This window comes from Scyliorhinus canicula, chromosome 17, assembly GCF_902713615.1.
Source record: "Scyliorhinus canicula chromosome 17, sScyCan1.1, whole genome shotgun sequence".
Taxonomy (NCBI): Eukaryota; Metazoa; Chordata; class Chondrichthyes; order Carcharhiniformes; family Scyliorhinidae; genus Scyliorhinus; species Scyliorhinus canicula.
In genome coordinates, this window is record NC_052162.1 from 34,903,472 (window position 1) to 35,358,733 (window position 455,262).

Below are 455,262 nucleotides of genomic sequence, written 5' to 3' on the forward strand. Positions count from 1 at the left end.
GCATTCACAGCTCCAATTGTCCTCGGAGTAAACAAACATCAAACTTTACTCCGAATGACAATTTTGATCTACAGATCCCCTCATCCTGATACCCAACCAGAAGAAATAGTCTTTTGCCATTGAAAGATTTCATATTTTTATGGACATGTATTAAATAGCCTTTTCGCCTTCTCTGCTTCAGTGGCATTAACCCCAGTGTCCCAAATCTCTCCTCATAAACTACAGTTTCTCACCCCTTTTATCATCCTATTTCCCATGGTCCAATGCCCTGTCTATTTTATTGAATGTAAAACTACATTCTCATTCTAAATTAATCAGTGGTGGAATTCTCCTATCGTGAGACTAAGTCCTGCTGGAATGTGGAGCGTTTCCCCCTGCGGAAGACGGTTGGGAAACAGACCAAATTTTCTAGTCCTGACCTCCTTAATTATACAACCTGAGGTTTTGCGCCATATTCCGTGGCGAGGCAGGTCTGTTGGAATGTAGTCTGTTCTCCTATCCAGGCACCATCTTGAAAAGAACGCCAACATCACTGACCAACCATTGACCTGAAAGTCCTTCCCCAGTCTGAACAATACCCTGCCTGGCAGAGTGGTGGAGGCCAGGTCAATTGAGGCTTTCAAAAAGGAATTGTATCTGCCTCCATTATCCTTTCAGGCAGGCCACTGCAGATAACAAAATCTCACTACATTAAAAAAATGTTTCCTCAAGTTGCCTTTGGATCTTTTGCCAATCACCTTCAAACTGTGTCCTTTGGCTGCCAACGCTTCTGCCTCTGCAAGCAGTTTCCTTTCATTTATTCTATCAAAACCGTGTAAAATATGCACGACTGTGTAAATATCAAAAGCTTATGTGAAATAAAATAATACAGAAGCAGTGGTGACAATTCTCACAATGAATACCGTATCAGGCATGGCTATAAATTCCTACAAAAGTAAATTATGTTAGTTTTATATGACCTGTAATCGGTTAGCTCTTCACTGCACTTAACCGAAGACTGTAAATTTCCCTTCATCGCCATCAGATTCCATGTTCTGAAAAATATAATTACATTGTAGAAACCAAATGCTGGGTATTGCTATTTGCAACAGTGCATTTGCATCAGTAAAGTGATTTAGGGAAAGGGAATGCAAACACCAAAAAAAACCTATCAAAGGAAAGTTTCTACCTGGGCTAGAAAGGGTCCCTATCACCGAGGCATACTCTGTGATACCGATATACCAGAGGTAAACTGAATGTTACCTTATGGATAAACTGAAGGAATTTGACACAGTAATGTTACAAAGACAAATCAAGCCTCCTATCAGTTGAGGATGAGAAGAAAAACTGAATTTTGGAAATCTGAAATGCACAATTTGTCAGTCAATGCATGAAACAAAGGCAGAACGGGATATTTCAGTTGCACATCTTTAATCTGTACACAGGGTGAGACATTGCAATGACAGAAATTGTATTTGTTTTATGCAGAATGAAATCAGCAGTGGATACGGATTTTTTCCAAAGAGGACACTTTCTATAGGAATAATAGCACAAAGGATAGTTGTACCAGAATCTTCCCATGGCTTCCCACTTCCTAAATTCACAATCTACTGCTTTGAAATTAGCCGCCTCAAATATTAACACGTGTATTTGTCTAAAATTCCAGTTAGCTTTTAGGCAAAGGAGTTTCACACAAATATTTTGCATTCACATTCGAATATCTGACAAGTTTATTCTCAAGGCATATGACTATTAGGTAGTTGTTACATCACCATGTGGTCCCTTAAATATTCTTAGCAGAGTTACTTCCAAAATTTTAATTAAATTCTTATGAAGCTCAGTCAAAGATTGTATTAATTGGCAATTGTGTCAGATAACTAACTATCAATAACTATCTGCAACTCCATGTGGTTCACAAACTGAGATTTTTATTGAGCCATCAGTCATTTTGTTACTCATATTGCTAAGAAATATCAGATTGATCCCAATATAAACATCACTGGAGGCTATGGCATAGATATAACATCAAATAAGACTGACAGTTCCACACAAAGGACTATTTGCCTTGCTATTTTATTTGTTGAAGGGCGCCATTCAATCCAGCGTGTCTGAACCAGCTCTCAAAAGAGCAACCTAGCTAGTCCCATTCCCCAGCCCTATCTCCATAGCCCTCTAAATTCATCACTTTCAAATAGACATCCAGTTTTCTTTTGAAACCTCCGATCGAATCCACCTCCACCACTCTCCCAGGCAGCACATTCCAAACCCCAACAATTTTCTGAGTAAAGAGGGGGGCAATTCTCAGAACCCCGCGCCAGGCCGGAGAATCGGAGCAACCGCGTCACGACGCCCCGATGTCGGCGCGCGATTCTCCGAGGTGCGGAGAAACGGCGCCATTTGCGCTGATGCATTTGCCGCGGCACCAGCCGCAGGTCACTGGATTCGGCGGGGCCGCCGATTCTCCGGCCCGGATGGGCCGAGCGGCCACTCCCCCGGCGCCGTTCACCCTTGGTTGCTGCCGGTGGGAAATCTGCGGGAATGCTCGGCGGGCGGCCTGTGGGGGGGGGCTCCTTCACCGGGGGGGGCTCCGAAGGGGTCTTGCCCGCGATCGGGGTCCACCGATCGGCGGGCTGGCCTCTTCCCCCCCCGGGCCGACTTTCCGCCACAGCCGGCCCCAGAACACCGACCCCCATGTTGGGTTGGGGCCTGTGCGCGCAAGAAGTTCCCTGCATGTGCAGGATTGCACAGCCCAACTGCGCATGCGCAGGATTAAGCTGGCACAACTGCGCATGCGTGGGTTGGTGCGGCACCAAGAGCGGCGTGAACCACTCCAGCGCTGTGCTGGTCCCCTGTGGGGGCCAGAATAGGCCGTGCCCGGGCCCTGTTCGCGCCGTCGTGAAACGCAACGACGTTCACGACTGCGTGAACACTTGGCCGCCAGATCGGAGAATCGCCCCCAAGGTTTCTCCTCATCTCACACCTAGCTCTCTTGCTGACCATCTTGAAATTGTAGCACCCAATAACTGACATACCAACTACTGGAAACAGAATATCCTTCTTTACCCTGTCAAAAGTGTTCAGAATTTTGAACACCTCAATAATGTAGCCTCTTAATCTTCTCTACTCCAAGGAGAACAAGCCCAATTTCTCCAATCTTTCCTTGTGTCTAAAATTCTTCATTCCTGATATCATTTTCTCTCCTTTGCACTCTCTCCAGGGAGTGTCCTTTTAATGTCCTTCCTTAGATAAGGTGCTGAGAACTTAACAAAATACTCGAAATGTGGTCTGACCAATGATTTGTAGAGGTGTAGTGTCACTTCCTTGCTTTTATACTCTATGCCTCTATTTATAAATCCAAGGATGTACCTTCATAACTATTTCAACGTGCCTGGCCATCTTCAGAGAATTATGCACTTGAACCCCAAGATCCCTCTGCTCCTGTACTCCCCTCAAAGTTGTACCATTGAGCCTATATTGTCTCCCCATGTTTCTTCTACCAAAATGCATTACCTCACAATTCGCTGCAATTAAGTTCATCTGCCAGGTGTCTGCCTATTTGCCAACTTGTCAATGTCCTTCTGAAGTCGCTCAGTGTCAACCTCACAATTCGCTATTCTCCCTAGCTTAGTATCATCTGCAAATTTAGAGATTTTGCCCTCAACACCCACTTCTAAATTATTAAACAACACTGAGCCCTGGGGAACACTACTTTCAACTCGTCTCCAGTCTGAGAAATGCCCATCCATACCTACCCTCTGTTTCCTATCTCTTAGCCAACTTCCAACCCATGCTGCCAAGGACCCATCGATCCCAAACATTTTTAATTTGTTAACCAACCTGCCATGTGGTATTGTAGCAAATGCTTTCTTAAAGTCCAAAAATACAACATCCACTGCTTGTGTCGCCTCATCAAAGCACTCAATTAAATTTGTCAGACATGACCTGTCATTGAAAAAGCCATATCGACTATCTAGTATTAACTTATTTTTCTCTAAGTGTATATTTATCTTACCCCATTTTATGGCCTCCATCAGTTTTCTCACTATTGATGTCAAGCTGACAGGTCTATAGTTTCCTGGGTTTTCTTTTGCCCCTTTCTTAAACAATGGCATCACATTTGCAATCCTCCAGGGCTAATTCTGCATTCAGAGAGACCTGAAAGATTTCTGTCAATAGCTCTGCAATATGCTCCCTTACCTCTCTCAGCAATCTAGGATGCATCACATCCGGGCCTGGCGACTTCTCTCTCCCCAGTCAAAACCATTCACTACTCCAGGTTTAACTGAAGAGAAAATTTCCAGCTTGTTTGTTGGTACCAACAACTCCTTAGATCCTTTCCCCTGCCCTTCTACCCTCACCTTCAATGATGCAGAAGAAGCTTCATAGAATTTACAGGGCAGAAGGTGGCCATTTGGCCGATCGAGTCTGCACCGGCCCTTAGGAAAGAGCACCCCACTTAAGCCCATGCCTCCACCCCATCCCCATAACCCAGCAACCCAACCTAACTTATTTGGACACGAAGGGCTCTTTAGCATGACCAAGCCACCTAACCTGCACATCTTTGGACTGTGGGGAGAAACTGGAGCACCCAGAGGAAACCCACACACGAGAATGTGCAGATTCTGCACAGACAGTAACCCAAGCCGGGAATCAAACCTGGGGCCCTGAAGCTGTGACACAACAGTGCTAACCACTGTGCTACCATGCTTTTTCAGCACTAAGACTGGGGTGTTATCCATTCAGTCGCCCCTCTCCTTTATCAGGACTGCAACTTGTTTCCCCGTTCTCAGTCAGCCAAATGTTCCCTACAAGCCTCCTCCACCCAAGGGCTAAACCCATAAGTTTCCCTGTATTCTTTCCTATCTTCTCTCAGATTTCCCATGGCACCCACACTCCGATCCCTCGATTCAATTTTTTGCTAAATTGTGGACTGCTCAACTTCCTTTCCTGATCCTCAACAGCATTAGGCAGGATCTGGAGAGTGTTGACTGAGCGAGACTGTTTGAAGGAAAATCAGCATCCGGCATGTGGGAGGCTTTCAAATGTCAGTTGATTAGAATTCAGGACCGGCATGTACCTGTGAGGATGAAAGATAAGGGTGGCAAGTATAGGGATCCCTGGATAACCAGGGATATTATGAACCTTGTCAAAAGAAAAAGAAAGCATTCAGAATGTCTAAAAGACTTAGGACAGATGAGGCTCTTGAAGAATATAAAGAAAGTATGAAGGAACTTAAGGTAGGGGTAGGAAAGGGATCATGAAATCATTGGTAAACAGGATTAACAAATATCCTGAGCCGTTTTATACGTATGTAAAGAGCAAGAGGGTAGCCAAAGAAAGGGTTGGTCCATTCAAGAATATTGGAGGGAATCCATGTATGGAGCCAGAGGAAATGGGAGAGGTACTAAATGAATACTTTGCGTCAGTATTTACTAAAGAGAAGGACTTGGTGGGTGAGGAGTATAGGGTAGAGTGTGTAGATATTCTGAGTCATGTTGGTATTGATAAACAGGAGGTGTTGGGCATCTTACAAAACATTAAAGTAGATGAGTCTCCAGGGCCTGATGGAATCTACCCCAGAATACTGTGGGAGGCAAGAGAGAAAATTGCTGGGGCCTTGACAATAATCTTTGTATCCTCATTGGCTACAGGTGAAGTTCCAGAGGACTGGCGAGTAGCCAATGTTGTTCCACTGTTTAAGAAGGGAAGCAGGGATAATCCATGAAATTAGAGGCAGTGAGCCTTACATCAGTGCTAGCGAAATTATTGGAAAAGATTCTTGGAAAAAGGATTTACACACATTTGGAAACATTTGGACTTATTAATGATGGACAGCATGGTTTTGTGAAGGAAAGGTCGTGCCTCACAAACTTGATCGAGTTTTCCGAGGAAGTGACAAAGGTGATAGATAAAGGAAAGGCAATAGATGTTGTATACATGGACTTCAGTAAAGCCTTTGACAAGTCATGGACTGGTACAAAAGGTGAAGTCACATTGGATCAAAGGAGAGCTGGAAAGTTGGATGCAGAACTGGCTTGGGCACAGATGACATGGTAGCAGTAGAAGGGTGCTTTTCTGAATAGAAGGCTGTGACTAACGGCATTCCACAGCGATTTTGGCGACCGGAGAATCTCGCCCCAGAAATCTGTCTCTCCGGGCCTTAAATGCATTCCATAATGGAGCATCCACAACCCTCCAGGATAGAGAGTTCCAAAGAATCACAACTTTTTGAGTGAAGGTATTTCTCTTCATCTCAATCCTAAATGACTGGTCCCTTACCTTCAGATTGTGGCCCTATGTTATAGATTCCGCGACCAGCAGAAACAATCTCTCAGTATCCGCCTACCAAACCCCTTAAGTATTTTGTTGCCTGCAATGAGATCTTTCTTCTAAACTCCAGGGAATATAAGCAGAAGTCTCTTTGATGATCAACTTTTCAAAATATTCTGATTTCTCATTCTTATGATCAAAGTGACCGGACTACCTGTGCAATTTCCAACATTGTTGGATAGATGCCAGTGTTCTGGCTGCGCTGGAACAGCTTGACCAGGGAGCGCGGCAAGTTCTGGAGCCCAAGTCTTCAGTACTATTGCCGTTGTCAGGACCCAAAGCCTTTGCAGAGTCTGCAGCCGTTCCTTGCTGTCATGTATAGTGAATCGAATTGGCTGACTGGCATAGGTGTTGCTGGGGACCACAAAAAGAGGCCATGATAGATCATTCACTTTCACTGTACATGTCTGGAAATGTATTCTTATTTGACAGTCATTTTGCTGACTTAAATAAGAACAGAAAATGCTGTATAAACTCAGCAGGTCTGGCAGCATCTGTGGAGAGAGTTTTAGATCTAAATGAAGAATCATTTAGATCCAAAACATTAATAGTTTCTCTCCACAGATGCTCTCAGGTCTGCTGAGTTCATCCAGCATTTTCTCTTTGTATGTCAGATTTCCAGCATCTGCTGTATTTTGCTTTTGTTTTGCAAACTTCAGTTGTGTTATTTTAGCTGACCAGACATTTTCTTTGCAATGTGGAAACTGTATCATATTTAATGTCAGACGGAGCATTTACTTGCCAGTTGACCCATACGTTGTATGGTAATGTATTTGGTGCTCTCGATTTTAATAGTATGTACTCTTTCTTTCCCCTTCTTTGTAACACAGCTCACCTACACTGATGCCACGCAAAACAAAGGAACACTGTCCATATTTGGGAGCGTTGGAGAAAACGGCCGTGCCATGACCCCTGACTACCTGTGGTCACTGCACGCTGTACCAGGTGTCAGACATGGTACAAGAGTGGCTGATGGTGCACCAGACTTTTCATAAAAAACTGAATACTCCTTCAGTGCCTTATGGAACATAATGGAGAATCACAACAATGCAACTCATCATTCTGAATCACAATAAGAGTCTAGCTTGCTTGAAAATACAGGACAGAGTTTAAAAAAGAGAATCAAGCTTCTCTGTGAAATTATATACGGGAATAAAATCAATTTAGTTCAGCAAAAAGCCATCATTTGATAACACAACTATTGCAGAGAAAGGTTTCATGTATAAAATGTCTGAACAATAATATTGGAATTCATTACTTTGGGTGCCAGTGCAGTCTTCTCGCACCAAATAAATGAAAAATTGGAAAAACACTCAAACGAAATGTGCAATCTAAAGTAATGTCTGAAAACAGTTCCTTTAATGACTGATTAACTAATAAGAAATAATAGCAATTTTAAAAATTAGATATTCCTTGCAAAATACAGAGGCAAAATTCTTACATGATATCTTTTCTGTGAGAGGAAACAAAAACATAATTGTAAGGTTTTTTTTCAAGTAAAATCCAGGCTGTTCAGTAAAGTACCTACATACTAATTACCTCTGTTAATATTACAAATGGGGATTCAGTGGGTTAACATCCAATCTGTGAAGAAGCGAAGGAGGCGCTGTCAAGATGTCAAAAGGAATGTGAACAATCATGTACAATGAAATGGCCTACTTTTATATCGGAGCAAATATGCTTAACCCTTTCCTCTCTGAACATTTTCAAACGTCTGATCATTGAGAAGATTTCATCTGAATCGAAAGCGGCCTGATCAGTTGAGAAAGGGTTAATCAGTGCTCCACAAATAAAGTATCTATAGAAAAAGAAACTGATTTTTTTAAAGGATTATATGAACAGAACCAATGTAGATTTATCAACTTGTGTCAGTTTTGAAGAGTGATCGACTTCACAGAGGTGAAGGATTTGAGTTCTTTTCATTCTTTTTAAACTTGCATGTAAGACAGTGATTGCCTACACGTCCCGCTATTAACTTCAAGCTATAGAAGTTAAGCTGTAGTCACTTAAAGAATTTTTTTTTTGTTAAAACTGCACATCAGCAAACACAGAAATGTTAACAAATGAGCAAAATAGCAAATATTTAAAGCATAAAGATGCATGAGTGGACATCATTTAATGAGTCTCGGTAATGAGGTGTTGTAAAAGAAAGGAATTTTAATACATTTTGTAAATAAACTGTATAGAAAAAAAGAAGTCTGCAAATGCCTGACCGAATCACAGTGTATGCCTCTGATTTTTTTTTTTTGCTCAACGGCTTTTGTGGTCGAGCGGTTTCTTATTCTTTTTGAAGCAGTGAAGCCTGACACTTCTCTGCGTTTTTTGCCCTTTACCAGTGTGTAATCAACTGCAGTTACAAGAGCCTCTGTCCGTCAGTCGCACTTAATACTGTTAAACCTCCTTGCTTCCTTTATCTCAATGTCATCACAATGTGGGTTTATGATACTGGTGTCAGGATAGGAGCTGGTCTTAATAAGGTAACCCAGGGAACAGGCCATATGCATTTGCTGCCTGTTCTGTACACAAGCATATTCTATTCTGAACGTTTGACCTGAAATGTAAAGCAAAAAGCATTCCTGTATTGCTGATACTTCACCTGATTGCCTCAGTCCGAAAGTTCTTCTGCAGTGTGCATTATTATGCATGAAATGGAGATTGGTAATAATTGTCATTTTCACTGACTGTAGTACGTGTCACAAATATTCGGCTGAAATTTCACCCACAGAGACAGCAAACAGGAGTTGGGTCTGCCTTTAGGTCAAAAACCTGCGTCCAGTGGGAAACTAATTAAACTCAAGATTTTCAGGGAAGGAGATGAGACCTTAAATGATATGGAAACAGGTTCAGGTTCCCTACACGCTCACAGTCGAAGGCGGGGGCTGGGGAGGGGGGAGGCAGATATGGAGATGGGTCAGCTGAAGGGTGGGATTCATTTAGACACCCTACAGCAGCCTTCACTGAGACTGCTGACTGTGTTGAGGGAGAGATCTATGTGCTAAAGATGATGTTACAGTGCCATAGGGAAGAGAGATGTCACTGGTAAGCTGGAAGCAACAGGGCCAGGAAAATCCCTCACTTCTTTAGGTTTGGATTTCTTTATTGTCAAGTGTACCAAGGTACAGCGAAAAGTATTTTTCTGCGTGCAACTCAAACAGATCATTTAATACACTAAAAAAAATACGTAATAGGGCAACACAAGGTACACAATGTAAATACATAGACACCGGCATCGGGTGAAGCATACAGGAGTGTAATATTAATCAGATCATTCCATAAGAGGGTCGTTTAGGAGTCTGGTAACAGTGGGGAAGAAGCTGTTTTTGAATCTGCTTGTGCGTGTTCTCAGACTTTTGTATCTCCTGCCCGATGGGAGAAGTTGGACGAGTGAGTAAGCCGGGTGGGAGGGGTCTCTGATTATGCTGCCCGCTTTCCCAAGGCAACGGGAGGTGTAGATAGAGTCAATAGATGGGAGGCGGGTTTGTGTGCTGGACTGGGCGGTGTTCACGACTCTCTGAAGTTTCTTGCGGTCCTGAGCCGAGCAGTTACCATGCCAGGCTGTGATGCCAATTTGGATCTAATATTGGGGGAGAGGAAGGAGATCCTCTTATGAGAGGGTGGTAAGAGGAGGACACCTCATCATGCGGCAGGAGAACTTCCCTGTCCAGTATTATCCCTCTCTGCCTCCTCTTCCTCCTCCTCTCTCTCACCTCCTGCCTCTGTTCATCCTATTCCAAGGCCTCATTGTACTCAAGGTCCACATTTCTCTGAAAGGCCATGTTATGGAGAGCACAGAAGACCACAACAATGTGCGAGAGAGCCTTACAGGAGGGTATTGAGTACCACCAAACTGGTCCAGGCACAGAAATCAATTCATAAGAAGCCCAATGGCCTGCTGAATGCTTTTACATCTGAGCAAGTGGCATTGGCTATATTGCCTCCATGCCTTTGGAGCTCCTGTAGAAGATTCAGTATCGCTTGTCCTCGAGGATCCATCCCACACTTTTAACAGTTGCAGTAAGGCAGCCTTGACTGAGGAAGCTCTTGTTGTGATCACAGAGCAGTTGGGCATAGAGGGAGTGGAAAACCTTCCTGTTCATGGATCTCACTGGGTGGTCCCTGATTGCAGTGATGGCCACAATGATGCCTTGCATCTGGGGAGAATCCAGCAAGGGAGGTGGAATCCACTGCATTCAAGATCATAACCACCCACTGTATAAAGAGAAGTATGGTCTCGTTACGTGGCCGCTGGTTGTTGCCAGTCATGACAAAATATACATGGGATAATTGTTGTTCGTTTTTCTCTAATCTGTGCATCACTTGTGCCTTCAAGGACACGGCGAGGTGTGGCCCAGATTACTATAAATGTGACACTGTGGAATCCAATAACTACAAACTATTGTTTTAAAAAAGAACAAAATAAAATGAGGAAATGAAGTGGAATTAAAAGTATATAAAGTAAACTAGAATGGACCTTTTGGAGCCTGAATTTGGGCAGAGGCTTTTGTTACCGTGAGTTGGAATTATGTCAGCTTGACAGTTCCAAGATTTCCTTTCTAAATCTGGCACTAGTCACTGGATTAGTAATCCAGAGGTCCAGAGTAATACTCTGGGGATCGGGGTTTGAATCCCACCAGGGAAAATGGCAAAATTTGAATTTTTAAAAACCTGGGATTGAAAGTTTAATAATGACTATGTGACGTTTGTCACAAAGACCCACCTGGTTCACTAATGTCCTTTAGGGAAGGAAATCTGCCACCCTTAGCAGTTTTTATTCATTTAGGGGATGTGTGCGTTGGGATGGCCTGGCCAGCATTTATTGTCCAGCCTTAGTTGCCCTTGAGAAGGTGGTGATGAGCTGCCTTCAAGAACCGCTGCAGTCCCTGTGGTGTAGGGAGTGAGTTCCAGGATTTTGACCCAGTGACAGCGAAGGAACGGCGATATATTTCCAAGTAAGGGTGGTAAGTCATTTGGTGGGGAACCTGCAGGTGGTGGAGTTCCCAGATATCTGCTGCTCATGTCCTTCTAGACGGCAGTGGTTGTGGATTTGGAAGGTATTGCCTAAGAGCCTCGGTGAGTCCCTGCAGTGCATCTCTTAGATGGTATACACAGCTGCCACTGTTCGTTGGTGGTGGAGAGATTGAATATTTGTGGAAGGGGGAGCAATCAAGTGGACTGCTTTGTCCTGGATGGTGTTGTACTTCTTGAGTGTTGTTGGAGCTGCACTAATCCAGGTAAGTGGAGAGTATTCCATCAACCTCCTGACTTTTGCATTGTAGATGGTAGACAGACTTTGGGGAGTCAGGAGGTGAGGTCATCTCTGCAGGGCTCTGAGCCACTGAGCTGCTTTTGCAGCCACAGTATCAATATGGCTAGTCCAGTTTAGTTTCTGGTCAATGGTAACCCTCAGGATGTTGATAGTGAGGAATTCAGTTAGAGCAATGCCGTTGAATGTCAAGGGACAATGATTAGATTCTCTCTTGTAGGAGAAGGTCAATGCCTGCCATTTGTGTCCATGTTTGAACCAAAGCTGTAATGAAATTGGGAGCTGAGTAACCTTGGCGGAACCTAAACTGAGCGTACGTGAGCAGGTTATTGCTGAGTAAGTATTGCTTGATAGTGCTTTAATAACCTCTTCCATCACTTTACTGATGATCGAGAGTACACTTGTGAGGTGGTAACTGGCCTGGTTGGTTTTGTCCTGTTGCTGGTGTACAGAGTATACCGCGGCAATTTGCCACATTGCCAATGTTGTAGCTATACTGGAGCAGCTTCACTAGGGGTGCAACAGCTTCTGGAGCACAAGTCTTCAATACTATTACCGGAATATTGTCGGAGGCCATGGCCTTTGCAGTATCCAGTGCTTTCAGCTGTTTTCAGATACCACGTGGAACGAATTGAAATGGATGAAGACTGGCATCTGTTACGTTAGGGACCTCTGGAGGAGGTGCCCTGATCCACACAGTGTGATTGACTCTTAAAATGGCCGAGCAAGACACTCAGTTCAAGGGCAGTTAGGGATAGGCAATAAATTCTGGTCCAGCCAGCGTCACCCCAAACCCCATGAAGGAATAACAGAAGTGAAATCACAGATTGGCTGCATTTGATTCTGATTCTATTTACAACCTAATCCCTTCACTAGCATAACATCTAGATAGCTCTCAAACAAAATCTCTGAATGACAGCCGCAATCCCTCTCAATAAAAGAAATAACAAGAGAGTGTGTATTCATGAATAAGTGCACTGTCCTTTCATGACTCAGAACAAGATTGAAATCCATTAAACACTGCTAGGTGAAAAATTTCCAATATGGCTGCAGGGATTGAAAATGAAAAGAGTCTTGTTAACCTCAATCTACTTCTAATGAGGGCGAATCCACAGAACAAGTCTATCCACAAATGAGCATTAAGTAGGATCATAAATTAATCTAAATCAAAGTGCCCCAACATGACCAGTGTTCTAATGAAAGTGGGAGTAAGAAACACCGTTAAAGCAGAAGAAAATGATCCGATGCCTAAATCCAACTAATTATTCCTTTAGCCCTACAGATGCTGAATACTGCCAACTGGTCACTCTCATCTCCATCCCGCAGCACAAACATCTCTTATTTGGAAAAATCACTATTATGTACGATTAAAACCTTTACGACAAGTTAACAAATATTGCAAATGAAGAAATATTATGCTTCACTAAGTTTTGCGCTTTTTGTTTTATGATACCACCACAAATAGGCAATATGTATTTGAACTGAGTGCTGCGAGATAGAAAGCGCATTTTCGTAGCATTCATAGAATCAGTGGTGATGAGCAGTCTAGTAATTCAATTGATTGTAGCTAATGGAATGATAAACGCAGCCCTTAAACAAACTAGAAGATATGAAACATTTATTGTGCACAGGCACAAACTCAGCTGTAACAGCATCACAGTTCTACACAATTATAAGGCTTAATACTGCTGTCCTGAGGAGGGAGCAGATTTTGTAATGAGGATCTTAGCTGTCACACCAATGTCCCACTTAGAATTAAATCAGTTAATATTTTGAAATGCGCTTAGAATTTGTGAAAATCTGATATTAGGAAATTTGTGCCACCTTTGCCACATCACTTTTGTCGTTCGGTGGAATTTAATCCAGGGAACAGGGGTCTCGCTTGCCAGCTGGAGGACTGGTGAGAGACCGTGTCATACCCTCAAAAAGAGTGCCAGTAAGTGTCCAGTGGTGAGCCTGCCCCCACGTCTCAAATCCCACCCACGCCCATGCCCCTGGAGAGCTGCCACCAAAGGCCAGCGGCTCCTCATCGCCATCAACAGCGCTGGGAGAGCAGTGCCAGCGGCAGACATTCACCCAATACAGGACCGGGATCAGTGAGCAACCCAGGGGGCGTTACTGATTTAGGGGAGTGGGAGGGGTAGGGTCTAACGAAAGAAGGATGGCTCTCAACGGGTCCCCTCCTTCTGGATGTCGGGCCCCTTGATCAGGCCCCCTTATGGGCCTCATCTTGCTTCCGGGCAGGAAGGTTGTCAAGAAGCCTTCCCATCCCGGACTTAAGGCAGAGGCGGTAAGGTAGCAATTCCAGCACTTGGCGCCCAATTAGATGTCACCCCATCTCCAAACTTACCTCAGGGGAGCACGTTAAGTTCACAAATAGCGAGAGACTGATAACATTTGAAAGGTGGGAATCCTTAACAGAAAGCACTGCGGGACAAGATTTTATTTTTAAAACTTTAGTTGTAATAATCAAACTAAAATCAATAAAACACTTACTGGTGAATTAGTTGGGGCGGCAAGCCAATATAGGTGGGATGCCATTTAAGGTGGTTCGGGATAGGCTTAGGTATTTGGGTATTCAAGTAGTGAGGGAATGGACGATGCTCCACAAGTGGAACTTAACAAAGCTGGTGGAGGAGGCCAGGGGGGATCTAGGAGGTAGATACATTGCAATTGACTTTAGCAGGGAGGGTCCAAGTGGTAAAGATGAGTATTCTGCCGAGGTTCCTGTTTATTTTTCAGACACTCCTGATCTTTATATCAAAGGCCTTTTTTGAGAAGCTGGACACGGTTATTTTGGACTTTGTGTGGGCGGGGAAGGTGGTTGGTGTTGCCAAGCCTGCTGCATTGCTATCGGACTGCAAATGTGGAAAAGGTGCGGCAATGGTGGGAAGGAGAGGGGGTAGAATGGGTTAGGATGAAGGAGGAATCCAGTAAGAGGTCCAGCTTAAGGGCTATCGTGACAGCTGTGTTGCCAATGGCACTGCTTAGGTTTACAGGGAGCCCGGTGGTGCAGTCCCACGGTGAAGATTTGGAATTGTCACAATATGTGGGTATTGTAAAGCACATAAAGGGTTAATGTAATGTTATTACTCTAGTCACTAGATGGTGCTACAGACCAATCATATAAATATCACATGCCTCCTTGTCTTCTGGGAGAGAGATGGAGAGAGTGCCAGACAGCAAAACAGGGTAGTCGTGAGATAGTTGAACTAATAATATAGTTAATAGTGTAGATGTGCAGTATAATCTTTACTTAACCAATTCATAAGTAATATGTTAGAACCTAATTCAGTGTAGTGTCATAAATTAGCTTTGTTTGTTAAACATAGCTTGCTGTTCTTTGTTAGCACTGCAACCTTCACCTAAGAATTAAAACAAAAAACACAACAGGAACCAGTTGAGGAGGCATTTTAGAATGGAGGGGATGTGTGTGAATCATGTGTTGGAAACCGGGGGTGGGGTTGGATAGCATGTACAGGAGGTGGAGGGAAATGGGGCTGGCCAAGTTGAGGGATTTGTATTTGGAAGAAGGGTTTGTCAGTTTGGAGGAGCTGATGGAGAGGGTAGAGCTTGCGAGAGCGAGTGAGTTCAGGTACCTGCAGGTAAGGGACCTTGTGCGAAAGGTTTGGAAGGAGTTCCCTAGGTTGCCGGGATAGACCCTGCGGGAGCGACTGCTGCTTCCAGATGTGGAAGGGGAGGGAAGATTCGGTGATTTAACCAGGTAGCTGGGGGGCAGGGAGGTGAGCGGGTGGTGAAGATTTAAGGAAAAGTAGGAAGGGGAGATGGGAAGGGAGATAAATTGGGGAGTATGGAGTGAGAAAATCCCACCAGACATCAGGCAAGAGAATCTCGCCGCTGAGACCTAATTCTCGGATTTTACCCCTTCTCTCATCGGTGATGTAATACATTTAAATAAATTTGAATGGATTCAAAGGGTTTCCCACCATATGTTCCACCAGGTAGGAAATCCACCCATCATGTCGGCAAGGTTCACACCAGCTTTTGCAAAACCTGAAGCTGTTGAGGGGAACCCGTCAGGGTCTCAATGGTCAGTATGGCCCCTGAAGGCAAGGGGGAGAATGGCATGCCCAGGTACTGCCCCCTGGCACAAAGGAACTGACCCAGCACCCTGGCACTGACCCCAACATATTGGAACTGCCCTCTGGTATCCAGACAGTGTCAATCCTGATGCTTGTTGGGGGGAGTCCTCCGTGTCCACGGCTTGGTCGGGTGAATTTCTTTCAAATACTGATCTGGGAGCCTTTAAAGATGGTGCCCAGATCTGTGTGGAGTCAGCCTTGCTGGCTCTAACAGGCCCCACCAGAGTTACGACGCAAACTATACCCCCAAATTCTCTGTGCACAGAGCGTCTGGAGAGTAAACTCGGCTGTGTAGCTGGAGAGCTAAGGCTGGTTTTCCTGCTGGCAAATCATGGGTTGATACCACCCTGTGCAACTGGGATGATGCCACCCTGTGCAACTGGGATGATACCACCCTGCGCAACTGGGATGATGCCACCTTGTGCAACTGGGATGATACCACCCTGCGCAACTGGGATGATGCCACCCTGTGAAACAGGGATGTACCACCCTGTGCAACTGGGATGATGCCACCCTGTGAAACAGGGATGTACCACCCTGTGCAACCGGGATGATTCCACCCTGTGCAACTGGGATGTACCACCCTGTGCAACTGGGATGATGCCGCCCTGTGCAACTGGGATGATGCCATCCTGTGCAACTGGGATGATGCCACCCTGTGTAACCGGGATGATGCCACCCTGTGCAACTGGGATGATAACACCCTGTGCAACTGGGATGATGCCACCCTGTGAAACAGGGATGATGCCACCCTGTGCAACTGGGATGGTGCCACCCTGTGCAACTGGGATGGTGCCACCCTGTGCAACTGGGATGATGCCATCCTGTGCAACTGGAATGGTGCCACCCTGTGCAACTGGGATGATGCCACCCTGTGCAACTGGGATGATGCCATCCTGTGCAACTGGGATGATGCCATCCTGTGCAACTGGGATGATGCCATCCTGTGCAACTGAGATGGTGCCACCCTGTGCAACTGGGATGGTACCACCCTGTGCAACTGGGATGGTGCCACCCTGTGCAACTGGGATGATGCCATCCTGTGCAACTGGGATGATGCCACCCTGTGCAACTGCCATCCTGTGCAACTGTTTGTTTTTGTATCTGTTAAAAAGAGAAATAGTTTAAATTATACTGAGACCTGATAATCAGTCTGATTTTCTATATAGAGGTTTTGTGGGGAAATCGGTTCACTTGATACCATCAGTCTGACCCTTACACCTTTTTCACACTCGGGCCGCTGCTAAATGTCACCCGTAGCTGTCCACTTCATTCCAGCAGTAATGGGCAAAACATCTGAAGGGTATGGTTCCTGCTGTACTGTCCGCCTATTTAGAGTGAATTAAAACCAGATGTAACTCTGCACAGTGGGAGGCTTCTGTACAGCCAAATCCATCAAGCGGAAGCAGCTGGATTCTTTGATCCAGAAGTGGAACAGGTAAGGGCATGTAAGTCCTGTTTACTCCGATGACTAAAAGATCCCCAAACAGGTACTGCAGAAGGACACAGCAAATAGAATCATGGTCCCCACCATCACCACCCCACGCAATCAAAACCTATGCACCATGACAGGCACCCCATCCAAAACACTTCAAGCACCCTTGATCTGGCCAGCAGAGGTGAGAGTGTGTGCTTCCCAGCTCTATAATATCAGGTCACATCACCCCTTCCCAAAGCACCCTGTACACTTCTCTCCCTACACTAGATATTTCACAAGGGACACTGTACCAATGCTCCTTTTCAATCCAATCTCGCACTCACCTGTTGTTGCCCTTACATCAGGCATTAACAGCATTCTGCTTTTAGTTGTTGGCACCAGAGGATGAGTTTCCATCCAAACCCGGACCCAGATTCAGGAGGGCTATGTGGACAACATTGTGACATGGATCAATGCTGAGAGTGAGGCTGGAGGCCATGCTAAGCTGGGTGTCGGCTTATTATTTACACTTTTCCACATTTAGACGGCACGGCAACCTGACGTTGCATTATGCTGCCAATCGTCTGCTACTCCCCATGCCAACCAACCCTGTTCCTCTCCAGTTATTCTAGGTTCATCTGAAGACCTGGAGCCTGCAGAACAACATACATAGGAAGGCAATCCTGAAGAAGCACTGGCATTTATTCATTCCTCTCAAGCACCAAGTCAGAAATTGGCACTCTATGTGGGATAAATAACAAGTTACAATGGCTCTGCACAAACACAGCACAGAAGAATAATGGAAGGGACTCATAGAGAGAGCAGTCCAGGAGAAGGCTCAGGTCCTGGCTTTGATGAAGATGAAGGAAACACTGATGTTAGGGGTTGTTGTGTTCTGTTGTCTTGTCCTTGCAATGATTCATACAGAACTGCTGATGGTTAAATTAGAATGATTTATTAGTTAATACATGGGTGGATAACATGCAGAATGTTATTCAGGCTAGGTAGCTCTGGAATTACCTGGTGTGCGACTGACCTTGTGTAGGCCTTACTACCAACTGACGATAGCCGGATGTCACATGACTGATCTCTGATGCCACTTGCTGGTGGGAGGTTGCATTGCTGAGTGTATGCAATATTATTCACAGGCATATCACCACATCCCCCTTCCTTTGGAGATGTTGATCTTTATATACAAACATGGTTAATATATTTACACATGTGGTTTATGTAAAAAAGATTTAACGAATGCGTCCATAGACATGATATGCCTGTTAGGTTTGTGTACCTTGTGCGCAGCTCATTCTGCCTCCCTGATGGGTTCAGCCCGCAGGTCGTCTGGGTTCTTGTCAGCTTTTTCGAAGACTAGTTTCCGTGCCGGTCTTTTATGTTTTAGCCTTTTTTAGGCAATGCGCCTTGACACCTTGTATTCTTGTAGGCCATCCTGATGTCTTCAGCTTCTTCTGTTTCTTTGCTCGATGCTGTTGGCTGCTGCGTTGCTGTGTGCCCTTGTGATGCTCTCTGATGCTGCTCTGTTGTGTAGTCTTCGGCCTGTCAGTCACATTGTCAATGTCTCCTTTCTTCGTGTCCTCGGTGGGTCTCACAGTATCCCCCACTCTCCTTCTCTTCCTCTTTTTTGTTTTTAGTGCCAATATGCGATTGTTCCTTTTATCTTTTTTGTGAGCTACCTTTTGAGTGCTTTTCAGCTTTGGTTTGGCCCTGGTAGCTCCCATCTTGTCGCTGGCCTGCACACTGGAATCAGTGTGTTGTGGCTCATCTGCAGAGATGTCGGCAAGCTTCCGAGAGACTGTGCGGTGGTCGTTAAGTCAGCGACCAGCAGCAGAGCCTTATCCTCTGGTATCTGGGATGGATTGCCCTCTGGTGTCTGGATTGCCTTACATCCCCATCTTGTGCTTGAGCCCCGAGTGATGGCTCCTCGTCACTCGATATCACTACGCACACACCATCGTTTTCATCGTGTGATAGTACGTACACATCACCCGTTGTCATGAAACTGCATACGGATTCAGTATCAATGTCGTCGTGATGCTGCATACGGATCCAGGCCATGGTTCATCCCTGGCATGGATTATGATGTATGTAACACCCGTCACCGTGGAACTGCATACGGATGCCGTCATTTGCTCATTGAACTCCCCCTGCGGTAGAATGGCCTTAGGGAGTTCATTACCGGAACTTCTTTCTGGGGCTTTGCTGGTTCCCAGCATGCTTGTGGAGCTAGTTTATCCAGAATTGGTACAATATTTTCTGTTTTCAGTTGGTTCGGAGCTACATCAGTATTGTCTGAGGTGTCCGCTGCTGCAATCGTGCTGTCCATTTCTGTAAGAACATAAGGACTAGGAGCAGGAGTAGGCCATCTGGCCCTTTGAGCCTGCTCCGCCATTCAATGAGATCATGGCTGATCTGTTGTGGACTCAGCTCCACTTTCCCGCCCATAACCCTTTATGCCTTTATTCTTCAAAAAAACTATATATCTTTATCTTAAGAACATTTAATGAAGGAGCCTCAACTGCTTCACTGTGCAGGGAATTCCATAGATTCACAACCCTTTCTATGTATTCCATCTCAGAGTATTCGCACTGCTCGAGGTCCGGCACAGGCTGGGCATCCCTTGTCAACACCTCGTCATTCCCGCCAAGCCACTGACGCAGCGCTGCACAGGTTCCCTCACTGAGTTTGCCATCTCTCCCGTGAAACAGCTTTACTAGCGTTTTATATTCGTCCAGCTCCAGCTATCATCCACACCTTTGCTTACTCCATTGTCTGCATAGTCCTCAGAGGATTCATCAATGTACTCATCTTTGCAGTCTGTGTCATTGAAGAATGAGCCAGTTGATAGTTTTAGTAATCGTTTTGCAAATGCTCCTGTAATAATATGTATATAGGCATAACATTAAAGGGTTAATTATTACATCTCAGTGTAATTCAAACACTAGAGGGGACCACCAGTTCCCAGTATAAATATCAAAGCTCAAGGAATCTTGGTTAGTGTTAGCAGAGGAGAGAGATAGATCACAACTCAAGGACTAGTTTAGATTAGAGAGAAGTAGCACATGGACTTCATCAGTTAATACTTAATCATAGGTTATAGCTCAACAGACTCAGTCTTACTTGATTAATAGTTATAGCTCTGTAGAATGTGCAAACTCTAATTTAATCGTTATTCAATAAATCAGTTTTGCTTCAAGTTAAAGATTGTTGGTTTCTTTATCATCACACCATCAGACCATTCTGAATCACGAGGCAAAGAGTAACGACATATTACCACAATGTGTAATATAACATGGTACCAGGGATGTCTACTGAAGCTAAGTAAGAGTTTAGTAAGAGTAGAGCAACAAAAACCAAGAAGCTGTTAGACTTGCGAAGCACCAACCTGTGACTGCAGAACTTTGACAAATCCAGGACTGATGGACAAAGCTCAAGCTCCATGACAACTAAGGATCACCGGTAAACTTGACATTAACAGGCGGGTGTTCAAGCAGCAGTTCCAAATTTATTTAGAGGCTTCCGATTTGAATAATGCTACCGATGCCCATAAAATAACTCTTCTACTCACTATGGCTGGTTCACATGTCATTGAAATCTATCCGATCGTTATGCTTTGGCTTTATTATAATGGTCTTTACTGTGACAATTTTTCCTGTCTTCCAGTTGATCTGGCATCCGGTTAATTCCGTAATTTCTGGTTCATCAGAAAATAAGAATTACCACTTATCAGGCCACAATTCCAACCTGTACGCTTTCATAATCACCTCATATGTAAAATACCCATTTGGCTCAAACGTAAGCTCCAGAGTGAAGCTCATCTGCTGTTCACGCTCTGAACATTTAACTTTCACATCTTGTAGATGCGTTAATATGGGCTCATCATACTCCTGTATCATACCACTGAGTATATACGCCTTCTTGAAGACTGTTAACCAGAAGCCTGGAATTCCTTTTGGCTCTTCCAGCACATCATTAGATTTGTCGTCTTTCACCTGGACCTTTGCTTGCTTCTCATCGAGTGAGTGTACTGGCATATCTCATTGCAAATCACAGTAACCTTCTGGCCACTCGGTCCCTGGACCATACAGCCGCTCACGAATATTCAAAAGGATTTCTTCACTTGGTTCAGTTGGGCCCGTCTGGCCCTTTTCTGAAATTCGATCAATAAAGAACTGCTCTTCTGGAGGCATCTCCTCCACAGCATTAACTGCTCTAATTTGGTCCATTGAAGGGCGCGAAAAACATTGTTTCGCAAAATGATTTGTTCGGCCACACCTGGAGCATACTTTTCCATATGCTGGACATTGCCTTGGACCATGTCGGATGCTACGTTTCTGGCACAAGATGGCAGCTCCTGCCGTCCGCTTAAAATGCCGTCCGCACTGAGACCATGTTTCTTATTGAACTGTGTCATAGTGCTGATGGCGCTGGCATCTTCGTCCATGTTGGCACCGAGCTGAGTGTACTGATTTGCTGTACAGGCAACTCACTCACATGACAAATCTTAATTGCTTTATCCAACACCTAATCTTCTTCCCACAGCAATCTCTCACCGAGCTTGTCATTTGATATACCAAATACTATTTGGTCGCGGATCATTGAAGATTTCAGATTATTGAAATTGCAGGACTGGGCTTTCAGCCTCAAGTCAGTGACAAAACTTAAAAGGTTTCTGGGTATGCGTACGAAAAATATATCTTTCAAATGTCTCATTCTTTTTGGAAGAGTAATGTCGATCAAAGTACTCTATCAGTTGATCGTATCTCTTGCTTTACCCTTTGCTATTGAAAGCAAAGGTATGGTAGATTTTGATTACTTGTGTACCTGCCACTGTGAGCAGCAACGCAATGTGCCTCTCGTCAGGTTGTGCCTGCAGGCTAAAGGCTGAAATATTGAGTTTAAACTGCTGTTTGAAAACGCGCCAGTTTTTGGCTACATTACCCGATATTGGAAGCTGATGGGGTGCCTTTAAACTCTCCACCTCGAGCCTCCCTCTTTTATTGCATTGAGTTGCCACAGGCCGTAGTTTATCAGGTCAGTTGAAGAATATTTTTTCTGTTTCGTTCTTCGGCCGGCTTTCCTATTCTGCTGTTTCCTTAAATGTTCAAAACATCTGGTATCATGTTGTGTTCTGTTGTCTTGTCCTTGAAATGATTCATACAGAACTGCCGATGACTTACTTAGAATGATGGTTTATTAGTTAACACGTGGAAGGATGCTACAGAATGCTATATAGACAAGGTTGCTCTGGAGCTACCTGACGTGTGACTGACCTTGTGTAAGCCTTACTACCAACTGACGATAGCCGGATGTCACATGACTGATGTCTGATGCCACCTGCTGGAGGGAGGACACATTGCTGACTATATGCAATTATAATTCACAGGCATATCACCACAGGGGTCAAGCCAAGAAAACTGTTTTCTACACAAATGGACCTGTAGAAGATATTGGATAGTTTGCAATTAGTGTCTGAGAACACAAAAGCTTCCACATATCAATGCATTCTGACCCAGGACACTAGCAACTTCCAATCTACCATGGAGTATGGTACCTCTGTGGATGCTGTGGCTCGGCCCTCACACTAAAATTCTGTGTCACTAGCTGGGTCTCGATTGCGTCGTGATTTGGATCCTGCCCATTTAGGGGGCCCAGATTTGCATATTCAAGCGAGCAATTAGGTTGAGGCTGCGGTGGGGGGGGGGGGCCTAGACATCGGGGTGCCATTTTAAAATGGTGCCCCAATCTCTTCCTGCACTGGTGAGCAGAGCTCTTTAGTACAGGAAACGGGACTATGTGAGGCCTCAGCGGGACGCTTCTCACCAAGGCCCCGGAATGAAGCAGAATCCCGTTTAATAGCAGGGTCGTTCTTGGCACTGCCAGCATCAGATAAACACGCTCAACACAGGACTCTGTTTCATTTCCGTTAAATCGCACCCAGGGTCAATTGGTTTGCGAACCACCGACTATTGGCAGTGAATCATCAGCCCAAACATTTTAACGTCAGGATCTCAGAAGTAAATCAGTTGATGGAAATCCTCTATCCCCTTTACAGAACGACAGGCCCATGATTTTAGTTTTGGATACATATGGATACATATGAGCTTGGACTACAACAGCTCCAGCCATTGATGCAGGTATGGATATCACAACTGGTGGGCAGCATGGCAGCATAGTGGTTAGCACAGTTGCTTCACAGCTCCAGGAGCACGGGTTTGATTCCTGGCTTGGGTCACTGTCTGTGTGGAGTCTGCATGTTCTCCCTGTGGTGGTCCGGTGTCCTCCCACAGTCTAAAGATGTGCAGATTAGGTGGATTGGCCATGATAAATTGCCCTTAGTGTCCAAAAAAAATGAGGGGTGGGGTTCCTGGGTTACGGGGATGGGATCGAGGTGTGGGCTTGGTTGGGGTGCTCTTTCCAAGAGTTGGCGCAGACTTGATGGGATGAATGGCCTCCTTCTGCACTGTAAATTCTATGATCATTTATTTTTTATTATTCATTCAAGGGATGTGGGCTGCACTGGCTAGCCCAGCATTTATTGCCCCTCCTTATTTGCCCTTCAGAAGGTGGTGGTGTGCTGCCTTCTGGACCGGCTGCAGTCCCTGTAGGTACAACCACGGTGCTGATTTTGACCGAGCAACCGTAAATGAGCGGGGATATATTTTCAAGTCAGGATGGTGTGTATTTAGGAGGGGAAACTCCAGGTGGTGGTGTTCCCAGATATCTGCTGCTCTTGTCCTTCCAGATGGTAGTGGCTATGGACTTGCAAGGTGCTGCCCAAGGACCCTTGGTGAGTTTCTGCAGTACATCGTGTGGTTGGTACACACGGCTGTGAAGGGAGTGAACATCTTTTGTGGGTGGGGTGCCAATCAAGCTGGCTGCTTTGCCCTAGTTGGTAACAACCTTCTTGAGTGTTGTTGGAGCTGCACTCATCCAGGCAAGTGGACACTATTCCAATACACTCTGGGGGCTGGTTTAGCACAGTGGACTAAACAGCTCACTTGTAATGCAGAACGAGGCCAACAGCGTGGGTTCAATTCCCCCACCGGCCTCCACGAACAGGCGCCAGAATATGTGACAGTAAGCGATTATATTAATATTAATATTATTACACTCCTGACTTCTGCCTTGCACATTGTGGACAGGCTTTGGGGAGTCCGGAGATGAATTACACAGGATTCCTAGCAGCTGACTGCTCTTGTAGCCACAGTATTTAAATGGCCGATCCTGTTCCGTTTCTGATCAATGCTAACTCCCAGGATGTTGATAGTGGGGGGGTTCAGCGATGAAATTACCGTAGAATGTCAACGGGCGATGTTTTTTTTTCAAATTCAGTTACGGGTTGTGGGCATCCCTGGTTGGCCAGCATTTATTGCCCATCCCTAGTTGCCCTTCAGAAGGTGGTGGTGAGTTGCCTTCTTGAACTGCTGCAGTACTTGAGGTGTAGATACACCTACTGTGCTGTTAGGGAGGGAGTTTCAGGATGTTGCCCCAGTGACAGTGAAGGAACGGCAATATATTTCCAAGTCAGGGTGGTGAGTGACTTGGAGGGGAACCTCCAGGTGGTGGGGTTTCCAGGTATCTGCTGCTCTTGTCCTTCTAGATGGTTGTGGTCGTGAGTTTGGAAGTGTTGTCGAAGGAATTTTGTTGAGTTATTGCAGTGCATCTTGTGGCTAGTACACAAGGCTGCCACTGTTCTTCGGTGGTGAAAGGTTTGAATATTTGTGGAAGGAGGAGCAAACAAGCTTGGGGCAGCAGGGTAGCATGGTGGTTAGCATAAATGCTTCACAGCTCCAGGGTCCCAGGTTCGATTCCCTGCTGGGTCACTGTCTGTGTGGAGTCTGCACGTCCTCCCCCTGTGTGCGTGGGTTTCCTCCGAGTGCTCCGGTTTCCTCCCACAGTCCAAAGATGTGCGGGTTAGGTGGATTGGCCATGCTAAATTGCCCGTAGTGTCCTAATATAAGTAAGGTTAAGCGGGGGGTTGTTGGGTTACGGGTATAGGGTGGATACGTGGGTTTGAGTAGGGTGATCATGGCTCGGCACAACATTGAGGGCCGAAGGGCCTGTTCTGTGCTGTACTGTTCTATGTTCTAAGAGGTCTGCTTTGCCTGGATGGTGTCGAGCTTCTTGGGGCTGCACTCATCCAGGCAAGTGAAGAGCGTTCCATTATACGCCTGATTTGAGCCTTGTAGAAGGTGGACAGGCTTTGGGGGAGTCAGGATGTGAGTTACTTATTTTTCGGCATGCCTGATGTTGCTCCTGGCATGCTTTCCTGCCCTCTTCATTGAATCAGGGTTGATCCCTTGGCTTGGTGGTAATGTTGAGTGGTGGATATGCCGGGCCATGACGTTGCAGATTGTGGTTGAATACAATTCTGCTGCTGCTGATGGCCCATAGCACCTTATGGATGCCCAGTCTTGAGTTTCTAGGTCTGTTCGAAGTCTATCCCATTCAGCACGGTGGTAGTGCCATACAGTACGATGGTGGGTACACTCAATGTGAAGACGGAACTTCACAAAGAATGCGCAGTGGTCACTTCTACCGATACTGTCATGGACAGATGCATCTGCAGCAGGCAGGTTAGTGAGGGTGAGGTCAAGTGTGTTTTTCCCTCTTCTTGATTCCCTCACCACCTGCTGCAGTCCCAGTCTAGCAGCTATATCCTTTAGGACCCGGCCAGCTCGGTCTGTGTTGGTACTACCGAGCCACTCTTGGTGCTGGATATTGAAGTCCCACATCCAGAGCATATTCTGCACCCTTGCCACCCTCAGTGGTTCCTCTAAGTGGTGCTCAGCATGGAGCAGTATTGATTCATCAGCTGATGGTGGCCGGTATGTGGTAATCAACAAGAGGCTTCCATGCCTGTGTTTAACCTGAAGCCATGAGACTTCGTGGGATACACAGCTAATGTTGAGGACTCCCAGGGCAACTTCCTCCCAACTGTATACCACAGTGCTGCCACCTCTGCTAGGTCGGTCCTGTCGGTGAGACAGGGCATACCCAGGAATGGTGACGTGTTGCCTGAGACATTGTCTGTAAGGTATGATTTTGTGATATGACTATGTCAGGCTGCTGCTTGACTAGTCTGTGAGACAGCGCTGCCAACTTTGGCACAAGCCCCCAGATGTTGGTAAGGATGACTCTGCAGGGTCGACAGGGCTGGGTTTGCCGTTGTCTTTTCCGGTGCCTCAGTCGATGATGTTTGTCCGTCCAGTTTCATTCCTTCGTGTTTTCGTTGCTATTAATTACAACTAAGTGGCTTGCTAGGCCATTTCAGAGGGCATTTAAGAGTTAACCGATGTAGCCATCTAAGATGGCCACCTGCAAAAGACAATGGGAATAATGGCCAACCCAGGACTCAGACAGATACAGAACCTATGTGTGTCTGAAACACAGGTAACCAGGCCTGATCGAGACCCCCGCTCGTTTGCATTTCAATGGCCCATTTTCCTAGGACAATAGAACTCCAATCAAGCAACCGGTACAGCCACAGACTGATTGGCGCCACTCCCGTTACTCAGAAAGCTCAACTGCCAAGGTCAATAACCGCTAAGGACCCGCCCAGCCACCAAGGCACCTGCCCCTTTATTGGCTGAAATCAAAGAGAGTGATCAGAGTCCTGTCGAACTATTGGGTCCGAAGTGAGGCAATCCAGACACCAGAGGGCAATCCATCCTAGATACCAGAGAATGGGACCCTGCTGCTGGTCGCTGAAGGTATTGGTATGTAAATAAACCATCTTTTGAACTAACTAACTGGTTGTGTGGTCATTTGATCGATATAAGGGAAGGCTTGTGGTTCACCAGCATTATTAATATTAGCAACACCACATTGCTGTGGGTCTGCAGTCACATGTCGGACAGACCAGGTATGGTTGGCAGATTGCCTCCCCTAAAGGGCATTAGTGAACCAGATGGGTTTTTATGACAATCGACAATGGTTTCACAATCATCATTAGACTTTTAATTATTTCATTAAGTTTAAATTCCATCACCAGCCGTGTTGGGATTCTAACCCGGGTCCCTAGATCATTATCCTGGGTCTCTGGATTACTAGTCCAGCAACAATACCACTATGCCACTGCCTCCTGATGTTGTCATGTTGGAGCTGGTCCTTGCCTGCCACTTGTGTGTTGTGAATGTTACTTGCCACTTGAGAGCCCCAAGCCTGGATATTGTCCAGGTCTTGTTGCATTTGGACATGGTCTGCTTCAGTCACGAATGATGCTGAACATTGTGCAATCATCAACAGACCTGTCCTTATGATGGAAGGTCATTGATGAAGCTGCTGAAGATGGCCGGGAATACCCTAAGGACATTAGCCTGAGGAACCCCTGCAGTGATGAGATGACTAAGGTTCAAATCTCTTCCATTGTACCAGGTATGACTACAACCAGAAAAGAGTTTCCCCCTGATTCCTCTTGACTCCAGTTTTGAGCGGGTCATTACTAAGCAAGTGCCGTTTGATAGCACTGTTGATGACCCCTTCCATCACTTTACAGCCCGCTAGAATTATTCCTAGAGAGTTATTACAAGAACCAACATGAGTAGTATTAAGATCAGCCATGTTAAAAGCTCCTGACAGTCGCTGCAGTCAGCATATACCTCAGGCACAATTGCACAACAGCTCCACTTCCTCAGTTCACAAGGAAGTCATATTTTGTATTCTGAAAGGGATAGTTATTACTAAAGTTAATGCCTGAGAAAGGGCAGGGACTGCCGAACAGTGAATTTGGAACCAGTTCAAAATATTTCAAATAATTTCCATAACTTCCCCCGATAGTGGATCCCTGAACTTCTGATGAAAGTAAAATAGCAAGATTTTGAGCTTTGAATTGATAAAATGGATTTTGGATGCCTTGTTGCCCTTTACTGCTTCCAGCACACACGGAGTGAGCATCAGATTAGGATTCACTGGAAATCCAATCCAGTCATTTTAACATTACAACATATTTGATATTTTTTAAGGGAACCACTTGTACTGGAGATTTAGTGTCATTGCCTTTTGCATTTGAGTCTTTAATCTTCTCTCCTATATTTATTGATTTGATTTGTCTAACTCATATCAATGTTGTGTTATGCTTCTTTGTGTAGCATATACTGCTTCCTTGATGTATGCTTTGACAAACGAAGGTCCAGACTTTGTAATGAGTTCAATATGTTTATTGACCTGTTAACACAGTTCTTAAATGAGTTCGACTTTCCTGCTAATCTAACTGTAGTAACTCAGTCTAACTAAACCAGTCTGCTCTAAGCCACCTGCTGGGGTGTGATGCTGTTGATCAACCCTGTATTACTCTCTAGATGTCTGTCTGTGGAAAGACACAGAGCATGTATGCCCTGTCCTTTTATGTGGGTTGTGAAGTACCCCCTGTGGTAATGCCACCTCTGGGTGTCCTGATTACCCATTGGTTGTGTCCTGTTGTAATGACCCATTGGCTGTATGTCTGTTTGTCATGACATCTCTGGTGCTCCCTCTAGTGGTTACTTAGTTGTAGTGTATTTACATTAACCCCTTGTGTATATACAGTGATGCATATCACCACATCCCCCCTTTTTCATGTTACATCTTTTCTGTACTTTGTTAAAGAAAATTGAACAAAATAGGTCGATAAGTGATGACATGTACAAGTCATGATGACAGTGATGATTATACAATACCAAATAATATTTATGAGTTCAAAGTTCATGAATTTATACTGTCGAATGGCTTTCTTGTTTTGTTATTGAAGTGTCGATGTTGATGTTGTCATTTCTTTGTGAATGCCGTCAGTGTCTCTGTGCTTAAGGAACCAAGAAGTCATCAGGAGGTGTTCAGGTGGTCAAATTACTTCATTGTCTGATTAGGACTCTTTTTTTTTCGATGCTTGTGGTAGAGATTCTTGATGTTATCTTCCCTGTCTGACCTGGACGGGTGTCTGGTGTTTGCGGTATTGATGCCATATGTCATCTGTCTTGAAAGCTGGTCTGCTTGTTTGTAGTGCAGCAAACGTGAATTTGTAAGAGGCGTTGTCATGCCATGGTATGTCTGCACACTTGCCATTGCCTTGAGCTGTGCTGTCACAGTGTCCTGGATTGGCAGAGTTGTACCAAGTCGTACCAGTCATTGTTCCATTGTTGTTGTTTTTGTCATGCTTGTTGTTGACATTGGTGCCTTTGGTACGCTTCTTGTTGTTGTCTGTGTTGTTGTTTTTGTAGGTTTTGTTGTGCTTGTTTCGCTCAATGACCACACCGAGTGGAGAATTCGAGTCCTTCACAAAGTTACTTGTGTCAGTGCCCTTTGTGGCATCTGTTGTTTCATTGAGCGTTCCATCTTTGATTCCTCGGTGCTCCCCGTCTGGAGTCATGTCCGGTTCACTTGAATCATTTTTGGCTTGTTGATGTTCATTTGAGTCATCTTCAGTTTCTTGATTCTCCTCGTGTCTGGAGCCAAAATGTTCAAGATTTCATTTTATTGTGGAGAGGCTCGAGTGGATGAGGTTTCAATTCATGTGGTCGCACTGGACTCATAGTTTCACTTGGATTGTCGAGTGTCTCTGTGCATACGAGCTGAGATCAGTCAGTCTCACTGTGATGTTGCACATCTTGTATGGGAATTGTGATGCCTTTGTTACTACTCTCACATACAGTGGGTAGGCCTGCAGTGTCTTCTTGTTGGTTAGATGAGCTGGGTAGACTGTCAGAGTCTTCCTCTGGTGGCTCAAGTAATCTGGGTAGACTGTCATAGTCTTTCTGTTGTTCATGTGAGCGTGGCAGATGTGCATCGTCTGCTGCTGCTGGTTGCTCAGATAAGGTGGATAGACCTTCATGGTCTTGTTCAGGAATGGATTGCGCTGTGGAGTCGTGCGTTCCTTCCAGTTTGGAGTCTGTCAACGAGGTCGCTGTGGAGGCTTGTATCGCGCTCTCTGTGGAGTCTGGCATCACTTCCTGTGTGGAGTCATGCAGTGGTCTCACTGTGGAGTCGATCTGTGCGCTCTCAACGGAGTCGTGTAGTGGTCTCGCTGTGGAGTCTTTAATCGCTTTCTGTGTGGAGTCGTGGCGTGGTCTCACTGTGGAGACTTTCATCGCTCTCTGTGTGGAGTTGGAGACTCTTCGTGGTGCACAGACCACTCTTCGTGGTGCGTGGACCACTGGTGCGGCTTCAGGCCGCTCTCTGTGGGCTTGTACTGCTCTCTGTCTCTTGGTGTCCGGCTGCTGCAGAATCCTGTACTCATGGGTCGGGATGTCGTCTATGCTGGGCTGAGGATCCTCAGATCCCAAGAACTCATCCATGTTTGTGTAGGATGCTTCAATGTACAAATCATCTCGTTGCAGTTCGGATTTGTTACGGTGCTCGCTACGTCCAATGATGAAATCATCTTCTGAGTTGTAGTCTTCAAGGACCAAACCATCTCTTAGGGCGGTGCTAACTGCTTGTTGCAGGGTTCTGCGGAGGTTATTTTCATCAACTGGTCGAAGTTCAGGCATTGTGCTGTCTTTCGTGGTGAAACAATTGAGTATTCTGGCTTTAAAACTCTTCTTCACTAAATTCGGACATTTCCCCTTTCAGTGGGCGTGATCCTGGGCCTCTGACATCATGACGCTCATGACGTAAAGCGTAGGAATGGATTGCGCATGCACAAATCGCTTTTCCTTTACTGTGCGCTCTTTTCGCAACTGCGCATGCACAGCATCACGTGCATGCGCGAAACACTGTTTTGCCAGTTTGCGTCTTCCCAGGAACTGTGCTTAGAACATAGAACATAGAACATAGAACATAGAACGATACAGCGCAGTACAGGCCCTTCGGCCCACGATGTTGCACCGACATGGGAAGTCAAAAACTAAAGGCCATCTAACCTACACTATGCCATTATCATCCATATGCTTATCCAATAAACTTTTAAATGCCCTCAATGTTGGCGAGTTCACTACTGTTGCAGGTAGGGCATTCCACGGCCTCACCACTCTTTGCATAAAAAACCTACCTCTGACCTCTGTCCTATATCTATTACCCCTCAATTTAAGGCTATGACCCCTCGTGCTAGCCACCTCCATCCACGGGAGAAGGCTCTCACAGTCCACCCTATCTAACCCTCTGATCATTTTGTATGCCTCTATTAAGTCACCTCTTAACCTTCTTCTCTCTAACGAAAACAACCTCAAGTCCATCAGCCTTTCCTCATAAGATTTTCCCTCCATACCAGGCAACATCCTGGTAAATCTCCTCTGCACCTGTTCCAAAGCTTCCACGTCCTTCCTATAATGAGGCGACCAGAACTGTACGCAATACTCCAAATGCGGCCGTACCAGAGTTTTGTACAGCTGCAACATGACCTCATGGCTCCGGAACTCAATCCCTCTACCAATAAAGGCCAACACACCATAGGCCTTCTTCACAACCCTATCAACCTGGGTGGCAACTTTCAGGGATCTATGTACATGGACACCGAGATCCCTCTGCTCATCCACACTGCTAAGAATTTTACCATTAGCCAAATATTCCGCATTCCTGTTATTCTTTCCAAAGTGAATCACCTCACACTTCTCTACATTAAACTCCATTTGCCACCTCTCAGCCCAGCTCTGCAGCTTATCTATGTCCCTCTGTAACCTGCAACATCCTTCCACACTGTCTACAACTCCACCGACTTTAGTGTCGTCTGCAAATTTACTCACCCAACCTTCTATGCCCTCCTCTAGGTCATTGTCCAAAATTGCCCTTAGTGTTGAGTGGGGTTACTGGGTTATGGGGATAGGGTGGGGGTGTGGGCTTGGGTAGGGTGCTCTTTCCAAGAGCCGGTGCAGACTCGATGGGCTGAATGGCTTCCTTCTGCGGGCAGCACGGTAGCATGGTCGTTAGCATAAATGCTTCACAGCTCCAGGGTCCCAGGTTCGGTTCCCGGCTGGGTCACTGTCTGTACGGAGTCAGCACGTCCTCCCCGTGTGTGCGTGGGTTTCCTCCGGGTGCTCCGGTTTCCTCCCACAGTCCAAAGATGTGCGGGTTAGGTGGATTGGCCATGCTAAATTGCCCGTAGTGTCCTAAAAAGTAAGGGGGGGGGTTGGGTTACGGGTATAGGGTAGATATGTGGGTTTGAGTAGGGTGATCATTGCTCGGCACAACATCGAGGGCCGAAGGGCCTGTTCTGTGCTGTACTGTTCTATGTTCTATGTTCTATTTATAAAAATGACAAACAGCAACGGCCCCAGAACAGATCCTTGTGGTACGCCACTCGTAACTGAACTCCATTCTGAACATTTGCCATCAACCACCACTCTCTGTCTTCTTTCAACTAGCCAATTTCTGATCCACATCTCTAAATCACCCTCAATCCCCAGCCTCCGTATTTTCTGCAATAGACAACCGTGGGGAACCTTATCAAACGCTTTACTGAAACCCATATACACCACATCAACTGCTCTACCCTCGTCTACCTATTCAGTCACCTTCTCAAAGAACTCGATAAGGTTTGTGAGGCATGACCTACCCTTCACAAAACCATGCTGACTATCCCTAATCATATTATTCCTATCTAGATGATTATAAATTGTATCTCTTATAATCCTCTCCAAGACTTTACCCACAACAGACGTGAGGCTCACCGGCCTATAGTTACCGGGGTTATCTCTACTCGCCTTCTTGAACAAAGGGACCACATTTGCTACCCTCCAGTCCTCTGGCACTATTCCTGTAGCCAATAATGACATAAAAATTAAAGCCAAAGGCTCAGCAATCTCTTCCCTGGCTTCCCAGAGAATCCTAGGATAAATCCCATCAGGCCCCGGGGACTTATCTATTTTTACCTTGTCCAGAATTGCCAACACTTCTTCCCTACGCACCTCAATGCCATCTATTCTAATAGCCTGGGTCTCAGCATTCTCCTCCACAACATTATCTTTTTCCTGAGTGAATACTGACAAAAAGTATTCATTTAGTATCTCGCTTATCTCCTCAGCCTCCACACACAACTTCCCACCATTGTCCTTGACTGGCCCTACTCTTACCCAGTCATTCTTTTATTCCTGACATACCTATAGAAAGCTTTTGGGTTTTTGGGTTTATGTTGCTTCTGTTGCATCCCTACCTCTGCCTCGTTGTGAGTATAGGTGCCAGTTTTACCGATTTCTTTTGTGTTTACCTCGCAGTAGTTTTCAAACTTGTCCAGGACTGTCTGGAAGTCTTTTTTGTCCTGCCCTTTGGAGTATTTGATGGAGTTGCAGATCTCTGTTGCATGCTCACCCGCAATGGTGATCTTTTTAGCATCGGGCACGCCATTTAGTTCAGCTGCTTCCAGGGCAGCACGGTAGCATTGTGGATAGCACAATCACTTCACAGCTCCAGGGTCCCAGGTTCGATTCCCGGCTTGGGTCACTGTCTGTGCGGAGTCTGCACATCCTCCCCGTGTGTGCGTGGGTTTCCTCCGGGTGTTCCGGTTTCCTCCCACAGTCTAAAGATGTGCAGGTTAGGTGGATTGGCCATGATAAATTGCCCTTAAGTGTCCAAAATTGCCCTTAGTGTTGGGTGGGGTTACTGGGTTATGGGGATAGGGTGGAGATGTTGACCTTGGGTAGGGTGCTCTTTCCAAGAGCCGGTGCAGACTCGATGGGCCGAATGGCCTCCTTCTGTACTGTACATTCTATGTAAAATAAATCTATACAAAGCTGAAATCTCTGCTTGAATGCACGCCAGTTGGCACTAAGATTGCCGTGGTACCTGAGTTGCTGAGGAACCGGAATCTCGATCATCTTGCCTGGGTGCTGTTGCTGGTTGTCTCGGATCTTGCTGAGTTGAACTAAATAGATTAAACAGGCACTACTGGTACCATGTTGTGTTATGCTTCTTCGTGTAGCATAAGCTGCTTCCTTGATGTATGCTTTGACAAACGAAGGTCCAGACTTTGTAATGCGTTCAACATGTTCATTGACCTATTAACACAGTTCTTAAATGAGTTTGACTCTCCTGCTAATCTAACTGTAGTAACTCAGTCTAACTAAACCGGTCTGCTCTAAGCCACCTGCTGGGGTGTGATGCTGTTGAGCAACCCTGTATTACTCTCTAGATGTCTGTCTGTGGAAAGAGACAGAGCATGTGTGCCTTGTCCTTTTATATGGGTTGTGAAGTGCCCCCTTGTGGTAATGCCACCTCTGGGTGTGTTGATTACCCATTGGTTGTGTCCCGTTGGCATGACCCATTGGCTGTATGTCTATTTGTCATGACATCTCTGGTGCTCCTCTAGTGGTTACTTAGTTGTAGTGTATTTACATTAACCCCTTGTGTATGTACAGTGAATCATATCACCACAATCGATGTGGGTGATGAAGAGCTCAATTGATTTGAACTTGAATCAAGATCCTCCAAGTCATGTGAAGCACTTGTTAAGCACTTGTTACTATCTGTTCAATTTTTTTGAATTATTTTACAGCCATCCGCAAGTAAAATTAGTGAATTACCCAGGACATGAGCAAATTAATTAGACCCAGCCAAGCATAGAAATAATAATCCTGTGGGATCCCGCATCACTGCAGACTGACCTCATTTCCACAGTACACTCAATACAAGGACAAACTCATTATCATAAATTACTCTTCATGGGTGGTTCGCATTTTATCAAAAGCTCTTCTTTCTAGCTTTGACATTCACTGCTTAAACATGAAGCAATAAAAATCAGTCTCACTGTTGTAAAGGTCTTGGGGTATAATCCCTTTCAGGCTGAGACATGGAAATCTGATTGCAGAGTGCATTTCCACTGCAGATCAAAAGCTCTTCATCCGCCATATTGGCAAATATATCCAGGGCCACACGTGTGACACCCGCTTCATATGCCTAGCTGCTTGAGGTTCCAGGCCTGAAACTAAATTGCCCTGAAAGCATCATGCTCAAAACCAGATCTACCTTTGGCCCAAATGCGCGTCTTTTAAGGGACCACTGCAAGCACAATATTACCCGAAAATGGGATCGGGCGGTGCAGGTGTGTCTCTCCAAGCTCCACTCTAATATCCCAAGCTGCAACCAGGTATCCCTCACCAAACACTTCAAATCCCATCCTCGATGATGTGCACCTACAGAATTTATTACAGTTGTTGGGCATTACATGAATAATGCATAAAATAATCCTGCACTACATGAAAATCCTCTTGTGAAAACAGGTTACTCTAACGTCCAGAGAAACATTTTGGTGTCAAACTTACAAGTTATCGAGGGTTCTATCTCAATTACTTTACAGTATTAGGAAATAGACAATTTTGAATACATAAATCTTAATAAACAATTGGCGCTTTCCACAAGGACTCTCTCTGCCTTCAGTTTCAAAGGTCTTCAAAGTAACAACAGAGAATAGGAAAAAGCTGAAAGTAAAGGCATCATAACTATAATAATCGCTTATTGTCACAAGTAGGCTTCAATGAAGTTACTGTGAAAAGCCCCTAGTCGCCACATTCCAGCGCCTGTTCGGGGAGGCCAGTACGGGAATTGAACCCGCGCTACTGGCTTCGGTCGGCATTACAAGCCAGCTGTTTAGCCAACTGTGCTAAACCAGCCCCTTCCATGAAACATTTGCAAACACATAGATTAATTAATAGCACAGATATAAATTAATGGATTTAATTTAGTAGTCATTGTGGTAGTCACCACTGATTGTATAATAGAGGTAATACGTTAAGGCTCCTGCACTACAGGTACAGGGGTAGATCTCTGCCTGCTGGCTCCACCCAGTAGGCGGAGTATAAATGTGTGTGCATACCGAGCTGCTCCCATTCTGGCAGCAGCTGCAGGAGGCCACACAACTCTGCTTAATAAAGCCTTGATTACCCTCCACTCTTGTTTCGTCGTAATTTTTTTTTACATAGAATTTACAGTGCAGAAGGAGGCCATTCGGCCCATCGAGTCTGTACCGGCTCTTGGAAAGAGCATCCTACCCAAGGTCAACACCTCCACCCTATCCCCATAACCCAGTAACCCCACCCAACACTAAGGGCAATTTTGGACACTAAGGGCAATTTAGCATGGCCAATCCACCTAACCTGCACATCTTTAGACTGTGGGAGGAAACCAGAGCACCCGGAGGAAACCCACGCACACACGGGGAGGACGTTCAGACTCCGCACAGACAGTGACCCATGCCGGGAATCAAACCTGGGACCCTGGAGCTGTGAAGCGATTGTGCTATCCACAATGCTACCGTGATGCGTAATTGATAGTGCATCAAATTATCAAGCAGAGTTATTACAGCGATGGAACTACGCATCAAGCCAGAGCGTCTGCAGCTGCACCCTCAAGCAGCCAATGCCATGTTGGCCTTCGACCACTGGCTAGCTTGCTTCGAAAGCTACCTCGGATCAGCGACTGAACAGCCCTCGGATGCACAGAAGCACCAAATCCTGCACCCAAGGTGAGCTCCGAGATTTTGCCCCTTATCCGGGATGTGCCCACTTACCCTGAAGCTATGGAGCTTCTGAAAGGACACTATATCCGGCCAATCAACAAACTCTATGCCAGGCACCTCCTGTCCACGAGGCAGCAACTCCCCGTGAGTCATTAGACGATTTCTGGCGTGCTCTGCACATCCTGGCAAGGAACTGCGATTGCCAGGCAGTTTCGGCCATTGAACATACAGAACTCTGAATCAGGGACACTTTCGTTACAGGCATGGAGTCGGCGTACATCCGCCAGCGCCTGTTAGAAGGGGGGTACACGCGACCTTGTGTCGGTCAGGCAACTCGCGAACTTGCTAATGGTAGCCTCCCGTAATGTACAGTCGTATGCCCCCAACCGCACGGCATACGCCCCCGACCGCACGGCGCCCTCATGGACATCGTGAGCCCCACCAGCAGCCGCCCCAGCCAACCCCAAGCCTGCGCCGCGCGGCAGCCAGCCAACCACAGGGGGCTCAAATGCTATTTCTGTGGGCGGACAAAGCACCCCCGGCAACGCTGCCCAGTGAGGATTGCAACCTGTAAGGCCTGCGGAAAGAAGGGACATTTAGCTGCTGTGTGCCAAGCCCGGTGGATCGCTGCTGTACATAGGCCCAGTGTTCCTGTATCCCCCACGTGCGACCCGTGGGCACCGCCATTTTTATCCCCGCAGATCACATGCGGCCCGTGGGAGCCGCCATCTTTAATGCCACCCGCCATGGGCGCCGCTATTTTCAGCGCCATTTTGGACAGCGCCTCAAGACCCCTGCATATCGGGGACTTCATCTGGCTGTTCATCACCTGCCACCGCCACCAACCAGCCCGGGGCCTGCCAAGACCAGCCGCAACCCGCCTCCATCATGCTCGACCCAGCTGCACAACCTCGCAACCGCAACGTCGACGGTGAAAGTCGATGGGCACAAGACATCGTGCCTTCTTGACTCTGGGAGCACAGAAAGCTTCATCCATCCCTCCACGGCAAGGCGCTGCTCCCTCGCGGTACACCCCGTTACCCAGAGAATCTCCCTGGCCTCGGGATCCCATTCCGTGGAAATCCGGGGGTACTGCATCGTCACCCTCACAGTCCAGGGCGTAGAGTTCAGCAACTTCCGGCTCTACATCCTCCACAACCTCTGCGCTGCCCTGTTACTCGGCCTGGACTTCCAGTGCAACCTCCAAAGTCAAACTCTAAAATTCGGTGGACCCCTACCACCCCTCACTGTGTGTGGACTCACGACCCTTAAGGTCGACCCGCCTTCCCTGTTTGCAAACCTCACCCCGGATTGCAAATCCGTCGCCACCAGGAGTAGACAATACAGTGCTCAGGACAGGACCTTCATCAGGTCGGAGGTCCAGCAGCTGCTGCGGGAAGGCATCATTGAGGCCAGCAACAGCGCCCGGAGAGCCCAAGTGGCAGTAGTAAAGACTGGAAAGAAACACAGGATGGTCATTGACTACAATCAGACCATCAATCGGTACACGCTGCTCATCGTGAACCCCCTCCCACGCATATCTGATATGGTCAATCAGATTGCACAGTACCGGGTCTTTTCCACAGTGGACCTGAAATCTGCCTACCACCAGCTCCCCATCCGTAAGGGGGACTGCCAATACACTGCGTTCGAAGCAGATGGCTGCCCTGACGGCTGAGGCCCGCCAGGCCTTCAACCGTATCAAGGCTGACATCGCCAAGGCCACGATGCACACGGTCAATGAGACCCTCCCCTTTCAGGTCGAGAGTGATGCATCGGACATTGCTCTGGCCGCCACCCTCAACCAGGCAGGCAGACCCGTGGCATTCTTTTCCTGCACCCTCCATTCATCCGAACTTAGGCACTCCTCTGTCGAAAAGGAGGCCTAAGCCATTGTGGAAGCTGTGCAGCATTAGAGGCATTACCTGGCCATCAGGAGATTCACTCTCCTCACTGACCAATGGTCGGTTTCCTTCATGTTTAATAATACACCACAGGGCAAGATCAAAAATGATAAAATCTTAAGGTGAAGGATCGAGCACTCCGCCCACAATTACGAGATTTTGTATCAATGAGTCCCCTATCCTGAGGTACATGTGCTATTGCACAAGTGGGCCGACACCGGACCCTACACGATGGTCTCTGTCACCCAGGGGTCATCCGGTTCTTTCACTTCATAAAGGCCCTCAACCTGCCCTATTCCATTGAGGAAGTCATGACCGTCACCAGAGACTGCCAGGTCTGCGCGGAGTGCAAGCTGCACTTCTACCGGCCGGACCGAGCACACCTGGTGAAGGCTTCCCGCCCCTTTGAACACCTCAGCATGGGCTTTAAAGGGCCCCTCTCCTCCACCGACCGAAACACGTACTTCCTGAATGTGGTCGATGAATACTCCCAATTCCCCTTCGCCATCCCATGCCCCGATATGACATCTGCCACGGTCATTAAAGCACTCAACAGCATTTTCACTCTGTTTGGTTTACCCGCTTACGTCCACAGCGGCCAGGGATCCTCCTTTATGTGCGATGAGCTGCGCCAGTACCTGCTCAGCAAGGGCATTGCCTCGAGCAGGACGACCCCCGGGGAAACGGGCAGGTGGAGCGGGAGAATGGGACGGTCTGGAAGGCTGTCCTGATGGCCCTACGGTCCAAAGATCTCCCAGCCTCCCACTGGCAGGAGGTCCTCCCCAACACACTTCACTCCATTCAGTCGCTCCTGTGCACCGCGACTAATGAAACCCCCCCCCCCATGAACGTCTCCTTGCCTTACCCAGGAAGTCCACCTCCGGGGTTTCGCTCCCAACGTGGCTGGCAGCTCCTGGACCCGTTCTCCTCCGCAAACACATCCAGATCCACAAGACGGACCCGTTGATCGAAAGGCTACAACTACTGCACGCGAACCTGCTGTACAGCCACGTGACGTACCCCGACGGGCACCAGGACACAGTCTCCCTCAGGGACCTGGCACCAGCTGGATCCCCACCCACGGCCTACCACCCGACACCCCACCTCCAATTGCCCCAGCGCCACCCACCCTCCCCCCAGCACAACTCACTACAGCCCCCGCTCCAGGACGATCTGTCCTCCCACTAGTTCCACCCGGGAATGAAGTTGAGGACAGCACGCTCCCAGAGTCACAGGTGACCAAGTCGGCGCTTGCATCACCACCAGGACTGAGGCGCTCACAGCGGAGGATCAAGGCACCCGAGCAGCTGAATTAGTAAATTTTCACCAGACTGTAAACTTTCAATTTTCACAAACCTGTAATTTTTTTCCACTAACCCCGTTGGACTCTTTTTAACAGGGGGTGAATGTGGTAGTCACCGCTGATTGTATAATAGAGGTAATACGTTAAGGCTCCTGCACTACAGGTACGGGGTAGATCCCTGCCTGCTGGCTCCGCCCAGTAAGCGGAGTATAAATGTGTGTGCACACCGAGCTGCTCCCATTCTGGCAGCAGCTGCAGGAGGCCACACATCTCTGCTTAATAAAGTCTCGATTACCTTCCACTCTCGTCGCGTCGTAATTGATAGTGCATCAGTCATTACATATATTTGGTGAAAAATGACCAACTTTGGGAACTGAATATTCAAAGGTACTTAACTTTTAGAAGAGTTAGATAAAATGGAAAAAGAGAGGTGATGAGCACAGCCCTGATAATAAAGAGAAGGGATAAAAGAAAAATATCGTAACTCAGAAAATCAAGATGTAGAACAGTTTGGGTGAAGCTAAGAAACAACAAGAGGCAATAAAACACTGGTGGGAGATTTTATAGTCCCACTCGTAACCGCCGGGAGCGGGAGAAAACTAGAGGGGGACCACCGGGCCTGCGGCCCCTGCCTGTGGCAAAGCAGAGGGCCCTGGACATGGTCAGCGGCCCAGAGGAAAAGGAGGTCCCCAGGGTGGAGGTCAGCTGTGGGCAAGGAAGTGAGACCCTGCTGAGTCCTCATGGTGCCAACCCTCACCCCACATCATCCTCAACCCCTCATCACCCTCACATCACTCTCACCCTCACTCTCACCCTCCCCCACTCCCCCCCGACCCACAGCCTAATTATGCTTCTTGTCTTGTGTCCTGCAGGACCTGCTGGTGATGGAGCGGCTCCTTCCCGTGTCCCCCGCCCCCAGCCAGTGCCACAGCCAGAGCCCTCCTGTGAGCTGAGCATTGACGAGGAGAGCAGCCCTCAACCGAGATACCCCAGAGCTCGAGGCAGAGGATGACACTGACCTTCCGTCACAGCTGTCTCCAACACCCTCCACCATCCCAGAGACACTCACCTCGGTGAGTGCACAATGTGCACAAGGCATATTCCGGGATAGACTTCTTTGTACTGGATAAAACACTGTTAGTGGGGGTGGAGGACACGGTGTACTCAGCAATTGTGGTGTCAGACCACACGGCACTTTGGATAGACCTGTGGGTATGCACAGGAAAGTCCCAACGCCCGCAGTGCAGATTAGATGCAGGGCTGTTAGCGGTCGACGAGATCAGTGAGTGAGTGAGGGAGGCCATTCGGGGGTATATAAAGAACCACATGGGAGAGACCACGGCTGGGGTGGTGTGGGAGGCATTGAAGGTGGTTATTAGAGGGGAACGTATTTCGATTTGGGCCCATAGGGAGAAGACTGAACATACGGAGCTAGACAGGTTGGTAGGAAAAATCTTACAAGTGGACAGGAGATATGCGGAGTCTCCGGATGAGGAACTCCTAAAGGAACGTCGGAGACTCCAAATGGAATTTGGGCTCCTTTCCATAGGTAAGGCGGAGGGACAGCTGAGGAGGGTAAAAGGGGCAGTATATGAATATGGGGAGAAGGCTAGCAGGGTGCTGACACATCAGCTGAGGAAGCAGGAGGCGGCAAGAGGAATAGGGAAAATAAAGGATATGAGGGGGAAGGGAGTGATGGACCCAGGGGTGGTTAACAACATGTTCCATGAATTCTGTAGTCGACGATATGAGTCGGAACCCCCGGTCAGGGAGGAGGGTATGAATCAATTCCTGGAGAGGCTAGAGTTCCCGAAGGTAAATGAGGAGCTGGTGGAAGCCCTTGGGGGCCCAATTGGGCTCGGGGAGGTGATAGACGGATTGGGAGCCATGCAATCGGGCAAGGCCCCGGGATCTGATGGATTCTCAGTGGAATTTTATAAAACGTTGTCTTGGCTATTGGGGCCGCTTCTGATCAAGACTTTTAACAAGTCCAAGGAGCTGGGAGTGCTTCCCCCAACGCTATCACAGGCATTAACCTCTCTCATCCTGAAGCGAGACAAGGACCCGGGCAGCTGTGGATCATAGAATCATAGAATTTACAGTGCAGAAGGAGGCCATTCAGCCCATCAAGTCTGCACCGACTCTTTGAAAGAGCACCCTACCCAAGCCCATACCTCCACCCTATCCCCATAACCCAGTAACCCCACCCAACACTAAGGGCAATTTAGCATGGCCAATCCACCTAACCTGCACATCTTTGGACTGTGGGAGGAAACCCAAGCACCTGGAAGAAACACACGGGGAGAACTTGCAGACTCCGCACAGACAGTGACCCAAGCTGGGAATCGAACCTGGGACCCTGAAGCTGTGAAGCAATTGTGCTAACCACTATGCTACCGTGCAACCCAAATCGTGCAGACCAATTTCCCTTTTGAATGTGGATGCTAAATTGCTGGCAAAGACCTTAGCCATCCGAACAGTGGATTGTGTCTCGGAGGTAAATGGGGAGGATCAGACAGGATTTGTGAAGGGCAGGCACTTAACGTCCAATATTAGACGGCTTCTTAATGTTATAGTGATACCAGTGGAGTGGCGCGATGTTGAGGTGGCAGAAGCCATGGATGCGGAGAAGGCTTTCGACCGGTGGAGTGGAAGTACCTATGGGATATTCTAGGCAGGTTTGGGTTAAGGCAGGGATTTGTGGATTGGGTCCGGCTATTATATCAGGCGCCGGTGGCAAATGTAAGAACCAACCGTGTCCGGTCAGAATACTTTAGTCTCTGCAGAGTGACAAGGCTGGGATGCCCGCTCACCCCATTACCGTTTGCCCTGGCCATAGAGCCCTTAGCAATGGCCCTTAGATCATCGAATGCGTGGTGGGAGATAGTGAGGGGGGAGGGGTGGAGCACAGGATCTCTCCCTCTGCGGACGACTTGCTGCTCTATGTCACAGACCCGGTGGGGGGATGGCCGAAATCATGGAGATATTAGGAGAATTTGGGCAATTTTCAGGCTACAAGTTAAATATGGGAAAGAGACAGATGTTTGTGATCCAGGCAAAGGGGCAGGATAGGAGATTGAAGGACTGTGATGAATGATTACTGCACCTTTAATGTAATGTTCCTTTTAAGACCGGGTTTGGAACCCTGGGGGACTCCGCCTCCGGCTCCACCCCCCCAGGAAGCCATGTATAAGGTAACGTTCAGTGGGCAGTGTGCAGTGAGCACACTTCTCGGTAGCTGTCTGGTTCTCTGCTAATTAAAGCCTTTGTATTACCAATCATCTCTCTCGTGTTGTAATTGAGGGTATCTCAATTTAATTAGCAGATTACTTCGAGATGGACAGTGGTCTCAAACCGGAGAAACTCAATTTGGACGCTCGGTCGCCGGAGGCCGCAGAAATTTTTAAATACTGGCTTCGGTGTTTTGAGGCCTACCTGAACTCTGCAGAAACTCCAGTCGATGGACCTCACAAGCTGAACTTACTACACGTCCGGGTGGGCCACAGACTCTCCTCCGTGATTGAAAAGGCCACCACGTACGAGACGGCGGTCGAAATCCTGCGGAAGCGCTTTGTTAAGCCAATAAACGAGGTACACACCTGGCATTTGCTCTCGACCTGCCGGCAGCGCTCCGGGGAAACGTTAGTCGAGTACGTGGAAAGACTCACTGGGCGGCCATTTTGTGAGTCTGACTCAGCTGAGGACTCTGACTACCCGCAACTGGGAGCGATCACCCTCGATTAATCACGGCCGATACACCTACGGAACACCATGATGCAGGTCCAAATCAACGGGCGCGACACCCCCTGCCTCTTCGACTCCGGGAGCACGGAGAGCTTTATTCACCCAGAAACGGTAAGGCGCTGCTCCCTGCGCATCTATCCCGCCTCCCAAACTATCGCCTTCGTGTCCGGGTCCCACTCGGTCGAAATCACAGGGTATTATATCGCGGATCTCTTGATCCAGGGCGCCAAATACGCCTGTTTCAAACTTTATATCCTCCCTCACCTCTGCGCCCCCTGCTGCTCGGTCTGCACTTTCAGTGTAGCCACCGAAGCCTGACACTGAAGTTCGGCGGACCCCTGCCCCCACTCACAGTATGTAGCCTGGCACCACCCCCCCCCCCCCCCCCTCTTCGCGAACCTCACGCCCGACTGTAAGCCTGTCGCCACCAGGAGTCGGCGGTACAGTGCCCAAGATATGACTTTTATCAAGTCAGAGGTTCAGCAGTTGCTGAAAGAAGGGGTCATAGAGGCTAGCAACAGCCCCTGGAGAGCACAAGTATTGGTAGTCCAGTCTGGGGAAAAGACACGGATGGTGGTGGACTACAGTCAGACCATAAACTGTTTTATGCAACTCGATGCGTACCCCCTTCCCCGCAGGGGAATGGTTAACCAGATCACCCAGTACCGGGTATTCTCCACGGTTGACCTAAAATCCGCCGACCATCAGCTCCCTATCCGCCCGGAGGACCGCCCCTACACGGCCTTCGAAGCAGCCGGTTGGCTCTTTCAGTTCCTCAGGGTCCCTTTTGGCGTCACAAATGGAGTCTCCGTTTTTCAAAGGGCGATGGATCAAATGGTGGACCAGTACGGCTTACGGGCTACTTACCCGTACTTGGACAATGTCACCATCTGCGGCCATGACCAGCAGGACTGCGGCCATGACCAGCAGGATCACGACGCAAACCTGAGGAGGTTCCTCCAGACCGCCCGGGCCCTCAATGTGACCTACAACAAAGAGAAATGCGTTTTCCACACAACCAGAACCATCCTCGGCTATGTTGTGGAAAACGGGGTCCTAGGCCCAAACCCTGACCGCATGCACCCCCTAAAAGAACCTACCCTCCCCCGTAGCCTCAAGGCACTCAAACAGTGCTTGGGGGTCTTTTCCTATTACGCCCAGTGGGTCCCCAGATATGGGGACAAAGCCCGACCACTCATGAAGACCACGTTTTTCCCCTGACGGCTGAGGCCCGGTCGGCCTTCAGTCGTATTAAGGCCGATATCATCAAGGCCGCCATGCACGCGGTGGACGAAACTATCCCCTTCCAGGTAGAAAGCGATGCATCAGACATCACCCTTGCTGCTACACTCAACCAGGCAGGCAGGCCAGTAGCATTTTTCTCCCGAACCCTCACCACCTCGGGAATTCGGCACTCTGCAGTCGAGAAGGAGGCACAAGCCATTGTGGAGGCCGTGCGGCACTGGAGGCACTACCTAGTCGGTAGGAGGTTCACCCTCGTCACCGACCAACGGTCGGTAGCCTTCATGTTTGATAATGCACAACGGGGCAAAATAAAAAATGCTAAAATTTTTAGGTGGAGGATGGAACTCTCCCCCTACGCGTACGATGTTACATATCGTCCGGGGAAGCTCAATGAGTCCCCAGATGCCCTGTCCCACGGCACGTGCGCCAACGCGCAGAAAGACCATCTGCGGGCCATCCACGATGACCTCTATCACCCGGGGGTCACCCGGCTCGCTCATTTCATCAAGTCCCGCAATCTACCTTACTCCATCAAGGAGGTCAAGGCCATGACCAAGGCTTGCCAGATCTGTGCAGAGTGCAAACCGCACTTTTACCGACAGACAAGGCTCGCCTGGTGAAAGCCTCTGGGCCCTTTAAGCGATTAAGCATCCATCAACCGCAACATCTATTTCCTCACTGTGATCGACGAATTCTCCCGCTTCCCATTCGCTGTCCCTTGCCCCGATATGAGCTCAGCCACTTTAATCAAGGCACTGCACAGCATTTTCACCCTGTTTGGTTTCCCCACCTATATCCACAGGACCGGGGTGCATCGTTCATGAGCGATAAGCTGCGTCAGTATCTGCTGAACAATGGCATCGCCTCGAGCAGAACGACCAGCTATAACCCGCGGGGAAACGGGCAGGTGGAGAGGGAAAACGCAACAGTTTGGAAGGCTGTCCTTCTAGCCCTACAGTCAAGCAGTCTCGCAACAACCCGCTGGCAGGAGGTCCTACCCGATGCCTTACATTCCATTAGGTCACTCCTCTGTACGGCAACGAACGAGACCCCTCACAACCGTTTGTTTGTCTTCCCCAGGAAGTCCACCTCTGGGGTCTCGCTTCCACGTTGGCTGACGACTCAGGGGCCAGTTCCACTCCGGAGGCACGCGAGGAGCCATAAGATGAACCCTCTAGTCGAGAGGGTCCAGCTGCTGCATGCGAACCCCCAATACGCCTACGTCGAGCCCCCCGACGGCAGGCAGGACACAGTTTCCCTGCGAGACCTGGCGCCCGCTGGCTCTCCCACTGATGCCCCCTCTACTGACGCTCCCCTACCCGCACCGGCTGCCGACTCCGACAGCACCCCGCCTCTAGCACCCCTCTCCCCCCGCCGGCGCCAGCACCAATCACCCTAGTCACCCCGGATACCCCCCCTGCTCCACCACGGGCAAAGGCTCAGACCACCGTGCTCCCGGATGTACCCCCACTGAAGACGCCCGTGTCCGCCGCACCACCACCAGAGCTGAGAAGGTCAACAAGGACAATCAGACCACCCAAAAGACTGGACATGTAATTCCACTTCACGTCCGACGGACTCTGTCTTTTCTTTTAAAACAGGGGGTGAATGTGATGAATGATTACTGCACCTTTAATGTAATGATCCCTTTAAGACCGGGTTTGGAACCCTGAGGGACTCCGCCTCCGGCTCCACCCCCCAGGGAGCCATATATAATGTAGTGTTCAGTGGGCGGTGTGCAGTGAGCACACTTCTCGGTAGCTGTCTGGTTCTCTGCTAATTAAAGCCTTTGTATTACCAATCGTCTCTCTCGAGTTGTAATTGAGGGTATCTCAAGGACTTACCTTTTAAAGTGGCTGAGAGGAGTTTTAGATATCTGGGGATTCAAGTGGCTAAGGATTGGGGGCAGCCTCATAAGTTAAATCTGGACAAAGCGGTCGATCAAATGAAAAGAGACTTGCGCAGATGGGACATGCTCCCGTTGATGCTGGGGGGAGGGTCCAGACGGTGAAGATGATGGTCCTTCCGAGACTACTCTTTTTTCAATGTCTTCCGATTTTTGTCCCAAAGGCTTTTTTCACGAAAATAAACGCGACGATCTCGGGTTTTGTGTGGGCAGGTAAAACCGCGAGAGTCAATAAGGCACTCCTGGAATGGGGCCCTCCGAGCTTTATTAACTATTACTGGGCGGCCAACATATCGATGGTCAGGGGATGAATTGATTTGGGAGCGAATGGAGGTTAAATCCTGCAAGGGTAAGAGTTTGCAGGCTTTACGAATGGCGCCTCTGCCGTTCTCGCTGGCTCGGTACTCTACAATCCTGTGTAGAGGTGGTCACAGCCCGAAGGGTGTGGGGGCAATGGAGGCAGCACATGAGATCGGAGGGGGCGTCAGTGTGGTCACCGATTTATGACAACCACTGGTTTGCCCCGGGGGGGGGGCCTGGATGGGGACTTTAAGAGATGACAGTTGGCAGGGATTGAAAGATTTGGGGACCTATTCATCCAGGAGGGCTTTTCGACCTTGGAAGCACTAGAGGAGGAGTTTGAGATGCAGGGTGGGAACGGGTTCCGGTACCTTCAGGTGCAGGACTTTGTACGGAGGAAGGTTCCAAGCTTTCCTCGCCTCCCCCTGAGGGGCTACAGGACAAGGTGACGTCAAAAACTGGGGCTGGAGAAGGGAGGGTTACGGAGAAATACAAGTTGATGGAGTGGGAAGGAGCCCCGATCAAGGAGGTGAAGAGGAAGTGGGAAGAGGAGCTGAGAGGCGAGCTGGAAATTGAACTGTGGGAAAAAGCCTTGAAGAGAGTCAATACATCCTCGTTGTGTGCCAGACTTAGCTTGATCCAGTTCAAGGTGGTCCAGAGGGCCCACACGACGGCAGCGAGGATGAGCAGGTTCTTTGAGACGTTGGAGGGCAAATGTGGGCCTTGTGGGGGTAGCCCGGTGAACCATGTACAGATGTTTTGGGCAAGTCCGAAATTGGGGGGATTCTGACAGGGATTCACGGACATTATGTCAGAAGTTCTGGATGGGAGGGTAACTCCGAGTCCAAAATTGGCAATATTTGGGGTATCGTAAGATCCGGGGACCAAGGGGGAGAGAGAGGCCGATGTCCTGGCCTTCTCCTGCCTGTTGGCCTGGAGACGGATTTTGGTGGAATGGAGGATACTCGGAGCCCCCGAAGGCAGGGGTGTGGGTCAGCGGTATGGCAGGGTTTGTCAGCCTGGAAAAAATAAAGTTCGCCTTGAGAGGATCAATTCAGGGGTTCGTCTGGAGATGGCAACCGTTCATCGGTTTCTTCAAGGAAAATTGTACGTCAGCTGTACAGGGGGAAATAAGGAGGAGGAGGAAAACCGGAGATAAGGACAGGGAACTTTGTAGACGGGTAATTAAGGAATAGGGCAGGGGTAGTCGGGGACGTTGTCTTCTGTTTTTTGTTTGTTTAGGTGTTTTGCGTATGTCGGCCTGCGCAGTTGTTTGAGAAATGTTAATGTGCTAAACTATGAAAATTATAAATGCTTCAATAAAATATTTTCTAAAAAAAAAAGAGTCTAGTGTGGGTCGGCCCAGGCGCACATGTTGTGCAGCTTGCCGTGTCTGCCTGGGCCCCGTGTCCTGCCCATCCTCCCCCTCACCTGTATCCTCCTCATTGGACAAGGTCTGCCGTTCATCTTGCTCCTCCAGCTCATTGCCCCTCTGCTGCGCGATGTTATGGACGACACAGAAGGCTATCATGATGCGGGCAACCCTCTCAGCATTACCTGCCAGCGTAACAGCTCCTGCCTGAAGGCTCCTCCTATCTACCCTTCCACCCCTCCCCCTACCCTTTCCTCCTTGGTCAATGTAAACGGCTCCCTTTGGATCTCCGCCCGCACCCCCTCCACCCAAACAATGACACATCCATAACCACAGGTCGCCCCCTCCAAAAAATAAACACCTCCATAGGCAGCAGGAGGAAGGAGCAGTTGCCCCCTTACAAACGTATTGCCCCTTAACAAATAATCAACACAATTAAATCATTTCACCCGAGTAGAAAGAAATCCGCCCCCCACCCTTCTTTCCCACACTACCCACATCTTCCGAACTTCATTGTTCCAAATCCTCCTTCTCCCACCATTCAGTTCTCCCCAGTTTATGATCTCTAATAAAGTCATTGGCCTCGTCTGGGGTTTTGACATAATACTCACGGCCTTCAAACGTTTCGCCGGGTACAGCACGCTGTGGTAGTCACCACTGTTGTATTATATTGTATATATGGGTTTTACGGTAAGGCCCCTGTACTACAGGTATGGGGGTAGATCCCTGCCTGCTGGCTCCGCCCAGTAGGCGGAGTATAAATGTGTGTGCTCTCCGTACAGCAGCCATTTCGTCAGCTGCTGTAGGAGGCCACACATCTTTGTGTAATAAAACCTCGATTACATTCTACTCTTATCTTGTCGTAATTGATAGTGCATCAATTTATTACACAGAGATTTTTCAGAGATGGACCTCCGCATCAAGCCGGATCACCTGCAGCCGCATCCTCAAGCAGACAACGCCAAAAAGGACTTCGAACATTGGCTAGCCTGTTTTGAAGCATACATCGGGTCTGCGCCAGACCCAATCCCAGAAGCACAGAAGCTCCAGATTCTGTACACGCGGCTGAGCTCCAACGTTTTCCCCTCGTCCAGGGCGCGCCGACCTACGCAGAAGCCATGGCGCTACTGAAGGAGAATTACGCTCAGCGGACCAACAAAATCTATGCCAGGCACCTCCTGTCCACGCGGCACCAACTTCCCGGTGAGTCTGTGGAAAAAGTCAGACTACATCTGCCAGCGCCTCTTAGAAGGGGCCACGCTTGACCTCGCAGCGATCAAGAAACTAGCGCTCTCGCTTACAGTCACCTCACGCAACGTTCAGGCTTATGCCCCCGATGCACGGCCCACCCCCCCTGTGCATCGTGGACCTTGCCGGCGGCCACCCCATTGTGGACCCCATCAGCAACCGCCCCCAGCCAACCCCACACCTGCGCCGTGCAGCTGCCAATCAACCCCGGGAGACCCAAATGCTACTTATGCAGACAAACAAAACACCCCCGGCAGTGCTGCCTGGTGCAGAGCGCGCTCTGCAAGGCCTGTGGCAAGAAGGGACATTTCGCTGCCCTGTGCCAGGCCCACTCAATCGCCGCTATTATGCCGGCACCCGCCACGTGCGGCCAGTGGGGGCCACCATCTTCCTCTCCTCAGACCACGTGTGGCCCGTGGGCGCCGTCACCTTGCTCCACTCACAACACATGCGGCCTGTGGGCGCCGCCATCTTGCCTGCCTTAGAACCAATGGGCGCTGCTAACTTGCCTGCCCCAGGACACGTGTGGCCCGTGGGTGCCACCATCTTACCCACCTCAGGACCCCTGCCCATCGGGCACCTCATCAGGCCGCTCATCACCGGCAACAGCTGATGACCAGCCGGGTCTCGCCTCGGTCGCGATTGACCAGTCTCAACCGCACAACCTCGCGACCACTTTGACAAAGGTGAATATCGACGGGCACGAGATATCCTGCCTTCTAGACTCCGGGAGCACGGAGAGCTTCATCCACCCCAATACGGTAAGGCGCTGCTCCCTCGCTGTACACCCTGCTAACCAAAGAATCTCCCTGGCCTCCGGATCCCACTCCATGGCAATCCGGGGGTACTGCGTCGCCACCCTCACCGTCCAGGGCGTCGAGTTCAGCGGCTTCCGCCTCTACGTCCTCCCCAACCTCTGCGCTGCCTTGCTACTCAGCCTAGACTTCCAGTGTAACCTCCAAAGTCTAACCCTGAAATTTGGGGGGCCCTTACCACCCCTTACTGATTGTGGCCTCGCGACCCTTAAGGCCGACCCACCTTCTCTTTTTGCAAACCTAACCCCGGATTGCAAACCCGTCGCCACCAGGAGAAGATGGTACAGCGCCCAACAGGACCTTCATCAGGTCTGAGGTCCAGCGGCTGCTGCGGGAAAGTATCATCGAGGCCAGCAACAGCCCCTGGAGAGTCCAAGTGGTAGTGGTGAAAACTGGGGAGAAAAACAGGATGGTCGTTAACTACAGTCAGACCATCAATTGGTACACGCAGCTCGAAGTGCACCCCCTCCCGCGCATATCTGAAATGGTCAATCAGATTCCGCAGTACCAGGTCTTCTTGATAGTGGACCTGAAATCTGCCTACCACCAACTCCCCATCCGCAAGGCGGACCGCCCATACACTGTGTTCGAAGCAGACAGCTGCCTTTACCATTTTCTTAGGGTTCCCTTCGGCGTCACCAACGGGGTCTCGGTCTTCCAATGGGAGATGGACCGAATGGTTGACCGGTACGGACTGCGGGCCACTTTCCCGTACCTGGACAACATCACCATCTGCGGCCACGACCAGCAGGACCACGATGCTAACCTTTCCAAATTTCTCCACACTGCCACTCTCCTCAACCTAACTTACAACAAGAAGTGTGTGTCCAGCATGAATCGATTCGCCATCCTCGGCTATGTGGTTCAGAACGGAGTTCTAGGGCCCGACCACGATCGCATGAGCCCCTCAGGGAACTCCCCCTCCCCCACTGCCCCAAGGTCCTCAAACGATGCCTGGGGTTCTTTTCGTATTATGCCCAGTGGGTCCCAAACTATGCGGACAAGGCCAGCCCACTCATTCAATCCACCGCTTTCCTACTGACGGCCGAGGCTCATCAGGTCTTCAACCGTATCAAAGCCAACATCGCCAAGGCCGAGATGCACGTGGTCGACGAGACTCTGCCTTTCCAAGTCGAGAGCGATGCATCAGACATCACTGTGGCCGCCACCTTCAACCAGGCACAGGCCAGTGGCATTCTTTTCCCGCACCCTCCATGCCTCCGAAATTCGGCACTCCTCCTTCGAAAAGGAGGCCCAAGCAATCGTTGAAGCTGTGTGACATTCGAGGCATTACCTGGCCGGCAGGAGATTCACTCTCCTCATTGACCAACGGTCAGTTACCTTCATGTTTAACAACACACAGCGGGGTAAGATCAAAAATGATAAAATCTTGAGGTGGAGGATCGAGCTCTCCACCTACAATTACGAGATTTTGTATTGCCCCGGTAAGCTCAACGAGCCCCCCCCCCCCCCCCCCCCCCCCCCACCCCACCCCGATGCTCTTTCCCGAGGTACATGTGCCAGCGCACAAGTGGGCCTACTCCGGACCCTGCACGACAATCTCTGTCATCCAGGAGTCACCCATTTTTACCACTTCATTAAGGCCCGCAATCTGCCCTACTCCATCGAGTAAGTCAGGGCTATCACCAGAGACTGCCAGGTCTGCGCGGAGTGTAAACCGCACTTCTACCGGCCAGACAGTGCGTGCCTGGTGAAGGCCTCCCGCCCCTTTGAACGCCTTAGCGTGGATTTCAAAGGGCCCCTCCCCTCCACCGACCGTAACACGTATTTTCTCAGTGTGGTCGATGAGTACTCCAGATTCCCCTTCGCCATCCCATGCCCCGATATGACATCTGCCACAGTCATCAAAGCCCTCAACACAATCTTCGCTCTGTTCGGTTTCCCCGCCTACATCCACAGCGACCGGGGATCCTCATTCATGAGCGATGAGCTGCGCCAGTACCTGCTCAACAGGGGCATTGCCTCGAGCAGGACGACCAGCTACAACCCCAAGGGAAACGGGCAGGTGGAGCGGGAGATTGGGACGGTCTGGAGGGCCGTCCAGCTGGCTCTACGGTCCAGAAATCTCCCAGACTCCCGCTGGCAGGAGGTCCTCCCCGACGCACTTCACTCCATTCGGTCGCTCCTGTGCACCGCGACTAATGAAACCCCCCATGAACGTCTCTTTGCCTTCCCCAGGAAGTCCACCTCCGGTGTTTCACTCCCAACGTGGCTGGCAGCTCCAGGATCCGTTTTCCTCTGTAAACACGTGGGACTCCACAAGGCGAACCCGTTGGTTGAGAGGGTACAGCGATTCCATGCCAATCCGCAGTATGCTTATGTAGCGTACCTCGACGGCTGCCAAGACACAGCTGGTTCCCCACACAACCCCCCCTCTGCCCCGGCGCCACCCTCCATTCCCTCGGCGCACCCCACCACAGCCCCCACTCCAGGACAATCCGTCCTCCCCTTACTCCCACCCGGGGATGAAGATGATTTCAATACGCTCCCGGACTCACCGAAGACCAAGCCGGCGCCTGAGTCGCCACCAGCACTGCGGCGCTCTCAACGACAGATCAAGGCGCCGGGTCATCTAAATTTGTAACCTTCTCTGTAATTTTTTTAAGCAATCTGTATGTATATAGTTTTCCACTACCCCCGCTGGACTCATTTTTATCAGGAAGTGAATGTGGTAGTCACCACTGTTGTATTATATATGGGTTTTACAGTAAGGCCCCTGTACTACAGTTACGGGGGTAGATCCCTGCCTGCTGGCTCCGCCCAGTAGGCGGAGTATAAATGTGTGTGCTCTCCGTACAGCAGCCATTTCGTCAACTGCTGTAGGAGGCCACACATCTCTGTGTAATAAAGCCCCGATTACATTCTGCTCTCGTCTCGTCATAATTGATAGTGCATCACCTAGGTTACCTTGGTTTTTTTTATTGAATTCTGAAAAGGGGGGCTCAGACCCTGCATATCTGGGGGTGGGAGGCTTTTTCCTTCCATTTACGGAATGGAATTGCAATCAGGAGGAGGGTCTCGATGACGTCGGAGAGGGGGTTCCATTTTGCAAAGTTTTCCCACCAGTTTGGGGTTTTGGTCTCAATCTCAAAGAGTTGATGGGTGGTGTCCTAGCGAGAGGTGGTCTGTGGGGTGGTGGTGTTTGGGGCTGGCTTGTGTCCTATCCTGATTTTGTACAGGGTCAACTTACCCTTAGTGAGTGTCCCGGGGCAATTTTGTCCAATTCCTAATGTGTTCCCTGAGTTTCTCTTTGAACATCCAATTATCGGGACAGCCTTCATTCGTAAGTTCCCACCAATCCCCTTTTCCGGTTGTGCTGATGTAGCACGCAGATGTGGTCCCGTTGGGCCTTTTTTACATTGCCCTTTGATTATTACACCCAAATAGGATGTTTCTGTTGGGTTTTACCCACAAAATATTGTTCTCACATTCCCCTGCACCTGGTGGAGCATACCACAGTTGTGCAGTATGGTCTAAGTTCATGTTGTGTTGCGCCAGGAGTTCAGTAAGTCCAGCGATGATCAGTGTGAAGAGTAGGGGGCCTGGATTCATTCCGTATGTTGTCTGTCTTCCGTGTCTTTTCCGCGTATTACTAGGGAATCCAGCAGAGTACTTTGTTATTATTTGTGGTTAACATCTGTGTTTATTGGTCTTTCTCTCTTACTTCCAATTACCCTTTATGATTGTCACCATGCTTGTGTCACCATGTGTAACTTCCCCGTTTTCTTTCGATAGATTTTGGAGAGAAAACCAGAAATGCAAATAAAAGTGCAGAATTCAGTGTTCCAGTGTCTCACAGCTTGTGTGGCCGATGTTTGGAGTGGGCAGATAATTTCTTCGACCAGTCTCCATCTGAAACCACAACCATGGGAAGTTGAGGCTTTGCTTAACAAGCCGAATGTTAGGGCGGCCAGTTTTATAATGTTTCCTTCCAGGGGCACAGAGGGGTTCCATGTAGAGCAGCAGTAATCAGCAATCGCAGGTGGGAGTGATCGAAAGGGTCGAGAGAAAGCTAGAAGAGAAGAGGGTTTCGAGTGTGGAGCGTTGTGGAACACATTCTTGATCCCACAACCAAACTGAGGAGATAGTCAGGTTGGGCGTGAAGATTGAGACCTGCCCAAGGCAATGAAGCGTGTAGAAAACCAGTCAAGCGAATTTGAGGGTGACATGGGGTGCGTAAAGGCCGCTGCCTATAAGTCATGAAAGGGTGGGATCCCCGGGTAGGGCAGGGGAAATGCCATTACTCCACTCCCGAGCTTTACTTGACCAGTTTTTGGAGCCCTCAGGTAGGGCGGGGATTAGTGCCGTGTCTCCCTACCTGGGTGATCGTGATGAACAGGAAGAGCTTGTATTCGTGTGAATCCGTTCACCATGGGGATAGCAAGGCTGTGCCCACAGATTGTGTCTTTGACTGCCATTGATTGGTCAGTATACTGCGTTTTTGACTGCATAAACAAATTCTTGTGCGATGTGGTATCGAGCCGACATGAATAAAAACCATGCGTTAAAAAGAGAGGTGAGGAAGAAGAAGAGCAGAATGCGGGTAGGCTCCATCAGAAATTGCACACCTTAGTTTTAGTAGGCGTCCGCTTGTCATCATCTGGACACCTCAGATATTTGCATGCATCAATTGTTCCGTTAAATCATTTCCCAGAAGAGGCTCATTGTCTGAATCATCTGTACCTTCTGGCTGCCAGACTCGTGTCTGCAGGTTCATACCGTTGCTCTGAGTTTTTGCCACGTGGTCCTGTGAATTGTCTGATCCATCATATCGTACCAATCGGCAAGAAGGGTCACGGTGCCATAGCGGAAGTTTGGGGTAGTGGCGTGTCAGAGGATAGTCATGGTCTGGGCGGATAAGTCGGTGGGAGGCTCCAGTCAGGCGTGGGGCTGAATTGAAACAAGTCATTGCTTAGTGGGCTGGGATAGGTGAAGTCAGAGAGATCAAATAAGTCGCCAGGGTAACTGGCCAAATCCAGGAGGTCATCATCCGAGTCTAGTTCAAGTGTAAAGCTTGCATGTATGGGCGGGGTTAACTCAGGATCCAATGCATTGATAAAGTCTTGATCACTCTTGATCTCGATCGATACCGGCCAATTAGGGGCGGGTACCTTGATGGCTGAGAGGGTCCTAGTCGTTACTGTCCCAAGTGTGTATGCCTTTCCAAATAAGGGGAAATGGCGCCGGGGAGTCTGCTGCTATTGCTAGTCCTTAATTTGAGTCTATTGTCCTGGGGAAATCGGTGATTGACCTTTAACAGGTGCAAGTTTTGGTTCGGTCTGGTTTTCCTTTGCACAATACACAGGGACTGTGCACTGTCTGTGCCCCGACTTGACCACAATTCCCATTATCCTTTGCGGGTGGCTATTTTAGGTGGCCACAATATATTAATGATTTGAATAAAGGGATTAAATGTATTATCTCCAAATTTGCTGATAATATAAAGTTGGGTGAGAGAGTGAGCTGTGAGGATGCAGAGATGGTGTCTTTATCTGAGGAAGGATGTTCTTGCTATGGAGGGAGTGCAGCGAAGGTTTACCAGGCTGATTCCTGGGATGGCCGGACTGTCACAAAAGGAGAGAACAAGTTGGTTTGGATGATATTCATTGGAGTTTGGAAGAGTGAGAGGGGATCTCATAGAAACTTACAAAATTCTAACAGCATTGGAGTGGGTAGATTCAGAATGTTCCCGTTGGTGGGGGAGTCCAGACCTAGGGGTCATAGTTTGAGGATAAGGGGTAAACCTTTTAGAACTGAGGTGAGGAGAAATTCTTCACCCAGAATCTTTGGAATTCACTACCACAAAAATTAGTTGAGGCGAAAACATCTGTAATTTCAAGAAGGATATAGGATTATAGAATATACAGTGAGAAGGGGGCTATTCGGCCCTTCATGTCTGCACTGACACTTGAAAAAAGTACTCTATTTAACCCCACTCCTCCATCCTATCCCCGTAACCCAGTAACCCCACCTGACCTTTTGGACACTAAGTGGCCAATCCACCTAACCTGCACATCTTTGGACTGTAGGAGGAAACCGGAGCACCTGGAGGAAATCCACGCAGACACGGGGAGAAAGTGCAAACTCCACATAGACAATCACCTGAGGCCAGAATTGAACCCGGGTCCTTGGAGCCGTGAGGCAGCAGTGGGAACCACTTACTACTGTGCTGCCCAGTTCTTAAGGCTAAAGGGATCAAGGGATATGAGGGGAAGGTAGGATCAGGGTATTGAATTTGATAATCAGCCATGATCATAATGAATAGCAGATCAGGCTCAAAGGGCCAAATGGCCTCCTCCTGCTTCTATTTTCTATGTATGTTTCTATGTATGTCTGCTCCTCCTGACTGGAGACAAATGGTTTGAAATGACTAGCAAAAGAGCAGAGCCATGCGAAATGATACAATAATTCACAGAAACTAACAATGGACAAACATCATTAGCTGGAAATCAGACAAGGATTACGATTTAATAGAATTATATGTGTTTAATCACTTTCCATGTGATGGACAATAATTCATGAGTACACTACTGAAAATTAGTTCAGTCCTTTTCCCAAAGCAAATGTGTTACCTTGTTTAGAATAGATAATTCTCTTCACACAGGAAAAATTTTCCAGAATGATTCTTTCATATGCAACTCATGACAGATATTATCAGGGACAACTATGCAGTTATTCTATCATGGTAGGCCAGGAATAAATTAAAAACTGTGCTCATGACATTTGTTGAATTGGACTTAGCTGAGGCAGCTGCTTTCTTGCCCCTGGCATTTTGTCACAGAGTTACATGGGGCAGCACGGTAGCATTGTGGATAGCATAATTGCTTCACAGCTCCAGGGACCCAGGTTCGATTCCGGCTTGGGTCACTGTCTGTGCGGAGTGTGCACATCCTCCCCGTGTGTGCGTGGGTTTCCTCCGGGTGCTCCGGTTTCCTCCCACAGTCCAAAGATGTGCAGGTTAGGTGGATTGGCCATGATAAATTGCCCTTAGTGTCCAAAATTGCCCTTAGTGTTGGGTGGGGTTACTGGGTTATGGGGTTATGGGGATAGGGTGGAGGTGTTGACCTTGGGTAGGGTGCTCTTTCTAAGAGCTGTTGCAGACTCGATGGGTCGAATGGCCTCCTTCTGCACTGTAAATTCTATGATTACCATCGGGTTCTCTCCCAAAACACCAATGTACTTATTTTCCAAGAACTAAATTGATGAGGAATGAATCAGAGCCAAAACAACAGATCAAGTCAGTGATTCTAGGTTTGCCTTCCTCTAGTATTGAGGGACCCTGTAACACTCCTCCCTTGGTCTCAAATAAACCCTTCCCCCACCCCAAAATACACATAGATTCCTCCCACTTCTAATGATGCCACATCCTTGGACTCTCAGTTTTCCATACCCCCACCAGACACTCCCCCAAACCCCCATCCCCATCACTGCTCAGTTCTGTCACATCACATCGGCTTCATTATTATGTCCTAAAAGCCCAGAACCACCCGTTAGTTTGGCCAGTCCCCAAGAACATGTTCCTGGTGTTACAAAATCTTAACTGCGATGCTGAATTCCAGGCACCTTTAACCAACTTCCGACAGCATGCCTCTATCCTGCAATGTGTCTTCACTTTAATACAGCGAGAGATCACAGTAAAGATAATAATAACATTCAAGGGAACTGATTTGCAGTTTAAACAGGAAAGGAAATCAATGATCGAAACATCAGCAAAGGTCCAAAAAGGACACCATGTAATGAAAATGCAATTTTACTTATTCAATCACGAAAAATGTGGTCGTGAAAATATGTTACACTTAATATTGAATAACTCAGCTTAGACTGCAATTGGCAGCTCTGTAGGAACCAGGTAATGATTATCTCCAACTAGAAAAGGCCAAACAAACCCTTTTCTCTCAACCTTCAATGGTGCCATCATCAATAAGGCCCTCATCATCAACATCTTGAGGTACTGGAGTGTTGTGGGTGGTGAGTGGGAAGGACATTGTTAACCAGCAGGCTGATTGGGCCAGTCATATCAACAATGTGACTACAAGGGTAGGACACAGGGTAGATGTTCTGCAATAAGGGGCCCACCTCCTCACCTCATTGCCACAAGGTTCAGTCAGGCATGCACAGAAATCAACAGTACTCACCTGGATAAGTACATCTACAATAACACTCAAGGAGCTCAAAATAATCCAGAACCAACTTGTCTGCTTGATTGGGTCTCCTACCATTGAAGTTCAAATCTACCCATCTATGTGTAGACCGTGACTACAGTATTTCTTTTGTTTTATAAATGTTTTTTATTGAGTTTTGACTACAGTATTTCTTACCATATCTCCTAACCTCATGGTCTCTACCGCCAAGAAAAATAAGAGCCATTGCGAAGCCATTATCTCCACATTTACTACTAAGTTGCTCACAATCTTGCCTTGGTCCTGTGTTGGTATTCCTTTATTATTGCTGAGCTATTGTCCTTACCGAGCTGCATTGTGTGAGGACTATTGATACAAAGACTGTAACAATTCAAACAGAAGCTCCACCTTCTCAGAGTGAATATGAATGGGCAATACACCTAAATGGGATCACCCAGACCCCCAAGAACAAATACTTTTTAAAATGCATCCGCAATTTGCTGTTAGAAGCTCCAGGTTCAAGTACCACTTTAGGACTTGATGGCCATGGAAGGTGTGGTCACAATGTGGTCCAACAAGTTGGTTATGAGCCTATATGTCCTTTCAATATTCCTGATGGAAGATGGTAAGAGTGGGAGAGTTACCTGGAAAGCCATTGTGCACAAGGCAATGGCAAACCACTACAGTATTTTGCCACTATAATCATGGATCAATACAATGGAAGTCCATGGTCGCCAACACCTTCTTCGGACATGGTACCTTGAGGAGGAGGATCTATAAGGAAGCTAGTCAATCATCAAAAGTCTAAAATTTAGAAGCAGTTGCAATTACCCTGACATTAATCATATAAAATTGCAAGCACAGCAATTACCTGCATTGTGTTGTTCCTTGTGTCTTAATAAGTTGAAGTAGATGCTTTATTGTGAGTCTGTTCTCTTTTCAGTGCTTAACTTAAAGTTACATCCGTGCTGCTAGTCTGTCTTGCTACCAGCCCCCGTTCCTGTGAAGTGTGTCCTAACTTCCTGCTTGTGTGTATTTATATCTCTCCCGTGCTCCATCTAGTGCTTGCTCAGTTGTATTGCATCTACACAGATATACAATCACCACATCCCCCTTTTTTCTTTACATATTTTCTGTACATTGTTAAAGAAAATTGTACAAAACAGTTAGATTACTTATGATATGTGTATCTATACAAGTGATGATGATCTTGGAAATTTTTACAAAGCCAATTAATATTTATAAGTCCAATCTTAATAAAAACATTTATGAGTCCAAACTTGATTAATTTGTTTGTTGAGTTTTTTCTTTTTCGTTGTTGACGTGGTGATATTGATATTGCACCTCCGTTGTGAATGTTGTCGGTGTTCTTGTTTTTTTTTTAAGTAACCAACAAGTCATCCCGAGGTGTTTGAATGGTCGAACCACTGATGTTGACTGACATGGACTTTTTTTCTGTGCTTGTGGTATCGATTTAGTGTGTCATCTGCCTTGAAAGCTGGTGTGCTTGCTTGTTCTGGAGCAGATGTGAATTTGTGAGATTCGTTGTCAGGCCATGGCATGTTTGTAGTCTTGTCATTGTTTTGCAGTGTGCTATGGTATTGTCCTTCATGTGCAGAGTTGTACCATTTTGTACAGGTTGTTGTTTCATTGTTGTTGTTTCTGTTGTTTCTGTTTTTGTTGTTTTCGTTGTCGTTCTTGTTGCTGTTTTGTCGTTTTCTGTCCTTTGTGTTTTCATTTCGTTCTTGTTGTGTTTTTGTCGTTTCTGTCTTTGTTGTTTTCGTTGTCCGTTCTTGTTGCTTCTGTTTTTGTTGTTTCATCGTTGTTCTTGTCGTGCCTGGTGTTGTCTTTGTTATGCTTCTTGTTGTTTTTGTTGTTCTTCTTGTAGTTTTTTGTTGTTGTGCTTGTAGTTTTTGTTGTTGCTGTTGTTCGTGTTTTCTGCAGTGCTTCTTGCGATTTTTGTTTTTCTTGTTGCGCTCAATGAGTTGTCCCGTGTGGAGAATTTGAGTCATTGTCACAGGTATTGGTGCGAGTGTCCTTTGTGGTACCTGTTACATTGAACATTTCGTCTAGAGAATGGTGAGAATGATCTGATGTGTCATTGATGTTGGTGACATCAGTCATTTGTGGTGGATTTGATTCCTCTTCTTTGCTTCCTTTGTAGCCCTCTTCTGGAGTCATTTGTGGTGGATTTGATTCCTCTTCTTTGCTTTCTTCTGGACTCTTCTGGAGTCAAAATCTTCACGATTTCATTTTCTTGTTGGTCTTGGTGCTCCTCTTCTGGAGTCAAAATCTTCACAATTTCATTCTCTTGTGGATCTTGGTGCTCCTCTTCTGGAGTCAAAATCTTCACGATTTCTATTGACGTAGTCTCTCTGGACTCTTGGTGCTCCTCTTCTGGAGTCAAAATCTTCAAGATTCAATTGACGTGGTCTCTCTGGACTCATGAGTAGCCCTGCTCTGAGCTTCTGTACAGACGAGCTGAGATCTGTCAGTCTCTCTGTGATCCTGCACCTCCTGTATGTCGAGTGTGATAACATTGTCACTGTTTTCGCATGCAGTGGGTAGATTTACATTGTCTTCTTCTTGATTATGTGAGCTTGGTAGACTTTCATAGTCTGCTTGTGGTTGCTCAGATATGGTGGGTTGACCTTCATGGTCTTGTTCATGCATGGTGTTCGCTATGGAGCGTTTGCTTGCTTCCATTTTGGAGTCTTTCAACGAGCTGTCTGTGGAGGCTTGCATCACTCTCTTTATGGAGGCTTGCGTCGCTCTCTTTGTGGAGTCTTTCATTGCTCGCTCTGTGGAGTACTTCATCACTCTCTCTGTGGAGCCTGTCATCGCTCTCTCTGTGGAGTATTTCTATGCTCTCTGTGTGGCATCGTCTTCGTCTTGGGTATTGCTGTCATCCAATGTATCGACGATCTGCCATGGCACCATGGTATTGGATTCATCTACCATGAGTAGAGTCGTGTTGTGCTTTGCGACCGTATTGCTGATGCTATGATCAGCATATCCGAATAACTCAACCAACTCAGCCATGTCTGAGTAGTATTGTTCGAAAAACAAATCATCTTTTTTTGTTTCGGATTTGGTATCGTTTTCTTATCTTTTTTTGCTTTGGAATTGTTGTTGTTCTCTTCACTTTGGATGGTGCAGACTGCTTGTTCCAGGGTGTTGTGAGAGTTATTTTCAACTGCTGGTGTAAGTTCAGACGTTGTTCTGTCTTTTGAGGTAAGAAAATTGGGTTTTACAGCTTTAAGTTTCTTGTTTTCAATTTTCTGGCATTTCCCTTTTAAGTGGGTGTGGTCCTGGTCCTCTGACATCATGAAGCTCATGACGTCATGCGTAGGAATCGATTGCGCATACGCAAATTGATCTTCCTTTACTGTGCGGTCTTTTCTCCACTGCACATGAGCGGCTTGCGCATGCGTAGAACCACCTTCGAATAGTGAGATCTTTCCTTTCAACTGGGCATGCGCGGCTCATGCATGCGCAGAATGATCCGCGACCAAAACTTTTTCTAACTACGCATGCACGGCTTGCGCATGCGCAGAACGCAAAACGGCTGATTTTAACTGGTGCTGTCTTCACCTTTCAAGTATTTAAAGCAATTATATATTTCTCTAGCTTCATGTCCTGCGATAAACAGTACTAGTTTAATTTCTTCTGAGGCTGCTTCTAAATCATTAGCTATGATATATGGATCAAACATTTGTTTAAATATTTTCCATTCGTTACTTAAATTACCGGTTGTGTTCAGCTGAGGTGGGGTTCCAATAGATAGCATCGAATTAGCAAAGTCTTCCCACGTCGAATGTCCGGTAGGAGTTTTCCTTGCCATTTTCGTCTTTCTGTGTCTGCAGCGTTCTGAAGACAGACCTGGTACCATGTGTTGTTCCTTGTGTCTTAAAAAGCTCGTAGTCTTAAAGTTGAATTAGATGCTTTATAGTGAGTTTGTTCTCTCTTCAGTGCTTAACTTAAAGTTACATCTGTGCTGCTAGTCTGTCTTGCTACCAGCTCCTGTTCCTGTGAAGTGTGTCCTGACTTCCTGTTCGTGTGTATTTATATCTCTCCCCGTGCTCCCTCTAGTGCTTGCTCAGTTGTATTGCATCTACACAGATATACAATCACCACATGGATTTTCCTTATTCAAGCGACAACCTTATAGATACAGGCCAAGTTAGCAACCCAACAGTTTATATTGCATACCGCCCATGAACGCCATCACAGAAGATAAGTTATAATAAATATCTTAGAAAACTTGAAATGATTTCCATTGCTTAATAACTTGTGAAGAAAGGAATTATTGTACAAAATCTTCTGCATTGGAATGTGGGCAAAATATTCTTATAAATGGACACTCATTTATGAGCTCTCCTTCTGTGCCACATTAGAATATCCCCTCCCCAGGATTGCTTACCAGTTGCTGAATTTTGCATTAATTTTTAATTAATCCAAAGTATGTGCTGCATTATGACTGTCGCCTACTGTAAGACCTAAATCTGCACTTGCCAGCAACACTTGATGGATGTATATTTTAGACAAGTGCACCAAAGTAAAAGTTGGTTCACCAGGAAACTGTGTTTGATGTTACTTATGATGAGAATCTTGTATTAAATATGATTTTTAAAACCCTCTATCCAGTGGAGCCTTTGGTGGATTTGTCAGAAGTCTGATTAGCCCTAGTCATTTGTGCACTCAAAACCAGGTGGCCTTTCCTCATCCTTTATGTGAGCAAGAAAACAATTACAGGAGGAAGAACCAAGTCCCCCGCTATTTCCAGGGAAGTGGGAAGGGAACTGGGAAAAGGTCACAGTGGCCAGAATACCCAGAAATATGAATAATGCAGACGTTCCAATGAATTTAACGGCAGGGCCTCGTTCAAATTTTTTGTCTACGTTTTCTGACTGAAAGCCGGACAAATTGAAAAGCCTATTGGCTGTGGCCAGCAAGCAGTAACAACTGCAGCCACAAGCGGAAAGAGGGAGAGAGTGATCATGGGTTTTGGGGGGCAGTGGGGTGGGGGGGGGAGACTTTAAATTGGATGGGCGGGTTTGCTCAAATTGGGGGCTGAGGTCTTTAGACCAGTTGCGAAACAGATCAGACCGGCTTCTGATCAGAGAAGACTTCATTTCAGGGAAGGTCAGTTGATTCGGAGCAGGGAAGGTTTTCAGATTATGGGGAGGCGTTAGTTTGGTGGATGCCACATTTAAAACACTTCAATCTTCCTGATCCACAAGGGGTGCTGAAAAGGCACTCAATTGCAGAATTTGACATTTCTTGCATTCCTCCAGTTACCTGGTTTCCAGGATATTGGGAAACCCGGCCTACTGTGGGGGAGGTAGCCGGGGGGGGGGGTGGTCAGGATGGGCGGTGGGGGGGGGGGGGGGACGCTTTTGGATGATGTGGTGGTTGGAGGGTAGTCAGGGAGTGGAGGGATGGTCAGGGAGGGCTTGGTGGGCAGTGGGGGATGGGGCAGTATTTGTGTGGTTATAGGGTGGGTGGTGGGATAGTCAGTGAGTGGGGTGTGCTTGAGTGGTGCAGGGTAGTCAAGGGTGGAGGGAATAGCTGGGGGCTGGGAGGGTAGTCAGGGTGTCCAGTGATAGTGTGGCCGGGGGTCAGTACCATAGTTCCCAGAAATAAAACATAGATTTAGTCCTTCTAACATTTCCTGGACAACTATTCTACTAAGAGAGTGGGAACCCTCCAAAGTCTGGTTTAATTTGGAGTTTCGGAGGGTTCCAGCCACAGGGTAATTACCCATTGCAACTTCCCGGACAATTCTCCAACAATGCTTTCATGGGGATGTCTGGGGATCCCCCAGTGCATCTTCTGGAGTACCTCTGAGGGTACCGTCCTCCTGGGGAATGAAAGATCTAGGCCATGGTTTCTGCCTGGTTAAAACCATATTTCCAGCCCCCGACGGGAAGCGGAGGGATGAGGCAATTTTTGGACCAGTTGAGGTTTCCAAAGTAGGGAGAGGACCTGGGAGGGGCTGGGGGCCCCGATTGAATTGGAGGAGATTGTCAAGGGTATAGAGGGCATGCAATCGGGTAAAGCCCCGGGGCCGGACGGTTACCAAGTAGAATGCTATCAGAAATTTTCGGAAATATTGAGCCCATTCCTGATGAAGACCTTCAATGAGGCAAGAGAGAAAGGAACCCTCCCCCCCACAATGCCACAGGCTTTGATCTCACTCATTCTTAAACAAGGGAAGGATCCGGAACATTGCGGGTCATACAGGCCCATTTCGCTTTTAAACGTGGATGCCAAATTGCTAGCTAAGATTCTGGCCACCAGAATTGAGGATTGCGTCCCAGGGGTGATGGAGAAAGACCAGACTGGGTTTGGTAAAGGCAGCCAACTCAATACCAATGTCCGGAGATTTTTGAATATTATTATGATGCCCTCAGAGGGAGGGGAGGCGGAGGTGGTAACAGCGATGGCGCAGAGAAAGCCTTTGACCGGGTGGAGGGGGGTATCTGTGGGAACGCTGGGGAGGTTCGGGTTTGGTGAGGGCTTTATTGGCTGGGTTACATTGCTGTACCAGGTGCCTGTAGCAAGTGTATGTTCAAACCGGCTGAGGGCGGGGTACTTCGAGCTTCACCGGGGACGAGGCAGGGTGTCCCCTCTCCCTGTTACTATTTGCCCTAGCTATAGAACCGTTAGCTATGACGCTGAGAGCCTCGAGGAACTGGTGGGGACGGTTCGGGGGGTGGAACATCGGGTCTCGCTATAGGCGGATGATTTGCTCCTGTACATTTCGCACCTTGTGGAGGGGATGGGGGAGGTTCTGCGGATCCTGAGGGATTTTGGTAGTTTTTCAGGGTACAAACTGAACATGGGAAAGAGCGAGTTGTTTGTGATCCAGGCCAAGAGGCAGGAGGAGAGGCTGAAAGAGCTGCCACTCAGGATGGTAGAGAAAAGTTGTTACCTAGGTATACAGGTGGCCAGGAAATGGGATGCCCTGCACAGGCTCAACCTGACCCGGTTGGTGGAGCAAATGGAAGGGGACTTTAAAAGGTGGGACATGCTCCCACTGTCACTGGCAGGGAGGGTACAGACCATGAAAATGACTGTCCTCCCCAGATTTTTGTTTGTCTTTCAGTGCCTCCCCATCTTCATCCCTAAGGCCTTTTCTAAGTGGGTGAGTAAGATCATTCCGGGCTTTGCGTGGGCGAATAAGACCCCGCGAGTAAGGAAATCGCTGTTGGAGCGCAGTCGGGGGGGGGGGGGGGGGGGGGGGGGGGGAGGGGGGGGCGGTGGGGATGGGCTGCGCTGCCAAACTTCGCAACTATACTGGGCGGCCAATATAGCTATGATTAGGAAGTGGCGATGGGGGGGGGGGGGGGGGGGGGGGGGGGGAGCAGCTGGAGGCAGCGTCATGTAACCATGTAAAGGTACTAGTCTGGGAGCTTTGATAACAGCTCCTTTGCCATTCTCGCCGACCCGTTACTCCACAAATCCGGTGGTGGTGGCGACACTGCGGATCTGGGGACAGCGGAGGAGGTACAAGAAGGTGGAGGGAGTGTAGGTCTGGACCCCGATATGCAACAATCACAGGTTGTCCCGGGTTAGGATGGATGGTGGGTTCCAGAGCTGGCAGAGGGCAGGCATTAGAAGGATGGGAGATCTGTTCATAGACGGAAGCTTTCCCAGTTTGAAGGCGCTAGAGGACAAATTTAATCTGCCGCCAGGAAGTTCCTTTAAATATCTGCCAATACGAGCCTTCCTGAAAAAACAGGTAGTGGCCTTTCTGCGCTGCTGCCACTGAGGATACAGGATAGGGTGGCACCTGGGTGGGGGAGGGGAAGGTGTCGGATATCTACCAGGAACTACAGGAGGCAGAAGAAACTCCAGTGGAGGAGCTCAAGGGCAAGTGGGAGGAGGAGCTAGGTGAGGAGTTGGAAGCGGGTCTGTGGGCAGAGGTCCTGGGCAGGGTTAATTCCTCCTCATCATGTGCCAGGCTCAGTCTATTTCAATTTAAGGTGGTCCACCGGGCACACATGACGGCAGCGAGAATGAGCAAGTTTTTTGTGGCAGAAGACAGTTGTATGAGGTGCAAGGGCAGCCTTGCAAACCATGTCCACATGTTTTGGGCATGCCCAGAGCTTAGAGTGTTCTGGCAAGAGTTGGCGAGGGCAATGTCCCAGGTGCTTAACACACGGGTGGTGCCGAGTCCAGAGATAGCGATCTTTGGAGTGTCAGAAGACCCGGGAGTTCAGGGGGCGAAAGAGGCCGATGTCCTGGTCTTTGCCTCCCTAGTAGCTGTGAGACGGATTTTATTAATGTGGAGGGACTCGAAGCCCCGAGTGTAGAGACTTGGGTTAATGACATGGCTGGGTTTCTCAGCCTCGAGAAAATGTAGTTTGCCTTAAGAGGGTCTACGCTAGGGTTCTCTCGGAGGTGGCAGCCGTTCGACGACTTTCTCGAGGAAAATGAAAATATCAGCAGCAGCAATCCGTCGGGTGGGGGGTGGGGGAGGGGTGAGTGCTTCATTGGGATGGTGTGGGAAGACTGGGTCGCGTGGGGTAATGTTTCTTTAATTGTTCTTGTATATTCTCTTCTTACACTATGTTAATGTTCACTCTAGTTTGTTTTGTTATTATTGTTACTACTGTTTTATTATGAAAAATTCTGCAAAACCTTAATAAAATACTTTTAAAAAAAACATACTTCCACTTGTACTGCTGACGATATCATTATCTGAACTTCCTCCAAAATTCAGAAGCTGAGCTAAGAAAATAATTGTGAATTTGATCAAATTAACAGCACATTTGCAGGATTAATGGATTCAGGAACATTAAGATGAAAATAATTATTTTGTGCAAAAATTGGCGAATTACCTGCAAAGTGCCAAGCCTTCGCGATTTGAAACTCTGTGGTAACACCAAAGTTACAAAGATTCAACATCACCTAGTCAACAGGCATCACAATACATATTGTAAAATTCTGTATCATTAACCAATGTGTCATCTGTTGCACTGCACTTTCAGAGCTTCATTGTGGAGAGGGTCAAAGTCACTCAACACTTGGATCGAGGTACACAAGTGCACATATTTGATTAACCCATGTCATTAGTGAAATTCACTTCATTCTGCTATTTGTTTGTCTCCTCTGCTTTTCAATTGTCTTCAAAAATATAGAAAAAACTGATTTTATTCACAGAAATTGCCTTCACAGCATTAAAAATGAAAAGAGCCAGTTCCCTGCATCTTCACCTCTGCTGAGAATCACACATTTGTCAGAAAACTGGATGGATTCTTTCATTGGTCTGCATTCCACCCTGTTTATTTTTTTGATGTCTGCTACATCCAGGCAATGCAGCGCATTTGAACATAAACCAATGGAAATATTCACTTTCATTTGCAAATGATGGGAGCCTATGTTGTACACATTTTAATTTATAATCTTTTTCAATGCAATTTGGCAGGAAAATCTGCTCTCCATTTGTACCCATCTGTTTTTCATGTTTGTGCTCTGCAGAAAGCATCAAAGCACAACGTGAAAAGAGATGATCAGCCAAAATGTGGCTTGCAAAAGGGAATTGGATAAGCTCTGGAAGATAAATAATTAGCTGATCGACAAAGAAAGGATGGGGTCGGTGGGGGCGTGGGGGGAAGGGAGTGGGGCTGATGGCAGGTGAGTCCAGCTGTGTTTCTCTTGCAGAGACCTGGCCTGAACATGACGGCCTAATTGCCTCCTCTGCTGTTGCCGTCCTCTTTGATTCTACATGTTGGTTATGTTTCTTGCAGTGGGATATTTTCATTAGCAACGCATCAGGACCTTACAATGAACAGCCAGCCATATTTTTTATATTGAGCTGAATGTGGTAGTCACCACTGTTGTATTTTATAGTACATACTGCACCGTATTACAGTAAGGCCCCTGTGCTATAGGTAAGGGGGTAGATCCCTGCCTGCTGGCTCCGCCCAGTAAGCGGTGTATAAATGTCAGCTGCTGTAGGAGGCCACACATCTCTGTGTAATAAAGCCTCGATTACATTCTACTCTCGTCTCGTCATAATTGATAGTGCATCGATTTATTACACAGAGATTTTAAAACAATGGCTCTCCGCATCAAGCCTGATCGCCTGCAGCTGCACCCTCATGCAAACAATGCCAAGTTAGCCTTCGCACATTGGCTAGCCTGCTTCGAGGCATACATAGGATCTGCGACTGACCCACTGTCAGAGGCACAGGAGCTCCAGATCCTCTACACGCGCCTGAGCTCGGACATGTTCCCCCTCATTCGGGACACGCCGACGTACGCTGAGGCCATGGCGCAACTGAAGGAGACCTACACGCAGCAGACCAACAAGATCTACGGCAAGCACCTCCTCGCCACGCGGCATCAACTCGCCGGTGAGTCTGTGGAGGATTTCTGGTGTGCCCTCCAAATCCTAGTGAGAGACTGCGATTCTCAGGCTGTCTTGGCCTCTGAACATTCGGACTTGCTACTTAGAGACGCGTTTGTTACAGGTATAGAGTCGGCCTACATTGGCCAGCGACTCTTAGAAGTGGTTACCCTCGACCTCGCGGCGACCAAGAAACTAGCACCCTCGCTCACGGTCACCTTGCGCAATATTCAAGCGTATGCCCCCGACTGCGCGGCCCACCCCTCTTGGACATCATGGACCGTGTCAGCGAACACCCTACCATGCACCCCATCAGCGACCGCTCCCAGCCAACCCCAGGCCTGCGACGCGCGGCAACCAAACAACCCCGGGGGACCCAAGTGCTACATCTGCGGCCAGTCAAAGCACCCCCGACAACGCTGGCCGGCATGGAGTGCGCTCTGCAAGGCCTGCGGTAAGAAAGGACATTTTGCTGCTGTGTGCCAGGCCCACTCGGTCACCGCTGTTGCCCTGGCGTCCCCCATGTGCGACCCCCAGGCACAGCCACCTTCCTCCCTGCAGACCACGCACGGCCCATGGGCGCCGCCATCTTGTTCCCCTCAACGCGTGCAGCCCGTGGGTGCCGCCATCTTCCTCGCCATCTTGCTCACCTCACACATGCGGCCCGTGGGTGCCGCCATCTTGCCCGCCTCAGGACACGTGGGGCCCGTGGGCACCGCCATCTTGCCTGCCCCAGGACATGTGCAGCCCGTGGGTGCCGCCATCTTCCCAGCCTCAGGATCACTGCCCGTCGGACACCTCATTGGGCCACTCATCGCCTGCAATCGCCGCCAACCAACCACACCTGGCCTCCGTTACGATCGACCGCACAACCTCGCGACCGCGTCGACGATGGTGAAGATCGACAGGCACAAAGTTTCCTCCCTTCTGGACTCCGGGAGCACTGAGAGCTTTATCTACCCCGTTACAGTAAGGCGCTGCTCCCTCACGGTCCACCCCACCAACCAGAGACTCTCCCTGGCCTCCGGCTCCCACTCCGTGGCAATCCGGGGGTACTGCACTGCCACACTCACCATCCAGGGCGCAGAGTTCAGCAGCTTCCGCCTCTACGTCCTCCCCAACCTCTGCGCTGGCCCGCTACTTGGCCTGGACTTCCAGTGCAACCTCCAGAGCCTGACCTTTAAATTTGGCGGGCCCCTACCACCTCTTACTGTATGCAGCCTCACGACCCTTAAGGTCGACCCACCTTCCCTGTTTGCGAACCTCACCCCGGATTGCCACCAGGAGCAGACAGTATAGCGCCCAGGACAGGACCTTCATCAGGTCTGAGGTCCAGCGGCTGCTTTGGGAAGGTATTATCGAGGCCAGCAACAGCCCCTGGCGAGCCCAAGTGGTAGTGGTAAAAACTGGGGAAAAAAACAGGATGATTGTTGACTACAGTCAGACCATCAATCGGTACATGCAGCTCGACGTGTACCCCCTCCCACGCATATCTGATATGGTCAATCAGATTTCACAGTACCGGGTCTTCTCGACAGCAGACTTGAAATCTGCCTACCACCAGCTCCCCAGTCGCAAAGCGGACCGGCAGTACACCGCATTTGAAGAGGACGGCCGCTTTTACCATTTCCTTAGGGTTCCCTTCGGCGTCACTAACGGGGTCTCGGTCTTTCAACGGGAGATGGACCGAATGGTTGACTGGTACGGACTGCGGGCCACTTTCCCGCATCTGGACAAGGTCACCATCTGCGGCCACGACCAGCAGGACCACAACGCTAACCTTTCCAAATTTCTCCACATCGCCAAACTCCATAACCTTACCGACAACAAGGAGAAGTGCGTGTTCAGCACGGACCGATTAGCCATCCTCGGCTATGTGGTCCAGAACGGAGTTCTAGGGCCCGCACGTGCCCCTTCATGGAACTCCCCCTCCCCCACTGCCCCAAGGCTCTCAAACGATGTCTGGGGTTCTTTTCCCAGTGGGTCACAAACTATGCGGACAAGGCACACCCACTCATTCAATCCACCGCTTTCCTACTGACGGCCGAGGCTCACCAGGCCTTCAACCGTATCAAAGCCGACATCGCCAAGGCCGTGATGCACGCGGTCGACGAGACTCTGCCTTTCCAAGTCGAGAGTGATGCAATAGACGTCGCTCTGGCCGCCACCCTCAACCAGGCAGGCAGGCCAGTGGCATTCTTTTCCCGCACCCTCCATGCCTCCGAAATTCGGCACTCCTCTGTCGAAAAGGAAGCCCAGGCCATCGTAGAAGCTGTGCGACATGAGAGGCATTACCTGGCCGGCAGGAGATTCACTCTCTTCACTGACCAACGATCGGTTGCCTTCATGTTTAACAACACACAGCAGGGTAAGATCAAAAACAATAAGATCTTGAGGTGGAGGATCGAGCTCTCCACCTACAATTAGGAGATTTTGTATCGCCCCGGTAAGCTCAACGAACCCCCCGATGCCCTATCGAGGTACATGTGCTAGCGCACAAGTGGACCGACCGCAGCCTGCACGACAATCTCTGTCACCCAGGGGTCACCCACTTTTACACTTCATTGCGGCCCGCAATCTGCCCTCCATCGTGGAAGTCAGGGCTATCACCAGAGACTGCCAGGTCTGTGCGGAATGTGAACCGCACTTCTACCGAGCAGACCGTGCGCGCCTGGTGAATGCCTCCCGCCCCTTTGAGCGCTCAGCTTGGACTTCAAAGAGGCCCCTCCCCTCCACCGACTGCAACACGTATTTTCTCAGTGTGGTCGACGAGCGCTCGAGATTCCCCTTCGCCATCCCATGCCCCGACATGACGCCTGCCACCGTCATCAAAGCCCTTAACTCCATCTTCGCTCTGTTCGGTTTCCCCGCCTACGTTCACAGCGACCGGAAATCCTCATTCATGAGCGATGAGCTGCGCCACTACCTGCTCAACAGGGGCATTGCCTCGAGCAGGACGACCAGCTATAACCCCAGGGGAAACGAGCAGGTGGAACGGGAGAATGGGACAGTCTGGAAGGCCGTCCAGCTGGCCCTACAGTCCAGAAACCTCCCGGCCTCCCGCTGGCAGGAGGTCCTCCCCGACGCCCTTCACTCCATTCGGTCGCTCCTGTGTATGCGACTAACAAAACCCCCCATGGACGTCTCTTTGCCTTCCCTAGGAAGTCCACCTCCGGGGTTTCGCTCCCAACATGGTTGGCAGCTCCAGGACCTGTTCTCCTCCGTAAGCATGTGCGGCTCCCGAAGCTGACCCATTGGTTGAGAGGGTATAGCTACTCCACGCGAACCCGCAGTACGCCTACGTAGCGTAGCCCGACGGCCGCCAAGACACAGTCTCCCTCAGGGACATGGCACCAGCTGGGTCCACGCACACACCCCCCCCCTCTGCCCCAGCGCCACCCTCCCTTCCCCCGGCGCACCCCGCCACAGCCCCCGCTCCAGGACGATCCGCCCTTCCCTTGGTCTCACACAGGGATGAAGAGGATGTCAACATGCTCCCGGTGTCACCGATGACCGAGCCGACGCCTGACTCGTCACCAACACTGCGGCACACTCAATGACGGATCAAGGCACCCGATCGTCTAAATTGTAACCTCCTCTGAAATTTTAATGACAACCTGTATGTAAATAGTTTTCCACCACCCCCGCTGGACTCATTTTTAACAGGGGGTGAATGTGGTAGTCACCATTTATTATGTTGTATTATATTGTATATACTGCACTGCATACAAGGGTATTACGGTAAGGCCCCTGTACTACAGGTACGGGGGTAGATGCCTGCCTGCTGGCTCCGCCCAGTAGGCGGAGTATAAATGTGTGTGCTCTCCGAACAGCAGTCATTTCGGCAGCAGCTGCAGGAGGCCACACATCTCTGTGTAATAAAGCCTCGATTACATTCTACTCCCGTCTCGTCATAATTGATAGTGCATCACTGAACATTTGAGTATCAGCAGACTATTCAGCCACAGAGAACATGACAGCAGAGTGTCCCGTCCTTACCCGACTTCCACAGTCACGCTGTTCCCAGCAACTTAAACCCTGGCTGTGATTGACTGATTCAGCAGGGAATCGGGGTGGGGGTTGGGGGGGGGGGGGGGGGGGGGCGGTGAATGGTGGCAGGCTGGGCACATATGCACTTTTAATTTAGCCATGCAGATGTATTCCTGCCTAATTCTCGCTTGCCACCGTTCAACTGAGCCCTTTATTTTTTTGGACAGCAAGGCTGCCCGACTCAGACAGAAATCATTGATACATGATGCCATTAGGATTGCTGATGGCATTTTAACTGCCTGGTGAACTGTATGTAATAATTTCATTAATATCTGGCAGGGACGAAGGGATGGTCTCCTCAGTAAGTCGAAAGGTGTCCTTACCACGGCCAGGATGAGGGGGAGTGCCCTTCTGATCCTGTGGTGACCTGGAATACAATACCACACTCTCCACCACTTACCACCCACCTAATAGTCTTAATGATTCCTCTTCAGGTCACCCACACCCCACCCCACCTCCCTCATATTCTAAGGGCACTGGAAATGTGACATATCCAATGCCAGTCTCCAGCCTCCTTCTTTTCATTTCATTCAGACAGCTGGCAGGCCAGATGCAAATGGAGGCCACGAGCTAAAATAGCCTGGATGTCAAATCAATTGCGTTGGAAGGGTTGAGTGCTCACCTCACATCCTGCCTGCCTGAAACTTTGCTGCGGATGGTACATTGATATTGTTTTTTTTCATCGAAAAGTCAGTTACTGAACAATGATGAGTCAGGATAAAAAGATCATTTTCAGCTTTGCAACAAATCTGCACAAGCTGATCCAGCAAGCAGCTGAGTTAAACACCTTGTGACATATTTGAACTTGCATATGGCAAAACAAATACAATAGAAGCTGTACTCAATGGTTGAGATGCAGCAAGTTTGGAGCCCAAACCTTTTCAGAAACACATAATACGCTAACATTCAGTGCATCAAAAACAGTATTCCAAATCTTTCTTTTTTTAATCCATATTTAGTACTTTCATTGCCACAGTGTATCATTTGTAGAAAAGGACCAGAGAGGCTGTTCATCTCCCAATTCCACTTCCCCTCCCACACTGAGTGATACACTCAGACAGACCTGCCTGTTTCCACAGCTAGTTATTCCCAGAACAGGTCATCAGTCTGTCGTTAGGGGCTAATAGCTTGACAGTCGCCACTCCACGTCAAGTGTGGTTGACCAGGAGTCGCATCCACTCTTACTGCCAGTTATCAGCTTGTTTGGAAGGATTTGCAGATTGGCAATCAAGGGGCGTTGTTGCAGAACAGTGTTTATTTTTAAACGCATTTTATTCAGACTTGTATCAAAGTAGGTTACAGCAAATAAACACCCCGGGAAACATTCTTCCCAACAATCAACTATACAGTTTGTACAGATTTTTCTCCTTTTGCACCCTCCCCCTCCCCATTACCCACCACCCCACGACGAACGGCTCCTCAAACACGGTCAGAAACATCCCCCACCTTTTCTCAAACTCCCCTGCTGAGCCCCTTAACTCATACTTTACCTTCTCTGACCGCAGGAAGTCATACAGGTCACCCAACCATCCTGCTACCCCCGGTGGCGATGCCGACCGCCACTCCAGCAAAATTCGTCGCTGTGCAAGCCGAGAGGCGAAGGCCAAGACATCGGTCTTCCTCCTCTCCATGAGCTCCGGATTCTCTGAAACCCAAATATCGGCACCAAAGGGTCCGGGTCCACTCCCTCCTCCACTGTCCTGGCTAAGACCGCAAACACTCCCGCCCAGAATCTTCCCAATTTTTCACAATCCCAAAACGTGCGCATGATTCGCTGGCACCCGCCGACACCTCTCACACTCATCTGCTACCCCCGAAAGAACCCACTCATTCTCACCCGAGTTATATGCACCGTGTGCAGCACCTTAAACTGTATCAGGCTCATCCGTGCACAAGAGGATGTCCCGTTTACCCTTCGCAGTGCCTCACTCCATACTCCCCAATTGATCTCCATTCCCAACTCTGTGTTGCAGAACAGTGTTAATGTAAGCCTCCTTGTGACAATAAAGATTATTATAAAAAGATTATTATTATAATAATCAAGAGATTATTCACTTTGATGTTCTGCTTTCTAATTAAGATCTGTGCTGCTCATATTCCCGAAGCAGAACCACTTTCCTAGTCCTTCCTACGTCGTTGGTATCCACATGGCCCCTGACAACTGGAGTCTCAGCCTCCCCTACAGGTGCAGATCCATCCCACACCATGGCCGGGATTCTCCCCTACCCGGCGAGGCGGGGGGTCCCGGCATAGCAGAGTGGCGCCAACCACTCCGGCGCCGGAGTTGTTTTTGCCACGCTAACTGGCACCAAAGCCGGCCAGCATCGGGGCTGGCCGAAAGACCTTCGCTGGTCCGTGCATGCGCTGGTGCGTCAGTGGCCGCTGACGTCACCACCGACGCATGCGCGGTAGGGGGGTCTCTTCCGCCTCCGCCATGGTGGAGGCCGTGACAGCGGCGGAAGAAAAAGATTGCCCCCATGGCACTGGCTCGCCCGCCGATCGGTGGGCCCCGATCGCAGGCCAGGCCACCGTGGGGGCACCCTCTGGGGTCCGATCGCCCCGCCCCCACCCCCCCCAGGACCCCGGGGGCCCGCTTGCACCACCAATCCCGCCGGCACCAGAGGTGCTCCAATTCCCGCCGGCGGGAGACGCCTGTCAGCGGCGGGACTTTAGCCCATCGCGGGCCGGAGAATCGCCGCAGGGGGCCCGCCAATCGGGGCATGATTCCCGCTCCCGCCGATTCCCGGGTGGTGGAGAATTCTGGCCACGGCGGGGGAGGGATTTACGCCGGCCCCGGGCAATTCCCCGACCCTGCAGGTGGTCGGAGAATTCCGCCCCATACTTCCCAAACTATGGCACCAGGCAGACAACACCACCTTCTGGACTCTCACCTCAGCTACAGAGGACTGGGCATATCCCCTTAACTACACAGTCTCCTACTTCTACAATGTTTTTAATGACTTCCCCTGCTTGAATGGCTTTCTGTGCCATGGTGCCAAGATCAGATCATTCATTCACCTTGCAGCCCCCACTCTAATCCGTAAAAGCTGTAAGAACGGCAAACCTGTGAAAACATGGGCCAAGGCTCCTCCACTTCCATCTTCTCGATTCCCTTGTGGTCACACTCTCCTGTCCCTGACCAAATAAGAAGGCCTTTCAGTCCATCCCCTTACTTCTTCAAAATATTCCACACAAGCCAATCTGTGTCCTCTCTGCATGGGGTTGCCAATTCAGTGCCAATTTATGCCAATTCATGTGCAATTTTGAACTGAGATTCAGATTGTCCAAATATTTTACATAGAGGGTCATTTTAGTCAGTACAGAGTGAAGAAGGAATCACCCCGTCATGGTTTACTAGAAATTGTTATTCTCAGAGGTTAACTGAAGTGATTGAGTGAGGCTAGGATATTTTTGAATGATCCACACAGTTGTGTTGAATTTATATTATTGGGTGGCACGGTAGCACAGTGGGTTAGCACTGCTACTTCACAGCATCATGGCCCCAGGTTCAATTCCCGCTTGGTTCACTGTCTGTGCGGAGTCTGCCTGTTCTCCCCATGTCTGCGTGGGTTTCCTGCGGGTGCTCGGGTTTCCTCCCACAAGTCCCGAAAGACGTGCTTATCAGGTGAATTGGACATTCTGAATTCTCCCACAATGTACCCGAACAGGCACCGGACTGTGGCAACGAGGGGATTTTCACAGTAATTTCATTGCAGTGTTAATGGAAGCCTACTTGTGACAATAATAAAGATTATTATTATTGATTGTGAACATTGTTAAACTTTTCATTTGCAAAGGTACATCTAGAAATTGAAGAAAACAGTTCAAAATTTCGATAATTTCCTTCATTCAAACTGGCTGGAGCTAGTGCCTGAATTTTCAGGAACGCTGCATTGGCACCATTTCCACATCCCAACCCCACACCGTGTGGACTTTGGTAATGCATCGTCATTTTCAATGAAAAAGACCCAAATTGACCTGGTGGCAGGTTGGGTGCCTAATTAGAGGTCGTGGGTGCAGTGAGGAGGCAGGAACTAATTCCACAGAGTCACTTTAAAAGACAAATGCAGCAAGCACTGAGCTTGCTGTTACCTGGGGGAATGGAGCAAGCAGGAGAGCAAAGGACCAGCAGTCACACATCATACACGTGCCCAAGCATTCACTCACTCACCTGCTCGCTCCTCAAGTACTCAAATGACAGGAACTGTGCACCACAGCATGATCTCCTCAGTTTGACTATTCCACTTTATGCAAGCTTTTTCATCAGCCAGCAACAATGAATAATGGTTTGTACACGACGTGCTCCTGATGTGCATCAGCACGTCCAGTGCATTAACAACTTCCTCTGCCCATTATCAACTTTTGGAAGGTTTGATCCTGTCGCTCTCCAACCTGTTAACAAGCTCTTCAACATCCAGCTAATTGGAGACGCGGGTTGCCAGCTTCCCCCAGGCTACCTCCCTTTAAAAATGCCAGTGCTTCTTGGAGACAGAAGACTGCCAATGGGCCGCAGTATTTTCAGAGCACGCCCGCATCTGACCTCACTTCCATGGGTGATTGAGAACCGTGCCCAGATGTTGTGAGCATGGTAGGTGATCTCTTCCACGTAATTTACTACGATCAGGGTTAATTAAGGAAACTGGGTTTCACAGCTGTAACTCAGTTTTACGGAAACTGTTGTCGAGTTATTCACATGAGAAAAGAGTTGTTGGGGAAAGCAGCATATTGTAACCGTTACCTAGTATAATATATTCAAATTTGAGTCTATAAAGTGCATGGCAATTTAAAATAGAAAGGACTCTGCACTTTTCATTGTGCAATTCCCTCAGGTTATTGCACTGATTTTCTTCAAACACATTTATAAAGACAGAAGCCTTCAAGTAATTGTAAAGAAAAGAGATCCACTACTGGGCATCAGTACTATTTTGGATATCATCACGAAAGGTCACAAGTTCACAATTGAGTTACGTCATCCTGAGTGTCTCCTAATTCAGTTGAAGGGACTCAACGGGGCAAGTTCCATCTAATTGTAATTGTTATGCATTGGATATTTATTCCCGTTTTTGTAAGTCCGAAATTATTTGAACTGGAGATAAAATGATACTCTCCCTTTTCTTGACGAATCTAAATATGGGGTCAAGCTGCATGCATGGAAGCAAGTTGTATTTTTGGCTTGGCAGTTGACTGAATAAGGCTTGTCCAACAAGGTAAGTTTAGGCTGTGTCAGCAGCAGCATTTTGTAGATATTGTAAGTGCCGGATGTTATTACTCATGAACATGTTATGTTACCATTGTGGCCTATTTGGATGTAGTTTGATAGTTCTGCAGCCAAAGATTTCCTGAAAATAAGTAAAACCAGCTTCTCCAATTCTTTTACCCACCTTGCGCATAATGGGACATGAATCATGGGATATGTCAAAGCTCACAGTTACTCTGGTAATTCTGGGATTTGTAGGTCAGTAATTCTCACTCATCAACACAGGCACAAAAAAAATCTCTCAACAGGGAGAGGGATATGAGGCACTGTGCAGATGGAGAATGAATATCATAGAATCATAGAATTTACAGTGCAGAAGGAGTCCATCGAGTCTGCACCGGCCCCTTACAAAGAGCACCCTACTCAAGCCCACGTATCTACCCCATCCTCGTAACCCAGTAACTCCTACATAACCTTTTTTTAGACACTAAGGGCAATTTAGCATGGCCAATCCACCTAACCTGCACATCTTTGGACTGTGGGAGGAAACCGGAGCACCCGGAGGAAACCCACGCTGACACGGGGAGAACATGCAGAACATAGAGAGTGACCCAGCCAGGATTCAAACCTGGGACCCTGGCGCTGTGAAGCAACTGTGCTATGCTACAGTGCTGCCCAAGTATAGAAGGCAAACTTCCCTTTTGGAAGGGTGAACGGTGTGCAAAAAGTTATGGCAAGCAGTTTCTTGCTATGATGTTCGAATTACTAATACAGTTACAACGCTTCAGATGTTGTGGACTGTCTTACCATTGTAGTTCTTACACATCTTCTCGACTGTGGTTAAACCTACCCTACAAATTTACAAATCGCAGCTACAAGTTGTCACGGTAACCGCAATAAATTATTAATTTGCGGTCCACTCAAATTATTGATTTCACAACCAATTGTAAACTCTTAAGAATGTGAAGAAAAATAGGTATCATCCAATATTGTCCACAATTTAAATGTAAACTGGGGCTTTTGAAATTAATTTATGTCCAATGTAACCATTCCTCAATTTTTTGTCCACAATGTTTCTGGTTACTTTTAAATGGGTAATTTTAAACTACCTCCCAAAAGTATCAGTGACCTAGATTTTCCATCTCTCTGCTGATTTTTCAAGGGAATGTGAGTGGATAAGAGCAATAAATTGGTCAGGGACACATTCCTCCAGATTCTCTGCCCTGTCTTTATAATCGTTCAATATAATGCTGGAAGTGGCACAGAATGTGTGAATCATCCATCCATTTGTCAGGGTCAAATGACAGAAATATTTCATTCTATTTACTTTCCACTATTCCAGCTGAACATTTATAGCTAGAAAGGAGCTGATTATTATACACAGAAAAAACAGAGCAAATGTGAGCAGATCAAAAAGCCTTTGGAGTCAATTGCAGAGCTCTGGAGAGGCATAGGGAGGGATTCCCTGAGTTGAAGGAATAGGCAGCTGAATCAAATACTTCACCCAGCTGCACAGGAGCTCATTTCATGCCAAAGGTCCTCAGCATCACAGATGCCAGTCCAGCCAATTCGATGCACTCCATGTGATATCAAATAATGGCTGAAGGCACTTGATACTGCAAAGGCTATGAACCCTGATAGTATTCCAGCAATAGTGCTCCAGAACTTGCTACACTCCTAGCTGAACTGTTACAGAACAGCTACAACACTGGCATTTACCCAGAAATGTGGAAAATTGCCTGAACGTGTCATGTACACAAAAAGCAGGATAAAACCAGCCTGGCCATTTATCGCCCCATCTCTCTATTCGTGATCATCAGTGATGCAATGGAAGGGGTGGTCAACAGTGCTATCAAGTGGCACTTGCTCAGCAATAACCTGCTCCTTACTACTCAATTTGTGTTCCGCCAGGGCCATTCAGCTCCTGACCTCATTACAGCTTTGGTTCAAACATGGAAAAACAACTCCAGAGATAAGGTGAGAGTGACATCAAGGCTGCGTTTGACCGAGTGTGCCATCAAGGAGCCCTAGCAAAACTGGAGTCAATGGGAATCAGGGGAAAATCTCTACGCTGATTGGAGTCATACCAAGCACAAAACAAGATGGTTGTGGTTGTTGGAGGTCAACCACCTCAGTCCCGGAACATCACTGCAGCCATTCCTAGGCTCAACCATGTTCAGCTACTTCATTAATAACCTTCCTTCCATAAAAATGTCAGAAGTGGGGATGTTTGCTGATGACTGTACAATGTTGCGCCCCATTTGCAACTCATCAGATACTGAAGCAGTCCATTTTTAAAAATAAATTGAGTCCCTAATTCTTTTTTTCAAATTAAGGGGCAATTTAGCATGGCCAATCCACCTACCCCGCACATCTTTGAGTTTTGGGGTTGAGATCCACGCAGACAGGGGGGGAATGTGCAAACTCCACATGGACAGTGACCCAGAACCGGCATCGAACACGGGCCCTCAGCGTTAGCACGTGAGGCAGCAGTGCTAACCACTGCGCCGCTGTGCCGCCCCACTGAAGAGGTCCATGTCCAAATGCAGTGAGGTCTGGACAATATCCAGGCTGGGGCTGACAAGTTACATTCACCCTACACAAATGGTAGGCAATTGCCACCTCCAACAAGAGAGAATCAAACTATCTCTCCTTGACATTGAATGGCATTACCATTGCGGAATCGCCCACTGGGGTTTACCATTGACCAGAAAAACAACTGGACTCGCCATATTGATACTGTGGCTATAAGAGCAGGTCAGGGGCTAGGAATGCTGCGGTGAGTAGCTCACCTCCTGACTCTCCAAAGCCTATCCACAATCTACAAGGCACAAGTCAGGAGTGTGATGGAATGTACCCCATTTGCCTGGAAGAGCGCAGCTCCAACAACACTCAAGAAACTCAACATCGTTCTGTGACTTGGATATAAAGGGAGACACATCTGGCCATCTTCAGAAGAAGATTGAGAGGGTAATAAGACATACAAGTGCATGGTCAGTGCTAGGTGCAAGTCCAGAGGAGTAGTTAGCAGACTCCATGATAACGTGCCCTGGATCAGATTGCTATCTTACCACACGAGACTCAATAAAAGATTCTGGTTTGGACAAGTCAAAGTGTCTGGTGAGTTCCTTCATGAAGTACAAAGGACCAAACACAACACCTTCCACAACTTTTCTAATAATCCGTCAACTGATGGATTGGCAGACTTCCGGTGGCAGCAGGTCGGAGGAAGCCGCACGTTGGAGGGCTCCCACCCGAGAATTGATTTTTCAAACTTTGATGCCCCGTCCCAGGAGCAACTGTTGATTAAACAAGGGTACGAAGGCACAGAGAAGAGAGATGCCCAAATCTCAAAGAAAAACGGGCGTAAAAAAGGGGGCTAATGAAGGTCCACCGTTGGGTGGAAAGGTCGGCTCAGGAACTAGAAGGAAGGCGGAGGCTGAAGCGCCGGGTGAGGCCGCACTGCTCACGGCAGAAAGGATGACCGAGGCATTGGCCGTGGCACTTGAAAAACAGTTCACAAAGCACATGGAAGCGATGAGGAAGGAGATGGGGCGGTATTGAAAGTGCTGGTGAAGGAGGCGATCGTCCTGGTGAGGGCGGCGAGAACAAAGGCCAGAAATTTATGCTCCCCCCCCCCCCCCCCCCCCCCCCCCCCCCCCCCCAACTCCCCACAAACCCCCGGCATGGTCTGAGGCTGGGGTGTATGAAATTGCAAGGACTGGATTCCCTTGCCCCAAATAAGGCTCTTAAGTGTCCACTTACTGGCCACATATGGACCTTTTACCCCCCAGCCTCAATTTTTAGACTGACAGGCAGATGATAGATTGATGAGGAAACCCAAAATTGAATATGGTTAGATACCGAGCCGGAAGGGTTGGGGAGGGCCTCCATCACAAGACCCCTTCTGTTTGGCAATCAGTTCTCCAAGATGGGACTTCCTCAAGGTGACTGCCTTCTACGAATCAATGCTTTTTATCCATTTCTTCATATACCTTGATGTCATTGGTCTCCAGAAAAATATCAATTTATGTGTTGAAAATGCTCAATAATTGCGCTTCCACAGCCCTCTGGGGTAGAGAATTCCAAAGGAACCACCACCATGTGAGTGAAGAAATTCCTCTTCATCTCAGACTTGAGTAGCCTACCTCTTTATTCTGCCACTGTGTCCCTTGGATCTAGACTCACCAGCCAGGGATAACATCCACCCTGTCACGCCCTGGAAGAATCTTGTAGGTATCAACAAGATCACCAGAAAAAAATCAATAAAGTCAATGGGACTTAGAACCTATTGTGGTTTGAAATTGTTCCAAACAGCCAAGCACTAATCATGTATAGTCGTGGTGCTCATCAGCACACCCAAGTACTGTTGCTAATACATTGGCCTTCAAAGCAAGTGCCAGATAGTCACAGAATTGTGAATAAAATAACAAAAACACATTTCTTTTTTAGCATTTTGTCTTGTAGAATAAATGCATGATGGTGGTTCCTTACGGCAATAACAATTCAGAATGACATTACTGTGCCACACAATAGGGATAAGTGACCGGGAGAGCTGTGGGGTAGGTGGGGGGGGTGGGGGGGGGGGGGGGCTCAGCTGATTCCAGCAGAAGATTATTATTGAGTGATTTGGAGAAAAGCGCTCCTGCTCCTCCATAAATTAATGATCTAAAAAGCTTACCTTCTGGATCGAGCTGGTCCCCCTTCGATTTAGCTGCTGGGTTTCCTAAACTCTGGGAAACCTGGCCAGCCAGCATTAAATTCAAATGGCTGCCAAAATAGAGTCTCATTAACATATTATAATAACTGAGCCACCTGTCAAGATCAAGTTATTGGGATGTCCCAAATGCGCAGTGGTTAAATCAGAAGGGTGGGCATATGAGGGTTGTCGGCGTTGGCATTGCACATGAGCAGATTTAACACTCCCAATTTTTTATGTGGAGTTAAAATGCCCCTCACAATGTTTCTTTATATAATGAATTCTACCGACTTCCGGTGGCGGCCATTAGCTGAGCAGTTGACAAAGGATGGCTTTCGTCTAGAAACCTTGGTGAAGGCCCTTTAACCCCAACAAACAAGCACCCAAAGAATGGAAAATCCCTCAAATCAACCCCCACCCCCACGACCGCAATGCCGCCCGAAACACTGAAGAGTCAGCAACCCAGCTGACAAACCTCCAAAGAGGAGAGGGAAACCTCAGCCTCGGAGCAGGGGAGCCCGCGTGGCGGCAAGGAACCAACGACAGACGGTCCCCCGGACTTTCCAGGCAGACCCAGGCGCTGATGGAGAAAATGATGGGTCTCCTCACCTCACGAAGGAGGACCGTCGCGGCGGCCTTGGAGGCAACAGTTGAGGTCGCGACGGCCCCCATGAGGGAGAGTGTGAGCAAAATGAGACTTGAGGCCCAAGAGGCAATGACGAGGTTCTCGAGAAGGTCGCCACGGACCAGGTGGATCAGATCGTAGCCCTCGAAGCCAAGGTGGCAATTTTGGTCAGGACACAGAGAAGGCTGAAGGGAAAAATCGACGGCCAGGAGAACCGATCATGTTGGCAAAACCTGCGGATTATGGGGCTGCCAGAGGACACGGAGTGGGGGGAACCCCACAGAGTATGTGGCAGCGATGCAGGTGCAGGCAGTCAGCGAGGAGGGCTTTGCCAAGCCCCCGGATGTAGACCGCGCCCACAGATCGCTTCGGCATTAGCCCAAGGCTGGGGAGCCACCGCGGACGCTGTTTGTGAGGCTCCACAGGTATCAGAATAAAAAGCAGATCCTGATTGGGCGAAAGGCGTGGAAGTGGGAAGGACACTCCATCTTCTTGTACCAAGATTTTGGCACAGACCTGGCCAAGTGCTGGGCAGAATACCAATGAGGCCAAATCCACACTGTACAAAAGCAAGATGCAGTTTGGCATGCTCTACCCCGCCGAGCTTTGGATCACCTTTCAGGGCAAAGACTATTACTTTAACGCCCTGGAGGAGGCCAACAAGTTGGTGCAGAAACACAACCTGGGAAATAGCAGTAGAGGGCAATGAATGCAGCATGGGCTTTAGGGCTCCAAGAGGAACAGAAAAGAATGCACGAGGGAGAACGGGGGAGAGACATTTACAGGAGAGAGGTATAATGCGACCATTATGGGGAGCCGCTACACTCGCGAATAGGCTGGTGTACTGCGGTATAGCGAAGGGGGAGGCCATGGCACACCTCCCAGAGGGAGGGAGCGTCTGGCAGGAGGGAAGGGGAAAACAGAAGTTCAGGGGAAACAAAAAGTAAGGAAATAGGGAGGGGGAGAGGGCGGGGTAAAGCTAGAGTTGGACGGGAGCCAGGAAGGGGGGATCACACGGGCATGGTGGAATCCACAGACGGCCGCCCTAGCGGGCGCCTTACCCAGCCCATACGCCTGTGCCACGCGCCAGCCAGCCAACCACGGGGGGTCCCCGATGTTACTTCTGTGGCCAACACCAACACCCCTGCCAACGCTGCCCGGCCCACGCTGCCTTTTGTAAGGCCTGCGGTAAGAAGGGGCACTTTGCCGCGGTGTGCCAGGCCTGGTCAGTCGCCGCTATTGCTTCGGCCCCCCCTCGCTTACGGACAATGGACGCCGCCATCTTCACCTCCCCGGACCACGCGCGGCCAGTGGGCGCCGCCATCTTCTCCCCCTCAGAGCACGCGCGGCCAGTGGGCGCCACCATCTTTCCCCCCCCCCCTCGGAACATGTGTGGCCCATGGCTGCCGCCATCTTTTTCAAACCCCGCCATGTGCGGCCCGTGGGCACCGCCATTTTATCTACCCCAAGATCTCCTGGCGCCGCCATCTTGTCTACCCCATGGCACATGGGCACCACCATTGTTCCAGGACCCGTGCCCCCCGGGCACCCCATCGTCCTACACCAGCAACGACCAGCCACGACTCGCCTCGGTCACCATCGACCAGCCTCGCCCGCACAACATGGACACCGCCTCGACCAGCATTAAGATCGATGGACACGTGACCTCTTGCCTGCTGGACTCCGGGAGCACCGAAAACTCCATCCACCCAGATACGGTAAGGCGCTGCTCCCTTGCGGTATACCCAGCCAAGCAGAGAATCTCCCTGGCTTCCAAATCCCACTCCGTGGCGATCTGGGGGTACTGTATAGTCACGCTCACGGTCCAGGGCATAGAATTCAGTGGCTTCCACCTATATGTCCTCCCCAATCTCTGTGCTGCCCTACTACTCGGCCTGGACTGCCAATGTAACCTCCAGAGCCTAACCTTGTAATTCGGCGGGCCCCTACCATCCCTTACTGTATGCGGCCTCACGACCCTAAAGGTCGACCCACCTTCCCTTTTCACAAACCTAATCCCAGATTGCAAACCCGTCGCCACCAGGAGCAGACAGTACAGCACCCAGGACAGGACCTTCATCGGGTCAGAGGTCCAGCGGCTGCTTTGGGAAGGCATCATCGAGGCCAGCAACAGCCCCTGGAGAGCCCAAGTGGTAGTGGTGAAATCGGGGAAGAAACATAGAATTGTCGTGGACTACAGCCAGACCATCAACAGGTACACGCAGCTCGACGCGTAGCCCCTCCCATGCATATCTGATATGGTCAATCAGATTGCACAGTACTGGGTCTTCTCAACTGTAGACCTCAAATCCGCCTACCATCAGCTCCCCATCCGTAAGGCGGACCGTCCATACACTGCCTTCGAGGCAGACGGTCGTCTCTACCACTTCCTCGGGGTTCCCTTCGGCGTCACCAACGGGGTTTCGGTCTTCCAAAGGGAGATGGACCGAATGGTCGACCGGTACGGATTGCAGGCCCCCTTCCCGTACCTAGACAATGTCACCATCTGCGGCCATGATCAGCAGGACCACGATATCAACCTTGCAAAATTTATCCACACCGCCACTCTCCTAAACCTCACCTACAACAAGGAGAAGTGCGTGTTCAGCACGAACCGCTTAGCCATCCTCAGCTATGTGGTCCAGAACGGGGTTCTGGGGCCCGATCCTGACCGCATGCGCCCCCTCATGGAGCTCCCCCTTCCCCACTGTCCCAAGGCCCTCAAACGCTGCCTGGGGTTCTTTTCATACTACGCCCAGTGTGTCCCAAACTATGCGGACAAAGCCCGCCCACTCATCCAGTCCACCCATTTTCCCCTGACGGCCGAGGCTCAACATGCCTTTGACCGTATTAGAGCCAATATCGCCAAGGCCGCGATGCATGCAGTAGACGAGACACTGCCCTTTCAAGTGGAATGTGACGCATCAGACATCGCCCTAGCCGCCACGCTCAATCAGGCAGGCAATCAATAACACACAGCGGGGTAAGATCAAAAACGATAAAATCTTGAGGTGGAGGATCGAGCTCTCCACCTACAACGACGAGATTATGTATCGCCCCGGCAAGCGCAACAAGCCCCCAGACGCCCTATCCCGAGGTACATGTGCCAGCGCACAAGTAGACCGACTCCGGACCCTGCACGACAGCCTTTGTCACCCGGGAGTCACACGGTTGTATCATTTCATAAAGGCGAACAATCTGCCCCACTCCATCGAGGAAGTACTGACAATCACCAGATACTGCCAGGTCTGTGCGGAGTGCAAACCGCACTTCTACCAGCTGGACCGCGTGTGCCTGGTGAAGGCCTCCTGCCCCTTTGAACCGTCTCAGTGTGGATTTCAAAGGGCCCCTCCCCTCCACCAATCGTAACATGTATTTTCTCAGTGTGGTCGATGAGTACTCCAGATTCCCCTTCGCCATCCCATGCCCCGACATGACGTCTGCCACTGTCATCAAAGCCCTCAACACAATCTTCGCTCTGTTCGGTTTCCCCGCCTACATCCACAGTGACAGGGGATCCTCCTTCATGAGTGATGAGCTGTGTCAGTTCCTGCTCAGCATGGGCATCGCCTCCAGCAGGACGACCAGCTATAACCCTCGGGGAAACGGGCAGGTAGAGAGGGAGAATGGGACGGTCTGGAGGGCCGTCCAACTGACCCTACGGTCCAGGAACCTCCCGGCCTCTCGCTGGCAGGAGGTCCTCCCTGATGCAGTACACTCCATTCGGTCACTACTGTGCACCGCCATTAACAATACACCCCATGAACGACTCTTTGCCTTCCCCAGGAAGTCCACATCCGGGGTGTCGCTCCCGACTTGGCTCGCAGCTCCAGGACCTGTACTCCTCCGTAGGCACGTCCAACTCCACAAGGCAGACCCGTTGGTGGAGAGGGTGCAGTTCCTCCATGCAAACCCCCAATATGCCTACGTGGCGTACCCCAACGGCCGCCAGAATACTGTCTCCCTCAGGGACCTGGCACCAGCAGGTTCTACACACATACATACACACACACACACACACACCCCTCTGACCCAGCTCCACCTTCCCCTGCCCCGGCGCTCCCAGCAGCAACCCCCTCAGGACCATCCATCCTTCTCCTGCCCACGCCCGAGGATGAAGAGGATTTTGGCATGCTCCCGAAGTCACCGAGGACCGGACCAACATAGGAATCACCACCACCACTGTGTCGCTCCCATTGGCACATCAAGGCCCCGGACCGACTAAATCTATAACTGGTTCGGGACTGTCAAACCACTGGACTTCAAAATAATATTTTTTTTTCACTGCTGTAATTTAAACTCAAACTTGCTGTATATAGTTCTCCACCCCCCGCCGGATTCAATTTTAACAGGGGGTGAATGTGGTAAACCACTGTTGTACATATATTAGGATATGTATGGTAAGACCCTGTACTACAGGTACAGCGGTCATCCCTGCCTGCTGGCTCCACCCAGTAGGTAGAGTATAAATATGTGTGTCCTCCGTACAGCAGCCATTTCGCCAGCTGCTGTGGGAGGCCACACATCATGGAGTAATAAAGCCTCAGTTGGATTCAACTCTCGTCTCTGTGCAATTGATCGTGCATCAGACGGCACAACAAAAGACTGCCAGGAGGTCCTATAGACGGCACAACGAGGTGGGACCTGTCTCCATGAGAGAGTGAGGATTTCTTTCTTCCAGGACTTCTCGGCAATGACTCAGGCCAAGCTTTGGTGCTTCAATGGAGTTTGAAGGCAACACAAGGCGGTTGGAGTGAATTGTGCTATACTTTCTCCTGCAATCCTGAAAATTGTATCCCCCAACTCTGTCAAATCGTTCGATAATCCCACGACCACTTTGGCCTTCATTCAATTCATGAGGGGCAAGGAAATGGTTTGATGGTTTGCAGTTCGGACTAACTCAGCTCTAATCTAGACTCTTTCCCTATTCTGGTGTTGTTCTCGGATTTTATTATCTTGTTAAAAGGAGTTGCTATTATACAATTGCGTTCTGCTTCTTCGGAATGCTTCAAGGACTTGTATTATTACAGTTATATTATTGTATTATCTTGTCTTAGTCATGGTAGACATGTCAGGTGCTCATTATTCTTTTATCCGAGGGTTAACCATATAGGAACCGTGCTGTGTCTTTGTTGAAGGGTGGGTAGCGGTGGATACAGGTCTTCATGGGTGCGTTTAAAATGTGGGAAGGACATTTGATTCTCATTCCTTTGTTGGCCTTTCTTTTCTTCTTCTTCTTCTGGCCGTGGGGTTAATCCAAAGGGTCTGTCCCCTTGGACATATTGTTCTCGGGATTGTTTTGTTTCTTTTTGGATATTATGGGAGGGTTTTGGTGTTGTTGACTCTATCCTGCTTTGGTACTGACAGGTCATCTATCCATAAAAGGAGCAGTTTGGGGATCCTCTGGAGAGTGAGGATTTCTTTCTTCCAGGACTTCTCGGCAATGACTCAGGCCAAGCTTTGGTGCTTCAATGGAGTTTGAAGGCAACACAAGGCGGTTGGAGTGAATTGTGCTATACTTTCTCCTGCAATCCTGAAAATTGTATCCCCCAACTCTGTCAAATCGTTCGATAATCCCACGACCACTTTGGCCTTCATTCAATTCATGGGGGGCAAGGAAATGGTTTGATGGTTTGCAGGTCGGACTAACTCAGCTCTAATCTAGACTCTTTCCCTATTCTGGTGTTGTTCTCGGATTTTATTATCTTGTTAAAAGGAGTTGCTATTATACAATTGCGTTCTGCTTCTTCGAAAGGCGCACACCCGATTATTGTGTGGAAATCCAGTCTGATTCTTTTCTGTGGCCTAATTTTTTTTAAAATTTAGAGTACCCAATTCATTTTTTCCAATAAGGGGCAATTTAGTGTGGCCAATCCACCTACCCTGCACATCTTTGGTTTGTGGGGGCATAACCCACGCAAATATGGGGAGAATGTGCAAACTGCACACAGACAGCGACCTAGAGCCGGAATTGAACCTGGGACCTCGGCACCATGAGGCAGCAGGGCTAACCCACTGTGCCACCGTGCTGCCCCATTCTGTGGCCTTATTAATGGCGGCAGCTGATCTTAAAACTTGCTCTTGGTATGGAAGGGTCATCCCTCCCCCTATCAAAAGGAAGAAGATATATGGTGTACATTATGACAGCCTGTACCCACTTTGCATCAATTCTTCTGATTTTTGCTGCATTTATTGTTACTGAAAATGGACAAAAAACCTAATATATTGAGTAAAGAGTTCCTGGATGTCTAAAGTGCATACCAGTGTTAGAATGCTTGCATTTGCAAATCAGAGGTCTATACTAGTTTCAGCCCCTCCCAGAAATGGGTGAAAAACTAGGCATTGCTAATGCCATGTGTCCTTCAATTAGTTTTGCCATGTCTACTGTGATCTCATCTTGAAGGGATTAGAGGACACCAAGAAAGGTCAACATTTATTTTCACCTTACCTTCCTGTGAGGCCAAGATTGCTTGCCCTAGCTCCACAGCACAACTGCGCTACTGAAAGTCCCTAGTGCTCAAAGCACAGAGAAAGACCACGGCCGGGATTCTCCGGCCCCACGCCAGGTCGGAGAATCCCCAAGGGGGGATGGGGGAGCAAGAACTCGCGCCACTCCACCCCCATACCGGCTGGCCGATTCTCTGGCACCGATTCTCGGGCGCCCGCGGGATAGCGCCGGTCGGGGGCCCTTGGATACGCCCCCCCCCCCCCCCCCCCCGGCAATTCTCTGGGCCCCGACGGGCCGAATGGCCGCCAGGTTCGGCCGAGTCCCACCGGCATGGGCCACATATGGTCCCACAGGGCGGGACCTGGAAGATCTGGCTGCAGGGCCATCCTGGTGATGGGGCGGGGGGATCCAATCGCAGGGGGGAGCCTCCACAGTGGCCTGGCCCTCGATTGGGGCCTACCGATCGGTGGGCAGGCTGGTTCCGTGGGGGCCTATGTTCTTCCGCGCTGGGCTCCTGTAGGGCTCCGCCATATTGCCCGGGGGCCGACGCAGAGAAGGGAACCCACACACATGCGTGGAATCACGCCGGCCGTGGCACGCATGCACAAACTCGCGATGACCATGCCGCGCCAGCTGGAGCTGCGGGGACCACTCCGGCGCCGACCTAGCCCCCTAGGAAGGGGAGCATTGACGCCGGAGTGGCAAACGCCACTTTTCATGCCGGCGTCAGAACTTGGCCGCGGGATTGGAGAATCCCGGCCCACGCTATCGAACAGGACTCAGTTGCAATCTGGGGCCTCAGTGGAGAACACCCTGTCAAGACCGCACTTAGTCCCATTTCCTGCACTGAGGAGCTACACTCGCCAGAACTCTCAGTGCAGGAGGAGATTAGAACGCCATTTTTGAATGACACCCCAATCTCTCGACCCCCTGATATGGCACCTGGACCACTCAAAGCTCCAACTCACCTATAAGGGGGCCCTTGGGCTCACCCACACCCTACCTCGCATAGGCAGGGCATCCCATCGAGTCCAGGCCCGATCCCCGGCGTCAGCCTGGCAGTGCCAAGATGCCCAGGTGGCACCAGCAGTGCCAGGGAGCCACCCTACCCGGGGGCCAATCATCTGGGGGACTCCGATCCCCTGGGAGATCCCCCTCCCCCGCCGTTCTGCCTGATCCTTATTTGTGGGGGCCAGTACTTAACGGCACTCACCTAAGGTTTGCGAGGCAAAGCGTTAGACCCTAATGCCTCTGGTAGATCAGGTGAGCAGTGAGACTAGCTACTCACTCTAATATGCAGATTTGCCAAATACTGATCCCGCCCATAAGTGGTGGGATCCAGATCGTGACGTCTCGGGTTGTCCTGTTAGATCTGGTGAGGCATGGCGAGCTGGGTAAATCCCGGAAGAGGGCACTCCCGGAATTTACCGGCTGCGTCACGCCCCCCTTTGGGTGGGACACAGGCAGCAGATCGCGCCCGATGAATGTATGACAGTGTTCAGCCCCAGTTAACTTCTCCACTCCTCTGCCCCCACCCTACCTTAAGAATTTATCTGCGCGCAACTGCAGACAAGGGGGCTGGCGAGCTGCCTCTGTAGGCATGGCTGATGCTCACAGCTCTACGGTAGTATTGCAATAAGATCTGATATTCTGACCAACCTCAGGCCTGCCTGTTAGACTGTCCACTGAATACACAAACTCAGTTGTGCTCCCTGAAATGAGTCATGATTCATTTCTCGTCCAAATATCTCATCTGAAAAATAATCAAGTAAAAATATGATCAAATCTTGAAAGCATCAACTTCAACATGATGAAATGATCAAAGTAAATGCAAACATACAAATTAGAAGCAGAAGTACGCCATTCAGCCCTTTAAACCTGCTTCACCATTCAATAAGATCATGGTTAATCAGTTTGTGTTCGAATTCCACAGTTCCATTTGTCCCCAATAACACTTTGGTTCTGGCAATCAACGTACCTCCACCTTAAAAATATTCAATGACCCCCACTTACACTGCCTTCTGAAACAGAGTTCCAAAGTCACACAACATTTCGAGGGGAAAAATGATTCTCCTCATCTCCTCATCCCTAAATTAATTGATGTGTTGGAAATATACTTTCCACAGTGCACACTCAAAGTCTCAATTCACATACTACACGTGCACACTCACATCACAAATGGGCTCTGTTCCACCTCAGAAATATGAGGGCCGACATAGTCTTCCTCCAAGAGACGCACCTGAGGGAGCAGGACCAACTGCGGGTAAGAAAGGGCTGGGTGGGACAAACCTACCATTCCTGCTATGTGACAAGGGCCAGGGGGGTGGCGATCCTGATCGGCAAGAGGACAATGTTTAGGGCGACAAAGACGGTTACAGACCCAGGGGGGCGGTATGTCATGGTCAGCGGTGCCCTGGATGGGGCACCGGTAGTTCTAGTCAACGTGTACGCGCCCAACTGGGATGACACGAGTTTCATCAAAAAGACCATGGCAGAAATCCCGGACATAGCGACGCATCGACTAATCATGGGGGGGACTTCAACTGTGTACAGGATCCAAAGACGGACAGATCAAACCCCAAAACGGGGAAAACCTCAAACATGGCAAGGGAACTCAGTCACTTTATGGGAGCAGTGGACCCCTGGAGGTTCGCCCACCCGGGGGAGAAAGAATTCTTCTTCTTCTCCCCAGTACACAACGTGTACACCAGAATTGACTTCCTTGTGGTGGGGAAAACGGTGCTTCCAGGGATAGCCAAAGTGGAATACTCCGCAATTGTGATATCAGACCACGCTCCACACTACATGGGCGTGCGGCTAGAGATGGGAAGGGCCCAGCACCCCACATGGAGGTTAGACGGTGCCTTACTAGCTGACAAGGCCTTCAGCGAAAGGATAGCACGGGCCATAGCAGAGTACACGGAGAACAACCAAAACGGGGAGGTCTCACCCTCCACGTTCTGGGAAGCGCTTAAGGCCGTACTAAGAGGGGAAATCGTTGCCTTCAAAGCGCAAAGAGATAGGGAGGAAAGGGTGGCTAGGCAGAAGCTGGTCGACTCTATACTGGAGGTAGACCGTAAATACTCCGAGGCCCCGACCGTAGAGCTCCTGGCGGAGAGGAAAGAACTATAAAGGAACTTTGACCTGCTCTCCACCAGGAAAGCAGTGCACCAACTCCGCCAGGCGCGCGGGACCCTGTACGAACACAGAGACAAAGCCAGCCGCCTGTTGGCACACTAGCTGAGAAAGCAGGCAGCCACCAGAGAAATTGGGCAAATCAGGGGTACCGGAGGCACGTTGGAAACAGAACCAGAGAGGATTAACAAAACCTTCAAGGCCTTCTACCAAGAGCTGTACACCTCAACGGGGAAGGCTGGGATGAACCGGTTCCTTGATGGACTGGACATACCAGTCGTGGGAGAGGGCAGAAAATGGGACCTGGAAGCACCACTAGCACTGGGAGAGATCATGGACAGCATTAGCTCCATGCAGACGGGGAAGGCGCCGGGACCGGACAGATTCCCGGCAGACTTCTACAAAGAATTCACGGCAGCGCTGGCCCCGCACCTGTGGGAGATGTTCACAGACTCGCTAGCTAGGGGAACACTGCCACCCACGTTAGCACAGGCCTCAATCTCGCTGATACCTAAGAAAGACAAAGACCCAACGGAATGTGGTCATACAGACCCATCTCTCTGCTGAACGCAGACTTCAAAATATTGACCAAAATCCTAGCCAAAAGGCTAGAAGACTGTGTATCCGAAGTGGTCGCAGAGGACCAGACGGGCTTTGTCAAAAGTAGACAGCTTACCTCGAACATCAGGCACCTGCTGAACGTGATAATGACCCCCCACCCCCCCCCCCCCCCCCCCCCCGGGGAGAGAACACAAGAGGTGATCGTCTCCCTGTGTTGCTCGTTCTGGGTGAGTGTGCTTAACACTCAATTTGGCTCTGTTTCGTTACTTAGCTCTGGAGTCGCCAGGCATCGTTAAGATACCGCCACAAGTTTCAAGGTCAAGTTCAAAGCAATAAACCATACACCAATTAGTAAGTTCAAACAACTGAGTTTATTATAATACAATTATAATACTACCCATGCACACGCTAAGATGATTAAACTATTCGTACCGCAAAATAAACCAATACTTATCTCAAAGGGAACTGCTGGATCAGGGGACAAGGCCTCTTGCTCTGCACTGGTCTGCAGACTTCAGGTTGGTACGGGTTAAAAAGGGGTCAGGAGTGTCTATCTCTGGTAGCGATCGTTGTGAGACACTTACTTGCTGGCGGCTGCTGTCCCAAACCTCTCCTCTCTCTCTCGGTCAAGGTCTTCTTCGATAAAAGGCTGGTCGAGAGGGCTGGTCAAGAGAGGAGGGCTGGTCAAGAAGAACAAACTAAGTTTGGGACCTGTCTTTTATAGGTCCTAGGGCTTCGCGCCCTTTTGGGCAGAACCCTCTACCTGCTGGAAATCGATTGGGTCTCTTCCCAATCGATTTGTTTGAATCCCCCCAATACTGAGGCTGTTCCTTGGCTATTGGGCGGGCCTTCAGGTGCTTTGTTTTCGAACCCCGTTGATGCTGGGGTGTCTGGTTTCCCATACACTGTTGCAATCACTTCCCTATTTGTGTCCATTGTCCCTGGGATCGTTCCATTACTATGTTAACTATCCCTGAGATTGCCTCATTAGTATGCGGAATGTTCGTTTTGGTGCTGTCTGCTCTCTTAGCAGACAGAATACACATTGGCTTGGTGCAGCCTGCTGGTGCTGCAAACATTGTCCATTTTAACCTGCAAGCTTTGCGTTCCTCCATTTTGTATTGAGGGAATGGCCAACTTCGGTGGCTACACCTGGAGGCAGAAAAGGCCTTCGACAGAGTCGAATGGAAATACCTCATAGAGGTACTGGAGCGGTTCGGGCTTGGAACAGGGTTCACCGCTTGGGTAAAGCTCCTATACAACTCTCCCATGGCGAGCGTACGGACCAATAATACCAACTCCCAATACTTCCAGCTGCGCAGGGGCACCAGACAAGAATGCCCACTGTCCCCGCTGCTGCTCGCACTAGCAATCAAACCGCTAGCAATCGCGCTCACGGCAGCAAAAAATTGGAGGGGGATCGGAAGGGGAGGCAGAGAGCACAGAGTCTCACTCTATGCAGATGACCTACTCCTCTACATCTCGGACCCACAGAGCAGCATGGACGGAATCATTGCGCTCCTGAAAGAGTTTGGAGCCTTCTCGGGCTACAAACTCAACATGAGCAAAAGCGAGATCTTCCCAGTCCACCCGCAGGGAGAGGGGGGGGGGGGGGGGGGGGGGGCAGCACTAAAGGGGCTGCTGTTCAAACAAGCCGACACAAATTCCGCTACCTGAGGATCCAAATAGCCCATGACTGGAAAGGGATCCACAAATGGAACCTCACCAGTCTGACGGAGGAAGTAAAAAAGGACCTGCAAAGATGGAACACACTCCCACTCTCCCTCACGGGGAGAGTCCAGATGATCAAAATGAACGTACTGCCCAGGTTCCTCTTCCTGTTTAGATCCATTCTGATCTACATCCCCAAGGCCTTTTTCAAAGCGCTGGACAAACTAATCATGGCGTTCGTATGGGGGGGGTAAAAATGCTAGGATCCCAAAGAAGGTCCTACAAAAAACAAAATCCAGGGGGGGGCTAGCCCTCCCAAACCTACAATTCTACCACTGGGCGGCAACAGCCGAGCGAGTAAGGGGATGGATCCAGGAGCCAGAGGCCGAGTGGATGCGTGCGGAGGAGGCCTCCTGCATGGGGACCTCCCTCCGGGCCCTCGCCATGGCAGCACTCCCATCCCCACCCAAAAAACACTCCAGCAGCCCAGTGGTGACAGCCACCCTCCAATCCTGGAACCAACTGCGGCAGCAATTTGGCCTGACCAAAATGTCGGACAAGGCTCCCATCTGCAACAACCATGGGTTCACACCAGCACTGACTGACGCCACCTTCAAAAGGTGGAGGCAGGACGGAGGGACACTGACAGTCAGGGACCTATACACGGACGGCAGGATCGCAACACTGGACAAACTGACAGAGAAATTTTGGCTAGCCAGGGGGAACGAGCTACGGTATCTGCAGCTCAAAAACCTCATACGTAAGGAGACAAGGACGTACCCACAACCGCCACGACAGACACTACTGGAAGACCTACTGGACACAAGTATCCTAGATAAAGGGAACTGTAGTGACATGTATGACCGACTGGTAGAACGGGCCGACACCATACTGGACGCAACAAGAAAGAAATGGGAGGATGACCTGGGGATTGAGATAGGGTGGGGACTCTGGAGCGAAGCACTGCATAGGGTCAACTCCACCGCCACATGCGCAAGGCTCAGCCTGACGCAACTAAAAGTGGTACATAGAGCCCACTTAACAAGAAACCGTATGAGTAGGTTCTTCCCGGAGGTGGAGGACAGATGTGAACGGTACCAAAGAGGCCCGGCCAACCACGCCCACATGTCCTGGTCTTGCCCCAGACTTGTGGAGTACTGGATAGCCTTCTTCGAGGCTATGTCCAAAGTGGTGGGGGTGAGGGTGGAGCCATGCCCGATAGTGGCGGTCTTCGGGGTTTCAGACCAGCCAGATCTATTCCTGGGGAGGAGGGCGGACGCCCTTGCCTTTGCCTCCCTGATCGCCCGCCGTAGAATCCTGTTTGGCTGGCGGTCAGCAGCACCACCCAGAGCTGCAGACTGGCTGTCCGACCTCTCGGAATCTCTCCAAATGGAGAAAATCAAATTCGCCATCCGAGGGTCAGATGACAGCTTCCACAGAACGTGGGAGCCATTCATGCAATTGTTCCGGGACCTGTTTGTGGCCAACGAACAAAAGGAAGAATAGTCGGGTGGCCAAGAATCAGGGGAAAATGGACGGGAATCGGGGGAAGGTAGCCGGGGGGGGGAGGCTACTGGTTCGTTATGGGGGTTTGTTCTCATGGTTTTATGCTTATTTCTTTTTCTTGTTAATTTATTGTTTTTGTATTGGAGGGGAGAGGTTACTGTTTTTCTCTGTTGTGATAAAATTTGTTGTTGAAAACTGGAATAAAAATTATTTTAAAAAAATATAGAGCTAGGCACGGTAGGGGGGCGGTGGGGTGGGGGGGTGAGGGTGTGAGTGCTTCATTGGGATGGCGTGGGAAGACTGGGTTGCGTGGGGTAATGTCTATTTTATTGTTATTCTATATTCTCTTTTTACACTATGTTAATATTCACTCTAGTTATTATTGATATTACTGTTCTTTCATGAAAAATTCTACAAAACCTGAATAAAAATATTTTTTTAAAAAAGAATGGGCTCTGTTATATTAATTTTGTTGAGATTTTGGAGACAGGTGAATCAAATCAGCTATTTGCTTGACAGGACAGCAACATTTTGAAAGCCAATAGGAGTATATAATTGTATCAGAATTCAAAATAAACTGTTATTTGTGGAGCCAGACATTTTGATGAAAGGGTAGAGCCAGAGATTTTCTGGATCAGTATGTGTGTCAAGAAATCTATTAATCTCCCTCTGGGAATTCAATTTCCGAGGAATTATTGTTCCGAAGGTTTTGCAGCCTTGTGAGGGAAATGGATGCCTGTAGTTTTGGTGACGTTCCCAATAGTCATCGCAGTTCACAGCAACATGATCTCTTCAGCGATATGTCTCAGTTAGGGAGATAAAGGGCCACAGACTATGAAAAATGACAAGATCAGACTTTTGCTGTGGGGCACTCTCTTGCGATTCAGGTTGAAAGTCAGCAGCATTACTTATGGATTCCTGCCAATACAGACTTGGAAAATGCCTGACATGACAACAGGTGCAAAGTGGAACAGCAAATGGTTCACAAGCAATTGACTTTGATATACACATGAATAAAGGAATATAATTGAAGAAAAGCCATCATGGAAATTGTGTTCCATATCACCAACTGTTTCAAAGGGAGCTATAGATGTAATCAGCGAGAATAGGATTACATTGCTATTGAGAATAAAATTGTTTTCGAGGTGTGAGTTTTTTGAAGATAAATGCACAAAGGCATGCCATGATTATGAGAAAATTACTAAGTATCCTTGGAAGAGAGATGAATTTACACTGTCAAGCAATTGACAGGGTAAACAGTATTCTATTAGTTAAACAATTTGTCATCGTACTGTCATCAAAAGTGATGTTGCCGCAAACAATGCAGAAATAGTCAGCAACTGAGGTAAGAGAATCATTGGCTCAAGCCCTGTCATCAGAACAAGGTTGATCCTAACAAAATGGAGTTTAATGAGTCTGAGCCCAGAGTTGAACTGGAAATGAGACAGTGACTGTGAAAGCAAGTTACATGCATAGGATTACTTTGGACATAGAACATAGAACGATACAGCGCAGTACAGGCCCTTCGGCCCTCGATGTTGCACCGACATGGAAAAAAACTAAAGGCCATCTAACCTACACTATGCCCTTATCATCCATATGCTTATCCAATAAACTTTTAAATGCCCTCAATGTTGGCGAGTTCACTACTGTTGCAGGTAGGGCATTCCACGGCCTCACCACTCTTTGCATAAAAAACCCACCTCTGACCTCTGTCCTATATCTATTACCCCTCAATTTAAGGCTATGTCCCCTCGTGCTAGCCACCTCCATCCGCGGGAGAAGGCTCTCGCTGTCCACCCTATCTAACCCTCTGATCATTTTGTATGCCTCTATTAAGTCACCTCTTAACCTTCTTCTCTCTAACGAAAACAACCTCAAGTCCATCACCCTTTCCTCATAAGATTTTCCCTCCATACCAGGCAACATCCTGGTAAATCTCCTCTGCACCCGTTCCAAAGCTTCCACGTCCTTCCTATAATGAGGCGACATGTATATAACACAGAAACAGGCCATTCAGCCCAGCTAATCCATTTCATTTTTTTTCTCCTTTCCTTCCAGACTTTTGCCAATTATCTTAACTCTGTGCCCTTTGGCGACTAATCCTTCTGACAAACAGTTTCTCCCCATCAAATCGAACAAAACACTTCATAATTTGAGCAGTTATATTAAATCTCCCCTTGACCTTCCCTGGAGAACATTTCCAGCTTCGCTAGTGTTCCCCACATGACTGAATTCTCTCACACCCAGCAAATCCCCTCTGCACCCTCTTCTAAAATGTCCTCCCAGTATCAGACAAAATACTCTGGCTGAGGACTAGGCAGCAATTTATAAAGATTTGCCAAAACTGTAGAGAATGCTGGAAATGCACAGCAGGTCAGGCAGTGTCTTTGGAGAGAGTTAATGGGTCAGATCTTCTGTTTCGGACCCGGACATCAAGATCAAATGTGCGTCCCAACCCTGCACTTTTGGGAATACTGACGCGACAATTACTTTGGCAAGCTGGTCACTTAGTAACCAGGGGGCGGTGTACTTGCCGTCTGATTAAGGATGATGACTAGATTCCCAAGATTAGAGGGCCTCCAGCGATGACACATCTGCAGCGCCACTGCCCAAGGTGGAAGCTGTCAATACCTGCAGGAAGAGGGAGAGAGGGAGAAAAAGAACAAAAGGGTCAGTCTGTGATAGAGTGGAAGGTGGGAGAGATTAATTGGCAAAAGAGTTTGTGGCGGAAGGCCAAAAGGTGTGGCAATGGGAGAAGTAAAGGAATAAAATGTGTGTCCAAAGGAGTGAATGGCTGACTGATCAATAACTGATGTCCGAAAGCAAGAACCAGTGACTAAAACCAAAGCCGACAAATGAAAAGCGATGGCACAGTGGTTAACACTACTGCATCACAGCATCAGGGACTCGGGTTCAATTCTCAACATGGGGTTTGCACGTTCTCCACGTGTTTGTGTGGATTCCCTCCGGGTGCTCCGGTTTCCTCCCATAATCCAAAATATGCAGGTTAAGTGGATTGGTCAGGCTAAATTGCCCCTGGGAGTCCAAACGTTAGGTGGGGTTACGGAGATAGGGCGGGGGAGTGGGCCTAGGTAGGGTGCTCTTTCGGAGAGTCAGTACAGACTCAACGGGCCAAATGGCCTCCTTCTAGACTGTGGGAATTCTATGCTTAAACATGAGGCATGTTCTGGAAGGGTGGAGAAGGGGTGAGAGCAGAAGTACAGGAAATGCATGGTCAAGGGCCTTGCCAACCGTAGTGGAAGGGAAGGCTCGGTTTAGGGAGCAGTGCTGATGTGTAAGGTGGCATCATCAGAACATATGTGATGGAGATTGAGAAACTGGGAGAATGGAAGGGAGGCCTTACGTTTCTTCAAGTCCTGCTTCCTATAATGACTGCATATCTATCATTTTAATTCTTGCTGTCACGCTATTCTCTCTATCCTCGGTCTCCTGCTGTGTTCCAATGAAGTTCAATACAAGCTCGAGGAACGATATCTCAACTTTTGAGTGGACACTTTACAGCCTTCTGGAGTCAGCTCTGAGTTCACCAATTTCAGACTGTAATCTCAGTTGTCTATTTTATTCAGCCTCATTTTCCTCTTCTTCTTGCTTCAGATGGGTGGCTGCTTGTGATTCTGTCATTCACATGCCCTCTGGACACTTTTGTTTTTTGACTTGTCCCATTACTGTTCCTTTTTGCTCTGCACCATCAACTCTTGTCATTTAATCTCTCCTGCCTTTCACCCTATGCCAGATCCTCCCGTGTGTTCTTCTTCCAAACCCTGCTTCTGCAGTATAGTGGTTATTTCAGCAGTCAAATATCCCAGAGGCATGGACTAATAATCCAGAGAGCATCAACTCAAAATCCTGTTTAAGAATTTAAAGTCAATTTAAATAAAAAATCTGGCATCTATAAAATTGACCATGAATATGACCTTGAGGCTGTGATATCCTCAGCCGCTATCCTTTATGACTCTTGTCCCACATCAATGCGGTTGACCCTTAAGTGCTGGCTGCAGGCAAAGTGCCACAAATCCCTGCAAATGGTTCAAGAAGGCAGCAATAAAATCCTGCTTTGGCTATAACCTGAACATTTTCTTTTCCCGCACGAGAGGGCTCAAACTGCTCACCAGTACAAACGCAGCTTAAACCTCAATCAATCTGCTCATCTATTGTGTGAAGCCCCACACAAAGATCATGTGCAGCTGACTGCGACCGAATTGTAGGCATGCCAGATTTACCGCGACTGCCAAGATCAATTTTGGGTCCTATCCATACATCAGCAGCCGCCATCATTAGCACAGGTCTCAGATAACAGGCAAGTAGCTTGGGCTTACAGCTCAATCCACCAGCCTGCCATAACTGGTCGATGAAAAGTTAAAAGAAAATAAGAATTCAAAATAATGATCCATTAAGTCACAGGGTTCTTCATAATTTAACAGCAGGCCGATGAAAGATGCCTACATCAGAGGATGAATAATTCAGTGCAAGTTATAGCAAATGTGAATGCAAATAATTCTTGCACATCAACGCTAATGTTTATTCTTTAATATGCAAACCAATTTTCTGACAGTCAATGCAGAAACACAACTCACAGTGAAATAATAGCAATAAAGAGATCATTAATATATCAATGTGGAAGACAGTTCAGTTATCTTAGCTTATCCAGCCTCCAGAGTCCTCATCATTACATATGGTTATTTTTTAAAATGATGGGTGCGATTTAGCGGAAATAATTCTAACTCCGCAGCAGGGTAGCATGGTGGTTAGCATAAATGCTTCACAGCTCCAGGGTCCCAGGTTCGATTCCTGGCTGGGTCACTGTCTGTGTGGAGTCTGCACGTCCTCCCCCTGTGTGCGTGGGTTTCCTCCGGGTGCTCCGGTTTCCTCCCACAGTCCAAAGATGTGCGGGTTAGGTGGATTGGCCATGCTAAATTGCCCGTAGTGTGCTAATAAAAAGTAAGGTTAAGGGGGGGGGTTGTTGGGTTACGTGGATATGGGGGTTTGAGTAGGGTGATCATGGCTCGGCACAACATTGAGGGCCGAAGGGCCTGTTCTGTGCTGTACTGTTCTATGTACTGTTCTATGTTCTATGTTCCGCTTTTGTGCGAGTTTGGCGGGGTGTTTCACGGCGGCTGTAGCGCCAAGGTTCTCCTCGTTATTCACCGGCACTTTTCCAGTTTTTTGGGCTTGGGGGGTTTCTCTCAGCCAATGGCGAGCTCCTCGCAGATTGGGGCGCCATTTTGATCAGCCGCCCTAATCTCTGTGTAATGTTCTTGATGGATGGGCTGATTTATTACAAGAACACGTGTAGCTAAAGTTATAAATTATTTATTAACATTAACTGGCAGTAAATTATATTCAAGACAACAGATGAACAAAAGCAAAATCATTCACATGCAAGCTCCCTCTTTTACTTCTTCCAGCCAGTGTCTGGTCAGCTGACTTTACATTCAGAACATAGAACATACAGTGCAGAAGGAGGCCATTCGGCCCATCGAGTCTGCACCGCCCCATTTAAGCCCTCACTTCCACCCTACCCCCGTAACCCAATAACCCCGCCTCACCTTTTTTGGTCAATAAAGGCAATTTATCATGGCCAAACCACCTAACCTGCACATCTTTGGACTGTGGGAGGAAACCGGAGTGCCCGGAGGAAACCCACGCAGACACGGGGAGGGCGTGCAAACTCCGCACAGACAGTGGCCCAGCGGGGAATCGAACCTGGGACACTGGCGCTGTGAAGCCACAGTGCTATCCACTTGTGCTACCGTGCTGCCCACTTATATACTAGTGAGACTCCTACTGGTCAGTTGGTGAATTACAACACAACCATGATATCACGACACTCTGCACCTCTCCCTTTCAGCACCCCCCCTCCCACTTTATTGATCCCCCTTCACCCCCTCCAACTTTTTCAAAGCCCTTGGAACCTTCCCTCACTCCCCATCTAATGTGAAAGGGCCTCCCCGGGCATGACCACCTGGTCACCTTGGTGCTGACACCCTGGCAGTGCCCCTGCCAGCCTGAGAGTGCCAGAGTGGTACAGTCAGGATGCCAGATAGATGGTGCCTGGGGGAAATGCTAGGGTACGACCCTGCCCTGTCCCCAACCATCTGGGGGTCTCTAAGGTCCCGAGGTGCCATCCGCCTGGTCCACATTTGTGGAAAACAGTGCTAAGGGACAGACTGTCAAGGACTCATAGGCATGGCCGTTGATTCCTGGGCACCAGGTGGGAGCAGCATTTGGGTATTTAAATGAGTCTAATAGCTCGTTTAAATATCATTATCAGGTTTACAACCAGCGAGAGCATGATCCAGATCGCTCTGGGTGGAGCGGGGTCAGGTGTTTCGGTAGATTTGGGATCCCGAGCGTGCAATTCATCCATTGAACCCAGCTCCGCACCGGGCACAACACGCCCGAGATCAAAGTTTTATTTTTTTCTAGCATCTCTCCAGCGGCTCACACAAGTGTCCATTCGTCAAGTGTCAGTCTAGAAACTGCAGGTGCACGCAAAATCATCGGAGCAAAAGCCCAATTTTGTCTTTGCCTGCGGTCCACCCGATCAGGTGATCGCTCGATAGTAATCAGGAGAAGCAAATCTGTCTGATTTCTCGGTTTCTACCCCTACACCCCCACCCCCCACCCCGGTCACATCCATAGCCATTGTAGCAAGTGGTTTGGGGGGGGGGGGGGGGGGGCTATTTGTAATGTTCCAATTGCTATCCAAGCTGTGATTGGCTATATTGAACACATAGATCTTAATATTCTGTGGGTTTTCTTCGGCATCGCTCAGTCAGATGTTGTTTTAGGGTGGCAGGAGAATTAGACTATACATAGCATATAGTACTCCTGAGGGGATCTATTATTGTGAATATAAATTGGAGGCTTCTTAAATTGAACAAACAAACTTTATTTACAAGGTTGCTTCATTACCTGCATGCTTCACACTAGTCCATAGTACATTCTTTTTAACTCGGAAAATTCTTCTCTTGAGGGAGGGTCACTTCACTCAGTGTTGACCACATGACCCTTACTCAGGAAGGCTGGTCTTAAAAGTTGTCAAAACCACAATTATCTATCTGAGGCAGAAGGTCTTGAGGGTTGGCAGGGGCTGGTTTCAGCCATTCAGGATGGGATGAAAGCAGGATGAAATGAATGAGATAAAAACATAACATAACTTCAGGAAGCAAAGTGCCGTACATACCCGTCTACATCAACGATACCAAGGTGATGATGGTTGACAGCTTCAAATTCCTAGGTGTGCACATCACCAGCAATCTGTCTTGGTCCACCCACGTTGACTCTACAACCAAGAGAGCACAGCAGCATGTATACTTCCTCAGGAAACTAAGGATATTCGACCTGTCCATATTGATTCTTACCAATTCTTACAGATGCACCGTAGAAAGCATTATATCTGGCTGTATCACTGCTTTGTATGGCAATTGCTCGGCCAAGACCATAAGAAACTACAGAGAGTGGTGAGCACAGCCTATCCATCACATGAACCCGTCTCCCATCCATTGAACTCTTTCTACACCTACACCATAGCGGGCAGTTTAATCAAGGGCCCCTCCCACCTGGGTTATTCTCAATCCAACCTCTTCCATCTGGCAGAAAATACAAATGTATGAAAACACGCACTAACAGATTCAAAAACAGCTTCCTCCCCACTGTTACCAGACTTCTGAATGACCCTCTTATGGACAGAACTCATCTCTCCACACACCTTCTCTACTGTGTGGCACTACACTCTGTATGCTTCATCCGATGTCTATGCATTTACATTATGTATTTATCGTATGTCCGATGTTTATCATGTATGGAACGATCTGCCTGGACTGTACGCAGAACAATACTTTTCACTGTACCTCGTTACATGTGACAATAAATCTAAATCTAAACATTTTTGGAACATAAGGCAGGTTGATCAACATCTGCGAGAAATAGTTAAGTTAAGGTTTCGAGCATACCACATTGAAACTTGAGATCTGAAAGAATGAGAGTTGAGCAAGCATTTTCATACAATGGGCCAGGAGTCAAGAGAGGAACATAAGAACATAAGAACTAGGAGCAGGAGTAGGCCATCTGGCCCCTCGAGCCTGCTCCGCCATTCAATGAGATCATGGCTGATCTTTTGTGGACTCAGCTCCACTTTCCGGCCCGAACACCATAACCCTTAATCCCTTTATTCTTCAAAAAACTACCTATCTTTATCTTAAAAACATTTAATGAAGGAGCCTCTACTGCTTCACTGGGCAAGGAATTCCATAGATTCACAACCCTTTGGGTGAAGAAGTTCCTCCTAAACTCAGTCCTAAATCTACTTCCCCTTATTTTGAGGCTATGTCCCCTAGTTCTGCTTTCACCCGCCAGTGGAAACAACCTGCCCGCATCTATCCTATCTATTCCCTTCATAATTTTAAATGTTTCTATAAGTATCAGTGGAAAAAACTATTAGAACATAGAACACAGAACATAGAACGATACAGCGCAGTACAGGCCCTTCGGCCCACGATGTTGCACCGACATGGGAAGTCCAAAAACTAAAGGCCATCTAACCTACACTATCCCATTATCATCCATATGCTTATCCAATAAACTTTTAAATGCCCTCACTGTTGCAGGTAGGGCATTCCACGGCCTCACCACTCTTTGCGTAAAAAACCCATCTCTGACCTCTGTCCTATATCTATTACCCCTCAATTTAAGGCTATGTCCCCTCATGCTAGCCACCTCCATCCGCGGCAGAAGGTTCTCACTGTCCACCCTATCTAACCCTCTGATCATTTTGTATGCCTCTATTAAGTCACCTCTTAACCTTCTTCTCTCTAACGAAAACAACCTTACGTCCATCAGCCTTTCCTCATAAGATTTTCCCTCCATACCAGGTAACATCCTGGTAAATCTCCTCTGCACCCGCTCCAGAGCTTCCACGTCCTTCCTATAATGAGGCGACCAGAACTGTACGCAATACTCCAAATGCATCTGTACAAGAGTTTTGTACAACTGCAACATGACCTCATGGCTCCGGAACTCAATCCCTTTACCAATAAAGGCCAACACACCATAGGCCTTTTTCACAACCCTTTCAACCTGGGTGGCAACTTTCAGGGATCTATGTACATGGACACCGAGATCCCTCTGCTCATCCACACTACCAAGAATTTTACCATTAGCCAACTATTCCGCATTCCTGTTATTCTTTCCAAAGTGAATCACCTCACACTTCTCTACATTAAACTCCATTTGCCACCTCTCAGCCCAGCTCTGCAGCTTATCTATGTCCCTCTGTAACCTGCAACATCCTTCCGCACTGTCTACAACTCCACCGACTTTAGTGTCATCTGCAAATTTACTCACCCATCCTTCTGCGCCCTCCTCTAGGTCATTTATAAAAATGACAAACAGCAACGGCCCCAGAACAGATCCTTGTGGTACGCCACTCGTAACTGAACTCCATTCTGAACATTTCCCATCAACCACCACTCTCTGTCTTCTTTCAACTAGCCAATTTCTGATCCACATCTCTAAATCACCCTCAATCCCCAGCCTCCGTATTTTCTGCAATAGCCGACTGTGGGGAACCTTATCAAACGCTTTACTGAAATCCATATACACCACATCAACTGCTCTACCCTCGTCTACCTTTTCAGTCACCTTCTCAAAGAACTTGATAAGGTTTGTGAGGCATGACCTACCCTTCACAAAACCATGCTGACTATCCCTAATCATATTATTCCTATCTAGATGATTATAAATCGTATCTTTTATAATCCTCTCCAAGACTTTACCCACAACAGACGTTAGGCTCACCGGCCTATAGTTACCGGGGTTATCTCTACTCCCCTTCTTGAACAAAGGGACCACATTTGCTATCCTCCAGTCCTCTGGCACTAATCCTGTAGCCAATGGTGACATAAAAATATTAAGCTGCTTAGAATAAAAATGGGAAATTGTTAGATGGCTGAGGTATTTTATACATTCTACAATAAAAAGAAGAATGAAAGACATTATAGAAACAAAGGTTAAGAGCTAAAGCAACCCAAGAAAGAGATCTAGGAGCATTCAGCTTTGGCTGTAATAAGAATTCTAGGTTGTACATTCCGCCCTGATTCAGGTTATAATTTTCTGTTATCACATTTATAAGTGGATATGTCAATTGTCACAGTGTAATTACACTATCTCACTGATGGCAGCGCTGCAGCATCTCTACAGGAGGGAGAGTAGAATTGCAGTGTGACAAACGTTCAAGGGTGGTTCCATTATAATTAGGCACAGCAGAATTTGTAATGTGAATAGTTGACACCAAGAGCACACAACCGCAAGATTTTTAACCTATTACTAGTCAAACTCCAATGGAAATGTACACATGGTCAAGACTTATTCAGACGAAGGAGGTTTTGAGGGAGATGGATAATTGAACCAGGGTATAATGATGTAAGTCAGTTCCCGTTTAAGAGTACTGCAATTAGTTCCGTCCTTATTTGCATATCAACATATAAATTCCAAAGCCTACATTTACAATGGAAGTTAGCTGTGTAATTAAAAACTCCTTCTAGCAGTGGTATTAAAGTATTATAACTACGCATATATAAATTTATAACGGAAAGTTGGCAGGGTGAATGCATACATAGCAGGTCTGCCTTACAGCAATTTGCTAATGCTTCCAATGCCTTTCTTAATGCAAATTCTGCAAAGCGATGATGTTACAACACATTTACTAACACTTGACAGGCCAACCCAAAGAAATAAATACTAAGTATTTCTGCAATTTTTATCTGTAGTGTTTTTATGTGCCTTGACTATTAACAACCTCAATTTTATGAGCTGTATATATATAAAACTATAGTTTCACGTCAAGCAAGCAACGAGCAGATGAAGGATTTTTATTAGTCCAGCAAGTGATGACAGGCATTTTTGTTTAATGCGCAAAGATCATTAAGAAGTACATTTGTAAAAATGTACTGACATAGTAGTAACTTTAATATGAAAGATTTTTGTAAACTTGGAGCTTCTGCCTATAAATACATTTATGCATCGTTCAGTCTCACAAGGCACTGTAGTGAAATAAAGCTTGAACTCGACAAAATGGGATCTTGCAAATGTCACGCAAATAAGTTAATCTGAACACAGCTCTGTTTCAAAACGATTATGTTACCCTCAGGCAATCGGTAGCTGATGGTAAAGTATGATTGGGTATTAAAAACCAATGGACGGACAGACATTGTAACAGACAATGAGGGCCCATATTTACATACAAAGCTGAAATTCCAGCTTGCCTTTGATAAAGTCTGTTGTTGCCATTGCTGCCTGTTTGAATGGCTTTTACTAAGTAGGGGGGAAAATTCACAAATTTCAGGGGAGAAATATCATATGAAAGTATATAATGGCAGTGATTTAATGGAAACATTTCCAAGTGTAATTTTAGGCTAGATTGGTGAGTGTTCCTCGATGGCCACATTGGCGAGGTCAAAAGCCAAAAATGAGCCCCCACAACTTCTCGCATTTACTGACTGTCTCGCCATCTGATTCGCCGGACTTGTGCCTCAGCTTCTTGCTGCTAACAAGAGGGAGCTGTTTTTAAACTCTCCCTCACCACTCGCTCCCAGTCAACACACAAGCATGGCAGCACAGAGACCTGCCCTCACTTTGGGGATACCGACCTGACCAGACTTCACAATGCCGTGAATATGTGAATACCATCCTATTTTTCCAAGGGGGTCAGAGGACCAACTGCAGGGTCAACATTGCCGCCTGGGAGGCAGTGGCAGCGATATCAGTGCGGGCAACATGACCAGGAGGACGGCCGTCCAATGTCGGAAGAAGACCAGCGACCTCCACCCAGCTGAAAGGGTAAGTTACCACCTCTCTCCTGGCATCAGTTCCGCCTGCCGCCCCTCAAATTAGCAGACCGCCCCCACAAATCACTGGCTGATACCGCACACCCTCCCCACATCTGATCCTCACACTTGTTCTTCAGAAACCACTGGCACTCACCAGCATAGCCCCTCCATGTTCAGCGGCGGTGCCCACACATGACATCTGCTATAGACCTCCCCCCCTCCCCACCCCCGAAGCATCAAGCGTGCGGCTCTTGCCTTTTCTTACCCTTTATGTGAACCACAAGCTGTTTCTTATATTGACCAAATGACCACACAACCAGCATGTTAGCTCAAAAACACAGTTTATTAATAACACAAGACTTGTATCTCTATGCAATAACACACGTGGCTCTGCACTAAACTACACCTAACAACTAGGATGACCTTTACTTAACTTCGAGTTATCCGGGTCCACGTGGTCGATTTGGAGGTTGCTCAGTTCATCTCAGCTGGGCTCGTCCTTCAGGAATGGTCCTTGAACTTGGTTGTTTTGCTGCAGTTTGTCGCACACAGGCCGGTCCCAAAAGAGATCGGTCTCTAGTGCGCAGGGCTTTTTATCCTTCATCTCTTTAGCACCCTTTTGGGCGGTCCTTACTCCAGGTCCAATGGATTGATAGGGTTTTCAATCACCCTCATCGATCTCAGCCAATTAGAGGGCGGATACCTCGATAGCTGGGCGGGTCCCAGCTATCATTGTCCCAGGCACGTAGGCCTTTCCAAATAAGGGGGGTGCGCCGGTTAGTCTGCTACTGTTGTAACTCCTTGATTCAAACTCTATTGTCCTGGGGAAAATGGTGATCGACTCTTAATGGATACAAGTTTCAGCCAAGTCTGGTTTCTTTGCACAATACACAGTGGCTGTGTACCTATCTGTGTCCCAAATTGACCACAATCCCCATGGTCCTTTGCAGCTGGCCATATTACATGGCTACACAGCTCACAATGCCCTGGTTTTGTCCCCGCAGAAGATACCACATAATAAGCGTGAAAGGGCCAATACGAGCCGCAGAGTCCCCGACATCTGAGTCCTCACACAATATGAAAGCACGGGCCCTGGAAATCGTGGGGTTGTTCGAGGAGAGAGGAGTCACCAATAACAAGGTTGGTCTGCACCAGAGTGGTGAGGATACACTACTTCTTCACACAGGTGACCTGTCTCAAATGAGCAGTTCACATCAGACAAAATGACCCTTCCCTCTTAACAATCACGTGTCCATTGTCCCACAGGATCTCCACCTGATGAGGCAAGGCCATCCGGAGTCATTCGCCTCACTGACTCCCAAGAGAACACCTCGGAGGACAGCTCTGAGGAGACCATCATCGAGGCAGTTGCTGATGGACATCAGGTAGAGGCAGGAACATCCAGGGAATACAGCAGTTGGAGGTCTGCTGGGCCGCAGTCAGATGCTGAGCCTCTGGACAATGTCCTCCCAGAGCTGATGCAGATGATAGTCCACAGGAGTGACATTTAGGATGGGATGTCAGCAACATTCCAATGAGTGTATAGCTAATTGGAGGAGCCCCAAAGGCTATGGGTTAGGAGATGATGCCAACAATACGTGGCACTGAGGCCAACATTGATAGGGCAGCGACCAGAGTGGAAAGCTGGAACACGACGTTGGTGCATTGAGTGGTGGTGCCCTAGGCAGGGACCATGGCTAAGGGCCTTGACATCATGTCCCAGTCGCTGAGGGACATGTCTCAGACAGAGGTAGACATTGCTGAGACTCCCCAGAGCATGGCTCAGTCACTGAGGGCCATTGCTGAGGGCGTCGACACCATTGCGGAGACAATGGGAGCCACCAGGACTGGCAGCACCACATGACCCAGAGGCTTCTGGATCTCATTCCAGCTGCCCCTCCATCCCATGGAGACCCCCAGAGCCCTACGGCACTGTCAGGGTGCTGGAGGCCAACCTGGGTCTGCCACCAAGGAGACAACGGTAGTCTCCTGTTCACCAGTGCATTCAAGGGCAGTGGGCAGAACAGAATGGCATGGCAACGCCTGTGGCACTGGTAAGTTGGCTGGGGTCCCCACCCAGCTTCAGGCCCTCCATAGTACATCCACCAAGGCCATCAAAGGCTACAGAGCACAGAGCGCTGCAGGCTGCCTCCACCTCTGATATGCATCCTGGGGTCACACATAGACGTCCCATTGGACCACAAAAGATCAAGAAGAGTGACGAACACCGAGTGGACACTGGGGGGGCGGCGGTCACTATCTGTAGCAAGGGGGAATGGAAACGTTACACCTTACATCTGCTAGATGTACAGCCTCTGTCATGTTAATCCTCACAACAGGTCTACCTGTAACCACCCCCCCCCCCCCCCCCATGCCCCCATGGGCACAGAGGTCCAAGATCAAACACCCCCTATGCAGAGCGCGCTGTCAGCAGAAAGACAGGAGTCAGACTTCAGCAGAACCTGAGGAGCACCAGAGCTTTCCTCACAGTGAGTGGTCATCACTCTCCTGCCTTGTAGGGTAACCTGCTGACAGCGCCAAAACAAGCCCCTAAGGTGATGTTACACAAACCCTTGAAGGGTGGAACAGGGTGGTTGGGGAATGGGGGTTGGAATGAGTTAAATGGGGGAGGGGGAAAGGAGGGAAATTATGGGGGAGAGTGTCACGATATGCAGACACACACATAATGATATGCAGACAAGCAGCTAATGGACACAGAGAACAGGACATGACCAATAAGCAGGCAGGACACTCAGGGTGGGATCTGACTATAAAAGACATGAGGCACTCACACTCCGCCTCATTCCACTGATGAACATCTAGAGAGTCAGTCAAGGGTGTTGTTGCAATCTCACACCCCCACCACGTGGCTAAGAGCTAGTCTGGTTCAATCAGACAGAGTACCCACATTTAAGTTAGCAGAGAGTCGAACTCACAGAGAACTGTGTTAACTGGGCTAATAGTTCAATAAACCTTATTGAACTAACTTCAAGGCCTGGAGTATCTTTCTGATCTAAGCTGCATCCAGTTGCAGCCAGTGTTATACCAGTGTACCTAATACGACAGAGAGGGCGTGAGCTGACAAACACAGCCTCGTTCTATGAGAATCTGGTGTGGATGAAGTCGTCCAGGTGTGCCGGACCCTTGCAGCCGTCTGTCCCCCATCCTCCGACACCTTCCTGGTCCGCCTCTTCCTCCTCAGATGTGGCCGCATGCCCCTCCTCCTCCTGCATGTTGCCCTGCTGTGCCAGCTAGTGGAGGGCACAGCAGACCATCACAAGTGGTCTTGGAAAGCCATTGAGGGTGTACTTCAGAGCACCACCAGAGCAGTCCAGGCATCCCAGGATGGCACGGTGGCATAGTGGTTAGCAACATTGCCTCACCGCGCCAGGGACCCGGGTTCAATTCTGGCCTTGGGTGACTGTGTGGAGCTTGTACATTCTCCCCGTGTCTGCGTGGGTTTTCTCCAGATGCTGCAGTTTCCTCTCACAGTCACAAAGATGTGCAGGTTAGGTGCATTGGCCAGACCAAAATTTCTCCTTAAGTGTCCAGTGATGTGTGGGTTAGGTGGGGCTGCAGTGGGTAGGGTGGAGGCTTTGGTATGGTTCTCTGTCAGAAGGTCGGTGTAGAGTCGATGGGCTGAATGGCCTCCTTATGCACTTTCAGGATTCTAGGATCCAATCTGCATTTTCAGCAGTCTGGTACACTGCTCAATGACAGCACGCTTGGCAGCATGGGCCTCACTATGTCAGGTCTCAGGCCTCCGCACTGTATCATCAGCCAGGACCTCAGCTGGTACCCCTGGTCCCCCAAAAGCGAACCTGTGTTCCTGGGGTGGTCCTCGAAGACACTGGAGATCTCGGAGTGCCCCATGAAGTAGCTGTCATGCGCGCTCCCTTCGTAACGTGCACTCATGTGCATGATATGGAGCCGGTGGTTGCACACAATCTGAACATTCAGGAATGTAACCCCTTCCTTTTAATAAAGGACATTCCCTGATGCCCTGGTACGTGCAAGACAGCATGTGTGCCATCTATTGCCCCCTGGACCTGCAGCATCCAGGCCACGGCACAGAATGCTGCAGCTTGGGCATCTTGGCGGGCCTGGTCCAGCTCAAATTGCTGCATTTGGATGCCTAGGCATACAAGGCCTCCCGCATGCATCTGTGGGCAGTCGCTTGTGAAATGCCACACAGATCCCCGCTCGAGCCCTGTATTGAGCTGAAGCCCAATTCTTCAGTGTGTGATTGTTAGCTGCTGTCTCTGTGGTGCTGACGCTCCGAGACTTCTGGAAAACTGTTCAGGCTTCAAAGTTTGATTGAAATGCGATGCAATAATCATCATCTGAGACATTGCACGTGTGACTTTGAGAACCCACTTGAGCGTTGAGGAGTGTGAAATGCTATCACAACTAAGAAGGCAAATACCTCATTTGCTAGCAGAGAGGCCGCTCGCAGTCAAAGGGAGTTAACGTGACCTTCAGCCCAGAACCAAAAGAAGGTCTTTGTCCTGGAAGCGTCTGGTAGGACAGAGAGGCTGCAGCTGTGGTTGCTCCTGTTATGGGTCACCACAATTTTAAAGATGGCTTGAAGGCCTCACAGATGCAAATCCCCCCCATAGGCACAGTGGCGACCCCTGACCTTATTTCTTCAGCCCTTCCCCCAACAAAGCCAAACGCCGCCACCACCTTCGCGCAACTGAGCACCTCGAGCTGCATGCCTAAAAATGGAAATGGCTACTCACCTCCTCAACTCCCCTCAGTGGCCATTGCACCAGCACCTCCATTTTAAAAAGGAGTACAAAAGGGGATCAGGGGTTATGGGGAGAAGGCAGGAGAATGGGGATGAGAAAAATACCAGCCGTGATTGAATGGCGGAGCAGACTCGATGGGCCAGTTGGCCTAATTTTGCTCATATGTCTTATGGTCTTAAACGATGTTTGCGTGATTTCTCGCGGGGGAGACAGGTAATACCCAGGAGGCCACAGCATTCGACTTCATCTCGCAAATGAGATTGAAACGAATGCAAATGAGGGTTAATGATCTGCTCGGCATATTTGGGAGAGATCTGGAACTCGCCATCGGGAGTGGGCCAGGTAAATTGCAAACTGGTTCACAACCGGCACGAATCTTGATTTTGGCCTTTCCCACTATTTACCCAGCGAGCCCTGATCCGTGCCAGGCGTAACGCGATGGATAAATCGTGCCCAATATCTTCAATAGCGTATTTTTTAATCATGAAGGATATTTTAGTGAACTATATTAATAGCGATGAAACCAGCTAATTCAGAGATAGAACATAGAACAGTACAGCACAGAACAGGCCCTTCGGCCCTCGATGTTGTGCCGAGCCATGATCACCCTACTCAAACCCACGTATCCACCCTATACCCGTAACCCAACAACCCCCCCTTAACCTTACTTTTTAGGACACTACGGGCAATTTAGCATGGCCAATCCACCTAACCCGCACATCTTTGGACTGTGGGAGGAAACCGGAGCACCCGGAGGAAACCCACGCACACAGGGGGAGGACGTGCAGACTCCACACAGACAGTGACCCAGCCGGGAATCGAACCTGGGACCCTGGAGCTGTGAAGCATTGATGCTAACCACCATGCTACCCTGCTGCCGTGATATTTCATAGCAACTATAACATTAGATTATTTTTTTTAAATGCACTCAGTGAAGAAAGCTGAACAGAAAGCAAACAAAGGGATGACAAAAATTATGCCTCTGATATCCCATTTATAAAGGTCACACTGCGTTAGATGCAGCACTGCAATTAATTCCTACCCACAGAGGCAGGGACATCAACTCATGATGTTGTTTTGTTTTATGCTTGGAGGTGGGAAATTAAAGCTGGTGGCAAATGTAAAGTGAACATAACTCTCACACAGGTCAATGCTGCCATTTCCCCATTGCTTTTTCCGAACATTCGCTTAGCTTTGTGACCAGAATCATCACAAATGCAAGCTGAGAACTTGCTGATGTTACACCAGTCTCCAGAATTGTGCATGCATAAACAAGTGTGCCTTTGGAACATAGGTAATCCTGCCAGATTGAAAGGAGTTCCTCCATATAAATGGGATTTTCACCAAAAGGGTTCCCTCTCATTTCTCCCCCAGCTTGATAAATTCTAACGATAGTTCCGAGCACTCAGTGGGCGAATGTATAAATTACCATGAGGAAAGCTGACAAGGGAAAAATCCAAGCATAATAATAATCTTTATTGTCACAAGTAGGCCTACATTAACACTGCAATGAAGTTACTGTGAAAAGTCCCTAGTCGCCACACTCCGGTGTCTGTTTGGGTTCACGGAGGGAGAATCTAGCATGTCCAAATTACCTAACACGTCTTTCGCGACTTGTGGGAGGTAACCGGAACACCCGGAGGAAACCCATTCAGACACGGGGAGAACGTGCAGACTCCACACAGACAGTGGCCCAAGCCGGGAATCGAACCTGGGACGCTGGAGCTAGTGAAACAACTGTGCTACCGTGCTGCCCATGCTGCAGATGGGGTGGCTGCAGAGTTCGTAGTCTGCTGAGCAGGGGTGTAACCAGTTGTCGCATATCTTTAGAATATGTAGAGCAAGGAAAGGGAACAGAAAGTGGGAAAAGAGAGTAGCAGGGACAGCTGAAGAAATTAATATTTAGGAAAAGGAGGAGAACATTCTGAAATCACAATCAACAGTGCAAGAGGGAATCCAAGGAAACTGGGAGATCAAGCTAAGTGTCACAGAGCAGAAATCAGGGAGAGGGAAGGAGCTGAGCATAAGAGGTTCAGCACAAGACAGTAAACAATTGGAATAGCAACTTGGCACAAGCTAGACCTGGTTTTGGACTGGCTGTTTGGTTGTGGCTATAAGAGAAGCAGAATAAATGCGTGGAAGTAGTAGAGTTTGAAAGATGGAGCCAGGCAGGCACATGATCAGCAAGCAAGAGAAAACTGGGTGCAAGAACTAGTAGCTGAAGTGTACTTGGGATGTAAGAAAGAGAGCACAGGAAGATACCCGAGTGGTAGAAAACTTAAACTCTGACTTCAGTGGCAATGCAGAGCTACCTAGTGCTGCGCTAGGCAAATTCCCAGCAAAAGAGTCAGAATAGCTGGACTGAGCACCTCCGGGACGTTAGCCCTGAGCAGTCTGGAGAACAAGACAGCCATGACATTAGCCCAAAGAGATCTGGTAAAGTCTCATTGAGGATCGTGTGGTAGGAAGTTTCCAGAATGTCACAAGATCCTTGTGGGAAAGAATCTCAGCTTCGGAAATTTTGCAAGAAAATATTGTAAGTCTCCAGTGAATCAGAAATTGAATGATATTCCTGAAATCCCAGCTCACTTACATCGCTGATTTAGCCACCTCCCAAGTCACTTATCTCCCTGATAGACATCACTGAGTGTGACTTTCAGCTCCACGCCATAGCCTGCAACCTAGTCCCCTCTTGGTGTAAATTGCACCCTAATGTCCAAAGGTTAGGTGGGGTTGCTGGATTACGGGGATAGGGTGCAGGTGTGGGTTTAGGTATGATGCCCTTTCATGGACCAATGTGGACTTGATGGGCCGAATGGCCTCCTTCTGCACTGTAAATTCTATGATTCTATGAAATGTGCCCATCAGTGTCTTCGCATCTAAAAACAGTTTGATTTTAAGATCCTCCTCAAAGGCCCACAATTAGTGGAAACTTCCTTGGAGAGGAGGCATGCCTAGTTTTGAGGCTGGATCCTGCTTCATGGATCCTGCTTCTAGTGAGATATTTTTGAACCAGCACAAAGATCCCTGGCGCTCTACCTGCACTGGATGTAATTTGCACATGAATTTCCACCGCCTTTTGCATTCGCTGAGTTAGCTTTGTGCTGAAAGACAGGACAAACCAGTGGAAACTCCAGGCCTCAGCGTTTAATGCACTGTGCACATAGTGTTAGTTTTTTCATCATTCTCATTTGTTGATATTCTACTTAAGAACAATTTGTTGCTGTTAACAGTAATCTAATCGATCAGGATCAACTGCAACCAATCTGGTGAACATGTTGAATTTAGTCTGAGTATAAGATGGGATAAACACACTAGTTATACAGCAAAAACATATGGTCATGACAAGCACTGATCGCAGGTCAGGCAGTGAAGACGATGGGCGAGCAACTCTTCCTTCTTCTTCTCTTTTAATTTTGGTGCCTCATATCTTCACAATTCTCAAACTACACAAAAGCATCTACCCCTAAACGTTTTTCTCAACCACCTACTTCACTGAAGCCTCCCAAAATCTCCACTTTATACGTTTTCTTAGTGGTGGATGTATTATACACCTGGATTTATTATTGATAGCATTATGGTACGCTCAAAAAAATTCTTTATACAAGATCCCCAATAAAATGTTACATTATTTGTCAAAACCATGAGGTAAAAGCCCACCTTTGAAATCATCCACCTACCGTTAGATTCTTAAGCCTCCATACATGTATTTTGTCCTTTCCCTGAACTCTTTATCTCATCTTATGATGCTCCCCCTGATAATTTTCATGCTCCCAATAAATAATTCAGCTCTGGCCTTCAACACGAGCTTGTAAATTGTTTGCATCTGTTCTATTATCATTCTGTAAGGCCTGTCCATAATGGTCATTCAATTGGGCAGTTCTTATTTCTTATCAGACTATCGAACCATGGTGTTGTTCACCAAAATGACTTCTATTCTACTTTGATACACTAATTAATTTTCACCCTCAAAATGCATCTTATTTAAGTAAGGTTAATTGAAAATCTTAAAACAGCATTGTGGTATGTTTAAAGTATGTCACAGTCGAGACTTGACGGAAAATATATATATGTAGTCATAGGCTGAACTATTTTATAAAGTCGTAAAAGCAAGGTGGATACCGAATTCAATAACTTCAGATGATCAGCTCTACCCCACCTTGACCCATTTGTTTTCATCCCATTTCATTTAACTGTCTTTTACCATTTCTTCCTTCCTTAACATATATTTAACCCCCCCCCCCCCCCCCCCCCAATCTTATCCACCTTTCCTTAACCTCTTTGCTTCCTCCTTCCCCTTCCCCCACATCTACAGTTCATCTTCTGATGTTAGATTTTTTGCTGTTTGGCTTTTCACATCTTTTGTTCTCTCTGGGGACCGCCATTGGCACTCTTTCCCCTTGGTTTCTGTGGCCATTAGCACCGGGTTTCCCTGGGTTTCTGTGGCTATGACTCATCTTTCATTCTCACTCCACAGTATAAATATTTCCCACTTTCTCTGTCTGTTAGCTTTGACAAAAAGTCATCGGACTTGAAACGTTAGCTCTTTTCTCTTCCTACAAATGCTGCCAGACCTGTTGAGATTTTCCAGCATTTTCTCTTTCACTTTATAAAGTCACTTTTTTTGTGCTTTTCCAAAATACATATTGGTTGAGCTGACAAAGTGTCTCCAGTGGGTCACCTGATGCCTTGCAGCAGCTTCAAAGTAATAATGACCACGTGGTCAGTGAGTCTGCTCCAGCCACATTCAAACAAAGAAAGCCTTTGCAGGCATTAATTACTCATAATGGTGCTAACGGCCGAAACTCTGGCAGTTGCACAACCATGTTTTCGACAAGAGAGCCTCATTTACCAACCCGAACCAGTGTCTCCTAGAACAAAGGAATCTTGACTCCAATTAACCACCTAGATTCCAGCTTTGGGAACATACATCCTGGGTGGGATTCTCTGGTCTCCGACGCCTAAATCACGTTTGGTGATCGGCGATCGGCCAGAGAATCCCCATTTGCAGCAAAATCGAGAGCAGCACCGCTTTTGCGATGCTCCGCCCCCTCGACGAGAGCGCCATCGGGGCAGCCTCAGGACGTCACCTGATGCCTTCCCTCGATGCCCTGCCCCTGATGGCCCGAGTTCCCGATGGAGTGGAACCCTATTTTATTTCGTGAACCCCGCGTGGGGGCTGCGGAGCTGAGTCCGGCGCCGCCGCAGTCGGGTGGGAGCCATTCCGCGGGCAGGAGGGCTTTGGTGGGGGCTGGGGACACTGATGGGGGGGGGGGGGGGTGGTCCGGGGATGGTGAGTCTGGTCAAAGGTGGGCAGTTTTTGGCAGGCCGGATCCGCGCACGGCCTTGGCAGCATGCGCGGCAGGGTCCGCATGCGCAGCCACAGACCTGGCAATTCTCCGGCCGTGTCTGCAGGTAAAGTTGGGGGCTTTACGCCGCGTGCCTGCTCGCCCCCCCCCCCCCCCCACTCCCCACCAGATGGAGGATCGGTGCAGCTTTTGCGCCATTTGTTCGGGCGCAAAACACCACTGCTCCCACGTCGAAGTCAGCACTTAGTCTTCAAATCGGAGCATCCAGCCCCCTGTGTCCAACATTGAGAAGGCATGTCACATGACTTCACCCAAGCTGCATTGTAAGCATGTGGTAGTATAACTAGGGGTATTACGGTACCTGGGAGTGTGAGCTGCCATTGGTGCAGAGGGCTCGCTGCCCATTGGCCCAAGTATCGTGTTCTCTGCATTCCCATTGGTCGAAAGGAAGGTAGCTCCGTCTACGAGGCGGGGTATAAGAACACGTGTTCCCCAGCAGCCAGGCCATTTCTGTACTCCTGCTGCTGGGCTCACTTCTTGCTGATTAAAGCCTTTCGATTCGGACTACACCTACGTTTCGTGTCCATTGATTGTGCATCAAAGATCATCCAGTGGAACTGAATTCCGGCACTTCCTGTTTGACCTCCAATGTGAACAGAACTCCCCGGTGACAACCTGTGCTGTCTATCATCAAACTGGTGTCAGTAGAAAGAACTCTGGCCCTCATCAAACCTGCCAAGCTTGGAGCGAGTGCCTCCAGACTAACTCATTCCACCTGCTTTCTCCATTATGGAAGTCTCCCTCTGGGAACAGTAAGAAGTCTTACACCAGGTTATAGTCCAACAGGTTTGTTTTAAATCACTAGCTTTCGGAGCACTGCTCCTTCCTCAGGTGAAGGCAGAGCATTCTACAATCAGCCAACTTCCCCTCAGAAGGAATATTCCTGTTGACTTCTGATTCTGTACTCTGGGCACATGTAAAACCCCTACTTGTATTTTATTGTGGTCGTGCCCTGAACCCTCCTTTTTCCTTATCCCCCATTTATTGTGTGAATGTAAACGGGATGGATATTGGGAACCTCCTCTCGACATTTGCATGTGTGCAAAATAAACCAACCCTTTTTACTTTTTTCTTACCTTGAGTTTTCTGTGCAAGTTATTAATAGAGGTTTGGAACATTTCCAAACTTAACGGTTGGGGAAAATACACCACCATTTATAAAAGGGGAAATCAAAATAAAATACACCTTTCCGTTTACGGACAGATCGAGAGCAGGGTAATCAAGGCAGTTTAAATTGACACCCCTCCAGTCCATGACAAGGATCTAATCTCTTGCTGGAACATAGAACATTACAGCGCAGTACAGGCCCTTCGGCCCTTGATGTTGCACCGACCTGTGAAACCACTCTAAAGCCCATCTACACTATTCCCTTATCATCCATATGTTTATCCAATGACCATTTAAATGCCCTTAATGTTGGCGAGTCCACTACTGTTGCAGGCAGGGCATTCCACGCCCTTACTACTCTTGAGTAAAGAACCTACCTCTGACATCTGTCCTATGTCTATCTCCCCTCAATTTAAAGCTATGTCCCCTCGTACTAGCCATCACAATCTGAGGAAAAAGGCTCTCACTGTCCACCCTATCTAATCCTCTGGTCATCTTGTATGCCTCAATTAAGTCACCTCTTAACCTTCTTCTCTCTAACGAAAACAGCCTCAAGTCCCTCAGCCTTTCCTCATACGATCTTCCCTCCATACCAGGCACCCTCTTGGTAAATCTCCTCTGCACCCTTTCCAATGCTTCCACATCCTTGCTATAATGCGGCGACCAGAAATGCACGCAATACTCCAAATGCAGCCGCACCAGAGTTTTATACAGCTGCAACATGACCTCATGGCTCCAAAGCTCAATCCCTCTACCAATAAAAGCTAACACAACGTATGCCTTCTTAACAACCCTACCAACCTGGGTGGCAACTTTCAGGGATCTATGTACATGGACACCGAGATCTCTCTGCTCATCCACACTACCAAGAATCTTACCATTAGCCCAGTACTCTGTATTCCTGTTACTCCTTCAAAAATGAATCACCCCACACTTTTCTGCATTAAACTCCATTTGCCACCTCTCAGCCCAGCTCTGCCGCTTATCTATGTCCCTCTGTAACCTGCAACATCCTTCCACACTGTCCACAACTCCACCGACTTCAGTATCATCTGCAAATTTACTCACCCATCCTTCTACGCCCTCCACCAGGTCATTTATAAAAATGACAAACAGCAGTGGCCCCAAAACAGATCCTTGTGGTACACTAGTAACTGAACTCCAGGCTGAACATTTCCCATCAACCACCACCCTCTGTCTTCTTACAGCTAGCCAATTTCTGATCCAAACTCCAAGTATTGCAGAGGCCTCGTCTGATCATAGCCCCTTGTCAGGCTAACTATAGCTATCATTACCTAATAATTATTTCACAGATTTGTTCCTAGAGAAACTAAACAAAACTTCAATCACTTTCCAGTAAAATGAAACTTAAAACACCAACCTATTTCTTTACTTATTTTAAGCTGAATATATATATATATAGATGTATATAATATATTATATATAGACTATGAATACAATACCCTCTTAGAATCATAATCAAAATAACTTAAAAGAGTAAAATGAAGGTGAAACATGCCACACAAAAATCCAGCTACAAAATTATTACTGCATTCAACACTACAAATCTCCTTCCTCCTGTTTAACCTGAACATGAGCTAATAATAGATTCTAAGGATGTGATACTTTTCACAGTAGGCAGGCAGGCAGGCAGGACATACACTAATTGACTTGGGCCATTCAATTGCAGCTAGCTGGCATATACCTTTTTATAAATTGCTCACATGTCCGGAAGCCGGCATTTACAATTTAGTTGGAATATAATGCATACCAATTTTAAGCTGCCATTATATTGCACCACAGGTTTAAGATAAGTAGCTGTAAAGTGTGAAATACAGTAGTTAATTCACTAGTTACAGTACCTCCCTGTGAAACACTGTTAGTCTGTTAGGACAGAAATTTGTGCATGTGTGTCAGCGCTCTGCTCCTGACTGGTAAATTTTTAATGCTTTAAGTGCACAGTCAGAAGCATCTGCCTGTTCAAAGTATTTTGAAGACTGTTTCTAAAGTGCTCAGAAGATCGCCTGAGCACATTTTATGATTTGACTGCCATCGCGCTGAAATTTATAGGCCAATAATGAAATTGAGTTTAAATGTAGCATTGATGTACATCAGATGTAGGTGATGCATATTATTTGGCACCATGGTTTTAGGGATCCAGCATGCCATAATCTGCTGGGGAAGTGCCTGTGATACTCATTATCAGTATGTCAGGCCTATATTAGACTTACTAGGGCAACACACATGATATAAATGACATGATTGCCACATAATACATTTTCAGCACTTCAGCATGATATAAATATAAAATTGGCAATATATTGTGGACCCATTCCCTGAAAAGAAGAATATTAACATCACATTTGTGTGCAGACTCCAAGTTCTGTCTCTGAGGGTGGGTGCATCTCTCATTTGTGGCAACATCCCAGAGGGTTTCTCTTCATTGCCGCAATCAATGGAATTTATGGCAAATTCATTTGATATTGCATCAGATCATCAACTAGGAATTGGCCAGAACCAGTCAGTGCTTACACCTCCACAGAAGCACAGGCTGCAGCAAAGGAGGACAGAATGGAACATCGCATCAATCATGGTTTCTAACCACATTGGCCAGAATTCACGTTGCTATCTCTCAGAATCTGATATGTTATATAAGGCCAGCAGTCACATTGATCATCCCTCACAATGGCCTATTCCGTTACAAGATATTGTCTTTTGTAGTAACGTTAGCATCAGCTTTATTTCAATGCTCAATGGACCAGATCCTTAGTGGCTTACTGTGGGTACAGTGTTACTTAAATTATATTGATTACCGGCACAAGTGATCAAGGACACTTGCAACACTTAGAATCTACACTGGCATGATTTCAAAGGCATGGGCTTCGTGTCAGGAAAGATAAATGTGATTTCTTCCAGACATCTATACGATATCTTGGACATGTAATTAACAGTAAGGGTGTGCAGAAAGCAACTAAAAAAAAAAAATAGAAGCCATAATGGAGGCTCCCAAGACCAACAAACGTCACTCAACTTAGATCATTCCTCGGGTTAGTCAACTACTGTGGGAAATTTGTCCAGAATCAGGCAACCCTATTGAAACCCTTACGTCCATTGTTGTGCCCAAAACAGGCATGACAGTGGACACCAGAATGTGAAAGGCATATCAATCGGCAAAAGAAGCACTGGAAACATCAGACATGCTAGTACGTTTCAACCTGAACTTACCATTACAACTTGACTTTGGTGCCGTTGGTGCGGAGTCACTGAGGAGCAGTCTGGCAAAACTCAGCTCAGTCAACATAACCCAGGAGGGGATTGCAGAGGACCTAGTGCTCAACAGGAGAAAGCATAGTCAACAAACGTCGGTTCAGAAAGTGACGTGGAACCAACCAAAGCAGCTGATTAGTGAGTAGGTCCCGGTAAGTATTGTCAATATTTTAAAGTAATTCATTGCCTAATACTAAGGTAGGGACTAAATCAAAAGGAGTATAGAATAGTACTACACAATTGTAAAGTGTTAGGTAGGAAACAAGATTCTCCCAGCCAAAATTGCGATCGGCATGGGGGTGGAGAATGGGCGTTGACACCGAAATCCGGCACAACACCGTTCCCGCGATTCACCGGTCCCCGGAGAATCACCGCGATTCGCACACGCGTGGTCTACACGGCGCAGTAGGGGGCCATTGACAGAGGGCCCCACGGCGATTCTGTGAGGACAACCAGCCGAGTTCCCGACAGCATGGTTCTAACCAAGTTTTGCCTGTCGGGAATGGCCAGCGGCAGCTGTGGACTCAGTCCGCGGCCGCCCTGGTGGGGCGGGCGGAGGATCCTTCCCCAAGAGGGGCCTCACAGACGGCCAGGCAAGTGATCGGGCAGCACCAAACCCAGGGAGACCTACATTCCTGGTGCTGCTCCGGGGCTGAGTCCGCCATGTCCCACAGGGCGGCCGCCATAGGCCGCCGCCATGCACATGCGCGGACTACCGACCGGAAGTGCAGGGCCCCGTATCCACAGCCAGAGCTGCAAGAAGCACTCCGGGGCCCTGCTGACCCCCTGCAAATTGGAGAATTGCTCTGGACTTTCTTGAGTAAAGTCCAGACTGAAACACCCGCGTTTTGACGCAGGCGTGGGGACATAGCCCCATTATTGGAGAATCCCACCCAAGGTTCCCTGCCAATGTAATTAAGACCTCTAGCTGGTAATTTTTTTAATGGGAGAAACTAGCTCAATCAAGAGGGATGTCATAGCAGGAGACCTCAGACTGTGATTTGCTCCTCCTGCACAATGTGGTAAACAAGGGACGCTGACCATGTGCACAAAAGGTGTGACCAAATGCAGTCAACAACAAACCAGATACAGAGCTAGAGCTGTGGGTGGTCTCACTGTGGAGCATCCGTGATACTGAGGAAGTCATGGAGAGCATACTTCGTGAGGTGGTCACATGGTAGGTGAGGATTACACAGGCAGAAAGTGATTAGGTGACCATCAGGAAGAGTAAAAGCCTCAGGAAGGTGGTGCTGGAGCCTCCTGTGGTCATCCCCCTCCTAAACAGATATACCACTTTGGACACTGAGGGATGGCCTCTCAGGGGAAAGCAGCAACAGCCATGTTCACAGCACCGTGGGTGGCTCTGCTGCTCAGACAGATGGGAGGAAAATGAATGGCAGAGTACAGTGATAGGGGGTTCAATAGTCAGGGACATAGACAGATGCTTCTGTGCTTGCAAACATGAATCAAGGATGGCATGCTGCCCTCCTGGTGCCAGAGTCAGGGATGTCACGTAGCGCTACAGGGAATTCTGGAGAGAGAAGGTGAACAGCCAATGGTTGTGGTACACATTTGTATCAATGAAATAGGTAAACTAAGGGATGAGGACCTGCAAGCTGAACACAGGAACACAGGAAGAGGTAAACTAAAATACAGGACCTCAAATGTAGTAATCTCAGGATTACTCCCAGTTTCACTTGTGAGCAAGAATACGAATAAGAGGATAGAATCAAAGGACATGCGGCTGAAGAGATGGTGTAGCCAGCAGGGATTCACATTCTTGAGGCACTGGGACCGATTCTGGGAAGGTGGGTCCTGTACAAACTGGACGGGTTGAACTCCGACAGAGCTGGGACCAATGTCCTTGCAGGGGCTTTCCCTAGTTCTGTTGAGCAGTATTTAAAATGGTGCGCCAGTGGGATGGGAACCCAGGAGTAGGATCAGAAAGGTCAGATTCGGGCAGCAAGGTGGCACATTGGGTTAGCCCTGCTGCCTCACGGCGTCAAGTGCCCAGGTTCGATCCCGGCTCTGGGTCACTGTCCGTGTGGAGTTTGCACATTCTCCCCGTGTCTGCGTGGGTTTCGCCCCCACATCCCAAAGATATGCAGAGTAGGTGGGTTGGCCATGCTAAATTGCCCCTTAATTGGAAAAAAATAATTGGGTACTCTAAATTAAAAAAAAGAAAAGAAAGGTCAGATTCAGATCAGGAAAATGAAGGGAGAACATTAGCTGGTGATGGAGAACATATAGTGATAGACTTGGAATTACAGGAGAAGCAAAGTTTAAAAACTGTCCAGCAAGGGGAAATGTTGAGGTTAAACTGTTTACACTTCAGTGCAAGGAGTATTACAAACAAGGTAGATGAATTAAGAGCACAGATAGACACATGGCAGCGGGATGTCATTGCTGTAATGGAAACCTGGCTAAAGGAGGGGCAAAATGGGCAGCCCAATATCCCTGGTTATAGAGTCTTCAGACATGATTGAGTGGGAGATAAAAAAGGAGGGGGAGTAGCACTAATGGTTAAAGTATCAGTTCCAGTTGTGAGAAGGCTGATATACTGAACAGATTAACAAACAAGACTTTATGGGTTCAGCTTAGAAATAAAAAAAGGGGCAATCACACTACTGGGAGTATAGTGTATAGACCCCCAGATAGTGAAAGGGAGATAGAAGAACAAATATGAAGGCAAATTTCTGTCTGTAAGAACAAGAGGGCAATAATAGCAGGAGACTTTAACTGTCAGAATATCAACTAGGATTCAAACAATATAAGGGGAACTGAGGGAGAAAAATTCATGCACTGTGTCCAGGACATTTTTTGCAACCTATTAGTGACAAACCCAATGAGGGGAGATGTAATTCTCGACCTACTCAGGGAATGAAGAAGGGCAAGTAAGTAAGGTGACAGTTGCCGACCACATCGGGGATAGTGATCACAATTCATTCAGCCTTGGTATTACCACAGAGAAGCACAGAGATAAAGCAGGAACAAAAATTCTGAACTGGCAAAATGCAATTCTTTCAGAAATGCGAAGGGGCTTATCCTGCTAGAGGATAAATCAATGAGAAGCACTAAAAAGCGAGATCCTAAATGTACACGGTGGACATGTCCCCTCCAAAGGTAAGTGTGGTACTGCCAGATCTAGACCCCCCCCCCCCCCTTCCCCGGTTGTCTAGGAACACAGGGGAAGGTCAAACAAAAATAATTGTGTACAATAGGCCCAAAGAACTAAGCATTGCAGATAGTCTGGACGAATATAGGAAGTGCAGGGACGAAGTGATAAAGGAAATAAGGAAATCAAAGAGAGGGCATGAAAAAAGATTAGCAAGTAAAGTTAAAGAAAACCCAAAGATGTTTTATCAATAAATATATTAATGGCAAAAGATTAGTTAAGGAAAAAGTGGTCCCTATCATAGATGTGTTGACTTCCATCTTTATTACTATTAACCACAATAAGCGAGTGCGTTCCGTGTTTTGGACAAATGACCATACAACCAGTATTTTAGTACAATTATAGTTTATTATCAAACATAGGATTGGTTCTATACTTATTAACTTACACGCGACTACATATTAGACTCTATCTAGCAGTTTAAGTGACCTTTACTTAACTTCCAAGTGACCGGCTCTGTGTAGGTTAGATAAGGCCTATATCTGGTTCCCCACGTGTGGTGTCTGGAGGTCGTCTGGTGCATCTAAGCTGAGTGTTGTCTTTTAGGTGGAGATCGCGGGTCCTTGAACTTGGCTGGTTGATTTGCTGTAGTTGGTACACAGAAGTCGGTCCCAAAAGAGACAGAATGTTGGTTGCGCAGTTCTTCTTATCCTCCGATCTTTTGCGCTCTTTTGGGTGGTCCCAAGTAGAGATCCAGTGGATCGATAGGATTTCAATCACCCTGTTCGATTCTGGCAAATTAGGGGTGGGTACCTCAATAGCTGGGCAGGTCCTAGTTGGTTTTGTCCAAGGTACACATGCACGTCCCAAATCAGATGAATAGGTGCCCCTGAGTCTGCTACTAATGTTAAGTTTCAATATGAAACCCATTGTCCTGGGGAGTCCTGTGAGTGGCCTCTAGCAAGTGCGCACTTTTGTATAGGTCTAGGTTGTTGTTTACAAATACTCACAAGCTGCGTCTTATTTGTGTCCCAACCTGACCACCATTCCCATCAGCCTGTGCGGGAGGCCATTTTAGATGGCCACAGATGAAAAAGGGACCTTGTATGTAGATGCATAGGATGTGGGAAGGGCTTTAAATGAATATTTTGTCTGCTAGTTTACAAAGAAAAGGGATGATGCAGATGTACTAGCCTAGGGAGAACACTGAGATATTGAATGAGATTATCATAAAGAGAAAGGTAGTATTCGAAGGGTTGCAATCCTTGAAAGTTGATAAGTCACCAGGGCCAGATGGACTGTTTCAGAGGCTGTTGAAAGAGGTCAGGGAGGAGATAGCAGATGCTTTGAGGATGATTTTCCTATCCTCACTATATACAGAGGTGGTACCAGAGGACTGGAGGAATGCAAATGTGGTCCATTGGGAAGCATGGTAGCACAGTGGGTAGCACAGTGGGCAGCACAGTGGGTAGCACTGCTTCCTCACAGCTCCAGGGGCCCAGGGATCCTGGCCTTGGGTGAGTGTATGTGTGGAGTTTGCACTTTCTTCCCAAGTCTATGTGGGTCTCTCCACCCCCCCCCCCCCCCCCCCGAGTGCTCCAGTTTCCTTCCACAGTCCAAAGATGTGCGGGTTAGGTAGATTGGCCATGCTAAATTGCCCCTTAGTGTCCAAAGAGGTTAGGTGGTGTTACTGGGTTATGGGCGTAGGGTGAAGGCAGGGTACTTCAAGGATACTCTTTCAAGGGCCAGTGTAGACCCGATGGACCAAATGGCCTCCTTCTGCACTGTAGATTCTATGATTCTATGATTCTATCCTGAATTAAAACGGCACATTTCCAGGAGACTGGAATTAACAGCACAGGGCAGAAATCTGTTGTGGGGGATGAGAGTAATTATTTTATCAAATTTACAACAAACAGTTTTGGAACAGTTACACGAAGAACACCCAAGTGAAAGAACTAGCACAAAGTTACTACTGTGGCCGGGAATTGATGACCAAACAGAAGAAAAGACAGAACTGTGCCAGTCATGTGCGCGGGTAAGGAACACACCACCGTTGTCCCAATTACATCTATAGGATTGGCCTAAAATACTGTGGCAAAGTCTACACATTGACTTTGCTAGTCCATTCAAGGGGTGCATGTTCATGGTCATTGTAGACGAGTACTCAAAGTGGCCTGATGTGGTCATAATGAAGTCACCCATGGCAGAACAAACCATTGAGAAATTCAATGAGATCTTTGCGAGATTTGGAAAACCAGACCAGATTATGAGTGATAATGGGCAACAGTTTACAGTTCGAAGACTACTTGAAGTTGTGTGGAGTTTAACATATTAATTCAACACCATACCACCCATCCATGAATGGTTTAGCTGAAAGGATCATCCAGTGCTTGAAATACTCACTGAAGGCTTCAAAAGACCAATGTTCACTTCAGCGCCGTGTTAACATGTTTCAAGCAATATACCAATATATTGCACAAGTTCACCACTTTTGTTATTGATCAAAAGGAAGCTGAGGACTATCATTGATTTACTCTTGCCGGAGGAGTCATCTGGCATAGTAGAGCAAAACCAAGAGTCACAGATCTTGAGATGAGAAAGTAACTCAGGGAAACGCTTATTTCAACAAGGAAAGCCAGTGTTAGCCACTAGTGAGAAGTTGCTCCATGAAACGGCATTGGCTCAGACTGATCAATATCCCACATGGTCAAAACAACAGAGGCGCCATGCAGATCAATTATTGTCAACATGCATTTGTGCAGCAGTGCCAGAACTACCTCAAGAGGTAACGGTCTCCATTCCATCTGACCGTATAGTTATTTATTAATCTACAGAAGAAGACAGCATCTAAAGTGCCTGATACTATTAATCTTCCTTTGGAAAAATACACTGTAACACTTTCCAGGGGAGAGACATCTACTGGAGAATTTGAAAATATACCGAGAATGACAATGTCACATCAATGCGCAAGTAACCAGCGAGAAATAGACGCCCACCTGTCTGTCCTATTGACTGTGTTATAAGATGCCTGCACTGGTATATAAATGTAAATTACTTTGTTAATATCCTAGTTATTAGTTACAATGGTGCCTCAGCAATAATGGGGGAGGGATGTTACATATGTGTCATATAGTTCTTTAGTGCAATATTGCTTTAAGAACAGTCAAGTCGCTTACATGACATCATTAGCTACTTCACAGGCTTTTGGGGAGTCGTGTGCCACACCTTGTACAGTGAAAATCTATTCAAGAAACCTCTGTTAATCTTGCATCAAACACATGTGCTTCCGCAATCCTATTTCTTTTGTTCCATTAGTCTAAAGATATAATACTAACTTTTTAACAAACTAATTTAGAAGAGTATTATGTAGTTACCAACGCGAAACAGATGATTTAATTCGAAGGAAGTATCTCAGTTCGTCAATTACCATTTGTCAATGGGATTTCCCATTGAAAGCACCCCACGCCATCGGGAAACTCGCAGGCAGGTGTGTGCTGCTGGTGGGGCCAGAGGACCCTGTCGCCAGTGAACAGCCAGAGAATCCCGCCCAATATGTGTCAACCAAGTACTCAGCCTAGCTAGCCTCCTGTGTGAACATGCAGCATGTATATATCCAATACTCACAACATGTTTTATCTTTTCTGCTGGCTACATTTAATGGGCTGCAGGGCACAGTGCTTTCATAAAGCATGGACATAATTGCATTTTTGGAAAGTACAGGAGTATTTGCCAAACTGCTTTGCATTCTCTTCTTTGACCCTCCACTAAACTGGCAGCAAATGTCTGTTTAAAATGCATGGTAAAGAAACATCATACATTTAAACAACATACGAGCAAAGGGGATCAAAGGATATGGGGAACGGTGGGATCAGGCTATTGAGTTGGATGATCAGCCATGATCATAATGAATGGCAGAGCAGGTTCAAAGGGCCGAATGGCTCCTCTTGCTCTTATTTTTGATGTTTCTATCTTTCTATGAGCATACATAATTGGAAAACTTTCTGAGAATGGCAGATTTCTTCCTTGGTTCTGCCCTGGAAAAGGCTGCAAACGAAGCAGCATTCACTCTTCCAGCCACCTCCATCGAGGCTGCACAAAAAACTGTTCCGCATTGGTTAAAGGATTGTCGTTCATTAAAACACTCGCTCGGCTGCTTTGTTCAATGGGGCGCTTCTGACTTGCAACCTTATCGGCCATTTTGACATTCTTAAGTAGCTGAATGGTTTTTTGCTGTGAGAAACACATCCTTCAAGAGGACTTTGTGCTGTTCACATCATCTGAAACTCTCAGAATGACTTTCACATTGCTCCACTCTGGCAGGGCATCAGAACCTGATTCTGGCTCAAAATTGGCAGGTTAATTTCATCAATAGTCACACAGGTGTTAGGCTGGAAGAAATAAATACATTTTTCAATATTTCGCACTTAATATTGATATTATTTTCTTATACTGTTCAAATATAGTGCTGTGTTCTAAATTAACTTCCACAAACAATCAAAGCCTCCACCACTGATGAACAGTGTCAGCCGTGTATACCATCTACAAGATGCACTGCAGTAACTCACTAAGGTTCCTTAGTTTTGTGAGGGCCACGAAGAATCCAGCACGAGTCTTCAGGATACAAAGAAATAACATTTATTTACAATAACATATATATACACAACAGCAGCAACTTCCCTTGCAGCTAACTCCTCTCTCTCTGCTGGTTCCAAATTGGCCAGCTTTATTTATGCAGGGAGTCTGCTAATGATTTCTCCGCCCCCCTCATTGGGGAAGCTCATACTCCCACAGGATTGTGGGAATGTCATTAGTCCCCAGCCAATGGTAAGCAGGCAGGTTATAACACTTAGACAACACCTTCCAAACCCATGACCACTATCATCCAGAAGGACAAGAGCAGCAGATACCTGGGAACCCCACCACCTGGAGGTTCCCCTCCAAGTCACTCACCACCCTGACTTGGAAATATATTGCCGTCCCTTCACTGTCGCGGGGGCAACATTCTGGAACTCCCTCCCTAATAGCACAGTGGGTGTACCCACACCTTAAGGACTGTAGAGGTTCAAGAAGGCAACTCACCACCACCTTCTGAAGGGCAGCTAGGAATGGGCAATAAATGCTGGCTAACCAGCGACATCCACATCCCATAAGAGAATATAAATAAATAACTGACATTAACTGCGCCCGTGTCCGGGAAAACCATGCTAAGGCGGGTGCGAAATCTCCGGCCCATTAGGAGTTCTGCGGGAGCTACCCCAGTCACCGCATGGGGGGTGGTCCTATATGAAAACAAAAAACGAGCCAGTCTCGTGTCCATCGACCCGGAAGACTGCTTCTTTAGGCCTTGTTTGAATGTCTGCACTGCGCGCTCCGCCAACCCATTTGAAGCCGGGTGGTAAGGGGCAGTGCGGATGTGGCGTATGCCGTTCATCTTCATGAACCTCGCAAACTCCTCACTTGTGAACGGAGTGCCGTTGTCCGTGACCAGCACCTCGGGGAGACCATGCGTACTGAAAGACAAACGTATCTTCTCGATTGTTGTGCAGGATGTCGTGCCTCCCATCTTATGCACCTCTAGCCATTTAGACTGGGCGTTGATTAATAGCAGGAACATGGATCCTTGAAAAGGGCCGGCGAAATCCGCATGCAAGCGCGCCCCAAGGCCGCCCTGGCCATTCCCAGTGATGTTGGGGCACAGCCGGTGGAAGCTTCTGATGCTCCTGGCAAATAGAGCAGTTTTGGGCCACCTTCTCAATGTCGGTGTCGAGGCCTGGCCAACAGACATAACCCCGGGACAACATTTTCATTTTGGTCACACCTGGGTGCCCATTGTACAAGTCTCTCAGTATCAGCTCCTGTCCTTTTTCCGGGACAATCACACGTCTCCCCCACAAAAGGATGCCGCCTTCCACGCTGAATTCGGACAGCTTGGAGAAAAATGCCCGCAACTCGCCTGGGAGCTGTCTATGCTGCCTGCCATACAGGACCATGTGCCGAACCTTTGACAGGACTGGCTCCGTCTGGGTCCACTCACGGATCTGTGATGCCGTGACAGGCAAGGTGTCCATAAAATTTAGGGTTGCAACCACCTCACCGGTCGTGGGGTCGGCATGGGGCCAGTTGATAAAGGCAATCGGATCAGTGCGTCGGCATTCCCTATCTGGGTTCCTGGTTTGTGCTCCAGAGAATACTCGTATGCAGCGAGCAACAAAGCCCAGCACTGGATCCGTGCGGAAGCAATGGGCGGTATTGGCTTATCCTCTCTGAAAAGTCCCAGCAGAGACTTATGATCAGTCACGATAGTGAAGTGGCAGCCATATACGCACTGGGGGAAGCATTTCACTGCAAAGACCACTGCCAGGCCCTCCTTCTCGATCTGCACGTACTTTTTTTCCACTGCAGTCAATGTGCGGGAGGCGAAAGCTATCGGCCGCTCAGCCCCGTTCTCCATCTTGTGGGACAGGACAGCCCCAATACCATACGGGGATGCATCACATGTGAAATGACGACGGCAATTGTTGTTTTACCCGCCGGAAAGTGGTTTCTTGCGGCTGACCCCAAACCCAGGTGTGATTCTTCTTTAGCAGAAGGTGCAACGGGGCCAGTGTAGTTGCCAGATTGGGGAGGAACTTTCCATAATAGTTTACGAGGCCGAGAAACGAATGAAGATGTGAAGTGTCAGTCGGGGCGGGGGCCTGATGAATCACGCGCACCTTCTCTGCGACGGGGTGCAAACTTTCGCGGTCCACCCGATAATCCAGGTAGACTACTTCCTTCACCTGAAAAACACACTTTGTGTGATGTAAACGGACTCCAGTGTCGAAGGACAGCCTCCAAATTTTCCAGCTGTTCCTGCTCCGACGTCCCTGTGATCAAAACATCATCCAAGTAGACAGCAACACGCGGTAAACCTCTCAAAATGCCCTCCATAATGCGTTGAAAAATAGAGCAGGCAGAGGATACTCCAAAGGGCAAACGTGTATATTTATACAGGCCCCGGTGTGTATTAATTGTTACATATAGCCGGGAGGCACGGTCCAGCACCAACTGCAGGTAGACTCATATCTAATTTTGTGAACGAGAGTCCGCCTGCAAGCTTCGCGTAGAGGTCCTCTATGCGAGGCATTGGGTATCGGTCGAGTCGGGAAGCCGTATTCACTACAAGTTTATAGTCGCCGCACAAGGGAACTGTGGCATCTGGCTTCATTACAGGTACAATTGGTGCTGCCCAGTCAGCGAAACGGACGGATCTGATGATACCCAAAGTCTCCAAACAAGTGAGCTCCCCTTCTACCTTCTCGAGCAAGGCGTAAGGCACCGGGCGCGCCAGAAATAGCGCGGCGTGGCTCCTGGTTCGACTTGGATACCGGCTACAGCCCCTTTTATTTTCCCCAAACCGGGCTGGAATACATCTGGGTACCGTCCTAGCGCCTCAGTCAACCCTCCAGAAACTGTTTGCAAATGGCGCAACCAGTCCCGACCCAACAGGCGGGTACGGCCCCTGGGCTGGCCCCAGTTTCGGTCGGGACGACGGCGCCTCCGGCGCCCCCAAGACCGGCGTCCCGACGGCCACTGGCGTCGATCCAGACGTCGCCTCGCCCAAGGTGCCGCAGGGGTGCTGGGGGACGCTTTCGGACGGAAGGGGTCGGCGCCCCAAGGCATGCACCTCCATTCCCTGTAGCTCCTGCACTCCTCGTTCTGCGCTCTCTCGGGACAATATTATTTGAATGGCCTGTTGAAAAGTCAATGTTGGCTCAGCTAACAACTTTCTCTGGGTGGCCACATTGTTAATACCGCAAACCAAACGGTCACGTAACATTTCTGACAAGGTCTCACCATAGTCACAGTACTCCGCAATCCTGCGTAGCCTGGATAGAAAGTTGGCAAGGGATTCTCCTGAGGTCCTCTCAGGGATATTAAACCGGTAACGTTGGACTATCGTGAATGGGGTTGGGTTGAAATGTTGCCCCACTAAGTTCACAAGTTCATCAAATGTTTTGGTGTCCGGCGCAGCTGGGTACGTAAGGCTCCTAATCACCCCAAACGTATGCAGGCTGCAGGAGGTGAGCAATATGACCACCTGGCGCTCGTTTTCAGTGATATTGTTTGTCCGGAAATAGTAAAGCATCCGTTGTGCATACTGGTTGCAGCTTTCCAGCGCAGCATCAAAGACATCCAAACGTCCATACAGAGGCATGGTGTAACAGAAAACAACTTCCAACCTGTATCCAACAAATATCCAGGAAGGTGGCTTCAGCAGTGTAGACAGCTATTCACTTTAACCCTCGTCACCAGTTTTGTGAGGGCCACAAAGAATCCAGCACGAGTTTTCAGGATACAAAGAAATAACATTTATTTACAATAACATATATATACAACAGCAGCAACTTCCCTTGCAGCTCACTCCTCTCTCTCTGCTGGTTCCAAACTGGCCAGCTTTATTTATGCAGGGAGTCTGCTAATGATTTCTCCGCCCCCCTCATTGGGGAAGCTCATACTCCCACAGGATTGTGGGATTGTCATTAGTCCCCAGCCAATGGTAAGCAGGCAGGTTATAAAACTTAGACAACACCTTCCAAGCCCATGACCACTATCATCCAGAAGGACAAGAGCAGCAGATACCTGGGAACCCCACCACCTGGAGGTTCCCCTCCAAGTCACTCACCACCCTGACTTGGAAATATATTGCCGTCCCTTCACTGTCGCGGGGGCAACATTCTGGAACTCCCTCCCTAATAGCACAGTGGGTGTACCCACACCTTAAGGACTGTAGAGGTTCAAGAAGGCAACTCACCACCACCTTCTGAAGGGCAGCTAGGAATGGGCAATAAATGCTGGCTAACCAGCGACATCCACATCCCATAAGAGAATATAAATAAATAACTGACATTTGAAATCAAACCAATTGACATGCTAACTAATTCTGTTTCTGATGTCAGCATCAAAATATATTAGCCTATAAAGTGATTTTTAACATTGAATCTCATGGGCTAAGGTAATGAAGAATTCTTAAAGTTATTAAACTGTTCATCCTATATGATAAATATATTTTCCTCCTAAAGTATTGGTTGTTGATTAAATATTCACATTAAAATAGGATTTATAGGGAGATGATTTCATTAATCTAAGTCAGTCAACTTTGAAAATGGAAAATAAACCAATTTAATTTCTATGTGGAGATGCCGGCGTTGGACTGGGGTGAGCACAGTAAGAAGTCTTACAACACCAGGTTAAAGTCCAACAGGTTTGTTTCAAATCACTAGCTTTCGGAGCAGGCTCCTTCCTCAGATGATTTTGCTGAAGAGGTTTATATAAGCAGGTTTCAAAAAAGCATGAATGAGTCTGAATGTGTGTAACCTAAATATATGAATTAATCCTTTAACAGGTCATTGAATAATTTATCAGTAGATTTCTTTACGATATTTAAAGAAACTAAGAATTCCTTTGATAGCAAGGACAACATACTTCTGATTATTATTTAGTATATTTTTGAATGTTGTTTTGTCCTTTATTTTACACGTAATGATCAAGTTAAAATATTAAAATTCAACTGAATTTTGTCTATTTTGTGAATTTGCTATTGAAAATCTGTGCAAAACTACTGAGAGTAAAGTTAACAGAGCTATTCAATATAGGTCAATAGCATCCCGGAGGCATTCTTTTGAAACAGAATGGGATGTACTGACAGTGTGATTAAATTATTAGCAAATTGAATATAAGCATAAAATTATTTGCCGTGTTTCAGTGTTGAACCATTTCTTTCTTTTATCGTACAAGCTTTGTTTACTACCACAAAATTAAATATAGAACACATTTACTCTCTGTTAATAACCTCATTATATAATCAGCCAATTGCCCATTATTCATGAACACATTACAGGAACAAAAAGGGTGTCCTTCCATAGAATGTCTTGCCAGCACCATTATCAGCACAAAGCACATATGCTCCATTATTTTCTGAGTATTCTGCATGTAGTAATTGGTTGTAACTATAAAATACATAGCAAGGTTGATGCAGAGATTGGTTTGTTTTTGCATGAGGGAAAAACATCTCATGTTGGTACCAATGACTGTTACTGCACAATAAATTCATTAATAAGAAAGCCATGTAGCAGTCTCTTTCTGCGAAAAGTTGAAAAAGCCTTTTTTAGAAACTCTTTTTCAATTTCCCTCCAATTTTTATTTCACCTCAATTAGACCTACATCCATGTTCTCCCCATGTTAGACAGCAGGATAGGAACATGTGAATTACGAGCAGGGATAGGCCACTCAGTTCTTCAAATAATATAATTCAATAAGGTCATGGCTGATCTGATTGCAACTTCAACGCCACATTCCTGCTTATCCCCAATAACCTTTCACCCCCTTGTTAATCAAGAATTTATCGGGCTTTTTCTTTAAAATGTTCAAAGATGACTTCCGGTTGCGGCTATGCGGAGCTAAGCCGCACGTTCGGCAGCTCCCGCTTTAATAGGACTTGTGGGCTCTTTTAAGGGCCCCAAACGGCGCTGATTCGACGATTCCCAGTGGATAAAGGGGTCTGGAGCAAAACCCCCCGGGATTTATGGTGCGGACCCGGAGTGGGGCGAGGAGAAAAACGGCAGCAGCTCCCCTGGAAAAGCGGGGGAAGGTGGACAAAATGGCGGCTGGTGGAGCCCCTGAAGAGTGGAGGCAGTGGGCGGAGGAGCAGCAGGCGGCCCTTCTGCGCTATTTTACGGAGCTGAAAGGGGAGTTGCTGGAATCCCTGAAGGTAACGACAAGTAAGCTGCTGGAGACCCAGACAACCCAGGGTGCAGCGATCCTTGAGTTGCAGCAGCAGGCCTCTGAGCGTGAGGATGAGGTCTCGGCCCTCGTGGGGAAGGTGAAGATGCACGAGGCGTTCCACAAAAAGTGGCAAGATCGTTTCGAGGAGATCGAGTTTCGATCAAGGAGGAAGAACTTGCGGATCCTGGGCCTCGCGGAGAGGCTGGAGGGGTCGGACCTGCCGGCCTATGTGGCCATGATGCTGAACTCGCTGGTGGGGGCGGGATCCTTCCATCTGCCCCTGGAGCTGGAGGGGGCCCACAGAGTACTGGCCAGGCGGCCTAAGGCGAATGAACTCCCGCGGGCGGTGCTGGTGCGGTTCCATCGGTTCAGTGACCGGGAGTGTGTGCTGCGCTGGGCCAAGAGGGTGAGGAGCAGCAAGTGGGAGAATTCGGTAGTGTGCGTCTACCAGGACTGGAGTGCGGAGGTGGCCAAGCGGAGGGCCGGGTTCAACCGGCGAAGGCGGTGCTCCACAGCAGGCAGGTGAAGTTCGGCATGCTGCCGCCTGCGCGCCTGTGGGTCACCTACAAGGACCGGCATTACTATTTTGAGTCCCCGGAGGAGGCGTGGGCCTTTGTGCAGGCTGAAAAGTTGGGCTCGAACTAGGGACTGGGGGCTGTGGGGGTTTTTTGTATCACTGTTTATGCTGTTGCTGGTTATTCTGTTTGGTTTTTCTTTCTTCTCTCGCTTTCGGATGATGTTGGTTATGGTTTTGTGTCTTAAGGGAGGTGTTGGGGTCTGTGGTTGATCTGTTTTTGTTTGTACGGGGTTGGTGGATGGGGTGGGACTGCTATTTGGGAGTTGCATTGAGGGGGTGGGGTGGGGCAGTGGGAAAGAGCGGGCTTTCCTCTGGTTTCCCGCGCTGCGGGACGAGGGGGGTGGAGCTGGAGGCAAGGGACGTGGATATCAGATCCATTTTCCCGCGCTGAAGCGGTGCCAAGGAGCTGATGCAGGGGGGGAGGGGTGACCCAATATCGGGAGGGGTCGGAGTTAGGACGGGTGCTGCCGGGGTCAGCAGAAGTCAGCTGGTTCACGGGAGTACTATGGAGGGAGCGTCGCGGCTAGGAGGGGTCCTAGCCTTGGGGGGGGAGGGGGGGGGGAAGGTACCGGGTTGCTGCTGGATTGGCCAGGGAGGAGCTGGTGTGGGTCGGGGGGGTCAGGGTGAGGTTCTATCGCCTTGGGAAACGGGCCGAATGGGTGCTGGCCGGGGCGAGCAGTCGATGGGCTATGGCTAGTCGATGGGGGAGGGGCGGGGTGCCCCCTGATCCGGCTGGTCACGTGTGAGGGGGTTGAATGGGCCGGTTAAGCGGGCCCGGGTGTTTTCGCATCTGAAGGGGCTGAAGGCGGACGTGGCCATGCTCCAGGAGACTCACCTGAAGGTGGTGGACCAGGTTCATCTGAGGAAGGGGTGGGTGGGGCAGGCTTTTCATTCAGGGCTCGACGTGAAGAACCAGAGGGTGACATTTGGGGCGTCTGAGGTGGTGGCTGATAGTGGCAGCAGATATGTGATGGTGAGCGGTAAGCTGCAGGGGGAGAGGGTGGTGTTGGTAAATGTGTACGCCCCAAATTGGGATGATGCTGGTTTCATGAGGCACATTCCTGACCTGGAGGTGGGGGGCCTGATCATGGGGGGGGGGGGGGGGGACTTCAATACGGTGCTGGATCCCCTACTGGATCGTTCTAGTTCAAGGACAGGCAGGAGGCCGGCGGCGGGTTTATGGACCAGATGGGAGGGGTGGATCCCTGGAGGTTTGGGAGGCCGAGGGCTCGGGAGTACTCTTTTTTCTCCCACATGCACACGTATTGATTTCTTTGTCCTGAGTAGGGGGCTGGTCCCGAGGGTGGAGGAGGCCGAATATTCGGCCATAGCGATTTCGGTCCATGCTCCGCATTGGGTGGATCTGGAGATGGGGGAGGTGCAGGACCAGCGCCCGCTTTGGCGTCTGGACGTGGGGTTGTTGGCTGATGAGGAGGTGTGTAGGAGGGTCCAGGGATGTGTCGAGAGGTACCTCGAGGTCAATGATACTGGGGAGGTCCGGGTGGGGATGGTGTGGGAGACTCTGAAGGCAGTGATTAGGGGGGAGCTGATCTCCATCCGAGCCCATAGGGAGAGGGGGGAGAGGAGGGAGAGGGAGAGACTGGTGGGGGAGCTGTTGAGTGTAGATAGGAGGTATGCGAAGGCCCCGGAGGAGGGATTGCTGGGGGAGCGGCATAGCCTGCAGGCCAAGTTTGATTTATTGACCACCAGAAAGGTGGAGACACAGTGGAGGAAGGTGCAGGGAGTGGTCTACGAGCAGTGGCGGACTGGCCAGGGTGTCAGCTTGCCCGATTGCAAGTGGGCCCCTGATGTTTTAGTAATAAAAAGGAATAAGAAAAAAAAGAGAACAGGGCACAAATAAGCAGTGCATGAAAAGGAACGAAGCAGGGGAGGTAGTGGAAGGATGTGGAATATGGGGGCCCAGGTCATGCATAATTAAGGAAATTCCATGTTTTCAGCAAGAGTGTGTGAATTTAAAGATAAAGTTACAATTCGTGATTTGAGATGGTCGGCAACTTCAAAGGATATCAAGCAGTAGTCTTGGTTCAGCCGGTACATCGGTCCGGGGCCCAGAGAGACAAGAAGGGGCCCGTGAATCTCTGAAGAGCCCTTAAAAAATTATAATTAATTAGATAAATAAATCTCCAACTTCTTTCCTGAGATTTGTATTCTAACTTAATAAAATATAATTGTTTTTAAAAAGAGCAATACCAAATAAAAATGCAATAAAGAAACAAACAAATAATCACTCAGTGTATGAAGGAACGAAGCAGTGTTAAACGGATGTGAAAAGGAGTTGGGGGGGGGGGGGGGGAGCTGGTTCACCTGGGTCGGACATAGTTGGAAATCCACGTTTTCAGCAAGAGTGTGTGAATTTAAAGGTAAAGTTACAGTTCGTGATTTGAGATGGTCGGCAACTTGAAAGGATATCAAGCAGTACATAGGGTTGTGAGGTCACCGAAAAGGGGAAGCGGTACCTTTGACCGTGAATCATGAGGTCAAAGATATTGAAGTGATAAGCCATGATCGGTAAACTCAAAGAGTTGCGACTTGTAACACTACACTGGTATCAAACTGGACATGTTAACTTTGGTCGTGGGACCATTCTTAACGTCTTACTATAATCGGACCAAACTTCTAAGTTTCAACAGTTGTCTCAGTTGCTTGCTGGTGTGAACACTGGACAGTGGATTATCTCCTCTTCTGAAGCTGTATAGGCCACAGTAGTATTGACTAATGAACATAGCCTATTGAAGTGTAAGTAAGTTATTTATATTTTTTATCAAGTAGGGGTTTATCTGGCATTCCTTCAAGTTATTCTTGCGACCATCAATATTCATTTTTCCCAATGTGGGCTATTTTTAATTACGTTTTTATTTCAGGAATATTACCCCTACCAGCATGGAAAAGAAAAAGCACAAATCTGGGTCACTAAAACGCAAAGAACAAAAAGAAGCAGAAAGGAAGGAATCAGCCAAGCGATGCAGGCCTATTACAGAGTTTATAATACCACAAGCACAATCCACATCAATATCCAGTTCTGCAACAAATAATCAAGAAGCAAGAAACAATGCTCATGGTGATGATGCAATGACATGCGAGTTACAAGAACAGAGAAGAGCTACTTTGAATGTAGAGACAAATACAAGTGCATCCATTACTAATCAACCCAGGCCCAATATTTCTTCTAGCTTCCTTGTTCCAGTATCTGTACTGCCTGTAGTTGCAACATCTGAACACATAGCTTCAACTAGTGACAGGGAATCAGATATTCCTTCAAGCATAAATGACTTGGTTTCTGAAGCACATCCTGTAAATGAACCTACGCAAGAAAATGAAAGATGAATTACTGGAATCTTCCAATATCCATCACGAGCAAAGCTAAAACAGTTTTTTGCTGAACATCCACTTCAGCCACTTGATGATCTGCCATTTGATGCTCGTTTGTATGAGAGGAAAATTATGAATGACTTAGTCCCAAGAAAATGGCTAACATATAACAAAGAAAATAGATGCTTATATTGTTCATACTGCTTAGCCTTTGAGTTTCCCAACACTTGTAATCCATCACCCTTTGTACGTGGCTTTAGTGACTACAGACGTATTAGCCAGAGCTTGACTTTACATGAATCAACAACAACACATGTCAGAAATGCTCAGCAATATATCAGTGTGGTTAATGATGGCACCTTAGATACATTTTTTGCAGCATCACTAATTAAAAGGAAAGAAGAAGTATTGAAGCAGAGAGGATTATAAACATCATAAAGCTGTTAGGCAAGCAAGCACTTCCTTTTCGAGGTCACAGAAATGAATCGGCCTACACTCTCGATAATGAGGTTCTGAATCATGGCAATTTTTTAGCTACAGTGCAGTTGATGGCAAAATATGACCCCATTATGGCAGCTCACGTTTCTGCAGTGCAAAACAAGTCTAAACAAAGAATCAAACGATTACAGCAACAAGGAAAGGCTCAAAGTAAAGGCCGTGGTGGACTTGTTACATACCTGAGTAAAACAACTATAAACATGTTAATCAAAATTATGAAGAATATGATACAAGAAAGAATTAGTCATGAAGTTTCTCAAGCAAAATATTATTCTATTCAGGTTGATTCAACACAAGATAATTCATCCATCGATCAGTTTAGCATAATTATTCGGTATGTGCTTAAAGGTATTATCTGTGAGCGACTACTTTCAGTTGTGCCTAGTAATGATGGTACAGGACAGGGACTTTTTGATCTATTGATTGAAACATTACAGCATCTTAAAATTGACCCCCAAAAATGTTTATCTGATAGCACTGATGGCGCTGCAAGCTACCATGGCCAGTATAATGGTTTACAAAGTAAAATTGCTGATGTGGCTGATCAACATGTTCATATATGGTGCTATGCCCATGTCTTGAATTTGGTGATAACTGAAACAACAAAATGTTGTGTGCCTGCAGTTTCTTTTTTCAATTTGCTCCAGAATATAGCAACTTTTGTGAAAGCATCATACAAGAGAATGGCTGTATGGATAGAAGTAGTTGGAAAACATCTAGGACAAGAAAAAATGAAACGATTAAAGCTAATTGGGAGACCAGATGGTCAGGAAAATCCAATGCAGCAACAACTATATTTGGACGTTTTGATGATGCCGCTGCCAGTAGTTTCGTAAATCTATTGACATGCTTATCAATGATACAAGATTCAGAAAAGTTTGATGCAAAAACAAAACATGAAGCAAATGTTTTACTTCAAAGTCTTCTAAAGTTTGAAACCATATTGACAGCATTTACTTACTTGTATATATTTGAAACTACAACCCCGTTATCACGTTATCTACAGACAAGTGGTTTAGATATGTTTACTGCATGGAGTTTGGTAGATTCAGCTACAACAAAGTTGAAGGGACAGACAAGAACATTTGATAACGTTTGCAGCAAGGCTTTGGAATTTGTAAATAAATGTAATGACAGGATTTCACAGATGAATATGGATGAAAATTAAACATTGGAAATTGATGCGTTGGAAACAGCATTGCCAGTTAAGAGGCAGAGGAAGAAGAAAAGAATGGCAGATGAGCTTATTGATGATGAAAGAAATTCCTCAGATTCTCGAGCTGATTTTCGAGTAAATGTGTTTAACCTAATAATGGATCGCATTGTCCAGTCACTAGAATCACGCTTTGTACAACACAAACAGTTGTATAAAGATTTGTCCTGCTTGGACCCAGCAAAGTTTAAAATTATTGCAGAGAAGGGCCTTGAAGATGAAGCATTGGAAGGTATTATTAAGCTGTTTCCACAAATCAACAAAGATCAAGTAATATTGGAATTGTTTTCTTTTGCTTCAAACTTTGATGTATTAAAGCTATTGCTTGATGATGGTGAGAATATGGATTCCAGTTGCAACAATTGTAAAATTCGCAGCACTTGCCCATCGTGTGTACTAAAAATTCTGGCATCCAACAGACTTCATGACAAGGCATATGATAACCTTTATGAACTTTATAAAGTCATCTGCACACTATCAGTTACTCAAGTCCAATGTGAGAGGACATTTTCAAAGCTAAAGATCATAAAGACAAGGTTAAGAAATTCGCTGTCTGAGGAGAATTTGGAATCATACAGGTTGCTATCCATTGAAAAGGAATTGTTAGATCAATTGGATGCAGAAGCAATTATTGGCAGATTTGTACAATCATCTAGCGAACACAAACAATTGCTCTTAATATAGTGGACTGCATGAAATGCTCTATTGTGCTTTTGAACTATCTGTTAATGTGTAAATTGTGCAGTAAACTATTTAAAAATATCAACCAATTACTTAAAATTAAAAAAAGAATAAATTCAATTATAACATTCTGTATTTACATTTGGTATCTACTGCCAGTAATATGTACAGTACATGTACACTGTAATTACTAAGAAATACACATTTTTTCCACAAAAATTTTAATTGTACCCTTTTTCCATATGTATTTTTTGAAAATTGTATTTATTCGTTATGAAAATTAAATGATAGCATTGTAGTTGTGGGTGGGCCCCCTTTGTCTCCTGGCAACCAATATTTTTAGACCCAGTCCGCCACTGTCTATGAGTATGGAGAGAAGGCGAGCAGGATGCTGGCGCATCAGCTTCGCAAGCGGGACGCGGCTAGGGAGATTGGTGGAGTGAAGGATAGGGGTGGGAATGTGGTGCGGCAGGGGGCAGAGGTCAATGGGGTCTTTAGGGACTTCTACAGGGAACTGTACCGGTCGGGGCCGCCGATGGTGGGAGGGGGAATGGAGAGCTTTTTGGACAGGCTGCAATTTCCAAGGGTGCAGGAGGAGCAGGTGGAGGGACTGGGGGCGCCGATCGAGTTGGAGGAGCTGGTCAGAGGGATTGGCCACATGCAGTTGGGGAAGGCGCCGGGACCGGATGGGTTCCCGGTTGAACTTTATAAGAAGTACGCGGGCCTGTTGGGCCCCCTGTTGGTTCGGACCATTTAACGAGGCGTGGGAGGGGGGTATTTTGCCCCCGACGATGTCACGGGCGCTGATTTCCCTGATCCTGAAGCGAGATAAGGACCCCTTGCAGTGTGGATCATATAGGTCAATTTCACTGCTGAATGTGGATGCCAAGTTGCTGGCGAAGATCTTGGCCACTAGAATAGAGGACTGTGTGCCAGGGGTGAAACATGAAGATCAGACAGGTTTTGTAAAAGGGAGGCAGCTGAACACTAATGTGCAAAGTCTGCTAAATGTGATAATGATGCCGGCGGCAGAAGGGGAGGCGGAGATTGTGGTGGCATTGGATGCGGAGAAGGCCTTTGATAGGGTTGAGTGGGGGTACTTGTGGGAGGTGTTAGAGAGGTTCGGGTTTGGGGAGAGGTTTATTAAATGGGTGAGGTTGCTGTACGAGGCCCCGATGGTGAGTGTAGCGACAAATGGGAGGAGGTCCGAGTACTTCAGGCTCCACCGTGGGATGAGGCAGGGGTGCCCCCTGTCCCCCTTGGTTTTTGCGTTGGCAATTGAGCCTCTTGCCATGGCTCTCAGGGAGTCGGGGAGGTGGAGGGGTCTGGTGCGGGGTGGGGAGGAGCACCGAGTGTCGCTTTATGCAGATGACTTGCTGCTGTATGTAGCAGACCCGGTGGGGGGAATGCCGGAGGTGATGGAGATTCTTGCTGAGTTCGGGAGTTTCTCGGGCTATAAATTGAACCTGGGCAAGAGTGAGCTGTTTGTTGTACACCCGGGAGATCAGGAGGAGGGGATTGGTAGGCTCCCGCTAAAGAGGGCAGTGAGGAGTTTTAGGTACCTGGGGGTTCAGGTGGCTAGGAGTTGGGGGACTTTACATAAGCTCAATTTTACTAGGTTGGTGGAGCAGATGGAGGAGGAGTTTAAAAGGTGGGACATGCTTTTAAGGTTAAGGGGGGGGGGGTTGTTAGATTACGAGTATAGGGTGGATACGTGGGTTTGAGTAGGGTGATCATTGCTCGGCACAACATCGAGGGCCGAAGGGCCTGTTCTGTGCTGTACTGTTCTATGATCTATGCTGCCGCTGTCGTTGGCGGGTAGAGTACAGTCCGTTAAAATGAGGGTGCTCCCGAGGTTTTTGTTTTTGTTTCAGTGCCCCCCCCATTTTCATTCCGAGGGCCTTTTTTAGGAGGGTGAACAGCAGCATTCTGGGATTTGTTTGGCCGCACGGGACTCCGAGGGTGAGGAGGGTCTTTTTGGCGTGGGGCAGGGATAGAGGGGGGCTGGCGCTGCCCAACCTCTCTGGGTACTATTGGGCGGCTAATGTCTCGATGGTACGCAAGTGGGAGATGGATGGGGAGGGGGCAGCATGGAAACGGATGGAGATGGCGTCCTGTGGAGGCAGGAGCCTGAAGGCACTGGTAACGGCGCCGTTGCCGCTCCCTCCAATGAGGTACACTACGAGCCCTGTGGTGGCGGCTACCCTCAAAATTTAGGGGCAGTGGAGGCGACACAGGGGGGAAGTGGGGGGCTCGGTGGAGGCCCCGCTGCGGGGGAACCACCAGTTTGTCCCCGTGAACATTGATGACGGGTTCCTGGGGTGGCACAGGGCGGGCATTAGGAAGTTGGAAGACCTGTTCATTGATGGGAGGTTTGCGAGCCTGGGTGAGCTGGAGGAGAAGTTTGAGCTCCCCCCGGGGAATATGTTCAGGTACCTGCAGGTCAAGGCGTTTGCTAGGCGGCAGGTGGAGGGGTTCCCTTCGCTGCCCCCACGGGGGGTAAGGGATAGGGTGCTTTCGGGGCTGTGGGTCGGGGATGGGAAGGTGTCTGACATCTACCAGGTGATGCAGGAGGTGGAGGAGGCGTCGGTAGAGGAGCTGAAGGCTAAGTGGGAAATGGAGCTGGGGGAGCAGATTGAGGAGGGGACATGGGCGGACGCCCTGGAGAGGGTGAACTCCTCCTCTTCATGTGCGAGGCTTAGCCTCATCCAGTTCAAGGTACTGCACAGGGCTCCTATGTCTGGGACGAGGATGAGCAGGTTTTTTGGGGGTGAAGACAGGTGCATTAGGTGTTCGGGGAGCCCAGCGAACCATGCCCATATGTTTTGGGCATGCCCGGCACTGGGGAATTCTGGCAGGGGGTGGCGAGGACGGTGTCGAGGGTGGTAGGGTCCAGGGTCAAGCCAGGCTGGGGACTCGCGATATTTGGGGTTGGGGTGGAGCCGGAAGTGCAGGAGGCGAAAAAGGCCGATGTTTTGGCCTTTGCGTCCCTAGTAGCCCGGCGGAGGATCTTGCTGCAGTGGAAAGACACGAGACCTCCGAGTGTGGAGACCTGGATTAATGACATGGCAGGATTCATTAAGCTGGAGAGGGTCAAGTTCGCCCTGAGGGGGTCGGTACAAGGGTTCTTTAGGAGGTGGCAGCCTTTCCTCGACTTTCTGGCTCAACGATAAGGAACTAGGTCAGCAGCAGCAGCAACCCAGGGGGGAGGGGGGGGAAAGGCGGGGGGGGGGGGGGGGGTATTGTTTAAGTTAATTTGCTTATTGTTAATTTATTTTGTTGTTTATTGGGTTGGCGGGGGTGGGGAGGTTTGTTACATGCGTTGTTACGGGTGCCAGGGGGTGTTTATTATTGTTATTATTATTATTGTTCTGTTGCTGTATATTTTTCAAAAAATTCCAATAAAAATTATTTAAAAAAAAAAAAATTTCAAAGATTCTGCTTCCACTGTCTTTTGAGGAAGAGAGAGTTCCAGAGACTCATGGCCTTCTGAGATATAAAATTTCTAATTTTCACCTTAATAAAAAACCCCATTTTTTGAGGCAATGGCCCGTAGTTCCAGATTCTCCCACAACAGGAAATATCCTTTACACATCCTCCCTGTCAATATCCCTCAGGATTTTAAAGGTTTCAATCAAGTCTCCTCTTACTCTTCTTAGCTCTGGTGGATACAAACTTAACCTCTCTAACCTTTCCTGATAAGGCAACTCGCTCTGCTATATTTATTTGTTGCCGCGAAGAGAATAGTTACGGAGGTGCCCAGGCTCTGGATTCAATTCAAATACATTCTGAAAGGAAGCCTGCTGTAAAGAAACAGACCTTTGTGCGTTACAAAGGTGAGTAATAGCTGTGATTCAGCAGCCACATTCACCTGCAGATGCACCTGTGGAAGATCAATTGACTGAAGTTCTGTCCACCAGAAAGTCCAGCAAACAAGTCTTCAATCAACGGCAGTGGATAATGATTGATGCACAAAACTGAGTTAATAGTTGTTTTAAAATATCCACAAATTCTCACTGAGCCATACAGGAAGAATTGGTGTCACCCAATCACTTGCAGCAATTAGTTCAATGACTCCTGTCCTTACTATTCTTTCTAGTTCTTCTTCAACTTTAGGCTGAATGGCTTATGGTATGGTTCTAGCTTTGAGACATTTGGGTGTGCTGTCTCACTTGAATTTTAGGTGTTGCTCAACTCCAGTTATTGAGCTTAATGAATTTTTGAACACCTTCTCATATTTTTTCAGAGGCTATTGCAAGTTGCTCTTTGAATCCAATAATTGATTAACTGTTTCCCAGTTAAGCCTAATCTTATTCAACTATGCTCTGCCAAATAGGACAGAATGTTTCCACGGACAATGTGAAGAGGCAACTTCGCAGTCTACCCATCTGCTTTTACTTTCACCATAGTACACCCTTTTAATAATACTACCTCTTCAGTGTATGTCCTTAGGATCACATTTGACAGTTTTAAAGGCAGATGCTTCAGCTTTGACAATAAATTGTCTCAGGTATTAGCGATATTGCTACGCCTGTATCCACTTCCATTGTAATTTCTTGACCTTCACATTTTGGATATGCCCAAAAACATTGTTGATCCCCCTGCATTAACAAGACACTTAGCTTAGCCTCTTGCAGTAGCTCGGCTTTACTGTCTTTTGAGTGATCAAGAGCTCCATCCATTAATTTGTAGACGTGACTAGATTGTTTACTTGTGATGTTCTTCTTGCACATTCTTAGTGTAAGAGAGGTTTTCTGAGCCCAACACTTTGGCAATGTGGCCCTTCTTACCACAGTTTTTGCAAGTAATTGATTTAGTCCAGTATTCCCTGCTAAGTGCTTAACCTGTGCACAATGGTAATATGGTGCACCTTTGCAGTCCTGTTCCTTGAGTTATCCATTTTGTGGATCCTCGCTCCAGCCCATGTCTGCAAAGTTTCTCTCATAGCAAGCTCCATAGATGTGGCAACTTCCAAAGCAGCTTTCAGCGTTAAATCACATACAGTGAGCAGCTTCCTCGGGAATTGCTTCACTGCATAACCCACAAACAAGCCTGTCTTGAAGATTATCATCAAGTGTCCAAACTCCCAATATCTTCTTAAAGATGCTACAAACTGTAACTTTTCCCTTCTTCCGGATTACGGAGCCTTTCCGCAATCAGTAATGGTTCAGGAGAGAAATGTCGCTCAAAAGTTTTTATTAATTCACTGAAGGACTGGTTTTGCTGCGTGAATAAGATTCTTCAGCAGCATAAACATTTTATGGACAATTGAGCTGAGAACTGTTGTGACCTTTAGGTCCTCCAATGACCGATTAGATATTAAAAATAATTGGAATCTTTCTTCATATGAATTACATGTTTTGTAATCCTTATCAAACGTGTCCGTGGCTCCCATTTTTCCCGCCATTTTTGGATCCCGGCTTCGAGGGTCTACATTTGCCCCCTACCCACTCTGTTGGACGGTATGGCATAAACAATCCCCTGAATAAGCAACTAGCAATTCTTCCCTTTTATTCCTGAATATTTCGATGTTTTGTCTGAGTGGTGGCCCGTGCAGTCAACAGACTTCAAAATCCCCGTTCCCTGCAGCCTGTGTAGCTTCGCCACACGCACGGTTGCTGCAGCCCAGACCCCCATCACTTCAACGCAAGCAAGTCTTCCCCGACTGTCAGTCTTATTACTCACATTGGCTGTTGAAAACTTTTGTAAACGCTTTGTGGCAGTGCTTTGTCCAACATTTCTGTGTGCGAGTCAAATCTGAGAGTCTTCCGTTGTTCCCAAAGTCGTCCCACATTTAGTGCGGTTAGGGAGAGAGTGCCAGGATGTTGCCCCAGTGACAGCGAAGGAACGGCAATATATTTCCAAGTCAGGGTGGCGAGTGACTTGGAGGGGAACCTCCAGGTGGTGGCGTTCCCACGTGTCTGCTGCCCTTGTCCTTCTCTATATCGTAATAGCCTTGGGTTTGGAAGGTGCTGCCTGAGGAGCCTTGGTGAGTTCCTGCAGTGCATCTTGTAGATGGTTCACACTGCTGCTATCGTGCTTCAGTGATCGAAGGTGTGAATGTTTGTGGAAGGGGTCAATCAAATGGCCTGCTTTCTCCTGGTAGGTGTCGTGCTTTCTGAGTAAGTGGGGAGGTTTCCATTACATTCCTGACTTGTGGCTTGCAGGCGGTGGACAGGCTTTGAGGGGTCAGTAGGTGAGTCACTCACCGCTGGATTCCCAGCCTCTGACCTGCTCTTGTAGCCACAATATTTATATGGCTAATCCAGTTCAGTTTCTGATCAATAGTAACCATCAGGTTGTTGACAGTGAGGAATTCAGTGATGGGAATGCCACGAGTGTCAAGGGCAATGGCCTGATTCTCTTTTATTGGAGATATTCATTGCCTAGGACTTGTGTGACGCGAATATAACTTGTCACTTGTCAGCCCAACCTTGGATATTGTCCGGTTCTTGCTGCATTTTCATGTGGACTGCTTCAGTGTCGAAGGCGTCGCAAATGGTGCTGAACTTTGTGCAACCATCAATGAACACATAACCTTAAAGCATGCTGCTGTGCAGAGAGACCTGGGTGTGGCTAGTGCATGAGGCCCAAAAAGTTGGTTTACAGGTGCAACAGGTGATTAAGAAGGCGAATGGAATTTTGTCCTTCATTGCTAGAGGGATGGAGTTTAAGGCTAGGGAGGTTATGCTGCAATTGTATAAGGCGTTAGTGAGGCCACACCTGGAGTATTGTGTTCAGTTTTGGTCTCCTTACTCGAGAAAGGATGTACTGGCACTGGAGGGTGTGCAGAGGAGATTCACTAGGTTTGACAATATTGAGTTCTTTACCTGTCAGTCCGTTCTCAATAAATCTCGAGATGGATTTGTAGGTATAGTATTATTTATTTTTAACCAACTTGCAAGGCTGACTCGCTCCACAGAGATTCAGAACACACAGGCGGTCTTCTGGAGCTCCAGAACCGAGTGCGATCGGAGACAAATAAATCTCTGCATATCTCATTCAAATGGCATCAAGTTTCACATACAAGATTCCCATGTGTCATCCTATACACCTCCTGACCTGGCCGCATATCCTGATTGGCTCACTTCGCATTCCTCAACCATGGGCCTCTTGATACCCAGCATCCTTTTCCCCATCCTCCACGAGGCACCCCTCCCCCCTTCCTTGCCATGCTTTCTGAATCCCTTTGTCCTTTGTTTGTGAACTCACTACTATCAGACTGGCTCACATCTACATTATTGTAACTAATATTTTAACGAGCTATTTTATATCACATTCATTTGTTCAATTCCTCAGGTTAATCACAGAGTTGAAGGGGTTGGATTACGAGGAGAGGTTGAGTGGACTGGGACTGTACTCGTTGGAATTTAGAAGGATGAGGGGGGAATATTATAGAAACATATAAAATTATGAAGGGAATAGATAGGCTAGATGCGGGCAGGTTGTTTCCACTGGCGGGTGAAAGCAGAACTAGGGGACATAGCCTCAAAATAAAGGGACGTAGATTTAGGACTGAGTTTAGGAGGAACTTCTTCACCCAAAGGGTTGTGAATCTATGGAATTCCTTGCCCAGTGAAGCAGTAGAGGTGCCTTCATTAAATGTTTTCAAGATAAAGATAGATAGTTTTTTGAAGAATAAAGGGATTAAGGGTTATGGTGTTCGGGCCGGAAAGTGGAGCTGAGTCCACAAAAGATCAGCCATGATCTCATTGAATGGCGGAGCAGGCTCGAGGGGCCAGATGGCCTACTCCTGCTCCTAGTTCTTATGTTCTTATGTTGGCAGGAAGATCATTGATGAAACAGCCGAAGATGGTTGGGCCTAGAACACTAACCTGAGGAACTCCTGCAGGGGTGTCCTGGAGCTGAAATGACTGACTTCCAACCACCACAACCATCTTCCTTTGCACTTGGTATGACTCCAACTAGTGGAGAATTTTCCCCCCGATTTCCATTGACTCCAGTTTTGCTAGGGCTCCTTGATGCCATGCTGCCTTAATGTCAAGGGCAGTCGCTAACACCTCACTTCTGGAGTTCAGCTCATTTGTGCATGTTTGAACCAAAGCTGTAATGAGGTCAGGAGCTGAGTGACCCTGGCGGAACCCAAACTGAGCATCAGTGAGCAGGTTATTGCTAAGTAAGTGCTGTTTAATAGCACTGTTCATGATCCCTTCCATCACATTACTGATTATTGAAAGTAGATAGGGCAGTAATTGGCTGGGTTGGAATTGCCCTGTTTTTCGTGTACAGGGCATACAAGGGCAATTTTCCACATTATCGGATAGATGCCAGTGTTTTATAGCTGTACTGGAATAGCTTGGCTAAGGGCACCTTTTGGAGCTCAGGTCTTCAGTACTAAGGCCGGAATATTGTCAGGACTATAGCCTGTGCAATATCCAGTGCTTTCAGCCATTTCTTGATATCACGTGGAGTGAGTCAAATTGGCTGAAGACTGACATATGTGATGATGGGGACCTCTGGAAAAGACAGAGATAGATCATCCACTCAGCACTTCTTGCTGAAGATTGTTGTAGATTGATGCGACCATCAATTCACTCGGAGACTCGAGTCGAAGTAAACAGTGGTTTTAATCAGCTTACTCTTTGCCTGCCTGCGGCTGGTACATTACTGAAGGCGGTCCCGCAGGTCAGCTGCTCTTATACTTCCTATAAGGGGCGGAGCCATGGGCGGAGCCCGTACATGCTCCACATCTCCCCCTGTGGGTGAAGCCACACAGTGGCCCATAGATGGAGCCCACAGGGTTAATGGCATGGCATAATACAACACAGTATACTGGTGAATTACTAGTGCTTATACATTCACCACTTTCACCCGCTGTAGAAAAAATTAAGTCCGGCGGGGGTGATGGGTTCACAAATTTAGTCGGTCCGGTTCCCCGGATCATACGTTGTGACCGATGAAGCACTGGTGTCACAGCCATTTTGGATGGCTGTAGAAGTGTGTTCGGTGAGGGCCTGGTGGTGGGCTCCAGGGGCGGTTCTTCTGGAGCTTCGTTCCTGCGGACTGGTGTGCCGGGTGGAAGGGAGCACGGAAACCAAATAGGTGCGGGGGCGCAGGACAGGGGAGGTTGGGTGGGGTATAGTGTGGAGGGTACATTAGTGGTAGTGGTGGAGGAGCCTGCGGGCACCAGGTCTCAGAGGGAGACGGTATCCTGCCGGCCATTGGGGTGTTCTACGTATGCATAATGTGGGTTCGCGTGCAGGAGCTGGACCCTCTCTACCAGGGAGTCGGTCTTATCAGTCTGAACGTGTTTCCGAAGGAGGACAGGGCCTGGTGTCCTCAGCCAGGGCGGAAGAGAGGCCCCTATGGTAGTTTCCCTAGAGAAGATAAACAAGCGGTCATGAAGAGTCTGGTTTGTGGCCGTGCAAAGGAGGGACCTAATAGCGTGGAGCGCATCGGGGAGAACCTCCTGCCAGTGGGAAACCGGGAGATTCCTGGACCGTAGGGTCAGTAGGACGGTCTTCCAGACCGTCGTGTTCTCCCTCTCCACCTGCCCGTTCCCCCTGGGGTTGTAACTGGTAGCCCTGCTCGAGGCAATGCCCTCACTGAGGAGGTATTGACGCAGTTCGTCGCTCATGAAGGATGAGCCCCTGTCACTGTGGACATAATTGAGGAAACCAAACAGGGTGAAGACACTGTGCAGGGCTCTGATGACGGTGGGGGTGGTCATGTCAGGGCATGGGATGGCAAACGGGAAACAGGAGAACTCGTCTATAATGTTAAGAAAATAGGTATTGCGATTATTTGAGGGGAGGGGCCCTTTGAAATCAATACTGAGGCGTTCAAAGGGCCGGGAAGCCTTTACCAGGTGGGCCTTATCTGGTCGATAGAAGTGCGGTTTACACTCCGCACAGATTTGGAAATTCCTGGTTACAGCTTTGACCTCATCGGTGGAGAAGGGCAGGTTGCAGGCCTTGATGTAATAGGCGAGGGCCGCGGGATAGGGCATCTGGGGGCTCGTTGAGCTTCCCAGGACGATATACTATATCGTAATTATAGGTGGAGAGTTCGATTCTCCACCTCAAGATTTTATCATTTTTGATCTTGCCCCGCTGCGAATTATCAAACATGAAGGCAACCGATCTTTGGTCGGTGATGAGGGTAAACCTCCTACCAGTGAGGTAGTGCCTCCAGTGCCGCACGGCTTCCACGATGGCTTGAGCTTCCTTTTCGACCGAGGAGTGTCAAAGTTCAGAGGTGGAGAGGGTGCGTGAAAAAAACGCTACCGGCCTGCCTGCTTGGTTCAGTGTGGCAGCAAGAGTGACCTCTGAAGCGTCGCTCTCCACCTGGAAGGGGACAGACTCGTCCACCGCACTCATGGTGGCTTTGGCGATGTCCGCCTTGATGCAGTTGAAGGCCTGGCAAGCCTCGGCTGACAGTGGGAAAAGGGTGGCTTTAAATAGTGGGCGGGCTTTGTCCGCATACTGTGGGACCCACTGGGCATAATAGGAAAAAAATCCAAGGCATCTCTTGAGGGCCTTGGGACAGTGAGGGAGGGGGAGCTGATGCATGCTGACCCCGGCTGCTCCCGCCTTTATCTCCAAACTTACTATTGTCTCCTCCTTCGGGCCCCCAACCTCCCCTCCCCCACAGGGTAAGAGGGCAAGAGCCATCCGGATTCTTCCCGTGCACCGGAAAACACAACCCGGGCGTTACCCCGCCCCCTCAGAGAAACACAGAAAAAAACCCAGAAAAAGAAAAGCGAACAACTTAAATTCTACTACCAATCTTACATCAGGCCAACAACCGGTTACACATCCCCGCCAGAGCGTTTCACCCACGTGCAGCTGCCCCTTAGTTCGAGTCCAGCTTTTCATGCTTAATAAATGTCCACGCCTCGTCCGGCGTATCAAAGTAATGGTGCCTGTCCTGGTACGTTACCCAAAGCCTCATCGGATGCAGCCCTGCTTCCCCGAACTTCACCCCTTTGCTGTGGAGGACCGCCTTAGCCCGGTTGAATCCGCACGACTCTCAGCCAGTTCAGCTCCCAAGTCCTGGTATATGCGGATCTCGCAGTTCTCCCACTTACTGCTCCGCTCCTTCTTTGCCCAACGCAGAACACGCTCCCTGTCTGTGAAACGATGGAACCTTAGCCCCATCGCCCTCGGTGGTTCGTTCGCCCTAGGCTTCCTCGCGAGGACTCTACGCGCCCCGTCCAGTTCCAAGGGCCGCGGGAAGGCCCCCGCGCCCATCAGCGTCCCCAGCATTGCAGTCACATACGTGCTCGCGTCCACCCCCTCCACACCTTTAGGGAGGCCCAGAATCGCAGGTTGTTGATGTGTTGGGTACTCTGGATCTGTGGAGACTGCGTTTACCTCAGCAGTAACACATACAGGCTACCAACACTTGAAATAGTACAATACTATTTTATTAAGCTAGAAACTGGTGAACATACTTTCACTGTGGGTCGACACTATGTTAGATTAAACTGAAGACCTATGCCTATCCTAACCAGTCTATACGCTCAGCACATCGTAAAGATCTGTGCTACAAGCTGTGAGCTCTGTCCTTCTTAGAGGCTGCATCCCGAATGGAGCGGGAAAACTAGTGCCCTCTGTCTTTATAGTGAGTCTGCGCTAACTGTTGATTGGCTGCGGTGTTGTGTGTGTTGATTGGTCTTGCTGTGTGTCAATCAGTGTGTGTCTGCACCATGATATACTGGTGTGTATATTATGACACCCCCCTTTTTATAAAAAAATGTGTTTGTGTTAATAAATAATGTGTGGTGAGAATGTTCCTAACTACATGTGGAGTGTGAAGGCATATTTACAAGACTATGTACATAAAAACTAAGCTATTTACATTGGAAGGTGTCTAGTGCAGATAAACAGTGTGCAACAAAATAGTAACTGGAGCAACATTATATACAAACCAGTGGATCGATCAAACAAAGCAACGAAACAATTCAGAGAGTCCATAAATTCGAAAAGTTCATAAATTTAGTCTCTGAGGTGGCCGACGAATTCTGGTTGACCACCTCAAGGGTGGGTCGAAATGTGCTGGACTGTGTCAGAGTCAGAGGGTGGCAGAGCGACAGGGAGCTCTGCAAAGTCCATGGCGGGGTCATCATGATGGCGAGGCAGGACCTGAAGATCACGTGGCGAGCGTGGGATGAGACGAAATGCACGCCGATTGCGTGGCAGAAGAGAGCCATCCGGTAGACGAACCAGGAACGAACGGGGGACCACTTGTTGGAGAACAACAGCGTTGGCAGACCAGCCACCATCCGGAAGATGGACGTGGACGTTGTTATCGGGACCAGAGCAGAGAAATCAGTTGCACGGGAGTCATAGGCCACTTTGTGCTGGGCACGAGACAGCTGCATCCGGCGAAGGACCGGAACGTGGTCGAGGTCTGGGACATGGATGGACGGCACCGTCGTCCACAGCGTGCGATTCATGAGCAGTTGGGCTGGCAACAGGCCAGTGGACAAGGGGGCAGAGCGATAGGCCAGCAAGGCAAGGTAACAATCAGAACCAGCATCGGCAGCCTTGCATAGGAGCCATTTGACGATATGTACTCCCTTCTCTGCTTTGCCGTTGGATTAGGGGTACAGGGGACTGGATGTGACATGTGCAAAATTGTACCACCTGGCAAAGTTGGACCACTCTTGGCTGGCGAAGCAGGGGCCATTGTCGCACATGACCGTGAGCGGGATGCCGTGTCGAGCAAAGGTTTCTTTACATGCACGAATGATTGCAGTGGAGGTGAGGTCATACAACCATATCACCTCCGGGTAATTAGAGAAGTAGTCTACGATTAGGACGTAGTCTCGACCAAACGCATGGAACAGGTCAATGCCCACCTTGGTCCAGGGTGATGTGACCAACTCATGGGGCTGCAGGGTTTCACGTGGTTGCGCCGGCTGGAATCGCTGACAAGTTGGGCAGTTGAGCACGGTGTTAGCAATGTCCTCATTAATGCCGGGCCAGTACACTGCCTCTCGGGCCCGTCGGTGGCACCTCTCCACTCCCAGGTAGCCCTCATGTAGCTGTTCAAGGACGAGCTGGCGCATGCTGTGCGGGATGACAATGCGGTCCAGTTTTAGACAGTCTACTACCGCCAGATCATCTCTGACATTATAGAATTGAGGGCATTGGCCCTTGAGCCACCCGTCCGTTAGGTGGTGCATGACACGCTGGAGCAAGGGGTCGGCAGCTGTCTCGCGATGAATTTGGACGAGGCGTTCATCCGAGGCAGGTAGATTGGAGGCAGCGAATGCCACATGGGCATCAACCTGGCAGACAAATCCCGCTGGGTCACATGGAGTGGTGACAGACCCGGAGAGAGCGTCAGCAACTATGAGCTCCTTGCCCGGGATGTATACCAGCTGGAAGTCATATCGCCGGAGCTTGAGAAGAATACCCTGGAGGCGAGGTGTTATGTAATTCAGGTCTTTTTGTATGATATTGATCAGCGGTCTATGGTCTGTCTCGATGGTGAACTGAGGGAGTCCGTAAACATGATCATGGAATTTAATGACTCCGGTCAGAAGGCCCAGGCACTCCTTTGCAATCTAAGCATAATGCTGTTCGGGGGGGGTCATCGCACGCGACACGTTTGCAACGGAGGCCCATAATGTGGCCTCATCACGTAGAAGGAGCCCTGCTCCAATGCCGGATTGACTGGCATCTGTAGAAATTTTGGTCCCCTTGGCTGGGTCAAAAAATGCTAAGACCGGGGCCGTGGTCAGCTTCGCCTTGAGTTCCCTCCATTCGTGTTCGTGGGCAGGGAGCCATTGGAAGTCTGTCGTCTTCCTGACCAGGTTCCTGAGAGCCGTGGTGTGAGAGGCGAGGTTAGGGATGAATTTCCCTAAGAAGTTGACCATGCCCAGGAAGTGGAGGACCACCTTCTTGTCCTCCAGTGTCTTCATGGCCTTAACGGCAGCTACCTTGTCCGCATCCGGCTGCATGCCCAACTGTGAGATGTAGTCTCCGAGGAATTTAATTTCTATTTGACCAAAGGAGCATTTGGCCCTGTTGAGGCGGAGGCCATGCTCATATATCTGTCTGAAGACACGCTGGAGGCGACTAACATGCTCCTGCGGAGTGGTGGACCAGATGATTATGTCATTGACATAGATGCGAACACCTTCAATACCTTCCATCATCTGTTCCATAATCCTATGGAACACTCCTGATGCAGAGATGATCCTAAACGGCATCCTGTTGAGGCAATATCTTCCAAAGGGGGTATTAAACATGCAGTTTCCTGCTGGATTCGTCGAGCTGAATCTACCAGAATCCCTTTGAGGCGTCTAGCTTGGTAAAGAACTTGGCGCGAGCCATCTCACAAGTGAGCTCTTCGCGCTTAGGAATGGGATACTGCTCTCTCATAATATTGCGGTTGAGGTCCTTGAGATCAATGCAAATTCTCAATTCGCCGGAAGGTTTTTTTACGCATACCATGGAACTGAGCCAGTCGGTCGGTTCCGTGACTCTGGAAATCACTCCTTGGTCCTGGAGGTCCTGCAGCTGCTGCTTGAGGCGGTCCTTGAGGGGTGCTGGGACCCTGCGAAGTGCGTGCACCACAGACGTGGCATTCAGCTTTAATAAAATCTTGTGGGTGTACGGGAGCGTGCCCATGCCCTCGAAAACATTGTGGCACTGGTTAATGATGGCGTCGAGCTGCGCCCGACAGTCAGTGTCCTGAGAAGCAGACACGTCATCAGGAGAGAAGGAGTGAACCCTCTGGACCAGGTTCAACAGCTTGCATGCCTGCGCACCAAGCAGGGAGGCTTTGGAGGATCCCACTATTTCAAAGGGAAGGGGGCTTTAAGTGACCAGTGCACCACTTCAAGTTGGCATGAGCCACTGGCAGCAATAGCATTGCCATTATAATCTAACAGCTGGCAGGCTGATGGCAGGATGGTTGGCTTGACACGGAAGCTTTGGAGGTCAGACCAATGAGATTGGCGGAGGCTCCGGTGTCCAGGCGGAATCGGATTTGGGATCGGTTGACCATGACACACCACTCATCGTCCGGATCAATGCTGTATACCAGTAGAGGCTGGACTTTTTGCTTCGGGGGCACCCTGTGTTTGGTAATGATGCCGGCTTGATAAGGTGCCTTTGGGTCCTCGGTGTCAATGTCAGGCAGCAGGTCAGAATCGGGTTCGGTGACCGTGGGTTGGATGGCGCGGACATCCCTGCGTAGCTGGTTGGAGCAACGAGAGTTGGCAGGCTGAGCAGACCTGCACAAAGCAGCATAGTGGCCAAGTTTGCCACATAGTAGGCAGCGTCGGGATTTTGTAGGATATTGCCGGTGTAAGTGGGCGGAGCCACAGCTGCAGCACATTGTAGCGTCAGTACGCTCGTTGCGCCACCGCGCATGCGCGGTGCGGTCGTACGTGGTGCGCGCCTGCACAGTGCGATCGTCGGCGTCGCCGTCCCCTCGTTCATTGCGCGCATGCGCGGGAGGCCGTGAAAAGCGTGCGAAATGGCCGCCCTCATCCAGTTGTGACTCCTAGACCTATATTCGAGGTCATCCAGTCTCTCCTGCCATCTCTTGTGTAGGGCCTCGTGCGCCTCCACTCTGACCGCCAGGCCCAGGATCTCATTATCAGATACCTTCCCCTCCACCTCTTTAATCACCTTCTCCTGCAACTTCTTAGTCTCCACCATCTTTTCCATGGAGGCCTTCATAGGGGCCACCATCTCCGTCTTCAGCTCTGCGAAGCAGCTTGTCAGAAACTCTTGCTGCTCTCTTGACCACTGGGCCCACGCTGCTTGGTCCGCGCCGGCTGCCATTTCGTCCTCCCGGACCCGCTCCAATCGCTTCCCCGTAATCACGCTTTTAACGGCCCCGCTGGGCTCCCCCATCATTGAGGCTGGGGATAGTTGTGGAGCCTCCTCTTCTGGTGAGTTGTTTAATAGTCCACCACCTTTCATGACTGGATGTGGCAGCACTGCAGGGCTTAAATCTGATCTGTTGGTTGTGGGTCGTTTAGCTCTATCTATCTATCTATCACTTACTGCTTATGCTGTTTGGCACACAAGTAGTTCTGTGTTGAAGCTTTACCAGGTTGACACCTCATTGTTCGCTATGCCTGATGCTGTTCCTGGCATGCCCTCCTGCACTCTACATTGAACCAGGGTTTATCCCCTGGCTTAGTGGTACTGGTAGAGTGGGGGATAAGCAGGCCCATGATGCTACAGATTGTGGCTGAGGACAATTCTGCTGCTAATGATGGCCCACAGAACCTCATGGATGCCCAGTCTTGATTTGGTGGATCTGTTCTGAATCTATTCAATTTAGCACAATGGTAGTGCCACACAACACAATGGATGATATCCTCAATGTGAAGATGGGTCTTAGTCTCCACAAGGACTAAGTGCCCTATCGGTACTGTCATGGACAGATACATCTGGGCAGAAAGATTGGTAAGAATGGGATCTAGAATGTTTTTCCCTCTTGTTTGTTCCCTCACCACCTGTCTAGCAGTTACATCCTTTAGGGCTTGGCCAGTGGTGGTGCTACTGAGCCACTCTTCATGATGGACATTGAAGTCCCCTACCCAGAGTACATTCTGTGCCCTTGCCATGCTCAACACTTCTTCCAGGTGGTGCTCAACATGGAGGAGTACTGATTCATCAGCTGATGGGGGACGGTACGTGGTAATCAGCAGGAGATTTCCTTGCCCATGTTTGACCTGAAGCAATGTGACTTCATGGGATTCACAGTCAATGTTGAGGACTCCCAGGTAACTCCCTCCCAACTGTATACCACTGCACCACCCGCCACCTCTGCTAGGTCTGTCCTGCCAGTGGAATAGGACATACCCAAGGATGGTGATAGTGGTGTCTGGGGCGTTACCTGTACGATATAGCGCCATGAGTATGACTATGTCAGGCTGCTGCTTGACTAGTCTGTGAGACAGCTCTCCCAATTTTGGCACAAGTGTCCAGATGTTAGTAAGGAGGACTTTGCAACGTCGACAGGGCTGGGTTTGCAGTCGACAAATACATTCCAGAAATATAAGTACTGTATATCCACTGGTTCCCCTATATCCACAGCACATGTGACTTCTTCAAAGAACTCCAATAAATTGGTTGGACATGATTTCACAGGCACAAAACTATGTTGACTCTGCCTTATTGGATTCAATTTTTCAAAGTGCTCTGCTAGAACATCTTTAATAATGGCTTCGACCATTTTCCAGATGTTAAGCTAACTGACCTGTCATTTCCTACATTCTGTCTCCCCTTCCCTTTTTGAATATATTGCTATCTTGCAATCTAATGGAACCTTCCCTGAATTTAGGGAGTTGTGGAAAATTGGATTGTCTAACTCTAATGGACACCTCTACAATTACTTATACTAACAAGTACATTTGAATAATAGAATAAAGAAAGAACAAAGAAAAATTACAGCACAGGAACAGGCCCTTCGGCCCTCCAGGCCTGCGCTATTCCAGATCCTCTATCTAAACTGTCGCCTATTTTCTAATGATCTGTATCCCTCTGCTCCCTGCCCATTCATGTATCTGTCTAGATACATCTTAAATGACGCTATCATGCCCCACCACCCTCTGCGTAAAGAACTTTCCACGCATATCTCCCTTAAACCTTGCCCCTCTCACCTTGAACTCGTGACCCCTAGTAATTGAGTCCCCCACTCTGGGAAAAAGCTTCTTGCTATCCACCCTGTCTATAACTTTTGTAAACCTCAATGAGCTCCCCCCTCAACCTCCGTCTTTCTAATGAAAATAATCCTAATCTACTCTACCTCTCTTCATAGCTAGTGCCTTCCATACCAGGCAACATCCTGGTGAACCTCCTCTGCACCTTCTCTAAAGCATCCACATCCTTTTGGTAACGTGGCGACCAGAACTGTATGCAGTATTCCAAATGTGGCCAAAGCAAAGTCTTATACAACTGTAACATGACCTGCCAACCCTTGTACTCAATACCCCTTCCGATGAAGAAAAGCATGCCGTATGTCTTCTTGACCACTATCGATCTGCGCAGCCACTTTCAGGGTACAATGGACCTGAAGACCCAGATTTCTCTGTACATCAATTTTCCCCAGGGCTTTTTCATTTACCGTATAGTTCGCTCTTGAATTGGATCTTCCAAAATGCATCACCTTGCATTTGCCCGGATTGAACTCCATCTGCCATTTCTCCGCCCAACTTTCCAATCTATCTAGATTCTGCTGTATTTTCTGACAGTCCCCTTCACTATCTGCTACTCCACCAATCTTAGTGTCATCTGCAAACTTGCTAATCAGACCACCAATACCTTCCTCCAGATCATTTATGTATATCACAAACAACAATGATCCCAGCACGGATCCCTGTGGAACACCACTGGTCACAGTTCTCCATTTTGAGAAACTCCTTTCCACCACTACTCTCTGTCTCCTGTTGCCCAGCCAGTTCTTTATCCATCTAGCTCGTACACCCTGGACCCCATGAGACTTCACTTTCTCCATCAGCCTACCATGGGGAACCTTATCAAATGCCTTACTGAAGTCCATTTATATGACATCTACAGCCCTTCCCTCATCAATCAAGTTTGACACTTCCTCAAAGAATTCTATTAAGTTGGTAAGACACGACCTTCCCTGCACAAAACCGTGTTGCCTATCACTGATAAGCCCATTTTCTTCCAAATGTGAATAGATCCTATCCCTCAGTATCTTCTCCAGCAGTTTCCCCACCACTGACATCAGGCTCATCGGTCTATAATTCCCTGGATTATCCCTGCTACCCTTCTCAAACAAGGGGACAACATTAGCAATTTTCCAGTCCTCCGGTACCTCACCCGTGCTCAAGGATGCTGCAAAGAAATATGTTAAGGCCCCAGCTATTTCCTCTCTCACTTCCCTCAGTAACCTGGGATAGATCCCATCCGGACCTGGGCACTTGTCCACCTTAATGCCTTTTTGGAATACCCAACACATCCTCCCTCCTTATGCCGACTTGACCTTGAGTAATCAAACATCTATCCCTAACCTCAACAGCCGTCATGTGCCTCTCCTCGGTGAATACCGATGCAAAGTACTCATTAAGAATCTCACCCAATTTCTCTGACTCCACGCATAACTTTCCTCCTTTGTCCTCGAGTGGGCCAACCCTTTCTCTAGTTACGCTCTTGTTCCTTACATATGAATAAAAGGCTTTGGGATTTTCCTTAACCCTGTTTGCTAAAGATATTTCATGACCCCTTTTAGCCCTCTTGATTCCTCGTTTCAGATTGGTCCTACATTCCCGATATTCTTCCAAAGCTTCGTCTGTCTTCAATCGCCTGGACCTTATGTATGCTTCCTTTTTCCTCTTAGCTAGTCTCACAATTTCACCTGTCATCCATGGTTCCCTGATCTTGCCATTTCTATCCCTCATTTTCACAGGGACATGTCTGTCCTGCACTCAAATCAACCTCTCTTTAAAAGCCTCCCACATATCAAATGTGGATTTACCTTCAAACAGCTGCTCCCAATCCACATTCCCCAGCTCCTGCCGAATTTTGGTATAGTTGGCTTTCCCCCAATTTAGCACTCTTCCTTTAGGACCACTCTCGTCTTTGTCCATGAGTATTCGAAAACTTACGGAATTGTGATCACTATTCCCAAAGTAATCCGGGATTGAAACTTCAACCACCTGGTTGGGCTCATTCCCCAACACCAGGTCCAGTATGGCCCCTTCCCGAGTTGGACTATTTACATACTGCTCTAGAAAACCCTCCTGGATGCTCTTTTCAAATTCTGCTCCATCTAGACCTCTGACACTAAGCGTTACCCAGTCAATGTTGGTAAAATTAAAATCTCCTATCACCACCACCCTGTTGCTCCTACATCTTTCCATAATCTATTTACATATTTGTACCTCTATCTCACGCTCGCTGTTGGGAGGTCTGTAGTGCAGCCCCAACATTGTAACCGCACCCTTCCTATTTCTGAGCTCTGCCCATATCGCCACTCTGCTCGAGTCCTCCATAGTGCCCTCCTTCAGCACAGCCGTGATATCTTCTCTGACCAGTAATGCAACTCCTCCACCCCTTTTACCTCCCTCTCTATCCCGCCTGAAGCATCTTTACCCTGGAATATTTAGTTGCCAATCATGCCCTTCCCTCAACCAAGTCTCAGTAATAGCAATAACATCATACTCCCAGGTACTAATCCAAACCCTAAGTTCATCTGCCTTACCTACTACACTTCTTGCATGAAAACAAATGCATCTCAGACCACCAGACCCTTTGCATTCATCATCTGCTCCCTGCCTACTCTTCCCCTTAGTCACGCTGACTTCATGATCTAGTTTCTTACAGGCTTTAGTTACTACCTCCTTACTGTCCTCTAACCTGCTCATTTGATTCCCACTCCCCTGCCACATTAGTTTAAACCCTCCCCAACAGCGTTAGCAAAAGCACCCGCAAGGACATTGGTTCCAGTCCGGTCCAGGTGTAGACCGTCCAACTTGTAGTAGTCCCACCTCCCCCAGAACCGGTCCCAATGTCCCAAAAATCTGAACCCCTCCCTCCTGCACCATCTCTCAAGCCACACATTCATACTGCCTATTCTTTCATTTCTACTCTGACTACCATGTGGCACTGGTAGCAATCCTGAGATTACTACCTCTGAGGTCCGACTTTTTAACTTGGCCCCTAGATCCCTAAATTCTGCTTGTAGGCCCTCATCCCATTTTTTATCTATATGCACCACGACAACTGGCTGTTCACCCTCCCCCTTCAGAATGTTCTGCAGCTGATCTGAGACAACCCTGACCCGTGCACCTGGGAGGCAACAAACCATTCGGGAGTCTCGTTTGCGACCACAGAACCGCCTATTTACTCCCCTTACAATTGAATCCCCTATGACTATAGCCATTCCACTCTTTTTCCTGCCATTCTGTACAGCAGAGCCAAGCATGGTGCCATGAGCCTGGCTACTGCTGCCTTCCCCTGGTGAGCCATCTCCCCCAACAGTATCCAAAACGGTATACCTGTTCTGAAGGGAAATGACCACAGGGGACACCTGCACTTTCTTCCTGCTTTTTCTCTGCCTTTTGGTCACCCATTCTGTTTCTCCCTCAGCAATCCTAATCTGTGGTGTGACCAATTCGCTAAATATGCTATCCCCGACCTCCTCAGATGCTCCAAAATGAGTCCATCCGCAGCTCCAGAGCCGTCATGCGGTCTAACAAGAGCTGCAGCTTGACACACTTCCCACACATGAAGGAGTCAGGGACATCAGCCATGTCCCTGAGCTCCCACATTGAGCAAGAGGAGCATAACACGGGTCTGAGATCTCCTGCCATTTTTTATCTTAAACTTAACTTCGTCCAACTATAATATCAAATAATAGATAAATGAAAAAGAAAATTAAAAGAAAAATTGTTACCAATCACACGATACAAATAAAATAGAAATAGAAAAACCTTACCTTATCAACACACCTCAGGGAAAATAAAAACTACTTACCAGTCACCAGCCAATCACTTACCTACTGACTGTGACGTCATGGTTCAACTTCTTTCTACTTCTACCTGCCCTCCAGTCTCCATCTTGATCTTCACTCGTCACTTGACAACAGCTCCTCCACAAACCACCTTCAATATACAGTGACCGCAATGCACTGATGCAAATTTTCCCTGCAACAGCCAATCAGCGGCTCCGCTCTGCTGCTTTCTGCTGGATGCTTGCCTTCACTTGAAGACGGAGGGCAACTTGCTCAGGTACACCTTCTGGCTACAGTGACCGCAATGCACAGATGCAAATTTTCCCTGCAACAGGTAATCAGCGGCTCCGCTATGCTGCCCTCTGCTGGATGCTTGCCTTTACCTGAACACTGAGGTTGTCTTGCTCAGGTACACCTTCTGGCTAAAGTGGGTGAAATTCTCCGACCCCCCGCAGGGTCGGAGAATCGCCCGGGTCCGCCGAAAATCCCGCCCCCGCCGTGGCAGAAATTCTCCGCCACCCGGGAATTGGTGGGGGCGGGAATCACGCCCCGCCGATCGGCGTGCCACCTGCGGCGATTCTCCGGCCTGCGATGGGCCAAAGTCCCGCCGCTGGGATGCCTCTCCTGCCGCCGTGGTTTGAACCACCTCTGGTGGTGGCGGGGTCGGCAACGCAAGCGGGTCCCCGGGGTCCTGGGGGGGGGGCGCGGGGCGCGGGGCGATCGGACCCAGGGGGGTGCCCCCACGGTGGCTAGGCCCGCGATCGGGGCCCACCGATCGGCGGGCTAACCGATGCTGTGGGGGCACTCTTTTTCTTCCGCCACCACCACGGCCTCCACTATGGCGGAGGTGGAAGAGAATCCCCCAGCGCGCATGCGCCAGTGGTGACGTCAGCGGCAGCTGACGCACCGGCGCATGCGCGAACCGGCGAAGGCCTTTCGGCCAGCCCCGGTGCCGGGCGGTGGGCATCAAAGGCCGTTGTTGCCGGTTTTGGCGCCAGTTGGCGTGGTGCCAACCGCTTCCGGCGCGGGCCTAGCCCCTCAATGTGAGGGCTTGGCCCCTAAAGGTGCGGAGAATTCTGCACCTTTGGGGAGGCCCGACGCCGGAGTGGTTGGTGCCACTCCGCTACGCCGGGACCCCCCGACCCCCGGATAGGGGAGAATCCCGCCCAGTGACCGCAATGCACTGATGCAAATTTTCCCCGCAACAGCCAAACAGCGACTCTGCTCTGCTGCCCTCTGCTGGATCTGGGGGAAATGGGGAAAGAAACCCAGCCTGATGGTCAGTCTGTTCCCTGGATGGTGGCACAGTGGTTAGCAATAGTGCCTCACAGCTCCAGGGACCCGGGTTCAATTCCAGTCTTGGGTGACCCCCAGAACACCCAGATCCCTCACCCCGAAGTCTCTCCCCATTTAGATAATAAGTTGCTTTCCCATTTTTACGACCAAAATGTATGGCCTCATGCTTATCCGCATTAAACTCCATCTGCCACATTTTAGCCCAATCTCCTAACCTATCTATATCCATTTGTAAGTTTCTTATTTCGTCATTACAACTTACTTACTGTAATTCTTTGGCCCATCTTCCTCAGAGTGGGAATTTCTATCGGATTGCCTCTCTCGCCAGACTTACCTTCAATGGGACTACAAAGCCCCAGGGCGGGATTTTCCATTCCCCGACATCCATTTTGTAATGGCAATCGGGCGGAGAATCCCTTTTTCCGACCGAATCGGGACGGCGGCTGTTTCCGGATGCTTCATCCCCTCCAAAACGGGCAAGTTCATGATGGTGCGGGGCACGAGTGCTCTCAGTTTACATGAACCTGGCATGGCAGCTGTGGACTGTGTCCTGTGCTGCCACAGGTGGGTGGGGAGGGGGGGAGCTGTGCCGCTGGCCAGAGTCTCCGGTGAAGGCTGGGGGGACTGGTGGGGGGTGTTCCAGGGGTGGCATGGGGTGTCCAGGGGGGCACTACCTGGCAGGTCGGATCCGCGTGCAGCTGGCTCCATGTTGTATGATGCGACTGCTGCAGGTCATCGCCGTACGCATGCAGGACCCGGCAATTTTTGAGACATTTTTTTTGAAAGCCGTGTGTTTTATGTGGCTGCTCGCCCCTGACTGCTCGGAGGGTCGGTGCTGGAGCCTCGCCGATATTTTGCACCTTACAACTAGACGCTTCCTCTGGACGTAGCCTCAAAATCGGAGAATCTAGCCCCCTGTCTTTTTTTTTAATGACACCCAATTCTTTTTTCCCCATTTAAGGGGCAATTTAGCGTGGCCAATCCACTGCACATCTTTTTTTGGTTGTGGGGGTGAGACCCCCCGCAGTCACGGGGAGAATGTGCAAATTCTACATGGACAGCGACCCAGGGCCGGGATCGAACCCGGGTCCTCAGCGCCATAAGGCAGCAAAGCCCCTATCTTGCCCAACCTTCCTTTCTCAGTTCAGGTGAGCCCAGAGCAGCAAAGCACCCCTGACAACCCCCGCCTCCCCCCCCCCCCCCCCCCCCACTTCATGCCTCCCCTCAAACTTCCTTCCCTTTCATGGCCATGCTCCACCCATAGCAGTGTCTCTTGGCACCCTGGCATTGCTAGATAACTGGATTCCCTGTCTCCAACCACCCAGGGGCTCCAATGGCCTCCGAGCCCCCAGGCGTGGTCATCATGTCTTGCCTCTGTTGATGGAGACCAGTAGTGATTACCACCAGCCTCACACTGTGCAGGGGCGGCGAATCCTGGGAGCTGGGTGATTCCGGCTGAAACCCGGAATTGCATGTTTAATTGAGTTTAAATATTTATTTAAATACGTGTGCCATTTCACGACCTGTGAGGGCATGGACCACATTGCAACCGGTGCCGTGGACCAGGAGCATCGCACTCCATTCGTTGCCCGGCGCAAATCCCGTTTAGCGGCTCTCCTGCTATTCTCCAAGGATAACGGGAGGTGCACCGGGCGTAATGCAGCAGGAGAATCACCCCCACTATAGGGTAAGGGTTTAATGCTTTTAGGTTGTATCTAAAGAAAGTTCGTGCTGCACTGTTAGAGTCATTGCTCTTTGTTACTGAAAAAGAACAAGGTTCTGTGTAAGTGAAGCAGATTTTCACCATGGAGACAGGAAACACAAGCCAGGTCTGTTTTTGCTTCATAAATCCATCTTCAGTGGGAAGCTGATTGAAGTTCAGATTTTTGTGGGAATGAGCCCTTAATTGTGATGTGGAGACCTGTTTCTCATTAAATAATAGCTGCTGGGGGCAAGAATAGAGGCACGTTTCAGACACCCAAGGACACCAGCACTTGAAGCTGCTGGATGACCTGAGGGAGAGAATTGCCTCAAAGCCTGCCACTGAATCACAGGTGTGGGGGGGGGGGGGGGGGGGGATGCCACCCATGAAGGAGGAGGGAGATCTCTTCCAGAGAGTGGCAGGAGAAGGCCACCTCATCATACAACAGGGGCACCATCTTCCTCTGCTTCTTCTTCTTCTTCTCTTACCTCCTTGTTTCTTATGCTTGCCCCATTGAGCTGTCCCCTTTCAGGGCCTCACTGTCCACGAGGTTCAGACCTCTCTGGAGATCCATGTTTTGATGAGCATAGCAGTCCACCAGAATGACAGAAACCCTTGTAATAATGTAGGGCCAGCCACCATCTGACCCGTCCAGGCACTTGACCAATGCCCTCTGAGATTACGATGGCACCTCAGCTGTGAATCTGGCCTGTTGTCCAGCCACAAAGAGGGCATCTTTCATGTGGGTGATACACTAGTGTACAGTCCCCTGTGAAATGTCATTGGACAGAGATGTCTGTGACAATCTGCCTAGAGAGTGGCAGTCTCCTTCGGCTTGGTTCTCAGTTATCTACAGGTATTTTTGCCTCTCTGTAAATCATGTGCTCTTGGTTGTGACCCTCGCTCCTCTCCTCTGGTCTCCTGATTCCTGCTCCTCTGTCCTTCCTCCTCATCTCCACTGGCCTTGATTTCTGAGACTGCAGCACCCCCATTTATAGCTGCATCCACCCAGGGTGCACGGGTGGAATCTAAATAGCTTTGCCCACTGCTCCGAGGCCCATGTGATGCCAGGAGGGCGATGACCCCAGATGGCAAGGTACTTAGTGTTGGCTTCTCTCCTGACCCTGACCCTATGACGGTCTGTTGCCACTTTAACTTCAAAGGGCTAAGCCTGATAACTGATGGAAAGCATGAAAGCTTACCTTTCAGAGCTTGCTCACCTCCATATCCTACCCCCAACATAGTTTCACATGCCTTAATTCTGCTGGTCTAAGACAGACAGCTTCAAAACACTGACTACCCCTGATAACATTCCCAACGTTTGCATAGCCAGGCTTTTAACAAGCTCCAAATTGATTTAGCTGACCTATTTGAAAGTACAAGTGAGCTCAAAGTTGGGACATCTGGCCACATCACACCACCGCCATCTTTTGAGACTGCCCGCCTCAATTTCAGACTGAATTGGGCCTCAGAAATCTGGCCCTGACAAGAGAATTGTTCCAATTTCATAATCAACATCTTTCACACAATACGACCTGGAACAGGTCAATTGGTTATTCATCTGAGACTCATCACCAAACTCAGAAGTTTGTTGAGACATTTCGAAACAACAAACGCAAGCTTCTCCTTTTTGTCATTAGAAGTTAGAGGATTAATAACATTGGCAGCACGGTGGCACAGTTGTTAGCACTGTTGCTTCACAGCTCCAGGGTCCCAGGTTCGATTTCCGGCTTTGGTCACTGTCTGTGCGGAGTCTGTACGTTCTCCCGGTGTCTGTGTGGATTTCCTCCAGGTGCTCCGGTTTCCTCCCACAATCCAAAGATGTGTGGGTTAGGTGGATTGGCCATGCTAAATTGCCATTAGTGTCCAAAAAGGTTGGTTGGGGTTACTGGCTCAGGGGGATATGGTGGAGGTATGGGCTTAGGTAAGGGTGCTTTTTCCAAGGGCTTGTGCAGACTCGATGGGCCGAATGGCCTCCTCCTGCACTGTAAATATTATGATTCTAAACCTGGAATGATTTAACAATTCATCCTTCACTGAGGTTACAGTATTGTATGCACAATGAACTTTGAACAACAGCAGAAGATAATACAATTAATTTCTAAGGTAGCTTGACAATTTATTTGGATTTCTACCTTTAGTGAAACCTGTCCCTTTCTCTACAATAAACTACTGTTTCAGTTGAAAGCATCTATTTCTGAACTACCTTTCACAGTCATCACACTATGACAATGGAAATCAAGGCCTTGGTATTATCTGCCAGTAACTTGCTGTACAAAGGTTTAAGGTCCACATTCATGGGAGTGGTTAGCTTTGAATGATCAATGCCAGTCAAAGCATAAAAGAGTTTCCAGCTGGGCAGGATAAAGCACATAAGTGTGGCATGTTAGAGACATGAAATGCCTCCTGAGTCTTCTCTGCAGTCACTCTATTCCAAAAAATTGTACTAACTGTTATCCTCTTTTTTTGATACCAGAAGTCCCTTGCCGGCTGTTCTACTTTATGGCTGTTAAATCGGACAGACTGATGATTGCCCCATGGTACTGTGATCTCCTGTCATTTTGTTTTCAGGATCAAATTATACCACATTCTCTCTTCGCTTTGCATTTTTAACTTAGATATCATTGAGGTATACTACTGCGAGATAAATATTAAAACTGAATGTAATCACATCTTTATTTTTTTAAATAAAGTTGCTACTAATGCCCATTTTGTTAGTTTAGCCAGTTTTTGGGGATTTAGTGATCTACCAATGCGTAGTGCCTTAACCTCGGACTACATATATGAAAATATTTTTCTGCTGAGCATAGGATTGTAAGACATTTATTGTTTGTGGAGTTTTACGACTAGGGAATCTCCACAGATATAATTGCTCAGGTATGTTATTTGTCAACTTGGTCGTTTGTGTTTATGGGGAATTACTTTGAGGGCAAATGTAAATATGGTAACAAGGTCGGTAAGAAGAGATTACAGGATTTTGCTGGAGTTTAAGTTTGTCATATACCTATGTTTGTTCCACTATGATTTATTAATGTTATACATTAAATGTAGCAATCAATGTTAAAAATAGTAAATAAGCAATCAGTGCCTCAATAAAAACATGATCTTGCACTGTTACGTGTTTGTGTCACCTACATCAAGTTGATTTTCAGGAAGGAGTACCAAACTGTCTGGTATTTTCCATGATCTTAGTTCTTCACCCTTTCATGTGTCCAGCACAAGTGGGGAGTCAATTTCTTGTAACCTTTTCCCACTGCCATGTGTCTAACACAAGTGGGGAGTCAATTTCTTGTAACCTTTTCCCACTGCCATGTGTCTAACACAAGTGGGGAGTCAATTTCTTGTAACCCTTTCCCGCTGCCATGTGTCTAACACAAGTGGGGAGTCAATTTCTTGCAGTTACTCTTGGCATCTGGGCACATTGTTGAAGAGGTGCATTTCTGGGAGGCCTGCATAGCTTTGGATGTACAAGGATTGTGATGTACGTCAGGCTCTCTCTAGCTTTCCAGGACAAATGAATGAAGGTCAAGATTAGCCTTTTGGTTACAACTTCTTCAGCGTTCTGATAATCTGGCTGCAATTAGGTATGTGTAACCAGCAATATGAACAGAGTTAGAGACTTTAAGATGATTGATAGTGTTATGGGCCAGGGTTTAGAGAACCCCAAGTGTATCATGGAGTTCATCTGACCCACAAATTTAATAGATTGTGGTATAGGGAGCACACGGCCCACTCTACAGGTGTGGTACAGCAGAAACGGAAAAGTATTCTTTAAAGCAAAACAATGTTTATTCTATGAACTCAAGTTAACCGTTTTAAAACATAAGTGAACATCTTAGCAACCATCAATTCAAATACCACCCCCAAAGAATACAACACTAAGTAATCCTGACTAAACTCCCAAACAACATTCAGCAGACAAAAGACCCTTTTAACACAAAGATCAGGTTTAAATTCGCTATTGAGAGCAGCTACCACGTTGAAATCAGCAAATGAACATTCATAAGCTTGCAGAGATTCATACACATCCTGCTGTGATTTCAGCTTCTCCAAAACTAAAATGAAACCAAACCCAAAGATGTGCAGGTTAGGTGGATTGGCCATGCTAAATTGCCCTTAGTGTCCAAAATTTCCCTTAGTGTTGGGTGGGGTTACTGGGCTATGGGGATAGGGTGGAGTTGTGGACCTTGGGTAGGGTGCTCTTTCCAAGAGCCGGTGCAGACTAAATGGGCCGAATGGCCTCCTTCTGCACTGTAACTTCTATGAAATTCACCCTGCAGCAAAAAGCCGAAAGCAAAAGTAAAAAGCTCACAGACAGCCCAGCTCCACCCACTCTCTGATATCACTACAGTAGTAAACACCCATTTCTTAAAGGTACTCTCACTACAGATATTTATATACACACCCATTTATAAACACTCATTTCTTAAAGGTACTCTCACATGACATCTCCCCCCAAGAAAAAAAAACCATCAACTTCAAGATGTTTTCATTTTTCACCTTTTCACTATCCTTTAAGAAATGCACACAGTAAATATACATTTTCATTTCAAACAACAACACACGCAAAGAGGTATAATAATATAGTCCATTTTAATTCTTCTTTCTCCAACTGAAATCCTTCTTGGTTGACAGTCTCTTTGAACAAGAAGGTCGCTGCTCGATCCGTCCATTTCTTTACGCCTCGGCATTTCTCTTCAAAGTCAGATACTTTAGTTCAATCTGATCACAGAGTCTCTTGTAATTCTCCAACACAGGCACATTGGTTATCACAGCTTTCAAGCAGTCAAATGCCCATTGAAAGTCCGCTTTCCACTGAAATTTTTGAAGTTTCTTCCGCAAGTCCATCAGTGGAGCAACCACACTACAAAACTTTTGCACAAATGTTCAATCAAATCCACTCATGCCAACAAATTGCATTATTTCCCTTTGTGATGAGGGTATCGGAAACTCCTCAATAACTGTTGGTTTCACTTCCCGTGTGACCATTCGACCCTGTCCGATTGTATGGCCAAGGAAAGTGACTTGGGCTTTTCCAAATTCACTTTTGGCTAGGTTTATCACCAAACCCGCTTCCTGAAGTCAATTGAATAACTCCATCAGATGTTTTAAATGTTTTTTCCGTGTCTGGCTGAAAATTACCAGATCGTCGATGTATACCGCACAATTGGGTAATCCGGAATCGATTTTGGTAGTTAACCATTGAAATATGGCTGGCCGTTTTTCATGCCAAATGGCATAACTTTGAATTGGTACATACCATCTGGAGTCACAAAAGCTGAAATCTCCTTAACTCTTTTGGATAAAGGTACCTGCCAGTAACCTACAAGTAAATCCAGTTTGGAAATAAAAGCTGATTGTCCCACTTTCACAATGCAATCCTCCAAACGTGGGATAGGATAAAAGTCCGTTCTTGTAACTGCATTAACCTTTCTATAGTCCACACACAACCATTGGTTACCATCTGGTTTAGGTACCATCACTATGGGTGAGCTCCATTGGCTACAACCCACTTCAGCACGGTAGCATTGTGGATAGCACAGTCGCTTCACAGCTCCAGGGTCCCAGGTTCGATTCCAGCTTGGGTCACTGTCTGTGCGGAGTCTGCACATCCTCCCCATCTGTGCGTGGGTTTCCTCCGGGTGCTCCGGTTTCCTCCCATAGTCCAAAGATGTGCAGGTTAGGTGGATTGGCCATGATAAATTGCCCTTAGTGTCCAAAATTGCCCTTAGTGTTGGGTGGGGTTACTGGGTTATGGTCGAGGTGTTGAGTAGGGTAGGGTGCTCTTTCCAAGAGCTGGTGCAGACTCGATGGGCCGAATGGCCTCCTTCTGCTCTGTAAATTCTATGATGATTTATGCCACTTTTAAGCATACTCTCAATGTTTTTGTTAACCTGTGCCAATTTTAAAGAGTTAAGTCTGTATGGATGTTGTTTGATTGGAGCAGCATTTCCCACATCTACATCACGTATAGCCATTTTAGTACTTCCCAATTTATCTCCACAAACGTGCCCATGTGATATCAATAACTCTTTCAGGTCAGTCCGTTTATCCTCTGGAAGGTAACTGAACAATCTATCCCAATTTTTAAGAACATCCTCGTTTTCCAATTTAATTTGAGGTATGTCAAATTCACAGACATCTGGATTTGGTTCGTCATCACTTTGAGTTAGAATCATTAAAACCTCCTCCTTTTTCTCTCCTTCCCTCTCAAAGTACCTTTTAAGCATATTCACATGACACACTCGGTGAGTCTTCCTTCTATCTGGTGTTTTTACCACTAATTCACCTCACTTGATTGCCTTTCAATTTGATACGGTCCACAAAACCTTGCTTTTAAAGATTCACCTACCAATGGTAACAACACTAAAACTCTATCTCCACTGGCAAAACTGCGAACTTTGGATTTCTTGTCCGCTACCCGTTTCATCACATTTCGTGCAACTTTTAAATGTTGTCTAGCCAATTCATCTGCTCTATTTAATCGTTCCCTAAAATTTGACATGTAATCCAATAATGTAATTTCTGATTTCTCACACAGCAATTTTTCCTTAATCAATTTAAGTGGTCCTCTTACCTCATGACCAAAAATTATCTCAAAAGGACTGAATTTGGTTGACTCATTAGGTGCTACCCTAACTGCAAACAGTACAAATGGAATTCCTTTATCCCAAACCTCCGGATAATTGTGACAATAAGCCCTCAACATTGTCTTTAATGTCTGATGCTACCTTTCTAACGTTCCCTGTGATTCTGGATAGTACTCAGTTGATTTAAATTGTTTTATTCCTAAGCTATCCATAACTTCTTTGAATAACCATGAGGTAAAATGTGATCCTTGATCCGATTGTATTTCTCTGAACAGTCCGTATCAAGTAAAGAATTTAAGTAACTCCTCCACAATCTTTTTAACTGTAATATTACGTACTGGAATGGCCTCTGGAAACCTAGTAGACACATCCATTATCATCAAAAGATATTGATTCCCACTTTTTGTTTTAGGAAGCGGTCCTACGCAATCAATTAGGACTCTTGTAAAAGGTTCCTCAAATGCAGGAATGGGTATTAAGGGCGCTGGTTTTATCACTGCAGGAGGTTTCCCTATCACTTGTGGAAAATCAGACAACTGAACTGATGTGTGACATGATTGACAACATTTTACTACATCTTTATGTAGTCCAGGCCAATAAAATTGTTTCTGGAATTTAGCTTGAGTTTTCCTTATTCCCAAATGACCTCCCACTGGTACCTCATGTGCAACTCGCAACACCTCCTTTCTATACCCTACTGGCAATACTACTTGATGAACTTCTGCCCACTTTTCATCCGCCTGCATATGTAAAGGTCTCCACTTTCTCATCAAGGCACCACTTTTACGGTAATAACACTCTGGTAGACACGCAGATTCCTCTTCCATGTATGCTTTCTGATACATCCGTTTTATTTCTATATCTTTTTGTTGTAACTCCGCCAATTTTTCTGAACTAAAAATATCCGCCTCATCCTCCACCTGTTCTTGTTCTTTTTCAAGCATCTGATCAAAAATCGTTTCTGATAATTGTACTTCAACTTCATCTTCGCTGTTTCATTTCTCCTCTTGTCTTAACCTGTGACTTTGCGACCTTGTTACTACACAATCTGGAAAAATCCCAGGGTATTCGTCCTTCAACACTTCAGTTGTCTGATTTTCCACTGGCTTATCAACCACAGTAGTCATCACTCCCACCTGCGATCCAGCTATACAATTATCCAAGATAAACTGTATTCCTGGGCAAGATAGTTTCTCTGTTACTTCTACTACCACTTCACTCTTCACTGGACTTTCTAACCTTACCTTATATAATGGAAGACTACTCCTCTCACCCTGAATTCCACATATTACCCCATTTTCTGGCAATATTCTTCCCAAACTACATAACACCTCATCTCTTACCATTAAAGATTGACTAGCTCCCGTATCTCTTAAAATTGTGACTTATTTATCTGCTCCTCCTGATACACATGAGTAAACTTTAAATTCTTTAAAGGCATCTGGCACCTTCTTATCTATCATCTCTTGATCAGGCTGTACAATCTTTTGCACCTCCACTTGGGCTTTCCTTTACCACTTTAACAAACCCCACTGTCTTATCCTGTTTACCAAATCAGCCTTCCAAGTGCTTTTCTTCAACCACCAACACTGTGACTTTACATGGCCTAGTTTATTACGGTGAAAACATTTGGAACTTTTCATTTCTTTTCCACCCTCCTGGATTTCTTTTTTAACCTGAGGTACACTCTCCTTATTATCTCCCATCAGATCACCTTTACCTTTACTACTTGAGTATTTCTCATGTCCCCATCCTTCTATCCTTCACAGGCTGAAACTGATGTTGGAAACCAAGCTTTGATTTATGAACTAATTCATAATCATCTGCCATTTCTGCTGCTAATCTCTCAGTTTTAACCCTCTGCTCATCCACATGAGTTCTCACTACATCAGGAATTGAATTTTTAAACTCCTCCAAAAGTATAATTTCTCTGAGAGCTTCATACGTTTGGTCTATTTTCAAAGACCTTGTCCACCTATCAAAATTACTCCATGTATGTTTGACCAGATTCTTTCCTTAAATTTCTAAACCTTTGTCTGTAAACTTCAGGCACTAGTTCATATGCACCTAAGATGGATTTTTTCACCTCCTCATACGTTCCAGATACCTCCTCCGGTAGTGATGCAAACACTTCACTTGCTCTGCCTACCAGCTTTGTTTGGATCAGTAATACCCACATGTCCTGTGGCCATTTCATTTGTTTAGCTACCTTCTCAAATGAAGTGAAAAAGGCTTCTACCTCCTTCTCGTCAAACCTCGGCAATGCTTGGACATATTTAAATAGATCTCCAGCAAGCCTTCAACTTTGAAGCTCTTTCTCTTTATCTTTACCCTCATCACTCTCTTTAAATCCGCCAATTTTAACTGGCTGTCATGTTTCATGGCCATTTTCTGAAGTTCAAACTCTCTCTCTTTTTCTTTTTCCCTGATCCATAATCTCCCTTTCTCTTTCTTTTTGTTCTGCTAGGGCCATTCTTTCTTTTTTCCTTTCTTCTCTCTCCTTTTCTTTTTCCTCTCTATTGCTTTCTCTCTCTTTTTCTCTTTCCTCTCTATAGTATACAAGCTGCTTTAATTATTTTTCATGTTCAAACTGGATCTTTGCCATTTCTAATGAGTCAGACTGTATCTCAGGCAATTTTAAATGCTCAGCTACCACGGTAAGTACATCTTCTTTTCGCATGCTGTCAGGTAACATTAACTGCAATGTTTTTGCCAAATCTAAAAGCCTTTTTTAGTCTCTGTTCGTAAGGTACTGCGTGTGGCCATATCCACCCCCAAAAACTTCCGGGCCTCTGAAAGAGCCATTGTCCACAACACACTCCCTACTTAAACTGAAATACCACATCTGAAAAGCAAACACAAATATGCTTACTCCTCACTGTCTTTAAGTTCACTAAGCCAATCCAACAGATAGACTTTTATCCCGGACAAGCCCCCAATTTGTTATGGGCCAGGGTTTAGAGAACCCCAAAGTGTATCATGGAGTTCACCTGACCCACAATTTTTAATAGATTGTGGTATGGGGAGCACACGGCCCACTCCACAGGTGTGGTACAGCAGAAAAGGAAAAGTATTTTTAAAAGCAAAACAATGTTTATTCTATGAACTCAAGTTCACCTTTTTAAAACATACAGTGAACATCTTAGCAACCATCAATTCAAATACAACTCCCAAAAAATACAACACTAAGTAATCCTTACTAAATTCCCAAACAACATTCAGCAGACACAAAGATCAGGTTTAAATTCACTATTGAGAGCAGTTACCATGGTGAAATCAGCAAATGAACATTCACAAGCTTTCACATTCATACACATCCTGCTGTGATTTCAGCTTCTCCAAAACTAAAATGAAACCAAACCCACGCTGCAGCAAAAAGCCTAAAGGGAAAGTAAAAAGCTGACAGACAGCCCAGCTCCACCCACTCTCTGACATCACTGCAGTAGTAAACACCCATTTCTTAAAGGTACTCTCACTACAGTTATTTATATACACACCCATTTATAAACACCCATTTCTTAAAGGTACTCTCACATGACAATAGATGTAGGACTTGTTGGTGCAATAGGTCTGGACAATACTGGGTTTAATTACAGTCCAGCTGCTAAAATTAAAATTGTCTCTCTTTGGCTGCTTGAAAGGATGCTTTATGAGATTAGTTCAGCCACATCACAATCCAATAGCAAAAATACCTAAAATGACAGAGTTTACACCCTCAGTTGATGAATCTTGGGTAGAGTTTCTGTGGAGTGTTTCCAGTTTTCCACTGTAACTAATGCAGAAACCTTGTAGAAATAGTGCAGCGTCAATACTGCTTTTTCATTGAATTTTCTATCAAATGAATTTGACAGTTGGGAGAATCTATCCCAAAATCTCTTGGGAAATGGATAACTTGGGAAAATGCTGCTTTGAAGCTGAAGCACATGGTTGGGCAAAGCCTCTGTATTATTGATGTTAACTATGCCTGATTAGAGAAATCTGGGTGTGGACTCAGAAAAAGTAACCAAACTGTAGAAGTCTTGGAAGCTAGAGCTGTAAGCATAGAGAAGACATTTTAAAACACTGCGATTATAGCTGTTAAATATTGATAGAAATTAATATTACCTCTGCATAGTTATGTTAGCGGGAATGAATCCGAAATTATCAGTTGAGACTCGGGTCTGCTTGAATCGTCAAAAGTTTATTTAAGCTAAGCTGGCGGGGAGCTAGTCTCTGGGCAATCCAGACACTTCTCTACCGAACAAAGAAAATCATTGACCTTTATACCATTTCAGTTACTCACCCATCCCGGTACTCAGCCCATCTTGACTGGACACAATCCAATCACAGTGATTGTAGATCACATATAATGACCTTTAGAACCAATGAAATTGGTTACTGGGCCACAACGAACTGCGTGATCATCTCATGGACACTTAAGGCGGATTCTCATGGCCTTATGACATCTTCCAGACCCCCTTATTGACCGTCCTTGGGTCTTTATGTGTATGTAGTTCCCTTGTCTTAATCTCGTTACAGACTGATATCATTGTCAGCATCCCATAGGAGCATCTGCCCGAGGACTGCTGATTAGGAACATCCTTGCTGAGTGTGCCTTGTTGTGGCTGCTTCTGCTGAAACAGTCCATATAAGGAATGTAGTCAAGTTAGTTAGCTAAGTTCCCGGATGCCTTGCAAGCATCTCATAGTTAGTTGCAAATATATATATTTATATTGATATATTTTTACAGAAATACATGTGAATTACAGGTGCCTCTGCCTTAGGACTCTCACTGTAACAAGCTGTAAGATATAAATAATACAACATTGACACTCAGTCCAGTTGAATCACGACTGATTTTGCACTGCTGAGTGCCCAGAATGGACATTAATGCAATCCCAGCACTAATGTAACATTCCCCAAAAGTAAATTCTCAAGGAAAGGTTTGTACAGTAAGTTTCCCTGAAATCAGAGGGAGAAGCAATCAGTAATGAATGAAATCCAGGTATGAAATGAAATGAAAATCGCTTATTGTCACGAGTAGGCTTCAATGAAGTTACTGTGAAAAGCCCCTAGTCGCCACATTCCGGCGCCTGTCCGGGGAGGCTGGTACGGGAATCGAACCGTGCTGCTGGCCTGCTTGGTCTGCTTTCAAAGCCAGCGATTTAGTCCTGTGCTAAACAGCTCCTCGCGTCAATCTGCACGTCAAATCTGAAAACAAACACAATGAAAGGAAAATAAATGATACTATTGTTTAATTTATTCTTCTTTCAACTTTCCAGCATCTGGGAAAGAACATAACCAGATATGAGGGCTGGTTGAAAGGTACTATAGTTTCTAAAGGTCAAGATGCTAATTTTGACACGTAAACCTAATGTAAGTGAAATGTATCGCATTATTCTGCATCTCAATACTTTAATAGGTCCAATTAACTCAGAAAATTAATATTTGTACCCAAATCACATCCAATCTCAGGTCTAGAACATCATTCAAATGCAATACAACAATACTTCCTCCCCATCCCCCCAAAACATGGCAAAATATATCATTTAGCTGACCAAATAGTTCAATGATGGCCACAGTTCTTTTCTTGGACTCTGTCAACTTTACTCAGTATGTGCTACAATGGTGGAAGATATGACATTTTTGAGATAAATTTAAATTAAATTGCTGCAAAAAGAAACATCCTACTGAATATTGAGGAATATAATGCTGCCAGGAATGACTGCCATGTTACAGATGGAATGGAGTATTCGCCAGTTCCTGTGACTTTTGGCATGTCGCAGAAGTAAAACATTTATCTCATTTGTAGATAACCAGAACTGGCCCCAAAAATGTCTTGGGCATAGAGACGATAACATAACCCACGCCAACTGGATTTATCATAGTGTTTACAGTGCAGAAGGAGGCCATTCAGCCCATCGAGTCTGCACCGGCTCTTGGAAAGAGGACCCCACTTAAGCCCACGCCTCCACCCTATCCCCGTAACCTCAGCTAACCTTTTTTTTTGGACACTAAGGCCAATTTATCATGGCCAATCCACCTAACCTGCACATCTTTGGACTGTGGGAGGAAACCAGAGCACCCGGAGGAAACCCAAGCAGACACGGGGGACGACGTGCAGACTCCGCACAGACAGTGACCCAAGCCAGGAATCGAACCTGGCACCCTGGAGCTGTGAAGCAACTGTGCTAACCATGTGCTATCTCACTGCCCCGATTAAAAAAGCATTGTTCATGACAAACATCAGTCCAAACGAATGATCTCAAAATGTTGATTTTGTAAATCCCAACCACTGACTAAATGTTTTAAAATTCATTCAGTCAATCTGGGCATCGCTGGAAGGGCCAGCATTTATTGCCCTTTCCTAACTGCCCTTGCCTTTGGTTTGCCAGGCCATCTCCGAGGGTATTTAAGTGTCTCTGGATTACTAACTCAGCGACAATACCACTATGCCACTGACTCGACTAAGTGTCATCAATTCTGTGATGAACGGGGACTTCTGGTGGTGGCAATGCCGCACGTTTGGCAGCTCCCGCTTTTTTTGGACTTTCGGGCTCTTTTAAGAGCCCGCAACGGCGCTGTTTCGACTTTTCCCCGGGGGGGGGGGGGGGGGGGGGAAACACAGCCAGTGTGCCCAGCGGCCGGTGGATGGACTGGACTCACAGTGGAGCGGTCCAGAAGTCGGTATTACCACAGAGAAAGGCGAGAGGCAGAAAAAGCAAGATGCGGCAGGCGGGGAAGCAGCAGCAGCGTGGCAGCAGTGGGCATGGGAGCAGCAGGAGCTGCTTCAGCGCTCCTTCAAGGAGCTCAAAGCCGAGATTTTGGAGCCGTTTAAGGCCTCGCTGGACAAGCTGGTGGCGACTCAGACGGCTCAGGCCGTGGAGATTCGGGAGCTGCGGCACAAGGCTTCGGAGAATGAGGATGAGCTTTTAGGCCTGGCAGTGAAAGTGGAGTCGCACGAGGCACTGCACAAGAAATGGCAGGAAAAGATGGAGGAGATGGAGAACCGCTCCCGCCGGAAGAATCTACAGATTTTGGGCCTCTCGGAGGGGCTGGAACGTTCGGATTTGGCGGCCTATGTGGTCCTAATGTTAAACGCGCTGATGGGTGCAGGGTCGTTTCGTGGTCCCCTGGAGCTGGAAGGCGCCTATCGAGTGCTGCAGTGGAAGCCCAGGCCGAACGAACCGCCCAGGGTGATGCTGGTCCGTTTTCACCGCTTGGTTGACCGGGAGTGCGTGTTGAGGTGGGCGAAGAAGGAGAGGAGCAGCAGGTGGGAGAACACGGACGTTCGGATTTTTCAGGACTGGAGCGCGGAGGTGGCGAGGAGAAGAGCTGGCTTCAATCGAGCGAAGGGAGTGCTCCACAGGAAGGGGGTGAAGTTTGGCCTTCTACAGCCGGCTCGCCTCTGGGTCACGTACAACACCGCCAGCTCTATTTTGACTCTCCGGGGGAGGCCTGCGCTTTTGTCCAGGCTGAGAACTTGGATTCGGACTGAGGACTGGGGGGCTGGGGGGAAATGTACTTTGCTTGGAGGCTTTGCCCTCTTAGGTATCCTTTTGCCTATATTGGCTGTGTTTGCTGATGGTTGTTTCCTGTTTGTTTTCGCTGTTTTCGCTATTTTAGTTATGGTTATTTGGGTTCTTTTGGGGTTTCTTTGGGGCTGTTGGTTATTTATTGTGGTGCTTTTTTTGTTTTTTCCACTGGTGGGTTGGGGACTAGTTTGGGGTCCCGATGGGTCATGTGTCCGTCTTTTTCCCGCGTGTTAGGTCGAGGGGCAGGGCTCGGGTTGGAAGCGCCGACTTACTTCCCGCACCGGAGAAATTGGGGGCGGGGCCGGAATTTGTAGGGAGGGATTGGTGACTGTGTTGCATCGGAGGGGGGGGTCGTAGTTATGGCGGGGGTAGACGGGGTCAGCAGAAGTCAGCTGACTGACGGAAGCATAATGTTGGGGGTAACGCAGCTAGGGGGCCCTAGCTTGGGAGGGGGTGGGGGGAGGGGTTTGGGGGAGAGGAGGAGGGGGGGTGCCGGGTTGTTGCTGCAGGGACTGTGAGGGAAGGGATGGTGAAGGGGGGGGGGGGGGTTGGGAGGGGGGTTTGACACCGTGGGGAGCGGGCTTGGGGGGTTCCCTGGGCACGTGGTGGGTTGAGGAAGGGCTATGGCTGATCGGCGTAGAGGGAAGGGGACGGCCCCTCGGGTTCGGTTGGTCACATGGAACATAAGGGGGCTGAATGGTCCGGTGAAGCGATCCCGGGTCTTGGCTCACTTGAGGGGGCTGAGAGCGGATGTGGCTATGCTCCAGGAGACGCACCTCAGGGTTACGGATCAGGTGAGGCTAAGAAAAAGTTGGGTGGGACAGGTGTTTCACTCGGGGCTTGATGCAAAGAACCGCGGGGTGGCAATTTTGGTGGGTAAGAGGCTGTCGTTCGTCGCATCCAAAGTGGTGGCGGATAGTGCAGGTCGATATGTGATGGTGAGTGGGAGACTTCAGGGGGAGCGGGTGGTCTTGGTTAATGTTTATGCCCCCAACTGGGAACATGCGGGCTTCATGCGACGCATGCTGAGCCAGATCCCAGACCTGGAGACAAGGGGATTGATTCTGGGTAGGGACTTTAACACGGTGTTGGATCCGGCTCTGGACCGCTCGTAGTCTAGGACGGGCAGGAGGCCGGCAGCGGCCTCGGTGCTGAGGGGGTTCATGGATCAGATGGGAGGGGTGGACCCTTGGAGGTTTTTGAAGCCGGGGGCTAGGGAGTTCGCCTTTTTCTCCCATGTTCATAAGGCGTACTCCCGGATTGACTTTCTCGTGCTTAGCAGGGCGCTGATCCCGAGAATGGTGGGGGTGGAGTATTCGGCGATAGCCATTTCTGATCATGCTCTACATTTGGTGGACCTGGAGCTGGGGGAGGGGAAGGATCAGCGCCCGCTGTGGAGGTTGGATGTGGGGCTTTTGGCAGAGGAGGAAGTGTGCGGGCGGATCCATAGGGGTATAGAGGGCTATCTGGAAACCAATGACAACGGGGAGGTGCAGGTTGGGATGGTTTGGGAAGCGCTAAAGGCAGTAGTTAGAGGGGAGCTGATATCTATTCGGGCACACAGGGAGAGGGGGGAGAGGGTCGAGAGGGAGAGGCTGGAGGAGGAGATGGTCAGAGTGGACAGGAGATATGCAGACACCCCAGAGGAGGGGCTTCTGAGGGAACGGCGCAGTCTCCAAGTGGAGTTTGACATTTTAACCACCCGGAAGGCGGAGGCGCAGTGGAGGAGGGCACAGGGGGCGGTATATGAGTACAGGGAGAAGCAAGTCGGATGTTGGCTCACCAGCTCCGGAAGCGGGAGGCAGCTAGAGAAATTGGGGGAGCCACGGATGCAGGTGGGAACTTCGTGCGGGGTGGAAAGGGGGTGGGTTTGGGGATGGTTGGGGGGTTTGTTTTTGCGGCGGTGGGTTTGTTATGTTATTTTCTTCTTTCTTGTATTGCTATTTGTTATTATTTATTTTGGGGGGGAGAGTTCTTTTCTTGTTTTGGTGTGGAAAACGCCTTGTCTGTTTTAAATTGCGGGGAGAAAATGTATTATTGTTATTGTTATTGAAAAACTTGAATAAAAAATATTTTCTCCTCCTGGATTCCCGTATCTTCCGGCACCCCGAAAATCGCCACCTCTGGACTCGGTGCTACCCTTGTTTTTAACACCGTGGACATGACGTCTGCAAACCCCTGTCAGAATCCCCTGAGCTTTGGGCATGTCCAAAATATGTGGACAATGTTCGCTGCCCCCGCCCCCCCCCCCCCCCCCCCCCCCCCCCCCCCTTGAACGCCTATCATCTACACCAAAGAGCCTGCTCATCCAGGCCACTATCATGTGAGCCTGGTGAGCGACCTTGAACTGTATGTTGTGGACGCGTTGACTCTACTCAACGCCTCAGCCCGGAGACCACCTCTCCTCCTAACTCTTCCTCCCACTTGCGCTTCAGCTCCTCAGTCTGCGTGCCCTCTGACCCCATGAGCTCCTTATAGATGTCAGGGATCTTCCCTTCTCCCACCCACACTCTGGAAACTACCCTATCCTGAATCTCCCTTGGTGGTAGGAGCGGGAAGGTTGAGACCTGTCTACGTAGGAAGCCCCGCAGCTGCAGTACCTAAATTTGTTTCCCCTCGCCAATCCAAATTTCTCCTCCAGTTCCCTCAAGCTAGGAAAACTCCCTTCTATAAACATATCCCCCATCCTCTCAATTCCTGCCTTCTGTCATCTCCGTCCACCCTTCCCGGGGCAAACTGGTGGTTATTGCAGATTGGAGACCAGACATATGCTCCCTCCACTCCCACATGTCTCTTCCACTGCCCTCAGACTATCAGGGCTGCCACCACCACGAGTACTGCGCCGACGGGAACGGCAGAGGCGCCGTTATCAACGCCCCCAAACTGGTGCCCTTACATGAGGCCGCCTCCATACGCTCCCATACCGAACCCCCGCCCACCACCCACTTCCTGATCATGGCTATATTCGCCGCCCAATAATAGTTACTGAAGTAATGTGCAAATGAATGCAAATTGTGCTTGGGCCATCTTCTAGTGGGAAGAACGACCCACTATTAACCTGCATTGGGATCTTACATAGCGGGTTTCTGACTTTTGCCTCCCGCTGGACTCTGTGTGCTCGCCCGCCAGCCAACCCGCCACGGGAGGGTTGGGAGAATGCCACCGAATGACTCTTTTTACCCAATTAATCCTAACCTGCATTCAAGAAATACAAATTGCTGGTTTCCGGTGGCGGCGATGAAGGAGTAAGTCGCACATTTGGTGGCTCCCGCTCGGGTCGGACTTTTGGACCTTTTCCCCCGACTTTTTACCGGACTTGATTTGAGAAATTGATGACAGAGGCAATTGTGAACTGAGTTCCCACATCGGTGCATGGAGAGGAGGAATAGGAGTGCTCGCAAAGGCAGAAACATAAGAACAGAGAAGGTTTGGGCTGAAGCTGCAGCAGGAGACAGCATGGTGGAGGACCGGACCTCTGGCTTGTCAACCCAGCGGTCAATGGAGCAGTTGATGCAAGTTGTCCATGAGGGCTTCGCCAAGCAGAAGCAGGACTGCTTGGACTCGATAAAAGAGTTGATTGAGCGGCTGGAGCTTAGATTGGATGCCCAAGATCGGGCGATCCAGAAGGTGGAGAAGGCGCTGGCTGACCAGGAGGAACATCAAACAGTGGTGGAGTTGGAGGTGGGGATGCTAAAAGACCAGCAGGAAAGGCTCCTGAAGAAGTTGGAGGATCCAGAGAACAGGTCCCATCGGCAGAGCTTGAGGATCATTGGGCTCCCGGAGGAATCCAAAGGAGCGGACGCTGGGGCATAGATAGCGGCCATGTTCAAGAAGCTGCTGGGGGATGGGGCATTCCCCTGACCCTTGGAGGTGGACAGGGCTCACAGAGCGCTTGTGAGGAAGCCGTGAATGGAAGACCCCCCCCCCCCCCCCCCACCCCCCCCGCCGAGGACAATGGTGGTGAGATTCCACAAATATCTGGATAAGAAGCGTATTTTACAGTGGGCCATGCAGACACAAAGCTGCAAATGCACATTGGCTTCAAACCCAATTGGTAGAGTGGTGTGCACAAGATGGGCCTCAGTTCGCCAGAGACTTCGGGGTGAATGCAGCCACCACAACAAACGACCAAAGTTCGACTGGACGTAGGATTCTGGCTGAGGCTGGGGGGATGTAGCCGAACAAAGACAAGAGGGGCAATGTGGAAGGAGTGCTGTGCAAGATGGAGGGGGGGGGGGGTGGGGTTGGAAGGGCAAGGGCTCACAATGGCATGCAAAGGGACAAGGAGTTATTAGTTGGCTTCAAATCCCATTTAATTTTGCCGGTACTATTTTTCTAGTAATATTAATTTTCTTCAATCACTCCTCATCCTTCTCACCGGAGCCTTCATTCTTTAGGTTGCATGCAATTGGACCTGATCAGCATATTGAATGGGAAACATCCATCCTAAATGTTGTGTCCATGTTTAGAAATCAATAAGTAAAAAAAGGTGTTTGTTCAGCTGAAACAAATTGTCTGAAAAGTTGACCTATGTGGATTGATAGACAGTGGAATAGACAATTCTGAATTCTATAAATGCTGAGTCATTAAGGACAATTCATCAGAGCAACATCCATAACTTAAGGCAGCCATGTATCAATTTACTTGCACTGTCCTGTACAATAACCCCAGACATTAATACTTCACCTTCTGCAGTGTACAATCTGTTAAGGAAATGGCTTTACATGAGAAATATTCCAAAGCATAAATCAATAGTAAGGAAAGTGCTAGAGTCTATTATGAATAACAGGACACTAAGAAAATTCAATAGGATTAGTCAAAGTCATCACGGATTTATGAAAGGGAAATCATGCTACGGCAGGAAATTCAAACTTTGTAGATTAATTGGAACTGTTATTGTCCATATTGCACTTGGAAGTCTATTAAAAGATGTTTCATTGAAAACTGCCGTTGCTCAGCAAACTTTGCAAAAACATGTCGCAAGAAAAATATACTAACCTATTGCAGATGTATTCTATTTTTATAGCTTTAGGATCTTGCCATGTCTCACTGTTTTTTTGTATCTACCATGCAACCTGTAAATAAATCTGCCAAAGTAGCTTCCTCTGCAATATGTTAATTTAATAAAATGTTATATTCTACTACATGGAAGAGGGAGGAGAATGCAGTGGACATATAACATATTCCCTTTTCAGATATATATGTTATTTGGAAGTTGTTTGTTAAAACGTGGCATGTTAATTCTTACCTGCCACATAAGAGAGTGCTGGACTTGTTCTGCTGCTGGAACTGCATTTAGTTAGGCGCCCAAACCAAATGTATTTGGGAAAACCCTAAACTGTAACAGATGCCCACCAATGGGGAGGTCAAAATACCCCAAGAAAGAAGAAGTTGGAAAAGTGAGTAAACCGGGTGGGAGAAATCTGGATTAGGGAAGGAAACCTGTCATCTGTACCTGCTCTGGCCTACATGTGACTCCAAACCCACCGCAATGTAGTTGACTCTTAAATACCCTCAGGGATGGTCAATAAATGCTGGCCAACCAGTGACGCCCACATCCAATGAATGAATTTTTTTAAATGACTGAGTGTGTAAGAACAAAACTTTACATTTTGTTGTCACAACCAGTTACTGTTTGGCAGTGAGGTTCTATACGAATATCATTCTTTAACCACAAATTTCAGAACCCTTGGACCACGTGCCATCTTGCTTTCATGTGAGTAATTCTCATCATAGCCAGAGAGAATTTATAGTGCAGAAGGAGGCCATTCAGCCCATCAGGTCTGCTCCGGCCCTTAGAAAGAGCACTCCACCCAAGCCCACACCTCCACCTTAACCCCCGCAAAACAGTAACTGTACCCAACCTTTATTTTGGACACTAAAGGCAATTTAGCATGGGGGAGGAAACTGGGGAACCCGGAGGAAACCCACACAGACACAGGGAGAACTTACAGACTCCACACAGACAGTGACCCAGGCGAGAATAGAACCTGGGACCCTGTGGAGCAACAGTGCTAACCATTGTGCTACTATACCGTTTAATATTTACTACAACTTCCTTTTGTATAGCCCCGTTAAAAGAGGAGACATCCCAGGGGTCTTCGCAGTTACAATAAACAAGGACACCGAGCCAAAAAAGATATTAGGGATGGCAACTGAAAGTAGGATGTAAGGATTAAGGCAGAGGGTTTTAAAGAATGAATTCTAGGTGACAGGGTCTAGGTGACATGCACAGATGGAAGGGCAAAAGAAGGTGGGAATTGGAGGTAGCATGCACAAAGTAATCAAGTTACATGATAAGAATCATCCTGTATAATATAGTGCCCAATGTCTCCATGCACACCATGACCAATAAATTACTTTTTCTTTGTAGCGCAACATAACAGTTAATTAGTGCACATCAAGGTCCCATAAACAGCAATAACATATTGCAAAGTGAACATTTTGTTTTGCAGTTGATAGATACTAATTTACCTTATATTTCCCAGCACGGTATTCAGCTTTAGTTGAGTAATTGAGGCAGTGGTCCACTGAGTAAAACTGAAGGGCGGTATGGTAGCACAGCGCCAAGGTCCCAGGTACGATTCTCGGCTTGGGTCACCGTCAGTGCGGAGTCTGCACATTCTCCCTGTGTCTGCGTGGGTTTCCTCCCACAAGTCCTGAAAGACTAAGATGATACACCATCAATAATAGATGACGAGTGATAAACGTAACTAAGGCTTTAAGACACGAAACAGCAAGCCTCCTGCCTCTGGACCCGAACTGGGTCCGGAAGCGGAGACTTGCCACTTTTATACAGAAGCCCCGAGGGGAGTAGCCACAGGCGGAGCCAGCCTGGACAAGCCCAGGCATGTACAATACAGCAGTGAATATAATACAATAAACACAATAACGTGGTTTACCACATAAGATAATTTGGACATTCTGAATTCTCCCTCAGTCTACCTGAACAGGCATCGGAGTGTGGTGACTAGGGGATTTTCACAAAAACTTCATTGCAGTGTTAATGTAAGCCTACTTGTGACAATAATAAAAGATTAAAAGCAATTTGTGGAACCGTCTGATATCGGAAGGTATACAGTGAGATTCCTAGGGGTCAATATTAGGACTACTGCTTTTCCTGATCTATATTAATGACCTATACTTGGTTGTACAGGGCACAATTTCCATATCTGCAGATGACACAATAATTGGCAGTATTGTGAATTGTCAGGATAGTGATCAGCTTCAAGGGGGATATAAGCTTTAAGGGCAGACACATGCTTGATGAAATCTCAGGCTGAATTGAGCAAAATGAAGCATTTTGGCAGGAAAAATGAGGAGAAGCAATAAAATGTAGCAATATTATGATTCGAAAGGGGTGTACAGGAACAGAGCAAGCCGGAGATATATGTGCACAGATTGTTAAAGGTTGTAGAGTAGCTGGAGAAGGGAGTTGGAAAAGCAAACAGGGTCCTGGGTTCATAAATATGGACTTAGAATTCAGAAGCAGGAAAATCTTATGCTGAACCTTTAGAAGACCCTAGCTCAGCCTTAACTGGAGTATTGTGAATTCTGGATGCTGCACTTCAGGGAGGATTTGTAGAGAGTGCACCAAAGGTTTATTGGAATGGTTCCAGGAAATGAGAGACTCCAGTGATGTGAATAAATTGGAGAAGCTGGGCTCATTCTCCTCGGAGCAGAGAAAGTTGAGGAGATTTGATAGATATTCATGAGAAGTCTATAAATAGAAACTGTATAAAAGCAAAACATTGGCAGAAGGATCTTGAGCTACAGGATACAGATTTAAGGTAATTGGCAAAAGAACCAAAGGTAACAGAAGGGGAAGAAATAGCGTGAATGATTAAAATCTGGAATGGACTGCCCAATAGGGAGGTGTAGACAGATTCAAGTCACATTCAAAAGACCAAAGGGCCTCCTTCCATAACCATTCTATAATTCTGTGAGAGACACTGTTCGCTTGTTCTTTTCCCACAGGTCCCAGGTGCTCTGTAGAGGGAACTACACTTTTTGGATAGTTGGTGGACTTGAAATTCCAGTGCAACTCCCACGAAACGTATTGAATGGCTGGCTCCATTCATTCGTGGTTGGCCTAATAGTCTGTCCCTTTTTTGGCGGGGATAGGGCCGGTTTAGTTCAGTTGGCAAAGACAGCTAGTTTTTAATGCAGACCAAGACCCAGCGTGGGTTCCAGTACCATCTGAGGTTATTTGAAAAATCGGCGGCACAGTAGCGCAGTGGTTAGCACTGCTGCCTCACTGCTTCAGGGCCCAGCCTCGGGTGACTATCTGTGCGGAGTCTGCACTTTCTCCCCGTGTGTGCGTGGGTTTGCTCCGGGTGCTCCGGTTTCCTCCCACAGTCCAAAGACGTGCAGGTTAAGTGGATTGGCCATGCTAAATTGCCCCTTAGTGTCCAAAAGGTAATGTGGGGTTACTGGGTTACGGACTGCAGCCGTGGGCTTGGACAGGGTGCTCTTTCCAAGGGCTGGTGCAGACCCGATGGGCTGAATGGCCTCCTATGCACTGTAAAAAAAATGTTTTAAGTGGTAATTGGATCCTATCACAGTGGAGTGAGTTCGCAGCGCCAGGGTCCCAGGTTCGCTTCCCGGCTTGGGTCACTCTCTGTGTGGAGTCTGCAAGTTCACCCCGTGTCAAGAACGCACAGTCAGTGACCCAAGCAGGGAATCAAACCTGGGAAGCTGGCGCTACGAAGCAACAGTGCTAACCACTAGCCCCAAGTGATGTAACACTTCATAAAATTCTAAAGTCAACAACTAACATTATACGAGAATAAAGAACAAAGAACAATACGGCACAGGGACAGGCCCTTCGGCCCTTCAAGCCTGCACTGATCTGGATCACTGCCTGTATCCTTCTATTGCCCGTCTGTTCATGTGCCTATCCAGATAAGTCTTAGAGGTCATTAACGTGTCTGCCTCATCCACCTCACTTGGCAGTGCATTCCAGGCCACCTCCACCCTCTGTGTAAAAAACGTGCCCTGCACATCTCCACTGAACCTTCCCCCCCCCCCCCCCCCCCCGCCTCACCTTGAACCTGTGCTCCCTAGTAATTATCATTAACGCCCTGGGGAAAAGCCTCCAACTGTTCATCCTATCTATACCCCTAATAATTTTCTAAACATCTATCAGGTCGCCCCTCAGCCTCCAAACTAACAATCTTAGTTTATTCAATCTCTCCACATAGCTAATACCCTCCATACCAGGCAACATCCTGGTAAACCTTTTCTGTACTCTCTCCAAAGCCTCCACATCCTTCTGGTAGTGTGGTGACCAGAATTGGACACAGTATTCCAAATGTGGCCTAACCAACGTTCTATATAATTGTAACATCATTTTTGAGCTTTTATACTCGATACCCCGTTCTATAAAGGCAAGCATGCCATATGCTTTCTTTACCACCATTTCCACCTGTGCTGCCATTTTTAAGGATCTGTGAACCTGCACGCCCAGATCTCACTCTGTGTCTGCGCTCCTGATGGTTCTGCCATTTATTTTATAGCTCCCACCTGAATTGGATCTACCAAAATGCATCACCTTGCGTTTGTCTGGGTTAAAACTCCATCTGCCATTTCTCTGCCCAAATTTGCAGCCTATCTATATCCTGTTGTAACGAGCACCTCGAACAGCCACTCAGCTGTTTTTTTTTTTTTTTAATAATTTTTATTGAAATTTTTACAAAATAAAATACAAAATATAAACATCTTAGCTCTATTAACATACAACCGCGGTAACACCCCATGAACAATACCCCCCCAGCTTCAATAGCAACTTCAAACAAAAAGAAAAAACAACAATAAAGAAGAAAAAAACAAGAGGGAGATAGCACCCTCCACAAACCCATGTGCACAGTTCTCCCTCCCCCCAATCCTTACCCCCCCCCCCCCCCCCCCCCCCCAGGCTACTGCTGCTGTCGCCCCATTTCCCTACCGTTCCGCCAGGAAGTCCAGGAAAGGCTGCCACCGCCTGAAAAACCCTTGTACTGATCCCCTCAGGGCAAATTTCACCCTCTCCAATTTAATGAACCCCGCCATATCCAAGATCCAGGCCTCCACGCTTGGGGGCCTCGCATCCTTCCATTGGAGCAAGATTCTCCACCGGGCTACTAGGGACGCATAGGCCAGGACCCCGGCCTCTATCGCCTCCTGCACTCCCGGTTCCGCTGCCACCCCAAAAATTGCGAGTCCCCAGCCTGGCTCGACCCTGGATCCCACCACCCTCGACACCGTCTTTGCTACCCCCTTCCAAAACTCCCCCAACGCTGGGCACGCCCAAAACATATGGGCGTGGTTCGCTGGGCTCCCCGAGCACCTAGCACACCTGTCCTCGCCCCAGAAGAACCTACTCATCCTTGTCCCCGTCATGTGGGCCCTATGCAGCGCCTTGAACTGTATGAGGCTAAGCCTCGCACAGGAAGAGGAGGAATTCACTCTCTCCAGGGCCTCCGCCCATGTCCCCTCCTCAATCTCCTTACCCAGCTCCTCTTCCCATTTACCCTTCAGTTCCTCCACCGAGGCCTCGTCTACCTCCTGCATCACCCGGTATATGTCCGAGATCCTCCCTCCTCCGACCCACACCCCCGAGAGCACCCTATCCCGCACCCCCCGTGGGGGCAGCAAGGGGAACCCCTCCACCTGCTGCCTGGCAAACGCCCTCACCTGGATGTACCTAAACATGCTCCTCGGGGGGAGCCTTAACTTCCCCTCTAACTCCCCCAAGCTCGCGAACCTCCCCTCCACAAACAGGTCCCTCAACCTCCTAACCCCTGCCCTGTGCCAGCCCCAGAATCCGCCATCAATGTTCCCTGGGACGAACCGATGGTTCCCCCGTATCGGGGTCTCCATCGAGCCCCCCATTTCTCCTCTGTGCCGTCTCCATTGCCCCCAAATTTTGGGGGTAGCCGCCACCACCGGGCTCGTGGTATACCTCGTTGGAGGGAGCGGCAACGGCGCCGTTACCAGCGCCTCCAGGCTCGTGCCCACACATGACGCCGCCTCTATCCTCTTCCATGCCGCCCCTTCCTCGTCCATTACCCACTTACGCACCATCGCTGCGTTGGCTGCCCAGTAGTACCCAGAGAGGTTGGGCAACGCCAGCCCCCCCCCCCCCCCTCCCCCCTATCCCTGCCTCGTTCCAGGAACACTCTTCGAACCCTTGGAGTCCCATGCGCCCACACAAATCCCGTAATACTGCTGTTGACCCTCCTGAAAAAGGCCTTTGGGATAAAGATGGGGAGGCACTGGAACAAGAACAAAACCTCGGGAGCACCGTCATCTTGACGGACTGCACCCTCCCCGCCAGTAACAGCGGTAACATATCCCACCTCTTAAACTCCTCCTCCATCTGCTCCACCAACCTTGTGAGGTTGAGCTTGTGCAGGGCCCCCCAACTCCCAGCCACCTGGACCCCTAGGTACCTGAAGCTCTTCCCTGCCTGCTTCAGTGGGAGCCTACCAATCCCCTCCTCTTGATTCCCCGGGTGCACCACAAACACCTCGCTCTTGCCCAGGTTCAACTTATACCCCGAGAAACACCCGAATTCCCCAAGGATCCTCATCACCTCCGGCATCCCCCCCACCGGGTCCGCCACATACAGCAGCAGGTCGTCCGCATACAGTGACACTCAATGCTCCTCCCCCCCCCCCCCCCCCCCCCCACACCATGCCCCTCCAGTTCCCTGACTCCCTCAATGCCGTGGCCAGGGGCTCAATTGCCAACGCGAAGAGTAAGGGGGACAGGGGGCACCCCTGTCTCGTCCCCCGATGCAGCCGAAAGTACTCCGACCTCCTCCTATTCGTGGCTACACTCGCCATCGGGGCCTCGTAGAGCAGCCTCACCCACCGAATAAACCCCACCCCAAACCCGAACCTCTCCAATACCTCCCACAAATACTCCCACTCAACCCTATCGAAGGCCTTCTCCGCGTCCAACACCACCACTATCTCCGCCTCCCCTTCCACCGCCGGCATCATAATGGCATTGAGGAGTCTTCGCACATTTGTGTTCAGCTGCCTTCCCTTCACAAACCCCGTCTGGTCCTCATGTATGACCCCCGGCACACAATCCTCTATTCTAGTGGCCAGGATCTTTGCCAGCAGCTTAGCGTCGGCGTTCAGCAACGAAATCGGCCTATATGATCCACACTGCAGAGGGTCCTTGTCCCGCTTCAGGATCAAGGAAATCAGCGCCCGCGACATAGTTGGTGGCAAAGCCCCCCCCCTCCCATGCCTCGTTAAAGGTCCGGACCAACAGGGGGCCCAACAGGTCCAAATACTTTTTATAGAATTCCGCCGGAAACCCGTCCGGCCCCGGCGCCTTCCCCGACTGCATGCTCCCTATCCCTTTGACAACCTCCTCCAACTCGATCGTCGCCCCTAGTCCCTCCACCCGCTCCTCTTCCACCCTCGGGAAACGCAACCTGTCCAGGAAGTGCCCCATTCCACCCTCCTCCACCGGGGGCTCAGACCGGTACAGTTCCCCATAAAAGTCCCTGAAGACCCCATTGACCTCTACCCCCCTCCGCACCACCTTCCCGGCACTATCCCTCACTCCCCCAATCTCCCTGGCCACGTCTCGCTTCCGGAGCTGGTGCGCCAGCATCCTGCTCGCCTTCTCCCCGTGTTCATACACCGCCCCCTGTGCTTTCCTCCACTGGGCTTCCGCCTTTCTAGTCGTCAGTAGGTCAAATCTGGCCTGAAGGCCTCTCCCCCAGCAATCCCTCCTCTGGGGCCTCCGCATATCCCCTATCCACCTGCACCATCTCCCCTATCAGTCTTTCCCTTTCCCTCTGCTCCCCCCTCTCCCTATGGGTTCGGATGGAGATCAATTCCCCCCTCATCACCGCCTTCAATGCCTCCCAGACCGTCCCCACCCGAACCTCCCCGTTATCATTGGTCTCGAGGTATCTCTCAATACACCCCCGGACCCTCCCGGCCACCTCCTCCTCTGCCAGCAGCCCCACCTCCATGCGCCAGAGTGGACATTGGTCCCTCTCTTCCCCCAGCCCGAGGTCCATCCAGTGCAGGGCAAGATCCGAAATGGCAATGGCGGAGTATTCCATTTCCTCCACCCTCGACACCAGCCCCCTGCTCAGGACAAAAAAGTCAATCCTCGAGTAGGCCTTATGTACATGGGAGAAAAACGAGTATTCCCTGGCCCTTGGCCTCGCAAGCCTCCAAGGGTCCCCCCCCCCCCATCTGGTCCATAAATCCCCTCAGCACCTTAGCCGCCGCCGACCTCCTACCCGTCCAGGACTTGGATCGATCCAATGGGGGATCCAGCACAGTGTTAAAGTCTCCCCCCATGATCAGGCCCCCCACCTCCAGGTCCGGAATGCGGCCCGCCACTCAGCTGTTGACATCATTGCAGCTTTGGTTCAAACATAGATGAAAGAGCTGAGCTCCAGAGGTAAAGAGTATCGGACAAAGGCAAATTGCTGCGGATGCTGGAATCTGAAACAAACGCAGAGAATACTGGACAATCTCAGCAGGTCTGACAGCATCTGTGGAGAGAGAAGGGAGCTAACGTTGCGAGTCTGGATGACTCTTTGTCAACGTTAGCGAAAACTGGAAATGGATTTATACTGTTGCGGGGGGGGGGGGGGGGGTGGAGCGGTGGGGTTAGATAGGGAACAAGCGATGAGCGATAAGATGTCACGGATAGAAGATAAAAGGAATGAAGATGAGGGTGATTAAGACTAAGAAGGGTGCTGATAGTGGCACTGGAAGAGATAGAATATGCGAATGGCAATGTGTAAAGGGAAACTCGGAACAGTTGGCCCAAGTGGGTTGGGGGAAGGGGAGGGGCACAATGGTGAGGAAAAAAAATTGAAGGAATGAAAATAAAAATAAATTGCTAGAAATTAAAATGGGGTAAAGGTGGTGGACTGAGTTCACAGTCTGTTTTGGTAAACATCTTGTCAAGCACTAAGAGAGTATCTGATCTTGATATCAAGAGCCCCAGCAAAACTAGAGTCAACGGGAATTGGGGAAATCTATCCGCTTGTCTGAGTCATGTCTAGCACAAAGTAATATGGATGTAGTTGTTGGAAGTAGCATTATCAGGAATGTGGAAACTTAACGAGATTAACAGTGAACCTGAGATGAAAATAGAATAACAGAAATGTAACAAGACCAGCAGGCAGTTAGAGGAACAATGAGATGGACCAAATAATCCTTTCATAAAAATACACTTGAGTAGTTTGAAGACAGGAAAAGTGGTTGTAGGAATGGCAGAAATATTGCCGACTGCAGGGATTCACTTAATTCCAGACAATGATTAAGTAGGATCACAGATGGTAGTGATGTCTACTCTGGTTGACCACCTGATCCAGCTACAGAGAAATTGTGACCCCATTCTCCGCGGGGATTTCCTGATTGTGATGAGATCACAAGCCCATTAGATAAGACAGAAGAGGGAGGAATTGCGAGCACATGATGAGATAAATGTGATCAGGTTATCTGATATGACCTTTAACAAGCTGAATGAAGATCAAATAGACAAAGGGAAAGATGTTTAATTCAAAGAGACTGATGGAAGTATCACAGGGTGATTCCAACCTGAAACAAATCAGACAGCACAGAAGGGAATGAAAGCAATGGCAGATAGGAAAGCACAGGCTTTTAGTCTTGTAGCAGGGGAAACAAACAAACAGGAGATCTTGATAATAATGAAACAGGAAGAAGAAGAAGCATTAAATTCTGACAGTGACTTCCTTAAAATTAACTTGGGTAATGAGGAAGTCCTGAGAAACGTAAACAGCTCGTTAAGTTATCTTCCGGATAAGAGCCATGGTGAATTGAATGATTTACTGCCTATGAATGAGTTTGTGTGGATCAATCAGGTAGAACTGAGGTAGCAATGCATGATGTAGGTGTGGGAGTCATAGTTCCAATAAAACAATAACCTTTGACTGAGGGGGCAAAAGAGATCTCCGCATTCATAACGCCAAATGGACTCTCATCAATTCAAAGTTATGTCATTGGGGATGAAGAACGCACCTGCAATTTATCAGAGACTTACAAATAAAGTTATTCAAGGACTGAGTCACTGTGCAATATACTTTGGTGATTTAGTCGTGTTCAGTCAAAGCTGGAAAGAATATCTGCGCCACTTAAAATAACTATTTGACCATTTGAAAGAAGCCAATCTTGTCATGAGTCAAAAAGTGAATTTGCTAAAGGCCAAATTTCATATCTGGGACATATCATGGTCCAATGGGCCCACGAGCTGCATAAATACAGGCCATTTGGGATTTTCTGGAACCCACCAAAAGAGATGTTAAGATTTCTGGGAATGACTGGATTTTTAAAAATGTATTTTATCACAGACATGTATCATAGCAGGTTACAGTAAATAAACACCCCGGGAAACATACTTCCCAACAATCAACTATATAGTCTGTACAGATTTTCTCCCTTTTTCACCCTCCTCCCTCCCTGAGACAAATTCAAATATGGTCACAAACATCCCCCACCTTTTCTCAAACCCCCCCTGCAGACCCCTTTAACTCATACTTTATCTTCTCCAACCGCAGGAAGTCATACAGGTCACCCAACCAAGCTGCTACCCTCCGGTGATGATGCCGATCGCCACTCCAATAAAATTCGCCGCCGTGAAATCAGAGAGGCGAAGGCCACAGTATCGTCCTTCCTCCTCTCCATGAGCTCTGGCTTTTCTGGAACCCCAAATATCGCCACCAAAGGGTCCAGATCCTCCACCTCCTCCACTATCCTGGCTAAGACCGCGAACACTCCAGCCCAGAATCTTCCCAATTTTTCACAACCGCAAAACACATGCGCATGATTCGCTGGCCCCCACCCACACCTCTCACACTCATCTGCTACCGCCTGAAAGAATCCATTCATTCTCAACCAAGTCATATGCACCCTGTGCAGCACCTTAAACTGTATCAGGCACGTTCTTGCACAGGGAATGAATGGATTGTATCATAAATTCGAGCCGGACGTTACCAGTGTGGTAGCACTATTCATAGAGCTTTTAAACAGCAGGCACTTTAATTGGACGGAGGGCAACAAACGTTTAAAAACTGTTAACAACAAAAGCAGTGTTAACCGCACTGAACCACGACAAGCAGTTTACACTGGCTATGGATGCTAGTGACATTGGTGTGGGAGTTGTGTTGCTACAGGAAGACAAACATGGCATTGAAAAACCTGTGGGCTATTTCTCAAAGAAATTAAACCGTCATCACAGAAGTATTCCTCCATTGAAAAAGAGACTTTAAGTTTGGTGCTGGCATGACACCAATTTGAGATTTATATTGCCAATAATCCCACAGAAACAATCATATATATGGACCATAACCCACTCAGGTTTCTGGAGAAAAAAAAAATCAAGATTGGAATACCAGGTTATTCCGATGGATCCTGTTGTTACACGCATTTAATTTAAACATCATTCATGTGACCGGGAGAGAGAACGGCATTGCGAATGATTTATCACCAGTATAAAAGAGACTTTCGGGAACATTGGGTGTAAATAGTCTGGGGTTAATTTTATTGTTCATGTACGCTTTTAAATCTTTGTAAGAGCTGATGAGGTAGAACAGCTAAGAAATGATTGCGAAATGAAAGCATCTTTCAAATTAAGACATTTCATTTTTAAAAAGGGGGACGTGTCAGGAAAGCGAAAAGTTAACGAGATTAATAGTGAGTTTGAGATGAAAATAACAGAAAGGTAACACTAGTAGATATCTAGAGGAATAATGAGATGCAATTTGCTCAGTAATAAGATTAGCAGGAGTCTTGAGACATTGAGGTGCAAATGGCCATATCAGAAACATTGTTTACCAGATCATTTGGGCGAGACAAATTATGGAATTATGAGCAAGGAATTTGAGACAGCAAAATCAACAAAGGGGAATCTCAAAGAGGTCGAACAGTATTACTGCTAGCACCTTCATTGGGAAAGAGGCTAGTTCTCTATCCAACAACCAGACAGGCTAGTTCCACGATCTACGATCCGAGCACAGAGGCCTCATCCAGCTGACAGTCAGAGCCTCGGCAGGTTGCAGACATTCTCTTCTAAAAGATGCAGTTTTGTGCATTTGTGCAACCAGGAAGAGACGTTTTCCCAGCTGTGGTCACTTGTGCAGTAACTATTAACTGGATTTGACCCATGGAGTTATTAAAATTGGATGTTGCTCAGGAAAAGGGGCGTTTAAAGTGAGGGGGGTACATTCTGGAACAAGAGGTAACTTCAGGTAAAATGGTGTGTTTAGTTATTCATACACAAGTGTCATAGTGTACATGTTTTTTGTCATGTTTTTCTTTTACACTAATAAATATTTATTAATTGTTCACACGACGACTGGACACGTTCCTCAATGGGTTGTACACTGTTCCTCAGATTATTCTAAACACAAATACACAACTAGGAACCAGCGTTTCAAGTTATCCGTCGGGGTTGAGACACTCTCACAGATAACATCAGTGATGTTCTTATCATCGGTTTCACCCAAGTGCCAGGCAATGGCCATCTCCCACAAGAGAGAATGTAACCTTGACATTCAATTGCATTACCATCATTAAATCTCCCTATCAACACCCTGGGGGTTACCATTGGCCAGAAACACAATGGAACTAGGCCTGTGTGGCAACAAGAGCAGGTCAGAGGCTAGGAATCCTGCACCAAGTATCTTCCCTCCTGACTCCCAAAGTCTGTCCACAATCTACAAGGCACAATCAGGAGTGATGGAATAATCTCCCCTTGCCTGGATGAGTGCAGCCCTAATAACACTCAAGATACTTGACAGCATTCAGGAAAAAGCAGCTTGCTTGACATCCGTTCCATAAACGTTCACTCCCTCCACCACTGATGCACAATAGCATCTTTGTATCATCTTTATGATGTATTGGAGAAACTCGGCAAAGCTCCATACACAGCACTTTCCAAACCAACAATCAAGAATGACAAGAACAGCAGCTTTATGGCAACACCACCACCTGGAAGCTCACCTCTGTACCACACTATCCTGACTTGGAAATATATCAGTTCTTCCACTGTCGATAGATCAAAATCCTGAAACTCCCTCCCCAACAGCAAGAAAGAAGCTTCTTGTGGGCTAGGGATAAGCAATGAATGCTGGCCTAGCTAGCAATGCTCACATAGAAACAGAAAATAGCAACAGGATGTGACCATTCGGCCCTTCGAGCCTGCTCCACCATTCAATATTATGGCTGATCATCCAACTGAATAGCCTAATCCTGCCTCCCCCCCTCCCATATTCTCTGACCCCTTTGCCCCGAGTAACATATCCAACTGCTTCTTGAATACATACAATGTTTTGGCCTCAACTACTTTCTATGGTAATCAATTCCACAGGCTCGCTACTCCCTGCGTGAAGAAATTTCTCTTTATCTCTGTCCTATATGTTCTACCCCGTATCCTCAGACTGGGACTCCTGGTTTTTGGTACCGAAGTGGATAACCTCGCATTTATCCAAATAATACTGCATCCGCCATTCAGTTGCCCACTCATTCAACTTGTCCAAATTACACTGAAGGATCTCTGCGTCCTCCTCACAGCTCACCCTCCAACACAACTTTTGTCATCTGCAAATTTGGAGATATCACACCTTGTTTCCTCATCTGAATCATTAATATATAATGTGAATAGCTGGGGGTCCCAGCGCTGATCCCTGTGGTACCCCACGAGTCACTGCCTGCGATTTGGAAAAAGACTCGTTAATTCTTACTCCTATCTGCCAACCAGTTTTCTATCCACCGCGATACAAATCCCATGTATTTCAAATTTATATACTAATTTCGTATGCGGGTCTTTGTCGAAAGCCTTCTGAAAGTCAATATAAACTACATGCACTAGCTCCCCCTCATCAACTCAACTAACTACATATTCGAAGAACTCCAGTAGATTTGTCAAGCATGATTTCCCCTTCATAAATCCATACTAACTCTGTCCAATCCTGTCCATGTTTTCTAAGTGTCTGCTATAAAATTTTAGATAATTGATTCTAGAATTTTCCTTACCACCGACATTGGGCTCATTAGTCTATAAAATCCCTGCTTTCCCTCTCCCTCACTTTTTAAATAGTGGGGTTACATTAGCCATCCTCCAATGTGTAGAAACTGCTCCAGAGTTTATAGAATCTGGGAAGGTGACGACCAATGTATCCACTATTTCTAGAACCACTTTCTTAAGTACTCTGGGATGCATATTCTCAGGCCCTGAGGATTTATATGCCTTCAATTTTCCCAAATCATTTCTCCATTGAAATTGATCTTTCAGTTCCTCCCTCTCAATAAATCCTGAATTCCCCAACATTTGTGGTATGTTATTTGTGTCCTCATTTGTGAAGACAGAACCAAAGTATGTATTTAGTTGCTCGGCCATTTCTTTGTCCCCCATTATAAATTCCTGTTTCTGACTGTAACTGGTCTTCACCTATCTTTTTCTCTTCACATATCTGTAGAAACAGTGTACCCGAACAGGCGCCGGAGTGTGGTGACCAGGGAATTTTCACAGTAACTTAATTGCAGTGTAATGTACATAGAACATTACAGCGCAGTATGGGCCCTTCAGCCCTCGATGTTGCGCCGACCTGTGAAACCATCTGAAGCCTATCTGACCTACACTATTCCATTTTCATCCATATGTCTACCCAGTGACCACTTAAATGCCCTTAAAGTTGGCGAGTCTGCTACTGTTGCAGGCAGGGCATTCCACACCCCTACTACTCTCTGAGTAAAAAACCTGCCTCTGACATCTGTCCTATATCTACTGCCCCTCAATTTAAAGCTATGTCCCCTCGTGTTGGTCATCACCATCCGAGGAAAGAGACTCACACTGTCCACCCTATCTAACCCTCTGACTATCTTATATGTCTCTATTAAGTCACCTCTCAGCCTTCTCCTCTCTAACGAAAACAACCTCAAGTCCCTGAGCCTTTCCTCGTAAGACCTTCCCTCCATACCAGGTAACATCCTAGTAAATCTCCTCTGAACCCTTTCCAAAGCTTCCACATCATTCCTATAATGTGGTGACCAGAACTGCACGCAGTACTCCAGGAGCGGCCGCACCAGAGTTATGTACAGCTGCAGCATGACCTTGTGGCTCCGAAACGCAATCCCCCTACTGATAAACGCTAGCACACCATATGCCTTCGAAACAGCCTTATTAACCTGGGTGGCAACTTTCAGGGATTTATGTACCTGGATGCCGAGATCTCTCTGTTCATCTACACTACCAAGAATCTTGCCATTAGCCCGGTACTCTGCATTCCTGTTACTCCTTCCAAAGTGAACCACCTCACACTTTTCCGCACTAAACTCCATCTGCCACCTCTCAGCCCAGCTCTGCAGCTTATCTATGTCCCTCTGTATCCTATAACATCCTTCAGCACTATCCACAACTCCACCGACCTTCGTGTCATCTGCAAATTTACTAACCCATCCTTCTACACCCTCTTCCAGGTCATTTATAAAAATGACAAACAGCAGTGGCCCCAAAACTAGTAACTGAACTCCAGGATGAACATTTGCCATCAACCACCGCCCTCTGTCTTCTTTCAGCTAGCCAATTACTGATCCAAACCGCTAAATCACCTTCAATCCCATACTTCCTTATTTTCTGCAATAGCCTACCATGTGGAACCTTATCAAATGCCTTACTGAAATCCATATACACCACATCAACCGCTTTACCCTCATCCACCTGTTTGGTCACCTTCTCAAAAAACTCAATAAGGTTTGTGAGGTATGACCTACCCTTCACAAAACCATGTTGACTATCGCTAATCAACTTGTTCTTTACAAGATGATTATAAACACTATCTCTTATAACCTTTTCCAACATTTTACCCACAACCGAAGTAAGGCTCAAGGTCTATAATTACCAGGGTTGGCTCTACTCCCCTTCTTGAACAAGGGGACATTTGCTATCCTCCAGTCTTCCGACACTATTTCTGTCGACAAAGACGACATAAAGATCAAGGACAAAGGCTCTGCAATCTCCTCCCTGGCTTCCCAGAGAATCCTAGGATAAATCCCATCTGGCCCAGGGGACTTATCTATTTTTACACTTTCCAAAATTGCTAACACCTCCTTATGAACCTCAATTCCATCTAGCCTGGCCGACTGAACCTGAGTATTCTCCTCGCCAACATTGTCTTTCTCCAGTGTAAACACTGACGAAAAATATCCATTTAACGCTTCCCCTATCTCCTCTGATTCCACACACAACTTTCCACTACTATCCTTGATTGGCCCTAATCTTACTCTAGTCATTCTTTTGTTCCTGATATACCTATAGAAAGCCTTAGGGTTTTCCTTGATCCAATCCACCAACGACTTTTCGTGTCCTCTCCTCGCTCTTCTTAACTCTCCCTTTCGGTCCTTCCTGGCTAACTTGTAACTCTCAAATGCCCTAACTGAGCCTTCATGTCTCATCCTAACATAAGCCTTCTTCTTCCTCTTGACAAGTGCTTCAACTTCCTTAGTAAACCACGGTTCCCTTGCTTGACAACTTCCTCCCTGCCTGACAGGTACATACTTATCAAGGACACACAGTAGCTGTACCTTGAAAAAGCTCCACATTTCGATTGTACCCATCCCCTTCCGTTTTCCTTCCCCATCCTAAATCTTGCAGAATAGCATCATAATTGCCTTTCCCCCCGCTATAATTCTTGCCTTGCTGTATATACTTATCCCTGCCCATTGCTAAAGTAAACATAACCGAATTGTGATCACTATCACCAAAGTGCTCACCTACATCTAAATCTAACACCTGGCCGGGTTCATTACCCAGTACCAAATCCAATGTGGCCTCGCCCCTTGTTGGCCTGTCTACATACTGTCAGAAAACCCTCCTGCACACACCGCACAAAAACGGACCCATCTATAGTACTCGAACTATAGTATTTCCAGTCAATATTTGGAAAGTTAAAGTCCCCCATAACAACTACCCTGTTACTCTCGCTCCTGTCGAGAATCATCTTTGCAATCCTTTCCTCTACATCTCTGGAACTATTCGGAGGTCTATAGACAACTCCCAACAGGGTGACCTCTCCTCTCCTGTTCCTAACCTCGGCCCATACTACCTCAGTAGACGAGTCCTCAAACGTCCTTTCTACCACCGTAATACTTTCCTTGATTAACAATGCCACAACCCCCCCTTAACCATCTTCTATGTTCATACAGAAACAGACTTGTGTGCAGACTTGTGACACTAATTATGTTCTCATCAAGCTTACTCTTGTACTCTATTTTCCCCTTCTGAATCAACTCTAATTTCCTTTGTAGACCATGGTTTGGTCACCTTTCCCATTTTACTTTTGTGCCAGACAGGAATAAACAATTGTTGCAGTTCTTCCATGCGCTCCTTAAATGTTTGCCATTGCCTATCTAGTCATCCCTTTAAGTAACATTGCCCAATTGACCATAGCCAACTCCCCCCTCATACCATCGTAGTTTCCTTTACTAGGATTCAGGACCCTAGTCTCAGAATCAACTATGTCACTCTGCATCTTGATGAAAAATTCTGTTATATTATTGTCGTTCATCCCCAAGGGGTCTTGCACAACTAGATCGTCAATGATTCCGTTCTCATTATACAATGCCCAGTCGAGGATGGCTTGTTCTCCAGTTGATTCCTCAACATATTGGTTCAGAAAACCATCCTGTACACAGTCCAGGAATCCTTCTCCTACGGTATTGTAACTAATTTGATTTGCCCAATCTATATGTAGATTAAAATCATCCACGATTACAGATGTTCCTTTATCACATGTATCTCTTTTCCTGTTTAATGCCATTCCCAGCATCACCACTAGTTTGGGGGTCCATGTACAACACCAACTAAAATGTTTTTGGCCCTTAGTATTTCTCAGCTCAACCCATAGATTCCACATTGTTGGAGCTAATATCGTTCCTCATTATTGCATTAATTTCCTCTTTAACCTGCAAGATGGAAATATTACATTTGGTTCCGTCATCCAAATCATTGATTATATAGTGTGAATAGCTGGGCCCAAGCACTGATTCCTCCGGTACCCCACCAGTTACCGCCTGCCACTCCAAAAAAGACCCATTTATTACAACTCTGTTTCAAGTCGGGTAACCAATTCTCAATCCAAGTCAATCCCAATGTTTTAATTTTGAACATCTCAGCTCTGGAACTAAGATGATTTACCTCCAACAACTACCACAATCTTTCATTGTGTTGGGTATGATTCCAACCAGGAAAAATTTCCCCCGAGATTCGCATTAACTTCAGTTTTTCCTTGATATCAAGGGTAACAACTCTCACCTCACAAGTTAAGCTCTTTTGCCCAAGCCTGAACCTAGCCTGTAATGATGTCAAGGGCAGAGTGGCACTGCTGGGACCCTTACTATGCATCAGTGAACAGTTCATTGCTGTCTAAGTGCTGCTTGATAACACTGTCGGCACATCTTGCATCATTTTGTTGATGACTGAGTGTAAACCAATGAGATAGCAATTGGACAGATTGGATTTTTCCTGCTTTTTTGTGCACAGGACATACCTGGATAATTTTCCACATTGCTGGATGGATATCAGTGTTGTAGCAGTACTGGAACAGCTTGGCTAGGGGTGTAGTATGTCCTGGAGCACAACTCTTCAGTACTTTGACAGCTTTGACGAAGAGTTATCCAGACTCAAAACATTTACTCCCTTCTCTGTCCACAGATGCTGTCAGAGCTGCTGCGATTGTCCAATATTTTCTGTTTTTGTCTATTGGAACAGTGCCAGGACTACAGACTTTGCAGTACCCAGAACCTTCAGCCACTTCTTAAATCATGTGGAGTGAATTAAATTGGCTGAAGACCAAGGGATGAGGCAAGCTGAGGAGCAAGGGCCAATGCCAAGATGGATCATCCATTTGGCAATTCTGGCTGAAGACGTTCTCGTGCCTGCGTGAATTTCCTTGGTGTTCCGGTTTCATCCCACAGTTCAAAGACTTGCAGGTAAGGTGGATTGCCAAAATTGCCCCTTAATATCCAAAGATGTACAGGTTAGGTGGGGTTACAGGGATAGAACGGAGGGGGAGACCCAAGTACGGTGCTCTTTTGGGAGGTCGGTGTAGACTCGACGGGCCGAACGGTAGGATTCTATGAATCTTGTTGGCACCCAGCAGCCTTTAGAAAACATAAATACACAGTGTTTTCACATCTATAAATAAAGCAGACATTCAGATTATTTCAAATGTTTTGATAGAATGCCGAAACTTTTTTTAAAGTTGCAACTTCAAAGTGATCAGGATATTTTTTGTTTTATGTACATCTTCTTTGAATGTGACAAGAGTAAAAGTCATAATTGCAAATTCAAAACTACGGTACCAAAAGAATGAGCAAAACTCCCACTACAACAAATGACCGACTGAGAAAACTATCCATTTATTTAGAAAAAGATTACACTGGTAGAATACAGCAGATAAAAAATTCAAATGCAATCTTGAAAATTTATGACCAAACATAGGTATTCATGGAAATAGAAATCTCCTGTGGTTGTACAATTTGAACCTAATTTCATCTTTTAAAGGACAATTCTTGCAATTTGTTTTAAAATCATGGAATAAACACAAGATGCTGCACGGGATAGTTTTAATCAGTAAATTAAACCACGGCTGATTTTAATTACACACAATCACTATACTAGTGTATACATAATATACAAATATCTTCATTGCCGTAAAGGTGAAGACAGAAGGTTGTAGACAGTCTGCAGCAGACTCCAATCTGTTCTCAAAGTGACTACAAAATGTACTCTGTGGTTTTGCTGCGTACAGCACATTGTGCTTATATTTAAGAGCAAACCACTTGCTAGTATTATACTGAAAATGACATGCATACAGACAAAACATCAAGTTAAAAGACAACACAACTCAACTTTTAAACGATGGCCAACAGAAATGGAGTGAAAGGAATTCAACAAAATGTTTTAATAGGCTTCGGTTAGGTCCTCTGTCTTGATTTGCCATCCTTACAAATGAAGTCCATGTATCCAAAATTCAGTAGCACTAGTAAATCCATGGCAGCAGCTTGAAATCCAATGTGGGGGGGGGGGGGGGGAGAAACCTGCAAAACATTCAACAAAATGATATTTCAGAAAACTAAAATGAAAAATTAATCAAAGATGCGGACTTCTGCACAGTACTAGAATTTGCAGTGTCAGCACGTTTAACTGGTTGGAATTTAAATGAGTGCCAATATGTCAATGCAAACTATGGGTTCACATTCAGTTTGTCACACAGCAAAATGCCAGTCTCAATTGAACCAGCAGAGAAAAACTTTGGCGAGGCAAAATGCTTCTTCACAGGGGCAATGGGAAAATTGGGGAGGAGTCAACTCATTATCCCCTTGCTCACACTTTTGCAGTTTGGTGACTATAGCCTGTTCTTTCTGGAAACTCCTGATCTGCAGCTTTAGAGGTGGCCATAACAACAGTAGGTAAGATTTTCAATTCCCATGAACTTTACTCAATTACTTTCAGTATATAATTAAATTTCATTATTGCAAGACTGAAAAGCAAGGTTACCTATTTCCATCTCCAAGCACCAAATTCAGACTGCACTCAGCTTCAACCCTTCCATTCCACCTTCATATATTCGCACTTATCTAACACTTGCCTTGGGAAGCACAATTGGTTCATTGTGCTTCAGCTCCTCATATACACCACTTCAAAACTCTTGGCTCCATCGACAATAGGCTTGTTCAATCAGACTTCTGTAACATTTTCCAATCCCCCATTACTTTTCTTCTTCAAATTTTGGTCCGTGTTTCTCCCTCCTTGGGTGTTTATTAAAAATCCAATTAAGGGGCAATTTACCTACCCTGCACATCTTTGGGTTGTGGGGGTGAGACCCACACAGACATGGGGATAATGTGAAAATTCCACATGGACAGTGACCCGGTGCCGGGATCAAACCTGGGTCCTCGGCACTGTCAGACAGCAGTGCTAACCGCTGTGACACCATGCCGCCTTCCTTAGCTTTTCTGATGGCAGAACCATCAACCATCCTGCCCTCACATTTTGGAAGTTTCTCCCTACCTCCATCCACTTTGCTGTGCCATCTTCAACTAAAACTACCTCTAACATCACCACTTTCCTCCTTTATTCTTGCTTGGGCTTGACTGTTACCCGGGAAACATCATAGGATATTTTATACTAAATTCATCAAGTAAATGAAAGTTATCAGTCCCAAAAGATCCATTTTGTTGCTACCAGTACAGCAGAGTGGAACTTGTTCATCCTAACAATAAGCAGCAGGTTTAAAAGCAGACAAAATCCTGGAACGAGGTCACTGATTGGTTGGACTTATCTTTTTATGTACAATCTTTATTATCACAAGTAGGCTTACATAAACACTGCAATGAAGTTACTGTGAAAAGCCCTCTCCCCTGCCATTATAATTCAAAGGTCAGTTTAAATAGGTCATATTAACGTATTGACCAGATCTGCTTCAAATTCCTGCCCTCTTCTGGAAAGAAACATTTATTTAATATATATAAATTTAGAATACCCAATTCATTTTTTCCAATTAAGGGGCAATTTAGTGTGGTCAATCCACACATCCTGCACGTCTTTTGGGTTGTGGGGGCGAAACTCACGCAAACATAGGGAGAATGTACAAACTCCACACGGACAGTGACCTAGAGCCGGGATCGAACCTGGGACCTCGGTGCCATGAGGCCGCAGTGCTAACCACTGCGCCACCGTGCTGCCCTCGATGGAAAGAAACATGCATGCTTTCTTGTATAATCTCAAAGGAATATATGTAGCTTGAAAGTTAACATGAACGACAATTCTTCCCTATATCCCTTATAAATGTGATTTATTCTCGATCTTTCCTTGCAGCATTTCCCCATTGCCTCTGAAACTCTGCCGAATCATAGAATGGTTAACGCACAGAAGGAATCCATTTAGCCTGTTGTATCCATGCCATCTCTCAATAAGAGCAAATTGGTTAGTCCTACTCCCTTTCCTGATAGCCCTGCAAATTTTCTCTTTCCGGTGCTTACCCATTCCACCTTTAAAAGCCATGATTGAATCTGTCTCCACCACACTGTCAAGCAGTGCATTCCAGATCCTAACCATCTGCTGTGTTAATTTTTTTTTTCTCTCATGCCACCTGAAATGAGTGTCCTCTGGTTCTTGACCCTTCATCAATGGGAACAGGTTCTCTCCATCCACTCTGTCTAGACTCATCAGGACTTTGAGCACCTATTGAAACAGCTCTCAACCTTCTCTCTCAAAGAAAAGCCCCCAATTTCTCGAATCTATCCATCAACTCAAATATCTCATCCTGTGAACCATTTTTGGAAATCGTTTCTGCACCCCGTCTAAAGTCCTAGCATTCTTCCTGAAGGGTGTTATCCAAAATTGGACACAATAATCCAGTATTTTAAAAAGGTTTGTAATTTGCTTGATCTTTATAGAGCTTCAGATTCCTGATGCTCTATTCTCCCAGCCCCGCACCAGGCCAGAAAATCGCCGCAACCGCGCCATGCCGCCCCGACACCAGCGTGTTTGGCATGGCGCCGCTCGCGGGCCACTGTCCGTGGCCGGGCCATCTATTCCGAGCAGCTGCGCAGAAACAGCAGAGTCCCGCCAGCGGCGTTCACCCCTGGTTGCTGCCGGCGGTAACTCTACGCGAAGGGTCGGGAGACGGCCTTTGGGGCAGGGAAAAGCGCTCCTTCACCCGGGGTGTGGGGGGGGGGGGAGGGGGGCTCTGATGGGGTCTGGCCCGCGATCGGGGCTCACCGATCGGCCTCTCCCATCCGGGCCTACTTTGTTGCGCTTCCGGCCCCTGAACCCCCGCGCCATATTGCGCGGGGCTGGAGTGTTCAGTGAGTCTACCGTGCATGTGTCGGTTGGCGCTTCGCCACTGCGCATGAGCGGGTTGGCACCGCCCCTAGTCCGCACCAGGATGTAAGGCTGGAGCGAAGTGAACTGCACCAGCGCCGTGCTGGCCCTCTGTGGGGGCCAGAATCGCTACTGCCCGCGTCATTCACGACAGCGCAGACACTTAGTCCCGCGATCGGTGAATAGCATCCCTGGTGTCTTTTTAACCACTTTCTCAACTTGCCATGTCATATTTAAAAACTTGTGCAAATCTGCTCCTGCTTTAGAATTGTATCCTCTATATTGTTTCTCGGTCTTCCTTCCAAAATATGTCACTTCACATTTCTCAGCACCAAATTTAATTTGCCACCGGTCCATCCATTTCACTAGCCTGTCTATGTCCTCTTGATGTCAATCACTATCCTTCTTGCAGTTCGCAATTGTGTCATCTGTAATTTTTGAAATTCTTTGTACTCCCAACGGGAGAGTCCCACTGCACGCAGTCCTCCAATAAAAAATACTCTTTCCTGTCATTCAGCCAACTTCATTTCTATGTTGCCACTGTATCTTTTATTCTGTGGGCCTCAACTTTGCTGGCAAGCCCACGATGTGGTAATTTAACAATTTTTGAAATCCTATAACCCATATTAACCCTCACCAATTCTCTGTTACCTCTGCAAAAAACGTTATCAAATCCATGCTGAATTTCCTGAAGTAATTTCATATTGTCCAAGCGACTGTTAAATTTTGGCTTGGATTTAAAAGCTTTACTACCACTGGCATTAAATCACTGGTCTGTAGTTGCTGGGTTTATATCCTTACACCCCTTTTGAACAAGGGTATAATATCAGGGGTTGTCAGTCCTCTGGCACTATTATTCTCCTATTTAAGGAGTATGAGAAGATAAATGGACAGTACCTCAGCAATTTTCACCATCATTTACCTCAGCATTCTCAGTTGCATCCCATCCAGTCCTGCTGAATTCTCACCTTTTAAGTACAGCCAACCTCTCTAATACTACTCTATCAATTTTTAATCATCCAGTATCTCAACTACCATCTTATTTACTAGGTCTTTGGCATATTCTTCCTTGGTTAAAGACAAATGCAAAGTACTCATTTAGTACCTCAGCCATGCCTTCTGACTTCATTTAGATCTCTCCTTTTCAGTCCTGAATTGGCTTCACTCCTCCCTCTATCTAATGCTTTGCTATTTATATGCCTGAAGACAATTTCGGCATGTATTTCAACCCTTCCCGAACTACATAACTGTTCCAACGTAGATTATGACTTATGTGCATTCTCCTTCCCAGCACAAAATATTCTACACCCATTAAATGACTTATTTTACCCTGGTACCAGGTGGGAGGCAACACAGCTGACAAAAGTGCACCGATAGTACAGCTGCCTCACATCTCCAAGGACCCGGGTTCAATTCCTGCATCGGGTGACTGTCTTTGTGGAGTTTGCACTTTCTCCCAGTGTCTGCATGGGTTTCTTCCGGGTGCTCTAGTTTCATCCCACAGTCCAAAGATGTGCGGGTTAGGTGGATTGACCATGCTAGTGCCCCTGAAGAGTCCCAAAGGTTAGGTGGGGTTACTTGGTTATGGGGATAGGGTGGAGGCATGGGCTTATGTAGGGTGCTCTCTAAGGGCCAGTGCAGACTCCATGGGCTGAATGGTCTCCTTCTGCACTGTACATTCTATGATTCTAAAACCCCATAAATTCCTCATGACCATCATATTTCTAAACATTCGCCGTGATCCTGTGCCGTGATTTTCTCCGTTGTGCTGTGGAAGAGCTCTGAACTAGCTCTAAAAGAGCTCTTTGGCACCTGCACCCTCATCATTATTTAGCATGGTTTGAGTGGCACACTTCCAATGGCATTCCCTGCCTCTTCATACCCTGTTAGATAGCCATAACTTGTTTTTTTCTTGGTCTCCGCTGCTGTCGAGTGACCGTCTTCTGGAAAATGCACTGGAAGAAACTCTCAGCCTCCTGAACACCCTGAAAAAGGTTCCAGTCGACGCACTCTGAAATTGAGTTCAGGTTTCAGCAATCGGAGGAGCTTCCCCCACACATGGTTATTCAAGACACATCAAGCTCTTGAAGTTCCCACATGGCACCGGAATTGCTGGCAACAGGTCTCAGATGCCTTTATTTTGCTCAAAAATCTACCAATTCATGTATGTTTTCAGTTGAGTATCGCTTACTTTGAATTGTTACTTAATTTGTATAACAAATTTTTATTGAATACAACTGGATCCCATTGTTGGCATCCCTATTTAATTCAAATGTTATCCCCATAGATCTTAAATAGATGAGTCATGACACAGAAAGAGGCCATCCAGCCCATCATGTCTGTGCCAGCCAAAGAGAAATATAAATTAGCCACTCAATTTAATCCCACTTTCTAGCTCCTGATCTATTGCCTTCCAGTTTACAGCTCTTCAGATGGAAATCCAGGTCCCTTTTAAACAGGTTGAGCATTTCAGCCTCAACCACCAACTTAGGCTGTAACTGTAAGAGGGACTGGGAAGAAGCAGACAGTGCAGGGACCCCCTGCGGTCGTTCCCCTGAGTAACAAGTATACCGTTTTGGATACTTGTGGGGGGGACGACTTACCAGGGGTAAGCCATGGGGTGCGGAACTCTAGCACGGAGTCTGTCCCTGTTGCTCAGAAGGGAAGGGGGGAGAGGAGCAGAGCATTAGTAATTGGGGACTCAATAGTCAGGGGCACAGATAGGAGATTTTGTGGGAGCGAGAGAGACTCACGTTTGGTATGTTGCCTCCCAGGTGCAAGGGTAAGTGATGTCTCGGATCGTGTTTTTCGGGTCCTTAAGGGGGAGGGGGAGCAGCCCCAAGTCGTAGTCCACATTGGCACTAACGACATAGGTAGGAAAGGGGACAAGGATGTCAGGCAGGCCTTTAGGGAGCTAGGATGGAAGCTCAGAGCGAGAACAAACAGAGTTGTTATCTCTGGGTTGTTGCCCGTGCCACGTGATAGTGAGACGAGGAATAGGGAGAGAGAGCAATTAAACACGTGGCTACAGGGATGGTGCAGGCGGGAGGGATTCAGATTTCTGGATAACTGGGGCTCTTTCTGGGGAAGGTGGGACCTCTATAGACAGGATGGTCTACATCTGAACCCAAGGGGCACCAATATCCTGGGGGGGAGATTTGTTAGTACTCTTTGGGGGGGTTTAAACTAATTCAGCAGGGGCATGGGAACCTGGATTGTAGTTTTGGGGTGCGAGAGATTGAGAGTAGAGAGGTCAGGAGCACAGATTTGACTTCGCAGGAAAGCGGCAGTGTTCAGGTAGGTGGTTTGAAGTGTGTCTATTTCAATGCCAGGAGTATACGAAATAAGGTAGGGGAACTGGCAGCATGGGTTGGTACCTGGGACTTCGATGTTGTGGCCATTTCAGAGACATGGATAGAGCAGGGACAGGAATGGTTGTTGCAGGTTCCGGGGTTTAGGTGCTTTAGTAAAGTCAGAGAAGGGGGCAAAAGAGGGGGAGGTGTGGCGCTGCTAGTCAAGGACAGTATTACGGTGGCAGAAAGGGTGCAAGATGGGGACTCTTCTTCCGAGGTAGTATGGGCTGAGGTTAGAAACAGGAAAGGAGAGGTCACCCTGCTGGGAGTTTTCTATAGGCCACCTAATAGTTCTAGAGATGTAGAGGAAAGGATGGCGAAGATGATTCTGGAAAAGAGCGAAAGTAACAGGGTAGTTGTTATGGGAGACTTTAACTTTCCTAATATTGACTGGAAAAGATATAGTTCGAGTACATTGGATGGGTCGTTCTTTGTACAATGTGTGCAGGAGGGTTTTCTGACACAATATGTTGACAGGCCAACAAGAGGTGAGGCCACTTTGGATTTGGTTTTGGGTAATGAACCAGGCCAGGTGTTAGATCTGGAGGTAAGTGAACACTTTGGAGACAGTGACCACAATTCGGTGACCTTTACATTAGTGATGGAAAGGGATAAGTATACCCCGCAGGGCAAGAGTTATAGCTGGGGGAAGGGCAATTATGATGCTATTAGACATGACTTAGGATGTGTAGGTTGGAGAAGTAGGCTGCAAGGGTTGGGCACACTGGATATGTGGAGCTTGTTCAAGGGACAGCTATTGCGTGTTCTTGATCAGTACGTACCAGTCAGACAGGGAGGAAAGGGTAGAGCGAGGGAACCGTGGTTTACCAAAGAAGTGGAATCTCTTGTTAAGAGGAAAAAGGAGGCCTATGTGAATATGAGGCGTGAAGTTTCAGTTGGGGCGCTTGATAGTTACAGGGAAGCGAGGAAGGATCTAAAGAGAGAGCTAAGACGAGCAAGGAGGGGACATGAGAAGTCTTTGGCAGGTAGGATCAAGGAAAACCCAAAAGCTTTCTATAGGTATGTCAGGAATAAAAGAATGACTAGGGTAAGAGTAGGGCCAGTCAAGGACAGTGGTGGGAAGTTGTGTGTGGAGGCTGAGGAGATAAGCGAGATACTAAATGAATACTTTTTGTCAGTATTCACTCAGGAAAAAGATAATATTGTGGAGGAGAATGCTGAGACCCAGGCTATTAGAATAGATGGCATTGAGGTGAGTAGGGAAGAAGTGTTGGCAATTCTGGACAAGGTGAAAATAGATAAGTCCCCGGGGCCTGATGGGATTTATCCTAGGATTCTCTGGGAAGCCAGGGAAGAGATTGCTGAGCCTTTGGCTTTGATTTTTAGGTCATCATTGGCTACAGGAATAGTGCCAGAGGACTGGAGGATAGCAAATGTGGTCCCTTTGTTCAAGAAGGGGAGTAGAGATAACCCCGGTAACTATAGGCCGGTGAGCCTAACATCTGTGGTGGGTAAAGTCTTGGAGAGGATTATAAAAGATACGATTTATAATCATCTAGATAGGAATAATATGATTAGGGATAGTCAGCATGGTTTTGTGAAGGGTAGGTCATGCCTCACAAATCTTATCGAGTTCTTTGAGAAGGTGACTGAACAGGTGGACGAGGGTAAAGCAGTTGATGTGGTGTATATGGATTTCAGTAAAGCGTTTGATAAGGTTCCCCACGGTCGGCTATTGCAGAAAATACGGAGGCTGGGGATTGAGGGTGATTTAGAGATGTGGATCAGAAATTGGCTAGTTGAAAGAAGACAGAGAGTGGTGGTTGATGGGAAATGTTCAGAATGGAGTTCAGTTACGAGTGGCGTACCACAAGGATCTGTTCTGGGGCCGTTGCTGTTTGTCATTTTTATAAATGACCTAGAGGAGGGAGCAGAAGGATGGGTAAGTAAATTTGCAGACGACACTAAAGTCGGTGGAGTTGTAGACAGTGCGGAAGGATGTTGCAGGTTACAGAGGGACATAGATAAGCTGCAGAGCTGGGCTGAGAGGTGGCAAATGGAGTTTAATGTGGAGAAGTGTGAGGTGATTCACTTTGGAAAGAATAACAGGAATGCGGAATATTTGGCTAATGGTAAAATTCTTGGTAGTGTGGATGAGCAGAGGGATCTCGGTGTCCATGTACATAGATCCCTGAAAGTTGCCACCCAGGTTGATAGGGTTGTGAAGAAGGCCTATGGTGTGATGGCCTTTATTGGTAGAGGGATTGAGTTCCGGAGCCATGAGGTCATGTTGCAGTTGTACAAAACTCTAGTACGGCCGCATTTGGAGTATTGCGTACAGTTCTGGTCGCCCCATTATAGGAAGGACGTAGAAGCTTTGGAACGGGTGCAGAGGAGATTTACCAGGATGTTGCCTGGTATGGAGGGAAAATGTTATGAGGAAAGGCTGATGGACTTGAGGTTGTTTTCGTTAGAGAGAAGAAGGTTAAGAGGTGACCTAATAGAGGCATACAAAATGATCAGAGGGTTAGATAGGGTGGACAGCGAGAGCCTTCTCCCGCGGATGGAGGTGGCTATCACGAGGGGACATAGCCTTAAATTGAAGGGTAATAGATATAGGACAGAGGTCAGAGGTGGGTTTTTTACGCAAAGAGTGGTGAGGCCGTGGAATGCCCTACCTGCAACAGTAGTGAACTCGCCAACATTGAGGGCATTTAAAAGTTTATTGGATAAGCATATGGATGATAAGGGCATAGTGTAGGTTAGATGGCCTTTAGTTTTTTTTTTTTCCATGTCGGTGCAACATTGAGGGCCGAAGGGCCTGTACTGCGCTGTATCGTTCTATGTTCTATGTTCTATGTTAGGCAGTGAATTCCAGATGCCCACTACCCTTTGGGGGAAAAGAAATTCCCATGTCCCATCTAATCACCTTAAATCTATGGCTCCATGGCAACTGACCTATCAGCTCGGGAAGCAGGTCTTTCCTGTTCACCCTATCTTGGTCCTCATAATTTTGCACCCCTCAGCCAATGTTCGAAGAAAAACAACCCCAGCCTACCCAAATTCCACTCATACTGTAATTTTCAAGCCCTGGGGACATTCTTGTAAATCTCCTCTGCGCTTTCTCCAAAGAAATAATGTCCTTCCTGTAAGGTGCTGACCAGAACTGTAAACAAATTTCAGCTGTGGCCTAATCAGCATTTTATAAGTTCCAGCATTACAACCCTACTTTTGTATTCAATACCTCATCCACGATGGGGCAATTTAGCTTGGCCAATCGACCTAATCTGCACATCTTTGGAATGTGGGAGGAAACCGGAAGGAAGGAAACCCACACAGACACGGAAAGTGCAAACTCCACAAAGTCACCCAAGGCCAGAATCGAATCCAGGTCCCTGGTGCTGTGATGCAGTGCTAACCACTGTGTCACCATGCCACCTTGATTTGTTTTCCCTCCCCAAATGTACCTCACACTTTTCTGGATTGAATTCCATTTGTTACTTTTCCACCCCTCAACCAAACCATTGATACCATTCCCTCTTCACTATCAACTACATGACCAAAATTTGTGTCATCTACAAATTTCCCAATCATGCTTCTCACATTGAAGTCCTTTACAGCATTGAAATAGGCTCTTCGGCCCAGCTTGTTCAAAATCATTAATATTTACAAAAAGCTAGGCCCCCAATTCTGAGCCCTGTGCATCTCAACTGCTAAGCGCTCTCCATTTGCAAAAGAATTCACCGACTATTACCCTTTATTTCCTCTTGCTGAGCCAATTTTGGATCCAACTCGCAACCTTCCTCTCTTTCCCATGGGATTCTACTTTTATCAGCCTGTCATGCGGGACCTTATCAAACGCCTCACTAGAATTCATGCAGACAACATCCACTGCACTAACTTGATTGGTCCTCCATGTTACTTCCTCAAAAAGTGCAATTAAGTTTGTAAGATGTGATCTTCCCCTAATGGAACCATGACAACTATCCCTGATCAATCCATGCCCAGCAGAGGGCAGCAGAGCAGAGCTACTGATCAGCTGTTCTGGTGAAATTTGCATACGTGCAGTGCGGTCAGCCTAATTTGAAGGTGTACCTGCGAAGAAGACCCGAGGAGTTTGAGTGAAGGCAAGCATCCAGCAGAGCAGAGCTACTGATCAGCTGTTCTGGGGAAATTTGCATACGTGCAGAACGGTCAGCCTAATTTGAAGGTGGTTTGTGGAGGGGCTGTTGTCAAGTGACAGTTAAACCCGAAACACTTTATCAGTGTTTCCCACCCTACCTCCTCCTCTAACCAAAAAAAAAACCACGGTTGTTGGGAAGCGGGAGCAGGGGCCTGTCGTGAAGGTGAGTGAGTGCCTTTAAATTTGCTTACCTTTCAGCGGGAGCAGGGTTTGAGGGAATATCAGGTAAGCTCTTCCTTTCTTTTTCTTGTTTTTTTTTAAATCTAGAGGTGATGTCAGGGAAGGCAGTACAATGCTCCTCCTGCAGAATGTTTGAGGTGAGGGACGCCGTCAGTGTCCCTGCTGATTTCATCTGTGGGAAGTGCACCCAACTCCAGCTCCTCAAAAACCGTGTTAGGGGCCTGGAGCTTGAGCTGGATGAACTTCGGATCATTCGGGAGGCAGAGGGGGGTCATAGATAGGAGCTTCAGGGAAGTAGTTACACCAAAGACTGGAGATAGATGGGTAACTGTAAGAGGGACTGGGAAGAAGCAGTCAGTGCAGGGACCCCCTGCGGTCGTTCCCCTGAGTAACAAGTATACCGTTTTGGATACTTGTGGGGGGGGGGGGGGGGGGGGGGGGGACTTACCAGGGGTAAGCCATGGGGTACGGGCCTCTGGCACGGAGTCTGTCCCTGTTGCTCAGAAGGGAAGGGGGGAAAGGAGTAGAACATTAGTAATTGGGGACTCAATAGTCAGGGGCACAGATAGGAGATTTTGTGGGAGCGAGAGACACTCACATTTGGTATGTTGCCTCCCAGGTGCAAGGGTACGTGATGACTCGGATCGTGTTTTCCAGGTCCTTAAGGGGGAGGGGGAGCAGCCCCAAGTCGTAGTCCACATTGGCACTAACGACATAGGTAGGAAAGGGGACAAGGATGTCAGGCAGACCTTTAGAGAGCTAGGATGGAAGCTCAGAGCGAGAACAAACAGAGTTGTTATCTCTGGGTTGTTGCCCGTGCCACGTGATAGTGAGACGAGGAATAGGGAGAGAGAGCAATTAAACACGTGGCTACAGGGATGGTGCAGGCGGGAGGGATTCAGATTTCTGGATAACTGGGGCTCTTTCTGGGGAAGGTGGGACCTCTACAGACAGGATGGTCTACATCTGAACCTGAGGGGCACCAATATCCTGGGGGGGGAGATTTGTTTGTGCTCTTTGGGGGGGTTTAAACTAATTCAGCAGGGGCATGGGAACCTGGATTGTAGTTTTGGGGTACGGGAGATTGAGAGTATAGAGGTCAGGAGCACAGATTTGACTTCGCAGGAGGGTGCCAGTGTTCAGGTAGGTGGTTTGAAGTGTGTCTACTTCAATGCCAGGAGTATACGAAATAAGGTAGGGGAACTGGCAGCATGGGTTGGTACCTGGGACTTCGATGTTGTGGCCATTTCAGAGACATGGATAGAGCAGGGACAGGAATGGTTGTTGCAGGTTCCGGGGTTTAGGTGTTTTAGTAAGCTCAGAGAAGGGGGCAAAAGAGGGGGAGGTGTGGCGCTGCTAGTCAAGGACAGTATTACGGTGGCGGAAAGGATGCTAGATGGGGACTCTTCTTCCGAGGTAGTATGGGCTGAGGTTAGAAACAGGAAAGGAGAGGTCACCCCGTTGGGAGTTTTCTATAGGCCACCTAATAGTTCTAGGGATGTAGAGGAAAGGATGGCGAAGATGATTCTGGAAAAGAGCGAAAGTAACAGGGTAGTTGTTATGGGAGACTTTAACTTTCCAAATATTGACTGGAAAAGATATAGTTCGAGTACATTAGATGGGTCATTCTTTGTACAATGTGTGCAGGAGGGTTTCCTGACACAATATGTTGACAGGCCAACAAGAGGCGAGGCCACATTGGATTTGGTTTTGGGTAATGAACCAGGCCAGGTGTTAGATCTGGAGGTAGGTGAGCACTTTGGAAACAGTGACCACAATTCGGTGACCTTTACGTTAGTGATGGAAAGGGATAAGTATACCCCGCAGGGCAAGAGTTATAGCTGGGGGAAGGGCAATTATGATGCCATTAGACATGACTTAGGATGTGTAGGTTGGAGAAGTAGGCTGCAAGGGTTGGGCACACTGGATATGTGGAGCTTGTTCAAGGAACAGCTATTGCGTGTTCTTGATAAGTACGCACCAGTCAGGCAGGGAGGAAGGGGTAGAGCAAGGGAACCGTGGTTTACCAAAGAAGTGGAATCTCTTGTTAAGAGGAAGAAGGAGGCCTATGTGAAGATGAGGCGTGAAGTTTCAGTTGGGGCGCTTGATAGTTACAAGGAAGCGAGGAAGGATCTAGAGAGCCAAGACGAGCAAGGAGGGGACATGAGAAGTCTTTGGCAGATAGGATCAAGGAAAATCCAAAAGCTTTCTATAGGTATGTCAGGAATAAAAGAATGACTAGGGTAAGAGTAGGGCCAGTCAAGGACAGTGGTGGGAAGTTGTGTGTGGAGGCTGAGGAGATAAGCGAGATACTAAATTAATACTTTTCGTCAGTATTCACTCAGGAAAAAGATAATGTTGTGGAGGAGAATGCTGAGACCCAGGCTATTAGAATAGATGGCATTGAGGTGCGTAGGGAAGAAGTGTTGGCAATTCTGGACAAGGTGAAAATAGATAAGTCCCCGGGGCCTGATGGGATTTATCCTAGGATTCTCTGGGAAGCCAGGGAAGAGATTGCTGAGCCTTTGGCTTTGATTTTTATGTCATCATTGGCTACAGGAATAGTGCCAGAGGACTGGAGGGTAGCAAATGTGGTCCCTTTGTTCAAGAAGGGGAGTAGAGATAACCCCGGTAACTATAGGCCGGTGAGCCTCACGTCTGTTGTGGGTAAAGTCTTGGAGAGGATTATAAGAGATACGGTTTATAATCATCTAGATAGGAATAATATGATATGGGATAGTCAGCATGGTTTTGTGAAGGGTAGGTCATGCCTCACAAACCTTATCGAGTTCTTTGAGAAGGTGACTGAGCAGGTAGACGAGGGTAGAGCAGTTGATGTGGTGTATATGGATTTCAGTAAAGTGTTTGATAAGGTTCCCCACGGTCGTCTATTGCAGAAAATACAGAGGCTGGGGATTGAGGGTGATTTAGAGATGTGGATCAGAAATTGGCTAGTTGAAAGAAGACAGAGGGTGGTGGTTGATGGCAAATGTTCAGAATGGAGTTCAGTTACGAGTGGTGTACCACAAGGATCTGTTCTGGGGCCGTTGCTGTTTGTCATTTTTATAAATGACCTAGAGGAGGGCACAGAAGGTTGGGTGAGTAAATTTGCAGACGACACTAAAGTCGGTGGAGTTGTAGACAGTGTGGAAGGATGTTGCAGGTTACAGAGGGACATAGATAAGCTGCAGAGCTGGGCTGAGAGGTAGCAAATGGAGTTTAATGTAGAGAAGTGTGAGGTGATTCATTTTGGAAAGAATAACAGGAATGCGGAATATTTGGCTAATGGTAAAATTCTTGGCAGTGTGGATGAGCAGAGGGATCTCAGTGTCCATGTACATAGATCCCTGAAAGTTGCCACCCAGGTTGATAGGGTTGTGAAGAAGGCCTATGGTGTGTTGGCCTTTATTGGTAGAGGAATTGAGTTCAGGAGCCATGAGGTCATGTTGCAGCTGTACAAAACTCTGGTACGGCCGCATTTGGAGTATTGCGTACAGTTCTGGTCGCCTCATTATAGGAAGGACGTGGAAGCTTTGGAACGGGTGCAGAGGAGATTTACCAGGATGTTGCCTGGTATGGAGGGAAAATCTTATGAGGAAAGGCTGATGGACTTGAGGTTGTTTTCGTTAGAGAGAAGAAGGTTAAGAGGTGACTTAATAGAGGCATACAAAATGATCAGAGGGTTAGATAGGGTGGACAGTGAGAGCCTTCTCCCGCGGATGGAGGTGGCTAGCACGAGGGGACATAGCCTTAAATTGAGGGGTAATAGATATAGGACAGACGTCAGAGGTAGGTTTTTTATGCAAAGAGTGGCGAGGCCGTGGAATGCCCTACCTGCAACAGTAGTGAACTCGCCAACATTGAGGGCATTTAAAAGTTTATTGGATAAGCATATGGGTGATAATGGCATAGTGTAGGTTAGATGGCCTTTAGTTTTTGACTTCCCATGTCGGTGCAACATCGTGGGCCGAAGGGCCTGTACTGCGCTGTATCGTTCTATGTTCTAAGTGAATTTATTCAGTCTATCAGAATAGATTCCAATCATATGCCCACCATCAAATCATGATTACTCTTAGATTTAGAATATTAGAAACCCTCCAGTGCAGGAAGAGGCTATTCAGTTGTTAATTTGCACCGATCCTTTGAAAGAGCACTCTACCTAGGCCCATTCCCCCGTCCGCCCTGCCCTATCCTCGTAACCCCATAACCTAACCTGTAAACTAAGGGGCAATTTAACATGGCCAATCCACCTAAACCGCACATCTTTGCCTGTGGGAGGAAACCGGAGGACCCGGAGGAAACCCATGCACCACGGGGAGAATGTACAAACACAGACAGTGAACCAAGGCCGGAACTGAACCCGGATCGCTGCTTCCTAGACACTGTGCCTCCCTTTATTTATGCCTTTAATTTAAATTACATAGCATCTCCTTCTCCCTCTGCACTGCAATCCCCCTTTCTCCAAATTCCTATAATCGCTATTTAGCACAATGACCCAACGCTGCCTTCACTGAGCTGTGTGCGCATCATGGGAAGGAAAAAGCAATTGCGAAATAACAAATTGACATCAACATAACTGCATTCCAAGATAAATGCCAAAAAAAGGTGGGATAGTTGATATTCAGTTGATTTCAAAAATAAATTAAAATCTTACCATTAGTTGTGTCATTCTTTATTATCTATGTTTTTCTGATGATTTATGAGTATGATTGTTAAGAAAAATAGCAAAATATACAGCATTTCTGCTGTGGACGTTCTAATGACATTTTGAAACAGGCGCCGTTTTGGAAGCAGTGCAAGTGCCTTAAATTGGGCACATCTGCATTATAACATGTTTTTAGTTTTACTGATTTTATATGGTAGACAATATTTAACGGGCGTTCTAATTTTACACAGAAATGGCCACAATTCTAATCTTCAGCTGTAAATTTTAATATTTCATTATCACAGGATGAATAAAAAGGATATTGTTTTTTGTCTTCTTTCAGCCCTCCACCTTCGCGCTTCTCTTTTTTGTCTCCTTTATCATGTCTGGACTCCTGTAAGACATAACAATTAAGAAAATAAATGTGCCACAAACTTCAGACATGTTGAACAGATCTAGATCACACTAATTGCATCCCCCAAGGAGAAACAAAGCACATCGGCACAAGCAAAAATGTTTTTGGTACACAAACTAATTCAACAATGCCACTGAGCCAGTTTAACGTTGTGAGCTTGCAATTCTTTCAAGTTTTGCTCATGTACTTAAGAACCGCTATTCTGCATTGTTTACTAGGTTACCAAAGGTTTCCAGTTACTGTTCTGTTCTATCCTTTCTATTCAGTATTGTTATAGGATTTCACCGAGAGACCACAATGTTCCAGCTCTGTTCACTCCATGCCAGTAACTCACCGCATGACAGTAGAAATGTAAAACAGGATCTACTTTCTCGAGGTCTCTTTTCCTCTCTAGTTAAATGGCAATTCTTTAAAAATGTGCAAAGCAATGTCCAGAAAATTAGGTGACTTGCCAGTGTGGCAGTAGAATAAGGCTGCTCTTTCAGTACGAAGTATCATCCTAATTCTAAGTCTTGGACTTGCGAGTGGTTGTGCAGCCCAGAGTGTGGCCAGGAACAAATTTCAGGAAGTGAATTAAGCTGGAACACAGGATGGGATTTTGTTAAGCAGAGGAACCCGAGTCAAAGGTGGAACACTCAATGGAGCAGAACAACTAGAGCTGGAACATAGACAGAATCAAAGAGACAAACAAAAGAGGATTTGAGAAAAACATTCACACTGTTCAAACTGGGTTCCAATTTCACCCCCCTTCCCAATATCTATGTGATTCATGATACGGCTGCAAGCCAATGCTTTATACTCATTCATCAAGAAATTAATACAAGTAAACTTTATATGTTGACAGTTACCATAACTTGAACTTTTATTGTCCATTATAGGCATGTAATGGCTTATATTCTTAGCTTACATAATATGTATACAACATAAACTCAAGTAAAGTGGCCAGGATTGGAATGATCCACTATTGTGCATCGGCCCTCGTATTTCTTTTCCAAGATTCAGTGTGCTTTACAGGTATGAAACAATCTAAGCATGCACAAGCTCACAAAGATGATCTTTGGTTCTTTGGCTGAACTGAAGGACTAAAATGCTGATCTGTTTCTTTATACATTCATGGGTCTACTATCAGTTCTCAATATTTTCTGTTTTACTTCAACTATCTTTAAACTTTATTGCTTAAGGAAAGAGGAGTTCCCCCAAAGAGCTGCTAATTCTGGCAATATTTCCAAGCCAATCATGTCATACTGATAATAAAGATTCAAGTTTCCTATAAATTTTTAACATCTTATTTAAAATTTATTAACTTTGCAGGTTCTTGTCAAAACATTTTTAGTCCACAGTATAAATAAATTACATGCATACACTAAAGCTTATTCTAAAAATTATAAAATTTGACATTAAGATTGGATCAAAAACTGATGTCCGACTTCAAAAAGGCTCTGTAAATTTCTTTTTCACGTACCTGACTTCCATTTTTAATTCTATTCTCTGATCAATTATTGAGGATGTATGCAGACAAGACTATACCTTTTTGCTTGTTGTTGAACTTTTTTCCATTTTTTCTAATTTGATGGAATCATTCTTATCCCGGTCTTTACCAGAGCTAGATTTTGAACTCTTATTTTTCTCCTTTTCCTTCTCATTTGAGCGTGGGGAATCTGCTGGACTTCCACTTTTACTCCTTTTTCCAAGGCCACCTGTTAAATAAACATTCAATCCTCATTTCTCTTTGCAGCAAATACAAAATGAACAAAAGGCATACTACTGATAGGTTTGCTTCAGTCGTAACATTCTTGCCTCAGAGACAGAAGGTTATGGGTTCAAATTCTGCTCCAGAGACTGGAGCACACAATGTAGGATGACACTGCTGTGCAATACTGACAAACTGCTTCACTGTCAGAGGTGTCAATAAATGAATAACTTTGCCCCCTCAGGTGGGCATTAATATCAAGGCAATAATCAAAAATGAGAGGTCGAGATTTTCTGATGTCTTGAACACCATAAAACAATATCTGCTCATTATCCCATTATTACCACATTTCCTTGCAGCGAAACACTGATGACACTTAATATTGCCTACCAATTTCATTTATTGATTTGACTGACTCATTTCACTGTATATTGTAGATACAGAGGCTGGGCTGAGGAGCAGAGAACCATATCAGTCACCAAAGTTTAGAAGATTGCCTGCTGTAAATCATCACAACGAGACGTGTTCAATTAATTCCCTCAAAATTACTCTTTCAATGCTAATTTAAAATAATGTTGAGGTTCTACTGGACAGTTTAAAAACAATAAATTTAGAGTACCCAATAATTTTTTCCAATTAAGGGGCAATTTAGCATGGCCAATCCACCAACCCTGCCCATCTTTGGTTTGTGGGAGGAGAACTCACACAAACTCCAGCGCCTGTTCAACATTAAGAGTATGTGATTCAGGAGCTGCCATTTTCTGCAAGAAGTTTCATCTGTTACTCATCTCTGTATAGATCTCACATATATTCCCCTTACTAAATTTGTTTTCCTATTTTTAGATGGCAATATAAACAGACCAGATTAGATTTGGGTAATGGGACCAGGTAAGATCTGTACTATGCACAGGTGTTGGGACATGATTGGTAAGGTTGTTCTATGTTCTATGACCTGCAGTTGAGGCCATGAAAAAAAGAGGGAGCTGTTGCCTGGTGCTAGGTATTTTAGAAATAAACTTCATGTGACTGACTAAATGAAAAAACAAGTTTATAATTTAACTAATAGTCAACAAAGGGGCAGCACAGTTGCACCATAGTTAGCACTGCTGCCTCACGGCGCCGAGTCCCAGGTTCGATCCTGGCCCTGGGTCACTGTCCGTGTGGAGTTTGCACATTCTGCCCGTGTTTGCATTGGTTTCACCCCACAACCCAAAGATGTGCAGGATAGGTGGATTGGCCACACTAAATTGCCCTTAATTGAAAAAAATAAATTGGGTACTCTAAATTTTAAAAAAACTAAGAGACAATATGTTCACCATTTCAAGATGAAATTGATTCATTTCAAGTTATTAATTTCTAATAGCCAATTAACATGAGACAGGTGGGAGAAATCTCACCTCACCACAGGCACATACCAAAATATTAGCTGAGCCGATTACTGCATGCAGTTAATCAGGTGGTCAACAAGAACCAATAATGCACTGACAAGAGTTATAAACAACAACTCAACCAATAATTCACCACTTGCACTCCATGCAATACCATGATCCAAATACTTATCTCTGCTTTCTCTGATCTACCTACAACTAGCCCGGCAAGTAAGCTTGCAGAGAACATAAAGACTGACACTAAGAGTTTCTATAGATATGTGAAGAGAAAGAGATTGGTAAAGACAAATGTAAGCCCCCTACAGACAGAAACAGGGGAATGTATAGTAAGGGACAAAGAAATGACTGAGCAATTGAATACATACTTTGGTTTTGTCTTCACAAAAGAGGACACAAATCAGATGCCAGAAATGTTGGAGAATGAAAGGTTTAGTGAGTGGGAAGAACTGATGGAGATCAATATTAGTAGATAAATGGTGCTGGGAAAATTGATGGGATTGAAGGCAGATAACCCTCAGGGCCTGATAATCTGCATCCCAGAGTGCAGATTGGAGGGTGGATAATGTCGCTCCAATATTCAAAGAGGGAGGTAGAGAGAAAACAGGGAATTATAGACTAGTAAGCCTAACATCTGCAGTGGGGAAAATGCTTGAATTCATTATCAAGGACTTTATAGTAGAACATTTAGAAAGCAGTGGCAGGATCAGTCAGAGTCAGCATGGATTTATGAAGGGGAAATTGTGCTTGACAAATCTGTTGGAATTCTTTGAAGATGTAACGAGTACAGTTGATAAGGGGTAGCCAGTCAATGTGGTATATTTTTAGACTTTCAGAAGGCGTTTGGCAAAGTCCCACGCAAGAGATTATTGTGCAAGATTAAAGCGCATGTATTGGGGAAAGTATTGATGTGGACAGAAAACCGGTTGGCAGAGAGGAAAAACCGGTTGGCAGAGAGGAAACAAAGAGTAGAAATTAATGGATCCGTGTCAAATTGGCAGGCAGTAATAAGTTGGGTGCCACAGGGATCTGTGCTAGAACCTCAGCTATTCACAATATGGATCAATGATTTGGATGAGGGAACAAAATGTAGCATCTCAAAATTTGCAGATGATACCAAGTTGGGTGGGAAGGTGAACTGTGACGAGGATGCAGAGATCCTGCAGCATGATCTGGACAGGTTGGGCGAGTGGGCAAATCAATGGCAGACGCAGTATACTTTGGATAAGTGTGAGGTTATTCACTTTGGAAGCAAAAACAGGAAGGCAGATTACTACCTGAACGGTTGTAAATTGGGAGAGGGGAGTGTGCAGAGGGACCTGGGTGTCCTTGTGCACCAGTCGCTGAAGGTAAGCATGCAGGCGCAGCAGGCGGTAAAGAAGGCTAATGGTATGTTGGCCTTCATTGCGAGAGATTTCGAGTACAGGAGCAGGGATGTGTTGTTGCAATTATACTGGGCCTTGGTGAGGCCACACCTAGAATAATGTGTGCAGTTTTGGTCTCCTTTTCCGAGGAAGGATGTTCTTGCTCTCGAGGGAGTGTAGCGAAGGTCTACCAGACTGATTCCAGGGATGGCAAGACTGTCATATGAGGAGAGATTGACTAGGTTAGGTTTGCTCTCGCTGGAGTTCAGAAGAACGAGGGGAGATTTCATAGAAATTTATAAAATCCTAACAGGACTAGATATGGTAGATGCAGGGAAGATGTTCCCCACCGGGGGTGTGTCCAGAACCAGGGGTCACAGTCTAAGGATTCAGTGTAAACCATTTTGGACAGAGAGGAGACATTTCTTGACCCAAAGAGTGGTGAGCCTGTGGAATTAATTACCATAGGAAGTAGTTAATGCAAAAACATTGAACATGTTCAAGAGGCAGCTAGAGAAAGCACTTGGGGGGAATGGGATCAAAGGTTATGGGGAGAAAGCAGGATTAGGCAATTGAATTGGATGATAAATGGTGGAGCAGACTCGAAGGGCCAAAAGGCCTCCCTCTGCTTCTATCTTCTATGTATCTATGCAACACCCTCCACCTAAATTTCAAAACCACATTTTTAATTTGTAAATCCATTCATAGATTTGCTCTGTCTTACCAATGCAGCCTCCTCCATGCCTGCATTCTGAATTATGGGTGACACGGTAGGATAGTAGTTAGCATTGTTGCTTCACAGTGCCAGGGACCGGCTTGGGACACCTGTCGGTGCGGAGTCTGCACATTCTCCCTTTGTCTGGCGTCGGTTTCCTCCTGGTGCTCCGGTTTCCTCCCTCAGTGTACCCCAACAGGCATTGTAGTGGGGTGACTAGGGAATTTTCAAAGCAACTTCATTGCAGTGTTAATGTAAGCCTACTTGTGACACTGATAAAGATTATTATATTTGCACCCCTTGACTCCAAGATAGTAAATGTAGCTCGCTCATTCTGCTTTACCATTAGATGTTGATTCTTCGGCATGACCCTACACTGAAATATTCTTTGATAAATCACTCGACCTTTCGACTCCATCTTAGAAAGCATCCAAAAGGTTCAATTCATTAAACATGCTTGTCATTCTGCACATATGTAGAATCCAAGATACTTGATTTGTCTTTGAGAGTTCAGATCCTTCGGGTCACTACATAAATCTTGCCTTCCATTTTCAAAATGGCATCTGTGGAATCACTATACGTTCTCACCTTGCCCTACTGGAAATTTCATTTTTGGTTGGGATGGGATGATAAAATGCAGAAAGCCAAAGCAAATCCTAATTTTAACAGATGAACCTTTTAAAATGGAATTTCTCTTGAAAATCCTTGGAAAGGAGCTGGAAAAAGTAACCAACTGCAACGTCCTCTTGTCCAGTCAGTTGTCAGTGGCACAGCATTCAGCTGCTTCAGCGTACTAAACCACTTCACTTTCTCCATTTAAAGGCCTTTTGAAAACTTATTAGACCATTTCTTTAGTCACATTTCCTAATTCCCCTGTCCAAATTCAGTGTCCATTTTCATTTCACTGTTCAACAGTCTGTGCCATTCCTCAACGTTGGAAGTCAACAGGTAGTTTGCTGTACTCCACCGCTATATCAGGCACCTTGGATCTGTTAAATTGTGTTTGGAATTTGAACAGCAACAGAAAGTTAAGTATGAACACTTACCTGTCCCATTTTCATCTTTACGCCTTTTTGATTCTTGTATGCTCTCTCGATCACTGTTTGAATGATCCTGAGGAAAAAAAGTAAAAATCTCTAATCGAGAATAACGAAGAAGGATTTAAGAGGAAACCCCAAGTACAGTTTATTTGCAGATCTCAGATGATTTAAGGAACACAAGCCGATAAATCAAAATAAACACAGGATAAAAAAGTCAAAAATCAGAAATAGTAAGAAAAATACTCAGTACAATTGTTATCACCTCAATGTTATAACTGATATAATAGATTCACACCAACAGAGATGCTTCTGGCAACGGAAACCTACAAGGTGCAAAATGTGAATCGGATTTGTCTTGCATCCGCTTTATTTTCAAGCTTTTCACTCTTACCCTTTTGCGATCTTTTCTTTCCTTATCTTCTTTCTTTTCCCTCTCTCTTGATCGATCCCTCAATTTTTCCACCTCTTTCTTCTCCACCTCCCTTTCTTTGCTCTTTGACTGTGTGCCTGTACTATGGTTGGTGTGATGGGGGCTATGGTGCTGTTGAAAATGATGCAACGCATACTTATGATCACAATGAGTCAACTGAAATAAATGGCATTTCATTAAGGTCAAATGAAACACTTCTTTTTATACTGAGACAATTTCAATGCAGAATACATTTGCTTGTTAGCTGGTTTTTAGATTATAAACACACATCTGTATACAAGAGCAATTCCATTCTGGTCGGCACCAAATCTTTAAAGAATAGGGGAGGGACAAAAGTACTTCCAAACTATTTTAATAATTGAAGACTTGAGGGTAAAAATAAATTCAATCAGAATAATGAAATTGCAACTGGTAGCTCATAATCAACTAGTTAAAAATGAACAAATGTATTTTCCTAACCAAGACAAAAACCTGTTGAAAAATCAAAGCAATTTGTTAAACTGCCAGAGACAGTGGTACAAAGTTGTCCCAACTCTTAACAGCCATAAACAAATCTATAGAAACTCCCATGGATATTTTAACATCGTTTCATCTCATGTCCCATCAATTAGCATGAAATTTTTCAATAGGTTAGTAATTGTTATTTGTCCCTACATCCAAGCAGTATACGTACAAACGCAAACTCCCAGAAGTGATGTTTGAAACAGTAGGTTATGATAAAGTTCACTCAAATGTTGTCTCAAAAAATTTCTGATTAAACATCCATAAAACAAGGAGAGTAAATATATTTAATTTTCAGAAGTATCCCTATTATTAATTCGTTGAACCGCATTATATATCAAGTAACCAAAGTCAAATTCTATATTTATTATATAGCATTACAGGAATTTTTACTAGGATGAATAGTTGGAGGCTTTTTCCCAGGACAGAAATGACAATTACAAGGGAGCACAAGTTCAAGGTGAGAGGGGGAAAGGTTCAGTGGAAGTTTTTTTTTTTTACACAGAGGGTGGTGGTGGCCTGGAATGCACTGCCAAGTGAGGTGGTTGAGGCAGATACGTTAGTGACCTTTGAGACTTATCTGGATAGGCACATGAACAGACGGGGTATAGAAGGAACCCGGCGGTTGGTCTAGATAGGACACGTGATCGGTGCAGGTTGGAGGGCCGAAGGATCTGTTCCTGTGCTGTACTGTTCTTTGTTTATATTTTATTGCAGATTTCAAAATACAAACTATGCGCGCGATTTACCAGCCTTGTCCTGCTGAATTGGAACGGGACTCGGCTAGTAAATCTCGCGAAAGACCTATTCCGGGATTCCCAACGGTTGTTACTTTCCACGAGGTCTTGTGAGACGTCGGTATCTGAATCCCGCCCATCCAGACTTGTATAGCTTTCCGGGATTCCCGACGGTCTTTATGCCCCGCGAGAGCTAATGGGATCTCATAAGACGTCGCTATCTCATCCCACCCATCCAGACTTGCATAGTTAGCGGAGCTTAATTCCGCACTTTTCTGTGCCGACGACAGAACTAATCAGCCCCGGGATCTAATGGCTTCAACAAGGAGACCCCAGCCAAATGCCATTTAGCTCTGGTCTCCACAACGGGCACCAGGTGGAACAGCACTTGGAGTCTGCCTGGCGATTGGAGGCCCCTGGGTGGTTGGCCTCTCGGCAGGGTGGCACCTTGCACTGCTGATGCCACCTGGGCAGCTTGGCACTGCCAGTCTGGGCATCCCGGCAGTGACACGTGGGCGCTCTGACAGTGCCACCCACATGTCCAGATGGCACTACCACCCTGGCAGGGCACTGCTAGGGTGCCAGACTGGCAGAGCCTAGACAGCACTTTGCCCATTCTGGGGATCGGGCCCAGGGGTGCCATGTCTGAATTAGGTGGACTGCACCCCCCCCCGGGGGTTCCAGGACCTCCCAACAGCTGAATTGGCCATTGAAGGGGTCTGGGGCCACGCCGGGGTCGAGAGATCTGCCATCCTGATTTCTTTCTGCACTGGCGAGCGGAGCCCCTCAGTGTAGGAAATGCGACTGAGTGCAGCCTCAGCGCAGAAGGCCCTGCCAAGGCCTGAATGAAAGAGTCCCACTTGATAACGGCAAGGTAGCACAGTGGGAGCGGCACGGTAGCACAGTGGTTATCAATGTTGCTTCACTGCGCCAGGATCCCAGTTTTGATTCCCGGCTTGGGTCATTGTCTGTGTGGAGTCTGCACATTCTCCCAGTGTCTGCGTGGGTTTCCTCCAGGTGCTCTGGTATCCTCCTACAAGTCCCGAAAGACGTGATCGTTAGGTGAATTGGACATTCTGAATTCTCCCTGTGTACTCGAAACGGTGACGAAATGTAGCGACTAGGGACTTTTCACAGTAACTTCATTGCGGTGTTAATGTAAGCCTACTTGTGACAATAAAGATTTATTTTCTTTAACAGGGTTGGTCCCGGGGTTAATGCATCAAAAACAGGAATGTGTCCCCCCCCCCATCGATTGGAGCGAGGTACAGTGAAAAGTATTTTTCTGTGAGCAGCTCAACAGACCATTAATAATAGAATCATAGAATTTACAGTGCAGAAGGAGGCCATTCAGCCCATCAAGTCTGCACCGGCTCTTGGAAAGAGCACCCTACCCAAGGTCAACAACTTCACCCAATCCCCATAACCCAGTAACCCCACCAAACACGAAGGGCAATTTTGGACACTAAGGGCAATTTGTCATGGCCAATCACCTAACCTGCACATATTTGGACTGTGGGAGGAAACCGGAGCACCCGGAGGAAACCCACACACACACGGGGAGGATGTACAGACTCCGCACAGACAGTGACCCAAGCCGGAATCGAACTTGGGACCCTGGAGCTGTGAAGCGATTGTGCTATCCACAATGCTACCATGCTGCCATTAAGTACATGAAATGAAAAGGAAATAAAAGAAAATACATAATAGGGCAACACAAGGTACACAATGGACGTACATAAGCACCGGCATCGGATGAAGCATACAGGGGTGTAGTGTTAATGAGGTCAGTCCATAAAGAGGGTCGTTTAGGAGTCTGGTAACTCCCAGTAATAATAATCTTTATTTTAACAGACAGTGACCCAAGCGGGAATCGAACCTGGGACCCTGGCGCTGTGAAGCAACAATGCTAATCACTGTGCTACCCCTTACGTTATTTTATCGGAGTTACAAAGCCAGAGTTCAGAGTGTGGACAGGGGCAAACCCCTAATCCAGCTCCTTCACTGCTCCAAAAACCAATTCAAATTGAATCCAATTCATGGTCCCCACAAGAGAGGCACCAGATCCAGGCATTACCCCTGACCTCACGTTTATCTTACCACATTGGCTTAAACGTAATAAACCACAGAGCAAATTAACCCACAAAGCATTAGTAACTATCCACACTTCTGAAATATGTACTTTGCCCAGGTGGCCATTCTTTGAAACTTTAGAGTGTTGGCAGGATATCCGATTACAAAAGTCATCACAGCTGAGCCCTTTCTTAGCCTGAGCGGATGTTGGGAGAGGGGAGGAAAATGTGAATCCAACTGTTGGGCCATTCTTCAATTTATCAAATGCAGTATAGACAGGGAACTGAGATGGAAATCATAGTTACCATGGCTTTTTAAAAATGTATTTATGGGAAGTGAGTGTCGCTGGTTAGGCCAGCATTTATTGCCCATCCCTAGATGCCCTTCAGAAGGTGGTGATGAGTTGCCTTCTTGAACCACTGCAGTCCTTGAGGTGTAGGTATACCCACTGTGCTGTTAGGGAGGGAGTTCCAGGGTGTTGCCCCAGCGACAGTAAAGGGACGGCAATATATTTCCAACTCAGGGTGGTGAGTGACATGGAGGGGAACTTCCAGGTGGTGGGCCTCCCAGGCATCTGCTGCTCTTGTCCTTCTAATGGTAGTGGGTTTGAAAAGCGTTGTCTAAGGAACCTTGGTGAGTTACTACAGTGCATCTTGTAGATGGTACACATGGTTGCCACTGTTCGTCGGTGGTGGAGGGTTTGAATGTTTGTGGAAGGAGGAGCAATCAAGTGGGCTGCTTTGTCCTAGATGGTGTCGAACTTCTTGAGTGTTGTTGGAGCTGCACTCATCTAGGCAAGTGGAGATTATTCCATTACAATCCTGACTTGTGCCTTGTAGATGGTTGATAGGCTTTGGGGGATCAGGTGGTGAAGTACTCGCCGTATGATTCCTAGTCTTTCACCTGCGGCGGTTGCCACATTAATGTGACTAGTTCAGTTTGTGATCAATGGTAACCCCCTGGATGCTGATTGTTGGGGATTCAGCGATGGCAATGCCATTGACTGTCAAGGGGCGATGGTTAGATCATTTCTTGTAGGAGATGGTCATTGCCTGGCACTTGTGTGGAGCGAATGTAACTTGCCACTCGTCAGCCTAACCCTGGATATTGTCCAAGTCAAGGATCCCTCCCACCTGGCTTACTCACTTTTCCAACTTCTTCCATCGGGCAGGAGATACAGAAGTCTGAGAACACGCACGAACAGACTCAAAAACAGCTTCTTCCCCACTGTCACCAGACTCCTAAATGACCCTCTTATTGACTGGCCTCATTAACACTACACCCTGTATGCTTCATCCGATGCCAATGCTATATAGTTACATTGTAGATCTTGTGTTGCCCTATTATGTATTTTCTTGAATTTTGTTTAATTCCCTTTTCTTCCATGTACTGAATGATCTGTTGAGCTGCTTGCAGAAAAATACTTTTCACTGTACCTCGGTACACGTGACAATAAACAAATCCAATCCAATCCAATCCAAGTCTTCCTGCATTTGGACATGGACTGTTTCATTATCACATCACGTGATGTCCACAACGGAGCAACTCCATAAGTAAGCATCAAAACATCAAAGCTAAAGGTGAACAGAAGCTGATGAAATAAAATAAATAAATTTCACCAGAACAATATGCATTCTTGTGCCTTTATTCCTTTTATCCTGCATACTGTTGTACCCAAACACTGAAGCAAACATAAAAAAGAATAATTTTACTAAGGTGACACAATTTTTCTCAGGTTTACATACCAATAATTTTCCAATTTCAAACTCCATGCAAAAATTTCAAAGGGCTGATATTTTCAGAGACCGATCCAGTGCAGTTAAAATATTTTATAACAATATAAAATATTGATCAGGACATGAGGTGAAAAAAATGAGTACAAGAGAAGTCAGGTCTTTAACAATCTGACCTTGCATAAAACTTTATTTTACTCAATTTTTCTTGATCCTTTAGTCAATATACTTGAACTTGCACTGTGAACCTATTGTAAAGTTCACAAATCACTACTTCCAGATGCTCCTTAACTGAAACACAATTTATAGCACAACAGTGCACATGATTAGAAAATGAAGGAGCTGGAAAGTAACATACCACCTGAAGAAACATTTAATATACCACAGGGCTGGAAAAACGAGCTGTAGTCCAGAAGCCAGTGTTGAGAGTAGTGAGGTACTGAGGAGGGTATCAAGGTTGCAGGAGTGTACCGGCAGACAGAAAGGTGGGTTCAATGCAAGGAGCATCCGGAATAAGGTAGGTGAACTTGGAGCGTGGATTGGCCGACAAGAGGGGGGGCCACATTGGATTTGGTACTGGGTAATGAACCGGGCCAAGTGTTAGATTTGTTTGTGGGACAGCACTTTTGAGATAGTGACAAACAATTCGGTATTGCAATGGAGAGGGATAGGGCCATACGGCAGGGCAAGGTTTATAATTGGGGAGGGATAATTATAATGCAATGAGGCAAGAATTAGGGAGCATAAGATGGGAACAGAAACGGTCAGGGAAAGGCACAAATGAAAAGTGGAGCTTGTTCAAGGAACAAATACTGCGTGTCCTTGATAGGTATGCCCCTGCAAGGCAGGGAGGAAATGGCCATATGAGGGAACCATGGTTCACAAAAGAGGTTGAATGTCTTGTCAAGAGGAAAAAGAAAGAGTATATAAGGATGAGAAAACAAGGTTCAGTTGGGTCACTTGAGGTTTACAACGTAGCAAGGAATGAGCTAAAAAATAAAAAGGGCTTAGGAGAGCAAGGAGGGGGCATGAGAAGTCCTTGGCGGGTCGGATCAAGGAAAACCCCAAGGCTTTTTACTCTTATGTGAGAAATAAAAGAATGACCAGGGTGAGGGTAGGGCCGGTCAAGGACAGTAGTGGGAACTTGTGCATGGAGTCAGAAGAAATAGGAGGCGTTGAATGAATACTTTTCTTCAGTATTCACCAAGGAGAGGGGCCATGTTTCTGAGGATGAGTGTGTGATATAGGCGGGTAGGCTGGAGGAGGTAGATGTTCTGGGGAAGGATGTATTAGCAATTTTGAAAAACCTGAGGGTCAACAAGTCCCCTGGGCCAGATGGGATATATCCAAGGATTCTTTGGGAGGCAAGGGGTGAGATTGCAGAGCCTTTGGCTTTGATCTTTGGGTCCTCACTGTCCACGGGGATAGTGCCAGAGGACTGGAGAGTGGCGAATGTTGTTCCTCTGTTCAGGAAAGGGAATAGGAATGACCCTGGTAATTATATGCCAGTTAGTCTTACTTCGGTGGTCGGTAAGTTAATGGAAAAGGTCCTGAAGGATAGGATTTATGACCATTTGGAAAGATGCAGCTTAATCTGGGATAGTCAACACGGATTCATGAATGGTAAGTCTTGCCTCACAAATTTGATTGAATTCTTTGAGGAGGTAACTAAGTGTGTAGATGAAGGTAGAGCAGGTGATGTCGTATACATCGATTTTAGTAAGGCGTTTGATAAGGTTACTCATGGTCGGCTCATGAAGAAAGTAAGGAGGTGTGGGATAGAGGGAAATTTGGCCAATTGGATAAGTAACTGGCTATCACATAGAAGACAGAGGGTGGTGGTGGATGGAAAATTTTCAGACTGGAGACCAGTTACCAGCGGTGTACCACAGGGATCAGTGCTGGGTCCTCTGCTATTTGTGATTTTTATCAATGACTTGGAGAAGGGGGCTGACGGGTGGGTCAGTAAATTTGCTGATGACACCAAGATTGGTGGAGTAGTGGATGAGGTGGAGGGCTGTTGTAGGCTGCAAAGAGACATTGATAGGATGCAGAGCTGGGCCGAAAAATGGCAGATGGAGTTTAACCCTGATAAGTGCAAGGTGATTCATTTTGGTAGAAAAAATTTGAATGCGGATTACAGGGTCAACGGCAGGGTTCTGAGGAATGTGGAGGAAAAGAGAGATCTTGGGGTTCATGTCCACAGATCTCTGAAGGTTGCCACTCAAGTGGATAGAGCCGTGAAGAAGGCTTATAGTGTGTTAGTGTTTATTAACAGGGGGCTTGAATTTAATAGCCGTGGGGTTATGCTGCAACTATATATATGCTGGTGAGACCACATTTGGAGTATTGTGTGCAGTTCTGGTCACCTCATTATAGGAAGGATGTGGAAGCATTGGAAAGGGTGCAAAGGAGATTTACCAGGATACTGCCTGGTTTGCAGGATAGGTCTTATGAGGAAAGGTTGAGGGAGCTAGGGCTTTTCTCTTTGGAGCGGAGGAGGATGAGAGGCAACTTAATAGAGGTTTATAAGATGATGAGGGGGATAGATAGAGTGGACGTTCAGAGATTATTTCCTCGGGTGGATGTTACAAGGGGGGCATAACTATAATATTCAGGTTGGGAGATATAGGAGGGATGTCCGAGGTAGGTTCTTTACTCAGAGAGTGGTTCGGGTGTGGAATGGACTGCCTGCTGTGATAGTGGAGTCGGACACTTTAGGAACTTTCAAGCGGTTATTGGATAAGCACATGGAGCACACCAGAATGACAGGGAATAGGATAGCTTGATCTTGGTTTCGGACAATGCTCGACACAACATCGAGGGCCGAAGGACCTGTACTGTGCTGTACTGTTCTATGTTCTATCAATGAAACAAAAGCTATCTTGAAATGCAAAATATACTTAAAAGCAAAGCAGTGTGGATGCCGGAGATTTGAAAATGAAAATGAAAAATGAAAATCGCTTTATTGTCACGAGTAGGCATCAATGAAGTTACTGTGAAAAGCCCCTAGTCGACACATTCCGGCGCCTGTCCGAAACAAAAAATGCTAGAAACATTCAGCGGGTCTGGCAGCATTAGAGAAGGAGAGTTAATATTTTGAGTCTAATGTGACTTTTCATAGACCTAGCCAATATTCATCACTCCATCAACATGACAAAACAATGATCTGGTCATTATACATTGCTGTTTCAGGGAATTTGCTGAGTCAAATTAGTTGTCATGTTTCCGACAATACAACATTCATAGAATCATTGAATTTAGTGCTGAAGGAGGCCATTCGACCCATCGAGTCTGCACCGGCCCTTGGCAAGAGCTCCCTACCCAAGCCCACACCTCCAGCCTATCCTGGTAACCCACAAACTTTTGGACACTAAAGGCAATTTACCATGGCCAATCCACCCAACCCACACATCTTTTGACTGTGGGAGGAACCGGAGCACCCGGAGGAAACCCACGCAGGCACGGGGAGAACGTGCAGACTCCGCACAGTCACCCAAGCTGGAAACTGAACCTGGGACCCTGCCACTGTGAAGCAACTGTGCTAACCACTGTGCTACCGTGTTGCCCACTGACGACACTGCAAACAGTGTTCTATTTTTACAAGGTCTTCCTTAGCAGCTGTGATTCTCCATACTCAACTCCACCTTGTGCAAAATAAAGTCACCAGTATATATCAAATGCCGGTCTTCAGCCAATTTGATTCACTCCACATGACATCCAAGAAATAGCTGAAAATACAAAGCCAAGCGTATGACCTCTGACAACATTCCAGCAAACATTCTGTTTACTCGTGCTTAGAACTAGCCAGCCTCTCAGGCGATTCCATTACAGTCAGAACATTGGCATCTACTCAACAATGTGGTACGCTATCCGGGTATGTACTGTCCACAAAGAGTAGGGCAAATCTACCCTAACCAATTACCACCTCATCAGACTACTCTCAATCATCAAAGTATGAAAGTGTCAAGCAGCAAGCATCAATTAATCTGCAACAACCTGCTCGCGATGATCAATAACCTGCTCACCAGAGCACTCTGTTTCAGACCTCACCACTGCCTTGGCGCAATGCATGGAGCTGAACCCTAGACGCGAGGTGAGAGTGATTGTCCTCAACCTCAAGGCACCTTCCCTCCAAAAGTCAAGAGTAGGGCTGTTCACTGAAATTCGGGTTTGGGCTGCTAAGTAGCAATAACCATTTGTGCCATCCAACTGGCGGGCAATGATCAATTTCAGTAAAATAATCTAATCATCTCATGATGTTCACTGACATTACCATCGCTAAATTCTGGGATTTACCATTGATCAGCATCTGAACTGCACCAGCGTTATAAATACTGTGGCCACAAGTGCAGGTTGGAGGCTGTAGAGGCTGAAAAGTTTGTGGCAAGTAACTCACCTCCTTATTCTCGGAGGTTTGTCCACATTCTACATGGCACTATTCAGAAATGTGATGGAATACTCTGCACTATCAAATACGCTGCAGTAATTCACCAAGAATCCTACACGATCTCTACCATCTAGAAGGGCAGGGATAGAAATCATACGAGGACAATGCTAACTGCAAGTTCCCCTACAAACCACACACTATCCTGACTTGGAACTATCATCACTGCTCCTTCATTGTCACTGGGTCAAAAGCCTAGAATTCCCTTCCTACTAGCATCATGTATGTACCTATACACAAAACCACTGCAGTTCAAGTCAGCAGCTAACTACCACCAACTCATGGAATATTCAGATAAGGCACAATGCTGACTTTGCCAGCAACACTCACATCATACGAATAAGTAAAAAAATAAACACTCCACTTGTACAGCCACTTTTATTTCATCCTGCAACAAGCTCCCCTCGTACATGACCACGTCCTCACAAATCAACACCGGCTGTCCATCTCTCAAAGTAATACATTTATAAATCCTCAAATTTGTCCATGCATATTACCAATTTCCCTGTGGCAACCTAATACACCCTCATATTCTCTGAGCATATCCTTAAATCTTCCATCTATGGCTACCTGGCACTCTTCTCATTTTAGACCAGCAACTGCAACAAAGACTTCAGCTGTATCTACCCCACTTTCTGAAATACTTTCTACCACACCCTTCTCATCTCACTACCTTTATAAGACTTCTTAAGAATTGTGTTCTTACAGCGCCTCATCATTCTTAAAATGACATCCATCCAAATATATACTTGGAATTGTAGTCATTATTGTGATGCAGGCAAATTGATGCAGGCAAATGCAACAAACAATGCAGGCACAGAAACACCCTAATAATGCAAATAAAGATGCTTTAAGAATACAAGTTAACAATGTAGAAAGCCACAATTGCTTCACAAGAGCGTTTGCAAACACAACGTCAGAGAGCCACTTACGGCAATATTAGGACATGTTAAAGAGGCAGAGTTTAAGAAGAATCTTAACGAAGGAACGGTAGAGAGGTGAAGAGGTTTAGGTGTCTAAAAACACAGCTGCTAATGGTGGAGCAATTCAAACTGGGGATGCACAAGAAGCCAGGACTGGGAAAGCACAGAGATTTCATAGGGTTACAGGATTGCAACAGGCTACAGAGCTAGGGAGGGATGAGGCCGTACAATTTTAAAATCCAAGACATTGTTGGAGTGGAAGTCTATGTAGGTCATTGAGCATAGTGCTCTTGGGTATCTAGGGCATGCTGCTATATAGTATATGAGCGGCAGAATTTTGGTTCAGCTCAAGTTAATGGAAGTTGGGAGATCAGCCAGAAGATCATTGGAATGGTCAAATTGAGGGGTAAAAAAGGCATGTGGATGCAGGGGCAGAAAATGGTCCTGCTGCGGAGGTGAAAGCAGGTAGTCTTTTGATTTGTGGCTGAAAGTTTATATTGGGGTCAAATCCAAATTGCGAAAGGTCTGGTCTGGTGAGAGGGATGGAGTCAGTGACTCGCAAATGGAGTATGTGGCAGGGAATAATGACAATAACTCTTGTCTTTGAATTTAGTTGGAATAGATTTCAGCCAACCAGCACTGGATGTCAGACTAGCAGTGTGACAAAATATCAACAGTGGAGGGAGGTTGAGAGAGGTAGCGATATGGTCGAGATATTTGGCATCAGCAGACATGTGAAATATGATTGCTTCTTTGATACTGCAGCTCAGGATTAAAGAGTTCAGACTGTTTTTGATTATGCTGGTTGAAGTAGGGTGTTTATGATACTGAGAAACTCCCTTCTCTTTATATGACAGAATGGATTCATTTAGATACTGGGCAGGCAGAGAAAGCTTTATTTAACATCTCACTTGAAAGACAGCACCTTCAATAATTCAGCACTACACTGAAACGCCAACCTAGATTTGATACCCAAATTGTGGACTTGGAAATGGAATTGATAATCTACAGCTTCAGCAGACGCTTTACTGCTAATTAAGTCAAGCAAGCTCAGGTCTTTTCATTTAAAGGCTATCATTTCAGTTTCCTTGGCATCATAATCAACATCCATTTTAGAAAATGCTTCTTCAAAAATGTTTCTACTTCTGTAAATGATGTTTCTCTGGTTCAAAAGGTACTGTTATAAATGCAAGTGGCTATTCAGACTGTATGTATTTTTAATACAAAGGAAAGACAAAAGCATATTCCTCAAATTATGAATTGTGCAGACCAATGGGCTGGTTTAGCACAGGGCTAAATCGCTGGCTTTGAAAGCAGACCAAGGCAGGCCAGCAGCATGGTTCAATTCCCGTACCAGCTTCCCTGAACAGGCGCCGAATGTGGTGACTAGGGGCTTTTCACAGCAACTTCATTGAAGCCTACTTGTGACAATAAGCGATTTTCATTTCATTTTCATTTCAAAATTGAGAAAATTAAAGGGCACGACGATAAACACTCCAAATCACTTGTCTCCAACCAATCTGAAATAAAGAAAAACCTTGCTTAGATATCTAGGTCACCTTAGTACTCTCCAATTCCAATTCGCTTCTCGTATCTAGTGGTGCACTATGACAGACTTTCATCTGTTTCCATAGCAAATAATTCCCGGAACAGGTCACCAGTGTATTGCCAGGGGTTTAGAGCTGGAGGGATGCCACTCCACATCAAGCGTGGATGACCAGGAGTCTCACCCGCCCGTACCAGCCATTAGTATGTTTGGAAGGATTTGCAGGTTGACACACTCGACCCTGTTTGAGCATGTTTTAAGTGCACCTTCCTTGGTCATCAAGTCCTGGGGTGGGACTCACACCCAGAGCTTCTGGCTCAGAGGCAGGAATGCTACCCACCTTGACCTTGGTACTCTCAAGTTTCAACCAGGGAATGAATAAAAGCCTTAATCTTAGACCAATAGGAAGAAATGAATTTACTTCTGGAACAGTGAAATTTACACTGAAATCATTAATATAAAGCTGAAACACATCCCTTGCAAGCAGATTTCAAGATCCCAGGCAACAGCTAAAATTATTCAAGTTGAACTATTTGCATTCCATATTGTAGCCTGCATTCAGCCAGAATACTCTGTCAAGAGACCAATGGCAACTGACATCATTTATGCACAAATGAGATAGCAAGGTCAGGCGAGGAGTAGATGCGCACCTAAAAGCTAATAACCAAATGTTGCTGTCTGTGCAGGGTTATTGCAAAATGATTATCTTTGTGAAAATGACTTCTCGTTGCCTGCCTCACATGCATTGAATGGCATGAAATTTCTATATTTACACACAGGATATGAACTGAACCTGTTGCAGGTAGTTCTGGATCTCAATTACAAGCATAAGTCTCTTTTTAACAATGCGTTGCATTAATTACTGTCATGAGTTCATTTTTAGTGCCACAGAGCCTGTGTAATATTATTTAGGCTTTTGAAATCAGAGAAATCTGTAGTAAATGTCAAATGTAAATTATATTTATGTCTTACTTTTCCTTTGCCTCTTCTTCTCGCTTTCTCTTTCTTTACCCAATTTGACACTGAACTCGACCCCTTCAATTCACCCACCTTCTCAGTCCTTGTGCTATTTATTTCCCAGGTTCTTGGTTGCCTGTTCACTCAAGGGCAATGAGAGGTGGACAATAAATGATAGCCGAGCCAGCAATGCCCACATCCTATGAAAGAATAAGAACTCAAGCTCCAAATGCCATTTATTTAGGAACATGTGGGAAACTTTTTTTTTAAGTTTTATAATGTAGAGGCAAGTCTTTCTGATGGTCTAAGATATGGTCCATTATGTATTATAGGAGAATGGAAAGGTCAGAGCTCATCACTGCAGTAAAAATAGCAAAAATTAAAGGTGCCTGAGCCAGTTTGAATGATAGATACCCATAATCATCACTTCTTATTTGGGGGCAGCATGGTGGCGGAGTTGTTAGCCTCACAGCGCCAAGGTCCCAGGTTCGATCACGGCTCTGGGTCACTGTCTGTGTGGAGTTTGCACCTTCTCCCAGTGTTTGCAAGGGTTTCGCCCCCACAACTCAAAGATGTGAAGGGTAGGTGGATTGGCCACGCTAAATTGCCCCTTAATTCATTAGATACTCTAAATGTTTTTTTTTAATTGTATTTTTTATTCAAAGGTCGTTGCAGTAACAGGGGGAATAATGGGTGCTGGATCAGTCTTGTAAAGGCTAATGTATGTTTACTGTGCATGTGGAGTCAGGATGAAAGCTCACAGTACGCCCATCTCAACAGCGCTACAAGAATACAACAGCTGGGCCAATAACTGATGAACTGATTGACAAACCCTTGCGCCTGAATTCTGGTTTCATACGAGGAGTGGTTGAGGACTGACTCTGGGTCTGCACTCAATGCAGTTTAAAAGGATGAAAGTGATTTCATTGAAACTTAGAAAATACTAAAAGGCCTAAATAGAGTGGACAATGTTTCTACTAGTACTAGACACTAGAGCCCAAGGGCACAGCCTTAGACTGAAGGGACGATCCTCTAAAACGGATACGAGGAATTTCTTCAGCCAGAGGGTGGTGAATTTGTGGAACATATTACCGTAGAAGGCAGTGGAGGCCAAGTCACAGGATGTCTTTAAGGCAGAGATAGATAGGTTCTTGATTAATAAGGGAATCAGGGGTTCCGGGGAGAAGGCAGGAGTGGGAGAGAGAAACGTATCAGCCGTGATGTGGGCGCATGCTGGCAGAGTGGATAGCATTGCTGCCTTATAACGCCAGGGACCCGGGTTCAATTTCAACCTTGGGTGACTGTGTGGAGTTTGTACACTCTCCCTATGTCTGCATGCATTTTCTCCGGATACTCCCGTTTCCTCCCACAGTCCAAAGATGTGCGATTTAGGTGGATTGGCCATGCTAAATTGTCCATACTGTCTGACGGTTAGATGGGGCTATCCACTCTGTCCATGCCTCTCATCATCTTGTACACCTCTATCAAGTCACCTCTCTTCCTTATTCGCTTTAGTGAGAAAAGTCCTAGCTCCCTCAACCTTTCTTCCTAATACATGCCCTCCAGTCCAGGCAGCATCCTGTTAATTCTCTCTGTGCCCTCTCCAAAGCATCCGCATCCTTCCTATAATGAGGCGACCAGAACTGAACACAATATTCCAAGTGTGGCTTAAGCAGATTTTTATAAAGCTGCAACAAAACTTTGCGGCTCTTAAACTCAATCCCCTTGTTAATGAAAGCCAATACACCATACGCCTTCTTAACAACCCTATCAACCTTGGTGGCAACTTTGAGGGAACTATGTACTGGACCCCAAGATTCCTCTGTTCTTCCACACTTCCAAGAATCCAGCCTTTAACCATGCATTTAGCATTGAAATTCAATCTTCCAAAATGAAACACTTCACATTTATCTAGGTTGAACTCCATCTGCCCTCTCAGCCCAACTCTGCATCCTGTCAATGTCCTGTTGTAATCTGCAACAGCCCTCAAGACGATCTACAACTCCCTCAACCTTTGTGTCATCGGCAAACTTACTAACTCACCCTTCCGCTTCCTCATCCAAGTCATTTATCAAAAACACAAAGAGCAGAGGTTCCAGAACAGAGGGTTAGGGCGGGGGAGTGGGCATAGGTAGAGTGCTCTTTCAGAGGTCGGTGTAAACTCAATGGGCCAAATGGCCTCCTTCTGTACTGTAGGGATTCAATGATTGAATGGCAGAGCAGACTCGATGGACTGAATGGCCTAATTCTGCTCCATATCTTATGGTCTATGGTCTTAATTTTCTGCTGGGTCATGTCATCAGTAAAGTAACCACCTTCAAATTATGGGTGACTATAACAGGCAGGTTTTGCAACATTTTTATCTGAAATTTTGTGTGGATTCCAGCAGCTCTAATTTAGGGCTTGGAAAAACATTTGGTCAATAAAAATCAAATTTTCAATGTAGTTATTTTTCATACAAGCTGGAAACTTGAGGGGGAAGCTGAGAGGGGGAAAACAAAGAGGTTCAGGAGAGAGAGGTAAAGAACGCGAGTTGACAGGGAGAGTGAGAAACATATGGAAAATAAAAAGAAAGCAACAAGGGAAGAGAAAGGCAAATCGGTTCAAGTATTTTCTTATTTTCTGATATATTCTAATCAGGAATTGTTATTATTGCTAAACTGACAAAGTCAATGCGAGTTTTCCTTTAACATTACAACAAAATAGCAGAAACACTCCGGTTCCTTTTTTAAATAACACTATCATGCAATTAGCTGAAAAACGCTAAGTGCAGCATGAGTAAATGCCGTACTTAATTATAACCTGAAATTTGAATTCATTGCTGACCCCTTTTGAAAAGGACTACGACCACAATGTGAGGATTGTCTACTTGAAGGATCTCACTGACTTGCCAGGATGTTTCAGCAGATTTTATCAGTGTAGCTGTCAGAATATAAGTGAAAGGCACCCAAGCAACCTGCACAATGTTTAAGAGGAGAAACTGTCAAATGCCTTTTTCAAAACATCAACCCTTAAAACATCTTTGTTTTAAAAAAAAAGCTTGCTGGTTCTTCATTTGCTTTAGCAGTGGTTCTCAGCTTGTGGTCCACGAGAGTACTGCAGGTGGTCCCTGGGGAAAATAATAGTTATGTGTACCTTGTATTTATCATAATCAATGTTGCATTATTATTTGTAGTGTAATTTGCTTCACAAACATCTTTGTGTAATATAAATCAGCAATGTATTTGGGAGTGTGCATCAAAACAATTAGAAATATTGACCACCAGAAAGGCGGAAGCTCAGTGGAGGAAGGCACAGGGTGCGGTGTATGAATATGGGGAGAAGGCGAGCAGGATGCTGGCACACCAGCTCCGTAAGCGGGATGCGGCTAGGGAGATTGGTGGAGTTAAGGACCGGGGAGGAAATGTGGTGCGAAGGCGGGTAGACATCAATGGGGTCTTCAGGGACTTCTACGAGAAACTGTATCGGTCCGAACCCCCGGTGGAGGAGGAGGAGATGGGGCGCTTTTTGGATCGGCTGAGATTCCCGAGGGTGGAGGAGGGACAGGTAGAGGGGCTTGGGGCGCCAGTTGAGCTGGAGGAGCTGGTTAAAGGGATAGGCAACATGCAGTCGGGGAAGGCGCCGGGGCCGTATAGGTTCCCGGTTGAATTTTATAAGATGTATACAGACCTGTTGGGCCCCCTGTTGGTTAGGACCTTTAACGAGGCAAGGGACGATGTCTCGGGCGCTGATCTCCCTGATTCTTAACTGGGACAAGGATCCCCAGCAATGTGGGTCGTACAGTCCGATCTCACTCTTGAATGTGGACGCCAAGCTGTTGGCAAAGATCTTAGCCACGAGGATAGAGGACTGTGTGCCGCAGGTTATCCACGAGGATCAAACGGGGTTTGTGAGGGGAAAGCAGCTGAACACTAACATACGGAGGCTCTTGAATGTTATAACGATGCCGGCGGTAGAAGGGGAGGCGGAGATAGTGGTGGCACTGGATGCGGAGAAGGCCTTTGATAGGGTTGAGTGGGGGTACTTGTGGAGGTGCTGGAAAGGTTCGGCTTTGGGGAGGGGTTTGTCAGTTGGGTGAGGCTGTTATATGAGGCCTCGATGGCGAGCGTGGCCACGAATAGGAGGAGGTCGGAGTATTTTCAGTTACACCGAGGGATGAGGCAGGCGTGTCCTTTGTCCCCCCTACTTTTGCGCTGGCAATTGAACCCCTGGCTATGGCGCTGAGGGAGTCGAGGAACTGGAGGGGGTTGGTGCGGAGTGGGGAGGAGCACCGAGTGTTGCTCTATGCGGATGACCTATTGTTGTATGTGGCGGACCCGGTGGGGGGAATGCCGGAGATGATGAGGATTCTCTGGGAATTTGGGGACTTTTCGGGGTACAATCTCAACTTTGAGAAGAGCGTGCTGTTTGTGGTACACCCGGGGGACCAGGAGGGGGGTGATTGGTCGGCTCCCATTGAAAAGGGCGGAGAGGAGCTTTAGGTACTTGGGGGTGCAGGTGGCCAGGAACTGGGGGGCCCTGCATAAGCTTAACCTTACAAGGCTGGTGGAGCAAATGGAGGAGGAGTTTAAGAGGTGGGACATGTTGCCGCTGTCTCTGGCGGGTAGGGTGCAGTCAGTCAAGATGACAGTGCTTTCGAGATTTCTGTTCCTGTTTCAGTGCCCCCCATCCTTATCCCAAAGGCCTTTTTCAGACGGGTTAACAGGAGCATTACGGGGTTTGTGTAGGCACATGGGACCCCGAGGGTGAGAAGGGTGTTCTTGGAGCGGGGCAGGGATAGGGGGGGGCTGGCGCTGCCCAACCTCTGTGAGTACTATTGGGCTGCCAATGCAGCAATGGTGCCTAAGTGGGTGATGGAGGGGGAGGAGGCTGCATGGAAGAGGATGGAGATGGCGACCTGTGTGGGCACGAGCCTGGAGACGCTGGTGACGGTGCCGCTGCCGTTCCCTCCAACGAGGTATACCACGGGCCCGGTGGTGGTAGCTACCCTCAAAATTTGGGGGCAATGGAGGCGGCGAGGGGGGAGGTGGGGGCCTCGATAGGATCCCCGATACGGGGGAACCACCGGTTTGTTCCGGGGAGAATTGATGGCAGGTTCCTGAGTTGGCACAGGCAGGTATCAGGAGGTTGGGGGACCTGTTATTAGACGGGAAATTTGCGAGCCTGGGTGAGCTGGAGAGGAAGTTCGGGCTCCCCGCGCCTTTCGGTACATGCAGGTGAGGGCGTTTGTCAGGCGGCAGGGTTCCCTCTGCTGCCGCCACGTGGGGTCCAGGACAGGGTGCTCTCGGGGGTGTGGGTTGGGGGGGGGAGGATCTCGGCAGCGTACCAAGTGATGCAGGAGATGGACGAGGCCTCGGTTGAGGAGTTGAAGGGTAAATGGGAGGAGGAGCTGGGTGAGTAGATTGAGGAGGGGACGTGGGCTTACACCCTGGGGAGGGTGAACTCCTCCTCTTCTTGTGCGAGGCTTGGCCTCATACAGTTTAAGGTGCTGCACAGGGCTCACATGACCGGGACAAGGATGAGCCGGTTCTTTGGGAGTGAGGACAGGTGTATTAGGTGCTCTGGCAGCCCAGCAAATCATGCCCATATGTTCTGGGCATGTCCAGCATTGGGGGAATTTTGGAAGGGCGTGGCAGGGACGGTGTCGAGGGTGGTAGGATCCAGGGTCAATCCGGGCTGGGGGCTCGCAGTATTTGGGGTTGCGGAGGAGCCAGGAGCAGGAGGCGAAAGAGGCCGGTGTTCTGGCCTTTGTGTCCCTGGTAGCCCGGCGGAGGATTCTTCTTCAGTGAAAGGACGCGAGGCCCCCAAACGTGGAGGCCTGGGTTAATGACATGGCAGGGCTTCTCAAGCTAGAGAAGGTGAAATTTGCCCTAAGGGGATCAGTGCAGGGGTTTTTCAGGAGGTGGCAACCATTCGCGGACTTCCTGGCAGAACGATAGAAACAGGCCAGCAGCAGCAGCAACCGGGCCGGGGGGGGGGGGGGGGGGGATGTTTTGTACTAAAGGGGTGGGCATAGTTGTTCTGTGCCAATGTCGGGCATTAATTCATTTTCTCTTTGTGTATACGCGTGGGGGGGGGGGGGGGGTATCTGTCCTGTCTATTGAAGGGACGGGCAGATGTTTTGGTGAAATGATGGGGGGGGCTGTTCTTTGTAGTTAAAAAAAAAATTAAAAATCTGTATTTTTGTTGTTGATATTATGCAAAAATTTGAATAAAATTTTTTTTAAAAAAAAACTATTAGAAATAGCTGCATTTTTAATACCTGTTAATATACAAGTTTGACCCCCGTCAGCCGCAGTCTATGTAAAATATTTTTTATAAGGCTTGCGTGTATTGTGGTTTACAAAGCTTTTGATGACCATCTGTGGTCTGTATAAAGGAAAAGGTTGGGAACCGCTGGGCTATACTGTATGCCGATGGCTTGAAAGTATGCATTAGCAACATAACAGTGTTGATTGAGTTCCTAAGGCAAAGGTACCAGCAATAAATATTATGTAATCCATGTGTATTTCTACATAAATACATATTATTCGCAACTATGAGATGTTTGAAAGGCATCAGGGATCTTAGCTAAATAACTTGACTACATTCCTTACGTGGCTGTTTCACCAGAAGCAGCCGCAACAAGGCACACTCAGCAAGGATGTTCCTAATCAAATGATAAGATGCTCTTGTGGAATGCTGACAATGATACCAGTCGATATCGAGATTAAGACAAAGGAACTATGTATGCATAAAGACCCAAAGGTGGTCGATAAGGGGGTCTGGGTTAACAGGGCTTGTTTAGTTCAGAGGGCTAGACAGCTGGTTTGTGATGCAGAACAAGGCCAGCAGCGTGGGTTGAACTCCCATACCAGCTGAGAATTCTGAATTCTCCCTCGGACAGGCGCCGGAATGTGCCGACTATGGGCTTTTCACAGCAACTTCATTGCAGTGTTAATGTAAACCTACTTGTGACAATAAAGATCATGTATTTATTTATTTTGGAAGATGCCATTTGGCCATGAGTAACCCCTCTAAGCGTCCATGAGATGATCACGCAGTTCCTTGCTGCCCAGTAACCAATTTTATTGGTTTGAACGGGCAATATATGTGATCTACAATCACTGCAATTGGATTGTGTCTAGCTGGGATGGGCTGAGTAACTGTTTGAAATGGTATAAAGAGCAATGATTTTCTTTGTTTGATAGAGAGGTATCTGATTTTCCAAGGAGCCTACTCCCAGCCGGTGAAACACAATAAACTGTTTGATGTTTGGAGCAGGCCCGAGTGTCGAGTGATTCTTTTGGATTCATTCCCACTAACAACAGCAAATATAGAACGATGTGGAAATTTCTTCGGTGGACATGTACATTCCTCTAAATTTCCCAGTTGGTGTATTTAGAAATATACCCATTCAAGATGGTGCAAAACAACAAATTCAGAAATATATTCGGATATTGGTATGCACTAAGTCACCCCTTTTTGAAGATGCCTACACAATGTAATCGTGTTCACCTTTAATTTTGCAACACACCGTTAGACATCAGTTCTTGAATAAAATAATGCTCAATATCTGCACTTTCATATTGATTATACAATAGACCAGCTTGAATTGACAGAACATTAGCTTCTTTTTTTTTTAAATCAAAAAAAGTAATGCCATCAGGGAACATGTAGCGTGCGCAGTACAAAGCCTGATGATCTATGTTTTCATAAGTTTGTGCTGACTTTAGCCAGTCTGAGCTAGCATGCAGTAGAGGTGCAGGATTGGCCACTATACAGTCAGGTTTCAGAAGGAAAATGCTTAGCTATGTTTATTCTCCAGCTGCATGTACAAACATGCAAATATTAGGACGGGGCAGCCTTAGACTAGCTGCAAACTGGTTGCCACTTTCCTATGGCTCACAAATGAAGAATGGCAAGGTCTGTGAGGTAAGGTCTGTGACAGGGAGAAGCAGAATGAGGTGAGAAACTAAAGGAAAATTTAGAGGGTGACAAAAGAGCATGCAGAATACGCTTTTAAAAATTACACAATTTTAATAGACTGGTCTGAATAGCCACTCAGTGTAGGCATATTTAACAAAATCAATTTAGATCATTCTATAATTTAAACTAACTAGAAGAAAGGACTATTACTTTGTGCTGAGAACATAGATAAGGGGCGGGATTCTCCGCAAGGCCCGACGCTGTTGTGAAACCTGGAGAGGTTCACGACGGCGTCGGAAGCCTCTCCCGGCCCCCTATTTTCCCCTACCCGGGGGGATAGGCGGGCCGTACCGGGAAACCCGGTGGCCGGGCCTTGTCCCTGGCTTCAAGGCCCGGCGCGCCAAGAATGAAGGCCGCGGCAGCGCCTAATGACGTCAGCCGCGCATCCGCGGGTTGGACAGCTTAAACCCGCGCATGCGCGGTTGCCGTCTTTCCTCTCAGCCGCCCCGCAAGGCGTGGTGGCTTGATCTTGCGGGGCGGTGGAGGGGAAAGAGTGCGTCCCCTTGAGACGCCGGCCCGACGATCGGTGGGCACCGATTGCGGGTCTGTCCCCTCCCGAGCACGGTCGCGGTGCTCGATCCCCGATCCGCCCCCCCTAGGCCCCACACTTACCTGGCGCGCCATGTTCACGACGGCAGCGACCAGGTGTGGTTGCCGCCGTCGTGAACAGGTCGGGAACGGCAGGCCGCTCGGCCCATGTTTCTCCGAGCGGCGTGTCGCAAAACCGGACACTCCATTTGCGCGGGTGTGGGGGGGGTGGGAGAATCGTGGTTGCGGAGAATGTGACAAACTAAGAGAGTTTCAAAGAAGCAAAATAAAGAGTGCAAGTGGAAAAGAGCTGTTATTAAAACAGCATGTGTAACAGTAAAGTCATCATTGTCCCAGATGACCATAGGCTGCTTTCTCCTCTGAGGGGGTGAGCTGACTGGTGGTGATTTAACATGAGGATCACCACACCTCAGACGAGGGGCAAGGTTGAGAAGGAATGAATAACTTCAGCCGTTATGGGAATTGAACCCACACCGCTGGCCTTGCTCTGCGTCAGGAACCAGCTGTCCAGCCAGATGAGCTAAACCGGCATGTGTAAAATGCACCATAACGTTATACACTTGCATGATGGCAGGTGAAACATTAACTAAGATAAAACCGATTACTGCAGTTCAAATGACAAAGTCTAAGATTGTCCAAGATGACACTCATCACCAGTAGCAAAATATGATACTAAATGTGAATAAAATAATTCTTCGTCAATCACACAGTGCATGGGTGGGAGTGCGAGTGTGATTCAAACATGCAGTACATCTTGAGTTTGTTAAAGTAAACTGAAGTCTACTTTATTCTTATAACTCTTCAATAAGCTATTTCTTATAAAAAATTGTCATCCCATATTGTACTCAGATAACTGCTGGGTGCTTTGAGTATTAAACTGAAGATGCTTTCTATAAGATATGTCAGCATCGATAATATGCAATGTGCAAAACATCCTTCGAAAACACAGAAAATAGATACAAAGCGATAAAAATGTGAACAAAAATTCAGCAGTTAATAAAAAGACTTCCCGATACAAGTTAAAATTTAGCAGGAATGTTATCGAAACAGAAAATAGCAAATTTGTTGAAGACATTCTTCACTTCTCTTTCTAACAGGTGAATATCGTGGTCAACAGAATCAATAAACAGACATTACGTTACCAAAAAACTGAAGTAGTAAGTCTAAAAGCACCTGGTCAGGTGGGACAAACCATATCACAAGGGAAATGAGGAATGGAAGAAATGGGTAGGAGTTTTATTTTAAAAATACTTAAGGAATTCTATAAATTCAGGAGCAATAATCTAAGTAATTGGATAGCACAATTGCTTCACAGCTCCAGGGTCCCATGTTCGATTCCTGGCTTGGGTCACTGTCTGTGCGGAGTCTGCACATCCTCCCTGTGTGTGCGTGGGTTTCCTCCGGGTGCTCCGGTTTCCTCCCACAGTCCAAAGATGTGCAGGTTAGGTGGATTGGTCATGATAAAAAAATTGCCCTTAGTGTCGGGTCACTGGGATATGGGGATAGGGTGAAGGTGTTGACCTTGGGTAGGGTGCTCTTTCCAAGAGCCGGTGCATACTCGATGGGCCGAATGGCCTCCTTCTGCGCTGTAAATTCTATAATAACTTAGTAAGATAGGAAGCAATCTCCCCATATTGACCAAATTAGCCCAACGGTTCTCGTGGAGGATATACATAAAAGGCGCTATTAAACTTTCAAGACACAACTGATGATTACCTAATGTATACAGCTTACTTGAATTTTAAAAGGCATTCAATAAAGTGTCATATGTAAGGCTTCTAGAAGGAAATTAAATTTATGGAATCATAGAATATTAGCAAAATATATCAAATCTGACTGAGCAACAGAACACATTCAAAAATGAGCATTTTACCACCGTGCCTGTGCTGGTTCCACAAAGGAGCTATCCCAATTTCATTTCTAAGTTCATTCCACATATTTAAGTATTTTGTCTATCGACTGAATGGATAAAACGTTGCGCAGCAGTGACTCTACACTGGTCTGCTCTTGATTTCTATGTGTTCATTCATTACAGAAGCAACTTTAAAGATATTACTTGCATTAAGAAAATATGACTGCAATCCATTTGCTCAGATGTGTAGGGTTAACATGCGCCATAAAATATATTTGAATCAATTAAGTTTCGGCAAAGCAACAGTCAATGGACTTTAATGACCTTTAGTAAAGACAAGGGGCGGAATTCTCCTATCGCTCGGCTAAGTGTTGACGCCGGCGTAAAAACAGGAGTGTTTTACTCCAGCGTCAACAGGCCTTCCGGCGCCCGATTCTCCGGCCCACAAGGGGCCAGCACGGAGCTTGAACGGCCCACGACACTCCAGCTGCTGATCTCAGTCAACTGGGCGCCACGGTATCCGCGCATGGGCAGTGACACCGGCTCCAACGCACGCATGCGCAGTGGCTTTTTTCTCTGCACCAGCCCCAACGCCAAATGGCGTAGAGCTACAGGAGCCGGTGCGGAAGAAAGGAGGCCCCTAGCCCGAGAGGCCGGCCCGACGATCGGTGGGACCCGATCGCGGGCCAGGCCACAGTGGAGGCTCCCCCACTCCAAACCCCCACCCCCCGCCACCCCCACGGACCCTTCAATGCCGAGATCCCGCCGGCTCATAACATGTTAAAACGGCGCTGGCTGGACTCTGGTTTTTTGCTACGGCCGCTCAGCCCATCCGGGATGGAGAATGGGGGGGGGGGCGTGGAGCGATTCGTGCAGTGCCCCGGGGATTCTCCAACCCAGCAGGGGGTCGGAGCATCTCACCCATGGAGTCTTGGTAAGATTAAGGATCAAATGTTTCCAGTCAACATTTACACGAGTCAACTGTAAAACATGGTCAAACACAAACTTCAGGAGCAGAGTACAGATTATAAATGAAAGCACATTTGCAGATATCATCGGCACCCAACCTGTAAAAGAGCACGGGATACTTTCTGCAGAGTTCAGAAAGAGTGACATGGTTAAGATCGAAAAAGTGAGCAAGTCTGTCAAAATGTAGATATTCATTACATTTTTGAAGTTTTTCTCTTTTAATTTGGGCATCAGGGGACATTTATACCAACATTTCCTTTGAGCTATTAAGGCAGTGACTGTTTCGCTTCTCATTACATCGAAGAGATTATACTCTTTCCTCCAGAAAAGACTGAGGAGTGACCTGATTTGCCCTCTAGTTCTAGTTTCACTATTTTTAGAAATAAAACTCCTACCCATTCCTTTCCTTCCTCATTCCCCTTGTAATTTGGTTTATCCCACCTGACCAGGTGCTTTATACATGATTGGGCCAATGTACACAAATATGTCCACTTGTGGAGAGTCCCCAAAACAAGAGACCACAAATGTTGGATAGTCACTAATAAATCCAAAAGGGGATGCGGACAGAACTTTCTGATTGACAGTGTGGAACTCACCATGTAAGAATATAAGAACTAGGAGGAGTAGGCCACTGGGGCTGGTTTAGCACAGTGGGCTAAACAGCTGGCTTGTAATGCAGAACAATGCCAGCAGCGCAGGTTCAATTCCTGTACCGGCCTCCCCGAACAGGCGCCGGAATGTGGCGACTAGGGACTTTTCACAGTAACTTCATTGAAGCCTACTTGTGACAGCAAGCGATTATTATCTGTCCTCGAGCCTGGTTGATCTTTTTGTGGACTCAGCTCCACTTACCGCCTGCTCACCATAACCCTCAATTCTTTTACAGTTCAAAAATCTATCTTTTGCCTTAAAAACATCCAACGAGGTAGCCAAACTGCTTCACTGGGAAGGGAATTCCACTTTGGGTGAAGAAGTTCCTCCTCAACTCAGTCCCAAATCTGCTCCACCTTATTTTGGGGTTATGCCCCCAGTTCTAGTTTCACCCGCCAGTGGAAACAACCTCCCTGCTTCTATTTTAACAATTCCTTTCAGAATTTTTATATGTTTCTTTCAGATCCCCCCCCCTCATTCTTCTAAATTCCAATGAGTATCGTCCAAGTCTACTCAGACTCTCCTCATAAGCCAATCCTCTCAAATCCAGAATCAACCTAGTCAATCTCTTCTGCATCCCTCCAGTACCAGTACATCATTTCTCAAGTAAGGAGACCAAAACTGTACACAATACTCCAAGTGTGGCCTCACCATTGTCATATACAGCTGCAACATAAGATCCCTGTGTTTAACTTCATCCCTCTAGCAATGAAAGACAAAATTCCAATTGCCTTCTTAATTACCTACTGCACCTGCAAACCGACTTTTTGCGATTCATGCACCCAGGTCCCGCTGCACAGCAGCATGCAAAGAGTGACACATTTTTTACCATTTATATACTGGTACATTTTGCTGTTATTCCACACCAAAATAGATGGCATCACATTTACCAGCATTGTACTCCATCTGCAAGACCCTTGCCCACTCACTTATACTATCTATGTCCCTCTGCAAACATGGTGTCCTCTGCACACTTTACTTTACCATTCATCTTAGTGTCATCTGCGAACTTTGACATATTATAATTGGTCCTCAACTCCAAATTATCTATGTAAATTGTAAACAACTGCGGTCCCAAAACTGATCCCTGAGGGCACACCACTAGCCACTGATCACCAACCAGAAAAACACCCATTTATCCCCACTCTTTGCTTTGTTAGTTAACGAATCCTCTATCCATGCTAATACATGGCCTGTAATGCCGTGCACCTGTATCTTATGCAACAGCCTTTTGCACAGCAACTTGTCGATTGCCTTCCGGAAATCCAGATACACCACATCTACCTGTTCCCCGTTGTCCACTGCACTCGTAATGTCCTCAAAGAATTCTAATCAATTAGTCAAACGTGACCTATCTTTCATGAATCCATGCTGTGTCTTTCCATTGGGACAATTTATACCAAAATTTCTCGCCATTTCTTCCTTGATTAAAGATTCAAGTATTTTCCCCACTACAGAAGTTAAGCTAACTGCCTAAAGTTACTCACCTTTTGGCCATCTCCTTTTTTAAACAATGGTGTCATATTTGCTGTTTTCCAACCTGCCAGGCCCGCCTCAGAGTCCAGGGAATTTTGGTAAATTACCACAAGTGCATTTATTATTTCCCCCTTCATCTCTTTTAATACCCTGGGATGCATTCCATAAGGACCAGGAGACTTGTCTACCTTTAGCCCCCTTAACTTGCCCAACACTACCTCCTTAATGATAATGATAATTTTTTAGATCCTCATCTGCCATAGCCTCCTTGCCATCAATTATTGGCATGTTATTTGTGACTTCCACTGTGAAGACAAACACAAAATAACTGTTCACAAAGTTGCTGAAGCAAATAACACAGGTGTACTTAAGGGAAAGCTAGGTAAAGAAAGAATGAGGAAAGGCATTGAAAGCTAAGCTGTTGGAAGAATGGAGGGAGATATAGATGGAGCATGAACATGGGCATGACCAATAAACCTAATAGTCTGTTCTATCGTGGACATTTTATGTCTTAAGAAGAAAGGTTGAGTCTATATACATTGGAGCTTACAAAAGTAAGGGTGATCATATTGAAACATACAAGATTCTGAGGAGGCTTGATACGAAGTTCCCTTTGTGGGGAATCTGGCACCGTTTCAGAATAAGGAGTCGCCCACTTCAGGCAGAAATGAGATGGGGGCTTTCTTATTTCAGAGGATCAAGAATCTTTGTAATTCTCTAAACTAGAGAGCTGCGGAGCTTAAGTCATTGAATATATTCAAGGCTGACATTCATGAATTACAGTGCAGTCAAAGGTTATGGGGACCAAGCAGGAAATGGAGTTGAAGCAAAGATCAGTTCAGCCATCACCCTACTGAAATATGGAGCAGACACAAGGAGTCATATGGCCAACTCCTGCTCCAATGTTTTTAATTCTTATTTTATGCATGTAGGACTACCAACCATCACTGCAGATATTATAATTTAGAACAACACCCCATAAAGAAATCAAGGTAGAGTAGACATTTAATTGCTTCACATTTGGATTTACATAAATCAACCATTCTGGAACAAATTCCAGCTCTCTCATCATACGGCCTTCTTTTCTGGAAGATGATACTTTATTTGTATTTATATTGTCGGCAGTACTGTCTATATTACAAAATGATTTGATGTCTTAATTTTTATGATGTTGACAGATTTGTTGATAACCATACTCCCAACCAAAGCAGAAAAAGCACTAAGCTAGATAAATGCTTAACGTACCAATTCCAGCAGTGAACAAATATAAAGTATTTCTTGCAGAAGGCAAGTCAGTGCGGCTGCGTTTTTCAGCAGGCGAGTTCAACGTCTGTAATTGGTATGGTTGTCCTAATCATTACTGACTCGAACAGAGGCCAATCAAGTGATGGTTAATGGGCTGAACATAACTCAGAAACAGACATTGTACACCGTTTAGAAACTTATTTTCTTGATCCTCCAGGTTCACTGTTTGGCTGAGGGATTGCTGAGTATTGTACTAGAAAACATTGAAACAGAACAGCAATTGTCCCACAGGATTCAATAGTGAACAGCAAACTGTCAAAATAGCAACTTGTGAAAATAGTCTTCAAAACAAAAAAATAAGAACACAAAAAAATTCTTAATGATTCACTTACTTTTAGCATCATTCAAAAACGATGCATTAAATATTTTCACCAACACTGCACATGGCTGAATTTTTAAGAGATTGAGAGTTTGTTTCAAACTGAATAGTTCCCAATCCCCGTAAATTTTAATTCTTCCAGTCCCATTGCCTTCTCTGGGCAACCAGTCGTCGAGCGATTTGATGTTCTTCAAAAACATTTGTCTAAAACACACTTAAACTATCTTGAAGAGTGAGTCAAATTTTAATGTAGCATTTTAACCCTTTCTTGCAATGAAAATACAATAGAGAAAAATGAATAAAATTATTCCAATTCAAATTGATACAATTGAACTGATCCAATTTTCTTCTCCTGTATTCTATCCCATGGATTGCTACAAACACCCAAGCTAATTCTAACTCCATAAATATAACAATTAGGCAAACAAAAAGCTGCATGAGGCACAGATTGAGTACCGTGGACTGTTACAATTATGAGATTAATAAGGTTTTTGCATTTTGGCTGTATCCTTGAAGGTTCGCTGAATGAAGGGGGCCATGTGACCTGCTCTAAAATCTGCCTGACAACAAGCCTGGATATTTGATCATTAGGGGTCAAAGGAAGGCTCAGATTGTCTTACTGAGAAGGAGGTGCAAGGTATTTGTGATTGGAGGCAATGGCAACAGTATCCGAATTTACAAAAGGGGACTGACTCTGTCTCTCAACATTCCAGAAAGGTACCGTGGTGTATCAGTCACGCGGTAAATGTCCATTTCTGAGACAAATGGGAGTTGAAATCAAACAGAGGTAATTAGCACTTCTACTGCGATACTTTGTTTCATTTTACCAAGGGGAAGAGGGCAGAATAGGCCAATCAATGCAAATCAGAGATACGACAGTTTTGTGTGGGCAGAGAAGATGCTGCTTGGCTTTTTTGAGCTACCAGTTGAATTGGGAAGGAGATGGGTCTCCTTTAAAGCCTCCTACAGATTCCAGGAAATTTGTCCTGGCATAGCTAAGGAAAGGATACTCAGAACAGGCTTTACTGATAGTAGATGATTTAAGAAACTCTCTGAAAACCGAAGAAAGTGCTTTGAGACACCCACTTAAAATTATTGATTGGCGAAACAGGGATATGAGAATCCATTGGAAGCAACTATAATTCCATGGGGAGTATGATATGCATCAAATATAAAATATTTTTTAAAATTAATTTTAAAAAATTTATAGCACCCAATTATTTTTTCCCCAATTAAGGGGCAATTCAACATGGCCAATCTACCTACCCTGCACATCTTTGGGTTGTGGGGATGATAACCCATACAGACACGGGGAGAATGTGCAAACTCCACAGGGACAGTGACCTGGGGCTGGGATCGAATCATGAGGCAGGAGTGCTAACCACTGCGGCATTCCCACCTTTAAGTATAAAAGAAAAACTAGCCTTTCTGTAGTTTTGGTAGAGGTTTCCGATAAAAAGAAAGTATTGTTTAGTTACCAGGAGTTTGTTACAGTAAAAGTTTCAAAACGTGATATCTTGTGTCATTCTTTCAGCAAGTAATTGGAAATGCGAAGCTCAATAAAAGTCATGAGTCTCTACGGAGATCATAGCAAAGCCAGCAGTCTTAAAATTACTTCTGCATTAGCCAAATAAATTTAGAAAACCACAGTAAATTTATTCCTAATCACTTTGTTGCGAACTAAAAATGGCTAATGAGATATGTAAAACAAGGAAAAATATTGTAGTGCATCTTCTCACAAACTACATAGAAACAGTTGAGAGTGATTAGTTTATAGAAGATTTTAAATTTTTATGACTGTTGCATATGCTTTAAGTAGCCAGATGAGGGAAGCAAAAATGACTCTGAGGTTTTCAAGAAAGTCATCAATCTGGTTTGGCAATTGTGTCCCAGCTCACAGACTAAGGAAATGAATGCTACACGGAGGTGTACACAATGGAGTCACCAAAGTTGGGAAACTAAAAAGACGTGTTAGTGGTATTATGAAGAACATGTCAACCAGAATAGTTAAATTTCATTCAAGTTAAACTTAATGCACCCTCTACTGACTTACCAATTATGTAAAGCAGAGTTTTAACAACCCACTGAAAGACACGCGCCACTGGAAAAATGGGCTGCATTTCCAAAGCTCATCTGTGTTTTAAATGCCAATTCAAGCTAACAAGCAAATGTACCTCATTAACAAAAATAGATTATACTCTATCAATTTGACAGGTGTATTATTTTATCCATAAATTTTAAGCAGCATGAATACAAATTGAAAGTGCACTGTATCACAGAATTTGCAATCACAATTATAAAGTTAATCACGCACTTTTCAAGGGAACTTACCACTTATCTAGCTTATATATTTTAGCAAAAGAACCATCATTGAGTATTTCTCCAAAACTGCATCAAAATCCTTATAGAAGTACACTATTACCTTTTAATTTATCGATTTTTCAAATTTTATAGCTACTCATATTGTTGTAGCACATATCTACAGTTTTAAATGCAAGACTACGACTTAAAGTCAGTTAATTAAGTGGGAACTTTCATGAATCCACAATTGCTTTGGTCATTACCTCTGCCACCTATGCACCCTGAGTATTCTCCCTGTCAGTGTTGAAGGGACTGGTTTGTTACGACATCCAGTTTGCAATCGTTCGCCACTTGCTGAGACCTCACCCTCGCTGTAACTCACCCACTGGCTGTTTTTTTTTAAATAAGTGAACCGAAAAAAAACACACTGGTAGACAATTCAACTATAAAGGGCACCACAGTCAAGCCTAATCCTATCCTCATCTGACATTCAAGTATGTCCAGATATCACTAGATGGCAATCAGGATTCAAAATGTTGGCTGTTTTTTTTTCCCCTTCCCAAAGCTGAGCCCACTTGCAGATGAAGTACTGTCAGACTAACAACCACCGAACTTTCAAGTTCCTGATCTGCGCATTAAGACTGACAAAAAGCAGTGCCGTTAGCCTTTTTGACTATGAAGAGACCATGGTCCATTTCTAGCAGGAGTAGATATTGCTTCAAAAGCAACAGAACATAAATGCGGAAAGAACACAAGTAATGGGCCAAAATGCTTCTGCAACTACCAGGAAAAGAACCTACTGCATATTTATAAACTAAGCAGTAGTAATAACATTTTGAAAATGCCAACAAATAAAAGGTTTACAAAAGCTGTGTTCCTCACAAAACTTCACCAATAAAAGTTATGCTGTCAAAATATGGTTCAAGTGTTAAAATAAGGCTCAAATGTCAAACCTTTGTTGATGATTCCTTGTGATCACCGAGACCATCCTGTAGGAATGAATGGAGATGACAGATGAGCTGCAGCGCTTCTCAGATACCAGAGGACTTTGGGATGCAAGTTGACGATCATTCTCATGTCTTGCTTCTGACATGCAGTTACACCTTTAGGAACTAGGCTTTAGAAACTGTTAATGCTTACGAGACAAGATAAAAAGCTGGACAATAATACATTTTAAATATGTATTTCGGGAAACAGTTTACTATGATAGAAATGGTTTCTCAAACTCACTTAGATATATTATTTAGATGTGTCTGATGCTGCAGTTGTTCACAACTGTAGTGTATATATTAACAATATTGCTAATTTACAAATCAATTATGAAATAAAATTCCCTAAAATGCATGATTACAATAATATTTAATGTAAAATTTTACTAGCACAAATATACACAATTAAATGTCAATTAAGTTAAACTAGGTCTTTAAATCTGATTATGTTATAGAATACTGTTTCCCGTGTAAGTATACTAAGTGAACAATTAACTTCAATGCAAAATGTGTTAATTTTGTAAATAGGTGCAGCTGAACAAACCACAATGGGCTCTTTAACCTCCCTTCCAGTGCACTGCATCCAGGAATTGGAACTTACAGCTCGAAGTTTCAACCCACTGCAAACTCAAGGATTCGTGGGGGTTCATCTACATTAAAATAAATACAGCAAACGGTGCAAGGTAGCATCTGCCCTGATTCTTCTATTAGGATACACCCACGTTTCGTGCTGCGTAGAATACCATCGGCCCTCTTGGCTGGAAGGCGGGCTTTGCTGCCATATCTGCTTTTTCCTAAGGCAGGATTCAAAAGGCTGGCACCCCCAAGGGAAAACAAACCCACGAAGGGAAGATACTAACAACAGCTGCATGCTGATAGAATTTACACAACTACAGGAGATCTGATCACCAAGGAGATATTAAAGACTTTAATGGAATCCCCTCCATTACTTCCTTCCTAGAAGGTACGAATTGGCAGGCTGCTCATCAGCGGGTCTGATGAATCCAGAGGTTTCCGGTAATTCTGAACAACTTCAACATTCTTCAGTGCAGAAACACTCTTCACTCTCAGCGCTGACACCGTTTTTGCGACTCCACTTTGAAGCTATTTTGCTTGTAGCATTATTGCACTCCAAAAACTGACCACTTAATATAATTTGAGGCACTTCGAAGAAAAATTTCTTGCATTTTCCTCTTACTATTTATATTTTCGCTAGGTCCTTGAAGCCTTTTTATATAAAATTTGCTTACAAAAAGTCCAATAAAGAAAATGAATGCATTTTCTATTTAAAAGAAACCTCCAGAGGCTCCATTGTGCACCTTGTATCACTTGAAGGAAGACGAATATTTCCAGAAAACCGGTATTCCAAACAGGACAGCCTAATATTGACGGTGCCTTCCTTAGGCTATACTAACCTTTACTGTAGCGGAATGTGATGGCGAAGAATGGGAATCAAGCTTGCGCCGTTTTTGTTCTGGAACAGAAGAAGTATTGCACATTCTAGTTGCTGATTGTAGCAAATATGAAATAAAATTTTATATTTTTATATATATTATATATATATATATATATATACACAAGGCACAGAGCCCAAAGATATTTTCTACATCACAATGACTTCACAAATAGAGATGAGAAAACAATGGATGCCTCAGAAATTTGACAAGGGACTTTGGGTGGCGGCCATGGTGTGGGTGGTCGCGCATGAGGTAACTCCTGCTCAAAGTGGAATTGTTTTGGGTCTTTTCTCCTGTTATGCAGGTGGAAAGTGTATAAGTATAAGGGACTAAGAATTCTCCTTTGGTAGGACTTGTCTGGGACCTATCAAACGAGGAGCACAACAAGGAAGGGGCAACAGTCAGACGAGGAGATCTCTCGAATTGCGACAGACAGACAGATGGCCGAGAGCTCTGTGGCGTCGCTGCCCGCTCAATGCTCTATGGAACAGTTGATGGAGTTCACAGTGGTTAGGTTTGAGCAGCAGAGACATGAGGCCTCAGAGGACCTGACTCGGCTGGCCAGGCTGATCCGGGCAACCATAGAGATAGTGGAGCAAAGCCTGGAGGCTCAGAATGCATCACTCCAATAGGTGGAATGTCTGTAGCTGACCACGAGGATCGATTGGCTTCTTGGAGGTGGAAATCGTGCTGGTGGCAAATGGGCAGAAGAAGTTAAGGAGAGAGATGGTGGATGACATGAGTTCACTGGAGGTGGCAGAATCTTCGGATTGTGGATCTGCTTGAGGGGATCGAGGGAATGCAGGCCACACTATATGCGGCGATGATGTTTGAGAAATTGGTGGGTAAGGAGATATTTGACTGACCTCCTGAGGTGTATCGAGCGCACAGGTCGCTAATGAGGCAGCCTTGTTAAGTAAGCAAGTGAGGGGAAGGAAGTTGCACCATTACTTTAATAAAAAAGATTCTGCAGTGGGCGAAGATGAGAGAGTGCACTTGGGAAAGCCATGCGGTGCATATTTAGCAGGTCTTGGGAGCAGGGTTGACGGGCTGGGATTTGTAGGATCAAAGTGACCCTATTTAGGAAATACATGGGTGCAGGGTGCTGTATACGAAGAGGCGAGTAAGTTTATGAGACACCATGGACTGGGGGACTTGAGAGAAATCTATGAAGGAAGTGGTTGTGTTTCTGCCGGATTGTTTGTTTGCTATTGCTGTTTTTCCCCACTTTGTTTAATTGATTATTGGTGGATGCGTTAAATTAATTATGCTGTGTCTCTGCTCACCCGCCCACATTTGGGAATTGGTGTGTTTGTGGTGGTGGGTGGTGGTGGTGGGGGGGGGGGGGGGGGGGGGGGGGGGAGATGGGCAGAGGAAGAGGGTGGGATGGAGGGGCCAAGGTATACGGGAGTGGTTTCTGGGTTTTGGGCAGGTGGCAAAAAATGTTATGGAAGGGAGATGGTGATTACTTTGGGTGGAGACCACTATGCTAGCAGGTGGGCTAGTTAACAGGAGTGAAGTTGGGGGGGGTGGGGGGGGGGGTGGTAAAGGTTGTGGACGGATAAGGAGTGGTGATGCTTGGAGCCCCACGACTCAGCTGATTTCTTGGCATGTTCAGGGATTAAATGGGCCGATTAATGTTCGGGGATTAAAGAGATTGCGCATTTAAGGAGTTGAAAGCCGACGTTGCGTTTCTACAAAAGCCTCATTTGAAGGTAGCAGATCAGATGAGGATGAGAAAGGGCTGGGTGGGACATGAATACGAGGACGGTGGCAGTGCATAAGAGGGTGGCCTTTAAGAGTGGCAGACCCTGGGGACAGGTTTGTGATGGTAATCAGGAGGCTGGAGGGGGCACTGGTAGTGCTGGTGAACACATATGCCCCAAATTGGGACAATGTAGAATTCATGAAGCGGGTTTTGGCAAAGGCTCTGGACTTGACATGCATTTGGGGGTGTGGGGGTCCACAGGGCATATTTCCAGATTGATTATTTTGTCCTGGACAAGGTGTGGTTAGCAGGGGTGGTTAGGTCAGAATATTCGGCAATTGCAGTTTCCGAGCACGGATTGCGCTGGGTGGACTTGTGGCTGCAGTAGAGATTAGATGTGGGGTTGTTGGCAGATAAGAAGATTTGTGGAAAGATAGAGGCGGCTATCTGGAATTACATGGAGCACAGTGTTGTGGGAAGTGCTGAAGGCGGTGATTAGGGATGGTTTATTTTGATTTGAGTGCACAAGGATAGGATGGAGAAGTTAGAGAGGCAGAGATTCGTGGAGGCCATCCAGACGGTGGACTGGAGGAGGCGCTGTTAGATGAGAGGCAGAGGCTTCAAATGGAGTTTGTGCTCATCTCCACGGGGAAGGTGGTGGGGCAATTGCACAGGGCCAGTGGGTGATGTATGAGTATGCAGAGAAAGCCAGCAAGTTGCAGGCGCATCAGTTGAGGAGGCAGCCAGCGGCAAGGGAGATTGGATGGTTGAAGGATAGAGGGGGTGCAGTGGTCACAGAGTTGGGGAGATGAAAGGGGGTAATTGAGGCTTTCTAATCGGATGCTGTACGGCTCAGATTGAAGAGCCTGTCGCATGAGGAATGGTTGAGGACCCTGGGTCTGTGCTCGTTGGAGTTTAGAAGGATGAGGGGGGATCTTACTAAAACTTAAGGATACTGAAAGGTCGGCATAGAGTGGACGTGGAGAGGATGTTTCCACTTGTAGGAAAAACTAGAACCAGAGGACACAATCTCAGACTAAAGGGATGATCCTTTAAATGAGATGAGAAGGAATTTCTTCAGCCAGGCTGTTGTAAATCTGTTGAACACTTTGCCGCAAAAGGCTGTGAAGGCCAAATCACTGTGTCTTTAAGACAGAGATAGATAGGATTTTGATTAATATGGGGATAAAGAGTTATGGGAAGAAGGCAGGAGAATGGGGATGCAAAAAATATCAGCCATGATTGAATGGCAGAGCAGACCCGATGGAGCAAGTCGCCTAATAATCCTCCTATGTCTTATGGCCTTATGGTGGGGGAGCTGCAGTGTCCGCCGGTTGGGGCGGCAGGGGTTCGGGGTGTCGATGAGGCTGAGAGAGGTGATGGATTGTGCGAGGACTATGCAGTTGGAGAATGCCCCCAGTCTGAATGGGTTCCCGGCAGAGTTTTAGAAAAGGTTTGGTTCGGAATTCGGGCTCCTTTTTAGTTGAATGAATTTAGAAGGGGAACTCCCACCAATGCCATCTCAGGCTCCTGTCTAGCTTATTTAAAAACATTTATTTTAAATTCACCTGAGGAAGGAGCAGTGCTCCGAAAGCTGGTGTTTGAAACAAACCTGTTGGGCTTTAACCTGGTGTTGTAAGACTTCTTACTGTGCTCACACCAGTCCAACACCGGCATCTCCACATCATATTTTTAAAAAGGGCAAGGACCCGGAGCAGTGTGGGTAGTACTGCCCAAATTGGTTTTTGAACGTGGATGCATAAATATTAGCGACGGTGCTGGCTACGCGTATAGAGGATTGTATGCCGGGGATGACAGGAGAGGACCAAACCGGGTTTGTGAAGTTGTCAGCTAAATCCAAAGGTTATTGAATGTGATCATGAAGCCCCCGAGGGGCCAGGACATGGAGATGGTAGTGTCCATCATGGACATGGAGAAAGCGTTTGGCAAGGTTGAATGTGCGTATTTGTTTGAGGTATTGGGATGGTTCGGGTTAGGGCAGGAATTCATAGATTGCGTGAGGCTGCTGTATAAGGCCCCAAAGACAAGTACCCGGTCGAATGTCAGTTCGGGGTACTTTGGATTACAGGACGAGACAGGGTTGTCAGCTCTCTCCATTGATTTTTGCCTTAGCAATTGAGCCTTGGCTATAGCCACTCAAAGCCATCATTTTTTGGTGTATAGCTCAATATGGGGAAGAGCGAGGTGCTCCTGATCAATGTGCAGGGGCAAGGGAGAAGACTGGAGAAGCTGCCATTTCGGCTGGTTAGGGCAAGCTTTCGGTGTTTGGGGATACAAGGGGGGCAGAGCTCGGCACAGCAAGTAGAACGTGACAAATTTGGTTGAGGAAATGCAGGAGGACTTGAAGAGGTGGGATGTTTTGCTGTTATCATTAGCTGGGAGGGTCTAGACAGTAAAGATGACAATGTTGCGGAAGATTTTGTTTGTCTTCCAGAATCTTCCGATTTTTGTGCCCAAGTCCTTTTTTAGGAGGGTCAACAAAATGGTCACGGAGTTTATATGAGGCTCCCCGGACGAGGAGGGTGTTCTAAGAGTGGGACAGGCAGACTGGGGGACTGCAGAATTGTTACTGGGCAGCAAACATCACCACGGTGAGGAAGTGGGCAGTGGAGGAGAGGTCAGTGTGGGTCTCTTGTAGGGGAACAAGTTTGAAGGCATTATTGCTGGCACCTCTTCTGTTCTCGCCAGCGAGATACTCCACGAGCCCTGTGGTTGTGTCAGTGCTGATGATGTGGAACCAGTGTCGGAAGCACTTCAAAATGGAGGGTGGGGGAGGGTGGGGATAGAACTGACTTCAGGGGTCAGTTTATTGGGGAATTGGAAGTGATGTATCAATTACAAAAGAGGAATGGGTTTTGGTACTTGCAAGTTAGGGTGTGGGTTTTGGTACTTGCAAGTTAGCCACTTCATGAGAAAGGAGTTGACCTCGTTCCCGAAGCTGAGCCGAGGAGGAGATAGGAGAGAGCAGGGCATCAGTCATATATGGGGAGTTGATGGAGAGAGAGAGAACTTCGGTGGAGGACATAAGGCACAAGTGTAGCGAGATTTGAAGTGTTGGAGGATCCTGGAGTGCAGCTGGGGATAGAGGCCGACGTGTTGGCCTTTACCTCCCCGATAGCTCAGGGATGGATATTGCTTGGGTGGCGGGACTCAGAGTCGCCTCGGGCTGTGTGTGGGGTGGGGGGGGGGGGGGGGGGGGGGGGGGGACAGGTGAGTGATTTGGCAGAGTTTCTGGACCTTGAGAAAATAAAGTTTGCCTGTTCATCGACTTCTTTAAAGAGTGGTAAAGTGTTTGCCTGAGGTATGTGTGTGTGTGTGTGGGGTGGCGGTGGTGGAGGGTTCCTTTTCTTCGTTTTGGGGTTTGTTCTGATAAAAGAAAAGGATGTGTGGGCTGGAGGGAGGAAGGGGGACAGTGGTTATGGTTATTGCATGTTTTGTGTTGATGTTGCTTCATCAGGAAGTTCACAGATTTTACACAGCAGTTACCTGCACACTTGAATTATTTTTTATTTTTCAAAAAAAGCCAAGTGAAATGAAAGACCCAAGTCTCGTCATGTTTGGCTATAGACTCAATATTTTTATTTAAGTAAAAATTATTCTGTACAGCTTTCAAATAAAATAGACATGACTAAACTTTCACAGCTTTTGCAGCAAGACCAAAAAAGAGAGAAATAATGAAAGATTTTAAAAGCATCTTCAAGAAATCCTCATTCATTTTGTGATCAGTTTCCTCATCTAATTATCCAACCTATGAAAGGCTACTAGTGGAAAAAAATTAAATTAACAGCCTATATTTATGACTATTTTATTAAATACCCACTTTCCAATTTGCTAAAATTTATAATGTTTCTATCGAGTGTGCATTTTATTATATATTAGATTGCTTAAACATCACCCACTTACACAAAAAAATCTGTGCGAAGGTTGCTTCTATGAGGAAATCCATTATAGTGACTGTAATGCCTGTAGCTAGTGCTGGGATAGGAGTTGCCAAAGTTAAGGCTCATCAGACCATGTCTGCTAGTGATTCAGTCATAATCCATGTGAATAGGTTTAGAGTCTTAGTTACTGACTTTGGAGAAAGGCAAGCAATGGAGAGGTACCTAAAATTATTTTTAAAAGCAGTGTATCTCAGTAAAAGACAAGTGGACAGTGACAGTAGAATGAAACAACATGCCGACAAAACACACATGCAGCCATTTAGGTTGGATGCCAAATCATCTGATACACTTCACCCAGTGGATTAGGTTTCTGGCAGATGGGCTAAGAACGATAAAGGTTTAGAAGGGATGTCGCTGTCAAGACAACACCATATAGGTGCCATATAGGGGAGAGCAGTAGGGGGGATACATATAAACATCTAAATATTATGTCATTAGTAGCTGAACAGTCTCAGTTTTTTTCTCTTTCTGTGTGCCTCACCCAGAAGTTTGCTTTAGCTTTCTTGTTAGTCATGTTGACCATGACTTGGTTGTAGCACTTTTGCTTTTGACTCAGATGGTCAGAGGTTAAATTCACACTTCAATGAGTTTGGACTTCAGGAGGCTGCCTGAGTAGTTTTGGTGAAGGTCTGTGAAGTGCTGCATCATCAGAGGAACTGTGCTTCATTTGAGATGTTAAACAATGGGCCATGCGTTTTCTGGTGGATGTAGAGCAGGGGTGGGCAAACTACGGCCTGCGGGCCGCATGCGGCCCGCCAAAGGTCTTTATGCGGCCCACCAAGTCATTATTAAAAAAAAAATGTTTTTTTTTTTTAATTTTTAATTTTTTTTTTTAAGGTTAATGGGGGGGGCGGGCTTACTTACTTACTGGTATAGGGTGGATACATTGACTTGAGTAGGGTGATCATTGCTCAGCACAACGTCGAGGGCCGAAGGGCCTCTGTGCTGTACTGTTCTCTGTTCTATATGAGGCGCCCAGAATCATAACCGGGTGAAGTAATTATTTTACTTAATATACTATGCAGCCCTTTAAAATTGTGAATTTCTGAATGTGGCCCTTGCACGGAAAAGTTTGCCCACCCCTGATGTAGAGCATCATCTGACATGATTCAAAGAGCAAGGGTTTTCTGTCATGTCTCTGGCCAACACTGATCCCTCACCCAACAATGCTAAAAACAGATAATCTGGTCCATTTTTTTTTATTCCTCTTGGTGCAATTTTTCTGTAGGTCTGGTTGCCAGGTTTGATTCTACTACACAGCAAAGTAAGATTGCCATGATTGACTATATTATAACACTAATTATAGCTCAAAGGTGCTTAATTAATACAGCTAAAGGTGCTCAAAGGGGCTGTTTTGCACACTGGGCTAACTCGCTGGCTTTGAAAGCAGACCAGGCAGGCCAGCAGCACGGTTCGATTCCCGTAACAGCCTCCCCGAACAGGCACCGGAATGTGGCGACTAGGGGCTTTTCACAGTAACTTCATTGAAGTCTACTCGTGACAATAAGCGATTATCATTTCATTTCATTAATTGGCTGTGAATTGCTTTGGGACATTATGAGGCTGTGAAAGGTGCAACATAAAAGTATGTTCTCCTTTCTTGGTATAGATTTATAGAACCAGATTTCATCATCTCATGGATGAAGCGTGTCTGACGTATCCACTCTTTCTTTCCCACTGTTGGTTTTTGCGAATTTCAAACAACTCAAAAACAGATTTGCAGAAAAATGTTGCCAGTCTTTCACTGATTGACAATTTTTGCTGAGAAACATTTTGTGACCTTTTCTATAACATTAAACACAACTATGAAAAGTTTCTAAAAAAGCATTGGTGCAAATCTTCAAGTGAAATAACTGAATTCAGTTAAATCCTTTGAATGTGGTTTCCTTCACAACCAAATGCCTACAGCACGGTAGTAGAGTGGTTAGTACTGCTGTCTCACAGCACAAGGGGCCAGGGTTTAATTCCGACCTTGGATGACTATCTGTGTGAAATTTGCAAGTTCTCCCCGTGTCTGCATGAGTTTCCTCCGGCAGTTCCGATTTTCTCCCAAAGTCCAAAGATGTGCAGGTTAGGTGGGTTGGCCATGCGTAATTGCCCCTTGACGTTTGAAGGTGAGGTAGGGTTACAGGGATAGTGCAAAGGGTGTGGGCCGAGGTTGTGTGTGCTTTCAGAGGGTTGGTGCAGACTCGATGGGCTGAAAAGCTTTCATCTGTGAACATAGAACATAGAACGATACAGCGCAGTACAGGCCCTTCGGCCCTCGATGTTGCACCGACATGGAATAAATCTAAAGGCCATCTAACCTACACTATGCCCTTATCATCCATATGCTTATCCAATAAATTTTTAAATGCCCTCAATGTTGGCATGTTCACTACTGTTGCAGGTAGGGCATTCCACGGCCTCACCACTCTTTGCGTAAAAAACCCACCTCTGACCTCTGTCCTATATCTATTACCCCTCAATTTAAGGCTATGTCCCCTCGTGCTAGCCACCTCCATCCGCGGGAGAAGGCTCTCGCTGTCCACCCTATCTAACCCTCTGATCATTTTGTATGCCTCTATTAAGTCACCCTCTTAACCTTCTTCTCTCTAACGAAAAACAACCTCAAGTCCATCAGCCTTTCCTCATAAGATTTTCCCTCCATACCAGGCAACATCCTGGTAAATCTCCTCTGCACCCGTTCCAAAGCTTCCAACTACAGGGATTCTATGATTTTAAAAAGCTATATTGTCCAGATACTTTGTCATTGGATTAGTACTAAATTAATCCCATTTACCTGCACATGTTCTTCAAGCACTTAAAAATAAAGCAGGATGCAGTACCTTATTCACTTACCCCTATCAGATTCTGAAGATTCTGACCGTGGAACTGGGGACTTCAAGGACCCAGCAGCAGCTGATTTTTCTCCTTTAGTGCCTGTGTGGCTTTCTTTGGATTTAGCATCCTTGAGTGCATCTCTCTCCTTCAATGGTTCCTTTTCTTTCTCCTTTTCCGAGTGTGATTTTGCTTCAGCACAGCTAGACGTTGACCTGGATTTTTCATCTTTTGCTGTCTTCTCTTCCTTCCTGCTTTTTTCTTTCTCCTTTTCTTTGTCAGCTTTTGGTGTCTTTTCCTTGGTCTCCCGTACTTTTTCATCTTTGTTTGTTCTTTCTTCTTTTGATTTCTCCTTTGCATCTTTAGCCGTTGCTTTTGCCTCTGGAGGGGCAGCTGGGGTTGTCTTCTCTTTCTTCTCCTTGTCTTTTTCTTTCCCACTTTTCTCTTTCTCTTCTTTTTCTTTTGTTGTTTTGTTGCTGGAAAAGAATGTAAAGTTAATCATCAAAAGTTTCCAACATTATTTGCAGTTTAATACAGTGTGTAGTAGTGGGTCGATTGGTTGATGAGTTACTTTCCACAGACAGCATTAGACGTATTTCAAGCATCATTTGATTCGAATTCAAGACCAGCATGTTCCTGTGAAGGTGAAGTATGGCAAGTTTCGGGAACCTTGGATAATGAGAGATATTGTGAGCCTAGTCAAAAAGAAAAAGGAAGCATTTGTACAGTCTACAAGGGTGAGAACAGACAAAGCCCTTGAAGAATATAAAAAAAGGAGGAAGAAACTTCAGCAAGGAGTTAGGAGGGCTAAAAGGGGTCTTGAAAAGTCTTTGGCAAACAGGACTAAGACGAATCGCAAGACATTTCATCTGCATATAAAGAGCAAGAGGGCAGCCAGGGAAAGGGTTGGCCCACTGAAGGACAGAGGAGGGAATCTAAGCATGGTGCCAGAGGAAATGGGTGAGGTACTAAATGAGTACTTGGCATCAGTATTCATCAAAGAGAAGGACTTGGTGGATGATGATGAGGGATGGGTATGTTGATATTTTGGGTCATGTAGATATCAAAAAAGAGAGTTGGGCGTCTTACAATATAAGAGTAGATAAGTCCCCACGGCCTGATGGGATCTATCCCAGAATACTGAGGGAGAAAAAGGAGGAAATTGCTGCAGCTATGACAGAAATCTTTGCATCCTCATTGGCCACAGGTGAGGTCCCAGAGGACTGGAGAAGAGGCAATGTTGTTCCTTTGTGAAGAAGGGAAGAAGGCCATGGGGGAAGGGGGGGGGCACGGGGCACAGTGACTTATTGGTTAGCACTGCTGCCCCATTTTCGATCTCGGTCCATGGTCATTGTCCATGTGGAGTTTGCACATTCTCCCCGTGTCTGCATCGGTCTCACCCCGACAATCCAAAGATGGACAGGGGAGGTGGATATGTCATGCTAAATTGCTCTTAATTGGAAAAAAAATGAATTGGGTACTTTCTTTTGAAAAAAAAAAATGTTTTAATGGGAAGAACTGATAATCCAGGTCGGTGAGTCTTATGTCAATGGCTGGGAAATTATTGGAAAAGATTCTCAGGGACAGGATTTATTCACATTTGGAAACAAATGGACTTATCAGTGATAAGCAGGATGGTTTAACGAAGGGGAGGTCATGTTGCACTAATTTGATTGATGAAGGAACAGCAGTGGATGTCGTCTACATGGACTTTAACAAGCCTTTGATAAGGTCCCTCATGGCAGACTGGTACAAAAGGTGACGTCACACAAAATCAGAGGTGAGCTGATGGATACGGAATTGGCTCAGTCATAGAAGACGGAGGAAGGGTACTTTTCTGAATGGAAGGCTGGACTCATGGTGTTCTGCAGGAATCAGTGCTGGGACCTTTGGTGTTTGTAGTATATATATATAAATGATTTTGAGGAAAAGGTAGCTGATCTGATTAGTAAGCTTGCAAATGACACAAAGATTAGTGGAGTTGCGCATAGTGAAGAGGATTGTCAGAGGATACGGCCGGATATAGATCGGTTGGAGACTGGGGCGGAGAAATGGCAGGTGGAATTTAATCTGGCCAAATGTGAGATAATGCATTTTGGAAGGTCTAATACAAGTGGGAATTATACAATAAATGGCAGAACCCTTCGGAGTATTGACAGGCAGAAAGATTTGGGTATACAGGTCCACAGATGACGGAAAGCGGTAACACTGGTGGATAAGGCAGTCAAAAAGGCATGCATGCCTTCATCCGTCGGGAATTAAGTATAAAAATTGGCAAGTCATGCTGCAGCCGTACAGAACCTTTGTTAGTCCACATTTGGAATATTGCGTACAGTTCTGGTCGCCACACTACCAGGAGGATGTGGATATTTTGTGCAGAAGGCACAGAAGAGGTTTACCAGGATGTTGCCTGGGTCTGGAGGGTGTTGCTATGAGGAGTGGTTGGATAAGCGGATTGTTTTCACTGAAAAGATGGAGGTTGAGGAGCAGCCTAGTAGATATTTACAAAATTATGAGTGACAAGAATACCAATTCTTTTTTTCTTTTAATTTAGAGTACCCAATTATTGTTTTCCAATTAAGGGGCAATTTAGTGTGGCCAATCCACCTAACCTGCACATCTTTGGGTTGTGGGGGTGAAACCCACGCAGGCACGGGGAGAACGTGCAAACTCCACACAGACAGTGACCCAGGGCCAGGATTCGAACCCGGGTCCTCAGCGCTGTAGGCAGCAGTGCTAACCACTGTGCCACCGTGCTGCCCAAGAATACCAATTCTAAAGGGACCAAAAATTTCTACTGCATGAGAAAAGAGTGCATTGATTTCAAATGAAATCTGATAGGTAGAGGCATTGCCATGGGGAACGCACCAGGGAACAGTTAACCAAGTTTTGATTTAAATTCAAACCAGGCAGATTGACTCTGATCAAGGCAAAGCCCTGGGAAATGAACCAGGGAATTGCTGCCCCCCCAGTTTGGTTGAATAATTCACAACTTCTGGATGCGTGGATTCCCGGCCACTGACATAAGTGCAACCCGGGTACATAGTGCAACCCTTCATTCGCCTTAAATTTGTTGTCAGTGTAATTTTTTTCACAATCAGGATCATTTAGCAAGTGCTACCCAATCTTAGAATCCACTGGTTTTCCAGTTTATGGTTATTAACAGATGCCACAAAAATAAATAGTTGCCATATTTGCCTATCTAATTGTCAATGCACTTCTCAAGAACATAAAAAAATAGTATGCCAAGTGGCTTCTCGGGCCTCCTCAGGTATTTAATATGATCATCGCAGACCTTTTGCCGTAACTTTACTTTTCTACCTACTCCCTTGATTCTTTTGAGATTAAAAGCCATCTATTTCATCTTTAAACATATTCAATGATGGAGCAACCATAACCCTGTGCAGTGAACTTCAAAGATTTACAAACCTCTGAGTGAAGAAATTATTCTACACCTCTGATAGACCCATTACTTCAAATGTAATTAATCACATGGAGCACTTTGAGATTTCAAAGTGATAAGACATTATGCAAATAAAGTATTTTAGCAATTTTAGCATAAAGCCAAACTGTTACCTATTTACAGCACTGCTTCCATTACTGGCTGTGACTTTGGGTGTTGCATTAGCAGCTTTGTTAGTAACTTTAATGGCACTCTGAGATTTCTCCTTCAATTTATCTGTTAAAAGAACAGAAAACAGACATTTTAGATTATTACATTCGAGACAAGCCTTTTGCAATTTTTTTCCCAAGACTACCAAGGATTTTTGAGAAAATTTGAAAATCAAACAAGTCAATTTCATGATATATGAAGAAAAACTCTCTATTTGTCCATTGAAAAAGACTACCTGGTGGAATTTCCTAGCAATCCCAAAAAGATGAGACCATTTTTGCTCTATATTCACAAAAACGATCTGGACTTGAAGTTAAAGTCATAGAATTTACAGTGCAGAAGGAGGCCATTCGGCCCATTGAGTCTGCACCGGCTCCTGGAAAGAGCACCCTACCCAAGGTTAACACCTCCACCCTATCCCCATAACCCAGTAACCCCACCCAACACTAAGGGCAATCTTGGACACTAAGGGCAATTTATCATGGCCAATCCACCTAACCTGCACATCTTTGGACTGTGGGAGGAAACCGGAGCACCCGGAGGAAACCCACGCACACACGGGGAGAATGTGCAAACTCCACACAGACAGTGACCCAAGCCGGAATCGAACCTGGGACCCTGGAGCTGTTAAGCGATTGTGCTATCCACGATGCTACCGTGCTGCCATGGTACAAAAATAAATGGGTACAAACTTTTGCTGAGACCAATCTGGGCTTTAAATTTGAACCAGATTTCAGAAATAAATATATTCCTATCTGAAACAGCTTCCCCTTTAGCTTGCAATACTTGCAGCTATGCTTCAGGGTTTAAATGTTATTTTACATATTTTTCTGATGATTCAATTATCTTTTAAAATAGATGTTTTTTATATAAATGAGTAAGCAGCTATTGCTTGCAACATTTTAATGGTAGAGTACAATTAAACTAGCAATACGATGAAGGCAAGATTAATAATAGAATGACAAGAGAGAGAACACAGGCTGCATTTCCTCTGTGGGCTTCTGAACTCCTCCGACAGATTCAACTGAGGGGTCAGAAATCGACAGTGAGAGAGAAACAATTGCTCAATGTTATTATTCCTGGAGCTGCCAATTAATGGCCAGTGGGCAGGTTTACTGTCCAATTAAAGAAAGTGGGTGGGCTTTCAAAGATGGAGTGCCAATCAGGGGTCTTTCAACTTGAAAGTAGCAGCAGGATGCTGTGACTTCAATATGGAGGCACCCTCTCTCCAACTTCTTTCAATTGAAACAGTTTAAAAATGGCATCAGCAGCCGAGCAACAATTCTGGGGGCTGGGGGCCAGAACTCTTCCACCAGGTGTCTTGCAGCTACTGCTCCATCTATAGAACCACAGAAAAGTTAAAACACAGGAGGCCAATCAGCCCATCTTGTTCAAACCAGCCTGATTACATCCAGGTATCCTTTCTAACCCCAACTTCCTGCATTGGGCCCATAGCCTATAGCTTGCAGCACTCAAGGTGCAGATCCAGGTACTAATTGAAAAGAGTTTAGGGTCTCTGGCCTCCTCCGCCAACTGGGGTGACGAACACCTGTGTAAAAATGTTCTTCCTCATGTCCCCTCTACACCTTCTGCCACTTATCTTGAACCTACGTGCCCGGTTTTAGAATTCTCCACCACGGGAAACAATTTGATTATGTTCACTCTGACTCTTCCCCTCATAATTCAGGCAGGCAGCCTCTGGGCAGCTCAACTGGTCCCTGCTACCGCCAGGAAATCCCAGCTTTCTTCAATCGGCCTCAAGAAGCCACTCTCTCCACAACCTTGCCCCATGCCGCCTCTGAGAAAATGGGATGGGTACCGGCATACAATTTCAAGCCTGTCCACCACCACTTGTGGTCTCAGCAATGGGGCCTCAAAATTTAGCCTCATTAAAATGCAACACAACTTTAACATCCAAATCAAAATAGGAGCAGGAGGCCATTTTGCCCCTCCAGCCTGTGTGGTCACTCAATGAGATTATGACTAATCTGTGACCTTCACCTCATGTCAAAAATACAAGATTTGCATGAAATTATGGCTCGACTTGTTACTTCCTCACCGTTTTCCTCCTTAAGGCAGCATTGAATTTGGATGTGATCTTCAACTGTCGCATATAACTTTTATGAGCAACATGTTGCATTATTCACCTGAAGAGTATTGCCAAGCTATTTAATCGTGTTGGCCTCACAGTGATCCTCATCCAACATCCATAAATATTTACCTTTCAAAGAAAGTATTGCTGGATAGTGGTCAAGCACCGGTCTTAATCTTCTCAATATGTATAAGCATCAAGGCCACAAATAGTGTCCTAATTGCTGAGGCCAACAATTTAAAGCAGATGAAGAGTATTTATGCTCGCCCCCATAAATACATTTTTCATCTGCTGAATCCCTACCCTACAAATCTGTGAAGGCCTGAGAAAGGGTGATTTGCTGCATTGATTTTGATTGGTATAAACAGACAAGAAGTTGTTAATACCTGTCTCCTCGTTTGTGCCTTCTTCTGCTTTAGCTGCATTGGTGGTTGTTGCAGCAGGTGTGACTGTGCCTGGTCCATTCTGAATTGTTGCGGGTGTTGCACTCCTTGCTGGGGGATCCTTATGGTGGAATTCGTTTTCAGGAACCATGTATGGTTTCCTACTTTTCAACTGGCCAGAATATCTGCAAGTCGCACAGGGTGTTAAACAAGCAGAGAAAAAACATCTTGGACAACAATAATCAATGGAGTCACAAATAACTAACAATTATTCAATTTGTTTTCCCGTGTATAAAAAAAACAACTTGAGACTCGACAACTTTGATCCACAATGTGAAGTCTCGCATAGCACTTCAAGGAATTATAACGGATACCCAAAATAGCTCTTCTTTAAAAATAAATTTAGAGTAGCCAATTATTTTTATTTTTCCAATTACGGGGCAATTTAGCATGGCCAATGCACCTAACCAGCACATCTTTGGATTGTGGGGGTGAAACCCATGCAGACATGGGGGAATGTGCAAACTCCACATGGACAGTGACCCAGGGCCGGGATTCGAACCCAGGCAAAATAGCTCTTTTTGAATGGGAATGGAACTGCTTTCAACGTTTTCCCAAAGATTCTGTGATGTAGTTGCCACATAGCTGTTTGTACTCACATTTACATCAACATATATTGCTGCGACTTCCGGTGGGGGCTATGAAAGAGTAAGTCGCACATTTGTTGGCTCCCGCTCTGGCCGGACTTGTGGACCTTTTCCCCCGACGTTTTTGCAGTTTTGAGCGCTGGCTTTGAAGGCAAAGTCAATTTGGCACTGGATCCACACATTGGTGTATGGAACGAAGAACCCCAAAGGATCGAAAAGGGAGAAATAAGAAGACAACCAAGGGCTGGGTGGAGGTTGCGGCAGAAGACAATATGGTTGATGTGACGGCTCAACCATCAACAAAGGAGTTGATGCAGGTCATTCAAGAGGGCTTTGCTAGAAGCAGAAACGAGACTGTCTTCATCCGAAAAAGGAATCGATCGATCGGCTGGAACGCAGGCTGGCTGCCCAGGATCGGACGATTCGGGAGCTGGAGAAAGCACTGGCGAACCAGGAGGAGCACCAAACGGTGGTTGAACTGGAGGTGGGGATGCTGAAGGATCAGCAAAAAAGGCTGCTGAAGAAGGTAGAAGACCTGGAGAATAGAACTCGCGTTTGTGGCGAGTATGTTTCAGAAGCTTCTGGGGGAGGGGGCTTTTCCCCGACCGTTGGAGGTGGACAGGGCGTACAGTGCGCTGACGAGGAAGCCGCGGCCTGGGGACCCCCAAGGGCGATGGTGGTCCGGTTCCACAGGTATTTGGACAAGGAGTGTGTTCTTCAGTGGGCCAAGCATACGCGGAGCTGCAAATGAGACAACAGCATTTTGCGTATTTACCAGGATCTGAGCGAGGAGGTGGTCAGAATGAGGGCAGGCTTTAATCAAGTTAAGGCGATCCTGTTCAAGAAGGTGAAATTTGGGCTGTTATTCCCGGCGCGTCTTTTGGGTTACGCACAAGGACCAGCACCACTATTTTGAATCGCCCGAAGAGGCGCTGGACTTTGCCAAGAGGAAAGGGCTGGTGCTGAACTGAGAACTTTTTGTTTTAAGTTGTAACTTTGTGAGTGATGTTTATATGTTTCGATTGTCGTTTCTCGTCTGTATTTGAGTTTGGTTGAAGATGGGGAAGTAAAATTTATTCTGTTTCTACGGGTTTTTGGTGGGGCTTTTTACTTTGTATTACTTTGATTTGCACTATTAGGGGGGGGGGGGTTTCTGTGTGTTTTTCTTTTTGGGTTGTCTCTTATGTTAATTAGCCGATTGTTTGGGGTCGGTTTGATGAGGGAAGTGGTTTCGATGGGCAGTGGGGAGGGGAGTGAGGGAACAATAAGTGGACACTTCTTGGTGCCGGAGGCGAGGGCCACCAGGCTAGCTGGCTGAGTTAGTCTACGGAAGCACAGTGGGAACACGGTGCCCCCCCGCCCCCCCCAAATCTGGGCTGATCACCTGGAATGTTAGAGGGTTGAATGGGCCGGTCAAGAGGGCACGTGTGTTCGCGCATCTGAGGGCTCTGAACGTGGATGTGGTAATGTTACAGGAGACACACCTGAAAGTGGCAGACCAAGTCAGGCTAAGGAAGGGTTGGGTCAGTCAGGTCTTTCATTTGGGGCTGGACACAAAGACTGGAGGGGTTGCGATTTTGATCAACAAGCGCGTGTAATTTCAGGCGGGCAGTGTAGTCTCGGATGGGGGGCGTTATGTCATGGTTAGTGGTAAACTGGAGAGGAGGAAGGTAGTCTTGGTAATGTGTATGTGCCAAATTGGGATTATGTGGAATTTATAAAGACTCGCACAAGCTGATTATGGGAGGGGATTTTAATACAGTCAAGGACCCCGGCCTGGACCGGTCGTATTCAAAACGGGGAGGGTGCCAGCAATGGCAAAGGAACTGATAGGGTTCATGGAGCCAGATTGGGGGGGGGGGGGGGGGGGGGGGGGGGGGGGGTCTGCAAGAGACTGAGGAAGTGCATGCAGAATTACCTGCAGGTTAATGACATGGGGGAAGTCTCAGCAGCCGTGGTCTGGGAGGCGCTGAAGGCAGTGGTGAGAGGGGAGCTGATTTCGATCCGTGCTCACAGGGACAGGACAGATAGGGCAGAAACAGACCGACTGGTTAAGGAGATCTTACAGATAGTCAGGAGATATGAGGTGAGCCCGGGGGCAGAGCTCCTAAGGGAGCGTCGGAAGCTGCAGGTTGAGTTTGGGGTGTTGTCCACAGGTAAGGCGGTGGAGCAGCTTAGAAAGGCGAGGGGGGCGTTTTACGAATATGGGGAGAAGGCCAGTAGAATGCTTGTACAGCAGCGTAGGAAGAGGGAGGTGGCCAGGGAAATAGAAAGGGTGGTTGATGGGGATGGGAACTTGTTAGGGGAGTCGGCAGGGCTAAACAGGGCGTTCAGGGACTTTTACAGTAGGCTCTATTGCTCAGAACCCCCCAAGGGGCCGGAGGGGATGAGACGCTTACTGGACAGACTGACCTTCCCCAGGGTGGGTAGGGAGCTGGTGGATGGGCCTGGGGGCCCGGTTAGGGATGAAGAAATAGTTGGGGGCTTGAAGGCAATGCGGTCGGGTAAAGCCCCGAGGATGGACGGGTACCCGGTGGAGTTCTATAAAACGTTCTCGGGGATTTTGGGGCTGCTGTTGGTCAAGGTTTTCAAACAGGCAAAGGACAGAGGGATGCTGCCCCCGACGATGTCACAGGCCACTAATTCGTTGATACTGAAGCAGGACAAGAACACTGAGCTCTGCGGGTCATATAGGTCGATCACATGCTTAATGTGGATGCCAAGTTGCTGGCCAAAATTTTGGCCTCCAGGATTGAAGATTGTGTGCTGGATGTGATTATGGAGGATCAAACCGGGTTTGTCAAGGGCAGGCAGTTGGTGGCCAATATAAGAAGGCTGCTCAATATGATTATGATGCCCCCTGAGAGTAGGGAGGTTGAGGTAGTTGTGGCAATGGATGCGGAAAAGGCATTCGACTGGGTGGAGTGGGACTACCTATGGGAGGTGCTGGGACGATTTGGGTTCAGTAGGGGCTTTATCGACTGGGTCAGGCTGCTGTATCAGGCCCCAGAGGCTCGTGTAAGGATGATTAGGACGACTTAGGACTATTTTAGACTGTACCAGAGGACAAGACAGTGGTGCCCCCTCTCCCCACTGCTGTTTGCGTTAGCTATAGCGCCGCTGGCAATTGCTCAGAGAGCTTCAAGGGGCTGGTTGGGGGGGTATGGAACATAGGGTCTCGCTGTAGGCGGACGACCTGCTCTTATACGTATCAGATCCAGGGGCAAGGATGGGTGAAATTATGACGATTTTGGGGGAATTTGGCCGGTTTTCGGGGTATAAACTGAATATAACAAAGAGTGAGATGTTTGTGGTCCAGCCGAGGCGTCAGGAGGGTCGGCTGAGGGCGCTGCCGTTTAGTTTAGTAGAGGACAGTTTCAGGTACTTAGGGATACAAGTGGCATGCGACTGAGGCCGGTTACACAAGTTGAACCTGTCCCGGTTGGTTGAACAGATGAGGGGCGAGTTTCGGAGATGGGATGCGCTCCCGTTGACGTTAGCTGGGAGAGTACAGACGGTCAAAATGATGGTCCTGCTGAGATTTTTATTCGTATTTCAGTGTCTCCCAATTTTCATCCCGCGGTCCTTTTTTTAAAGAGGGTTAATAAAATAATCCTGGGCTTTGTGTGGGAGATAAATCCCCGCGAGTGAAGAAGGTGATGCTCGAGCGGAATCGGGAGGGAGGGGGTGCTTGCGCTGACGGATTTCAGTAATTATTACTATGCGGCTAACATAGCCATGATAAGGAAGTGGGTGATTGGGGCGGGTTTGGTTTGGGAGCGGATGGAGGCAGCTTCATGCAGGGGCACGAGTCTGGGGGTGTTGATAACAGCACCTCTGCCGGTCCCGCCGGCGAGGTACTCCACCAGCCCCGTAGTGGTGGCGGCCTTGAGGATCTGGAGTCAGTGGAGGAGGTACTTTGGAGCAGTGGGAGCATCGGTCTGGTACCCAATATGTGACAATCACCGGTTTGCCCCGGGGAGTTTGAATGGGGGGTTCCAAGTATGGTGAAGGGCGGGAATTGAAAGGATGGGGGACCTGTTTTTAGAGGTGAGCTTCCCTAGCTTGAGGGCACTGGAGGAGAAGTTTGGGTTGGCAAGGGGGAACGAATTTAGATATTTGCAGGTACGGAACTTTCTGCGCAGGCAGGTATCATCCTTCCCACTCCTGCCACTAAGGGGGATCCAGGATAAGGTAATGTCTAGGGGATGGGTGGGAGGGGGGAGCGTCTCGGACATCTACAAAGAACTCATGGAGGCGGAGGGGACGCAGACCGAGGAGCTGAAGCCCAAGTGGGAGGAGGACCTTGGTGGTGGGATGGCGGATGGCCTATGGGCGGATGAGTTGAGCAGGGTCAACACAACCGCAACATGCGCCAGGCTCAGCTTGATCCAATTCAAGGTGGTCCACCGGCCCACATTCCAGTGGCCCGGATGAGTAGATTCTTTGGGGTGGAGGATAGGTGTGTAAAATGTGCAGGAGGGCCAGCGAACCATGTCCACATGTTCTGGGCGTGTCCAAAACCTAGGGGATATTGGTAGGGGTTTGCTGACGTCATGTCCAGAGTATTGAAAACGAGCGTGGCAATGAGCCCAGAGGTGGCGATTTTTGGGGTGTCGGAAGACCCGGGAATCCAGGAGGAGAACAGGGCAAATGTTCTGTCTTTGCTTCCGTGGTAGCCCGGAGACGGCAACCATTCGACTTCTTCGTGGAGAATTAATCATCAGCGGGGGGCGGGGGTTAGGCTAACATAGAATAGGGGGTCAATTAGGCGGGTCTTGGAGGGACGGGAGTTGGTGATTGCACTATGTTTACTATTCTTTGTACATTGTTTTTATACTGTTGCTGTTTTTAATGCCAAAAAATAACTAATTAAAATTGTTAAAAAAAAACACATATTGCTGCGAGCTTAGCTCCTCTGGCCAATTCTACTCATATTGCTCATCTCACCCAATCCTCAGAAGTGGCTGAGTTTGACCAAGTCACAGACAGGATTCTTTTCTGTTAAGTTTTTGGTCAAATGTGTTTAAAGTCATCAAAAACTCAAAGAGACCTAAATGTTGTGTAGGTTGTATTCCTACATCTGAAATTATATTACAGATCACATTATATATTAACGATTTGGACGAGAGAACTTTATGTATTATCTTCAAATTTGCAGATGATACAAAGTTGGGTAGGAGGGTAAACTGTGAAGAGGATGCAGAGGTACTTCAGCAAGATTTGGGCAGGCTGAGCGAGTGGGCATATTCATGACAGATTAAGTATAATTCAGATAAATGTGAGGTTATCCGCTTTGCTGGCAAAAATAGGAAGGCAGATTATCATTAGAATGGGTGTAAATTGAGAGGTGAATACTTAGCGAGACCGCGGTGTCCTTGTGCATCATTCGCTGAAAGTAAGCACGCATGTACAGCAGGCAGCAAAGAAGGCAAATGGTACGTTGGCCTTCATAATGAGAGGATTTGAGAATAGGAATATTTTATTGCAATTGTATAGGGCATTGGTGAGGCCACGCCTGGGGTATTGTGGGCAGTTTTGATGTGCTTGCTCTAGAGGGAGTGCAGCAAAGGTTTACCAGATTGATACCTAGGGTGGCGGGATTGTCAAATGAGGAGAGAGTATGTTGGTTAGGATTCTATTCATTCAAGTTTAAAGAATTTGGGGGGGGGGGAAGAGAGAGAGAGAGAGAGAGAGGAGAGAGAGAGAAATCTCACAGAAACTTACAAAATTCTAACAGGATTAGACCGGGTAGATTCAGAAAGAATGTTCCTGATGGTGGCAGAGTCCAGAACTAGGGGTCATTGAGGATGAGATAAACCTTTTAGGACTGAGGTGAGGCGAAATTTCTTCACCTAGAGAGTGATGAATCTGTGAAATTCACTACCACAAAAAGTAGTTCAGGACACAACATCGAGTAAATTAAAGAAAGACTCCCCCCCCGCCGTTCATTTTCCTCTTCGCTCCATTCTCCTCTTTCCCTCCCCCCCTTGAGGTAGCACTTGGGGCTAAAGCGATCAATGGATATATGGGGAGGCGAGATCAGGGTATTGAAGTTGACGATCAGCCATGATCATAATAAATGAAGGAACTAGCTCGAAGGGCCAAATAACCTCCACCTGCTTCTATTTTCTATGTATGTTTCCAAATTCCAAGAAGTGTAATTTTCTGTATTTGCTTTCAACTTTTCGGACTTGAAATTTCACCCTCAGGACTGAACACATCAGGCAACTGAATAAAGACCAGGTGTAACTCAATTCGCCAAGATGGAATAGCTCAGGTCAGGTCACTGGGCACACAAAAATATATATAACCGATTAGACAGCTGGAAAACAAACTGCAGTGATCTTGCATTAACTGCCTGACTGTTCCATGCAGCTAAGAAACAAAGCTGAGCAATGTGGGATTGCTCAAGGAAAACTAACACAAACATAAAAACTATATAGGCCATTTGACTGAGGACTAACTAATTTTTTTTAAACCCAAACATTTGAAGCATACTGAAAATGCTTATGTTACAACCTTTTGGCAAAATACAATTATGTAGACCCACTCAAAGTACCATATTATCCCTTTGGATGTAATAACAGAGCCACCTAGTGATAAACATACCTTACGTAGAATTTTTCCTTAAAGATTTCTTTCCTATTCCTTCTCCTGAAGTTGCTAAAATACTAGGATACAGTTGTAACAATTCGAGCAGACCTCCAGTAGCTCACCCAAGTGATCATGCTCTGCATTCAACTTCAGGCAATACCAGCAGGCTATATGATCATAAGTCCTATCACACAGACTGCCTGGCTGAATCGCCTTGCACCCTAACTGCTGCAGTGCCGAGATTTGACAATTCAACATTAACCTGCAAAGAGAGATGGGCCCATGTGGTTCTCACGCCCTACTGCCAAGCAGTTCTGTTGCCTGTGACACCAGAGAGCATTCCATACAAGTCATTAACACAAATTTGGGACGTTGCTCATTCAGCACCACACCAATTTGATTATCAACAGTCCTTGCTGTTATGGTGTTTGCATTGAGATAAATAGATACATTTCCCGAAACTATGACAGTGTCTGCACTTCAAAGTTTATTTATTAGTTGTAAAGTGCTTTGGGGCTTCTGAAATCGCTGGCTTTGAAAGCAGACCAAGGCAGGCCAGCAGCACGGTTCAATTCCTGTACCAGCCTCCCCGAACAGGCGCCGGAATGTGGCAACTAGGGGCCTTTCACAGTAATTTAATTTGAAGCCTATTTGTGACAATAAGAGATTTTCATTTCAAATCAGAAATGGCACCATATAAACGTAATCCTCTAACATTGGGGTTTCAGTTTTCTCTGGAGCATAATAACTAAAGTCTAAACCTCAGAAAAATCTTGCTCCACAGCAAACATTTCCAACAAAAATAAAATATAGCTCTCATAAGAACTGAAAATAAATGCATTACAATGCAACTGTAGCCTCTTGGTAATCAAGTAATTCCTTTTTTAAAAAAAAAATTCACCTACAAACTAAAGGACAAGATCATTAATGACACTATAAATGTTAAAAAGATTAAAAGACAAAGTAGGTCAGGAAAGAGCAATGACAGACATTTGCTGTCCTTTTTAATTTGGATTGCAGGAGAAGATCTCCATGCACGTGGATTCCCATCTTTACATTGATAATCTTTTCCCACCAGGAGAATTATTCAACTTTGAAATATGGGCTGCAGATTCAATCCCTGGTATTTGCTTAACAGATTTCAAAGGTTTTTTCTTTTAAAAAATGGGGCTTGCTGCACCTATAAGACTTTTTGTTTCTTAATAAATTTAGAGTCCCAATTGTTTTTTTCCCCATTTAAGGGCAATTTAGCATAGCCAATTCACCTACCCTGCACATCTTTGTGTTGTGGGGGTAAGCCCCGCGCAGACAGGGGGAGAATGTGCAAACGGACAGTGACCCGGGACCGGGATCGAACCCAGATCCTCGGCACCGTGAGGCAGCAGTACTAACCACTGCACAACCGTGCCGCCCGTTGCACCTAGAAGACAAAGGGGAAATTTCCAAAAATGCATCACGACATTGCACCCCATTAACTACATACAAGGCAGAAGGAGGCTATTCGGCCCATCGGGTCTGCACCGACCCACTTAAGTCCTCACTTTGACCTTATCCCGTAACCCAATAACCCCTCCTAACCTTTTGTGGTCACTAAGGGCAATTCACCATGGCCAATGCTCCTAACCTGCACGTCTTTGGACTGTGGCAGGAAACCGGAGCACCTGGAGGAAACCCACGCAGACGCAGGGAGAACTTGCAAACTCCGCAGTGACCCAGCAGTGAATCGAACCTGGGACACTGGCGCTGTGAAGCCACAGTGCTAACCACTATGCTACTGTCTTGGCCCTCCCAATTTAAGCAGTCATTCCATATTTAAATATTTTATTTAAAATCCATTTTGCCTGTTTCAAAGTGCTGTATAGTCTCAGTCAGTAACTCAATAACCATGAATACGAGTACATTTGTTTGCTCAGTGACCCTCAAACCTCATGCAAATTTCAAAATATATTTTCGAAAGAAGAAAGATTGCATTTACCTACTTCTTACTGCCTTGTTGAGAAAAAAAATCATACAATTAATGCAGCAAGTGCAATAAGTGTTTGAAATTGTTTTGTTCAAGAACGGTGGAGCCGGGGGTCTTCATTTCAAATTACAGCTTCAAAAGATTCAATAAGGCCCCAAAATCCATAGCCAAATGGCAGCACCCGTTGATAGACTCACCCATGCCAGTTTAATATTAAGGTATTTTGTGATAACAAAGTTGCTGGAAGATCCACTCTGCCCCTTAGAGGGCATCTGGGATTCAAGTGAACAAGGTAAGTAACTTGAAATAGTTTTCACCAACAGGATCATACTGCTAATTTCAGAATTTTTCAAAGACAAAGAGGTTGTAAATTAGAGTGCGCGAAGACAAAGTTAAATCATGTACATTTGGAATAGTTAATTCATAGTGACACAGAGGTTCATTAGCAGTAATAAAAGTGTCACGTTGTTAAAAGGGTACTTTGATTCAAAATGGCATGACTTCAACAAATTCACTTTGTATCTGCAGTGCAAGTACAGGAACTTCATGTCACTCAATGCACTTGAGCAATGACCCAGACATTAAGTGGCTATTTCCACAAGATAACAGAGGAATGGTGAATTTCTGACAGCAACTTGTTGATTCCTGTATTTAATTGTGCATTTGTTCTCATCTAAAGTTGCTGCGGTGTTTGCACATATTAACGAACACCATTGGCTTTGTTGTTCTTTTAAAAATTTGGGGGCCATTATTCCAGCTGCTGATAAATCCGGTCACCAAAAACATGAAACAGATGCATTTCATTAAACTACTTTGTATTAAATCACATTCATTTGATTTCACTTTGTTACCCCATAGCCAGAGCATAGAGATCAGGTCTTTTCTCCTTTTCTTCTTGGCAAATTTTATGTACTCTTCTCTCCAATGCTTGACCGAGATTCAGTACTTTAGGATACCAAGGGAGCACTTTTGTCAACACGATCAATATGTTCCGGATATGTACATACTCGCCCGTTTCAAGGCAGTGTACAGATGCCTAAAAGAAAATGCAATAATTAGGCCAGGAACTTCTCCAACTTGCTTAGAAAATATGCAGTATTTTAATATATTTACCTATATAGCCATAGTCTTTTTGTTTTTAGTAATCTGCATGGCAATGTGCAATAGACAACCTTCCACCGCCCCAATCAAAAGGATCAGTTTGTTATAATATATAACTTTAATTAAATAGCGTTAATAACCAATGAGTAAACACAGGAACCCAAAGATAAAATGCTGGAAAATCTCAGCAGGTCTGACAGCATCTGTTGGGAGAGAAAAGAGCTAATATTTCGAGTCCAAATGACCCTTGTCAAAGCTTTGACAAAGTGTCATCTGGACTCGAAACGTTAGAGCTCTTTTCTCCCCCTACAGATGCTGCCAGACCTGCTGAGATTTTAAGACCATAAGACCATAAGACATAGGAGTGGAAGTAAGGCCATTCGGCCCATCGAGTCCACTCCGCCATTCAATCATGGCTGATGGGCATTTCACTAGGACAAAAGTTCGGCACAACATCGTGGGCCGAAGGGCCTGTTCTGTGCTGTATTTCTCTATCTATCTATCTATCTAAACTCCACCTCCCAGCATTCTCCCCATAGCCCTTAATTCCTCGCGACATCAAGAATTTATCTATCTCTGCCTTGAAGCCATTTAGCGTCCCGGCCTCCACTGCACTCTGCGGCAATGAATTCCACAGGCCCACCACTCTCTGGCTGAAGAAATGTCTCCGCATTTCTGTTTTGAATTTACCCCCTCTAATTCTAAGGCTGTGCCCACGGGTCCTCGACTCCTCGCCTAACGGAAACAGTTTCTTTGTGTCAGCATTTTCTCTTTGGTTTCAGATTCCAGCATCCACTGTAATTTGCTTTAATACTGAGTAAGGACTGGAAGGTGGTCTTAATTCTTAGGAATCTTGCACGTGATAACCAATTCCATTCCTAGTTTACCAGTGTGGTACTCAGTGAATGGCTCTGAACCTCACAGTTTAAATTCATAGTTAACATTGTGTTTGCCTATTTCAGTTCAGATGGGAATAGAGGAATTGCAATCATGTATAACACCCCCAGGCTAAGAAACAAAACGTGGAGTTCCAGCTCCAGATCACAAACCACACTTCTGGGTATACATTGATGAGCGAGGTGAGAATCAATGATGTATCAGCCAGCAGATAAACATGCAGATTATAAATCAAATGAGTCTTTCTGATCTGTATGAATCAATTACATATTGCCTTATATTATAATTTAAAAATGTGAGAAACACTGAACCTCAATTTATTCAAAACTTCTCAAATTAAACAAAATTGAACAGGTTTCTCATTTTTTGTAGGAATAATGAAACAGGCATGAAATAAAGTTATGGCTTAGTTGAATTTATGAACATCTGAAGGTTCATTCAACAGCTTTTTGTTCACACTCAACATCATTTCAAACATTGGAATTTCACAGCATAACCCTGTAATAAAACATTTTTTGACTATCACACAAAGATTAATATTTACATATGTAAAGTGATGGCTCAGAAGAAAACAATTTACAGCCCCAAATGTAATACACATTTTTGTTAGAAATCCTGCCACTAATGCCACATACAAAGGAGAAAAATGTATTTTGTGTGCAATGATAAGCATTTAGAGAACGCATTACTTAATAGCCTGCACTCAGACAGAAGTTTAAAAGCTCAAATTAGTATATGTGCATTCCACCTGTGGTGTTAGACATCCGTTACTGACTCTGAAGTCACAGTGGTGTTGAAATTCATGAACTGAACCAAGACTATAATTAATCGTTATATGGTAATTAAGTGAACTGAAGATGTTGAAAGAGGAAAATCTTTTAACCATTCAGGTACAAATCATTGCGGCAAGGCCCATTCTTAACAAATGACTAATTCCTAAAATATGGGCGAGGAATTTTTGTCAGTCCTTTTGATCGCACATATGCAAAATACCAAATGTACCATCTTCCCCGAATAACATAATTTGCTTAGTTGACAGGGCAGCACAGTGGAGCAGTGATTAGCACTGCTGCCTCACGGCACCGAGGGCCCGGGTTCGATCTGTCCGTGTGGAGTTTGCACATTCTCCCCCATCTTTGCGTGGGTCTCACCCCCACAACCCAAAAAGATAGTCAGAAGTCTTACAACACCAGTTTAAAGTCCAACAGGTTTGTTTCAAACACTAACTTTCGAAGCACTGCTCCTTCCTCAGGTGAATCAGGTGAATTTAAATGGTGTTGTAAGACTTCTTACACCCCAGTCCAACGCTGGCATCTCCACATCATGACCCAAAAAGATGTGCAGGGTTGGTGAATTGGTTACGCTACATTGCCCGTAATAATGGAAAAAAAATTGGGTACTCTAAATTATTTTTTAATAAAGTGAGTCAACAGTCCTGATCAGATCAATTTTGGCAATAATTTATCTGTGTTGCTGAATAACCCCGATGCAAGGACAAGCATTCTAACATCTGCCATGATTGAATGGCAGAACAGCTTTGATGGGCCAAACGGCCTAATTCTGCATTTATGCCTCATGTCTTATGAACTGAACTTTGTTTTTTCTTTCTATAATTAAGGGGCAATGTAGCGTGGCCAATCCACCTAATCTGCACATCTTTGGGTCATGGGGGTGAAAACCACGCAGACACGGGGAGAATGTGCAAACTCCACACGGAGAGTGATCCAGGACTGAGATTCAAACCCGGGTCCTCACCGCCACAGTCCCAGTGCTAACCAATGCGCTGCCCCTGAATTTTGTTTTTATTCATTTATGGGATGTGGGCATTGCTGGTTAGGCTAGCATTTATTGTGCATCCCTGGTTGCCCTTCAGAAGGTGGTGGTGAGTTGCCTTCTTGAACCGCTGCAGTCCCCGAGGTGTAGGTACACCCATTGTGATGTGAGGGAGGGAGTTCCAAGATATTGCCCCAGCGACAGTGAAGGAACACCGATATAATTCTGAGGAGTCATGAATGGTGCTGAACATTGTGTAGTCATCCGTAAACATCCCCACTTCTGACCTTATGATGGAAGTTAAGACAGTACCCTGAGGAACTCCTGCAGTGATGTCCTGGAGCTGAGATAATTGACTACCAACCATCACAGTCATCTTTCTTTGTGTCAGGTATGGCTCCACCCAGCGGAGAGTTTCCCCCCTGATTCCCATTGACTCCAGTTTAGCTAAGGATCCTTGACGTCATACTCGGTCAACTCCTGCCTTAATGTAAAGGGCAGTCACTCTCACCTCACCTCTGGTATTCAGCTCTTTTGTCCATGTTTGAATCAAGGCAGTAATTTAAAAAGAAATTAGTATACCCAATTCTTTTTTCCCCCAATTAAGGGGCAATCTAGTATGGCCAGTCTGCACATCTTTAGGTCTGTGGGGGTGAGACCCCACGCAGACACGGGGAGAATGCGCAAACTCCACACGGACAGTGACACAGGGCCGGGATAGAACCCGGGTCCTTTGCAACATGAGGCAGCAGTGCTAACCACTGCGCCGCACGAATCAAGGCAGTAATGAGGTCAGGAGGTAAGTGACCCTGGCGGAACCCAAACTGAGCGTCCGTGAGCAGGTTATTGAGTAGTAAGTACTGCTTGATAGCACTGTTGAGGATTCCGTCCATCACTTTGCTGATGATGGAGGGTAGACTGATAGAGCGGTAATTGGCTGGGTTGGATTTGTCCTGTTTCTCTGTACATGACACATCTCGGCAATTTTCTAGGTAAATTGCCGGGTAGATGCCGGTGCTGTACTGGAACAGCTTGACTAGGGGTGCAGCAAGTTCTAATAGAAGAATCCCTCCAGAGCAGAAGGGGACCATTCGGTCCATCACGTCTGCACTGAAAGAGCACCCACCCTATCCCCATAACCCCACCTAGGAGGGATTTAGCGTAGTCAATCCACCTAACCTGCACGTCTTTGGACTGTGGGAAGAAACCGGAGCACCCGGAGAAAACCCACGAAAACACGGGAAGAATGTACAAACTCCACACAAGCAGTCACCCAAGGTCAGAATTGATCCCGGGTCGCCGCTGCTGTGAGGCAACAGTGCTAACCACTATTCCATCATGCTGCCCATGCTTCTGGAGCACAAGTCTTGAGTACTATGCCGGAATATTGACAGGGCCCATTGCCGTTGCAGCCGAAAGAGCCCTCTCATTCTGCAGACTGTATCCAAAATTATCAACGGGTGATTACCTCTATTTCATTGACATTCACAGATTTTGTGGTCAGCACTAATCTAGAAACTGCCCACAACCATCTAGTGAGCTCTGTACCATCGATTTCATTTTTCTGGACATTAATTTTGTTCTACTGCCATCTATAGGGAATCTCTGGCATCCAGCAACGGTGATGCCATCAAACTAAACAGTCAATCGCATCAAACAATTCTCAGTCAGCTAATCAGGAAATAACAATCTGGTTTTATCATTTGCTTTTATAATTTAACAGAAAGTAAAAGCAAAACTGTGACGTACATATGTGATCACATAGAAGTTGATATACGTCAAGAAAAGCATTACCTCTATGGAAAATCTATGGGGGTTTATCACCAAAGTCTGATATTCCACAAACATAAATTTAATTTTTCAGGACCAAAGGATGATGACCAAGTACACCATTAAAACATAATTGCACCTCATTCAACAAGACCTAACTTTTCCAAGGGTTTTTCCAGTGAGATTAACATAAAAGTGGAAGCTCCTGTCGATTTAGTGATTTTTAGTCAAATTCCATCTGCCAGCACACAGAGGTGGATCACTGACAGCAACTTCTGGATTTCAGTGTTTAACTATACATGTACAGATAGTTGTTGTCAGTTTCAAAGAGCAATGACAGCAAAAGCTTAGGTTTTCACCTTCATCACAATTGCAAAATCTAGATCATCAACTTGAATTCATGATAGCTTATTAAAAATACAATCCACTCCCTAGAGCAGTCTTCCGAGGCAACAAAACTTACTTTGGTCAATTTGTAATGCCATTTATGTACAACATGTCTGAAATTTTCATAGTCTAACTGGTCGGCCTTATTTCCTCCATCAAACCCACTTGCTCGTAAAATTGTGAGAAACCCGGGGTAATTGCCACATTCCTATGGGAAAAACAGAAAGAGCTTAAATAAACAGGAAAAAGAGACAACTGGTGACACTGAAAACTGTTTATTCAATAAGTGTTAAAACAGTGTGTCACAAGTGTTAGAAGAAATAAACCGTGTCCAAAACATTATTAAAAAGGTTACCTTATCATATATAGTTCTGTCACTGTGCCACTTGGTTACCGTCTCCAACATGCTGCAGAGAAACCTGCCATAGCGACTGGCCTCATTTTCTGTGCAGCTCGCAACAGTATAAATAATATCTGAAAAGACCTAAACACAAGTACATTAAAATTAACAATACTTAATAAATGCATATTTCCTTTTTTTTTAAATAAAGAAGCTTTTTTTACCCGATCATAACACAGAAGCGTAGAAAAGTTAGGTGTCTTCAGCTGATGAACTAATTCCACAAACTTAGCACAGTAAACTGCATCTATGGCTGAGAAGATACACCTTGGGAAGATGCACAGTTGGAGAAATTTTGTAATGGTCTCATTTTTGGTAGACTCTGAAAGAAAAGAAAACACAAATATAATTAAATAGGTCCCCTATGAACCAAAACAATGGCACTCGTGCAGTCAAGTGTTTCCACCAAATTGAAAGAAATATAACTTTTTAAACCAATATTTCAATGTTCTATGCTTTAATGGAGAAGAGTCTGTCTGAAATGCCCAATATGTAACAATACCAGCAAGTAAAAATTGAATTTACACTCCATACCAAGTATGTCGATTTTGGCAGTGCCTTCAACATCTCGAAACTGAAAAAGGGGTGGGAAAATCAGCTACCATTTCCACATTGATTCCTGCTCGAGAGCAAATGTGTGCAAGAGTGAGCATGCACATAACTGACAGCGACGGTGGCACCAAGCTAGCATAGGGAGCAATTCGGGGCCATGGGGGTGAAAGAGATGAGGGTCAGATGGTCTAACAACTTGTAAACAACCGAATAGGAAACCTAAGAGAACAGATATGGCCGTTCTAACCCGCACACCTTGGCAACTACCCACTACTATGGAAACCTATGTTCTGCGTCCGAGGTCAGCAGGCCCACCTCTAAGCTACTCCTCCATCGCTAGAGTGGAAATTGTGCATATCGGTGCATTTTTCACTGAAGCGGGTCCAGGAAATCAGGAAAGTACCTGACTCAAGCTACTGGCTTCAAACATTGAAAATCCAGCCCATACTCTCTAGACTCTGAGGTATGAAGAAAGGCACTTGAGCAAAGAGACACATTCTTATAGAAGTGAGGAAGAACTGGTTCATAGCTGGAAAAAGCAGGACAGAGATTCGATGGTTAACAAAATCCAAAAATCTGAACAAACTACACAATGGAGCCACTGAACAATAAAAGAACCAAATTAAAATAACCCCAATCCCAACAATGGAGTGTTGCAGAGGATGATGTGATCAGCCGTGTCCCAGTCTACAGACTGGGTTTAGGATGAGGAGGGATAATTCACTTTTGTCACAGTCATTTCTGATGTCATTAGTTCCTTTTACATTTCCTTCTTCAGCATCTCCATTCATATACCTTCCTTTCCCCCTTCGGGCACTCCTTGATCAAGAATTTGTCCACCTGCCCCAGTATTTCCTGATACGGCTCAATGGAAAGTTTTGATTTATAATGTTGCTGTGAAGCCCTTGGGTGCACTTTATTAACGGCAATACATAAAACAAGCAGTAGTTGACATTTGATCAACATAGCAAACATATAATTAGTCTCCAAAATGTATTTTGTTCAGATTTCAGTTTTTAAAAAATTATTTTTGTTGCCTTTCCAAACGAGAGGTGGCACGGTGGCGCAGTGGTTAGTCCTGCTGCCTCGTGGTGCCGAGGACCTGGATTCGATCTCAGCCCCGGGTCACTGTCCAAATGGAGTTTGCACATTCTCCCCGTGTACGTGGGTATCACCCGCACAACCCAGATGTGCAGGCTAGGTGGATTACCCCTTAATTGGTCAAAGTAAAGAATCGGGCACTTTAAATTTATAAAAAAAGAGGTTTTCCAAGCGAGTTAAGGAGCAGGCAAACAAAGTACAATTCGATTCAAATCAATGATGCAACTTCATCTCCAAGTGAACAAACAAACAAAAAAAACAATTAAATTCAGTTGATGGAAATGAACTCTTTAGAGAAAGAGACAAATGGCTGTCATCTACGAAAAAACTTCTCAATGGATCATCTTATGGCATACTTAATCTTCTCCAAATATAGAAAATACATTAAGCCTTCAGTCAGGATGAAGCAGTGGATGCTTGGGGAATCTCCAGGTTAATAGAATCCGCCTGCAGGCCATTAACAAAGCAAATGCAATAACATCTGCTGTAATTTTAGTGAAACTGGCTAGTTCAGATGGGACTCCATACACGTCTATCAAAGGATAAGGCTGTAAGTCAATGTCTAGGGATTTGGAAAGTGTGTCAAAGAAGGATGACCAGAAACCAGCCAGTTTCGGATACAACCAGAACATGTGGGTACGGTGTGCAGGGGCGAGTGAGCGCCTGCCGCATTTGTTGTTTGTATTTGAAAACGGTAGCAGAGTGTTTCGCATTGCTGTCCCACAACGTCAGGGACTCGGGTTCAATTCTGGCCTTGGGTGACTGTGGAGTTTGCACGCTCTCCCAGTGTCTGCATGGGGTCCTCCCATATTCCAAAGATGTGCAGGTTAGGTGTTTTTTTTAATTTGTTCATGGGATGTGGGCATCACTGCTAGGCCAGCATTCATTGCCCATCCCCGAGGGCATTTATGAGTCAACCACATTTGCCATGTTGAATTGTGCCTTAGTGTCTAAAGATGTGCGGGTTAGGTGGATTGGCCGTGATAAATGCGTGGGATTACAGAGGTAGGGTGGGGAAAGTAGGCCTTGGTCAAGTGCTCTTTTAGAGATTATTGCAAGCTTGATGGGCCAAATGGCCTCCTTCTGCATGGCAGGGATTGTATGGAAAACTTATTAATTCTGGTCTTGGTGAAATGAACTCTGAGCAAAATTTTCAATTGAAATACGCTTAACCTAGCACAGGAGGATGTGGAGCTGACCCCAAGAAGGGCCCCCTTCCACCAGTTGGCTGCAAAGTCACGCTTAAGCTATGCTTCCCAATAATTTGTTTATTTTATGGAGAGGGGAAGGTCCAGAGGATGGCATGAAATCATACAATCTTGAAATAAACCACCGTGGTTTGAGGCAGTGACAAAACCCTTCCCAATTATGTGCTTGAAGGTAGTTGAGGAAAGGATGAACAGTGCGAGCAAACAAAACTTTGGGCTTGAAAATAGCGGAAAAGACGAGATTGAGGCAAATTAAATTTGGCTGCAAGCTCGCTAAAGCTGGCAGAGTACCCATCCACAAACAGGTCAGTAAAGCACAGAAGTCCCCTCTCCCTCCACAATTCATAAGCTGAATGGGTTCGGAAGGCAAGAATAAGTAATTATTACAAATAGGGCCGAATAGCGAAGGAGTGGAAGGTTTAAAATGCTGAATCCATCTTTTTAAAGTAGAAATCACAATGGGATGTGACTTGTATTCAGAGGGGGGAAAAGGATAACAGGGCACAAACTGAAGCATGAAGTGATGCACTTCTATAAGGCACCAGTTTATACTTGGATCGTGATACCATATTAAAACCTTATGAATAGGGTGGCACGATGGCGCAGTGGTTAGCACTGCTGCCTTATGGCACTGAGGACCCGGGTTCGATTCCAGCCCCAGGTCACTATCTATGTGGAGTTTGCACAGTCTCCTCGTGTTTGCGTGGGTCTCATCTCCACAACCCAAAGATGTGCAGTGTGGGCTGATTGGCCATGCTAAATTACCCCTTAATTGGAACAAAAATGATTGGGTACTCTAAATTTAAAAAAATATATAAAATCGTTTGAAGGTCGGCTGCCCAATAACTTCCCACCAACCAGTCTCCCTCTTTGAATATCACTCCACAGGCTCTAGTCTTGCCTGCCCAGACAAGCGTTGATATCAGCTTAGTTACATAACAAAAAATTAATTCATTAAATGATAGGGAGATATTGAAAAAGAAACAAAACCCGGGTAGAATGTTCATTTTTACAGGTTGAATTCTGCCAGCTAAAGAAAGAGGGAAACTATCCCAGCGCTGTACGCCCACTTTAATTTTGGTCAGCGGGCGTCTAAAGTTTATTTTATGAACCAGAGAATTTATAGTGCAGAAGGAGGCAATTTGGCCCATCGCGTCTGCACTGGTCCTTGGAAAGAGCACCCTACCTCAGCCCATGCCTCCACCCGTAATCCCACCTAACCGTTTTTGGACACGAAGGGCAATTTAGCATGTCCAATCCACCTAACCTGCACATCTTTGGACTGTGGGAGGAAACCGGAGCACCCGGAGGAAACCCACGCAGACACAGGGAGAACGTGCAGACTCCGCACAGACAGTGACCCAAGCCGGGAATTGAACCTGTGACCCTGGAGCTTTGAAGCAACTATGCTAGCCACTGTGCTATCGTGCTGCCCAAGAGTTGCAAGAGAGTGTGTTATGTCCACACTTGCAAAAACCAGCACCAGAGATACTAAACGGCAAAGCTCCTTGGGGAATTTTTTTGGCAGTGTAGTTTATTGAGAAACACTCACTTTCGTTGATATTCAATTTATAGCCAGAGAATGAGCCAAAGGTGCTGAGAATATTCATTATGCCATCAACACAGATAACAGTGTTAACAATTATTAATAGGAGATCATCAGCGTGTAACGACACATGGTGCTCCACACTCGCTCGGTGTAGACACTTTTAACAGTGTAGACAACTTTAAGGCTATGTACAGAGGTTCTATAACCAGGGCAAAGAGCATTGGAGACAAAGGACACCCCTGGCGGATTCCCCTGGATAAACTGAGACACTTGGAATGTAGAGAGTTAGAGCGCAGACTTGCAGTGGGGGATGTATGAAATAAATTTTGGACAAAACCCAAAGTTACCCAAAATTGTAAACATATATTCCCACTCCATCCAGTCAAAAGCTCTTTCCACATCCAGAGGAACAACAACTTCAGGGTCAGCCGAGACAGTTGGGGAAAGTATAATTTGGAGTATTGTGAGCAGTTTTGGGCCCCATATCCAAGGTAGAATGTTCTGGCCTTGGATAGAGGAGGTTCACAAGAATGATCCTGGAATAATGAACTTGTCATATGAGAAGCAGTTGAGGACTCTGGGTCTGTACTTGGGAGTTTAGACCAATGAGGGGGGGATCTCATTGAAATTTACAGGATACGGAGAAGCCTAGACAGAATGGATGCAGATTTGGGTTATGTGGATTCGCCATGATAAATTGTCCCTTAAGTGTCGAAAAGGTTAGGAGGGGTAATTGGAATAGGGTGGAGCGGTGGGCTTAAGCAGGGTGCTCTTTCCAAGGGCCGGTTCAGACTCGGTGGGTCAAATGGCCTCCTTCTGCACTGTAAATTCTGTGATTGAATGGCGGAGCAGACTCAATGGGCTGAATAACCTAATTATGCACCTATGTCTTATGGCCGTATAATGTCAAGAAGACTATGTACATATACATAGTATGTGTACTTTGGATAATTGCCATCCCTTCACAAAGCCAGTTTGATCAGCAGATACTATAACAGGAAGACAAGGCTCCCATCGGCACATCAATACCTTAGTCAACAGCTTGACGCCCGTGTTTAAAAGAGAGATAGGTCAATATGAGCCACATTCCTCAGGGTGCCTGCCATTATGGAGGCCTTTTTGTTTTTTTTATAAAAGTCAATAGGAAAGCCGTCAGGGTCTGGGGCCTTGCCACTTTGCATTAACTTAAATCAGTTTGTTATCTCATCCAAACACAAAAAGGGTCATCCAAGTCTCTGCTCCTATCCGCATCTACAGCTGGGATGTCCACATTGCTAAGAAAGTCAGTCATTGCCATGTTATCCAGCGGGAATTCAGATTTATAGAGGTTACAGTAAAAAGAAGCGAAAGTTGAATTCATATCAGAGGGGTGAGCAGTAAGATTATGCAAGGTGTCGTATACTTGGGAGATAAACCGAGAAGCAGATTGCTGCCCGGGTTGGTGGGCTGGAAGGTGGCCACCTTCGCAAATTTTATTTTTTTGATTAAACCCTCATGTATAACATTGTTACCTCTATGGTCTCGACTCTACAAATGCATTTCTGACTGGCTTGCCATGTTCTCCCCTCAGCAAACTTGAAGTTATTCAAAACTCTGCCACCCATGTCCAAACTTGCACAAAATCCCACACTTGCTAATGTACAGTGCCTCCTGCTTAAATAACACCAGAATTATGATGAAACCATCTGCATCAACACATGCAGATCCACGATTCTAAAAAACTATATCAAACAGAAATAGGGTAATGCAGTATGTTCATCACATCTGTGAACCAAGGGTTGGAAGACAAATAATGTAAAAACTTCTTTTTTTTTAAATCACATTTAAGAAGCAAATATGATCTAAGCTTTTGGAACCTTAGCAGGCATGTGCCTGCCAGCATTTGCCTTCCACATACGCAGAGAGTAAAAATGACAGTTGTGAGAAATATAAACGGTTGGACTGTTGCAGTGTACCTTCTGTATTGGAGATTAAGGCGCATTGTCAGCGCAACGTAGATTTTATTGTATTCAACATTTGGCATGTTATAAATAACAGACAGCAAATGCAAATACTGGACATAGCAGGAAACTACACCTTCCCACAGTAGTGGCATCCTTTACACATGGGCTCAGATTTTGAACTACCAAACTGTTGCAGGCCAAACTATACTGCAACCTCAAGGAAAGGTGAAGTGGAAAAATGGATGCAAAAATAAAACAAAATTTAAGGGAAGTCACAGTCACAGTCTGCATAATCCAGGTCACTATAAATGTTACTTTTTAACGGAATGCTGGGAGTTCGGCTTGATATCTACAATACCAGGGCTGGGCACTCAGTGAGAATCCAAGTGAGCATGATTCTGTATCAAATCTATTAAAAGGTTTTGAGCACTAGCTATTTAGATGCACTATGCAAACTAGTACGGTGCTTATTTTTGCTTTAATGATTGTCTATGGCCGGAATTCTCCGGCCGTTGCGATTCACTTTTCCCGCCGGCAGCGTACCCCCACCAGAGGGTTTCCCGGCAGTCTGGCGTGGCTTCAATGGGAAATCCCATTGACAAGCGGCGGGAGTACAGAATCCTGCCGCCAGCGAACCGCATGCCGCTGAGTAACATGCAGCTGGGTAACCGGAGAATCCAGCCTTCTTTCTTAAAAACGCTAAATTATTTTAAAGTCCTACTGCTACTCACTAGCGAGTAGCCAGTTGTCCTTTTCCAGCTTTAGTCTCTGAAAAACTCTGTGGACATGCTCTAATTGCTTCTTTTCTTCTTCCAGGAGTTTATCTTGTAAAGCTGTGCAGCGTTCCTTTTCCTTCTTTTTCTTATTTAGTGGCTTAAGAAAAAAACAAATTAAAAGTTGTTAATGCAGCCCCACAACAGATAAAAGTTGAGATTGAACACTTAAAAATAGTTTAGAATCATCTTTAAATTCAGCATTAGAGTTTCAGAATGTTTAACGTCACAGTTTTTTTCCTTGAACATTTTTTATTCTTTCATGGGACGAGGGCATCAGCTGTGCCAGCATTTATTAACCATTCCTAATTGCCCTTGAAGGGGCAGTTAAGAGTCACCCACATTGCTGTGGGTCTGGAGTCACATCTCGGCCAGACCAGTTAAGGACGCCAGATTTCCTTCCCTAAAGGATATTAGTGAGCCAGATGGGTTTTTACGACAATCAACAATAGTTTTAAGGTCATCATTAGACTTTTAATACCAGATATTTTGTTGAGTTTAAATTCCATCCCCTGCATGGAGAGATTTGAACCTGATTCCCATTACCCTGGGCCTCTAGATTACCAGTCCAGTGACAATACCACTATGGCACCGCCATCCCCATGCAAACGACTACAGTGCATATTTTTGCTTTAATGATTCTCTGTGACCGGAATGCTCCGGCCGTTGAACAAGTCCAATATCCTATGATGGACCGTGATGCCCAGTCCATCACACGAACCTGCCTCCCATCCATCGACTCATCTACACCTCCCGCTGCCTGGGGAAAGCGGGCAGCATAGTCAAAGACCCCTCCCACCCGGCGTACTCACTCTTCCAACTTCTTCCATCGGGCAGGAGATACAGGAGTCTGAGAACACGCACGAACAGACTCAAAAACAGCTTCTTCCCCACTATTATCAGACTCCAAAATGGCCCTCTAATGGACTGACCTCATTAGCACTACATCTCTGCATGCTTCATCGATGCTGGTGTTATGTAGTTACATTGTGTACCTTGTGTTGCCCTATTATGTATTTTATTTCCTTTTCATTTCATGTACTTAATGATCTGTTGAGCTGCTCGCAGAAAAATATTTTTCACTGTACCTTGGTACCCGTGACAATAAACAATTCCAATATCAACTTCGTGAATTTGCCTTAATTAAAATAGTAATCCTGAGAAATTAAATTGTTTCAGTGATGCGCTCCTTAAGCCCATAAATCAGTAATCACAATAATCAATTGTAATTGCCACTCATCATTTAATCAAGTACTTGATACAAATGCTGCAACAGAAATTACTGACATTTTCTAAGGCAGTTAACATAAAACATCGCAAACAAATGCAACCAATCCAATTGAAGCCACTAGTTCAATTTCTAGATTCTTACCATTTCCTGATTGTCGTCAATTGCTTTCATTTGGACCTTCAATTTGCTCACTTCTCGGTCATAACTTGTGCTGGGGACAGCAAGGTCATACATAGAGAGAGACCAAAACGTGGCATAGAACTGAGGGCTGATGTCGTCCCACACTTTGGGAGGATGAAGTGAGACCACAGCATCGTGGACAGGTGCCATCACTAATTCACATGCGTTGATATATTTGTGAACTTTTTGTTGCTGTTTGTTCCCCTTTTCAGCTTTCTTCAGTTCGTCATATTTGGACTAGAAAGGAGCAAGCAAACATATTTACATTTTGTCAACGCTTCAGTACTCAAATGTAATAATTTTGCTACAGAAAGAAACAAATTAGTCCAATGAACTTGTTCCCTACGAGAGCCATCTACAAATATTCCATTCTGCTGCTGCTTCCATTTAATGGCCCAGATCCTGAAGTGCCAGCAGCAGCCTGAGGAGAATGCGTTTTAATTTTTAAAAAATTAATTTTTATTGTCACAAGTAGGCATACATTAACACTGCGATGAAGTTGCTGTGAAAAGCCCCTAGTTGCCACATTCCGGCACTTGTTCACACAGGGAGAATTGAAACTTACATAGCTACATTAGAATTTCTGATTTGACGGTGGCAAAGAAACACATAGCTATCATTCAGCTGAACACAGACCTTGAGGAGTGTGTTCAGCTTGAGGTGTCAAAAGGGGCGTGGTTTCACCAGCAGTACGCCTCGCTGGTGGAATATTTTGCCATTGGGCCCATGCTACATGCGGGACAGCAAGTTCCCACTGCAGCCTATTACCAAAGTAGGGTCATATTTTGTCACACAATCAGCAGTGAACATCTCAAATTAACCGCTGGCCGCAGGATCTGAGACAATAAATTCACAAGAGAGAAGGCAAACACAAGCTTCTTCCCTTGAAATAGCAAGAAACAATGAACAAACTTGAGCGCTTATATGGAGACAGATGGGATAGAAACCTTTTGAAGTATGTAATGTATTGTCGATAAAGTTAAATCATTGCATAATTTAGATAAGCAAAGCCACCAAAGTAAATTAGGGTAGACTAAAATTTATGAATGGACATCACTGGGCTGATGTTCGAAGAACTTCATGAGAGCAATGACCAACTCCAACTGGTGATCACGATAGAGTAACGGTGGCAATTCCTTTAAAAAAACAATTCAGGATCATGAAACAATGTAATTGAATTATGACGTGGATTGTCTTCTAGATCAGGGGTGGGCAAACTTTTCCGTGCAAGGGCCACATTCAGAAATTCACAATTTTAAAGGGCCGCATAGTATATTAAGTAAAATAATGAATATTTAAAATAGCCAAAATAAAAGGTTTTTAAAGAAAAAAAAAGCAATACATTTTTATTAATTAATATTTTAAAGTAGAAACTTCACATGAAACACATGTTGTGCCGAGCAATGATCACCCTACTCAAGTCAACGTATCCACCCTATACCAGTAACCCAACAGCCCCCCCCATTAACCTTCTTTAAAAAAACATTTTAAAAAATTTTTTTTAAATAAAATTAAAATGTTTATTTATTTATTTTTTTTAATGACTTGATCTTGGTGGGCCGCATAAAGACCTTTGGCGGGCCGCATGCCCACCCCTGTTCTAGATGGATGAGGTCAGGTGACTCGAGTGGCCATCTATCTATAATTAACTCCTGATCCTTTGAGTTGTATTTTCAACTCCGATTTAAATCTGTACTGTACAACACTAGGATTCTAAATGTTGTTGCTGATTCCTTACAATCATTGTCGGCAATACTTTGCATCGCCTGATAACCTTTTGTATTAAGCAGTTTTTCTAAATTATTGCTCAAAAAGTCTTTCCAATTTCTTTAATTAACTCATCAGTCAGAGTTAAAATGCAGACAATATTTGTGCAAAATCAGTTTCCAGAATCTTGTATTTAGAATTGGATCATTAATTATATAAATGAACAGTAGTTCCAAGGAAACAAAGACAAAAATTCAATTTTACCAAGTGAAATGATTTCAAACAACAAGTATTCTAAAATGTTTGACGGCAAGCAAAAAGTGATGCATACTTCAGTTCTCCTTTCACTCACCCAAGTGCAAATGTTACCACACAAAATAGGTCAGTCAACCCAATGAGTTCATGATGGCGTTTAGCATCCACAAGGAACCACAGCTATTTACCCTCCTTATTTCCATATTCTTTGATCTGGTTATTTCCATAGCCTCATAATTCCCCGTGTAATAAATTCTAAATCTTTTACATTTAATTATTCCTTGAGACCAACTCTGATAACTACTGGAACTGCGAGCAGATCGCGAACTTGTGTCAACAAGATTGAGGCCCATTCAGCTCCCTCTGCCGCATACCTTCTTTCCTCGAATCGACCAAGCCAGGTTTCTCTCGATGCTCCACTCTGCGATAAACCTGAACTTGCATCTTTCTGTGGTTTCCCTTACTGCCCTGGAAACCAAGTTTGTCATGCCCATCAGACCCACCTCCTGCTCTCAGCCCTATTCTTACTAAATTACTGATGATCAAAATTCCTTCCCTGAACTCTGTGATAGCTGATACTGTAAAGGTACTTTACTCTTTCAGATATCGTCTCAATCTCTTTCAAATCTGACAACACTTCCTCGGCCTCAATTTAATTGTCTTCCTGCCCCATTTAAAATCTTCCTTTCCTCTTCAAAATACTTGAATTAGGTTGCTGCCTCCCAAATCCATGTTCAACCATCCCACAACTCAATTTTTAATCCCTTCCAACCCAGGTCTCCATCCCTGATGCAACCACAAAGCTGAAACCCTTCTGACTGTAACCTGTGATTGGCTCTCCTTCTCCTTCTTCACCTGTCTGCAGCCTCTGACATGGCTGCCAAAACCATTTACCTCTGTTGTCCAGATAAATGTGACTGTTCTCACCTGGTTTCATTCTCATGCAATAAGGCCTGAACAACATTCAGGCTTGGGCTGACAAGTGACAAGTAATACTCCCAGTGCACAAGTGCAAGGAAATGACCATCTCCAAGAGGAAAGAATCTAATCATCTTCCAGTCGGAGATATCGTATTCCCGGAGTCCTTGGCAGAAAACACACTTTCCTGCAAAGGAGGCGGGTGACTGATGCACTTCCGGTATAAAGCCAGCCTAACTCATTCGGTTGGCTATCGCTGTGTATCAGAAGCTCCAGAAATAAACCTTTCTGCTTTCGCTCATATCGGTGTGGACTCCCTTCTTGTAAGCACAAAACCTGCCATAATATTGATGGCATTACCATCACTGAACCCCCCACTATAAACAACCTAGTGGGGGTTACCATTGACAGGAAACTTGAATGGACCAGCCATATAAATACTGTGGTTACCCAGCAGGTCAGAGACTGGGAATTATGCAGTAAGTAACTCATCTCCTGATTCCGGGAAACCTGTCTTCACCAAAACAAGACTATTATGAAATATTCTTCACTTCCCTGCACGAGTGCAGCTCCACATCATCCAGAACACAGCAGTCCACTTGACTGGCACCCTACCCATCATCTTAAACATTCACTTCCTCCACCAGCAGTGCACAGTGGCAGCATGGTCTACCATCGACCACATGCGCTGTAGCAATTTACCAAACTTCCTTCGGCGACACCTTCAAATCATCCAATAAATTATCAGAAAAACCAAAGCCATTCTCTTCTGTCCCATCACAAACTCAGTTCCTCAGTTCCAATTCTAGCTCTACCCGGCCACTGTCTCAGGTTGAACCAGTTCATTCATAAGCAATGTACTTGGACTTGGAGCTGTGTTTTCAACCCCGTATATTCTCTGCATAACACTGCCTTATCTTATATCCAAAATATTGCCCAATTTAACTTCTTCTTAGCCACCTGTTGAGAAAACCCTCATCATGTTTTGGTCATCTCCAGACTCAATCCCAATAATTTCCTGGCATATCCAACTCTGATCAACTGCTGTTCATCATGGCCGTTCTACTTTCCAGCCTAAATTGGCACCAACATGTCAACTTTAGAATTGGCATCCTTGTTTTCAAATTCATCCATGGCTTCACCCCTGAGCTACATAACTCCCTCCAGCCCTCCTCAACTCTGCCAACTTCTGTACACACCCCCCCCCCCCCCCCCCCCCCCGCTACAAACTTCTTTCACTGCATCATACTTTCAGCCATCTAGATTCTAAGTTCCAGAATTTTCACCGTTAAACCTTTTTGGCAATCCATTTTCATGCCTCCTTTATGATGTTGCTTGAAACCTATCTTTGACGAAGAGTACAGAAATCAAGGCTGAACCTCAATGTAGAAGCAGCATAAGCAAGTCCCTGATGTTTGTGGGAGCTTGCGGTGTACAAATTCACCACCACATTCCCGACATCACAACAGTAATTACTGTATTTACGCTTCAGAAATACTTTGTTGGATGCAAAGTGCTTTGAAATATCCAGTGGTCATGAAAAGCGCTGGAGAAATGCAAGTTTTTATTCTCTTTTTCTGGCTTGGGTTCCATTTTGTAAATTATAATCCAGTGAAGCAACTTGGAATATTTTACAATGTAAAAGGTGCTATGTAGGGTGGCACGTGGCGCAGTGGTTAGCACTGGGACTGCGGCGCCGAGGACCCGGGTTTGAATCCCTGCTTTGGGTCAATGTCCGTGTGGAGTTTGCACGTTCTTCCCGTGTATGCGTGGGTTTCACCCCCACCACCCAAAGATGTGCAGGTTAGGTGGATTGACCAAGTTAAATTGCCCCTTAATTGGAAAAAAATAATTGGCCAGTCTAAAAGGTGCTTTGTAAATGCAAGCTGATCTTGAAATGGTTAGCTTCAACTTACTCAGTCCCATCCTTTTGGAATTTTAAACATTTCTATTGCATCACGTTGTGATTTGAATTGATCGCATAAAACAATGCTTTCAAAAGTTCTTTGTATTTTCTCATTGCAGGTAGCATCCTTTTGAATCTGCAGTGCAGCATCTCTATACCCTCAATATTCTTCCTATAATTCTGAACCCAATTCTACAAATATCACTAACGGTGGTCTTAAAAGTTTTATCAAATCATAGTTCTATTTCTCAGCTTTTCCATAATATACCTTGTGACCAAACCCAGGGGTACTGCCTTGGAAGTCCTGTGAAAAAGCGCACACACAAATCTGAATAATTACTCTGAATTTATTTATTTTTAATCATAATGAATCACTTCAGACTAACTGATACTGAATTGCATTTGCCATTCACTCCAAACCCCCATCTTTTGAATGCTCCTCTGCAGTTTCCTTTGATCTTAACAAATAACTACAGTCCAAAGATTGCAGGTTAGGTGGATTGGCCATGATAAAATTGCCCCTTAGTTCTCAGGGATGTACAGATTAGGTGGGGCTACGGGGATATGGCAGGGGAGTGAACCTGGGTATGATACTCTTTCAGAGGGTTGCTGCAGACTCGATGAACCGAATGGCCTTCTTCGGCACTGTAGAGATTCTATAAACTACATTAACTACATTCTCTATTGTACTATAACCAGAATATTTTGACGCTAACTACATTCTCTATTGTGCTATAACCAAAATATTTTGACGCCATCTCCTCTAGGTATAAATCCAAAAATGCTTCCCAGAATACTCCCCCTGTCTGCCTCATATAAAATATTGAATATTTCAAAAATGCAACTGACCCTTTCCAGCCACATAGGAAAAAAATTGCTTTCTCTTTTGACATGAAATCAAGACAACTCAGTTCTTCTTCTTGAGTCACTACCCTTTTCCTCACTATTGTTCCAGGCAGGCTCTGGCTCAAAAGTTGAAAGAAATCAGGTCTTCAAGTCTGCATGGCTCTGGTAGTAGGGAACATTCTAGGAGAGGTTTCATCATTTGGGATGCCCCTCCAGCAGTCATAGTCAACAAAATGAGTTTGGCTTTATCCCCACCTCTGCATAAGGGCCTTGGCAGTGGTCAACTCCAGTCCTAAGGTAATGGAGAAAAAGCACAAGTACGCCATATCCACAACTTGACTTTGAGTAAGTTGCCCATCAGGTACTACAGGAAGCTTGCTCAGCGAGGCTATTTGGCAGGGACCAGTTTCTGAAGGGAATGCATTTTTCAAAAAAAGATATAAGAGAAGGAACGATTTTTCCCAAAAAGAACACAGTGTTCAGCCGCTAATGAAGAAACAGTCAACATATGCACAAGATTTAAGTCAAACATGAGTCAATATCATTGTAAAACTAAATTAACTGTGCACGTACAAAGGACCACCTGGGGAAATAATGAGGGCTACCTATCCTTCCCAGCCACATAAGAAAAAAATTGCTTTCTCTTTAGACACAAAATCAAGACTACTCAGTTCTCTATGAACATAAATATTTAGCTGTGTAGAAAGCTGCAGTGCTGTTAGACCAAAGAAGCATATGCAATAATTAACACTGAAAAAACAACTAATACCCAAAACTAACAAGTCAACTTTCAACTCTGGATAACAGCAGGATTGTAGGTGTCCAACATAAACCTCAGACGCCTCACAAAGCCATCTCCAGATCAGTTAACATCCACAAAGAGAAAGGGACTAATAAACCTTAAAACCTACAAAGGAACCTCATCAAAATCAATGTTTTTAAAGATGGTAGATGTTACAAATTTGCCTCTCCAAGTCCAGAGATATTCACAATGTGCAACGCAATTTAGACACAAAATCCATGACAGGCTGAAACTGACCTCTCGTCCCACCCCATAAACGTCCTCTCTGCATTAGTGCAAGTACACCGATGCCACAAATGCACAACCTCATACTCATGCAAGAACAATTTAGTTGGGTACTCAGGATGACTGATTGGTCCTCAATAATAGAAATAAGTAGGTAGCTAATAAAAAAGTAGAGATTCGTGTTTTTTTGATGCCCAACTGCTCAGTCATCTAGAGGGTCAGTTGAGGGAAATGCTTTAGAAATTCAGGCCACCCTACTGAAAAATTTAGAAGATGGGGTTACAGCAAGTTTAGGAATGCCAAGATGCCACAGTATTTTTTAAAAAGGAGACATCAGCAGTTGAGAATGAAAGAGAGCTAACTAAATACAAAAGTTCAGAATGCCCTAAACAGGACATTTTTTAAAAAAGGATTAAAAGACAAGTCTTATCCATTTATCTGAAGCTAGTGATTAAAATTGGAGCTTATCACTAATTGACACTCAAAATATAAATTTACAAGTTATAAACAGAGCAGTTACTCAGAGGAAGGGCAATTTCCCATCAGAGACCCCTAAAGTGTGAAAAACGAATTGATGGTGAGGGATTTAAACCAGGTAGTTCATGAAGCAAGTCGCTTGCATACCTGAGATGGCAGGGTTAGGTCAAACTTGGGGCCGTACATACAAAATCTAATGAAGTAGAGTAAGACTGGATACATTAATTTTATTTTTTGCCAGAAGGTAATCAACCCATGAAGCATATTTCTGGAGTAATGTGCTGAAGACTGTTTGATTCTACTCCTTTAAGGGGAGTAACTTGAGAATGAGGTATCCATATTTTCTGGAAATGATGAGTGAATTATTTTCGAAAATAATGATATCAATGACAATAATGACATCAAGGGATAAGGAGATTGTGCAGGTAGATGATCGGCCATGATCTAATTGAATGGTGGAAAAGGCTCGATGAGTGCAATGGCCCATCCCTGTTCCTATGTTCCCAAATAAACAACTGTACCCAAGATCTTCTGGAGTTTGGATAATAGTTAATGAGCTTGGGGAGGATTTCCAAATTGTAGCCAAATCTCTGTTTTTCCTTCTCTCAGGGATCGAAGTATTGAACAGAGTTGAACGAGTTCTATAATGTGTGAATCCGGGGGGCTTTTGTATCCACCCAAGATGCCAGAACTCCCAGGACCAGCTGAACAATTAACTACAAAATGAGTTCATGTACAAAAACTATTAATAATCAGTAAAAAGCTCTGAAATAATTTGGAAATGGATATGTGTATACTCTTTTACTGTAACATCAAGCAAAAGTGCAAGTAAAATCAAGTTAAAATACGAAGTATTAAAAAAGGCAAGTTACAGATCTAACTGTCTACTGGTCCTTCTCATTTAATTATTTTCCCCACATTTGAACAAAATAAATAGTGTGCCTTGCAGTGAAAAATGACAGGATTGTAAGCATAATTTCTTTGCCAGCAAGAATTCTGGAAACACAGGCAGTACTGAACAAAAGTCAGAATTGCCTAAAGTGCACCAATGTCTTGGTGATTTTACCTTCCTCATTTGCAGCTCTCAGAAACCATGCTGCATTCCCTCTGCCAATAGAGCTAAGCTATTATGATACAGTCCAACTGATCTTTGCAATATATCCAAAAGCTGAATTTTCCTGGGCTGAGGTTCTGAGTTTTGTTTTCAGGGACTCCATATAATGTTGGCCCTTGTCTAGATTGGTACTTAAAATAGGCCTAAATGACAGCACACTGCAAAAGCAAAAAAAATTAACAGCAAGGGCTTTCCACCCGAGTACCATTCTTCTGATGCTACTAAATAGCTCAATCATCAATTTAGACACCAAACTGATTTCCCACTGGAGTGTTGGATTGAAGACTGTTTAAATTTGGCTCAAAGAGTTTAAGTTTGCGCTTCCAACAATTTATTGGTCAGCCAATGCTCAAAGTTCCAATTCATTTGACATGTGACTGATAGATTGGTCTTCTTAAACAAGGATATAAGGGAAAAAGTATCACCAACATGGCCTTTCAAATCAACTGGAAAGTAGCTGCTAAATACAACACAACACTTACCGAAATGTGGTGTGCATACATAGGACGTGACAAGAAAAATGCAGCATCATGAGGTGTGTGAAACTGATTACAAAGAACATCAATTGAAGGCACTCGTTTGATGTAGTCTTCTGTACTTAGGTTTGAAGCTAAAAATCCTCCAAATTGCACCAGGGTATCATGGCACTGCAAAAGCAAGTAGGGGAGATTTAGTTTGGACTTGAAGTCAGATAAGCATTTGTACATTATTTCATAAATCTGAGTGGACTAATATAATGCTTGAAAGTGTGAACAATATCAATTTAACACTGTTATAACTGCGCTTGCGCAACATGTTTTCAGCTAAAAAAAACCAAACTGCTCAGACTGAAGAGGGAGAAATAAAATGAAAAAAATCTACAGATTACTAGAACACAGTATCCTTTACTTTTCTTCAAAATCATGACAACGGTGATCTCAAAGTGATTGAGGTTATGTTCCCATGTATCTCCTTCCCTTGTACATACAGGCGGTACAGATTTAGCAGGTGCTATAAATTAATTCTTGACAATTTGCTGCAGTGCAAGAAAGTAAATAAGGTAACCAAGGCAAACTGGAGATGAAGGGGGTTGACATTTAAGCAAGTGGATGTTGTGTTCATCAACAGAATGCGTTGCTTCGAAAATGCACAGTACCTCTTAAATATGAACCAACAAACCTGTTAAATAGAATTCCTGAAATAACTGTCCAGCAATGTTACAATCCCACTGCCCACAAAAATTGTTATACGGGTTATTAAACTAATTCATTATATATTTGCAATGCTTACCTGATCGTACAATTTTCCAACTAATTTGAGGTGCTTCTCACCCCCCTCCTGGAAAATAACACCATTTCTTTGCTGCGCCATAAGGAGACAAAGGGGAAGTGCCAGGTCATGGTCCAGCAGTGCATCTTTTAGCCGCTGTGATGATTTCTTTGTGTTCCTAATCTGTCCAAAGTAGCCACCCTGAAAACAGAATAAAAAATATTTTACCATGATGCACAAGCATTTCACCTATGGAGAACTTAACACCTTTTCATGTTGCAGAAAGGATCTCAACCAAATTAAAACTTAAAAATTCAATCGCTAATCTCAACATTGGGACCCAATAACAAAATAGAGTCTAAGGCAATAAAAGGAATTGCTCTGTCTCTGCCCACATGATAATTTATTTTCTCTTCTCTATCCAATCCCAAATAATAATTGAAATTTGCCCTAATAAAAGTATGATTCTCACACAGAAAAAAATACACTTATGATGTATTTTGGCCCAATTTGGCAACCTACTAGATAACACAAATTAATTCTACTGAAGGAAGTAATCATAAAAAAAGATGTTTCCTCATGCTGCTGCGGCTTAAGCCAACAAAAATGCAATTTAAATTGGCAAATGTAACAACCCATCCACTATTTGTACACTTTTGCAACCTGGCTAGACATGAGAGAGTGTTCTTTCATGTTTCTGAAACTTCCAAATTTAAACTTCCCATTTATACAATATAGAACCCAGCATTCTGGAAGCTACACATTAGACGGGATTATACATTTCTATAACTTAAATTACAGCAGTTTCTGCACAGCAAATTTGTTAATGTTTCGTCAGTTGCTCTACATAGCCTTTTACGGATGCTACAGCATCTAAAAGTGTCTTGCCTCAGCTTTTAACTGCTCTCCACCAGTCATGGCTTCCAATTGCTCTGTTGTCATTTCCTCTGTAATTTCAATACCAGCCATCTTTTGTACCACTTCTTTTAGGATCAACAAATCAAAGCTGCAATGATCAAATCAAAGAATAGGTTGAACAGAAAATAGCAATGACCTCAATAAGAACAAAAGTTTTTTGCTGCCCATAGATGAACAAAAATTAACAGGATGAATATTTATTGTATAAAATTAACTTAAACTCCAAAATTGTTTGCTCCTTACATTATAGTAATTCATTCAAAAAAGGCTAAAATTACTAACTAGGATTCAGACACGATTGAGGATGCACGTATATGTCTCAGCTTGCTAATCTCAAATTTGTCTCCATGTGGGGATGCCCAAAATTAAAAAAAATAAGGCCAATGATGCAACCAGCTATATACAAGGCAACTGTTAAGCTGCGGGTCAGTATTTAGAAGAGGCTCAGAACTAAAGGTTTCTGCTGAAATTAGTATTTGGCAAAAAAAAAGTAGCAACTAAAATTACAAATTTATTTCCTCAATTAAACAACTTGCAATTATATTTGAATCAAAGTTAAAATTTCTACTTTCCAGATTACAGAGTAAAGTACAGTTTGTGGATGATGGTTTGCTCAGATATTATACCCAAACTCCAAATTAAAACCTCTCATTTCCTATGCATACAACTACTTTCATAGTAACTTCATTGCAGTGTTAATGTAAGCTTACTTGTGACAATAAATATTATTATTGCTGTACCTTTTTCCAGCTTTTAGTTGGTTTGCAACATACTGCAGAAGACCAGTAAGTTCTATGGGATATTTTCTGAAAATTGCACCACAAAAACTTGCCAGACCTGTTCAGAGATAAATTAATGTTTTCATCTTAACATTTTTTTAAATAACAGTCCTTAGTATGATAATACAGTGATATGTTTCTTTAAATTAACAAAACCAATGAATCTTGGAGGTTTGAATGAAAAAACACTGGAAATATAACCATGTAAATTTACAGAAAACCGCCTTATGTCAGAATCTATGCTGGATATGCAAAATACATGGCCTTTCATTTGAAGACGACAGTCATGTACTCCCAGCATTTTTTATAATTCCTCAACTTTTTTGAATTCTAGACAAACATATTTTAAAAATGTGAACTATTAAACTTCTGCAAACTCTAAAAAAAAATTACTGACTCTGCAACCAGGTTGAGATGGTGGTGTCATCATGCTTCATCCTCTCTTTTTCAGGATTAGCTAGAGCTTCAATGATGCAATCTTTTCAGAAGTTAAAAGAAAATTAGGAACTTGAAATGAAGCAATGACTGATTTGATCCCGACAGAACATGTTAGACAATTGCATGCAATATTGAACTCGGTGAGCTCAAAGTAATTTCTCATCTTTAAACTCAGAACGCCAACATTTTACTTTCTATCTTAATATATGTCAGAATGACATTTCCAGTCTGATATTTTGGTTTTATATTTTTCCATTCAGTACAGGAATCTTCAATTTGTACTATCTCAATTAAATATGCAAAATAGAAAATTACTTCAATTTCAAATACCAATATAAGAACTATTTTCTATGTTTTACACAATATCACAACGGGGAAAAGTGGCAGCATGGGGCACAGTGGTTAGCACTACTGCCTCACAGTGCCAGGGGCCTGGGTTCAATTCCGGCCTCGGGTGACAGTCTGTATGGAGTTTGCACGTTCTCCCAGTTTCTGCGTGGGTTTCCTCCGGGTGCCCAGTTTCTTCCCACACTCCGAAGATGTGCAGGGTAGGTGGATTGGCCATGATAAATTGCCCCTTCGTATCCAAGGATGTGCAGATTAGGTTACGGGTATAGGACGGAGTGGATCGGAGTAGACTCGATGGGCTGAATGACTTCTGCATTGTAGGGATTCTATGAAAAAGATTTAAAGATGTGGAAATTTTCTAGCATCAGTGTTGGAAAGCAATGATGGGTTATCAAAATATTGTTTCAATTTTTCTGCCCAACATGCTACCAAGGACAGTTGTGCACCTTTAGAATTTTTGTGCCTACATGCCTGCAGGGTCTATCATTTATACTGTCAGGGTCAAGGAGGGAGTTCTTTTATGATTGCCTAAGTGTTTAAAATTCTACCTTTTCAATAGATGAATATCTATTATCCAACCACATTACATACATTTTCTTACCAGTTACATTCCACCAATTCTACCCATTACAGTGCACTCATCAATTTCACTAATTAGAATCATAGAATGCCTAGTGCAGAAGGAACCCATTCAACACATCATGCCTATATATTGATCCTCTGAAAGAGCACCCACCTAGGCCCACTCCCCCACCCTATCGCTGGAACCCCATATCCTCACCAAACCGTTGGATACTAATGGACAATTTACAATGGTCAGTCCACCTAACCTACGTATCTTTGGAGTATGGGCAGAAATCAGAGCACCCGAAGGAGACCCACGGGACAAGAGGCCCCTGTCGCTGTGGGGCAGCAGTGCTAACCACTGTGCCACCATGCAGCTCTAAAATGGTTTAGTTCTAAAATATTTGCATTAACTTTTTAAAAATCCAATTTACCTGCTCACTCTTGCTCCCCGGCTACACTGCATTTATCACAATTGAACCTCTGAATATCTTGAGCTCTGGATGCTGATTATATTTATGAAAAAGACACTTGCCCATTCTCAGTTGAGGGATATTAAAGGTCTTGCAAGGTGATTTGCGAAGCTGAAGCAGTTCCAGATCACCTCTTTGGCGCATGTTAAAATCTCACTCCCACAATATTTGCTGTAGAGAAACTTTATGGTGCAGAGCAATGACTTACAATTGATATCAGCAGCAGTGTCAATCAAATAAGAACATTGTGGGGGCAATTTTCCAGCCCCATTCCCCACAAACACAAATCGCATTATGGCCACTAACTCTCACAAGAGGACCAGAATGGGATTTGCGCCCAGGAGATCTCACTTGAGATCTTTCTCGCCGGCGACATAATCAGGTTCACCCCAGCAAGGGTGTGAACCTAATTATCATGCATCTGAATAGGTTTTGATATTGAAAAATGACTTTACGCCATTGCTTCCGGGTTCACCATATGGGCACCCCCCTGCCCCCTGATTATTTATTTTGTTAAAAAGGTGCTCACAAAACCTTTGTTCACAGGCATGCTTGACTGCATAAATCAGCTAAGTGAGAGACGGGGGCTGGAAAATAAGAAAAACCTGATAGCACAACCAGAGACAATCATCGATCAAAAAAAATCATGCCTGTTAAACATGCTCTATTATAGTCAACTAACAGAAAGTGTTTTTCAGTTACCAGGGAGAATTCAAATGCAAAATAATTTCTGAATAGTTCTTAATTACTGTGCATTGACTGATAAATGAATCCGTTATATTGAGCATCATGGTATACCTGATAATAAATTAATATAAGCAACTTCTTTAAATAAAAGGATACAGGCCAAGACATCATAATTCAAGGAAGTGAGGTATTTCAAAGAATCCACAACAGGAGTAATTAGGTTGTCATATTTCTGAATCTGCGATAAAATCTATTAAGAAAAAGGTGTGAAAGAGAGGCACTTAATATGGTGACTGAAACAAGAATGATTGGCCATTACAAGAGAGCCTATTACATTGACAACTGGGCACTGTTTATTTTTTAATTACACACCAATGGCATAAGAAACACAATCTTCAAATCATTGGATATATGTCTTAAATTAAAAGAAATAGGTGCATTAGAAATAATTTAAAGGCAATGAATTCAAGTGTACAACTGATTATTGAACTGTGTTGAACACAACTACAAGAAAAAGTTACCTTCCCATTTATATTGTGCCTTTCACATCCTCAGCACCCTAAAGTAACTCTCATGCAAATGCATTTTGCAATGTACTGCAGACAAAGGCAGCAGCTAAGTCGCACGCAGGAAGTTCACAAAAACATAACTCAAGATAATAAGCAAATATTCTGCTTGTGTTGTTCGTTGTACAAACATTGGCAAAAGACATAAATTGAAACCCCCTGCTCTTAATTGTGTAATGCAATCAAAACGTTTACATACACCTGAGGAGGCTGATGGTTTGGATTTGATGTCTCACTGAAAAAAAAATGCACCTCCCACAGTGCAATACTCACTCTGCATTCCACTAAACTATCTGCAGACTATTCAAGCCTTTAGAGTGGGCCTGAACCTATGACCTTTGACTCAAAGGTAAACGTGCAATCCCCAAGCAAAGGCAAATACCTTAAAGTGAATGAAATATACAGGGTTTGTGCCAATGCTCAAAACTTACTGCTCACTTAATTAATTTCTGGCAGATATTGGAACTGAAACTGAAGATGGAAGGAATAAATAAATAATTTTCAGATAGCTGTTCTTCAAGTTAAGCTTATACATTAAAAAACATAGCAATCAAACAGTGGAAAGCTGGGAATATATAACCATTTAGTTATACAGTAGTCCCCCGTTATACCGCGCTCCGCAATACCGCGGTTCGCGATATACCGCGGGGGGGGCTGATGGACCCCAACAGTCAGTTGTGTCAATTTCAGCGGCCGGCTCCGGAGAAGGAAGCTGCTCTCACTGAAATAATCAGCCCACCGCTGAAATTGACACTGCCGGCTGCTCTCTCCCTCCAATCCAACTTTTAAGTTTTAATGTTTCTGATTAGAGGGAGAGAGCAGCCGGCAGTGTCAATTTCAGCGGCCAGCTGATTGTTTCAGTGGGAGAGCAGTTTCCCTCTCCGGATCAAAGTGAGCCGCCCGCTGAAATTGACACTGCCGGCTGCTCTCTCCCTCCAATCAGAAACATTAAAACTTAAAAGTTGGATTGGAGGGAGAGAGCACCGGGCAGTGTCAATTTTATATAACCATTTAGTTATATTAAACAATTTGGTGCATTAACCAGCTTTATTTTTAGAAATATGCCCCGTCTAAAATTAAATTCCAAAATATTTGCAGTGTCAGTGACCTGCGTGGAGTCGTCATTGCGTAACACATTTTGTGCTGGACAAGTCAAGCCTGTGAGAGCAATAAACTCTTAGTTCGGACAGATGCAGAAAGATCTTTCCATAATGCCTGAAGCATTAGGAATTAGACTGAGTCTGACCAAACTGGGTGCTTACAGCCAGCAGTGAGGGGATTATTTAATCTCTTAGATATGGCCAACATTCAAATCTATATGTAAGACTAATAACAATTATCGAATTTAAAATAGACCTAGATCACCCAATAAGAACTAGCATGCTTTCATCTAGATGCATGTAATTTTCATTGGTGCACAAGTGACCACAAAAGAACACGTACATAATCAAACAAGATTGTTGGATTACTGTGACTCAGCTTTCCGATTTGTCTTCCAGAAGGCTTTACATTTTCCTTAGTCAGTCGCCTAGAAAAAAAAATAATGGAAAATAAAAATATGGTTTCAGTATTACTTTTACATTTAAAGTTTGAAAGTATATAAATATATTGCGAATGTGCTTAAAGTCATAATTAAATAATATTTTAATCAACTGAAAGCTTCCACATCAGGGAAACGATGGTTTGCAGCACGGACTACTAGCTTAATAAAAAGGAAGACAAAGCGCATTAACAAAGCATATTTTTTTGTTTGATAGTGATGGAAAGCCAATTATCAACTCTAATCTCCAACTATCATAAAATGATATATACGTATTATAACTACAGTACGCAATTAAATGTAGAAATTATCTGTGGAAATCATCAACATTAATATGATTATAAATCCTAATTTTCTTTAACGCTCATGTAAAACATTCCAGGGTGTTTCACATTACCATAAAAAGGTGTATCCTTAAAATCTGATTTCCCCAAAAATGTTTGATTTTTTTTCTATTCCTATTTCCCAGGTTATCAAATCTTTGAAATCAAAAGCATCTTTAACAACACCACAGGCCAAAGAACACAACCATACATGATCCAAAACACAGGGCATTATTGTACCACTTATTCAATACATTCGGCCAGTTCAAACGATCAATGGATACCAAAGATGCTGACTCACTCTTCCAGTACAAATAAAATGCAAACTCATTGAATGCATTGACAATTTTGTAGATTGGGTCATCCACATGCCCAGATGAGAAGTGCTTCAGCATTACGCTTCCAACTGGGACGACGCAGATTTCACTAAAAGATTCCACATGGTGGAAATCCTCGACATGGACACACAATGACTCACCATGGGGGGAGACTTTAACTATGTACAAGACCCATGGACAGACAGATCAAATCCCAAATTGGGAAAGAAATCTAACATGGCAAAGGAACTAGGAGTGTTCATGGAACAATGGACACGTGGAGGTTCACCCATCCAGGGGAGAAGGAGTTCTCCTTCTTCTCCCAGGTACATCAGGTCTACACTAGGATTAGCTTCTTCATAGTTGGGAAAGCGGTGCTTCCAGGGGTAGTAGGAGCGGAATACTTCAGAATCATAATCTCCGACCACGCTCCACACTACATAGATGTGAAGTTGGGAGGCAGGCCGGGCTCAACATGCCCCCATGCAGTTTGGACACTGTCCTCATAACCGATAAGGCATTTTGCAAAAGGATATCACAGGCCGGGTACGTTACCAATAACCAGAGTGGGGAGGTCTCACCCTCCACATTCTGGGAGGAACTGAGGCAGTGATTAGAGGTGAAATTATCACGTACAAAGCACACAGAGACCAAGAAGAGGGGGCAGCTAGGCAACAACTGGTCGACTCCATACTCGAGGTGGACCGAGAGTACTCCGCGTCCCCAACCGTCAAACTAATGACAGAGGAAAAAGGCAGGGCCAGCATCAGGAAGGGTAGCTGAGGCAGAAACGGATGGGGCCCATGGCCATGGAAGGGGGAGAAATAAATTGTTGCAAATATGTATTGTGATCAGTGGTTGTTTGTATGTTCTCTCATCGTACTTTCATCTATATCTGTTGCGTAATGTCGGTCATTCCTTGGTTGCCTTCCCAAACACTATGTGTGGTGAATGAAACCTGCAAACTAATTGTACAAACTGAAATACGTAACATAAAAGTTGTGAAAAACCAATACAAACATTTTTTAGAAGTGCTTCTGTGTCAACCACATTCTCCCATCCTGATCTGCCTTGATCTACGTCCTATCACCACTCAGCCTCCGATGGGAGACAGGAGTAAGAACCACCAAAAACGAATCAATCTTCTTCAGAATCAAATGTCTTTCTCTTTCAAAAGGCTGAAACAGGGTTCCACCAAGGTCTCATTATGGTGCAACTTTTAAAAGTGAAACCCATAAATTCAGTGTTGCTCCTGGAAATTGCTGGATCCAATCCAATGATATAAAAATGGCTGCCTTGAAAAATACAACTAGATTCTGTTTCAAAAATTCCACTGATCCCCATCAATGCATCCTGAACTCCAGGTGAGAATTTGTGCACCCTATTACTTTCCAAAAATAATTTCATACATGCCTTCAAATAATATTGCCAAAGTTCATTTTTAATATCAAATCAAATGGCAGAAAACTGTTGTTTTTAGTTGCAGAGCAGTCAGTTAGGACTTGGAAATAGTAACTTGAATTATAAAATGTCTGTTATTTGCAGAAATTTCACATCGCTGTACAATAATGCAGTAAATAGGTTGTACCACAATCAGGTTCATATAATTAAACAGCATTTTGAATTTTCTTTGCAGCAGCCAATGCTTTTACTGTTACCAGTGTATAATTCATAACTCTCATGGGTCTGGGGCTTCATTTCTACTTCAGTAAACATAATATTAGATTATGGCAATATTTCATATGACTGCCACTTTTCATTTCCTCTGCTTTAAACTGTTTACTTGATGTTACACAGAATAGTTGAAAGAAATTCAGCTTGAATATCACATTTCTAAACATTTAGCTAAAGACTTGCTTTAGTTTTAGCACTGTACTAAATTGTAATAAATAATTACTATTGCTACTCTAAAGATCTGCAACTACCCATTACAAATCAAGCAAAAATAACTAAATACATTAAATCCAAGGTGGGAGAGAAGGAGAAGGCATTTGCGAAGGTGCCGCACAAAAGGCCAATACACATGGATTGGGGTAAATTATTAGCTTAGATAGAAGGCTGGCTAACCGACAGAAGGCAGCAAGTCGGGATAAATGGGTCGTTTTCCGGTTGGCAAGATGTAGCTAGCGGGATGCAACAGGGTTCGGTCCTCAGGACCAACTATTTACAATGTATATTAATGACTTAGTTGCAGGGATAGAAGGTACAATAGCCAAATTTACAGGTGACAGTAAAATAGGTGGGATAGTATGTTGCATTGAGAAAATAATAAATTTACAAATGGATTCGTTGAATGGGCCAAAATTTGGCAACTGGAGTTTAACGTGGATACGTGTGAGTTTATCCATTTTAGTCGGAAGAATGGAAAGGCAACTTATTATCTAAATGGAGAGAAACTTCAGAGTGCTGTTGCAGAGGAATTTGGGGTCCTCGTGCATGAATCGCAGAAAACTTGTATGCAGTTAGCAGGTAAAAAGGAAGGCAGATGGAATTTTGGTCTTCATAACTAAAGGAATAGAGCTAAACGTAGGGAAGTGTTGCTCGAACTGTACACGAACATTGGTGAGACAGCACCTGGAGCACTGTGCAGTTTCATCCACTTATTTGAGGGGGGATGTAGTTGCATTAGAGGCAGTTCAGAAGTGGTTCACAAGATTGATTCCAGAGATGAGGGGTGTGTCTTATAAAGAGAGGGGGACATCAGCCATGATCGCATTCAATGGCATAGAGGGCTTGAGGGGATGAATTTCCTCCTCCTGCTCCTAGTTCTTACATTCGTACAACATTGCACAGTCACAATATCACAAAGACAATTGTTCACTTTTAAATTGTTCGTACTATTATGTGGGCATACAGTCACATTTTTATGGAACATTGTCCCACATACAGCAATTGGATAATCATTTAAGATAAACATTGAATCTGTTTTGACATGATGGGTGAATTGAAATGTTTCCTGGGATCCCAGGAGAATTCCACCGATGTTCATTCATTGGGATTTTCATGCCCACCTGCACAGATTAGGCTATGCTACTGACATGTCGACCATACAATGTTTCAACCAAGGCACCATTCATATACAAACAGTATACTGGTATTTGAAGCACAAAATAAATTTCAAGTTTTCAAAGGGGACTGCTCACAACTCTTCTCAAATGTGCGGGGGGAATTCCAAGTATTTTCATCAAATTTTAACAATGTTATCACATGACAATGAAGCAGAGTTAACCAGCATGTCACAAAGAAAAATTTATTATCTAGGGTTTTTCAATAATCCATTTATTTGTTTTAAGGGGTGGGGGAAAGTGTTATCATCATTACCTTATGAAAGTAATAGGACATTCTGTAATGAGCTTTGCTCATGCTCACTTATTTAAATACAAAACGTAAAAACTTACTTCATAATATACTTGGCCCGGTCAATTGTCTGAGCTTTGACTTTAACCAGAAGAGGGTGGTTACTGTAGGTGTCATTTTTCCACTGTCCATACAAACGATACCTTAAAACAATATATTCAAGCGTTAATCCACAATGTAGTTAAACAAGAGTAAATCAATACATTGGAATGCGGCAGCACATTGGCGCAGTGGTTAGCACTGCCGCCTCACGCGCCGAGGTCCCAGGTTCGATCCAGGCTCTGGGTCACTGCCCGTTTGGAATTTGCACATTCTCCCCGTGTTTGCGTGGGTTTCACCCCCACAACCCAAAGATGTGCAGGGTAGCTGGATTGGCCATGCTAAATTGCCCACAAAGTGGAAAAAATGAATTGGGCACTCTAAATTTATTTTTAAAATACATTGGAAAACTTCTCGATGATATTCACCTATATTGGTACGGGAATGTTTTCAACATTCCCCAAAGCTCTTCGGACATACACGCATTGGAGTCCATTAAAGTAAGAGACGGCAGCAACACCTGATCTGCAATACTGAGAAAACAACTCACGAGTGACTCCTGTAGAATTAAAGAACAGTTTGTGGTTATCGGTTGAGAATAATTTATTTAAGATAAAGTTCATGCATGATGCATTTCGAAAAATAACATATTCCAAATTAATTTTTGCCAATGCATATCAAACTGCATTTGCAACAATGGATCGGCAAAGTTGACAATTCCAGCGAACAACGTTTAAACCCTTCATAATGACGTACAACACTTCACTATATTCAAGTGGAGATCCAAATCACTGGCATCAGAAAAATTTCAAACGGAAGTCAAATCTTGAAAATAGTGTGATATTTCAGAATGCTCTTTTAACAATTCTGAGCACCTCAGGATATTTACTGGAAACAGTTCATTCTTCCAATGAGGGATATTATTAGGAACTCATTTCTCAATAATGGTCTTCACAACTAAAATACCAGGAATTCAATAAGTACTTAGACGCAATAATTTTTTTACAGTCTGTAAATAATTCAATGACAGATCCCATAAAACGACAAAATTGCTACGCACTCTTACTATCTGCTCAAGACATAGTCTCATTTGCCTTTGAAGACCCACTTTCTTTCTGGGGCAGCTGAAAAGCTTATTCTAAGGATGCAATCAAAAGCACAAAATGTTTGGACTAAAATTAAACTGAATAACTTTGCTCTGTGCAACATTCTGTCATTTGATACAAAATCAATTCAAAATATTCAGTTTCCAAGATACAATGCAAGTGTACAGTCAAGTTTTTGCAAAAAAACAAGGGCAGCACAGTGGCTCAGTGGTTAGACCTGTTGCCTCACAGAGCCGAGGTCCCAGGTTCAATCCCGGCTCTGGGTCACTGTCCGTGTGGAGTTTGCACATTCTCGCCGTGTTTGTCTGGGTTTCGCCCTCACAACCTAAAGATATGCAGGCTAGGTGGACTGGCCATGCTAAAATGCCCCTTAATTGGAAAAAATTGATTGGATACTTCTAAATTTAAAAAAAAAGTTTTTGCAAAAAGATTCAAGCTCAGCTCGGGGGCGGTGATGCTCAAACAACATTTGGAGCGCTTGCCACCTTTCATCACTTTAGGTTAAACTTAGGTTTAACTTTAGGTTAAACTAAGTCATTTGAACCAAGAAATTACACTGAAGATATGCAAATATTAATATGACATAAAATGTCTTCCACCTGTTATTTTAAGTTATTAACTAGTTTACTAAAAACAGGTTAAAGTCTACATTAAAAAAGAGACTATGGCATTTCATCCAAAAGAATATTTTAGTCCAACTTCAACAACTTAAATATCGCAATATAAACATGTAATAAAATTTCCCATGTCACTTGTTTCATCCAATGTACCGCAGTATCATGTCACAAAAAGCAGAAAATATAGGGCGGCATGATGACACAATGGTTAGCACTGCTGCCTCACAACTCCAGGGTTCCAGGTTCAATTCCAGCCTCGGGTTACTGTCTGTGTGGAGTTTGCACTTTCTCCCCGTGTCTGCGTGGGTTTCCTCCTAGTGCTCCGGTTTCCTCCCAGAGTCCAAAGATGTGGTCAGGTGGATTGGCCATGCTAAATTGCCCCTTTGTGTCCAAGATCGTTAGGTGGGGTTACGGGGATAGGGTGGAGTAGGATGCTCTTTCCAGGGGCCGGTGCAGACTCATTGGGCGAAGTGGCCTCCTTCTGCAATGTGAATGCTATGACTCTATCATTTAAAAGTAAGTTTTTTGTTGCGACCGATCTTGACCAACATTTCAAATGCAATGATGAGGGACTGTTGCTCTGAGGAGATGCTGTCTTCTGAATGAGACGTCAGGTGGATGGAAAAAGTCCCAGTGCAGTATTCAAAGAAAGGGGAGTTTTCCAGTGACCCGGCCAATATTTATTCCTCAACCAACAAATCTAAAACAAATTATCCAGTCATTGATCTCACTGCCAATTGTGAAATCGCCTGCCATGTTTTCTACCCGACGACAGTGACTATATTTCAAAAGTACTTTATTGGCTTTAAAGCATTTTGATGCCCTGAAATTGGGAGAAGTTCAAAATGAATGCAACTTTTTATTTCTTTTCAGCAACATTTTCTAATCCAGCAGTCCCCCTCCTCAAACAGAGCCCCCCCCACACCTCACACGGAGCCCCCCCCCCCCCTCCCTTCTCCTCACACAGAGCTCGCCAAGTTTGTTCACCATTTTCACAGAGAAGCGAAAACAATGGAGTTAAACCGTAGTCTCTGATCAGCACACAATGGGCACGATTTGCAGGATTTGGGAGACTTAAGTTCTCACGCCAGGGCAGAATTGCAACAGATTTACGATTCCCCTGGGAGCGCAGACCAGTAAGCAATTCTGTATTCCTGGCCATGCAAATATATGCGTGGCGGAGAATACAAGGAATTCCCAGCTAATGCCCCCGCTATTGGGTCGCCATCTTGAGCGGGCGATCTGATAACAAAAACCCCCAGCCAGCCACACCTCCTGCACTGCAAATCGGACCCCCCCCCCCCCCCCCCATCCCCAGATTCCCTGGGGTGCCCACCCTACAGTATGAGGATGACCAGAGCCCCCCCCCCCCCCCCCCCCCCCACCACACACACACACACAGGGACCCCTGTATCAGGGAGGACCCCACATAGGCACCCCTGTAATAGGTAGGGAAGACCCCACCCCACAGGGACCCTTTTAATAGGGAGACACCCCCCTCCCAACCAGGTATCTCTGCAATAGAGACAGCCCCCATACACAGGGACCCCTGCAATAGGGTACCTCCCACGCAGACACCCTATATCACACAGAGCCCCCCTCCTCACACAGAGCCCCCCCTCCTCACACAGAGCCCCCCCTCCTCACACAGAGCCCCCCTCCTCACACAGAGCCCCCCCTCCTCACACAGAGCCCGCCTCCTCACACAGAGCCCCCCCTCCTCACACAGAGCCCCCCCTCCTTACACAGAGCCCCCCTCCTCACACAGAGCCCCCCTCCTCACACAGAGCCCCCCTCCTCACACAGAGCCCCCCTCCTCACAGAGCCCCCCCCTCCTCACACAGAGCCCCCCTCCTCACACAGAGCCCCCCCCTCCTCACACAGAGCCCCCCCCTCCTCACACAGAGCCCCCCTCCTCACACAGAGCCCCCCCTCCTCACACAGAGCCCCCCCCCTCACACAGAGCCCCCCCTCCTCTCACAGAGCCCCCCCTCCTCACAGAGCCCCCCCTCCTCACACAGAGCCCCCCCTCCTCACACAGAGCCCCCCCTCCTCACACAGAGCCCCCCTCAGAGCCCCCCTCCTCACACAGAGCCCCCCTCCTCACACAGAGCCCCCCCTCCTCACACAGAGCCCCCCCTCCTCACACAGAGCCCCCCCTCCTCACACAGAGCCCCCCCTCCTCACACAGAGCCCCCCCTCCTCACAGAGCCCCCCCTCCTCACACAGAGCCCCCCTCCTCACACAGAGCCCCCCCCTCCTCACACACAGCCCCCCCTCCTCACACACAGCCCCCCCTCCTCACACACAGCCCCCCCTCCTCACACACAGCCCCCCTCCTCACACACAGCCCCCCTCCTCACACAGAGCCCCCCCCCTCACACAGAGCCCCCCTCCTCTCACAGAGCCCCCCCTCCTCACAGAGCCCCCCCTCCTCACACAGAGCCCCCCCTCCTCACACAGAGCCCCCCCTCCTCACACAGAGCCCCCCCTCCTCACACAGAGCCCCCCCTCCTCACACAGAGCCCCCCTCCTCACACAGAGCCCCCCTCCTCACACAGAGCCCCCCCTCCTCACACAGAGCCCCCCCTCCTCACACAGAGCCCCCCCTCCTCACACAGAGCCCCCCCTCCTCACAGAGCCCCCCCTCCTCACACAGAGCCCCCCTCCTCACACAGAGCCCCCCCCTCCTCACACACAGCCCCCCCTCCTCACACACAGCCCCCCCTCCTCACACACAGCCCCCCCTCCTCACACACAGCCCCCCCTCCTCACACACAGCCCCCCTCCTCACACACAGCCCCCCCTCCTCACACAGAGCCCCCCCCTCCTCACACAGAGCCCCCCCTCCTCACACAGAGCCCCCCCTCCTCACAGAGCCCCCCCTCCTCACAGAGCCCCCCTCCTCACACAGCCCTCTCCCCTCAGAGCCCCCCTCCACCTACAGAGCCCCCGCTCCTCTCAGAGAAACCCCCTCACAGACATGAACCCACTCCTCACACAGACCTGAACCCTTCTCCTCACAGACCCAAACCCCCTCCTCACACAGATCCAAATCCCCTCCTCACACAGACCCGAACCCCATCCTCACACAGACCTGAACCCACTCCTCACCCAGACCCGAACCCACTCCTCACCCAGACCCGAACCCCCTCCTCACCCAGACCCGAACCCCCTCCTCACCCAGACCCGAACCCACTCCTCACACAGACCCCCCACCCTTACACAGACCCATTTGCATCTATTTGCATGCTCCCGTGCGGCATGGACGTTGCTCCGACTGCCCACGTATGTCGAAGCATCACAATCGGGTCGGCGTCCAGTCCAATTTTGCCCCAACGCCAGATTCTTCATCCCAATTGGGAACGCAATCCGGGCATCCAGCGAATCTGGCCCAATTTTTCAACTATATTCCTAGCAGTTTCACAGTTTTACTGCACCACCATGGCATTATCAATAACAACAATGCTTCCTAGACTAATTAAGATTGTCCAAAATATGAAATTTCCCAAAAATTAGTCTAGGTTGTCAAGTAGGTTCTAACATAACTGTTGTCCAAAGAAAACCAAGTTTATGTATGTATAATATATATTGTACACACACACACATCCTCACACAATGCAAAAGCAAGAAATATCCAGTAACTCGGTCGCTAAAAAATTATGGTAACTTACCATCTTCTCCTTGTCCTCTGTTTTACCTGCATCTAATGTGTGCTGAAAATATATAAAAGTGTGTGTTACTCCATTATTTGTCCACAGGTTAAAAAAGATGACATGGTCAATCTCTGTCGTCACAACATCCAATTATTGACATTGCGGGTCAAGTCAGAAACACAACAACAGACCAGCATTTAATAGCCAATACAATAGGCAGAAGTTCATCATATTGATCAACTTTTATTAAATAAAACATTTTGACGTAACATTTTTCACTCCTTTTTCCAAAACCAAATCCTTTCAGAATCCTCAATACTATTTTAGTCCTGTGTTCTTTGAAACACCAAATATGCAATAAGCAATACGTTCAGATCAAAACAAAAGAAGCAGCATCACGTTTTACTCTGATTTAAGTTCCTTTGCTACATTGACAACTAATAGTTAACATCAGAAAACCGACTGGAGAAGGGGGTAGTGTCAGCGGCTTACGGAGCTATTTTGGAAGAGGAGAAGGCACCACTGCACCAAAGCAAAGTGGGAGGAAGAGTTGGGAGAGGAGCTCACCACATTGACATGTTTTGGTTCTGTCCAAAGCTAGAGGATTACTGGAACGAGGTTTTTAGGGTCATTTCCAAAGTGGTGCACGTGAAACTGGACTCGGGCCCCCGGAAGGCCATATTCGGGGTGTCGGACAGCCAGGGTTGGAAATGGGTGCGGATGCAGATGTTGCAGCCTTCACCTCGTTGATCGCCCGAAGACGGACCCTGATGGGTTGGAGAGCAGCCTCGCCACCCTGTGCCCTGGCATGGCAGGGTGACCTGTTGGAATTCTTGACTCTTGAGAGGTTAAGTTTGAACTGAGGGGAAGGATGGAGGGGCTCCACAATTCATGGGCATTATTCATTATGCACTTTCAAAAACTGGATAACATCGAACATTAGTTTGGTGGGGGTGGGGGAGGGGGGGACAATGGGTGTCAATGGGAGCTATGGGGGATTCCTGGTTCCTTTTTGTCAGCTTTTTATGTGAACATGTGGGCGAATGTTTTGGGTTTGGTGGGAGGGTTGGATCGTTGTTATTGATATGGGGATTGACATATTTGTTATAGATTATGGTTTATTGTTGCTGTGTGTAAATTTGGGAGAAAATGTGAAAGTCCTGTGGTGGTAACAGCCCTGAGGGTGTGGGGGCAATGGAGGCATCATATGAGACTGGAGGGGGCGTCAGTGTGGTCACCGATCTGTGACAATCACAGGATTTGTCCTGGGGGGGCTGGATGGGGGCTTTAAGGTATGGCAGCGGGCAGGGATTGAGTGGTTGGGGATCTATTCATCCAGGAGGGCTTCCCGACCTTGGAGATATTAGAGAAGGGGTTTGACTTACCGGGAGGGAACGGGTTTCGGTATCTTCAAGTGCGGGACTTTGTATGGAGACAGGTCCCAAGCTTTCCACGCCTCCCCCTAAGGGGACTACAGGATAAAGTGCTGTCAAAAACAGGGGTTGGAGGTGGGAAGGTGTCAGACATATACAGGGAATTGTTAAGAGTGGGAAGGGGCCGGAAGAGGCCCCTGTCAGAGACGTGAAGAGGAAGTGGGAAAACGAGTCGGGAGGGGAGCTGGAAACTGAACTGTGGGAAAAAGCCTTGAAAAGGGTAAATACATCCTCGTCCTGTGCTAGACTCAGCTTGATTCAGTTCAAGGTAGTCCACAGGGCCCACATAACGGTAGCTCGGGTGAGTAGGTTCTTCGAGGAGATGGTGGACAGATGTGGGTGGTGTGGGGGTAGCCCAGCCAATCATGTTCATATGTTTTGGGCATGTCCGAAACTGAGGGAATTCCGATAGGGATTTGCAGATGTTATGTCAGAAGTTCTGGAAGGTAGGGTAACTCAGAGTCCAGAATTATCAATATTTGGGGTGTCGGAAGATCCGGGGGCGGGATATTCCGGTGGCCCGGAGACGGAGCTTGCTGAGATGGAGGGACTCGGGTCCCCGAAATCAGGAGTGTGGGTCAGCGATATGGTAGAGTTTCTCAGTCTGGAGAAAATCAAGTTTGCTTTAAGAGGATCAATACAGGGATTCCCCCGAAGTCGGCAGCCATTCATCGATTTCTTTAACAAAAACTGAACATCAACAGTAAGGGAGAAAGGGAAAAGGGGAAGAAAATAGGAGGCATGGTAATGTTAAATAAAGACAGGGAATTTAGTATATGGGTAATTGGGGATAGGGCGAGAGAAGTGGGGTATGTGGTTTATTGTGTGCGTTGTTAGTATGTTGTTTCAGTATGTTAAATTGTGAAAATTACAAATGCTTCAATAAAATATTTTTTTTTTTTTTTAAAGAAAACATCGCTAAAAATCAGCTAGCAATGCACTATTCTGAGCTCAGTAAGAAGTCTTACAACACCAGGTTAAAGTCCAACAGGTTTGATTCAAACACAAGCTTTCGGAGCGCAGCTCCTTCCTCAGGTGAAGGGTTTACTTATGGCCCAACAAGTCGGTCTTGGAGCAACCTAGGTAGAGCTACACGATCCACCACCACAATTAAACATACCGCAGACTCCAGAGTATACTAACTAAAAACAAATCTTGTTAAAAGGTGATACGTTCAGAAATGAAAATTCTGTGCAAAGAAACCTCCATTGACAGTAAACTCAAAACATCTTTCCTGCACTCATTTAAATACAACAAAATAACTTCAACACACTTAGTCACCCAAAATGATTAGTCTACAAATAGACTATATTTGTATGTGTTTCAAACCTTCACCAAGAGCAAACTATTTTATCCTAAAATAAACTGAATTGTACTTTATCTTGCACACCCAGTTAATGTTTTGACATGGTACAACCAAATTAAACCTGCAGATAGCTGAATGACCTGTCCATTGCAGCAATTACTCTTTAATCTTTATTAATTCAAACCATTCACTCCTGTTTAGTGTTTAATAGGGCAAGACCGAATAAATATTATGCAATAAACTGAACTGACATTTGAGTAGCATTACAGCAATAAAACTATTTGTTGTTGGTGTCATGGTGTGTGAGCTGAATTGTTAGAAAACCAGTCAGGAAGCTATTAGTTTCAGTAAACCTGACAGTAGTGTTTAAGGTTCAGTATGTTTCAAATAGCTATTCCTCACATTTCACACCCATTGCAATTGCTGCACATTGCATTGTACCGGTCTCCATGACCTCTCATTTTTGCTTTTTAAACATCTTTGTCTCACCCTCAATTTTATTTCTAAGTATTCCACACACACTGCCCCCCAAAATTTAAAACAGAATTTACAGTCGCAGTTCCTTAAATGACCAGACTTTTATCTTTTCACTCAGTTTAGATGACAAGCATGTGTACACATTCTGGTCATCACCTCCATCCTTAATCAACCCATTCAACAGCCTTGCACCATATTAGTTAAAAAGCGTGTTATTCAGTCCATTCCAGACCCTAACCACTCGGTACGTAAAAGATTTTCCTCCTGCTGTTGTGAGTTTTTCACCAAACCCCACAAAAGCTTCAAATGCCCTGATGTAAATTAAGAGTTTTGGGTCAAATTGCAAAAATGTCTCTTCTCTAGATTTCAAGAGCATTAAAACAGATATGAATTGAAACACATGATAAAGGATTTTAGAATAACGACATGCATTATAGACTGAATAAAGCTCACACCAACCTCTTTCATAAATGCCTTTCCTATACGAATCACTTTGGCAAACAAGATGGGGTCATGCCACAGGTGGGGGCCAAGGTAGCACAACATGCTGAAGACTTCTTTTCTCAAGTCTTCAAATGTGTCTATTGGTTTTGGAGCCCTTTCATTTCGGAGCAATGGAATGACAGCTCCCTTGGCACCCTTTGGTACACCAACTCTGCAAATAAAATATGAAGTTTTCATACAAATATAAGGGAAGTTGATTGAAAAAGGTCAGAACAGATAAAATACTTGACATTAACAAAATCTACAGAAAAATAAGAACACTATTATGAACTTGTGTAAATATCAGGATGCAGCTGATGCCATTCAAATATTTTCAAAAGTAAAGAATCCGATTTGATGCATCCAGGTTTCATTCCAATAATTCTTATTTCAACAGTCGGGAAGTTATTTTTTTTAAATGAAATTAGATAATTGCTTGAAGTGGAAGCATATCAAAAGATAATAAAAGGTCAAACACAACAATGAAATTAAATTAGCGGTTGAGGTGGAAAAAACTACCGTTAACCCCAATTTTGACTATAACATTCCATAGTTCCAAGGCAGAACATGTCCAAGGCTAATTCCTTGGGATTTTCTCCAATATTTCAAATATTACTTATAGAACTGTAGTTCTGGCATTTCTCTCCAAATTGTAAGATTTCTGTTTAACAAATATGAAATTATTTAATTCTTCTTCAAAAGATGCATTCATGAATAAGTTTTTGACATTTCAAATATATTATAGACTAGCCAGTTGAGGGGAACATGATCCAATGTCAAACTTCACATTAAGTTTCTACAGCAAACTCTGCTCATTTTGATTCTGAAGACTTGTTAAATCCTCTGAACTTCAATATTAATTTTTCTCTTCTAATTTCTCAAAAAGCCTCAGTAGTTGGTGCAACTCCAATGCCTACATGAAAATAGCATCAAGTCAGTATTTACAACTTTTTCTGTGCATTATTCAAGAAACAAAGAGCAAAAGGTAGATAATGTTTACCAGGAACTACAGGACATGTAAGATTTTAATGACGAGTTGTACCTTCCTCTGCTAATGCCTGGATGTTGATTCAGGCAATCGTCCAGCCAGGTTTAATTAGAATTCTAAGGCAGCCTTTGGCCATCTGTTGTATTTCCTAGCTAATTTGAGGTTATATTTACATAAATATATGACATTGCGCCTCTGGATACGAGTGACTTATCAAAGTTCAATAAATGGTTTGCAGTCAGCTCTAAAAAAGGTATTAAAATGTATTAGTTTTCAAAACTAATGCAAAGTTGGCCTGCATTTACTATCTGATATTAAAAGATGTATTTTACATGACATTGCTTCTTCAGAGTTATAAAATACACAGCAACGCTAAGTGTGTTGTACCACACAATGTATTATGCATCAGAGCACGTTCAAAATCCATTCAACTTGGTCAGATGAAAGGTCATCATTGCATTTATATTTTATGAGGGTAGTAGAAATAACAAATTAAAAAGAGAGACGGCAAGAGATCAATATAGCAATAATGAAAAAGATGGTCAGGAAGGGACAGAGCATAAAACAGTGTGACCGGCAGTTAAGGCTAGAGTTTGCAAAAGGAATTACAAAAAGACACGAGTTAAGGACACTACCTGAAAGCAAGCAGCATTCGCAATAAGGTAGATGCATTGTTGGAACAAATAGAAATAAACAGATATGGCCTATCTGTCATTACAAAAATGTGGCTGCAAGATGACCATGGTTGGACTTCCGGTGGCAGCCATTTTGGAGGAAAAAGGTGCAGAAGTAAGAGCAGAAGAGAGTGACCCCTAGTTTGTGAAGTTGCGATCCGGAAGTGCCTGGAAAAAAGCGAACCAGTCAGTTGAGGCGAGCGAGAAGCAGACAGCGGACGTAGAGATGGCAGATGTACAGGGTCTGGCCCCCTCAGCTCAGTGGACGATGGACCACTTGGTGAGCTTCCTGAATGAGAAGTTCACCCAACTGCAGCAGGAAAGTGCGCAGGACCTGGAGGACCACGATCAAGGCGGTGGTTGACCGCGTGGAGTTGACCGCTGGCAGCAGAGATTGGGATTGTGGTAGTGGTTATTAGGGGTATTACGCTATCCAGGTTGATGCTGTAGGACCATTGGTGTGGGAGGTACCTGAGACAGCAATATAATTGGTGAAGCCTGCCTGCTGGGTCCACCCAGAAAGACCCCGTGTTTCCCCAGCAGCTGCATTCTGTACCTGCGCTGCTGGGAGAAACATCTAGTCCAATAAAGCCTTCAATTGTCATCCAATCTCGCTTCTGGAGTCATTGATCGAGCATCAGGGCTGATGCGTGATTAGCAGAAGCAACTGATGAAGAAAGTAGAGGACCTGGAGAACCGTTCGCAGAGGTAGATCATTCGGATTGTGGGCCTGTCGGAGGGAATTGGAGGATTGGATGAGGGTGCGTATGTTGGGAAGATGCTGGAGAAGGTGCGTTCGACCGGACTTTGGAGGTGGATCGGGCCCCCAGGGCACTGATGCGCAAACCCAAAGGGGACAAGCCGCCGAGGGCGATGGTGGTGCAATTGCATCGGTGCCTGGACAAGGAACGTATCATGAGGTGGGCCAGGCAGAAGAGGCGATGCACTTGGGAAGACATTGAGATCCGGGTTACCAGGACCTGGGGGCAGAGTTGATGAAGAGGAGGCTGAGCTTTAATAAGGTCACGGTGGCCCTGCACAAGAAGGGTGTAAAGTTCGGGAACTGAATGTTGGACAAAAAGGGAGGTGGTGGTAGGGCAGGCCTGTTAATAAAGAATGGGATCAATACATTAGTGCAAGAGGATCGAAGATCAAGATGTGGAATCAGCTTGGATGTGGCTAAGAAACAGGAAGAAGCAGCATTTGTTAGTTGGAGTAGCTTATAGGCCACCAAACAGAAGCAGCAATGTGGGGAAGGTTTAAATCAAGAAATTAAAAGTGCATGTAACAAGGATTATGCAGTAATAATCAGGGATTTAAATCTACATCTACAATGCACTAATTGGCATTAATGCAGCTATTAAAATTCCTGAAATGTATGCAAGATGGTTTTCTCAAACGGCTTGTGAGAAACCAACTAGAAAACAAGCTACTTTAAATCTAGTATTGTGCAATGAGAAAGGGCTAATTAATAATCCCATTCTTAAGGAGCCTTAAGAGAAGAGTGATCATAATATCACAGAATTTTACATCAAGTGCCTGCAACAGTAGTGGACTCGCCAACACTAAGGGCATTCAAATGGTCATTGAATAGACATATGGACGATAAGGGAATAGTATAGATGGGCTTAAGATGGGTTTCGCAGGTCGGCGCAACATCGAGGGCCGAAGGGTCTGTATGGCGCTGTAATGTTCTATGTTCTAAGTTTGAAAGTGATGTAGTTCAATCCAAAACTAGGATCGTACATCCCAACAAAAGAAATGACCTAGTTCTGAAGGACAAGTTGGTTTGGTAGCTGGGGAAACTACATTAAAAGATATGATGATAGACAGGCAATGGCACGCATCTAAAGAATTGATACATGGTCTGCAACAAATTTGCATTGCTTTGAGACTCAAAACCCAGCAAGAAAAGTGATCTAACCTTGACTAACAAGAGAAGTTAAGGATTGCATTAGATTAAAGTTGAGGCTCAAAAAAATTGCAAAACAAGTCTAAAGATGGGGAATATTTTAGAATTCAGCAATGAAGAATGGATAAAGAAAAAATAGAATATGAAAGTAAACTAGCAAGAATCATAAAAAGACTGCAAAAGCTTATATAGGTATGTAAGCAGATTATCAACAGTAAATGTGGGCCCATCACACCTCTGGCTGTTACGATTTCTTCCCACAGTCCAAAGATGTGCAGTTTAGGTGATTGACCATGCTAAATTGTCCCTTTGGCGGCCAAAAGGTGAAGTGGGGTTACTAAGTTACGGGAATGAGGTGAAGGTTTGGGCCAAGATAGGGTGGCTCTTTCAGAGGGTTGGTTCAGACTCGATAAGCTGAATGGCCACCTTCTGCACTGCAGGGATTCTATGATTCTTCTATGAAAAGGAAAAATTATAATGAAAAGAAATGGCAGAGAAATAAAACAAATACTTTTAGTCTGTCTTCATGGGAGGGGGATGAAACAAAGCCTCCCTGAAATACTAGAGAACTAAGGGACTTGCAAAATGAAGAACCTGAAAGAAATCGTCATCAGTAAAAAATGTCATACAGGAGAAATTAATGGGACTAAAAGTTGATAAATCCGCTGGACCTAATTATCTACATCCCAGAGTGCTGAAAGAAGTGAATGCGGAGATAGTGGATGCATTGCTGGTTATCTTCCAAAATTTTATACATTCTGAAATGGCTCCTGCAGATTAGAAGTATGCAAATGTAACCTCACTATTTAAGAACAGCAGGAGAGAGAAAACAAGGAACTACAGAACAGTTAGCTTATCAATAATAGGAAAAATGCTGGAACATATTACATAACTTTGAAAATTTATTCCAATTAAGGGGCAATTAAGCGTGGCCAATACGGTGCACATTTTTGGGTTGTGGGGGTGTGACCCACACAAACAGGGAGAGAATGTGCAAACTCCGCACGGACAGTGACCTGGGGCCGGCATTGAACCTGGGTCCTCGGTGCCGTGATGCAGCAGTGCTAACCATTGCGCCAACATGCCGCCCGCCAGAACATATTGTAACGGATGTGGGCGACATGGTGGCACAGTGGTTAGCACTGCTGCCTCACAGTGCCAGAGAACCAGGTTTAATCACTTAGGTGACTGTGTAGGTTTGCTTGTTCTGCCAGTGTCTGCTTGCGTTTCCTCCAGGTGCTCCGGTTTCCTCCCAAAGATGTGGTTAGGTGGATTGGTCATGCTAAATTGCTCCAGTGTCCAAAGGTTAGGTGGGGTAATGGGGATAGCGAAGGGGAATGGGCCTAGGTGGGAATTCTTTAAGAGAATAGGTGCAGACTAGATGGACTGAATGGCCTCCTTCTGCACTGTAGGGATTCTATGTAATAACTGGGCACTCAAAAATAATGGTCAAATTGGACAGCGGCAACAGGGTTTAATGAAAAGGAAATCATGTTTGACCCGCCTGTTTGGAGTTTTCTGAGGTTGTAACTAACACGACAGATAAGGGGGAACAAGTGGGTGTGGTGTATTTGGATTTCCACAAGGTTTTTCCATAAGGTCCCACACAAGGGGTTCGTAAGCAAAATGAGAGAATCTGGGATTGGGGGAAAGATACTGGCATGGGTTGATGATTCATTAATGCACAGAAAACAGAGTAAGGCTAAATGGATCCTCGAGGGTCAGTGCTGAGGCCCCAGCTATTCACAATCTATATAAACGATTCAGATGCGGGGACCAAATCTAATATTTCCAAGTTTGTTGGAATAAACCTTGGATGGGAATGTGAGTTATAAAGAGGGCACAAAGAGGCTTCTAGTGGAGTTAAGACAGGTTGAGCAAGTAGGAAAGAACATGGCAGACAGTTACAATGTGAAAAGATCTGCAGTTATTTACTTTGCTAGGAAAATGAAAATAAAGAGCACGGCATAAATAGGGAGAGACAGGGATGTGTTGATGTCCACAGAGGCCTGGGTGTCCTTGTTCATAAATCACTGAAAGCAAAGATACAGGTTCAACAAGCAATTCAGAAGGCAAGTGGTATTTTGGCCTTTATTGCATGAGGATTTGAGTGCAAGAGTATGGAAGACTTGCTGCTGTTTTTTAAGCCCTGGATATTTTGTGTTTGAACCCTTAGTGGAGTACCAGTCTGAGACACCAGGAACGCAATGCCAGCGTGAATAGAGTGTTAAATGGTACCACGAACTGCAAGAAGATCTCCCAGGAAAAGCTGAACAAAGCTGCCAACAGTGTTTGGATAAATATTTCAAGCCTGTTGCTGATCCTGGCCATTTATCCTATAACTCCAGCAAAACCTTGCTGGTGCTTGACACCTTCAATTCAAAACCAGCTGTGTCTTCCAAAATCCTCAAAATCCAGTGACAAGAAAGCCAGTGCAACAGCAAAGTTTTCCCCCAGAATGGCCAACATTGACGTTTTAAATCACTTCAATGCCTCCTCCACTGAAATGCTTTATGGGTCTCCTGAAGCATTTCTGATGTAAAGCATCGCCAGCAAGTCATGGTGGCCAACCAAAGTGGGAGACGGTTCATTTGGGAAGCCATCAGCAAAAGAAAGACAGTAGCCTTACAAGCAACATTTGCCCACACATGGCAAAGTCTGCAGATTGCTCATTACACTTATTGTATCAACCATGTCAGAACCCACTAGGCAGAGCAGAAGCAAGCTACCCCTGAGCTGGAGGGACTGTTCAAGAGTGACTGGTGAGTTCTGCTTCATCAATATTTATACAATATTTCTGTTACATTCAGTGATTTATCTTAATGTGAGCTACTTCAGCTAGGAATGCACAGCACTGCACATGTATGGTACACAGTTTCAATTTTGACATTCATTTTTCTGGATAAAGGTTGTCCTCTGGCTTCAACATTGATTCCAATGGAAAACCATATTTCATTTAAAGTGGCCACTTTCAGGAACATGACCACCAAGCAAGGACTCCCTGAATCAAGAGTCATAGGCAAGTGCAGGAAAATAGCATTCAACCAGATGATTAGCCATGATTTCATTGAATGGTAGAGCAGGCTCGAGGGGTGGAGGAGCTAAACCCTGCTTCCATGTTCCTATTTTCTTTAAGCATTCAGACAAATGCCACTGGGGGCACCATCATATAGCAACTAATTTGAACATGCAAAAAGATTTAACTATATGTTCTTTTTATATATTAAATTTGGGTTAGATCATTAGCATCAACAACAACTTGCATTTATGTAGAGCTGGTAACATATTTCCTAGATATAGTACGTTATTATTTACAGCTTTATCCAAAAGTACAAAGTAGTAGACAAGAGGCTTGTAATCGTTTACACCTCATGTAAAAAACGTCAAGGTGCTGCAGAAAAGCATCATCAAATGAAAGTGGATGCCAAGTCAATAGCGAAAGGATCAGCGGGGGAAACGGGCAAAACTTTGGTCAAAAAAAATTGAGTTAAAGAAGGATCTAAAGATGGAGGGAAGGCAGAGGGGTTTATGCTGGGAATTCTAGAGTGTGGGCCTGGAAAGCTAAAACACAGTTCATTACAGTGAAACATAGGAAGCAGTCAGAGTCAAGAAATTTTGGATTTCTCCATGAATGATAAGGGACAGGGTGCAGGAAGTTCCAGATAAAGGGAAAAGACCATGGAGGGAACAAAATAGGAGGTTAAGAATTTACATTTGAGAAGATTTATTTGTCACCAGCATTCATATGGAAGTTGAACCCTGACCTTCAAATGACCTCAACCAAAGAGCAGCAGTTAGATGAGCAAGGAGGGGGAAAGGGAATTCCAGAGGTAAAGGTGCAGAAGAGGAGAACTATTGGTAGAGATGCTGACTAAAATCAGGTAGTTGCTGGACAACAGAGAAACATGGGAGTGTGATACATTTGGCCATGTAAAAAGCAGAAGAGACGTCAGTGAGGATAAACACTGATGAGTGTATGAAAAATCTCAGCAGAGGGTTTTAAATATGGCTATTTGTGCTGTTGTTGGGGGAGGGTGCATATGCAGAAATTCAACCATGAAAGTGGAGGAAGGAAGATCAGAGATTTAGAAGGCCACAACATTTTGGAGGCTTTCGAAAAGACAGGGAGGTCAGAGTGAAGGCTGTTGTTTGAAAACTTGAAGAAATATAGGGTAGATTTGTGAAGCAGGGAGTGACAGCAATGCTTTGCAAAGGGAGGGAAACCTTTTACAATGGCAACAATCATGGGGATCAGTAAAATAACTTTGGTGCTCAACGGTTTAGTTGGGAATGGGGCCCAGGAAGCAACAGCTGGCTCCAATGAACAGGTTGAGTTTGAAGGAGGCAGTGGAGGACAAAATACAAGGGCATAATTGAGCCAGTATTAATAAATTCATCACTTCTCAAAAAACAGAATGTCGAGAGGTCTTGTGACCACTTGAGTTCCAACTGGAGGCAGGGCTGGCAGACTGAATAAAAATGAACTGATGAGCAATCACCGACAGTGCCAATGGATGAGCAACTAATACTACCTACCAAGTAACCAATTAAAATGGAAGGTTAAAAATGATGCTTTTCTCACAGATGGATGACAGGTGTGATGGGCAAAAGTCAGGGAAAATGACTGCATTTGTTGCAACAAGAGGTTACAGCATCATTTAGATAACAAGTAAAGAAAAGGCATTTTTATAATATCACTTTCCCCTCAAAGTGACTGCACAGTTACCACCAAAGTACGAAAAACAGGTGCTGCTGCTCAAAAATTGCACACACCAGTTTTCTTGTGATATTACACAAGGAGGGATGGTTAATTAGTCTTCAAATGTCATTACAGATTATGAAATAAAATGAATCAGGAAATGCAGATACAGCTCAATTCTTTCTGTGAAGTTATAAATTTGATTCTCATTTGTATTATAAACGTATATTTACATTGCAATTGCCTGTACAAATTGTGTTGTGGTGCTACTGTGGCCAAAGAATTCAACAAGTTAAAGTCCAACAGGTTTGTTTCAAACACGAGCTTTCGGAGCACGGCTCCTTCTTCAGGTGAATGGAAAGGCTTGTTCCAGAAATGTTTATATAGACACAGTCAGAGATGCCCCGGAATGCGAGCACCTGCAGGCAATCAAATCATCAAAGATGCAGAGAGAGAGGTAACTCCAGGTTAAAGAGGTGTGAATTGTCCCAAGCCAGTTCAGTCGGTAGGCCTCTGCAAGTCCAGGCTTGTTGGTGGGGGCCGAATGTAATGCGACATGAATCCCAGATCCCGGTTGAGTCCGCATTCATGCGTGCGGAACTTAGCTATAAGTTTTTGCTCAGCAATTTTGCGTTGTCGCGTCTCCTGAAGGCCTCCTTGTAGAATGCTGACCCGGAGATCAGAGGCTGAATGTCCTTGACTGCTGAAGTGTTCCCCAACTGGAAGGGAACAGTCCTGCCTGTTGATAGTCGCACGATGCCCGTTTATTCGTTTATTCGACAACGAATAAACGGGCATCGTGCGACTATCAACAGGCAGGACTGTTCCCTTCCAGTTGGGGAACTCTTCAGCAGTCAAGGACATTCAGCCTCTGATCTCCGGGTCAGCATTCTACAAGGAGGCCTTCAGGAGACGCGACAACGCAAAATTGCTGAGCAAAAACTTATAGCTAAGTTCCGCACGCATGAATGCGGACTCAACCGGGATCTGGGATTCATGTCGCATTACATTCGGCCCCCACCAACAAGCCTGGACTTGCAGAGGCCTACCGACTGAACTGGCTTGGGACAATTCACACCTCTTTAACCTGGAGTTACCTCTCTCTCTGCATCTTTGATGATTTGATTGCCTGCAGGTGCTCGCATTCCGGGGCATCTCTGACTGTGTCTATATAAACATTTCTGGAACAAGCCTTTCCATTCACCTGAAGAAGGAGCCGTGCTCCGAAAGCTCGTGTTTGAAACAAACCTGTTGGACTTTAACCTGGTGTTGTAAGACTTCTTACTGTGCTCACCCCAGTCCAACGCCGGCATCTCCACATCAAAGAATTCAACAACACTATGTCTCATTTCCGATAGAAGGACAGAACTCTGGAAATAATTTCTAGAGGGTAGCCAGTGCTTGTGGAATTTTACATGAGCATTACATGGTTGTTTTAGAACTGCAGACAATTACAAGATTTCTAAAAAAAATCACCCTTCCTTAAAAAACTCATTAAAACAACATAAAGTAAATTGAACTCCAGAACAAATTGAACTTAATGAGAACTATAAAATGCCTTTACCTTCTATATAAGGGTTCTGTAATGATGTGAACCAACTGGCAGAGAGCAAGTGCTATAGATTTGTGTGAGGTGGCATAAAAAGGTGGTATCTGATCCATGATGCACTGTGCATGATACCAATCACCGATCTTTAGAAGAGCTTCTAATAATCCAAGCTTCTGATTGTCAGGAGGCTGAAAGGCATCAATCATTTCAATTTAATACCAAGTGAAAAGTCATGCGAACTGATCAAACCACAATTATAGCTAGGTTTTGCTCGAGATTTACTTTCGGAGTGACGAAAAAAATAATCAACCACTGATCAAGTTACGAAGATTCTTCAGGGGGGTAAACGCATCTTCTACATGTGACTTGGAAATCTTCCAGGATACTTGAAATAAAAGAATTTTAAGACAGGTGTACTGTTACTGGATACGGAAACGCTAATACAGGTGTCAGAGATTAAGGACACTTGCTGAAACTATAAGCCACCCAATTCCTAATTTCAGTTATACAGCATGTAGAAGTGTCCATATGGCCATTTGACATAGGAGCAGAATTAAGCCACTCGGACCATCGAGTCTGCTCCGTCATTCAATCATGGCTGATATTTTCTCATCCCCATTCACCTGCCTTCTCCCCATAACCCCTGATCCCCTTATTAATCAAGAACCTATCTATCTCTTACTGGTCAACCATTGCCCAATCAAATAGGAGAGAAAAGTTAGGTAGGGGTCCTCATTCGGCCACTATCATCTATCGAACAGTTAACAGAAAGCAACATCCTGTAATCCTGTTTGGTGTTGAATTAAATGATTTTATGAACACTTCTACCATATCCTTAATTTTCAATCAAAAATTATCCTGCTGCGCAACAAGTTGTTGCATCTGTAAAATCACTTTGCAAATCAAAATGAATGTTTCCTGAATCTCAATGAATATCTGATCACTTCAACAGTGAATATCCTGAAAAGATAAATTATTCAATTTGAAAATGCATGAGCTCTGACCACAACATTTCTTGAGCTGATCAATACATTCAGTTCAAACCAATCATTTGGAGCCTTGCTCGAGTACTTCACACTTGCCCTGGAAACATTAGCAGAGAGGGGATGAAAGGATAGACAACTAATTATCTCAGCAAAAGATTACTTTATTTTCTTAACTCACTTTTTCATTTTTTTCTTCCTCTTTCTCCTTTTCTTTCTCTTTTTCATCTGGCTTATCTGCAGAGAGTACCACCAAAGTAAGCTTTCGTGCAATTTGCTTTGCTTCAACTATTTCGTGTTTGTGGTGTTCTAGAATGGTGGCATCTAACGGAAGAAGCTGGAAGAGCAAAAAAAAAAACAGAAAATTGAAATTAGACTTGGTGAGCTGAATTGCTCGTCAAAATAAGTAGGTGTGTGCATCAAGCCATATAGGTTCAAAAGTCCTAGTGGAATTCAACATCTGCACCTAATCAGCTCATGCCTTCACGCGGCATTTGGGGCATTATAAATAGAATTCAGTGCCCATATCCCAATTAGAGGGGGGAAATTAGCTGGGGTTCCTGTTCACAATTCAAGGAGGACTGCAGATAGCACAAATATGTTTGCTGAGAGACAGGATCCAAATTAGCAAAGGCCAATGCAGTAGAATAATTATACAACACTTGCTGTATAAGTTGGATTCAGCAGGGAGGCTCGTTTTCTTTGGCTGGCACAGAACCGATGGGCCAAGTCGCCTGATTCTGTGCTGAAAACTCTCTATGATTCTATTCCATCATTCCTGCTTTTGTCTCAATTCCCATGCTTTACTATCTGCTCTCTCAACATATCCGACCACATTCAAGGATCTATGCACATGAACCTCTGGGTCCTTTGTCTCTGTGCACTTTTTAGAACCAGAATATCAGTATCAGCTATTGAGTATGTATTGCCACTCCCTATTCCTTCTGCCAAAACGCATCAACTCGCACGACTCTGTACTAATTTCCATCTGCCACCTGCCTGACTTTCAATGAGCCCATGACCTGTTGAAGTAGAGAGGCATCATCTTCACCAGTCACACCTCCAAATTTAGAAACAGTCAAAAGTACTTATATTTATCCAAATCAAAAAAAGCAGTGATCCTCACACTGATCTTTGGGAAAACCAATGACTACCATCCTCCAGCCTGAAAAACCTTTATCCAAGCTGATATGGACGCTCCTATTCTACAAGCATCTATTTTGTTCACCAAACCTTTATTTAGTTCACCATAAAAGGCTTTCATAAAACCCAGAAAGAAAATGTCCATTGCTTTCCATTCGTCAACATTGTCACTTCATCGACTTCCGGTTGTGCTGATGCGGAGCTAAGCCGCATGTTCGGCAGCTCCCGCTACCAAAGGACTTTTGGGCCTGTTTTAGGGCCCCAAACGGCGCTGTTTCGACGATTCCCGGTGGGGGAAGGTGTTTGGAGGAGCATTCCCCGGAATTTATGGTGCGCACCCGGAGTGGGGCAAAGAAAAAGGCTGCAGCAGCTCCCCAGAAAAAGCGGGGGAAGGAGGACAAAATGGCAGCCGGCGGAGCACCCGAGAATTGGTGGCAGTGGGCGCAGGAGCAGCAAGCTGCTCTTCTGCGCTGTTTTGCGGAGCTGAAGGCTGAGTTGCTGGACTCCCTGAATGCGAATACCAGCAAGCTGCTTGAGACCCAGACGGCCCAGGGGACAGCCATTCAGGAGTTGCAGCAGCAGGCCTCTGATCGGGAGGAGGAGGCCGTGGTCCTCGTGGGGAAGGTGGAGATGCACGAGGCACTTCACAAAAAGTGGCAAGATCGCTTGGAGGAGCTGGACTTTCGCACGAGGCGGAGGAATTTGAGGATCCTGGGCCTTGCGGAGGGGCTGGAGGGGTCGGATGTTCCGTCCTATGTGGCCACAATGCTGAATTCGTTGATGGGGGCGGGGTCTTTCCATCTGCCCATGGAGCTCGAGGGAGCCCACAGAGTGCTGGCCAGGAGGCCCAAGGCGAATGAACCCCCGCGGGCGGAGCTGGTGCAGTTCCATCGGTTCAGTGACCGGGAATGTGTGCTGCGCTGGGCCAAGAAGGAGAGGAGCAGCAAGTGGGAGAACTCGGTAGTGCGAATCTACCAGGACTGGAGTGCAGATGTGGCTAAGCAGCGGGCCGGGTTTAACCAGACGAAGGCAGTGCTGCATAACAAGCAGGTTAAATTTGGAATGCTGCAGCCTGCGAGTCTGTGGGTAACATATAAGGTCCGGCATTACTACTTCGAGTCCCCGGAGGAGACGTGGGCCTTTGTGCAGGCGGAGAAGCTGGACTCGAACTAGGGTTTGGGGGCTGCGGGGTCTTGTGTACTATGGTTGTTGCTGTTTTTGCTGTTGCTGTTTTTGTAATTTTGATATGTTTTTTTATGCTGGTTCTTGCTCTGTTTCCGGGTGGTTCTGTTGGGTATGGTTTTGTGTTATGTGGGGAATGTTGGGGGTTTGTTTTTTTTCTGTACGGGGCTGGGGGATGGGGTGGAGATGGAATTTGGGGAGCTGCGTCAGAAGGGTGGGGTGCGGCAGTGTGAAAGCGCGGGCTTTCCTCTGGTTTCCCGCGCTGCGGGGCAGGAGGGGGGGAATACCGGATTGCTGCTAGAATGGCCAGGAAGGAGCTGGTGTGGGCCGGGGGAGAGAGGTGCTATCGTCATGGGGAACGGGTCGGGCGGGGTGTGCTGGCCTGGGGCGAGCAATCGATGAGCTATGGCTAGTCGGTGGGGGAGGGGGGCGGGGTGCCCTCTGATCCGGCTGATCACCTGGAACGTGAGGGGGCTGAATGGGCCGGTTAAGCGGGCTAGGGTATTTTCTCATTTGAAGGGGCTGAAGGCGGACTATGCTCCAGGAGACCCACTTGAAGGTGGCGGACCAGGTTTGTCTGAGGAAGGGGTGGGTGGGGCAGGTTTTCAAGATTAGATGCGAAGAACCGGGGGGTGGCGATTCTGGTTGGGAAGAGGGTGGCGTTCGAGGCGTCTGAGGTGGTGGCGGACAAGGAGGGCAGGTTTGTTATGGTGAAGGGTAGGCTGCAGGGAGAGAAGGTGGTGCTGGTAAACGTGTATGCCCCGAATTGGGATGACGCTGGCTTTATGAGGCGTATGTTGGGCCGCCTTCCGGACCTGGAGGCGGGGGGCCTGATCATGGGGGAGACTTTAACACAGTGCTGGACCCCCCACTAGACCGGTCCAGTTCAAGGACGGGTAGGAGGCCGGCGGCGGCCAAGGTGCTGAGGGGGTTTATGGACCAGATGGGAGGGGTGGATCCCTGGAGGTTTGGGAGGCCGAGGGCGTGGGTGTATTCCTTTTTCTTCCATGTGCATAGGGTTTACTCCCGAATAGATTTTTTCGTTCTGAGCAGGGGATTGATCCCGAGGGTGGAGGATGCCGAGTATTCGGCCATAGCAATTTCAGACCATGTTCCGCACTGGGTCGATCTGGAGATGGGGGAGGTGCGGGACCAGCGCCCGCTGTGGCGTCTGGACGTGGGGTTGCTGGCTGATGAGGTGTGTAGGAGGGTCCGGGGAAGTATTGAGGGGTACCTTGAGGCCAACGATACAGGGGAGGTCCGGGTGGGGATGGTTTGGGAGGCTCTGAAGGCAGTGATCCGGGGGGAGCTGATTTCCATCCGGGCCCACAGGGAGAGGAGGGAGAGGGAGAGACTGGTGGGGGAGCTCCCAGATGTGGATAGGAGGTACGCGGAAGCCCCGGAGGAGGGATTGTTGGGGGAATGGCGTAGCTTGCAGGCCAAGTTTGACTTGCTGACCACCAGAAAGGCGGAGACACAGTGGAGGAAGGCGCAAGGCGCGGTTTATGAGTATGGGTAGAAGGCGAGCAGGATGCTGGCGCATCAGCTCCGCAGGCGGGATGCAGCTAGGGAAATTGGTGGAGTGATGGATAAGGGTGGGAATGTGGTGCGGAAGGAGGCAGAGGTGAACGGGGTCTTTAGGGACTCTTACGAGGAACTGTACCGGTCGGAGCCACCGGTGGGGGGGGGGGATGGAGAGCTTTATGAACAGGCTACGTTTCCCAAAGGTGCAGGAGGAGCTGGTGGAGGGGCTGGGGGCGCCGATTGAGTTGGAGGAGCTAGTCAGGGGGATTGGTCAAAAGCAGTCAGGGAAGGCGCCGGGGATGGATGGCTTCCCGGTGGAATTTTATAAAAAGTATGCGGACCTGGTGGGCCCCCTGTTGGTGCGGGCCTTCAATGAGGCATGGGATGGGGGGGACTTTGCCCCCGACGATGTCACGGGCGCTGATTTCTTTGATCCTGAAGCAGGATAAGGACCCCCTGCAGTGTGGATCATACAGGCCAATCTCGCTCCTCAATATGGATGCTAAGTTGCTGGCGAAGATCCTAGCCACCAGGATAGAGGACTGTGTGCCAGGGGTTATACACGAGGATCAGACAGGATTTGTCAAGGGAAGACAGCTTAACACGAATGTGCGGAGGTTGTTAAATGTTATTATGATGCCGGCGGTTGAGGGGGAGGCGGAGATAGTGGTGGCGCTAGATGCAGAGAAGGCCTTTGATAGAGTTGAGTGGGGGTACCTGTGGGAGGTGCTGGAGAGGTTTGGATTTGGGGAGTGGTTCATCAAATGGGTGAAGTTGCTTTATGAGGCCCCGATGGCGAGTGTAGCTACTAATGGAAGGGGGTCACAGTACTTCAGGCTCTACCGTGGGACCAGGCAGGGGTGCCCCCTGTCCCCCTTGCTTTTTGCACTGGCAATTGAACCTCTGGCTATGGCGTTGAGGGAGTCGGGGAGGCGGAGGGGTCTGGTGCGGGGTGGGGAGGAACATCGGGCATCGCTGTATGCGGACGACCTGCTGCTGTATGTGGCGGACCCAGTGGGAAGAATGCCGGGGGTGATGGAGCTGTTGGCTGAGTTTGGGGGCTTCTCGGGTTATAAGCTGAATCTGGGTAAGAGCAAGGTGTTTGTAGTGCACCCGGGTGATCAGGAGGAGGGAATTGGTAGGCTCCCGTTTAAGAGGGCAGTGAAGAGTTTTAGGTACCTGGGGGTGCAGGTGGCCAGGAGTTGGGGGACTCTACACAAGCTTAATTTTATCAGGCTTGTGGAGCAGATGGAGGAGGAATTTAAAAGGTGGGACATGGTGCCGCTATCGCTGGCGGGTAGAGTGCAGTCCGTCAAAATGACGGTGCTCCCGAGTTTCTTGTTCCTTTTTCAGTGCCTGCCCATCTTTATCACTAGGGCCTTTTTTAGGAGGGTGACTAGCAGCATCATGAGCTTTGTTTGGGCGCATGGGACCCCGAGGGTGAAGAGGGTCTTCTTGGAGCGGGGCAGAGATGGTGGGGAGCTGGCGTTACCCAACCTCTCGGGGTATTATTGGGCGGCCAATGTGTCGATGGTGCGCAAGTGGGTGATGGAGGGGGAGGGGGCAGCATGGAAAAGGTTGGAGATGGCGTCCTGTGGAGGCACAAGCCTGGGGGCCCTGGTAACGGCGCCGTTGCCGCTCCCTCCTACGAGGTATACCACGAGCACAGTGGTGGCGGCTACCCTCAATATTAGGGGCAGTGGAGGCGACATAGGGGGGAGGTTGGGGGCTTGATGGAGGCTCCGCTAAGGGGGAACCATCGGTTCGTCCCGGGGAACATTGATGGGGGGTTCCTGGGGTGGCACAGGGCGGGCATCAGAAAACTGAGGGACCTGTTCATTGACGGGAGGTTTGCGAGCCTGGGAGAGTTGGAGGAGAAGTGTGAGCTCCCCTCGGGGAACATGTTCAGGTACCTGCAGGTAAAGGTGTTTGCTAGGCGGCAGGATTCCCTTTGCTGCCCGGAAGGGGGGGTGAGGGACAGGGTGCTTTCGGGGGTCTGGGTCGGGGATGGGAAGGTATCATATCTACAAGGTAATGCAAGAGGTGGAGGAGGCGTCAGTAGAGGAACTAAAGGCTAAGTGGGAGGGGGAGCTGGGGGAGCAGATTGAGGATGGGACATGGGCGGATGCCCTGGAGAGGGTTAACTCTTCCTCCTCATGTGCGCGGCTTAGCCTCATCCAATTCAAAGTGCTGCACCGGGCCCATATGTCCGGGACTAGGATGAGTAGGTTCTTTGGGGGCGAAGACAGGTGTGTCAGGTGTTCGGGGAGTCCAGCAAACCATGCCCATATGTTCTGGGCATGTCCGGCACTGGAGTAGTTCTGGAAGGGGGTGGCGAGGACGGTGTCGAGGGTGGTAGGGCCCAGGGTCAAGCCAGGATTTTTGGGGTTGCGGTGGAGCCGGGAGTGCAGGAGGGGAGAGAGGCCGGTGTTTTGGCCTTTGCATCCCTAGTAGCCCGGCGGAGGATCTTGCTACAGTGGAAGGATGAGAGACCCCCCAAGTGTGGAGAGCTGGATCAATGACATGCCGGGATTTATTAAGCTGGAGAAGGTCATATTCGCCCTGAGAGGAGACCGGTACAAGGGTTCTTTAGGCGGTGGCAGCCTTTCCTCGACTTTCTGGCTCAGCGATAGGGAACTAGGTCAGCAGCAGCAACAACAACCGGGGGGGGGGGGGGGGGGTTGAGATATGTTTATTTAATTTTAATTTATTTTCAAGTTCTCTTCTTGTTTACCGGGTTTGGGGGGGTGGGGGGGTGGGGGGTGTTCGATATATGCGTTGCTATGGTCTTGGGGGTGTTATGCTTATTATGTTGTTTTATTGTTGCTTGTTACTGTTTGTTGTTATATATTTTGTAAAAAAATTTCAATAAAAATTATTTTTTTAAAAACATTGTCACTTCATCAAAAAATGTAATTGCTGTAGATTCGTCAAGCATGATCTGCCTTTTACAAATCTTTGCTGATTATCCTTAATTAACTCAAACCTCTCCAAGTGACTATTCATTTTGTTTACCCTAACTGTTTCTACAACAAAGGCAAGCCCTTTCTCGATTTTCACTACTATTTTATTTAGCAACCGAGGATGCAAGCAATAGATTCACTCTAAGTACAACCAGCCTTTCCCGGTATATTCTTATCAATTTTCACCCCGTCACGGTTACGAACCAATATTTTGTGAAAATGCTCTTCCTTGTTACACATAGAAACCAAAGTACTCATTAGATATTCTCCATCTTGCCCTGTGCCTCCAAGTATTTCTCACCTTCTTTGTCCCTAATAGTACCCACTCCACCTCTTGGGACTCAGTTACAACCTATATACGAGGTGATGATTTTTCTTTTCCCTTTTACGCCATTCCACTCATTCTCTTTGCCAGATAAACTTAATTTTCTTGGCCAAACTAGTTTTTCTGACTTTCCACAATGCCATACTTTACTTTTGATCAACCAACACACCTACTTAACTACACGTCTGACAATAGAACGACATGACCTCGACCACCTTTCTGCATCACAGCACACTACTCAAATATCTCTCAATTCCATAAACTGACTGCAAGGTTAATTGAATGTGAAAATAATTCTAAGAATGTATACAGAAAGACATATTACACTGTCAAATTTAATCAATTCCTAAATAGATCACTTCAAGCTGGTTTAGCTCACTGGGCTAAATCACTGGTTTTTAAAGCAGGCTAGCAGCACGGTTCGATTCCCGTACCAGCCTCCCCGGACAGGCGCTGGAATGTGGCGACTAGGGGCTTTTCACAATAACTTAATTGAAGCCTACTCGTGACAATAAGCGATTTTCATTTCATTTCAAGTTTCCACTTTGTGAACAGAAAAAAGGTGAATGATATCGGGTATATTGAGAAGTTGGACAGATTTGCACAGATAATAATCCTAAATCAAGAAATTTGATTTAAATGACCCATCTTAATTAAGTCATTTCCATACCAGCATAAATTTCTTCACGTGTGCACATTACTTATTACATTGGACTACATACTAAATCTACGGCTTTAGTAATCTCAAGACATTTAAGTCACTAAAATCAAGTTCAACTGACTATTGTATTGCTGAGGGCAACATTTCAAATTGGTTATACAAACAAGGGCAGGACAATCATACTGTCTACTGAAATGTAACATTTAAATTTTGTAGCATATGCACAAGCAAGAAAACCTAAAAAATTCAAATCAAAGTTGATATTCCTGTGCAGTACTGTGGGACTGTTGTATTCTCCTTTTGGGTAAGGAAGGCGGAAACGCAAGGCCCCATATTCCCTCTCAAGTGAATGTAACGAGGACCCATTGGTATTCCAGCCAATATTTATCCTCCAATCAATATCAAGAACTGATTGTCACAATGCTGTTTGTTGGAGATTGCTGTGCACATATTGGCTGCCATGTTTCCTATATTACAACAGTGCTTACACTCCAAAAGTGGCTCATTGGCTGTAAAGCGCTTTGGGGCACCCTGTGGTCCTGAAGGATGCTGTATGAATGCAAGTGTCCCCTTTTATTTCTATGATTCTTAATCGCCTGGAAGACCTCCATACAAGTCACTAAAAAGGGATTTCTCCCTTTCAGAAAAGTGAATCATAGCTAAAACTAAGCGCAGGAGAAATGAAATGAATGCTGAATATCGTAAGTTTAGGAAAATATTTTACCCTGTGCAAAATTTGTCACATGCCATTATTTGAAAACTGCACCCAAAGGTGTTCCACTGTATCTTAATTTTGTATTTTTCTTCACAACATATTTGTATCATTTCAAAAGAAAACTTAAAGGCAGTTTTTGGCACCTGTTTTCTGAGCCAAGTGCATTTTTGGTTCATTTGTGGCTCAAAGTCAATGTTGCCTATGCGTCACAGGTCAAACTCCCAGTTCCACTCCAGCTAATTAGATGATAGCTGGAATGGTAATTACTGGGTGGAGTTGGGGGTGTGGGTGGGAAGATTCCAGCTACACTACGGAAGACTTGCATTCAGAACTATCTCACTAACCATGCCGTTAACGAAGCTGTACCAGTACAACATTAGCATCTGCCCAATAAAGTGGAAAGTTGTCTCAGTATGGCAAGTAAAAAGGGGCAATCAAATCCGGCCAATTACCACTCTATCAGTTTACCCGTCGTCATCAAAAGTAGTGGACGGTATCATTCACAAAACTATCAGGCGCCACTTACTCAGGTGATAAATTCCTCACTGATGCTCACTTGGAGTTTCGCTTGGTCTGTTCGGCTCAGACCTCTTGACAGGTTTGGTGCAAACATGGATAAAGAGAATTCCCCGAGTGCCATGGCAACTGATGAGAGCCTCAAATTACAGGCAGGTAGATTGGACTTTGAAAAATAAGTCTCTTTTTTTTTTAAAAAGGACACCCAAGCAAACACTGGCTAAAGCTACGAAGTAACCATTTGCTGAAATTCCAACGTGGATTAAATTCCTATGTGGATTATACTCTTTTTCAGACAGTAAGAAGTCCTACAACACCAGGTTAAAGTCCAACAGGTTTGTTTCAAACACTAGCTTTCGAAGCACTGCTCCTTTCTCAGGTGTTGTAAGACTTCTTACTGTGCTCACCCCAGTCCAACGCCGGCATCTCCACATCATGGCTACCTTTCTCAGACATTTCAAAGGAAGAGATGCAACACAAATCTGAACTGTAATCTCCTGTGGAGATAATGAAAGCCAATTATCTCAGGAGACACCATCTTTCCTGAGTTATATCCCTTTCCAGGTATACACAAGAAAAGGGGTTAATAAAGCTGCAATTTTGGTCTGTGTGTGCTTGTCTGATATTATTGTTCTCCTGTACTAGTGCGTGCTGCGAGGATCACAGCTGAAGAAATCCAGACATTTTAAAATATTCCACTTGATATTCAGTTAAAAGAAATTCTGACTTGTCCAAACATGAGACAATTTGACTCAGCGCGAGTTCTCGATGGCCCGCCAGACTTATTTATCAGCTTCAATGCATTTACAGGGTGGGCTGGTCTAGTTGCCACATTCCCAGTCCAAGAGAATGACTCATGACCTTCCCGATCTCTGCCGATGCACTGTTAGCGCTGTTGTTGCATATTATTCGGATGCTCTGGTGTTTTGTGTGATTTATATTTTTTACCATCGCAATCACATCAAAAATGCTCGTGACCAAGACGCTTCAAGGCAGCAAGAATATTTTCAGTTCATTATTATGCTACGAGGGCATAATCTGAGAAATGTGTTCAGAGTGGTTTGAGAAGCACATTGTTCCCAAGGCTCGCACTCATCGTCAGTCAGTTGGGCTTGATGAAACGTGCAAGGTTTCAGTGTTCCTTGACAACTGCTCAACACATTCAGTTGTCCAAAATCTAGGAAAATCTGAAATCTTGCATGATCTGGGTCCCAAGGCACTGATTTTGGATGTCCAACCTGGACTCTTTTTTTGATATATACAAGTGCTTTGACACAATTGCAGAGGGCAATTAAGTACCAATCACATTGCTGCGGATCTTTAGTCATACATAAGCCAGACTGGGTAAGAAGTGCAGGTTTATTTTCCTAAAGAACATTAGACAACCAGTTGGATTTTCAAACAACATTTCAGTGGTTGCATAGTTACTTTTACCAACTGAATTGAAATGCACACTATCATGAAGAGATTTAAATACACCTCTGTAGATAACTTGCCCAGTAACATAATAATAATAATCACTTGTCACAAATAGGCTTCAATGACATTACTGTGAAAAGCTCCTAGTCACCACATTGTGGCACCTGTTCAGGAATTGAACCCACGCTGCTACCTTGTTCTGCATGACAAGCGAGCTGTTGAGCCCATTGTGCTAAACTAGCCATGACGCCACCATATGCTATTTCAATGGTTCGTTGGCCACTCATTAAGTCACCCAGGACTCATGGACCCACTCCCCAAAAGACAGACAAAGCGTCTTTAGCGGAAGGATGCACAAATGCCAGTGGAAATATTATACTAGTGTGACCTTGATATCTACCAGAAAGGGTTACAAAATATACATATTTTGAATTAAAAACCGTTCAGGTTCATAAGGGCAGCTGCTTGCCAGAAAGTCAGGATGAGTAAATGGTTGGTGCACATACACATTCTGCAGTTAAGCATTGAAGGACCTTTGCTTTATTAATTATAGCAAGGATGTAGTCACACAGCTTACACAAAAATTCAATTGATCATTATGCAGCTGCCGCCCATCTGTGTCTTGTAACACACTAGACAGTTGGATGGGAGTACAAGTCCACAGCTCAAGCACATCTTTCTTACTCATGTGTAATAATTATCAGGTAAGTAGAGACAAATACGTGCTTGGTGATATCATAATGGCACATACATATGTGCCTTTGTAGTGACCGAATAGTTGAATGAAGCATGCGGACCTTTTATGTTATTATTTAATCGCATATACTATGCATACTGTAATCTGAATCGATTATAAAAATCTGACAGAGATAACTTGTAACAAATGATTGGTATATGCTAATTTCTTGTAACCAAATATCAAAGTATATCATTCCATCTGCATCATTCTTGAATCTGGGCTCTCTAGCATTAGTCTTGGATTGCCACTAGCCCGTTGCTATAGCATTGTAATGGAGCCCAAATGTTTTTTTAAAATGTTTTAAAATAAATTTAGAGTACCCAATTCACTTTTTTTCCCCCAATTAAGAGGCAATTTAGCGTGGCCAATCTACCTTTGGGTGCACAACTTTGGGTTTGTGGAGGTGAAACCCGTGCAGACATGGGGAGAATGTGCAAACTCCACACGAACAGTGACCCGGGGCCGGGATTGAACACGGGTCCTCTGCAGTCTGAGGCGGCAGTGCTAACCACTGCGCCACCGTGCCGCCCGTAATGAAGACCAAGTTTTAACTCCAAGAGTCTTCGTCTGATCTCTCGTGAGTGGAAGTGAAGTATACCAAAGTTGAATACCTGGACTTCTCCCCGCAACACCACGCTACATCAAAGTGAGATGTTTAACTACCAGAGAAATTGCAGTTATTGAGCTGAAACCAACTGGTTGTTACAATGGTATTAAAAATATACAAAAGGAACAAAAAGGAAGCAATGATAAGAATAGTTTAGTTTAAGGGCAGCATGATGGCACAGTGGTTAGCATTGCTGCCTACGGCGCTGAGGACCCGGGTTCGAATCCCGGCCCTGGGTCACTGTCCGTGTGGAGTTTGCACGTTCTCCCCGTGTCTGCGTGGGTTTCACCCCCACAACCCAAAGACGTGCAGGTTAGTTGGATTGGCCATGCTAAAGTGCCCCTTAATTGGAAAAAATAATTGGCTACCCTAAATTTTAAAAAATGAAGAAAAAAAAAGAATAGTTTAGTTTACAATACAAAGTGAAGCAACAGCTAGACCATGGATAATTGTACATAAAATGAAGGTACATGTAATTTCACATGACATGGACACAATTAAAATTACAGCTCTCAAAGATGACACATTCACTTTGAACGAGGATCATCAGAACTGAATGCAATTCTCCAAAATCATGATAAAAGCCTATAATACCAGAACTTTCATTGTTACAAGCAGTAAATAAAAAATAAGAAACTGAGTTCCAGTTATTCTTATTTAACCAAGATGTATTCCCTGCTTTTTTGCACCAGATATACAAATAAAAGGTATAATCTTCCTTTAAAGGCATCACAAGATGCACAGAGTTTGCAACAACTCTCAACTGCATGAGGGCACAGGGTGGCGCAGTGGTTAGCACTGCTGCCTATGGCACCAAGGTTAGATCCCAGCCCTGGGTCACTGCGTGGAGTTTGCACATTCTCTCCATGTCTGCGTGGGTTTCACTCCCACAACCCAAAGATATGCAGGTTAGATGGATTGGCCATGCTAAATTGCCCCTTAAAAACAAACCTCTCAACTGTATAACACAAGTGCCATATTATAACCAAGTATCAAAAACAGGATAGCAAATTCCTTCTACACAAAGAACAACACTGGAACCTCAAACACCTCCAAATCTCCATCCACTATGACTTGAACCTATATCACCATTCTTTCATAGTCTGTGGGTCTTGCAAATAACCGACCAAGATGCCCAGTCCACATGTAAATCTGAATATCTGTTTCAGAGTGAATTCTGAAGCGGAATGAGATTAACTGTATTCTGATAAATAAATGGAAAGGGTTATTGCAGTTAGTTTGACTAAAGGAGATTCAAGTGGCAGAACCAATAGGATACACCGTAACATTCTGAGGGAGATCAAGAAAGAAAGCCATGCCTTAGAATGATGGCTGAGAAATTCTACTACAACTAACTATTAATGCCAGTAGCACAGTTGCTTCACAGCGCCAGGACCCGGGTTCGATTCCTGGCTTGGGTCACCTGCCTGTGCAGTCTGCATGTTCTCCCCTGTGTCTGTGTGGCTTTCCTCCAGGTGCTCAAGTTTCCTCCCACAATACCCGAAAGACATGTTTGTTAGGTGAATTGGACATTCTGAATTCTCCCTCAGTGTACCGACTCGGGGAATTTCACAGTAACTTCATTGCAATGTTAATGTAAATCTATTTGTGACACGAATAAAGATTATTATTATTAATGCAATTCAGGGAAAGCTTAGTTAAACAAGAGAAAGGTCTAGCAGACTATGCTGCTAGGATAATGAAATAGTGTGGCTAGAATTTATCTTTTTTAAATCTTCATTCATAATATGTGACGGGGGGGCTGGCAAGGCCAGAATTTCTTATTCATCCCCAACTGCCCTCGAGAAAGCGATGAGGAGTTGAGAAAGAATAATTGAACTCCAAGGTTTGCCAAGTACATCAGAGTCGGCCACTTCACCAACTTTGGAAGATTTGGCCTCTTCGACCTACTGAACCTGTTAACTCCAAGACTTGACGGGGGAAGGGAGTAGCAGTTGAAATAACGTAAATTTGTTGGGTAAGCAGAAATGCATTGCAAGTACTTTGGGTAAAGAGCTGGGAGGAGATATAGTATAAAGGTTAGCATGGGATGGAACAGGCTAGAGTATCATCCACATTGTGATGTAAAGGTACACATGACCCTAATCTCAAGGACTGGACAGGGATGCGTGTGGAGGTAAGCATGGAGACAGTTCATGGCTTATACTGTATTTGTGTACAGAGCCACAAATAGTTAATAAACACTCACTGTTAAATTAAAGACTCAGAACCTCTTCATGAGACCTACCGAACTACATACAGCAACATAATAGTTTTGAAGTGCCATTTGTACATCAGGTGGCCACATCGGCCACGTCCAGTACACGTCGTATTGAGGGTTGCCCACATGCTCCGGGGAAGACTAAAACCAGCTTGTTCAGGTGCCGCGTCAGAGACAATGAGCTGGATTCTCCTGTCATGATTCTCCATTGCACTTGCAGCCTGGAGATTTCCCGACGGCGTGGGGCTGCCCACAATGGGAAACCCCATTGGCTGGCTGGCTAGCTAGACAGAGAATCCCACCCAAAGTGTTTATTTGGGAGGGTATTTTCTGCCAGGCTTTCCTCCAGGCTTCATCAGCGTCAGAGTTATTGTTCGATTCATGGCACTGTGAAATGCCCTCTGAACATGTGACAACTTGGGATTCTATAGATGGGATGGTCCAAGTTGCAGGAGATATTTCTCTGCATGATGCTGGTCCCTTCAAATAGAGGGTGGGGCAATATCTAAGCAAATTGGAAATCCCTGAACAGAGTTCCAGAGATTATCCTCATTATTGATTGAAGTTGCATGTTGATCGGTTTGGTGTGAAGACTTGAGACTCATAAGGGTGCCCCAAGTATTTGTATTCTGAAGGGGTCTTGATGTAGCATTGTTACCAGTCTTGCTGTTACAACATCTGATTGGGACACCAATACATCACATTTCAACTTAACAACACCACACGTGAACATTATTTTTTGTAGCTCAAGTGCAAACTAACATTTGTTATGGTCCCAATTGGTTTTATAACTGGACGAAAAGATCCCAAATTAGAACTGTGGGTCTGGAATGTAACATTTTTTAATAAAACGTGGAGGAACAGAGTCACAGGACCGCTGATTAGTTGCAACAAAAGAACATTTTTTGTTATAAACATCAAAATTTGATTATACAAAACTTCTTTACTCCCCCTTAGTTTAATAAATACAAATATTTAAAAGATTTAAAATGCATTACAAAGTACATCTTGAAGTACAATGGTCTCTTTAACACACAAAATTCCCTTTTAAGCACACGGCATGACTGATCAAATACACACTCTGCTCTCAAGCAAATTTAGTGTCTGTGGATTTCTCCGCAGAATCTCTGCAGATGTTTGTCATGTGGGTATCCAAACACCTTTCCCAAGAACACACTTTAAAATTTACTCTGATAAGTATGCTTTCCGTTTGCGGTTTGCATTCCCAAATCCAAACAAGCTTTCTCAAATGACACTTCTGGACAAAGCTTCCGCTCCATTTCTAACAGCTATTCCAGTCCAAGATTTTACACAAACTCCTTTGGGGTTTCTTTATCTTGACCTCTGGTGCTTTACCTCTCAATTCCTAGACTATTAAAGTGACAGCAAACTGAGGGGGCAGCACGGCGGCGCAGTGGTTACCACTGCTGCCTCACAGCGCTGAGGACCCGGGTTTGATCCCAGCCTCAGCTCACTATCCATTTGGAGTTTACACATTCACTCCCTGTCTGCAGGGGTCTCATCCCCACAACCCAAAGATGTGCAGGGTATGTGGATTGGCCATGCTAAATTGCCCCTTAATTGTTAAAAAAAAAATTTTAATTGGGATCTCTGAATTTTTTTTAAATGACATTAAACGGTTCATCTCCCTCTGAAGTCTGCTGTACCACTTTAAACCTAGTTACTGTAATTGTCTCTTTAACTCAGACTTTGTTTACTCTTCCTTAAATTCTTCTGAATGTGGGCAGCACAGTTGCACAATGGTTAGCATTGCTGCCTCACAGCACCGAGGTCCCAGGATCGATCTCGCTTTGGGTCACTGTCCGTGTGGAGTTTGCACATTCTCCCCATGTTTGCGTGGGTTTCGCTCCCACAACCCAAAGACGTGTAGGTTTGGTGGATTGGCCATGCTAAATTTCCTCGTAATTTGTAAAAATGAATTGGGTAAATTTATTTATTTTTTAAATTCTTCTGGACAATACATTGGACCCTTCTTACAACTTTAGTCGTCTTGAGAAAGAGAGATCCTCTCTCCAACAGCTCACAAATTCAGCTAAAAAGTAAAACTTAAAAAGGCTTCTCCACCTGACAACGCCCCAGTTGCTAAGCAGCACCGCATACCTCTGCTGGCTTATTTACCCGTCAAGCTCTAGCCCTCTTTCTGCACAATAGAAACACAGTTGGAACTTAACGACCCCACACACATACAAACACGTTTGTCCACCATGAACCGACCGATGGAAAGTCACATAAACATTTAAATTAAACCACTTAAATCTGTACCTTATTTCTAATGTTTACACATACAGAAATAAATCCCTTAAAACTACCTTTGTTTTCCGAACAAATTAATGATATTAAGTTTGGCGTCAGATAACCTACACTCCAATTTGGATTTGAGCAAATTAGTAAAGATTCATGACATTCTCAATAATTAGTTCACTTACATGCACATAAAGATCATCAAGTTCTATCAAGTTGTTTTGTAGTAGTATCGCAGCTACCCGATAAAGTGAAGATGGCGTCTCTCCATTTGGTTCCTTAAATTGGGAAAAAAAAGTTTGTTTCAGCAGGACACACTTGCTTCTTCACAGTACTTGAATTCTTTATTAAGCCAAACAAAATATGACATTTGTTCTCCATTAATACACCAAATGCACCACTAAAAGGAAACTGAATTCAACCACAGCTTATCTCAAGTCGAAAATCAAACTCAATACATTTTTATTCAACTCCTGTCTTAAATTAAATTTCCGCATTAATTAAAAAGATCCAGCATACTACAAAAGCTTGATTTAATAGAAAACCAAATTGTAAACTCCAATTTACTGTATATGACTATTTTGTTTCAGTTTTGGTCAAGTGCTTTGATTTTTCTTGTTAATTAAATCTTTCTTGACATACACAAAACTTAATAAATAAAAATAAATAAAGTAGCTTTAAACCAGGTAGCATGAACTTTGTCTTTATTTGTTCATGAGATATGGGCGTCATTGGAGAGGCCCCCATTTATTTCCCATTCCTAATTGCCCTCGGAAGGTGGTGCACTGTTGCAGTCTACGTGTTGTTGGAACATCCACGGTGCTGCTAGGAAGGGCGTTCCAGGATTTTGACCCAGTGACAATCAAGTGATGGCGATATAGTCACAAGTCAGGATGATGTGCGACATGTAGGGGAACTTGCAGGCCAAAGTGTTCCCATGCATCTGCTGCCCATGTTCTTCTAGATGCTAGAGGTAGCTGGATTGTTAAGATGCTGGAGGTCGCGGGGTTGTAAGGTGCTGATCACTATCATCGAGCGTACAGTTTCAAACTTAAAAGCGAGCACTTGAATTTTGACTGATTTTTTTTCTTCAAAACTGATTTAAGAAACAAACTAGAAAATTGCACAAATTTCTAGTTCACTATCAAACTAAGGCATATAACTGCATGACCAATAACACCATAAACAATTAGGTTCTGGTGATACTTTGTAAATCATCTGATCAATAAGAAACATGCTAACCAATGTAACAAAACAGAAAATCCAGTTAAATATTATAGAACCTTTCAGCTAGACATGTTTATATCGTTGAATGCAGGTACTTACCTCAGTTTTGAGAGGCTGTCTTCTCAACACCTTTTCCCACAGACTAGAACTTAAAGGCATCAGCTGAGCAGTTCTACAGTGCAGGAAGGAGGTGAGAGAATATACCATCAAAACAATAAGTACCTCCAGTCAACAACAATCAACCTTATAAAAAAAACTTAAATGGCCATAAAATTCAAAATAAACTACACACAGCAAAAAGTTGAAACATTCATGCAAAAGGCTCACCATCACACAGAGTTAATCACTATTCAGTGCTAATGCTTGGGGGCCAACAATTAAATGGCTCTACAGACCACTGTTACTGAACATTTATGCAAATCAACTGAAACGCTTAAGAAAAAAGGAACATCCTTCTACAGTACCTGATAAAATTTAAATTTGAAGCCCAAGATATGACAAAGAGTCTGAAGTTCACACATGCACATGTAAGATTCTATCAAAGGTACAAAAAAGTCATCGTGCTCTGGCCTACATTCATAAACTTCTAGGATAATATCCAAAACTCGGTTTGGATCCAGATTAAAGCAACCTTCAAAACAAAAACATGAAAAATTCATTAGTTCAGTAAAGGTTTTGTAATAAAGCGACATCTAAATATCAAGTTTTACCCTTGAAATAAATATGCTGATAATGGGAGAATGTTTAGTTTCACATAAAAATAAGCGACTGGAGTATTTTAAGGACGATCACAAAACTCAAAAAACAAAATCTCTAAGTAAATCAAACATGATAAAAATATATTTTTCAGCTTAACAAAGTGCCTTGATTTTACTTGTTATTAGATGGACGTGTTACTTACAGGGTTAGAACTATTTTATAAACTAAAAAATATAGGCAAGAAAGGGGGTGTCATCACTAATGAGGCAGCCTTTATAGTCACAAAATAAGAGCTGCAATTCTATGTTCAATGATAAAAGCAGACTTTTTGATTTTAAAAACATTTATAAAATGGTCAGAACCAAAACAACCAACTCTTTGGTATGTTATATGGCTGACCATTGGTTACAGAGGTGACCCATGGTGGATAATCAAGGTTTCCAATCCCAAACCAGGAGAGTGCAGGTGATGATGTGAGCGGTTGCGTTTTCACAAGCTCTGGGTCGGCTCACCGTTTAAACTGCCTTTTCATCCATGCACATTTCTTGTCTTACAATTTGTAAACTACGACCTGAGAATAGTTGGTTGATGTTTCTGCATGATGGGGCTGAGGTAGAACATTTAAATTCTTGCTTGTTCATGGCGGCTGGAAGGAGCCCGGGTGGGGCCCTGCCTTTAATGGCACAGTTATTTTTTAGTTGGCTTCCGCCCCGATGGTGCGGTATTCATTGACGGATAACTGCTGCCAACAAAGATGGTATTCTGGCTGGAAACCTTGGCTCTGAGGTACAGGTCATCAAGGCCCAATTCCCAAAGTTGCACAGTGTTTTCATGGAGGCAAAAGGAGGTGCACGCATGAGGAGGTCTTGCAAGAGAGAGCACTGCCGCTAGTGGGAGCCGCCTCCATATGGTCGTGTTCTTGCTGCATGGCCTGTTGCCCATCCTGAAGAAGTAGAGAAAGAGTGGGAACAGGAGAACGGCACTGCTGAGCCGGGTTCCCGAGGTGAGATGGTGGAGACGGTCCGAGCTGACTTCGAGAATTGGATGTCATGTTTTGGGAATCTCGTCTGGAGGGCTCAGCAAATTAAATTTGATGGGAGCACATCTAATCCATTTTTCAAAGCATGGGGTCAGTGTGGCCTTCAATCACTGGTCTTGTGCTGTCTTGTTCCAGATAGTGGTCATGAGGTGGCTGAACCAGTCGCTACATTCCCCCTCCCAGGCGGGAACCTATGTTGACTGCCTGGGTCCTGATGAGACGGAATGGTATAAATAATGCTGCCTCGTGCTGCGATCACTGGAATCCTTGAGGGATCCTGAAGAGTGCTCATTGATCTTGATCCTGCTTCATCCTTTTTCGGGTTTCTTTGTGCGCCAGTAAACAAGTCTTTATCCTGAGGACTGCCACATATTTCTGCATCTCAGTTATTAAATTGGACTTTGTTGCCGGTCTGCTTGATGTTGTCAATTTTTTCCATTTGCAGGGAAGTGAATAACATGGAAGTGATGGTCTGTTCGATTGATTATCTTGATTTAACAAGTTCACATCATGTTAAGCTGAACATTGAATACAGAGTTTGTGCAGTCATTATTCGTTATCCTGAATGCATTTGGGCCTTGTACTGTCTGAGTACCCTTGCGGTGGAGGTGAGGAGGCTTTTTTGTCCAACTCCTGTCTCGCTTAGAAAAAAGATGAGCAGAGCTGGAGCAACGGCGAGAAGTGGAGGGTTTGGGTTGGTGGAGTTTGCCTCCACCGTGATAAAGGAAGATTAGAGCTGATCTGTTACGAGGGTTTTTCTTTAGATTCAAAGCATCCACATTTTCATTTCAGGCCCAGGCAGACTGCATATTATCCTGACAAGGACTGGGTTATACGACTCTTCCTTTTGGCCGAGTCAGACTTTCTCCATGATATGGGTCTCCCTCTCCCGCCATCTTTGTTGCTTCACTGAGGTCCAGGGTGGCCACGAGTATATTATCCTCGAAATTACATTAGTTTTCTTGATCAGGCTGGGTGACCACTCTCTGGTGGGTCTCCTTTTCTTACCCTCTCCTATCCGGGCGAGTGAGGTGTTGGTTCTGGTGACGTCTTGGCCTGGAGAAGTGGTTCGGGGCCCTGGGTTTCGACAAGGGAGGGCAGGAGGGTTCCCTCCAGGGAACCAGATGAGAATGTCCTGACGGTTCCTCCTCGATGCTGGGGTTCCTCATTGGCTAGTGACAATTTGCATGTCCTTTCTTGTGGACGGGGAGAGGAGTGCCTTGTCCTGATTCGGTCTGGGGTGGCGCAATCTCAGTGGGGTGTAGCAGTTTGGGCTGCATGGAAGTTCCTCGGCTTAAGTTCTCTTGAATTTTCTTTTGTGACGGTGCTGGGCTAAGCCAGGCCTGGCACTATGATCAGTATCCTAATGTCCCCATCGAAAAGGAATGCTCTTTCTCAGTGCACCAATAGGGGTGATAGAGTGAATGCGGTGTGGCTGGGTCTTGCACCAAGGTGAGCAGTGACTTTGAGTTGAACCGAGCGTTGTACCCAAAAGTAGCCTTTTTTTCATATTCCCCTGGGGTAGGAGTGAGGTTCCCCCTGGGTTCAAGTAGCAGACTCGTGTCTGCTTTATAATGCCTTGGGCGATAGCTCGGATAGTTCTGTTATCCGAGCGATTCGTTCTGATAGTTCTTGTTCTTTTTCTTCACATTTTTCTTTCTTTTTGAAGACCCCGGAAGTGTAGTTTCCATTGTGTTCCTCACTTTGTACTTGGTTTTCTCCTCAGACACTTGTGGTGATGGTAAGATCGCCAGTCTCAGTGCTATGCTAAAATGAGCAGGCCCATTTGATAAGTGGTCTTATGTTTGTTGCTTGACAGTCCAGTGGCCTGTTCTTCTCTTAGACACGGTGGGTGGGGTTTGGTAGCTCAGGCCCAGCTTGTTATTCTTTGCTCTTCTCTTAATTTTCTATGGGAGACCCGGAATTTGAGATCAGAGATTTCCTTGAACTTGTGGTACCCAGTCCTCTCCTTATTGTCTTGGCGTTTTATCCAAAGGTTGTCTGCTCTGTCCTGGGTCTGGGAGCTTGACTGCATTGTGGGTGCCAGTGTAATTCTTCATTAGCTTGGGGTGTTTTTATTCCTCTAAGCTATGGGTATGATGTGACTGTGCTGCTAAGTATATACTGCTTTGGTGCTGACGGATCTAGTATCATGGAAGGAACACGTTGGGGAGTTTGTCTCCTCTTCATCCAGTCTTATCTGATCCTATGTTTGCAATGACTTCTGTTATGTGCTCTATCTGCTTCACATTGATACCTGTGGATTTTTTTATTTTTATTTTATTTTGATATGATCAAAGTAAAAATTGAAAACTTCAATAAAAATGAATTTAAAAAAAATAAATCCCAAACTTCTGGTCCAAAATACATTGATGCATCAATACTCTAAATATGGGCAACAAATAAAGTGCAATCCATAGAGCAAAAGAACCACTGGCTCTATACACACACACTCGCACATGTATTGATTCATGTTCACATTTAATTATATATTTCTGGTGTCTTTTACTTGTTCTACATTACCTATAAGTGATTTGATGTTTTCTAGTATCAGGTCACTTGTGAGATTTCCAGATAGGTCTTGGCCCAACTCAGTAAAAAGCTTTCCATAACCTTCATTTTCTTCTCGTAACAAATTAAACTTCTGTTGCTTATAACTAAGAAAGAAAGTGTGAATAAGTCATCACAAAATTGCATACATTATCACATACTTGTATTTCTCCTCAACCTTCGGTTCTACTCAGATGCATACATACACACAAATCAAGGGCGGCACGGCAGCACTGTGCTTAGCCCTGCTGCCTCACAGCTCCAGGGTCCCGGGTGACTTATGTGCATCAATCCCCTTGGGTCAACTGCCCCCATCTAGTTCAGTCCTTTTACCATATTTGAGGTCTTCAACGATTTGGGATCTGATCTGTCCGTCTGACGGTCCTGTACACCCTCTCCATGAGGTTCCTCGATGGACTGGGCATTCCAGTTGTGGGGCAAGATAGAAATTGGGAGCTGGAAGCACCATTAGAACTGAGAGAACTCATCGAGAGCATCAACTCCATGCAGGCGGGGAAGGCCCTGGGACCAGACGGATTCACGGCTGACTTCTATAAAACATTTGCGCCAGCACTGGCGCCGCAGCTGCAGGAGACGTTCACAGACTGGCTAACGAGGGCATACTGCCACCAAAACTTGCACAAGCTTCAATCTCGCTGATACCGAAGAAAGACAAAGACCCGACTGAATGATGGTCTTATTGCTGCTCAATGTAGACGTGAAAATACTGGCCAAGCCCTAGCCAGGCGACTGCAAAACTGTATCCCAGAGGTGGTTGCAGAGGATCAGGCGGACTTTGTTAAGGGTAGACAATTAACTTCGAATAACTAACTGCTAAACATGATAATGATCCCACCCGGAGGGAGAACACCAGAGGTGATCATCTCCCTGGATGCAGAAACAGCCCCTTCAACGAATGGAAGTACCTCAGAGAGGTGGAGCGGTTTGGGCTCACAGTAGGGTTGGCCTCCTGTACCGCACACACACAGCAAGCTTGTGAACCAACACCACCAGTTCTAAATACATCCAGCTGCACAAAGGGGGACAAAGCAGGGATGCCCACTCCTATTCGTCCTGCCGATCGAACCAATGCCTACAGAACGGCAAACAGTTGAAGGGTATCGATAGAGGGGAGACAGCACAGAGTCTCACTCCATGTGGATGATATGTTCCTCTACATCTCAGACCCCAAAAGCAGCATGGAGGGGATCATGAAGCTCCTGAAAGAATTTTGGGCCTTCTCAAACTATAAGAACATAAGAACATAAGAGCTAGAAGCAGGAGTAGGCCATCTGGCCCCTCGAGCCTGCTCCGCCATTCAATTAGATCATGGCTGATCTTTTGTGGACTCAGCTCCACTTTCCGGCCCGAACACCATAACCCTTAATCCCTTTATTCTTCAAAAAACTATCTATCTTTACCTTAAAAACATGTAATGAAGGAGCCTCAACTGCTTCACTGGGCAAGGAATTCCATAGATTCACAACCCTTTGGGTGAAGAAGTTCCTCCTAAACTCAGTTCTAAATCTACTTCCCCTTATTTTGAGGCTATGCCCCCTAGTTCTGCTGTCACCCGCCAGTGGAAACAACCTGCCCGCATCTATCCTATCTATTCCCTTCATAATTTTAAATGTTTCTATAAGATCCCCCCTCATCCTTCTAAATTCCAAAGAGTACAGTCCCAGTCTACTCAACCTCTCCTCATAATCCAACCTCTTCAGCTCTGGGATTAACCTAGTGAATCTCCTCTGCACACCCTCCAGCGCCAGTACGTCCTTTCTCAAGTAAGGAGACCAAAACTGAACACAATACTCCAGGTGTGGCCGCACTAACACCTTATACAATTGCAACATAACCTCCCTAGTCTTAAACTCCATCCCTCTAGCAATGAAGGACAAAATTCCATTTGCCTTCTTAATCACCTGTTGCACTTGTAAACCAACCTTCTGTGACTCATGCACTAGCACACCCAAGTCTCTCTGAACAGCGGTATGCTTTAATATTTTATCGTTTAAATAATAATCCCGTTTGCTGTTATTCCTACCAAAATGGATAACCTCACATTTGTCAACATTGTATTCCATCTGCCAGACCCGAGCCCATTCACTTAACCTATCCAAATCCCTCTGCAGGCTTCCAGTATCCTCTGCACTTTTCGCTTTACCACTCATCTTAGTGTCATCTGCAAACTTGGACACATTGCCCTTGGTCCCCAACTCCAAATCATCAATGTAAATTGTGAACAATTGTGGGCCCAACACGGATCCCTGAGGGACACCACTAGCTACTGATTGCCAACCAGAGAAACACCCATTTATCCCAACTATTTGCTTTCTATTAATTAACCAATCCTCTATCCATGCTACTACTTTACCCTTAATGCCATGCATCTTTATCTTATGCAGCAACCTTTTGTGTGGCACCTTGTCAAAGGCTTTCTAGAAATCCAGATATACCACATCCATCGGCTCCCCGTTATCTACTGCACTGGTAATGTCCTCAAAAAATTCCACTAAATTAGTTAGACATGTCCTGCCTTTAACGAACCCATGCTGCGTCTGCCCAATGGGACAATTTCTATCCAGATGTCTCGCTATTTCTTCCTTGATGATAGATTCCAGCATCTTCCCTATTACCGAAGTTAAACTCACTGGCCTATAATTTCCTGCTTTCTGCCTACCTCCTTTTTTAAACAGTGGCGTCACGTTTGCTAATTTCCAATCCACCGGGACCACCCCAGAGTCTAGTGAATTTCGGTAAATTATCACTAGTGCATCTGCAATTTCCCTAGCCATCTCTTTTAGCACTCTGGGATGCATTCCATCAGGGCCAGGAGACTTGTCTACCTTTAGCCCCATTAGCTTGCCCATCACTCCCTCCTTAGTGATAACAATCCTCTCAAGGTCCTCACCTGTCATAGCCTCATTTCTATCAGTCGCTGGCATGTTATTTGTGTCTTCCACTGTGAAGACCGACCCAAAAAACCTGTTCAGTTCCTCAGCCATTTCCTCATTTCCCATTATTAAAACTCCCTTCTCATCCTCTAAAGGACCAATATTTACCTTAGCCACTCTTTTTTGTCTTATATATTTGTAAAAACTTTTACTGTCTGTTTTTATATTCTGAGCAAGTTTACTCTCATACTCTATCTTACTCTTCTTTATAGCTTTTTTAGTAGCTTTCTGTTGCCCCCTAAAGATTTCCCAGTCCTCTAATCGCCCAGCAATCTTTGCCACTTTATATGCTTTTTCCTTCAATTTGATACTCTCCCTTATTTCCTTAGATATCCACGGTCGATTTTCCCTCTTTCTTCCGTCCTTCCTTTTTGTTGGTATAAACCTTTGCTGAGCACTGTGAAAAATCGCTTGGAAGGTTCTCCACTGTTCCTCAACTGTTCCACCATAAAGTCTTAGCTCCCAGTCTACCTTAGCAAGTTCTTCTCTCATCCCCTTGTAATCTCCTTTGTTTAAACACAAAACACTAGTATTTGATTTTACTTTCTCACCCTCCATCTGTATTTTAAATTCCACCATATTGTGATCGCTCCTTCCGAGAGGATCCCTAACTATGAGATCATGAATCAATCCTGTCTCATTACACAGGACAAGATCTAGGACCGCTTGTTCCCTCGTAGGTTCCATTACATACTGTTCTAGGAAACTATCGCGGATCCATTCTATAAACTCCTCCTCACGGTTGCCTTGACCGACCTGGTTAAACCAATCGACATGTAGATTAAAATCCCCCATGATAACTGCTGTACCATTTCTACATGCATCAGTTATTTCTTTGTTTATTGCCTGCCCCACCATCTCGTTACTATTTGGTGGCCGATAGATTACTCCTATCAGTGACTTTTTCGCCTTACTATTCCTGATTTCCACCCAAATGGATTCAACCTTATCCTCCATAGCACCGATGTCATCCCTTACTATTGCCCGGATGTCATCCTTAAATAACAGAGCAACACCACCTCCCTTACCATCCACTCTGTCCTTCCGAATAGTTTGATACCCTCGGATATTTAACTCCCAGTCGTGACCATCCTTTAACCATGTTTCAGTAATGGCCACTAAATCATAGTCATTTACGATGATTTGTGCCACCAACTCATTTACTTTATTCCGAATAGTTATAGTTATAGCTATAGTTAGGGACTTCTACACGAACGACAAACGAGAGACATTAGAGGAGTTGATGGAGAGGCTACAGCTGCCCGAAACATTTACAAAACTTTTCTCCATAAGGAGACGACATCATACCCACAGACACCAAGGCGCACAATGATAGAGGACCTAATGGATGTGGGCGACGTAGGGAGGGCGAACTGCAGGGACCTATGTGGGCAACTGTCAGAAGAGTCACATTCCCCGACACAGGAAAAATGGGAGGAATATCGAGGGATAGAAATAGGGTGAGAACTCCAGAGCGAAGCACTGAACAGAGCCAACTCCACATCCACATGGTTAAGCCCAATGCAGCTTAAAGTGGTGCACAGAACACACCTCTAGCCAGACCCCGAATGAGCAGGTTCCTTTAGGGGGTGGAGGACAAATGTCAATGTGGCAGGGAGGCCTGGCCAATCACACCCACATGTTCTGGGTACCTCAGACGTCAAGTTCTGGACAGCTTTCTTTGAGGCAATGCCCCGGGTTGTGGGGATGAGGGTGGAGCCAGGCGGCACATGGGAGTGTGATGAAGAGCAAAGAGAGAGAGGGAGGGGTAAAAACTCTAAAGAAGCCTGCGAGACGCAATGGGCACAGCTGCAGGGGAGAAAACCAATGGCAAAATGGGGACCAGAGGGAATGGCAACAAGCAGAGAAGCACAAGCCAAGGCCAACATGAGAGGGCAGCAGAGGTAGGCCGGCCAAATAAAGCCCAGAGCAACTGAATGGAGACCAAGCAGGCAATTGTAAATATGTGGCGGCACAGTGGTTAGCGCTGCTGCCTCGCAGCTCCAAGGACCCGGGTTCAATTCCGGCCTCGGGTGTCTTTCTCCCCGTGTCTGCGTGGGTTTCCTCCAGGTGCTCCAGTTTCCTCCCAGTCCAAAGATGTGCGGGCTAGGTGGATTGGCCATGCTAAATCGCCCCCTTAAGTGTCAAAAAGGTTAGGTAGGGTTACTGGGTTACAGGCATAGGGTGGAGGCACGGGTTTAAGTAGGGTGCTCTTTCCAAGGGCCAGTGCAGACATGATAGGCCAAATGGCCTCCTTCTGCACCATAGGAATTCTATGCTTCTCTATTCAGTCATTTAAATGTTAAAGCTTCAAGACCAACTTTTCAACTGTTAAACTTACTCGGATATCTCTCAAAGCGAAAACTATTTTAATCCTTGTGCATTTCCCAAGTTTAATTCAAATTATTGTTAATGGTTCCATACAACGTAACTTAATAAGGCTCTGGGTTGCATTAACAGGACAACTTGGGCGGCACCACAACACAGTGGTTAGCACTGCTGCCTAACAGGATCGGGGCTTGCAAGTGCCCCAGGACAGTGTGTGTGGAGTTTGCACATTCACCCAGTGTCTTAGTTTGTCTCACCCCACAGCCAAAGCTGTGCAGGGTAGGTGAATTGGCCACGCAAAATTACCCCTTAATTGGAAAAAAAAAAATTGGGTACTTAACATTTTTTTTTAAAAACAGGGCAACTTAACAGCTGATTTAAGCATCTTAGTAAGAACTAAAAACAATCAGTAAAGGTCTGACCAGTCATAAATGGAACACTGAATCCAGCGTCTTGCCTAATTTTAGAAATTATCCGAACACTTTAGGGCTTAAATTAACTAACTTCTCTTATTGAAAAAGTTTTGTCAGATATAATGTTCAAATTATAAATTTACTGAATAATTCTGGACAAGTACTCACCCTGAATTGACATGCAATGAGAATAGGTTAGAACCTCCTGTAGTTTGAATAGCAGTAATACATCCATTACCAAAATACAGCTTACATTTTTCCAACCACTTAGGGATAAAAGATGACTTACAATAGTTTGGTTTTAATTTTAACAGATTTCTGGTTGAACTGCTGTGATTGCTTTACAAGCCCAAGAGATTCCAATGTCTCTGGATCCAGTCGTTCCTTGAGAACTGCATCCGAAACCAAAAACTGCAAAGAACATTGGAAGAAATTATTATTTTGGCACTTTAACTGTTTATGTATCGCGATTGCACTGACTAATTTAACAGTTTGTTCCAGTGCAAACTAACATTGCAAATGCAAATCTTTTTAAGAACTCAATGACAATTAAGTGCGCGAGCAAAGGTATATGACAACGCTAAACGTTTGAAGAAAATCATGAAGATGCAAACCGAGAAGTTGGTTGGAGAGATTTTCTCCCCTTCCCCCAGAACTACCTGCACTATATTTTAACTATCAGGGCATTCACCTAGCAGCTAACCACCCCAGATTTATTTTGGTGTAGGAGGAAAGAAAAGAAAAAAGAGGTTCAAGGGAAGATCTGGAAAGTTAATGAATAAGGAGAAACTAATACCGGAGGATAACGATGGTTTAGCTCACTCGGCTAAATCGCTGGCTTTTAAAGCAGACCAAGTAGGCCAGCAGCACGGTTCGATTCCCGTACCAGCCTCCCCGGACAGGCGGCGGAATGTCGCGACTAGGGGCTTTTCACAGTAACTTCGTTGAAGTCTACGCGTGACAATAAGCAATTTTCATTTCATTTCAGGTAATGATAATAAGAAGAGATAAGAGCATAGAAGCAGAAGTGTACACTTGGAAATGAGTAGAAATCAAATGTTAAAAAGACAGAAGAAAAAGCACTTTACCTGTATGCATTCACTAGTTGTAACAAGATGGATGAATTTATAGCACCACAGAAATAAATATAAGATAGCCGTCAAAGAGATATAGTAGCAAAGGGGTCTGGATATTTCAGGAAAAAAGGAAAAGGAGGAATAGCTCAGTTAATCAAGGATGAGATCAGGACAGCAGTGAGAAATGATCCTGGCTCAGAAGATAAAGATGTAAAATCAATTTGGGTGGAGATAAGAAATAGCGAAAGAAAGAAAGTTGATCAACCCCCTGACGGTTGTTAGACTGTATTGATATACAAAGTATAAAGCAATAAATATTGGGGACTTAAAAGAATGGTCCGACAATAATCATGGGAGATTTTAATTTTCATATAGACAGGACAAATCAAATTGGCAGAGGTAGCTTGAAGGATGAGTTCATCGAGTGCATTCGGGGGAGGTCCCATTAATAAGGTATCCCAGAATTAACCAGGGAACAGTTTATTTGAAACAGTTTATTTGAAATGTGTAATGAGACAGGATTAAATATTGACCTCATAATGAAGGATTCTGGAGGTAAAAGTTACCACAACATGATTTAAAATTCAGTTTGAGGGCGAGAAATTTGGGACTGAAACCAGTGTCTTAAACTTGAAGGGGATTACATTTATGAAGACAAAAGGTTGACTAAACCAGAATGGGAAAATAGGTAAAGAAAGGCAAGAAAAACAGCGGCAAGCAGTAAAGGGCATATTTCATAACTCACAATAAAAATATATTCCATTGAGAAATAAAAACTTGACAAGGAGTGTGCACTATTTTTGGCTAAGTAACAAAGTTAGGGTTGGTATAAAATTTGAAGAAAAGATGTACAAATCTGGAAGGATTTGTGATGGGCCAGCAGATGGTATATTTTATTTAGAGATCAGCAACGGTCAACTAAAGCAAAGGTGAAGAAATTGACGGAAAAAATAAAATTAGCAAAAAATATGAAATCAGACAGTAAAAGCTTTGACAAGTATATAAAAAAAGAGAAAGGGAAGCGACAGTTAGCACTGATCCCGGAAAGGAAGAGACTGGCGAATTAATAATGAGAAACAAGGAGAAGATAGAGATTTTGAGCAAGCAATTTAAATCTGACTTCACAGTAAAAGACACAAAAAATCCTCAGAATTGTAGAAAAGCAAGGGACAAAAGGGAAGCAGAAGCTTAAAACAATCATGATTGCTAGACAAGTAGTACCAGCAAAACTAATGGGAGTTAAAGTCAGACAAGTCCCCTGGACCTACGGCTTCCATCCAATAGTATTAAAAGTGTCTGGCAGCGAATCAAAGCCCCAAGTTACTTCTGTACATATATGAGATCTCCTGTAGAGATAATAAAGGCTGATTATCATCTCAGAAGAAACCATCTCCTGGGAGTTATATCCCAGACTGTGAACATGATATGCTTTGAAAGAAAGCAGTTCTGCGGGAAAGGCATATTCACGTTCTCCTTTCCAGGAATGGACAAGAAAATGAGCTAAAACCCAACTATCTGTATACTAGTCTGCACCGTTCTACAGTACTTGTGTGTGCTGTGAAGATCACAGCTGAAGAAAATCCACCAGGCCTCCCTGTGCTTTCAAGTTTAAAAAGGTTGCTCGGTCTCTTTCTGATTGGTGGAAGAAATTGCAAGTCAGCAAAGCCACCGCTGGAAGAGGAAACAGGTCAATTCCTGTTAACCTACAGTCTCAAGAATCAGTAAATCAACTGCCAATGTCAGCATACTGAAATCAGCCAACTTAACGGCCGCAACATTTCGCCATCTACTCCGTATGGGCAGAACGGTAGCATAGATGCTTCACAGCTCCAGAGTCCCAGGTTTGATTCCTGGCTTGGGTCACTGTCTGTGCGGAGTCTGCACGTTCTCCCAGTGTCTGCGTGGGTTTCCTCCGGGTGCTCCGGTTTCCTTCCACGTCGAAAGATGTGGAGGCCAGGTGGATTGACCATGCTAAAGTTTTGGTGCGGTTACTGGGATGGGGTGGAGGCATGGGCTTGAGTAGGGTTCTCTTTCCAAGGGCCGGTGCAGACGCGATGGGCCGAATGGCCTCCTTCAGCACTGTAAATTCTATGATTCTATACGGACAAGCCAAATTATCTTTTTAACTTTTACTTTTGAACTCACTTCTCATTTCTTTAATATAAATTTAGATTACCCAATTCATTTTTTTCCAATTAAGGGGCAATTTAGCATGGCTAATCCACCTAGCCTGCATACCTTTGGGTTATGGGGGGGAAACTCATGCAAACACGGGGAGAATGTGCAAACTCCACACGGACAGTGACCCAGAGCTGGGATCGAACCTGGGGCCCTGGGGCCTCAGCGCCGTGAGGCAGCAGGGCTAACCGACTGCGCCACCATGCTGCCCATTTCTCATTTTTTTAATGTGGGCATGTTGCATTTTATTATTTCTTTTGTATTTCAGTAACTAACAAACTCACTCTTTAACTAAATTGGTTCCTTTAAAACATGAATACATTTGGATTGAGAAACGGTATCCATTAAGGATGGGATTCTTTATTAAAATTAATCTTGTCGTGACCAGCTAAGAGGGTTGAATAACGAAGGTGGGCCAGTTCATCCCTCCTCACCTGGGAGCATAACAATTTAGGGCATCTCATCCAAATCATAACAAATTGGGGGACCTTGCCCGGAGACCGGTCAGAACAAAGAGGTAGTGGATGCTTATTTTGTAATCTTCCAAAATGCCCTAGATTCTGTAAAGGTCCCAGCAGATTGAAAAGCCACAATTCAAGAAAGGAGGAAAAAGAGAGAAAGCAAAAAATAATAGGCCGGTTAATCTAATACATGTCCTTGGGACAATGCTAGAATCCATTGAAGTAGTAGCATCAGGTCACTTATACCATCAGGCAAAATTAACATGGTTTCATGAAATGGAAATCATGTTTACCAAATTTATTAGAATTCTTTGAGGATGTAACAAGCAGGATGGATAAAGCCTGGTAACACATTTTCACAGTACCCGAGATGCCAATACTAGTATAAACCTATGTTCATAATTTCTGCTAAATCCCAATCTGAATTCCAAAGAATTGTTCATCGTCCCACATTATTTTAAACAGGCACTCCACACAGAGAAATCCAAAAACTAAAGCAATGTGCTCCATCGCCCAAACCCCACCCACCAATGCCCGGTGTTCTCATCTGGTTCAAAAGGTGTCTGTTGTTTCCTTCCGTAAATTATGCAATGAGCTCTGCCTCACATACACTCTCCTGCAATATATTTATATAATATATTTCAATAAAGTTAATGGTTAATGGCCTGGTAGCAAATCAAAAATGACATTATTAAAACATTCAACTCATACCAAAAACATTCACAATTTTAAATTTTTTATTAAAATCCTCTTAAATATCTAGGATCTTATGGAAATACATAAACATATGCATTAAGAGCAGTAAGCCGGAGGATTCTTCTTCAGTGGATGGATGCGAGGCCCCCAAGCGTGGAGGCCTGGGTCAACAATATGGCGGGGTTTATTAAATTGGAGAGGGTGAAATTTGCCCTAAGGGGGTCAGTGCATTGGTTTTTCAGGAGATGACAACCATTATAGATCTCCTGGCAGAACGGTAAAAACAAAAGGTCAGCAGCAGCAACTCAAATCCCATCTACCCCCCCCCCCCCCCCCCCCCAAGGTTCAACTCCCTAGTTAGTCAAGAACCAATCTGCCTCTGCCTTAAAAACATTCATTACTCCTTCCTCCATTGCTCTCTGGGGAAAGGAGTTTTCAAGATTGACGACCCTCAGTAAAAAAGGTTCAGTCAAGTGAACCTCCTTTGAACTGCTTCCACTGTATTCATATTCTTTCTTCAACAAGACTGTGAAAGCTTCACACAATACTCCATACATGGTCACACTAATCACCTGTACAACTGCAGCTAAACTACCTGCTTGCAAATTTCATTCCCCTTGCAATAAACAACAACATTCCATTTGTATCAGCGTACTATTTTCCTGATTCATTCACCAGGACACCCAGACCCCTCTGTATCTCAGAATCTGCAATCTCACACTATTTAAATAATATGCTGCTTTTCTAGTCTTCCTACCAAAGTGGACAAGTTCACTTTTTCCCCACAATATATTCCATCTATCAAAGTTTTGCCCATTCACTTAACCTATCCATGCCACTTTCTAGTCTCCTCATGTCTTCTTCATGACTTACAAAGATCTTTGTATCATTAGAAAATTTAACAAGCAGACAAGCCGTTCCTTCAACCAAGTAATTATAAATAGTTACGGCCCCAGCCCTGACCCTTGTGACATGCCATGCATATGTTGCCTAACCTGAAAATTGCCCATTTAACCCTACTCTGCGTCCTGCGAGCTAATCAATCCTCTATTCATGCTAATATGTTACCTCTGATACCATGAGCTCTAATTTTGGGTAGTAACTTTTGGTGTGACACCTTGTCAAATGCCTTCTGGAAATTTTAATGCAGCATATATGCAGGCTCCGCTTTATCCACATTCGTCACTTCTTCAAAGAACTCTAATAAACTGGTCAAACACGATTTCCCTTGCACAAAAAAAGTTGACTGCCTGATTGCATGAAGATTTTCCCTGCCATAACTTCTTCATAAGAGATTCCAGCAATTTCCCTGCAACAGATGTTAAGCAAACTGGCCTGCAGTTTCCTGCTTTGTGTTTTCTTAATTTTTTAAATATAAATGTAATATAAATCCTTTCTCAAATAAAGGATTCACAAAGTTACAAGCCTCAGTCTGGCAAATGTACCTTCATAGTTTCTCTTCCATGTATTTCCTATTACAGATGTGCAAATTGCACTAACTTCACTCGAATCACTGTCTCAATACAAATTTATTATTTCTAATCTCCTGTATTCAAAATATAATTCTTCCTTTTATTGCTTTATCTACCTGCCTTTGCTTTTCTACTTAACTCTTGCTGTTCAGTGTACTTCAATTGAGTGAAGACTTTCATTTTGTTTTTCATCCCAAAATACATGAACGCACAATTCTCTACATTAAATAGTACCTCCCTCGAACCCACCCATGCCAAAGGTGCCGTGCAAGCAAAACATAATTTAATGTATTTGGCTACTAATCAGTTTCCTAGATAATACTACACTGTCCAATTCATCAAGCAATATCACAGTACATCAATAACTGCACCCTGAAAGGCATTCCTTTGTCTATTTTTTTTTAATGCAAAAGATAATCAAGACTGAGGTATATTGTTTTTGGAGTGTTTTTCCCTCCCTTTCAAACGGTTCGCTTATGCAAACAAAATACCCCCATTGATTTCAAATAAAACGTGAGAGCTTGGAGTAGAGTGCTGCTTTACCATTCATTTTTTGTATGAAGAAGAATATTTACCAATGAAGTTGCCAGTTAAATCAAAATTATTTGCAATGATTAGTATTGCAACTTATATACTGTCGTGTCAGTTTCTGTAAATGGGCCTTCTCTCCAAGTTCAGGTATGATTCGACATGGCAAATCTTTACCAGAAACAAACACAAAACACTCTCAGAGCAATCTCACCCCCTAGTGGATTCTTACTGTTGCAATTAACTGGATTTATTTTCCAATTGATAAGAAAAACATTGCAGAGGCATCAGCTGGAGTCGAGCGCATTTCTCAATTGCTCCTGAAACTTCAGGTCAAGAATGTTTTGCCTTCCGTGAAAAATGAAAATGATGTGTTGAGGAGACCTTGGTACAGGAGAGAGAGCACGAGAATGCACGAGAGAGCGAGCGAGAGGGAGCGCGAGCGCGCGAGGGAGAGAGAGCGCGCAAGGGAGAGAGAGCGCGCAAGGGAGAGAGAGCGCGCAAGGGAGAGAGAGCGCGCAAGGGAGAGAGAGCGCGCAAGGGAGAGAGAGCGCGCAAGGGAGAGAGAGCGCGCAAGAGGGAGAGAGCGCGCAAGAGGGAGAGAGCGCGCAAGAGGGAGAGAGCGCGCAAGAGGGAGAGAGCGCGCAAGAGGGAGAGAGCGCGCGCAAGAGGGAGAGAGCGCGCGCAAGAGGGAGAGAGCGCGCGCAAGAGGGAGAGCGCGCGCAAGAGGGAGAGCGCGCGCAAGAGGGAGAGCGCGCGCAAGAGGGAGAGCGCGCGCAAGAGGGAGAGCGCGCGCAAGAGGGAGAGCGCGCGCAAGAGGGAGAGCGCGCGCAAGAGAGAGAGAGCGCGCAAGAGAGAGAGAGAGCGCGAGAGAGAGCGCGCACGAGAGAGAGCGCGCACGAGAGAGAGAGCGTGCGAGCGCGCGAGAGAGAGAGCGCGCGAGAGAGAGAGCGCGCAAGAGAGAGAGCGCGCAAGAGAGAGAGCGCGCAAGAGAGAGAGCGCGCAAGAGAGAGAGCGCGCAAGAGAGAGAGCGCGCAAGAGAGAGAGCGCGCAAGAGAGAGAGCGCGCAAGAGAGAGAGCGCGCAAGAGAGAGAGCGCGCAAGAGAGAGAGCGCGCAAGAGAGAGAGCGCGCAAGAGAGAGAGCGCGCAAGAGAGAGAGCGCGCAAGAGAGAGAGCGCGCAAGAGAGAGAGCGCGCAAGAGAGAGAGCGCGCAAGAGAGAGCTCAAACGAGAGCTCGCGCAAACGAGAGCGCATGCGAGAGAGCACGCGAGAGAGCGCACGCGAGAGAGCGCGCACGCGAGAGGGAGCGCACGCGAGAGAGAGCGCACGAGAGTGAGCGCACGAGACAGAGAGCGCACGAGACAAGTAGGAGAAACGAGAGAGAGCACGCACGAGAGAGAGCGCGCACGAGAAAGAGCGCACGAGAGAGCACGCACGAGACAAAGAGCGCACGAGAGCGAGCGCACGAGAGCGAGCGCACGAGAGCGAGCGCTCGAGAGCGAGCGCTCGAGAGCGAGCGCTCGAGAGCGAGCGCACGAGAGAGAGCGCGCACGAGAGAGAGAGCGCGCACGAGAGAGAGAGGGCGCGCACGAGAGAGAGAGAGGGAGCGCACGAGAGAGAGAGAGGGAGCGCACGAGAGAGAGAGAGGGAGCGCACGAGAGAGAGAGAGGGAGCGCACGAGAGAGAGAGAGGGGAGCGCACGAGAGAGAGAGAGGGAGCGCACGAGAGAGAGAGAGGGAGCGCACGAGAGAGAGAGAGGGAGCGCACGAGAGAGAGAGAGGGAGCGCACGAGAGAGAGAGAGGGAGCGCACGAGAGAGAGAGAGGGAGCGCACGAGAGAGAGAGAGGGAGCGCACGAGAGAGAGAGAGGGAGCGCACGAGAGAGAGAGAGGGAGCGCAAGAGAGAGAGAGAGGGAGCGCACGGGAGAGAGGGAGCGCACGGAGAGAGGGAGCGCACGGGAGAGAGGGAGCGCACGGGAGAGAGGGAGCGCACGGGAGAGAGGGAGCGCACGGGAGAGAGGGAGCGCACGGGAGAGAGGGAGCGCACGGGAGGAGGGAGCGCACGGGAGAGAGGGAGCGCACGGGAGAGAGGGAGCGCACGGGAGAGAGAGAGGGAGCGCACGGGAGAGAGGGAGCGCACGGGAGAGAGGGAGCGCACGGGAGAGAGGGAGCGCACGGGAGAGAGGGAGCGCACGGGAGAGAGGGAGCGCACGGAGAGAGCGCACGGGAGAGAGGGAGCGCACGGAGAGAGGGACGCACGGGAGAGAGGGGCGCAACGGGAGAGAGGAGCGCACGGGAGAGAGGGAGCGCACGGGAGAGAGGGAGCGCACGGGAGAGAGGGAGCGCACGGGAGAGAGGGAGCGCACGGGAGAGAGGGAGCGCACGGGAGAGAGGGAGCGCACGGGAGAGAGGGAGCGCACGGGAGAGAGGGAGCGCACGGGAGAGAGGGAGCGCACGGAGAGAGGGAGCGCACGGGAGAGGGAGCGCACGGGAGAGAGGAGCGCACGGTAGAGAGGGAGCGCACGGGAGAGAGGGCGCACGGGAGAGAGGGAGCGCACGGGAGAGAGGGACGCACGGAGAAGAGGGAGCGCACGGAGAGAGGGAGCGCACGGGAGAGAGGGAGCGCACGGGAGAGAGAGAGGCACGGGAGAGAGAGAGCGCACGGGAGAGAGCGCGCACGGAGAGAGAGCGCGCACGGAGAGAGAGCGCGCACGGGAGAGAGCGCGCACGGGAGAGAGAGCGCGCACGGGAGAGAGAGCGCACGGGAGAGAGAGCGCACGGGAGAGAGAGCGCACGGGAGAGAGAGCGCACGGGAGAGAGAGCGCACGGGAGAGAGAGCGCACGGGAGAGAGCGCGCACGGGAGAGAGAGCGCACGGGAGAGAGAGAGCGCACGGGAGAGAAAGAGAGCGCACGGGAGAGAAAGAGAGCGCACGGGAGAGAGAGAGCGCACGGGAGAGAGAGCGCGCACGGGAGAGAGCGCGCACGGGAGAGAGCGCGCGCACGGGAGAGAGAGCGCGCAAGAGAGAGAGAGCGCGCAAGAGAGAGAGAGCGCGCAAGAGGGAGAGAGCGCGCAAGAGGGAGAGAGCGCGCAAGAGGGAGAGAGCGCGCAAGAGGGAGAGAGCGCGCAAGAGGGAGAGAGCGCGCAAGAGAGAGAGAGCGCGCAAGAGAGAGAGAGCGCGCAAGAGGGAGAGAGCGCGCAAGAGGGAGAGAGCGCGCAAGAGGGAGAGAGCGCGCAAGAGGGAGAGAGCGCGCAAGAGGGAGAGCGCGCGCAAGAGGGAGAGAGCGCGCAAGAGAGAGAGAGCGCGCAAGAGGGAGAGCGCGCGCAAGAGGGAGAGAGCGCGCAAGAGAGAGAGAGCGCGCAAGAGGGAGAGAGCGCGAGCGCGCGAGAGAGCGCGAGCGCGCGAGAGAGCGCGCGCAAGAGAGAGCGCGCGCAAGAGAGAGCGCGCGCAAGAGAGAGCGCGCGCAAGAGAGCGCACGAGAGTGAGCGCACGAGAGTGAGCGCACGAGACAGAGAAGATCCACGAGAGAGCGCGCACGAGAGAGAGCGCGCACGAGAAAGAGCGCACGAGAGAGCGCGCACGAGAGAGCGCGCACGAGACAAAGAGCGCACGAGAGAGAGCGCGCACGAGAGAGAGAGAGCGCACGAGAGAGAGAGAGAGCGCACGAGAGAGAGAGAGAGCGCACGAGAGAGAGAGAGAGCGCACGAGAGAGAGAGAGAGCGCACGAGAGAGAGAGAGAGCGCACGAGAGAGAGAGAGAGCGCACGAGAGAGAGAGCGCACGAGAGAGAGAGAGAGAGAGAGCGCACGAGAGAGAGAGAGAGAGAGAGCGCACGAGAGAGAGAGAGAGCGCACGAGAGAGAGAGAGAGAGAGCGCACGAGAGAGAGAGAGAGAGAGCGCACGAGAGAGAGAGAGAGCGCACGGAGAGAGAGGGAGAGGACGGGAGAGGAGAGGAGAGAGCGCACGAGAGAGAGAGAGAGAGAGCGCACGAGAGAGAGAGAGAGAGAGCGCACGAGAGAGAGAGAGAGAGCGCAGAGGAGAGAGAGAGAGAGCGCACGAGAGAGAGAGAGAGAGAGCGCACGAGAGGAGAGAGAGAGAGAGAGAGAGAGAGCGCACGAGAGAGAGAGAGAGAGCGCACGGGAGGGCGAGAGCGCACGGGAGGGCGAGAGCGCACGGGAGGGCGAGAGCGCACGGGAGGGCGAGAGCGCACGGAGGGCGAGAGCGCACGGGAGGGCGAGAGCGCACGGGAGGGCGAGAGCGCACGGGAGGGCGAGAGCGCACGGGAGGGCGAGAGCGCACGGGAGGGCGAGAGCGCACGGGAGGGCGAGAGCGCACGGGAGGGCGAGAGCGCACGGGAGGGCGAGAGCGCACGGGAGGGCGAGAGAGCGCACGGGGAGGGCGAGAGCGCACGGGAGGGCGAGAGAGCGCACGGGAGGGGCGAGAGAGCGCACGGGAGGGCGAGAGAGCGCACGGGAGGGCGAGAGAGCGCACGGGAGGGCGAGAGAGCGCACGGGAGGGCGAGAGAGCGCACGGGAGGGCGAGAGCGCACGGGAGGGCGAGAGAGCGCACGGGAGAGAGAGAGAGCGCACGGGAGAGAAAGAGAGCGCACGGGAGAGAGAGAGCGCACGGGAGAGAGAGCGCGCACGGGAGAGAGCGCGCACGGGAGAGAGCGCGCGCACGGAGAGAGAGCGCGCAAGAGAGAGAGAGCGCGCAAGAGAGAGAGAGCGCGCAAGAGGGAGAGAGCGCGCAAGAGGGAGAGAGCGCGCAAGAGGGAGAGAGCGCGCAAGAGGGAGAGAGCGCGCAAGAGAGAGAGAGCGCGCAAGAGAGAGAGAGCGCGCAAGAGGGAGAGAGCGCGCAAGAGGGAGAGAGCGCGCAAGAGGGAGAGAGCGCGCAAGAGGGAGAGAGCGCGCAAGAGGAGAGCGGCGCGCAAGAGGGGAGAGAAGCTGCGCAAGAGAGAGAGAGCGCGCAAGAGGGAGAGCGCGAGAAGAGGGAGAGAGCGCGCAGAAGAGAGAGAGCGCGCAAGAGGGAGAGAGCGCGAGCGCGCGAGAGAGAGCGCGAGCGCGCGAGAGAGCGCGCGCAAGAGAGAGCGCGCGCAAGAGAGAGCGCGCGCAAGAGAGAGCGCGCGCAAGAGAGAGCGCGCGCAAGAGAGAGCGCGCGCAAGAGAGAGCGCGCGCAAGAGAGAGCGCGCGCAGAGAGAGCGCGCGCAAGAGAGAGCGCGCGCAAGAGAGAGCGCGCGCAAGAGAGAGCGCGCGCAAGAGAGAGCGCGCGCAAGAGAGAGCGCGCGCAAGAGAGAGCGCGCGCAAGAGAGAGCGCGCGCAAGAGAGAGCGCGCGCAAGAGAGAGCGCGCGCAAGAGAGAGCGCGCGCAAGAGAGAGCGCGCGCAAGAGAGAGCGCGCGCAAGAGAGAGCGCGCGCAAGAGAGAGCGCGCGCAAGAGAGAGCACGCGCAAGAGAGAGAGCGCGCAAGAGAGAGAGCGCGCAAGAGAGAGAGCGCGCGCAAGAGAGAGAGCGCGCAAGAGAGAGAGCGCGCAAGAGAGAGAGCGCGCAAGAGAGAGAGCGCACAGAGAGAGAGCGCGCAAGAGAGAGAGCGCGCAAGAGAGAGAGCGCGCAAGAGAGAGAGCGCGCAAGAGAGAGAGCGCGCAAGAGAGAGAGCGCGCAAGAGAGAGAGCGCACAAGAGGGAGCGCGCAAGAGAGAGCGCGCAAGAGAGAGAGCGCGCAAGAGAGAGAGCGCGCAAGAGGGAGAGCGCGCAAGAGGGAGAGCGCGCAAGAGAGAGAGCGCGCAAGAAAGAGAGCGCGCAAGAGAGAGAGCGCGCAAGAGAGAGAGCGCGCAAGAGAGCGCGCAAGAGAGAGCGCGCAAGAGAGGGAGCGCGCAAGAGAGGGAGCGCGCAAGAGAGAGAGCGCGCAAGAGAGAGAGCTCGCAAGAGAGAGAGCGCGCAAGAGAGAGAGCGCGCAAGAGAGAGAGCGCGCAAGAGAGAGCGCGCGCAAGAGAGAGCACGCGCAAGAGAGAGCGCGCGCAAGAGAGAGCGCGCAAGAGAGAGCGCGCAAGAGAGAGAGCGCGCAAGAGAGAGAGCGCGCAAGAGAGAGAGCGCGCAAGAGAGAGAGCGCGCAAGAGAGAGCGCGCAAGAGAGAGAGCGCGCAAGAGAGAGATCTCAAACGAGAGAGAGCGCGCAAGAGAGAGAGCGCGCAACAGAGAGATCTCAAACGAGAGCTCGCGCTGACATGAGCGCACGCGAGAGCGCACGCGAGAGCGCACGCGAGAGAGCGCACGCGAGAGTGCGCACGCGAGAGAGCGCACGAGAGTGAGCGCACGAGAGTGAGCGCACGAGAGTGAGCGCACGAGACAGAGAAGATCCACGAGAGAGCGCGCACGAGAGAGAGCGCGCACGAGAAAGAGCGCACGAGAGAGCGCGCACGAGAGAGCGCGCACGAGACAAAGAGCGCACGAGAGAGAGCGCGCACGAGAGAGAGAGAGCGCACGAGAGAGAGAGAGAGCGCACGAGAGAGAGAGAGAGCGCACGAGAGAGAGAGAGAGCGCACGAGAGAGAGAGAGCGCACGAGAGAGAGAGAGCGCACGAGAGAGAGAGAGAGAGCGCACGAGAGAGAGAGAGAGAGAGCGCACGAGAGAGAGAGAGAGAGAGAGCGCACGAGAGAGAGAGAGAGAGAGAGCGCACGAGAGAGAGAGAGAGCGCACGAGAGAGAGAGAGAGAGAGCGCACGAGAGAGAGAGAGAGAGCGCACGAGAGAGAGAGAGAGCGCACGAGAGAGAGAGAGAGAGAGCGCACGAGAGAGAGAGAGAGAGAGCGCACGAGAGAGAGAGAGAGAGAGCGCACGAGAGAGAGAGAGAGAGAGCGCACGAGAGAGAGAGAGAGAGAGAGCGCACGAGAGAGGGGGGGGGGAGAGAGAGAGAGAGAGCGCACGAGAGAGAGAGAGAGAGAGCGCAGAGAGAGAGAGAGAGAGCGCACGAGAGAGAGAGAGAGCGCACGGGAGGGCGAGAGCGCACGGGAGGGCGAGAGCGCACGGGAGGGCGAGAGCGCACGGGAGGGCGAGAGCGCACGGGAGGGCGAGAGCGCACGGGAGGGCGAGAGCGCACGGGAGGGCGAGAGCGCACGGGAGGGCGAGAGCGCACGGGAGGGCGAGAGCGCACGGGAGGGCGAGAGCGCGCGGGAGGGCGAGAGCGCACGGGAGGGCGAGAGCGCACGGGAGGGCGAGAGCGCACGGGAGGGCGAGAGCGCACGGGAGGGCGAGAGCGCACGGGAGGGCGAGAGCGCACGGGAGGGCGAGAGAGCGCACGGGAGGGCGAGAGAGCGCACGGGAGGGCGAGAGCGCACGGGAGGGCGAGAGAGCGCACGGGAGGGCGAGAGAGCGCACGGGAGGGCGAGAGAGCGCACGGGAGGGCGAGAGAGCGCACGGGAGGGCGAGAGAGCGCACGGGAGGGCGAGAGAGCGCACGGGAGGGCGAGAGAGCGCACGGGAGGGCGAGAGAGCGCACGGGAGGGCGAGAGAGCGCACGGGAGGGCGAGAGAGCGCACGGGAGGGAGAGAGCGCACGGGAGGGAGAGAGCGCACGGGAGGGCGAGAGAGCGCACGGGAGGGCGAGAGAGCGCACGGGAGGGCGAGAGAGCGCACGGGAGGGCGAGAGAGCGCACGGGAGGGCGAGAGAGCGCACGGGAGGGCGAGAGAGCGCACGGGAGGGAGAGAGCGCACGGGAGGGAGAGAGCGCACGGGAGGGAGAGAGCGCACGGGAGGGAGAGAGCGCACGGGAGGGAGAGAGCGCACGGGAGGGAGAGAGCGCACGGGAGGGAGAGAGCGCACGGGAGGGAGAGAGCGCACGGGAGAGAGAGAGCGCACGGGAGGGAGAGAGCGCACGAGAGAGAGCGCACGAGAGAGCGCAAGAGAGAGCGCACGAGAGAGCGCACGAGAGAGCGCACGAGAGAGCGCACGAGAGAGCGCACGAGAGAGCGCACGAGAGAGCGCACGAGAGAGAGCGCACGAGAGAGCGCACGAGAGAGAGCGCACGAGAGAGAGAGCGCACGAGAGAGAGAGCGCGAGAGATCGCGAGAGAGAGAGCGCGCGAGAGAGAGCGAGAGCACGAAACAGAGCACGAGAGAGAGAAAAGAAGACAGAAACAGACAGAAAATAATAAAAATTGGGATGTGTGTCAGAATGAATCTCTATACTTAAAAACGGTTTACTTCCTCGGCAAAGGGTTGATTGATAGTCAAGATTATCATGGAATTAAAAGTGTAGTTATGCTATTAATTATGCTATTAATTATTAAAATTAGCTTTCTGGAGCAAGTCTAATGGACAATTAATGCAGAAACGCAGGAGCATCTTCAAAATCATGGTAAGATTTAAGGATGAAATGCTATTTTAGGGAAACTAATGGTAGTGTCGTGCAGCAGAAATCAGCGACGAACTTAGGCAATCCATACTTCATGGGTATCTTCCTTGCTACAAGTTGTTGGACAATTTTCACATCAAAAAACATTGTTCACAGACCATTATTTTTTCAGCAAATTCTGCTGTTCCTTTCTTCGAATGGTTACTGCACAGGGGGTTCATCAGCCTGTGCATTGTGGATAGCACAATCGCTTCACAGCTCCAGGGTCCCAGGTTCGATTCCAGCTTGGGTCACTGTCTGTGCGGAGTCTGCACATCCTCCCCATGTGTGCGTGGGTTTCCTCCGGGTGCTCCGGTTTCCACCCACAGTCCAAAGATGTGCGGGTTAGGTGGATTGGCCATGATAAATTGCCCTTAGTGTCCAAAATTGCCCTTAGTGTTGGGTGGGGTTACTGAGTTATGCGGATAGGGTGGAGGTGTTGACCTTGGGTTGGGGGTAGGGTGCTCTTTCCAAGAGCCGGTGCAGACTCGATGGGCCGAATAGCCTCCTTCTGCACTGTAAATTCTATGTAAATCTATGTAAATCTAAGGTCGTCACATCCTCCAACTTTTTCCCTGTAGTTCTGTAAATTTTCTCCAATTCTTTTGAAAGCCCCAATTTTATCTGCACGCACGACCCTTTCAGGTAGTGCATTCCAGTTCCCAGCCAGTCGTTGCACATAGCCTCAACTGCTTAATTCCATACCGACTAGATCAAAGCGGGTTTCCCACTAACCTGAAATCCCACCCTGGATTACCCAATGTGAGGCCATTTTCATGGAATATCTTCCTTGCACACACCAGAATCCATTGCCATCGGGCTGGAAAACTCTGCCCCTTGGCCCTTATTTTTCATGGACATTGTGTGGAAGGAAAATAGAAAATTTTTAGCTCTAAAGCAGAGCAAAATTCGCCTGAATCTTCCTAGCAGCGGCAACAGTAAGGGAATCAATGCTGCGCGCAAAGTTTGTCCCATCAGATGCTGCTGAGTATTTCTTCCAAACCCGGCTCTCAAGAAAATGTGCAGTGTAGTGCCCCTCAGGGAACACATTTGGAGCAGAGTCTAATTGGGGAAGAACAGGACATGACCCCTTATTAAAGCACTAGCTGCCTTTCGGCAAGTTTAAAGGGCCGCTCCTTAGAATGTTAGTGAATAGTTGATGGATGAGGTGAGAAATGGAATGGGGAGGTGGATAAGATGGGCAATGAGTACTCAGGAATAGCCAAGGCAGATCCAGTCTGGGGAGCATCAGGAGGCAGGGGGAGATTTACAATGAAACACACCGTTCCTAAGCACAGGCCACAATGGGGTAGGATGGACACATGGACCACCGCCCACCCTGTGTACCACCTTAAGAGTCAGCTCAACTGGATGCACGTCGACAGGACCAGACAATTAGCAGGGCATCCAATCAGAGGCTGCTTACTCCCTGCATTTTCTGCTAATAGGTTCGCTAATTTGAGTCCATCAGCAGCAAATGCAAAGCAAAATCAGACTCTGATTGGATGAGAACCAAAGAACAGGACGGTAAGGAACAAGTCTGTAGCAGGAACACATGAAACCACAAGGCCAGGGAGCCCCTTTTGGCATTTGATATGAATTTGCTCAGACATGTTTGCGTGCAACATTGAAAAGACACAAAGTGATTGGTATTTTCTGGCTACATGTTTCACATTATGTGTGATATGAAAATGAAATTTGTGTTGAGCTGCATTTAAAGCAATGCAAACTTACTCCCCTCATTTTGACACTGCGGTTGGACATAGCAAGCAGGTCAGAACAGGTGGAATGCAAAGTTCTAATATAGCATTGAAAACAAAACATGATCATTTCTTTGAATCATTGCCAGCTGTTTTATACAGTAGTATTGTGAATGGTTTCAGACAGTACATGCATAGTCCAGTTTAAGATGTACAAACACCGTTTATGTAGAAATCTAAGAATACTCACCAAACATGCTAAAACCAGTTGAGTAAAATGATCTCGTTTACTTTTTTCTTCCATGCAACTTGTTTCAATATCTGAAATTAATAATGGTCATTATTATGATGACCTTTCAATACAATTGTACAAAATTAACATTTATCAATTACTGCAAAGGAGGTCATCACACAGCACAGTGGGTTGTGTCCCGGCCTTGAAGCCAGAAGCTCTGGGTTACCGAGTCCCATCTCAGAGCATGATGGCCAAGGATGTTCATAAACACAACCAACAGGTTGAGTATCAACCTGCAGAATCCTTCCTAAACGCATCAATGGCAAGTGTTAAGAGTGGGAGACACTGGTCTCTGCTCAGCCATGTTTGATGTGGAGTGGTGCACGGTGGCACAGTGGGTAACACAGTTGCTTCACAGCTCCAGGGTCCCAAGTTCGATTGCCGGCTTAGGTCACTGTCTGTGTGGAGTTTTCACATTATTCCCATGTCTGTGTGGGTTTCCTCTGGGTGCTCCGGTTTCCTCCCACAAGTCCGGAAACACGTGCTGTTAGGTGAATTGGATATTCTGAATTTTCCCTGTGTGCCTGAACAGGCGCTGGAATGTGGCGACTAGGGGCTTTTCACAGTAATTTAATTGCAGTGTTAATGTAAGCCGACTTGTGACAATAAAGATTATTATTAGTAATCCCTCGCAAAAGGCAAAGCAATCTGTTCAGGAAAAACATCACAATAGGAACAGATGAAGGTCTGCCTTGCACTCCACTCGGGGCTCAAAGAAAAACAAAAACATTTGCTGCGAAGAATATCTTTCTTTCTCACCTAGAACACAGAAAACATCAGCCAGAATAGATGACATATCATCCCGAAGTTCCTGTAAAAACAAAAGGAAAAACAACTTATTAAAATAGATACTGGCCTTTCTGTAGATAAGTAATTATTTTGCCTGGGATGGGGTAGTGGCGGAGGCGTGTGCAAGGAGGGAGAGTTAGGACACCATCTTATCCAAGATTTTTTTTAAACCATCAGCCGTACCAAGATATAATGAGTGAAAACTACAACGGTGCTCAAAATTCCAAGATGAGAGATGATGAAACAAAAGAAAACACCGACTACACTTCTCTCTCCATGGCTACTGTTTGAGGGTGAGCAAGCTCTGCTGCCCATGTCTTTTATGCACTAAGTTTCATTCACCTGTCACCTCTGTGTTTACTGACTTACATATTGACTCACCTGGAACTATTAACTGCATTTTAAAATTCTCATTCATGTCTTCAAATACTACCATGGCCTTGCCCTTCCCCGATATTTTGGAATGTCCTCCCAGATATCTGTACTTTTCCAATTCTTCTCCACTTCTACATCCTCAATTTGGCAGGTATGATTTCCACTGACAGGGCACCAAGTTCTGGAACTCCCTCCATAAACCTTTGCTTCTCAGCCTTCAAGACAGTGCTTAAAACCTGCCTCTTTGTCCAAGTTTCTGAACATGGGCTGTAATATTTCTGGTGACTGTCAAATTTTGTTTGCGAACAATCCTGCAGAGCGCTTTGGGATGTTTTATGTTAAAGGTGATACACTCTCAGGTCATCAAGTTAAATAATTGCCTTCAGTACTGCTCAGCAAAGCCGAAGTATGATCCATAATATGAAGTTATGTAGGTTTTACTTCCCTTTTAAAGAAGAAAATTTGTCGATTCAAATATACACCAGAGGATCACGATATAATCATGGAGAAGCAAGGCTATTCAAACCACCTCATCCCAGTCAGCCATCCCCTGAATTCACTCATTGCAAAATCGAACCGAACCTTTCAAGGGGCAGCACGGTAGCATGGTGGTTAGCATAAATGCTTCACAGCTCCAGGGTCCCAGGTTCGGTTCCTGGCTGGGTCACTGTCTGTGCGGAGTCTGCACGTCCTCCCCGTGTGTGCGTGGGTTTCCTCCGGGCGCTCCGGTTTCCTCCCACAGTCCAAAGATATGCGGGTTAGGTGGATTGGCCATGCTAAATTGCCCATCGTGTCCTTAAAAGTAAGGTTAAGGGGGGGGGGGGGGTTGTTGGGTTACGGGTATAGGGTGGATACGTGGGTTTGAGTAGGGTGATCATTGCTCGGCACAACATCGAAGGCCGAAGGGCCTGTTCTGTGCTGTACTGTTCTATGTTCTAAATAATCCCGGTTTTTTGCTTCCTCCGTCATCTTTGGCATTCTATTTCGTATTGATGGCTCTTCATAAAATAACTTGCTGATTTAAGTTCTAAGTTGTGTATCAGAGAATACATCCCTGTTGATGAAGTCAGTAGAGTGTATGCAGGGGCTTAAATTCTCCATCTCAGACTTTATGAGCAGCATTCCTAATAAAACCTCTCATCGTAATTGTAAAAATCCAGAGTGTAGGCACCGATGTAACTTCTCTCTTTGCAGTGACTCCAAGAGAAAACAGAAGGGAAAATTGGCGACAAAGATTGAGGCAAGCAACGGAATTGCTGGAAGAAAAAAATCGACGACTGAATCAGTGGAGACGGCGCAAGGGGAAAAAAGATTCTCAGAACAGCCCTCTCTCACATACAATGGGCAAAGCAAGCCACCAATGCTGAAGGTTTTAAAGAAAACATTGACAACAATCGTGAGTTAAAAAAAAACGACAGCTCTAAAAATTGTTGCCGTTGAAGCTATAAAGTCTGGGTTGCAGCTACTGAGAGGTGGCAAAGCTGCATGGGCTGCAGGAATAGGGATTCACAAGTCTTCCAACTCTGAACAGGCCATTAATTCGGAAAAGGTCATTCCACAGTAAATCAAAAGGTAAAAATTCTATGCTGCAGTGTGGATAAGGGGATTGTTTTTCCCACAGAATTATAGAATCCGTACAGTGCAGAAGCCGTTCAGTCCATCGAGTCTGTACTGATCCTTCACCTAGGCGCACTGCAATGCTCCATCCCGTAACCCCCGCTACCCCGCCTAACCTTTGGGCACTAAGGGGGGAATTTATCATGGCCAAGCCACCTCACCTGCACATCACTGGACTGCGGGAGGAAACCGGGGCACCCAGAGGAAACCCACGCAGAAACAGGGAGAATTTGCAAACTCCACACAGTCACCCAAGGTTGGAATCAAACTTGGGCCCCTGGCACTGTGAGGCAGCAGTGCTAACCACTATGCCATTATGCTACCTATATATCCAAAAGAATTGGAAGCTATGGAGAAAGTTGGTTTTAGTAGACCCATGGATCCAGGATGCAGAATGGGCGGGAAATACAGGTACCATGGATGCATTTGATGAAGACAGTGAAACTTGGAAGTCATAGGAGGAAAGATTCCAATAATATCTCATAGCGAATCAAACACCAGAGTCCTAAAGGTCCTTTTCTCAGTTTGGTAGGGCGTAAAACTTTTATGCTGCTACAAAACTAGGATCATCCAGCGCATCATCAGTAGATACGTCCAATATCGAACTAATTAACATTTTAGAAGGGCATTTCTCACCTCAACCTTTGTTCATTTCAAAAATGTTTTGGATCCACCACCGCAGTCAGGTAAAATGCGAAAGCATTTCACAATTCGTAGCGGTTAGCAAAATACTGCAAGTTTGGTGCAACACTTGGTTACACTCTTTGTGATCGGCTTATTGGTGGACTCCACAATGAAACTATTCAGAGGAAGCTGCTGACTGTAAGCGATTTAACTCTCACAGATGCTGTGGAAGTTGCCACATCGATGGAGCTAGCAACAAAAGAAGCTTCACAGATATGGGTTAAAGCGAAGGTCCAAAAATGGATACCACAAGAAACATGACTGCAAGGGGACAGCCATGTCACCGATGCATATAAAGTTGGGCACCCAGTAGGGAAATTCTGGAGTAGAGAAAATAAGTGCAAGAACTGTGGCAAAAAGGGCCATATTTTAACGGCACGTTGGGCTCAGAAAACCTCACCTACACCAAGGATATGCAAGAGGATAAGCCCATCTAAACAGACTCGTCATCTCTATAAATCAGTCGACAAAGTTCAAGACAACTCAGAAGGCTACATACCCAAGCAACTGCAGGAGCTGAAACTAGGCACCTTGTCGGTACGGGGCCATCAAATAAAGCTGGACTTGGATAGAGGCACAGCTGTATCGTTCATACCAAAGACAATTTATTATCAAAAGTTGAAGCATATGCCTTTAAATCAGTGAAACGTGATCCCACGGATGTACACAGAAGAAGTTGGAACATTAAAAGGATGCATTATGGTGAAAGTAGAAGTAAATGGACAGATGGCAAAGTTGCCTCTTCATGGTGTCCGTGGAGGTTTTCCTGATTTATTTGGTAGAACATGACTGACAAAGCTGAAACTCAACTGGGGAGCAATAAATCAACTAGTGGGGTCCAAGAACAACCTACAACAACTGCTGGAGAAGCATGAGAAGATCCTCGAACAATTACTAGCCTCCATGACCCGAGTTGAAGTGCAATTGAAGATCAAACCAAACAGTACACCAAAATGTTGCAATTCTAGAACCGTACCACACGCCATCAGGCCAAAGGTCCAAGAACTGAAAGGCTCGTACAAACAGGAGTCATTGAACCAGATGCTTTAAAAGAACAGGCAACACCAACAGTTCCTATACTGAAACGCGAAGGCTCAGTGAGAAGACATGAAGATTTCAAAACAACTGTTAGCCTGGTATTGTGCACAGATCACTATCCACTGCCGTTGATTGAAGACTTATTGCTGGACTTTCTGGAGGACAGAAAATCAATGGGCAGCATGGTGGTACAGTGGTTAGCATTGCTACCTGCAGCGCTGAGGACCCGGGTTCGAATCCTGGCCAAGACCACAAGAACTTTGGGAAAGTGGAAGAGTCCCTTGAGCTGGGGGATGGGGAAGGTTGCAAAAATTGTCAACATACTCAACCTCAGGAAAACTCAAAAGTTTCACAAAACATTGAATAAAAGAGAACCTGAAATAAGGAAATAAAATCCAAGTAATTGGTGCAAACCTACTGTTATTTTGAAAGAAGGTAAGCAACGTCCTGGAGTTCTGGAACTGTCATCTCAAGTGCTGCTGCAGATTTAAGAATGAATGCTCGCGACTTCCGGTTGCGGCTATGACCAGCTAAGTCGCACGTTTGGCTGCTCCTGCTACAAAGGTGTTTTCGGGCCGATTGGAGGGCCCCAACGGCGCTGTAAGGACGAATCCCGGTGGGGGAAGGCTCCCTGAAGAGAACCAGACCAACTTTATGGTCGGTACCCGGAGTGGGGTGGTAAAGAAAGCAACAGCAGCTCCCAAAAAAAAGCGGGGGAAGACGACCAAAATGGCGGCCGGTGGTGCACCCGAGGAATGGAGGAAATGGGCGGAGGAGCAGCAGGCCGCTCTCCTGCGCTTCTTTACGGAGCTGAAAATGGAGCTCTTGGAGTCAATGAATGCGACGACCACCAGGCTGATGGGAGCCCAGGCGACCCAAGAGGCGTCGATTCGGGAGCTGCAGCAGGAGATGACTGCGAGGGAGGAGGAGGCCACGGTCCTCGTGGGAAAGGTAGAGGTGCACGAGGCACTCCACCTGAAATGGCAGAGCCGTTTTGAGGAGCTGGATACCCGAATGAGGCGGAAGAACCTGAGGATCTTGGGCCTGGCAGAAGGCCTGGAGGAGTCAGACCTCCCGGGATACGTAGCAGAAATGCTGAGCTCCCTGATGGGGGCAGGGGCCGTCCCTTCGCCCCTGGAGCTGGAAGAGGCCTACAGGGGTCATGGCTAGGAGGCCAAGAGCAAATGAGCCCCCGAGGGCGGTGCTGGTGCGGTTCCAGCGACTCAGCGACCGTGAGAGAGTGCTGGAGTGGGCCAAGAGGGAAAGGAGCAGCAAGTGGGAGAATTCGACGGTGAGGGTCTACCAGGACTGGAGTGCGGAGGTGGCAAAGCGGCGGGCCCGGTACAACCGGACGAAGGCGGTGCTACATGCAAAACAGATCAGGTTCGGAATGCTGCAGCCAGCGCGCTTGTGGGTCACCTACAGGAACCAACACCACTATTTTGAGTCCCCAGAGGAGGCGTGGGCCTTTGTACAGGAAGAGAAACTGGACTCGAATTAGACCCAGGGGATACTTGGCGGCCGTAGCCGCTCGGGTACTTTCAGCTGAATTCTTTGTTTGGATTTTGAACTCTTGCTGTGGGTTTTTCTTCTGATGTTTTTTCCCCCCTTTGCCAACTTCCCTTAGTTATTGTTATTGTGGTTATTCATGGTTATTTATGGTTATTTATGCTGTTTGGTAGAGGGCGACTGTTAAGTACATTGTTATTTGTTATCTATCTGTTATTTATAATGTTAAGTTGGGGAGGCGGGACGGGGGGGGGGGGGGGGGGAGAGAGCAGATCGGGGATATGGGCTCCTAGGTGGGGTTCTTTACAGGCATGGACGGGGACGGGGGTGGAACTGAAGATGGCGGGGTGGGGTGTGGCAGGGCGAAAGCGCGGGCTTTCCTCTGTTGTCCCGCGCGCGGGGCAGAGGAGGGGGGAGGGGAGGAGTGCGGGGCGTGGCTAGCAATGGCGACCTTTCCCGCGCTGGAGCGGGGCCAGGGAGGAGTGGCAAGGGGGGGGGAGGCCCCCCCCCCCCGAGCCGGGGGGAGTCGGAGTGTGGCAGGAGCAGCCGGGTCAGCGTGAACCAGCTGACTTACGGGAGTACGATGGAGGGTACATCGCGGCTAGGAGGGGTCCTAGCCTGGGGGGGGGGGGGGGGGGGGGGGGGGGGGGGGGGTAGGGAGGGACACCGGGTTGCTGCTGAAAAGACCAGAAACGGGAAGTGGAGGACTGGAGAGGTGGGGGGAGGGGGACATCGCCATGGGGAGCGGGTCAGAAGGGGAGGGTCGACCCGGGGCGAGCAGGGAACAGGACATGGCTAATCGGCAGGGGAAGGGGGCGGGTCGTCCCGCGACCCGGCTGATCACTTGGAACGTGAGGGGGCTGAATGGGCCGGTCAAGAGATCAAGGGTATTCTCACACCTGAAGGGACTGAAGGCTGATGTAGCAATGTTACAGGAGACCCATTTGAAGGTAGTGGACCAGGTTCGCCTGAGAAGGGGGTGGGTGGGACAGGTGTTCCACTCTGGATTGGACGCAAAGAACCGGGGGGTGGCGATTCTGGTGGGAAAGAGGGTGTCGTTCGTGGCGGAGGAGGTGGTGGCGGATAAGGAGGGTAGGTATGTGATGGTGAAGGGTAAGCTGCAGGGGGAGAAAGTGGTGATGGTCAACGTATATGCCCCGAACTGGGATGACGCGGGTTTTATGAGGCGCCTATTGGGCCTCATTCCGGGACTGGAGGCAGGGGGCTTGATCATGGGGGGGGACTTTAACACAGTGCTGGACCCCGGGCTAGACAGATCGAGCTCAAGGATCAATAGGAGGCCGGCAGCGGCAGAAGTGCTGAGGGGGTACATGGAGCAGATGGGAGGAGTAGACCCATGGAGGTTTGGTAGGCCGAGGGCGAGGGAGTATTCCTTTTTCTCCCACGTCCATAGAGTGTACTCCAGAATCGATTTCTTCGTGTTGAGCAGGGGGCTGATCCCGAGGGTACGGGAAGCTGAGTACTCGGCCATTGCGATCTCTGATCATGCACCACATTGGGTGGATGTGGAAATGGGGGAGGCGCGGGACCAGCGCCCGCTGTGGCGGCTGGATGTGGGGCTGTTAGCGGACGACGAGGTGTGTAAAAGGGTCCGGAAGAGCATTGAGAGCTATCTGGACTTGAATGACACGGGTGAGGTGCAGGTGGGGATGGTCTGGGAGGCCCTGAAGGCAGTGATCAGGGGAGAGCTGATCTCCATAAGGGCGCACAGAGAAAGAAAGGAGAGGCAGGAGAGGGAGAGGCTGGTGGGGGAGCTATTGGAAGTGGATAGGAGATATGCGGAGGCACCAGAGGAGGGGCTGCTGGGAGAACGGCGCAGCCTGCAGGTCAAGTTCGACCTGCTGACCACCAGGAAGGCAGAGACGCAGTGGAGAAGGGCACAGGGCGCGGTCTATGAGTATGGGGAAAAGGCGAGCAGGATGCTGGCACACCAGCTTCGCAAACGAGATGCGGTTAGGGAGATTGGGGGAGTGAAGGAGAGGGGCGGGAAGGTAGTGCAGAAGGGGCAAGAAGTGAATGGGGTCTTCAGGGATTTTTACAAGGAGTTGTATCGGTCTGAGCCGCCGACGAGGAGAGGGGGAATGGAGGACTTCCTAAACAAATTGAGGTTCCCAAGGGTCCAGGAGGGGCTGGTAGAAGGGCTGGGGGCGCCAATAGGGCTAGAGGAGCTAGTCAAGGGAATAGGTCAGATGCAAGCGGGGAAGGCGCCGGGGCCGGATGGGTTCCCGGTGGAATTCTACAAGAAAAATGTGGACTTGGTGGGACCGGTACTGGTACGAGCCTTTAATGAGGCGCGAGAGGGGGGGGTTCTGCCCCCGACAATGTCGCAGGCTCTGATCTCCCTGATATTGAAGCGGGATAAAGACCCCGTGCAGTGCGGGTCCTACAGGCCTATCTCGCTTCTGAACGTGGATGCCAAGTTGCTGGCAAAGATCCTGGCAGCTAGAATAGAGGATTGTGTGCCAGGGGTAATCCATGAGGACCAGACAGGGTTCGTGAAGGGGCGGCAGCTCAACACGAACGTGCGGAGATTGCTGAATGTAATTATGATGCCGGCAGTGGAGGGGGAGGCTGAGATAGTGGTAGCGCTGGACGCGGAGAAGGCATTCAATAGGGTGGAGTGGGAGTACCTGTGGGAGACGTTGGAACGGTTTGGGTTTGGGGAAGGGTTTATTAAGTGGGTGAAGTTGCTCTACTCGGCCCCGACGGCGAGTGCAGTGACAAACGGGAGGAGGTCGGAGTATTTCGGGCTCCACCGAGGGACCAGGCAGGGATGTCCCCTATCCCCCCTACTTTTCGCACTGGCGATTGAACCGTTGGCGATGGCACTGAGGGGTTCAGGGGGGTGGAGAGGACTGACTAGGGGAGGGGAGGAACATCGAGTATCGCTGTATGCGGATGATCTACTGCTGTACGTGGCAGACCCAGAAGGGGGAATGCCGGAGATAATGGAACTATTAGCAGAGTTTGGGGACTTTTCGGGGTACAAACTAAATTTGGGCAAAAGCGAGGTTTTTGTGATACACCCGGGGGATCAGGGAGAGGGTATTGGGAGACTCCCCTTCAAGCGAGCAGGAAAGAGCTTTAGGTACTTAGGGGTGCAGGTGGCAAGGAACTGGGGGACCCTCCACAAGTTGAACTTTTCCAGGCTGGTGGAACAGATGGAGGAGGAATTTAAGAGGTGGGACATGGTACCGTTGTCGCTGGCGGGGAGGGTGCAGTCAATCAAAATGATGGTCCTCCCAAGGTTCTTGTTTTTATTTCAGTGCTTGCCCATCTTCCTCCCTAGGGCCTTCTTCAAAAAGGTGACGAGTAGCATCATGAGCTACGTGTGGGCGCATGGCACCCCAAGGGTGAGAAGGGTCTTTTTGGAGCGGAGTAGGGACAGTGGAGGGCTGGCACTACCCAATCTCTCGGGGTATTACTGGGCGGCAAATGTGTCAATGGTGCGCAAGTGGATGATGGAAGGGGAGGGGGCAGCTTGGAAACAAATGGAGAGGGCGTCCTGTGGCAACACAAGCCTGGGGGCCCTAGTAACGGCACCATGGCCGCTCCCCCCCACGAGGTACACCACGAGCCCGGTGGTGGCGGCCACCCTCAAGATATGGGGGCAGTGGAGGCGACACAGGGGGGAAATGGGAGGTCTGTTGGCGGCGCCAATAAGAGGGAACCATAGATTCATCCCGGGGAACATCGACGGGGATTTCAGAGCTGGTACAGGGTGGGCATACGGCAGCTGAAGGACCTGTTTATAGAGGGGAGGTTTGCGAGCCTGGGAGGGCTGGAGGAGAAGTTTGAGCTCCCCCCGGGAAACATGTTCAGATATTTACAAGTGAAGGCATTTGCTAGGCGGCAGGTGGAGGGGTTCCCCCTGCTCCCCAGTAAGGGGGCGAGTGATAGGGTGCTCTCGAGGGTCTGGGCCGGAGGGGGGAAGATATCAGACATCTACAAGATAATGCAGGAGGCGGAAGAAGCATCGGGGAGGAGCTGAAAGCCAAGTGGGAAGTGGAGCTGGGAGAGCAGATAGAAGACGGGACGTGGGCGGATGCACTGGAGAAGGTCAATTCTTCCTCCTCGTGTGCGAGGCTGAGCCTCATTCAATTTAAGGTGCTGCATAGAGCTCACATGACGGGGACAAGGATGAGCCGGTTCTTTGGGGGTGAGGACAGGTGTGTCAGATGTCTGGGAGGCCCAGCGAACCATGTGCATATGTTCTGGGCATGTCCGGTGCTGGAAGGGTTCTGGAAGGGGGTGGCAAGGACGGTGTCGAAGGTGGTGGGGTCCAGGGTCAAACCAGGATGGGGGCTTGCGATCTTTGGGGTCGGGGTAGAACCGGGGGTACAGGAGGCTAGGGAGGCCGGAATACTGGCCTTTGCGTCCCTAGTGGCTCGACGAAGGATATTAATTCAATGGAAGGACGCGAGGCCTCCAAGCGTTGAAACTTGGATTAACGATATGGCTAGCTATATTCAGCTAGAAAGGATCAAATTTGCCCTGAGAGGGTCGGTACAGGGATTCTCCAGGCGGTGGCAACCTTTCCTTGACTTTTTAGATCAGAGATAGGCGTACGGGGTCGTGGCAGCAGCAACCCGGGGGGAGGGGAAGGGGGGGCAGCAATGGTCGTGGGGGGACATGCACGACTGTAACGCGGGCAAGTCTGCTCGCTGCTCATGTCTGAAACTGTAGGCTGCCTTGTTTGTTAAGTTGTTGCTTGGGGGGGGGGGGGACTGGTGCGCGCGAGAGGGCGGGCGAGGGAGGGATATTTGCCTAGAGGGATTGTGTTGTAAATAATTTAAAAATTAGTTGGGGTAAATGTCTGTATGGAAAAACTCTTTCAATAAAAATTATTTTAAAAAAAAAGAATGAATGCTCGCAGTTTCTGCAGTTTATGAAGCTCCATCTTGTGGTACTCGAGGGTGGTTACAGGAGGTGATGCACAAATAAGAGTGCCCAACAAGCACAACAAATTTTATACATTATAACTGTCTATCCACCGCTAAAGAACTGTTCTGTGGTCAACAAAAAGCAATCTCTTCAGAAATCGATTTTGAATACACCCTGAAAAGGAAGCACTGAACGTGAACACCTGATGGGGCACATCTACAAATTTCAACCTCAACAAGTGAGACTGCCAACCTGGATATTAAAGGTAACTTTGGCCTCTTTGTTGTCAAGGCAGCCAAAAGTACAATTTCCTGAATTGGTCAACCCAATGTGAGAAACTTCAATGAGACTGCTTTGTGATAGGCCAGCATAATTTGTAAAAAATATGAAGTAGGTACTATCTTCAGGCTGCGAGTACTTCCCCTCTTTGAGTGATGTGTCCATTTCATTCACATCTATACCCCTCTGCAAAATTTAAATATGAGATCACATAAATATAGTTATGGTGAACTCGGTTACCCTGCATGCTCAAAACAAATTTTTCAGCAGTGAATCACTTACCATTAGATCACTCAGAGCACTGGCAGCTTGTTCCTGTTTTAGATTGCCTTTTATAACATGCCACGCCAACTCATATAAAGCTTGTTGGATATCTGTTTCACAATTAAATTAAATCAACGTTAGTAAAGGGGCATTAAAACTGCAACACCAAACAAGCATAGAATTCCTACAGTGCATTTGGTTCTTCGAATCTGCACCCACCTTCCAAAAGAGCACCCAATCCCCCACCCTATCCCCTAAGCACGGTAGCATGGTGGTTAGCATAAATGCTTTATAGCTCCAGGGTCCCAGGTTCGATTCCCGGCTGGGTCACTGTCTGTGCGGAGTCTGCACGTCCTCCCCGTGTGTGCGTGGGTTTCCTCCGGGTGCTCCGGTTTCCCCCCACAGTCCAAAGATGTGCGGGTTAGGTGGATTGGCCATGTTAAATTGCCCGTAGTGTCCTAAAAAGTAAGGTTAAGGGGGGGGTTGTTGGGTTACGGGTATAGGGTGGATACGTGGGTTTGGGTAGGGTGATCATTGCTCGGCACAACATCGAGGGCCGAAGGGCCTGTTCTGTGCTGTACTGTTCTATGTTCTATGTTCTTAAACAGAAAACCAGGATATCCAAGAAATAATCCATCAGCAGTCAATCAAATTTCTTTTTTTTTTTAAATAATTTTTATTGAAATTTTTCGATACAAACATTTACCCCTACTACATTTTAAATTATAACACAACAAATCCCCCCTGGAAAATCCTCCCCGCGCCCTCCCCCGCGCGCCCCCCCCCCCCCCCCCCCGCGCTACCAGTCTAGCAACCAAACCGTTTTTCCCTTTCTGCCGATGGCCTCGGGCAGTCATTGCCCGCGACCCCCCGCTGACGTGCTCCCTTCGTTGCTATCCCCCCCCCCCCCCCCCTCCCTTCCCCCCCCCCCCCCCCCCCTTTCTCCCCGGGTTGCTGCTGTTTCGGCCTCCAGTTCCTATCTCTGATCCAGAAAGTCAAGGAAGGGCTGCCACCGCCGGAAGAACCCCTGTACCGACCCTCTCAGGGCGAATTTGATTCTTTCCAATTGGATGAAGCTTGCCATGTCGTTTAACCAGGTGTTAACACTTGGTGGCCTTGTGTCCCTCCACTGAATCAAGATCCTTCTCCGAGCTACCAAGGACGCAAAGGCCAATATTCCGGCCTCCCCTGCCTCCTGTACTCCTGGCTCCACCCCAACCCCAAAAATCGCTAGCCCCCACCCTGGTTTGACCCTGGTTCCCACCACTCTCGATACCGTCCCCGCCACCCCCTCCCAGAACTCTTCCAGTGCCGGGCACATCCAGAACATATGTACATGGTTCGCAGGGCTTCCCGAACACCTAACACACCTGTCCTCACCCCCGAAGAACCGACTCATCCTAGTCCCCGTCATATGGGCTCTGTGCAGCACCTTAAATTGGATGAGGCCCAACCTTGCGCACGACGACGACGAATTGACCCTCTCTAAGGCATCCGCCCATGTCCCATCTTCTATCTGCTCTCCCAGCTCCGCTTCCCACTTGTCTTTCAGCTCCTCTATCGATACCTCCTCCACCTCCCGCATTATTTTGTAGATGTCCGAGACCTTCCCTTCTCCGACCCAGACCCCTGACAGCACCCTATCACTCACCCCTCTATCGGGAAGCAAGGGAAATCCTTCCACCTGTCGTCTGGCAAATGCCTTCACCTGCAGGTATCTAAACGTGTTCCCCGGGGGGAGCTCAAATTTCTCCTCCAGCTCTCCCAGGCTCGCAAACCTCCCCTCTATGAACATGTCCCTCAGTTGCCTGATGCCCGCCCTGTGCCAGCTCTGGAATCCCCCGCCAGTGTTCCCCGGGACAAATCTGTGGTTCCCTCTCAGTGGCGCCGCCATCAGACCCCCCACTTCCCCCCTGTGTCGCCTCCACTGCCCCCAGATTTTCAGGGTGGCCGCCACTACCGGACTCGTGGTATACCTTGTGGGGGGGAGCGGCCATGGTGCCGTTACTAGCGCCCCCAGGCTTGTATTGCCGCAGGACGCCCTCTCCATACGTTTCCAAGCTGCCCCCTCCCCCTCCATCACCCACTTGCGCACCATCGATGCGTTCGCCGCCCAGTAGTATCCGGAAAGATTGGGTAGCGCTAATCCTCCCTTGTCCCTACTCCGTTCCAAGAAAATCCTTCTCACTCTAGGGGTGCCATGTGCCCACACATAGCCCATAATGCTGCTAGTTACCTTCTTGAAGAAGGCCCTGGGGAGAAAGATGGGCAAGCACTGAAACAGAAACAAGAACCTCGGGAGGACCGTCATTTTGACTGACTGCACCCTCCCTGCTAGCGACAGCGGTACCATGTCCCACCTCTTGAACTCCTCCTCCATCTGCTCCACCAGCCTTGAAAAGTTCAGCTTGTGGAGGGTCCCCCAGTTCCTTGCCACCTGCACCCCCAAGTACCTGAAGCTCTTTACTGCTCTCTTAAAGGGGAGCCGCCCAATTCCCTCCCCCTGATCTCCCGGGTGTATCACAAAGACCTCACTTTTACCCACATTTAATTTATATCCCGAAAAGTCCCCAAACTCCGCTAGTATTTCCATTACCTCCGGCATTCCCCCTTCCGGGTCCGCCACATATAACAACAAATCATCCGCATAGAGTGATACCCGATGTTCCTCCCCTCCCCTTGTCAGTCCTCTCCACCCCCCTGAACCCCTCAGTGCCATCGCCAACGGTTCGATCGCTAATGCAAATAATAAGGGGGATAGGGGGCATCCCTGCCTGGTACCTCGATGGAGCCCAAAATACTCTGACCTCCTCCCGTTTGTAACCACACTCGCCATCGGGGCCGAATACAGCAGCTTCACCCACTTGATAAATCCCTCCCCAAACCCAAACCGTTCCAGCGTCTCCCACAGGTATTCCCACTCCACCCTATCGAATGCCTTCTCCGCATCCAGTGCTACCACTATCTCAGCCTCCCCCTCCACTGCTGGCATCATAATCACATTCAACAGTCTCCGGACATTTGTGTTAAGTTGTCGTCCCTTTACGAACCCCGTCTGGTCCTCATGGATTACCCCTGGCACACAATCCTCTATTCTGGTTGCCAGGACCTTTGCCAACAGTTTGGCATCTACATTCAAGAGGGAGATAGGCCTGTAGGACCCGCACTGTACAGGGTCTTTGTCCCGCTTCAGGATCAAGGAGATCAGGGCCTGTGACATTGTCGGGGGCAGAACCCCCCCCTCTCGCGCCTCATTAAAGGCTCGCACCAGCACTGGACCCACCAAGTCCACATACTTCTTATAAAATTCCACCGGGAACCCATCCGGCCCCGGCGCCTTCCCCGCCTGCATCTGGCCTATCCCTTTAACTAGCTCCTGCAGCTCTATCGGCGCCCCCAGCCCCTCCACCCGTTCCTCCTGGACCTTTGGGAACCTCAATCTATCGAGGAAGTTCTCCATTCCCCCCCTCCTCCTGGGCGGCTCAGACCGGTACAATTCCCTGTAGAAATCCCTGAAGACTCCCGTTCACCTCTTGCCCCTTCTGCACTACGTTCCCTCCCTTCTCTCTCACTCCCCCAATCTCTCTGGCTGCATCTCGCTTGCGCAGCTGGTGTGCTAGCATCCTGCTCGCCTTTTCCCCGTACTCATAGACCGCGCCCTGTGCCCTTCTCCATTGCGTCTCCGCCTTCCTAGTGGTCAGTAGGTCAAACTGGGCCTGTAAACTGCGCCGCTCCCTCAACAGCCCCTCCTCTGGTGTCTCCGCATATCTCCTGTCCACTTCTATAAGTTCCCCCACCAGCCTCTCCCTCTCCTGCCTCTCCTTCCTTTCTCTGTGTGCCCTTATGGAGATCAGCTCTCCTCTGATCACTGCTTTCAGGGCCTCCCAGACTACCCCCACCTTCACCTCGCCCGTGTCGTTCGTGCCCAGATATCTCTCAATGCCCTTCCGGACCCTTCCGCACACCTCATCGTCCGCCAGCAGCCCCACATCCAGGCGCCACAACGGGCGCTGGTCCCGTGCTTCCCCCAGTTCTACCTCTACCCAGTGTGGTGCATGGTCCGAAATCGCAATGGCCGAGTACTCCGTGTCCTGCACTCTCGAAATCAGCCCCCTGCTCAGTACAAAAAAGTCTATTCTGGAGTACACCCTGTGGACGTGGGAGAAAAAGGAATACTCCCTCGCCCTTGGCCTGCCAAATCTCCAAGGGTCTACCCCCCCCATCTGCTCCATGAACCCCCTTAGCACCTCTGCCGCTGCCGGCCTCCTATTCGTCCTGGAACTCGATCTGTCCAGCCCAGGGTCGAGCACTGTATTGAAGTCCCCCCCCATGATCAGGCCCCCTGCCTCCAGACCCGGAATGAGGCCCAACAGGCGCCTCATAAAACCCGCGTCATCCCAATTCGGGGCATACACATTCACCAGCACCACATTCTCTCCCTGCAGCCTACCCTTCACCATCACGTACCTACCCTCCTTATCTGCTACCACCTGCGCCGCCACAAACGACACCCTCTTTCCCACCAAAATCGCCACCCCCCGGTTCTTTGCGTCCAAGCCTGAGTGGAACACCTGTCCCACCCACCCCCTTCTCAGGCGTACCTGGTCTACTACTCTCAAGTGAGTCTCCTGCAACATTGCCACATCCGCCTGCAGTCCCTTTAGGTGTGAAAAAACCCTTGCTCTCTTGACCGGCCCATTCAGCCCCCTCACGTTCCAAGTAATCAACCGGGTCGCGGAGCGACCTGTCCCTTTCCCCTGTCTATTAGCCATGTCCTGTCCCCTGTTCGCCCCGGGTCGACCCTCCCCTTCTGACCCGTTCCCCATGGCGATGGCCCCCCCCCCCCTCTCTCCTCCCGTTCTTCCCTTCCCGTCCTCGGCCTTTCCAGCAGCAACCCGGTATCCCCCCCTAACCCCCCTTCTCCCCCCCCCCCCCCCCCCAAACCCCCCTTCTCCCCCCCCCCCCCCCCCCCCCCCCCCCCGGCTAGGACCCCTCCTAGCCGCGGTGTATCCACCATCGTACTCCCGAGAGTCAGCTGATTTTCGCTGACCCGGCTGCCCCTGCCACACTCCGACTCCTCCCGATGTGGGGGGGGGGGGGGGGGGGGGGGGGGGGGGGGGCCTCCCCCCCCCCCCTTGCCATCCCTCTCTGACCCCGCTTCAGCGCGGGAAAAGCCGCCATTGCTGGCCACACCCCACTCTTCTCTCCTCCCCCTTCCTCCGTCCCGCGCGCGGGAAACAGGGGAAAGCCCGCGCTTTCGCCCGGCCACACCCTACCCCGCCATCTTCCATTCCACCCCCGTCCCCATCCAAGCCCATAAAAAAGCCCCCTTAAAACGAGAGGAAGAAAAAAGAGAAAAAGAAAACCCGCATAACCAACTTGCACCCCCCCCCGTCCCGCCTCCCCAACTTAACAATATAACAATATAAATAACAAATCTCAAATAAATACATAAATACATAACTATGCCTGCATAACTAAATAACTACCCAATAATAACGTATTTAACCATCACCCTCCATCGAACAGAACAGTAACCATAACCCTTAAAGAACAGATCAAAAAACAGTAAAAAAGCCCCCCCTACAACAACAATAATTAAGGGAAGTTGGCAACGGGAAGAGACACACAAAAAGGAACAAAGAAACCCCCCATAACACAAGTTTCAAAGAAACCAAACGATCCATCAACTTTAACCAAGTTCCGACCTGGCCTAAGAAAGACATGGGCCACTTGATCAGTCAAGGGTACTCGGGCGGCCTCGACCGCCGGCGTTCCCAAGTTCTAGTTCAGGTCCAGCTTTTCCTCCCGGACAAAAGTCCATGCCTCCTCTGGGGTCTCAAAGTAATGGTGCTGGTCCTTGTAGGTGACCCACAAGCGCGCTGGCTGCAGCATTCCGAACTTGATCCTCTTTGCGTGCAGCACCGCCTTCGTCCGGTTAAACCGGGCCCGCCGCTTTGCCACCTCCGCACTCCAGTCCTGATATATCCGCACCGTCGAATTCTCCCATTTGCTGCTTTTCTCCCTCTTGGCCCACCTCAGCACTTTCTCCCGATCACAGAAACGCTGGAATCGCACCAGCACCGCCCTCGGGGGCTCGTTCGCCCTAGGCCGCCTAGCCATGACCCGATATGCTTCTTCCAGCTCCAGAGGCGATGGACCGGCCCCCTCTCCCATCAGGGAGCTCAACATCTCCGCTACATATTTCGGGAGATCAGGCCCCTCCAGGCCTTCTGCTAGGCCCAGGATCCTCAAGTTCTTCCGCCTCATTCGAGTGTCCAGCTCCTCAAAGCGGCTCTGCCATTTCAGGTGGAGTGCCTCGTGCACCTCCACCTTTCCCACGAGGACCGTGGCCTCCTCCTCCCTTGCAGTCATCTCCTGCTGCAGCTCTCTTATCGACGCCTCTTGGGTCGCCTGGGCCCCCATCAGCCTTGTGGTCGTCGCGTTCATAGACTCTAAGAGTTCCACTTTCAGCTCCGTAAAACACCGGAGGAGAGCGGCCTGCTGCTCCTCCGCCCATTTTCTCCAATCTTCTAGTGCGCCACCGGCCGCCATTTTGGTCCTCTTCCCCCGCTTTTTTCGGGGAGCTGCTGCCGCTTTTTTTGTCGCCCCACTCCGAGTACCGTCCATAAAGTTGGTCTCACTCTCCTCAGGGAGCCTTCCCCCACCGGGATTCGTCTTTACAGTACCGTCGGGGCCCTCCAATCGGCCCTTAAACACCTTTGTCGCAGGAGCTGCCAAATGTGCGACTTAGCTGGTCATAGCCGCAACCGGAAGTCTCAATCAAATTTCAATGACTAAAATGTTAACACAGGATTAATAAATGAAAATGAAATGAAAATCGCTTATTGTCACAAGTAGGCTTCAAATGAAGTTACTGTGAAAAGCCCCTAATCGTCATATTCCGGCGGCTGTTTAGGGAGTTAGTAACTAAAGTTAGTAACTAAATCAAAAATAAACTCATCCTCGGAATGTCTTCAGTTAGAAACCCATGTTACAATGGATGCAATGAAATTATTCTGCCACCCTTGACAGATAGCCAAACTTGCAAAAGCATTGTAAAATATGCAAGCAACAATTACAGTACCTTCAACATAAAGATTAAAACTATAGTATTTTCTCTAACGATTGCCTAACGTACACAGCCAAGTAAATAATACAATAGTGTGTAAAATTTACTTCAAATTCTTACCCAGCCTATTCTTTGCAGGAAAATATATTCGCCCATCTAACAAGGTACTCCTTGCCTATCTGCTGAACCTGTCTTGCTCCAGTACAATATAGATTATTTACAGACGAGAGGTATTTGATCTTTTTTCCCCCTAGTTAATCGGTGACATATTTCCCAACACATCTGTTCTGGTCATATTCTATTCATAGCCCCACAGAAAACTGGAGGTAGGATGAGGTGACAGTTGCATCACACAAATGCTATGCCATGGTCACTCCCCACAAGAGAAAGACGAACTACCCCTTTCTGACATTCTCAAGAGATGGGCAATAACTGCTGACCAAGCCAGAGACACCCATATCCTATGGATCAATTTTTTTTAAATTAAGACAAACCAGATTTGTAGGGTTATGTTTGTGGACAGCTCAATCTTCCAGAGAATAGAACTTGGGTTAAATTTCCACACAGCTTCTCCTTATCAGGCCCCTAAAAATGCCACGTGGAACAGTGGGAACTCCAGAAAATTGCAAAACATAATTTCCCCAGGGTTTTCATGGCCCTTTCATGGAAATTATAATTGACAAAAAGCAAAAAAGGAGAATATTCATGAACATTCTTAACTCGCTTTTTTTTGTTAGGTGTATCTTGTACAGAGAATTGGTGCTTCAATATTCAAGAATTAGAACTCGTACTATTATTCCAATTTCAGATAATTGAACTTTTCATCTCAACAATGAAATCTTTACAATTGCTTTGTGGTAAGGCACCGCCCCCAATATGAGGAGGCAATACATCCTACTCTATAATCATAAACTACTGAGGTAGTAAGAGAAAGAAAAAAATCACTAATGGGAATTCAGAAGTATTTGAAAACTAGAACAAAAGAATTTTGAGAACAATAGAAACGATTTTCAACATTTGCAGAGCCAGTAGAGAATAAGGTCAGGGGTGGAATTGCATACAATAATTTTGAAGGAGCAAAGGGACATCAAACAGCATCAGGCTATAATTTTCTCAGAAAGACGAAGTCAAGGGGCGAGGAGGAAAGTGTTAAAATATCATCTGACGGTGACAAGTGGTGGTTTGGGGTTTGAAGCTCACTTCAGAGTTGAGCGGAATTTAAAGGCTTTACATCATCAGTTGAGTTTGATAAACATCGATGAACATGGACAAAATTGGGGGGGGGGGGGGGGGGGGTAGTGTTCCTGAGTGGGGGCTTGGAGGGAAAGGCGGCTAATTTCTTAGAACATAGAACATAGAACAGTACAGCACAGAACAGGCCCTTCAGCCCTCAATGTTGTGCTGAGCCATGATCACCCTACTCAAACCCACGTATCCACCCTATACCCGTAACCCAACAACCCCCCCTTAACCTTACTTTTATTAGGACACTACGGGCAATTTAGCATGGCCAATCCACCTAACCCACACATCTTTGGACTGTGGGAGGAAACCGGAGCACCCGGAGGAAACCCACGCACACAGGGGGAGGACGTGCAGACTCCACACAGACAGTGACCCAGCCGGGAATCGAACCTGGGACCCTGGAGCTGTGAAGCATTTATGCTAACCACCATGCTACCCTGCTGCCCCTTGCGAACACCATCAAGGATGTATCAGCAATCTTCCTTCGCATTCCGTTTACAGTTTTGATCAAATTCATGGATTTCTGACACTACATGAGCGATAACACTTCAAAAATACTTCATTCGTTTGAAGTCCTTTTGGACTCTCAGAGGTTGTGAAAGATGCTAAATGAATGCAAGTTCTACCTTGATATTAAAATGTGCCCCCAAATATCATTGTTTGGGCCTTCACCTTTTGCACATCACACACTGCAGCTACCAAAAAAAACCAAGTTCTTGATGTTCATGCCTCAATTACAAGGGAAAAAGAGTGGCGCAGTGGCTAGCACTGCTGCCTCATTGCGCAGAGGACCTGGGTTCAATCCAGGCCCCGGGTCACTGTCCTTGTGGAGTTTGCACATTCTCCCCGTGTCTGCGTGGGTCTCACCCCCACAACCCAAAAGATGGGTAGGTGGACTGGCCATGCTAAATTGCCCCCGAATTGGAAAAAATGAATTGGATACTCAAAATTTATTTTTTAAAACATCGCAATGTTAGACAGTAAATTAACATAACCCATTTGATTACCAAGGTGCCTATCAAATTCCATGAATAAAGCAGGCTAGTGCGAAACCAGATATTTCCAATAAAAATAGGTAAAGACAAAAGCATCAAAATAATCCTTTGTAGTCATGTCATTGTCAATGTTAGACTCTCTACCAGGGAAATAACTTTCCTTTCAATGGTTTAAAGGCTGGAAACAAAGATTGACCTTCAAATCTAAATTGAGACAGACAATTCATTGAGTCAACCAATGGACTTCAGAAGGCCTCAGACACTCATTCCTGCTCTTGATCCAACTTGAAGATTGCTCCCAGCCTTCCGCAGTTCCATGTGCTACGAACATCCATTTGAGCAGGACTCCAAAAGGTCGGAGAGTCATAAACAGCACAGAAGGAGGTCATTCAGTTCATCAAGTCCACGCATGCTGGCTCTCCACACAGCAATCCAATTGCAAAATAATTGCAATCCGAGGGTGATTCAGGGCGCCATGTTAACCAAACATTCATCTTCTCAACATGCATTCAAACTGAAGATAATATTACCTTTAAATGTTACATCGTTTTCACCTCGGTTTTCACTGAGACTGCGGCATAACTGTACACTGTAAAATAAAAGATGTTGGGAATTTTAAAAGAACTGGCCAACAGTCAAAAACTGTACAATCACAATTTCATGTATTTCTAAATGCAACAATTATTTTCTTTAAAAAGTACATATTTTCTTTAAAATAATATGAGTGCTTACATTACATAGGATTCCAGGAGTTGGATTCCTATTCATAACTATTAGTGCAGTCAAATTTAAACCAATTATTAATGTATTCCTTCCATTCATAACGTGTTGAACACTGAAACTAAATGACACAGAACAGGCCTAGTCAGCAAAATATATTTTTTAATATTTTGCTTTAACAATCATGTTAATATTAGCCCTGTCGGGCGGCACGGTGGCACAGTGATTAGCATTGCTGCCTGCGGCACTGAGGACCCGGGTTCAAATCCCGGCCCTGGGTCACTGTCTGTAAGGAGTTTGCACATTCTCCCTGTGTCTGCGTGGGTTTCACCCCCACAACCCAAAGATGTGCAGGTTAGGTGGATTGGCCACGCTAAATTGCCCCTTAATTGGAAAAAATGAATTGGATATTCTAAATTTAAAAAAAAAAAAATATTAGCCCTGTCAGATGGCACAGTGGTTAGCACTGCTGCCTCACGATGCCGAGGACCCGGGTTCGATCCCGGCCCCGGGTCATTGTCCATGTGGAGTTTGCACATTCTCCCCCTGTCTGCGTAGGTCTCACCCCTCACAACCCAAACATGTGCAGGATAGGTGGATTGGTCACACTAAATTACCCCTTAACTGGAAAAAATATATATTACCCCGGTCAATAAAATGGTATAGTGGCTGAATGCTCCAAACCAAAGATTTTGCTACGATGTTCACTCCTCAGTCTTTTGCCCCCACCTACACAGGTAGAGAATCATATTTATACTCTAGGCATTGCAATAACTGCCACCGGGAAATTCCTTTCTTATTTCCATCACTGGAAATCAGAAATACATTTAATTGTAAGGCAAGACTCTGAATACAGAGATGAAGAAAACTATTTTTAACCAGAGAAAAACACTCAAGAAATCCTTTGCAGAAACAATGTGAGCCACCTCATCTCAAGCCTCTGTGCATTTGGCTTTCTCACAAAAATAAAGCTTAGGAGACATTAGAATGTGCATGTTAGATTCTTCTCACAAGTGGGAAAAACTGCCAGGAAAAAAATGTTTCCAGACATCAAATTACAATGCAAGAGCTTGATGAAGTGACTGCAAGAAATTGCAATGAAACTCCAAATACTGACTAAATTAAAGCAACTTTGAAACACACTATTACAGACTAAGGAGCAAGAACTGAGACGTACTATTCAGCTTTGAGAGCTCATATTTTTAAAATATTATGTCAACGGGTTAAATTAACTGACAAGCAGGTCAACAGTTTTGGTGACAACATATGGCAATGCTAAGTACACATTCAACAATCTCCTGGACAGAGACCGAACTACAATCCAAGACCTGGGACTCTGGAGGAATTAACTGGGAAGTCTGAATTTCCTATGGGCAACTCCCCTGGAATCATCATGAACAGCTCAGACAGGGCAGCACATGATGTAGTGGTTAGCACTGGGACTATGGCACTGAGGACCCGGGTTCGAATCCCAGCCTTGGGTCACTGTCCATGTGGCGTTTGCACATTCTCCCCGTGTCTGTGTGTGTTTCGCCCCCTCAACCCAAAGATGCGCAGGTTAGGTGGATTGGCCACGCTAAATTCCCCTTTAATTGGAAAAAATGAATTGGGTACTCAAAATTTATTTTAAAAAACAATGATTTAATGGTCACGATTGTTGAGACTAGCTCTTAATTGCAGATTTATTGATTGAATTTAAATTCCACTAGCTGTTATGGTGGGGTCTGAATCCGGGGCCTCTGGATTACTAGCCCAGTTACATAATCATTACCGCACCCCCATCGTAGGTGACTTCAAGTGATCAAAATTGGCTTAAGCTGGGCATCTGTGCTTATACTGATGAGGGTCTCAGGAGGAGGAGGAGAAGTGTTCACTCTGCACTTCATCCTGAAAATGTTTGGTAACACGAATAATAATAATAATAGCTTATTGTCACAAGTAGGCTTCAATGAAGTTACTGTGAAAAGCCCCTAGTCGCCACATTCCGGCGCCTGTTCGGGAATGACGGTACGGGAATTGAACCTGCGCTGCTAGTCTTGTTCTGCGTTACAAGCCAGCTGTTTAGCCCATTGTGCTAAACCAGCCCCAGGCTGGTCTTCAGTACTTACATGGTGGTTTATTCCATTACGGAAAATAGGGTGTTCAGGGAATCTGTTCTGCCCATACTTGGCTCATTTGCGGCAACTGGCAATCAACAGCAAGTTTCCTTGTTCATGGTTGACCCAAAGTCATGAACCTTTGTAGGATCCTAAGTTAAGGTTGAGGTTCCCCAAAGTCAATCACTCATCTGCGTATAACGAGACTATATGTTCCATTGCCCCCCCCCGGACCAGCCCTTTCCAGCCCCGAGAAGCTCTCAGTGCAATTGCCAGCGGCAATGAACTTGGAGCTTGGATTAATACTTGGAACTATGATGTTGTTACCATTGATGAGACCTGGTTGAGCGAAGGACAGGATTGGCAGCTAAACTTTCCAGGATTTAGATGTTTCAGGCGGGATAGAGGGGGATGTAAAAGGGGTGGCGGAGTTGCGCTCCTGGTTAGGGAGAATATCACAGCTGTACTACGGGAGGACACCTCAGAGGGCAGCGAGGCTATCTGGGTAGAGATCAGGAATAAGAAGGGTACAGTCACAATGTTGGGGGTTTACTACAGGCCACCCGTCAGCCAGTGGGAGATAGAGGAGCAGATAGGCAGGGAGATTTTGGAAAGGAGTAAAAGCAACAGGGTTGTTGTGATGGGAGACTTTAACTTCCCCAATGTTGACTGGGACTCACTTAGTGCTAGGGGTTTGGAGGGGCAGAGTTTGTAAGGAGCATCCAGGAAGGCTTCTTAAAACAATATGTAGATAGTCCAACTAGGGAAGGGGCTGTACTGGACATGGTATTGGGGAATGAGCCCGGCCAGGTGGGAGAGGTTTCAGTAGGGGAGCATTTCGGGAACAGTGACCACAATTCAGTAAGTTATAAAGTGCAGAAAAGGGTTGGGTTAAGAGGGATGCTTCCGGGGAATTTTGTGCAATCTTTTCTGTGTCTGTATGGGAAGGACTGAGAGTGCCTGTTATTTCTTATCTCTTTATTTTGTCTTGTTTAAACTTGAATTGTGCTGTTGTGGGGGTTGTTTATGACTTGTATAGAGTGTTTGCTTAAGGAGGGCTGATCTGGAGAAGTGGTATGGATGGGTCGGGGGGAAGAGGTGACTGGGAACAATGGTGGGAGACGTGCTGGCGCCGAGGCTGGGAGCCCCAGGCTAGCTGAGTGGGGCTAGTCAACAGAAGCCGAGGTGGGGGGGGTGTGCATATAGTTAGATTAGAGATGGGGTTAGGTCAGGGGTGGGCAAACTTTTCCGTGCAAGGGCCGCATTCAGAAATTCACAATTTTAAAGGGCCGCATAGTATATTAAGTAAAATAATTACTTCACCCGGTTATGATTCTGGGCGCCTCATATAGAACATAGAACAGTCCAGCACAGAACAGGCCCTTCGGCCCTCGATGTTGTGCCGAGCAATGATCACCCTACTCAAGTCAACGTATCCACCCTATACCAGTAAGTAACCCAACAGCCCTCTTTCCCCCCCCCCCCCCCCCCCCCCGCCCCCCATTAACCTTAAAGAAAATTTTTTTTTTTTAAAGTAATTTTTATTTTTTTTTATGACTTGGTGGGCCGCATAAAGACCTTTGGCGGGCCGCAGTTTGCCCACCCCTGGGTTAGGTGATAGGATGGTGTTGCTAGGGGAGGGGGGAGGGGGGGTCGTTCTGCTGACGGGGATGGAAACTGGGAATGGCAACAGTGAGGAGGTCATGGGTGGAGGCGGGCCAGATGAAGCGCGAAACATGGCTGAGGGGCTGGCTAAGGAAAAGGGATGGCTCATCGGCAAAGTTGTGGGGGGGGGGGGGGGGGGGGGTGCCCCTCCAACCAGGCTGATCACCTGGAATGTTAGAGGATTAAACGGGCCAGTGAAGAGGGCACGTGTGTTTGCGCATCTGCAGGTTCTGAAGGCGGTCATGCTGCAGGAGACGCACCTGAAAGTGGCAGACCTGGTTAGGTTAAGGAAGGCTGGGTCAGTCAGGTCAATCATTCGGGGCTTGATTCTAAGACGAGGGGGGTTGCGATGCTGATTAATAAAAGGGGACAATTTGAGGCGGAGGATACAGTCGTGGATGGGGGTGGTTTGTTATGGTGAGGGATAAGCTCGAAGGGGTGAGAGTAGTCCTGGCCAGTGTGTATACCCCTAATTGGGACGATGTGGATTTTATTAGGAAGATGCTAGGGAAGATCCCAGACTTGGACTCGCGTAGGCTGATCATGGGCGGGGACTTTAATACAGTCCTGGACCCGAGCCTGGACCGGTCATGTTCAAGAACAGGCAGGTTGCCAGCGATGGCAAAGGAACTGAGAGGGTTCATGGAGCAAATGGGGAGAGCAGATCCGTGGAGATTTAGCCGACCAATGGCGATGGAGTTCTCTTACTCCTCCCACGTCCACAGGGTGTATTCCCGAATTGTCTACTTTGTTGTGAGTCGGGACCTGCTGGCCATAATGGTGGGGGCAGAATCCTCGCCAATTGCCATATCGGACCATGCTCTGCACTGGGTCAACCTGCAGTTTTGCAAGGACAGCTTTCAGCGCCCACCATGGAGGCTAGAAGTTGGATTACCTGCGAATGAGGCAGTGTGTGAGAGGCTAAGGAAATGCATGCAGAATTACCTGCAGGTGAACGATACTGGAGAAGTCTCGACAGCGGTGCTCAGGGAGGCGCATTGGTGAGAGGGGAGCCGATTTCAATCCGGGCATACAGGGACAGGGCAGACAGGGCAGAGACGAACCGACTGATTAAGGAAATTCCACGGACGGACTGGAGTTACGCGGAATACCGAGGCCAGAGTTACTCAGGAAACGACAGAGGCTGCAGGCCGAATTTGGGGTGCTGACTACAGGCAAGGCTGTAGAGCAGCTGAGAAAGGTAAACGGTGCGATTTATGAGCATGGGGAGAAGGCCAGTAGAATGCTTGCGCAACAACTAAGGAAGAGAGAAGCGGCGAGGGAAATAGGGAGGATAGTGGATGGGGAGGGTAATCTAGTGGGTGACCCGGCAGAGCTGAACAAGGTCTTTAGGGACTTTTATAGGAAGTTGTACACTTCAGAACCGCCCAGGGGACCGGGGGATGAGGCGATTCCTGGACAGACTGACCTTCCCAAGAGTCGAGAGGGGGTTGGTGGACGGACTGGGGGCCCTGGTCAGGATCAAAGAGGTATTGGGGGGCCTGAAGGTCATGCAGTCGGGTAACACCCTGGGGCCGGACAGGTATCCGGTGGTGTTTTACAAATAATTTGCTGGGATAGTGGGGCTGGTGCTGGTCAGGGTCTTTAACGAGGCAAAGAGACAGAAGGAGTTTACCCCCGACGATGTCACAGGCCACCATCTCGCTTATTCTGAAACAGGATAAGGACCCGGAGGCTTGTGGGTCATACAGGCCGATCTCTTTGATCAACAGAGACGCCAAATTACGGGCCAAGATCTTGGCGACCAGAATTGAGGACTGTGTACCGGATGTAATTGTGTAGGACCAAACCGGGTTTGTAAAGGGGAGCCAGCTGGCGACTAACCAAAGAAGGCTGCTCAACGTGATTATGATGCCCCCGGAGAGTAGGGAGGTAGAGATAGTGGTAGCCATGGATGCTGAAAAGGCTTCTGACCGGGTCGAGTGGGATTATCTGTGGGAGGTACTGGGACGGTTCAGGTTCGGGGCGGGGTTCATCGACTGGGTTAGGCTATTATATCAGTCCCCCGAGCAAGTGAAAGGACGAACAGGACAACATCAGACTACTTTAGACTGCATGGTGGGACAAGACAGGGCTGCCCTCTCTTCCCCTCTGCTGTTTGCGCTGGCCATAGAGCCGCTGGCAATTACACAGAGCTTCTAGGGGCTGGAAAGGGCTGGTCCGGGAGGGAATGGAACATATAGTCTCGTTAAACGCAAGCGATCTGCTGATATATATATATCGGACCCAATGGTGGGGATGGACGGTATTATGCAAATCCTGATAGAATTTGGCCGGTTCTCAGGATATAAATTGAACTTGGCTAAGAGCGAGATGTTCGTAATTCAGGCGAGGGGGCAGGAGAGTAGGCTAAAGGGGTTGCCGTTCAGGCTAGTGGGGGAGTGTTTCCGATATTTGGGGACTCAGGTGGCACGGGACTGGGGCAAGTTGCATAACTCAACCTGTCCCGACTGATGGAACGAGTGAGGGATGAGGTCCAGAGGTGGGATATGCTCCCGCTGTCACTGGTGGGGAGGGTGCAGACGGTTAAGATGACGATTCTCCCGCGGTTCTTGTGTGTCTTTCAGTGTCTTCCCCATCTTTATCCCGCAGTCCTTCTTTAAGAGGCTGAATAAAATTATTCTGGGATTTGTATGGGCTGGGAAGTCCCCACAGGTGAAGAGGGTGATGCTTGAAAGGAACAGAAGGGGGGCTGGCATTGCTGAACTTCAGCAAATATTACTGGGTGGCCAATGTAGCAATTATAAGGAAATGGATCGTGGTTGCGGGGTCAGTTTGGGAGCGGATAGAGGCTGCTTCATGCAGGGGCACTAGCTTAGCAGCCCTGGTCACGGCGCCTCTGCAACTTCCGCCGGCACGGTACTCCACCAGCCCGATAGTGGTGGCGGCTCTTCGGATCTGGGGCCAGTGGAGGAGGCATGTAGGGGAGGTAAGAGCATCATTGTGGACCCCAATCTGCGGCAACAACCGATTTGCCCCGGGAAACGGACAGAGGGTATTGACTGTGGAGGAGGGCAGGGATTGTGAGGATGGTGGATCTGTTCCTGGAAGGGAGCTTTCCTGAGGTTGCCTGAGGTGGCAATCTTTGGAGTATCGGAGGACTCGCGAGTCCAGGAAGAGAGAGGCCGACCTCTGGCCTTTACTTCTCTGGTAGCCCGGCGACGAATATTGTTAGCATGGACGGACTCAAAGCCCCCCGAGGGCGGAGGTTACGGCTATTGGACATGGCGAGCTTTCTTGGCCTGGAGGAAGTCAAGTTCGCCTGGAGAGGTTCGCTATTAGGATTTTGACGAAGGTGGCAGCCATGTATTGCCTTCTTCGGCAGAGGAATAAGCACCGGGGGGGGGGGAGGGAGAGAGAGAGAGAGTGTGAGAATGTGAGAGAGTGTGAGAGAGTGAGAGTGAGAGTGAGAGTGAGAGTGAGAGTGAGAGTGAGAGAGAGAGAACCTTGGATAACGGGAGACATTGTAGGCCTCATCAAAAAGTAAAAGGAGGCATTTGTCAGGGCTAGAAGGCTGGGAACAGACGAAGCCTGTGTGGAATATGAGGAAAGTTGGAAGGAACCTAAGCAAGGAGTCAGGAGAGCTAAAAGGGGTCACGAAAAGTCATTAGCAAATAGGGTTAAGGAAAATCCCACGGCTTTTATTATGTACATAAAAAGCAAGAGGGAAGCCAGGAAAAGGGTTGGCCCACTGAAGGATAGGCAAGGGAATCTATGTGTGGAGCCAGAGGAAATGGGTGACGTACTAAATGAACACTTTGCATCAGTATTCACCAAAGAGAAGGAATTGGTGGATGTTGAGTCTGGAGATGGGTGCGTAGATAGCCTGGGTCACATTGAGATCCAAAAAGACGAGGTGTTGGGCGACTTGAAAAATATTAAGGGAGATAAGTCCCCAGGGCCTGATGGGATCTACCCCAGAATACTGAATGAGTCTAGAGAGGAAATTGCTGCGGCCTTGGCAGAAATCTTTGGATCCTCACTGTCTTCAGCAGATGTCCGGAGGACTGGAGAATAGCCAATGTTGTTCCTTTGTTTAAGAAGGGTAGCAAGGATAATCCAGGGAACTACAGGCCGGTGAGCCTTACTTCAGTGGTCGGTAAATTACTGGAGAATTCTTCAAGACAGGATCTACTCCTATTTGGAAGCAAATGGACGCATTAGTGAGATGCAGCACGGTTTTGTGAAGGTGAGGTCGTGTCTCACTAACTTGATAGAGTTTTTCGAAGAGGTCACTAAAGATGATTGATGCAGGTAGGGCAGTGGATGTTGTCTATATGGACTTCAGTAAGTCCTTTGACAAGGTCCCTCATTAGACTGGTACAAAAGGTGAAGTCACATGGGATCAGGGGTGAGCTGGCAAGATTGATACAGAACTGGCTAGGTCATAGAAGGCAGAGAGTGGCAATGGAAGGGTGACTTTCTGATTGGAGGGCTGTGACTAGTGCTGTTCCGCAGGGATCAGTGCTGGGACCTTTGCTGTTCGTAGGATATATAAATGATTTGGAGGAAAATGTAACTGGTCTGATTAGTAAGTTTGCAGACGACACAAAGGTTGGTGCAAATGCGGATAGCGATGAGGACTGTCAGAGGATACAGCAGGATTTAGATTGTTTGGAGACTTGGTCGGAGAGATGGCAGATGGAGTTTAATCCGGACAAATGTGAGGTCATGCATTTTGGAAGGTCTAATGCAGGTCGGGAATATACAGTGAATGGTAGAACCCTCAAGAGTATTGACAGTCAGATATCTAGGTGCACAGGTCATTGAAAGGGGCAACACAGGTGGAGACGGTAGTCAAGAAGGAATACGGCATGCTTGCTTTCATTGGCCGGAGCATTGAGTATTAAAATTGGCAAGTCATGTTGCAGCTACATAGAACCTTAGTTAGGCCACACTTGAGTAGTGTTCAATTCTGGTCACCACACTACCAGAAGGATGTGGAGGCTTCAGAGAGGGTGCAGAAGAGATTGACCAGGATGTTGCCTGGTATGGAGGGCATTAGCTATGAGGAGCGGTTGAATAAACTCTATTTGTTCTCACTGGAACGACAGCGGTTGAGGGGCGACCTGATAGAGGTCTACAAAATTATGAGGGGCATAGACAGAGTGGATAGTCAGAAGCTTTTTCCCAGGGTAGAGGGGTCAATTACTATGGGGCATAGGTTTAAGGTGCGAGGGGCAAGGTTTAGAGGAGATGTACAAGGCAAGTTGTTTTTTTACACAGAGGGTAGTGGGTGCCTGGAACTCGCTGCCGGAGGAGGTGGTGGAAGCAGGGACGAGAGTGACATTTAAGGGGCATCTTGACAAACACATGAATAGGGTGGGAATAGAGGGATATGGACCCAGGAAGTGTAGAAGATTTTAGTTTAGACGGGCAGCATGGTCAGCACAGGCTTGGAGGGCCGAAGGGCCTGTTCTTGTGCTGTACTTTTCTTTGTTCTTTGTTCTCCACACGGACAGTGACCTGGGGCCAGGATCGAACCCAGGGCCTCGCCGCTGTGAGGATCCTGCCCATGTGGTTTGATTTTCAGAGAGCCGGGAAAGTTGGAGACCTGGACAATCAGAGGCAAGGACCTGCTCTCTTTTTCTTCCTTGTAGTTGCTCTATTTTTGAAACTGCAGAGACCAGACTGAATCTACAGGGAAAACCATTAAAGGCTGGAAGAAGAAATCCCGAATTGAAAGTCTGGATTGAAGAAAGGTGTGCTGCAAACAACCATCTGAAACAAAGACTCATCTTATTTTTCATTGTTATTTTTACACCCTTCATCTACATTGTTATTTTTACATCCCTCATCTACCCTCTATGTGTGTCGGTCAGACACATATATATATATAAATAAATAAATAAATAGAATATACAGATAGAGGGTGGGACACATTTAAGTGGGGGGGGTAGGAACTGGATAATTCTAACCTGTTGTATTTGATGCATATTTAATTATAGATAGTGCTGTTAATAAATTTAATTGTGTTTACATTTACACACCTGGTGACTGTAGTTATTAGGCAGCTAAGGGCCAAAGACATTGGGTGTTTTTCTCAGAAATATTTATTAATTTCAATTGTATTGCGACTCTGGGTCAAGTGGGTTGGAACTGACCGCACACTAGCTCAGCGGGCTGTAACAATGAATGCGAGTTCTGCTGATGGGAGTGGCCAGTACAATATAAATAATCATGCAGTCCTCTGATGGGGCAGCACGGTAGCACAGTGGTGAGCACTGTTGCTTCACAGGCAGAGGCCAAAACGTGCTGCAAAAACGGTTCCTCTGCACTCCCGGCTCCGATGCTACCCCAAAGATCGCGAGCCCCCAGCCCGGTTCCACTCTGGAACCGACCACCTTGGACAAGGTCCCCGCCACCCCCTTCCAGAACCCCTCCAACGCCGGACACGCCCAGAACATGTGGGTATGGTTCACCGCCCCCCCCCCCCCCCCCCCCCGAGCACCTCCCACATCTGTCCTCTCCCCCAAAGAACTGGCTCATCCTGGCCCCAGTCATGTGCGCCCTATACAGCACCTTCAGTGAATTAAGCTGAGCCGTGCGCAAGAAGAGGAGGAATTCACCCTCCCCAGTGCGTCCGCCCACGTCCCCTCGTCGATCTCCTCCCACTTCGCTTTCAGTTCTTCCAACCTCGAAAAATTTAGCCTATGCAGGGCCCCCAAGCTCCCAGCTATCTGCAACCCAAAATATCTAAAGCTCCTCACTGCCCTCTTCAACGGGAGCTCTTCTATCTCTCTCTCCTGGCCCCCCGGGTGCAGTACGAACAGCTCACTCTTCCCCACGTTGAGCTTATAGCCCGAAAAATTCCCAAACTCCCCAAGTATCTTCAGCACCTCTGGCACCCCCCCCCCCCCCCCCCCCCCCACGCACAATCCCCCTCCAGTTCTTCGAATCCCTCAGCGCCATGGCCAACGGCTCAATTGCTAATGCGAAGAGCAGGGGAGACAAAGGGCACCCCTGCCTCGTCCCCCGGGACAACCGAAAGTCCTCCGACCTCCTCCCATTCGTCACCACACTCGCTACCGGGGCACTATACAGCAGCCTCACCCAGCTAATGAATCCCTCACCAAACCTAAATCTCCTCAACACTTCCCACAGGTAGCTCCACTCCACTCTATCGAAAGCTTTCTACGCATCCATCGATTCTACTATTTCCACCTCCCCATCCGCCAACGCCATCATCATAACATTGAGCAGCCGCTGCACATTGACATTCAGTTGTCTCCCCTTCACAAACCCCGTTTGGTCCTCGTGTATAACCATCGGGACCACATCTTCCACCCTGCTGGACGGTACCTTGGCCAACAACTTTGCATCCACGTTGAGGAGCGAGATCGGCCTATAAGACCCACATTGGAGGGGGGTCCTTATCCCGCTTCAGGATTAGTGAGATTATTGCTCTAGACATCGTCGGGGGAAAGGCCCCCCCCCCCCCCCCCTTCAGGGTCCTCACAAGCAGCGGGCCCAGCAGATCTGAGAATTTCTTGTAAAACTCGACCAGGAACCCATCAGGACCTGGTGCTTTTCCAGTCTGCATGCTCCCCAGCGCCTCTATCAGCTCCTCCACCTCAATTGGGGCCCCCAGGGCAGCACGGTGGCACAGTGGTTAGCATTGATGCCTACGGCGCTGAGGACCCGGGTTCGAATCCCGGCCCTGGGTCACTGTCCGTGTGGAGTTTGCACATTCTCCCCGTGTTTGCGTGGGTTTCACCCCCACAACCCAAAAGATGTGCAGGGTAGGTAGATTGGCCATGCTAAATTGCCCCTTAATTGGAAAAAATAATTGGGTACTCTAAATTTAAAAAAAAAAAAAAAAAAAAAAAAATTGGGGCCCCCAGACCCTCCACCCGCTCATCCTCCACTCTTGGGAACTCCATATTTAGATAGCGGTCCATCAAACCCACCTACCTAGGGGGCACCGACCGGTACAGCCCCTCATAAAAGGATCTGAACACCCCATTAATATCCCTACCACTCCACACCAGGTTCCCTCCTGCATCTGTGGCTCCCCCTATCTCTCTCGCTGCCTCCCGCTTCCGAAGCTGGTGGGCCTTCCGGGTGGTCAGTATGTCGAACTCCGCTTGGAGACTGCGACGCTTCCTCAAGAGCCCCTGTTCCGAGACATCCGCATACCTCCTCTCCACCCTTACCATTTCTTCCACCAACCTCTCCCTCTCAACCCTCTCCCTGTGCGCCCGAATAGATATCAGCTCCCCTCTGACCACCGCCTTCAGCGCTTCCCAGACCACCCCAACTTGCACCTTCCCGTTGTCGTTCGCTTCCAAATACCCCTCTATGCTCCTACGGACCCGCCCACATACTTCCTCCTCTGCCAGCAGCACCACATCTAACCTCCACAGCGGGCGCTGATCCTTCCCCTCTCCCAACTCCAGGTCCACCGTGTGTGGGGTCAGATATAGCTATCACTGGACAAAAAAGTAAATCCGGGAATAGGCCTTGTGGACATGGGAGAAAAAGGAAAACTCCCTACCCCCGGCCTCAAAAACCTCCAGGGGTCCACCCCTCCCATCTGATCCATGAACCCCCTCAGCACTGAGGCCGCCGCTGGCCTCTTACCTGTCCTTGACCTCGAACGATCCAGGGCTGGGTCCAACACGGTGTTAAAATCCCCTCCCAAGATCAAACCCCCCGTCTCCAGGTCCGGGATTCGGCTCAGCATTCGCCACATGAAGCCCGCATCGTCCCAGTTGGGGGCGTACACATTAACCAGAACCACCCGTTCCCCTTGAAGCCTACCACTCACCATTACGTATCTCCCTGCACTGTCCACCACCACACTCGACGCCACCCCTCGATTCTTCGCATGTAGCCCCAAGTTAAATACCTGTCCAATCCAACCTCGTCTCAGTCTCACCTGATCCGCCACCTTAAGGTGCGTCTCCTGGAGCATGGCCACGTCCGCACCCAGCCCCTTCAGGTGCGCCAGGACGCGGGACCGCTTCGCAACACAACCACCACTTGCCCCCACCCAGTGCCGGCCCCGCCTACTGCCTACTGCTCCTCCCAAGCGTGAAGAAAACCCGCGCTTCCATCCCAAGCCCCGCCCCCCGACCCAACACGTGGGAAAAGACGGGCACATGACCCAACAAGACCGCAAAACCGCTCCCCAACCCTCCACCCGTGAAACAAGAACACAAAAGCACCCAAGTAAACCAAAAACAGTCCCAAAAATCGAAAAAGCCGAACAGCAAAAAGGCACCATCAAATACAATCAATAAAAGCAAAAGGATACCAAGGAGGACAAAGCCGCCGGACCATGTACACCATTCCCCAGGCCCCACCAGCCCCCAGTTCAAGTCCAGCTTCTCTGCCTGGACAAAAGCCCAGGCCTCCACCAGAGAGTCGAAATAGAGCTAGCGGTCTTTATACGTGACCCAGAGGCGTGCCGGCTGTAACAGGCCAAACTTCACCCCCTTCTTGTGAAGCATTGCCTTCGTCCGATTAAACCCAGCCCTTCTCTTTGCCATCTCCGCACTCCAGTCCTGATAGATCCTGATCTCCGCGTTCTCCCACTTACTACTCCTCTCCTTCGTCGCCCATCTCAGCACACACTCACGGTCGACGAAGCGGTGGAAACGGACCAGCACCGCCCGAGGAGGCTCATTTGGCCTGGGTTTCCTCAGCAGCACTCAATGGGCACCCTCCAGCTCCAAAGGTCCCTGGAACGACCCCGCACCCATTAGCGAGTTCAGCATCATAGCCACATAGGCCCCCAAATCCGAAACCTTCCAGCCCCTCCGGGAGGCCCAGAATCCGCAGGTTTTTACAATGGGAGCGGTTCTCCATCTCCTCCATCCTCGCTAACCATTTCTTGGGAGCACCTCGTGTGACTCCATCTTCACTGCCAGGCCCAGGAGTTCGTCCTCGCTCTCCGAGGCCTTTTGCTGTAGCTCCCAGATCTCCGCGCCCTGAGCCGTCTGAGTCGCCGTGAGCTTGTCCAGCGAGGCCTTCACGGTTCCAGGATCTCGGCCTTTAGCTCTCTGAAGCAGTGATGGAGCAGCTCCTGCTGCTCCTGCGCCCACTGCTGCCACGCTGCTCAGCTGGCGACTTAGCAGCACCACCCAAAGCTGCAGACTGGCTCGCTGACCTCTCGGAATTTCTCCACTTTGAGAAGACCAAGACGCCACCCGAGAGTCAGAGGATTGCTTCCTGGACACTTGGGGGCAGTTCATCAGCCTGTTCCAAAATCTGTTCAAGGCCAGCAGCGGGGAGTAAGCTAAGAAAAAAAAAAGATAGATGAGGAACCAAAGGACTGCGCAACCACTGTCCCCCTGGGAAACCACAAGAAAAAAGAGGAAAGGCGCTGAAGCCAATGGGGGAGGGGAATCAAAAAGCAGGCAAAGAAAGTGTCATGTATGTGCACAGCTACTGTTTATAAATATGAGAAAAGCCAATAAAAAGATTTTTTTTTTTTAAAGCGTTTGCATGGGCTTCGCCCCCACAACCCACAAATGTGCAAGCCACGTGGATTGTGTTATAGGCCAGAGTTTAGAGAACCCCAAAGTGTATCATGGAGTTCACCTGACCCACAACTTTTAATAGATTGTGGTATGGGGAGCACACTGCCCACTCTACAGGTGTGGTACAGCAGAAATGGAAAAGTATTTTTAAAGCAAAACAATGTTTTTCTATGAACTGAAGTTAAACTTTTTAAAACATAGTGAACATCTTAGCAACCATTAATTAGAATACAACCCCCAAAGAATACAAACTAAGTAATCCTTTAAGCTTTCCTTTTAACATCCATACGACTTAAAACACCTTTTACCAGAGCACATCAGGTTAAAGTCACTACTGCTATTAGTTTTAAATCACCAAATGATCAAGAGATAATCTTTTGATGGCAGAGAGAACAGCAGTACACCTGCTTGGTCTGGCTTCAACTCTAACACTGAAAACGAAACTAAAACACAACCTGCAGCAAACAGCCTAAAACAAAAGTAAAAAGCTGACAGCTCAGCTCCACCCACTCTGACATCACTGCAGTCGCAAACACCTATTTCTTAAAAGGTACTCTCACTACAGATATTTATATACACACCCATTTATGAACACCCATTTCTTAAAGGTACTCTCACATGACAATTGGCCGTGCTAAATTGCCCCTTAATTGGAAAAAATAAATTGGGTACTCTAAATCTTAAAAAGAAAAAAAAAGAGAAAAAAAGAAATTAAATCATCAGCTGAAGCCCTGAGCAGAAATGTAACACTGAATGACAAAGCAAGAGAGATGGTGAGGATCAAGCAGGCTCAGCAATCACATTAAAGGTAAGCAAAATAGTAAGTTGCAAAGTTCAGTCAGAGTGGACCACGAAGGGTGGCTGGCCGGTGTGGGTTCCAAAAGATGGCCAGTTTGTCTTGGGGGAACAGATTTGAAAAACACTGATTTGTACCATAAGATAAAAGGGTGTTAATTGGTTACGGCTTTGCCATGGAGAAAACAACATACGAGTACAGGTATTACAGGCTTCCCAGCTCGCAGGTAATTCAAAAAGGTGAACATATTTATTTTGTTTGCAGAGAACTGGTCGCAGTCTATGAATGGATGTCACATCTAGAATGAGTCACCTTCACCGGTCCATATACAAATTGGGATTTGTATAGCTTTACATGCTACAAGAGTGGCCTCGTCAATAATCTTGAAAATAGGCCATAGCCTTTGCTCACTTCACAAGCTTGTCGCAGAAACAGATTCCATCAAAGCTATTTTGTGGAATAACAGCTGTCCTGATCTGCTGGTTACTTGCTGTTTATCATGCAAACTCACAAATAGGTGAAAAACCAAAAGGCCGTCACTGCATCTCAACAATTTGAATGCAGTGAAGCAAGCCATTTCACGCTGTTACTACACAAAAGCTATACAGTCAGACTACAGGAGGGAGATAAATCACTTGGTTGCATGCATGGTGTACCGAAAACAACCTCTCACTAAATGTTGGAAAAGACCACAGAACTGATCATTGACTTCAGAAAGCGTAGCACGACACACATTCCCGTCTGCATCAATGGCTCCGAAGTGGAGATGGTCGATAGCTTTTAGTTCCTGGGAGTCACCATCACCAACAGTCTGTCCTGGTCCACTCGCGCTAATGCAACAGTCAAGAAAGCCCAACACCGTTTCTGCTTCCTACAGGAGTTAAAGACATTTGGCATGTCTCCATCAACTCTCACAAACTTCTACAGATGTGCAATAGAGAGCATCCTATCTGGCTGCATCACAGCCTGGTATGGCAACTGCTCGGTCCAAGACCGCAAGAACTGCAGAATGTGGTGAACTCAACCCAAAGCATCACACAAGCTTGCCACCCCACATTAATTCTGTCTCCACCTCCCGCTGCCTCAGGAGGGCAGACAGCATTATCAGAGACCCCTCCCACCCAGGCATTGCCGTCTTCCAGACCCTTCCATCAGGCAGAAGGTACAGCAGTGTGAAGACCCGCACATCCAGACATAGGAACAGCTTCTCGCCCACAGCTACAAGACTCCTCAACGACTCCCCCTCGGATTGATCGGTTCCCTGTAAGAACACTATTCACTACACCCTATGCTGTTCTTGCTCATGTATTTGCTTTGTTTGGCCCCTTGTTCCGCACTGTAACCAATCACTGTTTATTGATGTACCATTTGTCAATGTTCTCTGTTGATTATTCTTTTTGTCTACTATGTACATACTATGCACGTTCCCTCAGTCGCTGAAAAATACTTTTCACTGTACTTGAGTACATGTGACAATAAATCAAATCAAATAAAAGTGGTATTTTCCACCAGAATGATGCTGCTGTCAGTTCAAGACGACACTCTTCCTACCACACAATTGAACAATATAGTGTGTGAATTTCAGTGCCAGTGAGATGCCAGGTTGGTAGGTCAGACATCCCAACAATTGGCTGATTTCATCAAACAGCATGTTTTTTCTGTTGTTCATAATAGGCAGAGTACAGACTGTACTAAACCACTGCACCAAAAAAACACATTCCAATCAACACATTTGAGTACCAATGAGAACTAATGTGCTTTTCAATTGCTAAACTTAACCAAGAGTTATGGTTACACATGAAAGAAAGCAAAACTGACTTTAACAGAATATAACGTTGAAAGCAATGCACTGATTAACATGTCAAAACACGGGCAGCACGGTGGCCTAGTGGTTAGCACAACCGCCTCACGGCACTGAGGTCCCAAGTTCGATCCCGGCTCTGGGTCACTGTCCGTGTGGAGTTTGCACATTCTCCCCGTGTCTGCGTGGGTTTCGCCCCCACAATCCAAAAATGTGCAGAGTAGGTGGATTGGCCACGCTAAATTGCCCCTTAATTGGAAAAAATAATTGGTAATCTAAATTTTTTTTTAAAACATGTCAAAACTCTCACCCATCTGAAGAAAAAAAAATCACAAATGACAAGAACAGATTTTTTTTTTTTAATGGTCATAATTTGTTTTCAGATATGATCATAACACAAACCATAATTTCACACCTGACAGATACATCCAGTGGGTCATCTGTCATGAGTTACAGCTCATCAAATAACTCTAGCCTGTGCAAGAAATTTGTCTTGCTGTTACTTTCACTGCTGTCTGTATCCCATTTGTCTTGTATAGTTGAAAAGAGCCCAGAGAGAAGCGGCGCGGTGGCACAGTGGTGAGCACTGCTGCCTCATGGCACCAAGGACCCGTGTTCGATCCGGCCTCGGGTGACTGTCCGCGTGGAGTTTGCACATTCTCACAATGTCCGACGTGGGTCTCATCCACACAACCTGAAGATGTGCAGGGTAGGTGGATTGCCACACTACATTTCCCCTGAATTGGCAAAAACAGGATTGGGTATTTGAAAAACAAGAAAAGAGACCAGGGAATGTTTGCAAATCAATGCTCTATTGTTTGCTCGGAATAAAGCATTAGTGTTGCTGTATTTGATACTGACAGGAATAATACATGGAGGCATGTTTGAAAGAATCAAAAGTAGGCACACAGTTGAAGAACATAGCTTCAAAGTACGAGTTTTGAGCAAGCTCCAACATCCAAGTAAATTATATGAATAAATTTCTTGTGCAAGCCGTTTGTCAAACTGAAAACTGCACTGAAAAAGTGGAGTAAACGGTATTTCAGCCCTCCTCAACTGGTATATACCAATATTCTAAATTCTTGATGAAACAATAGCAGGTCTGCCCAAAGATTAAGGTTTATCTCTTAGATTTTCTCAAACGTATCGCAGACTGCCATAAAATGTTCAAATTGAGAAAAAATGTAACTAGATATGTGATATTGCAAACCCTCAACTTGTAGACATGCATCCAATAACTGGTAATAATACTCTTGCTGCTATCGAAAGATGATTGTTTTCACAATACTTGAATCTGACAACAACCTTGGGAGTTGTCATTGACCAGAAACTGTGGCTACAAGAGTAGATCAAAGGCTAGGAATCCAGCAAGTAACTCACCTCGTTACTCCTGAAAGCCTGCCTAATACCGACAAGACAAGTCAGGAGTGACAGAATACTTTGCCCTTGTCTGAATGAATGCAACTCCAACAACACTCAAGAAGCTCAACAACATCCAGGACAAAGCAGTCCACTTAATTGGCACCTTGCACAAACATTCATTCCCTCCACCACAGCAGCAATGTGTACCATCTGTAAGATGCACTGCAGGTACTCACCAAGCCTCTTGAGACAGAACCTTCCAAACCCATGACCACTACTATCTCGAAGGACAAGGGCCGCAGATACATGGGAATGCCACCATCTGGACCTGGAGGTTTCCCTCCAAGCCACTCATTACCCTGACTTAGAAGTATAATCGCTGTTCTTTCACTGTCGCTTGATTAAGACCTTGGAATTTACTCTCTACAGCACTGTAGGGACTTCAGCGGTTCAAGAAGGCAACACCATCGACTCAAGGGCAATCAGGGATGGACAATGAATGCTGGCCTAGCCAGCGAAACACGCATGCTTTTCCATTTTTAAAATTCATTCAAGATAAGGGCCTTGCTACCAGTTGGAATGGCAATGGGATTTACTTCTTCGGACCGATGCAACAGTTCCATTTGCCCACCTCACTTATTCGTTCAAAATTAATGAAGTGATCAAATCAAGGCACATATTTTCCTCTGATAATGTTAATTTCTCCACTTCCCCATGTGCCCATACTGCTGACGCTGCCTCTGTCCAATTGTGAATCCAAAATCCAGCAGTTATACAATCAGCACTCGGACAGATGGTTGGTGGATAGCTTGGGGTTAACTTGATATTTGTGTCATCAAAGTACACAACAGCTAAGGTGCGCACCCAGTTCTTCACCAAGTTGCAAACGAATAGCAATCACACAAATGATGATTAATATAAAATCTACAAAATACTGGGGATCTCGAGAACAATATGGACAACACCTAAGTGAGGAGAGTCAATCATGCAACTTTTATAAAAGATTGCATTTGCAGGTTTAGTGGCAATATTTCTCGAACATTTAGCTACAATATGATGCTTAAAAACTGTTGAGTGGCAGACTGATGTATTCAAAACTTCAATGAGAGTTTGAGAACAAGAAACGTCTGGCTTAAAATCTCAAGATGCAAAAAAAGTTTATTTTATTCATTTGTTTCAAATGATAATTAAAACAATTTTAACATTAAGATAGTATCAATGTCTGCACATCAAGAGCAGTGTTCATATTATATGCTTAATATAGTTATTTGTGTCACAGGAGGCGGCCATTTGGCTCTTCTGTGTCTGTTAGCTCTCCTTGGAGCAAATCAGTCAGACCCAATTCCTCAATCTACCCCCTAGACCTGCAAGTTTATTTCCTTCAAGTACTCACCCATCCACTTCCTTTCTCAAAACTAAGAACACCAGCTCTTCAAAACTGACTTTACAGCTAAAATCCCTCATCTCTGCAACCATTTCAGTAAACCCCCTCTGCACCCTCTTATGGGCCCCTCCTTCCCAGTGTGGGGAACAAAACTGGACACAAGACTCGAGCTGTGGCCCAAGCTTTTCAAGGTCCAGTGCAACTTCTCTCCTTCTGCACTTACAACGTCTATTTATTAAGACAAGATCCCATATGCTTTAAGTACTCTCAATATGTCCAGCCACCTAAAAAGATCTCCCTGCCGGGCAGCACGGTGGCCTAGTGGTTAGCACAACCGCCTCACGGCGCTGAGGTCCCAGGTTCGATCCCGGCTCTGGGTCACTGTCCGTGTGGAGTTTGCACATTCTCCCCGTGTCTGCGTGGGTTTCGCCCCCACAACGCAGAAATGTGCAGAGTAGGTGGATTGGACACGCTAAATTGCCCCTTAATTGGAAAAAATAATTGGGTAATCTAAATTTTTAAAAAATGATCTCCCTGCTCATGCACATTGTGTGGAAACAGAATAAAAACGATTCTGCCTTTCCCTATTCCTTGCACTAATATGCACGTCTCTGTATTAATTCCATCTGCCACTTACTTGCCCATCTGCTGGCCTATGTTTTGGTGCAGTTGATTTGCATGATCCTGACAGTTTGCCACTGCTCTAACTTTGTTATCATGGGAAAAGTTTGAAGTTTTACTCCGCATTCCAAGATCTGATACAAGGCATTATTAATATGCCAAAAAAAAGCTGTGGTCTGAGCACTGACCCTTGGGAAACACCACTGTATACCATTCTCCAGTCTAAAAAACAACCATTTGCTGCAACTCGCTGTTTGCTGTCCTCAAGCTATTTTTTTTTTAATTGAAGTTGAAATTCTCCCTCTGATTCCATGGGCTACAATTTTGTTAGCCTGTTTTTAAGTAATACTTTGTCAAACACTTGCTGAAAATCAATACAGATAAAATTCTTTGTTATTTTATCTAAAAGTGAATTAGATTACACAAGCATGATCCACTTTTTACAAATCTACAAATCTGTTGACTATTTTTAATAACTTTAACCTCTCAAGGATTATCGTTTATAAAACCTTACTCACCACTTATGTTAAACTGGCCTGCAGTTGCTCGGATTGTCCTTTCACCCTTCTTTGATTAAGGGTGTAATTTGCCATTCTCCAATCCACTGGCACCATCTTCCTTCCCCCCCCCCCCCCCCCCCCCCCCCCCCCTCCCACCCCACAATATTCAGGCAAGTTTTGAAGATTATGCCAAGTCCTTCCCCCATCTCCACCCCCATTTTCTTACACAGCCTAAAATGCAAGCCAACTAGAACAAGAGATTTGTCCACTCCAAGCATAGTCAGCCTTTCCAGTACACATGCCTCCTCATTTTCACCCCATCCATTACCTCTGCCATCTCCACCTCTACTGATATTGTCAGGTTCCTCATTGTTAGCAAACACTTGAAGTACACATTACATGTTCGAGCCATGCTTGGAACTATTAGCATATATTACCCTCTTTATCCCTCATAAGATCCAAGCCACTTAATAGTACTTGTCTGTAGACGTTTTTGGGTTCTTTTTTATGTTGACAGCTATTCTATTCTCATATTCTGTCTTGGTCGTTGGGCGGCACGGTGGTACAGTGGTTAGCCCTGTTTCCTCATGGCGCCAAGGTCCCAGGTTTGATCCCGGCCCTCGGTCACTGTCCGTGTGGAGTTTGTACATTTCTCCACCCCCCCCCCCCCCCCCCAACGTCTGCATGGGTCTCACCCCGACAACCCAAAAGATGTGCAGGGTCGGTGGATTGACCATGCTAAATTGCCCCTTAATTGGAAAATAAAATTGGATACTCTTAAAAAAATAAAAAATAAATTTTAATTCTGTCTTTGTTGTGTTATTTTCCTCTTGTCCCTCGTCAATCTACTGCATTTGATCTGATACTCACTCAAAGAATTCATCTGACACGCATCAGGCACTTTCTGTTGTTTCACCATATTTTCTAACACCCTCATTACACAAGGGGCTATGGTTCCTCGACCTTGCACTCTTGTTGGACTGTACAGAATCTGTACCTGAAATAACTCCTCCTTAATGATCACCCATTGTTCTGTTATAGGTTTTCCCGTCAACCTTTGGTTCAATTTTATCCTGGCTAGATCCCCTCTCATGTGATGAAAATTTAGATTGTTCCTTGCCCTTCTGCATTACTTGTCTAAACGTTGGGTGAAGTGCACATGGTCACCTCATTTCCTTCACCATATTTCACAATGCCTGCTTTCTAACTGGACCAAGAGTACAGCAATCAAGGAAGTTCTCCTGATCACCTTTCAGAATTTCCCCCTTCCTTGCTCTTTAGCACTATCCCAATCAATGTTTGGGTCACTAAAGTTTGCCGCTGTATAGTTCTTGCGCATCTGCGATTTCCCTGCAGATTTGCTCCTCTATCTATCTCTCTCTCTCTCCCACTATTGAGGCTTACAGAATACCCTCATAGCACGATCACATTCTTTTTGTCTCTGAACAAATGGGTTTGTCCTTGCCAAAGGACATTCCCTCTTTCAAACATTACAATACCTTCCCTGACCAGTACTGTCAGCCCAGATCCTCTTTTCTAAACACTTTATATCCTTGAATATTAAGTGATCGGCCCTCACCATGGTTAAGCAACATTTACGTTGTCTCCATATCATATTCCCACATGACTATTTGTGCTTACGCCTTACCAATATATTTACATAAATGCATTATAAACCTCTCTTTGGATTCCTCATAGTCCTTCTTCATTGACTCCTATGGAAATACTCCCATCTCTGGTCCCGCCCATTTGATGCACAATATTTTTTTCTACTTGTATATGCTGGCACTTATGTCCTGTCAACTAGTTTAAACCCCCCTAACCTCCCTGCAAGGACACTGGTCCGAATCGTTGAGGTACAACCTGTCCCTTTTGAATGTTTGCTACCTTCCCCAGAACTTGCACTAACACCCCAAGAATCTGAAGCCCTCTCTCCTGCACATCCTCATTTCCAATTTTGCTCGAATTTTGATACAAAATTTACCATGCTGGATAATTAGAGGAAATTGTAAACTTAAGAGACAAGATTAAAAATGAAAATTTTGCTACCACAGTAGTAGTAGAACATGAATTTCAGGTTAGGAATGAGAAATTGTTTACTTTATTAAATTGTACCAAAAGTCATGAAGGTTTCAAGTTATTTTTCTAGCATTTTTTTGTAAGACTGTTTCCAGCAGGCTAAACATCACATCCTGACTGATTGCTGCCACAGGAATAAACCACTAAAGCAATTCAATCTTGGAGAAAATATTCAGATTTTTAATACAATTAAAAAAAAAAAAATTTAGAGTACCCAATTTTTTGTCCAATTAAGGGAAAATTTATGTGGCCAATTCTCCTACCCCGCACATCTTTTTAGGTTGTGCTGGTGACACCCACACAGACAATGTGCAAACTCCACACGGTCCGTGTCCTGGGGTCAGGATCGAACACAGGTCCTCAGTGCCGTGAGGCAGCAGTGCTAACCACTGCACCACCGTGCCGCCCTGGGCTTTTATAGAAAATGATAAGCAATGTGTTCTTTTCTTAATTTAGTAGTATCCAATACTTTTTTTTTCCCCAATTAAGGGGCAATTAAACACTGCCAATTCACCTATCCTTCACATCTTTGGATTGTGGGGTGAGACCCAAGCAAATATGGGGAGAATGTGCAAACTCCACGCGGACAGTGACCCGGAGCTGGGATCGAAAAGCAGTGTGTGTAATATCAATGGATTACCTTCCAATCCTAAACTGCTGACTGAATGCAGATTGATTCCTCTCAGCCATTGCAAGATTCAGTTTTAATTCAAGTATCAGTGTGTTTTATGGAACAAGAATTATATGAACAAGTTATCCTCTATTAAATTGGCCACAGTTTCTCTGTTGCACTTTTGAGTAACATGCAGCAATAAAAATGATGTCTCGAGGTGGAAGCAAGTGCAGGGTGGCCAATGTTCAGTCACTCATGTTTTGGTTTGGTGGAATTGACAAATCCAGGAAACATTATTTCTCACACACACTATTCGTGTATTTCAGAAAGATAAAGCTGGAACCAATGTTTGTTTTAATTGGCTTTTCTAGCATACAAGATCAGGCCTCCCTTCACATCATATATCCCTAAGCTCAGCAGGATTTCAGAAAATACTTAATAGGCTAAGAACTCAAGAGTACCCAGCATTAAGTGTGGTTTCATTGGGACAATTTTTTAAAAACCTTGTATTTTCCAATTTGAAAAATGAGCACCAGGAGTAAAACGTTCTCACCATGCTGAACTTGTAGCCCCTTTAACGAACATCATTTCTATTGCCTCATGTCACTCAAAAGTATCACCAAAAAGCTGTAGCGAATCCAACAGAGAACAACTTTGGTACCATAAGCTGTTACTTAAATTGAAATTAAGTCATGCACAGACGCTTAGTCATCAAGATTTGAACTAGATGATAATCCGTCGATTACATAAACATGCTAATTTGTAATTAAATGCAGATATGAAGATCCCACAAAACTGATGGCACCAGTACAATTCAGAACAATTGAAGGACTCATGCAAAAGATTCACCGCTATTCTCAGGAACAAGTAGAAATATTGAAATTTTGGTGATAATTTTAAAGACAAGTATACATATTCTCATGCAGTTGTAATTGCAATCATCATCTTGGAAAACTGATTATTTAGGCTCCCTTAAAGTCTGCACTGTGAAGAAGGGGAAGTACTGAAAGGACATGAATTTGCTGTTTTTCCATCTAAAATTTACAATCAACTTCAATATATCAGTCCAGTAAAGCACAAATATTTACCAAACAATTATGCCTGACAAATTTAATTCATTAAATGGAAATATATTTAATCAAATTTTAAACTCTAAAGCCCAGTTAAATAAATCATCCAATTAACTGACTTTACTCCTTTTTGCTTTTGGACAACCCAGGGTAAAAAGAAAATTTCCAAAGAATGAGTGAAGTTAGTTATGTGGAGAGATTGGAGAAACTGGAATATTTTTATATTTATTAATTCACGGGATGTGGCTCAGGGGGATTTATTGCCAATCTAAAATTGCATGAGAAAGTGGTTGTGAGTCACCTATTAAATACACTAAGTGGCTGGCCAAGTTCAATTATGGGCTTTGGGGAGGAGATGCCTGGAACAGTGCTTGGAGTTTTGGTCTTCATATTTAATTTTTTCCCCCCAATTAAGGGGCAATTTAGCATGGCCAATCCACATACCTGGCATATCTCTGGGTTGTGGGGATGAGACCCATGCAGAAACGGGGAAAATATGCAAGCACCACACGGACAGTGACCTGGGGCCAGGATCCCAGGCCTGCAGAGCCATGAGGAAACAGTGCTAACCACTGCACCATCATGCCATCTGACTCCATATTTGAGGAAGGATATACTTTCAATGGAGACAATACAAGAAAGGTTCACCAGATTGGGATGAGGTGTTGTTTTATGCTGGCAGGCTGAGTAAATTAGCTCTATATTCACCAAGCTTTAAAAGAAAGAGGAGGGCAGCACGGTGGCGCAATGGTAGCACTGCAGTCTCATGGTGCCGAATCCCAGGTTCGATCGCAGCTCCGGGTCACTGTCCGTGTGGAGTTTGCACATTCTCCCCGCGTTTGCGTGGGTTTCGCCCCCACAACCCAAAGATGTGCAAGGCAGGTGAATTGAACATGCTAAATTGCCCCTTAATTGGAAAAAATGAATTGGGTACTCTAAATTTAAAGAAAAAGAGAAGTGGTCTCAATGAAACATACAAAATTAGGAAGGAATTTGACAACCTAGATAATAAGATGCTGTTCCCCTGGCTGGGGAATCGAGAACACTGGGGAACAGTACAAGGAAATGGGGCCGCTCATTTAAGACTCTTTTGAATTCTCTACCCAAGGGTTGTGAATGCTTCATTATTGAATATATTTAAGGTTGAGATAGACAGACTTTTAGTCTCTCAGGGAATCAAGGGACATGAAGAGAGGACAGGATAGTGTGGTAGAAACCAAGGATAAGCCATGATCGTATTGAATGACGGAGCAGGCTCAAAAGGTTGTGTAGTCTATTTGTGTTCCTATTTCTCATTTTTTTATTTCAGAGGACAGTCAAGAGTCAACCACATTGCTATTGGTCTGAAAGAACGTATAGGTCAAACGAGGTAAAAACACAGCTTTACTTCCCAAGAGAACATTAGGTGAACCAGATTGTTTTTAATACAATCATATGCTAGTTGAGTCACCCTGACTGATACTTGCTTTTTAATGCTAGAGTTATTTAATTAATTGAATTTAAATTGTCCAGCTGCCATGGTGGGCTTTAAACTTGTGCCTTTGAATCAGTCCGGGCGCTTAGTCTAGTCCAGTAACACAGTCACTCAACTTTGTAGTCTTGAAGCAGAGAATAGAGGGACCTAATGGAAATGAGTTTTTAAAAGGAGTGCATAGCAATAAACTGTTTTCTCTGGCAAGTGACTCGGTAACCAAAAGACTTGGATTTAAAATAATTGTCAACTGAACAAGAGGTCAAATGAGGAGTGTTTTTTTCTACATGAAGGATTGTTATGATTTGGAATGCACCACCTAGATTCCTTAAGAGCTTTTAAAATTTGATATATAGTTGATAAGGACTAACTTGCAGGATTATAGAGGAAAGCTAGGGTGTGAAACTAAATTGGGCTGCTCTTTCAAAGAGAAAGTACTGAATGAACTTCTGCGTTGTAAAATGAAATGATTGAATGAATGAAGACATATCTAAGAATGAAAAGGGTATTTTATCAGTCACATTACCAAAGTAACTACAACAGGAAAAGTACGATTGCTATAATGCAGATTTTGTGACAACCATATTTTAGAAAAGGCCAAATCCTTATCCTCTTAACAGAGCTCTTAATCTGGTTAAACTTATTTTACTGCTGCCCTGTGCCCCAGCCCTGAACTTTCAACTTCTTCTAATTTCTCTCCTAACTTCCCTCCTGCCTTCTCTGAACACATCTTGTCCATGAGACCCACCTCCTGCTCTTTTGACCCTATTTCCACTAAACTGATCACCCAACCTTCCCTCCAGGTCTCTGTTATTTAATATTGTGAATGGCTCTCAGTCTTCAAGTGCTGTCCCTGCCTCCTTTAAATCTGCTGTCATCACATTTCCCTTAAAAAAACACACACCATCCTTGCAAACTACTATCCTATCTCCAATATCTCTATATTTTATTTATAATAAATTCAGAGGACCAATCATTTGTTTTACCAATTAAGGGGCAATTTAGCATGGCCAATCCACCTAACCTGCACATCTTTGGGATTTGGGGGTGAAACCCACACAGACACGAGGAGAATGTGTACACTCCACACGGACAGTGATCCAAGGCCAGGAGTGGAGCCCGGGTCCTCAGCACTGCAGGCAGCAATGCTAACCACTGGGCCATGTGCCACCACAATCTCTCTTTCTTGATGTCCATAAATGTTGTCAACTGCGAAATTTATTCCCATATTCACAAGAACCAATGTACTGTCAGATTTGCTCCTGATGTAAGCTTCCAAACTCACATTTGTGTTATCTCTGAGATCATCTATTTTCACCTGCAATATGACTCAACTTCGCCCAGTCTCAGCTCATCTTTTCTGGAACTTTCATCCATGCCTATGTTATCTCTAACCTCGACACCTCAACACACTCTGGCTTGTCTCCCACACTCAACACTCCATAAACTTGAGATCATCCAAAATTTGTCTGCCCAGTCTTAATGCGCTGCAAGTTCCATTACCCTAGGTCAGGCAAAATTTTGATTTTAAAATTCACACCCTTGTCTTCAGATCCCTTCATAGCCTTGCGCCTCCCTATCTCTGTCATCTCCTAACAACACTCCGAGATATCTGCTCCTCTAATTTTGGTCTCTTGTGCATTCCCAATCATAACTGTTCCACCATTGGTGTTGTGCCTTCATCTGTCCCAAGCCTCCGCATCTGGAATTCCCTCCCAACACCGATCCAACTCATTTGTCTCCTTTTAGATGCTAAAAACCACCTCTTTGACCAAGCTTTTGATCTTCTCACCTAAGATTGCCTCATTTAGTTTGGTCATATTTTGTTCCAAAATGCGGTGGGTTGGTTCTTCACAGTAAAGGCACTACATCAATTGGTGGAGTTGTTACTACATCCATAGTATATGCTTTCTTGCTGACATGTATATATTTATGTGTACTTTATAGACCATAGAAAACCTTTTTTTTTCCTTTAAAATGTTTTTAATTTTTCCCAATTAAGGGGAAATTTAGCGTGGCCAATCCACCTACCCTGCACATCTTTGGGTTGTGGGGGTGAGACCCACGCAGACACGGAGAGAATGTGCAAACTCGACACAGTGACTCGGGGCCAGAATCGAACCGTGAGGCAAATGTGCAAACCACTACGCCGCCATGCCCCCCCCCCCCCCCCCCCGCCCGAGTCCAGAGAAAATATTAAAGTAGAATTCTATTCTGTACCATTCCAAACTTGAAGTTTCCAAAGATATTTAGACAAACGTACATGGTTCTAAAGATGATACCAATACTATTTGTAAAATGATCCACAAACTGAAACACCAACTTTTGTTAAAAATGAGTTTGAAGATGCTCTCCTGTGGCATTTTCTTTGTAATTTCAGAATACTTCAGTTTATCACTTGACAAGTAACAGCATTTAAATGTTAAGATTAGAAATGTCACCAATCACTTGTTTAAAATAAATTTAAAGTACCCAATTCATTTTTTCGCCATTGAGGGACAATTTAGCATGGCCTGTCCACCTACCCTGCACGTCTTTAGGTTGTTCGGTGAGATCTACGCAGACACGGGGAGAATGTGCAAACTCCACATGGAGAGTAACCCGGGTCCCGGATCGAACCCGGGTCTTCAGTGTCGAGAAGCAACAGTGCTAACCACTGTGCCACCCCGATTTCACCAATCATAATTGTTCAAATATAAAATAAACAAATTGAGATATAAAATACAAGTACCCCATTTTCACTCTAACCAAGGCTGGATGTAAATGAGCTTTTGTTTTGCTACAATAGCCAGTCCAGTTAGCATAATCACAGGCAGAATTCTAAATCAGGCCAAGCCTGACAATGCAGCAAAACAGATCATAACTTTCTGGAAGAAGTCTTGCTCCACAGTACTCGGAAGTCAGTTTGGGCTCCACCAACCCTAACCTCAGGCAGGATTGGATGAAACTAAAATCACTTTACATGATATAAATTTTAGCCAAAGTGCACATTTAGGTTTACAATTAGGGTATGTAATAATTTTAACTCAGCTACAATAATACTTTGTATAATATGAAATCTGCTGCAAAATAATTTAACAGTAATCACTATTTTCCTTCATGAATTGGTCATGAGCTGAATAGTATGAATGTATTGTCACTTTCAACCTAAATTTAGACTCCATTACTTACCTTGATGACAAAGAAATAACACATTCAGCATTTTTGTAAATTAAAAAAAAATGAGATTAGAAGCTTATTTACTGTCTAAAAGAATACATTTGTCTGGTTACTTTTCAAGCCAAAAATAAAATTTGACAACTTACAATCAAGCTTCACAAGGGCCACAATATTCTCAGATATCGGACAAGAAAAGGTCACGTTTGCTCTGAGCCTTTGCTGGATTAAAACATTAGGCCGTCGCCGAAGTAAACGCCACCGCGTTTTTTTTTACATTATGTAAAATTACACAAAGCTCACACACAAGGGGCTACGCGATTTGATTTTGCGGCCCGATCGGGTTTTACACTCTGCCTGCTCGAAAGTACAGATTTTCCGGACCGACTGCGCGCTCACGGGGTCCTTTTTCTTTTAAAGCGACCAACTTACAAATCGGATTTGCCCCCTTTCTCCCAATTCTTCAACCAGTCGCCATGGAACACCATCACCGCCATCTTAGCTGCACACCATTCTGCATTAATAGCCCGGATGTATCGCCCGGTAAGCTGCGGGGTCACAGGTCAATGCTGCCGCTGCATGCTGGGAGGTCTGAGGGCAAGCCAATTGTTGGTGGAGGGGGCGTCAGTGTTGGAGCGCTGGATGTGCTTGTCCGCTTACCAGCCGTCCAAGGATCGGCCTGGAGTCGGCAGCAATTGGACATCAATCTCCTGGGCGCTGCTGTGCAACCCTGTGGGGAAAAAAATCGTCGCAACGTTAAAAAAATACAGTTTTTTTTTGTCAGTTTCTTTTGGACCTTTCGCTTTGCCAAATGCAAAAGTATTGAAAATGAAGGGGTTCTCTTTGGCAAATATAAAAGTATTAAATGAGCAGCACAGTGGAGCAGTGGTTAGCACTGCTGCCTCACGGCACCGACCACCCAGATTCGATCCTGGCCCTGGGTCACAGTCCGTGCCGCCATAGTGTGGAGATGCTGGCGTTGGACTGGGATGAGCACATTAAGAAGTCTTACAACACCTGAGGAAGGAGCTGTGCTCCGAAAGCTCGTGTTTGAAACAAACCTGTTGGACTTTAACCTGGTGTTGTAAGACTTCTCACAGTCTGTGTAGAGTTTGCACATTCGCCCCGTGTCTGCGTGGGTCTCACCCCCACAACCCAAAGATGCACAGGCCACACTAAATTGTTCCTTTTGGAAAAATAAATGGGTAATCTAATTTTGTCTTAAATAATTAACAGTTTTGAAATTAGAGGAGATGGAGGTGTGGGTAAAAGGCTGTTTGGCTATTGACTCAAGTACAATCCAAGTGGAAGGCAGCACGGTGGCGCAGTGGGTTACCCCTGATGCCTCACGGCGCCAAGGTCCTAGGTTCGCTCCCGGCTCTGGGTCACTGTCCGTGTGGAGTTTGCACGTTCTCCCCTTGTTTGCGTGGGTTTCGCCCCCACAACCTAAAGATGTGCAGGCTATGTGGATTGGCCAAGCTAAAGTACAATCCAATTGGGTAATGAGTCTTTTTGCTTTCCAGTTGGTGTAGGAAGACAGTGCGTTGAAAGGATGGACGTGTTGGTGGACTGATGGCTGGAGTGAGGGCATGTCATGTGAAGATGGCGCAAGCATCTATTTTTAATTACATTTGTCAACCTTGGCCAGCAGTATCTTTTTCATTTCTCCAGGTTTGCTGAGAGGGAAGCAATTTGGGATACTGCAAGGTTCAGTATGTAACTGCAACTTTGATACCATTTCAAGGGTATTCTCTCTATGGGGAAATAATTAAGTAGGCACATTCTAAGGTGAATTAGACTAATTGGTATGGGGATTTTCTGTATTTCCCCAACTCCTGTTATATGAGAGAGATGAGGTTATCAAGGTCTTAGAAAGGTGAAATGAAAGCAGAAAGTATGAGATAAACTCAGCAGGTCTGGAAACATCTGTGGACAGAGAAACTGTCAATGTTTTGAGTCCACATGACCCTTCTAACTTGAAGGATCAAACAGACTCAAAACATTAACCGTGTTTCTCACGCCACAGATGCTGCCAGACCTGCTGAGTTTATTCAGCATTTACTGTTTTTATTTCAGATTCCCAGCATCCATAGTATTTTGCACTTGGAAAGGTGAACTTCATAATGGGTATACTTTCAGAAACAATAATTTGGAGAAAAAAATTGACAGTCACATGGACAGATGTGAGTTAATTAAGGAAAGCCAGCATGAATTTCTTCATGGAAAATCATGTTTAACTAACTTGCTGGAGTTTTTTGAAGAGGGAACAGAGGTTGATCAGGGCAATACTGTGAAAGTGGACTTGGATCCAAAAAGTGTTGAATACAGTGTCGCACAACAGATTTGTGAGCACAGTTATTAAGCTTATTAAATGAAAGGAACAGAAGCAACATTGACATGAAGTTGGATCAGCGAAAGGATAGTGGCTAATGGATGTTTTCAGTGCAGGAGAGAGATTTTCTAGTGGAGTTCCCCAGGGGTCAGTGTTGGGACCCTCACTTTCCCTGATAAATATCAATGATCTAGACATTGGTGTACAAGGCACAGTTTCAAAGTTTGCAGATGATACAAAACTTATGAGCATTTTAAACTGTGAGGTGGACAATGTAGAGCTTCAAAAGAACATAGACAAGTTGGTGAAATAGGCTGGCTGGTGGCAGATGAAGTTCAATGCAGAGAAATGTGAAGTGATTAATTTTGTTATGAAGAACATGGAGAGACAATATAAAATGGACGGTACAACTCGAAAGGGGTGCAGGAGCAAAGGGACCTGGGCGTAAATGTGCATAAGTCATTAAATGTGGCATGACCTGTTGAGAGAGCAATTAAAGAAGCATGCAACAACCTCGGCTTTATTAATCAGGGCATAAAGTACAAATATGTTGAACTTGTGCAAGTCACTAGTTGACCTTGGTAGAAGTATTGTGTCCAGTTCTGGACGCAGCATTTTAGGAAGGATGTGACGGCATGAGAGAGGGTGCAGAAAGATTCATGATAATGACTCCAGGAATGAGGAACTTCAGTTGGAAGATAGATTGGAGAAGTTAGGACAGGTTTTCTTGGAGAAAAGAAGGCTGAGAGGAGATTTGGTGAATATATTCAAAATCATGAGAGGTCTGGATAGAGCAGATAAGAAGACACTGTTCACACTCGTGAAAGGATCGAGAACAAGAGGACACAGATTTAAAGTAATTCGTAAAAGAAGCAAAAGTTGTGTGAGGAAATCTGTTTTCATGCAGAAAACGGTTCGGATTTCGGATGCACTGCCTGAGAGTGTGGTGGAGGAAATTCAATGAAGTATACACAAGGAAATCAGATTGTTTTCTGAGAAGGAAGAGTGTGTAGGGTTACGGAGAAAAAGCAGGGATTGGGCTAATTGGACAACACATGTATGACAGTCCCCTTCTGTGCTGTATGATGAACAACAAGTTGCCAGGCCAGGCTGGAGTAAGTCAGGCAGCAGTCATATGAGTTTGGAAAGGAACAAGATAGGATTTAGAAAGATGATGTCAATCATCTTCCTTCATCCATCGGAAGATCAGAAGTGGGATGTTCACTGCTGATTGCACAATGTTCAGCACCATTCGCAGATGCTGAATCAGTCCATGTCCAAGTGCAGCAAGATCTGCACCTAATCCAGGTTTGGGCTGACAAGTGGCAAGTAATATTCGCTCCACACAATACCAGGCAATGACCATCTCAAAACAAGATAGAATCTAGTCATCACTCCACGACATTCAATGGCATTACCATTGCTGAATCCCCCACTGTCAACATCCTCAGGGTGACCATTGACCAGAGAACATATAGAACAGTACAGCACAGAACAGGCCCTTCGGCCCTCAATGTTGTGCCGAGCCATGATCACCCTGTGCCAAGCCATGATCACCCTACTCAAACCCACGTATCCACCCTATACCCGTAACCCAACAACCCCCTCCCTTAACCTTACTTTTATTAGGACACTACGGGCAATTTAGCATGGCCAATCCACCTAACCCGCACATCTTTGGACTGTGGGAGGAAACCGGAGCACCCGGAGGAAACCCACGCACACGGGGAGGACGTGCAGACTCCACACAGACAGTGACCCAGCCGGGAATCGAACCTGGGACCCTGGAGCTGTGAAGCATTTATGCTAACCACCATGCTACCCTGCTGCCCCCTGACCAGAAACTGAAGTGGACTAGCCATCTGTCTGCAAGGAACATGTCAGGAGGAATGTTCTGGAATATTCTCCACTTGCCTGGATGAGTGCAGCTCCAACACTCAAGAAGCTTGACACTATCCAGGAAAAGCAGGTGAATGATTGGCACCGCATCCACAAACATTCACTCCCTCCGCCACATATTGTTTTGAACCAGGGTTTAGAGAACCCTAAAGTGTATCATGGAGTTCACCTAACCGACAACTTTTACTAGATTGTGGTATTGGGAGCACACGGCCCACTCTACAGACGTGGTACAGCAGAAATGGGAAAGTATTTTTTAAAGCAAAACAGTGTTTATTCTATGAACTCAAGTTAACCTTTTGAAACATACAGTGAACATCTTAGCAATCATCAATTCAAATACAACCCCCAAAGACACTAAGTAAACCTTTAAGCTTTCCTTTTTAACATCCATACGACTTAAAAACAAAACCTTTATCAGAAGCCCATCAGGTTAAAGTCACTACTGAAAACTTTTATAATTCTGAATTCATCAAATGACCAGGAGATAGTCTTTTGATGGCAGAGAGAACAGCAGTACACCTACTTGATCTAGCTTCAGCTCCAACACTGAAAACAAAACTAAAACACACCCTGCAGCCTGCTCAAAAACGAAAGTAAAAAGCTGACAGACAGCCCAGCTCCACCCTGGGCTGACCTCTCTGACATTACTGCAGTAGTAAACACTCATTTCTTAAAGATACTCTCACTACAGATATGTATATACCCACATGTACATACATTTTCATGCCAAATGGCACAACTTTGAGTCACAAAAGCTGAAATATCCTTCGCCCTTTCAGATAAAGGTACCTGCCAGTAACCTTTAATGACACCTCCCCCCAAGAAAAAAAAATAAACCATCAACTTCAAGATGGTTTATTTTTCACCTTTTCACAATCCTTGAAGAAATGCACACGCAAACAGGTAAAATAATATAGTCCATTTTTTTTCTTCTTCCTCCAACTGAAATCCTTCTCATTTGACAGTCTCTTTGAACAAGAAGGTCTCTGCACGATCTGTCCATTTCTCTACGCCTCAGCATTTCTCTTTAAAGTCAGATACTTTAGTTCAATCTGATCGCAGAGTCCCTTGTAATTCTCCAACACAGGAGCATTGGCTATCACAGCTTTCAGACACTCAAATGCCTGTTGAAAGTCCGCTGTCCATTGAAATTTTCGACGTTTGATCAGCAAGTCCATCAATGGCGCTATCACGCTACAAAACGTTTGCACAAATGATCGAGCAAATCCACTCATAGAACATAGAACAGTACAGCACAGAACAAAACGTTCTTCGGCCCTCGATGTTGTGCCGAGCTTTGTCCGAAACCAAGATCAAGCTATTCCACTCCCTGTCATTCTGGTGTGCTCCATGTGCCTATCCAATAACCGCTTGAAAGTTCCTAAAGTGTCCGACTCCACTATCACAGCAGGCAGTCCATTCCACACCCTAAAGAACCTACCTCGGATATTCCCCCTATATCTCCCACCCTGAATCTTATAGTTATGCCCCCTTGTGACAGCTACATCCACCCGAGGAAATAGTATCTGAATGTCCACCCTATCTATCCCCCTCATCATCTTATAAACCTCTGTTAAGTCGCCTCTCATCCTCCTCCGCTCCAAAGAGAAAAGCCCTAGCTCCCTCAACCTTTCCTCATAAGACCTATCCTGCAAACCTGGCAGCATCCTGGTGAATCTCCTTTGCACCCTTTCCAATGCTTCCACATCCTTCCTATAATGAGGTGACCAGATCTGTACACAATACTCCAAATGTGGTCTCACCAGGGTCATGTACAGTTGCAGCATAACCCCGCGGCTCTTAAACTGAAGACCCCTGTTAATAAACGCTAACACTCTACAGGCCCTCTTCAAGGCTCTATCCACTTGAGTGGCAACCTTCAGAGATCTGTGGACATGAACCCCAAGATCTCTCTGTTCCTCCACATTCCTCAGAACCCTGCCTTTGACCCTGTAATCCGCATTCAAATTTTTTCTACCAAAATGAATCACCTTGCACTTATCAGGGTTAAACTCCATCTGCCATTTTCCGGACCAGCTCTGCATCCTATCAATGTCTCTTTGCAACCTACAACAGCCCTCCACCTCATCCACTATATAGGGGCTGTTTAGCACACTACTAAATCGCTGGCTTTTAAAGCAGGCCAGCAGCACGGTTCGATTCCCGTATCAGCCTCCCCGAACAGGCGCCGGAATGTGGTGACTAGGGGCTTTTCACAGTAACTTCATTTGAAGCCTACTTGTGACAATAAGCAATTTTCAATTTCAATCTTGGTGTCATCAGCAATTTACTGACCCACCCTTCAGCCCCCTCCTCCTAGTCATTGATAAAAATCACAAATAGCAGAGGACCCAGCACTGATCCCTGTGAAACACCGCTGGTAACTGGCCTCCAGTCTGAAAAATTTCCATCCTCTGTCTTCTATGTGATAGCCAGTTACTTATCCAATTGGCCAAATTTCCCTCTATCCCACACCTCCTTACTTTCTTCATGAGCCGACCATGGGGAACCTTATCAAATACCTGACTAAAATCCATGTCTCCGACATCAACTGGTCTACCTTCATCTACGCACTTAGTAACCTCCTCAAAGAATTCAATCAAATTTGTGAGACAAGACTTACCCTTCACGAATCCGTGTTGACTATCCCGGATTAAGCTGCCTCTTTCCAAATGGTCATAAATCCTATCCTCCAGTACCTTTTCCATTGACTTACCGACCACCGAAGTAAGACTAACTGGCATATAATTACCAGGGTCATTCCTATTCCATTTCTTAAACAGAGGAACAACATTCGCCACTCTCCAGCCCTCTGGCACTATCCCCGTGGACAGTGAGGACCCAAAGATCAAAGCCAAAGACTCTGCAATCTCATCCCTTGCCTCCCAAAGTTCCTTGGATATATCCCATCTGGCCCAGGGGACTTGTCGATCCTCAGCTTTTTCAAAATTGCTAATACATCCATCCTCAGAACATCTACCTCCTCCAGCCTACCCGCCTATATCACACTCTCATCCTCAAAAACATGGCCCCTCTCCTTGGTGAACACTGAAGAAAAGTATTCATTCAACGCCTCTCCTATTTCTTCTGACTCCATGCACTAGTTCCCACTACTGTCCTTGGCCACCCCTAACCTCACCCTGGTCATTCTTTTATTTCTCACATAAGAGTGAAAAGCCTTGGGGTTTTCCTTGATCCGACCCGCCAAGAACTTCTCATGCCCCCTCCTAGCTCTCCTGAGCCCTTTTTTTTTTAGCTCATTCCTTGCTATCTTGTAACCCTCAAGCGTCCCAACTGAACCTTGTTTTCTCATCCTTACATACGCTTCCTTTTTTCTCTTGACAAGACATTCAACCTCTTTTGTGAACCATGTCATTTCCTCCCTGCCTGACAGGGACATACCTAATCAGGACACGCAGTATTTGTTCCTTGAGCAAGCTCCACTTTTCATTTGTGCCTTTCCCTGACAGTTTCTGTTCCCATCTTATGCTCCTTAATTCTTGCCTAATCGCATCATAATTACCCCTCCCCCAATTATAAACCTTGCCCTGCCGTATGGCCCTATCCCTCTCCATTGCAATAGTGAAAGACACCGAATTGTGGTAACTATCTCCAAAGTGCTCTCCCACAAACAAATCTAATACTTGGCCCGGTTCATTACCCAGTACCAAATCCAGTACTCCTGCCAAGAAATCGCATTATTTCCCTTCATCTTGAGGGTATCAAAAACTCCTCAAGGAAAGTGACTTGGGCTTTTCCAAATTCACTTTTGGCTAGGTTTATCACCAAACCCGCCTCCTGAAGTCAATCGAAGAACGCCATCAGATGTTACAAATGTTCTGTCCATGCCTGACTGAATCTACCAGATCGTCATGTATACCGCACAATTGGGTAATCCTGAACCAACTTTGTTAGTGAACCGTTGAAATGTGGCTGGGGCATTTTTCATGCCAAATGGGCATAACTTTGAATTGGTATATACCATCTGGGGTCACAAAAGCTGAAATCTCCTTCCCCCTTTCGGATAAAGGTACCTGCCAGTAACCTTTAAGTAAATCCAATTTGGAAATAAAAGCTAATTGTCCCACTTTCTCAATGCAATCCTTCAAACATGAGATAGGATAAGAGTCCGTTCTTATGACTGCATTAACCTTTCTATAGTCCACACACAACCATTGGGTACCGTCTTGGTTTGGTACCATCACTATGGGTGAACTCCATTGGCTGCAACCCACTTCAATTATGCCATTTTGTTAACCTGTGCCAATTTTAAAGGGTTAAGACTATATGGATGTTGTTTGATTGGAACAGCATTTCCCACATCTACATCATGTGTAGCCATTTTAGTACTTCCCAATTTATCTCCACAAATATGCCCATGTGATATCAATAACTCTTTCAGGTCAGTCCGTTTTTGCTCTGGAAGGTAACTCAACAATTTATCCCAATTTTTAAGAATATCCTCGTTTTCCAATTTAATTTGAGGTATGTCAAATTCACAGTCATCTGGATTTGGTTCGTCACTTTGAGTTAGAATCATTAAAACCTCCTCCTTTTTCTCTCCTTCCCTTTCAAAGTACCTTTTAAGCATATTCACATGACACACTCGGTGAGTCTTCCTTCTATCTGGTGTTTTTACCATGTAATTCACCTCACTTAATTTCCTTTCAATCTGATAAGGTCCACAAAACCTTGCTTTCAAAGGTTCACCTGCCACTGGTAACAACACTGAAACTTTATCTCCACTGGCAAAACTACGAACTTTGGATTTCTTGTCCGCCACCCGTTTCATCACATTTTGTGCAACTTTTAAATGTTGTCCAGCCAATTCACCTGCTCTATTTAATCATTCCCTAAAATTTGACATGTAATCCAATAATGTAATTTCCGATTTCTCAGTCACCAATTTTTCTTTAATCAATTTAAGTGGTCCTCTTACCTCATGACCAAATATTAGTTCAAAAGGACTAAATTTGGTTGACTCATTAGGTGCATCCCTAATTGCAAACAGTACAAATAGAATTCCTTTATCCAATCCTCTGAATAACCTTGACAATAAGCCCTCAACATTGTCTTTAATGTCTGATGCCACCTTTCTAACGCTTCCTGCGATTCTGGGTGGTACGCAGTTGATTTAAATTGTTTTGTTCCTAAGCTATCCATAACTTCTTTGAATAACCTTGAGGTAAAATTCGATCCTTGATCCGATTGTATTTCAGCGGGTAGTCCCACAGATTCATACACATCCTGCTGTGATTTCAGCTTCTCCAAAACTAAAATGAAGCCAAACCCACCCTGCAGCAAAAAAACAAAAACAAAAATAAAAAGCTGACAGACAGCCCAGCTCCACCCATTCTCTGACATCACTGCAGTAATAAACACCCATTTCTTAAAGGTACTCTCACTGCAGATATTTATATACACACCCATTTATAAACACCCATTTCAAGAATCTGGGGACACTGGAGACGGCATAGGGGGGAAACAGGGGGCTCGATGGAAGCTCCATTGGGTGGCAATCATCGGTTCATCCCAGGGAACAGGGATGGGGGATTTAGGGGGTGACAAAGGGTGGGCATCAGTAAATTGAGGAACCTGTTTATTGGTGGGAGGTTTGCGGGCCTGGGGGAACTGGAAGATAAATTTGGGCTTCCCCAAGGGAACATGTTCAGATACTTGCAGGTAAAGGCGTTTGCTAGGCGACAGGTAGAGGGATTCCCTTTGCTGCCCTCGCGGGGGACGATGGACAGAGTGCTTTCGGGGTGTGGGTCGGAGAGGGGAAGGTTTCTGACATCTATAAGGTAATGCAGGAGGTGGAGGAGTCGTCAGTGGAGGAGCTGAAGGCTAAATGGGAGGAGGAACTCGGGGAGCAGATGGAGGACGGGACTTGGGCGGAGGCCTTGGAGAGAGTCAACTCTTCCTCCTCATGTGCGAGGCTTAGTCTCATCCAATTTAACGTGCTGCACCGGGCCCACATGTCCGGGACTAGGATGAGTAGGTTCTTTGGGGGTGAGGACAGGTGCACCAGATGTTCGGGGAGTCCAGCGAACCACGCCCATATGTTCTGGGCATGCCCAGCACTGGAAGAATTCTGGAAGGGGGTGGCGGGGACTGTGTCGAGGGTGGTTGGATCAAGGGTCAAACCAGGGTGGGGACTCGCGATTTTTGGAGTTGCGGTAGAGCCGGGAGTGCAGGAGGCGAAAGAGGCCGGTGTCTTGGCCTTTGCGTCCCTAGTAGCCCGACGAAGGATCTTGCTGCTGTGGAAGGATGCGAGGCCCCCAAGTGTGGAGACCTGGATCAGTGACATGGCGGGATTTATAAAATTGGAAAGGGTCAAATTTGCCCTGAGAGGATCAATACAAGGGTTCTATAAACGATGGCAGCCTTTTCTTGACTTCCTAGCTCAAAGATAGGTATCTTGGTCAATAGCAGCAGCAACCCGGGGGGGGAGGGGGGGTGTTCCTTATTGTAGTTTCTATTATGGAACTTAATATTGTGTTAATTTGCGTTGTTGTTAAAATGCTGTGTTGTTCATGGAGGTGGGGCGAATGTTTATGATTACTAATAATATTGTTATTTTTGGTATTTTATTATGGTTCGTTGTTGTATAAATTCAAAATTTTTCAATAAAAATTTTTTTTTTTAAAAATAAACACCCATTTCTTAATGGTAGTCTCACATGACACTGCCTACGGCGCTGGGGACTCGAGTTCAATCCGGCCCTGGGTCACTGTCCGTGTGGAGTTTGCACATTCTCCCCATGTCTCCGTGGGTTTCACGCCCACAACCCAAAGATGTGCATGTCATGTCGATTGGCCACGCGCAATTGCCCCTTAATTGGAACAAAAATAATTGGGTCCTCTGAATTTATTTATTTTTTAAAGTCACCCATAATTACAGATGGTCCTTTATTGCATCCATCTCTAATTTCCTGTTTAATGCCATTTCCAACATCACTACAGTTTGGGGGTCTGTACATAATCATCACTAATGTTTCTTGTGCCTTATTGTTTCTCAGCTCTACCCATACAGATACCACATCATCACAGCTAATATCCTTCCTCACACTTGCGTTAATTTGCTCTTGCACCAGCTATGCAACTTCACCACCTTTTGCTTTTTGTGTGTCCTTCCAAAATACTGAATACTCCTCGACGTTCAGTTCCCACCCCTGGTCATCCTGCAGTCATGTCTCTGTAATCCGAAATATTTCATATCCATTTGCGCAACTAATACATCCACTTTATTGCAAATGTTCCACGCATCAGGGCACAAAGTCTCAAGGCTTGTCTTTTGAAAATTACTTGTCCTCTTCCCGCTATTTTCGCTCAATTAATTGTTTTTGTTTTGTAAATTTCGAATACCTAATTCTTTTTCCCAATTAAGGGGCAATTTAATGTGACCAATCCACCTGTCCTACACATCTTTTTGGGTTGTGTGGGTGAGACCCACGCAGACACTGGGAGAATGTGCAAACTCCACACAGACAGTGACCCGGGGCCGAGATCGAACCGGGGTCCTCGGTGCCATGAGGCAGCAGTGCTAACCACTGGTGCCGCCCTGCCCTATTTGATTCTGGCCCTTGATTTCTCTGCCTGTCACTTTTCGTATTCCTCTAACTGTCTTTTATTCTTGTCCTTGATTCTCCCTCCTCTGATTCCTTGCATAGGTTCCCAGCCCCTTGCCATTTTAGTTGAAACCCTTCCCAACCACGAGCAAATACTCCACCAGGATATCAGTTCTGGTCCAGCCCTGGTATAACCCGTCCAGTTTGTGCCTTGTAGACATTGGACAGCCTTTCAGGATTTAAACTCTCGAGTTACTTGCTGCAGAATTCCCAGCCTCTGACCAGCTCTTGCAACCACAGTATTTGTACGGCTAGTTTATTTTCTGATGAATGGTAACCCCCAAGATGCTGATAGTGGGGCAATTCAGCTGTGGTAATACCATTGAATGTCATGGGAGATGGTAATGTGGTCATTGCCTGGCACTTGTGTGGAGTGCCATTTAATAACCCACGCCTGAATGTTGCCCAAGTCTTGCTGCATAATCACTCTGACTGCTTCAGTATCTGAGGGTCGCAAATTGTGCTTAACATTGTGCAAGCATCAGCCAACATTCCCAATTCTGCGCTTATGACGAAGGGAAGGTCGCTGATGAAGCTGCTAAAGATGGTTTGGCCTAGGGCACATCCTTAGGAACTCCTACAGTAATGCCCCAGGACTGCGATGATTGACCTCCAATAACCACAACTAACTTCCTTTATGTTCAGTATAACTTCAACCATGGAGAGTTTTCACACTAATTCCCCTTGACTCCAGTTTAACTCAGGCTCCATGGTATCACACTTGGCAAAATGCTGCCAAGATGTCAAAGGCAATCACTCTCACCTCACTTCTTGAGTTCAGTTCTTTGGTCCATGTTTGGACCAAAGCTGGAATGAGGTCAGGAGCTGAGTAGCCCTGGCAGACCCCAAACTCAGCGTCAATGAGCACGTTATTACTGAGTAAAGAGGGGCGGACGCCCTGGCCTTTGCCTCCCTGATCACCCGCCGGAGATTCCTGCTCAGTGGCGAGCGCCAGCAGCACCCAAGGCTGCAGACAGGCTGCCCGACCTGGCAGAACTTCTTAGGCTAGAGAAAATAAAATATGCCATCTGAGGATCGGAGGAAGGCTTCCACAAAACTTGGAGGCTGCGCACCAACGCATTTCAAGACCTGTTCATAACCAGCACCCAGTCAGGCAAGGGGTGGTGGGTGGGGGGGGGGGGGGGGGGGGGGGGGGGTGGAGGGGGGTGGAGTTGTGGACACAGGACAGGTCACAAAATAAGGGAGAGGAAGGGAGGGGGCAAGAGCCAGGATGGGGGGATGAAAGCACCAAGGGAAAACGCAGGGCAAGTAAGGGGAGAACCGCAAGAGACAACGGGCAACAAAAGAAAGAGCGCCCCCGCGCCCCGTACTCCAGTACAGCTAAGTGCCGGGTGGCAACCAGAGCTAGGGGCAGGCTGCACAGCGATGACGGCCGACCACCGGGACTCCCACACGGGGATCTCCCACCTCTGTAGCTGCCTGGAGGCTCCCTCCCAAGAGAGCACAGCCAGATACCGGCCCTCACATGATTGAGTGATGTATTCTGAAGCCATGGCCTGGCCCAGCCAGCACACAACAGCAGATTTTCTTTTTGTGTAAGCCACTTCTTTCTGTATGTTTCGATCACTTTGTGACTTCAACTTTTGAACCTTCTATGGCAGGTCCCGCGGGTTAAGATGATACAGCCTTTGTATAATAGTTAAAATTGCAGTGGTTGTAAAATTCTTGTAACTGCATGTTTTGATCTTGCAAAATGATGAATTACTCACCATCAGCGATTAGAAGTGGGGGGGGGGGGGGTTATTATTCTTGTTTAGGGTTGGTGATTTTTGTTGGGCAGGTGGGAGTTATAAAATCGGTTGGGGTTTTTTTGTTGTTTTTTAAAAAAGATATATTACTGTTATGACACTGTACAACATTGGAGCCGCTTTCTGGGCTGTTTGATGTTGATGTGTTTGTTATCTTTAAATCAGCACATCAAATCGGCCCATCGAGTCTGCACCGGGTGCACTTGGAAAGAGCACCCTACCTTTTTTTACATTTACAAAAAAATAAATTTAGAGTACCCAATTAATTGTTTTTTTACAGTTAAGGGACAATTTAGCATGGCCAATCCACCTAACATGCACATCTTTGGGTTGTGGGGGTGAAACCCACACAGATATGGGGAGAATGTGCAAACTCCACACGGACAGTGACCCAGGGCCGGGATTCGAACCCAGGTCCTCAGCGCCGCAGTCCCAGTGCTATCCATTGTGCCACATGCCGCCCTAAGAGCACCCTACTTAAGCCCACATCTCCACCCTATCCCCGTAACCCAGTAACCCCATCTAAACTTTTTGGACACAAAGGGCAATTTAGCATGGCCAATCCACCTAACCCGTACTTCTTTGGACTGTGGGAAGAAACCGGAGCATCCGGAGGAAACCAACGCACACACAGGGAGAACGTGCAGACTCCACACAGACAGTGACCCAGTGGGAATCGAACCTGGGAGCCTGGAGCTGTGAAGCAACTGTGCTAACTACTGTGCTACCGTGCTGCCCACACGTGGTACTGTGCTGCCTACAATACCACTATTGTAACTGCACTGGAACAGTTTGGTTAGGGGAGCAGCGAGACCTGGAGCACAAGTGCAATTGCTGGAACGTTGTGCCTTTGCAGTGCCCACTGCCTTCAGTCGTTTCTTGATATCACATGCAGTGAATGAAATTGACACAAGAATGGCAAATATGGGTGACACAAGAAGGCCGGAATGAATCACTTACTTGGCATTTCTGGCTGAAGTTGGATGCAAATACTTCAGCCTTCTGTTTTGGACTGGTGTGCAGGGCTCCACCATATTTGAGGCTAGGGCTACGAGTAGAGCCTTTTGCTCCTGTTAGTTGTTTAACTGTCCACTACAATTCCCAAATGGATGTAACATAGAACATTTCAGCGCAGCACAGGCCCTTCGGCCCTCGATGTTGCGCCGACCTGTGAAACCCCTCTAAAGCCCATCTACACTATTCCCTTATCATCCATATGCCTATCTGTGATGAATGTTATCAGTAGCTGCTGTAACGGTAGCTTACCTTTAATGCATTGGCCCTTTAAGACTGGGCTTGGAACACTGGGGGACTCCGCCTCTGGCTCCGCCCCCAGGAAACGGTATATAAGATGAGGCTCACTCGGCAGCATGTGATGAGCACACTTCTCGGCTGCTGTTCAGTTCTCAGATGATTAAAGCCTTTGAATTACCTATCTTCTCTCCTGTGTCGTAATTGAGGGTAATCATCTGACACATCAAGATGGACAGCGCTCTAAAGCCGGAGAAACTCAACCTGGACGCTCGGTCGCCGGAAGCCCCGGAAATGTTTAAATATTGGCTGCGGTGTTTTGAGGACTATATTGACTCCTCAGCGACTGATGTCGACGGCGCTCGCAAGCTGCGTTTACTACATGCCCGGGTGGGCCACCGACTCTCCTCCGCGATCGAGAACGCTGCAGATTACGAAGCTGCGGTCGAGATACTGACGAAACGCTTCGTGAAGCCGATTAATGAGGTACACGCCAGACATTTGCTCTCAACCTGCAGCCAGCGTTCCGGGGAAACTCTGAACGAGTACATGGAGAGACTCACTGCGCTCGCGAGGAACTGCAACCATAAAGCAGTGACGGCAGAAACCCACATGAACGTGCATACACGCGATGCCTTTGTATCAGGTCCTCGTACATCCGGCAGCGGCTCCTAGAAGACGGGGCAAAGGATCTCCAAGGCACGGTAACGCTCGCCTCTTCTCTAGAAACGGCCCACCGTAACCTCCGTACATACTCCGCGGACCTTGCAAACCCCTCTCGATCCCCTCCAGACTCGGCCACGCTACAGGCCTGCGCCGCGCGGCAGTCCGCTCACTCTGGGGTTTCCCCGTGCTATTTCTGTGGGTAAGGTCAGCACCCACGGCAACGTTGCCCGGCCCGCTCCACGATCTGCAACAACTGCGGGAAGAAAGGGCACTTCGCTAAAGTCTGCCTGGATGGCACCAAAGGCCACAAACAAAATCCTCACCAGGCCCAGAAATCAAGCTCCCAGTCTCACAGGCCCTGCAATGCGGCCGCACGGTGGCCGGACACGCCCACTTCCGACGCGTCATCGACCTCGTGTGAGTCATGAGAGTGGCCATTTTGGCGGCGGCCATCTTCGAACCCTGACACGTGCGACCGACGGCGGTGGCCATTTTGTGACTCCAGGCGGCCATTTTGTGAGTCCGACTTAACCGAGGACTCTGACTACCCGCAACTAGGAGCGATCACGCTCGATCAATCGTGGCCGAAACACCTGCGGAACTCAATAATGCGGGTGCGAATCAATGACCACGACACTCCCTGCCTATTCGACTCCGGGAGCATGGAGAGCTTTATCCATCCAGACACGGTAAGGCGCTGCTCTCTGCGCACCCACCCCGCCTCCCAAACTATTGCCCTCGCCTCTGGGTCCCATTCGGTTCAAATCACGGGGTATTGTGTCGCTGACCTCGCAATTCAAGGCGCTGAATACACCCGTTTTAAACTTTACATCTTTCCTCAACTCTGCGCCCCTCTGCTCCTCGGTCTGGACTTTCAGTGCAGCCACCGGAGCCTGATACTGAAGTTCGGCGGACCCCTGCCCCCACTCACGGTATGCAGCCTGGCGACACTCAAAGTTGCGCCACCCCGCCTCTTCGCGAACCTCACTCCCGACTGTTAGCCCGTCGCCACCAGGAGTCGCCGGTACAGTACCCAAGACATGACTTTTATCAAGTCAGAGGTTCAGCGGCTACTAAAAGAGGACGTCATAGAGGCCAGCAACAGCCCTTGGAGGGCTCAAGTATTGGTAGTCCGGTCCGGAGAAAAGCAACGAATGGTCGTGGATTATAGCCAGACCATAAACCGCTTTACGCAACTCGATGCTTACCCACTTCCACGCATAGCAGAAATGGTGACTCATATCGCCCAGTATCGGGTATTCTCCACGGTCGACCTAAAATCGGACTATCAACTCCCTATCCACCTAGAGGACCACCCCTACACGGCTCCGGCTGCTTCACTTCCTCAGGGTCCCTTTTGGTGTCACAAACGGAGTCTCCGTTTTCCAGAGGGCGATGGATCAAATGGTGGACCAGTACGGCTTAGGGGCTACCTTCCCGTACTTGCACAACGTCACCATCTGCGGCCATGACCAGCAGGACCACGACGCAAACCTGAGGAAGTTCCTCCAGACTGCCCGGGCCCTCAACCTCACGTACAACAAAGAAAAATGCGTATTCCACAAAACCCGGCTAGCCATCCTCGGCTACGTCGTGGAAAATGGGGTCCTGGGCCCAGACCCCGACCGCATGCGTCCCGTAAAGGAACTCCCCCTCCCCCATAGCCTCAAGGCACTCAAACGGTGCTTGGGGCTTTTCTCCTATTACGCCCAGTGGGTCCCCAGATATGCGGACAAAGCCCGACCACTCATTAAGACCACGGATTTTTCCCCTGGCCGCTGAGGCCCAGTCGGCTTTCAACCGTCTCAAGGCCGGCATCATCAAGGCCGCCATGCACGCGGTGGACGAAGCCATTCCCTTCCAAGTAGAAAGCGACGCATCAGACGTCGCCCTGGCTGCTACCCTCAACCAGGCGGGCAGACCAGGCGGGCAGACCAGTAGCGTCCTTCTCCCGAACCCTCAACGCCTCGGAAATTCGGCACTCTGCAGTCGAGAAGGAGGCACAGGCCATAGTGGAGGCCGTGCGGCACTGGAGACGCTACCTAGTCGGTAGGAGGTTCACCCTCGTCACCGACCAACGGTCAGTCGCCTTTATGTTCGATAACGCACAACGGGGCAAAATAAAGAATGACAAAATTCTGAGGTGGAGGATAGAGCTCTCCACCTATACGTACGATATTAAATATCGCCCGGGGAAGCTCAACGAGCCCCCAGATGCCCTGTCCCGCGGCACGTGCGCCAATGCACATAAAGACCGCCTGAGAGCCATCCATGATGACCTCTGCCACCCGGGGGTCACCTGGCTTGCCCACTTCATCAAGTCCCACAACCTCCCCTACTCCACAGAGGAGGTCAAGGCCATGACTAAGGCATGCCAGATCTGTGCAGAATGCAAACCGCAATTCTGTCGACCAGACAGGGCCCGCCTGATAAAGGCCTCTGGGCCCTTTGAGCAACTAAGTGTGGACTTCAAAGGGCCCCTCCCGTCCACCAACCGCAACATCTATTTCCTCACCGTCATCGGTTAGTTCTCCCGCTTCCCTTTTGCTGTCCCCTGCCCCGATATGACCTCGGCCTCCATGATCAAGGCACTGCACAGCATCTTCACACTGTTTGGTTTCCCCGCTTATATCCACAGCGACCGGGGTACATTGTTCATGAGCGATGAGCTGCGTCGATATCTGCTCAGCAAGGGCATCGCCTCGAGCAGAACGACGAGATATAACCCGCGGGGAAACGGGCAAGTGGAGAGGGAGAACGCGACAGTTTGGAAGGCTGTCCTTCTAGCCCTACGGTCAAGGGGCCTCCCAATCGCCCGCTGGCAGGAGGTCCTCCCGATGCCCTACATTCCATTAGGTCGCTCCTCTGTACGGCCACGAACGAGACCCCTCACAATCGTTTGTTTGTCTTCCCCAGGAAGTCCACCTCTGGGGTCTTGCTTCCACGTTGGCTGACGACTCCGGGACCAGTCCTACTCCGGAGACACGTGAGGAGCCATAAAACGGATTCCATAATCGAGAGGGTCCAACTGCTACACGTGAACCCTCAATACGCCTACGTCGAGCGCCCCGACGGCAGGCAGGATACCGTCTCCCTGCGAGATCTGGCACCCGCTGGCTCGCCCACCCTTACGCTTTCCCCACGGACCACCCCCCCTCCTACCGATGCTCCCCTCCCCGCACCAACTGCCGACCCCGACAGCGCCCCCCATAGCGCCCCCTGCTCCCCAGCCGGCGCCGGTACCGATCACCCTAGTCACCCCGGATACCCCCCCCCCTCCGCTCCAAGGCGGGCAAAGGCTCAGTCAACCGTGCACCCGGATATACCACCATCAAAACCGACCGTATCCACGGCACCACCACCAGAGCGGAGAAAGTCAGCACGGACGGTCAAACCACCCACAAGACTGAACTTATAACTCCACTTCACCCCCGACGGACTATGTGTTTTTTTTTAAACGGGGGTGAATGTGATGAATGTTATCAGTAGCAGCTGTAACGGTACCTTACCTTTAATGCATTGGCCCTTTAAGACCGGCTGTGAACCCTGGGGGACTCCGCCTCTGGCTCCGCCCCCAGGAAACGGTATATAAGATGAGGCTCACTCGGCAGCATGTGATGAGCACACTTCTCGGCTGCTGTTCAGTTCTCAGATGATTAAAGCCTTTGAATTACCTATCTTCTTTCCTGTGTCGTAATTGAGGGTATCTCACTATCCAATGACCATTTGAATGCGTTTAGTGTAACAGGACTCTAGAGCTTAGATCTGATCTGTTGTTTGTAGGATCGCTTAGTACTGCCTGCCAAAGGCTGCTTCTGCTTTTTGGCCTGCAAGCAGTCATAACTTCACCAGGTTGACATCCCATTTTCAGTAATGCCTGGTGTTACTCTGGAAAGCCCTCCTGCACTGTTTATTGAGCTGGCTTGATTTCAACTTGATGGTAATGGTGGAGTGGAGGATATGCCGGGCCATGAGATTACAGATTGTGTCTGAATACAGTCCTGCTGCTGCTGATGGCCCACAGCATTTGTTATAGGCCAGGGTTTAGAGAACCCCAAAGTGTATCATGGAGTTCACCTGACCCACAACTTTTAATAGATTGAGGTATGGGGAGCACACGGCCCACTCTACAGGTGTGGTACAGCAGAAATGGAAAAGTATTTTTTAAAACAAAACAATGTTTATTCTATGAACTCAAGTTAACCTTTTTAAAACATTCGGTGAACATCTCAGCAACCAATAATTCAAATACAACCCCCAAAGAATACAACACTAAGTAATCCTTTAAGCCTTCCTTTCAACATCCATAAGACTTTTTTTTGTAAAATATTTTTATTCTCCATTTTCTTCAGAATTTACACCCCACCAACGAGCAGTAAACGGTAACAAACACAAAGTCAATCCCCTTATCAACAACAACGATCCCATCCCACCCACCACCCCAAACAACCGCCCATCTGACAATATAAGCATCAAATAAAACAAACCCTCCCACGGTGGGAAAAACAAGGGAAAAACAAAGGGGAAAAAAGGAATCAGGAATCACATATGGTTCCATTGGCCTATAGAGTCCACCCCCCCAACATTCAATGCCATCCAAGCCCAAAAGAGTACCGTAGATGACACCCATGAATTGTTAACCCCCCCCCCCCCCCCCCCGCCCCCCCACAACTCCTCCCCTCCAATTCCTCTTACAAAACTCCTCCCCGCAACCTCTGTTC

General features: G+C 46.6%; 2 protein-coding genes across 12 annotated transcripts in view; one reads left to right on the forward strand and one right to left on the reverse strand.

Moving 5' to 3' along the window:
- LOC119952339 (glutamate receptor 3-like) overlaps positions 1 to 8,526 on the forward strand; it is a 492,268-nt gene extending 483,742 nt beyond the window's left edge. For 4 of the 6 annotated variants that reach the window (XM_038776029.1, XM_038776024.1, XM_038776023.1 and 1 more), the window contains one exon: positions 7,140 to 8,526. In XM_038776029.1, coding sequence (XP_038631957.1) covers positions 7,140 to 7,304 — 165 coding nt within the window. In that variant the 3' untranslated portion in view covers positions 7,305 to 8,526. The remainder of the gene's footprint in view (positions 1 to 7,139) is intronic. The other 2 variants (XM_038776028.1, XM_038776025.1) reach the window with 1 other exon arrangement.
- Positions 8,527 to 206,128: 197,602 nt separating this feature from the next.
- thoc2 (THO complex 2) lies at positions 206,129 to 435,559 on the reverse strand. Of its 6 annotated transcripts, none has more exons than XM_038775383.1 (39): positions 435,427 to 435,559; positions 405,683 to 405,741; positions 395,859 to 395,950; positions 385,140 to 385,191; positions 384,336 to 384,406; positions 367,890 to 368,011; positions 361,879 to 362,012; positions 358,082 to 358,248; positions 356,576 to 356,668; positions 340,295 to 340,450; positions 339,146 to 339,318; positions 329,285 to 329,480; positions 325,628 to 325,669; positions 320,659 to 320,789; positions 320,233 to 320,334; positions 316,098 to 316,182; positions 314,245 to 314,338; positions 311,976 to 312,056; positions 311,540 to 311,636; positions 310,770 to 310,887; positions 309,903 to 310,082; positions 309,116 to 309,280; positions 300,345 to 300,620; positions 298,931 to 299,072; positions 292,011 to 292,168; positions 291,802 to 291,930; positions 291,523 to 291,654; positions 286,370 to 286,554; positions 276,315 to 276,496; positions 273,800 to 273,902; positions 270,245 to 270,699; positions 261,692 to 261,750; positions 260,241 to 260,276; positions 228,942 to 229,136; positions 228,557 to 228,623; positions 223,884 to 224,053; positions 222,265 to 222,335; positions 221,951 to 221,999; positions 206,129 to 206,831 (listed from the first exon to the last, which is right to left on the reverse strand). In XM_038775383.1, exons 1-38 carry the CDS (start codon positions 435,489 to 435,491, stop codon positions 221,972 to 221,974), a joined length of 4,863 nt encoding a protein of 1,620 aa, XP_038631311.1. In that variant the 5' UTR covers positions 435,492 to 435,559; the 3' UTR covers positions 206,129 to 206,831; positions 221,951 to 221,971. The 6 variants fall into 6 exon arrangements, 5 of the variants coding, with proteins under 5 accessions (XP_038631311.1, XP_038631314.1, XP_038631315.1 ...); XM_038775386.1 differs by having other exon boundaries at positions 228,942 to 229,091; positions 435,427 to 435,558; XM_038775387.1 differs by lacking the exon at positions 435,427 to 435,559 and adding an exon at positions 435,144 to 435,162.
- Positions 435,560 to 455,262: the final 19,703 nt, after the last annotated feature.

Coding starts and splice junctions, on each gene's coding strand:
- thoc2 (XM_038775383.1), bottom strand. CDS start 435,491: ATGGCGGTGATGGTGTTCCATGGCGACTGGTTGAAGAATTGGGAGAAA. Junction 309,281..309,902: donor TTGGAAAATTGTACGATCAG/GTAAGCATTGCA, acceptor TTGCTTTTGCAG/TGCCATGATACCCTGGTGCA. Junction 299,073..300,344: donor TTGACGACAATCAGGAAATG/GTAAGAATCTAG, acceptor TTTTTTCTTAAG/CCACTAAATAAGAAAAAGAA.